Here is a 566,088-nt window from a genome sequence, read left to right as displayed (position 1 = left end):
ATTGTCTTCTAACAGAAGGATGTTTTAAGTTTGTAAAGAATTATTGACACCTTCTTTTAACAGAATTTAGTTAAAAGAAACATATTATTTAACATATTAATAGAAAGACAAATACCAAATAATATCCTAAAAGCTATCACAAGTATTATATGAAAATAATCAAATACAAATAAGATTAAATCACGAGCTATCATATACAAGAGAGATAAACCAAGGGGTCCGACAGGGATGTCCCCTCTCAGCAACTCTTTTTAATATTTACTTAAATGAAATAATAAAATGGAATAAAAATTCCCATCAAGGATTTAAACTTTCTCCTACAGTTAAGTTAAACACTCTCCTCTTTGGCGACGACCAAAGAATACTTACAAATTCTGAAGATAACTTACAGAAAGCTATTTTAGATTTAAATGAGATAGCCAAAGATTATGGTATGATAATATCAACAGAAAATTCAAAAACGATGGCCTTTAAAGGACAAGATCCAGTAAGAACTACAAATTGCAAAATATTTAAAAATAACAGGAGTAATTAACTCTATATTAAACCAAACCTAGTTCAAAAACACACCAAACTAAAAGTATACAATACATTAGCCCTACCAGTCTTAATGTATGGAAGCGAAATCTGGACAATAAAACAAAAAGACAAAGATTAATAACAGCAGAAATGAAGCTTATGAGAAAAACTGCAAAGTATATATCCTATTTGATCACAAAAGAAACAAAGAAATTATGAAAGAATTAAACCAAGAACCAGTAATTGAAAAAATTAAAAAATATAAACATAGATGGATGAAACACGTTCAAAGAATGAAAACAGAAAGATTACCAAAACAAGCCTTGAAATACAAGCCATTAGGAAAAAGAAAACCAGGACGTCCTCTTAAACGATTCAACGATGACTTCTAAGGCCGGAACAGGCCATTCTAGGCCTAAATCCTTGATACGTATGATGATGATGATGATGATGATGAAAGAATTATTTGTAGGAAAGAGGCAGTCGATCTTCACCCCTACGTATACAGCAACATACACTGAAGCGGATTGCAAAAAGACTAAAAGGATCTGTTTCTACATCTCTTTTTTATTTCTTCATTTTCCAGTTGTTAACCCTAATGTCTACGACTGGACAAGGCTGTCTTGTTACGTGCATTGTCCCTACCTCCGAACATGCGGTTTCATGGGATGAACTAGGTTCGGATTCACACAGTATGGGAGCCAATTATTCTGCAAATTTCATAGCAGCATTCGCTTCTAATATTTATCAAATTAAAAAATAATGATAATAAAATAATAGCATTTAAAAATTCCTAACGAGGATCTAGCATTAAACACGGTATTTAAAAAAAATAGAAAATATATATAAAGGCGCTTTGTTAAAAAATCAATAACATAATTTTGTATTTAGTTAATAAAACTAATAATGTTTATTTTTTGGTGTTTATGTATGGAATGAATAATGTAGCCTTTACTGTATCAGGTATGTACCCCGTTTCTAAGACTTCATTTATTAGTAACGGGGTACATACCTGATACATAGTACATACGGGGTACATAGTGTATTTTGATGTCATTTTATCTGATTCCGTCTATGCCTGGTTTTTTGATAGGGAAATTTGATGAATTGGAAGTGAAGGTTCTTCCTTTGTTACTATTGGGCATCGGATTGACTGGAATGTCCTTGGTCCTAAGGGAGAATATTTCTTTATATGAGGAAAGAGTGTTTTCAACAGTTTTTGGGAAGAGTTCAGGAAGTGCCGATTAAAGTTGTCTGCCAACTGTTTGAGAGATTTGGGCTAGCAAACAAATCTGTGTTTTATCGTTTCTGAGGCGCTGGCTCTGTGTGTATTGCTTAGCATTTCATTGATCAGGTGCCAGATTTCCTTTACGTCTCTTTGACTTGTTGTTAATTTATTTTTACAATAATGTTTCTTTCTGCGGTTCTAATCTATGTTGTTAGGTTAGTTACTTATATACAAATTTTCGTTTGTATTGTGAATCGTATTGTTATGCGCCTCTTAAGTTGTCTTCATATGGCATCTTTTCTTTATATCTATTAATATATTGTCTGTTATCCATGGAATCCATTTGGGAGTATTTCGTATTTTTGTTATTGATTTCTTATATATTTTATTAAATGTAAGTTTATGATTAGCATAGAGTAGCGAACAAATTAATCCGAACACTCACATTTTAAAGAAAATATTAAATTTGCAAAAACGTAAGTACAAAAATTAAACTCCAACTTTACCTAATAATTGGTGCCGCTCTGTTCTGATGGAAGATCCCCAGTGTTTTTATGTACTGGGCCACTCTTCATCATACCGTCAACAGGCACAAGTGATTCTGGACCTTCATGTGTAAAACAACCCCACAACATCTTTATAGCTGGGTGTTTAAGAGCTTCTTGAGGATGGGCGGGAGAAATCTTCTCAGTTGCTGATTCGCGATCATAGGGTACTCGCTCTCCTTCGACAAAGAAATGGTTCTCATCTGAGAAAGACCTTCTGGCACTTCTCAACAGTCCAATATTTGTACACTTTTGACCACCATTGAAGGACTGTCGTGTCAGAAACATTAATCCTATTAGCTGCCAAGTCTGCAGCAGACAATCTTGGATTCATTTTGCTTTTCCTACCTAATAAACGATCTTGGGTAAGTGTACTATTCCTTTGTCGCCTACAGTTTCCTTATTTTCAGAAGAAAGGCTAAGTCTAATCTTAAGATTTCTAATAAATTATTAATTTATTAGAAAAGGTAAGTGTCTCCCTAAACCACTCTAAAATCACATTAACAGCACCCAAACCAACACCATTCTCATTGACAATTCGTCTTTGAGTCACGGATGTGTGCTGAGAAAGAGTACACATTTTAATGGAGATGAACCAATTTTAAAGCTACGCAAAATGAATAAAGTATACGAATGTCAATTTGTTTACACTATTAATAAACACCGCAGAGACAGTTAAAACAAGAGAACCAAAATTATTGTGAACAGAAACCAAAACCAAAAACCAAATTCGGCTTGTTCGGATTAACATCTTCACTACTGTGTATAGTATCTGATTGCGTCATTTACAGCAGGCTTCTGATTTGGTATGCAGATGTGTTGCAGTAACATAATTGTTACTGCAACACATCTGCAACACATCTGCAACACATCATAAAATGCCTGCTGGTTTTGCACGTTATGACAGCTGCTGTGTTCTCTTGTATACGACTGTATAGATGAGATTAACATATATACTGCTAGATCTCCTAGCAGTATATATGTCCATGACAGAATTCTTTCTGTCATGGAGTCACGCATCTTACGTAAACATTTCCAATCGTCAACTTAATGAAATTCATTGATTTGTTGGTAAATATACTGTAATTAATTGAGACTAAAGCAGACAAACTATGAATACGTCTGTCAGCGTCCTTCTGCCCGTTCTGTAGTTACGCCCGATGATTTTTAGTTGCTAGTTCAGAACTATAAACTTATTGGCCTTTGAGCGGATATATTCTACACTCAAGTCAAGTCCCTGAGAATAAAAAAGCATTCTTTTTTCACACAAAATTAAGTTTAAGCGGTCTTAGACGGAGACATTTGTCCGTCAACTCCAGTCATCTTTCTAATAAACAGCCCAAAACCAGGACATCTTTTAGATTACACACACAGAAGATATTGCAACATCTATGGCACATTAACACTCTGCCTGAATAGGAGTTAATAAAGAATAACACACCCAAAAATATATTATGGCCTATTAAATCCAATGTTAAACATCATTTGTCACATTAGAATTAAATGCGTTTAGGTGAATTTTTCCTAATTTTGAAATTCAGTTTACAGATAACTGCTGTGTACAGTTCCAAATGGTGAAGTTTCTTAAATTGATATATTTTTAACGTTTTGAAAAGATACTGAATGATAAACCGACTGTGACCAGGATATACAGTTTCATTTGACGAGCACTAAGTACTACGTCAGTGTAATTATGAACTTTAAAAACGGTAATGATTGTATATCACGTGAACCATAACTTTGTAAGTTATTTATTTCAATTTCAACTGCAGTATTAATTAAAACAACAGCAATACAGATACATAACGAATGAGTCGTGTTATACACAGGTAATGTGCATCATAAAAGGTGTAATCCTCAAGTGATATGTGTCAAGCATGCATCAAGCGAGAATTCCAGTATTTCTACTTCCAGGAGAACTTTGGATTTCTTTCTACACTACTGTATGTGGTTTATTCAGGAAATCCATCACTTATGGGCCACTCTGTATTTCAATTGTTAAGCATGGTTGTTGTCGAACTTGTGAAGAGGAACATTCTGGTACTCTAATCTCCACTCGGTTGCTCATTGGAATCCAAGAAGATAAAGATGATCATCATACAGCAATACGTGGTCCAACAGTTGACAAATGTAAACACGTTCACAACAGTAATAATTAAACACTTCATCTTGGCTTTATGAAGTAACTTGCGTCTGGCACTGTCCATCACATTTTCTGTATAGTGAGAAGAACCACCTGCTTTTCCTGAAAATAAATATTTCGACTAATATGGAATTGAAAAAGTATATATATATATATATATATATATATATTATTTCTTTATTCTTCATATTTATTATTTCTTTACAAAATTAAATGTTTAATTTCATTTGATTTATAAAACTGATTTTTAAATTAAATTTTTATTTTTGTAAAAATTTAAATAAATAAATCAGCTTCATATTTTCATTCTACAGAGTTTGCTGCATATAAAAAGTAAAAATATTTTCTGTAGTGTAGTCATCGACATCGATGTAAGTTTTTCGGAACACATTTAGTAAGAATAATTCGGAAATTCATTGGAGTTCTTTCCATTTTTATTTGAGAATAACGAACATCCGAAGGCCTGTGTAGCTCAGTGGAAGTGGCGCTTACGTCCTCTGCGCTTGGCCGCTTGAAGTTAGACCTAGGTTCTAGTCTAGTCGCTGACTGGAGGAACTTTTTCTAAGCCTATCTTCGACCGGTTCTAGAGTTAGTCGATCTCTGGCACAGGCAAGCGGGTTTTTCCTCCCGGAAACTCGGGTTTTTCGTCCCGTAAACTCAAGAAAATCGACCGTAGTACCCACATTATTTCAGAGAGTGACATATCTTGTTAGGGTTAGGTACCAAGAGATGGCAGCACTTGTTTGCCAGCCTCTTCATCGGTGGCTGCTATAATTAGTGATAGACATGGACCAGCTCTCTCTGATTGGCTACCGGTGGAGATTGAACTGCCCACTCAGTCTCCAAAAGCTAGATAGGGTATAAAGACCTCGCCTACTCCCTATTAGGGAATAAAAGGCGTTAGTTGATTTTTTTTTTATAACGAACATCCTGAGCTTCTTGGCATGAAATTATTGGCACGATATTAAAAGCAAATAACATATTGTATTTTGATCACAAGTCGTGTTTACATTCATGTAATAATAGAACGTTTAAATGGTATTATTCTTATAATGACAAAAATGGATTAAGAACTGTGAATAATATCATCCAAGATCTACATTTTTTGAATAAAAAATCTGCTGGCATGTCGAAACCCACAGCTCAGTTGGAATATAATAACATGCCATTATTTTGTGAATATTCGAAGTATACATTCAACAACTTAACTCTAACATCGGGTAAAACATAGACTATATAACAAACATTTACGGTTTTTCGAGGCAGTTGGGAGCAGCAATGGTATACTCGAAGAGTTTACTTAAAACGTGGTTAAAATTCGCGCGATAGCATTAGCAGCGTCTAATATATTTCTATTTATACATAACACGATTAATAATGATGACACCTCAAATTAATTTGAAATAGAATGAATTACTTGGTGAAAACAGATAGATAACTAATTTCCATGAGTCACAAACATGCAGCTTCTTAAGCGGGCTTAGAAAGTTTGTTGGTAGCTGTTGACATCTTTATACCATCGTGCACCATTTGGACACGGCGAGGGTATATTCAGAGTTCAGAAATATATTTTATATGCAGGGTGTTTCAAAATGAATGTTATTAATGCGACTCCCACCCACAAAACATTGTAATCCAGAGCACAATACTACCGTGCGTCCGTCAATGATTTCTTTTTCATTTTTATCAAAAAATCAAAAATCAGCTAATGCCTATTTGTTCCCGTATAGGGAACAAATAGGCATTAGCTGATTTTTGATTTTTTGATAAAACAAATAGGGTAAAGGCGGGGCCATTTACCCTATCTAACTTTTGGAGACTGAGTGGGTAATTCAATCTGCAGTGGTAGCCAATCAGAGAGATTGCTGGCTCAAGACTATCACTGACTCATTGGTAAGCAGTGAAGAAGGCGGCAAGCTAGTGCCGCCATCTCGTGGTCCCTAACCCTAACACAATATTTTTAATGACTGAAAATGGTGTGGGTTCGACGATCGATTTTCTTGAGTTTACGGGACGAAAAACCCGAGTTTCCAGGAGAAAAAAACCCGGTAGTCCATGTCAGAGATCGACTAACTCGGGAACCTGCCGAAAAAAGGGTTAAAAAAATTTCCTCTAGTCGGCGACGAGATTTGAACCACCAAATCCTTTCTTCGTGCGGTCAAGCGCTGTAGAGTGCAAACGCCACTTTTACTGAGCTACACACATATATTTTATTAACAACCAAGCATCTTGTACAATCTGAATAGGAATAAATATATATATACATCTATTTACAATTATATACATTTTGTACATAGTATGCTCTAGCATACTATGCATAGTATGCACAGAAAAAATGCCAATTAAAATAGTGGCATTTTTTCTTTGACATTTCTTTATAGTTTCTTTTTCATATTGTGTCTATTATCTGTGTTCATACAATATTTTTTACATGATAATCTGCTCAGTGACTTGCGTTTCCTAAGTCCTTATATTTCATCTGAGTTTCTCTAATGAGCTACACATCTACATTTACACATACACATCTACTGAGCTACTCATCTACTGAACTACACAGGCTCTTTTATTTATTGTTATATTTATTTATTTTTACATAATCCGAAACCCACTGTAAAGAAGAAACAGAATTTTTTCTTCAGCAATTTCAGGTCAAATGCTGACTGCAATTTTGCTAAATGTCTGGTCCTCTCAGCAAGAAAGACATCCGTATACCTTTGGCAACCTTATATGCTACGCCAGGGATATCACATATTCACTAACAAGGACAATTGATGTATCAGAAGTCAGCATCTATATTAAATTTGAAGAAGCGAAACCGGGCAGCAAAAGTGTCAAAAACAAAACATTATCGATCTACCGATACATTGTTTATGTCCTTGGATTTTGGAGATCGATTATTTCTAATTGTGAGTTCAAGTTATCAACATGAACTCACTACTAGTAAAGTGAACTGGTATTGACATCTATAGAGACCTGTTTTGGGAAAACGCCAAGGTTTTTCAAGCGTGCTGTGGACATAAACGTCATAGGAATCATTCATGCACAGATGTTTTTGCAAATAGATACAAATTGATGCTTTTGAGTGATCAGTGGATTAATCCACGATGGCTGTTTTCAGCTGATGTCATCATAAAACTTGTTATGCATTTTAGGTTATCAAAAATAGCCTAATACGATCTATCTGTTTAAAAAGCGACATCAGTGAAATGAAGGAAGAAGATTCATGGGCGTTTTATTTCCAATCGGATGTTTTGTCTGATGTCAAACTCAATATATGTTTACTAGTTATTTATTAGAAATCATTTCTCAAGTTATCCGTGACATCATCTTGTAATTTATTTATTCGTCTATTTATAAGGCACCTAAACGGGTTGTTCTTTTATTTCACAGTGTTAGTCGGAAATTTGGTATAGTAATTCTTAACGGAAAAGGACTCTGTCATTTGTTATATTTATTTATTTATAATAACCCAACTCCTGTTTAATATTGTGATGGAGGTGGTGACGGAGGAGGTGAGAGAAGACGCGCCTTGGACTATGTTGTATGCAGATGACATCGTGTTGTGTGCAGAATCAAGAGAAGACGTGGCAGCCAAACTGGACAGTTGGAGGAAAGTACTGGAAGAGAGAAGTATAAGACTGAGCAGAAGTAAGACAGAGTATATGTGTTGCAAAGTGGATGGCAGCCAGGAGACAGATCTGAAGCTGGAAGTAAAGTCATCGAGAAGGTCAATGACCTTAGATACTTAGGTTCAACAATGGTGAGGCTGAGAAAAAAGTGAGATGCAGGATGGAGGAACTGGAGCGAGATGGCTGGAGCGCTATGCGATAAGAGGTTGCCGATCAATCTAAAAGGCAAAATCTACAGGACAGTAGTGAGACCAGCTATGACGTATGCAATGGAAACTGTGGCCCTGAGGAAAAATAACATCAGCAGGATGGAGGTAGCGGAGATGAGAATGCTTAGGTGGATGTGCGGTGTGACCAGAAAGGATCGTCTGAGAAATGACTATGTAAGGGGAACGGAGAAAGTTACGAACTTAGGAGCAAAGATACAGGAGGCAAGGTTGAGATGGTTTGGTCATGTGGTGAGGAGGGAGGAAGAGTATGTGGTAAGAAAAGTCATGCAGATGTCATAAATTCCTTCAATAAACTTTACATAAACATTCATAGTTCTGAAGTACTTAAATTACACTTTTGATTCCTTAGTTGTTTCCCGTTCACAAGTCAGAGTTTATTTAGGAACAGTGCACTGTAAATATAAAAGATCAGGTGGCACTCTATTGACATATAAATTAAGCACATTTATTTACATTAATATCAAAATACATTAATTAAACGATAGGGAGGTTACTCTCTCTACCTATCCGTTTGGCCTTGAGTATAAAGAAACAAACTTTCCCTTTTCAATACTAAATGACTATACCATATAATTACTCAATTACTTCTCTGCTTGTTGAATCAAATTACTGACACTAATTTACTCACAAGAGGTTAGCTAGCTATGCCAAGTTATCTTACAAATTATATTCCAATTAATAACAAATCAGAGGACTCCCTTATAGACACTTCTTATTACTATTTCTTATCAGTCCATCTATAATGTATCTCCTAGGTTACATACAACAAAAGATGGAACAAACGTACAGAGGCTCGGTGTCGCACACTCATCCAAAGGTCTTGCGCTCAAGTCCCTGCGCTTTTCCTTTCATCGGGCCTTAGGCTTCCGTCTGCAGAGTCTTGCTTAAGGGGGCGTTTCGATGGGATATTGGCGGGTTTTGGACTGCAATTTTCTGGTACTCGAAAAGCTCAGGCAACAGATTTCAGCATACGGGCTTGAAGATCGCTCTGTGGCCTTTGGCTTCGGTTGACCTCCTGCAGCAAAAAGACATCCGACCGACACTGCCTCGGGTATTTACATCGGCTGTACTATCCTCATTCTCATTCTTTTCCTCTGGCGTGGGTTCGCTGTAACGGCTGGTCCTCTGGATCCTACTTCCGACTTTTCTGCCTCTAACTGAAGACTCCGATAATTGCTCAGTCCCTTTTTATTTCACGTTCTCTGGGAACTTGCACGAAGGGTTGTAACCCCCCAAAGAATTCAGCAAGACTCCTTGATCTTCTGTTAAGGACTACCTGTTCTTTCTTCTCCTCCGTGCACTCCTTTAAGCCTATCTTGTCGGCAGCGGAAACTTGTCTAAACGTTGCCGATCTCTTTGACACTGACTTTGAAGGTGTTTATATGCAGAGCTCGCAAACAACTTTCTCATACACTTAAATCGTAAACAACTTTCTTGTGCCCTTATACATAGCTATTATACAAAGTTCCGGTGGCAAAGCATTGCCTTTGTTTTTGACATTCTAGAAATTTTTGTTAGAGCAGTAAGTACATTCAATTCCCATAAGGTTATTTACATTAATATTTAGCATAAAATATATAGAGACATACAAGGTTATTTTTGTAACAATCTCATGAAACTTGACCTCAGTAAAAATCGATGTAAGGCGCTTTGGTACTTCCAAGCAACATCGAGTTTTAGAACTGTTTCGCTCTTAGTTTCATTTGTTCCATATTGAATTTCAAATACCATGATTTCCAGGAATTTATACTTAAGAATATCAAATATCTTCGATCTCAAACTTAATAAATAATTCCTTTTATTCCCTTATAGGGAGTAGGCGAGGCTTTTTAACCCTATCTAGCTTTTGGAGACGAAGTGGGCACGTCAATCTCCACCCAATCAGAGATAGCCGACCCGTGATTACTATCAGTAATTATAAGCTACCACCGATGAAGAGACCACCAATCGAGTGCTGCCATCTCTCGGTAAATAACCCTAACAGGATAGGTTACTGTCTGAATTAATGTGGGTTCTACGATCGATTTTCTTGAGTTTACCGGATGAAAAACCAGAGTTTCCGCGAGAAAAAACCCGTTTGTCTGTGCCAAAGGTCGACTAACTCGAGATCGGTCGAAGAAAGGCTTAGAAAAAAGTTCCTTCAGTCGGCGACTAGACTTGAACTCAAGTCTAATTTCGGGCGGCCTCGCGCAGAAGAATGCAAGCCCACTTCCACTGAGCTACACAGGCCATTATTATCTCAAACTTAAGAAATGATAACTGCCACAGGTTTAAAAATCTAAAACATATCTTTGTGTAGTGATTTTATTAAGAACCGTGTATTCAGGCATTAATAATTTTAATGGCGTAACGTGAGATGATGCCAAAAAAAAATCTATCCCCAAATTTTAATGATATTACAATTGTTATAATAATTATGAAGAGGTGTAAAGAAAACAAAACAGGCAATTGTTGAAATTGCACAAATTAAGAATATGTTTTCATGGAATCGTTGCCAACACCTAATGGTTTGACTTTGGCTATTTGGGATCAAGGAAACTTTGCAACTGAGAGTATGGTGTCAGTGTGATGTGTTTGGGCTGTTTTTTTTTTGGGGGGGGGAGTGAAAAACCCGAGTTGTTTATGAAAGTAAAACTGTTACAACATTCGTTTCAGATCCTTGGAATAAGCAGGTCAAATTACGTTTGGATCAGGACTTTATTCAGATTATATGTAATCTAACCAACGTTTTGACCTAGATTACGTGTCTTAGTCAGCACGATGCGTCTCTGTTATCCTGCTTACAAACACATTATTTTACTAAGATGGTAAAGATTATAGAAAATGTAGTTCTCTAAAGGTATAACCATTGGATGATGTGGTCTATAATAACGTGATGATGAAGTTCGCTTAGTGATGAACTCTCCACACGCAACTCTACAAATATCAAATAACACTAGCTCACCCACTCATTTGGGGGATGATAGTGTCTTCGTAGTCCAGTCGATATCGATAATATACTTTAGACAGATGGAAGGAAGTAGGTTGTTTCCTGTCTAGTACTGTCCTCTTATAAGTGTTTTTCATCTGAAGATAAGTTCATCAGTCTCATAGGATGGTTAGAAGCTTTATTTCTCACGAAAATCGTATTTTTCATCCTAAAATCAGGCAAACCGGCCAAAATGCATGCAGTTAATATACATAATGCACTGTTCTCAATTTGGGCTTAATTCAAGATAATCTAGCTCTAAAGATGTAGTGTTCAACGTCGTTAATCTTTACAACACGGATGCGGCCTCTCGGCTCCATCGGCATCTGCACTTAAGAAATCCAATGATCATCTGCGCATAAGGGTTGCGTGTATTTAGGATGTAGTGCTGGGTAGAGTTATCTGGGGATTCGAAGGCAAAGCATTAGTTACGGAACTTGAAAAATTCTTCTGTGCACCATGTTCGAATTCGGTTGATGCAACTTCAAATGACACTTTGACTCGTCCCTTTAGTGTGGTCAACAATTACAATAAGCACAGACACAAAAACAAACATTTACAGTGATAATATTACCTAGAATAAGATTTTATTCCTAAAATAATTACTACCCGAAATGCTTGTCAAAATTCACTTTTAAAGTTATCATACTTACTACGGATAGAAGCGGTCTAAACGTTTCTCATGGTCGCCATCGTTCGCTGTGTGTGTGTGTGTGTGTGTCGTATGCAGTAGAGGGATAAGCATATCCGTTTTACTTTTCCAATTGCCGCGTTAGTCACAATGACGTTTTGTGAACGTGATTCGGGAACAAGGTTCGCATAATATGGTGAAAAGTAGAGAAGTCAAATTGTCATAATCAGTAGAAATTTCCAGAAGGAAAAAAAAAAAAAAAAAAAACGAACCTTCTATAAGCGTAATTACAAAAGATTGCTTTCAAGTGCACTTTTGTATTATGATGATGATATTCACCCTGTTTTACAACGAATGAAATAAAGACCCATTGGAAAACCATTTTTTTCCCTACATTAAGAGGTCCTGTTTATTCCATAGAGAAAAAAATTTTAGCATGATTTCTAAGTCGAAAGAATTGTTGTTTAAATCAGGTCCATAAAGAACTGGAGAGATGCATTTCAGCTGTAGAGTTTCATTTTAATGGGCAAATATGTATTTTCCAATTAATTTTAAGCTTGGTCATATTATACCGCGGTAGATTTATTGTGTGTTTGATAGTTTCTCCATAATTTAGCCTTTCTGATTGAATATCACGACCGTTTCAATTTATTTCTTTACAAATCTAAATTAAGCTCTTCTCCATTTTGGCCTGTTGCCATTATTTTGGCTTTACTAAACTTTATCTGTATCGCATACTCTTTACTGTTTTATGTACAGTATTTGTTTATGTTTTATCTTCTTATTTTCTTCTTATTCCTTCCCTCTTCTTTTACCTTGCGGTGTCGAGTATTTTTTCTACATTTTGCCGCTGCCGTATCCAGTATAAAGTGGTTAACCTTGTGCCTTCTGGTGTGTCCTTCGTATTTTCCTTCGTATTCGACAATTAAGAAATTGGCTGTCGAGTTTAATCGTTACCGTACCAGCCTTGAAGATGATCCACATGGAGGAGGACGTCCAAAAAGTGTAACAACACCAGAAATCATTGATCAAATGCACGATATGTTATTGCATGCACGGCAAGTCAAAATGGATGAAATTACTGTGACTATGGGCATTTCAAAGGAACATGTAGGATATATTTTGCATGAAGAATTGCAAATGAAAAAGCTTTCGAGAAGATGAGCTGCACTTCCTCACAGCAGATGAAAAACGCACTCGCATGAAAATCTCTGAACAGTGCTTGGAGCGTTTTAACAAGAATAAAACAGATTTTGTGCGTCGATTTATTACTATGGATGAAACTTGGATTCGCCGTTACACACTAGAATCCAAACAGCAATCAAAACAGTGGGCAGAAGCCAGTTGTTCAGCGCCAAATAAGACGAAGTTCGGTTCCATCAGCAGGGAAGGTCATGGCATCGCTGTTTTGCGATGCTAAACGCATTTTGTTTATTAATTATCTTGAAAAGGGTAAACCAATAAGCAAAAAATATTAGTCCGATCTTCCAACCAGACTGGACGAAAAAATGTTTGAGTAAAGACCCTGTTTGCAGAAGAAAACCAATCCTCTTTCATCAGGACAATGCACCTGCCCACAGAGGTGTTTTGGCAATGGGAAAATCAAGGGATCTGCACCATGAATTGTTGGAACATCCACCCTATTCAACAGATTTGGCTCTCTCTGTCTTCTATCTCTTCCCCAAAATAAAAAAAAACTATTCCTCGCTGGTGAGCTTTTTTCATCGAATCAAGAGGTGATTGCAGTTGTAGAGGGGTATGTTGTAGATCTTACTGAGAACCACTACAGGGACGGGATAATGGACCATCGCTGGAATAAATATATTAGTCTTAAGGGAGAATATGTTGAAAAATAAAAATGATTTTGAAATTATAAGTTCGTTTTTTCATTTTAGGCCGATAACTTTTCAGACCACCCTCGTACTCAGTGTCAATATTGTCTAAAAAATAAAATAGAAAATAAATATTTGCTATATAAAAATATAATAGAAAATAAATAAATAATAAATATACATAAACGTTCATTAAATTTTTAGAGGCAAATTATCTTCTTGATATGCAATTCTTGAGTCCCCAGTTGCGCGCGTAGTGCGCCTATTAGGTAATCCGCCACTGACTAAGGAAGACATTTGAATGGAAAGAAATACAGGACAGCCTGAAGGAGAAACTCATCACACGCACAGAAACAGAAGAAACTGGTGTATTCGATCAGCGGACCCTCATAAAATCTATAATTGTGAGGCAGTTGGATACGTGGAATAAAGAAAACATTCCTGTATCTGATCGGCTATAGATTTTTTCTGAAATTAGCGAAAAACGCCTAGACTTTGAGATTTTTGTAATATTGTAGGGTTTATTCCTTCTCTTCCAGGATGTGCAAAACCTGTTGAGAGAATATTTTCTTTTATGAACAGTATGTGGTCAACGGAGAATTCTAGATTAAGTGCTGAGACAATGAGGGCTATGTTAGCTGTAAGACAAAATTGAGTCATGGAGCGTGAGAAGTTTTATGATAAGGTGTTGAAAGACCAAAAATTGCTGCGTAAGGTCCCTTCATCGAAGAAATATTCATGGTTTGATCGTGGTGAAAAACAGCCCCAATCTACGTCTATCTAAATGTTTGCTATTGGTTCTGTGACTGAGGAATAATGGTAAGCTCAATATTTTTAGGTAATAAAACTGTTTTTTTATCGTCTTACGTTTACATGAATACAGTATATTACATAACCCCCGTTCGTTTTTGCCATCTCAATGTTCCTTTTATGTCTCAAGGAAATATGGTCAGCCTACTACTAAATAATTACTTTGCTATAATTATATACTAAAATACTATCATATTTTAATAAAATATAATAATGATATTGTAATGAATGCAAGAAACGTGAATACTGTACTCTCATTTTATAACTTCTGTTACCGAATACGGCATTTATGTCCCGGTTTCTGCTATTTCTCATTTTGTTATTTTTAATAAATGTATTCTAAAATTCTATTTTAGCAGGTGGCGCTGTGCAACTTGTTGTTTTAAAAATAATACGAAGTTGGTATAAATTGTAATGGTGTTTGTTTCGAGCGTAGCGGTACGTAAGCGTCGTAAAGAGTGTTCTAATGATGTCATTTTGGTTTCTGTAATTGGTATTAGTGGAACGAATTACAGTGAAATCTAAGAGGTAAGTAGTTTGGATATTAATTACAGAATATATGTATTTTTAAAGTCCGCATAATTCAATAGAACTTCCACTTAAGGACGTGAAACCCATGGCTTCAAGTGCACGACTTCGCTAATTTATAAGATTATTATTATTATTATATTACAGACACTTTATGCACAATGCTGAAATGACAATTTTAAGTTTATGGCTTCTGTAATTTATAATATTATTAACACAAACTCAAATTCTGCTGTTATCATTCAGGGGAAAATAGCATATAGCTAGATACATGTGGGTGCGTGGTGATACATATATTGTGATTCAAAAATGTAAAGTTAGGAATTTAGGATATCATGCGCGATATGTTATAGCAGTAAAACCTGAAACAAGTATTTGTTATATTGCTTTTTGATGATGTCTCTAATGCTTCTACTATCACTGTAAATTATTGCGGGCTTGTCTTTGGATAAGACGTATTGAGTTCTAATTGCCGGAGATATGTAAGTGAACAAACTATATCAAGTTGATCTGCTTGGTTGTTTGAATAACACAAGGGATGCTGCCTGTAACAGCGTTCTTGTATGATATGGACTGTCTATAATATATACTATGAATGAACAATCGATGTTTCCTTCTATTTTACTTCTGTCAGAGTATGTGATTTTAATCAGCTTTCAGAGATGTCCGTTCCCATCACATATGTGTTCTTTGCTGGATATATATTTGAATATATATTGATGTTTCCGTTGTATCTTTAGGAAGCGACTTCATGTATAAGACAAAATTCTTGATTTTCAGGAGAAAGATTGGTATTAGACCAATCTTTCTACTGATTTTTAATAAGGCAATAGCGCAAGCTACCCTGGGAGATATTGTCCTGTACCCTTTAATTATCCGTAACATGTTGAAATGTGTTTTACGTTTTCGTGATTTTGGTGCAACTTTCCAAGCGATATCAATGATAATATAGTTCTGGTATATATTGCACTCACCGCGCGTTGGCCTAATCCCAGTTTTTATTCAGTGAAACCAAAAATTAGAATTACATTAATGGCGGAGGCAAGTGAAGTCGCCAAGATTGTAACCGAAGAGTTTGATTAACAACTAAAGCCAGTTACTTTAGCTGATTGCTAACTGTGCGTATCTGATACGACGTTTATCTAAATGTATATTACTTAGCACTTGAATATCCTGGATCTAGCTGCGACTTACAACCGTAAAAAACTAATTTATCCTGTGTAAAACTTTTTTTGATACTACTTCCAACTGATACCATGCAGATATTATATGGATAAGGTAAAATGTACATAATGATAATTTTATGTTTGTTTTCCCAAATTCAGAAAGTGAATGATGTATAGATATACTAGTATTAATTGGGATATGAATCCAATAATTTGAAATTGATGGATTTTCTCACGTTAATTACGACACCTTTCGTTACTGTTGGGATTCCAAGCGTCCAGGTGGAATAATTCAGTTTTAAGAACAAAATACTGTTCAACTACTATGATCATTTATGCCACAGTAAGAAATATACTTGGATTGCTATATATCGTGTACACAATGGCACAATTGATTTATTTTATCTGTGTTTAATAATTCGGTAAAGACATTAAAACATAAGAATATTATTCTAATCGGTGATAAGAATTTGTAGTTAAATAAGAATAATAGCAAAAGTGAAGAATATAAAACTATATTATCTTCGCATGGGTTTCTTGCATACACACAAGGTAAAACGAGATAAGCATGCAATTCACTAAATTGTATTGATCAGATATTTATAAGAAATGAAGTGTCCTATGAGCTATCCCTAAGCAATCTATTTAATGTAACAGACCAACTCTCTATGTCTACCGGACAGTAGTGATAGGAACAATTCTGGTAGTATTGACGTAATCGAAACTAGCATAAATACGAATACATTTGAGAAATATATAAGAATTTACAAAACTATCAGGCGATGACCTGTTAAATATAAATCAATTATATGAGGAACTTATCAAAATAATTAAATGCAAATGGCAAAGCGTAATATATTAAAAGAAGTGTTCAAAAATGATAATCGCATACGCTGGATTATAGATGAATTAAAGATGATTAGAACAAAAAAGTAATATCACAAAATAAGCATAGGAAGAATCCCTGCGGTTTAGTTTTTGAACATACCTATAAAAATTTAGGTAATCGCTTAAAGCAAAAAATAAAATACGCAAAAGAAAAAAAAAAGTAAGGAATGAAGGGTTGATAATCACCATCACTGCAAATACTAAACAAAACTGAAGTGAATTCCCACAGGGCAATGATGAACTCCGCTGTTCTTTTCGAAACAAAGGATCGACTTTCCAACTGTGGTAATTCTGATTTTGCCCGTACAGACAGGGCAAAGTATGTAAGTCACCTCTCACGAATAACTAATTTATTGTAACTATATGCAATAAATGAGGATGAAGTAATGAATGTGTTAATCGGATTAAAAGATTGGGGGATATGTTCATATAAATGTACAAAGTTAGAGTTAATGTTTCTTTATACTTATTAATAAATCTTTGGAACATTGAAATTTATAGAAAGCTTAAAGATTGCTTCAGTTCTTACGAGATAACAGAAATAAAATAAGAAATTACGGACCAATATCAATATTATCGAGTCTCAGAGGATATTGAAATCCCAATAAAAAAATAATAAAAAAAAACGATGACTAGCTAACTAAGTACATATACTTTTTTGAGTCTAATTAGTAATCCAATCAGATTTGGATTCGATCTGTTGCTGTTGGGGTTCCACAAAACAGTTTAGTAGTATAAATAAAGGAATGCACACATCCGTCTTGATATAACTAAGGCTTGATATATGTATTTTCTCGATATATTTAAGGCATCCGGCTGTGTGCATCATTTCTTGTTCCTTCTGAAAATGTCTAGATAGATACGATATTATAATAATATAATGATTGATTCAAATCGTATTTTTGAATAAGAGTAAACAATATACCAGCTTCACATATCAGCTATATTATTTTGTTACACTTCAAGAGTGTACCAAAATGACAAAATACGGATTCCTACAAAGTTCAATGCTAGTATCTACCCTATTTACAATATACAAGGTGATGCATATTAAAATATTCCTGTTTATGGCCTTCTGAAGTGACATCCAGTGACCCCATTGCTGCGAAACCTTGCATGAATACCTTGTGCAGAAGCGATATCGGAGAAAAAAAAATTCCAAAATTCACCCACTAGGCATTGTACTCGTTAATACCAGATATTATACATGGAAATTGTATATGATGCAATTCGGCACGTACCAGGAGGATTTGAAAAGATGGACAAGGGATTTTTCCCTTCTTTCGGGTTAATGCTGTCCTCAGTGATGGCATTAACTTTGCCCTAAAGTGAAGCTGTAATACCTAACAATTGCAATGCTGTTGCTGCAATCCGCGAATTTCGTTGCCTTTCGTTGTTGACGAGGTCCACTATCTCCACTTGCTCTGCGATGAGTATACTGACAATATGAATACACCGAAATACTCACAATTGCCGGGTATGGACTGCGCAAAACCCTCCTGCAATGTAATAAATTCTTTTGAATTCATCCCAAGTTACTGTCTGGTGCGGGTTTATCGCTTCGTTTATCATTAGTAGTGTAGTCACTTCTGACCAGATCAAGATGAAGATAAGATAAGCAATCGTGACGTGATTGGTTGTTTATTTGATAACGTCATGGATTTGGAATGTTTGGAATTTCCCTGAGAGCATATGTATCAATGGGTTCAGTACTTGTGTTTTGGTTCGCGTATGGAATTATGGGTGATGGTAGAGATAAGGATTCGTGTTGTGATTGGTGGGGCACTTCTGACCAGATCAAGATCAAGATAAGATAACGAATCGTGACGTGGTTGTTTTCAGATGTAGATAAGTGACGTAATTTGTTAGTTGTAAATAAGTGACGTTATTGTTTTGAATGGAATAGGAAGATATTAGTGGATAAGGATTCATGGCATGATTGGTGGGATACTACGAACAAAATAGGGGTAGGGTGAATGTGGGGGAAGCGACGTCAGTGACGTGGATGTGTATTGTTATGAGCTATAGATAAGTAAATGGTTTGCGTGTGGCATTATGGGTGATGGTTAGTGATAAGATAAATTTTGGAATGTTTGGAATTTCGCTGGTATCCCCTTCTGTCAGGGACATTACGTGGGGTGTTGGGTTCGCATATAGCATTGTGGGTGATATTTAGAGATAAGCGATCTCTAAATATCACCCACATAATGATATTTAGAGATTGCTTAATATTAATCAATTATTGATATTAAGCAATCATAATATTAATGGAACATATGTCTCTCTGTGATATCACATGGTGTTTTGGTTTGCCAATGAATTGTAGGCAAACCAAATATTGTCACCATGTAAAAGGTAATGATGCCCAGTCTCAAATAATCTCCAGATAAGAATTAGCGGTCAAGGTGTGTTCAGTGGGAATGAAAGGGTCCAGTGATGTCCATGAGAACAGTGCTCATGCCAGGATACCACAACCATGAGAATGTTTCCGTCTAACCATGCAGTCGACTGGCTTGGCAATCATAATGTTGTGTTGTGGCTATCAAGCACTGTATATAACTATTTAATAGTAATATTTATTTATATATATTTATTAATATATATTATACTTTTATTGAGTCAAGGATATGTCTCAATGGTGAATGGTGTTTTAGTACTTCATAAGAAATTCAGATAAATATGAAAATAAGTAAATGTTTAAGCATCCATTTCAAATTATAGTAATAATCCCGGAAAAATTCGTAATTGTTATTCTAAAGTTACCTCCGAATGGTCAATATTCTATACATAGAGACAAAACAATACTTGCGACTAAACGATAAACAGACTAGCAATGCCCTCTATATTAAATAAATAAATATAGTTAAAAAAATCCAGCTATTGCATATTGATGAAGCCAGGTGTTATAAAATACTTTTTCGTGATTTCAATTCTGTTGGTATTTTATTTTTAGAAAGAATGAGGGGAAAAGTATTATTTTTAATGTAGTTTTTTTTTTCTTTTCGTTATTATAGTTTTCTGAAATCGATTGATATTGCCGTCACTATTAACTGGAAAGATCTGGATTGAAATCCCATAGAAAAAACGAAATATTTTTTCTATGGGATTTCAATCCAGATAGATTATTCATTTATGTAAATGACTTTAAGTAAAATCATTTACATAAAGCATGTACATTTTTCCTTGAATAAACAACAACAACAACAAAAGTGATTGATTTATGGATGAGTAAAGTTGTTGGTTTCTAAAATATATTTACTTGCATTATACTTTTTTTTTTTTTTGAAATTTGCTATTTGCTTCGAAAGTCCCTAAAACAAGCAAAGAGAATTTGCGAGAATTTTCTAGGAAAAAAAAAACTAACGTAGAAATATTTTAAATAAAATATTATTATTATTATTATTATTATTATTATTATTATTATTATTATTACGGGCAACTCCAAAGAGTCCTTAGACGCATCGAGGACATCCCTAAACATCATATCAATCACAACTATTAACATTCACCAGTATCCATCATACTTCTCCTTGAATGCATTTACAGTCGTGGCACCCACAACAGACTCAGGCAGCTTATTCCACTCATTCACCACTCTCCAAGTAAAAAACCTAGTTCTAATACCCTTGCTAACTACATCCTTGCCGAGTTTCCATGGATGGTCCCTAGTCCTCCCACCACCAGTCCTGTTCTGAAAAATATCCCCTGAATTAATCTTATAGGAACCCTTCAGTAATTTGAATGTCTCAATCATATCACCCCTTTTCCGCCTATCAACTAATTTCTGCAACCCACAAATCTTCAACCTGTTCTCATAAGGTTCATTCCATAGACCTGCTGTCATCTTGGTCACTCGCCTCTGGATCCTCTCCACCTCATCCCCATCAAGAAGAAACCCTGGCGCTCAGATATTGGTGGGTAATTAAGTAGAGAGAGAGAGATTGCGAGCGAAGAGGCCGTTGAGACCGACTTTACAACAAGCACATCTGAAGACGTGCGTTAAATGCGATAGCATACAATATGTAGACTTATTAAGAGTGCAGTGTGCTAATACTTAAGTACTTTGTTCCAGCAATATTCATTAAACCAAATGGCTATGGACTAGTGGCTAAATTCCCTGCACTTTTTTATTCATATTAAAAAATATTCTTAGAAATGGTGTTTTTCGAAATGATCCTGATTTCCAATATACGTAGTTATGCTCACAACCTGGTACCAGACTACATGGGAAGCACTGCTATAGGCAGAATATAAAATTACAATAGTGAAAAGAGTGTTTGTCTCACTATGAGTTAATAGTTTATACAGTAATCCCTCGATTAATGCGCCCCCCGATTAGTGCGTTTTCAATCTGTGCGTAATTTTTTTTTTCGATACCCAGATTCGATTAGTGCGCCTCTAAAATTCGATTAGTGCGCCTATATACATCTTAAAAATAAATGTTACAGATTTAAAAAATTTTCGATCTACACATTTTTATGGCTTACTATTTTAAAAAATCACTCACCAGAATGAAATAATTTAGTTACCGATTTAAAACATTTTACAAAGTTATTTTTAATGGCATGCTACACTACTTCCATGGGCACTATATATAGTATGTTCCAAATTTTTACCGCCAAAATTTTTGTCGTCTGCTATAGTACGCCCACAGATTCGAGACCCTCCGACACTTCTGCGCATGTCACAAAAAGGAGAATCCATTCCGATAATAGGGTAATCAATCCGTCTTCTGGGATGAGTTGTTTATTATTACACGTCAGAAAATTAACTTTTCTTTTATGATCATTGCAGTTTTTAAAGTGTAACTATTTAGCTTGTATAACGGTGGGGAACTTCTATCTATAAAGCACGTGATTTCCCGATTTGGCGACCAATTCGTAAGTCCTTCATTTCTTTCTTTCTCCCCTTCAATGATAGCGCCCAAGAGTTAATTAAATCTCATTCTGAAGAATTGAGTGATTCCCACCTGCTAAATTTAGATGCACAGCGGGAAGATCCCGAAGAATATGAAGAAAATTTAACCACTGATAGTCAGCCAAAAGAGATTTCACAGAAACAAATTGAAAATATTTTTCTTAGAATCGAAGTTTTTAAGCAGCAATGCTTAGAGGCTGACCCTGATGAACAGAGAAGCAGTAAAATTTGCAGAAGCGTAGAAGAGGCAATAGGGCCATACCGTGGGTTGTATGAAAAAAAGAAACAAAATACCCGCCAAACTACGTTAGCTCAATTCTTTGTTAAGTAGAATAATAAAATTTATATTCTCAGTATGCTTTATTGTCTTTCAGCTTCATGGTTTTCCTTTAACTAGGTCCTGAGACATACCTTAACTCTTTTGTAAAAAATTAAGGTTCATAAAAGAAATTTGAGGAACGAATTATACTTTTCCCCATAGGTTATTATATTCGATTGGTGAGTTTGAGATTAATACGCCTGTTTTAAAGAACACATTAGGTGCACTAATCGAGGGATTGCTGTATATAGCGAACTAAGTTATTCTTTGATGTATTATAAAATATGACTTTAAAATAAAATTTAAAAGTCATATTTCAAAAAAATATGACTTTTAAATTTGACTTTTTAAAATATGACTTCTTATGCAATTTTCTAAACCATTGACTAAATAAGAAGTTTAATCTAAATACACCACTTATTTATTAACATTAACTAGATTTATCCAGCCTAAAGTGTTACTCTTCTGCCATGATCAGAGTTTTAAAAAGTTTAGTGAGTGGTTGGATGATTACGATATAATATTTGGAGGGTAATGGATGGCAATGCTGTAGCCAATGAAGTTCCAACTGAGGCTCAGCTATTACTGTTACCCTCCTGCCATGATCAGCTTTATATAGCTCGATAACACCTTCTCCTTAGACTGTCCTCTACAGATAACGGGGAATACGAGAAGCATTCTTGCTTCGCCCCTTTAAGACAGTCTCCTTTTAAGGATTATAAGTTTAGCGAGTGCAGCAGAGTTTGAGGAGGTGAGTTTTTTTTTTTTTTGATTGTTGAATTCGAATGATTGCGAGTGTTGAGACTGGCAGGATGGTAGTTGTTGCGAGGAATGTTTTTGATTTCAGTGGTGATTAGTGAGTTTTAGATTATACGAATCTTCTTTGATAGCGGAGTAGAAGGTAACACTTTGACTTCTGATGCAATTTTCCGGCCCTTTCCCGTTCTCTTCGCCATTATAAATATTTCTCAGGTAAGCACATTTGAATACTTTTAAACATGGACAATTTAAGTCCCGACGATTTTGTCCAATCTCTGGATAAGAAGCTGGCGCTCGACCTCCTCAAAAAACTGTTGAAGAAATCTGAGGTAGAGTGGCCAGGGTTTCTAAACCTATATTCACGACAATGGACTCCACAGAGAACTCAACACCAGGGGAAGAAGGGAAGATGAACATGCTAATCTCTGCTCCCACACCAAAAGACAATACAGAAACCCATTCCCGAAAAAAGCGTAAAACAGCGGAGACTCGGGTGAACGAGGGGATGGAAGAAGATGTCCCCCAACACTGACCTCTCCACATTCAACAATGAAAAGGTCCCGTCAATTGTACTACAGGAAAAAGAACGATGGACGGCCCTCAGGCCTATTATGCAAAACCAACAAATTGCCTATTCATGGGCAAAAAACGTAGATGACGGAGTTAAAATCCAACCCGCCACAGTAGGCGACTAGAGACACCTCACAAAAACCATGGATGAGTTATATATTAAATATCATACTTACTCACTGAAGTCAGAGAAAAACCTAAACGTTGTACTCAGGGGGAGTAACAGAAAACATCTGCACAGATGAAATAACTGAAGACCTTCGCCTTCACGATCTCCCACCTGTCAAGGTCAGCAGAATGTTACGGGCTGACAAGAGTCCAATGCCCCTAGTACTCGTAGAGATACCTAACATGCACACAAGAACATGTACAACATAACAACGATCTGTGGTCTAAAAATCACAACTGAACCACTAAGGAAAAGAGCCTCGTCGGGCCAGTGCCACAGATGTCAGAAATATGGACACGCACAGAAACTCTGCAGAGCAGGCTACAAATGCCTCAAATGTGGACAAAACCACCCCACAGCAACCTGCTCAAAACCCAGAACCTCACCAGCCAAATACTCGAACTGCGGGGGCCCTCCACCCGGCAAACTACAGAGGCTGCAGTCACTACCCTGTGAACAAAACAGACAACGAAAGGAAACAGATCTCTCAACCCTGCCCACAGGCACCAGAGTTGACGACTCCCCAGTTGCCTGACACCCAACAAAAGACAACAAAACACCAGCTCTAAAACACTAGATATCTAAAACACTAGATATTAAAATTAAATTGTTTCTCCCAGTTGATGATTCGTCCCATTATCACTTCTACGTCCCGCCTGGAGCTATACTTCAAGCTCAAATATACCTTAAACTGTAAAGACTGCAAAACAAATGCTTACGCATGATCTTAAATGCACCATGGTACATTAGAAATGTTCAACTTCATCGAGACACAAATGTCCCTTATATCTACTCTTTCCTGCAATCTCTCGCAGTAAAGTACTTCTCAAAATCGTCCTCACATCCAAATGAATTAGTCCAACAAGCAGCAAATTATGATGAATCGGAATTATGCAAATATAGACGACCTAAGGCCATCCTAGTTCCCTTTCAAGATTTATAACTTGCTCAACTCGGGCTGAGCAGGTAGCTCATACATTTTCCCCTACACAGTAACCTATCAAATAGCAGGGATTAAAAGCATTATGATTCACTCTTATAGACAGTAACATTCTGCGTATCAGATTTGCATGTGACATGAAATTCCTTAAGGACATCTTCAATGTTTAATCTACAGTTAATGTTTAGTCGTTTCTGAGTCTTCGAATTCATATGTATGGCAATTTTGTGCCGTAGTAGGTACGAAATCCCACTCGAGTTCATTCATGACATCAAACCTATTAAAATATGCCCCTGAAACTGCGGCTTTAAAAAAAAAATAGACTATTAATGGGTCTGTACAGTATCAAAGTCCTATACAAGACTAATACAAGTGTATGTAATACACAGAAGTAGTGTATTTTGGACGAATTAAGCAACAAACAACTTATTATTAGTTGGAATACATTTCTGTCTGTAAATTGTATTCTACGACTAGTATGCATATTTCGGGCAACAGAAATTTCAGAAAGAAAAAAATGTTATTCTTCTTCGCTTACTGCCAAGAGAATCGAACAGAGAAGTTTTCATTCCTAAATAATGTATTTAAGAAAGCCTTTGAAAGATCTATCTATTAGGTGTATGGAGTACTCTATTCTTAAATAAAAATAAAATAAATCAGCTAACGCCTTTATAGCCTATCTAGCGTTTGGAGACTGAGTTCAGTCTCTACTAGTTGCCAATCAGAAATAGCTGGTCCATGTCTATCACTAATTATAGCAGCCACCCATGAAGAGGCGGGCAAACATGTGCTGCCATCTCTTGGTACCTAACCCTAACAAGATATGTTACCGTCTGAAATAATGTGTGTATAGTTCGCCCACCGATTTGAGGTCCCTCGACACTTCTGCGCATGTCAGAAAAAGGAGAATCCATGCCGATAATAGGGTAATCAGTCTGTCTTCTGGGATGTAATAATAAACAAGCTGAGTTTGTTTATCATTACAGGTCGGAAAATTTAGCTTTTCTTTTACGAACATTGCTGTTTTTAAAGTGTAACTATTTTGCTTGTATAACAGTTGGAAAAATGTACGTAGAGTGTTAATACGTGCAAATACTGCGTTCAACATAAAACAATGTCACTTCGCTCCATGATAAGTTTCCTTTTATTCTGGGACTTTTTAAAACAAAATCCGATTTTGAAGTATTTTCTTCAAAGTTTCTCTTTTCCAAGGAAAATTAATTTTTTCTTTAAGCACAGGAATCAATTTCGGAACAGTTGGCACGCTTTTCTCGACCACGTAAAATTCGTGAACAGCTCTTCTAACGTCTACATCAAAATCATTCAAAGCTACGGTTTCGATAGTTTTCTTTCTCTGGCGCTTTTTTTTAGGAGATTTAAATTTTGGCTTACCTTCATCTTTTGATTCCCTACGAATTCTTTTAACAGTCGACCCCGATACGCCCGCAATTGCACTTGCACGTTTTATGACTTGAGAAAGGGGAACAAGAAGACGGCCTTCTGACGATTCTTTTTCGCAGAATGTCAGCACATTATTCAATATTCTTTTGCAAGAGCTACTGAAACTTTTAATAACAGAACTTGCTGACTGTACTGGATCCATCATACAAATTAATAATAAAAAAATAATGCAAAAAGAGAACAACAAAAATCAAGCTAGTACGACAAGAAAGCACGTGATTTCGCATGTTGGCGACCAATTCGTACATCCTTCATTTCTTTCTCCCCTTCAGCATGAATCGACTATTCTTGGCACCAAGCCAAGAAGGGATCTAGAAATGGTGGGCGAACTATACTACGGTCGATTTCCTTGCGTTTCCGGGAGGAAAACCCCGCTTTCCTGTGCCAGAGATCGACTAACTCGAGAATCGGTCAAAGAAAGGCTTAGAAAAAGTTCATCCAGTCGGCGACTAGACTGGAACCAAAGCGACCAAGCGTCACTTCCACTGGGCAACACAGGCCTCTTACTCTATTCCTTCTTGTTTTAATGTGTTGCATTCTTTTTTTATATTAATTTCAATTAGGAAAGGAAGCCAAACACATCGTTTCATACTAATCAAGTATTTGGTGATTTGATGTACTCTCAAACCGGTCTACCTTTCGCTTAAATTACTGAAATATATTCCCTTCATCAAGTATTCTTAACTGGCTGCCATCTCCGCCTGAAAAGTGAATCTGCGTAGCAGAGAAGAGCAGTGTTTGGGTAATGGATACAAGTTATTGGTGCGATCAACTTGAAATCGTTTGCTTGTCTTTAAATTCTTGGTCATCTAGCTGGGAATAGTCAGTGCGTCCTTTGGTCACACTCCTTATGCCTGGTCACCTAAGTAGTCTAGCGCCATTGCTGAAAATAACTTTTGATACAGATTATCGGAAAGAGAGAGAGAGAAAGACAGAGTGTGTGTGATCTTCTCTTCGAATATTACTGACACTCGTCTCTTATAGCACGAATCATTGCATCGCCAAAGCTGAAGCACACACGCAATCCTTCAATCGCGATGATTTTCTTCGAAATCGGTTTCATTTATTTCAACTTTTGAGACTCGTGTTCGGCGATTTTCCAGAACTGAATGTCTGTTAAAGCATCATTTAATGGCGATCAATACATCATCATTTGAATAACGTCACGTGACACGCTTATCTAGAAATGCGACCTCGTTTTACGCAGTTTAATTTATAAGAAAATAATAAAATCATCCCATTCTATATTTCATATTAAAGGTTTTGCAAACGTAAAGTCACCAATGATGCGATGCAATTTCATTACACACACATTTCCTGATAATATCCTGAAACCCTGAGTTTCTTAGTTGTGTTATATTTAATTTGGAATAAATGAATACAAAGAATGCACGAATTAATAAATGGTTTATCTGAATTTTTCAAATATATTTGTAATTTTAGTAGCTTTTGCACTTTCGCTTGTTGCCAATGTTAAAATGTTGCAAAACCTTAATATTCATAAGAAATATTCAATATTTCTTCTCCTTAAAATGTTTGTTAGTTTGTGTTCATAACATTCATCTCCATCAACGTGGTTGTATCGAATTTTGGTTGTATATATTTTTAAGTGTTCTTGTCCACACATTTAATGTAAGAATGCTAGACATCAAAAAGCTTTACCCTTGCTAACGAGAGTTTTAATGTTTTAGTTTCATTCTAAGTAACCCCTTCATGTTTTCCCGCAGTTATAGCAGTAATCAGTTTTCCAACCAAACTAGCTATTTGTTGCAACAAATAACCAGGTCCATTAACGAGACTTCAAACCAGTCACGTTTCCCAATATAGTGTGTTTCTTTTTGACAGTTTTCTTTCAGTTTTAACTTCTTGCGTTTGATCACCCTTCACCACCGAATTAAGGGTCTATAGTTATTCTCGTTAACGGGTGAATTTTTCATTTACCCTCGTGACTTGAATGTGTTCCAATACTTAATCTCAGTGAATAACACGCAATGTATGGCTTACTAAAAGAACTTCTTGGGCCACTGATTCAATTACCATCTATTGATGACGAAGTCATGAAGCGTACACGATAAAACAGTATGAGGTACGGTTCATAAGATTTATGTTCATATCATAAAAATGCAATTTTAAGTTCGATAAAGGGCTTATTGTTAGTGCTCTTCTGGCTGTAGACACGAGTTTGAAATCAACAGAGCAGACGATTTTCCTAAGAGGTGAGATATCTCGGGTGTTTAATCAGTGGAACAATAACCAATTTGACTTATCTAAGAGGCGTAATAACTGTGCTTCTAAGATAGTCAGGAAGGAGATCGTACGTCGTCTGAGAAGGCTTGTAAGGACACACAGAACTTCCCGAGTGCAGCAATTGATGAAAGAATTTAACGAAGGCTGCTCCCTACCCATATATCACCGCAAATGGACATGGCCATATTAAGAACTGCCGACAAGTTTCTCCCATAGCGCAATCCATAATCCACATTACATACGGAAGAATTCACAATGTTGTTTCTAATAAATAATGTACAAATACAGAGTTTCTGTATTGGCAAAATACACTAGCTTCCATACATTAAGGACAAAATTGAGAAATTTGATTGTGGGACATCTGAATGTCAAGTATATTACGTAGAAAGCGACGCTGTCTCGTCTTGGTATACAAATTAGTGGTGCTGACAGCAGTACATGCAAATGAGCCATGGCATAAAAGCGACCGTTTTGGAGTAGTTTTCCATTTTGTATCTGCAATGAGAACAAGTCATTTTGTGATAGCAAAATGTTTGGACATGGCTGCAAGACATTCAACCAATAAATTCAGACGGTGAGCTTGTGTAAGGCAAGGCGTCGGCTAAGTCATGAGGAGGTAGACATATGGTTGCATGTGAGTCAGAGTAGTTCGAAGACTGTGGAAGGAATTCCATTAGTCACAAACAGCAGCGTGAGGTAGAGTGAAGGACGTCCATAGAGGAGGAGTAGTTTCGAATACTCTCATCATAGGCATGAATGTTTGTGAATATCTTTAGCTAAATACTTAAAATGCTTTAGTAAATATCTTTAGGAAGTACTATTTTAAGTTACTGATACTTTAAAATAATTTAATGATAAACTATTGGTTCCTTCGTTCCAGGCATAGTATAATAGCACCTTATTAGTACAATATTGCTTGATTAGTAAGCAATAGAAAAGCAGCAAGTAAAAGTACTCTTATACTAATATATGGTGAACAGGTGAAGCTATTTCTGATAGGTTTTGGATATTTCAATATTGTTTACAGAAGATGCGAGCTTATCATACACACAGGTTTAGTGAAGTACTGGAATAGGACATTTGTACACAACAAATGACAGACGTCACCATTCAGGAGGAAATAGAAATCTTTATTTGCACTTCCCTCATCAACATTTTCACCTTAAGACATTGCCATTTATTTTTGTTTATAATGGTTGTTTAACATTCTTTATCCTGTCGATAATTTTCAATTAGTAAACATGACTTGTTGGATACCTTCCGAAGTTAGGAACATCGTTACTGTAATGCGGTTAATGTAAACTCTCGAAGTATAATGCTTTGCCGTAAGCAAGCAACGACAGTGTGTGCGCTGTTTATATTACTCAATCAATCTTTTGACTTTTCTCTATGAATTCTGATGGAAGAACTGGTTTATATGTACGGAAGAGCGAAATTCCTAGTATCTACCGAATTCCCATTGCGTAAAAAGGCTGTGCCAAGCATACATCGTCAGTCTCATAGAGAAAAATAAAGCACACAAAACGATATTTGTTTGCTTTAATTGTTGCTAATTAAATTCTTCTTTCTTCTTCTGCAGCTTCTCCCACTTAAGTGGGGTGACAGTTGATGATGAGTCCTCCACACCTTCCTGTCTTGGGCTGTCATCACATCCAAGTTCTTCATCCTCAAGTCATCTTCTACCAGCTCCCTCCATCTCTTCTTTGGCTCCCCACGCTTCCGCCTTCCTTGCACATCCATCTGCATGACCCTTCTTTCCACATATTCGTCCTCCCTCCTCATTACATGACCAACCATCTAAACCTTGCCTCCTGTATTTTCGCTCCTAAGTTCGTAACTTTCACTGTTCCCCTGACATAGTCATTTCTCAGACAATCCTTTCTGGTCACACTGCACATCCACCTAAGCATTCTCATCTCTGCTACTTCCATCCTGCTGATGTTATTTTTTCTCAGGGCCACAGTTTCCATAGCATACGTCATAGCTGGTCTCACTACTGTCCTGTAGATTTTGCCTTTTAGATTGATCCTCACCCTCTTATCGCGTAGCACTCCAGCCATTTCTCTCCAGTTTCTCAATCCCGCTTGTATCCTGCATCCCACTTCCTTCTCAGCTCCTCCATCTTCCTCCACTGATGACATTTCCTTCCAGCTCCAGGTCTGTCTCCTGGCCGCTGCCCACTGTGCAACACATATACTCTGTCTTACTTCTGCTCAGTCTCATACCCCTCTCTTCCAGTACATTTCTCCATCTTTCCAGTTTAGTTCGCGCATCTTCCCTTGAATCTGCACACAGCAAGATGTCATCTGCATACAATGGCGCATCTATTGCGAATAATGCAAATTAATTTTCGTTATTTGCAATAGTTACGAATTGTTATTAGTAACTATGTAAGTTAGTCGGGAGTGAGGGATTTAGATTATGATAGCTATTATCGTAACCGACAATTACTCAATCATAAGGGACATCAGCTGTTGATACGATAAGATATTGACTAATTACCTTCCCTTAATTTGGCATCTAAATCCGACTTCATTGACTCGACACACTTTAACTTAATTAGCCAAATTGGCGTTGTCGTAATGAACGTTCTTTGAAACTTTAATACACAACTATATGTTAGTATTAGAAAATTAATTATGTAAAAAAAATGATAATGTTTATCTGCTGCTGAAAGGCGATGGATTCGTATTCAAAGTTATTTCGAACTATGATGTGAAACTTTTATTGTGTGTGTGTTCGTGGTTTTTTGTTTTTTAACTTGTTTGTTTTTTAACTCATAGTTGGGAGTATTCACTGTGTGCTGGTGAGGGAATAGGAATGTTTAATTATGAAGGTTCTCCGACGCAAAGTCGACGCGTTTATTTATCTCCAACTTAGTTGCGGTCCTTCTGTTAATGTTTGCTTTAAAACTGGGATACTGCGTAGAAAAGAAAAATAATAATTGAATACTTTAATAGAATAAATTTATTTTGTATTTCTTTTTGATATATTTAATTTAAAGGATGTAGTAGTAGTTTTACTTTTTTGTAGATGTCCTAATCCTGTTGTGTCGCAGTCTTATTAGCTTAGTTAATACTCTCCTGCATTTAAAAGATTGAAATTTAATCAAGAAAAATTAGCCTTTTGGTTAGAGAATAGTTCTTAGATAAGAAAGTAAACCATTTATTTATTCTGCTTGAAACAGTAAATTTAAGTTGTACAGACAACTATCTTTTGAACAGACCATACAAATATCTTTATTTAATACGCTACTCTTAATTGCACTTAATTAATTAATACATTGTTAATAAAATGTGTTTAAATAGAGGTGAAATATTGACTAGATGTAACAATCTTAATAAAAATGTGCTTTATAATACTATTATGATAAAGACTGGCATGTTTAAAATACTTTTTTTCAAACATTTTCGACGAAACTGTGTTGATAAATATACTTCAAAACTAAATTGATTAGTTTTGAAGTATACCTCTGTTTATTTTAGCGCATATGACATGTTATCTACGTCTTGTTAATTACTCTGTAAGGAACGTATTTTCCTAAACGTATATTTACAGGAGAAAATGTCCTGATTCTGTTATTGTGAAAGATGGTACAATCATCTGAAGTTTATGACATCAAGCTGAATGATAACAAATAAATATTTTGATTATGTAGAAGACTTTATTTTAAATAATGAATTCAAATGAAAGAACTGTATCTGCTTATATGTATACTATACTAATATAATATGGCTATACTAACTATGGCTATACTATACTAATATAATATGGCTATACTAACTATGGCTATACTATACTAACATAATATACTAATATGGCTTCCCTGGTGATATGTGCAGCAATGCAGGGAAGCTACATCTCCGTTGTTTGTTGCCCATAATTGAAAATAAAAATGTCATGAATATTTAGATATTTTATCGGTGAAATTAATGGTTCCAGCACGTACTTGTGAAAGCCCTAGAATGTTTTCCAGAGTTTTTACAAACTCACACTCTAAATGGAAATTAAATATTACAGCAATCGGCAACTTATATTCACACAATGTTACTTCTGTCAGTTTATGTAAATTTATTTCGTGCATTATTTCTAACATATCACATCACCTTTTGTACCATAGTTTTCTACATAGATATCTTCCCGCTGTACTCATGGTCAATAAACTTAAAATCTTTCGTTGAGGGAAGGAATGAGCAAAATAATTGAAATATAACTGCACATGGTTTTCTTTAGTGATTTTATAATTAAAAAAAAGATAATCTGCTTAGTAGAAAATCAGTAATGTTAATTCATTGTCCATACATAAGGAAATAATGCGAAAGATGAACAATTAAGCAAGTATTAAATACAAATTACTTAATTTAGTAAACTGAATAAAGTCAAACCAACAAGAAATATCTGTCAATTGGGTGGAATAACAGCGAGGAATTTTCTGTAAATAAAAATAAGAATCTCTTTGGAAAAGGAATACATTTTCAGCGAAATATTACGTTTTCTTGCTTAAGGTTTTAATGGTATCTAAATAAAGAAAATGAATTACATTAAAAGAACTCTCAGGTACAATCATTAGAGATAGGAAGCTTATTCCTTGAGGTGGATGTGACGTAATCCTTCCGCGTTTCAATAACAATAAGTCACACTGTCAAGAATAACACAAACTAGCAGCATACCTCAGTGTCTAATCTGCGTCGCAAATATCTAAACTATATTTTTTGCACGGTGTCGTGGATAAAAAAAAATTCAGAACTCAACAATGATTCATTGGAATCGGAGGAAGAAGGGAATATTTTAGCAAGCTACGGTTTCGTGTAAAAGATATATAATTGTAAATAAATGAGATAGAAATATTTCACACATAACCTCCGTCTAATAGTGAGATGATTTTTTCTACTTCGATAATTTGCGATAAGACTATCTGGTTAGCATATTGAAAAGGAAGAATTATTTATAAACAGAAAAAAGATTCCAAGTAGCTGTAGGTTAGCCTGTATGTCCTGTGTGTGTGTGAGTATATGTGTGTATGTGTGTGTGTGTGTGAGAGAGAGAGAGAGAGAGAGAGAGAAGCAGCTTCTACAGCTTTCTTGTCTATATATACATTCGTAGACGGTTTTATTATTTGTTATAGTGGATTATTGTCACGAAATGCCTGAGCATTCACTGCTCTGCTCATCTTCACACCTCTCATTAATAACAAGAGCTTTAGCGTTTGGAAGGATCACATCAAGATGGCAGCAGACACCTACAGGCATTGGAACCATGGTTGTTGTTGATGATGATGATGATATCAACAACAGCTTAACGGTGCAGAGGAACGGTTTATCAAGAAGATTATCTGATTTTAATTATTGAATATCATTTTACTAATGCTGATAAATCTGGGCAATTCATATCTTAATAAGCACTTTGTGTGTGTGTGTGTGTGTGTGTGTGTGTGTGTGTGTGTGTGTGTGTGTGTGTGTGTGTGTGTGTGTGTGTGTGTGTGTGTGTGTGTGTGTGTGTGTGTGTGTGTGTGTGCGTGCGTGCGTGCGTGCGTGCGTGCGTGCGTGCGTGCGTGAGTGGCTGGCATGCGATGCGTCGTTTGAATGTGAAACGTGAAAAAAATTAGAGTATATAAATGGTGCATCAATAGAACATTTAACTTGAAAATATGAAACAAATAAAGAACAAGGAGAGAGAGAATCGAATAGCAGAAGAAAGAAAAGTAAAATAAGAGAAGAAAGAACCAAATAATCGGTGATATTAGTCACGCACTTTCGTTGTAACCCGTGAGCTTACTTCACTGTATCTTAGGATAATTCATGCGGCTGTTCGAATTGGCTTGCGCAGTCTGTGAACCACTCACATGCAACAATCTGGTCTCCCTCTCCTGACTTTTAGCAGCGTTTACTGTGACAATGATCCTACGCCTGAATTCACCGACTAAGTGATGTCTTGCAGCTCATGTCCAAGAATTTTGTCATCACGACGTGCCTTGTGCTCTATACGCAAAACGAAAAATCACTCCAAAACGCCAACGTTTATGTCTGGCATATTTGCATATATATCACTACGCTACTCATTTGTATACAATGAACAGAATCACCGACAGGTTTTACATAATGTACTCAACTTTCGATGTTTTTGCCAACCCCAACCAGAGTTATCATGATTTTTCTTTTTGTTCCTTATTTTATGGAAACCAGTGTATTTTGCCAATGCATAAACTCTATACTTCTACACTATTTTCAAGAAACATCATTCTAATTTTTTTCTGTATATAATGTTGGCAGAAACATGGAGGTAGGTTCTTAAGGGGGTAAATCTTTCATTAATTATTTAACACATAACTACCATCAGCTATAAATTGTCTAATGAAATAATCTGTGTAATTCTTGCAGTCATACCCAAATTCTTAGGTATGACTGCAAGACATTATTTAACCTTTAAATTCTGGTAGTCAGCCATCGTAAGACTAGAGGGAGGCCAACGTCAGGCAGAGGTAGCCATACGGTTAGATGCGAGTAGTTTCTTGGTTCACAGACTGTGGAACCAATTCTAAATCACAAACATCATCGCAGAAATACAGCGAAGGTTACCACGGACTACACCTGCAGTAGGTGACCAACTTCTTCAATTTGCTCGCTCAAACAGCAGTGTGCTACTCGAATCATCCACGATATGGCGATATTTGTCACCACTGTGCGCAAAGGGCTCACGAAGGTCGTGTATACTAGGCGATCTGTCGCTATCCTCATGTCACAGGAGAGAACATTTGAAATTGTTCAGGCTCCACGTCAACTTGAAAGGCACTACTATCCACCAGAAGTGGATAGTAGTGCCTCATACTACTATCCACTTCTGGTGGATAGTAGTATGAGGCACCTCATTGGATGAGCTCACCAACACGGACGTGCTTCCTACCTAAGCCATGATTGTCGCAACTTGTGGTGACGAGGTCCTGGAATCTTGCGATGGAAGCGCATTTATTCTACATAATGGAATGCTCGTCCTCATAGAGCGAATCTTTGGGACCAATATCTTCAAGCAAAGACTATCGTGTGTATGGACATGCCAGCCAGGTCTCTTGATCTTAATTCTATTAAACATGTCTGTAATGCTCTAGGTAGACCTTTGGCTGCATCATATTCCCCTCTCCCAAACAATAGACACTTAAGGGAGCTTTGCTGGGGCAATCGTTCATATTACCTACTGATCTCGTGGAAAAATAGTATAAAACATCGTTCTGATCTTTGTATGGCTGTGAGGGGTGAACGCATGTCTTACTGCGACACTTTGACAATCTCATTTTGATCCATTTGTTACTGAATTAAACCATTTATTTGGAATTTTTGTGGAAGTTTCTTTTACATTTAATATAATGGTTTTCTCCAAAATGCATGAGAACTTGTTATACATTTTTTGAGTTATCTTAATTTTTGGTATTTTCCTGAATTTAAGGAAACCAGTGTATATACATTAGAGAGCTTTACTGAAGTTCTCTATTGTATATACACAAAGTTATTTCAGAAGAGAGAGATGTGTAGGATTCCATCCTGCATGCGCTGGAGATCAAACATTTCCATGTTTGATCTCCAGCGCATTTCTGGCCCAACTAAAAATGAATGAAATACAAACAAATAAAGACATTAAATCAAAAAATAGAAAAAATTCTCAAGGAAACGTTTTGAAGTTGGGAACCCCCATAAAAAACAGATAGAAGAATAACTACCATCGCCATTCAAACAGCGTAGCAAAAAAATCCACAATTGTTTTTGGCTAGATGGGTGAAGAAAAAGTTTTTTTTATATTCCCCGTTAGAAGAAAATGTATGGATGGGGTATTATTGAGCTATAGGTTCTGATCATGGCGGGAGGAGGGTGGTAGCAATAGCCGAGCCTCAGTTTTAGCTTCATTAGCTGCAGCATTGCCATCTCCATTACCCTCCCTAGATGCCCATTTCGGAGACTTGGAGAGTTGCAAAACGAATATTTCTTCTTACTAAAAAAACGAATTCCGTGTTTAGCTTTTAATATCTCGTTTCATAAACAATCGATGACGACTGATTTAGTAACAGGGAACGAACTACAGCAGGAGTTTGATTTCCAGCCTTCACCGCTTGTTGGAAGACGTGAGTAGTTTCCTGTAAGTAGATTAGATGTGGAAGTGTAGCGGAAGCAAATGTTTGACAAAATGGATTCGTGCAATAACCGATGACCTTCGCGTTACAACAAAGGTACGTGTGCTTTTCTGTGTAAATCAATAAGCCTCGTGTTAATCGCTCCTTCAATTAAGTACACACCAGGGCGATATCACTAGAGTAACTTCACGAATACGAAGCACCTGAACATGGGTTAGAAGTAAAATTCATGGCAAGCTCGATACGACGAAAATATCTGTTAAGGGAACTGCAGGAGGAAATTGATGATGAAACCTGAAGGAATAGATGACTTAGCGATACCAAAGAGATATGCTTCATTGCAAATTGCGTCATTTTTCGTATGGTACTGATGATGCCAACAACTGAGTTCACAAACGAAAAGGTTGTGAAATGTTAGAACAGGTTTCTGATTTTTTTAATCATTTTAAATCTCTAAAAGTAATATTCTTGGGATATAATCATCACAGTCTATCTCTGCATATCTGCGTAAATTTGGCTTTGACTCACGGCCAAATTTTCGCTCAAAAGAGTGCTTATAGACATTGATAAATAAAATTTATGAAACAAAATTGGCTTCAGTACGTACCAAATCAAAAGCAATAATTACCATCGTTTTATCACCATACACATTCAGGTAACAAATAGAGGATTTGAATTAAACAAAAAGCATTACAATCAGTTTCGATGCAACAAACTAAAAATACATCAAACTTTTTCCAATCGTTGAGCGGTACTTTTTGCCAAAATGTGGTGTTCAAATTATAGACTTTATTTCCCTATCAGGTGAAATATCCGACCTACGGTGTCCTATGTTGAAGGAAGTAAGTGACAAATTTGTCGTACAAAGAAAAAAGATTGCTTTGTGTGCAGATAACACGAACACCAATTTTGGTGGTTGCAAAAGACTTGGCAAAAATAACGTGTGGCAAAAATTTGAAACTGAATTGAAGAGGCAAATTATCGATATTGGTCGTTGGGCCCACAATATACACAGTTGTCTCCGGTGTGCTGTAGACTGTTTTCCAATTGATATTGAATGTTTTGCAGTGAAAGTACACCAACTTTAATATACTGTGGTCTCACAGTATATTCAAGTACACCAATACTTCAATATACTGTGAAACCACAGATGCGAGACCCCTCGATATCTTCTGCGCATGACAGAAGGAGGCGAATCCATTCCGATAATACAGTAATCAATAAGTTTCGTGGAATGAGTGTTTATTATTATACGTTGGAAAATTAGCTTTTCTTGTATGAAAATTCTAGTTTTCAAAGTGGTAACTAATTTGCTTGTACAGCAGTTGACAATGTTTACGTCTACAGCACGTGATGTTGCGTGTTGATGGCGAATTCGTACAGCACCTTAATTCTTTCTGCTCTTCAACATGAATTGACTCTTCTTGGCACATTGCCAGCCGAGGTTCTCGTATCTGTGGTCGTACAGTATACACAGTAAGAGTTGAAGAACTGAAAAACTTTTGTGACTTTGCAGGAAGCAATTACACTAAATTGTTAGAGCATTGAAATACAACATTTATGTCATTTGGTCCATCAACCGAGAGAATTTTAAGCATGCTTGATGGTATTCGTTCTTATTTTCTTGCTCAAAAAGAATGCCCTGTTATGTTGCGAAAATTGTTTCAAGATGTGAAATTGTGGTTGTCATATGGAAGAGATCAAGGGATTGTATGTTCCAAACATACAATAGCTTGATTGTAAAGATATTTCAGTTACAGAAATAGCCATGAACATTGAACTTGTTGTAAACAATTTAGAGCCCAGAAAACGTGAAATGTTTCTAACTACTGATGTCATTTAATATGACCAGTTAGTATTACAATGTCACCTTTTAGTGCTTTTAAATCTGCAAATTGATCGATAATATTATCATAATTTAACATATTAACTACATAATTTTCTAAAAACATAGATAAATCATTTAAACGAGTCTGCCCTAAACTATTTCTTAAACTTTTCGTTTTTAAGACGGAAAAAGAACGTTCTCCACTAGCATTTCTTATTGGTAAAGTAAAAAAAAAAAAATTAACATTGTCTCTACGTTAGGAAATGTACTTTGCAAACCATCGATTAGTGTTGTATACATTTGAAGAGGACACGATATCCTTCTTCTTTAATAAATTTTATACACCCTCTGTCCAAAAATAAACCGATCTTTTCGAAAATATAAGAAATTAATGGCACTTCCTGATATATCTTCCAGTTGTCGAAAGCGGCAACCTTCATTAGTGTTGTGTCAACTGTTTATGACATTTGTTTCATTAGAAGCCGAGTTATAATGCCAAGAGTGGCAGTGTGGTTTGACGAACGGTCGGAAAATGAGTTTCAAACAGAGAGCTGCGATTGACTTTTGTGTTAAAATTGGTAAACGTTTTACCCAAACGCATAAAATCACCATATGCTTCAAAAAGCATATGGTGATGAATGCTTATCCCGTACTCAATCTTACGAGTGGTGTAAGCGATTTCAAAGTGGTCGCGAGACAATTGAGGACGATGAAAAGCCGGACCGTCCAAAAACTGGACTGAGCGAAGTTAACATAGAAAAAAGTGCGTGATTTCATCAAAGAAAACCCGAAATCGTACGTGAGATTGATTGAAGATGAATTAGGGATTCCAAAATCAACTGTGCATAGCTTTTTGACCGAGAGTTTGGGCCTTCGTAAATTGAATTCGCGATTTGTTTCACAAAAGTTGACCGACGACCAAAAAATGTATCGAATTGAACAATGAAAGAACCTCATTAAAACCCCTCGTAAGGACCTCCTTGAAACGGTCGTTACTGGTGATGAAACGTGGTGTTTGAGTATGAGCCCGGAACAAAACGCCAGAGTGCTAAGTAGACACCACCAGAAGAGGGGTATCCGAAAAAAAAGTCGCTTGGAGAAGTCAAAAGTAAAGATAATGCTGATTGTTTCTATGATTCCAAGGAAATTATCCACAAAGGATTCATTCCGACTGGCTAAACGGTCAATGGTGAGTTTTATCTCGAAGTTTTGAAGCGATTGATAGCGAGAATTCGTTGCTTAAGGTATGAATATCGTGACGACAGACCTTTCGTCAAAACACACTGTCACTCTTGGCACTATAACTCGGCTTCTAATGAAACAAATGTCATAAACAGTTGACCAACACTAATGAAAGTTGCCGCTTTCGACAACAAAAAAATACCACACCTGTGGTATTTTTTTGTTGTCGAAATTTTATTTTATTGTCGAAAGCGGCAACCTTTCATTAGTTTCATCGATTTTCGAAAAGTTTGGTTTCATTTGGGACTGAGCGTGTAAAATAAGAAACGTCATCTTCAAAATACGAAGGTGGTCTGAAACGTTCTCGGTCTCGTACATAAATGGCAACTCTATCGACAATATTTTTTATTTCTACGTTGGTACATTTGTCGTAAGCATCCATTTGAAATTGCAAGTCATTCTATCGAGTAGTTTGTATTATACAGCTGACTGAAACAAACGTGCTGTGAGTATCCCTTGAAATGGATAAAATTGAGTATCGTGCGGTTATAAAATTCTTTATAAAAGAAGGTTTAACGCCAAACGAAATTCATTCGAAGTTAATAAGAGTTTACGATCACGCTTCTCCTTTGTTTTCGACAATTAAGAAATGAGCTGCCGAGTTTAAACGTGGCCGTACCAGCCTTGAAGATGATCCACGTGAAGGAGGACGTCCAAAAAGTGTAACAACAATAGAAATCATTGATCAAGTGCACGATATGTTACTGAATGATCTGAGAGTCAAAATACATGAAATTGCTATGACTATAGGCATTTCAATAGAACGTGTTAGATATATTTAGCATGAAGAATTGCAAATGAAAAAGCTTTACAGAAGATGGGTGGTGCACTTGCTCACAGCAGATGAAAAACGCACTCGCATGTAAATCTCTGAACAGTGCATGGCGCGTTTTAACAAGAATAAAACTGATTTTGTGTGTCGCTTAATTACTAGGGAGAGACATGGATTCACCATTACACAACAGAATCCAAACAGCAGTCAAAAGAGCAAACAGAAGTTGGTTGTTCAGCGCCAAATAAGACGAAGTCGGTTCCATCAGCAGGGAAGGTAAATAACTAATAAATATAAATAAATGTTCATTAAATTTTTAGAGGCATATTATCTATTTGATATGTAATTTTTGAGCCCCAGGTGCGGGCGTACTGCGCCTATTGGGTAATCCGCCACTGACTAACGAAGACACTGAATGGAAAGAAATACAGGACAGCCTGAACGTAGAACTCATCACACGCACAGAAACAGAAGAAACTCCTGTATTCGATTAAGGTAGTTGGATACATGGAATAAAGAAAACATTCCTGTATCTGATCGGGTACAGATTTTTTCTGAAATGAGATAAAAACGCCTAGACTTTCAGATTTTTTTTTAATCTTGTGGAGTTTATTCTTTGAACCGTATGAACTATTATGAACCGTATGTGGTCAAAGGAGAAATCTAGATTAAGTGATGAGACAATGAGGGTTATGTTAGCTGTAAGACAAAATTGTGTCATGGAGCGTGAGAAGTTTTATGATAAGGTGTTGAAAGACCAAAAATTGCTGCGTAAGGTCACTTCATCGAAGAAATATTCAAGGTTTCATCGTGGTGAAAAAGAGTCCCAATCTACGTCTACCTAAATTTTTGTATGAGTTCTGTCACTGAAGAATATTGGTAAGCTCAATATGTTTATGTAATAAAACTTTTTTTAACGTCTTATTTTTTCATGAATATAACGTAAGCCCCGGACCGTTTTTGCCATCTCAATGTCCCGTTTATGTCTCAAGGAAATATGGTCAGCCTACTACTAAATAATTATTTTGTTATAATTATATACTAAAATACTACCATATTTTAATAAAATAATAATATTGTAATGAATTCAAGAAACGTGAAAACTGTACTCTCATTTTATAACTTCAGTTAAGCAATACAGTATATATACCTGGTATCTGCTGTTTCTCATTTTGTTATTTTTAATAAATGTATTCTTAAATTCTATTTTAGCAGGTGGCGCTGTACAACATATTGTTTTAAAAAGAATACGAAGTTGGTATAGCTGGCAAAGGCTTTGTGTTTGTTTTGAGTTTAGCGGTACGCCAGTTGTAAAGGGTGTCTTAGAGATGTAATTTTGGTTTCTATAATTGTAATAATCTACATTAATTACAGAATATATGTACTTTTAAAGTCCGCATAATTCTTAGAACTTCCACCTAAGGACATGAAACGCATGGATTTAAGTGCACGAATGCGCTAATATTTATAAGATTGTTATTATTATAATATTACAGACACTTTAAGCACAAAGCTGAAATGACAATTTTAAGTTTATGGTTTCTGTAATTTATAATATTATTAACACAAACTCAATTCTGCGGTTATCATTCAGGGGAAAATAGCATATAGCTAGATACATGTAGGTGCGCTGTGCTACATATATTGTAATTCAAAAATGTCAAGTTAGAAATGTAGGATATCATGCGCGATATGTTATAGTAGTAAAACCTGAAACAAGTATTTGTTGTATTCTTTTTAATGGTGTCTCTAATGCTTCTACTATCACTGTAAATTATTCCGGGCTTGTCTTTTGATGAGACGTGTTGAGTTCTAATTGCCGGAGATATGTAAGATATATAACAAACTCGCCTGATTTATAATAAGGCAATAGCGCAAGCTACCTCGGAAGATATTGTCCTGTATCCTTACTTATCCGTGACATGTTGAAATTTGTTTTACGTTTTCTTGATTTTGGTGCAACTTTCCAAGTGTGTGCAACGTGCAATATCAATGATAATATAGCTCTAGTATATATTGCACACAAGGCTCGTTGACCTAATCTCAGTTTTTATTCAGTGACACCACAATATTAGAAGTAAATGGAAGGGGGAGGCAAGAGAAGTCACCCAAATTGTAACCGAACAGTTGGATGTACAATTAAAGCCAGTGACTTTCTATATAACGAGTACTTGATCAAACTCATCAAGAAAGGAAAAGAGAACAAAAGGAAATGGGTGCAGTTAAGTATTTGTGGCAAGATAATGTAAATGTGTCATACGGAAGGATGACACACAAACGTATAACGGATTAAAACCCCAGGCTAACTCTCCTCTGTAAAAACGTGTTTTGATACTACTTCCAACTCACGCCATGCAAATGTTATATGGATAAGTTAAAATTTATATAATGATAATTTTATGTTGCTTTTCTCAAATTCAGAAAGTGAATGATATATAGATATACTAGTATTAATTGGGATATGAATCCAATCATTTGAAATTGATGGATTTTCTCACGTTAATTACGACACCTTTCGTTACTGTTGGGATTCCAAGCGTCCAGGTGGAATAATTCAGTTTTAAGAACAAAATACTGTTCAACTACTATGATCATTTATGCCACAGTAAGAAATATACTTGGATTACTATATATCGTGTACACAATGGCACAATTGATTTATTTCATCTGAGTTTAATAATTCGGTAAAGACATTAAAACATAAGAATATTATACTAATCGGTGATACGAATTTGTAGTTAAATAAGAATAATAGCAAAAGTGAAGAATGTAAAGCTATATTATCTTCGCATGGGTTTCTTGCATACACACAAGGTAATACGAGATGAACATGCAATTCACTAAATTGTATTGATCAGATATTTATAAGAAATGAGGTATCCCTCTGCAACCTATCTAATATAACAGACCACCTCTATCTCTACCGACAGTAGTGATAGGATTCTTTTAAATATTTTTAAATAATATTTTGCAGTCATGTGCTTTACATTTTTATTTATATAAATAAATATAAGGCTTAATATTTATAGCCTATCATGCTGTATTATAATTCTATATTCATTACTGATGGGAAGAGTGAAGAAAATTACTCTTACAGAACTACCTAATCAAAAAGCAGACGCCTTTGCTAAATCCTCTGAAGAAATACATCCTTTATATAGATTTATAATTATTATATTTATATTTATAGTTATAGATTTTATAGATATTAATAATTGCAGTAGAAATAAGTGAGAACGTTCATATAATTAATAGATTGAAGATTGTTTAATTAGTACATTCCGAACATTATATGCTACAACTTGGTTTAAAATACAGAGTATTCCAAAGAATATTTTTGGTATAAGTAAATTTTGTCTGTGCAACAACTTCACAATTTTTATCACAATTCGTTTTTAATTTTTTGTAGGAAAAGAAATAAATTAAAAATTAGCTGATACAGGCAAAGAAGAAAAGCTGATGATGATGCCCATCAATCAACATTAAATGCAAAAAATATTATTTCTTAACTAGTTATTATTAAAAACGTAATACTGAAAATCCAGCCAGTATAGAAACAAGGAATAACCGAAAGTACTACTCAAATTAGTTTACAAAACTAAATAAAAAAAATAACTATTGCAAAGAAGACGGAAAAATTAGTTGATATTTAGAAAAATTACAGGGAGCAAACGTTTATTGATGGTATGCTCAACAAAAAAGTCATTTAAAGTGTGCAACGTTGAATGAGGTTTTAGAAACCGGATGACTTAAATGAATTTATATCGCGCGCACACACAAAGAACACATTTCCCTTTTCTCTTTTACGATAAGATATTTCGAAATCAAAGAAGCTGAAAACACCTGTGATATTTTATTCTTAGAGAAAAGGATGTCTTGTAATATCTGTGGAAAAACGTATTCCATGTCAAGTAAATTGAAAAGTCATTTGTTAGTTCACACTGCAGAAAAGCCATTCTCCTGTGAAACTTGTGGGAAGGCATTTTCAAAGAAAAGTAACTTGAAATGCCATTTGATGGTTCACACTGGAGAAAAACCATTCTCCTGTGACATTTGTGAGAAAGCATTTTCACAGTCAACCAACTTGAAAACCCATTTGTTAGTTCACACGCAAGATAAACCATTCTCCTGTAAAACTTGTGGAAAGGCATTTTCACTGAAAAGTAACTTGAAAACCCATTCTCTAGTTCACACTAAAGAAAAATCATTCTCTTTTGAGTGATGTGGAAAGGCATTTTTAAGGCAAATAACTTGAAGAGTAATTTAATAGTTAACAGCCAAGAAAAACCATTCTCTTGTCAGAGTTATGGAAAGGCAAGCCTACTAGACGAAAGGACATTTTAAATTCATAATCAGTAAAAATTAACCTGTTGAAGTTTGCCAAGGTGTTTTCGAAACTTTGTAATCCTTAAGCCATTGATTAATTCACGTTTGGAGAAATCATGTGAAATTTGTGTCAAATCATTTTCGACATTATGCTACTCGGAAATCCATTTCCTGGTTCATACTCATTAAAATCCATTTTCTGGTGCAGAGTGCTTTGACGAGCATTCAGATTTTGTAGCTGCTTATCGGTCCACAGAAGCAGTATGGAAAGACAATTTTTATCGGAAATGATTTTTAACGAAAAGTATTTCATCGTTAAATATTTCCGATATCAGGTTAATAATAAAGCATTTAAGAGTTCAAAATCCAGAGAGTGACCGTGTGAACTTTAATGCCAAGTTTTTCCCATATATGTAAGTTGATAAAACAATTCTTTACACTTCAAATGGGACAATTTTCTCTTCTTTAACTTGCTGCATTCCTTTCACGGCTGAATAACTTGAAAAGAATTTTCTTAGTTCTTGATTTGTTCTTGATAAATGGGCAAGATAAGAACGATTTCTGCAAAATATAAGGTATAAGGTGTAAAATATTACAGAAATCATACTCATTAGTAATATATTTTGTAGAATTATAGCAAGAAAGTTGATTCAGGTGATTCAGGTTGAATCGGGAGATTACCAAATATTTTATATAGTAGAATATTAGGTAATCATCTGATCTGTCGAACAATAAAGAATTACAGTTCCGTATTTGTTGCTGTGATAGTTAAATCTCAATTTGCGTTGATGACTGAACCATTGCTTAAACACTTATTCAGTGATTTGTAATTTATCATTCTCTTTTTGAAACTTCAATTGGAAGTCCGTTATAAATGTATTTCTTTTCTGTTTTTCCTGTTTTAGCTTGTTTAGTAGTATTTTAATGTTAATTATCACGTAACACTATTTTTAAAGAAACTTCTGCTCTACATTGTGATTATTATTTAGGTTTATCCATTTATAGAGTTGGAGAAAGCAGTTGTTCTTGTAAACGTATTTTTGTAAAGCTGATCTGATCATTACATGCGATTAATAAACAAAACCATATTTTAAAATATGACCCATCTTTGTTATTCTGTGAAATAATTTCCAAAACACTCAGTTAAGAGATGAGGTACGGAATTACCTGATCTGCTAATCTTAAAAACCACTTGGTTCACTGTAAGAAAATTTTCTCTTATGCAACATATAGCAAAGCCTTTTCGACATGAAGTAAATTGAAAAGACATTTATCACGTTACTCATAGGTACCATTCTCTTGCGTAACTTGTTCGAATTGATTTTCACAATGAAGTAACTTGATAAGTCATTTTACGTTTATACTCAAGAAAAAAATTATGTTGAAAGCTGTGGTAATCTGTTTTTACAAGCATAGTATGAAAATATTTAATCACGCAAAGTATGCATCTCCAATTTTTTGAAATCTTTGAGATTACTCCATTTGAAACATTTTTGAAACTTGTGCCAGATAACTTTCTCGAACCATTGACTGGTTACCACTCAGGAAAACCAATTTATCTCTCAAATCTGCTGTGTTCCGTTATTAGTTTACACGAGCAGTCAGGAAAAGCTATTTTTTGGAAACTTGGGGAAACATTTTTAGTTTGGTTTAAAAAGCGTTTGTTATTTCACACTGGAAACCATTTTTGGTGAAACCATTTTCGAGGTAGCACAGTTCTTTCGATTTGAAAAGAATCGATTCAGTTCACTGTATTACAAAATACCAATCCCTTCGCTAAATATATGAAAACACGAATTAAGGTCTTTTTATAGTAGCAAATGTGTTAACGTAATTTAAAATAATTTTATTTAGGAAATAGTTTCCTAAATAAAAGCTTCATATTTTGAAAATATTAATATAATAATAAAATGTTTGATCAACATCTGATTTCTCAAACAATGATTAAATTCAGTTCTTCATTCGTTGCTTGATTGTTAATCTTCCATAGCAGTTTATGATTTTATTAATTGAAGAACAATTCATGTTGTGGTTGCAGTTTCATTCTCTTTATATTAACTACAATTGAGTGGTTGTTATAATCATGTATTTCGTTTCCTATTTTTTCTGTTTGTGTTGATTAATAGTATTGAATGTTAATTATTATTTAATATACTACTCAGATATCTTCTGTACTTTGTGATTATTATTTAGTGTTTATATATCCTTAGAGTTTGCGAAGACAGCTTACGTTTGTAAACGCATTTCTGTTTTGATTTATCTTATTATATTGTGATGAATAAAGAATCTTGTTTTAAAATGTGTTGTGTGTTGTTATTCACTGCAATAATTTACAAACTACACTACAAAAATTATGAGTAGATTGCTAATTTCCTTACCGTCGATAAGTTTAACTGGGCTATTTATTTACATGCAACTTCATATTTTATATAAACTGATATATTCTTCTGAAGGGATATGTATTTGAATTAGAGTATATCCGAGTGAATGTAACTATGACAACTGATAATCTCTTCATGTATCTGGTAGTAATCACATCTGACATCCTGCGAGAACTTGCAGCATTACAACTGCTGTTTCTCTCGTCTTCTACATTAACTTCCAACCAAAGAAACAAATCAACATTGCTGATTAGCAGACATTCTGATTCCAGTCAAAGAAAAAAAGCAAAATAAATTCTCTCGTTCTTTTATTTCACTCGTATGGCTGAATGACCTCCGTAATATACACCGCTCACACATCGACCTGTTGCAGCTGGATATTTCTCTGTTTTAGCCCATTATCCAAATATATTAAAGATAATCAGCGGGCAGTTTGATATTTAGCAAAAAAAAAAGAAAATTGTTTCAGTATTGGGTACCCAAACATAAACGGATGCTACAACATGAGGACGTACCATGCGACTGTGCTGTCGTTAGGTTTAATGAGGCCTTCTGATTTTGGTAGAAACCCATGGACGATACAGTGTGGACCTCATCCTAAGTTGCATACATTATCTACATCAGGAGTGTCCAAAGCAGTGCCCGCAGGCCAGATGCGGTGCGCGGTGCGATTTTGTGCGGCCCGCCTGTAGGTTTTGATTTTCAAGAGCGAAACAATAAAATAATCCGAATCTAATGCGTATTAGATATTTTAAGTCAATCACTAATCGATGATCTCGATTTTGTTCCAACGCGCATGCTCCGGGTGTTCACGAGGAACGTGAGCGCACGGAGCATGCGCGTTGGAACAAACGTTTCTACACTTCTACTATTTTGCCAATGCGAACAGCGGAAGATAAATGAATAGTAGAAGTGTAGAAATGGTTTTATGAGCCAATACGTTCTAGATTTTCATTCGGAACATATGACAAATATCATTGATGGATATGGCATTCAAAACCAAAACTGATTATTATTCGAGAAAAGCAAAGATTCCACAAAAGCAGAATCCAATAAATGAACAGATAAAATAAGATGACAACATCGACATACTTTCACTTACTTCAGGCGTATTCAAAGCAATCTTGTCCTTTGCTGCGACTGTCTTTCGTCAGAGAGGAAGCCAAAACATCGTGTGGAAAAAACATTCAAAATATAAGAAAAATCTGTTGACCTCATTTTAGCTGACAGTGGCACGGCTTTGTTCATAACAACACAAATGGAATTCTTTTTTATTTGAGAGGGATAAAAATGAAAACTTCGAAAAGAGAGTGTGTGAGATAATCTTTAAAAAAAAGTGAATCGGTGTAGGCTGAAATGAGTTGAAGTATTTTTGCAGAAGAAACGAATGAGTTGGAAACTAGTAAACAAGACCTTGGATACCGAGTGTGAAAAGTGGGAAGAACGAAGAATAAAAAAAATAATTTTCGTAAAGATGACTAAATATTCTGAAAGCTATTCACAAAGCTTCCAATTGGGGAAAGTATACTGTAAGGATATGAGCGATAATAAACTGCATATAAAAATTCATAGAAAGATATTGATAGCGCAAGGAGTTTCTTTCTGTGACCAGAAGGAGAAATAATAACTATGAACAAATGAGCTTTAGCGAGTTAATCAGCGAATTCTTAAATTTCATCCGATGCGAGGCACCACAGAAATACTTTTTGCACAGAAACACTCCTGTAATAAACACAATCATTAAAAACAGAAGATTTACGTGAGAATTTTATTGCCTTAAATTTTTCCATAAAGTGTGAAGTAGTCCATGAGTATGAAATTCAAAATAAATAAACCAAGTACAAAACGAAGACTCATCAATGAGATCGTGTGAGCTACATGTAAATGACAAGAAAATCGCGATATTTAGTACTCTGAAGTTCTAACGACATTTTAAAAAAATTTCAACTAGTTCGAAACAGCTGTCAGGTCAGCGAAACCAGAGTTTTTCTACGGACACAGCCGAGCAAATGGAAATCGTAGCGAATCTTTTAAAAGTAACAAATTGGTTGCAGTCAAATAAACTCAGTCTGCACGTCTCAAAAACTAAATATGTAAATTTTAATTTGTAATATGTAAATACAACAAGTGAAATACTTCACAATTACTTCTGAATGATTGGAATTGCAGGACAAATTCAAATTGCAACTGCGAGAAAATAGAAAATGTCAATGTAATAACTTACTTGGGATTAAAATTTGATAATTTAGTTTGGAAACCACACATCACCGATGTGGGGAGGAATCTCTCGCACTACTCTGAAACCCCTAGTTTCGATTTGGAATAAAGTTAGTCAAATATTAACTAGAAACTAATACAAGGATACTGTAATGTGTAATTAATACACTATACTAAACATAGGGAGTTGAAGTTTAGGAGACGCATTGCAAAAGTGGCTAAATCAGCACATCAAATCACTTGGTTACTGAAGAATACTTTGACAAGCAGAGACAAGCAAGTTATTGTTCCTCTGTATCGAGCCTTGATAAGACCTCATCTTGACTACTGCGCCCAGATCTGGGTGCCAGTGTTTCTTCTTGTTACGGAGGAGGTGGAGAGAATCCAGAAGCGAGTGACCAAGATGATAGAAGTTCTATGGAATGAACCTTATGAGAACTGATTGAAGGTTTGTGGGTTGCAGAAATTAGTTGATAGGCGGAAAAGGGGTGATGTGATTGAGTCATTTAAATTACTGAAGGGTTTGTATAAGATTAATTCAGAGGATATTTTTCAGAACAGGACTGATGGTGGGAGGACTAGAGGCCATCCATGAAACTGTAAATGACTTAGTAAAAGATTAGTAAAAGAGTGTGGTTAGCAAGGGTGTTAGAACTAGGTTTTTTACTTGGAGAGTAGTGAATGAGTGGAATAAGCTGTCAGAGTTTGTTGTGGTGCCATGACTGTGAAGTTCAAGGCAAAGTATGATAGATATTGTGTGGATGTTAATAGTTGTTCTTGGCATGATGTTCAGGGCCTCCCTCGATGAGTCTAAGGACTCCTTGGAGTTGCCTGTAATAATAATAATAATTTTTTATTTTTTATTTATTTTTTTATTTTTTTATTATTTCTCAGATAAATTACATACATTATATGAACACAATTATGCATAACAAATACTTTCTCGTACATAAAGTTTTTTTAAATAATAATAATAACAATAACTGTTTACAACGTATATTATTATAATATTCATAATGATGATTATTACAGATGTTTTTTTAATAATTAATTAATATTTTTTAAACATTTTGTTATTGCTCAGTGGATGTGGCGTTTGCACACCACCGCGCTAGGCCGCACGAAGGAAGTCTTGGTTTCGAGTCTAGTCGGCGACTAGAGGAAATTTTTCTAAGCCTTTTTTCGACCGGTTCCCGAGTTAGTCGATCTCTGGCACGGGCAAGCAGGTTTTTCCTCCCGGAAACTCGGGTTTTTCGTCCTGTAAACTCAAGAAAATCGACCGTAGAACCCACATTATTTCAGACATTAATTATATTGTGTTAGGGTTAGAGACCACGAGATGGCGGCACATTTGAGACGTCTCTCTTCACTGCGTACCGCTTAATTTGTGATAGCCTTGGGCCATCTGTCTCTGATTGGGTACCAGTGGAGATTGAACTGCCCACTCAGTCTCCAAAAGTTAGATAGGGCTAAATGGCCTCACCTACTCCCGTATATACGGGAATAAAAAGGTGTTAGCTGATTTTTTTTTTTTTTGATTTATTTATTTTAAATTTCAGAAAGAATAATTATACATACAAATTTCTGCATTTGCTTATAAGGATTATTGTAGATGAGTGAAGCAAGTTAATCCCACCTACTTCGAAGCTTGGGTTAGCTTTTATGAAGAGAGTGGGATTTAGCCTTCACTGTTTGTGTTGTTGCTACTGTTTATGTATGGGATGTAGGCATTGGATGCTAGTGATTTGTGATGTGTATATTAGTGTTAATGGTTTCTTAACTTTGTTCGTATATTTTCCAGAGTTCGTTTTTTAATGTTCTGTAGTTATCTACGTGTTTTAACTTTCTTGGTAGGTTGTTGAGTTGCGTGGGTATCTGATGTGATCTCACAAAAGAACCGTATGAGTTATTGAAGGGTGTGGGGCTGTAGAGAGTTGTTGTAGGTCGTGTTATACGATATGTGTCTCTGTTGTTTCGATAGATGATGTTGAAGTAATTCCTTGTTAATATCATGTAGTGTTTCAGGTTTTTAATGCTCAGAATTCTGTGTATCGCCATGTGCTTGTCGGATATGTTGCGTGTAAGGTGTCCAGATCACTGTTGACACGATTTTCCTGTGTAGTGTTTCTAATTTTGTTAGGTGGCTGTTTGATGTATTTGTATAGACTGTTATTCCGTATCTGAGTAGGGATTCGCAGATACCGTGATATAGGAGTGTTTTTATGTTGGGTGGAATAATGTCTTTAACTTGGAAGAGTTTTGCTGCGATGATCCGGAGTTTGGTGTGTAGGTATTCTATATGTTTTGTCCATTTTAGGTGGGAATCTATATACAGACAGAGGTATTTTGCGTGTGTTACAGGTTTGATTTCGGAACATTGGCAGGTATATTTGTTGTTAATGCAGCGGTATGTGTGACAATGTATCGATAGTGATGCGGGACGTATGATTCTTGGGTTGTGTATTATCAACATCTGTGTTTTGGTGCCGTTGATTACAATTGCGTTTTGGTGGACGTATGTTGTGATTTTGTTTAGGTCTTGTTGTGCTTTGCAGAGAGCTGTGTTAATGTCTGTGTGGATTGCTAGCAGTGCAGTGTCATCTGGGTATTGAAATATTTGACTTCTTATGGATATGTTATGAACATCGTTATTAATGTATATGTTGAATAGAGTGGGTGATAATATGGCACCTTGAGGTACACCGTGTTTTACTTGTATACTCAGACTGTGACATGTACCTATTTTTGTTACTTTTGTTCTGTTTGAGAGCTAGTTCCTGAACCATGTATGCAGTGTTCCTCTTATACCTATTGAATATAGTTTCGTGAGTAGTATGTCGTGTTCAAGTGTGTCAAATGCTTTGGTTAGGTCCAGAAGTACAAGGACGGCGTACTTGTTTTTGTCGAGAGCTTTGTTTATTGTGTCGGCGATGTCTTCTATTAAAGTAATGGTGCTTTTTGTTTTCTGAAAGCCGTATTGGTTTTGTGAGATGATGTTGTACTTCTGTAAATAGTTCTGTAGTCTGGTGTGTGTTATTTTTACTAGGATTTTTGAGATGACTGGTAGTGTAGCTATTGTTCTGTAGTTCTGAGTATCGTTTCTTTTGCCGTGTTTGTATGTTGGCGTAATTACTGCAGGTTTTAGTTGGTGTGGAATAATGCCTGTGTGGAATATTATGTTCACGAGTTTCAAGAGTATTGGATTTATTTGTTCAAAGTGTGTTATAAGGTCTGTGAGTCTTATTTTGTCTATTCCTGGAGTGGTCTTTGGTTTTAGTTTTAGGAGTGCTTCTTTCAGTTCCTGTTTTGTTATCGGTGGAAAATACATCGTTTGTTGTTGACTCTGTGTTGGTAGTTTTTTGTTGATCGTTGGTAGTTTGTCTTTTTTGAGTTGTGTGATGTTGTTTGTGAACGCATGGTTGAATGAGTCTACTAGTTCCTCTTGGTTTGTATCCTGTCCAAAGCTTTTTGCAATAAAATCTTGTGCTGAAGTTTTCTTTTTTCGGGTTACTAATTCGTTGAGTGTAGCCCATGTTTGCTTAATGTTGTCGTTATATTCCATGAATTTTTGGAAGTAGTAGTAGCGTCTTTTTGCCCTACGAATTTTTGTTGTTAGTTTATTTGTTGTGTTTTTGTATAAGGTTTGTAAATGTGTGTTACTGGGTGACTTTTTAAGTTTTTTCCATAGATTTTCTTTTTCCGTAATAGTATTTAGTATGTCGTCATTTATCCATGGATTGTTGTCATCTCATTTGTGTAGGTTTTGTTGCTTTTTTGTATATTTCTGTGAACTTTAGTTGAAAATTCTCGTATAATGTTACAGGATCGTTTATTTTAAGTAGGCAATTCCAGTCTGTATTTTTTACTTGGTTATCGACAATGCTCTTTATTATGATCGAGTTTTGTCGAATTTTGTGGTGATGGGAGGGGGGATAGGAAACGTAATAAAACAAAGTTGAGACAAAGTAGTGATCGGCAATTTTTACTTTAATTACTGATGATGTATATGTATGGATGGGAGCCCGTATGTTGATATGATCACTGCATGATTGTGTTAGTGAGTTATTGAGTATTTCTTCTCTTGTTGGGGAGTTAATGGTAGGGTTTATGTTGTACTGACTTAGTATATCAAGATATGTGTTAGTGGTTGAAGAAGCGTGGTCAAGAGTATTTATGTTAATGTCTCCTGTTAGGATGAACCTGTGTGTTGTTCGCGGTTCGATGCCGCTTAGCCATATTTCTAACTCGTGAAGAAAACTGAGTGGATTATTATCTGGGGGTCTGTATATTGTGTTTATTGTGTATTTGATATTATTGTGGCTATTTGTGAGTTCCAAAATTAGTGTTTCCGCATGTTCGAAGTGAGTTTGTTTTTCTGTCACATTGTATTTTTCTTTGATAAATGCCACAATTCCACCTCCTCTTTTATTTGGTCTGCATAAATTGTAGGTTTGATAATTATTTATGTTGTATGCGTAAATTTCTGTATCGTTTATTGCAACTTCGGTCAGTATTAGCGCATCTATGTTTATCATGGTATAATTGAGCTGTGTTATCAATGTAAGCCAGTGTTTTTTTATACTTCTTAAGTTTGTGTGTATGATAGTGAAGTTGGTGTTGGTGGAAATGTTGTCTGACCATTTCTTCAAAGAGTCAAAGACCTTGAAATTTATGTTATCTGACTGGATATGTTCGTGTTCGCCTATGTTTGAGATCTCCATTATATAGTTTTTAAATGAGTTCTAATCTTATTCCTAAGGATGTAGAGAGTTAGTGTTTTATATTGGTAGGCTGTGTAAGGCGGATTCACTTGTAATTATGTATACCCGAGTGTTTTCATTCTTTCTCAAAAATATCTGGGAATTCTTTGTCCACAGGAACTTGTAGTTTTTCTCTGTTTTTGTCTTCCTTGCCAGGTATAGAAGATTTTTGAAGTATGGAGTCCAGTGTTCCGTTATATAGATCGGTGTTGGGAGTTTGTTATCAGCTAGGATTCGTTGTTGTCGGCCTTGTTTTCTTGCTTGCTGTAAGAATGGAGTCTCTCATATTTCTGTTGGTAAAACGAGCGATGATTGGTGGCAGTCTCCCTTTATTTTTTTGTGGGCCTCGGTTGATATAAGTGATATCTGTGGTTGCGATTTGAATTCCAATTTTGCTGCCGATCAGTTGCATTATGTTGCTTAAGTCTTCTGTATTTTCTTTCGTTATTCCCTCAATTTGAAGCGTTTGTTCCATTTGACACTTCAGTGTGTTTACTTCTTTCCGCAATTCTTGATTTTCGTGTTGGAGTGTTTCTTGCGTTTCTACCGCTACCGTTAATTTCGTCTTTATTTCTCGCACGGTTCCTAACATTTCTTCAGAGGTCTCGTTATTGAACTGTATTTAATGTTCATACTCCTCGAATTTTTTGTTAATTTGTTCCGTGTGTGCATTTAATAAGTCTTTCACCATGAGTTTAAATGAATCAGAGTTATCTATAATTTTAGGATCCGGAAGCGGCTTACCTTGATGTGCGTCGTTACTTTTCTTTGGTGTCTGGTCTTTGTTCTTCGTTTTCTCACGGCACTGTTGACATCGCCATTCGGTCCGTTTCACAGCTCCTTTTGCTTTCCACGTGCTTTCTGAGATCCCTGAACAGTGGAAGTGTTGTTTTTGTTACCTTCGGAACACTGTGGCCCTTCATCGCTTAATGGCTTATTGCATTTGTTGCAGCTCATTTTGCTTGAACTTCGCTGTCTCGGTGATCTTTAGCCTTTCTTCCCGTTAGCGACTATACTGCGACTTTTAAAATGGCGACGTCCTTTGTTCTTCGTTGGCTGGTGACTGCAGTACACTCTATGAACTTCCAACACTGAAAATTTGAATCTTACTTATCCGATTTTGGTAATTTGAACGTCCCTGTCTTCAGCGTGACTAGTAGAATTAAATAATAGCACTTTCAAGTTAGAAACATGAGTTAATTAACACTTTAAACCTATAAAACCAGGAGCAGCGATACAGCGTACGTGCATGCATCTGTCTGCAGGCAGATACAACAACAACAACAACAACAACAACAACAATAATAATAATAATAATAATAATAATAATAATAATAATAATAATAATATCCGTTAGATATTTATACGTCTATAGCATGCTGCTACTCATAAAAAACGACAACGAATGCGTAAATATCAAACAGGATGCTTTCCTTAATGGACATAAGGGCATGATAAAAATAGTTCCGAAAGCAAATAAAGTAAATAAGCAGTTTTAGCATCAAAAATATTCAACCCACTAACAATAAGAAGTGAAACTAACCAAACAAACAAACAAACACAAATCTCTAATGAAAGAAAATTTATTTTCCTACAGAAATGATGGACTGTTCAAAATAATTATACAAATGATCGGATTTAGCATATTTGTATCGAAAATATTCAGTTTCTTGTGTAAAATGTAAAAAAAAATTAAATGCTATTAAACTACTTTGTTTTATTTTGTTCCAAAATTTAATTCATGTTCTGCGACTTTCTCTGTACATATTACCATGTCTTTGTGATTTTATTATAATAATACGTAATATCTATATTACGTGAATGTGTGTGTTTGTGTGTGTTATGATCCACCGAGTCGTTTCCGACTCCTGGAGACTCCACGAAAATACACTTTCCATTCCGATCTGTCCCTGACCATGTCTTTCAGAACCTCCACGCGCACTCCAGTTGCTTCTTTAACTCCATCCACCCATCTAATTCTTGGTCTTCCTCTTCTCATGCTTCCATCAAATTTATCAAGCATCATCATCTTCTCCGTACTGTCATTTGCACGCATAATATGTCCGAAGTATGGTAATTTTTGCTTGATGATCATAACATCAAGGGAGCAATCTGGCTTTATTCTGTCTATCACTGATTTAATGTTTTGCTTTGCAGTCCATGGTATTCTTAATAAGCGTCTCCAAACCCATAATTCAAATGCATCTATCTTCCTTCTTTCACTCTTTCTCAGGGTCCAACTTTCACATCCATACAGCACCACAGGGAATACCATTGCTTTCACGATTCTGATTTTGTTGTGAAGTTAATATCCAATTTAAAAAACGCGGTTTTTAAATTTTTTTCCAAAAAGTTATCAGTATCAGTTGGAGGTGACATCACTAAAAGATATCCACAAAAGATGAGCTCACTCATCTCCACTAGGCTGAGCAGACATCTTCTGGAGGAGAGGGGAGAGACTAGGGTGATGGGGTTAGGTGGGGGAGCATTGCAGGGAAGACATCTGTCACCCTCTGTGATATCACAGAAAGAGAGACATATGTTCCCCAGAAATTTCCAAACACATGAGATCATTGTCGTCATGTTTTGTTTGGCTATGGAATTGTGGGTGATGTTCTTGAGATAAGATATCTTGGAATTTTCCCGGGATGACACACATCTGTAATTGTCATCATGTTTAATCCAACAGCATGTAGAAACATGTCTGTGAATCATCTGCGCAAAAGTTTCATTTTGGAAGGAATGGTCAGGGTTAAGGGTCAGGTAAACAGTACTATAAGGAAAAATAAACAAAAAATAAAAGTCAAGTGTCTTTGCAGTTACAACAATTCGTTCATCCTGTGAAGTTGTCGTATTGTGTTGTGGTGATTAGGATCCAGGAAAGTAAAGTAAAATAATGGATGAGCCACAAAAGTCATTGAAATTTTCTTTCTTCAGGAAAATAGCACAAGACAAAACTCTTCACCCAGCTCTAAAAGGATGGAAACCGATTATTATTTTAGAAGACACGTACATTGTGATGTATTTATATCCAGGACCACTTGGGAAAAATTATGCAGGAAGTGGGCTGATATCCTCGGCTACTTGCAAAGAAGAGTTGACTATGAAATGGACCTTGGTGAGTGTTATATTCTGAAATGCCAAGATGGGGAACTAATACTTGATGATACAGGAGCTGATGGAAGTAAAGTTTTTTCTATTAGTTGTGAAGAAGCTGAGAGATTTTCACCAAAAATGTACGACATTGATAATCATTTACTATTTTTGGAAACTGAATTACCATCTGTTTGTATAATGGGGAAAATCATCGCTAATCATTTAAATTCATCAATGGTAAAATTAGACTTTCAAGATTTTATCCAATTCGATAAAGATTCTTTATTTTGGGACATTTACGAACATTTTACAAAAACTGTTTGTGTATATTTGCTGGCAAAAGAATACACAGAATGTTTAGGGAGGCATGGTGTCATTTCCAGACTGACACAATATCAAATGTATGGAAGTGTGGTTACCATGGTATCTGTTTTAAAAATTCTTTTGCGTGACCAGCTATTTTGATGTAATGTAATCAAGAAACAGTGAGTAACAAAAATTTTATTCACTGAACTCTTTGGAAAATGTTAAGAGTCTAAACTAAATATTGTGAAATATTTTTAGGTAATTACATGTTTCGAATTTTTCTCAGTTTATATACTTGTAAATAGTATTTCAGCAAAATAAAATGTGCATTTGTAAACTTAAATGAACAAAGATGAGTGCTTTTGTTCTTGTGTTTTTCCACAGTGAATTTTTTACTCAGTTATTCTGATTAGAACTTGATACTTAAATCTGCAACTTTATATCTGAATGCAATTCTGTTTAATTATTTTTTTAAAAAATCACAACTGTGAAATTAATGCCAGGACAGGAGGGAAAAAAGTGTTGAAAACTAATATCCATGTATGGATTATTTTAGAAATTGTCTAATGCTACCTATTGACATTATTTGAGTTATCTGAAAACAATTCGTTCACATAATCGAATATCAGAACTGTTAGAATTTATTTGTTTTACAGAGAGAGAGAGAGAGAGCACCTAATTAACCCAAAACGTGACTTTAACTCTTAAAGTTTGGTATAAAAAAATGTTTGTACTCTCCAGATAACACATATACAAATTTTACCTTTTCCCACACAAAGTAAGATAAAAACACACCAACAGTATAACCAGCAGCATGTGAAAACATTGTTGAGTCATCTGTGCAAAAGGTTCATTTTTGAAGGAACAGTCAGGATAGGGCATAGTAAGCATAAACAGTACTATAAGAAAATACCATAGAGTCGAGTGAGTTTGGACTTAAGGTAATCGTTCATCTACTGCAGCTGCTGTTTTGTGTTGTGGTGTTTTGTATTTGGTAATGTAAAAATAATGGGTGAGCCACAAATTCTTTGAAAGTTTCTTTGTGAAAAGTTCTAATTGTTTAGAATTTTGTAAACAAAAGTTACCATAAAGTATATGATCAGAGCTAATAATCTGTGAAATAATAATAATAAATAACTATTTATTTGTGGTGCCATATGAAGTAATCTAAGAAGAAGAAGAATGAAGGAAAACGATAATGAAAAATCGACAGTGGGTTAAAAATACGAATTTTCAGTTATCATTGCTATAATTGATATACAATTTCTTTTGAATAAGAGTTCAAATTTATTTCCTAAAGAAATTATTTCTGATGGAATTAGTGTAAGATATGCATTGACAAAATCACCTTGTAGTTGGAAAGAATTACCTGAAAGAGTTAAAAAACAGAATACTTGGTTAATAAAATATAACCATCAGCTGAAGTGGGAAATTGGTTCACTATCTTTGGACAAACTAAGAAATTGGATGTAAGGATCAACATGCAAATATCATATTTTACTTGCCAAAGGAAGAGAAAAATCAAAAACATTAACGAGGTTAATAGGAAGGCCTGTTCTTGGTTTAAATGAAATTGGATGCACAAAACCTGAAAACATAACGTGTACTTTTAAATGTTTTTGGAAACATAACGAAAGATTCTGTGCTTTTAATAATTCTCAGAAGTATACATATTGGTTTCAAAGAAATAAATATACAACCCTTAATTTTACTTCAGTAATAAAATCCCAATGAACACCAAATGAAAAATAAACTTTGATGAGAGTCACATTGTCAAAACCATATGATGGCAATTCCACAACCATGGAAGAACCTTTGATGTATTTTTCAATGTTAGATTCAGTAAATACAATTTGTAAATAATATTTTATTCAAATAAAATGTGTAAATTTAAATGAACAATTGGGTGTCGTTGATGTGTTATACAACTTTAAGAAGGAGGATAACATTTTTTTTCCTTGTGAAATTTCATGCCACAAAGTAACCAGAGAATTTTTTTTTGATTCATTTAATTAAAAGTCTTATTTGTTCATGCAAGCCCTCAAATATTTCAAGAAACTAAAATCTTGGAAGCAAAAGGAATAATCGGGTATTAAATTAATAGCCAGAATTTTATTGGAGAAGATTTCATCTGAAAAGTTACAATACTGTAAGAATTTGACTATTTTACAGAGCCATTTGTTAATAATAATATTACAGTCAAATAAAAGGTAACAGAAATTAAAAAAGTATATATTACAGAACTAATATTCATTTGAAATAATAAGAAATAACTATTTATTTGTTGTGCTGGCAAAAGAAATTTCTAAAAGAATACGCAAGGGCGAGTTCAAAACCTTATTGTTGCAAATATCCGTTACTTAAAATTACTAATGCTAAAGAAAAATAAAATAAAATAAAAATTTCAGTTACAGAAATTGGTTAAGAGCACAAGGAATCGCAGGTAAAATTAATAGTCAATATTGGTTTTAAAATTAAATGTAAGCATTAATTTACTACACCAATAAATTCCGACGGTAACGAAGAATGAATAATTTTAGGAAATGTGTCATCCAAAAACATGTGAATACTAATCCCTTAGTCATATGTAAGTATTTGAGGAAATGCTACCTTTTGAACAATACCACAATTTACGGATGTGACTCATGTCATCTTCATGAAAGACCCCTTTGAAGAAAACCGCTCGCTGGGGGAAATATTGCTCATGACGAAACCACAGCATCTATACGGTCTGTAATCTAAAGGAATAAGTACTTAACTAGTTCAGGTTACAGTATTTACAGAAATTTCGTTCTTTGTGGTTTTTGTGTTTGTGTTGTGGTGTGGATATAAAATTCAACTATTTTGGAATATTCGTATTTAGAAGAGCCATTCTGGAAAACTGTAAGTAATTTTAAATTATCATTAGAATTTCTATAATACATACAAAACGTTTTGTAATCCATTTAACTGTCCGTTTATTTTAATCTAGTTATTTAAAATGCCGTAGAGACACCGCCATATAATTAAATTATTCAGAAAAAAGCTTGAAACACAGCCGCTACTAGACTCTACTCTAAGAATTCCCACCCTTTAACAGGAAAGAAATACCCCAAAATATATTGGAAATTAGTACTACCATCTATAGAAGAAGAAAAAAAAAACTGTATGTTTGAGTGACATTAGCATATAATAAAATTATTCAGATAACCATAAACAGTGCCGCCATCACGACTTTACTCTTAGAATTCCCACCCTTTAACAGGAAAGAAATGCCCCATAATGTATTGGAAATTAGTACACCCCATCTATAGACAACCAAACAAAAAATGACGGATGTGTGTCACCCTGGGAAAATTCCAAGATATCTTATCTCAAAAGCATCGCCCACAATTCCATAACCAAACCAAAACACCATGTCACAGAGAGACATATTTTTCCCAGAAATTTCCAAACACATAACGTCACGATTCTTATCTCTAAATATTACCAAACACACCACGTGATGTCCCCGATAGACGAGGGCCCAGCGAAATTCCAAACATTCCAAACTCAATAACAACAAACATTCACGTCACGATTCCTTATCTTATCTTGATCTTCATCTTGTCACTAGTTACCAGTATACTACTAGGCCACATTACATCTGTTAATTGCATTTGTCTTTTAAGTTTGCTTGTTTTGCCAGATGAAAAATCCGAGTTTTCGGGAAGGAAAAATCTCCCACCTTGTTGTGAGATTGGTTAATTCATTATCAGTTAACCGATCTCACAACAAGGTGGGAGATCGGTTAACGGAGCTGCTGTTGTAAAAAAGGACTTGCAAAATGTGCCAATAGGAGTACATAGCGAAATAAATTTTCAGTTAAGATTCTTAGTAATTTCTTATATTCATTAAGTAACACTGTATTTTACTTATACCAAAAGATTTCGGCTTTCTGATTTTTTTTTCTCATTTCCACAAGAGAAAAACTTAAAAAGATTCTAAATTGCAAACAGAGAGGCTTATGATGCTCGTGATACTAACTTACTTTTGCTAAGGTCAGTGTTCGATATTTAAAATGTAACTTACATCTTTAAAAAGTCGGTGTATAGCCGTTGGACTTTCTTTCCGATACTAGGAACGTCTGTTATCTTTAACAGGCAGTCAACAAATTCTTAATTGAGTCAGTCCTATTTGCCACAGTTATATAATCAAATACAGAACAATATACCACCGTATATTGTTCTGTACGGTGGTTAATACAAAAATAAAGTATCCAAAAGATTGTTTTAACATAGGAAATTGAAGTTTCCTAAATTAAAGCAGATAGCTACGTTATAGCAGCTTATCTTCGTCAAGAACCGAAGTTCCCTCCTCCCTTCTTCAGAATCGAATCTCTTTTCATTATAGTTAGTCCATATTATCGTTGAAGTAAACAAAGAGCCTAAGCTATTATTTAGTTAATTAAATCTCAAAGGTTTAGTTTCGAAAAATTAAAAGTTTTTGGCTGCTCTATCTCTGTATAAAAAACCAGTACTGTATATATATCTTCATGTAGTTTCCTCATTGAGAGGGTGCAGCACCATGTCCTTCCAGTTCTCTCTGTTGGTGGCTTTCCTTTTTATTTCTGCATAGCCATGTGATATTGTCTATGATCTTATATCTTCAAATCATACCCTTCGTTTTTTGCCTCTTGATCCTTTTCCCATAATTTTTCCTTCTAAAACTGTTAATATCCTCTGTCCTGTTGAACCTCTCAGTACATGTCCTGCCAATCTCATCTTTGTCTGGATCGTTTCTTGTAATAAAGATCTCTGTGTTCTCATTCTCTGTATTTGTCACATGTTCTGTCCATGGGAGTTTCACAGCTCTTCTATAGCACCACATTTCAAAGGTCATTATCTGTTGCCTTACTCTCTTCTTGAATATCCAGGTCTCACTTTCGTACTTGAAATTTGGCCACACTAATGTTCTTATCATTCTTTTCTTTGTCTCGATACTCAGAGACTTCTGAGCAGATATTTATTTTTCCAGAATACTGCTTTAGCTCTGGCTGTTCTTATTTTTATTTCTTTATCTTGCTTTCCATCTGCACAAAAGTAGGCGCCTAAATATTTGTATTCTGTTGTATGTTCAATTTTCATATTGTTTATGAATATTTCTGGCTCGGATCTGCTTTCTTTTGAGATTCTCATAAATGTGGTCTTTTTTGCATTTATATGTAATCCAAATTCTTTACCTTCTTCAATTAGTAACTGCAGTAATTTGATTAAAATGTTTCGGTTTTCTGCTGTTAGAATGGTATCATCAGCATATCTAAGATTGTTGTATTTTATACCACTAATACTAATTCCTATTTTTTGTTTTTCAATCTTTTTCATCACTGTCTCACTACAGATATTAAATAGATTTGGTGAAAGGATACAACCTTGTCTATCTCCTCTTTTTATTTTCACTTAAGAAGTCTTAGAGTTAAACAGTTGCATTTTCTTTTTGATGTAAATGGTTAAGAGCCTGTGTAGCTCAGTGGATGTGGCGTTTGCACACCGCCGCCCTTGGCCGCACGAAGGAAGACTTGGTTTCGAGTCTACTCGGCAACTAGAGGAAATTTTTCTAAGCCTTTTTTCGACCGGTTCCCGAGTTAGTCGATCTTTGGCACGGGCAAGTAGGTTTTTCGTCCTGTAATCTCAAGAAAATCGACCGTAGAACCCACATTATTTCAGACATTAAATATATTGTGTTAGGGTTAGGGACCACGAGATGGCGGCACGTTTGAGCCGTCTCTCTTCACTGCGTACCGCTTAATTAGTGATAGCCTTGGGCCATCTGTCTCTGATTGGGTACCAGTGGAGATTGAACTGCCCACTAAGTCTCCAAAAGTTAGATAGTGGTAAATGGCCTCGCCTACTCCAGTATACGGGAATAAAAAAGGCGTTAGCTGATTTTATTTATTTATTTTTGTAAATAGTTTTTATAATATAAAGTACATGATCTTCTATGTCTAATTTATCTAATATAATGAACATTTTATTATGTTTTACCCGGTCAAAAGCCTTCTGAAAGGCTATCTATACGGATCTCATAGTCAATTGCTATTAATTATATAGAATCAACGCCAGGCTAGAAAATCGATTTATGATCAATTTCTTTAAAGGAAAAAAAAAATCTGTCTATTACAGCAATAACGCTGGATATCACTGAACAAGATATACGACGGCATAGATCAAGTTCGCTACATAAGGATGCCATTCCAGAGTTAGCACGAAGTGTTTCCAAAACTGTTTCTAAATTCTCTGGCGCATCAGAATCGAAAGAAATCTGTGAGTACTGAAAGTAATTTCTAAGAAAATAGTATCAATGTAGAAAAGGCTAAATCGGATTTATTTTAGTCCGTGTGCAGACGCATCCAGGTCCAAAAGACAACTAAATATCATAAGAAGATACTGAACATAAATATAAGAAAATACTAAATATATAATATGATAATACGATAAAAAATATGACAAGATATGCTATCTTTTGTCTCACTTTTGTTCATTAATGTACAAAAATGGATTAGTAGTGGAGTTATAGTTCAAGTCTTATAAGGATGTATTCTATTACCAAAATACTGTTCATGGACCAAATTAGATATCTTCTATCTCTGAAATAACTCAACTTTTTACTGTTTATGTAAACAATATTTCAGATTAGTTAAATCCTACAAAATAATTTTACTCTCAGATAGCAATGGCACCTCTTCACCGAACCAAAGTGGTCTATCGCTGATTTGGTGAACTCGACTTGAAATCATCCGTTTTTCCTTGCCATCTCAATACCTAATCCAAAAAAAATTAGATGAATTAGACTTGTTTAGAGGCATTGCATCTGTTTCACCTATCACTAAAGAACCTAGAGGAATTATCGCAGGAGTAGCAGATCAGTTGTCTTCTTAGGTTGCTTAGGGAAGGTTTATGATTTTGTGACTAAATATTGTAATCACCTATATTACAAGATTACAAGACAGCTCACAAATATGTTGATTCAAGTTTTGTCCACTTTTTACAAATATATTACAATCAGATAGTCGAAAATTAAATATCATTCATTCATCATTCATTTTTTTTTATCAAATTTTACACTTCGAAAAGGAGCTTTTCCTGGACCTAATATGCTTCTCCGGTTATTGATAATCAATAAACAAAACACTGTTCTAAGTTTGTTTTCTAACCCTTTCATTCATCAATCCCAGTTTGTCTCTATCTGGAATGGGAGTGGGGGATCCGGAAAGTCAAGGACATCCTAGGATTCGCGCTATTTTAGGCAATAATCCACATTGTTGGGTTTAATGGACAACAGATTGTTGCCATTACTTGCCGTACTATTTCCTTTATTTATCGTATGATGTTGGAATACAGCTAGAAACATAATACAACAATGTAACAGATGTATGAGAACTAAAGCCACATAAAAAAAAGTCTTACAAAGCATTTTTTTAACTTTTCAAGCTATTTCATAGCTTCTATCATAACATTATGTATAGTTGCATACTAAAAGTTGCATAATAAAACTGAAATTTTAAGCTATAAAATGGCTTGAAAATTTCCATAAATTTCCATTTATGTAAATGTTCTGAAAGTAACACAATCTTGACACAATCTTCCCATAAGTTTAACAGTAACACTCATAAGAGGTATGGCTCGATACTGGTTCCTAAGGATTGGTCATTGCCAGCTTTTAGAATGGTTATTATTTTCGTTCTTCTAAAGAGAGATAGGGGAGGAGGAAGATTTCCTAAAATCAATATGTTATTAATTAGGTTTGTTCACCAATTGATAATTTTCTTCACACAATTCTTAAGTAATTCTGGAAAAATTCCACATAATAATATCCACCCATTTTAAGTATATTAATAATGTTCATTGGTAAACGGTCTGGAAAGGGTAAGGGTTGGCTTTAAAGACGTCTTCAATTTGAACAGTTGTGTGTTGATGTCTTTTACAGACTGGTGATCATGAGGGTGTTTAGAAGTCGCAACTATGTTTAGCCTTCCCTTCGACATCAACAGATTGCTACCTCTTGGATTCTGCTGCACGAGGATCCTGCCTATACACTAAGGACCATACTTGTCTACTAGAATGTCTAAAACTGATATTTTCAGCTGTCTTGAGCCATTTTTTCCTCCTTGCATTATCCAAGGAGTGCAGGAGATCCTTAGCTAATGTCTGGTGCTTTTTTTTTTATAAATTCGTGATAGTGTTTGTTGCTATCACTATTCCAACCGGAATATATTCTTTCCTGTAACCTCTAAGGATAGGTATCTTTGCAATTCCTTTAATCACTCCTATAAATTGGCCGTATTGGTTAGGTTTTATCCACCTATTTGGCATTACTTGTTCAGCACAGTTCGTCTAATTTGGCTTATTATTCCATCTAGGATTTGGGACAGACATCGTTAGTGCTATATGGATTCCTAGGCCCAAGAACTTTTCTATATATATGCTGAGAATTTGATGATTCTTGGTTACAAAGCAAAGATCTGTAATGTATCCTCTAGCCATCTAGCTAAAAAAACTGTAGAGGTATCTTCAGCATCGTATATTAAGCTAAGCTATTTCATCCATTCCACCACCTTTTGAACGAAATTATCATTTCCATTAAAACCCCATAAATTGTAATGGCCATTGAAATTTCCCAGTATCACACATGGATATTGTAGATATTTAGAGGGGAATTAGGCTAAGTGGCATATGGGGGTTTAATGAAACCCCCAAATGCCATAAAAGATGTTCATTTAATGAACATCTTTTATTTATCAACGCGAGTTAGGGATTTATTAAAATATTGTGATTCTTCTGCAGTATTATACCCATCACGTTTTTCTTTTCTTTCTTTATTTGAGACTGTCTAATGTCCTCGAGAGCATTCACAGATACACATGCATCTTGAACTCACCTTAATTGTTCTTCAAAATTTTCTTGAAAAAGCAGAAAGATATGCACAGATAATAAGATAGTAAATAAATTAAATACCTTCGATTAAATAAAATTAATTTAATTAATTTAATTTAATTAATTAAATTAAATGAATTAAATTAATTTAAATAAAATAAAATAAAATAAAATAAATTAAATTCTCCATATCAAGTCATATTGATATGGAGAATTTAATTAATCTAATTTCAGGGTGCCTAAAATCATCGATTGTCCAACGTATTTCAATACCCCACGGAACTCCAGTGTTACGGGATTATCTCGCCTCGACGCACAATGACTTATTATCCCTTTACGCCTGTGCTCTCTTCTTTGCACTCGCCTGATGTACCTCCCTCTCCTCTCCTCAGTTAACTCCACTACCCCCACCCACTTTACATATTGTAATAATAAGTTTCAAATCCCAGGCATTGCACAGAGTTCCACCCAACCCGATCCTCTGCAGCTGTGCAGCTGAAGAGGACTGTTCCCAGAAATAGTTTTCAATCATTTCTAATGATGGCTTGAGAAGGTGGAGCGTTTACTTAAACTCATCGCATTTAATAAACTGATTTATTATTAATATTTATGGAGGCTTAGGGCTAATCACCTTATCCTCGATATGGTAGCGATTAAACGTACAAAGATCATCGAGAGCGCAAGGTAAAAGGAGAGGGATGCAATAATAATAATATAGATGCCTTTTTATACTCTTCATCATATCATATGATTTTATAACGTCACAAATAACTTATTTCGTTATAAAAATATGATTGTTGCAGAACATGTCATTGTTGGATATGCTATTTAATGTTCTTCAACAATACATGAGTCATGTATTGTTAAAATCACGTCATATGTAACGTCTCCGTAGCACTATTGGAAGAACGACGGTACGTTGCGCCCGTCAATTGGAAAAGGCCAAAGTTCGAGTCTCGTCATGACGGAGGAATCTTTATGTGGTCTTTTTCAATCGAAGGTGAGTTAACTGATCTCATATGGATTTAGCAGGGTTTTTTCTCCCGGGAACTCGGGTTTTTCATCCCGCGTACAAACAAATTGACCCTTCAGAACACACGCAATTTACAGACAAAAAATACTAGCTGTGGTGGTGGTGGTGGGCCATGGGTGGCGCTGATGTAGATGATTGGAAGTAGAGGTTTGATGTAGTGGTGGAAACGTAGAGTTGTACAATAGGTGTCACGAATAATAATAATAATAATAATAATATCATGTCAGAAACTTGATTGATACAACGGACATACTCGAATATATGACACAATTAAATAAATGTCAATGACTAGGTGCAGAGAGATACCAAATACAAAAAATACTATTTATTATTTGTAGCGAGACTAGTTTCGTTTTTAGAAAACTTACAAGAGGCAGCTGTGAATTCACTTGTAAACGTAATTCTGACCAATTGAAGCCATTCTAGATGCCCATCCCCTATTGGGCACGTGAACGCAGGCAAAATCTTGCGAACGCTAAAGCTCGGTAGCTGAAGAATGACAATTAGAGAGGTTAAAGCCAAGGTTAGTATTAAGAAGGATCGGTTTAAAGACAATTTCTGTTAATTCTACAATTTTTGTCTCCAGTTCATTGTACCATCTAAAAATGCTTTCTGATTTGACCCAGATCGCTGGATGAAAGACAAAATATTCCTTGTTATGGTGAGCAGAATTCAGAACGTGATTACGTAGTGAGCTGGCTCTAGTTCTGCCATAGGTGATGCCACTCAATGAATTCCTCCATCTGACCAAAATAAGATACACTTCTTTTACACGAAAGACGATAAAGTCTTGGAGACTTCAGGCTGTCATGTTTCGTGTTAGGTGGACCATGTGAGGAACGGAATTTGGAAAGGGGCTTAAAACCAAGTGCGGATTTTAAATTTCCTGAGAATGTTAGCTAACTTTATCGAAATGGAGCTTTTATACCGTAGCGATATGAAGCATTTGATATCAGTACTATCTTCAGTATATGGTGAGCTATAATAATAAGCTAAGGCCTTTTATTACCTCATAGAGGGTAGGCAACAACCGAAAATATGTAAGTAACAGCCGGATTTCAAAACCTTAGGAAGATATCAGTATATCGTGATCATGAGCTATTATGTGTGAAACTTTTTGTGATAATATCATCGACTTATACCTTCATTGCAAACTACAATGTATCAGGTCTCCCACATTCTAATCCCTTTTTTTTTTACAAATTTATGAGAAGTGGTAATCGCTGAAAAAAGTAAAAAATAAAATTGGTCAGTAAGCCAGAAACTCTGCAAACTATGTCTATTATTCTTGTTACACAAGTAGCTGGTATCCATTTAGATTGCTTCAAAAGTAAGATTCAGATATTCACTTTCTTGGGAGAGTGTAGCGAGAAAAATAAAAATATCCGTGTGAATTTTTTTATGGCAAGACGAAAACATCTATTGTTTGCACTGACAGACAGGATTAATGAAAATATATTAATCGTCATTCTTTAATACAAAATGGCAGTCACCAGAGTTGAGAGAAGACTCTTTGTATTCCCGACGGAAATACTAGTGCCTTTTTGTGTCTTGTCTAACTTTTCGAGAATAAAGGGAAGTGAGTCTCCTTGGAGGTGTCACGAAATAATAATAATAATAATATTTGGTCGAATTTCATAAACTTCAATTGCTTTCCACATTTCAGCTTTTTGATGATTTTTTTTTTCTACTTCAAGTATGGATATGTATTCTTGACTAGATTCCTGTTGGGAATTTTCACCACCATGTTGATACTGCTTGTTTCATTTAGAAGTCTTTTAAAGTAATTATTCCAAATATCTGAAATATTTTTGTCTTCAGTTTTCATGTTCACCTTCATCATCTCTGATTCCTTTTCCAGCAATAATTTCCCCCCCCAATTTATGAGCTTTTTAATGATTTTCCAGAATGTTTACCACCTTCATTATTTATTTTTTATGTTCTTACCAGTCTTCCCATGACTTTTGTTTAGCTACTTTTGCACACAGCTTAGCCCTTGCATTTTTTTCTGTATTCTCTAAGAGCGAAAGTTCCTGACAAGCAAGCTGACTCGCTTGCCAGGAACTTTCGATATGCTTTCTTTTTTTCCTTAACTGCCTCTTAAACTTCCTGAGTCCATAGAATTTTGATTTTCCTCTTCTTACAAACAACCTCACCAGATGCCTCTCTGGCTGAATCACTCATTGTTTTCTTCAGGGCTTGTCGCTGAATCTCCAAGGTTTGGTTATTGCTTTCAAACTCTTTCATTTTTCTTCAATGTTGTATATGTATTTGAGTATTACAATTCACCTCAGAAGGGTACTCAACTTTGATTTGTTTTAAAACTTTCTTGAAATTTTGGCATGAAATTCTGTCATGTTGTACCATCACCTGCTCAAAACTAATATTGATCACTTCCAATTTCAAATCCTCTGTACACTTCAGGATCCTGAACAATGGGAAGAAATCAGTGTCGACAATGACATAGTCAATGAGACTTTACGTATTTATTGCATCTTATTTTTGTGTGAATTTATGCACATTTTTATGTTGTAACATGGTGTATCCATGTCTTGAGCAGAAATCTAGCAGGCATTTATCATTATTATTACCTTTGTGCTTTTCTCCAAATTTTCCAAAAACATTTCCCTGTATGTCTGGTAATAATTTTTGGCTCTGCTGTTAGATTTTCAACAAGGACCACTTTTTCTTTTTTCATTATGCCAGCTACCATGTCTAATGACTCAAAAAATTCTTCCATTTCCTCCTTGGGACCATAAGCACAAATAAGTCTTATTATCCAGTTTCCCGTTCTAATATTTACCTACATCATTCTACTTGATATGGTCTGCAATTAAAGAAAATTATCTTCATAACTGGTATTGAATACTATAGCTACTTCCTCTTTTCCCTGATTACTATGACCTAAATATAACATTTTATCGCTTAGAAAGATCTCACTTGTTTTTGTCTTCAGTTACGCCTATTATGTGAATCTGGTAATTATCCATTTCTTCTGCTAGTTCCATTTCCTTTCCATTGATGCTTCTCATGTTGATTGTACCAATCGTGAACTCTGCTCTTGTTGAGTTGGAATGTGATCCGGGATTTGTTCCGGTAGCTCACTGCACTGTTTGCCCTGATTCCCTGGCAAACAACTTGTTCAACCGGTCAACTTCCCAGCGAGCATGAAATTCTGTCATGTTGTACCATCATTTTACATTGTGGTTTAAGCCAATAAAAATCCAATTTGGTCGGATAATTCCAAATTGTCAACCCATTCTCGTTCATTCAGTATCCAGGTAGATACCTAACTGGGCGCACCACATGAAGGTGAGGATTGATATTAGGTATGAAGCCCCAGTCGGTTCTCCTCATTCCCTGAAAGGTTACATGGAGGTCTTTTCCCAGTTATACAGCTTTGACCCTTAAGCATTCCTTGGTTATATATGGTGGAATAAAATTCGAATAATAACAGTAATACAATACGAACATACAGCCTGTGTAGCTCCATGGAAGTGGTGTTTGCACTCCTCAACGCTAAACCGCTCGATATAGCCTTGAGATCACGTCTAGTCGCCAACTAGAGGATCTTTTTCTGAGCCTTTTTTCGATCGGATCCCGAGTTAGTCGATCTCTCGCACAGGCAAGTGGGTTTTTATTTGGTTTTTCGTCCTTAAGCTCTCAAGAAAATCGAATTTGTATCCTCACAATTCAGACATCAAAGTTAGACATTAAGTTAGGGTTAAGAAACAGGAGATGGCGCACTTGTTGAGTGGCCTCTTAACTGCGGGCTGCTTAAATTAGTGATAGCGATAGCCTTGGACCAGTTATCTCTCATTGTGTACCAGTGGTGACTGAATTGCCCACTCAGTCTCCAGAAGTTAGATAGCGGTAAAACGGCCTTGTCTAATAAAATGAGTTAACTGATTTTTTTTTTTTTTTTTTTTTTTGACAATACGAAATCGTTAGAGGTGGAGCTGTAAACAGCAGGAGCAGGAATACTCGTCTGCTATGTACATTGTAGTTATTTAACTTGGGGTTATGGTCAGGTAACTGTAGTGTTCATTATTGACATACCTTGTGTTTGTGCATTATTATATATGAGAGAAGACACATTACACCAAGTATTTATATATAAACACCTACATATAAAAAAAAAAAAAACAGGATGATTTATAAATAGTTTTAAGTGCTCGACTCCGTTTGAAAATGAATTAGAAACATGGTTGTAAGCATCACTTCAGTCATGAACAAGTTCAGCAGTTTAAGATGTATATTGAACTCGCGGAGTTCATACCGACTATGCTGCCCTTATAGTGCAAGTCAAATGTGCACTAATAACCAGTAAGTGGTTTATAATTTTTTTTAAAGTTTAATTTTTTACCCAATGGTTATAGGTATTCCTGTTTTCGTCAATAAACAAGGAGAAAGTTATGACCGACATGATCTGCATATTTTCACAGTGATTTTCATACCAGAGAATGACGATCATTCATAACATTCGTAATGTACTGCGTATAATTGCCCCTTGCACCTACCTCTAAGGAAGGAAAGAACACCAATTACATGATGAAATAGTACTATTCAAGGTAGCTGAAACCAATAAAAACAAAATAATAAAGTCTAATAACATAATAAAAGACGAGTAATGAAAGGCGTTACAAATTATATATTTTTAAGTGGTGTAATATTAAGCAACCTGTAAATAAAGTCATAAATAATTTGTGATCATCGTGTCTACTATCAATCTTATGTTGAGGTTTTTATGTGTGTGTGTGCTCAAAGTAAAAGCTGGATGCAGTAATCTACATTCCTGAAACAGGTACCTCAAATCCATCCAGACTCAAGGTCTTTATATAAGTTTTTAATCTGAAAGTGACTCATGAAGAGGTGATGGGATATTTTCACCCGAAAACTTCATCTAAAAAAGAAAAACTAGCCAAAAGAATGCACAGAATAACAGACATCATCAGAACTGTCGTTAGGGTATGTGCCGCACCTAAGCAAGCACTATTTTTCCACTTCTAAATTCAAGAAAATATTCTAAAAAAATTATATTTTTTTCTGGTTGAAATGCAGTTTTGCTGTCTTCCAAACCTGCCACTCCTGGACATTGCCTTATTGTGTTATGATGTCCCTTGATGTTATATACTGGTCTCACAGCCTTAGATATGTCAGTAGTAATTCAATGCATCCAGTACTGTTTTCATCTTGTTCCAGATTAACTCTCATGTACCAAAAGGAATCTATGCTATTAATTGTTAATTGCACTTAATAGCATATTTTAAAAATTGTGCTTATCAGAAATGAAATTTAGATGAGTATAATTGAAAACAGTTATCATAAAATTTGTTTCTCATCTTCTTCATCCTATAGTCCACAAAGGATGGTAGAGTAGATATTAGAAAATGTTCCTTACGAAAATCTTCCACACAGTCTTTGATTGACATTGCTTTCAGCTATGTAAGTGAAGCATCCATCCAACTTTTTATCTTGTCTTTCCAGTTTATTCTAGGTCTGCCTCTTTTTCGAGTTCCTGAAATAAATCGTCCTAGAACTTGCATTGATAGACCATTTGATCTGCTGATATTACCAAGCCATAAAAGTTGTTTCCTTTGAATCTTAGTTATGATGTTATCTCCTGGATGGCAAAAAAACATTCTTTGTCTTGCTTCAAAACTTGTGATCAGTATATGGTATCTTTAGGAGTCATCTGTAGCATCTCTTTTCATCTTCTTTTAGGAGGGTCCAAGTTTCACTTTCGTATAGAAGTACTGAATTAACTAGTATATCAAGTTTCTTATGTATAGCTGGCCTGGTTTCCGAGTGGTTAACATATCCGCTCTCCAGCCAACAGGCTGCGGGTTCAGATTCTGCCATGCATATAGATGTTTGTGATTGTCTGCGAAAATACTAGTGGTGGTGGTGGTGGGCAGTAGATGGCATTGGTGCAGTTGCAGTTCGTTGTAGTTGGTGAAGACAGAGTTGTAGAGTAGGTGCCCTCCCTCAATGAGTCATTGGACTTCCTGGAGGTGTCATGTAATAATAATAATAATAATGCTATTGTAGACGAAACCTTTAATGTGTAGTCATACCAGACATTCACTTCTTCAAACACAGCAGCTAAGTTTATAAAACTAGCATCACTTAAAAAAAAATAAGCCCTTAATAAGATGACAACACAAGATTTGATTCATCACTGTAAACCAAAGATACTTAATATTCCCACCAGCACTGACAAAGACAGTCGAAAGATCTAATAGGAAATATGAGCCCTGTGATTGAAAAATCATGGATTCATATCCCATCTAGGATATCTGAAACTTTTATTAGGCCCTATCAACTGACCGTAAACTACTCTTGTTTAGATGTGGCAGGGATTTTAAGCAAGTGGTTGTGTGGAGCACTGTTCTGCAATGAGGCTTTGGAGGTGTCACGTAATACTAATAACAATAAAACTAACTACTAACCAAAAATTCCCACCAAATTCCCAGTATCTAAAGTTCCAAGAAATAAGGATGACTTGTTATAATTAAATGTAATATGTTCTAACAGTATATTGCAAATAACACATTCTGAAAGTAAGAAAAATGTTAAAACTCTCTCAGCATCTTAACTGAATCTCTTCTCATTGAGAATTTTAATGTCTTTCACTCAGCATATGCTGAGAGGGATTTTATTCTCATCTTCGTATGTTGGAAATGGATAGTTTGATTTATAACTAATTGGTCACAATCAATCTGATTATGCCTTTTCATTCTTCAAAGGGAATAACCATCCCTTTTAGCTCTTTTTTTTGTAATTAGTAACTATTGAACACTATCTGCAGTATGCCAAATGATGAGCAGATAGCAGCTGCCATCTTGCGTTTTTATACTAAATGGTATGTAATTGTGTGTTATTATTGTTAGTATGTGGCATCTTTGAGGATTCATCCCACACTACTTTATCCTCCTTCTACACACGCAGTATCACCTATTGCCTACTAATAGCATTTTTTTTTTTTTTTTTGTCTCAATTACATGTTCTCTGGCCAAATTGCCAGTATGCAGGATGAAAAAGTCCAGTATCCAGGAGGAAAATTCTACTATCTCTATATGACATCAGCTAACTCACCTTCAGTTTAAAAAGCCATATAAAGATTCCTCTCATCGTGATGAGAGTCAAACTCAGGTCAAAAGGTGCAACATTCTGTTATTCATCCAAATGTGGTACTCTGAGCTGTGAGAGTAATGCATTTTCTCTGTGGGGAGAAAGCATTACAACTCATGCCAAAGATAGGCTAACTGAAGAATGAGAAAAATCCCTGGAGATCTAAAATATTGTTAAAATAAAACTTAAAAAAATGATCCCATAGTCATTGATAAAACCAAATCTATGCATTTTCTTCCACTGATCTAACACTATGGATCTTTTCACAAAACTACATAGATGCTATACAAATTAGTTAAAAATTACATCAGCTGGTGTGCATAAGGAGCAGTCATTGTTCACACCAAGCTGAAATCTTATCCACGCAAAGGAGTTTCGGTACTGTACAATTAATGACATAGATCTCCACATAGCAGTCATCAATCAGTTGATTATACTTTATAAATTTTTATGTGGGTGCATATTCTACATGGGATATTTCTTTTACTATTTGTACTAATCTTGAATATTGATTTACTAAACCAATGTGTCTTAAACAGCATTCCATAGAACCCTAGGATTCCAGGGAATGCAGTTGTAACTTGTATTAGATGTAGTTTCTGAAAAAAAAACAATAATAATAAACACCCTTCAATGATTAGCAAAAATACTAATTTGTATTAAATTGACTTATTTAATAGAGCAGTTATGCTACATTCTTCTTTATTATTATTATCTAAGACTTCTAGCGAGTCAAGAACGCATTGAGGGAGGCAATACATTTCCCAAACCAGCTATCATGTTCTTCTCTTAAACTCATTCACATTAGATGCATTCATCATCTCAAGAGACAAACTATTTCACTCACTCACTGTTCTGTGAGTGAAAAATCTAGCTTTTATCTCTTTGTGCTTTTAAAAGTACATTGAATGCTCATACTGTTTAATATCTGTTCTGTAGCATGATGTCTTGTGTGTTCTGTTCATTATTCCCAAGAACAAACTTATTGCTAATAGGCAATATCAAATATCTTAGAAAGGCTTATATGTTGACTGTACATGATTATTAAATTACTTAAGGAATTCACAACGTAAACTGGAATATAAATTAAAATAAACTTTAATATATACTTCCTATATTTCGGCAACATCACGTTGCCATCTTCATGGGAACTTAAGATTAAGACATGTGCATGCAGGCACTCAAACAGTAAATGAGGTCGAAGAAAGGAGACTGCTGTTTTTCCTAAAGTCCTGATGGTGCTCCCTAGCAGGCTATATTAGTTATTCTTGGCCACTAATGTTCTCAAGATGTATGTCTCCCAAATTTGGGGCAGTCTCATGCATCCAAATTTGTTGAGGTTTGGCACGTTTTTTAAGGCTGAAGCTGATTCTATGAATAGTCTTTCAAATTTAAACTTGCTGCAGTGTATTACTGTGGCTTTCTTGCAACGTATTCTGTGGTGAGTATCCAGAGCATGGTCTGCAAGCCCAGAGTAGCTGTACTGGTGAAACCAGATGTAGTCCTTGTGTTCTGAAATTCTGATATTCGCTGTCCTGCCTGTTTTGCCAAAATAGGACAGCTTACAGCTGCAAGGGACCTGGCAAACACCGGGTAGGTCTAGGGGAAGTGGTTGGTCTTTTGTGGGGCAGATAAGGGATGCCAATTTTCTATATGGTTTGTAACAAGAGGTCAGGTCATATTTTTTTAGGATTTTGGTTATTTTTTTCAGAGGTGCCCTGGATGTAGGGAATAGTGATTGATTTAGAGTAATGTTTATTGTGAAGGGGGGGGGTGATTTACTGGTTTTAGTATTTTTGAGGGGTTGTAGCCATTGGCTGAGAATGTGTTAAGGATGTGATTTAGTTCAGTGGTTAGATCATTGTCATTTGAACAGATTAGTTTAGCCCTGTTATGTAGTGTCTTAATAACACCATATTGTTGTGCAGGGAATGGTGGGATTGTTGGTGAATGTACCTGCCTGTATGGGTGGGTTTTCTATAAACTGAGAAAACCAAAGTTCCATCAGGCTGGCAGGTGATTAGTGTGTCTAGGAAAGGGAGGCTATTGTTATCCTCCTTTTCCAAGATGAACTTGATTCATCTTGGAAAAAGATGAATCAAGTTCATCTTTAACCAACACCCCAGAATCAAGATGAACTTGATTCTGGGGTGTTGGTTGTTTGAGTGTGTTAAGAAGGAGAGGAATGTATCTGAGCCATGTGGCCAATAGCGAACACATCATCAAAATAGCAAAGCCATATAGTAGGTTTTTGTGGGACAGAGTTTAAGCCTTTCTCTTCAAAAGTCTCCATAAAGAAGTTGGCCAGGGTTGAGGGAGAGTGGTGAACCCATGGCTGTCCCCTCTATCTGTTTGTAGAATTTTTCCTACCAAATGAAATAGCCCGAGTTCACTGTGAACTGAAATAGGGCTCAGATATTGGGAGGGAATTTGGCTTGGATGAACTCTAAGGTTTCCTTGAGTGAGACATTTGTGAATAGGGAGGAGATGCCAAAACTGACCATTATGTCAGTATGTTGTAATGTAAGGTTTTCTATACTGGCTTTGAAGTGGGCTGAGTTTTTTGTGTGATGGTGTGTTGCCAGTATGGATGAACTCTAAGGTTTCCTTGAGTGAGACATTTGTGAATAGGGAGGAGATGCCAAAACTGACCATTATGTCAGTATGTTGTAATGTAAGGTTTTCTATACTGGCTTTGAAGTGGGCTGAGTTTTTTGTGTGATGGTGTGTTGCCAGTATAATGTGTGAGCTCTTTGGCTAATTTGTATGTGGGGGAATCAATGCCATCCACTATGGGACATAATGGCACATTTTGTTTATGTATTTTTGGAAGTCCATATATACGGGGGGGGGGTCTAGAGTTATAAGGTTTCAGTTTGTTGGTGACTTCCACAGGCCAAGAAGTGACCTTCTTAAGCAGCCTATGGAGTTTTCTGATTTGTGAGTTGGTAGGATTATATTCAATAGGGAGGTAGGTAGTCCGATCTAATAATAAAGCATTAAGCTTACCTGTGTAATCAGCTTGTTTGAGAACCACAGTGGCATTCCCCTTATCTGCTTTGGTGATTACTATTTCTTTGTTTTTCTTCATTTCCTGTAGAGCTTTGTATTCACTATTGAATATGCTGATTTTTGGTGGTCTTGCTTTGGTGAAAACACAGGCTACATCCAATCTTATATTGTTGGTGATGTGGTTTGGAGGGTGACAGACACCGCATTTCAATTGGTATCATATTTGGATCATTATTTCTTCGGCCAGTATTTTTCTCAGAGCAATGGCGAAATTGTGGCCACATATAAGAACACTGTGTGCCTCGGGCTTCAAATCCATGGAAGAAAGATGACTACAGTGTTGAGTGGTAGTTTTGATTCAGAGGTAGAGTTCTTATTCAGGTTATCAAATTTCTTGATATGTCGACTCCTTATTTTCCTGTACGTCTGCAGATAAATTCTTTATCTGCAGACGTACAGGAGTCGGCATATAGAATCATCCAAAGGTCTTGATTTAGTGTGTTATAAAGCTCCTCCTCTAGCGCTCGAATAGCTTTGTTTGCGTCAGCTAGGAGAACACACATAGCGGTAATTTGTTCTCGTAACAGGGCGAAGCTAGCGTGGTTATAAATTCAGAGAAGCTTTGTGAAGAGAAACGGTGCTTAAATTTTACACAATTTGGGATTACCTGATTATCCTGGCAGTGTTTTAGGAAGGTCGAACCACAGAACACATTGAAAGAAAGCCACAATAATACACTGCAGCAAGTTTGATTTGAAAGACTATTCATAGAATCAGCCTCAGCCCTAAAAAAAAAAACGTGCCAAACCTCAACAAATTTGGATGCATGAGACTGCCCCAAATTTGGGAGACATACATCTTGAGAACATTCCAACGGCCAAAAATAACTAATATAGCTCGCTAGGGGCACCATCAGGACTTGAGGAAAAACAGTAGTCTCCTTTCTTCGACCTCATTTACTGTTTGAGTGCCTGTGTGCACGTGTCTTAATCTTAAGTTCCCATGAAGATGGCAACGTGACTTTTCTGAAATATAGGAAGTATATATTAAAGTTTATTTTAATTTATATTCCAGTTTATGTTGTGAATTACTTAAGTAATTTAATAATCAATATCAAATATCATTCATTTTTTGAACTGGAAAAATTTTTTTGCTTGCTTCGCAAAATCACAGGCAAGCAAATTTGACCAACTGTTTTTAATGCAGTCCAGAAAAAATATGGTAATGCAGATATTGTGGACTGTACCATTCAGGTGGAGATATTGTGGTGCCAGTTGTGATGACAGAGAATGATTTGAAAATAAAGGCAAATGAATTGTGGAGGTGCTAAAGATATTTCAAAATCTTCATGCATATATATTAGCTATGGGATATCAGCCTGTGCATTATGAGATGCAAGAGAATTAACACTACTCCTGACCAGGTTGTTTAATTTAAGTCAACTCAGTTCAATAAATAGTTTCATTGCATAAAGGGGTCTCCAAGCAGAGATATTAAATTAGACTGATCAGTATCTCAGAAGTGGTGGTCAAGGTATTAAAGATATCCAATAAGGACCAATTGTTCCTTTTTCTTTACATCAGCCTTCTGTAATGACTCAGAAAATTCCTACATTTCTTCCTTGAGTAGATACTTCTTTGGGATTACTGACGAGATGTAGATGGCACAACTACATCTCATCAGTTTCCTTATTTTGATGTGTGCCCACATCTTCCTGCTTGCTATTCAAGATTATACTTGCATTTAGTGGATTACTATAGCTACTCTTCTCTTTCATTGATCATTATTGCCTAATTATAACAGCTTATATTTGTTGTTTACAAGAATTCCACCTGTTTCTTTTTTCTTTGTTTCATTGACAGCAATTATGTTGATGTAGTAATTCTGTAATTCCTTTGCCAGTTCTGCTTTTTTTTTTTTTAAATATTTCTTACGTCAATTTGGTGCCCTTGAATTCTGTCAATGTTTAGTTTGAGCTTGTTCCAGTAGCTGACTTCTCACTGTTTTCACCCTGATTTAGGAAGTAAAGGGCAAACAGTGAAGGTTTTTTTTTAACCAGAAGCACCCCAATGTGACATTTCATGTTGTTGCATCATTGTCTTTTGGTTTTAGCTAGTATAGAGTACATCTTATTTGCTAAATCCAAAATTGACAGTCCTTTCTTGTTCATTCAGTATCCAGGTATATGTACCTATTAACAGGTTTATAACAAGATAAAGGTTGGATGTTAGGTCAGAAGTCCTGGTTGGTTCTCCATATTCCATAAAAAGCTATGTGAAGCTCTTCTCCCGGTTATCTAGTTTTGACCCTGAAGTGACTACTCCTTATATATTATAGAAGCAACTCCTTTCATGTGTATGTTATAGTGTAATGATATATAAGGAAAAAATTCATATACACAGCTAGAATTGTCTTTTAAATTTTAATATATTATTTCATATTACTGTATTTCTAATATATATATATATATATATATATATTGTTCTAACAGTGGTTAATTTAATTTTATTATTACAGAAATGATACACAGCCAGTTGATCTGGCATACGATTGCTATGAAGCAAATCAAAGTGATGGTTCTTCATCTATTATTATTTTGCATGGCTTACTCGGGTCAAGAATGAACTGGCGAACTTTAGCAAAAGTCATGGCAACAAAAACAGCTCAGAAAGTAATTATATTCATTTTAAATCTGATAGTTGTTCATTTTGTTTCTTCTGTATTATTGTTTCCTCTGTTATTTTTCTGCTGTGTTAATATGAATATTATAAATATAATCAGAGCCTCTATAGCTGTCAATAATATCAATGTCTTTAGTTGGAAAGACCAGGATTCAGTTTATAGAATATGATCTCTAAATTGAGTGGCTTGTGAGTATATATAATATGATTACTGTCATTTCTTGGTTTACTTTATCACTTAATAGCTAAATAAGATATCGCTTAATAGCTAAAGTAACATAAGTATTTGCATCATACTGAGCAATTTGTGATGAAAATTGAAAGCCTTAAGTGACCGAAAATTATATTTTCAGTCTTTGCCATTAATAATTTTCAGTCCTTCAAACCTTCAACCTGCCCTCATAGAGAGCATTCCATAGACCTGTTGCCAGCTTAGTTACCATCTCTGAATCTTCTCTAGCACCTCCTGGTCCTCCAAGAAACCCAGATGATCAAATCTGTGCATAGTAGTAATCAAGATGTGGCTAAATCATAGCATTATACTTATTAGTGTGTTTTTCACAGTAACAAGTTATTGTTAAAAATGACTGTTATTATGTTTTTCACCATCCAAATAATCCTTTGAGCCATTTTACCAACTATTGCAACTTCTCCTTCCACCATTATCTCTCCCTAGCATCATCACTTTCGTGCAATCCAGTACCATCAATATGGTACGCCATATGCAACCTTTTCAACCCAAAGTGCATAACTTTACATTTTGCAACAATTTATTTAAATCATCCTGCAGGATATCTACATCACCTTTATCTACTATTGCTGTCCCTAGTTTTGCATCATCACAAATAACTGATCCCCAATTAAATCTTTCTCTATATCATTGATACACAAATTAAAAAGTAGAGAGACCCTAGTGCAGAACCCTGAGATACTCCACTGGTCATCCTCATTCTCTTGGATTCCAGCTCACCATATACTACTCTCTGGCAGGTCTCTGGTCTGTCAACCACTCAAAAAATTGTGTGCCTGCCAGGGCATATGAACATAAGTTTGAACATATATGAACATAAATTTGCTTATACACATGGTTTTCCTGATATTCTCTGTAAGGTTGTAAGTGCAGACTAAAGCATCATCCCCTCCCAAAAAAAAATAAATTATATAGCAATAAAATCGTGAAATATTCATAATGTTTACAAACCTTTGTGTAAAAGTCACATTACAGCATGCACACACACTGTCTATTTAAAACTATTTGGTCAGTCTTTTACTCTTTCCCACAAGAGGGAAAAAATCATTTTCAGCTGGAGAGCCTGCATAGCTCGTTTGTACTCCTCAGTGCTAGACCACCCGAAGAATTACCTAGGTTCAATTCTGGTCACCGATAAATGAACCTTTTCTAAACCTTTTGTCAATAGTTCTCCAAGTAATTGACCTGTGGCACAGGCAAGTAGGTTTCTTCTCCTGGAAACTTTGGAAAATCTGTAGGTTCTACAGTCAAGAAAATCGACTGTTGAATCCATACTATTTCAGACATTAAAAATGTGTTGGGGACCAGGAAATGGCAGCAGTTGCTAGTCATCTCTTCACTGGATGCAGCTTAAAATTAGTGATTGGCTACCAGTAGAGATTAAATTGCCCACTCCCTATCCAAAAAGTTAGATAGGGCTAAAATCGGCCTTGCCTACTCCCTGTTAGAGAAGAAATACCATTATCTGATTTTTTTCCATTACATTAGATCTTATGATAGTTCAGCACTTTATATTTCCTTACTAGTTTCCTGTCAACAGCTTTCTCCCACATTTATCTGGTATTTGTCAGGTTTCTGATTGGATAAGCTCTTCTAAAACTCCTAACTACATAACCTTCCCTTACTTTTTTTCCCCTCTAGGATTTGTTCCCAATTTTCGCTTCAAACACGTTTTGCTAATCTGTTTTGTTAATAACCCCTTTCCAGGAGGGAAACCCTGCTAACTGGACTATGAGACTGGCTAGTTCACTTTTGAAAAGTCCTTGTAAAGATTCTTCTCATGTTCATCATGGGAAGAATCTTTACGTCTTCCTTTATTGATGATGGAAATATTTGAACTCTTTGGTGGATTCAATTCCATATCTTTTCATTTAAAATATATTGATTGTTGTTGATGCAGATGTGCTAGTTTAATAGCATTAATAATAAATATACAGTCAACTTTTACTATATCAAACATCAGTATAACAAACTTGCTCTAACGAATTACTGGAAAGTCCTTTTTTTTTTTTTTATTATACTGGAACGTCCCAATCAAATAAGTACAGTGCCGTGCTAAAAGAAATTCACTATAGCAAAATATCCTAAAACAAACTATTCCCATGAGTTTTCTACAGTAAAGGGCAACTTAATGCCAAGCCTAGTTATTTCTATAGTCAGAAGTAAATTCTCAAAGCAGTTGAATTTACTTTATTAATGATACATATATTTGCATTTGTTTTTTGATATTTGTTTTAGGTGTGGCCATTAGATGCAAGAAATCATGGTGATAGTCCCCATACAGATGCTTTTAGTTATGCTGCAATGGTTAATGATGTTGATTCCTTTATAAGCAAAAGACAGTTGCAGGAGGTTACTGTGATAGGTCATAGTATGGGTGGTGGAACTGCTATGTTGTTAGCTCTAAAAAAGGTATAATGTTACATTTCTTTAAATTATTTTAATGTAAATAATCGCTATTTTTTGAAAATTTTGAAACTGAATATGGTGAAACGTTATCTATTTGATAAGCCTGAATGACAGGAGTGAAATTTTCCAGCAGGAAAAAATTGCTCAAAATTGAATTTAGGAATGAAAATTCCAGTCCCAGAGATTGGGACCAATAACTCGGGAATTTTTTTTTTTTATATAATTTTTTTTTAATTTTTCAGGCCACTAGTAAGTGGAGCAGTGGCCTCACACCATGTGAAGAAATTCATATCCTACTTAATGACAATCAGAAACATCCATGCCCACAGCAGGATTCAAACCCACAACCCATTGGTTGAAGATCAGGTATAATAACTACTCATCTAGTGAGGCTATCAGATGTCTGCAAGGACTTTCCAGTTAAATTGCTATCTGGTATAAAGATAACAAGCAAAAATTGAGGTCATGTCAGGAAGCAACTTATAAGACTGAAATTTTCATTTAAAAAATATTTGCAGATTGACAAGCCATTCTCTCTGTAATAGATTTTGGACAACTTTGACAGCTTTTGCATTAGTCTGCAATGTATGTTTGAAACTCATCTACCAACAGAATAGGTGATATTGTCAGTATACTTAGTGATAAATTGAGATTCATTAATATGGTTCATCAATCCATTAACTGCAAGCTTCCACAATAGTAGCAACAAAACTACCTTTAAAGCAGTGACAGAAACACACTTACTAAATTTGGCTCTGATGGTTCAATGTCTAGGCATGGAATCAGTGGTGAGCTATAAGGGGCTTGTGCGAGCCCTTTGTTGCATTTTTCTCAAATTTGCGAGCCTCTTGTTCTTCTTTTTAATAATCTTGTAGAACTAGAAAATACCACCGTGAATGTATACATGCTACTGTAATTGCTACTTTAAATTCATATGGATTTTTTGATAACTATTTAAAATAATCATCTCATTGCATTTTGTTCTGATGAAGCTAGTGTAATGTTAGGAAACATCAGATGTTGCAATCAACTTCTACAAAGATTTCCCAACATTGTGATTTGGCATTGCGTAGCTCATCGTTTACAATTAGTATTAGACGATTCGATAAAAAAACATTAAAGAAATAAATCATTTTGAAATATTTATGGATAAATTATATGCTTTTTATCATCAAGCACAAAAAATCAACGAGAATTAAATACGATTGCAAAAGACCTTGGTATCAAAATTTTAAAGATTGGCTGTGTGTTTGGACCATGATGGGCAGCTTGCAGTTTACGTGCAAGAGCCGTTCGGAGAAATTACCGCGCTTTATGCAAGCGTTTTGCATCGAACGATAAATATAAGGGCTTTTTAAACCGACTTCTCAATTTGGAATTTTTAAAAGATCTAGCATTAATGATTGATATCCTACAGGAATTATCATATCTGTCAGAAGCTCTAGAAAGTCGCATTATAAGTATTAAACGGGCTAAGTTAGCCTTTTTTTCTTTCTTTTTTTTTGCTCGACGATACGAGCCCTTTGTTAAAATTTCCATAGCCTACCACTGCATGGAATCCTTCAACTTTATTAGTGTTTGATTCATTCCTTGCCTTATTCAGCTTCATTTATATGATGTGTTATCAAATGGCTCTTCACTATCTCAAAATGCTCCAATATACTGTTTCTTGTCTAGTACTCTCTCTAGGTTATTTATATTGATTTGTTGCTTGGAATATATGTTTATATTGATTAAGAGAGTATGCTATATTTTTAGTTGCACTCTTTAGATGCCTTTCTTAAGGAGAACATAAGGCTGAGACAAGCCAAATTAATTTTGCCAGTTAAAAATTTATGCCATGGTTTTGGGAATATAACAGCCAACATTTCCTAATATGTCTTCACAAGGGATATATAATACACATTATTAGCCATTTGTTTTACTGATGATACCACCTTATATTTGTTCTGCATACATCTTAATGTTGATTTTTAACTTCCTTTTTAGGAACAAGCTGGATAAAAGCTTGCCTCCATGTTGTTGGACAGATGCTAGAGGACCTTGTAAAATGACAGGATGCATGTTGATGGCTGATTTTAACTCCCCCTTTAGGAATACGCCAGATAAAAGTGGGGATTTTTTTATCTAAATCCAGCTCCTATCTTTTTTTTGACAGTGCGAACTCAATAGATCAGGCTGACTGTTTTCATCAACCATGGCATGCAATGAATCACCAGAGAGGAAGCTAACAGGTCACTCACAAGGGGTAGGTAGGAGGGAGTCTATTGGAAAGAAGATGTCTTAGAAATATCAAGAACAACCACATGAGATTTTCCAGAACTTCCAAGGTCTGTGCCCAAAGGTGAATAAGATCAACAGGGAGGTCTTCTATAGAACAAGAATAGCGGAATCCATATTGGCAATCTCTAATTAATCAGTGGGTTCCTAGAAAAATCTGGTTGTTGATCTTATTAAAGCTTGCCTCCATGTGTTGGATAGATGATTAATACTTTGTAAAGATGATACAGGATGGTGTTAGTTCTGGGACACAAACTCTTAGTTCAATTGGAGGGATATCATCTAGGCTAGAGGGTTTAGTAGCATCAAGGCTATCGAGTGTTTTTCAGATGTCCTTCTGAAGAAAGATCAAAGGAGGCATACTGAAGCTGGTTTGTGGAATGGGAAGGAGATTTTTGAATTGGAAGAGAAGACTAATGCCAAAAATTGTCTTTAGGAGATGTTGCCACTGTGTCCCATTGGGATGAGCTGGGGGTGGGGAATCCAATAGGGTAGAGAGGGACCAAAAGGCCCAACTGACATTTGAGCAGGAAGCAAGCTTAGTGCATTTGGTCTGCTTTAGATTTGTTGATGTTTTTTTTTCTTTTATGTAGTTGTTATGGACTATGGTGTAAACTGAGCACAAGACTGAAGTTTTTAACTTGAGCCATTGAATATACGTTGCATTTTTAGCTTGGTACATTTGTTGGAAAACTATGGCTTGGATAAAGATTGGGGATTTTATGTGGAATGGGAAATAATGGCACTCATTCCACAATTATTACATCAGAGCATGTGCTTGGATTAGGATAGCGAAAGTGATAATCAAATCATGGAAAACAGACATTGAAGTCTCAAAGGTCATCCCAATTGACACTATTGTGGAGCTCAAAGAATACAAAGCTAAGATTGGTTCAAAAGATAAGCTGTAGAAAATGGAACATGGACAAGGTTACAATCATAGTTACCATGAGCAGAACTAACATCAACAGCATATCTGGAGAAAGATCTGATTAAGAAAAGGTCCAGAGTGTTGGGAGAATAATAAGGATTCTCTGTTATTCTGATAGGTTGGTGAACAATTTGTGTTAGATCATTACACATCAAACAATTCCACTTCTCTCCCAGCTTGGTCTGTCAAGTTAGAGAAGGGAAGCCATTTTGAATTATGAACATTGAAATCTTATTATTATTATTCCTGATACCTCCAAGGAGTCCGAAGACTCATCGTGGGAGGACATCTACAATTCTCTCTACACCTAACCTCTACTACGAATCATCTCCATCAACGCCATCTACCGCCCACTTCCAACACCACCACAACTAGTAATTTTTGTCTGTAAATTGCGTGTGTTCTGATGGGCCGATTTGTATGTATGCGGGATGAAAAACCCGAGTTTCCGGGAGAAAAAACCCTGCTACCTCCATATGAGATCAGCTAACTCACCTTCGATTGAAATCGACCAGATAAAGATTCCTCCCGTCGCGACGAAAATCGAACTTAGGCCTATTCCAATCGAAGGGCGCAATGTACCGTCGTTCTTCCAATTGCGCTACGGAGGCGCCTTTAAGATGTGCCTTTAGAGGCGCCTTTAGATAATCTTTAAGAAAGATTATCTAACTGTTTGTGTAATTAGACTGTATATGGTCAACTTTCAGGTGTGTGTGTGTGTGTGTGTGTGTCTGGTAGTCAATAAATACACATTTTTAATTTCTGTTTTTATGTTTTACCTAGCCAAAGCTTGTACAGAAGTTAATTGTGATAGATATGTCACCACGTAGCCCAGAAGAACAAAGTTACTTAGGGATTTCAGTATATTTCAGAGCAATGATGAATGCTTTGGATGAAGTGCCAAGTGGAATTTCATTATCAGATGCCCGAAAACTGGCTGATAAACTTATGTCAGAGAATGTTCCTGTGAGTTAGTTTATTGTAAGAGAAATAATCTGTTTTCTAAAGTAATTAAGTATAATATTATAACATGAATGTTTTTATTACAACTTTCACATAAAGTGAAACCTGAACATGGAATACTAGAACTCTTCTGGAGAGGCTATAAAATCTCTGTACTAACTTGTATGTATAGCATACTAATTTGTATATATAGTATTCAATGCCAAAAGGAGGGGACTGAAAAGTTCCGATAAACACCTATAACAAAAATTATATTAACCATGCTACCGGCCAGGACGTACATATACATCCAAGTTACTATGGATGCAAAGTGCATATTAAAATTGTAATACCTTCATATTACATTGAAATATATGATGGATACAAAGCGTATGAGGATGTGTATTTGATCCATAATGGCCAGTAAGGTGGTTAAAGTAACTGATATAACAAAAAGAACATACTAGTAGCAGAGTTATGAAGGTAACTTATGTTCTTATATTCTTATATCTTCATATGTTCTTTCTTATAGTTATATCAGTTGCTTTAATATCATTTTTGTTCTAGAACTTTCCAGCCCCTCTCTATATATAGTGTTGACGTTGATAGGCATGCATAATTTTTTTAGGAAAGAAAACATAGGAGGTATTCATATGCACCTTTGTCTTGTCTTTTTGCCTCAAAAAAAAAAAAAAAAGTATCAATTTCACTTCCCCTTCCATTTTTTTAAAAAATGTAAATAATTAGTATGATCCAAATTATTCACACCTACCATAAATATACATCAGCTTAATTGATAATAACTAGGTTTTTTAACTCATATGCAATTATTTATTTATACTAGATGTAATTACTCAGCATGTTTTGCTGTCCATATGACTAACTTCATCATTAGGAGGTTACTTAATATAAATAAAATAAATCAAGGATCATTCCTTGATTTCTGTTTAACCTCCCAACTGGCTAGGACGTCTATAGACGTCCAGCTAAATCTGGATACGATTGAGATCTCCTGTTGAAAGAACATGGATAAGAAGTGCAATTTGGCCTTCATGTCATTTAGAGGATGTGATAATCTCACATTCATGATGTTATATATTTTATATATATATATATATATATTATACTTAATTAGTTGTTACTCGATTATATCCTTTCTTATTCAAAACCTTATTCAATTAAAATCCTACCAGCTGCTCTATTGTTATGTCGTTGCTTCTCTATATTTTACTCTATCGCTATTTTACTTCTTCAGATATCAGGCCTAATATACTTATATCTAGGATTGTTTCCTCTTCGGATACTGGCAAATTTATGTTATGCTGTGCCAGCCAGTATCCTATAGTAGAAAAGGATTTCTACTCAGGGAGACAATACTAGATTCTGAGCCATTCTTACACAATGCTTTACTTTAATGCTGCTGTATAGATTCAGACTGCAGTCGTGACCAAAATCTATAATTACATTTGGATACTGGCAAATTTATATTATGCTGCGCCAGCCAGTATCCTATAGTAGAAAAGGATTTCTACTCAGGGAGACAATACTAGATTCTGAGCCGTTCTTACACAATACTTTACTTTAATGCTGCTGTATAGATTCAGACTGCAGTCGTGACCAAAATCTATAATTACATTTACTTTCTAAATCCTTCCCGCCAAAATAGGTTCTATTTTTATAAGTGGTAGTTTGGAATCGTAATCAGGCATGACTCAGGTTCAGATAAATATGACAAGTTTATTGGAATATCTAAACAGAATACAAAATTCATACACTCGATTATGACTCAATACTAAATGAAACTCGAGTTAAGAGGTTAACATATTCTAAATTAATTAAAGGTCATAAAGCATGCAAAACACAATAACTTCATATTGGGATAGATAGCAAATGATATGAAGTTAAACTAAAATTCCCTTCTGTAATGCTATTCATAAGATAATATAAACAAACATTCTAATGTTACTCAGTTACTAAAATCCACAATTCTGATATCATTAAGTTAATCCTATCACATACAATTACTAAAGATCTCTTCCAAACAATTCTTCTTACTCTCTCAAAGGAGTTTAACTTTCTAATTGGATCAGAGTTTTTTAGAATACTGTTCTTAATTTCACATTTGCATACAATCGTCTCTCTTCTAATGAATTTTATACACAAAATAGAGTAATTTTACCTTACCTAACTTATGCACACGATCCATATCTTTGGGTTCATCCCTTGCTTTCCCGATGCTGTTATGCTCTTGGATTCACGGAATACGCGTCAACGTATGTTCCATGTAAGCTACTGCTGCCAGCATTACGCTGGACACGTGTACTTGTATACTTTCTAAGAATTATTACTTAGTAACTATCTGGTGACTCACAGTTAATCTATACAGCTTAAGTGAGACTTAAAATTAATATTAACAAAATTCTTCCTTTAAGACATTCTCTCATTTAATTCTAGTAGTGATGAAAAGATTAAAGTACATGGAATATAAGATAAAAATTGCAAATTTATACATAAAGTGAAGAAGTTTTACTTTTGATTTCAGCTGATGTGCAGGTATTTCTCTTTATTAGTAAGTTTAGTATGTTAGATTCTGAATGAATGATTTCTTTGCAAGATTCCTTCATTGAGGATCTAACAAATGCCCCCTCTTTTTATAAAAAAAAGTTTTTCTAATTTTTTTTATAAAAACTTTTTGCTTCTCCCTCAATTCTCTGGGGATGAACCTTCCATTTTTTCTGGGCCTTAGTACGTATCTCGGCTCATGTGACTGTAAAATGTCTAATTTGTAATTGCCCATTTAATTTATTACATGCCTAGTTTTTTCTACCTGGTACAGTGTTCTGACATTCCATGATCCAATCTTTAAAATTTTTTGTGGCTTCATAAGTGACTCTTTCAACAACAAGGGTTCTGAAAGACTTTCCCCTTGGTGTGTCATATATCGTTATCCACATCAGACCAGGCTAGATAACCATCTTTGAGGTCTTGCAAGTCACGTGTGTTGCCAGGAGCATTTGTTCATCCAAATTTCCAGTTTCCGTAATCAGATAATTTTTACAGGGAGGGGTGATTAGCCCTTCGCCCAACCCCCAAAGGGGACCCAGCTATACCCCTGGGGACCGCCATTTATTGCCTCTTACGATATGCAGGAGTGCAGTTAGGGTATTCTACTACCTGCCCCAACACGGGGGGGGGCTTTTTGAATACTTAAATATAAGTATTAAATATTGAAATGTTATTTAAAAAAAAAAAAAACAGCTGACGAACTTTCCAGATGGTCATTTTTATTTTTGTTCAAAATCATATTTCAAAAAATACTTCCCAGATTTCTTGAAGGATGCACTTGGACGACTTTGCTTTATAGAGAATAACACGAAATTCTTTAATCATATCACTGAATTTTTTTTTCTTTATATCGTAATCTACTGTTTGCACTTTCACCTTCTTGGTTTCCCTGTATAATTGGTCAAAATGAAATTAATAGTTATGATTTAAATTGATGTGTATATATTTTCTTCTAGTTCAGGTACTATGCTACTATTTTAAAGTAAGCAATACTTTTGCTTATATTTTTTGCTCATGAAATATCAGTTTTTATCAATCAGGAAAACGTGCTACAATTGAAATGTATACTATTTCACCAATAAATAAATAAATAATAAAATAAAATTAATAAATAAAATATATAAATAATAACGTGAACATTTTCACCTTGCCAACACACAGTATCGATGTGATATGGGTTCCAAATTTCTTGTGAGGGAGATTTATGTGTGTGTATATATATATATATATATATATATATATATATATATATATTACAAAGTTTTGTAATAAAAATTCCCGCTACAATGAAGTTCGGCAGAATCAACAATATTATTGCTTTATTTCTTTTGTCAAAATGGTAAAATGTAGTAATAGATTTGAATATTCTCGTGGAAAGGCTTAGACGTTGGTTATGCATTTTTTACTAAATAATTTAAGGAAATTACAACGTCAACTAGGATATACATTAAAATAAATTTTAATATACTTCAATATTTCGGCATCGTCATGTTGCCATTCTCAAGAAACTTAAGAACAAGACACATGCACGCAGGCACAACAAACAGTAAGTGAGGAAGAAAGCAGGAAGCTATTATTTCTCCCAAAGTCCTGATGGTGCCCCCTAGCGGGTAATTGGGCTGAAGGTCTTCTGATGTAGGTTTCCCAAGTTTGAGGCAGTCTCATGCAGCCAAATTTGTTGAGGTTTGGATTGTTTCTTGGGGCTGAAGCTGTTTCCATGAAAAGCCTTTCATATTTGTATTTACTACGGTGTATTATCGTGGCTTTCTTCCACCATATTCTATGGCAGGTATCCAGCTCATGGTCAGCAAGACCAGAGTGACTGTATTAGTGAAACCGGATGTAGTCCTTGTGTTTTGAAATTCTGATATTTGCTGTCCTGCCTGTTTGGCCAAAGTAGGACAGCTTATAGCTGCAAGGGACCTGGTATACACCAGATAGGTCTGGGGGGGGGGGGATGTTGGTCTTTAGTAGAATGGATAAGGGATGTCAATTTTTTATATGGTCTGTAACAAGAAGTTAAGTCATGTTTTTTTAGGATTTTTGTAATTTTTTCCGAGGTGCCTCAGATATAGGGTATGGTGATGGATTAAGAGTAATCCTTGTTGTGAGGGGGGGGGGGAAGGAGTTGTGGTTTACTGGTTTCAATATTTTGTGGATTTTTTGAAACGGTGCTTGAAGCATGGTTTCTCTTTGCAAAAGGCTCTTTGTATTTATAACCGTGCCAGCCAAGCTTGCTCAGGGAACAAATCGCCACAACTCGCCGTTTCCTGAATGATGCTAACTTAGCTATCCAGGCACTCGAAGATGACCTTTCAAGCACCTTAAGCCATGAAATTTGGTCTATTTTATGCGACATCTCGTGCACTGCAGTGGAGAAAGTATGAGATCGACACATCAAAAAATTTGAAAATTTAAAAAAGAACTCAATCTCGAAACCCACAACTTCCTAGTGAAACGGTAGTCAACCTTTCGTCGTTTAGTGCGAAACCTGAAGCACTCGACGCCCTCGCAAGTGGCCACAACTTTGTCATTGCGCCCAGAAGAATACCTGCTGAAGATATTATGATATGAATTGAATGTGGGATACACCTTCCAAACCACATCGGCAATGATATTAGACTGGATGTGGCTTGTGTTCTGACCAAAGCTAAACCACCAAAAGCCAACATGCCCAGTAAGGAAATTAAATCTCTACTAGAATTAAAGAAAAACAAGAAAATAATAATCACCAAAGGGATAAAGGGAATGCTACAGTATTGCTTAACCAAAAGGATTACACAGGTAAGCTGAAAGCTCTATTGTTAGATCAGTCTACTTACCTCCCTATCGAGTACAATCCCACCAACTTGCAAATTAGAAAACTCCACAGGCTCCTTAAGAAGGTCACTTCTTGGCCTGTGGAAATCACTAACAAATTAAAACCATTTAACTCCACATCCCCCCGTATTTATGGACTCCCAAAAATACATAAGGAAAATGTGCCATTACATCCCATAGTGGATGGCATTGATTCCCCCACATACAAACTAGCTAAACATTTGGCCAAAGCTCTCTCACACTATACTGGCAACACACCTTCACACATAAACTCAGCCCACTTCAAAGCCAACATAGAAAACCTTACACTCAAACACACTGACATAATGGTCAGTTTTGATGTCTCCTCCTTATTCACAAATGTCCCACTCAAAGAATCCTTAGTACTAATCCAAGCTAAATTTCCTCCCAATATCACAGCCCTATTTTAGTTCACAATGAACTCAGGCTATTTTGTTTGGCAAGGAAAATTCTACAAACAAATAGAGAGGACAGCCATGGGTTCTCCATTCTCCTCACCCTTGGCCAACTTTTATATGGAGACTTTTGAAGAGCCTTAAACTCTGCCCCACAAATACCAACCATTTGGCTTCGCTATGTTGATGATGTGTTTGCTATTTGGCCACATGGCTCCGATGCACTCCTCTCCTTCCTAACACACTTAAACAACCAACACCCCAGAATTAAATTCACCCTGGAAGAAGAAAAAACACAACTGCCTTCCTTTCTTAGACACACTAGTCACCCACCAGCCTGATGAAACCTTGGTTTTCTCAGTCTATAGAAAACCCACCCATACAGGCAAATACATTCGCCAACAATCCCACCACCCCTCCTCGCGACAATATGGAGTCATTAAGTCACTACACAAAAGGGCTAAACTTATCTGTTCAAATGACAATGCCCTAACTACAGAACTTAACCACATTCTCAACACTTTCTCAGCCAGTGGCTATCCCCCCAAAAAATCCAAAAAGTATTGAAACAGTAAACCATAACCCCCCGTCACAATAAGGATTTCTCTAAATCCATCACCATACCCTATATCCGAGGCACCTCAAAAAAAATTACAAAAATCCTAAAAGAAAAATGACTTAACTTCTTGTTACAGACCATATAAAAAAGAGCATCCCTTATCTACTCTACTAAAGACCTACCTGGTGTATACCAGGTCCCTTGCAGCTGTAAGCTGTCCTACTTTGGCCAAACAGGCAGGACAGCAAATATCAGAATTTCAGAACACAAGGACTACATCCGGTTTCGCCAGTACAGCCACTCTGGTCTTGCTGACCATGTGCTGGATACCTGCCATAGAATACGGTGGAAGAAAGCCACGATAATACACCATAGTAAATACAAATATGAAAGACTTTTCATGGAATCAGCTTCAGCCCTAAGAAACACTCCAAACCTCAACAAATTTGGTTGCATGAGACTGCCTCAAATTTGGGAAACCTACATCAGAAGACTTTCAGCCCATTCGCCCAAGAATACTAACATTGCCTGCTAGGGAGCACCATCAGGACTTTAGGAGAAATAATAGCTTCCTGCTTTCTTCCTCACTTACTGTTTGTTGTGCCTGCGTGCACACGTCTTGTTCTTAAGTTTCTTGAAAATGGCAACGTGACGTTGCCGAAATATTGAAGTATATTAAAATTTATTTTAATGTATATCCTAGTTGACATTGTAATTTCCTTAAATTATTTACTAAAACAAGATTTGAATATTGTTTGGAAAGCTTTTAAACCTGTAGAAATTTAGAGTAGTTATGTAAATTGAGTTCCAGGAGAGGATGGGGGGGGGGGGAAGAATTACAAAAGTTTCAAAATTAGCATAAATTTTGAATGATTCCCTATGTGATATCTTTCATATTATATTTTCAATATGTCTATGGTGGTTACACACTGGATATTATCATAGTGTGCATCCTACAAAAGATGGGATGAGTTATATGTGTGATGGATTCAGTGATTGTTGACTGTCGATCAAAAATGCATGCAAAATGTACATTTCAACACAGTGTTTGGCGATGTTTAATTTCAATTCACAAGATTTTTTGCATCGATTCATGACTGTAGACGAAACTTGGATCCACCACTACACAACTGAGTCCAAGCAGCAGTCAAAACAGTGGACAATGTCCAGTGAAAGAGCACCGAAGAAAGCAAAGACAGTTTTGTCAGCTGGGAAGGTGATGGGCACTGTTTTTTGGGATTCCCAAGGAATAATCATGATAGACTATTTGGAAAAGGGTAAGACAATAACAGGAGTCTATTATGCGTCCATTTAAAAGAAGAACGGAAATAAAAAATGGCCAAGATCGGTGTACAAAAAAGTGCTCTTTTATCAAGACAATGCACTGTCCCACACATTGGCTGTCGCAATGTCAAAATTGCACTAACTGAGGTTCAAATTGGTTTCACACCCACCGTATTCTCTGGATTTGGTCCCATGTGACTTCTTCTTGTTCCCAAACTTAAAAATTTCGCTTGGTGGGAAAAAATTTTAATCAAACAAGGATGTCATCAAGGCTGTCAAGGACTGTTTTGCACAATTTGACAAATCCTACTTTTTAGATGAGATGAAAAAATTGGAAACTAGCTGGACCAAATGTGTAGACCTCAATGGAGACTATGTTGAGAAATAAAGGTGATCTTTTCCAAAAAAATGTGTTTAACTTATGTTTTTACCAAACTTTTCAAATAACCCTTGTAAATCTTGATATCTGAGAAGAGTAATGAAGGTGTTGTTATTGATTTGTAATATTGACTGTGGGGACTGAATAAAGGAATGTGATATGCAGAATTTGATAATTGGGGGGAAGCAGGTGATAAAAACATTAGTTGGCAAGCAGAGTTTACTTGATTAATGCACAGGAAAGTATATATATATAATGGAAGAAGGAGGTAGGGAAAATGAAGCACAAGTCCATTTTTGTAAGTTGTGTAAGGAAATGATGAGCAAGAGAGTAAAAAGTGGATTTTTCACTTAGAGAGAGAGAGAGACTAGTAGGTGAATGGCAACAAGTGGAATTCATTGCAAGAAAGAGAGAGAGAGAGAAAGAAAGAAAGTAAGTGGAATGCAGAGATTGTGAACAAGTTTAATATACAGCACACAGAACTCAGATAATTAATGGTGATCTGTGATAAACAAAAAATTGCTAACACCTTTAAATGAGGCTAGGATGAGTTGATAAAAATAACACTAAGTGACAAATCAGATTTTTTTTTTTCCCCCAGTAGAAATTGATTTTAATGAGGCACCATTAACATTGAGTTCATGAACATACAGAAAAATTGAATGCTAGGTTTGATTGAATGTTTTTAAAATATGCATATGCTTAAACATAAAATAGATTGTTTACAAACGATTTCAGTTGTGTTTTTTGCTTAGCATTTATGGCAGCAGTGACAAGCAGATTGTAAGATTGTGTTTATCATAAAGGATAAAAATTCATTTTTCACATATATACATACATACTCTGCCTGGAAAAAAGTCAACGTTACCCCCATGGGTAAGATGCATTATGCTATGTAATGAGGTACGTGTTTGTAGCCAGTATAAATTGGAGGAGTGTGATGCTCCCAATTCAGTATAACCATGTCCGGGTGAAATGGCTGTGAGATGGGAACTGATGGAGTTTGAAAGAGGCATTGTAATAGGATGCCATGTTGCAGGTCTATATGTTTGGCAAATTGTTGACAAATTGGACCATCCCAGAACAACAGTTAGTAATACCATACTGAGATGGAAGCATAGGGAGTCAGCTGTAAGTGCTACCCACAATGGACGACCCACCACACTCACTGAACATGAACGTAGGGTTCTATGAAGGATAATATGTAAAACTGCCATTCGTTGATCAACATGTTGAATGCAGAGTTCCAGGCATCAGCTGGAACATGAATCAGCACAAAAAACATTCAGAACCGAGGCTCACAACATGGGTTTCCATGGTAGGACCACACTATGCAAGCCCAATATTACTCAAACCATCTTCAGTGATGCAAAGAGTGTGCACAGTGGGATGTGGGAGCTGGAAAGCTGTGTTATAGAGTGGCAAATCTCACTACATTCCCTTCTGGGCAGATAGACAAGTGGTGAATGTCACTTACCAGAGTGCCTAACCTCAAACTATGAAATTCAGACGTGGCAGTGTGATAATATGGTCTTGTTTTTCCTGCTTTGGCCTTGGACCTCTGTTAGTGGTGCTACAACCATTGAACTCTAAGAAGTATCTGAACATTCTTGACAATGCAATGCTCACTACTTTGTGGCATTTATCAATCAAATGCTGAAATCAAAGAGCTAACTTCTTTAAGAAGAGATAGTAACATATTTATTTCTAAGGCCGATAAAAGAAAAGCTATTGTAATCATGAATAAGACTGACTGAGACAAAAGTGTCCAGTCTTTTAGAAGACATCTCTACCTACAAAGAGATCACACATAATCCTGCAAATTCGCAACTTAAACAATTAAATAAATTACTTGATGAGGTCATCAGTTGGGACCCAAATTTTGTGGATAAATTACGCACCTACTTGGAAGAACTCCCCGTTTATATGGTCTCCCGAAAATCTATAAAGAAGGCTATCCAGTATGACGAATCGTGAATTGCATTGATTCTCCTACTTATCGAATTGCAAAATTCTTTAAGTTCTTTAAGTGCTCTCACTGGACATTCCAGATCCTACATAAAAAAATTCAACAGATTTCCTTGAAAAAATCAAGGATTTAAAAAACCAAAGAGTCTGAATTGTGTCAGTTTCGACATTGTATCTCTGTTTACCAATATTCCATTAGCTGACACAGTCAAATTATTATATGAAGATTACCCTCCAGATATCGCAAAGATTTTCGAATTTGTTATCCATTCAGGTTATTTTAGTTGGAAAAACAATTACAAACAAGTTGAGGTACTACCATGGGTAGCCCTTTGTCTCCACCTTTGGCTAACTATTTTTTGAAAGTTCGAAAAGACTATGTTTTCATCCATTCACCCTCAACCATCTCTTTGGTATTGTTATGTTGATGATGTTTTTGCCATTTGGTCACATACTGAAGATGAGCTTTCCACAACAGATAAATAGCCTTCACCCTCGTATCCGATTCACCACGGAAAAGGAAAATTCTGGAAAATACTTTACCATTTTTGGACATCCTGCTTACTCGAACTTCGTCTGATACCTTATCTACAAGTGTCTTTCGAAAGCCCACATTTACTGGCAGATATATTCATAAAGAGTCTGCTCACCACGCATCTCAAAAATTTGGCATTCTTAAATCTCTAATTAATAGAGCACATAAAGTTTGCTCTTCTCCAGAAATCTTACAACAAGAACTTTCCATCATTAAAAAGTTAATCATCATCACGAACCATGGACTCACTGCCCGTTGATGTCTGATGCCTGTTTCACTATCTTCTTCCACCTTTCTTTGTCCAGTGCACAGTGTCGCAGTTTTTGTACACCCATTCCGCACCAGTCTTTTATATCGTCTATCCATTCTCTGTATGGTCTACCTTGTCTGTTTAAACCATCCAAAATACCAAACATAAATCTCTTTATCTTCTGGTCCTCACTCATTCTACAGATATGTCCAAATAATTGCAGCTTCCTTTTTATAATCTTCTGCATTAGATTCTGTTTTGGTTATATCTTCTGATAGAGCTCTTCATTGGTGATTTTCTGTACCCATCCTATTCTTAGAATCTTCCTGTAACACGTTTTTCAAATGCCAAAATTCTTTTTCTTGATTCCTTATTTATTACCCACGTTTCAGATCCGTACAGTACACCGCTGAAGATGCATATTTCCAATACTCTTAGTTTTGTTTGCAGACTGATCACTTTACTTTTCCAGATGTTATCCATGGCCTTCAGATTTTTTCTTCCCTTTGCAATCCTGATCTTTATTTCTTTTTTACAGTCCAAGTCATACATCGGTTTACTTCCAAAATATGTGAATTGTTCTACATTTTCCAGTTCCATCCACTTGTATCTTTTGTTTCATGTTCTTCTCACCAAATACCATTGTCTTTGTTTTTTCAAAGTTCATAACAAGTCCAAATCTCTTTCCTTCCTCATTTAACAGTTTCCGTGTTTTTTGTAGTTCTCTTTCGTCTCTGAAAGTTTATTGTTCACTAGGTTAGACTATGATAAATTTAGTTTAATCCTTTATCCCAGTGAGAGCAAACAAAGTTTGCACCTGAAAATATCATCAGGACTGAATATAGTGTTGTACTATCTTACCTGGGTAAGTAGTGCAACTCGTAGCAAAGGTGGAGCAAGCTACCAACACTCCTATCCCAGTATCTCCCATAATGCAAAACACATCTCCTTGTCGATATGTATACTGTTATGCATTAAGGGATTGGCCACTACCCAGACTAGTTTCGACCTTTATTGAGGTCTCTTCAGTGGGAGCCAGGCCCAGAGTTGGAGATACCAGGCAGAAGCAGTAGCAAGGTCATCTTTACCTATAGGAGTTGCCAAACAGGTACAAACTTTGTTTGCTCTCACTGGGATAAAGGATTAAACTAAATTTATCATAGTCTAACCTAGTGAAAAATAAACTTTCAACGTCTTTCTCTAAATCCAGAGTAATTTAATAAAAAAAGGTGGCAAACCTTTTTTTATTAACTGGAAACAACAGTCAACTGTAGTTTTAACTCCTAGCCACCAGATATGTCTGAAATCCTTATGGTCCGTTGCAAAATGCCAAAATAATAATATGAATAGATTATCACAGCTAAGGAATTCTATTATGACCAAGCCAGGGTTTTCAAAACCAGAACCTGCTGATAATGAAATTCCATTACTATTAAATCAAAAGGTTCTTCAGTCACCTAAAAATAACAAGACTTAAAAGAAAAAGAGACTCTCCTCACCAGTCTTCAGTGGGGTGATATAGCAGAGTGTAAAGTTATGCGTTTTGGGTGAAAAGATTACCAGCTGTGTACTACATTGATGGAACTGTACTCTAGGAAGTTGATGAAGCCAGGGATTTGGGGCTGTTAGTAGATTAGTGGATAAGGAGTTAAAGTTTAGAGGGCATAGTGCAGAAGTGGCTAAAGTAGCTCCTTGGATTACTTGGTTACTGAAGGATACCCTGATGAGCAGAGACAAGCAGGTTATTATACATCCTTGGTAAGACCCCCCATCTTGACTACTGAATGCATATCTGATCACCTTGGTTTCTTGAAGATGAGAAGGTAGAGGGGATCCAGAGGTGAGTGACCAAGAGGGTATCAGTTCTGCGGAATGAACCTTATGGGGATAGGTTGAAGATTTATGGCTTACAGAAATTGGTTGACAGGTGGAAAAGGGATGGTATGATCGAGAAATGCAAATTACTGAAGGGATTTTACAAGATTAATAGAGAGGTAAATTTTCAGAACAGGTCTGGTGGTGAGAGAACCAGTAGCCATCCTTTGAAATTGAGTAAGAATATAGTTAGCGGGGGGGTCAGGACTAGCCTTTTTTCTTGGAGAATGGTGAATGAGTGGAATAGGTTGAGAGAGTCTGTTGTGGGTGCCCTGACTGTGAATGAGTTCAAAGCAAAGTATGATAGATATTGCATGAATGTTGGATGGTGCTTGGCATGATGTTTAGGACCTCTCTTGATGAGTCTAAAGACTCCTTGGAGTATCCCATAATAATAATAATATCAACCTAGTCACATTCATGGCTTCTAAAATAGTTTTGTTGGTTGGCTGAGTGGTTAGCATATCCACTCTCCAGCCAAGAGGCTGCTGGTTTAAATCCTACCAAGGACATGGATGTTTGTGATTGTCCTACTGACCAGTTACCATATGTACTGCTATGACCTGTGTCCTGCACAATATGACCTTTCAGATATTTGCTCCATAAAAATCAAATTAAAAAAAAAAAAACAGTTTTGTTTTGTTTCCTTAAAAAATATATGGACCTTAGTTCTTTTCCTCTCACTTTAGATGATGCATAATTTAACCGCCAAGACCAGATCTCTCTCTCTCCTTGGACTGACTTATCATAGCTATTCCAGGCATAATCACATCACTTCTGTAGCATTTCTATTTTTCTATTTTTTTTCTATCCAGTTACTTATTCTGTACAAATCCTAAATCTGTCCAACCATAGAATACTGCTCTCATGTTTAGGGTGGTGCACTTAAAACCTCTCTAAAAATACTTGATGCTCTTCAAAAGAGAATAGTTTAGTTTATTGATGGCCCTCTCTCTCTCTCTCATACACTTTCCAGCCACTGTCTTATAAGTAGTCCGTTTCCATATTGTGTCTTTTATGCAGATATTTCCAGGGGTGCCATTCAACAGAATTAGCAACAGACTCACCAAAGTTGCTACTCCCATTAAACTTTAATTCTATCTTCTTCAGTTTATGGAACAGTCTCCCCCATAAAACATTCCCCAAGGATGACAATCTTCAGCTCTTCAAGAAGAATATCAACAGACCAATTTGCTCTTGATTCCAGTGCACACAGATTTATTTGCTATAAACCTTGCAGCATGAAAGAAAAAAACAACAGTTCCCGTGAATTTCAGCTGATGTTATTCGCATTTTTTTCCCAGCATGTATGCTATTGTCAGCAGTTGGTCAAATCAATAATTCTGTAGTTATCTTCTGTCATGATGAGACATACTTGTGTTCTAGAAAAAATGATTATCAAAACATGAAGTAGTTAAGTTTATTTTATCTTAAAGTTATTACACAAATCTAGAAGTAGTCTCCATATTTTTTTCTGTAATATACCCCTAGTACCAGTTTTCTATACTTGATATGTCCTGATGGAATCTTATTGCATGCTCATCTCTGACTGCACGAAGTTCATTTGAAAGAAGTCTGAATAGTAGTACAAAAATATTTTTAAGGACATGTTACATTTTATAGTCTGGTAAACTTTCAGTGGTTTTAATTTTTCTTTGCTGAAGAAATTTTCACAGAGGGTTTTGCAAATTTCGCATACTGTTTTCTCAGTATTATTAAAATGTGTTCCTCAAATAAATAAATCCTTGATCTTCTTTGTTTGTCACTTGAGCAATAAAAAGTTTTGTGGGAGCTTACAAAGAGTTGATTCATTACAGTTTTTAAAAGCAGCAGTTTTTAGTATAACCCCTCTATACCTAGAAAAAGTCCTGTAACAAGGAATAGCTTGTCTTGTTGTTTTGACAAATTTTACTCTCTTACTAAATTGTTGCACCTTAGGCTGAATAATGAAATGTCCATTGGAGTTTACTGTATGCTTTCCTATTTAAAGTTTTGGCAGTTTTAGTAGTGGAAATTTTTCACTATGAGATAGACATCTTATAATGAGATCTTATCTGACATTAAATTAGAAAAATGTATTTGCTGCATGCATGCATCCTTTTCTTGATTCATTCATTCATTCACACTACCTATACTCATAACCTCTAATGGCAATCCATTCCAGTAATGTACCACTCCATGAGAAAAAAAAATTAGCTCTCATCCCATTCTTGATGGCATTCATTCTCAATTTCCACCGATGCCCTCTTATCATTTTTCCACAATCCATAAAATGAAAAATTCCATCTTCTAGTATCCTATATGAACCTTTAAGAAGTTTGTAAACTCAAACATATTCTTTTTTCTCCTGTTTACTAGTGTCTGCAGTCCATAAATTCTCACTCGGTCTTAATAATCTGTATTCCACAATCCAGATATCATTGTTAATGTTCTCCTTTGCATGCTATCACTGTATATTTGGTATAACAAGTTGACTCTTGTACCAAATTGAGGGCCTACTGGAATAGTGTATGTATAGTGGATAGTTTACTATAGGGAATTTTTCTTTATAATGTTATTTATTGTGCTTCAATCAGAACTGATCTTCTACAGGCACAGTTTCAATAGTTGTCATAGTGAGCATCTATGTTATAACGGTGTTTCCTATAGTAAGTGAACTGTAATATCACCTAAGAGTGGAAGGGTGACTGTTGCTCATTGCTCTAATAAATCCTGAAAATAATTTGCATTGTTTTATTTTGAAAATGAAAAATTTTGTGAACTAAGGTGGTGTAGCATGAATGGGCTTAATTGAATTTCTTCAAATGATGGAGGTTTCTTTGAAGCTTCTGGACTTCAAGTTCTGCAGGAATGGATCACAATTCAGGTGTAGATTTTATTACCTGTGTTTATAGTCACATCATTAGTTCATGTTTAGGTAGCTTGTTTATTAGTTATAGATATCATTTTCTTCTCTGCTGTAATTGGAAATAATTTGTATGGCAATAAAATGTATTGAATGCATCAAATATATGGCAGTTGTGTATATTGAAATATATATATATATTTTTTTTTTCCCCATAATAACAGGATGTTCGAGTTCGTCAGTTTTTATTAACCAATCTGAAAGAAAAAGGAGGAGGATTTTCATGGAGTGCAAACGTTTCTGTACTAGAAAAGAAGTATGCAGCTTGTCTAAATAAGTTCCCTAGTACATCCGAAAGGTTTGATGGTGATACTCTATTCATCTGTGCAGAAAACTCTGCATATGTTAGGTAATTATCTAGACATATATCTTATGATGCAATGAAATCATATACAGGCAGATCCTAATCCATGGGAGGGTATAGGAGGAAAAAAATTAAGTTTTAAAAATTTTACATAAAGCGCCTTACTTGTATGCCACTAAACAATTGCTGTCTGCAAGGCAGACAGAATGTGATGCACATGTGTCTTCCTAAGTCTTGCTTTGTTTACTATTGAACATGGATGTGCTATATTCATACACTTTGCTTATATAGTGTGCTGTGAAGAGTACAGTCATGAGTGGAAAAAGTGAAAATTCATGTGTAAATGTACCAAAATTGATCTAGAGAATGGAAATTTTAAAGAAATATGAAGGTGGACAAAAATCATGTCATAGGGCATGATCTTGGTTTCACACTATCAACAGTAAGTGCAGTTGAGAAGGATACTACCCATATAAAGGAAAATGTGATAAGGTCAACAATAATAACAAAAAAAAATTGGTTCTGGTCTCAAAAACATGTTGAAAGTGATAATCATGTTCTCTGAGATTTCAGCAGAAATGGCATAATTGGAGAAAATGGATCTATTTCTCTTTGCTTTTAAAAACCATCACAAATTTGGCCAGTTATTAAGAGATTTATGAAAAGGCAATAGAAGAGATTGTTCATTTATCTCTTAATAATTTCCTAAGGAAGATTGACATACCAAAATTTTTTTTCTTGTTTATACTGTATTATGTTATTGTGCATTAATAATTACATATTGAGTTCTAATTTGTGTACATCCTGTGAATGAAACTAACAGAAACAATCTTTAAAATATGTTAATATATATACACATACTGTAAAGATGTAAGCAATATGGTGTAATTCAGAGGTAGGATGAGATAATCCAATTTATGTAACTTTCGTGTTACTTAAAGCTTGTGGAACATTAATAGTTAGAGTTTAACAAGTGGTAAAGGAGTGTTTGAGGAAAGTAATGGCAGACTGCATACCTACAGTCAGGAGAGTAAATTATGGGAGTTAAATAGATGAATATCATTATTAAGCTGGAGCTGCAAAAATAGAAAAAAAATTGTGAAGGGAGGAATTCAAGGAGAAAGGTGACCAACAGGCACAGGCCAGAAGCGTAACCAGTAGTTGCGTCGAGTGTCCATTTAGGTTCCGTCTGCTGTCGTGTGGCTTATGCAACCCAGCTACAAAATTCAGATCAGTTTGACGGTATGGTTGCATTTTTATTGATGTATGAAAGTTTTAAGAGTATAGCGCATCAGTGCTCATCTTATTTGGTGCAATTAATTGTAGGATAACTTTGAATATTTTAATTTATCAATGAATGTGATTTTAAATATGGAAAGTAAAGTCAAACAAGCAATAGCTATGCTTCACACACGCTGTTAATGTAAGAAGCACAAAGGGTTTATGCTTTGTGGTGAGATTAGATTCCCATTAGCAAATATTAGAGTGTGACATGGATCATTTGAATTTTGATACAATTTATAAACACAGCAATATAATGCACACAGAAATCGGAAAAAGTAATCACTTGGTGAAATGAACCAAAGAAAGGCTGAAATAACTCATTTTACTTATTATACACAAGTTCCAACCTTATTCGATTATAATCATAGTGAGAGTATTAGAGTGCAAAAACAGAGGGTGAAAGAATTAATAATTGTGGCGGGTACGAATAAATTGAAAAGTGATAAATTTTTTATGAGAGAGGACTTGAAAGCATTGTTAAAGGTAGCGAAAGAAAAGAGTGACAGAGTTAGAATGGTTAGTCTGTTGCCGCGGTATGACAGAGGAGTTTAGGAGGAGGGCCATAATCGCAAATGACATTATGCGTAGGTTATGCAGACGGTGTGGTATGGAATTCGTGGACGTGTGGAATGAGTTTGAAGGGCGAAAGGACTTATACAAGATGGATGGCCTGCATTTGAATGGACTTGGTGTGCGGAGACTGGAAAGAGTGTTACTGAATGAAGTGAAAATGGATGTGCAAAACCAGGGAAACTAGAACTACCAAGGAGGGGGGAGGGAATTGATATGCAGACATCAGTGAGACAGATGAGTGTAAGAATGTATATAATGTACCCGAGCCAGCACTAAGGACAAAAAATGGGAATGAGTCATTTAGAATAACGCATCAATATAGGGATGGGACTAAGGGATCACTGCATTTCATGTATACTAATGTCAGGAGTATTAGGAACAAGAAGGAAGAATTTTTGGCCTTGATTGGCTCTTCCTGGCCACAGGTTATTGGCATTAGTGAAACATGGCTGACGGAAGAAGATATAGTTAGTGGGATAGAATGTGTAGGTTATAGTGTGTTTAGGAAGGACAGAGAGAATAAAATGGGTGGAGGGGTATTATTGATGATAGCTGATGAACTGCAGCCAAGGAGAATTGAAGTTGTATCGCAGGATAGTGAAAGGAGCTCATTTGAGGCTATTTGGTGTGAGATTGAGACTGTCAGAATAAAATATACAGTTGGGTGCTGCTATAGACCAGGTGATGGAATAGATGGTGGAGATAGTATGCATAGGGAAATTGATGAAATGAGTGGAAGGAGGGTAATTATTATGGGGAATTTTCAACTATGGTAACATTGATTTGGAAGGAGGAGAGGACACATGTGAGGAAGGAAAAGGATTTTATTCAATTATTAACGGATAACTATCTGAGACAGCATGTAATTGAAAATACTAGGGGTGTGAGAGTACTTGACCTGGTAATAGCATCTGAGAATTTGACTGTAATGAATATGACCATGTTGCCACCTATTGGTGAGAGTTATCATAAGGTCTTGACCTGGGAAGTGGCTAAAGGTGTGGAATTTTTGATTAAGACAGGGTATATGTGGAATTACCGTGCTGGCAAGTATGACAAGCTTAGGAGATTGCTTGGATCAGTGCCATGGCATGTACAACTGCAAGGGCTGGATGTCGATAGAACATGGGAAGTGGTCAAGGAGCATTTACAGGAGGTAATGGCTGATTGTATACCTAGGGTCCGAATAGTAAAACAAGTAGGGGTTAAATGGATGAATAACACCATTAAGCTTGAGCTGCAAAAAAAGAAACAACTGTGGAGGGAATTTGAAGAAAGGGGTGACCTGCAGGCACACGAACGGTATAAAGTGCAGGCCAGAAAGGTAACGAGTGTGGTAAAAAAAAAGCAAAAGCGGATTATAAAAGGAAACTAGCTTTGCAAGCAAAAGAGAATCCCAAACAGTTCTTTCAATATGCTGCAAGCAAGGAAAAAACTGTACACGGCAAAATGATTTTAAGGAATGACGATGGTAAGGAGGTCACTGAATCAGTCGATATAGTGGAGTTACTGAGCGTGCACTTTGCAAAAGCATATCATCCAGGTGGTGACATTGAAAAAATGAAGGAACCATTAGTTTATACGGGAATAGTGATGAATGAAGTGGAGGTGACTAGTCTATTACAGAACCTTAATGTGAACACATCTGTGGGATTGGATGCTATACCGTCACGGGTCTTGCGTGAAGCGGCTAAAGAATTATCAGTGCCCTTGACCATGTTGTTTAATCTGAGTCTCAGGTCTGGTTTAGTCCCGAAGGTGTGGAAAGAGGGGAAAATAGTTTCACTGCATAAAGGAGGAGTCAAGACTACGGTTGCAAATTACCGACCGATCAGCATATCAGGAGTCGTTGTCAAGGTCTTAGAGAAAGTAGTCAAGGGAAAAATACAGGAATGGATTGATGAAAACGAGATACTGTACAGGGGACAGCGTGGCTTTGTGAAGGGTAGATCATGCTTCAGTAATTTGCTCAAGTTTTATAACAAGGTGACGGCTGAACTGGATAAGGGAAATGGGTTTACAGTGATACTGTTGGACCTGGCAAAGGCGTTTGACAGGATACCACATGGAATACTAATCCGTAAACTACAACATATGGGAATGGATATAGGATTGGTGAGATGGATAGCTGGTTGGTTGATGGAGAGATATCAAAGAGTAGTTTATTCAGGAGTAGAGTCCAAAAGACGGCCTGTGACTAGTGGTGTGCCGCAGGGTTCTGTTCTTGGACCACTGCTGTTTAATCTGTTCATTAACGATATAGGGAAGGATCTAAGTGGAACAATTCATTTGTTCGCTGATGATGCAAAGTTGGGCAGGGCAATAGTGAATGCAGAAGATGTCAAAGTCTTGCAGGATGACTTAGATAGATTGGAGTTCTGGGCCAAGGAGAATGGATGTCAATTTAATGTGACAAAATGTAAGGTTATGCATTTTGGGGTGAAAAGATTAGCAGCAGTATACCACATTGGTGGAACTGTACTCCAAGAGATTGATGAGGCCAGGGACTTGGGAGTGTTGGTGGATAGGGAGATGAAGTTTAGGGGGCACATTGCAAAAGTAGCTAAATCAGCTCATCGACTCACTTGGTTGTTGAAAAATACCTTGACGAGCAGAAACAAGCAAGTTATTGTACCTCTGTACCGAGCCTTGATAAGACCTCATCTCGACTACTGTGCCCAGATTTGGTCACCTCGGTTCCTTCTTGATGGGGAGGAGGTGGAGAGGATCCAGAGGCGAGTGACTAAGATGATAACAGGTCTGTGGAATGAACCATATGAGAACAGGTTGAAGATTTATGGGTTGCAGAAACTAGTTCATAGGCAGAGGAGGGGAGATATGATTGAGACATTCAAATTGCTAAAGGGATTCTATAGGATTAATTCAGAGGATATTTTTGAGATCAGGACTGGTGGTGGGAGAACTGGGGGACACCTATGGAAGCTGGGCAAGAGTGTGGTTAGCAGGGGTGTTAGAGCTGGGTTCTTTACTTTTAGAGTGGTAAATGAGTGGAATAAGCTGCCAGAGTCTGTTGTGGGTGCTATCACGGTGAACGAGTTCAAGACAAGGTATGATAGATACTGGGAGAATGTAATCGCATAGTTGTGTGGACATGATGTTTAGGACCTCCCTCGATGAGTCTAAGGACTCCTGGAGTCACTCAAAATAATAATAATAATAATCATACAATCTGCAAAATTCAGTACATCGTAACAGTTTCCCATATGGGCAAAAAGTAATGAAGTATTTATCATCATCAAATTCCTGACATTTACACTCAAGGGGTGTACAGGATATCATAGTCCTACATGAAAAATTTACATCATTACTAACTTCCTACCTACAATTTTCTACCAAATCAATCTGTTAGCTGTCAAAGCTATAACATTGATCTTATATTTCTATCTTCTAAGGCACTTTTTACCGTATCAAATTGATACGTTAAAAAGTGCCTGCCAGAGAAAACTTGTTTTGCTAATCTTTCCTCTCCCATTCTGTTTAAGTGACCATACCTCCTGGATGCTAACAATGTCAAGTTCTTTCCTAATATCCTTGTTTTTAATATGATATTGCCATTGATGCCATCTGTTCAAGCCCCTAATCTTTCTCAGGACTCTCATATCTGCAGTCTCTAGTCTTTGGTCTCAAGTGTTTTACTTCTGACCCAGCTCTCAGATCTATAAGTTAAAATTGGTTTGAACACTGTCTTGTATACAGCTAATTTAGTGTTTTGACTAATTTCTCTCTTATTCCATATAAATTTATTCAGTTGACTTCCTACCATACCAGCTTTGTTGATTCTGTTGTCTATTTCCATATTTAATTTACTATCTTCACTGAAAATCGTGCCTAAGTAGCTGAAATGGTTTACTTGTTCTATATATTCTCCATTCATAGTGCAGCTGATATTTTCAACAATTCTGCCTATTTTCATTATCTTTTTCTTGTTATTGCTGACCTTCATATTATATCTATCACAACAGTTATTCAATTTAGTCAGGGAATCTTGTAACGGATTTATTTAGAAATATAACATCATCCGCATAATACAAGGAGCTGACATTAACATCTCCAATTCTGATATCATGTTTAATACCACTTTCCTTCATAATGTAATCCATATAGATAATGAATAACAGAGGTGATAATGTACATCCTTTCTGACACCAGCTTTAACATTAAACCATTTCTCTGTATTTCCTTCAATTCTGACTGCTGACTTACAACTCAAATAAAGACTAAGTATTGCTTGATATAATGCCCCATTGACACTATATAACTGTAGTGTTTTGAATAGCTTCTCTCTTGGCACCTTGCCATATGCTTTTTCCAGATCTACAAAACTTAAATACAGATCTTTGTTATATTCCCATAACTTCTCAACTATTTGTCGTAAAGTGAATATATGATCCTGACAGCCTCTATTTGGCCCGATTCCAGCTTGTTCCTCTCCAAGCTTCTCTTCCACAATCCGTCTCAAACAATAATGTGCATAGAGGGTGACAGTGGTGCTCTTCATGGTGATTCCTGTTGTTAATACTGATGGGTAGATAGGGTTGTGTGCCAAAATCTGTTGAAAAGCAAACTGTCGGTTCTGTTGCAGTTAACGGGAAGCGGCACAAGTTAACTTGTCCCACTTCCAGGAACAGTCTCTCTGATTTGAACCAGGATTTGTAAAGTAATCTGACTTTCTTCCATCTTATGAAGTGGTCTCTCTCTATGATGACATTTTGAGATAGTCTGCTTTTTTGGTTATCCATTCCAGATGTATTTTTTGTGTTCTTTTGACATGAATTCTGATTAATTGATGACCTTCCCTCGTATAGATTCATTCCAGTCACTCTCTCATAGATGTTTTATTTCTGTTGTGTGTGTGTGTTTCTTTTGTTGGTGTTTACATAATTGTTCAGCTGAAATGGCTGTTCTTTTCTTCCAGAATTATACGAACATATAGAAACTGCTGATTAGCATCCATCTACTGATAATCCCCTCCCTCCCTCTTCCTTGCAAATTCACTCCAATCATTTGCTTAAATTGTTCTATTTCTGCCTTATTTCTCTCCTGTAGGTATATAAAATGATAGTTCTACTGAGCTTTCTATAATCATTTCCCTGCTTTCTTCGATTACTGTCAGAGTACATGCAACTGCTGGTTAACGTTCAATTACTATCCAGCTTCACACCTGCCAAACTGACTTCCTCCTCTTTTGTTCCATCTACCTCTTTTCTTTTGAACAGCCTCCCTCATTCTGTCTTTATCAAAGATAGAATGGATATTCAACTTTTTTTGGAAAGCTGTTCAACATATTCCCTCTTTCTCCCTAACTTCGTGCACACACATGGCAGTGATTTGCCTAGGTTTGATATATACAGGGTATTCCAAAAATTTATACATCTTATCAACCCATAACTCTATAATGTGTTTTCTTTTTCAGGTAAAAATTGGCCTTAGAAATGATTGATTATTGACTAATTTAAGTTTGAACAATGGAAATTTTGTACTCAATTAGTATTGGAAATGTGAAAACATATTTGATAAATGAAGTCCAGAGACAATGGAGAAATAAATGTCAAATGGAACTTCCACTATGAATTACAATTTTGCATATCCACAATAATTTTGAAACTTGAAACTTAAACATTAAAGATACCAAGAAATTATATACTTGGTTTAATCCTTTTCCAAGTGTAAGCAAACAAAGTTTGCACCTGAAATATTACCAGGAGTGGGGCAACTCATATATAGAAGCTAATGATTTCACATCGCTTGCCTTAGTATCCCATAATGCAAATCCCTACAGATATGTATAATGCTATGCATTATGGGAAGGGTCACAGGCCGGTTTCGACCTTTATTGAGGTTTCACCAGTGGAGCCAGACCCAGAAGTGATAACAAGATTGAAGTAATGCAGAAGTCATTTTCATATACAAGTTGCCAAAAGATGTCACACCTTATTATTAAAATACTCTGGATTAGAGATAGTTGTAGGAAGTTTTCCACTTGGGTATACTATAAATTAAAGATACCAAAAAATTATATACTTGTTTTAATCCTTTTCCAAGTGTAAGCAAACAAAGTTTGTGCCTGAAATATAATCAGGACTAGGACAACTCACAAGACAGGCAGGTTTTAGGCTAGGTAGAGGAACTAGAGACCAAATAGCAAACATTAGATGAATTATGGAAAGAATAAGAAAATTTCAGAAGAAAGTAGTCATCTGTTTTATTGATTATGGGAAAGCTTTTGATTGTGTAGATCACAGCAGCGTGTGGATTGTAATGAGATCATGGGAATATACCTGAGCATCTAATTATCTTGATAAGAGAGCTGTATGACAACCAAGAAGCTTCAGTAAAAACAGGCTTTGGAGAAACAGACAATGTTCGAGTGGAAAAATGGGTGCAGCAAAGTTGCATACAGTCTCCCTATCTTTCTAATATTCATAATGAATCTATTATGAGAATGGCTGACTTAGACAAATATCCAGCTGGAAATAAGATTAATGACAGGAAAATAAATAATTTAAGATATGTAAATGATACAACCCTCATAGCAGAAACTAAGGACAATCTGCAGCAGCTGATTCTATTAAGACTGAAAGTAACAAAGCCAGACTTAATTTAAACATCAGCAAAATAAAAGTGATAGCTTCTGGCAATTTAATTGAATTTATAATAGAGGGAGATAAAATAGAAATCATTGAAAGTTTTACTGGATCCCAGTAAAGGTTATTTACTGGGATCCAGAATCAAAAATGATGATAAATGTGAAGATGAAATTAAAAGAAGGATAGTCATGAGAAAAAAAGCTATATTAAACCTGACAAAAATTATGAAAGATAGAGGTTTGTGTAAGGCCACAAAACTTAGAATTGTCAAAGCAATGGTATTTCCAGTAGTGATGTATGGATGCATAAGCTGGAATTATTATGGAAAAATTATTAAGGAGAAAGACAAAAAGTGAATTGATTCATTTAAATTATGGATGTGGAGGAGACTATTAAGAATTACATGGACTTCAAGATTAACCAATAAGAAGGTTTCACCTCCAAGGACAAGAACAGAATTGTCCTTGGAGGTGATGTTTGCTAAACAGAAATTGATGTACTTTGGATACACATTATGAGAACTGATTAATCATTAAAAAAGGCAGTATATTGGGGAAGATTGAAGGAATGAGAAGAAGAAGAAGAGGAAGACCACAAAAGAGTTTGATGGACAACCCAAAAGAACTTAAAATTGCTGAAAGAAAGGACAAGAGGCCGAGTGGGATGGAGAGCCTTTGTTCACAAGATCAGCATCATAAACAACTGGATGGCACATAACAACAACAGCAATGTATCACATGCTATGCATTTTATCATTTTCATTCTATTCATACAAGTTGCTTAGGGTTTTGTGCATATAGTGCTAGCTCTGAATGCCAAGTTATGAAAGTTACAAATCTTGCTAGTTTAATGAAATGCTTGTGTTTTTTTCAAACTATACCTTTAATAATTCTGTTAAAGCTAATATTAATTTGTAATATATTTCAGTATTTTTTATTATGCATATTCAAAAACTTAATGTTTAAAATATACATGACTTTTAATATTATACTTGTGCAGAAAGCAAGACCATCCTATTATACACAGATACTTTCCTAATGCAGAAATAATCTATATCAAAGGAGCAGGCCACTGGGTGCATGCTGACAAGCCTGCAGAATTTTTAGAAACTGTAACAAACTTCATAGTATGAAATTTGTTTAATTAGAGTGTGCATCTTTCATGATGTAATAATTGTAAAATGTTACTATCCCGCAGAATATAAAAAAATAAAATGTGTGTATATATATATAGAAACATCAATAAAATCATCTTTAAGGAAAAATCCAGTGTTCTTGAATTTTTTGGTAAGTGATATCACAAATGTATTGTATTGCCATTACCTTTCTCAACAACAACAAAAAATAAAGTTTTCCTTCACTTTGAATAATTTTCAAATAACTTTCCATCTACACTATTTTATTTATCAGTTTCTAATCATTTCTGTGTGTATGAAATCAGATGTTGCTATAAGCATGTTCTAATCTCATCTTAGTAGATAGTAACTGAGTTATTAATATAGTACCTTATTACAGTGAGAGGTAACCTTGCACTGAATGTTTTGTGCCGAATGTGGCATTCTAGTGCTGAAGTGAATCCTGGATTCACAGAATGTCATAAAACACAGGAAACACAAATATCGAGTGTTCTCTCGATATTTGCAAGGGATATTCCAAGACTTGCCACAAATAATGAAAATCTACAAATAATTGATGTCTACTCCCTGATTATTCCCTTCTCAGAAAAACATTTTTTTTTAAAAGTAAATGTAAACTCAGTTCAGTGGCTTATTTCTTCAACAGTATTTTTTTAAAGAATGTTTTCCTCCTATGAAGTAAGAGACTGCAAAGCAAGGGATCACTGTACTTGCTGCTTATATCTCACTATAAGTAGAAATTAGCAGAAATTAATAAAAGAATTTAGCTTTGATTATTGTAGGTATCACTCATGCTTCTTCAGAAGAATTATACTAATTGGATATTTTATCGATCATCAGAGATAGCGTTACCTATCCATCTCTGGCTTTAAAAAGCAAGTAGAGAGATTTCAAGGAAGTGTGAATGTGTACATGCACACATCCACATGATTTTAACATATGGGTTACAAACAATGAAATTAGAGTGAAATAGTAGTCTGTAAAGGAGCATATTGGAACACAGTGCATTGAATCCTTTTGCTGATGGCATGTATCAACAGAGTTCCTCACTATTTTTTAATTAATTAATTTATTTTTTTCTAATTAACAAAATTCTCTCAGCTACAGGTACAATAGGTACTGGAACACTTGAAGAATGGGAGAAAAGTCACCTAATCCAGTGGATCTCAGTTCCATTCATTCCATGCCAGTGACATTGCCAGCATATAGCAACAGCAGAATGAATCGTGTGATAATGGGAATGCTTTCTTGGCACATGTTAAGTTCCTGTGATACTTCCTAAATGCCAGTAATGTGCATCCTTTCATGCTTATAGCTTATCCATGTAGTAATATTTACTCCTAGCAGGATAATACACTTCATTACAAGGAACAGATCATTCAGAATGGTTTCAGAAGGATGAGACTGACTTTGCTATATTTTATTTGCCTGCTTAGTGATCTCAACTCATTGGATCATCTGTGGGATAAAGTGGAAAGAACTGTTTGTGTTAAAGATTTTCTGCAGTCCAGTCTGAATAAACTTTGGGGTGCATTCAAGTCATTGTGAGCCAGCATCCTGTGGAACACTTTAGTCCTCTCATAGAACTCATGACATGATCAGTTGGGACCAACCCTTTCATAGCACTTCCCTGGTGCAATTGGAAGAATGATAATACACTGTGCCATTTGATTGGAAAAGGCTGGAGTTCGATTCTTGTTGTCATGATGAGAGGAATCTTTATATGGGCTTTTTCAGTTGTTAGGTGAGTTGCTGAGCTCTGAAGACCACATTCCCCAAATCTGCCTGCATATACAATATTCTGAAGGCTTGAGACAGTCTTAGTTATCACCTCTGCACTCTCTCTCTCAAATGTTTCCAGATTGCCAATATACCAAGTAACAATATCTGAAATAGTAACAATATCATCCAGAGACTTAATTAGTGCCTTATACAATGGAACCATCATTTCCTTATTCATATAAATACATGTCATCATTCTTTGAATTATAGCAGCAGTTTCTGTGTAACCCTTACAACTTTTGTTATGTCCCCTGATCTCATATGGAGGTAGTAGGGTTTTTTCTTCCAGAAACTTAGGTTTTTCTTCCTACATACAGGCAAATCAGCCATCAGAACACATGCAATTTACAGATAAAAAATACTGTGTTTGGTGGTGATGGGCAGTAGATGGTGTTGATGGTAGTTGTGTGTAGTGGGAGAATTGAATAGTAGAGGAAGCAGTGAGGTGTGTATGTGTAGTATTGAGTGTCCTCCTGCAATGAGAGTCCTTGGAGATAACACGTAATAATAATAATAATAATAATACTTAAAACTACCAGACTGGTTGGCAAAGTGAATAGCATCTCCAATCTCTTGGCCAACCAGTCAGGCCAAAGAGGCTATGGGTTCATATCTTACTATGATATGGATGTTGATTAAAGTTGTTAAGTGATAGATGATTTTCATTACCTGGTGTGAGACCACATCCTACTTCTGGGAGGTCTGAAGTGGCTTGAAAATATTCTATATGCAGAAGAACCAGATTATATACTACCAAGAGCTCAATGAGTAAATCAGAACTTAACTAAAGTTCTTTACTCATTGATAATAGAGCACTAGGTAAAGAGTTGCAGAGTTTTTATTTCTATGGAAAAAAACTGAAAAAAGAAAAAAAAGTCATTAGCAACAATAATGCTTCCTACATTGTTCCAGTGTAGGAAGTTAAGTTAAAGAACAGACACATGTTGCTTTTGTGCATCCTTGTACTCAGATAATCTTTCTACTGCAACAACATTTTATGATAAAAAGGAAGTACTAGAACTTGACTGATCAGTAAAGAGTCATAATCTCAGTGGGGCACATTTGCGATGACCTGGAAATCAGTGCTGGAGGTGTCCTGACATAAACTGATGTGCCTAGACGAGCAAAAGTGTGACATAAAAATAGGATCCATAATCTTTTGCTGTGTGCTGCAAAGGTTCTCTGAAATAACATTCGCAGTATTCATTTGAACATAGTGCATAAAGCTGTGGCAAACCCAAACTTATTTTTGACCACAGCAACTATTTTATCTTGCCTCAAAGACATTCAATATTGGGACACCAGCCACCCACTCTGACATTGCATTTCACTTATTCACTACTTGCCATTCAAAAATTCTCCTTTCACTTACTGACATGACCTTTGTTACAGTTTCTAAGGATAACCTCATGTACTTACATTACTCATTATCCTGTGCAATAATTTTCCTATAACTCCTTGATAGGCTCCTCTTACTCCTATCTGCTGAGCACTGAAGACCACATTCCTTCAATATGCCTGCATATACAATATTCTGAAGTCCTGAGACAGTCTTAGTTATCACCTCTACACTCTCTCTCAAATGTTTCCAGATTGCCAATATACCAAGTAACAATATCTGTGCACAAACATCCAGAGACCTAATTAGTGCCTTATACAATGGAACCATCATCTCCTTATTCATATAAATACATGTCATCATTCTTTGCATTATAGCAGCAGTTTGCTGTGTAACCCTTACAACTTTTGTGATGTTCCCTGAACTTCATTTTTCTGTTCACTCATCTACCCTGTTATCTCTCTACCTCCTGAAGCATTGCTCCTCTAATATGATAAATCTCATTCCATCTTCTCTCTCCAGAGTACACGACTTTACACTTAGTAACAATGAAGTGACATCTCCATTCTTCAGTCCAAAGTGCCAATCTATTCACATCATCTTGCAGCAACACCACCTCTGCACTTTTTGACTTTGCTCTTCTTAATTTAGCATCATCATCAGCAAAATATTGAATATCTCTTCTCAAACCTTGAACTATTAAACAATAAGTATATAAACAATATTAATAGTTATTAAACAAACTAAATAGTTTTCCCAGAACAGAACCCTGTGGCACCCCACTCATCTTCCTTTTTTGGGGGACCTTGCTCACACCATACATTATTAAAAAATGCAACCAAGTTACTAACAAATACATGCCACTTTCTTAAAAGATTTCCATTCTTATCAAACCAGGTTTGTATTCTGTTTCTAACCAGCCTCTCTAACATCTTCATGATTACAGGTGATAGACATACTGGTCTGTATTTAGGATGCTTTGACTTGGATTGTCTATTTTCTTCTTCTTCACCAATAAAACAAATGGGTGTATGATTGGAGAGAAAATGTTATCTTTAGTGTCTGTGGTTGTAAATAAGAATAGGATTGTGAATACAAAGCATAGGGTTAATTATGGACCTACGAGGTGTATATCGTTTATGTATACTAATTCCAGGATTATGAGGAACAAGGATGAGGAATTTTTAACATTGGTTAGTTCCTATTGGCTGAAAGTTATTGGCATTAGTGAGACGTTGACTAAGGGTGATATAATTATTGATCAGATTGTTTGCAGTCCAATAGAAATCAGTAAAATGGAAAACGGTGCTTTTGAAGCTGTTTGTTGTGAGATGCAAGCTAATGCAACAAAGTATTTGGTTAGCTGCTGCTATAGGCAATGCAAAGGATGTTGTGGGTGATATGTATCAGTAAATAAGTACAAGGCGGGTAATTATTATGGACAACTTTAATTATGGGGATATATAGATATCAAGGAGGAAAGGTCATATGGGCAGAAGGAAATGGAATTTAAGAATTTTTGCAGCTTCGAGATAATTATCTAAGGCAGCATGTAATAGAAAGCACAAAGGTATAGAGAGTGTTGGACCTTGTGATTACGTCCAAGGATTTGTGTATAATTAAGATGGATATATTACTGCCAGTCGGTGAGAGCAATCATTCAGTTTTGACCTGAGAGTTGGCTAAGCACGTGGAATTTTCAGTAAAGAAGGGTTTCATGTGGAATTATAAGGCTGGAAATGAGAAACTTGGAAAAATACTTGGAGCGGTATCATGAGAGGATATGCTCCAAGGAAAGAATGTTAATAGTGCATGGGAAGTAGTAAAAGGGTGCTTATAGGAACAAGTAACTAACTTGTAATTTGTTAAGAGCATTAATAAACTGGGAATTAAATGGATGAGTTACAGCATTAAGCAGGAGTTAAAATCAAGCCCATAAGCAGTAAAAGCACAGGCCAGAAAGGTGACCGGTATGATAAGGAAGGCAAAACCAGAGTATGAGAGGTTGATTAGCCAAATTGGCTAAGAGTAATCCGAAAGAGTTCTTTCAGTATGTGGCAAGCAAAAGAAGGAATGAACAACAGTATAATGATTTTGGAGAATGCAGATGGTACAGAAGTGACTGAAGCAGACAAACTAGTTGATTATTGAATAATAATTTTGCAAGTGTCAGAGATTAATGTGGAAGTAAGGATAGAGGGAGTAAAGGTACATAGAATCTTACACAATCTGAATGTCAATATGGCTATGGGATTGGATGGGACATCAGCTCATGTATTGCGAGAATGTGCTAGGTAATTCATATCTAACAAAAAAAAAAAAAAAAAAAAAATCTGGTGATGCTAAAAAATTTATGCAGTTGCTTCACAAAGACAGCCCTTTCTATGGCATGTTCCATGACTTATGGGCTACCCTGTACGTTGTGTTGGGTAATTTTCTTATGTTTATTAATTAGCTCAAATAAATCAGATAAAGATAAAGACTGCTTGTAATATGTGCTGACTTTAACTGTATATCTTATTCTTATCATGCAAGGTTCATCATAGAAAGTGAAGTATAAATTAAACGATATTGATAGCAACAGAAAGAAAAATTAAGTATAGGGTGCTTTGACTACATTGTTTAATCTGAGCCTCAGCTCGTGCAGAAGAGTCCCAAGGGAATGAAAAGAAGTCAAAATAGTTTCATTGCATAAAGGTGGTTCCAAGACAGAAGTAGCTAATTATATACCAATCAGTATATCTGGAGTAGTGGTCAAAGTATTGGGGAAGTTGATTAAAGACGAAATTCAGGACTGGGTGGATAGGAATAGAATATTGTATGGGAGCAGCATGGTTTTGTAAAGGGTAGGTCATGCTTCAGTAACTTACTTTCTATAATAAGGTGACAGCTGAATTGGATAAAGGTAATGGCTATGTTGTTATACTGTTGCACTTTGCAAAGGTATTTCATAGGATACCACATGGAATCCTAATACATAAGTTACATCAAATAGGTATAGATTAGAAGTTGGTGTTGTGGATAAGAGTCATTGATGGAGAGTTATTACACAGTAGTTTATGGGGTGCACAGTCCTTAGAAGACCTGTGATTAATGGCATGCCACAAGGTTCTCCACTTGGACCAGTACTATTTAATTTGTTCATTAATGATATAGGAAATGAAGGGAAATATGCAGATGATGCGAAATTAGATAAAGCAATAGTCAGCAAAGATGATGTTGATATCTTACAGGATGATTTAAATAGACTGGAAGTATGGGCAAAGGAAAACGGATGCCAGTTTAGTATGTGGCAAAGTATAAGGTTACGCATTTTGGAGCATAAAGATTACCAGCTGTGTACCATATTGATGGGACTGTACTCCAAGAACTTGAAGCCAGGGATATAAGGGGTTGGTGGATAGGGAGTTGAAATTCAGAGGACATATTGCAGAAGTGGCTAAACCAGCTGATGGGATTACCTTGTTAGTAAGGAACACCCTGACATGCAGAGGTAAGCAAGTTATTAATATTCCACTTTATAAGGCTTGGATAAGGCCTCACCCAGATTACTGCACACATGTTTGGTTGCTTGGGTTTCTTGGAGATGTGAATGAGGTGGAATGGATTCAGAGACAGGTAACTAATACTTAAGTCAGGACTGTATGATACTTTATGTGAGGAGAGATTGAAGATTTATGAGTAACAAGCTGGTTGATTGGCATATAAGGAGAGTTATTATAGAGACATATAGATTGCTTGATGGCAGGCCGAGCCTCCTGGGTGTGCCACTGATCGAACCTGCAGAACTTCTTTGATACAAGGGTGGTAGATTAACTTCATCATTGGTGCAGTGTAACCACTTTGTTTATTAGACGATTGTGGTAGCCAAAAACCAGGTTTGTTTTGAAATCCATATTGGTTTACTTATTTATTAGCACATTCTTCAGCATGCAGTAATAAGAGCGATGGTTTTATAATTATATCGGACAACGTACATAAACCTGGTATTTTTCTATTTTCAACAATATGTTAAATAAAAAAACCTATTCGGCAAATCTGCCTTTAGATTGTAAATTGAACCGAATTTAGCAGTAATGTCGTTGGAGACCCTGGGTAAGATGAAGAAAAATCTTACAAACATTGTTCTTGTAGGGAGTGTTACTAGACAAAAAGGGATATTACCAAAATACACAATTTGCAAAAGAGTGGAATGAAATTCTCCAAGTGTATGCCTTCCATCCATCCTTTCATAATTTCAACGAACATGAGTCGATGCTGTATGGCAATATCGCACGCATTCTTATAAAAATAAAGAGCAACTAGAGAATGATAAATGTGATTCATTTTCAGTATAATCTCTCCAATACTCAATACAACGTTTATATATATATATATATATATATATATTATGTATGTATTATGTATGTATATATATATATATATATTATGTATGTATAGTTCATACAAATTTTTCAATATAAGTCCACTATTATAGAACTGTTGTGTCCCATTTTACGATTTTTATTCTACTTTATAATTTCTGCTTATCTATGTTCAACTATTACCTACGCACGAGATATCACCAAAATTTTTTACTAATACTTAAGTTATTTCTCCCCTTAGTACCCCTAATGTTTGTATTTATACTGCACCGGGATATTTAGTTTAAGATATTATATGCAAAAACAAGGAGAAAGAACTCAAATATGTCTGAAAGTGTAACTATGTTGCAGTCGTGACACTTTATCTCGTTTCTTAACATTAATTTCCCACGTGATTTAGGCTCGCAATTTTTCAAGTGGTGCATTGGACAGCAATTTCAGACAACTCTTTTATCATTGAACAAAGGTTTATTAAATTCCTTAACATGGTACAAGTCAATTATAGAGATTACTCAATTTAATGCTAAACTAAATACTTACAAACTAACATTGGCTTAATACAAGTAATTAGGCTATGATCCTATATTGAGTATTACAATCATGCTGCCTTAACAATTCAACACATAAATTCACTTGACATGGACAAATAAGATTAATTCACACTATTTAACTATTCAAATTTAAGTAGATTAACTAAACCTTTTCTGCACTAACACACGACTATGACATTTTAACTTTCCAATACATTACAATAGACATGCAAAATTCTCAGGACACTTAATTTTTCACATAACATTAACACTAGCCAGCTTACTTTTAATATATTCTATCAGATTCTAAAGTCCTAGTATAAATTTTCCTTGGTCACTTCAACAGTTCCGTATTAGAATAATGACACTTATCACAGACAAATTTTAGTTAACATTAGACATATTTTACAGTACCTTTCTTTCTTGGGTTTTTCATATGGGCCTTTACCTTCTTCTGATTGAACTATCTTGATATAACCTCACCGATGATCTGCTACTCCTACGTTCTTTTTGGAATTGAACTAGGCTTACGCTGGCTTAACTTTTTGTAACTCAGGACACTTTTTGGATCATCTAATCGTCTGTGCTACTTGCCACGTGGACATCGATCTCTTTACCTCTTTCTGTTTTTCATGGTTGTCACTGAAGTTGGAACACAAAAAATATGCTTTCTTTTCCTCAACTTTATGGCATTCTTTGCTTCTCACATAGGAAATACGGAATCGAAATCCCGCTCACTTTCGTTTTCGTGTTGTGGCGTGGAGATATAACCCCTATTTCGCCACTCAGGAAAGCACCGTGAAATCCCTACGAAAGAGCTCGCGAAGGACTCCCTTGGAACAGGATCAAAACCAAAACCAAAAAAGCCTCGTGGGGGGGGGTTCCCAACCCTTTTATACCTGTTCTCCTAAGGCACTTTCTAACTTCTTTTCTCTGCCCCTACTTGTTTTTACTTCACTGACCAATTAGGGTGGCATTTTTCTGCCAAACGTCATTTGATCGGCGGGCCCCGTAATGATGTCTCAATCCGGGAATTGACCCTGAGCGATAGTCTGTTGTTTTCCTTTGCTAGCCTCTAATTTAATCCCCTTTCCAAAAATTTTCTATGAACTTACTTAATAACTTAATCTCTAGCCTCTCGCATACCATCTCTTATGACTAATCCTTTCCTGTCTTATTTATTTAACTTTTCTCATTTAAGTCATATCACAATATTAATATATTCTTTCCTTTGTTAGTTAGTTTAACAAATACCTTTATTTTTTTTATATTTTATTGGATGCAAGAATCTTTCTTTTTCCTTTAATTAATTCACTAATATCTTTTATGCAGGGTTTTTAATTTATTTTATTTATTCTTCATGTTACACCATGATAGCTGAGAATTCTATATTCTTAAGATATCAGGGTGTAACAGAACTAATGAAAAAGAAAAGAACTGAAGAAATCTGAAGGAAATTTTCTAGAATACAAAATTATCTGTAAGTTACTAAGGAAAATAATTCCAGAAGACTACAAAGCTTTCAGGATACAAAAACTAAAAGAAGCAATGCAGTCCAAAACCAGCCTGAAAAAAATAGAGAAAGACTTAAATTTTAAACAGTCAATTCCATCTGCTTTACAGGATCAAAATGGAGAAAAACATACTAATAGAAAAAGGATAGAAGAAATTGTGCAGAATTTTTATAATGATCTTTATGCAACTAAGTGCCAAGTCTCAGAACTTATCATTCCAAAACCAAGCAATATACTAGATGTGCTTCCAGAAGAAATAGAACATGCCCTTAAGAAAACGAGTAAAGGTAAAGTCAGGACTTGATCATGTTAAAGCTGAAAAAATCCAACAAGGTGGACCAATCATTTTCAAAGCCAGATTCACGTGGCTTTGAAAATGATTTATTTACTTCAAAGAAAGAAAGATTCCAGAGGAATGGAAGACCTCAAAAAAAGGGAACAAGAAAGACATAAAAAACTATCGTCCAATCTGTCTACTCTCTCACATATATAAAATCATGAACAGAGTAATACTAAACAGAATCCAAAGCACACTCGAAGATAATTAGCGCCTCTGTAGCGCAATTGGAAGAACGACGGTACATTGCGCCCTTCGATTGGAATAGGCCTAAGTTCGATTCTCGTCGCGACGGGAGGGATCTTTATCTGGTCGATTTCAATCGATGGTGAGTTAGCTGATCTCATACAGAGGTAGCAGGGTTTTTTCTCCCGGAAGCTCGGGTTTTTCATCCCGCATACATACAAATCGGCCCTTCAGAACACACGCAATTTACAGACAAAAATTACTAGTTGTGATGGTGTTGGAGGTGGGCGGTAGATGGCGTTGATTCGTAGTAGAGGTAAGATGTAGAGACAGTTGAAGATGTCCTCCCGCGATGAGTCTTCGGACTCCTTGGAGGTATCAGGAATAATAATAATAATAATAATAATAATAATAACTCCAGTAGAGAGCAGGCAGGATTCAGAAAAGGCTTCTCCATAATAGATCATATCCAGGTCATTTCACAACTAACAGAAAAATGCAGATAATACCAAATCCCTCTATGTTTCCTCTTTATTGATTTTATAAAAGCATTTGATACCATTGAACACAATGCAGTCATCAGTGCCTTACTGAAAATAAATGTGGACTATACTTACATCCACATGATAAAAGAAATTAACAAAAATCAGGCCACACAAATTACCCTATTTGATCAACCTATAAATATAAATATAAAGAGAGGGGTCTGCCAAGGCGATGTGATCTCCCCAAATCTCTTTACCAGCACTTTAGAATACATTCTGAAAAAAAAAAAAAAAAAAAAAATAGACCTAAACGGAGGAATAAGCATAGATGGTGAAAAACTACAATCCTTATGTTTGCCAATGATCTAGTACTGATATCCCACAACCCAAAAGACCCAGAAGAAAAGAGTGAAAAAAAAATACCCAAACAGCAATAAGATAGAAATGAATCTAGAAAAAACAAAATGGATCAAAAATATCTACACAAGTGATAATTACCTATGTATTAATAACATCCCTTTAGAGCAGGTTGACTTCTACAATTACTTAGGACAAACAATAAAAATGAATAAGGATTTATGTGAAGAATTAGCAAAAAGAAAGCTGCATAACTATCATTCAACAGACTAAAAGAAACACTGATACAGATCTTGACATCTTTGCTAAGGCAAAACTATTTAATAGTGACATTCTTCCATCACTCATATATGGATCAGAAACATGGAACACGACAAGAAAAGAAGAAGAGACTCTCAGAATAACTCAGTGTGCAATAGAACGTAGCATTTGTAACATCAGCAAAATGGAACATTTTAGAAACACAGAACTAAGAAAGAGATCATGCATAAAAGATGTGGTCACTGCAGTATATGAAAGCAATGATGAGATGGGCAGGTCACATATATGGATCAGAAACATGGAACACGACAAGAAAAGAAGAAGAGACTCTCAGAATAACTCAGTGTGCAATAGAACGTAGCATTTGTAACATCAGCAAAATGGAACATTTTAGAAACACAGAACTAAGAAAGAGATCATGCATAAAAGATGTGGTCACTGCAGTATATGAAAGCAATGATGAGATGGGCAGGTCACATAGCCAGACTCAGGGATAACAAATGAACATATAGAATACTCAACTGGCAACCAAGAATAAAGAGAAAAGCAGGAAGACCACCTACAAGATGGGAAGATCCACTAGTGAAATCTGTGGGTATAACATGGAAGAGAGAGGCTCGGGATCTTTGTGACCTGCTCTCATGGAGAAATCCTGAGTGAAACACAGGTCCATTAAGGTAATTATAATGGTGGATTTATATTCAAAAATCCACTATTTTCGAATGTGGAATTTTTCTCGAGAAACTATTTCACGTTTAGCATGCAATATTCAGCAGCTCTGTCGTTTTCAACAAGCTGTTTGTTCGATGCTGTTGCCATCTTATGCGTTCGAAGATGAGATAGTACTGCGTATTAAACCGTTTGGCCCATCTAAACAAATTGCCTTTGAATTATTCCATGTATGTCTAAGAAAACAGTCAGCATTGATTTGACTCAAGATGCCTGCAGTCGAGCCTGTAGATGTCTTAGAGAAGGCGGCAATCGCCGTTATATGCGTTGCCATTTGTTTTCGGGTTTATTGGAAGTAACACGGTTCAGCACTAGTCATGATTCCCTCTAAAATGATATGCTCTTGGTCAGCCATTTTGAAATTTTTGACAACATGGTCTCAAACAAACGACGGCTATGCTAAAGCTAATAAAGTTATTGCAATACATATGTGCCCAGTGGAAAGAGCACACTGTTAAAATGATATACTTCTTTGTCAAATTCTTTTTGACACTATGCTCGTAAAAAGAGTGGGTTTTTCTTGAGGCTTCAACACTTTGAAGAACAGTCATTCCAGAAACACAATCCATCCATCTTGTTCATGGTCAACTACCTTCTTTTTGAAAAAAATCTCTTTTTTTTAATTTCCAAAGTAATTATTATTATTATTGTTGTTGTTGTTGACAGACCTCTAGAGAGCCAGAGACTCATCAAAGAAGGCCACATACTACACACACCAACTGTCATACTTATTCTTGAATTCATTCACACTACTTGCACTCACAGCATCCAATGGCAATCCATTCCAATCATGCACCACCCTCGGAGAGAAAAATTTTTTCCTCGCCCCATTCTTGGCAGCCTTCATTCTCAGCTTTCAAGGATGCTCTCTCGTTCTTTCCCCATCCTCCATAAATTGAAATTTCAATTTAAGGAGTCATAAAGGTTTTGCCCATCTTTTCTAGGACTCATCCATTTATCTTCCTTTCAGTGTATGAGATTTTCAAGTCTCCTATTAAGCAGTTGTTCTCTTTCGGTCAGACTCCTTTATGATTTAATAAAGGCAAAGGATCTGATCGCTGATGCTCTTACCTTTTCTGGAACCACTCTGTTCCTCAGTCATCTCAGCCTCGACTTTGGCTTCAATCCTATTTAGAATAATCTTCAGTGGTATCCTGCCTATGTGGGATATGAAACTAATAGTTCTATAATACTTGCAGTCCTTCGTATCTTTCTATTCTCTTGTTTATATGAATACTGACTCTCCAGTTTCTAAACCTTGTCCCTGTTTCCATATCCTTATAATTAATCTGTAAAACACTCAACTTCATTTCCTGTTGCCTTAATTAACTCTGACTGGATTGGATATATAACCAATGCAAAGGTGGTTCCAATTCAAAATGTACCTGGGAAATGGGTCTTCTCCACATGTTCATTCTCTCTGTTGTGTAATTCTCAAAGTGCTCTTTTTCCTTCTGTGTTTTTGATCTCCTGTTCTTCTGTTAGCACCGCTTCATTCCATTCTTAATAGCATTTAATTTGTGGTTAAACTTGTGTTCACGAACTGTCCCAAACATCCTTTTCTAATTGTGCCTCATCATCGAATTCTATCTCTTTGTATTTCTGAGGTGAATGTCTTAGCAGACAACATGCTTCTGCATATTCCGTAATCTTCCGATTTCAAATTATCGTAGACAATTCACATGAAAAGTCAAGCAACAAAAAATAGGTTACATATACAGAAAAAAAGCACTAGTCAGACTACAAAAATACATTATGTTGAACTACATAAACGATGTTGAAATAACACTGTATTTCAGCCACCCGAATTTTAACACCACATTAGTATGGCTGCATCTTTATTTGGTTGTAATACACTTTACCGTTTCAGAATAAAAAGGATTAGGTATTTTGGACTCTTTTATTTTCAATATGACTGAACCTGGAACAAGTGGCAGGCCACTTGAGTGCTGTTAAGTGTTTTGATCTAGCCTGTAACACATGGTCCAGTTTTTTCTTTTTCTTTCTTTCTTCTACTTCTCTTCCAAAGAATGTTCAACTGGGGTGAGAAGGGGAAAATCAAAGGGAATTCTATAAAATTGCTACAATGAAGAAAACATTTCATTCTTCAGAAGTATTTCATGTCCATCATTCATTGTTACAGGTACCACAACCAAAACGCCTGGAGTCCATACTAGACGAAACAATTCCAGACTAACACAGGCACATGTGTTAGTCTGGAATCCATTTGGAAAAGATTGGGTGTAGCTGTTCATATCATATTATAGATTTCTAATGCTCTGCATACCATTCCATGTATTTGATTGTCGCAGTTAAAATTTGGATTTTATATGAGGTACCCTTTCTTAAAACCCAAGACTGAATAACTCTTTAGGTGGCATCGTACAGCTATCCTGAATTTTTGTAATCTCTTTGACCAGTAGTTTCTACAACGGACGGTAACAAATATATATTCCACTTCTCTTTCTATTTGCATTTTATAGCAATTATAACCCACAGGTACCAGCAACAATATACATATCAGTAGGTTTTAATCTAAAACGGAGGTGTTTCTCTACTCTTTTAGTATAATATATGTGTGGCCTTAGTTCTAACTAAAAATATGAAATTTCGATAATTAGTCAGAAAAAACTCAACATTCACTTCTGTAGTCATCGCTAATCTCAATACTCTCAATCCCACACTTCAGCTTTATTCTGCGAATGTTTTCTTAGATATCCCATGTTCAACAAGAAGTATTCTACTTAGAATCCCTCTCGCTAATCTTCGCCTGCAAACAATTTCAATCCAGTTTTGTCCTGTTTTAACTACCACTCTTCTAATGCAGCAACTGTTCTGAACTTTTTTTTATTATTTTCTTTTCTTAAGCCGCTATATTTCAGTTTAGATCTTTCTAATAGTAAAGCCGTTCTCAGTTTGGTCGGAAAAAACAAACAAACAAACATAAGGCTTCTTTAGCAAAATGGTAAGAATAGCAGTCTATTAGAAAAGTTCTAGCCCTGATTCCCTTCAGGAATCATGGAATCTTTATGTTTATCTCGACTTCAAATAAAGATAAATTAGTTGGTCTCATACGAAGGTAATAATGGGATTTTTCTTCCATAAACTCCGTTTTATTCCTTGCAGAACAACTGTCAACCAGAAAACACAAGCAATTAAAAGACAAAAATACTGTTCACATTATGCAGTGTGTATGGAGAATATGGCATGTTATAATGTTATGTAGAGTAATCTCCCATGATGAGTACTGAGAAACCATGGGTACAGTAGCGCACTCAGGATTTAATCTTGGAGGGGGACGAGCACTCAAGATTATGCATACGACCTATGACTGAGCATCTGCAGTGATTGCCAATACATGATACCTGTGATATCCTCTGGCCAGGCTCGAGCAAACGAAGTAGCGTTCGGTCCGCAAGAGAACTACTTCGTTCGCCTTGCTTTCACAGCGGCCGTGATTCCCGAGAACTATAGGGTATTCCCACCTTATGTGGCTGCTAATTCATAAGTAGTATAGAAATAGAAGACACGACACAACATAAATAAAAAAAAAGAATTTTAATTAGGAAAAGATTTTTGGAAATTTTTCTAGTGTTTTTCCTTTTTCTATTTTTTTGGGGGGAGAACCCCTTTCCCCCCCTTCCTGGGTGCGCCACTATGGGTATAATGGGGTGGCTTTAGGGTTAAATCTAGATAACTGGGAGGAGACCTAGTCTTTTAAGAAATGTAGCAAACAGACCAGGAATTATGACCTAATGCCCAATCCTCACTTCTTGCTGTATTCCATTAGCAGGTATCTACCTGGATGCTAAATGACGATGAGTATCAATTTGAGACAACGAGAATATATTGGCTTAAACCGAAACAAAACCATGGCACAGAATAATGAAATTTCACTGGGACATCTCCAAGTTAAACAAAGCCTTAGTTTTTTTCCCCAGGGAATTAGGGTGAACAGTAAAATAAAATCACTTCTGGAAGGAACGAAAACTTATAATCAAAATTCAAGATAGGCACAACCACCATAAGAAGCATCAGTAGCAAAGAAGTGGAACTGGTAGAAAAATTAGAGAAGTACCACAACGATATACAGTATTCAGAGTTAATGTAACAAAGAAGACAAACGCGATTCTTTTAAATAGTATGAAGATTATGTATGTTATTTTAAGACAATAATGATCAGAGAAAGGAAAGAATGCTATACTACAATCCCTGTTCTGAAAAGAAATTCCTGTTGGATTTCTCTCCGGGACATAAACTAGTGTCAATAATAGCATCATGTTTCGATAAAGTGATCATTTAATTTTGAGTGAAATAAAAATAAATTTCATATGGTGGGAAGGAATTGGATTTTATGTGGTTATTAAGGGATAACTATCTGCGACAGCATATAATGGAAAATACTAGGGATCAGAGAGTGCTTGACCTAGTAATTGCATCTGAGAATTTGGCTGTAACGAATATGACCAAGTTGCCACCAATTGGTGAGAGTGATCATAGGGTCTTGACTTGGGAGGTGGCTAAAGGTGTGGAATTTACAATTAAGACAGGTTACATGTGGAATTATCGGGATGGTAATTATGACAAGCTTAGGAGATTGATTGGTTCAGTGCTGTGGCATGTACAACTGCAAGGGCTAGAAGTTAATGGTGCATGGGAGGCGGTTAACAAGTGTTTGCATGAAGCAATGGCTGACTGTATACCTAGAGTCTGAATAATAAATCAAGTAGGGGTTAAAGGGATGAATAACACCATTAAGCTTGAGCTGCAAAAAAAGAAACAACTATGGAGGGAATTTAAGGAGAAAGGTGACCGGCAGGCACATGAACGGTATAAAGCGCAGGCCAGAAGAGTAACGAGTGTGGTAAGAAAAGCAAAAAAGATTACGAAAGAACATTGGCCATGCAGGTAAAGAGAATTCTAAACAGTTTTTTCGATATGTTGCAAGTAAAAGAAAAAATGTATATGGCAGAATGATTTTAAAGAATGCCAATGGGAGGGAGGTAACCAAATCAGTTGATATATTTGAATTACTGAGCGAGCACTTTGCAAGAATACATCTTCCAGGTGGTGACATTGCAGAAATGAATGAACCAATAGATTATACGGGAATTGTGGTGAATGAAGTGGAGGTGAGTAGTTTATTGCAAAACCTCAACGTCAATACATCTGTGGGATTGGATGGTATACCAGCTCGTGTCATACGTGAAGCAACTAAAGAATTGTCAGTACCCTTGACCATTTTGTTTAATTTGGGTCGCGGGTCTGGGTTAATCCCGAGGGGGTGGAAAGAGGGGAAAATAGTTCCACTGCATAAAGGAGGTTCCAAGATTGCTGTTGTAAATTACCGATCGATTAGCATATCAGGAATCGTTGTCAAGAGGAGAATACAGGATTGGATAGATGAAAATGGGACACTGCATGGGGAACAACGTGGTTTTGTGAAGGGTAGATCATGCCTCAGTAACTTGTGCACGTTTTGACATTGACAGCTGAACTGGATAAGGGTAATGGGTTTACAGTGATTCTACTGGACCTTGCCAAGGCCTTTGGCAGGATACCACATGGAACTGTAATCAGTAAACTGGAGCAATTCGGATGGATATAGGGTTGGTGAGATGGATAGGAGAGATGGAGAGAGTGGTTTATTCAGGAGTGGAGTCCAAAAGACGGCTTGTGACTAGTGCTGTGCCACAGGGTTCTGTTCTTGGACCACTACTTTTCAATTTGTTCATTAACGATATAGGAAATGGTCTGAGAGAAAGTGTTCACTTGTTGCAAAGTTGGTGATGCAAAGTTGGGTAGAGCAAGTGTTCACTTGATGCAAAGTTGGGTAGAGCAATTGTGAGTGCACAAGATGTAAAAATTTTGCAGGATGATTTGGATAGTTTGGAGGATGGGCTAGGGAAAATGGATGTCAATTTAATGTGCCAAAGTGTAAGGTTATGCATTTTGGAGTGAAAAGATTAGCAGCAGTATATCACATTGGTGGAACCGTACTCCAGGAGATTGATGAGGCCAGGGATTTGGGAGTGTTGGTGGATAGGAAGTTGAAGTTTAGGGGACACATTGCAAAAGTAGCTAAATCAGCTCATCAAATCACTTGGTTGCTTAAAAATACTTTAACAAACAGAGACAAACAAGTTATTGTTCCTCTATATCGAGCCTTGATAAGACCCCATCTAGACTACTGTGCCCAGATATGGGTGCCAGGGTTTCTTCTTGATGGGGAAGAGGTGGAGAGGATCCAGAGACGAGTGACCAAGACGATAGCAAGTCTGTGGAATGAACCTTATGAGAACAGGTTGAAGATTTGTGGGTTGCAAAAATTGGTTGATAGGTGGAAAAGAGGTGATATGATTGAGACATTGAAATTGCTGAAGGGTTTCTATAAGATTAATCCAGAAGATATTTTTGAGAATAGGACTGGTGGTGGGAGGACTAGGGGCCATACATGGAAGCTGGGCAAGAATGTGGTTAGCAGGGGTGTTAGAGCTAGGTTTTTTTTACTTGGAGAGTGGTGAATGAGTGGAATAAGCTGCCAGAGTCTGTTGTGGGTGCTATGACCGTGAATGATTTCAAGTCGAGGTATGATAGATACTGTGTGAATGTCAAATATTTGTTCTTGACATGATATTAGGGCCTCCCTCAATGAGTCTGTCGACTCCTTGGAGTTGCCCGAAATAATAATAATAATATTATTATTATTAAAAAAAATGTACAAAACACTAAAAATTTTTCTTCTTCTTTCTTCCACCGTCTATGTGGATGATGATGAGGCCGAATGAACTCTTTCTATTTCTGTCTGTTCCTGGGAAGTCCAAACAATTCTGTCCAGTTTGGCGTCGCTTGTTATGATTTGATTTTCAGGTCCTCTTTTATTTTGTCTATCCATCTAATTCTGGGCCGCCCTTTGGATCTTTTACCTTCCATCGTTGTAAAAATAAAGAAGTTCAAAGATGCACTGTAGACTTTAATATACTAGAAAAAATGAACGAATCTGAAAGCAAGAATCGGACCTGTGGGATTTATGAAGAAAACAATGATTTAAGTAGAAAAATATGCGCAGTCGTCTGTAACGGTCGAAGAATTGGAATTCCATGGCTGACTCATGAAGTTGAGGCAATCAATGAAAGACAGAAAGTGCGTTGAAGGTTTCTACCAAGTAAGTCAGCATGTGCTCTGAGGAAACATAGAGAAAAATGTAAGAAAGTGATGAAATGTAAAAGTAGTTTAACTAAACCCATGGGGACTTTAGTGAGAATATTGAAGAGAAATATCAGAAAGTTGGCAAAGGGTTCAAGAGAAAAGCTGTTCAAAACGCCTATTAGCTCTAACCTCTGTTCTGTAGAATGTAAAGGAGTTTGGTTTCACATGACAGAACAAATCAGCTTCCATCTAACTGCATAAGTGCATTCGAGGCTAAATGCCGCAAGCAACAATGAATAATAAAAATAAAATAATAATAAAAAGTTAATTAAAAAATATATCCACCTTGCATTACGTCTATCGATGCAAGCTTTCACTTGTTGTTATAATTATTCTAATTAACATACGACTGTTCTTTTGTAATTCCCTGAGAGAGAGAACGGGGAATATCAAACTGGAAAAAAAAAGAAAAAAAATTAATTTGCCAGTGTGATGTGTATTATACAACTAATTCTGTATTTATTCTTCTCCAACTAATTAATGCAGTGCGCATTAATTAAATTTGCACTTTTGAAATGTTTCCTTTGAATTATTTATTTCCATTCATAATCATTTTTATTTTCTCATTATATAAGGTTGAATGAGCAGCAGATAGTCTTCAATTAGAACTTTTACAATATAAATAAAGTTTAATTCGAATTTTAATTGTAAAAATAGTAATTTTTACAATTAAAACTAATAAAATTTATAAAAAAAATTCATTATTATTATTGGTTTTATAAAATGTAATACATTTTGCTTATTAGTGGAGTTATGACATATTTGTGAGATCTAGATCTGAGATCAAAATGGACAACTTCCAACAACAACCACCAATTACAGCAAACCGCCGACACCATTTATTTCAAAATTATATGTATGTAGCGTATACTTTGTTTTGGGATAACCAGACCTGTGTGTTTATTTTTATTCTATGAGAAGGGTTAATGTTTCTAGGGTAAACTGTAGTTGACTGAAAATTGACAATTTCTGCTCTGATTTCTTACGGGAACCCGCACACGATAAGTGGGATTACTAATCGCTTAAACGATTGCTCAGCAGATCAAAACAACAGTCATAGTTCAGAAACTTCCCTTGTTTATAAACTACGTTAACTGGGCCGTGCTTCACGCTGATGCAATCTCGACCCAGGAAATTCTTATACGGAAGAAGAAATGTTGGCAAATCTGACTCACGAACGCCTCTAACTTCCGTTCGGCACATTTCAAGAGGAAAGCAATTGCCGTGTCATATACTGACTAACAATATTAACTTTACCATCAGCACAGGTAGTGTATAAGAATGGCGAAAGAATATGATCATCTGTTTAAACTGCTTATTATTGGAGACAGTGGTAAGTAACTTAAATAACTATGGCAACTGTTAATAAATTACTATACTTTGCTGTCAGATGTAAAAAAAGGAGTACTGTTTAGTATTCAGGTCTCATCGTTCGTAATCCTAGTAATATGGGAGAACTTAGGAGTGAATGAAATCACACTGAAAGACAAATTCATAGTATATAAATAGAATATATTAATAACTTAGAAATGCATATATTCACCGGAGATTACGAACTGCTCATTCTCATCAGATACCAGAAATGTTCTGTTTGTCATAACTGAACAATTCGAGTAGTGCTCTAATTTTGAGACTTTATTTTTCAAATGCTATTATTTTGTTGTGAAATAATAAGATTTATAACATATTTATACTTTTATTTCTGTAAGTTTACAATGCGAATGTGACGCTCTCTAGACTTTTCCTTAAACCGTTATAAGCTAGGCAGTGATGGAGAGTTTCATTTATAAAATATGACTTGTGATATTGAAGAGAGAGTTTTTATTACTGTTATTATTACGTGGCACCTCCAAGGACTCATTGCGGGAGGACACTCCACAACTCTCCACCATATAATTCATCAACTATACAGAATCGTTACTACCATCATCATTTTTTTTTTTGCCTTTGTAAATTTCCATCTGGTGTTTGATGACAACCAACAGGTTCAAAAGCTGTCAGGCAAAACTTTTTGAGTTTCAAATTCAATTGTATCAACAGCTGTTCCAATTTAGTTTTATCCTCCTTATTCTTTCATCATGAAAACTGTTCCAGCTCAAGTTCTTTTTTTATAAATCTTTTCTTATCTGGTCACTCTACCTTTTCTGGCCCCCCCCCCCCCCCCCAACACATTCTTGGTATTCTTTCTGAATTCATTCTCATGTGTTCAAATCACTTAAAGCGAGAGTTTACAAAACATTTCTTCAGTCCCAAAGCATTCCTATGTCCATATTTCTTTCTATTTTTCCTTGTTTTTGCCAACATTGTCTTCAAAACTTTCATTTCCATTGCTGATATTTTACTTACCTTAGCAATGGACAAAAAAAAAGTAACTTCTCTTAATCAAAAGCTTTTGCTTCAGCAGGATCTCACTGTCCAAAACTAAACTAGTTACACTGTTAAGACTTTGACATTGAAATCCTTCACGATATTTCCTAATGTAGACTTCCATCACTAGAAAGTACATTTTCCATATTTGAAGTTTTCACTATTCCTCAAGACTTGCCCATTGTGTAGCACTACTGTTGACTTGTTAATTTTCTCTTATGACCATGCTCTCACTCTTGCTATTAATATGTAATCCATAGTTTTGTGTCATAGTGTTCCATTTATCCACTTTCTTCTATTGTTCTTCTGAATATGTTCTACAATCACTACATCTGCAAACCCAGTAGTTTCTTTTTTCTGTCATTAACCATATCTAAGATTCTATTGGAGATAACACTTTCTTGTTGCAATTCATTATTAAGTGTAAATCATTTTTATTTACAAAATTTAGTCTTCACACCATTCTTATAGTTAGCATACATATTTTTGATCATAACTTTTTTTTTTTCTATGCCTATCTTTTCCAAACTTTCTTAGACTTTTTCTTGTTATACTCCATCAAAGGCTTTTCTGAGAGATGTCATAAATAGGCTTTTTCCAAATTCCTGATGTGTCTATCCCTTACAGTAAAAATCAAAGGAAGAATCAGAGCCTCTTTCTGCTTTCTCTGTGAATTACTTCATTATAACGGTTTGAATAGGAAACATCTCTGTTGACATTATTAGTAAGTAAGTGATCCTATTGACATAGAAATTGGGACAGCATAACAATGGATTCTATATTTCAACAAAATCCTTTCATATTTCAGAATAGCTTGTGTATGGGCAAAATGGATCAAATAAATATCTAATGTATTTTGTGAAATTTCTAAAAATGCTGTTTTTATTAGATTATTTAGATTTATTATATTATTATATTTTTATATTATATTATATTTATATTATTATATTTTTATATTATATTATATTTATATTATTATATTTATTATATTATATTATATTAAATTAGATTTATTACATTCTAATGTGATAAATACATCTTCTAATGTTGCACATTAAATGATATTTTAACTAGAAGTTTGAGATTCTTGTCAGTAATGAATAAAAAAATTCATCTCTTTAGAAAATAAGTAGTAATTTTTTTTACGATTTTATCATAGGTGTTGGGAAAAGTAGCTTGCTGCTTCGATTTGCTGACAACACTTTTTCTGGTATGTGTTTTTTTTTTTTTTTTTTTTTAAATTTTAAATTAAATAAAAATGAAGTTGTATTCGGGTAGGTCACAGTATTCTGTTTCTAATGTATGTATTTTCTAAGATACTGTTTACACAAAAGAATGCTAATATTTTACAGATATTTTTCAAATGAAATTCATCCATTCAGAGTTTTGTGGACATACACAATCCCCCATCCCATTTGGACCAGTAAATCAAAATGGCAACATTTCAACAAAATAATATCAACACATTTTATGATTAGTAAAATTTGAGATCAGAGATTCATGTACAGTGAGAATTTAGGTGAATCTGTGTGCTAATACATCTAATGTATTAGCCATATTGATTATATCACTGCTGACAATATTGAAAAACATAAGTCTGCATGATTTCCAAGAACTTCAGATATCCATATATACTCTGAATAAGTTGTTGCATAAATAGGTTGCTGGGTCTATTTCCTGGCATCTCAGAATCCTGACCTTTATAAACCTTCCTGACCTGTAACATTCAGTTTTTGTTACATAAAGACTGAAGTGCACACATGAAAAGTGACATCACTACAATAATTGAAATACAAAATTTGAGATCTTGTAGGTACAATTACTCTATAAATGTTGGAGTGCACATGACAAGAGCTGAATTACAGGTGAGATGTAATCTGAGTGACATACACAGAACCTACATTGATTTTCGGTCAACTTCTCAGGTTCTTCTCCCCTTACTCTGTAATGTGAAAATTCCCTTTATTTTTTTTATAAAAGAACCGTGTGCACCCAGGGTTTTTTTTTTTTTTTTGTTTAAATAAGAAGGTGGGCTTTGCATTCCCTTTTACTACCTCTCCTACCCAATTTTAACTGCCTCAATTTTTTTTTTTTTGCCTCAACTTCCCCTTTTAACTGCTTCTTCTTTACAATTTTTTTTATTGCCTCTCCTATTCAATTTTTAACTGCCTCTCCTATTTAATTCTAACTGCCTCTCCTTTTCAAAAAAAAAATTTTTTTTTTTTGCTATGTAGGTTGCCTTGTTCTTCTCGAGTCATACAGTAGTTTTCTTTCAAAGGGGGGGGGGTTCCCGAGGATTGAGGAAACACTTATTGTGGGTTAATGTACAAAAACTCATTATCATTCATACCTGACTCACTACTTGTGATAGACATGCCTGCTATCTAAGTTAACAAACTCTAACATATAACCTTTGCTTAAAAAAATTTTTTTCTGAATAGAATTAGAAACCAACTTGCAGTGATTTACATATATTTTGCTTATTTAATTATGCAAATTACATCCTGCCGACTGCGCCATTTATGTTGTGTCGTACTCTCTGCTCACATAACTATCCTTTAGTCTCTGGGCCAGATCCCCGTTAAACTCTCATACAGGTATCACGTGGTACTTCTGGGGAACAATGGAATTGCCTCGAGATAAAGGCAACACCAGAGTATCAGAGTGTCTGAGATCTACCTCTCGTAAAATGCCAAGAAAATTTATATTTCGCTGCACCACTTAGCGCTATTAGATTAAACAATATTATCAATCAAGAGGTGATCTCAAGACAGTACTTAAGTGATACCTTGCAACTTTGCAGACGTGGCCAAACTCTACCTTTCTCTAGTTCCCCCCACATAGGTTCATATTACTTTTATAAGAGGTGCATCGGATTCCAAAATTCACAGATAGTCTTAGATACAAAAGCAAGGTTTATTAGATATCATAAATATGTACATACAATACAATAAGCTTATTTCCCATCTTAAGGAAATTCCTGACAGTCAGGATAGAGTTAAAACAATACAATAATATAAGTATACTTAAAACTGATTATGCTGTAATTCTCTAAAGTAAGATTCTTATTTATGCTCTTAAATACCTTAATCATGCATGATTAAGGTATTTAAGAGTATAACTCTCTAATTTTTAGTAGTTCAATCAAACCACGCAAGATAGCATTTATATCTTTTATAATCCTTCATTAAATAGCAATTCCTCACTCTAGACATATTCATAACCTCCTTTAACATATTATGTAACTCTATCACAATAGGAGACAGTAAGGTTTAAGGTAACCCTCTCTAAATCATAGCAGCACAGTCCTAGATAATATCATTAGTGTTCATTCTCCTGTTTTTTACAATTGGCACAAATCTCTCATTCACAATCAGCAAAATACAAATAAAGTCCTTATCTGCCCTTTAGTTCTGTATCGCGTCAATAGTCTACCGGAATCTGCCTTTTCATAAATGAAATGTCCATGTGCTCCAATCTGGATTTCTATGGACTGCTCCTTCCACGAAGATACGAACGCCAAGTTCCGCTGCTGCCTTTATCAAAACCCTCTGGAATGGAGGCACTGCCACCCTTCATCTGCTCATGGCACCATGAGACGAACACTTTAGGAGATCCAGGAACAAAAAGCCTTTTCTCAGGGGTGCTAGACCCTTATATTTTCACTTTCTTGGCGATTCTCGCATTCCGTGATGTCCAGCCAACACACTCATGTGGTCTTACGTCATGGCATCCAGCCTTCTCCGCTATATCGCACGTGCGCTGACATTATGCTATTTCTTGGGGCGAGCTGCTCCCTCGCATTACTGCTCCGTGACCTTTGGACATCACTTCCCCCTCCCCCATCTTGAATTTGTGCTAACATTCTATATCTTTTAATACATATTACTTTATAAAACTCTGCTAAAGGTTTACACTTTCATTATTGATTTTAACTCATTTGTGAGTGGTACTAAATGCACATTTATTTGTTTTCTCATAGTAAAAATTGCTTGATATATTTATATAGCATTAATTTAATACTCAGAGGCAATCACATGTATTTATATTCCTTTTTTGTTTGGAAACGCATGTTAGATTGTGATAAGATAGGAGTTCCAAAAATCCCATTCTATCACAATCCAACATAGGTCTCCCCTTCCAATTAAAATTTTTCCAAAATTTTTCTTCCTCTCAAGTTCCTCCTTACTGTTCTAAGGGGGGGGGTCTCCTTTAATGGCACCTTATTTCCTGCTCCCTATACCTTGTTCATGTTGTGGGTTTCTTTGACTCTGGAAGTATTGTGTGCCCCTGTGGTTATCTGCATTCCTACTTAGTTTACTAATATTATGATCTGTCTCCTTGGACTCCCTCTCATTCCCTTCGATTTTTGTTCCATCCCCCTTCAACCTTTCAGAGGTGTTCAGTTTGTCATAAAATTGTCTTGTGAATTGGAGGCATCTAGTCCTGCCAAGTTCCTTGTCAGGATGGGGACTAGGTTCTCTTATTTTCCTCCTTTTCCTTTTGCTAACTCTAATGTGACTTATTCCTGGGATATCAGGCTTGCTCTTGTCTAATTCTAAGCTCGCAGTGCCAATTGAAATTCCCTGTGATGTTTGTACTACTAAGGACACTTGATTCACATGAGGGCTTGTGTGAGGGCTTTGTCTCTGCTGACAAAGTGTGCTCTTTCATGCTTGAGCAGTCACCTGCTAGCTCACCTGTAGATTTGCCAACCTGGGTTTTAAGGCTCCCTTTAAAAGATCGGATTCTTGGTGAGTTTCTTCCGCTCTTATGCAACTTTGATTCAATTCCCCTGTTTATGTTTTGCCTTCTTCCAAGGAGATACACTTCCTTCCTCGCATAATCACACTTAAGGTTGCATCTCATCAAGAAATCATTGCCCAGAATCAGTTTTATGTGTGGGAGAGAAGATCCTGACAAGACCAGAAACTCATGCCAAACACACATTCTGAACTCAGGCAGATATACTTCAAGATTTACTGATTTAGATGCGTGAGATGCTGAGGCTGTACATCCAAATATCTCACGGATCGTTTGAGGTAAGTGATCTTGTCCTTAATATAAGGTTCTAACCTTTTAAAATAGTCCTCAGAAATGATGGAGGTTTGCACTCCAATGTCAGATATACTTCAAGTAGGGCATTGCAATGCTCTCCAAGCACACTAGTCTTCACCATCATTTCACAGGACTGCTCTCTGACTCCTTGTCCCTTCTTCCACGTCCTATTAGCGTACGTATGAGATCTAAGTTCTTCATGACCTCTATTAAAGTGTCCCCTGCCTCTGACACAATTGTGAGCTATGTGCCCAATTCTGTTGCATCTATAACACCTTGGAGGCTCTCTTCCATCGCCTTGATCATTGGCCCTGTGATCTGATGGTAGTACTAACTTTTTTTGGGAGGTAATAGCTTTGATTTTCTCCATGACAGCATCCATTCGGTCAAGAAGGGGCTTTTGTAGCTTCTCGACCTCTTCTCGAATTAGACTTATAGTTTCGTCCATCATAGAAACTTTAGGTTCTGGGGCCTTCACTGATATTGTCTCTAATCTCTTCATTACTTCGTCCAGTCACTTCATGACAGGTTTCTGGAGAAGTTCCACTTCCTGTTTGACCATAGCCCTGATCTTACAAGTCTCAGGCAGGATTTCAGCCAACTTATTCACTGTCACACTATCATTGCCCTCATTTCTTTTCTTAGCTTGGATTTGTCCTTTTTATCCTGGTTCATTGTTGGGCAGCATTCTTGCTCAACCAGATTTACAAGACCGGCAGCAGAAGTGGGATGTATGTCTCCAAGTATCTGCTCCCATTCCTTAACTGCATTGTAGCATTCATCCAAATTAGTCACTCTTTTGTTGAAGGCAGTTTCTTTCAATTCTGGTCTTACTCCTTGCCTGAATTGCTGGAAAATGGCCCAGTCCAAATGAGGTTTTTCTTCATTGTGGACACTCAAGGTACTGGCCACTGTTAGTAATCTGTTCTGAAAATCAGACACACTCTCCCTGTCCTTCTGAGTGCACCTCTGGAGTTTCCATAAATTAGGCCCCAAACTTCCTAGTTTGGAGAACTGGGAAATTAGGACCGTTTTAAACTTTGAATACTCCAGGGTCTCTTTTAGAATGGGAGAGGCGTATAGGAAGGTTTTTGCCTTCCCTATCAGCTTATTACTGAGCAATACCAATAACTGAAAGTCAGTCCATCTGCCAGCTTTTCTTAGTTCTTCTATGTATGAAAAAAATGAAATGACATCATCAGAATCTTTGCCTGAGAACTTGGGGAACACTTGTTGAGGATTAATACATCGAAAAAACTCGTTGTCTTCCATTATTGAACTGCTAGAAGGGTTTGACATGTTTACCTCTAAGTTAACACTAATTTTAAATTAACCTTTGCCTTTGTTAAGAATTTCTGATTGGAATCCGAAATCAGCTTACTGTGATTTATATAAAGTACTTATTCCAGTTATATAAACCACATCCTGTCGACTGCGCCATTTATGTTGTGCCTCCTTTCTTATAAATTCTTATATTTCTATATCAAGCCGTTAAAAGTGATGTCTCTTCTATGTGGGTCACATGGTATCTCTATCACACAAAGAAATAGCCTCAGGGTAGAGCCAAAATTCAATGTGACTAGAGTCCTCAAATGTTACCTCTCTTAAAATCCCAAGAAATTTGTATTTTTAGACTGCGCCACTTGGAATTATTAGATTAAAGATAATAACTCAATCAAGAAGTAAGTTAGAAGATATACTCATGTGACCTAGGGTTGCAATCGTAGCCTTAACCTTACTCAATTAAATTCCCGCTCAGATCCGTAATAAGTTTCACAAGCGGTGCATCGAATTCTATACACAGACTCATATTTAGTTAATTTCAAGCAAGGTTTATTAGCTTCTAAAATTACAGTTGACATACATGAACAGTCATCACTCTAAATAGACACATTCTAATCTAAATCAATTAAATAGCTAAACTTCATCAGGTATGATCTCTGAACATAATTTTCCTCAAGTTATTCACACACAAGTTAATAATTCTTTAACATCTAGATCACTACTAAATTCCATTAATTAATTTCGATACTAACAACTGGTAATTTTAAGCATTCTTCAACATACAAATATTCAGATTCACTTAATTACTATTCACTCATGACTTCCCATAAAACAAAATTTTCTTCAGATAATTCACACACAAGTTAATAGTTCTTTAACATGTAAATTGCTACTAAATTCCATTAATTAATTTCCACAGTAACAACTGGTGACTTTAAGCATTCTTCAACATACAAATATTCAGATTCACTTAGTTACTATTCACTCATGGCCTCCTATAAAACACACGTGCTATAGTCCTGACCTATAATTGTATCTAAATCCTTCACTAACCAAGGACCCATATCATCACACACTCAGATTACATTCATATAAATAACAAACTTTACTTATTTCCACTCGATGGTATCTCTAATTTTCTGCTCTGTTTCAGTCTATTCTGTTTCATTAGGACAATTCTTTGTTTCCCTCAATCTACCCCGGAATAACTTCTTCATAGTAATTACTAGCCTAGATATTGGGCGCATGCTTCTGCTGACTTTTTAACGGCATGGTCTGCCATTACTTTCCGGGAATCTAGGACAGGGTTACCCGCAGTAACATTGTCCTAGTCTAGAGGTATCGTTCGGCCATCCCTGAACCAGCACCAGGCTAAACCTTCACTACTTGAGGAAATCCGAGAACCCCACACGAAGAAAAAAAACCAAGAGAGTGCGTCGGGGGGTTCCTAACCCTTTTATATGCTCATCCTATTGGAAAAAAAACAAAACTTCGCTGTTCATCTGGCACCTCGATTTCTTGTCACATGACCTCACGACATCCATTCTCTTCTGTTTGTTTACCCCACGTGCCAAGCATGCGACTGCTTGGGGCAACAGACTGCTCCCCCCCCCCCGAACTTTGAGCTCATTTTTAGTTTTCTTTTACAAATTATTCTTACATTGAATTTAATATCAACACAAAACCATAACTCTCTTAATTTACACTTTATCTCTGGCAACTTTGCTTTATACATTTTTTTATTATAAAATCCTCCTTGAGCTGATTAATTATCTTTCTTCTTAAATTAATGTATTCAGTATTTTCTAAATTTCACAACGATACCTACTTAGAAACAAGCATGTTTACTTAATTATTTTACAGGGTTTTTACTTCTTTGCTCGTTATACCATGATAAGTGGAAATTTAACATTCTTAACCTATCAGGGTATAACAGTTGTGAAAGTTCTCAGAATTTTAATTTTTTTCTCTGTTTGATATTTTGTGGTTGGTTGAGGTAAGTTGAAAATGGGAGAGGGAGAATATGGAATATGTAGTGATGAATTATTTGCTAAGCCATACATGTAGAGCAAATTCATCCAACTTCTCAACAAATATTGGTCTTGATGGTTTCCAATTTATTCCTCTTCACACAAGGTGCGCCTAACAGAATTATGCCAGCAAGATCCTATGCTAGCTGAGTTTAAAGCCAGATAAATTAAATAAACTAGTGATGTGAAACATATAGCCTCTCCTAGCCATGCCATTCCCACCCTCCCATAATATGGCTTGTTTCTATAAGCAGAACAGTGGATATTGCTGTTAAAGTGTATATTCCCCTAGTTGGAGAGAATGTTAACCAGACCCCTGGTATGAGGCTAGATGATAACACCTGTTACTATCATCGCCTTGCTTACTGGGATCTAAAGTAGCTGTTTGCTGTGTTGGTCTGTGGTGCATGGTCTTCAGTTTCTGTTACTCGCTACTTCCGTGCAGTATGGATCACACCATTCAAATGTATCCAGACTCATTGTATAGACCAGCGTTTACCAAACTTTTCCGACGACGGAACACTTCACAAATCCTGAAATTTCTACGGAACACACTGGTTATTTTGTAATGTATTCGTAAAAATTAATTGTTAATTTAGCTGATTTTTATTATTAATTAATAATTAATTAAACATCGATTAAATATAAACATCATTAAATTAATTTGGTCTGATTTTCATTGACATATCCCATTCTGATCAGCAAAAATTTATAATATTGTTATAAGTATTTACGAGTGAATGCAGATTTTTTCTGCTGTGTGCTGGTAGTTTTCCCCTCCTTTTGTACATCCTGGAGATCGCTTTGTAGGTTGGTGGTAGATGACTCACTATCTGTTGCACCACAAACACCTTCAATAATCATCATCATCAAATTCCTGCCATGTACCCTCAAGGGGGTGTACAGGATATGACAGTACTACATGAAAAAATTACATCATTACTAACTTCCTATCTACAATTTTCCTCCAAATCAGTCTGTTACTTGTCAAGACTCCAACATTATCAGATCTTATATTTCTATCGTCTAAGGCACTTTGTACAGTATCAATCCACCTATATCTTGGTCTTCCTCTGGGTCGTTTTCCTGCCAACCTGGCAGAGAACACTTGTTTTGCTAATCTTTCCTCTCCCATTCTATTTAAGTGACCATACCACCTGAGATTAGCTCTGCTAATGCATTCCTGGATGCTGACAATGTCAAGTTCTTTCCTAACATCCTCATTTTTAATATGATATTGCCATTGATGCCATCTGTTCACGCCTCTAATCTTTCTCAGGACTCTCATATCTGCGGTCTCTAGTCTTTGGTCAAGTGTTTTACTTCTGACCCAGCTCTCAGATCCATAAGTTAAAACTGGTTTGAACACTGTCTTGTATACAGCCAAAATAAAAAATGATGGTATAACATGGCACCTTCAATAAGAGATTTCTTAATACCAAAATTAAACAAAGTCCCTTGTCTCTTATTCATATTCAAATTTAAATCTGCAGGCTCATGGCACTACAGTTTCAAAACTTTCACCCTACAATACTACAATGCAAAGAAAGTATTCATTATTACTAGATTTGAGAACTGGATACAGACTACCTTGATCTTCAATTTTAGTGGAAAAATTTTCTTTATACTTCCTTGCTGATTGGTCACTAACATGTTATTTCTTTCAGTTTTGAGAACAGAGGATATACAGGCAATTTTTATGAGCGGTCATAAACAGCGGTATTCCCTTTCTCAAATGTTGAAAGGTTTCGATGTGTAAAAATTAACAATAATTCATGAATACTTCCACGTTTAAAAATACATGGCTTAGTCACTAACATTTGCTACACAGATGTTATTAGTCGTTCTGGGTCTGAGCTTTTCAACATATTCACGAATATTATTCTCCTCAGAATATTTCCACTATAAAATATTTATTCATGAAATATGCTTAGAAAACTAAAATGACAAATTCCAGGAGAACTTCTTGCGGAACACTTATTCACCTTCCGCAGAACACAGTTTGGGAAACCCTGGTAGACCATGGATCCCCCCCTCCTTCCCATCAAAGGTACATCATTAAGCATTTCTTTAGGCCAGCTGCTAGATATGCAAGGTACTGACTCTAATAGTAACATATCAGAATGTTAAGTCGCCAATTAGAAAATAATGAAGTGGCCAGATCATGTTTGGAAGAGTCTGAGTTTAGTGGCACATGGAGAACACTATTGAGGCCTGCTGTGGCCAGAGACCGGATACTTGCTGTATTGAGAAGTTTGTGGATTTTTCACCCAGCACTGCATGCTCCTATTCTTCTCTACTTCATTCATGAAAAACATCACAAAAATAACTAATCACTGGAACTATCAAAAAATTAACAAAAAGCATACCAAAAGAAGAAAAAAAAAAACTCCCACCCATAAAAATTCTTGTCTGTTCCTGATACAATTTACTGGTTTATTTCAGGAAAGCATGGCACAGACAGTATAATTATGTAATTGCTCATTTCACTTCCAATTATCATTGGAAGTGAAACGAATGAATTCAGTAACAGTTAAATTAAAAAAGAACCTGTATCCAAGCAAAAACCTATCGTTATTATGAAAAAAACGTCTCTCACATCAGGTTTAGCACGCGCACACACAGGTCTGGGTCACTTTAAAACAGTTGCTCTGATCTGTGTGTTTTCTCTAAACTTGATATAACGAGTAGCATTGAATACCATCATCATCAAATACCACACTCATCGTACAAATTGTTCCTTCTCATTCATTCCTGCTATCTCTGTCCAATGGAACATGCAAAGAGCCTATATTCTATAGGTCCTTCCTCTGTACTAGCTACTATTGGATTTCCACATTATGTGGATGGGAGTAGTCCGCACGGTTAGCCTAGTGGCTATGCGCTTCGCAACCATATGCCCGGGGAAGGAGTGTCCTAGGTTCGATTCCCGTCGGTGACGTGAGGAGCTGAAGGATCTTCCTCAGCCATAGCCAAGTTAGCCAGTCTTGGGCGTGGACAGCAGGGTTTTTTCCTCAGTTTATTCTGGGGTTTTTCATCCCGCAAAGCAGGCAAACTGGCCTTGAGAACTTAACACTACACTATAGGATATACTGGGGCATAGGGCTGACCACCTTATCCTGTAAACGGATTGAGGTCCGATGATCGATGGACCCTCGACACCGCAAGGTAAAAGAGGGTATAAAGAAGATGAGATGAGTGGATGGGAGTGCTATGCAAAAGAAGTAATGTATGCATATATATTTTAATACTTATATGTGGGGACATGTTAAAAACTTAAGAAAAAATAAGTTCTGAATTGTAAAAATTGAATATCAGGTAAAGTTAAGGTTAAAAAAAACATGACAATAAGTGATTTTGAAGGTTTTTATTTTAAATATAATTTTTAGTGACAATCTCTTCTCACAGCATTGTTCTTGTAGAAAATTATGCCTTGAATAAACATTAATTGTTAAAGACTGTAAAAGAGAAAAAATCTTGTCTCTCAGAATTTGATTATTTATCTGTTTATGAAACTAGTATAATGAATGTCTGTGATTCTGCATTACTCATGCTACTTGCAACTTTTTTGAAACAATGTAGATAAAATATGATTTAGCAAAATTTGGACTTCTTGGATCATTATATGAGCTTTCACTAATTGTTGAAGAGTATCAGTACTATTCTAAAAGAAATTTGTGTAGTAAATCTTTCACTGTAATAAACTCTGTTGTTGGTTCCATTATAACAAACTGCAAGTTGGTATTTTTTTATATTACATAATACTGTTTTAATATAATTCTAACTTTGAGAACCATTACTGTTTTGTCATTCTTATCTTATGCGTATTTGCCAAAAAAATTGATTTTTTATTTCACAGGTAATTATATTACCACTATTGGTGTTGATTTCAAAATTAGAACAGTAGATATAGATGGAGAAAGGGTCAAATTACAGATATGGGATACTGCAGGACAAGAAAGATTCAGGACAATTACTTCAACGTAAGTAGAATAAAGATATTTCTAGAAAAATCTTAGATTTATTATTTAACAGGCTCAGGTCTTAAAAATAGTTCTTGCTGTTTATTAGATCAGGTTCTTGAAAAGTTATTTTTTTCATATTTGAAGAGTCTACAACATGTGGACATTGAATAGTGACATTAAGATTTATGAACAACACCTCATTCAAAACTCATCTGCTATACATTCTCATACACTTGCATGCATGATGTGTTCATTTTTCACCATTAAGATAGCCTGATGTATGATTTTGTTGTACCATAATTAGAGCGTGCACAAAATTTGCTAACGTTAGTTTACAAAATTTACCGAGCAACAATCAGAAGATGCTTCTGTGTCATCAGCCTGACACAAGTCTGAAAATGGAATTCTATAGTTCCTTCAGATTGCATGATATGATGAAGTTTGAAAAAAAAAAAAAAAAATTATCAATTGATTCACTCAACAGTAGTTGACTTGCTGCTTCTATTGCTGCAAATGCTGGATTACTTGCTGCCAGAGATCATATCTAACATCACCTGTAGATTAGCATTAAACTAAATATCAACTTTAGATCATAACTTCTTTTCTAGTAGGTCATTCCTTTTCTTTTCATGTAAAATATATGACAATGTGGGGATATGTTACTATATATATTATTTGGTTGTTACTACAATACTGTTAGTTTCTATACTGATAACGTTGTCATTATTTTGACAGTAACCTTTGGCACAAAGGGCATAGCTAGTAAAGTATATTAATTATTCTTTCCATCAACAAGATTATTCCCAATACACAAAAATACTATAATTCTATTGTCTTTTTAACACCTTCTCAGCTGGTTTAAGGCATTATACTTTTTTTTTGCAGGTTCTTTGCAAATAATTTTGTCTGATATCCTGCCTATGATTAGTAGACTTAAGATGGTTTAGCTTTAATTTCCATTCAGAGAGATACTGATGAGAATGTTCACAGTGTTATTAATAATTTTGGACAGTTAAAAAGTGGAAAGTTATTTCTTCTAACTAAATTTCTAAATTTAACTTTATAGATTTTGGTTGAAATTGGTATCCTAACACTATTCATGTTTTCTTTTTTTTTTTTCCTGTAATTCAAGCTGCCCTCATGCTGTTTTTTTTTTTTTTTGTTGTTGTTTTATATAAATAAAAAGCAGAAGGCATTGTGCTTATTCAGGTATTTTTCATAGATTCCGAGATGAGTTAATTGAATGTTTTTTCAATCAGATGAAATCAAATTTGAAATATTATTCTGATTAAAAGCATTGCTCATATTCCCAAAGGGATGATTGTTTTGAATAGAATTACCAGTTTTAATATTGCTTGGTATGTAAATATTAAATATTTTTACAATTCCTTTTTATCAGTCCATTAATAATACCATATACTTGACACATGGTTACTGATCTATGTATAATGAAGTAGTATATGAGCATTGTTACATCCAGTCTTCATGTTATCTGACTGAACATAAGAAATAGAAATCATGTGAACATTTGTTAGTTGCAGTTTTAAATCTGAACAATAAACCCTTACCTAAATCTGAAAAGTCAGGTAGATAATTGTTTCATTGTCCATTGTTTGCAGTTTTACTGATTATCCAAACATCAAGCTGCTATCTAACTTGCCCCTTTGGAAAACACAAAAAATCGGTAATTTTATCTGTTATTTACTTTTTGCCAGCCTGATTGGCCTAGTGGTTAGCGTATCTGCTCTCCAACCAAAAGGCTGCGAGTTCGAATTCTGCCATGGGCATGGATATTTGTGATTGTCTGTGAGAATACTAGTGGTGGTGGGCAGCAGATGGTGTTAGGGTAGATGAGGTGGTTAGCTCTAGTTGGTGGTTTGAATTGTGGAGACGCAGAGCTGTAGAGTAAGTGCCCTCCCTCGATGAGTCTTTGGACTCCTTGGAGGTGTCACGTAATAATAATAAATTACTTGTATTTTGCATGTTATCCACATGTTGAACAACACCAACATCCAGTTATTCTAAACAGCTGTTTTTTCCTCTGGAACCAGTGGGGTCAGATGTCATATAACCCACTCTATAGGTGTAAACTGAACGATGGAAAAATAACTGACGGAGCAACATTAGAAAATAATGATGAGCTCAGAGGTGTTATTTTAGTATGTTGAACCTTCCTGCTAAAAACAGAAAGGTTGGATCCATCTTTGCTGTTAACCCTGACTAGTGCAAAAGCATTTTTATAATTCAAATGTTTTTCATTAAAATGACTAACAGACATATTTGTTGTTAACTTTCATGATAATTTTTAACTGATTTAACAGGATTAGCCAATATATTTGCTGCTGTAGATTTTCACAGTAGATGTTTAGAATTAAGCAAAAATTTTGTGTACTTCATTCAAGAAAAGAACTGTAATTTGAATTCTCAGAACGTTTAGTTGTTATACTTAATTCATTCTTCTCTGTATTCTTTAGATATTATAGAGGGACACATGGCGTAATAGTGGTGTATGATATAACTAATGGAGAGTCTTTTGCAAATGTGAAAAGATGGCTTCATGAAATAGATCAAAACTGTGAAGTTGTCAACAGAATTTTGGGTAAGTGAATTTTAATATATATAGGATGGGGTTAGTAGAAAGGTACGTAACTTCAGGATATTGAAGCAGAGATCTTTTTTTAGATAAAAAGCTTCACATGAACATGGATCCAATACTGAACACTTAAAGAACTGTGGCTCTTAAAAATTAGTTTATTAGACACATGTACAGTAGCGAACAAATTAATATAAACAAGCCGAATTCTCGTCAAGTTTTTGGTTTTGGCTTGGATTTTGCTTCAGTTTACAATACCTTTGGGTTTGGTTTACTATTTTCGGTTTTAGTCCAATGTTTTGGTTGAGTTCTGCTGTTTTAACTATCTCTGTGATCTTTAATCATGTAAACAAGTTGACATTCGTAGTGTTTTATTTGTTTTGTGTAGTTATAAAATGGATGCATCTCCAAGAAAGCATTCAAAAATATGTGCTCTTTCTCAGAACACATTTATGACTCAAAGACAAATTGCCAGTAAGTGTGGTGTTGTTTGGGTACTGTTAATGCAATTTTAAAAGAGGTTTAAGAAGAAAGGTACCTTTTTCTCTTGACAGAAAAGGAAATTGTGAGCAAAGAAAAAGGAAAACTACACTTACTGAAGGTCGTTTACTAGTTAAGAAAAGAAAAATGAATCCAAGATTATCTGCTGTAGACTTAATAGAAACTTGGCAGCTAATGGGATTAATGTTTCTGACATGACAGTCCATCAAAGATTGTTGAATTGAGAAGAAAGTCTTCTCAGCAAACATAGGGTACTCGCTCTCCTTGGACAAATAAATGGCTCTCATCTGAGAATATGATATTCTTCCACTTCTCAACAGTCCAATATTTGCACACTTTTATCCACTGTTCTTTTTTTGGTCTGTGGATGGAGGATATGCAGAAAAAGAAGCTCCAGTGGGAAAAAGTATAAAGATTGGACTGTTGAGAAATTGAAGATCATATTATCAGATGAGAACCATTTTTTTGTACAAGGAGAGCGAGCACCCTATGTTTGTTGAGAAGACTTCACCTGCCCACCCATTTTCAACAAGCTCCTAAAAACCCAGCTAAAAAGATGTTCTGGGGTTGTTTTACACATGACGGTCTAGGATCACTTGTGCCTGTTGATGGTATGATGAAAAGTTACCCATACATAAAAATATTGGAGAAAACAGTGGATCTGAGATCGAACACAATCAAACAGATGTTGTGGCATTACGGGAGGACTAGAAATTATATGAATGGACAACAGCATAGAACTGTCAGTTCCGTACTGTTGTAAATCTCTGAACCTTAAGGATTTGAGGTTCAGAGATCACATTGCACAAGTTGTGAATTCATATCAGATTATGACAGCGATGTGGAGGACCCTAACTTGCAGAAATAAAGAGGTTTTCTAGTTCCACTGAGAAGGCCTTGATCAGGCCTCATGTGGATTATTGTGTACATATTTGATCAGTGGGTTTTCGTGGTGATGAGGATATATTGGAAAGCATCCAGAGAAAGCTGACTAAGATGGTTGTAAACTGCACTTTAAGTTGATACCTGGTTAATGTGGAAGAAATTTTTCATAGAAGGGGTAGAACAAGGGGATATACCTGGAATCTGTATAAGGCAAGTTCTTTGTACGAAGAGTGTTTGGTGAGCGGAATGCACTGTCTAACATTGTGGCACATGTAGATAACTTGAATGAATTTAAAGCATGATTTGAGAAGAGTTATGTGTAGCAGCGTGTGTCTTAATGCATCTTTTGCATCCATTGAGGTCTAGTGTTAATAACAGTAATAAAATGAACTGGTCATTATAGCTATCAATAATCACAAGATGAAGCGAAAACAAAGAATGTTAACCCTAATTACAGAGCTGAGTTAAATGCAGGAATGCCACTTCACAGGTTGTTACAAAATAAAGCAAGATTCCAATTCAAATCAAAAATGAAATAAAAATTAAATTTAAATAAGGAAATGAATGAATTATTATATTGAATGGCACAGCATTATTTTATTAAAAAAAAAACAGGGGGATGCACTGTTGCTTGCATTTGTGAGGAGGAGAATCTCTCAAGTCTTGGCAATAGAGGCTGTCATTCTGATTTAAATTTGAGCAGTGAAGAAGTGCTTCAGCAATCTCTTTAAATAATCTCTAAAACCTAAACCTTTACCAATGTAAAAGACAATTAATGGACCAGACTATATTGTGGTCAATATCCGCTTCATGCTGAACAGAGCCAGATTTTTCAGGTTTATTGTTGTTGATATAAGATTGGTTTTCTTGTAATTATAGTAGCAAGGCTTGTACGTTGGACATACATAACTGGTAAATTAGCTTATGGAATTAACAACACATATGAATGATATTAATTAAAGGCAACTTTAATGAATAACTTCTATATTTCGGCAACGTCACATTGCCATCTTCAGGAACATAAAAATATGGTATGTGCACGCAGGCACTAACAAAAGCAAATGAGGAAGAAGGCAAGAAACTAATATTGTTCCTAAAGTCAGTTAGTGCCATCTGGCACTAACTGACTAAATGGCACTAAATGGCACTACTGCCAGATGGCACTAAAGTCAATTAGTGCCATCTGGCAGGCTAATTTTGTTGTCTTGGCTGTTGGGCTGAAGTTCTCATAATGTAAGTCTCCCAAATTTGGGGTAGTTTCATGCACCCAAATTTGTTGAGGTTTGGAACGTTTTTTAGAGCTGATTCCTTGAATAATCTTTCATACTTAAACTTGTTGCGGTGTATTATTTTAGTTTCATCATCATCAAATTCCTGCCATGTACCCTCAAGGGGTGTACAGGATATGACAGTACTACATGAAAAAATTACATCATTACTAACTTTCTATCTACAATTTTCCTCCAAATCAGTCTGTTACTTGTCAAGACTCCAACATTATCAGATCTTATATTTCTATCGTCTAAGGCACTTTGTACCGTATCAATCCACCTATATCTTGGTCTTCCTCTGGGTCGTTTTCCTGCCAACCTGGCAGAGAACACTTGTTTTGCTAATCTTTCCTCTCCCATTCTATTTAAGTGACCATACCATCTGAGATTAGCTCTGCTAACACATTCCTGGATGCTGACAATGTCAAGTTCTTTCCTAATATCCTCATTTTTAATATGATATTGCCATTGATGCCATCTGTTCACGCCTCTAATCTTTCTCAGGACTCTCATATCTGCGGTCTCTAGTCTTTGGTCAAGTGTTTTACTTCTGACCCGGCTCTCAGATCCATAAGTTAAAATTGGTTTGAACACAGTCTTGTATACAGCTAATTTAGTGTTCGGACTAATTTCTTTCTTATTCCATATGAATTTATTCAATTGACTTCCCACGATACCAGCTTTGCTGATTCTGTTGTCTATTTCTATATTTAGTTTACCATCTTCAGTAAAAATTGTGCCTAAGTAGCTGAAATGTTTTACTTGTTCCACAGGTTCTCCATTCACAACACAGTTGACATTTTCAATGATTCTGCCTATTTTCATTGTCTTTGTCTTTTTATTGCTGACCTTCATACCATATCTATTACAACAGCTATTCAATTTAGTCAGAGAATCTTGCAGACTTGTAGCGGATTTATTTAGAAGTATAACATCATCCGCATAAAGCAAAGAGCTGACATTAACATCTCCAATTTTGATATCAGGTTTAATACCACATTCCTTCATAATGTGATCCATATAGATAATGAATAACAGAGGGGATAATGTACATCCTTGTCTCACACCAGATTTAACATTAAACCATCTTCCTGTACTTCCTTCAATTCTAACTGCTGACTCACAACTCAAATAAAGACTAAGTATTGCTTGATATAATGCCCCATTGACACCATATAACTGCAGCGTATTGAATAGCTTCTCTCTTGGCACCTTGTCATATGCCTTTTCCAAATCGACAAAACTTAAATACAGATGTTTGTTATATTCCCATGCTTTCTCGACTATTTGTCGTAAAGTGAAGATCTGATCCTGACAGCCTCTATTTGGCCTGAATCCAGCTTGTTCTTCACCAAGCTTTTCTTCCACAATTCTTCTCAACCGTTTCTCAAGTATACTTGCATAGATCTTGCCAGGAACACTCAGTAGGGAAATACCTCTGTAATTCTCACATTCAGTTTTATTTCCCTTTTTATATATGGATACTATGAGAGCTCTACTCCAATCATCGGGAATTCGTCCCTCTGTCCAGGCTTTCTGAACTATGCAGTGCAGCCACTGTAAGACTCTTATACCACCATACTTCAGCATTTCTGGTCGAATATCATCTACTTCTGCTGCCTTTCCACATTTCAAGCCTTTGATGGCTTTTTCTACTTCAAGTATGGATATATATTCCTGACTGCATGCCTGTTGAGTGTTTTTTACCATTGTACTGTCATCACTGCTTGTTTCATTTAGCAGTTTTTCAAAGTAATTACTCCATACTTCAAGGATATCTTTTTCTCCTGTTTTCATTTCACCTTTATCATCTCTAATTCCTTTTACAGCACTCTTTCCTCCATTCCTAAGCTTCTTCAACAACCTCCAGAATATTTTGCCACCTTCTTGATATTTATTTTCTATATTCTTGCCAAAGTCCTCCCATGACTTTTGTTTAGCTAGTTTTACACAGTGTTTAGCTTTCTTACATTTGTCTCTGTATTCTGTAAGAGTAAAAGCTGACTTATTTGCCAGGAACTTTTGATATGCTTTCTTCTTTTCCTTCACTGCCTCTTTAACTTCCTGTGTTCACCAGGGAGTTCTGATTTTTTTATCCTTGCACACAACCTCACCACATGCCTCTCTGGCAGAATCAATCAATGTTTCCTTCAGAGTTTGCCACTGAATCTCCAAGGTTTGATTCCTGTTCTCAAACTATTTCATTTTCTTTTCAATAATATTTCTGTATTTTAGTCTACAGTTCACATCTGAGAGCTGCTCAACTTTTATTCACTTTAAAACTTTCTTACATGTTATTCTTTTCAATATGAAATTCAATTTTATCCTGCTCAAGACTAAATAGTGATCACTTCCAATTTCAAATCCTCTGTACACTCTGGTGTCCTGCACCAGGGAGAAAACATCACTATCAACAATAACATAGTCAATGAGACTTTTCTTATTCCTAGCCTCTTCTCTCCATGTGAATTTGTGCACATTTTAATGTTGGAACATGGTGTTAGTAATAACCAGTCCATGTCCTGAGCAGAAATCCAACAGATATTTGCCATTATTATTAGCTTTGCTCTTTTCTCCAAATTTTCCCAAAATATTTTTGTATGTCTCACAATCATTTCCTACTCTACTATTTAGATCCCCAACAAGACCAACTTTTCCTTTTTCATTGTGTCAGTTGCTTTTTCTAAAGCCTCAAAAAATTCCTCCACTTCTACCTTAGTAGAACCTTCTGTGGGACCATAGGCACAAATAAGTCTCATTGTCCAGTTCCCCATTCTCATATTTGCCCACATTACTCTACTTGAGACTGACTGCCATTCAAGAAGATTAGCCTCGTATTTTGTGTTGAATACTATGGCTACTCCTTCTTTTCCTTGATTGTTATTGCCTGAATATAACATTTTGTATTTATTGCTCAGAAAGATCTCACTAGTTTTGGTCTTTTTTGTTTCAGTCACCCCTATTATGTCGATCTGGTACTTATCTAATTCCTCAGCTAGCTCCATTTCTTTGCCATTCAGGCTTCTTACGTTGATAGTACCGATCTTTAACTCTGGTGATGTTGAGTTGGGGTTTATTTTCAGATTTGTTCCAGTAGCTGACTTTTCGCTGTTCGCCCTGGTTCCCTGGCGAAAACAACGGGGGCCTTGTTTAACCGGGCGACGCCCCAGCCGGCATGAAATTTTGTCATGTTGTACCATCATTTTTTATTTTGGTTTAACCAATAAGAATACAATTTGGTCGGCTAAATCCCAAATTGCCAGCCCATCCTCGTTCGTTCAGTATCAAAGTAGATACCCAACATGGTGCACCACAAGAGGGTGAGGATTGGACATTAGGTGAGAAGCCCTGGTCGGTTCTCCGCATTCCTTTAAAGGCTATGTGGAGGTCTCCTCTCAGTTATACAGCTTTGATCCTTAAGCACACCTTATTTTAGTTTTCTTCCAACAAATTCTATGGTGGGTATCTAAAGCATGGTCTGCCAGTCCAGAGTGGCTGTACTGGTGAAATTGGGATATAGTCTTTGTGTTCTGAAATCCTGATATTTGCTGTCCTGCCTGTTTGACCAAAGTAGGACAATTTGCAGCTGCAAGGGACCTGGTATACACCATGTAGGTCTAAGGGAAGTGGTTGGTCTTTGGTAGAGTGGATAAGGGATGCCAACTTTTTATATGGTCTGTAACAAGAAGAACGGTCATATTTTTTGAGGATATTGGTTATTTTCTCAGAGGTGCCCTGGATGTAGGGGATGGTGATAGATTTGGTAATCTTTATTGTGGAGGGAGAGGAGAGGGGTTGTGGTTTACTGGTTTTAGTATTTTTTGGATTTTTTGGGAGTTATAGCCATTAGCTAAGAAAGTGTTGTGGATGTGGTTTAGTTCAGTGGTTAGGGCCTTGTCATCTGAGCAGATTAATTTTGCCCTGTTATATCGTGTTTTTATAACCCCATATTGTTGTGAGGGGGGGGGGATTGCTGGTGAATGTATCTGCTAGTATGGGTGGGTTTTCTGTAAACAGAGAAAACCAAAGATCCATCAAGCTGGCGAGTGATTAAAGTGTCTAGGAAGGGGAGGGTGTTGGTTGTTTAAGTGTGTTAGGAAGGAGTGGAGTGTATCTGAGCCATGTGACCAAATAGCAAACACATCAATGAAGTAATGAGACGTCATAAAGAATCGTCCAAAGATCATGGCAGAGTGTATTATCTGAAAGCTCTTCCGGAAGAGCTTTCTGATACTTCCGGAAGAATCTCATGCGCTTTGGCAAGAAAAGAATTTGAAAATATGCGTAGTCGGCACTTGAAAAAATACGAAAACCTGATAAAGAATTCTACTTCCTTACCACAGCCACCACTCAACATTGTAGTCAACCTCTCGTCTGTAGTTTTAAAGCCTAAAGCACTCACCGTGGCCACAATTTCGCCCTAGCTCCTAAAAGAATACCTGCCGAGGAAATCATGATCCAAATAGAACGTGGGATTCGCAACCTTATTAACCATATTGCCAACAACGTCATACTGGATGTAGCTGGTGTTCTCACCAAAGCAGAACCTCCAAAAACCAACTTATCCAAAGACGAATATGCAGCCCTACTAGAAATGAAGAAAAACAAAAAAATAGTAATCACCAAATCGGATAAGGGAAATGCCACTGTGGTGCTCAATCAAAAGGAGTACAAAGGTAAGCTTAATGCTTTAGTACTAGACCGTACTACTTACCTCCCTATTGAATATAATCCTACCAGCTCTCAGATTAGAACTCTGCACAGACTCCTTAAGAAAGTCACTTCTTGGCCTGTGGAAGTCACTAACAAACTAAAACCTTATAACTCTAGACCCCCCCCCCCCCCCAAAAAAAAAAAAAAAAAAAAAATGTGCCATTATGTCCTATAGTGGATGGCATTGATTCCCCCACATATAAATTAGCCAAACATTTAGCCAAAACACTCACACTCTATACTGGCAACACACCATCACACATAAAAAAACTCAGCCCACTTTAAAGCCAGTATAGAAAACCTCTCACTCCGACACACTGACATAATGGTCAGTTTTAATGTCTCCTCCCTATTCACTAATGTCCCACTCAAAGAAACCCTAGAGCTCATCCAAGCCAAGTTTCCTCCCAATATCTCAGCCCTATTTCAGTTCACAATGAACTCAGGCTATTTCGTTTGGCAAGGAAAATTCTACAAACAGATAGAGGAGACATCCATGGGTTCACCACTTTCCCCACCCTTGGCCAATTTCTTTATGGAGACCTTTGAAGAGAAAGCCTTAAACTCCACCTGACAAAAACCCACTATTTGGCTTCGATACGTGGATGATGCGTTCGCTATTTGGCCACGTGGCTCAGATACACTCCACTCCTTCCTAACACACTTAAACAACCAACACCCCAGAGTCAGTTCACCTTAGAAAAAGAGGAAAACAACACCCCCCCCCCTACCTAGACACTTTGATCACTCGCCAGCTTGATGGATCTTTGGTTTTCTCTGTTTACAGAAAACCCACCCATACTGGCAGATACATTCACCAGCAATCTCACTCCCCCCCCCTCACAACAATATGGGGTTATAAAAACACTATATAACAGGGCAAAATTAATCTGCTCAGATGAAAAGGCCCTAACCACTGAACTAAACCACATCCACAACACTTTCTTAGCCAATGGCTATAACCCCCAAAAAATACTAAAACCAGTCAACCACAACCCCCCTCCTCCACAATAAAGATTACACCAAATCTATCACCATCCCCTACATCCCGGGCACCGCTGAGAAAATAACCAATATCCTCAAAAAATATGACCTTCTTCTTGTTACAGACCATATAAAAAGTTGGCATCCCTTATCCGCTCTACCAAAGACCAACCATTTCCCCTAGACCTACATGGTGTATACCAGGTCCCTTGCAGCTGCAAATTGTCCTACTTTGGTCAGAACACAAAGACTATATCCCAATTTCACCAGTACAGCCACTCTGGGCTGGCAGACCATGCCTTAGATACCCACCATAGAATTCGTTGGAAGAAAACTAAAATAATACACTGCAGCAAGTTTAAGTACGAAAGATTATTCAAGGAATCATCAGCAGCTCTAAAAAACATTCCAAACCTCAACAAATTTGGGTGCATGAAACTACCCCAAATTTGGGGGACTTACATTATGAGAACTTCAGCCAAGCACCAAAATTAGCCTGCCATATGGCACCATTAGAACTTTAGGAACAATATTAGTTTCTTGCCTTCTTCCTTATTTGCTTTTGTTAGTGCCTGCATGCACATACCGTTTTTTTATGTTCCTGAAGATGGCAACATGACGTTGCCGAAATATAGAAGTTATTCATTAAAGTTGCCTTTAATTAATATCCTTCATATGCGTTGTTAATTCAGTAAGCTAATTTACCAGTTATGGTTTTCTTGTAGTCATTTTTCAAAAGTTTGTCTAAAGTACGAGTGGAGGCATTCACACTGAACCTATTAAACATCAGGGAGGGAGAGAGGGGGCTGTTATCTTTTATCGATAGTAACAAAAGGAGATTTTTGTTGATAAGGAAAAATGTAGGAACTATATTGTATAATTTCAAGATCTTAGCAGTTGTCTTAAAGATGCCTGTGATGTTTGGGATAGGAACTTGCTGTACCGGTTCAGGGTTCTTGGGTGTAAGCTTATAAGTTTCCAGGATGCATTTAAACTTCCTTGAGGTAAAGCCATTTTGTAGTATTATACATTGAATGATGCTCAGTTCGTCTTTCTTTTAAGGTTTTCAATGGTCAGCATTCATAGTTGAAGAATTTATGGAGACAAAAATTAATTGCTTTACTCATTATTAAGAAAATAACACTTGATGGTTTGCCTCTCTCTCTCTCTCTCTGTATCAAGGTCATCATCAGGAAAACATACATATGTACAGGACACAAGCTACATGATGCTACAGAGAAGTAAGATAAATCTAAATGCTTTGTTAATCATTTACCTTTGGCTGATCTCTGGTGAAAAAAAAATAATAATAAATAAAATATATATATATAAAAATATAAATTAATTAAAAAATTAAAATTTTTAATACATATCAGTATAATAATATACAGATAATACAAAAAAAATCTCTAAATAAGTAAAAAACTTTATTTTTATTCAGTATAATATGGATGAAAATAGGAATATATATTATACAAGGGTGTGCTGAAAACTTGTGATGATCACCATGAAGGAATTGAGATAGAACCATGTAACTTCCACTTATTCTACATATTCCCCACAAAGTGTTTTGCACTTGTTATCACACTGCTGCATCATTTGCAGTCCTCTGAGAAAAAAGTTTTTTTCTTTGTTGTACAAACCAGTCCTCAGCTACAGATATGACTTCATCAACTGTGGTAAATTTTGCTCCTTTCAAGTGTCTCTTTAAATTTGGGAATAGGAAATAGTCAGATGGGACCAGGTCTGGTGAATAAGGTGAGTGAGACAGACATTGAAAGCCCAAGTTGTGTATTGTCTGTTGGGTTTCATTAGCAGTGTGAGTAGGTGCATTGTCCTGCAAAAGCAACATGCCTCTGCTCAGTTTTCCATGGCATTTTTTCCTTCAGTACGTCATTCAGAGCTGTTGAATAAACTGCTGCTGTAATAGTTTCACCCTTTTGAGGTACTTGGTAAGGATTTCACCATTCCAAATCCCAAAAGACAATGGCAAGAACCTTTTGTGTCTCCATTCCATTGACTGTTGTTTGGTCTCTGGGTCATAGCGTTGAAGCCATGTTTCATCAATAGTCACAATACAAGCCAAAAAATTTGCACCTGATTTCTCAAAATAACCCAAGAATCCCTTGAGATGACAGCAGACATTCTCTCTTTTGGTCATTTAAACATTTGGGGACCTACTTCGCTGAGAGCTTCTGCATATCAAGATATTGGTAGATAATGACCCCAACTTGTTCCCTGGATATCCCCCAGGGTCTTTGCAATGTTTTTTGCTGGTATTTGTCTACTATCGATGATCATGGCATGCACTGTATTGATGTTTTCAGGTGCACCGTGGCAGGTCTTTCTGACCTTGGAGCATCTGTTATCTCAGAATGCCCAGTTTTAAACTTGGTTACCCATCTGGCAACTGTTGGATATGCTAGGGCACAGTCTTCTAAAGTCTCACACAAAGTTTGGTGAATCTCAGTTGCAGACTTGCATCATGAAAAACTTGTTGACAGCCCACACATCTGTGTTTTTGAATTTCTTCAAAACATGTCTTCTTATATATTCTAAAAGAAAAAGAACATATTACAATTTGATGAAACACGGGATTAAACCCTTTAATCCCATGTTTCATCAAATTGTAATTTGATGAAACACGGTTTAATCCCCTTCCCCCATATAAACTATTATGTGATCCTTCCCCTGGAACATAGTTTTTATCATTTTTACTTTCTTCCTAGTTGGTAATAAAAATGATGATCCTGATAAAAAAATTGTGTGCACAGAAGATGCCCAACGATTTGCTGATCAGATGGGGATTCTGCTATTTGAAACAAGTGCAAAAGAAAACATTAATGTTGAGGAGGTAAGACTCTTTCAGAAGTATTGATTAATATCACTTTGTATTTATCAATGTTATTCATTCAATTTCATTTTTTTTCTTTATTGTATTTTGTTATAAAGAAACAGTACTGTACAGATTAGTAGTACTTGCAGGACCATAAATTTACTAAAATAAATTGTTCATAAAATTATCTTTTGTTATTAAGTTTCAGTGGGGATGAAATCAGTTTATATACATGTAATGCTCGAGTATTTGGCCATACTTAACTGATAAAACTTAAATTCATATACATCAGATCATTTTTGATTTGATGAAAATCACAGAATAGCTGGTCCAAGACCAATCAGTGATTTTGATTGGTATCTGGAGAGGAGAGTATGGCAGATAACTGTCACCATATCATATCATGGTCCCTAACTCTAGCCAATAAGCACATCAGTGCTGTGTGTGTGTGTATATGATGCGGGTGAGGATTGAGAAAGAAGTTTATTGAAAACTTTTCTTCAAAACTTTTTATTGAGAAATTGTAGTTTGGGAATACTTCATGAAGAAGGCTGTTTCATTAAACAGAAGTAGATGAAATCAAAGAGGAGAAGCGTTTCAGTGTGTTTGCAGTTGTACTGACAAGGAATGCTGGACAGCTGATGTTCTTGTTTTAACAGGCCCAACAGAAAGCGAAGGAATGATGTTTGTAGGAGCAGTGACCGTTGAAGCACCCCTAAAACAGACATAGTGCTGAAACATTGCATCTGTGAGAAAGAGGTTGAAGTGAGTCAACTCTTCAACTTCTGGGATCATCTGTGAGCCTTATTACTCTCCTCTGGATAGCACTGATAATATTTAGAGAATTTTGGTTAACCACCATCCAAAATGTGTGAGCGGTATTCTAAGGATGGGCAGATTTGTATAGTTAGTAGCTGAGTGGGTGAAAAATAGCGTCTTCAGTGGAAGAGAATGCTTAGTTTTTTAGATATGAGGAAGCCACTGGTGTGATGTGTTTATGCCAGGAGAGGCTGAGAGTAAATGTTAGTCAAAGGAGAAAGGTGTGATCCTCTGGTGATTTGCAGATTTGCATATTACTGAGGGTAAGGGCAGGCAAGCTAAGATCCCTTCTGTGAGAAAAAAAAGGCAAGACCAGATTGTCCTCATCCTATTGAAGGATGATATGGAGATTAGTGTTTAAAGCACTGCTTGAGATGGCTGAATGCTACTTAGTTTGTTAAATAGGCAGGATGATTGGAGATCGTCATCAGCAGAGCTGTGAATAGGATTAGTGGTGATTAAGAATACATGATTTATGTATAGGGGAAAGAGGGTGGGTGATAGAACAGAGTTCTGAAGCATTTCTGCATTCATGAACAGAGGGAGCCATCCACTGCGGCATGCAGTAAATGACCAGAAAGAAAACTGGCTACTGAATTACAGAGGGTAGCAGATAGATCAAAGCCCTGTGGTCAAAAGCCACTGAACTCACCTACTTTTGCCACACTTTTTAGCATACATTTTGGGACTAGAATCCCCCTCCCCCCCAATAAAGAAGAAAATACTAAATGTCCCCTTCAGATTCTCCTCCCCTCTTCTCTAATACACAAGACCACAGCAAACTATTCTACACTTTCAAGGTACATCATAAAAATATATTCAGAGTGCTTAAACGAATATACACCACATTTAATCCATATATCAAACTAGCAACCCTCATCCATTCACAGGACAAATTCTCTCCTTTATTACATTCAAGAGCATGTGTGGTGACCTGTATTTATGACTTAGCTTACACTGGATAAAAAGGAAAATCTGTTGACATCTACCTCAGAGAACATAAGAAATACATTTGGATTCATCATTATGGCAATTTGACTAGCAGACCATGTTTCACCCCTGTCATTAGATGGGAAAAAAACCTAAGCACTATACAGAAGTCATCACAAGTCAGAGAGGCTGTTTTTGGAATCAGCAGCAGCTTTACATTAAGTATGGCTGTATCAATTTACCAACATTTTGGGAGACAGTCATTTTAAGATCTAATTAATACTCATAACTTCTCTTTATCTAAAAACAGATAGTACCAATTAAAACTTCAGTTCTTTGAAGTCTATTACAGTTTTAAACTGTTCCTTCTATTAATTGTTGTTGCTGGAATACTATGCCAAAATGTTTGTGCTCTGAAGCTGCCAGGTATAAAACCAGCAAAATATCAGCAGCTGAGTAAATAAATGTATTTATTTTCTTATTATTGTATTGTGTTGTGCATTAAAACTGTTATAAAAATTCAGCATAATTCAGCTTCAACTCCTTTCTATATACTGTACATGATACTCTCAAGGGCATGCCATACATAGCATAGAGATTTAGATGCTCCTCTATTTGAGGGCAACAGTAAATTTGTTCTATAAGCCAGCAGCTTGATAGCATATAAGACTGAACCTAATGGCAACACACTAGGAGGAGTCCTGATCAGCTGGTGCATACTTCTGTTTCCACTTGTTCTACAAGACCATACCTGGAAGGAGATTGAATACTGTGATATGTGGAAGAAATGATGAGGTTATTTTATGCCAAGGCAGTTGGATGCAATGTGTGAGTGATATATCCAAAAAGGTGTTTCCTCTCGATATGCATTGGTATATTTGTACTCTTATTCAACTTGGCCAATAGTAACAAACACACACAAAAAAAATTGTGTCACTTGTGTTTAAAAAAAATAAAAAATAAGCAAAGCTGGTATGGTATGATTTCCTAAAAGTCATCTGAATAAATTTATGTGGAATAAGAGAGAAATTAGTCAAAGTACTAAATTAGCTATATACACCAGTGTTTCAAACGAATTTTAACTTATGGATCTGAGAGCTGTGTTAGAAATAAAACTCTTGATCAAAGGTTGGAGACCACAGATATGAGAGTCCTGAGAAAGATTAAAGGCATAAACAGATGGCAGCAATATCATTAAAAACGAGGATATTAGGAAAGAATTTGACATTGTTAGCATTCAGGAATGTGTTAAACTAATCTCAGGTGGTATGGCTACTTAAACAGAATGGGAGAGGAAAGATTAACTAAACAAGTGTTTTTTGTCAGGATGGCAGGAAAGAGACCAAGTTGTAGGTGGATTGATACAGTAAAAACTGCCCTAGAAAACAGAAATATAAGATCTGATAATATTGGAATGTTGACAAATAGCAGGCTAATTTGTCTAGATAGAGGACATAATAATAGAGGAAAATTGTTGATAGGAAGTTAGTAATGATGTAACTTTTCATGTAGTGCTATCATAAGATCTTGTACATCCCCCCCCTCCCTGAGGGTATATGTCAGGAATTTGATGATGATGAATCAAAAGAAAGAAAAAATGTACATCCACTTTACCAGCATTCATGGCATAAATGGTGTGTATTACCACTTTGATTCAGACCTTATTTCCTGTTTTTCACAGAACCATAAATAGTAAGTATGATAATTAACCCTTGTGGGGAAAGGAAGAATCACCATCCACTTTTTTTTTTAATATATCTTTATATCTTTCCTGAATTCTGAAAATCGCCCTTAACCTCCCAAACGGCCAGGACATCTATAGACGTCCAGCTAAATCTGGATATGATTCAGCCCACCTCTTTAAAGAACCAGGATAAAAAGTGCAATTTGACCGTCCTGTCCATTAGAAGGTGTGATAAACCCTCGCACTGAAGAGAATGGTTAATCGGATTATGTCATGTGCGTAGCTACCTCTCAGTTGCCTATAACAAAAAACGCATATCCTTGTTCTGTGCTGGGTAACTGGATTTTAGTTATATAGGATAGACTAAAAATAGAGAAATTATTTATATTTTTGTTTTCTCTTTTTATTGTACAATACAATTTTAATTTCTGGACAAAATAAAGATCTTGCATAATTTCTTCACTTAAATATTGCCTTACCTTGGAGAACCAATTTAATTTTTAATTTTTTGAGCTAATTTTTTTCTAATCACTTTCTAGACAAAACATTTTGCTTTGTTCTCAAAGAAATTAATTCACGATAATTATTTGAAATATTCTTTTAAAAAAAGAAAAGAAAACCGGCTGCCGACGTTCCAGATTATATTATTTTTATTTTTGTACAAAACCATCAAAATCGAATAATACTTCACAGATTTCCTTTAGGACACACTGGAGCAACTTTGCTTTATAGAGAATAACATGAAATTCTTTAATCATATCACTAAATTTGTTCTTTATATTATATAGTAATCTACTGTTCTTTGTACTTTTGCTTTCTTGGTTTCCCTGTATAATCGGTCTTTATAGAATGAAATAAACAGTTATTATTTAAATTGATATGTATATATTTTCTGCTAGTTTATATATTTTTTGCCAATTTTAATATAAGTGATACTTTTGCGTATATTCTCTAATACAAAATATGTATATGTGCATGCATCAAATGTGAAATTTCATATTTTCACAATAGAAATGAACTTTATTTTGACTTTGATAGCATCACTCCCCCTCCCATTGCAACATTACCAGACACCTGAAAACTTTTATGAAACATAGGTACAGTTTTTATTTCTTTCGTGATTTTTCCATAATAACTGTTCCCATAACGTTTATTTTTTTCAATACAGAAACTAAGTTTTGATTATTATAAATTTGCAAATTATAAATAAGAAAATATACATATTATTTCCCTATTATTATAAATCAGGAAGTTATGTGACGTTGGCTAATAGGGGAAATTAATATTTAAAAACACTGTCATCCTACAAATGCAATATCAAAATATGCTTCGAATGTCTGCTAATCAATCAGAAAGATGGAAAAACAGAACAAGGAATTTCTGCCTGTAAAATATTCAGTTATTGCGCAAGGTACTTTAGTGTGCTGCCTTCTGGGCATGTTCTTTTGATCTAGTTCCCAGTGTGTGTGTGTGTGGGGAGGGGAGGGGAGTTAGTAATCTCCATTAGTCTACAACTTGTTACTGGGCAAGAAAGGAATATTAGAAAGTATACCCAATATACAATTCATTTGTGAGATGGCAAGCAGCAGCAGCAATAGCAGTAATTTTTTTCAAGATAATTATCAAATAATTTAGAATTTTTCGATAATAAAAGTGAAGCTGATCACTATAAATAAAGAAATCATTTTTGGCATAAATACTTCATCAGCCTATAAAAGAAATGTCAGTTTTACTGTGTTAGGATATCTGAACAACAGAAAACGAAACAAGACATTCTTGCTTGAGGCAATTTAGTGCGACTTCTTGGAAATTTTCTGTCTTGTGTTTCTCAAAAGAGTAATCTATGACTTAGCTTTTCCTCTAGGTAAGAGGATTATTGTCCAGCATTTCTAAGACGTATTTCAGAAATAGAAGTAGTAATATTTAGATTTTTTTAAAAAAAAAGAAACAGGAATAACACAATTGAAATTTCTTTGTGTGGTATACAGTTTTACATGTTGAAAATACAGCATAGTATTTCTAAATCTTAGAATAATTTCAGCAGACTGCTGATTTCAGATTCAAAGAAAGAGTACAGAATTAGAAGCTTCGATATACAACAATATTATTGCTTTATTTCTTTTGCCAAAACGGTAAACTGAAATAAGAGATTTTGAATACCGTCTGAAAGCTTTCAAAGCTGTAGAAATTTAAAGTAGTTATGCAACTCAGTTTCAGGACAGGAGGGGGGGGTTGCAGTAAAAAATCCTAAAAATGAGCATACATTTTTAATCATTCTACACAGGATATCCTTCCTATTATATTTTCAACATATCTACAGTGGTTAAGCACTGGATATTATAGTAATGTGCATCCTACAAAAAAAAAAAAAACCCTCCTTTGCAATTTTCAGCAAAAGTCTCTGATAAAATACCATTAGGTATAAATTTTTGATACTACGATACAATATCGGAAACCGAGTAATGCAGTTTATAATCATTTGTTGTTCATAAAAAAAAAAAAAAAAAAACAATCTTTCCTGAAATTGAAATGTGACAATCCATATAAAGTTATTTTGCAAAGAAAGAAAGCAAAATATCATATTTATTTCACTAAATGTTATTTAAAAATATAAATATTTGACAAAATATTTTAAATGTAAACAGACATTTGAAAATTCGCGAAAAAGAATCTATATTGTCAGTAAAGTGGAGCAAATTAACTATTACTAAAGTATATTCATTGCAAAAGCTGATCTATGGTCATTTCAGGATTGATTATTTATTTTGGCAGATGTGAAACTTCTATTTTTGGAAAGAGACACATTAAATAAATTGTTTAGCAAAAAAAAAAAAAAACGATCAAATACCAAGTACAGTGAAGAAAATTCGAAGTAACAGAGTACATGTAAAGACAAGTGACACAAAAGTCGCTCGACCACAGTTAATCCGCTAATGGCTCTCAAATCACCGTTAAGGATCAACAGTGGAGGAGGGTAAATACTTGATAAAAGATAGAATGCCAATGAAGTTTTGATCCATGAAAAAGTCTGGGGTAGTCTTGCTATTTCATCCACCTTGGTCGGTAAGAGGGTTAATGCTTTGATTTCTTATGCCAAAAGTTTGGGCGTAGATGAATTTGGGCAGAATTGCCCAAATGATGAATTTATCTTTTTTTGGTGATGACAGTGTCCACACAACTCCACCTAGCTTCTTTTTTTACCATTTTCTGTAACCAAGCTAATACAAATTGCTTATTAACAGAATAGTAGCAACCTCTCCATTCACACAATATTCTTGATCCTTTTCTTTAACAGTTCCAAGTATGACATAGGTCATGTCTCCTCTCAGTAACTCTGATCACCCATAACCTTGTACAAGTTTCCTCTCTTTAAATAGTGCTCATCCCTTCTTTCCTTAGTTGGGATCATATGGATTTGGCACGATTTTTCCTCCCAGACACTTGAGTTTTTCACCCTGCAAAATAAACCCGCCATAAGAACACGTGCACCTCATATCCTGAGTTACTTTGGCTGTAAATCTAAAACAACAAGCCTTCTATCCCTTGCAAAAAACTGGGTGCAACCTCTGTACTGTTTGACCTTTGCTATCCTTGCACCAGTAAACCACAAACCAACACATCAGTCAGTAGTCTCTGTTCATGTGTGTCCAGTGCTCTCTCTTTCTCTTCTTCCCTCCTTTATTCAGATGGCACTATTGTAACAACACCTAAAGACAAGACTGACCTATTGGCATCATTCTATTCCTTCATCTACACCAGAAATGTTCAGCATATGGCAGAAAGATAATAATAAAATCTTAAATACCAAAAAAAAGTCTTCTAGTCTTCTAATAGTGTCTTCCTCCTCCAAATTTTATTCAGAAGATATAATGAAGAACTAACAACCATCCTGCATCATATCCATACTTTTTGATACTCAGCTGGCATCTGCTTCATAGTATGAAAGCAGCCCATGCAAAAAAAAAAAAAAAATGTGGGTGGTGAGGAGATATGTTGTCCTTACTTGAGTTCTATAAAATAATGGAGAGGATCACTAACCATCAGCTTCTTTATCAGGAATTTAATGAAATTTGTTATTTAGGATGTCTATTAAAATTTGTAAATTTTAATAGACATCCTAAATAAATTAGTAAAGATCACAATTTCAGTCACGAACTATCACAGTGAGTTTTGACCATATCTGAACACAAGTCAAGAAGTGGTCTTATAAAGTGGAAGAATAACTTCTTTATTTCCCTTACACATTTTCCTCTATCTTGTATATAGATTAGTAGGAGGTGTGTGTGTGTGCATTCATACACGTTTCAGATCTCATTTCCAATTGGAAGTGCCTAAAAGTTGATGGATATTTGTGAATTATATAACTAGGTCTTATTAAAATCAAATTTGAAGCTATCAAGGCTTTTGTGGCATGGTTGATCAACCCTCAAATATAGTTTTCAGAATTTGAAAATAGTTATAAAAACAAAAACAGTTCATTTTTGGATTAGGTTGAATTTGCAGTGAGAACTGACTTTTAATCCTGGAAGAATAATTTTGTGAATGGTCTTGTTTCAGGATGGTGACTATGACTACAGCAGAAGAGATGATTGATTACTGAGTGGTCACTTTGTTAAAGTATGTCATAAAGATGAAAATGATATGGTACCAGGTGGCGATAGAATATAAGAAAAAATGGAAACAGATGAACTGGAGCTGCTGTTAATAAGGTAGGTGGATTGGATGAGCTATCATCATGTGTTTTAAGAAAATATGTGAAGAGTTGATAACCTTTAAGCTGATTGTTTAATGACAATCTTGACACTGGAAAACCCCAAGGAATGGAGTGAAGATAAGATTGTATGATTGTTCAAAATAGATAAATTACAGACCAGATTTTATTTCGAAAGCGACATTTAATAGTTTGCCATGCAGCAAGTTGGAGATTAATTAATTGCTTACTTATATAGTTATTGTCAAGTTAGGATTTAAGCTTGGGTTTTTTTACCATTGGTTTTGGTTTGCTGTAGATAATTTTCCAATGTTTATTTATTTTTTTTTTTTGAAAGATGGTTGGGATGGTATTGCAAGGAATGAGTTGGGAGTACTGAACTACCAGTGCTGCCTTTTCTTTCCATTTGCAGGATAAGATGTAGCCCAGTAAACTAGAACGGTACAACAAAACCAGAAATACATCACAAGAGGAACTCGAATGCAAAGTTAAGATTTCATGTGATCCTGTGGGAACTTATTTGGATTACAAAGTCCTCTTCCCTGTACTATTTGGTAGGAAATTGGTGATTTTACCACTGTATTGCTGTTGTAAATGCCACTCAAATCAAACAAAATTCTCATTTACAAATATCAAAGTGAGTTCATAATTTTATTTACTTTTTTTTTGTGAATATTATATAGCAAAGTTGTTCTCCATTTAATTTGTATTCTGTACTTGTCATGCATAAAAGAGAAAAGTAACTGTACTTAATTGAAAAGAAGGGAAGAGAAGACAGTCTCTTAGTCTTTCATTTCTAAAAGTTTGGAGGTATACTACTTTTGAGGCTTTATTTATATAATAAATAATATAAATAAAGCTGGCCTTTTTTTTAAAGTTGAATGCATAACTAACATCATAAACTGTAACCAAAATCTGAATTAATTGGATTAAACATAATCAAAGATGAAGTAGTAATAATAATCAGTTTGGGTCAGTACTTGGTCAATACTTTAGGATTTTTTAAATAGGAATATTATATATCTTTGGAGGTGCAGAAGGGAGGTTGTTTAGAACAGTTTTGTTTTATATAATTTTTACTCTCACTAACCCCATTGCTATTATTTAAAAATAAATTCAGTATACGATAGCAATACAAAACAAATTATTCCTTTGGTCCCTTCAAGTTAGTATAATAAGAGTCTACTGCACTTACATTTTATAATGTAGGCGTAAACTTTTTTTTTTTTTTATATAAAAGAATTATATTATGATATTTCTGGATGTTGCAGAAGTGTTCAACAGAATGCTTGCTTTTCATACAAATTTCTCCTGATTGGCTCATCTGTCCTATATATATATATATATATATATAGGCCACTGGAGTAGATAATTTATTATATACTTAGTTTCTTTAGGATTGAAAATATTTTCTTCATGGCTGTGAATACCACTTTCAACTTATGCTGTTTGAGAATCATGACTATTTTCCTAACATTTTTTAAAAATTTCTTAATGTATGGCATCATGATGTTGAGCTTCCTCCACGTTTACCAGGCTTTCCTTAGTCTGAAGAATTATATTTCAAATAAAGTTATGTGATCGGTGTACGTACCCCTTTACATTTTGTTTACTAGAAATTTACATTGGTATAACTAAAAGGACTTAACTTTGAGTGGTTGTACTAGTCAGGAATTCTATGTTTTCTGGGAAAAGTAAAGGAGTGGGAGACGAGGTAAGGGGATGTTTAGGGCAAGATGCTCTAGAATGTTTTTTTTTCAAATCCTTCATCAGATTTGACCAAAAGAAAACATTGTTATTTAATAGTTTGCACCAATCAGAAAACATTTCATTGGTTCTAACCATCTCAGGATTATTGAGGATATCTCTTATAAAAGAGCCATCGACATCATAACGAATAGCATATTCCTAGGTAATACCTATTCTGTAAATCTCCTTTGGCAAGTTACAGAGCATGTCAAGTAATAAATCAATGCAAAATTTTAGACATTAATCAACTACAAGTGTTTGAATAAAAATAACAAAAAAAGCTTAAAAGTGAACTTCTATAATATATGCACTAAAATAAAACAGTAAATTTTAATTACATGGTGAATTCTCATTATTCTAACTTTTATGCTAACGAAAGCATAAATGTTAGAATAATTTTATGAAATTATTCTAACATTTATGAATAAATGTTAGAATAATTCCTGAATCAAACCTGGAATATTTTATGCTAATACTTCTAGGTAAGAAAATAAAAATATACATATCATAGTGATTTTATAGCATTAAGCATGAAAGTCAAGAAGCATCATTTTGCTTCTGCTATATGCAGATGATCACCTGCTAAAGCAAGACTTCAGTACAGCATCAGCACTTTTACTACTAGTAGAAATTCATGTTTGCACTTTTCTTTCTATGCTTGCATTTACTACTGGCAACCTTGCAAGAGAATATTTCTTGATATGCTCTACAGCTAAGAAAAATTTGAAATCAAGTTTCCACAGGATACTGTTGGGGATCCCCTTGTTAGTAAAAAATGTTTGGTAGTCCAGTTGTTTTTGCTAAAAATTATATGTAATAATAGTAAAACATTGGTAATGTTTAAATTTCATTTTTCACAGAAAAATGTGATAGACATTAAATACTTTTAAACTTTTTTTTGACTCTTAAAAATTTTATATCAGTCTCATGTTTTTTTTTGCTTTTTTTTTTTTTAAATTGAGTTGTATTAACATGCTGATGCTGTGTTGAGTATAGTCAAAGCAAAGTTATTACAAGTAGATTGATATTTTGCCACAATCTTGCCATAAATACTGTTACAACTTCTGCAACCCCCCCCCCCCCCCCCCAGACTGAAGCCTGGTTCTATTCGTGGTGCTGTGTGCAGCCAGCATTTGTGTGTTTATTAGTCGAGTTGTATGGGTGAACATGGAGTGGGGAGATTATGAGAACCATGCAGCTGTAATAGCACTTCGCAAGGTTAGAATGCAGCCACCTGTTTTTATCAACATGCTAAAGACACTTGGGATCAGTAGGATGTTTGTGTATCGGACTATTAACTGTTATAACAACACAGAAGACGTATCTGACTGCTAAAGAACAGGTCAACCACGCTGCATTAGGACGGCAACCATGTGAGGACTGTGAAGCCAAGGTGTTGTTCAGGATATGGCTCCTTGAACACCTTGTTTCATGGGAGGCAGTGGACATTCCAAGAGGACTTAGCCCCTGCACACAAGGCAAGGACCACACAACAGTGGATGGAATTGAATGTGTCTGACCACATATCACTATCTGATTGGCTGTCTGGAATTCCTGATCTGAATCCATTGGACTTCAAATTGTGGTTGGAGCTTAAGAGAGTAGCCTGCAAGAAACAACACCCCAGCATCACCAGCCTGAAGGTGGATTTGTAATGAGTAGTGGCATGTTTCTGTTAGATGTTGTGCATGCTGCCATCGATATGTGGCCTCAGACTTCAATTGTGCATGAAGGCAAAAAAGGGGGACACTTTGAACATTGTTAGCTGCTATATACATGTTATACATGTGATTTGTTTGTGCTGTTCAAGTTGTAACAGTATTTATGGCTAAACTAGATATGATTGGTTCCCAGCTTTAACTTACTTTTAAAAGTTAAAGTTTTATCATAATTCCATTATGTGTTTTATGATTACATATTTTAAGTGAAAACTGAATATGTTCATACTAGTATGAAGCGTTGGCCTAAATAGGAATACAGTTTTATTAAACGTGATCAAATATACACATAAGAACAAAACACAAAAAAACAGCTACTAAAGAAAGGAATAAAAATGAATGCACATTTATAATTACCACATGCAATTTTGCAAAAACTTGTAACTTATATGCACACCGTTCATCATCAAAATAATTTTTTTCACAGATGTTCAATTCCATTACACGAATGGTACTAAAGAGTAAGATGGATCAGAAGGAAAAACAGCAGCAATCACACGATAACACTATAAGGCTTCAAAAAGGTTCTCATCGGGGAAGAAGAAAATGTTGTTAATATAGGCTTTTTTTTCTAGGAAACAGGTATGTGAGAAATAATGCTTGTCTTTTTTTTTTTTATTAGCTATGAGAGTTTTATAGTTTCTACAGAATAAGAAATCGTTAAGTTTATTATCAGGAAATGTATAAAAATTACAGAATAAATACTTTATTTTTCATTTCATTCCATACTATACCAACACTCCCCTTCTGCAGAAGTTACTAGTCTATCATTTCTCTCTCTTTAATGTACACTTGTCACTCAGTATAGCAAATTCATATGGGAACAAAGCTATACAGTCAACTCTAATTGTAGCAAACATCTTAATGTAAACTTCATGTACCATAACAAATTTACCTTCCACTTTAATGAAAACTATTTCCTTGGTCTGTGAGTGGAAAGTTTGCTTTACAAATTTACTTTGAAATTGAATTATTCGTAGTGACCTTTGAGCTATGGTCTAGACCAGGGGTTCCCAACTTTTTTGTTTCCTAGAGCACATTCTAAAATACCGGTAGGGCGATGAGCACCATCTATTTTTTTCAAGCGAATTTTTTGAATTCTCTTGTTAAATGAATGCAACTTCGAATGTGCATCTACTTTACATTGTATGCATTTAATAATCGTCATATAGCATGCCATGAATTGTTGGGTGATGTGCACATGATTATTTCAAACTATACGGCACAAGGTTGAACAGCGGCGGGCACACACAAAATGATCGACGGGCGTCATGGTGCCCACGGCCATAGGGTTGGGAATGCCTGATCTAGGCTGTTTGATTGCTTGATCACATTATACAGTTTAAATACACAAACAGCAAGGCCATTTGACTTGAGGACTTCAATGTTCACAACTCAGAATGGCTTCCCTTTTCTATTTCCATAGATCAGGTTGGAAGAGATTCAGAGAGATTTGCTATCAGCAAATTTTCTATTTGATATTTCGTTGGGCAATCTGCCCATCGAAATATCTGGTAATTCTCTCCACTCTCTCAAATACTCTTGTTCTCTTAATAAATATACTGTAAATGCCATCAGCTTTTGCCTATGGTAATTTAACCTTAATGTTGCCCAAGTTTCCTTTCTAGACCTACATGATTTCTCTTCCTTTTCTCTAAAACTGATGACTGTTTTAACTCTTCAGATTCAGACACCTGCTCCAAACAAATAAATTGAAATAAAAAAAAAATTATTCTTATTCTAGTAATATTCTTACTGGAATGAATCTTTCATCTCCCATTACAGACCACATCCAAACCTTGACTTTCTAGCAAGCTTTTTGCACCAAGCAAGTGTTAAAAAAAAAAAAAAAAAAAATGCAGCATATCACAAGTGGCTTGAAACCAAAACTCCACCACTCCACTCAGCCTACAAGGCAGCATGCAGCAACCACAGAAAGACTTTGGCCAATCCCAAATAGATTCTGAAAGGACTAAGTGCAACAAAGTTGCCTCCTGCAGTTATCTTTTAGTCTCATCCAAGTTTCCATTTCTCTTACATCTAGATGCTACCTTCCCGCATTGATATCAAGGTGAAGTGTATTATCCCCACTTTAGCAAGAATTCATCACTATATTCCTCTTCTAAACTTTTAGTCAGAAAGACATCAGAAGAATCCTTAATCGCTTGGATAACAGCAGGTCTTCTGCTCCTGACAGTATTCTCCAGTTATGCTTCAAATGTGCTCTTGATCTAATGGTCATCCTGTATTTTCTTTGCAATCTTTCATATTCATGATATCTACTCTACAGTATGGAAACAATCATCCCAGAGAAAAGAGAAAAAAGCCAGCTATCTATCATCTTATCGCATTCACTATTGAAAATTATGGATGTTATAAACAATCAACTCCTTAATCTGTGACCACCAATGTTTCATCACTCTCATTCCACAGCATATTTCCTTGCCAACATTACCCATCTGTTGTGGATAAGTTTGGTTGGTTCTAGCACAAAAGCTTACTTATCAAGTTATCATCATATGATCTACAATCCACTCAATGACTAGAGGAAATTGCCATTTCTTCTAGTCATTCACTACATGTCATGGTGAATATTTCAATGTTCTGTACTTTTGTCCACTTTTTCTCCTATCCTCCTCCTCTGGTCCTCATTTTCCTTTACAGACTTTGCAGTGCTCACATATCCAAAGCTACAAGTTCTTTCACAATCAGCATCTTTTAGGATGTAAACAATGCTTTTAACTTCAATGCCACCCATCCTAATTTCATGCAAGAAAGATTACACTTCCTCTCATTACCTTTATTAATACCCAGATCTCCATGTGGATGCATCTCTCCTTTGGCTGACTTGCATCCATAATCTCCTATCCACCAAACTAAGTGTCCTTTCCAATCCAAAATCTGTTCCTCCTCAGAATATTGTTCTCGTACATGGAATTGTGCACCCAAAATTTCTAAAAAATGTCCAGACAAGAGCTCTCTGGTTAATCAACAATTCTTCTCTCATAGATATTTCCCATTCAGTCTCATGCCTCTTCTGGTGATATTTTCATGTTTGCCGTTTTACTGAACTCACTCAAACCATTCCTCCACTTTCCCTTAGGTCTATAAGCACATGAAAAGTAGCTGGTTAACATCCATTGACTCTGAATACTGAATTAGCTTCTCATCTTCCTCTTTCATTCCCTATATCTCTTTGCTTTGGAACAGTCTTCCCTGCACACCTTTTCCTATGAAGTATAATCTCCATTTGTTCAAAAAACATAAAAGTTCCTTCTTTCTTCTTGATCACTTGCAATAATGTGTTGTCTTTATAAGTTTTGCAATCTATCATGTATGGGATATACCTAACATAACACAGTTGTAAACCAATTTTAACATAGGGATGGGAGAATTGAGTTAGGAAAAAAATCAATTCGTTGTTGAAAGACTGGAAACTACAGATATTAGAATCCTGAAGTAAATCAGGGGAACAAATAGGTGGCACAAAAAAAAAAAAAAAGAAAAAAGAAAGATTGATGCAGTCTTCAGAAGATACAAAAGTCAGTCAATTCAAATCAGAGATGTGAACAAATTGCTAAAAGGAAACTAATGCAATAGTTATGACTCATGTACTTCTTCAGAAAAAGAGATTTCTAAGTTAACTGCCATTATTCAAATTAAACTTGAACAAGATGTCAGATGCATGGCTGGTTGTTGCAATGTGCCATATAACTTCTCTCATAATTAATTCATTAATATATTGCAGGTCTTTTATATATGCTGCCCATAGCTGATTTAAGATGAGACTTTGTTTTTTATTACATTGGCTAGGGCATAGTGTCATTTTACTTGCTTCTGTAAATCTGTACACATAATTGCTGAATTCTCTTGTATGGCATATTTTGTGACTTTTCAATTTTCTTGACATTTTTCTTTGGTGGTGTGAAATGCTAGTCCTGATTTATTGAACATTTTTTTTTTCGTCTCTGATATGTTTTTTTTTAAAGGGATTTTCTGGATAGACCAATCTATCCAACATAACAAGTACTGGAAGTACAGGTTTCTCTTGGCCATTTTAGAGGTGGGTGAGGTTGTTTCACTGTTCTTAGCATCATGGATATTTTTTGTAGTGGTCTTAATGCAACATTTAATTTTATTGTTTTTTACTAATAAAATGTTTGTTAAATAACATTTAACAAACATCTTATCTGTAAATTTTAACAGTGCAAGTTACAGGTTTTCTTTAGATCACTACAAAAAATATCCATGATGCAAAGATATGAAACAACTATACACACCTCTTAAATGGCCAGGCATGTACAAAATCTTCTGTACTTGCAGCATTTGTTATGTTGGACAGATGGGTCGATCCAGGGAAACCCTTTAAAAAACATCAAATAAATCAAAAACTCACAAATATGCTATACAGAGAATTCAAGAATTACATGCAAGATTTAAAGAAGTGAGTTAAACAATACAATGTCCTACTTAATGTAATAAAAACCAAGGTCTCATCTCAAATCGTGGGCAGCAAAGACCTGCATATTTTAATGAATTAGTCTATGAGAGAAGTTACACAACACATTGCAACAATCAGCCATGCTTTGACATCTTGTTACGATATTCAACATCCTGTTCAAGTGTAATTTTAATTGTGACGGTTGTTAATTTAGAAATCTCCGTGAATGTCTTTTACTGGTTGTTTTTTAATCTGAACAAATACACAAAAACGTACAAAACTAGTCATTTAAATAAATTTTTTGTTAAAAGAATGTTGCACGTTACTCACCAGACACAAAAACACGTCTCATACCAATTTTCATGTATCAGTGGAAAACATTTTAAAGCTTAAATTAGACTGTGTTTATAAAACATTCTCCATGTATGTTCAAAGAATCATGAAGCAGTATCAGTTACTACTCTAGCTGTTATTATTAGAATTTTTTTTTCTTCTGGAATTTGATAATATATCCTTTTGGTACTGCATATATTTTGACTCAGCTGTTACATAAAGTAGAAATAGTAATGAAATGTTGTTAGACAATCATATCTACTATTTTAGGTGTGTACACACACACACACATCCTATTATCAGTCCCATACATGATAGTTCCTATGACACAATAGTGCCATGTCTGGATAAGTGGTTAGATGGAAGAGATGAATTTGTATTTTTTTTTTTGGAAACCTGAATGTTGTAATCATTGGCAAAGATGGTTCCTTCCAAAGAGCAGAGGATGAATATGAAGTTGAACTGTATGTGGGTGTTGATGAGCAGCTGTTTATGTTCTTATATAAGTACAGAAAAGTGGAGGAATGGTAGTGGCCAGTTCAGAGGAGCAGAGCACCTATTGAAAAGTGACTGGATGGGGTCACCAGTTTTCTGTATGCAACCTCAAACATTTTGAGGAAAGTTAGGTGGAACTGTATTAAAGAATGGAAAAGAATACAACATTTTTTGGGAGGCTGAAGAAATGCAGATCTGAGAGAGGATTATCATCAAAAATGAGAGAGAGCGCAATGGTCTTTCTTTCTAAAGATAAAAATACAGTCCTATCTCTTTATGCAAAGAGATAGGACTGTATTTTGATGGCATTAAAATTCATCCAGTTATCCTAACACGGTTTGATAATGGAAAGAAGACTGGTGTATAAAACATTGGTTAAAAATCATGAAGCATGAGGTTTTGAAAATGAAAAAGCAAAGTGGATGTCATGGAAAGATCATTATTGTATAGGAAGAAGAGTGTAGGTGACAGCACATTGAGCCTTAGGATATACCAGCACTGATTGAAAATTTTGATAAAAGGAAACCATCCCCTAGAAGTTGCCAGAGATAGCCGGGTATGCCAGACTTGGTCAGATGCTTTGGCAATATCAATAACAACCACTTGAGTTTCTCTGAACTTTTCCATGGCCTGTGTCTAAAGACGTGTGAAGTTGGCAAGAGTTTCCGAATCCATATTGATGATTGTTAAGTAACTGATAGGCTGTTGACCTTTTCCATTATTTTTGAGAGTATTGAGGCGACAGCTTGATAGTTGATTATTATCTCCCTTTTGAATACACGATGGACAAAAAGATACTTCCAGTTTAATTTTTGGGGAGGCACTGTTACTCTTATATAAAGAATTCTTTAAATTTTTAATTTTAATTCATATAAATTTTTTGGTAAAATTTGGAGAAAACAGCAAAGAATAATAATAGTAAATTTGTGTTTAGGACACAAGACTATATAGGGGGGAAATAGGAAGAGATCACCATTCAGATTTGAGCAGAATATTCAGTTTCATCATACTGAAAAAAATACGTGTAAGAAAGAGTGTTAAAGAAAATCAAAGTACAGTAACTTTCAGGGATAAACTATTGTTCATGAAAAAATGAAAGGATTTGAAAGTATTGAGCCAGAGAAACAGACAAGGATAGAAAAATTATCACTCCATGATGGACTCAAAAAGTTAGTCATGTTAGAAAGGGTACTGAAAGTTCACAGCAGTAGATCAGTATGAGCCCTGAGAGAATACAGAGAAAATGTAGGAAAGCAGTGCAAAGTATAAAAGTAGCTAAACAAGCAGAAGACTAGTAACAATATGGAAGGTGGCAAAATATTCTAGAAGATAATGGGGGAAAAAAACAACAACAACAACTTAGAAATGGAGGAAAGAGTACTGATGAAGATAACAATGGTATAGATGCCTGGAGTAATTGCTAAATGAAACAAGAAATGACAGAACAATGGTTGACCAGAAATTCTCAACTATGGAGGTATATAAGTTTTAGTGGCTGCACAGCATAACTGTGAAGGTCAGAAGGTTCCATTCCTGATGATTGAAGTAAAGCTCTCGTAGAAACCATCTATAAATAAGGGAAATAAAACAATGCGAAAATTAAAGAAATTTCCTTATGTAGCACTCTAGATAAGATATACATGCAAAGAGGCTAAGAAAAATTGTGGAAGAGAAATTCAAAGAACAACAAATTGGGTTCAGGCCAAATAGGAGTTTATCAGGATTAGATTTTAAGTTTTATAGAAAATGTAGTTAAGGCTGGCACCTCATCAGGTGTTGAGAAAAGCTTTTGAACAAGTTATGTGATCTAAATGAGATATTATCTTGAGCAATACATAGTCTGTATTAGAGTTTTAATCAGTAATGAGAATTGAAAGAAGTATAGGAAGATGGCCTGATGTAAAATCAGGTATGAAACAAGGGTGCACACATCTTCTCTATTATTCATAATCTGCATGGATCACAGTATGAAAGCCCAAATACCAAAATGAGATGTTATGTTCTTCAATAAATTCTGATAAAGAAGTATGTAGGATTGTTTATCCAATTTGAGTACCTGATTCAAGGAATTTTGTATGAAATCAGGAACACTGAAAACATCAGCTACATTCAAACAAATAAAACATTCTAGCTATTTAAGCATAATTTTTAGTGAAGATGGAAATAGACAATAAAAATAGGTAAAGCTCATATGGCAGGGAGTCAACTGAATAAATTTATATACAGGAATGTTTAAATCAGTTTTAAGATATGGAATGTCTTAGCATAGCATTTCCTCTAGCTTAAGAATAGATTTTAATATACAGTGGCATAAAATGGATATTTTTAATAATTTTATTTTAGATTTATTGTAACCCTTGAAGCGTGATTTGACAAATCAAGCCAACTTTTAAACTTATTTGCCAGAAGCCAGAGTTATCATATGCTGATAGTTGTCGACTTCCATCAGTGAGAATTTTTTTCTGGGAAAAAGGGAGGACATTACTCAGAATGCTACAAAATATCCTATTATACTATGCTACGAAAGTGATGTGAAGAGAATGCAGAAATACAGATCAATTAGATATGAAAAGTGTATATAAGGATACTAGAGAGAGATGTATTTTTTTTTTTTTTTTTGTACAAATTTTAGAAATGTTTACACAGCTGTTGAATATGTTTAAGTTTGTGAAACAAATTAGTGATTTAGTCTTCTTTGTTATTTATACTTAGGCTTTTTTTTTTTTCCTTTTTAAATATATATATATATGCACAGCTATATTTGCCTTATCACATATTAATAGTTGCAATATGGGAAAAAAAAAATATATATTTCACATTAACAGTCATAAAAATTTTGTTTGTATAGCATACAAAATGAAACGAATCTTTGAAGGCTTGCAATTGTGTTCACTTTATTATGAAAATCACATAAACGTTGTTTGCGAAGGTGTCTGTGGTTTAGCAGTCCATAAGAAAGATTCAGGTAATTGGACCACATGTTTATTAAGATAAATAACAATAAAAAATCTTGAATGAACTCTTTTGAGAAATTACTTAAAATAGTTCATTCTATGCTGTTGTGGCCGCCTAACTGTTCATTAAATTAAATATCCGAATTTAGTACAATGCTGGGTGCTGTCACGTTCTGTTGTCTGAGGTCTCACTTGGGTATATTTTTTATCAATGCTGACCAAACTTGATAGGACTAGCGATTTTGAGAGAAAGGATTACAGCCACTAGATCAGAACTAGGACAAATAAGCCAAGATACATTTATTCTACACAATAAGTTAGCCATATTGCTTCCATCTGACCTGTGGAACAACATTGACAATATCACATACAACAAAGCTGCAGCAATTTCTGATCAAAAGAAGCGTAATTTAATTAAAAAATTTAATGTACTACTTCACAGAAAAGAAAACATCTAGATTACTCCAAAGTAGTAATTAACCTTTCTTCAAGAGTTCTATCAAGAACCGAAAAAAATCTACTTCTCAAAGGTTTCAACCTCACTTTAACGCCACACTACTTACCAAAAATTTACATCATAGCTCAAATAGAGAAAGGAATACGAAATTTGCCTCGTGATACATCAGATCTCATCGATATACAGAGCACAGCATTGCTATTACAAAGCAAATTACCACCCAGGAACCTACCTTACATGGAATACTAAAATCAGACAAAAATATCGTTATAATTAAGGAGGATAAAGGAAATGCAACGGTAGTTTTGAATTCAGAGGATTATAACAAAAAAATTAAAACTCTTCTTGAAGATTCTAATACCTATATACCTTTATAACAGAGATCGGATGGAAGAGACTCTCTGACCTTGAATTTGGCAAAACACCTCACCAACATGATTTTACCACACATAGGAAGTTTGGATGTAATCAACCTGTTTACAAATGTTCCTAGAAATGAAACAGTGAATCTCCTTGAAGACCTTTATAAACATTGCATAAAAAATACTTTTTTCATGTATCTAAATAAATTTTGGGAACAAAAAGGACTGGCAATGGGCTCTCTTCCCCCCCCTTCCCTGGCTTTAGCTACCCATATATGGAACATTTTGAAATTAATGCTTTAAACAATTATCATAAAAACCTGAAAATTTGGCTATGCTATGTAGACAATATTTTCATATGAAAATGCTGTCTACGTCCAGGTAACAACAGAGGAACTAACTGCTTTCAAAGATTACCTGAATAATATACAGAACAACATAAAAAAACTTCCCTTTCTTGATATCCTAATAGAAGTTAATGAAAAAGATAAATTATCCTTCTCCATCTATAGAAAACCCACCAACACAGGAAGATTTCTTAATGCGGCCTCACACCACCACCCCTCGCAAAAAATAGGTTTAATCAAAACCTTGAGGGACAGAGCTTATATTTCCAGCACAGAAAAACAAAAAAATGAAGAATTTCAATATTTAACACAGATCCTAAAAAAAAAAATGGTTATGAACCTAAGACCATCAAAAAACTCCTCAACACACCTCCTACAAGCATCTCACAAAAGCAATTACGACGCTTCCATACATCAAGAATGTTACAGACAAAATGGCCAAATTATTAAACAAACACAACATCAAAGTGGCTTTTCTACCTCTGGAAAAAATTTCAAGATTTCTACATCCCCCAAAACCTCCTACATCATCCTTTTAAAAAAACCAGGTGTATATAAAATTTATTGTTCCTGTGGCATCTGCTATGTAGGCCAGATGGGAAGATCAGGGGAAATTCGCTTGAAAGAACACCAAAAAGACGTGCAAGAAAGAAAAGAACACAAATAAGGTATACCATACAACTTCCACCGGCCATAATGTACTCTGGCAAAAAACAAACATGACTTACATTGAAAAAACTTGTTACATAAGGAAATTTAAAGAAGCTGCAAACATGCTTAGAATTCCAATGCAATGCAACAAAAACCAGGGCCTAATTCTACACCAAGTTTTGTCAGCATTGATAAAAAATATACCCAAGTCAGACCTTTGACAACAGAAGGTGACAGCATCCAGCATTGTTCAAAGTTAGCATTGCACTGAATCTGCATTCGGATATTTAATTTAATGAACAGTTAGACGGCCACAACTGCCGTCTAACTGTTCATTAAATACAATGAACTATTTTGAGTAATTCTCATTTGTTGCGTTTAAACTTTTAGTTACCTTTGACCCCTGAAGATGTAAGTCAAATGACTTACGAAACTTGTCGGGTTTGTTTTTTATTGTTATTTATTTTAATAAACATGTGGTCCAATTACCACGTTATCTGGGAATAAACTCTTTCGGAGCAGTTCAACTTCACTGAATGTCTATCTTCACTCTATTAATGTACAATTATTACTATAGTATATAGTAACTTTCACTATAGAAAACATCATTATAATATTACTTTATATAACATGCCACTAAAAACATAGCCAAAATCTGATGTACAAACTATTTCTTTGAATATACCCAAAAACCAACATTTTGCTGCCTTCTGCTTATAAAATGTTGTTCTAAGTTATTCAAAACTAGGTTTCCATTAATTAAGATTATACCAAACTTGCAGGGACTAGAGGAATAGTTTACTACAATGAATTTCCCTTTAGAATAACATTGTGCCTCTGGGACATTGATTCAGATTTTTCCTTTGTTGTAATGGTGTTTGCTATAGTGAGATGCTGCCATATCAGAATATTTTTGTGCTCTTTTTTCCACGTATGCATATAAAGAATGAAAGAGTGGAAAAATAATTTCATACCATTTTAACAAAATTTTGTCTTTTTATAATAAGGTGAAGGTTCTTTTTTACTAATTTATCATGTTTGATGTTTTTGAAATTTTGAAATGTGTTAACAAGGAATTATAATAGTGCTACTGATTCTATCTTGAGAGAATTTATGCAGTAAAAATGCAAAAAATTTATAAAGATGGAGTGAAAAAAAAAACCACTTTGTACATGGTGTCCAGTTCAAAATAGTTGCAAGTTATATTTGGGATTACATTAAACTTTGATTATATGCTTCATCAGATGTCATTTCTACACTGAGTTGGCTTTTTTTTTTTTTTTTTAAATTATGATGTGAATATATAGTTTCTGAATTAAACTCTTTTACTAATTCTTTGTACACATCATGTTGGGAGAATGTTTTATATATGCTGGATTTATAACATAGGAAGATTTTGTTTATAAAACTGATTTATAAATAAAAAGTTAAATTCAAAAATGAAAATCATGAAATGTAAATTCTACTGTAAATGACAATTACATTGATATGACTGATGAAACTTTTGTAAATAAAATTTAATTCTCAAGGAAAAAATGGTCTTTATTTCTTAAAAATTTAATACTACTTTCAAATCCTTCTTCCAGTTTTGTCACAGCAGATTATAAAAATTTTAAATTTCAACATAAAATATCACTTGAGCTAATTACAGCTATAAGACCCTTGGTGACATTACTTAAAATTGCTAACCAAAAAAGTATGCATACTTTTGGGTCACTCCAATTTAAAATTCATGAAGAAATCGATCAGCTATTGACCTGTTTTTATTTTCTTCCTTGAGGAAGAAAATGCATTTCAGCAGTTGAGACTATGACAAGATGTGACTAGTAATATTAGCTAAAAGTTTTGCTATCATTCTTGCATACAATTTCTGTTACAAACTTAACAGTAGCAATGGATCTCCACCTAAGATCCATAATAGATCTTGGGTAGAGCTCTTATGGATCTTTCACCTCTGTATGACTAACTCACCTTTTACTGAAAAGTCCTGATAAAAGTTCTTTGCTTCAGAGATGGGATTCTAACTCAGGTCTTAACAACCAAGGAGCTCTGTTGAAACCACCTTTCTATCCAATTAAGAAAGCCTCTGTTGAAACCACCTGAGCTACAGAGGCTTTCTTAATTGGATAGAATGATTGTTATTGGTGTAATAATTCAAAATTCTGAAAAAATCACAATTTAAGCCATAACAGTAAAAAAGTTTTGGAAATCCATTTTGTAGATGCAAAAAAATTTTTTTTTAGTATAGCTAACATTCGATTTCTTCATGATTTACACAATTTGAATTTTGACAATTGCTCTAATAGTTCTGCTGGAAATTTTACATCTGTATTTTATGTTCTCTTCTAATTTCATGTTTATAACTTACATTTTTTAAAGATCACGAAAAGCAAAGTGAAGTATCAGCCAAATGTGACTGCTGTTCAGTATTGCTTAGTAATCTTGTATGGCATAGTTATAACCATGCTTTTTAGAGGTTTATTACAAGTTTTTTCCATAATCATATTCACAATTTCTGGTATTACAGACTAGAGCTTTTCCCACCAAATTGTGCCTGCCTGGAAGAAAAATATTCAAAAAGTATATAAATACATCCACATACTTCCACAAAATAATCCCTAAAAACACGTCACCACAGTTTATCCTCTTCAAATACACACTGGCAGAAACAAAAAATCAGAACTGTATCTAACTGGTTTCGCACCTGAGGAAAGAACAGAAAATTGACCCCCCCCCATCCCCAATATAGTTTCATAGCAGTTATTTTGCAGAAAATGGAAAATAGATTGCAATGGTTAGCTGTAATACGTACATTGAGATAGGCATATACTCTATTTTTCTTTATCATTTTATTAATTTTTAACATAACAAAATGATAAAACTTTAGTTTCAGAAAAATTACATTCTGATGAACTTGTCTTTTTTTTGTACCCAAGGTTAGCAGTACCTTACTTGCCTTGTCATTATGTCATCACCATTCTCCTTAATACGAATCTAACCATAACTGACATATATTTGGCTACAAATATTGCTACAAACTCCCATTACAATGATAAAATATTAATCTGCACCTGGTATTCCCTGCCCAAAAACCATAGAAGCATTTATCACTATCTGAGGTAGATGGTAAATTCTAAATTGGATGTAAACTTTCAATCATCAAAATCATACTAGAACATAAAAATGTAGTGTAACTGTACTAAGGATCCTTTTTATCAAGTGATATGTCTTTGTGTACATAATGCATAATTGGACAGATTTGTCTACTTAGGTTAAAGTTGGAGGACCTGAAACATCCAACTGGAAGGTCAAAAATAATTTATTCATTAAAACTATTATGAGAAATCTATTTTAATGGACCAGACTACAATCTGTCACCCCACAAAAATGAGTTTTGTGGGAGAGGGATGGTCATGCACAGAAGTAGATAAAAATATTTTAGACTATTTTCTGAGTCTCATCAATCATCTGAACTTAACAGATATGGCTGTATCAAGCTCTCAAAATTTGGAAGAAGAATTTTATCATCAACTCAGCAACCCATGCTACCTTAATATATACTCAACAGAGAACATAACGACTACTCATACATGGTACCAGCGTACTATAGATCGATCACCCAAACTCGTGTATGGACTCGACAATGATTGCCTTTAATTTGCACTCTGGCAATGCTATTTTTAAAATGTGGTTATTACAATCTAATTAAACTGCTATTATTAATTAGAAATCATTCATGCAGTTTTGCTAGGACAAAGGAAATATTCAATAGTTCACCTATTCAAGCAATTATTTTACAAATTTAGACTCAAGTTTTGCTACGTGGTTTTTTTTTTATTATTATTAATTTAAAATTAAAAAAAATCAGATAAACTTCAAACAAAAAAACTATTTTGTTTGTATGTGTCTATACAGAAATTTTGTGAAGTAGTGTTTTTCATTTTTATTATGTACAATCACTAATTTTCCAGACGTTGGCTTTTATACACAACTGCATTGCATATTTTATATTACTTTTAAATACAACTTTTCAAGGCTTGAGCATAAACAATATAAAATGCAAGTACAGATCAACCAGCAGAGCACTTTGCAAAGAAAAGGCCACAATTTTTTTTTTTTCCCCCCAGATAACTGAGGTCAAGGCTTCATTTATAAAATCTCCACTTTTCTGTGCAAATGCCATCTACAAAATTACCAAAAATAAACTAACAGTTATTTAAATATACTATATCTAAATTGTCAAACTGAAAATTTACAAATTTAGCTGTTCTTTATATGCATTAAAATATATAAATAACTAAGAAATTTAACACTGTTTCTAATCTACTTAAAATTTAATAGATATGATGAACATTATAAAAATTTTCAATCTGTTTCATTAGCAAAAACTGATAATAATGACCATCAATGAATTTAGTAAGGTGCACTTTTACATACGTGATTTTTTTTAAGGCTTGAACATTTTAGTTTTACAAACACACAAAATTTCTCTATGTGTTAACATATGGATCATGTTATTTATAATTGCAGCAGCGTGCATTTCACTCTGTTAATAAGAATGAAAAGAATGTGACTTGCTAATTACAAATTATATCATCCTGGGAATTTTTAATAGCATTGCAATTTATGCCAACTGATATCTTTTAGGTGTACAATAATCAGAAAAAGAATCTCTCTTTATATAATTTTTCACCTAATAGAATGAAGAAATATTTTTCACACTGTATTACAGAGCAGAAATTATAGCTATAGCTGGTATCATTTGGGCACTGATCTTCAAAAACAAAACAAAAAAAAGTCCCTTAAAATTATCATCAAATTACCTGTAACATATGATAATGTTAATTCTTGTATAAACTAGTGGGAGGTATTTAAAATTTTTTTTTCTTCATTTGTGAGGGGAAAAAAAGCTGCCTTTGAACTGTCACACTCCAATGCAACTTTCCTAAAAGTTATAAATCTGGAATTGTATTTACCATTACAGCAGTGAATTGTCAACTGGTTAACTAAATGTAAAGATTTCATAAAATTATGTTTTTGAAGTTATATTTCTTTATATGTTTAACTATCATCATATTATGTCTTTTTTTTATTTTTTTTATCTTAACAGACAGATAAAATCCTCCTCCTATTAAAAATTAATATATTTTAATCATACTGAAATAGAATTATGCATAACTACTGTAAGAATAAGAAGTTAAATAAGTAAATTATATGAAAAGTACAAATATTTCATAGCATCATTAGTATGGAAGAGTGACAAAGTAAATATTCAAAAGTAACTGGATACAAATGAGTGCAGACTTCCATAGTGTTATGTTTCCTAATAGGATTAGGACCTAGATGATAGCAAATGTTTTGCATGCATTATATCCAGTTTATTTTCTGATTCTTCTCCACTGATGATACTATACATAATCGACTCCTACTACAGTGAGAGCCGATTGTGTTTGTGCTTTTAATATATATTAAACTATTTTCACTTCACACTGTAGTAATGTATAATTCTATTCTTACTGTGTAATTCCATTTTAGTATGAACTATCTGCGAGTACCATGGCATATTCATGTTTTAATCATTTTTCTCAATGCAAGTGGAAAATGATACTGAATTAGTTAAGAGCTAAAGATATCTACAAGATAAAAAAGAAAATATGCATAATACTAAAATAAAATACTACAAATAGATGTAGCAGTGGATGCATTTATACAGAGTCTTTGATGTCTCCATGTAATATTGCACACATTTGTCACTTCTTTTGTTATCTGTACAATATTTCATCAAAGCAGCAACAACAACAACAAACAACAATGTATTTACAAGAATGTACATTTTATACACATCAGTTTCCAAGAAACTTAAGGAGTGATTCCCACTTTTAGAATTTAATTTGCTGAATGTACTTAATTATTAAACACTTCTATTAAATGCAAGCCAAGATAACGTTTACTAAAACCTTTTACGTACAACATTTGCGATTTCAAAGTGTGCGGACACACATATGCACCTTTAATTTAACTTATTTCATAAGTTTTTTTCTACATATCATTAAGGTATATTTAATAAAACAAATGCTAATACAGTAAACTCTCACTGTAAATAAACTTACTCACTACCCAAATGCCCCAGCCTTAACTCCAATAGCAGCAAACCATCTATAACTATTTCTTTGTTTCCTGTGAGCTTGCTATAGTAAGAGTTGACTGTAATTATCGCACATTTGGGCAAATGAAAATTTTGCATTTCAGCTTCAACTTGGACCAGGTGAATCTTAGTTAATTTTTGTTAATAAAAGTTAGTTTTCTATTCAACAGAATATTTTTTAATTATATACTTTTTATCATGTCACTTTATTCAAATGTAAAAGCCTAATCTCTCCCTATGCTAATTTTGTTAGTTCTGTGCTTCTAAATATTTGTAAGTAGGAAACAACGGAAACATTCTAATAAATTATAGTTAGTTAATACACCTATGTTAAATTATATCAGTACAGGTTAACAATGCAACATTTAGAAAAAAAAAAAAACTAATGTATCATAAATGTAATAATTATTATTACATGGGAATGATAAAAAAATGGAATATATACAAGAAACTGCAGTCTTTGTGCATTTTGTTTTACTAAGGTACTAACAACATGCACATTTATATACATATCAATGTGCAGAATGTCCTATAGTCAAGCATATCGTCTTCAAAAGTTTACACATAATAGTGAACATGCATAATTGTGTGTACTGATGTGCAACTGTGTATATATATGCATAATTTATATACATATACAACTGGACTTGAGGCACAATAGAATTTCATTTCTGAGTTGCAGGAAACATCAAAATGGTGCCTCCATCTGCTCTTCCCATTCGTTATCAAATAAAATAGATGGGTCATCTGCTGTAAGAAAATCTTCCACCATTTCATCAGTTACTTGCCATCCTGTGCTGCCTGTTGCTCCTAAAATATATGTATAGCAATAATTAATAATTCTGTTCTCTTCTCCTTCTAGAGAAGTTAAGGCTTAATATCATTAAGGGTTTTTTTTTTTTTTTTTTTTTTTTTTTTTTTTTTTTTTTTTTTTACATCTTAACTATACAGTAAACTGCATAACATTTGACCCACCTCATGACAAAGACCAACCAAATGGTGCCAAATATTACAAGAGTCTGGGAAAATAACTTGAAAAAGTACTCGTGTATACTGGTTTCAAAATATTTGCAATAAAATATATCAATAAAACTTTTGGTTTGGGCCAGAAAAAACAAAACAAAAAATAAAATAAAAATTATGTTTTCTATGACCCAATAAAATGAACATATGAATAACAAATAACATGCTGAGATGTATATATATACTGCTCACAGTTCATTTCATAGTTTAATGGTAACAGACTGAATCATATAATGCTCTTGAGGGGAAAGAGAAAAGAACATTTTGATTTTGTGATACTGCAGATATCAAGATTAGGAGGGGGAGAATCTAAAATATGCAACAAAAAAGTCCTCTCTCCTCATCCAATATATCATATTTTTCACTCTCACACACACACACACATATATATATATATATATTTTATTCATCATCATCATCATACGTATCAAAGATTTAGGCCTAGCATGGCCTGCTCCGGTCTTAGAAGTCATCGTTTAAGAGGTCATCCTGGTTTTCTTTTTCCTAATGGCTTGTACTCTAAGGCTTGTTTTGGTAATCTTTCTGTTTTCATTCTTTGAACTTATTTATTATTATTTTTTTTTTTTATGTTTATTGTAACATAAAATTCTGGTCTTGACAGCTACTATCTAACCTAAATCCAACTTATTCAATTTTTCTAATCCTTTTTTTTTTTAAAAAAAATAAATATGCATAGATCTTTTCTTGAACATATTAGGACATTCCTGTATTATCCTTACTTCACACACACACACACATTATTTTTTTATTTATTATTATTATTTTTTTCGTGTTAAGTCATTCTTTTCTTGAACATACTGGGACATTCCTGTATTATCCTTACCTTCAGTTTTATTTCCTTTATCATTATTATTTTTTTTTCTTCTTCCTATTTTCCTTCTCTTTACTTTGCAGTGTTGAAGGTTTTCTATTCATTTAACCACAACCATACACAAGGATAAGGTGGTTAGCCCTATGACCCCCAGTGTATCCTATGTCTGTAGAAGCGTTGAGTTCTCAAGGCCAGTGGTTGCCTGCTTGCGGGAGGAAAAAACCTCAGATAAACTGGGGAGAAAAACTGGCCAAGTTAGCCGGTTTTTCTCCCCAGCTAACTTGGCTATGTCTGAGAAAGATCCTAAGCTCCTCACGTCAGTGATAGGAATCAAACCCAGGACACCCCTTCCCCAGGCATATGGTTGCGAAGTGGCCATATGATGAATATATCGTCTACATAGTGCAGCCATATTTTGTATAAATAATACTTTTTTTTTCATGTATCAAGACAAAATTTGGGAACAAAAAGAAGGATTGGCTATAAGCTCTTCACACTCTCTCTGGCTTTAGCTAACCTATTTATGTAAAACTTTGAAAATAATGCTTTAAACAATTATCATAAAAAACCAAAAATATGGCTATGCTATGTAGGCAATATCATCATATGGCCAGGAACAACAGATGAACTCATTGCTTTAAAAGATTACCTAAATAATTTGCATAATAATATATAATTTACTTTAGAACAAGAAGAACTTAGGAAACTGCCTTTTCTAGACATTCTATTAAAAGTCAATGAAAAGGATAATAAACTTTTTTTCTCAATATATAGAAAACCCACCAACACAGGAAGATTTCTTAATGTGGCCTCGCACCACCACCCTTCGCAAAAAATAGGTCTAATAAAGACCCTAAGGAACGTAGTGTATAACATTTCCAGCACAGAGAAACCCCAACTCAACATCACCAGAGTTAAAGATCGGTACTATCAACGTAAGAAGCCTGAATGGCAAAGAAATGGAGCTAGCTGAGGAATTAGATAAGTACCAGATCGACATAATAGGGGTGACTGAAACAAAAAAGACCAAAACTGGTGAGATCTTTCTGAGCAATAAATACAAAATGTTATATTCAGGCAATGACAATCAAGGAAAAGAAGGAGTAGCCATAGTATTCAACACAAAATACGAGGCTAATCTTCTTGAATGGCAGTCAATCTCAAGTAGAGTAATGTGGGCAAATATGAGATTGAGGAACTGGACAATGAGACTTATTTGTGCCTATGGTCCCACAGAAGGCTCTACTAAGGTAGAAGTGGAGGAATTTTTTGAGGCTTTAGAAAAAGCAACTGACACAATGAAAAAGGAAAAGTTGGTCCTTGTTGGGGATCTAAATAGCAGAGTAGGAAATGATTGTGAGACATACAAAAATATTTTGGGAAAATTTGGAGAAAAGAGCAAAGCTAATAATAATGGCAAATATCTGTTGGATTTCTGCTCAGGACATGGACTGGTTATTACTAATACCATGTTCCAACATAAAAATGTGCACAAATTCACATGGAGAGAAGAGGCTAGGAATAAGAAAAGTCTCATTGACTATGTTATCGTTGATAGTGATGTTTTCTCCCTGGTGCAGGACACCAGAGTATACAGAGGATTTGAAATTGGATGTGATCACTATTTAGTCTTGAGCAGTATAAAATTGAATTTCATATTGAAATGAATGACATGTAAGAAAGTTTTAAAGCGAATAAAAGTTGAGCAGCTCTCAGATGTGAACTGTAGACCAAAATACACAAAGATTATTGAAGAAAAAATGAAAGAGTTTGAGAACAGAAATCAAACCTTGGAGATTCAGTGGCAAACTCTGAAGAAAACATTGACTGATTCTGCCAGCGAGGGATGTGGTGAGGTTGTGTGCAAGGATAAAAAAATCAGAACTCCCTGGTGGACACAGGAAGTTAAAGAGGCAGTGAAGGAAAAGAAGAAAGCATATCAAAAGTTCCTGGTAAATAAGTCAGCTTTTACTCTTACAGAATACAGAGACAAATGTAAGAAAGCTAATCAGTGTGTAAAACTAGCTAAACAAAAGTCATGGGAGGACTTTGGCAAGAATATAGAAAATAAATATCAAGAAGGTGGCAAAATATTCTGGAAGTTGTTGAAGAAGCTTAGGAATGGAGGAAAGAGTGCTGTAAAAGGAGTTAGAGATGATAAAGGTGACATGAAAACAGGAGAAAAAGATATCCTTGAAGTATGGAGTAATTACTTTGAAAAACTGCTAAATGAAACAAGCAGTGATGACAGCACAGTGATAAAAAACACTGACCAGGCATGCAGTCAGGAATACATATCCATACTTGAAGTAGAAAAAGCCATCAAAGGCTTGAAATGTGGAAAGGCAGCAGGAGTAGATGATATTCGACCAGAAATGCTGAAGTATGGTGGTATAAAAGTCTTACAGTGGGTGCACTGCATAGTTCAGAAAGCCTGGACAGAGGGACGAATTCCCGATGATTGGAGTAGAGCTCTCATAGTACCCATATATAAAAAGGGAAATAAAACTGAATGTGAGAATTACAGAGGTATTTCCCTACTGAGGGTTCCTGGCAAGATCTATGCAAGTATACTTGAGAAACGGCTGAGAAGAATTGTGGAAGAAAAGCTTGGTGAAGAACAAGCTGGATTCAGGCCAAATACAGGCTGTCAGGATCAGATCTTCACTTTACAACAAATAGTCGAGAAAGCATGGGAATACAACAAAGATCTGTATTTAAGTTTTGTCGATTTGGAAAAGGCATATGACAAGGTGCCAAGAGAGAAGCTATTCAATACGCTGCAGTTATATGGTGTCAATGGGGCATTGTATCAAGCAATACTTAGTCTTTATTTGAGTTGTAAGTCAGCAGTTAGAATTGAAGGAAGTACAGGAAGATGGTTTAATGTTAAATCTGGTGTGAGACAAGGATGTACATTATCCCCTCTGTTATTCATTATCTATATGGATCACATTATGAAGGAATGTGGTATTAAACCTGATATCAAAATTGGAGATGTTAATGTCAGCTCTTTGCTTTATGCGGATGATGTTATACTTCTAAATAAATCCGCTACAAGTCTGCAAGATTCTCTGACTAAATTGAATAGCTGTTGTAATAGATATGGTATAAAGGTCAGCAATAAAAAGACAAAGACAATGAAAATAGACAGAATCATTGAAAATGTCAACTGTATTGTGAATGGAGAACCTGTGGAACAAGTGAAACATTTCAGCTACTTAGGCACGATTTTTAGTGAAGATGGTAAATTAAATATAGAAATAGACAACAGAATCAGCAAAGCTGGTACGGTAGGAAGTCAATTGAATAAATTCATATGGAATAAGAGAGAAATTAGTCAGAACACTAAATTAGCTGTATACAAGACAGTGTTCAAACCAGTTTTAACTTATGGATCTGAGAGCTGGGTCAGAAGTAAATTACTTGACCAAAGACTAGAGACCGCAGATATGAGAGTCCTGAGAAAGATTATAGGCGTGTACAGATGGCATCAATGGCAATATCATATTAAAAATGAGGATAATAGGAAAGATCTTGACATTGTCAGCATCCAGGAATGCGTTAGCAGAGCTAATCTCAGGTGGTATGGTCACTTAAATAGAATGGGAGAGGAAAGATTAGCAAAACAAGTGTTCTCTGCCAGGCTGGCAGGAAAACGACCCAGAGGAAGACCAAGATATAGGTGGATTGATACGGTACAAAGTGCCTTAGACGATAGAAATATAAGATCTGATAATGTTGGAGTCTTGACAAGTAACAGACTGATTTGGAGGAAAATTGTAGATAGGAAGTTAGTAACGATGTAATTTTTTCATGTAGTACTGTCATATCCTGTACACCCCTTGAGGGTACATTTCAGGAATTTGATCATGATGATGAAAAACAGAGAAATGAAGAATTAGAATATTTAACACAGATCTTTTAAAAGAATGGTTATGAAACCAAGCCTATCAAAAAAATCCTCCACACACCTCCTACAAGCATCTCTCAGAAACAAGATTTCAAAAATGCTATCACGCTTCCATATATCAAAAATGTTACAGACAAAATGTCTAAATTACTTAACAAATATAACATCAAAGTAGCCTTTCTGCCTCTGGAAAAAATTTTGAGATTTCTACATCCTCCAAAACCTCCTCATCATCCTTTAAATAAACCAGGTGTTTACAAAATTTATTGTTCTTGCTGCATCTGCTATGTAGGACAGACAGGAAGATCTGGGGAAATTCGTATGAATGAACACGAAAAGGATGTGCAAAACAGAAGAGAACACAAATCAGGTCTAGCTTTCCATACCACTTCCACCAGCCACAATGTACTCTGGCAGAAAACAAAAATGTCGTACACAGAAAAAAACCGTTACATAAGGAAATTTAAAGAAGCTGCAAACATGCTTAAAATACCAACACAATGCAATAAAAATCAAGGATTAATTCTCCACCAAGTTTGGTCAGCTTTAATAAAAAATATACCTCAGTCAGACCTCGGACATTATGAACGTGAACAACAGCACGTGGCATCATCCAGCATTGATTAAATTCAGCACTGCTTTGAATCTGCATTCTGATTTTTAATTTTATGAATAGTCAGACGGCTATAACTGTATAGCATTAACTATTACTACTAATTTCTCTTTTCTTTGTGTTTTAAACTTTAAGTTACCTTTTACCCCTGAAGATGCAAGTCAAACGACTTACAAAACTTGACGGGTCTTTTATTAATTCATTGTGTTTTATATAGCTTATTAAAAAAATGTGGTCCAATTACTGGAATACACTATGTGAAAGGGAGTAAGTCATTTAGGCTGAAGTTTATGAAGTGCATGTAATATCACAGTGATTTTATTTTTTTTAAAGGCAGTTTGACATGTTTTTTGTGTGTATATACACATTATATACGAACAGAACAAGGCACAGACAAGAAGGGTGACCTGTACAGCAGGGGGTCTTCAATGCATGTACCACAAAGCTCTTTGCTGTGGCAAGCTGGCCATTTTGAAAAAATTACTACTTAACATTAAAACGCGATTAAATAAAAAATAATTTCAATGAAGCCTGCGGGCCACTAAGCTATACTGCGGTATTTAGAATTATAAGATGCTTTCCAGATTCACAAGGAACACAGTGCATTTGATACTTTACATAAAATCCTATAAAAATAAATATTAAATAGACATGCTTCTTCAGCCATCTACCAGTGCCAAGCGGTATTAAGTGCTAGTACTAATGTCACAGGGAGATGGCTGAAGCAGAAGTTCATTCGAATGCGCTACCTAGTGCCTTCCAGATATATCTCGAAGGTTCTTGATACTTCGTTATTTTCATATAAATGCAAGAGGATCTCACTCACAGTCAGTCAGTCAGTCGTGAACAGTGTTATATTCATGTATAAGTGCATGCAGGTTTGTCGTGTCAGCCATAGCCTATTGTAGTTTTATATTGCCAGATTTTTTCATTAGTGTGAGACATTCAGTGGATAATAACCGTTACATGGACATTTTGGATCATTTTTTGGTTCACTTTCCATGGCTTCTATGAGTAAAAAGCGGAAATGAAGTGATTCTTGTCGGGTTTTTAATGAAAAGTGGACTAATTTGTACTTTTTTTGTGCCGATCAATGATAAGCCAGTGTCAAAGTGAACCATCTCCAAATTGATTTTAAAGGCAGAGGGGAAGAGAGCGAAGCGTGCGTCAAAGTTATGTAATAGCTGAAAAAAATTGCTAAAAAATCAAAAAGCCTTCTTGGATGGAGAGTTTGTAAAAGAGTGTCTCATCGCTGCTGGGGATATTCTGTGATCAAATGATAAGGAAGTGTTTAAAAAAACTGAGTTTGTCTGGGGCAACTGTAGCACGACAGTTATGAATTTACATCATATTCACTTGCTTTAGATGAGAGCACAGATGTGAAGGATACAGCACAACTGGCTATCTTTGTCTGTGGAACTAATCAACAATTCAATGTGACAGAAGAATTGCTAGTGCTCGTTATACCTATGAAGGGAACGACGAAAGGCACTGATATTCTTGAAGCCACCAAGAAAATGCTCCAGCGTTTCAACCTCAGCTTAACCAACCTCGAAGGTGTGGTAACCGATGGTGCCCCTGCTATGGTGGAAAAGAACGAAGGGTTTGTTGTGCTGCTATGGAAAGAACCGGAACTAGAAGGAAAAGATTTCATCTGTTGAATTTACCAGGAAAATTTGTGCACGAATACTATTAGCTTTGAGAATGTCATGGAAGTTATTGTGACTGTCGTCAACATTATTAGGGCAAGAGGATTAAATTGTCATCAATTCCAAGAGTTCTTGACCCAAGAGTGTAAAGCGGATCACGCCAATGTGGTTTATTATAGTGATGCATTGGTTGAGCAGAGGGAAGGTTCTTAAACGAGTCTTTGACTTAAGGAGCAAAATAGAGCAGTTCAAGTTCATGCAAACCAAGGGGAATCTGATTGCAGAATTTAACTATCCAAAGTGAATGACAGATTCTGCCTTTGTGACCGACATCTCGTTGCATATGACCTAAATATGCAGCTATAATCCAAAGATCAACTGGTGCACACTCTGTCGGATCACATCAAAGCTTTTGTGGCCAAGTTCAAACTTTGGGAAGCACAACTCGCAAAAAAAGACTCAACTCATTTTCAGCTTCTCCCTGAGTCCAACTGTTTGTCTCTTGATGAATACACTACAAAATTAGCCATGTTGCGAAGTGAGTTCGAAGAGAGATTTAGTGATTTCATGAGTAACAGTCTTCTTTAGATTTATTTTCAATGCCATTCAGTGTCAATGCTGCCGAAATGCCAGGCTCAGTACAAATGGAGCTGATTGAACTCCAAAACAATTCTTTCTTTGAGAGAAAAATTATTCAATGTGCCCTTGCTTACATTTTACAAAGACTACATTTCTGAGGATGCATTCCCTAATCTATGCCGGCATGCTTTGAAGATGTGTGCTTTGTTAGGAAGCACATACTTATGTGAGCAGTTCTTCTACAGAATGAAGCATGTGAAGTCCAAGACAAGAATTCAGATTACGGACCAACATCTCGAGAATACTCTGCCCATAGCAACCAACATTGATGCCAACATCGACAAGATGGTCAAGGAAAAATATTGCCAAGTTGCCCATTGACATTGTAAAAAATGAATGTTTTCTTCATTAAATTATCTTTTTTCAAGTATTGATTGTATTTACTTATCATGAACCCGACTCCTACCTCCGCTCTTAAAGCTGAGTTTGTTTATTTTTATAAGATTTTATGTAAAGTATCAAATGCACAGTGTTCCTTGTGAATCTGGAATGCATCTTACAATTCTAAATACTGCGGTATAGCTTAGTGGCCAGCAGGCTTCATTCAAATTTTTAATGTGGCCTGCACTGTCTGAAAATTTGAAGACTCCTGCTGTACAGTAAGGAAGGCCAAAAGAAATTCTTAAGAGCTCTTTCACTATGTGACCATGTAAAAGGGGCAATGACCATGGAAAGATGACTTTAAAATATGCTGAGGGTGGAGACGTACCAGAAGTAAACTAAACAGTTGAATTATTGAGTGAGCATTTTACATGGGAGTATCATCTAAGTGGTGGCATTGCAATGAGAGATGTGACACTGTCTGATGGGAGAACAGAGGTTGAAAAAATGAAGGTGCTTAAAATATTGCAAAGTGGTTTATGGAGAAGTTGAGTGCAGGAGAAAGCAGGTGACCAGTGGTGTACCACATGCTCAGTACTCAGTCCTCTGTTGTTTAATTTGTATATCAATGATATAGGAAATGATTTGACAGAAAATATTCAGTTGTTTGCTGATGATGATGCTAAACTGAAAAGGGCAATGGTAAATGAAGATGCAGAGATCCTGCAGGAAGACTTAAACCGACTAATGGTATGGGCTGCCAGTTTAATCAGGCCAAGTGTAAGGTGATGTATTGATGGAACTGCAGGAAACTGATGAAACTAGGGAGAGTTCAACTCCAAGTTTAGAGGGTAAATCGCCAAGGTAGCCAAAACAACACATCAGACATGGTTATTGAAGAGCAAATTAACAAGCAGGGATAGAGAGGTTATTGTTCTTTCATATAAGGCAGTAATAAAGCCATATTTGGACTACTGCATGCAGGTCTGGACACTCAGATTCTGTGGGAATGAAGAAGTGGTGGAGAAGATCCAGGGGTGAGAGACAAAGATTGCGGCAGGACTATGGAATGCTCCCTATGAGAATAGACTGATGATGGTCTGTGGATTTCAAAACCAGCTGATAGGTGTAAAAGAATAGGCATGATAGAAGTATTTAAATTATTAAAAGGGTTTTACAGGATTGACAGTGAAGACTTTTTTTTTTCCAGTATATGGCAGGAAGGGATAGAACAAGGGGTCATCCATGGAAATTGTGTAAGAGTGTGGTTAGCAAGGGTGTTAGGACTATTTAGACATATTATTACTAATAACATTATTGATGTAAAAATAGTACTTAAGAAATCAGAAAAGAACATTAATTTGAGTCAACATGATAAAGACATTGCATTAACTAGTTAAGGAAGTTTGGTTTTCCAAATGGAGGGACATGGAACTGGAATGCTTGACAAGGAAACATGTTTGTTTATATGTAGAACTTGAAATGAAAAAAACAATAATGTTAACTAAAAAAATCAAGGATTTAAATGTCAACAGAAAGCTAAACAATTTTCTTTTTTGATTCTCAGACAGCCTTTCTGATGACAAAAAAAAAGGCTGTCATTTATGTGGATATTTCTATAATTCACTGACTAGATTTTATCATTCTTGGCTACCTTTCTTTAAAATTATCGGGGGTGCACAGCAGCTAGGTTCTCGTTCCTGTTAGGGGAAGCTAAAGCTACTATCAAACCAAACGCAAGTGATTGAACTAAAATGCTCCAAAATTCCTGCCCTAAAGGATCCTACCTGGGGCCAGGCCTAAAAATAATATAATTTAATATTGAAGGTTTCTCCAGTGTCAAGCAAGATCTCATTCAAATATTTGCAGAGATAATGACTGCGATGTGCTCTGCCTGCAAGAAACTCACAGAGGAGCAGGTGCTACAAGACCGTACATCCATGGCAAGAAACTCATCAAAGAAATACCCCATGATAAATATGGGGTAGTGCAATATTTACAAAAGAAAACTTGATCCCATCGTCCATTGATTCAACAACAGAAACAATGAGATTATTACAATCACATTTAAAAATATCTCAATCACCTCAGCCTATAAACCACCAGAAGAAGCTTTTCCCTTCCCTGACATTCTCCTCAATAATAATGCATACATGACTAATGTTGTATTAGGTGACTTTAACAGCCATAGTGTTAACTGGGGTTACACAAAGTCCAACAAAGATGGAGAACTTGTTGAAAAATGGGCTGAAAGTCTTTCTCTAAACCTGATACAGTATCCAAAACTCCCTGCATCTTTCAACAGTGGCAGATGGAAGTGAGGCTATAACCCTGACTTCATATTTGTTAGCTCAAAAATATCCAACATTTGTGTTAAAAAGGTTTTAAATCCCATTCTACATACTCAACATAGACCTATAATGCTTCAATTCAACCTAGCTATTATGCCTAACACAGTCCCTTACAGATGACGATTTAATTTTCAAAATGCTAATTGGAAGAGTTCATGGAAGATCTCGACCGCTCCATAGAACAAGTCCTTCCAAACCCTCAAGAGTATCCTGAATTCATAGAAATACTGAGGAAAATCTCCACCAAACACATTTCCCGAGGATGCCACACAAACTACATTCCAGGCATTTCAAGTGACCCAGTATGCTGATTACTTACAACACCAACCCCTTCTCAGAAGAGACTATCCAAGCAGGAGAAAAATTATGCTCCAAGATGGCAGAGGAAAGGAGTTCCTCATGAAAAAAAAAGAAATAGAAGCCCTTGATATGACCCATAGTAGCAGAAAAGCATGGAACTTTATCAACAGAATTAGGAAGGATTTTACTAAGCCATATGAGCATCCGCAGGTAATAGCTAATCAAATTGCTCACCAGCTACTGCTAAATGGAAAATTAAAATTCCCCCAAAAAATAAGCTACTTAGAACCCCAAATGAGGAACAAAATGTGATTAACTCAGATTTCACCATCACTGAACTCAACGCTGCCATAAACCTATTAAAACCTAGAAAATCTGCAGGCCTTGATGATGTCTGTAATGAACAGATTAAACATTTTGGAACTAGGACTAAAGAGTGGTTATTAAACCTATACAACACTTGCCTAGAACCCTGAGGATACCAACTATCTGGAGACATGCCAAAGTGGTGGCCTTTCTGAAACCAGGGAAAATTCCAAAAAAGAAGGAAAAAATTACAGACCTACTCAGCAACCTCTATGGACGATTAATTTTGAATAGGCTACAACCCCTAATCAAACTCCATCTTATTGCTGAGCAGGCTGGCTTTAGACCAGGCAAATCCTGCACATCACAAATTCTCAACCTCACTCAATATATAGAAAATGGTTATGAGCAAAAACTAGCCATAGGAGCAGTCTTTGTAGACCTAACTGCAGTATATGATACCATAAACCATCTCACACTCAGAAATAAAATATACAGAATAACTAGAGACTATCGCCTTGTCCTCCTGATCCAATCACTCTTAGAAAACAGATGCTTTTACGTGGACCTGGGGGGTAGGAAGAGCCACTGGCACCTCCAAAAAAATGGCCTCCCTCAGGGAAGTGTGTTATCACCATTACTTTTCAACATTTATATCAATGATCTCCAATCTTTCGAGGAACTAGAAATTTTATCTATGCTGATGACCTTGCCATAGCTACTCAATCAAAAAATTTTAAGTCCATTGAAACTATTCTATCATTTGCCTTAAATGGTCTAACCACATATTACAGCAGCAATCAACTAAAACCAAACCCCTTGAAAACCCAGCTTGGCCTTTTCCACCTTAACAATAAGGAAGCTACAGATTTCTTGGGAAGGCTCTAATATAAAACATTCCTGGAACCCAATCTACCTTGGTGTGACTCTTGATCGCACCCTCTCACATAAAACACACATAGAAAAAACAAAGGCAAAAGTGAATGCAAGAAACAGTATACTAAGAAAGCTTATCTCCTCCAAATGGGGTGCAGACCCTAGCACACTGAGATCTTCTGCCTTGACCCCTTGCTATTCTTTTGCTGAATATGCCTGCCCAGTATGGTCCAGATCCTGCCATGCTGAAAAACTTGATCCAGCATTGAATGAAAACTGCCGCTTAATTACAGGATGCCTGAAACCAACACCACTAAAAGATCTGTACACTTTGGCTGGTATTGCACCCCCTTCAATTCAAAGGTCTGCATTCTCAGCAGACAAATGAATGATGAATGCCACCCACTATTCGGCCAGACCTTAGTGCCCCAAAGACTAAGATCCTGACATAGCTTCCTGGCAACTGTTGAACCACCTAAAAACCTCCCAGAGACAAGACTTCAACAATGGCTTGCACTATATCCTGAAATAATACTGGTATTACAACAGCCGAACATCTTCCACGTGGTGCCCACTTGGACTGGAATACTTGGAAAAGCCTCAACAGACTTCGAACGACAGGATGCTGCAAACAAAACCTCATCAAATGGGGCTACCTCACTGGTCCAGATAACTGTGAGTGTGGGACAACCCAGTCCATGGAACACCTTGTACAAGAGGACCATATATCTTGCACAGAAAGAGCAGTTGATTGTGCAAGATACTGGAGGAAAATCTGACCATATTTATTGTATATAAGATATGTATAGTTTCCTTTTTTTTCATATTTAATTATTATTCCCTGTATAATTCACCTACCAAATTTAAGCTGTTCTCATTTGTAATGTATCCTAATTTGTTGTAAATAATGTTGTACCACTTACTTACTACTGTACCACTTATGGTTGGATACAAAATAAATAATCAATAATCTTGCACAGAAAGAGCAGTTGATTGTGCAAGATACTGGAGGAAAATCTGACCATATTTATTGTATATAAGATATGTATAGTTTCCTTTTTTTTCATATTTAATTATTATTCCCTGTATAATTCACCTACCAAATTTAAGCTGTTCTCATTTGTAATGTAAATAATGTTGTACCACTTACTTACTACTGTACCACTTATGGTTGGATACAAAATAAATAATCAATAATCTTGCCCCCTCCCAGCACCTCTTTAGGAGCTAGCAGATGAGTTAAGTGAAATTTTCATAGCAGACTAGCACCAGTTTTTATTTACTGTAATTTAATTCTGTAGAGTGCAAAAGAAATTAGAAATGATTTTTTAATTTCTCTCTCCCCCCAGACTTGGGTAGTGGTTAGAATTCTCCATTTGACTGAAAAGTAAGTAAGTAATGAATAATGAACGGTTGAGGAAAACAATGGCTTTTTCTTTATTAGAAAGAGACAGCAAAACTAAATATAGCAAGTAAAACTAACAGTTCTGTTTATAGTTTGTTGTGATTAATTCTCTCTCTTCCCCTGCTTCAAGAATCTTCTGTTTGCTTGTGAGATAGCTATTATGGCAAAAAGGTTATTATTTACTATATTTTTTTAACTCAAGAAAGCAATTGAAAGTATCAGTGATTATATAATTTAACAATAACATGAATAACAAACATTAGCCCCAGAATGCTTCCCTTGAATTCTTTTTGTGACCAAAAAATTGATTTCCAACACAATCTGATAAATGGTGGATTACTGTGCATGTGTGCATTACAGTAAGGAAGATTCCCTTTAACTCTGCCATTAACAACAACAACAAAAAAAAATATATATCATAAAATTACAGAAATATAAAAATGCATATGCTTAATTTATCTAATATCTTCATTTAAAATTGCAGATACACTACACACAGTGACTTCAGCATTTTTTTCTCCTATAAACAGGAAAACCAGACCTGTCTCCCCCCCCCCATACACACACACACCTACTAACATAATATACAGCGTCTATTACTGCTAGTCCAGCTAGAGAGTGAACTGGAATCATGTATCCTAAAAATATGCAAATCCCAACAAGGATTGAGAAATTAAGATCAAAAACAATTGTGATATTTAAGATGGACTCTGAAAATGCATCCTGTGACTTCAATAATAATATACATTAACAAATCAATAAAATATCTTTGTAAATAACTGAAGTTGTGAGGGATGTCTGGAAAGTTCTGATAAATACTTAGAACAAAAATGATATTAAAGCAAACCACAAGAAAGAACATACTAGTAGCAGAGTTATGAAGGTAACTTATGTCTTATATCCTCGTATGTTCTTTCTTGTGGTTATATCAGTTACTTTAATATCATTTTTGTTTAGGTATTTATCAGAACTTTCCAGACCCACCCCTTTCGTGTAAGTAGCATATACCACAATATATAAAAGTACATAATCTCACCTTGGTGCTCAGCAGGACTTTCTTCTTCTTCGTCCTCATCAGCTTCTTCATCATCATCAATCTCAGAATAGTTATTCACTAAAAAATATAAAAATGCCATAAAGTCAATAGATTCACCTTTCCAAGAAGAAATCTCTATATAACACAAAGTGGACAATTAAAAAAAGCAAATACACATGAACCAAATAAGAAAACCACTAAGGCATTTCCAATTAATATTGGGTTGATATAAAAATATAAAGACATTGAAAGCATCAACTGCATTATGAATGGAGAACCTATAAAATGTAAAACATTTCAGATATTTAGGCACAATTTTTTGTAAAAATAGCAAATTAAATATGGAAATAGACAACAGAATTAACAAAGCTAATATAGTTGGTATGGTAGAAAGTCAAATGAATAAATTTATAAGGAATAAGAGAAAAATTAGTCAAAATACTAAATTAGCTATCGAAGAAAATGTTCAAATTAATTTTAACATATGTATCTAAGAACTGGATTAGAAACAAAATACCTAATCAAAGACGAGACAAATTTGAGGAAGATTAGGGGAGTGAACAGATGGCACTATTATATTAAAAATTAGGATATTAGGAAAGGACTTGCCATTGTTAGCAAAACAAGTATCTTTTGTCAAGATGGCAGTAAGAAGTCTTTAGAAGACCAAAATATAACATTAATAAATTTAGTTTAATCCTTTATCCAAGTGTAAGCAAACAAAGTTTGCACCTGAAAATATCTTCAGGACTGAGGTAAGGTGGTACATCCCTTGGCAACTCAGAGCAAAGGTGGACCAAGCTCTCATCACTCCTTGTCTCAGTATCTCCATAATGCAAAGCATATCTCCTTGCAGACATGTATACTATGCATTAAGGGAAGGGCTACTACCCAGACCAGTTTTGACCTTTATTGAGTTCTTGTCAGTGAGAGGTTGACCTCCCACTGATCTGCAAGGAGATGTGCTTTGCATTATGGGAGATACTGAGACAAGGAGTGATGAGCGCTTGGTCCACCTTTGCTCCGAGTTGCCAAGGGATGTACCACCTTACCTCAGTCATGAAGATCAGTCAGCTTTGCTTTGTTTGCTTACACTTGGATAAACTAAATTTATTATAGTCTAACCAAGCGCAAAATAAACTTCCAACAAAATATAACATCTGATAACACTGGAGTCTTGACAGATAACAGATTAATTTGGAAGAAAATTTTTGATCAGAGGTTAGTTAATAAGGCATAACTTTTTCATGTAGTACTATCATAATATCCTGTACACCACCCCATGAGAGTACACATCAAGAATTTAGTGATAATGATGAATAATTCTAAACCAACTTCCCAAAAGTACTGTGGGGTGAGCTGAGGATTAGATAATCCAGAGTAGTGCTCTACAGACCAAACAAGAAACTGTTTCATGCCACTTCAGGTCTTCTATCAGGGTAGTGATCTTACACTACAGAGTGAAATTCATCTGCCACCTAGAGACATTCACAAACTTTCACGTCCACAGTGGGATTTGAATCAGAGCCTGCTGAAAAGCAGAAGCACTATATGCTCAGCCAACCAGCTGGCTATACTTTTTCAGACAAGATCATCTTATACATTATTATATGAACTATGTATTCATATGAGCAGAATAGGATGTTTAAAGAGATGTGATTACATTTTTTTTTTCAGAAGTGGAAACAGCTATAGATGAAAAATGTTTATTTCAGGAAAGTTATACTTGACAAAAATTTTAATTCTTCACTCAAGCATGAGCAAAGAAAAGTTTACATGTGAAGTACTTTCACAACTAGGCTATTTTGTATACACAGGCTGTTGACTTAAGATAAAATTGCCTGAGTATCTCATAACATACAGCATACAACTTCTGGAGATATAGCTATATTAATGCAAGCAGCAAAATGGCAGGCATAACACCATATTAAAATACGATGCACTTTAATAATAATATGTAAATAATTGCAACTTTTATACGTGTGTGTGTGTCCATATGCACATACATTATATATCTAAGCCACTTCAGGTCTCCAATAAGCGGAGAGGTGGTCTCACACTGGGCGATGAAATTCATCTCCCACCTAAAGACAATTACAAACATCCATGCCCATGGCGAGATTTGAAAGCGCAACCTGCTTGTTGGAGAGCGGGTATGCTAACCACTAGGCCAAATATACAGGGTGAACAGTATACAGAGACTATTGACTTTAGATCAAAGTATCTTCAGGACTGGGGTAAAGTGGTACAACACCAGGTGACTCCTTGCAAAGGTGGAGCAAGCTACCAACACTCCTATCTCAGTATCTCCCATAATGCAAAACACATCTCCTTGTGGATATGTATAATGTTATGCAGAAGGGAAGGGCCACTACCCAGACTAGTTTCGACCTTTATTGAGGTCTCTTTAGTGGGAGCCAGGCCCAAGTGGAGATACCAAGGCAGAAGCATTAGCAAGGTCATCTTGTACCACTTTACCCCAGTCCTGAAGATACTTTCAGACGCAAACTTTGTTTGCACACAATTGGATAAAGGATTAAACTAAATTTATTATAGTCTGACCATGTGAAAAATAAACTTTCAACATCTTTCTCTAAATGCAGAGTAATTTAATAAAAAGGTGGCACACCGTTTGGCAGCTCCTATAGGAGGAGATGACTTTACTAATGCTTCTGCCTTGGTATCTCCACTTAGGCCTGGCTTCCACTGAAGAGACCTCGATAAAGGTCGAAACTAGTCTGGGTAGTGGCCTTCCCTTAATGCATAACATTATACATATTCGCAAGAAGATGTGTTTTGCATTATGGGAGATACTGAGATAGGAGTGTTGGTAGCTTGCTCCTCCTTTGCAAGGAGTCGCCCAGTGTTGTACCACTTTATCCTAGGAAATGTGTTTTTACATTATGGAAAATACCAAGAATAGCAATCAGAACTTTACCGACCTTTGCAATGAGTTGCCCGTGTTTGTACTACGTTCTAGGACTACTTGCATTAGCTCACGCTAGTATTCGCCGATACTTTTATAGTTTTTATTTTATACTATATTTGGCATGAAACTCTCTGATTCCAATCTTTAAGTTTCTTCTTCGGTTTTAAAACAATGTGGGATCTAATATCACCTTAATTTAAATAATGTTTATATTGCCGAAATGAAGCCTGTTGGCTCTTTATATTTAAATAAATGTCTTAGCTTAACTGGTCACAACATCTTACAAATTCAGTCTATGGGCATTCTGCTATCAGACTTTCACAATATTAAAATAACTTTTAATAGAGTTCAATATCACAAAATCTCTTAGTAACAAATTTTATATTATCACACAGTCAGTAAAGTCTCAATACATTAATGGCGGCAACAACTGCTTCATGAGCATACACTTTCATACTTCATACTCCAGCTGATTTCAGCAAGAAACGTTACAGTTAATGTGGGGAATAAGAGGAGGAATTACACATATATCTCTGCACTGAAGTAATATAAAATTGGACAGTTCTTACTGGATAAATCCTTTGCTCATGGTATTCACTGAGGCACACTTAAAACTTTAGTTAACTATCACACTAGAGCTACACATTTCAAAAGTAATCTTCTTTAAACTAACTTAATCATTAATCTCTTAACACAAATGTAGACACACTTTCACTAGAAAATTCACTCCTTCCTCATTTACTACTTTGCAATAAAATCAGCTTTTCACTAATCTTCCTTAAAAGCTCTGGAATTCGTCATAACTTTAGAATTCCTTATCAATATTCTGAGTTGCCAATTTACATCCCGATCCTTCGTAATCTAATTAGAGCACTTAATTCCTATTATTACAGCCTCTTACTTTACTCCGTGCTGCTAAATAGCTATCTCCTCATCTCTTCTTAATCTAATTACAACACTTAATTCCCATTACTACAGCCTCTTACTTTACTCAGTGTTGCTAATAAGCTATCTCCTAATTTCTCTCTTTTTAATCTGATTACAGTACCTAATTCCTATTACTACAGCCTCTTATTTTACTCCGTGCTGCCATGAGTGCTCCCTGCTTCCCGCCTCTCCGCACTGTCCTGAGTGCTTCCCCACCTTTCTTCGCCGCACTATTGTGAATGCTTCTGGTCTACTCATCCCCTGTATACTCTCGCTTTTCGCTTATATACTTTCACTTTCTTTCCCACCAAAACTTGTTCTCAAAATCTAGCTCATATCAATTCCATCTCCCTTTGAATAACATAGCTCACGCGATCCATGCACACGCTAGCTATTTCTAGCCCGTCTCCATAGTAACAAACAAAATAAAATAAAAACAGAAATATTGCATAACATTATACCTTTACATACTGGTAGTGATAAATAAAAATTCAAAATATTATAATTCACATAAGACATATTAAACTTATATATACAATTCCTCATAATATTAAATTAGGAATAATCATAATAAATAGAATAATATTTCAATACAAGGTCCTATCATTGCTAATACATATTTTAGATTAATTAATAAAATTTAATAAATAAACTCAAGGCAATTACATGAATAATAATTTACAATCATGGGATTAATATCAAATAATTTTTACAAGTATAGCCTTTGGTATGGTGGATTAAGTTGGATTCTGTAAGGAATATTAATAATTTAAATTTCTCCTTATTCAGAAACCAACACCAGCTTTGTTGATTCTGTTGTCTATTTCCATATTTAATTTACCATCTTCACTAAAAATCGTGCCCAAGTAGCTGAAATGTTTTACTTGTTCTATAGGCTCTCCATTCACAATGCAGTTGATATTTTCAATGTTTCTGCCTATTTTCATTGTCTTAGTCTTTTTAATGCTGACCTTCAACCATATCTAATAAAACAGTTATTCACTTTAGTCAGGGAATCTTGCAGACTTGTTGTGAATTTATTTAGAAGTATAACATCATCTGCATAAAGCAAAGATTAACATCTCCAATTTTGATATCAGGTTTAATACCACTTTCCTTCATAACGTGATCCATAGAGATAACGAATAACAGAGAGAATAATGTACATCCTTGTCGGACACCAGTTTTAACATTAAACCACCTTCCATTACTTCCTTCAATTCTAACTGCTGACTTACAACTCAAATAAAGATTAAGTATTGCTTGATATAATGCCTCACTGACAATATAATTGTAGCGTATTGAATAGCTTCTCTCATGGCACCTTGTCATATGCCTTTTCCAAATGTACAAAACTTAAATACAAATCTTTGTTATATTCCCATAATTTCTCCGCTATTTGTCGTAAAGTGAAGATCTGATCCTGACAGCCTCTATCTGACCTGAATCCAGCTTGTTCTTCACCAAGCTTCTTTTCCACAATTCTTCTCAATGTTTCTCAATATATTTGCATATATCTTAACAGGAACACTCAGTAGAGAAATACTTCTGTAATTCTCACATTCAGTTTTATTTCCCTTTTTATATATGGGTACTACGTGAACCCTACTCCAATCATCTGGAATTTGTCTCTCTGTCTAGGTCTTCTGAACTATACAGTGTAGCCACTATACGACTTTTATACCTTCATACTTGAGCATTTCTGATCGAATACCATCTACTCCTGCTGCCTTTTCACATTTCAGGCTTTTGATGAGTTTTGTACTTCAGGTATGGATATGTATTCATTTCTGCATGCCTGGTCAGTGTTTATTTTTTACAACTATGCAGTCATCACTGTTTGTTTCATTTAACAATTTTTTGAAGTAATTACTCCATACTTCAAGGATATCTTTTTTTCCTGTTTTCATGTCACCTTTATCATCTCTAATTCCTTTTACATAACTCTCTCCTCCATTTCTGAGCTTCTTCAACAACCTCCAAAATATCTTGCCACCCTCTTGATATTTATTTTCTATGTTCTTACCAAAGTCTTCCCATGACTTTTGTTTAGCTAGTTTTACACAGTGTTTAGCTTTCTTACATTTGTCTCTGTATTCTCTCAGAGCATAAGCTGACTTATTTGTTAGGAACTTTTGATATGCTTTCTTCGTTTCCTACACTGCCTCTTTAGCTTCCTGTGTCCACTATGGAGTTCTGATTTTTCTATCCTTGCACACAACCTCACCACATGCCTCTCTGGCTGAATCAATCAGTGTTTTCTTCAGGGCTTGCCACTGAATCTCCGAGGTTTGGTTTCTGTTCTCAAACTCTTTCATTTTTTCTTCAATCATGTTTATTTTAGTGTACAGTTCACATCTGAGAGCGGTTCAACTTTTATTCGCTTTAAAACTTTCTTATATGTTCTTCTTTTCAATATTAAATTCAATTTTATCTTGCTCAAGACTAAATGGTGATCACTTCCAATTTCAAATCCTCTGTACACATAATAAATACATTACAAAAAAAAAAGCCAGTACAAACACCAGGAAACTGATATAGTAACCTCCTATATTTACCTAGGACAAAAGATCACAGTAGAGGATGACTTAAAGAAGATATATGTAGAATTCAACTTGGTTGGTTAGCCTCTGGCAAACATCCCAATCTGCCTTAAAAGAAAAATAATCAACAGTGATATACTTCCAGTCGTGACAATATGGAAGTGAAACAAGAACTTTGATTAAAAAAATTGACTAACAAGTTGAGGATTACCCAAAGGAAAATGGAAAAATCATTACTCAATATTACCATTCTACACAGAAAGCACAATGCTTGGGTCAGAGCTCAGACTAGGGTAAGAGACATTATAGCAGACATTAAAAGATCCAAATGGCAATGGGTATATTGCAAGTAGCATAGAAAACTCAAGAGAGGAATGAATGACTCTGGGGGAAGGCCTTCATCCAGCAGAAAATGGCTGGTGATTCCTCCAATTTATACCAGCTGCAAATATGTGACTAGTTACATGGCACTATTCACCTTGCTCATATCAGTGTCTATTGAGTTCTTTCCAAGCAGTTTATATTATATATAGTGTTACCTGATTATAGCAATTTGACTTTCCCAAACTCGTGGAAATATGAATTAAAAGTTAGATGCAAGAAGATGATGTAATAATAAAATTCAATAACATAAAAACTCTTAAGTATGGAAAAATTAATGTTTAATATCTGCAGAATTTTCAGTTAGATTTCCTAGCCATTGTCAATGCATATAGATGAAGAGAAACAAATTAGAACAATACATAATGATATAATCACAAGAAAGATATTTATTTAACCAGATATTTCGGTCTGGAAATAGCAGACCATCTTCAGTGGTATTACAAGAACAGTTTAAAAAATACAAGCTAGAATACTAACAATAGATCGTTATATTTTATAAACTGTTCTTGTAATACCACTGAAGATGGTCTGCTATTTCCAGACCAAAATATCTGGTTAAATAAATATCTTTCTTGTGATTATGTGATTATATCATTCAGTCTTATATCACAAGTATCCTTCAAACAACAAATAGAACAATACTTAAAATATAAAGGTGTGACAATGTATACTATTCACTGCAGGAGGATAGCTCCATCTATAACTATTAGAATTCAAATAATTAAATAAATTTAAATAATTATTAATTCATGGGAGGACTTTGGCAAGAATATAGAAAATAAATACCAAGAAGGTGGCAAAATATTCTGGAGATTGTTGAAGCTTAGGAATGGAGGAAAGAGTGCTGTAAAAGGAGTTAGAGATGATAAAGGTGACATGAAAACAGGAGAAAAATAAATCCTTGGAGTATGGAGTAATTACTTTGAAAAACTGCTAAATGAAACAAGCAGTGATGACAGCACAGTGATAAAAAACACTGACCAGGCATGCAGTCAGGAATACATATCCATACTCGAAGTAGAAAAAGCCATCAAAGGCTTGAAATGTGGAAAGGCAGCAGGAGTAGATGATATTCGACCAGAAATGCTGAAGTATGGTGGTATAAAAGTCTTACAGTGGCTGCACTGCATAGTTCAGTAAGCCTGGACAGAGGGACGAATTCCCGATGATTGGAGTAGAGCTCTCATAGTACCCATATATAAAAAGGGAAATAAAACTGAATGTGAGAGTTACAGAGGTATTTCCCTTCTGAGTGTTCCTGGCAAGATCTATGCAAGTATACTTGAGAAACGGTTGAGAAGAATTGTGGAAGAAAAGCTTGGTGAAGAACAAGCTGGATTCAGGCCAAATAGAGGCTGTCAGGATCAGATCTTCACTTTACGACAAATAGTCGAGAAAGCATGGGAATACAACAGGGATCTGTATTTAAGTTTTGTCGATTTGGAAAAGGCATATGACAAGGTGCCAAGAGAGAAGCTATTCAATAGGCTGCAGTTATATGGTGTCAATGGGGCATTGTATCAAGCAATACTTAGTCTTTATTTGAGTTGTGAGTCAGCAGTTAGAATTGAAGGAAGTACAGGAAGATGGTTTAATGTTAAATCTGGTGTGAGACAAGGATGTACATTATCCCCTCTGTTATTCATTATCTATATGGATCACATTATGAAGGAAAGTGGTATTAAATCTGATATCAGAATTGGAGATGTTAATGTCAGCTCTTGGCTTTATGTGGATGATGTTATACTTCTAAATAAATCCGCTACAAGTCTGCAAGATTCTCTGACTAAATTGAATAGCTGTTGTAATAGATATGGTATGAAGGTCAGCAATAAAAAGACAAAGACAATGAAAATAGGCAGAATCATTGAAAATGTCAACTGTATTGTGAATGGAGAACCTGTGGAACAAGTGAAACATTTCAGCTACTTAGGCACAATTTTTACTGAAGATGGTAAATTAAATATAGAAATAGACAACAGAATCAGCAAAGCTGGTACGGTAGGAAGTCAATTGAATAAATTCATATGGAATAAGAGAGAAATTAGTCAGAACACTAAATTAGCTGTATACAAGACAGTGTTCAAACCAGTTTTAACTTATGGATCTGAGAGCTGGGTCAGAAGTAAATTACTTGACCAAAGACTAGAGACCGCAGATATGAGAGTCCTGAGAAAGATTATAGGCGTGAACAGATGGCATCAATGGCAATATCATATTAAAAATGAGGATAATAGGAAAGATCTTGACATTGTCAGCATCCAGGAATGCGTTAGCGGAGCTAATCTCAGGTGGTATGGTCACTTAAATAGAATGGGAGAGGAAAGATTAGCAAAACAAGTGTTCTCTGCCAGGCTGTCAGAAAAACGACCCAGAGGAAGACCAAGATATAGGTGGATTGATACGATACAAAGTGCCTTAGACGATAGAAATATAAGATCTGATAATGTTGGAGTCTTGACAAGTAACAGACTGATTTGGAGGAAAATTGTAGGTAGGAAGTTAGTAATGATGTAAATTTTTCATGTAGTACTGTCATATCCTGTACACCCCTTGAGGGTACATGGCAGGAATTTGATGATGATGATGAAACACAGGTTTCGTGTGAAAGACCCTTGTCATAGGGTCTTCACACGAGATTTTAAATCAAAATTATGATGTAAAATCACGAAATTTTACATCAAAATATCTTTCTGTATTTTGTTTAATTTTAACTGCTGACTTACACATTAAGCTGCTCAGTATAATGTTTCTTTTAATTGTATGGGTTAAACCATATAATTGTATGGGTTAAACCATATAATTGTATGAGTTAAAACTACATACAATTGTAGTTTTGAAAAGCCTTTCTCTAGGCACCTTGTCATGTGTCTTTTCCAGATTTACAAAACTTAAAGCACAGATCCTTGTTATATTCCCAAGATTTCTCAAATATTTGCTATAAAGTAAAAATCTCACACTGACAACCTATATTTGGCCTAAACCCTGCTAGCTCTTTTCCAAGCTTCCTTTCCACAATTTTTTTTTTTTTGGCCTGTACTCAAGTATGCTTATATAAACCTTAATTGGAACATTTAGTAGTGAAATTTCTCTGTAATTTTCATTCAGCTTTATTCCCTTTTTTTAAAGATGAGAACTATAAGAACTTTACTCCACTCATCTAGAATTTAATCTGACCTTGATTCCCCTGAAATTATGTAACGTAGCCACTTGAAAACTTTTATACATCCATATTTGAGTACTTCTGGTTGAATATCATGTACTTCAGCTACATTTCCACATTTCTGGCATCTGACAGCTTTTCTACCTCAAGCATTAATATGTATTCTCTTGAAACTTTATCTACTGCCATTCTATCTCTGCTTGTTTCATTTAAGTCTTTCAAAGTAATTACTCCATACATAAAGATGACAATCTATAGTTGTCATCTTTATCATCTTCGATTCCTTTTACAGTATGTTTTGCTCTATTTCTCAGCTTTTTCAATAGTTCCATTTGCCACTTTCCTAATATTTATTTTCCATATTCTTACCAACGTCCATAGTATTCTTAATATGGACTTTAGTACTTTTACATACAGCTTAGCTCTCTTACATTTTTTTCTCTATTCTTTTCGGACATCTGTTGACTTAGTAGATAGGAGAGCCTCCATAGCTCAGTTGGTATAGACAAAGTCCTTTGATGAGAAAGACCTGGGTTCGATTCCCATCCATGATGTGAGGAACCTTTATCTGGTCTCTTTCGACTAAAGGTGAATTAGCCAGTCTCATATGGAGGTTAGAGGATTTTTTTCACCCAGAAACTCAGTTTTTTCGTCCCTCAGAACAGGCAAACCAACCTGAACACACACACACATTGGTCTACAGTCATAAAATACATACTTAATCCCTCACTAGGAGGGCTCAACAAGTCCTAAGGGACAATCACGGAATGGGGGAACCCTACACAAACAAATAAATAAATCTAAAGTAGATTTATTTATTTATTTTATAAATTTTCAGCATGCTTTATTCTGTTTCAGGACTGCTTCTGTAATTCTTGTATCCACCATGGTATTTTTATTTTCTATCTTTGCAGATAACTTCACCATATGCCCACTAGCTGAATCGATCAATGTTTTTTGTAGGCTACTGAGATGCCAATGTTTGGTTCCTGAAGTCTCATTGGAAGGCAGTTTCAAGTAGAGTTAAGTAGGCAAACTTCAAAAAGGGAAAATGGACAATGCTACTTATTTGTGTCTATGGTCCCATGGAAGGTTCTAATAAGGAAGGAGTGAAGCAATTTTTCCTGTCATTCGAGCAAGCAGCTGACTTAAAGAAAATAAAAAGTGGTAATCTTTTATTCTCTATATAGTGGTAATCTGCTATATAGATGAAAATCTATATAGCAGAGCAGGAAATGAATCCAGCAGGCATATAGAAATGTTTATAAAAAATTTCATCTATTTTTGTCTTCTTTGTCTCAGTAATGCCAATTACATTTATATCAAGTGCTGCCCAAACCAAAAGTTTGGTTTCTTTTCTGTTAATACTTTTTATGTTGATAGTTCTTCTGACATTGGGTTTGTTAGGAAAAAAATAAATTTTAATGAAACTATTGCTCAATGTTTCAATCACTTCATTAATTTCATCAACAGTTACAAAGAGCAGAAATGAACAAATATAGTAAGCAATAACTCATTAGAAAAACTAAACTACATTGCTAGCTTAATAATAGCGTGAAATAATAAATAAAATGAAATTACAAAAAAAAAAAAAAAATTTCTCCCTTACATTGAACATCAAATAAAGAAGCTGAGCTATGTTAATTGCTTTCTTTATTATATCTCAGCTTCTTTATTTGATGGTTGTTGGTTGAGCAAGTCTTGTGTTCAATAATATAATAACCAGAAGTCATATTTATTCTTTCCTTTAGAGAAATTTGTGCCATAATTATATGAATTATTTACATGAAAAAAAAAAAAAAAAAAAGCAAAGGTAATATTTATTTTATAAGGCCATATATTTCAGTCTTACAGACCATCTTCAGTGGCAAAAACAGTTGATACAAAGTAGAATGCAAACAATGGATTTATTTGAAATAGATTGAATTGCGTGATGTTGTATTACCAGTAACATTATGTCATAACTGAGGAAAAAGTTAATCGTAACTGTAAAAAAAAAAAATATATATATATATATATGAAAAACCTTTAATGATTAATACTGAGAGATAAAAAGATGACAAGATATATTTAAAAAGATACTACTAGTTTTATAAAAAAAGATAAAACTAGTAGTATCTTTTTAAATATATTTTGTCATCTTTTTATCTCTCGGTATTAGTCATTAAAGGTTTTTCATAATATTCCAACCGAGTAAAAATGAATTCTGAAAAAATATATATACAGGGTGTTCGGGATAAATTTGACATATTTATAATTAATTATATTTTTCCGTAAGTTACATGTATTAACACACACTTCTCTTCATTTAAAAGTTTGGACCCTTCTTCATTCATATACAAGATGTCAGAAAGGATGGATAGCTGGAACCCACCTGAATCATGGAAGAGAATAACTTGTATCATGATGATTCGTGCCCGCCATCAAAATAAGGATATTACGACTGCTGCCCAATGCTCCCTGAATACAGTAAAAACAATCAGGCATGAACTAGAGACTTGCAATGGTGACTACGAGGATGTAGCAAGAAGAAAGATCCCTAGCAGACGATCTGATTGCATTCGTACAGCAGAATTCCTCGCAAATCTGCAGGAACAGGTGTTGAAGAACCCTGGCATTGGAATTCGGGCTTTGTTCGTGGAGTTGCTAACTGTAGTCAAGCCCTGGATAACAAGGGTAGCCAATGGTAGGCCGTATGTATGGCAGCAGGATTCGGCCCCTTGCCACACCTCTGGGAAAAGTCAAAAATGGTTGTCTGAAAATTTCTACGACTTCACCAGTCCAAATGTTTGGCCTCCAAACTCCCCAGACCTTAACCCCATGGATTATTTTGTATGGGGCGCAGTTGAAAAAGACACCAATCGCACTTCCAGTAATACAAAAGCCCAGTTAATGGATAAAATTAAAACAGTTTTTGCGGCCCTTCCCAGGGAGACTGTAGCATCAGCTTGTTCGAGGTTCCGAAGCAGAATTGAAGCTGTGATCGATGCTAATGGTGGTTATTTTGAGTAAATCTTGTTGATAGTATTGTAATTAACTCTGCCTGTAATGTTTTTTTGTCAATTCATTAAATTTAATAGATACAAAGAAGATTTTCTTTTTCCTTACGAAACTGTCAAATTTATCCCGAACACCCTGTATATATGATGTGTGTGTGTGTGTGTGTGTGTGTGTGTGTGTGTGTGTGTGTGTGTGTGTGTGTGTGCGCGCGCGTGTTAAATTTATTATAATGTCATATTCTACACATCATCTGATAGATACAGCATCCTGTTAGTTTCTTGAGACCTTATCACTTCTTAAAATACCATTTTTGGTTTTAATAGCAAGTAAAAAAAAAAAAAACCTTAATGATTCATTATTCTAATCAGACTTTCCCTTTTGATAATGATAAATAGTCATTCTGTTTCAAGTTTGGGTGGTGAAGCAAAGCTGCAGCACTCTTCTTAAATAAACATTAAAATCTGTATTGACAGCAATATAGTAGTGTTAAAAGGTTGTTTCTATATATTTTAATGCTTATTACTTTCTTTATACTTAATTGGTTATTCCTTAATTTAATCCTTTCTTATTTTAACCTTATTCAATTTTAGTTCTACCAGCTCCTCTATTGTTATGTCGCTGCTTCTCTATATTATATCTTGTTCTACCTTAAATAGCCCTCCTTCTAATCTGCTGCCGTGCCCTTAAAATATTAATTCGGATTTATCTCCTCTTCGGATATTGGCAAAATTTATATTATGCTGCGCCAGCCAATATCCTATGACAGAGGAGACTCTTGTTCAGGGAAATAATTCTAAATTCAAAAGGGATACATGCAATAATTAATCTCACCCTAGCGCTGTGCAGATTCAGTTAGCAGTCATGAACCAAATCTCACTTAAGCAATTATATCTATATTCCTTCCTGCCAAAAGGTTCTATTTCATAAGTGGTGGTTTGAATTCGTAATCAGGCATAAACTCAGGTATAAGATACAAAACATGTTTATTGGAAAAACATAAAACATTTACAGTTAAGAAAATTCAAATACTCAATGGATCAAAATTTGCTCTAAGTTAAGGTTCATACTAAATCACAATGAATCTGAGTATGCTAAATCCTTCAATTACGTGAAGATAAGATTAAGTACAAGCATAATACTACTCGGATATAATTCCTTTCACAATTTGTTCACAGAACAAGCATTGAATACTATCATTAATACTCTATCAATAACTATCTTAATTCTAAATCTCATTAAATAAGCCTAACCATTCACAATCAAATTACTGCCTATCAACAATCCTTGCTTGTTCCACTTAATTCAACCAAATTCTCACTTAAAAGTTCTCTACTAGTGTCCTTTAGTTACAGTATACACAAATTTCTTATTCTTCTAAGCGAATTTTAACATAGAACGAAAATCTTTACATTACTGGATCCTTTCAGATTTCATGCCGCCATCTCATGTAGATCTGGATTACCTTACTGTATGTTTATTCATCGGCCATCTTTTTGCCTGGCGATGCACTACGCTTTTCCCCTTTTTATCATTTCTGACTGTTGCGTGCAGTCTACCGCTCCACAGGAAACTTTCTCCAATAGGACATTCTGCTAAGGCTCAATTCCGCATAAGCTGTCATATCGCAATCAGCTCTGCTTGGAAATCGTCAAGCATTCTCAAGGAAAGAACCCACCTCCGTCATTACCATAGTCAACCCACCGCTCTCTCACGAATCCTCCAACAAACTCCTCTCAACTCGAATCCAGCCACACCAGATCAAAAGGCCAAAAAGCACTGTAAAATGGCGCGGTTCCTCATTTTAACCATTTTCGAGCACCCTCTATTCGATCTAGTTTTCACCCACGAGCCCCATCGTTCATGCCCCTTGGGTGATCCTACACTCTCCCTAGTCTGTTAGGTTACATTATTCCAGATTGCTGTTCTGACATCATTTTTCCATGTAGGTATAGCCTCCATTGCTATGCTCGACTCGTACAGATTATCCGCGATTATTCCGGATTACTACTTATGATTTTTCTCAGAATTTCGTAATGTACAAAACAGCTTAAAATAGGGAATTACAAATAAGTCAATAATTCCCTTACACAATTCTATTTTGACATATAATTCTCTGCTTCTCATTTCAATTGTAGAGGAATAACTCTCACTATATGGCACACATGGACTACACATTATTACATAACATAAAATAATACTTCATAATTATTAGCTGATGTGCAGATATCTCCTTAATAAGTAGTAATTATCATGTTAAATCCTGAATAAAGAATTTACTTGTAAAGATCTCCACTCAGGATCTAACAGTAGTTATGTTTCAGAACAAAGAATGTTGTAGTCTGTGTGTATTCAATGTTGAGCCAATCCAGATTAATCCGATTTCCTGTAGTAAATGTATGATTTGATGTGCTTGCATTCTCTTTTCTGTTGAGTGTCCAGGTTGTCTGAAGTAGGATAGATGGCAGTCACAAGGAACTTTGTATACACCCGGGAAAGATTGGGATTTCCAGAATTCTCAAGAAATATGATTTAATGATACTTTTATATCTATCAATAAACTCTCAACTTATTTCCTCTCTTCAAAAGATAAATGCTCTCCAATGTCTCTCCTGGGTGTATACCAAGTTCCTTGTGACTGCTATCCTACTTTAGACAAACTGGACACTCAACAGAAAAGAGAACACAAGCATATCAAATCATACATTTACTACAGGAAATCAGATTAATCTGGATTGGTTCAACATGGAATAGACACAGACCACAACATTCTTTGGTCTGAAACACATCTACTATATCACTATCAATACAAATTTGAACATTATTTAAGAAGAATGCTGAAGCTTTGTTTCACACCTGAACTTGAATCAGAATGACTACATATCATTATCAAAAATATGGGAAAGTCTGATTAGAATAATGCATCATTAAGGTTTTTTTTTTTTTTTTTTACTTGCTATTAAAATCAAAAATCGTATTTTATGAAGGAAGTCATAAGGTCTCAAGAAACTAACATGATGCTGTATCGATTGGGTGATCTGCAGAGTATGACATTATAAATTTCACACACACACTTTTTTTTTTACAGTTACAATTAACCTTTTCTTCAGTTATAACAAAACATTGCTAGAAATATAACACCATGTGGCTCATTCTATTTGAAATAAATCCATTGTTTGCATTCCACCTTGTATCAACTGTTTTTGCCACCAAAGATGATCTATAAGTTCCAGACTGACATATATGGCCTTATAATGAAATAAATATTACCTTTGCATTTTCCTGTAAATAATTAATATAGAAGTCTAAAGTGATGGACTAGGCAAAATAAGGGTGGACTAAATTCTTGAAATTTTCATTTCTTGATTCTTGTTAAGGCTGTGTAGGTGAAGCATAAGCCTGCCATGTCTCGAACTGTTTTTCATGCTAGTAAGGGATCAGAAAGCCCCTTTCTGTGGTGGTGGTGTAGAAGCTGCGTTGCCGATTTTTTTTATTTTTTTTTATGTTCCCTTATTATCAATAAAGAACATTAGCAATATACTAGAAACTTTACTTTTCACATGATCTAGATCAGTGGTTCTTAACTGGTGTTTCCCGGAACACTTGCATTCTGCGAACTGGTTACAAGTGTTCCGCTGGTGAAAGATGTTACATGACACAGTTCTGAGTGTAATTGGCTACCCTGATCCTAACTGATGAACAACTGAATATAACTGGCTACCCTGATCATAACAACTATGCACAATGACTTCTAAACCAATAGAATATCATTTATTTTCAAAGAAAATAAACCTGAATATTATATCTATGCACTGTTTTTTTGCACAGAGAATCCCTAGTTTCAAAAACATTACAGGCAATATTAAAACCTGTACTAGACCAAGTTGTAAATATGATAAATTACATCAAGTCAAGACCTTTAAAAGCACACCTTTTTTTAAAAAAAAATTTGCATATCTATGGAAGCCAAGTACGAATTTTTGCTTTTGCACACTGAAATAAGATTGTTATCCAGGAGTAAAGTGATATTCCAAATTTTAGAACCTAAGAATGAATTATTGGCCTTTTTTTCAAAAGGAAGGTACAGATGCTTTTCTAAAATGTCTTCAAAACGATATTTGGTGTGCTAAAATGGCATATTTAGCTGATATTTTTAATTACTTAATTAGTGTTAATACGAGTATCCAAGGGAAAAATGAAAATATTTTGATATCCACTGACAAATTGTCAGCTTTTCAGAAAAAAGTATCTCTTTGTAAAAACCAGATATCAAAAAATAATACAGTATTAGTAGATATGTTTTCTTCGCTTCATAATAAAAATGTCGAGGGAATTATTTCCATTATAACAGAACAATTAACAATATTGGAAGGAAAGATTTCAAGTTACTTTCCTTCCTTAAATACACACAATTATGACTGGATATGAAATTCGTTTGGCATAGTTCATACATCGAGTTGTGAATTTTTGTTACAAGAAGAAGAACAATTAGTTACCTTGTCAATGGATCGTACTCTAAAAATGAAATTCTCTGAAAAATATTGTAATGAATTTTGCATTTTTGTCAAGCCAAATACCCAGCTCTTTCTACAAGGGAACTGAAAATTTTGGTACAATTTTCAACATCATATTTATGTGAGCTCAGTTTCTCAATATTAACCAATATAAAAACTAAAAAGCGTGAAAGATTTACTAATATATACAAAGAGATGAGGGTAGCTGTATCACATATTAGACCTGATATTGCTGAAATCTGCAAAAGTCAAACAAGCTCAAGTTCGCACTAAAATAAGTTCCATTTTTCTAAAGGAAAGTCCATGCATATTTTTATCTGTTTTATGACCCTAATGCTTTTGGTGTTCCCCAAATTTTTCTTATAATCAAAAGTGTTCCGTGACTTCGAAAAGGTTAAGAACTACTGCTCTAGATATATCATAGAATCAACTAGAATGGCATACATATACATCACACCAGAAACTAGTGTGAAAGAAAGATCAAGGAAGCAATGTCAGGCCATATTTCTTTCACTAGCCTAACCTTGACAAGAATGAAATTACTTTTTATTTTAGTTTTTGAGAAGTTATGGAGCAGTCAGTGAAAACTGAGAATTGTAGACAATGAGCTAGGATGCAGTATACTGAAACTAGAAGATTAAGAGGGACAAGAGAAAAAATGAAAACTTCAAGAATTCTGTCCACTGAACCAATCTTCTTTCTCTCTCTCTCCCCCACAAACTTTCTGCCTCCAGGACTATATTCTAGCCTGCTTTCTACAATAATTCTAGTTTAACAGTTGGTTCTTCTCACCAAGATGATATGCAAAAAACTATATTAATGTTCCTAATATATAATAGCAACTTCTAAAAACATATGATTAGTTTATAAAGTTAAGGACCGGTAGAACTGTAAGTTTTTTGCAATTAACCCTCTCCTAACAGGACTAAAGCTTTATATGTAATTATACAAATCATATAATCTATATTTATATGAAATTATACATCTAGAAAAATCATCAAACAGTAGTAGAATGGCGAATCCTTATGTTTATATACCTGGAGGAGGTTGTTCCTTATGAGGAACTTTCATAAAAACTTCCAGACTTGTGATTTATGTTACAATGATTCCATAAATCAAAACTTTATACAAAAAGTTGTAATACAAAATATATTTAGCACATATGCAATATATACATATATTCATAAGTGTTCACTTACAAACAAATTCTAAGCGATCAGGCCTCAAATGATGAGCACAGAGATTTATCTCCATTACTTCTAACTTTGGGGTATTAATTTTTATGTCATCCAAATCAACAAATGTACCTAAAAAAAAGAAAAAGTGAAATTAGGGATTAGCTACTTTTTAAATCAAACAACAAACATCACCAGACAGGCTACTTATTGCTTTTATATAACAAGGATTTTTCACTGAGAAGAAAGACAAATTACTGACAAGAATCTGTATTCATCTTTATTTATTTCATTTTTTTTTTGACAAATCACCATATTATTACAACAGTTTGGATCAGAGATAATTGTAAAGTTGGAAAGGAATATTTCACTGGGAAGGAAAATAAGAAATTAGGAAGTAAAAAATTAAAATAGAACAAGTCATATGTAGATAAAGAGGTAATAATGGAGACAAAGAAAAGAAGTTAAATTTGCCATTTTAATGCTCTATCCATTTGAATTTCCTGTCTTTGTTAGGAGTGGATTTTAATCCACTCTTTAATTAATCCGAAGAAAGGAAGGACATGTCATCCATCTCAATGAGGATCTACACCTTCTTTCTCCAGGAACTTTACCTTCTATTATTGTTTTGAGAAGTCTTCTTTCCATCCTTTCAATTGGTGTCCAAAGTATTTCAGCTTTCTTTTGTCAATATCCTTTAAAGTTCTACCTGATCATTTCTAGCACCCATCCCTTTGTCCACCTTTCAGTATCAGCAGCCTTCTGTAATACCACATCTCAAAAGCAGGTATCCTTTTCTTAGCAGACTTCTTTAGCTTCCAAGTCTCACATCCATAAGTTGCTGTTGGAATAACAGCTGTATCCAGAATCCTCAACTTTGTTCCTGTGGAGATAGCTCCATCTTTCCAGATTTTAGACAAGTCTCTGACTGCTGTTTTAGCCATTTCTAATATTCTTCGAATGTATTCTGAACAGCAGTTCTTCACATTAATAATGGATCCTAAGTACTAAAACTTGCTGATTTCTTCAATTCTTTCTCTCTTAAGGTACACTTGTTTCTCAGGAGATTCCCTCTTTATATTTCCTTTGAGAATCATAATCTTTGTCTTGCTAGGACTGAGTTGAAGTTCTTATTAACTTTGTCAAGGATTCATTCTATTTCTTCCTTGTCGTTACAAAGGAGTACTGTATCATCAGTGTACCTCATATTACTGATCAATCTCCACCTCTCCTAATTCCAGTGTTAAATTTATCTCATCCAATACTATATGAGATAATATAGTATTGGATGAGATGTCCTCAATATTTAAATTCATCTCATCCAATACTATATGCATGATGTCCTCAGCATAGATACTAAACAGATGAGGAGAAAGTAGGCATTCTTGCCCAACTCCCTTCCCAACAAGAAACCAATCAGTTAATCCATCTGTTCTTACTGTGGCTTCTTGCTTACTTCCTTTGAAAATCATAATCTTTGTCTTGCTAGGATTGAATTGAAGTCCTGTGTTCTTATCAACTTTGTCCTAATGGGAAAACCCATTATTTTCATTACCTCCCACAATTTCATATACTGAACACAGAAGAACAAAATAAACAATTTATTTTGTTACTAACAGTTCAGCTAATAAGCAATTACTTTGCTACGATATTAACCAGATGGAGACACTGCGGTTACTGATGTGAGAATTCAGGCAGACAAACTGGAGATGCTCAGCATATTGAAAAATATCAATGTGAATACAGCAGTTGGACTGGATGACATGTTGACCTGTGTGCTATGAGAAAAAGCAGTGTCACAGAACTGTGCCAGAGTCTCAGCTCTAGCACAGTTCCAAGGGAGTGGAATGAGGGTAAGATAGTTCCCACTACATAAAAGGTGGCTCCAAGACAGAAGTAGCAAATTACAGTATTAGAAAAGTTGGTTAAAGGTAAAATTCAGGAATGAGTGGATAGGAATATGATACTCTACAGTGGGCAGTATGACTGTAAAAAGTAGGTCCTGCCTCAGTAATTAATTACATTTTACAATAAAGGGATGGCAGAATTGGATATAATGATGCTGCTTCTGGATATTCCAAGAGCATCTGAAAGAATACCACAAAGAAAACCATTACATATATGGGAGCAAATGGGAATGGATATGAAGCTGGTAATATGGACTTGTGTGGGAGGGGAGGGAGGGAGGAAGCTGATAGGAAGTAATGATGTAATTTTCATGCAGTCTACCATAAGATACTGTACACCTCATGTGGGTGTATGTCAGGAATTTGATGATGTTGATGACAAATTAAAGAGTAGTGATTCTAGTACAGAGCACTAGCGTACTTTACTATTCACCCTCATTTGCCTTGCTTTCTCCTGCCATCCTGGAAAACAACACTTGTTTAGCTAATCTTTCCTCTTCCATTCTATTCAAGTGTCCGTACCACCTGAGATAAGTTCTGCTAATATATTCTTGAATGATAACAATGTCGAGTTCTTTCTTAACATCCTCATTTTTAATATGATACTGTTAGTGATGCAACCTGTTTAATCACCTAATCTTTCTCAGGACTCTCATATTTGTGGTCTCTAGTCTTTGATCAAGAGTTTTATTTCTGACCTAGCTCTTAGATCCATAAGTTAAAATTAGTTTAAACTGTCTTGTATACAGCTAGTTTAGTGTTTGGAATAATCTCTTATTCCATATAAATTTATTCAGTTGACTTTCTACCATACCAGCTTTGCTAATTCTGCTGTCTATTTGTAAATTAAATTGTGCCTAAATAGCTGAAATGTTTACTTATTTTAAGTTCTCCATTCATCATGCAGTTGATGCTTTCAATGTTTCTACCCTTCATTGTCTATGTCTTTATAATGCTGATTTTCATACCAAATTTATTACAGCAGTTATTCAATTTGGTCAGGGAATCCTGCAAACATGTCCTGGATTTATTTAGGAGTATAACATCATCTGCATAAAGTAAAGAGCTGAGATTAACATCTCCAATTTTGATATCAGGTTTAATACTGCTTTCCTTCATAATGTGATCCATATAGATGAATAACAGAGGTGATAATGTACACCTTTGTTGAACACCTGAGTTAACATCAAACCATCTTCCTGTACCTCCTTCAATTCTAACTGCTGATTTACAACTCAAAAGAGACTATACATTGCTTGATATAATGTCCCATTTACACCACATAACTGAAGCATTTTGAAGAGCTTTCCTCTTGGCACCTTGTCATATGCCTTTTTCAGATCTACAAACTTAAATACAGATTCTTGTTATATTCCCATGATTTCTCAACTATTTGTCTTAAAGTGAAAATTTATTCCTGACCACCTCTGTTTGGCCAGAACCCAGTTTGATTTTCTCCAAGCTTCTCCTTCACAATTTTTCTTAGAGGTTTCTCAAGAATGCTTGCATAAATCTTAAAAGGAACAATCAGTACAGAAATTCCTCTGTAATTCTCACATTCCATTTTATTTCCTTTTTTTATAGATAGTACTATGAGTACTCTACTCCAATCATCTGGAATTCGACCCTTTGACCAGGCCTTCTGAATTTTGCTGTGTAGCAACTGTAAAACTTTTATACTTCCATATTTTAAAATTTCTGGTCAAATATCATCTATAAAATAAAATTTCTTTAATTCATATATTAATGATACAGGGAATAATTTAAGGGAGGAGATATTTAGTTATTCAAGAGCAATAAATGATAAAGGTAATGTAGATGTGCTGTAGGATGATTCAGGATGATTTAAATACTGTATTTTTCGGACCATAAGACGCAGCACCTTTTTACATAGAAAAATTGACTGAAAATTGGGGTGCGTCTTATGGTCTGAAGGTAACATTAAAATGCGAATCTTTACACTGTATCAAAGTTCAATTACTGGTGCAATATGTTAATAAAATTAGTAAGTCGGCACTGAAAGTAGGTACCTAAGTTATCTCGCTGCATGTGGGTGAATCACTGATTTAGAACGTCAATAGTCATTAGTGTGTAAACATATGTGCTTTTGTATGGTTCATTTGAATTATTTTTTATAAGTCATTAAAATTTTTATATTAAAATTAGAAAAAATGAGTGTAAAACAAAAAAGACTTTCATATAACATGAGTTATAAATTAAATGTGATAAATTATGCAAAACAATATGGAAACAGAGCAGCAGAAAGACATTTTGGTCCACTGCCAACAGAAAAATTAGTTTGCGAGTGGAGAAAACAAGAGGAACAATAAAAACTGCTATGTAAACACAAGAAAACATTCCGTTCGCACCTAGAAAAATGGCCAGAATAAGAAGTACAAATGAAAAATTGGGTAACAAATCATCGCAACATGGGAATATCTGTTTCTACGAAAATGATAATTTTTGAAGCGAAATGATGGGCAACTACTAATGGAATTTTAGATTTTATCTGATCACTGTCTTGGTGATTTAGATTTATGAAAAGACATGGGTTATGCATGTGTACAAAAACTACTCTAGCCCAAAAAATGCCAGCTGACTATGAAGCTAAAATTATAGAATTCCATAGATTTGTCATATCAGCGAGAAGGAAATTTAACTTTGAGCTTAATCAAACTGCGAACATGGATGAAGTGCCTCAACTTTTGATGTTCCTTCAAATCGGACAGTAGATTCAAAAGGCACCAAATCAATAGTGATCAAAACAACAGGTCACGAAAAAACTCACTACACTGTAGTTTTAGCTTGTTGCGCAGATGGAACAAAACTACCCCACCCCCATGTTAATCTTCAAGAGAAAAACGTTACCGAGAGATGAAATTCCTCATAGCATTATTATCCATATTCAAGATAAAGGCTGGATGGACGAAACAAGAATGAAATTATGGATACAAAAGATATGGGCAAAATGTCCAGGCATTGTTAAAAATTGTGGAATCAATTCAGAGTGCATAAAACAGAATCAACCAAGAAGCTTCTAAAAGAAATGAATACAGAATTAGCTGTATTCTTGTAACTTGTAAGTTACAAGAATCTTATCTGTGACTTGTAAGGCCTGGAGGCTTTATAAGTCAATTACAACCCTTGGATGGATCTATTAATAAACCATTCAAAAATTTTATGCGGGAAGAGTGGAACAAATGGATGGCAAATCCAAATCACGATATTACAGCAACAGGACATATGAAACATCCAACAATTTCAGAAGTATGTACCTGGGTGAAAAATTCATGGGAAGCTGTGAAAGAAGAGACGATTATAGTTCAGATGAAAGTAATACGAACGGTAAATAAAAATTAAGAATTTGTAAATATCTTTATATAATAAAATTTTTTTTTCTAAAAATCGTCTCATAAATTTGGGGTGCATCTTATCGTCCGAAAAATATAGTAAATTGGCAGCATGGACAAAAGACAATGATTTTCAGTTTTATGTTGCAAAATGTAAGGTAATGCACTTAGCATGAAAAGATTACATCAAAGATTCATCAGTGTGATACAAAAATTACTTTGTAACACAATGATGACACTAAATTGCAGGAAATTAATGAGACTGGAGATAATAGTTGACAGAGATTTGAAGTTCAGAGGACATATTGCGAAAGTTAGCAAAATAGCTCAAAGGATTACTTGTTTTTTGAAGAATACACGGATAAGGAAAGATAGGGAGGATATTATCCCTCTTAAGGCTATGATTCAGCCGCATCTCAACTACTGTACACAGATTTGGTCACCTGGATTTCTTGGGGATTAGGAGGAGGTGGTGGAGAGGATTCAGAGTAACCAAGCTGGTGACAGGTCTATGAAATGCTCTGTGATGATAAATAACAGGTACATGGGTTTCAGAATTGAGTGGACATGACAGAAACTTATAAGTTTTTATAGGGAGTCTATAAGATTGACACATAAATGAAATTTTTCAAATGACAAGTAGGGACCAAACAAGGAGTCAACCATGGAAGTTGTGTAGCAGCGTTGTCAGTAAAGGTGTAGTGATGATTTTTTTTTTTTTTTTTTTTAGATAACGGTGAATGAGCAGAGTGGATTGCCAGGGGTAGTTGTAAGTTGTGATATCTTCTCTATAGTTTAATTCATGTTTGACTTGTTCATTTGTTTATTTGTTTTGTGTTCTGACCAGTGAGTCTTATTTATTTTTCTTAAGCATTTCATTTTGAATGCTCTGATTTTCTGTATTTCTTTATGATGGAGTCTCCATGACTCAGCTCCATATGTTGCTATAGGCATGCTAATGGTTTTATGGTTTTAATTTGAGGCTTTTTGAAATGCTGTTATTTTTCCATATTTTGTTTAATTTTCTGTTAAATTTATTTCCACATAAGTTTCTATCTTTAATTTCTATAAAGAAAACACACAGTACTTAATCAGATTTTGGAAGAAATAATCAAATAAGACAAATGCACTGCATGGAAGTTGCTATAGGCCTGAGAAAGTATTTTTAGAATCAGCATCTGCCACAAAACACTTCCCTAACTTCAATAAATATGACTGTTTTCATTTGCCTATGATTTAGGAAACAGTCATTTTGAGTCCACATTTAGCTTTGACTTCTCTGAAGTAACTTTTTTTATTCAGCCCCTAGGATGTAATATCCTAGGGGCTGAATAAAAAAAGTTACTTCAGAGAAGTCAAAGCTAAATGTGGACTCAAAATGACTGTTTCCTAAATCATAGGCAAATGAAAACAGTCATATTTATTGAAGTTAGGGAAGTGTTTTGTGGCGGATGCTGATTCTAAAAATACTTTCTCAGGCCTATAGCAACTTCCATGCAGTGCATTTGTCTTCTTCTAATCCTCTGTGAAGAAGTATCCAGAGCATGGTCTACCAGTACTTGCTATATAGATGATCATGAATGTAGCTTTTATGTTCTTCATGATAGATGTTGCAGGAACAAGGAATCTTATACACTCTAAGATATGTAAGAAAAAGATCTTTCCAAAGAATCAACAAAGGATGCTATCTGTATATATTGAACTTTTCAGATGCACCTAAGATACAAGAGTATGGGAATGGTCTGTTGCAATTTTGTGTGTGTGTGTGTGTCAGAGATAGAGGTGGGGTGGGTGCATGCAGTCTTTTGTCTATTTATAGAGTTGCAGACATTGGTTGAAAAGAGTCTCAAATATAACTGAGTTCTGTGCAGGGGCTGCATCATTAGAATGAAACTGTCCTGGCTCTGTGCATAAGTGTTTTAAGGGTGCTTTTTTTGGGGGGGGTGACAGAAGGGGACGTGACTGCTTATGTAAGTACCTTCTGATGTGTGTGTGGTGGGTGTGGGTTTTCTATAAAGAGAAAAGTTATTATAATGAACCATTTAGAAGTGATGTAACTAGTGTCTAAGAAGGAAAGACAGATGTTTGTTTCTTTTTCTACAGTGAAATGAAATTTTGGATGCAATTGTTTAAAATGCGCTAAAAATGTATCTAATGTGTCTAAGATATGAGACCAAACAGCAAACACATCATCTATAGAAGCACATTTTTAATGGCACTTGTGACATAGTAAAGTTTATTAGACACACATATTCACAATGAATAATTTTTATGATGATGATTATTATTATTATTATTATTGTAAATATTTTGACCAGAAACTAACTGCCCAACATCAGTGCAACAGCATAATTACAAAGTGAAGCTAGAATAAAGAACATTAATCCTATTTACAGAATTGAGCCATGTGCCAGAATGCCACCTTACGAGTGGTTACAAAATAAAATATTACATTTAAAGCCAAAATTAAAATGAATTGAAAGAAAAATAACAAAATTTACTTAATCAACTGAATGACACAGAATTATGTTAAAAGTGTGTGTGTGGGGGACGAGGACGAGGCTCTCCCAAACTTTGGACAGTCGTCAGAGGGGCAGTTGTTCCAATTTAAGTTTGAGCAGTGTAGAAATACTTCAGTACTCTCTCTAATAATTCAAACCTAAGCCTGCACTGATGTAAAAGGCTAATATTGGACCAGAGGATATTATGGTCAGTGCCCATTTCATGCTGAGCGAGGCCAGATTTTTCAGGTTTTTCAGGTTAATATAAGATTAGTGTTCTTGTAATTGTTATTTGTCAAAACATCCTGTTTGTTTTTGTTCAAAGTATGGACTGCTCACACTGTACCTGGTAAATGCTAGGGAGGGAGAGGGAGAAGGGATGGGGGGCTAGTTATCCTTCGTTGATGCTAAGCAACTGGACATTTTGTTGATAGGGAAAGATGTGGGAATAAGATACAAAGATGAAAAGTTACAATCTTGGCAATCATCTAGATGCTTGAAATTTATAGGATAGGGACTTGCTGTACAGGTTCAGAGTTTTCTTGGAATGTAAGTATCCAAGATGCATTTAAACTTCCTTGAAGTGAAGCCATTCTGTAGTATGATTCATTGTATGGTGCTCAGTTCTTGCTGGAGAGCTTGGGAATTGAAGAAGATAACATGTGCTGTATTGAACAAAGATTTGAGGTCGCCTAGTTTTTGAGATGGATGACGTGCTGAATCTTGCAGTATGTAGCAGCTAGCAAGTATTCCAGAAGGGGCATGGGAAAGGAGAACCTCCAGGAAGGTTAATTTTCCACCCTTTTCTTTTTCCATGGTGAAGTTGATGTGTGGGTGATGTGCTGATTTTGGTTATAAAGGTCGGTAGAGATGCTTCTGAGTCTGGTCAGATGGAAAACACATCATCCACAGGTAATCAAAAGGAAGACTGAGGTTGTATTTAAGAGAACAGAGATCCCTCAAGATGCTCTAAGCAGAAATTAGCAGGTGTAGGTGACAAGGGCTTCCCATAGCAGTTCTTTCAATCTATTTGTAGAATTGGTTTCTGCAGATGAAATAGCCTGAGTTTCACTGTCTGGAATGAAAACCAGGCAGTCAAACTCTGGAGAGTGCCAGTCAGAGATACACTGGTAAATAAGGACTGGATATCAAAACTGACCATGATGGCTGTATGCTGAAGAGCTGGAATTTTTATTTTTGTCAGAAATTCTGATGAAATTTCACAGACACTCATGTGTAGTCTGTACAGGAGCTTAAAAGATTAGCTAGAAATTTGGCTAGGCTATAGGCGGGGACATCTCTGCAGCTAATTATGAGTCTTAGTGGGACTCTACAAAAATCTGCAGGTTCATTCTTGTCTAATACTCTACGAAGTTGTTTCTGAGACAAAAATTATGATCAGGAAAAGAAAGGAGATCTATAGTACCCAATATGAAACATAAATGCCTTAAAAAGCATTTTTTCAATATGATATTCACTTTTACCCTGCTTAAAACTAAAATTGGTCACTCCTTTTTCATTTCTTCCATTATACTGTATTCTTAACAAGTGTGAAGATGTCACTATCCACAGTAACATAGTTAACGAAGCTTTCTTTATTTCTTGTTTGTTCTTTCCATGTAAATTTATCTGCATCTTTATTCTAGAACTTGGTATTAGTAATGACTAGCCCATTTCCTGAACAGAAATCTAGCAGATGCTTACCATTATTATTAGCTTTACCCAATTTTCTAAATTTTCTCAATAATATTTTAATTATTCTTATTTTATTATTATTTTTATTTTATTTATTTTTTTGAGTTAATTTCCTACTTTGTTGTTTAGATCTCCAACAAGAACCAGCTTTTCTGTTTTATATGACCACTGCTCAGATGACTTAAAAATCCTGTTGCTTCCTTAGTAGAGCTTTCTTCAGACGAAAAGGCACAAATAAGTCTTATCACTTAATTTTCCATTTTGAAAAAAAAGTTTGCGCCTGAAAATATCTTCATGACTGGGGTAAGGTAGCAAAGGTAGACCAAGCTAACATCACTCCTATCTCAGTATTTCTCATAACATTAACATTATACATATCCGCAAGGAGATGTGTTTTGCATTATGGGAGATACTGAGATAGGAGTGATGTTATCTTGGTCCACCTTTGCTACGAGTTGCCCAGTGTTGTACTACCTTACCCCAGTCCCCCAGTCCTGAAGATATTTTCAGGTGCAAACTTTGTTTGCTCACACTTGGATAAAGGATTAAACTAAATTTATTATAGTCTAACCAAGTGAAAAATAAACTTTCAACATCTTTCTCTAAATCCAGAGTAATTTAATAAAACAATGGCACATCTTTTGGCAACTACTATAGGTAAAGATGACCCCGCTATTGCTTCTGCCTGGTATCTCCACTTCTGGGCCTGGCTCCCACTGATGAGACCTCAATAAAGGTCGAAACCGGTGTGGGTTAGCCTTGGGTTCTGAGAGGCTCTGCTTGGGGATAGGTTTTTGCTTGTCTCTAAGTGGGGCCACTGCTGAGATTATGGCTCTGCTTGGTGGTGGGGTGAGCCTGTCACTGAGTGGAACAATGCTGAGTTAGGTGATCTTTCAGGATCGTCTTATTTTTAGAGCCCGCTTCACCTATACAAAGTCGAAACTAGTCTGGGTAGTGGCCCTTCCCTTAATGCATAACATTATACATATCCGCAAGGAGATGTGTTTTGCATTATGGGAGATACTGGGATAGGAGTGATGTTAGCTTGGTCCACCTTCGCTACGAGTTGCCCAGTATTGTACTACCTTACCCCAGTCCTGAAGATACTTTCAGGCACAAACTTTGTTTGCTCACACTTGGATAAAGGATTAAACTAAATTTATTACAGTCTAACCAAGAAAAATAAACTTTGAACATCTTTCTCTAAATCCAGAGTAATTTAATAAAAAGTTGGCACACCTTTTGGCAACTCCTATAGGTAATCACTATTGCTTCTGCCTCGTATCTCCACCTCTGGGCCTGGCTCCCACTTTATCCAAGCGTGAGCAAACTTTGTTTGCTCACGCTTGGATAAAGAATTAAACTAAATTTATTATTGAATTATCATATTTGAACATACTATAAAAACAAAATTATATAATAAATCATACTTGTCATTTATTTTATTTAGAAATTTCTGTAGTGTCTCCACTCCAATATTACTCTAACCTATTTCAACTTAATGCATTCTAATTAGTTACTTTTAGCCTGCATCATGCAAGCATCAGCAAGCTGAAGTAAATAGATGGATAGATTAAGCAAATTAATTTAGTGCTCATAATTTTGCAGGTTATAGCTAGACAAAAAAAAGGCAACATTAATATGAGAAATATTACATCAGTACACACACAGTGAGTTCTGATACTGGAAACTTGCACACAAATGTTTATTTCATGCACGAGTGGGCTAGCAAAAGGAAGGGAACATTATATTCATTTTTTAAATAACTCTCATGGCTTACATGTGTAATAAAAATTATACAGAATTTTATTCAAAAACTTCAATATATTTCATCCAGCATTACATGGACAGACAGACTGTTAACTACATTCAAAATATGAATCAAAATAATGCATCATAAATCATGCATATATTAGCTCATGTCTCAGTCACAGCTAAAGTATATGATTACACTATTTAGAGTTCAAAGGAACAATTGTAAAAAGTTGCATAGATAAAAAAAAAAATTCAAAATAATTATTAATTAAAAAAACAACTTATGAACAATTAATAGTGATCACTTCCCAAAACTTGGAGATATCAGATATCATTGGTATGCAGTCTTATGCAGTCTAATCAGTTGAGGTTCAGATAATTTTGTAATGTTTCACATGTTTCAAAGAAAAGACTATTAAATTTGAACTTTCTGGAATGAAAAAGTTTTGTCTGGTTCCAAAGAACTCTTTTCCTAGTGTCAATAGCATGAGAAGCAAGACCAGATTTGTTGAATTTCAAAAATGATAGTCTTCGTGTTCTTTAATGCTAACAAAGGCAGTACAGCCAGATTGTCCAAAATAGCAAAGATGACATAAACAGAGTACTTAATAGACATCTGGCAAGGAAAGAGGTGTTTAATGTATCCTTTGTAGACGGTAGGAAGGAAGACAGCTATCAAGCTGGTTTGAAGGAAGCATATACACTGAATTTATGAAGAATCCTTGCTATTTGTTCCAAGGTTACTTTAAGGTAGGTTATCAAAATTCTTTTCACATTAAATTGTAGTCTGGTAGAAGGATGATAATTATCAATAATTTTTTGAATGGGAGTTTGTTGCATTCATTATATATCAAATTGATTTTAATTTTATTCAGTTCATATAATAAAAGGGAATCAGAAGACCAGATCGTATAAGCTCTATGTACAAGATCTTGATAATACCCATTCTCTATGATAAAGTGCAGTCCACTATGTCTCGCTGATTATGTCCACATAACACTGGATGAATATACTGGAGTTTTTGAATAAAATTCTATATAATTTTTGTTACATGTGTAAGTCATGAAAGTTATTTAAATATGTCTAGTGCACATGTTCCATTAAAACTACTTATATCTTCATTGTTATTCTTCATCACATCATATCATGAAGGATCCTTTGCATCATGATGTGATCAAAAGGATCACATCATTATGGAAATAGGCATAAACCTGATATCAAAATTAGATATACTAAACAGCTCTTTACTTTATGCAGATATTGTTATACTCTTAAACGCTTCTCCTCCATGGTCTGAATACTGCTTCCTCTCTCCTGATCCAACTATGTGCTCTGATCTAATAAATGTAATTATGAGTGCAAAAAGACAAAGAATGCAGTAAGTAGTGAGGGAAAAAGCATCAATCGACTTAACTGCCATTATTTCAGAAAAGCTTGAAATCTAATTGTAGAAGTCAGAAAAGAAATCATAAAAAAAGAATATACTTAAAGAGGCCTTGGTGCCAAACCCATTCAAATGACTGGGGAAAATGTCACCTAGACCTCTAGATAGTATAACTTAATTTTCCCATGAAACACACCATCTTGCTTAGTGGAGGCCTGAAGTGGCTGCTACCAAGACTGGTTTCTGGAACAGGTTCTTTGGTTTAGCCTCTCATTCTTACATGTAGTGCAAATGGCATCCTTCATGAGTATGCCTAACATACTGTAATTAACCAAGGGGCATATTTCCACCATTTGAAGATGTAGAGGTTCATCAAACATGATTACCATCATGTTTGATGAACTCAAGGAGCCAACAAATAATCCTACCACCACTTTTTTTGTATGACTGTAAGTACCTTCATCTCAGATACAGCATGCTTTGTTAGTTGACTGTAGCCCACAATGGTTAAGATGTATAGCGTGACAGAATCTGGAAAACTATGCTCATGGTGAGCAAAATTGCCCATTCGAGCATGGCTCGAATGGGCAATTACAATATATTGTACTGTTCTCTTTCCAAAGATCCTCAATTCAGTGTAGATGATGGCAATTAAGTTTATTAATGCCCATTCCTTCGAATGGTATATGTGGCCAAAGTTAACACTAATACATGGAGAGAACAGTGCCGTAATTAGGCAGGTGCAATGGGTGCACAGACACAGAGCCCAGGTTGAAGGGCCTGAAATCGGGTATCAAAAAAATAATCAGTATTATGTTTTCATTTTCAAATTTCGCTGCTGTGGGAGCCAATTCCGTAACAATTTTGGTCAAAGTTAAAAATTGACGAATCTATTTCTATTGTATTTGTTTTTTATTTTTTTTCCAAAAAAAGGGGAGCCAAAAATAAAATTTTGCATAGGGCCCATGAAAAGCTAGTTACAGTATTGATGGAGAGTGCAGAAACAATATCCCAAATAACAACACACTGTACTCTTACATGTATGAGATACCAGGGCTAAAGGCACACAAGATAATACTCTCTCTTTACTGAAGCTCATTTCGAAAATAGTTGCTGTGGTGCCAGCCAGCATGCCAGTTGAACATTAGAGGAGCAGAAAATGGTGTGCTGATCCAAAAATTCACAGTTATTACACCAGGAAGATGGTTGGCTAGGCAAACAAAATATATGACTGATATGTGATACTGAACAGCATAAAGCAGACCACATGAATTCTGACATGTTGCGCACCTATTTCCTAGACAGAGATGGAATCTTTCAGGACAATAATCCATCATATTAGTGGGCCTACACTGTAAAGAACTGGTTCAAGAAACCCACAATGGACACTATCCATCTTGAATGGCTAGTAAATTCACTGGATCTCAGCCCAGCTGAATGCTTGTGGCAAGTTCTGAAACACTCTGGCCATATAAACTGCAATCTTTATTCACAGCTACAAATCAACATTGCTATCATTAGCCATTTGGTGAAATCAATACTGTCCATGCAAAGGTTCCAAACATAAGACTAGGAAGATGACAGAATTCAGTATTACATCCGTGTATATAAGAGATGACAAATACAAATTTTGACAATGGATTCTTTTCGATTCTCACAAAATTTTCTTGTCACTATTCATAGAATTTAGTAAGGAAAATTTTTGAACCTTTTTGTACCATTTTTATCAAAAAGAAAAATAAGTACTTAGAAGTCATTTTACATATAATACCTACCTCCAACTGTAACTATTAGTTTATCTGAAGAAGTTCTTGAAGTTATAGCATCTACACAAGTTTGAAGAGTAATGTTTGTAACTTCTAAACACCCACTGACATCCAAAGATTGAAGGAAGGGACACAATAATACCAATGTGACAAAACCTAGAAGAAAAAAAAAAAAATTATAAACAAATGGAAATAAAGTTTGCTACTTACTCTTACACTTCAACTTTTAAAATCTGTGAGCTTGTTTGTGCAACTTTCTAATCAGTTACTTGCCTTGTCTAATTAAAACTCCTGTTTTGCTTTATTATTATATGGTGGCCTATATTGGTCAGTTGCATATAAATCAGTCTTCTGCTTGTCACCTAGAATATACTTAAGCATTTCTTTTGGTTATATTTTCATAATCCATCATTGTCATAGCATATCCAACTCCTTTAATGAACCTTAAAATATACTTGCCAAGAAATTATATTCTTATGTAATTCTTTTTCTCGAGTGCAAGCAAACAATGTTTGAGTGTGACGTATCTTTATAACTAGACTACTTGCATATAGAGGCTGATGCAACATATAAATTGCCTTAGTATCCCATAATGGAAATCATTAAAGGGGAGGTCACTACCTACACCAGTTTCAAGCTTTAGTGAGATCTCATCAGTGGTAGCCAGACCCAAGAAGATACCAACATTGAATTAATGCTATTTCCAACATACACCTTTTTATTACTTGTATCTGATTAAAATACTGTGAATCAGAGATAGATATAGAAATTTTTTTCCACTTTGTTACTGAGTAAATTATATATGTCTAGAAATTATATTATTTTCAATTCTTTTACCTGAGTGTAAGCAAATAAAGTTGTGCATGTGACATATCTTCATGACTAGGCTACCAGCAAATAGAGGCTGATAACTTCACATCAATTTTCTTAATAAACCAGTGGATCTGGCTTCCACTAATGAAACCTCAATAAAGATCAAACTGCTCTGGGTATAACTCTCCCTTAATGCTTAGAATTGTGCATATCAAAATAAAAAGGTGTGCTTTACATGATGGGATACTTAAGCAAATGACATGAAGTCATCAACCTCTATACGAAAGTAGCCTAGTTGCGAAGACACTTCACTTCACAAGCAAACTTTGTTTTCTTAAGCTTGGGTAAAAGGATTAAACAAGAATATAATTTCTTGACAAGTATAATTTACTTGGTAACCAAGTGAAAAAGCTATCTATCTCTGATCCACAGTATGTTAATAATAACGTGATATACCTTTTACTATTTGTATATGAGAAACATATGACTTCTATTTCATCTATCTAATCTGCCCAGTGTGAGACCATTGCCCTGCTTACTGGAGGGTTGAAAAAGTTCCATGTTTGGTCTTTAGAGCAGGGCTTTAAAACTATGTAAAAAAAAAAAAAAAGAAAGAAATACGAATACAAGAAATATATAAAATTTAATAATAAAAATAGAAGAAAAAAAAAATCCTTAACCCGCTCACAGTACTTATGTACTATAGAATTATAACCTATATATATTTCCCTTAGTATCTTTATGAGTCTGCTCCCATTAAATGAATTCTGAAAAAAGATTGAAACTGGTCTGGGTAAATCCTCCTGTAACATTTAGCATTATATACCCCTGAAAGGAAGTGCTTTGCATTATGGAAGACCAAGGCAATTGATGCAATGTCATCAACATAAAGAGCAAAAATTACATAGTAATACAGTGATGAAGAAATTTCTGAATATAGCCAATTGTCAACAACCTTCTGTATCAGATGACATGCAAACAAATGTCACTGCAAAAGTGCTTGATAAGCTCAAAAGAATTTAATCTATATGACAGTGATAAAACTGAAAGTTATACAACTTTGATGCTTTTTAAAACTTTTGTGCATATTTTTTTCTTTTCAATATAAAAATCATTTTTACTCAAAACTAAATCACTTTGTTTCACATCCTCTGAATACTGTGTCAACATAGTCACAGTGACACTTTTATTTCTTGTGTCTCTCCATGTGAATTTGAGCACATCTTTATGAACATGGTGCTGGTAATGACTAGTTCATGTCCCGAAGAAAAATTCAGTAGGTACTTACTATTAATATTAGCTTTGCTATTTTTGTTCAAATGCTCCCCAAACATTTCTTTAAGTCTGGTATTCATTTTTTGTCTGCTCTTTTGATCCTTCAATAAGGATGTTCTTTTCCTTTTTTCCTTATGACTGGTGCCTTCTCTAATTACTTGAAAATTCCTCCACTTTTTTTAACTTAATATAACCTTCTGTGGGACCACAGGTACAATAAATCTCATTTTAAAATTTCTTGCTATTTTCAAGATTATTATCATACTCAGTATTGAATATTAGTTTCCTTTTTTTGATTATAATTGTCTGAATACATCTTTTAGTTGTTCATTTGAAGATTCTCATCTGTTTTTGTCTTTTTTGTTTCAGTGTCAATATGGTAATTCTCTAATTTTTCTGCCAGTTGCATCATCTCTTTTCTGTTAATACTTTTTGTGTTGATCATGCATATCTTAAATTCTACTGATGCTGAGTGGGAGGTGGGAGTTTTTGTTCCAGACTTTTCAATGCTTGCTCTGGTCCTCCTGAAGACAACAGCAGGGCCTTGTTCAACTGTGTGATGGCATGACATTTCATCATTTTGTACCATCATTATCTCTTGGTTTAAGCCAATATAGAATACAATCTGGTTGTCTAAATCCCAAATTGCCCACCCATCCTCAGTGATTCAATATCCAGGCAGACAATAGATACTTACTAATGGGATGCACCATGAAAAGGCAAGGATTGGACATATGGACAGAAGTCCTGGTTGTTTACATTCCTTAAAAAGACGTGGAATTCTTGTCCCTGTTATCTAAAGATTTTCACTGATCTTCCCATTTGGTATTCAATACTGCAATTATTTCTTCCATTCCATAATCTGTATTTCTTAAATAAATCATCTTATAGGTATTATTTAAAAGACTTCAACCTATCCTGGTCATCATCATGTCAGTAACTTCAATTATGTCAATTTGGTATGTCTGTAATTCCCCTGCTTTCTTTTCTCTTTTCCACTGGAGCTTTGATGCTGATAGATCACTTCTGTTGAAGGTGATGTTATTCCAGTAACTGATGCTTCACAGTTTGCTATGGTAGTTTCATGCCAAAACCAACAAGTGCATTGTTTATCCAAGCTATAACTGATTTTTTTATTACATTTTTTTTTATTACTATTCATGTGTTAAGGCTTTTATCATTAAACTTTTATCATGTTTTCTTTATTATTATACTATAGCACAATGCAAGTTTTGGTTTCAGCCATACAGAATAATTTGGTAAGCTAAGTTCCAATTTTCATCTTCATTTATTAATATACAAGGGAATACCTATATACACCTAAACCTCTTTTTATGTGAATTTTTTTTACGCGAATTCGGAGTTATGCGAATTGGGATATCAAAAATAATTTTTTTTATGCGATTTTTATTCATTTTTACGCAACCAATCTAAAGTCTAAGTTAGGAAAAAATCCGTAATTCAAGAAAATTCGGAGAATTTTGTAGAATTGCATTCTCGTTTCAATTAAGAAAATTCTGAGATTTTTTTTTTTTTGCATTTTCGTTTCAATTAAGAAAATTCTAAATTCTTACGAATTTCATTTATTGGGAATTTCCCGAATTACATAACTGACTGCGCATAAAAAAGCAGTTCTTAGCAGTTTGAATTTGGTGTTTGAGTAAACAACACAGTTACCGCATTTTTTGCATTTGCATTTTTTAAGTGAAATCAAAATAAAAATCATGTTATAAAATTAATAATTTTGCTAAGAAATAATAAATGGTAAGCTATATGTAACTTTCATTTCATTAACCGAAGATTTTAATCCAGCCCTCACATGATGTTGCTGATAACAAAAAAAAAAAAAAAAAAGGAAAGCCATTTCCTTGGATATAAAAATTCGAATTTTAGATCGTCTTCAAACTGAGGAAGGTGCGACGGCTATGGGTAAGCATTTTAGAGTCCATGAATCAACTGTCAGATCTATAAGGAAAAATGAAGAGGCTATTAGAAAAGCAGTATGTTCTGGTACAAAATCGAGTGCGAAATTATCATCATACACAAGAGATGTTGTTCTAGAAAAGGCTGAAAAAGCTTTAGTGATGTGGAGAGGAGATAATGTACAAAAAAGAATGCCAGTTGACGGAAATTACATCAAGCAATCAGCATTGAGATTTTATGAACAGATTAAAAAACTGCAGCCAGATACTTCATCTCAATCGAGGAAAAAATATGAATTTCATGCAAGCAATAGTTGACTGGCTAAGTTTATTAAAAGACATGCTCTTCATAATATAAAAATTAAAGGTGAAATGGCTTCTGCTGATGAAACAGCTGCTAAAGCATTTCCAAATAAACTTGCTAAAATAATTGAAGATGGAGGTTACACTCATGAACAAGTTTGGAATATGGATGAAACTGGCCTTTTCTGGAAAAAAATGCCAAACAGAACTTACGTATCAAAAATGCAAAAAACTGTTGGTGGGTTCAAAGCAGCAAAGGATTGCATAACACTCTTATTTTGTTCGAATGCTTTAGGAGATCGAATGTTAAAACCACTGCTCATAAATCGATCGTTAAGATAGATGACAAGGGTCTCGAATTTAAAGTGCTTTTGATTCTTGATAATGCACCCAGTCATCCTGCCATAGAACACCCAAATGTGCAATTTTTTTTTTCTGCCGCCCAATACCACATCATTGCTACAACCTCTAGATCAGGGTATAATTGCGACTCTTAAAACATATTATGTCAGACGAACATTTCAGTATGTTTTGAACAAGCTAAATGATGATGAAACACTGTCAGTTATGGATGTGTGGAAAAAATTTTCAATTATGGATTGTGTTGATCAGGTTCGATTATTGTTATCTGAATTGAAACCAGAAACATGCTGGAAAGCTATTTGGCCCACATGTGTTAAAGAGAATGCTCCTGTTCCCTTCAATCATACTGCAAAATTCCCCAATATAATAAGTTTGGCATGTGAAATTGGCAGAGAAGGATTCGATGATCTTGCGTCGGCAGATATCGAAGAATTGTTAATTGATAAACTTCTTAGCGAAGACGAAATAGTGGAGATTGTTTCTGAGACTCCTGAAAGCGAAGAAGTTAATGATAATGATCAAAATAATCCTACTTTTACTGCTGATATTATTAAAGAAGGTCTTAAACTGGCCAGTAATTTAGGCAATTATTTTGTCAAACATGATCCAAATGAAGAACGTGCTGGGAAGTTTTCACATGAGCTTAAGTTGTTAATGTCTTCATACAGACAATTATATCGCAACTTATCTAAAGCATCAACATAGCGATTAATAACTGAGTTCATGCCTAAAACTACTGAAACAACCAGTGGTACGTTTGTTCAAGACATGACAAGAATTCCACAAGTTGAGGCGGAAGTCGATGACGATAATATCATATCTAGTAGTTCTAGTGATATTACAGTCTCACGAAAATGAAAGCTTGCACGTTTATTGTCAGAAACTGATAGCGAATAACAATTTTTTTATAGAATCCTTAGCAAACAACTGAAATGAATATGTTTTTTTTTAAAGTTATTAAGCTTCATTATATGTATGTGTATTCTCCATGAATGTAAATAAAAATCTTATGATCCTAACAAATTTAATGTGTGTTTTTTCATTATTTTGCTTATATTTCAGGTTTGGAAACAATCTTCACTTCTTCTATGAAGTCAGTAGTTCTTTTTACGCGAATTCTATTTACGCATAATTTTTAGGAATGCATCTATCGCATAAAATGAGGTTTAGGTGTATTCATAAACCCTGTATCTAAGCTTAAAAACAGGCCCATGACACTTTTCCAAATACCATGTTCTAAAGCAGTGTCCTCAAGACTTCACCAGTCATATCCCATAACATTTGTTCTTCTGAGAATTAAATTTGACTATAAATCTCCAAAATCAAGGAAACCTTCTCTCTGAATTGCTATAATTCTAACTTTATACAGAAAATTAGTGATAAGTTCCAACATACCTACTTCTGCCAGCTTGTGAGAGGAATTCCAATTCAGTGTATTTGTATTTCTGAACATTTGCTCGTGTTCTTAAATATATTCAATTTAACATACACATTCATACCTATTAATAAATTAACCTACTATTACCATTCCTCAAAGATAAGCCACCACCACCACCACTTCCTCTATCTGGAATCTACCAAGAGTGCCTGTTCACACCATATATTCCACTTTGGCAGTAAATAAGAGTATTATTATACAGGCATATCTGTGGAGTCAGAAAACTCATCGCGGGACAGCAATTATTCACACACAATCATACCTCTCCTTAAATTTATTCACTGACAAAGCACTCGCAACTATCCCTGGCAATACATCCCACCAAACTCACCACCCTCCAAGCAAGAATCCTGGTCCTAACACCCTTGCTAACCTGTGCTCTTACACAATTTGAATAGGTGAGCCACTCATTCTTTCCCTTACTTTTGAAAAAAAGTCTTCAATACCAATCCTATAATTTCCCTTTAACAATTTATAAGCTCCTATCTTGTATCTTTTTTTTTTTCCCCTATCAGCTAGTTTTTGAAGCACACAGATAGCCAACCTATTTTCATAGGGAGCATTCCAAAGGCCTCCAACAATCTTTGTCCCTTTTGATCCTCTCAACCACCTCTTCATCTCCACAGAATACAGTGTGCAGATCTGTATGTATTAGTGGAGATGTGACGTTATTAAAGCCTCATATAAGGAAACAACCTCTCTACCCTTGTTAGTGTGTTCTTCAACAATCATATAATGTGATGTTTTTGCTATCTTTGCAATATGCCCAACTTCAGTCAATAATAGTCCTCCAAGCTCCTAGCCTCATCAGTTTCCTGCAGTTTAGTTCCATCAATATACTAGTGTTTCTCAACCTGTGGTCCGCGATGATGGGACAGGTGGTCCGCAGGCAGACTTAAATTAATTAAATAAATATTTTTAATTGTCCGAACAAATTAAAATTAAATAACTAAAAATTATTGAAATCAAATGGAGACATAAAAAAAACAACAACAATAAATAGGTCAAAATGTTCAAAGGCGGAAGCAATAAAACTACATTGTTGTTCACTTCACCCATCTTTTATTACTCATCATTCTGACACTACAATAATTTGTAGCAGCAGAATGATGAATAATAAGAGGGATGAAGTGAACAACAATATAGTTTTATTGCTTCCGCCTTCCCTTGCTGTTTTGTCAGATTTGAAGTGAACATGTGTTATCCACATTTCAACCAATTGCTTGTTGTTCATCGATTTTTATTACTGAAGATTTTCCTCCTTCAACCAAGACACAGTATACCTTCAGAAGTGCTAAAATGATACTTGGACAAAGTGTGTCGTGAGTTAACCCAGTATTTATATATTTATATATTTTTTGGAAACATTTTTCAATAATGGAAAAGTGGCTTAGAAAAATGGGACTTTGAAAAGAAGAGCAAATGAAACAAACAGGTGGTGCTAACCCTAATTGTGATACATGTGCTGTAATGGCGAGTAAATCTGATACTATTAAAGTAGAAGAAACAAGCAATTCAAAGAAAAAATACAGTAGGAAATATAAGAGTTCATATTTGGAATTCAGCTTTATTGGTGTGGAGATGAAAGTGAACAGAAACCTCAATGTGTTGTGTGTTATGAAATGTTGTCGAACGAGTGCATAAAATCTGCGAAACTCTGACACTAAACATTGTGATATGAAAAATAAGCAAACTGGGAAAAAAAAAAAAAAAAAAAAAAAAGTGAATTTCAGCTACAATTAGTGACATTAAATCATGGGAAAGATGTAGTTTCAGCCATGGGTTCGATTAATACCAAGGCACTGGAAGCATCTATCTCTTAAGTTCCTACAGGGAAACCCCATTCTATCGTGGAAAATTTACTACTTCCAGTTATAAAAGATGTGGTAAAAACTATGTTTGTCAACAACTTACTAAAAGATGTTGATTTAACTCATCTTTCAATGACACTGTTGTTCGCAGAATTAATGATATGGCAGGTGATGTAGAATCTCAGTTAATCGAAAGAGTTAAGAAGAGCCATTATGCATTACAAGTAGATGAGACTACTGATGTTACAGATGATGCAAAGTTAATATGCTACGTCAGATATGTGCATGATAACAACATTCATGACGATATTCTGTTTTGTAGAACTTTGTCTTTCCGAACAACTGGAGAAGAAATATTCAATACTTTCAATAATTACATAATACACAAAGGGATCCAATGGGAAAAATGCATGGGCTTCTGTTCAGATGGAGCTCGTGCCCTTACAGGCAGGCATAGTTGGGGGTTATTTCTATGGTCAAGGAGGTGGCTCTAGGGAAAGGTTGGCCTCCAAAGAAATGCCACCAGAATTTAAAACTGTGTTATACAACGCTGTAAAGCTAGTTAATTTTATTAAGGCTTGACTACTAAATAACAGATTATTTTCAGTATTCTGCGATGAAATGGACAGTGAATATATATACAACTTTTGCTTCATTCTGAAATTTGCTGGATTTCCAGGGGCAAAGTAATAACAAGCTTATTCCAATTAAGGCACGAAATTTTATTGCTTGTAAATGAACGTAATTCTAATTTTGCTCCTTGTTGAGGAAGCATGGTTATCAACACTATCCTATCTTTCAGATATTTTTTTTTCAAAAATAAATTAACTAAATATTTCCTTTCAGGGAAATTCGTTAACTATTCTTGATGCCTATGACAAAATAAAGGCACTCGAAGAAAAAAAAAAAAAACTGGTGTTCTGTGTTGTGCATTAGTTATGTAAAAGACAGGTACTTTGAGCCCTTTACAACATTGGAATCCTTTTTAATGGAAAATAATCTTTTTGTTGATTCTGAGTTTCTGGAAAGGGTTTGTGACCACCTCAAAACTTTGAAACAGAATTTTGAAACATATTTTCTGAATAACTTTTATAAGAAATTTCTGTGGGTTCGAGATCTATTTCAGGCTCAATTAACTGTTCTTTTTTCGTTATCGAAAAAAGAACAGTTAATTGAGCTTTCAAGTGACAATGGGCTTAAAATGCAATTCAGTGTCTCGGTTTGGCTCGATTCTGGATCGAGCCAAACCAAGCCTTCGGTGAAAGTGAATTTCCCGAATTATCTGAAGCACTGAAAATCATCATCCAGGTTTTTACAACCTATCTTTGTGATAAAGAATTTTCATTGCTCCTCAAATAAAAACAAAATACAGAAATTGTCTTAGTGTGTGTGTGTGCTGATCTTCGACTGAAGTTGACCAATATTGAGCCAGATATCCAGCAACTCTGCAAAGGTTGAGAATCTGAACCATCTCATTAAAAGTAAGTAGTAACATAATTATATATTTATTTATTTGGACTGCAGTTTCCGATTATTCTCGTTACTGGTTTTGGAATTAATCCATTTAAAAAATCGGACAAAATCAGGGATGAAACAAAAGTTAGGCAAAGTGACGTCACCGTGAGGCTCAGCTCTGCTGGCAAGGAGGATAGTTGCCAGCGTCCGGTTTAGCGAAGTTCCGTTTCTTGTACGGTCGCTTGCGGGAATATGCGGTCAAGCACACCGAATCAGTCTCATGCAGACAACAACCTCTGTATGGTCATAGATTATACAGAAACAAACATCACAACGTAACGAATAAAGCAGCACACAGGACAGATATGAATAAAATCACCACACGATTAATGAATCTGCCAGATTTATGATGATCACTGTTGTACCTCTGGATAAAACAGGACAGATATAATTAAAACCACCATCATAACATGATTGGTACAAACACATGCGTACGGTATATACGCATACGGCAGCTGGCAGGAAAATGCACACGACCACATGGATGGCACTTTGCGACTGACAACGTGGGTTGGACTGTTTATAGATATCGGGAATGACCTCACATAACAGGATGTCTTAAGTTTTTTTGCTGGGCATGGAAAACTCCTCAGGGAAATAAAGCGATTCGTATCGGCCAGAAATGTGTGTGGGGGGGAGGGTGGCATTAATATGAATGGGGGCTTTAGGATTATTTTTTGAAATAAAGGGTATATGCAAGGGATGTCGTGCATGATGGAATCCATGGATGTCAAGTTCATATTCAGTATTATGATGAATCGAGTAAGATAAGAACAACAATTTTTCCTCGTCTCAAAACGCACTTAGTGAATGGAACAGTTTACATGTCGCAAATCGAATCAGCGAGTGCATGAAGATAAAACTTATTGTGGGGCTAGCTTCATTAGTGTAGGCAGATGAATGGGGATAACATATAAAATATAAAAGTTCCTGTGGTTAGATGAATGAGGATTAAAGATAAATGAAGGTGAAGGGGTGCATAGCTGACCTTCCCCATTCATTTACCTATGGTATCAACGCCGCTAAAAATATTGTTGTGGGGTGAGCTTAATGAGTGTGGGCAGATGAATGGGGATAACATATAAAATATAAAAGTTGCAGTTGGCAGATAAATAGGGATGTCAGCAGGATGGCGCAGACATACCCATTCATATGCCCATAGCAAATAGGAAACTGATACCTTTATTTGTTTAATAAAAATTAAAACTTTGTTCAGTGAAGATACACTTTTAATCGTTTACTTCCAACTTAATTATGTTTCCATATGTATTTGTAAATGTTTATGTATATGTAAAATGTTGTAAATGTATATGTAAATGTTGGTAATCCCTACATACATTTAAAAACATGATCATCATCATCATCATTAAATTCCTGCCATGTACCCTCAAGGGGTGTACAGGATATGATAGTACTACATGAAAAAAATTACATCATTACTAACTTCCTATCTACAATTTTCCTCCAAATCGGTCTGTTACTTGTCAAGACTCCAACATTATCAGATCTTATATTTCTATCGTCTAAGGCACTTTGTACCGTATCAATCCACCTATATCTTGGCCTCCCTCTGGGTCATTTTGCTGCCAACCTGGCAGAGAACACTTGCTTTGCTAATCTTTCCTCGCACATTCTGTTTAAGTGACCATACCACCTCAGATTAGCCCTGCTAACGCATTCCTGGATGCTGACAATGTCAAGTTCTTTCCTAATATCCTCGTTTTTAATATGATATTGCCATTGATGCCATCTGTTCATGCCTCTAATCTTTCTCAGGACTCTCATATCTGTGGTCTCTAGTCTTTGGTCAAGTGTTTTACTTCTGACCCAGCTCTCAGATCCATAAGTTAAAACTGGTTTGAACACTGTCTTGTATACAGCTAATTTAGTGTTCCGACTAATTTCTCTCTTATTCCATATGAATTTATTCAATTGACTTCCCACCATACCAGCTTTGCTGATTCTGTTGTCTATTTCTATATTTAATTTACCATCTTCAGTAAAAATCGTGCCTAAGTAGCTGAAATGTTTTACTTGTTCCACAGGTTCTCCATTCACAACACAGTTGACATTTTCAATGATTCTGCTTATTTTTATTGTCTTTGTCTTTTTATTGCTGACCTTCATACCATATCTATTACAACAGCTATTCAATTTAGTCAGAGAATCTTGCAGACTTGTAGCGGATTTATTTAGAAGTGATGCGATTTAGAAGAGTTTGCTTTATGCGGATGATATTATATCATCCGCATAAAGCAAAGAGCTAACATTAACATCTCCAAATTTGATATCATGTTTAATACCAATTTCCTTCATAATGTGATCCATATAGATAATGAATAACTGAGGGGATAATGTACATCCTTGTCTCCCACCGGCTTTAACATTAAACCATCTTCCTGTACTTCCTTCAATTCTAACTGCTGACTTACAACTCAAATAAAGACTAAGTATTGCTTGATATAATGCTCCATTGACACCATATAACTGTAGTGTATTGAATAGTTTCTCTCTTGGCACCTTGTCATATACATTTTCCAAATCTACAAAACTTAAATACAGATTATTATAATTACAGCTATTTTGCCTGCTTCAGTTTAGGAGTGCCCCTGTTTAAATGTCATTGGCTATTTACTCATAGATTCTTAGGGCATTGTAGATGTAAATTATATATAAACATGTATATTATATTACTATATTATATAGGGTGGGGGAAAAGGGGAAAGGGTTGATTTTTTTATATAGGGAAGGGGAAAAAGGGAGTTGACGGGGATAATTCTTGGTCGTCATCTGAATTAGTCGAAACGGACGGCACCCCGTCAACCCCCCTTTTCCCCTTCCCTATATAAAAAATCAACCCTTTCACCTTTTCCCCCCACCCTATATAATATAGTAATATAATATATATGTTTATATATATATTACTGGGAAAAAAAACGGGTTTTTCTAATTTAATTCTCCCAACTTGCCTTCCACCCCCCCCCTTCCACACACTCAGTAGTTTTGGACATCGCAGAAAGAAGAAAAGCCGCAACACTGAGTAAAAGATATGTGTAAATTTCTCTTCCTTATGCTACATATACTTTTTGGTAAATTTACATCTACAATGCCCTAAGAATCCACGAGTAAATAGCCAATGACATTTAAACAGGGGCACTCCTAAACTGAAGCAGGCAAAATAGCCGTAATTATAATAGTTTATTAAGAGGAATAACATGGGAGTTTTACCAGAAATAATATACATTAAATACAGATCTTTGTTATATTCCCATGCTTTCTCGACTATTTGTCGTAAAGTGAAGATCTGATCCTGACAGCCTCTATTTGGCTTGAATCCAGCTTGTTCTTCACCAAGCTTTTCTTCCACAATTCTTCTCAACCGTTTCTCAAGTATACTTGCATAGATCTTCCCAGGAACATTCAGAAGGGAAATACCGCTGTAATTCTCACATTCAGTTTTATTTCCCTTTTTATATATGGGTACAATGAGAGCTCTACTCCAATCATTGGGAATTCATCCCTCTGTCCAGGCTTTCTGAACTATGCAGTGCAGCCACTGTAAGACTCTTATACCACGATACTTAAGCATTTCTGGTCGAATATCATCTACTCCTGCTGCCTTTCCACATTTCAAGCCTTTGACAGCGTTTTCTACTTCAAGTATGGATATGTATTCCTGACTGCATGCCTGGTCAGTGTTTTTTACCACTGTGCTGTCATCACTGCTTGTTTCATTTAGCAGTTTTTCAAAGTAATTAATCCATACTTCAAGGATATCTTTTTCTCCCGTTTTCATGTCACCTTTATCATCTCTAACTCCTTTTACACCACTCCTTCCTCCATTCCTAAGCTTTTTCAACAACCTCCAGAATATTTTGCCACCTTCTTGATATTTATTTTCTATATTCTTGCCAAAGTCCTCCCATGACTTTTGTTTGGCTAGTTTTACACAGTGTTTAGCATTCTTGCATTTGTCTCTATGTTCTCTAAGAGCACAAACTGACTTATTTGACAGGAACTTTTGATATGCTTTCTTCTTTTCCTTCACTACCTCTTTAACTTCCTGTGTCCACCAGGGAGTTCTGATTTTTTTCTCCTTGCAGACAACCTCACCACATGCCTCTCTGGCAAAATCAATCAATGTTTTCTTCAGAGGTTGCCACTGAATCTACAAGATTTGATTCCTGTTCTCAAACTCTTTCATTTTTTCTTCAATAATGTTTGTATATTTTAGTCTACAGTTCAAATCTGAGAGCTGCTCAACTTTTATTCGCTTTAAAACTTTCTTACATGTTATTCTTTTCAATATGAAATTCAATTTTATCTGGCTCAAGACTAAATAGTGATCCCTTCCAATTTCAAATCCTCTGTACACTCTGGTGTCCTGCACCAGGGAGAAAACATCACTATCAACAATAACATAGTCAATAAGACTTTTCTTATTCCTAGCCTCTTCTCTCCATGTGAATTTGTGCACATTTTTATGTTGGAACATGGTGTTAGTAGTTAGTAATAACCAGTCCATGTCCTGAGCAGAAATCCAACAGATATTTGCCATTATTATTAGCTTTGCTCTTTTCTCCAAATTTTCCCAAAATATTTTTGTATGTCTCACAATCATTTCCTACTCTGCTATTCAGATTCCCAACAAGGACCAACTTTTCCTTTTTCATTGTGTCAGTTGCTTTTTCTAAAGCCTCAAAAAATTCCTCCACTTCTACTTTAGTAGAACCTTCTGTGGGACCATAGGCACAAATAAGTCTCATTGTCCAGTTCCCCATTCTCATATTTGCCCACATTACTTTACTTGAGACTGACTGCCATTCAAGAAGATTAGCCTCATATTTTGTGTTGAATACTATGGCTGCTACTCCTTTTCCTTGATTGTCATTGCCTGAACATAACATTTTGTATTTATTGCTCAGAAAGATCTCACCAGTTTTGGTCTTTTTTGTTCAGTCACCCCTATTATGTCGATCTGGTACTTATCTAATTCCTCAGCTAGCTCCATTTCTTTGCCATTCAGGCTTCTTACGTTGATAGTACCGATCTTTAACTCTGTTGATGTTGAGTTGGGGTTTGTTTTCAGATTTGTTCCAGTAGCTGACTTTTCGCTGTTCGCCCTGGTTCCCTGGCGAAAACAACGGGGGCCATGTTTAAACGGGCGACGCCCCGGCCGGCGTGAAATTTTGTCATGTTGTACCATTGTTTTTTATTTTGGTTTATTTAATTTATTTAAAAACATTACATAACTTAATGGTCCATAGAATTTTTCTAGGAATTTTACTGGTCTTTGGGCTTAGAAAGGTTGAGAAACGCTGATATAATACATAGCTTGTGATCTCTTCTTTGCAAAGTGCATCACCTTACACTTGGCCACATTAAACTGGCAGCCATTTATCTTTGCCTATACTGCTGGTCAATTTAAGTCTTCCTGCAGGATCTCTGCATAACCTTCATTTATTATTGCTCTTCCCAGATCTGTATATGAAGGATATAGATAATTTTCTATATCCTTGATATACAAATTAAACAACAGTGGACTAAGTACTGAGCCCTGTAGTGCACTACTAGTCACCTGCCTTCTGCTGGACTCAACTCCCACATTTCCAAACAAACAATGGAACTTGCTATTACAGACAACAACGTGTTAGGATTTAGAACTGCAAGAGGGCAGCAGACAACTGCTGACATTTTGTGGCCTTGGATCTCCCTCTTCTGAAAGCCTTGCTTTATTTACAGCTTGAGCTCACTAAAGAATGGAGCTGGTTGTAGACCTGTCTCTAAAATGCTTGTTAATGCTCACTCCAGTATGAAATTCATATGTAGAACCAGATTGTAGAGCCTTAACATTTTTAGAATACTGAATCAAAGCATAGTTTTTCTATGCTTTGGAAGAAAATACCGTTAACAAGGATGTACTGTGCTCGGAAAGAAGTCAATGGATAGCATAGTGTGAAGAACAAACAAACATCCATGGCACCTACCTTAATGAGATGTAGCAACTCCTTTTGCTACAATGACCACAGCAACCCTATGGAGCATACTTCTAACAATAACAGTGATCAATGGGAATTTTGGACCATTCTTCCTGCAGATATGTAATGAGGTCTAGGAGTGTTGTAGTGTAGATACTTCTTGACCTCACATAATGCTCCAGTTCATAACGCAAATGCTCAAAAGGGTTGAGATGAAGGCTCTGTGAAGGTTAGTCAAGTGTGATATTCATGTCCACAAACCATGCAGTTACAACAGCAGCCTTGTGACATAATGTATTGTCCTGCTGAAAGAGAAAATGGTTAGTTCCATAGAAATGCTACAAAGTAGAAAGCATTGCCTTGTCCAGAATGTTCAAATACCTCTTGGAGTTCAATATTCATGGCACCTGAGGTCTGAGGCCAATCCAGGAAAAACAGGAGCATGCCATCACACTACCACCACTTCTGAATTTCAAAGTTGAGGTTACTAGTAAGATATGTTCACTGGGCATCTGCCACACCCATCTATCTGCTCAGTAGAATGTGTAGTATGATTCGTTGCTCCATAACACAGCTTTCCAAGCTTCCAGGTCCCACTGCACACATGCTTTGCACCACTGACGACGATGCTGCATGTTGGTTCAGGTAATATGGGGCTTGCATATTGCAGTCCTATCATGGAAACCCACAGTAGAACACTAAGAGTGTTGTGAGCCTCGGTTTGAATGTTTTTATGCAGATTTGTGTTCCAGCCAATGCCTAAAGCTCTGCATTATTGACAGACAAATGGGTTTTTACATATTATCCTTAGTAGCACCCCAACAGTCATGTTCGGTGTGGTGGGTCATCCACTACAGTTGACTCCCTGCAGTGGATGATCACTGATTATTGACCTTGGATGGCCCAATTTGTCAACAATTTGCCAAACAGATAGGCTTGCAACATGGCATCCTATTGTAATGCCTCTTTCAAATTCCATCCTTTCTCACAATGATTGCACCCAGACACAGTTGCACTGACTTGGGAGCATCATATTCCTCTAATTTATGCCGGTTACAAATACATGACTCGTTACTTGGCATGATGCACCTTGCCCATGAGGGTGTTCATTGACTTCTTTCCAAGTGGTGTACAACATATGAGGTTCACAAAATTAGAAGAAATGTGTTCAGTACCTTGGTCTCCAACACGGGAACAACCTCTGACTTGAAGCACTTCTAACTGTCCTTGTCTGGCTATAGCTATTAGACCTTCATCTGTTATCTGAAAATTCAAATAATAATTATAAGTGTAACCTATAATAAATGTTTATTAGTAAATCAACAAAACACTAGAGGCTTGTCATTATACATATTAACATCTTGATACAATGGTTTGTTGATGGTAATTGAAAGTAGTACCAAAAATTACAGAACAGCCCAACAAAACAAAACAAACAAAAAAAGCACGTATATTGTATGTATAATAGCTTTTGTTTAACAAAGCCATAAAATGCTGCCAAAATAAAAGAAATCCATAATGAAAGAAATGATAAAAAAAAATGGGGGAAAACCCAATAAAAGTACAAATATAATACATATTTCAGTGAGTACTAAAGCATTCTTACCAATACTAATTTCATCCTGCCAAATTTTAATCTTTTATATTCAATGTTTCAGTTTCAAATGAAGTTAATTAATGTTCTATGAATTAAATTATCAGTTTTGATTGATTACATCATGAGTTTTCAATTAACAGTGCATAAGCATTAGCAATTTAGAAGCATATCTCACAATTATTATATAACAAAGTCAATGTTGACCAAATAAATTAACATTTAAATAAGTTAAGTTTTCACAATTAGTTTTCAATCAACTTTGTTTCAAACTGGTTTATTATTTGTCAAGGTTCTGATTCAACTAACACATATTGATCTTCTAAAGCACTCCTAACTGACTCTTGTCTTCCTCTGGGTAAAAAAAAAATTTCTGCCATTTTTGCTTTAAACATCTTTTTTGCTATATTTCATCTCCTATTCTCTTTAAGTGACCATACCATCAGCTCTACTTAAACAATTCTCAATCGAAACTTACTTTCCCTTCCTTACCTTTTTTTTTTTTAATTTATGCAAAAATACTTTTCTCAAATGTTTTTGAATAAATATTTCCCAGAAAACTTTGAAAATCTGAAATATTCCTAAATCTCATGTTCAGTTTTATTTCCATAAATTAAAGATACCAAGAAATTATATACTTGGTTTATTCCTTTATTCAAGTGTAAGCAAACAAAGTTTGCACCTGAAGTATTTTCAGGACTGGGGCAACTAGTGGTAAAGGTGGTATGACTTCACATCACTTGCCTTAGTATCCCATAATGCAAAGCACACCTCCTTGTGGACATGTATAATGCTATGCATTATAGAAAGGGTCATCTTTATCGAGGTCTCTTCAGTGGGAGCCAGACCCAGAGGTGATACAAGGTCTGGCTCCCACTGAAGAGACCTCAATAAAGGTCAAAACTGATCTGGGTAGTGACCTTTCCCATAATGCATAGCATATGCAAGGAGGTGTGCTTTGCATTATGGGATACTAAGGCAAGTGATGTGAAGTCATACCACCACTGGGAGTCAACTATATATGAACATGTAAGCCTGATAACAAAAAAGCAGAAATCTAAACTAGATAAGGGAGATTTGTATTTGAATAATACACTGTGCCTAAGTTTCACTATGCTGTATTCAAAATGATATCCACTTTTTTATTGCATAAGGTTTTTCACAAACCAGAAAAATGTATACTGCAATTATTTTCTCAAACATCTTCATTTTAACTAATGACCAAACAGCATTTATTTTTTCCAGCTTATTTTATAAAAAGCTAATTTCATTTTATTCCTAATCTTTTTATTTTATTTATTTGTGCGTTTATTTATTTTGGCGAAAATTTGTTCTTTTCTTTTAAATGACGGTTCTTTTTTATATGGCACACACACATCAGTAGTTTCCCATTTTAACATAGCAGTAATTACAAGAAATGGAAATATAATTTCCATTTCTTTTATATACTGAATACCTTTCACCTCTTCGCTAAGTGTACCAACAGTAGGTCACGTAAAAGATCTTAATCTTACAAAGGATCATGCAGAACTGTTAATGTCATGGCTGCAAGGATGGAATTTCCTAACTGAAGGAACTAAGGTCACATATTTGAGACATTGTCAAGGTGAGTACATCAGTCATTTCAGTGAAAATGATACCTTGTTACTAAGACAGAATGAGAGAGAGAAAAGATTAGTGAAACAAGTGTTCTTTGCCAGGTTGGTAGAAAAAAAGATCCAGAGGAAGACCAAAATCAGGTAGCGTGATACAGTATAAAGGCCTTAGAAGACAGAAATATAAGATCTGATAATGTTGGAGTCTTGAAAGATAACATATTAATTTGGAGGAAATTGTTGATAGGAAGTTAGTAATGATGTGACTTTTCATGTAATACTATCATAATATCCTGTACACACCCCATGGGTATATGTCAGGAATTTGATGATGTTTTACTGATGGTAGTAGTCAGCAGGCATTGTTAAAGAGATATGAAAGCTTGCAAAAAAGTGGAAGATTTGATTATGTAAAAGATGCCAAGAAGAAATAAGATAAGAAAAGTAGTTTTGATGGTATCGCCACATGCTTTCATAAAATTTTCTTGAAATGAACAAATTCTGATTTATTAATTTCAAAAAGCATGGAAATGATATTAGGCGTTTAATACATATAACTATACATCTAGACAACAGAATCTATAAAACATGCAAGCTGTGAAGTGCACTATGGAGTGATTGATACCTAGCACAGAGGTTGCCATGGAAGAGTTATTAATATTGATATAATATCCAATCTTTAAAATTAATAAACAATATTAAAAGCAATTACAAATATTTACCTTATTAAGATAACTAATATACAGTGTCTTCAGGTGAAAACAGGAAGCTAAAGATGACAGAGAAGCATCTGTAACTCCTATGTAGCACCCAGATATATCCAAAAATCTGAAATTGACGTGTAAAAAAAAAATTGAAAATCCATATTTTGTAGAAATGGAAACAATTCATCTTAATCTATATTTTCATTCCATTTGATTAGTGTGCATGATTTCTAGATTGCCATCTCATAGCAATCAGCCTAACGAGCACAGATGTGCATATTACATATGTTGTTTAAATCAAAACATATCCTATATTGTGATTTCACTTATTGCTATCACGACTGAATTGTATATGACTCCATTTTTTTCCAGTTTTTTTTTTTCAATTATATTCAAGTTTATATAATAAACTAATAAAAAAAAGAAAAAAACAACAATATTATTTATAATACTAAACAGTTAGGGTTTAGTATTATTATAAATTGTTTGCATAGTAGATAAATAAACTATAAGCAAAGAGGTTCACAACTTTTTTTTTTCTTTTCCAACAGAAGGATGAACAAATAGGTCGCCAACATGCGAAATCATGTGCTTTCTTGTCCGTCGCTGTACTAGTAGTAGCTTGATTTTTGTTGTCGCTTTTTTGCATTATTTTTTTTTATTATTAATTTGTATAATGGATCCAGTAAGTCAACAATTTTTGTTGTTAAACGTTTCAATAGCTCTTGCAAAAGAATATTGAATAATGTGCTGACATTCTGCAAAAAAGATCGTTAAAAAGAAGTCTCCTTGTTCCCCTTTCTCAAGTCATAAAACGTTCAAGCGAAATTGCGGGCGTATCAGGGTCAACTGTTAAAAGAATTCATAGGGAATCGAAAGGTGAAGGTAAGTCAAAATTTAAATCTCCTAAAAAAAGCGCCAGAGAAAGAAAACCATTGAAACCGTAGCTTTGAATGATTTTGATGTAGACGTTACAAGAAGAACTATTCACAAATTTTATGTGGTTGAGAAAAGAGTGCCAACTGTTCCAAAATTGATTCCTGTGCTTAAAGAAAAAATTAATTTTTCTTGGAAAAAGAAACTTTAAGGAAATACTTCATGAAATCGGATTTTATTTTAATGCTATTGAGTATGTTTGGGCAGAAGTGAAATGTTTCATTCAGCATCACAATGTAACTGGGATATTGATATGTCGAAACTTTTTAAGCTTTCAGAACAGGTGATTGAAAGTATTACAGTTCAAAACTGGGGAAAATATTGCTCTCATGTCACCTCATTGGAAGATATGTATTGGGACAGAGACAGAATTATCGAAGAATTATGCGAACCTTTGGTGATCAGTTTAAGTGAAAGTGATGGCGATTCGGACACCGATTCAGATGCCTATGAAGATTAAAAGGATTTGATAATGGTATTTTTTTCCAATCTTTTTTTTGCATGGGTTTGTGAAAAGAGTCACAACAAGTCATAAATAATTAATCAGTTTAGGACATTAAAGTGTCTCAGTTCTCTCAACTGTAAGTTTAGAATATCTAAGTTCATTTGAAAAAAATTTCTGTTTTTCTGTATAATTATTTTTATTTTATAGAAAACTTTCTTAAAAATAAATTTCGTTAAATTTTTGTTTTATGCTATACCTTTTTTTAATTTTGTTAATACTCTATGTACATTTTATACAAGCAAAATATATTTTATACTATATATTGTATAAAATACATTTTATACAAGCCAACTGTTATACAAGCAAAATAGTTACACTTTTTTGCTTGTATAACAATGTTCATAAAAGAAAAGCTAAATTTTCTGACCTGCAATAATAAACAAACTCATCCCAGAAGACGGATTGATTACCCTATTATCAGAATGGATTCTCCTTTTTGGGACATGAGCAGAAGTGTCAAAGGGTCTCTAATCTGTGGGCGAACTATAGTAAAGGTTGTTTTTTTTTTTTTTTTTCACCAGAGGTCAGGCCAATAATTGTAGTAACAGTTGGTCAGTAACTTTAGCAAACCCTGTAGATTGTAGTGCAGCTTGTTTCTCTGTATATATTGTGTATGCTCCAGAAGACGACCTTGATATGACGGTCAAAACGTCGAGTGTTGATTTTGGTTTATATTAAACTAAAGTTTTACTCTATAACATGGTAGTTGTCTCCATAATTTTTCAAAATGTATTGTGGCTATATCTTTTTGAAGCTGACAAAAATGTGAGAAGAAAGTTATCCCTTTTGGAAGTTTTTTCCCAATTGGTTAAACTATAATAAATTTAGTTTAATCCTTTATCCAAGTGTAAGCAAACAAAGTTTGCTTACACTTGGATAAAGATCAGGAACTGAAGATGTGCTTTGCATTATGGAAGGTACTAAGACAGTAGTGATGAGAGCTTGGTCCACCTTTACAACGAGTTGCCTGAGTCCTGAAGATACTTCAGGCGCAAACTTTGTTTGCTTACACTTAGATAAAGGATTAAACTAAATTTATTATAAGTTATGCTTTTTTTGGTTTTTTTCAGAAAGGATATGAAGAAGGGCTCCAACTGCTATTTATCATAACAATGTCAAACCATTTGTGTATTTCAGCTAGTGAAGGTCTTGATAGTTCACATCATGAACAATCTAAAAAATCCATCAAGCTTTATTAATTTCACTGGTCTTTATTAGTTTTTATGACTTTTATTAGCCTTAATTAATCTTTTTCCTGGATGAAGAGCTATAAAACCTTGCATTAAAAATAGATTTATTATGGAAAGACCATACAAAAAAATTTTTTAAACGGTATACATTGTCCAAATTTGAACAGACTAGATGGACTTGCTTGAATGATTATGGAATATACATTAGGTTAACACTCTTCGCCATTATTAATATTTCTAATGTCTTTTTGATTTCTAACACACACACACACACACACACACACACACACACACACACACACACACACACACACACACACACACACACACACAGAAGCTCAGTACAGCAAAAGCCATAGTGAGCAACTACTGCTTAAATTTTCAAATGTGCAAATTTGTAATAGTGGATGAATAAACATCCATGTTTGTTTTAAATATGTAAATTTGTAAGTAGTCACCAAATTATACACAGCCTTTCCATTTGGCTAAGAGAAAGATCATAGGTTACTTTGAATTCAAATACTACAGTTTTTCATCCTAGAAATTGAGGACAGCAAATTTCTTGTAAGAAAAAACCTTATCATGTACACATGAGACACCGGCTAATACTTTCAGTTATAAAGTCCTTACAAAACATTTCTTACATTATTTGAACACTGGTGCTTACTACTACATCTTGAGTATGCTATCGAGACATTTAATATATATTTATTCCTGCAATTTGATTTTAAATGAATAACACAGTTGTTTTGAAGTAGATTATCATTATGAATTTTCATGCTCTAATATAATGAAAAATCTGAAAATTTATAATCTGAAGCTAAAATTAATTTGAACTCTTTGGATGGACTAGTTAGTCCCATATTAACATGCAAGCTTTATTTTTATATTTTGTATTTGTTAAAAATAATCTGTATTGAGTCACATAATCTTATTTACTTCAATTTACGACATCCACGGCTGATTGCATAAATAACATCATCATCTACACTTTGATTATGAGCAAGAGAAAGCTGCTCCTGAAATGATATTAAAAAAAAAAAGCCATAATTAACATAACATAGGTTTTAGCATTAAAATAACAATAGAATTTTTTTTCCAGAATAAATCAAACTAATAAGTAAGAACATGTTGAAATGCCAACTTAATCACAACCTAGTTCTACAGGAAAATTATCCTCATACAGTGAAAACTCCATAACTAAATAAAATACTCTCATAAAATTGAGGGAGGAAATCAAAAATAACTCAAAGAAAATAACTTACCAAATCTGTCAATCTTCCAATATGATGAAGACCACTAGATGTCACTATGTTAAAAATGAAATTAATAATTAATTTACCACTTAAAGCAGAAACTATAAGTACATTAAAGCAGTTAATGTACATTATGGTATAAATATGAATATGGGTAATTGAAGTTCATGTCATTGCAGCCATAGCTGGACTTATGTCTTCTCTAAGAGGGTTGATAATGATAATAATAATTAAAAAAAAATTTGTAATTTCACTTTAAAACAATATGGAAGTAGTGCAATACATTGCTTTCAAAACCTTCTTGCATGCAAATAAATCATTTCTCACTATAATAAATGACTAAAAAGCCAAAGTCCTCTGCAACATCAATTCACTAAAACAAACTTCCTCTGGTTACTATGAGTTTACTATAGTAAGAGTTGACTACATAATTGCTACAAATTAAAATTTTTCTCTATATGCTGGGTTTAAATAATAATGCCTAAAAGATGAAATATGATTTGTTATTACCCTTAAGAATTCTAAGTTCATAATATCAACTTCAGTTTATTTGTTGCATTAAAAAAACAAAGGAAAATGCTTTTAAAAATGCTACTTATTTAGCAAGCAATTAATTCTTCAAGTAATTTTTCAAACTGTCATGCAACGAATAAGAGCCTTCTACCGAACTGTCTCAATTTGTGCCAGCCTGGTTTGCCAAGTGATTAGCATATCCACTCTCCAGTCAAAAGGCTGTGGTTTGAATCCCGCCGTGGGCATGGATGCTTGTAATTGTCTGTGAAAATACTAGTGGTGATAGTGTAGAGTAGATGGCATTGGTGTAGCTGAAGTGGCTCACTGTAGTTGGTGGAGACAGAGAGTTGTAGAATAGGTGTCCTCCCTCGATGAGCCTTTGGAGGTGTCAAGTAAGAATAATAAGCCATGCCGAAGACCAAAGAATACTCTGCAGACTTTAAAAAAGCTGTAATTTGTGCTTTACAAGAAGGATGCACACATGTAAACGTTGCTTGCAATTTTGGCATATTCCAACAACTTATAGATGGATAGTTGTGATGTAAACAAAAAATTGAAAGGCATCCACAAAAAATAACTTAAGAAGAAAAACTTATTAAAAGGGTATGTGAGAAAGATCCTCAAATGCCTGCTACAGCTATTAACAAAGAATTATATGACAATTATGAATGCGTGTTGTGAATATAAAATGATGTCTGAAAGAACAGAAAGGACAATTAAACTTTGCTAAGACTCTTCATAACTGGACAGCTACTGAATGGTAAGATCTTATATAGTGATATTATTTTTATGGTTATTTAGTCTATTTTTTGTTTAGGAGTATCCCTTTTTTATAATGACATTGGCTCTTTATTCAAATTTTAGGGCATTACTTAGTTTTATATGTCAGTGTTATATATTTTATATATATATATATATATATATGTCGTTATAAAGATATGTCGTTTTTTTTAGTTCCTAATATATAGGAAGAAAAAAAAACGACATATCTTTATGGGATGTTGCTGGCTGTCTTCTTTTTCAGTGGCACCCTGGCTACTGAAAAATGAGTGTAGGTTGAGAATGGGGATGAATGAGAAATGAGAATGGGGTTTAAAAAAGTGGGGTTTGAGAGATGTGGGAGAATTATTGGTGAGGCAAGTGAACTTTTTTTTGAAAAATTCAGTAAACATCCACCGGCCCAACATAATTTACAAGAGTTGAAAGCTCCATAACATAAAAATTAGGTCACAACTCCGACCAATAGAATATAACACAGATACACCAAGCCAGAATGACATAGCCTTCAGTTCCCCCACGAACTCCAAAGACAAAGCACTATCGAAACGGCTCACACCCTGATCTTATCCCATAAGATCCTTCTCCTTCCCCAAAAATTTCTATGTTCACCCCCATCTCAAAGTATTCTCTGCCCCCTTTAATAATTTAAAAAATATTAAAAAAAAAAAAAAAAACAGGTTTTTCAAAAAAGTTCACATACTTCTTGCCTCACCAATAATTCTCCCACATCTCTCAAACCCCACTTTTCCGACCCCCCTTCCGTTCAGTCATACTTCTTTCCTTCAACAATGAATATATATCGCCATACGCCGGGATGCCACTGAAAAAAGAAGACAGCCAACAACATCCCATAAAGGTATGTCTGGTTTGTTTTTTTTTCTTCCCATATATATATATATATATTTTTTTTTATATATATATTCTTCATATATCTCCTTATAAAACATAAGTAATGCCCTAAAATTTGAGTATAAAGCCAATGACATTATAAAAAGGGGGTACTCCTAAACAAAAATAGGCTAAATAGCCATAAAAATAATATTTACTTAGAGAAGTAACATGGGAAGTTTTCCAGAAACAATACCTATATAGTGATATATTTTTTCATTTTCCTGATCCAAGTACCTGCAATGTACAAAATGACAGAAATAAGTTAAGTGAAACGAAGGCTTTCTTCATTTTTACTTGAACAAGTATATCCACTCCCCACTTCCCAAAAAGTGGCTCAAAACCAAAATCCCAGCTTTATACTCAAGCCTACACTGCAGCACATGGCAGTTGCATATTTGCCTCCTGCTCAAATGATATTTAAGCCACCTGATCTCATGCGAGGACCAGTGGGTGCAATGACCTATGCTTCTACTGCTTCTACATTCAGATGGTACTATCGTAACATTCTTCAAAAGAAGGCACATCTTTTAGCATCATTCTTTTCCTCAACTCTTGCAAAGATGACCACAGAAAACTTTCACAGAAAACCACTTACTCCATTCTCTCTCTCTCTTTCTGACATTCTTAGCTTAGATACTTAATAAGTCTTCTAGTTCTGGCGAGATCCTCCTCCTGTGCTCAAAACTTGTGCTCCAAAATTAACAGCCATCCTAGATCATCTTTATAAACTTACCTACACAGCCAGCTTACACACTGTATGGTATAAGCTGGCTGTGTATATTCAACCCACTCCAAAAGAGGATGATAAAAGTCACCCAGAGAACTATTTTTCCCTTGTCCTCACTCATTTCTCTCAAAAATCATGGAGAAGATCATCAACGGCCAACTTCTCCGCTACCTGGAGGTCCACCAGCTAATACATGAGCAGCAATATAGCTTCTGCAATTTCTTTTTATCTACAGCAGATCTAGGCCTCACCACACGTTTAGACATGAGCCATGGAAAGGTCTGGAAAACGTATGCAACAATCACTCTTCAACATATCTCTGTGTCAAACTTCATCAAATGTCTGGGAATGTGAAGAGTGATGAATGATGACTCAGTTGCTCTTTTGCAATTGAGTCATCATAAATCCCAAACCTGCCTAACCTTGGAACATCAGCAAAATCCTCCCTTAAAAATGTCTGCTGCTTTTCAGAAGAAAGCAATTTTTTTGGTCATCCCTTTCTCACAGATTCATTACAATCACCTTCTCACAAACATTCTGTTTCTGCATTATAACTCTTCTACAGGTATTTTCAAAGTTCTACTGAACTGCCTTGTTCCTCAGCTTTCCCTTAAGCATACAAGAACATTAGCAACTTCTGTTCCCCATCTTTAATTCCATCTACCTCTGTTCTCTGGAATAGTCTTACTCACACTATTTTCTTCAAAGATTATAATCTCTAGTAGTTCAAGAAACATGTCAAAAGATCTGCATTCTCCTTATTTCTTGACCACACACACACAGTAACAGTGTGTTATAGTGTTGCACCCTCTCTTATGTGGAAAAAAAAAAGAAAGCAATACATTTTAGCAACTGCTTTTTTAAAAAATTATTTGGGGCATTTCTTCAACTGAAAATATTTTTTAATTAAACAAAAATACTGAAAGGAATTCACTGCAAATATTTTACACTGGTCTATAATTTTTTGGAACACACTTTTTATAATACAATTCACTGACATGTTTTGTTTTTGTTCAGACAAAACATTAATAGATGTTAAAAAAAAGCAAGAGATATAATTATCAACTTCTTAAAAAGTCAAGAAATGAAAAAAAAAAATGAAAACATATATGCAAAAAAAAAATGTAGTAACTTGCATAGTGTTTCTGGTGACCAAACTATGGACTGAGTATTTTGATTAATGATCTCTCTATTCCATATAATCAGATGATTTGTATATTTAGATACTGGGTGTTTTGTAACTTACTGTATTTTATAAACATTTGTGTTTGTGTCTTTACAAGCACAACGAGTGGGCCAGTTTATTATGTGCATCCAGTTAATAATGGGTAGTATTTCCTTTAGCCCTCAGAACAGCTTTAAATCTTCAGGGCTGCAAAGGTGTTGAAAGCATTCCATAAGATGCCCAAGACTAGACCAGATCAGTCCCAGTCCTCCAAAATGAACTGGAACAGATCTTTTTCTCATTAAGACTTCCTTCCCTCATTCCCACTTCATGTGCTATACATTTGGAAGCAGCTCCACAGGCTTCTGGAGCTGCTCCTAAAAGATCTGACTTGTGTTACAGTGGATTATCATGCTGGAAGTAGCTGTTATCTGATGAATAAACTATGAGCAGGAAGGGATGTGTCCACTTGACAAGAATGTTCAAGCTATGAAACTCAGATACTATTATCAGGGGGACCTAGTGTGCTAACAAACACCCCTTTTCGAGATTATCTCACCATCACAGTGACTTGCACAATGTTGCTGCCTGACATAATAAGTCAAATGATTCTTATCATTCCTGCCATCAGCATGGAAATCAGCTTCATCACACTTTTACCATTTCTTATGGGTCCAGTTTTGGCATATTCCTGTGTCTACCATACCTACAGCTACCTTTTTTAAGATGACAAGGGTGGAACTCATTGAGGTTATTTGCTGCCATACCCCATCTGTAACAGGGTTTGATACATTGAGTATTCTGATAAGCTTTCAAATTGCAGTTACAGTGATCCCATTTGACTGATTTCACTCCAGCTATATAACTCAACCATTTGACTTAGTGTTTCCTTTTAATCAAACCATTCTCAGTATACTCAGATATGCCATATACAAGTAGTCCATCAGGGATAAGAGTTCCCATGATATCTACACTGTGTATCTAATGTCAACTATAGTTCAAAATCGCTTAGGCCATGATGCTGCTATTATCACAGCAAATTATGTATCTATGTATGTGTGTGTGTGCACACAACACCTACAATCTCTCACTATTTTCCTACCTACTTTATACAGCCTAAAACAGACGTGAAAACTGACAAATCATTAGATTCTGTGAATGGAGGTGCACTTAATAAATTGGCCACCAATATATATACATATATATATATATCAACTGCATTACAGAGTCTGCAGAAAAAAATTAGAGAATGGAGACATCCTATTATAATACAATATTGCTATCATAACAGAAGCTCTAGTTTTTTGGTGGGTGGGAATACACATTTCACTTACATTCTTTAAAAGTGCTTCCAACATGAAGAATTTTAAGGTTTCGAAGACTCTGAAATGAAATTATAAAATGTAATATTACTTTCAGATAAGTGTGTTCATGCATATAAATGTTTAATGAAATTTGCATAGTGCAAAATAAGATTCCACAAAAACTGTATGAAATCAGCAACAATATAAATCAACTTATACATAATGCTCAGTGTAAATATTTGCTTAAGAAAATTTAAGAAAAAAAAAACTTAATAAATGCTATCAAATTATATTTGTTCACTAATGCTAGAAGCATCAGGAATAAAGGAAAAGAATTCTTAACATTAGTACATATAGTAAGGACAAAAAAACATTGGCATTAGAGACCTGAACGACAGAAAAGGTAAAATAACCTTACGAGAACAGAATACAATAGGTACAATATATTTTGGAGGAGGAGGAGAGACAGGCAGAATAGGAAAGACAAGAGAGTATTGCAATAATTGCAGAGGAATTAAACGCCATATTTTATTTTATTATCCAATACTTTATTATAAACACCATAAAGGTCACCTCCCTTCTAGCAACTCAGACCACCATCTTGTACAAGTCTCATCTTTCACAGAACACCCTTCCTCAAGCCATTCTCCTGATATCGCATCCTCTGGAACTACAAAGGTGCCAAATGGGATGAGTGACCTCTTGAACTTCTACACTTCCTCCTCCTTTCCATGGTCTGACTATTGCTTCAGCTTATCCACCTTATAAACAAGTCAGTGCAGAAATTCTCCTCACCAGCATGAAGGTCTTCATCCCTCATTCTACCCAGAATCCTTGCCTGCTTTTTGGACATGACATCAATACAGAATCACCAGTTTCCTTGCCATGGCCTCGACAGTGCCTCCTGCATACCACTACTCAGATTCCCTCTACAGGAATGGCTTGGCAGAGTGCTTGACATTTAAAAGTTGAAAAAAAAAAAAAACAATAGAAAAAAGACATAAAATCCATGAAGCCTTTATTATACTAGAATCTCATAGCATTTGATATCTCCTAATTGTATTTATATAAGAAATTACAATGTAGGCTAAGATAAACTACATTCAATTTCATTAATATTTCCAGTATTTCAGCAAGTCAAACTACCATCATCAGGGAACACAGTAAAATATGTGCATGAAGGCATATATCACATTCCCTTAGATCAAGGGTCTTCAACGCATGGCCCACACAGCTCTTTGCTGTGGCCCACTGGTCATTTTGAAAAAATAACTACTCAACATTAAAACGTGATTAAATAAAAAATAATTTCAATGAAGTCCGTGGGCCACTAAACTATACTGCAGTATTTAGAATTGTAAGATGCTTTCCATATTCACAAGGAATGCTCGTTGTGCATTTGATACTTTACATGAAATCCAATAAAAATAAATATTAAATAGACATGCTTCTTCAGCCATCTACCAGTGCCAAGCGGTACTTAATTACTAGTACTAACGTTGCAGGTAGGTGGCCGAAGCAGTAGTTTGTTCAAGTGCACTGTCTAGTGCCTTCCAGATACATCTCGAAGGTTCTCAATACTTCATTATTTTCATATAAATACAAGAGGATCTCATCCACAGTCAGTCAGTCAGTCATGAACAGTGTGATATTTGTGTATAAGCACACGCAGGTTCATCATGTGAGCCATAGCCTATTGTGGTTTTATATTGCCAGACTTTTTTCATTAGTGTGAGACATATTCAATGGATAATAACCGTTACACGGCCATTTTGAATATTTTTTTGGGTTCACCTTCCATCACTATAGTGTCTATGAGTAAAAAGCGGAAATCAAGTGATTCTTGTCGGGTTTTTTAATGAAAAGTGGACCAATTTGAACTTTTTTGTGCTGATCGACGATAAGCCAGTGTGTTTAATTTGTTGTGAGTCAGTGTCAGTATCAAAAGAATACAATATAAAACAACACTATAAGACAAAGCATGCATCCAGTTTCGATCACCTTCAAGGGCAGCTTCGTGTGGACAAAGCAAACAGTCTCCAAACTGATTTAAAATGACAGCAGAGTATGTTTAAAAGGCAGAGAAAAGAGAGCGAAGCATGTTTCAAAGTAAGTTATGTAATAGCTGAAAAAATTGCAAAAAAATCAAAAGCCTTCTTTGACGGCGCGCTTGTGAAAGAGTGTCTCATCACTGCTGGGGATATTCTGTGCCCAAATAATAAGCAGGTGTTTAAAATACTGAGTTTGTCTGGGGTAACTGTAGTATAACGTGTCTAAGGACTTGCTAATGACATTGAAGGAACTTTAAAAAAAACAATCGTCCAAATTTATGTCATATTCACTTGTTGTAAATGAGAGCACAGATGTAAAGGATACAGCACAAACTGGCTATCTTTGTCTGTGCCATTGATCAACAATTCAATGTGACAAAAGAACTGCTAGCGCTCGTACCAATGAAGGGAACGATGAAAGGCACTGATATTCTTGAAGCTGGCAAAAAAACGCTCCAGCATTTCGACCTCAGCTTAACCAACCTCGAGAGTGTGGTAACTCATGGTGCCCCTGCTATGGTGGGAAAGAATGAATAGTTTGTTGCGCTGCTACGGAAAGAACCAGAAGGAACTAGAAGGAAAAGATTTCATCCATTACCACTGTTTAATCCACCAGGAGAATTTGTGCTCAAAAACTAATGTCATGAAAGTTATTGTCAACTTTCATGACATTATTCATTATTATGGCAAGAGGACTGAATCATCGTCAATTCCAAGAGTTTTTGACTAAAAAGTGCGAAGCAGATCACGGCGATGTGGTTTATTATAGTGATGTATGTAGGTTGAGCAGAGGGAAGATTCTTAAAAGTCCTTGATTAAGGAGCAAAATACACCAGTTCATGCAAACCAAGGGGAATCCGATTGCGAAATTTAACGATCCGAAGTGGATGACAGACTTTGCTTTTGTGACCGACATGTAGTTGCATATGAATGACCTAAATACGCAGCTACAATCCAAAGATCAACTGGTGCACACTCTGTTATGATCACATCAGAGCTTTTGTGGCCAAGCTCAAACTTTGGGAGGCACAACTCGCAAAAAAAGACTTAACTCATTTTCAGCTTCTCGCTGAGTCCAACTGTGCATCTCTTATGAATACGCTACAAAATTAGCAGTGTTGTGAAGTGAGTTCGAAGAGAGATTTAGTGATTTTCGTAACCGTCTTCTTTAGATTTATTTTCAATGTCATTCAGTGTCAATGCTGCCAAAATGTCAGGCTCATACAAATGGAGCTGCTTGAACTCCAAAACAACTCTTCTTTGAGAGAAAAATTATTCAATGTCTCAAGAATACTCTGCACATAGTGACTTCCAACATTGATAAGCTGGTCAAGGAAAAACATTGCCAAGCTGCCCACTGACATTGTAAAAATATGAATGCTTCTTCTTCATTAAATTATCTTTTTTTTCAAGTATTGATTGTATTTACTTATCATGAACCCGACTCCTACCTATGCTCTTAAAGCTGAGTTTGTTTATTTTTATAGGATTTTATGTAAAGTATCAAATGAACAGCATTCCTTGTGAATCTGGAAAACATCATACAATTCTAAATACTGCAGTATAGCTTAGTGGCCTGCAGGTTTCATTGAAATTTTTAATGCGGCCCGCACTGTCTGAAAGGTTGAAGACTCCTGCCTTGGACTATGGTCCGACTAAAACAGATCAGATGACTTCACAGCCAAAATACCTTAAAAATCTTCTGGCAAGTTGAAATTATTAATAAACTAAAACCATACAATTTTAGACCCTCCCTTCTCTCAGAGACTTTCTACAGAGCTCCAGATACAAGCTACCAAAAATCCATGTGCCATTATGCCGAACTGTAGATGTTGCTGATTCACTCACATAAAATTAGCCAAACATGTAGCCAAAGTGCTTTCCCAATATATTGGCAACTCCCCTTCACACATAAAAAACTTGACTCATTTTAAGGCCATAAAATGTACAGAATAAGGTACAGAAAACCTCCCAGTCAAACACACTGATATAATGGTCAGTTTTGATGTCTACTCTCTCTGTTTACCACTTAAAAACACTTTAGACCTTATACAAGAGGATTTCCTATTAGCCCTGTTTTTAAGTTTCCTATGAACTGGGACTATTTCATTTGACAAGGAAAATTCTGCAAACAGAGGGGTCAGCCATGATTTTCCCCCCACCCCCAGCTAACCACTTCATCATAATCTTCAAAGATGAACCTTAAACTCTTCACCACACAGACCCACTATTTAGGTATGCCTTCTTGATGATGTATTTTCTATTTCGCACGGATGTCCTCACCATTTTTTTAATAGATTTAAACAACCAACATTCCAGGATCTAGTTTATCTTAGAATAGAAAAGTAAAAATTCCCCTGCCATCTCATAGACATTTTGATTACATGCCAGCCTGTGGATCTCTAGCATTCTCCGTTTATAGAATACCCACACTCTGATAGTTACATTCATCAACAGTCATCCCCCCCTTTCCCAACAATATGGGTTTATTAAAATAACATATTCTTCTTCTTCTTATCTGTCTGATGACAGGTTGAATCTCCTTTGTACAATCTGTCTCCAAATGGTTCTATTTCTAGTCTTCTTGAACATAATAATGAAGTTGGGGAATTTGCCTCTTTAAGGATCTGAAAGAGCCTGTGTAGCTCAGTGGATGTGGCGGTTGCATACCACAGAGCATGGCAGCACGAAGCAAGACTTGGTTTCGAGTCTAGTCGGCGACTAGAGGAAATTTTTCTAAGCCTTTTTTCGACCGGTTCCCGAGTTAGTCGATCTCTGGCACGGGTAAGCGGGTTTTTCCTCCCGGAAACTCGGGTTTTTCGTCCTGTAAACTCAAGAAAATCGACCATAGAACCCACATTATTTCAGACATTAAATATATTGTGTTAGGGTTAGGGACCATGAGATGGCGGCACATTTGAGCTGTCTCTCTTCGCTTTGTACCACTTAATTAGTGATAGCCTTGGGCCATCTATCTCTGATTGGTTCCAGTGGAGATTGAACTGCCCACTCAGTCTCCAAAAGTTAGATAGGGCTAAATGGCCTCGCCTACTCTCCGTACATGGGAATAAAAAGGCGTTAGTTGAAGTTAGTTGAAGGATCTGAACCAACTTCTCCTTGGTCTTCTGGGTGGGCACTGTTTTCCTGTTCTTCCATTTAGCACAATGTTTGGAGGTCTGTGAGGAGGCATTCTCTGGATGCCAAACCATCAGAGCTGTTGCTGAAGAATAATGTCTGTAAAGTTGTCCTGGTAGTTGAGATCCTGCCCTGCTTTACTTGTTCTGTGGTTTTATGCTCAGTCCAGTGTTTTGTTTATTTTTCTTAGGCACTTCCACTCAAATGCACTTATGAGTAGTTCCTTCTTAGTGAGTCACCATGACTCACTTCCACATGTTTCTGTAGGGATGATCATGGCTTTGAATAGTTTGATTTTTAGATGTTTTGAGAGTTTGTTATTGTTTCATATTTGGTTTAATTTATTCATGTTTGACAATCCAATGTTAATTCTGTGTTTTACTGTTTCATTGCTGTCTAAATTGTGTGTAATGGTGCTTCCTAAGTAGACAAAGGATTTTACTTGTTCTACAGTTTGGTTCTCCAGGGTTACTGAGATGTTTTCAACTTCTCTTCTTATTTTCATTATTTTGCTCTTACTGCTGTTGATCCTCATTCCAAAGTTTTTACATGCTTCATTTAAAAGATGGACTGTTTTTTCTAATTGTAGTAGCTTGGATACTGCCAGTATTACTATATCACCTGTGCATTTGATGTTTCTTCCATTTATATTTATCACTGGTTTGTTGGAGATATCTTTGCATATTTCCTCTAGGTATATGTCGATTAAGTGCAGTGAAAGTGAGCAGCCCAGCATGACTCCTTCTTCTATCTTAAATTCTTCTGTTTTTATATTATTAAATTTCATGAGTGCTTTTGTGTCTTTATAAAAGTTTGAAATGAAGGTCAATGATTTGAAGTCTATTGATTTAGAGTTTGGAATGTTGGTCAGTTTGTCTCTGTCTATGGAATTGAAGGCTTGTTTAAAGTTAATGAAGTTGCAGTACAGTGATAGATTATGTTCCCAGCACATTTCTGCTATAGTATTAAGTGTGAAGACTTGATCAATTGTATATCTTGTGGGTCTTTTATTAATTTCTTCTATTATTATTTTTTCTTCTATTAATTCATGCACACAGTTTTGTATAATTCGAATATACAATTGATCAAGTCTTCACACTTAATACTATAGCAGAAATGTGCTGGTAACAAAAGGGCGATAGGGCAATAATTTTCACATTTTTGTTTATCACCTTTTTTATGGATGGGAATTATGATCCCAGTTTTCCCAATCTCCTTAGGTATTTCTCCTAAGAATAAAATTTGGTTAAAAAGTTTCAATAAATATTTTATGGTTCCCTGGCCTCTATGTTTCCAGAGTTCCAGAGAACAAACTGTAGGAATTTGGTCAATTCCAGGAGTTTTGGATGTTTTCATTTGGTTTTTCACTTTAAGTAGCTCATCTTTTAGGATAGCAGGTGCCCTTTCTTTTTCTTTGCTATTTGATGATCCCCACATTCTTTCTTTGGAATAGTGTTTGGTAGTATTCTTTTCATATTTTTTGTATATCTTAAATTGACTGGTTTCTATATTATTGGAATCTTTCATTTTTAAAGTGATGTTATTATATATTCTTTGGTTAGATCTTTTATTATTTTGTAAACAGTTTGTCATGCTTTTTATTTGCTTCCTCACATTGTTTTACATTTTTTTCTAACCATGATTCCTTTGCCGCTTTGCACATTCTATCGATTTTATTTTTTAGCCTTTTATAGTGTTGTCTACTTTCTTCAGAATTATTCTGATTTAACGTGTTTATAGCCTCTCTTTTTTCTTCTAGGAGTTTTTCTGGGTGATCCAATTGTTATTTGGTTTAATGGCTGTGCCTAGAATCTTGATAGCTGTGTTTTTGACTATTGTTCTTCCCCTGGTTCCATTCAGTTTCTACATTAGCAAAGAGTATGTTTTGCAGTTCTGTTTCTATGGTATCCTCCAGTGCCGTAACGAGGCCGTGGCGAAAGAGCCGCCCACCAAAGGCGCAAAACGTAAAAATAAAAATAAATAAATAAATATAAAAGTCCGCTATTTTATATTGTATTTTTAAATTTTGGCAATACACCGCTTTAGAAACAAATTCTGCAACTCATTTTGATGGAGTTAATAGTAAGTATTTAACATATTGCATTTAGTAAAATTTAACTTGTTACATTAAATTTTTCTAAATTTTTGTCATTTTTGGGTTGGGGGTGCAAGTTAGACACTTGCCACAGGCGCTTCATACCCTCGTTACTGTACTGGTATCCTCATATAATTTATTTATATGTTCTTCGTTTATTTTGCTTATGTCTATTTGGTTACAGTTACTCTTTGGGATGTTATTTTTAAATTTTAATTTAATCTCTGCCGAGAGGGGACATCATGGTCAGAGTCAAATCAGGCTTTTTTAGGCCTTTGACATTTTTGGACCGATGCTTTCATTTATTTCTTATTAAAATATAGTCAATACAATTTTTGGTGACTCCATCTGGTGATGTCCAAGTATATTTATGGGAGGGCCTGTGATAGAATTGGGTGTAGGAAATAAATAGATTATTTTGTTTGCAGAATTCAAGTAATTTTTCTCCTCTGTTATTTCTCTCATCTATTCCGAATTTGCCCATGACACCCTTCATATCTGGCGAGTATTTCCCTATTTTGGAGTTGAAATCGCCCATGATTATTACGATATCTTTTTTATTAGTTTTGTTTATGAGGTCTTGTAGTTTGTGATAAAAGATATCTATTTCTCATCATCATGTGAGTGGTCTGGTGCATAGATCTGGATTATGGATTACTTTTATGTATATCCTCTCTTCCTTAGCTTTCATTCTAACTGAGATCATTCTTGGTCCGTGTGGCTCAATAGCCGTGATGGATTTCATAAGGATATTTTTTACTAGCAAGCCAACTCCTTCTCTATGGACATTATCATCTCTTCCTGAGTAGAACAATCTTCCACTTTCTAAGTTTACAGCTCCTCCTGGTCAATGTGTTTCTGCAAGACCAATTATATCCCATTTGATTTTTTCCAATTTCTTTTCTATTAGTCCCAGCTTTCCTGTCTTATAAAGTGTTCTTATATTGAAAGTTAGGAGGTAAGAACTTTTTGACTGACCACATTGCATATTTCCCAACTGCTTCCTGTGCTTGAAAGGCAGTCACGTCGGCTGTTCCGGATACAGTAGCATTTTCTCTATTTGGATCCTCCGAGTTCATAGAGGCTTATGACAAACTATCTGCAGACAGCCTCTGCTGCAGCCTTTGGTCCATGGCTCCTTATTCCCCTTATTCTTGGTTTTTGTTACATAGCGCTGGTGGTGTGGGGCATTTCTGAGGGCACTTTAAATTTTTGTATAAAACAGTTATGATCAATATATAGCATTTCTGTTTTTTTTTTTGCCAAACTAATTGGTGGCCTATATTTGTTGTTTAGAAGGCTAACCCGATTGTAGCTCCCTTTGTTCTCAACATCCTTTATATGCATCTCTCTCCAGATCATTCCATCTAGAATTCATGGCAAATGCTACAAGAGAGAATGAATTTATTATACTTCTGGTTTCTTTATAGGAGGATGTAAGAACCTAGAAATCTTATGCATTTGGAAAGAACTAATTTAACATTGTAATTATGAAGCAATGCTGCAACTTTTTCATAATATTCTTGATATTATGTGTTTTTGACTATTGTTCTTCCCCTGGTTCCATGCAGTTTCTACATTAGCAAAGAGTATGTTTTGCAGTTCTGTTTCTATGGTATCCTCCAGTGCCTAAATTTTGAAATCTTGTTTATTTGAAAAGAACTGTCAGGAATTCTGTTAATCATCATCATCCATTCATACTCGTTAAGGAAAAGATTATGCCTCAGGTAATGAAATTCTTCATTCCTTTTTTTTTCTGATGTACAGGAAATGTTGTAGACTCTGTCCCATAATGTTTTTATTATGCTATCTTTTGAAATGGATGATGATATGTAAGAATCTTCCAGCTGCAGTTGGTTTTCTATATACTGAAAAGATCAATCTTTTTTCTTCCTCAGATGCTTCAAGAAGGATGTCAAGGAATGGTAATTTTCTGTGTTCTTCCACATTCAAGAGTGAATTTTATGTTTGGGTGCAAACTGTTCAGATAGTTTTTAAGTTGCTTTAAGTCCTCTGTTATTCCTGACCAAATAATGAAAATGTCATTAATACAAATCAACCAAGTTTTTCAGTTTTTTTATTATATTTTTCAGCAACCCTTCTTTTCTAAGTTTTCCAGAAAGAGATTTGCTAGGGCTGGTGTTATTGCTTAGATAACACATTTTTACATTAAAAAAAATGTGTTATCTAAGCAGTGTCTGAATAGACTGTGTCAGGAGGAAAATGTTTCTGAACAACTATTATGTTGTCTCTGGGGGCATTGGTGAACAGACTGACAGTATCCATCTTAACTAGCTAAAGCACAGAAATATCAATATCAATTTCCTGATGTACCGCAAACGGGTGTTCAGTTTAATATGACAGCACTACATGATTAAGTTTACATTAATATTAATTTCCTATCAACAATTTTCCTCCAAATTAATCTATTAATTGTGAGCACTCTAATATTGTCATACCTAACATTTCATGCTTCTAAAGCACTTCTGACCGAATCAATCCACTTGGACCATGGTCTTCCTCTGGGTCTCTTTCTTGCCATCAAATTGTCTTGCTAACCTTTTTTTTTTTTTTTCACCCATTCTATTTAAGCAGCCATACCACCTTAGATTAGCTCTGCTGACACATTCTTGAATGCTAATAATGTCAAATTTCTTTCTAATATCTTAATTTTTAATATGATTCTGCCATTGATGCCATCAGTTCACTCCTCATTTTTCTCAGAACCCTCATATCTGTGGTCTCAAGTGTTTGATCAAGTGCTCTATTTCTAACTCAACTCTGAGATCCATAACTTAAAACTGGTTTAAACACTGTCTTGTATACTGCTACTTTAGTGTTTATAATTTCTATCTTATTCCATACAAATTTATTCAGCTGGCTACCCACTATACCAGCTTTGCTTATTTTGTTGTCTATTTCCAGATTTAACCTGTCATCTTCACAAAAAAACTGTGCTAAATAGCTGTCTTAAAGTGAAATATGATTATTAATTAACTTAAGGAGTTCACAACGTACACTAGAATATAAATTAAATAAACTTTAATATATATTTCCAATATTTCGGCAACATCACGTTGCCGCCTTCATCATACATAAAAGGTGGCAACGTGACGTTGCCGAAATATTGGAAATATATATTAAAGTTTATTTAATTTATATTCTAGTGTACGTTGTGAATTCCTTAAGTTAATTAATAATCAAAGTGAAGTAATGTCTAATATTCTTAAAGAGAAAATCTGATCTTGACAACCTCTATTTAGCCCGAACCAAGCATGTTTTTCTCCAAGCTTCTCTTACACGATCTTTCTCAACCTCTTTTCAAGTATGCTTGATAAATCTTACCTGTAACGCTTAGTACAGAAATTCCTCTGTAATTCTCACATTCAGTTTTATTCGCTTTTTTATATATGGATACTCCGAGAACTCTACTCTAATTATTGGGAATTCGACCTCCCGACCAGGCAAGGCCCTCTGAATTATGCAGCATAGCAACTACAAAACTTTTATACCTCCATACTTAAGTATTTCTGGTCAAATGCCATCTACTCCGGCTGCCTTTCCACATTTCAAGTTTTTGATGGTTTTTCCTACCTCAAGTATTGATATGTGCTCCTCTTGAAAATTTTCATGTCACGATTATCATTTCTGATTTCTTTTACAGTACTCTTTCCTTCATTTCTAAGCTTTTTCAATAGCCTCCAGAACACTTTACCACCTTCCTGATATTCATTTTCTATATTCTTACCAAAGTCTTCCCATGACTTGTGTTTAGCTACTTTACACACGGCATAGTTCTCTTAGATTTTTCTCTGTATTCTTTTAGGGCATCTGCTGACTTATTTTCTAGGAACTTTTGGTATGCTTTCTTCTTTTCCAGGACTGCTTCTTTAACTTCTTGTGTTCACCATTGGTATTCTGATTTTTTTTATCCTTGCAGACAACTTCACCACATACTTCCCTAGCTGAATCAATCAATGTCTTCTTCAAAGTTTGCCACTGAGATTCCAAGGTTTGGTTTTTGATTTCGAAACTGCTTCAAATTTGCTTCAATAGTGTGGTATAGTGAAGTCTACAATTTACTTGTAAAAGCTGCTCAACTTTAATTCATTTTAAAACTTTTTTACATACTGTTCTTTTCTTTGTAATATCCATTTTTATCCTGCTTAGTACTAAGTAATGGTCACTTCCAATTTCAAATCCTCTGTACAGTCTTTTATCCTGAATGAGCATGAAGATATCACTATCAACAATGACACAGTCAATGAGGCTTATCTTATTTCTTGTGTCTTCTCTCCATGTGAACTTGTGCAGATCTTTACGTTGAATGACTAGTCCATGTTCTGAGCAGAAGTCCAGTAAATACTTACCATTATTATTATCTTTATCTGTACACCCCTAGCGGGTACATGGCAGGAATTTGATGATGATGATGATTATTATCTTTGCCCTTTTCTCCAAATTTTCCCAAAACGTTCCTATATGCCTGGTGGGATTCATTTCTTGCACAGAAATATTCACCATCATATTGTACTGTGTTCTGTGATGATGGCAATTTGACTTTGCTGAAATAGTGAAAATATTAAATTTATTGTGGTTAATATTAGTTCATATTATAATTTCCTTAAAATATAATATTATATTATTTTATTCAATAACTCCATTTGCCCACTTCAAGAGTACTGCTATTTCAGGATGCTAACAAAGATGAGTAATAAAATATTATATTTGCATAAGGGGAATCAAATAAAGCCTATATAAAAATGATAAAGCATACATGTGTAATATAATGAAATGTAAAATACCTGGCACAGTAGTTCTAATGCTCGATCTGCCAATTCACAACAACCATTTAGATATAAGGCTGTCAGCTGACGACATCGTGTGGCTACTTTAGTAAACCCAGCTGGACTGAACTTTAAAAAAAAAAAAAAAAAAAAAAAAAATTTAAAAGATTTAACATGAATAAATATATTAATTTTTTGTTTGTATTTTATGTGTTCAGAAATTTAATAACCTTAACAGAATGGTTTACATTATCTGTTTCTTGATCATAATTAAATGGTAGCTAACTGAGCAAGACAAAGATTAATCCCCTTAATGCAAATATGAACAATTTTTTTTTTGGTTAGATACGTATTACAGTACATTACTTTTATTCTTGTTTTCATCCATAATAGTAGATTCAAGAATATGTATGTGCATTTGTGAGGGAAAAAAATTGGTATAACTATACATTATATATATATATATATACTGACTATAACCGAGACTAGAATAACAATTAAATTTATTCAAAACGCAACATTCATCAGATTGTCCGATTTCTTCAGGCATGGGAACATAGAAAGCAAGTAAACACTATAAGAAACATCGTACCACTATACGGACTGTAGCTACAGTTCAAAGCTAATTGATTTTATGATAGTTTTATAGTGATACGATGTTTTTTATAGTGTTTACTTGCTTTCTATGTTCCCGCGCCTGAAGAAGTCGAATAATCCGATGAAACATGTTGCGTTTTGAATAAATTTAATTGTTATTCTAGTCTCGGTTATAGTCAGTATATAAATATGAATATATATATATATATATATATATATAAATAATATGCTATGCCACAAAAAAAATTAAAATCAATCAACAGGCTATAGAAGTAGTTAAGAATTCGATATACTTGGGAGCAAATGTAGATACTGAAGGCAAAACTGAAACTGACAGGGTTATAATGCAAAGAGACTGACAAAGTTAATGCCGTGTTCAGAAAATTAAATAATACGTGTAAATCATCAAAATATTATAAAACCAAAATAAAGATCTTTAATAGCAATGTTAAGGCCATATTATTATATGGATCATGGAAGCTGACCAAAAAATAGGATGATAAATTCTAGTTTTCAAACAAAATATCTGTATAAAATATTAAACATATTTTGGCCTCATGTATAACAAACAATGATTAATATAAGTTGAATGAGCAAATAGTGGAGATGGTGAGTTGTATGTAATTGGAGGATTAGTAGCAGGATAAATGTTGAGATATGTGTGTAGAGTGCCCTCTCACAATGAGTCCTTAGAGGTATTGCATAATAATAATTTTTTAAATTTTATTTTTATTTGTACACTGCTGTATGTACCAATGTAGTCTGTGATCCAGCATGTGTGTGTGTGTATTTCTGAACACTGCAGTGTTTTTCCATAATTATTCATATTAACATGATGTATTTATGTCAGTCCTAGAGTGTTAGGACTGACATAAATGCTAGAGGTAAATGTCAGTCCAAGGAAAGATCTCTGTCTAGTGATATGTGTATTACCGAGGGTAAAAGTAAGTGAGATGAGATCGATCCTTTTTTCAAAGAAAATAGGCTAGACTGTGTTTTGGTAGCTTTCAAAGTTATCAAGTTATTTTTACTTCAGTGAAAGATTGTATGAAGAGTGTTTAAAGCACTACATACAGATGATCTTGAAGCTCAGGATGTCTGAGTACCACTTGGTTTTTAAGAAGTATGATGAAGGCATGTAATCAGCAAATCTGTAAATAAGTTTAGTGGTGACTGAGAGTAGGTAATTTATGTATAACAGAAGAGGGTAGGTGACAGAACACAGCCCTGACTGAGATGGAGCCATCCACAATGATATGCAGTGAGCAACCAGAAAGAAAGCTCACTACACAATTATGGGTCGCAAGTAGGCCAATGGATGGCAATTTACTAAGCAAGCAATCCTTGATGCAAGGCACAACAGGATCAAAGCTCGAGAAATGTCAAGAGCAAAAGCACACATGTTCCACCAAACCTTTCCAAGGCACATGTTCACTGGTGGGTGATATAAACTCAGAGGTTAGCTGTGGATCTAAATCAGCGGAATTCAGACTGGTAGTGGCACTAATTAACTGGTAGGCTTCTAGACAGAGGATTTTCTCCATTATTTCTCAACTTCATTTTTTGAAATAAGATGGACATATGCTGGTTTCCGTGCTTTGGAATAAGTGCCAGTTGAGTATAGAACATGGGAAAGATTATATAAGACAAGTTATTTCTGGAATACATCTAAGTAAAATTAGAGAATTAAGTACCATCAGAAGAATACTAAACTTCTGATGTCTTTGTTGTCAAAAAAAAAACTACAGGAGGGAAGTATATGGTGCACAGTTTCTGGTATGGTATGGTAGGAGGTTATTTAACTTGGTCATCTATAAAGGAATTGGGAGAGAACAGTAATGCCATGAAGGCAGCTTTAGGTGTGCAAATGTTACATTGAGTGGTATTTGTAAGGGACCAGAAGGCACTGCTTCTATTTGGACAGGAGGACAGTTTTATACTACTGATCTTTTATGAAGTCAGACTGGATTTGCTCACTAGTTATTTTACACTTATTTGGATACTTCAGCATAGGCTGAGTATGATGCCCAGGTTTCTTGTTGAAAGCTACCTGCAATAAGAGCTGAGATTTCTTTTTTTCCCCCCCAACTGCTTTGGTAGAACTCTTTCTCAGAGCAGGCGCTTAGGTCAAAAGAGTGGAAGTTCTGCAGGTTGTCCCACTTGGTACCTTTGCAGCAGTGAAGGACACGAGCATGGGAGTGCCTGGAAGGCGAGTTCTGTGCAAGAGATTCTGGTCGAGTTACTGAGAAAAGAGGTGATATATACAGTGTATCTGGATGGAGAGCTGGCTAAAAAAAGTTATGGTCTCTAAAGTAAGCAGACCATACGATTTGTGTTAGGTCACTGCTGACAGCAAAAATTCACTGGTCAGTGGTGTTGCAAAAAAAAATCTTTCATTATTACAGAAATTAAAATCAGCTAGGAACAACTGGATTACAAAAAAGTCAAACTTCATGGTTAGGAAGGTGAAAAGGATAGAGTGGTTTTCAGAATTTGGAAAGTTGTAAATACAATAGATGAGTGGGACAAGGAAACCTTAAGCCACAGGAGGTTAAAAGCAAGGATTCTGGTAAGCACTATGAGAAGTCATAAAGGCACAGCAGTGATATGATTTCTTGAACTTCCTGAAAGCACCATGAGGCTGCTTTCAAGAAGTAGAAATCGCCATTCAGTACCTGCAAGTGGCGATTTCTATCCTTGCAAACATTATATATGCTTCTCTCACTGAATCAATCAATATTTTCTTCAGATTTTGCCATTTGGTCTCTAAAGATTGCATCTTGTTTTCAAACTCTTTTATAAGTTAATAATTTATTAGCAAACAAGCGGTTTATTAAGAATATAACAATGCTAATTATAGAAATTGGCACAGGGTTAAAATGGCCTTGCCTACTCCCTATAAGGGAAATAAAAGGCATCAGCAGATTGTTTTAGCAGACTGAAACTGAAATTGATTGCCCACTAACAAACCTTCAAGACAATTATGTAATTCTTCAGTTCATTAATGCAAAATTCTTCCTCCGTTTTTTTTTTTGAAGAATTTTAATGATTTTAATGTGTGCATGTGCGCATCCCATAAACGAGAGGTCAAGAGACATATGCACATCAGTGCTGTCTAGGGTGCATATGAGGACCGAGATATACCTATAGAATAGATATATAGTGCATCACACTGAATCTGTGAGACACTGGTTGAAGAGAATCTGTAAGAGAGAGATCATCTATGAACTTAATTGCTCACCTCTGAACTGCGTCAAGGATTTTAAGGGAAGTTAGGCACATTGTCCCAAATCCCAAACATGTGAGCAGTATTCTAAACATAGGTGGTTTTGTTTTTAGATCCTAGTAAAATCCTGAATTTCATTCAGGATTTTACTAGGATCTAAAAACTCTATAAAAAGGAAATGCTTGTACACAGGTGTAAGTGAAAACTTTAATGTATTAACATTTTATTAACGAAATTTTGTAAGTGATAAATTGTAAAGCGTCTTAGAAATAATATACCAGAGTCTAAAAGGTCTTAGTGAAAGTTACTTTAGAAGGAGAAAATTTAAGCCAAGTCCACTTTAGTCTAATCAGTTTTTCAACATAACCCCGGGGCATCGCAGTGCGAAGTCCGAGACACGTGTACGGCACCCACGTGATGGGGTGCATTTCAGGGAGAAGCATGGGGGAGTGTGCAAAAAAAAAAAAAGGGTTAGGTATCGTGAGCAACCATTGACGTAGTTGGGAGAGTGAACTAGGGGATATAAGGATTTGCCAGCGAATATAGCGCTCTCTTAGTCCTCTGTTCTTCGTGGTGTCTCTCTCCCTCAAACATGGGTTCCGATGGAAGCAGTTTGTGGCGATGACAAGAAGGAAGGTCAACGATGGCTACAAAGTCAGGTAGCAAATCCGCTTCAAGTGCAGCAACGGCACAGCCATGCAGCCAGTGGAAACCACAGCCTTATGCCGAGTTGTATGTGCCTATCTGTCGAAGCAGTGTCGTTAAAGTTATAGGAATAGCGGTGTTTCGTGATCGTAATCACAGGTAGTAAGAAGTCGGAGGAAATTATAGATAGCAGACCTAGGAACCTAACCGAAAGGAATCAGCAAAGATTGATGTTATGTCCACGTGGTCGGTAAAGTAGAAACTTTTATTGTCTTTTGTACTGAGAGCAGGACCAGGGCGAGTGAAAGTGCTAACTGTGTATGTGATAGGACCTTTTTATAACTGTCTGGACTACAGTGTTTTACCTTGTAGCTAGATGTTGTATTTCCAGAAGTTCATTGTTACTGAGTTATGCCTATAATAGAATTTTGGTGTATTGTAGTCTAATCTGGGAAGTTGAAGGATTGTTCATTTATATAACTGTGATAAGTTAACGAGAATTATATTAATTGATCTGTTGGAAATATATTAAGTGATATTAAGTGACTACTTAGTTATAATTAGACAGATTGTCTGAGAAATTTTGAGATATCCTTTTATGAACAAGTTATTATATGTCTGAAGCAAAATTTTGATCTCTGTGTACAGTACCTTAGTGTAAAATAAATGTTTTTGTTTTCTATACCTAAGAAACTTGCCTGATTTCTCATGCCAATGTACCGCTTGCTAAAATTAGAACCTGTGTAAATTCAAGTGCGCAGTGGGGGGGGGGAATTGGTTACGACTGCTGATTAAGGAATAAACTAATAGGGTATAAATAAATAATAGATTCTAAGGTCGCGTAATTATCTGTGCATTAACTCTCTGATAGGAATATCCTTCCTGTACAGGAATCAAGATGGTGCAGCTGTATTAACAAATAAATTTTTCTTGATTCCGAAAAGGAGCGAACTCCAGATCTACAACAATAGAAGAATTTGGTTCTCACCCGGAACATTCTCTTTGTCTGCAAGAATAGTACACGTGATCCATTAGAAAGAATGGTGTCTGATAGAAATCGGCTCTAATTAAGACTAAGCATTGTATATTAGTGGCTGGAATAGGAACAGCAGAACAATTGGTAGAAAGACTAAAGAACCATAGATAAGATTTAATAAAGCAAAATATAACGAAATAACAACAATATAACAAATGGCAAAGATATAACAGTAACCAGGAAATGTATAAGCAAATTAGCCAAGAATGGGAAAATGGAGGGATGTGGACATAAGAAACAGATGGAGAATATACTTTGAGGGACTTTTGAATGAGGAAAATGTGAGGACTCACAGAGAGGATAGGCAGCCTTCTGAGGGGATGGTGCAGAACATCAGTAGAGTGGAAGTGAAGGAGGCCATGAAGAGGATGAAGAATGGAAAATTGGTGGGCCCCAACAGGATTCCAGTGGAGGATTGGAAGGCTCTGAGGAAGAGGGAATTGACCTGCTGTGGGACCTGTTCATGAAAGTTTGCAAACAGGAAAATATACCCAAGGAATGTAGGAAAAGTACTCTTGTCCCTATCTACAAGGATAAAGGGGATGAACAAGACTAAGAATTACAGAGAAATAAAGTTGATGTCCCACACAATGAAAATCCTAGAAAGGGTTCTTGATGGAAGACTGAGGAAGGAGGTGGGGATTGCAAGGGAGAAATTTGGCTTCATGACTGGTCGATCGGCCACAGATGCTATCTTTGGGGTATGACAGATGATGAAAAGTTTCAATAGAAGCAACGGGAGCTACATCTGGTATTTATTGATCTGGAGAAAGCGTATGATAGAGTGCCAAGGCAAGAAGTCTGGAGGTGTCTGAGAGAGAAGAAGATACCAGAGAAATATGTCAGGTTGGTGCAGGAGATGTACAGAAATGTGAATACAAGTGTTCGAACCTGCCTGGGAGTGACAGGAAGTTTTCCAGTGACAGTTGGCTTGCATCATGGGTCTGAATTAAGTCCGTTCCTGTTTAATATTGTGATGGAAGTGGCGACGGAGGAAGTGAGAGAAGATACACTTTGGACTATGTTATGTGCAGATGACATCGTGCTGTGTGCAGGATCAAGAAAGAAGTGGCAGCCAAACTGGAAAGTTGGAGGAAAGTACTGGAAGAGAGGGGTATGAGACTGAGCAGAAGTAAGACCGAGTATATGTGTTGCAAAGTGGATGGCAGCGAGGAGACAGATCTGGAGCTGGAAGGAAATATCATCAGAAAGGTCAATGACTCTAGATAATTAGGTTCAACAATGAAAGAGGATGGTGAGGTTGAGAAGGAAGTGGGATGCAGGATACAAGCAGGATGGAGGAACTGGAGAGAGATGGTTGGAGTGCTATGTGATAAGAGGGTGCTGATCAATCTAAAAGGCAAAATTTACAGGACAGTAGTGAGACCAGCTATGACATATGCTTTGGAAACTTTGTTGGCCCTGAGGAAAAATAACATCAGCAGGATGGAGGTAGCGGAGATGAGAATGCTTAGGATGTGTGGTGTGACCAGAAAGGATCATCTGAGAAATGACTATGTAAGGGGAACAGTGAAAGTTACGAACTTAGGAGCAAAGATGCAGAAGGCAAGGTTGAGATGGTTTGGTCATGTGATGAGGAGGGAGGAAGAGCATGTGAGAAGAAAGGTCATGCAGATGGATGTGCAGGGGAAGAGGAAGTGCAGATGGCCAAAGAAGAGATGGAGGGAGATGGTGGAGGAGGACTTGAGGATGAAGAACTTGTATGTGGCTACAGCCCAAGACAGGAAGTTGTGGATAAGACTCACCACAAACAGTGACCCTGCTTAAGTGGGAAAAGCTGCTGAAAAAGAAGAAGTCAAGAATGGGAAAAGGGTGATCGTTATGGGTGATTTTAATTACAAAATTGTACAGATCAGGATGATGAGATAGCAAATGTGAAGTAAAGAAAATCTTGAATTTTTGAGGGACTACCTCAGGCAATATGTAACAGAGGGCACAGAAGGATTGAGAATCTTGGATTTAATCATTGCATCAGAGAATTTTATTATAAAAAAAAAAGTGTAAATCTACGTCCAGTTAGTTAGAGTGATCATTAAGTGATTACATGACTGGTTGCCAACCAAGTGAAGAAAGGGTATATGTGGAACTATAAAACTGGTGATTATGAGAAGCTCAGGAGAGAGAGATTGCTGTAGCATAGAATTAGCAGTTAGCTAATGAAATTAACAAACTGCTGTTAGCTAATTATGTAGTACGTACGAGCTACATACTACATACTCATATTGAACTCCATACCATTCTCTTTGATATTTCAGAAGCCTCTGCTCAGAAAGAATTCTTAAAAATAAACATGTCAAAAAAAGACAACACTCTTTTGGATTCTAAACCCATTCCTCTAGTTTGACTTCATCATAAAGTAGTTAATTTGTTGTCAAAAAAGCTTAACAAAGCTGCCATCACTACCTTAAGTTTTGGCCAGAATTATGTGGTTGCTCCAAATCAAACGCTGGCACTAGACGTAACATTCAATATAGAATGTGGTATCTGTAACTTAGCTCAGGAAATAGCTAACACCATTAGGTTTGATGTTGCCAGCATTCTTTCTAGATCTTCACCCCTTAAAAGAAATCTACCATCTTGCTAACACAGGGCCTTCAAGGAAGATGACAAGGGGGGGGGAGACCCTAATGTAACTCTTAATGTCAGTGAATACAATGGAAATATGAACATCATTCTTAGAGATCACTCAAACCTTGAGATTATGATCCCACCAAATCTCAGATCAAAAAATCGAAAATTCTGCTCAAAAAAAGTTTCTATCTGGCCTGAAATCACAAAAAACTCAAACCCATCAGCCCCCCCCCCCCACCTCCAGATATATGGATTACCAAAAATCCACAAACCCAATTCACCTCCCCCAAGACTTATAGAAGATGCTACAGATTCCCCAAGCTATAAATTAGCAAAACAAGAAAAATAACTGAAATCCTCAACCTTCTTTTCAGCAAGATTTCAGTAATACAATCATCATCTCCTATGTCTGAGGCACTTCAGAAAAAAATGGCAAGTATCTTAAAGAACCTTTGCAAGGCTTTCAAGCCCCACTTGAAACTAGCTACTTTTATGTACTCAACTAAAGACCAAATACATTCTCTTTCAGCTCCGGGAGTATACAGAGATTCCCTGGACCTGCAAGTTAGCCTACTATGAGCAGACATGAAGATCAGCCACATCCACATGGAAGAACATAAAAAATACATCTGCAGTCAAGACTATAGTCAATTGTCGCCAGATAACCCTTACATCAAGTTCATCTGCAACCAGTGCATTAAACACTGATACCCATACCATTCTTTAGTGGGGTAAAGATAACTTAGTCACCTTTAATGACACCAAAATGCAGTCCTGCCTTTTCTCTCACAAAAAGGACCTCAGCATACCTTCCCTCATTCTCATTACACATATTACCAGCCAGGATGAACTCTCTCTCCTTATACTGATATTCACTTCCAGCCTCTTTTGGCACAGATACATCACATCAATAGCTTCCTTAGTTTCTTATAAACCTAGATATTCTTTTCTGCTCAAGAAGCTATTTACATCCACCCATCTTTAGAATACTGTTCATACATTTGGGGTAGTACACCCTCCTCAAAAATTCTTGCTGTCCAGAGGAGAGCAATTCAGCTCATATATGACTCTTCCCTCACAGGCTCACCTCTATCTCATAGGCACAGTGTGTCAGCTCTGCGTCTATGAGGCCTGTTAAAACAAGAGCAGCAGCTGTCCAATATCCCATTACAGTAAACTCATCAAATTTGTTTCTCCTCTTCCTCATTTAATCCATCTACCTCTGTCCCCTGGAACAGTCATCTATCTCCATTATGTGGTTACCAATGATTTCAACCTACAGATTTTTAGGAAGAATGTCAATAGGTTTCTTCTTTCTCAATCCTTAGCTGCACCTCACAGATAGGTTCTTGTACCTCTTGTGTGTGTGTGGGTTAAATATAAAAAAAATAAATAAATAAAACATTAGACCATGAAGACTATGACTGGGATATGGCTCATATAATTAATTGCAAAAATACCACCATGCTCCATCATAAATTTAAAAGAGAAAGACTGCTTTAGAATCTGCAGCCTCTCTCAGAAATCAGCCTAATTTAAATAAACATGGCTTCATTAAACTTCCCATGATATGGGAAACACTAATACTTTGAGATCCCCGTTTACATTCTAAGCCACCAACCTGAACAAAAAAAACTATAATCTTAACTAACTTAAGATTATAGTTTTTTGTCCATGTTTTTCACTTAATTATGTGGTGTCTTGTGTGTGTGTGTGAGAGAGAGAGAGAGAGACAAGTCTCATATTGTACTCCCCAACAATACCTCGGTGATGTGACTGAGATAAAATATTGGAAGGTTAAATATTAATTTTAATTCTTTCTCAGTGCTGTTTTACTCCATTAAAAATCTAACAAGTTATTAACAGTAATCCTAAAACTTGAGTGGAAAAAGTAGAAAACAGATCAATAATTAAAAAAATAATAACACTATGAAAAATAGAAGTGCATGCAGACTACTTTTAATAAGTTAGTTTCAATAGTTGCTCCAATGATTTTTGAACAACAAAAGAACACAATCCATCACACTTCCATTTATGATTTTTTTTAAAGTTTTATTTCATTTAGTTTATTAACTTTTATATCATTATCAATATAATAATTTTTACATTTTCATGCCAATTTTACTTGTCTAATCTCACATTCATAATGGCACTCTGCTGTGGAATGAGAATGACATTAGGAATCAAAAAAGAAATTTCTTGACAAACTGTATTTCATCAAAAAAATCAAAAACAGCTAACGCCTTTTTATTCCCGTATATGGGAGTAGGCGAGGCCATTTAGCCCTATCTAACTTTTTGGAGACTGAGTGGGCAGTTCAATCTCCACTGGTACCCAATCAGAGATAGATGGCCCAAGGCTATCACTAATTAAGCGGTACGCAGTGAAGAGAGACGGCTCAAACATGCCGCCATCTTGTGGTCCCTGACCCTAACACAATATATTTAATGTCTGAAATAATGTGGGGTCTACAGTCGATTTTCTTGAGTTTACAGGACAAAAAACCCAAGTTTCCGGGAGGAAAAACCCGCTTGCCCGTGCCAGAGATCGACTAACTCGGGAACCGGTCGAAAAAAGGCTTAGAAAAATTTCCTCTAGTTGCCGACTAGACTCGAAACCAAGTCTTCCTTCATGCGGCCAAGCGCCATGGTATGCAAACGCCACATCCACTGAGCTACGCAGGCTCTAACTGCATTTCATTATTTTTTTTTTTTTTTAAATACAAAAAAAAAAAAAAAAAAAAAAAAAAAAAAAAAAAAAAAAAAAAAAACAGCTTCATAATGTAAACTATCCAAACTCTTTTTTTTTAACTGTCATTTTTGTATTTCAGTTATTCTTAGAATATGGTCCAACTAAATGTAGAATTAAATTTCATTTACATAAAACATGACATGTCAATTAATGCAGATTTGGTGACTGATTTTATTTATATGTTTATTACATACTGAATCAAGTACAAATTATATATAATACATGCACAATTTATACTGTATTTTATTCTTTATTTGCTGTATTTTTATCTTATACATAATTTATACTTTATCTGAAAAGTTCTGACAAAAACCTAGAACAAAAATGACAGTTTGTGCAACAAGGGAAAGGCTTTTTTCTCAGGACTGCAAATGATGCAGCAGCATTATAATAAGTATATAACACTTTGTGGGGAATATGTAGAATAATGTGTAAGTTACATGGTTCTATCTCAATTCCTTCATGGTGATTATCACAACTTTTCAGAACATCCTCATGTTTATATATTTCATCAAACGTTGCTTTCTTGAGCAATTTTTTTTTTTTTTTTTTTTTTTTTTTTTTTTTTTTAACAGCTGAAAGTTGTAGGCTTTAAGTAGGAAGCTGTTCCAAAGAACAAAGATAGTTGGAATGAAAAACAAGAAACGAGTTGGTTCAGTAAGCTTAGAGCTGAAGTAATCAGTAGTCTCTTGTTCTTACAGTTTTGGAAGAAAGTGGAAGAATGATAATGGCCAGTTCAGCAGTGTTGTCCATGAAAATACCCGAAGAGACATAAAGCTGCAACTGAATATCTATGACAGAAAGATGAGTGGATCTGTGAGAGAAGGGTAATCAATCATACTGTCCTCTTCTGAAAAGCATCAAGCAATCTTGAGCTTTGTGTGCACAATCAATGTATGAGCAGTATTCTATGATTGGGTGGATTCAAGATTAATATATTATTAGCAGTTGTATAGAAGTAAAAAAGTAATGCCTTAAGCAGAAAAGTATACTTGGCAGTTTCAGACACTAAAGCTCAAATGTGTTTGTGCAAAGAAAGAGCTGAGGTATAAGTCACACAAAGAAAATTGGATCATTTTCAGAGATCTAAATGTTAGCAAAAGTAAGATAAAGTTATATATGAGATCTCTGCTGCGAGAAACCAAGCAAGACTGTGTTTCGGTAGCATTATAATTCATAAATTATCCTTACCCCACAGAATAGCAACGAGATAAGAATTATGAGATTGGTTATGGAAAACTGGGTCACTTAAGGATCAAAGCCAAAAAACTGAGAGGGGACTTCCACATTGCCTTTCAAGAATGGGGAGAACTGACTAAGGCTTCTGACCTAATGTCCAATCCCCACCTTCATGTGGTGTAACCAGTTAAGATATTGACTAGGTACTGAGCAAATGAGGATAAGCTGGCAATTTGGGACTTAGCTGGCCAAACTGTATGCTTTAAACAACATATGCATATGATGATACAACATGATGAAATTGCATGTTGGCTGAGGCATCACCTGGTTAAACAAGGCCCCCCCCACACACAGCAGGGAAGCATGGCAAATAGTAAAACGTCAATTAATGGAACAAGCTCCAACTCCACATCCAGAAGAAGAAGAATAAACCGAACATCAGAAGAAATGAAGATAGGAACCATCAATATAAGTAGTAGTAATAGAAAGGAAATCGAACTTGCAGAAGAGCTGGAAAAATACCATGTGAACATAATTGAAATTGAGACACAGACAAAACAGGTGAGATCTTAATAAGTATAGGATGTTATATTCAGGCAATAATAATCAAAGAAAGGAAGGAGTAGCATTCAATACCAAACACGAAGAAAAACTTCTTGATTGGAATGCAGTTTCAAGTAGAGTGATGTCGACACACTTCAAAATGGGGAAATGGACAATGAAATTATTTGTGCCAATGGTCCCACAAAAAATTCTTCTAAGGAAGAAGTGGAGGAATATTTTGAGTCATTAGAGCAGGCAGCTGACATTAAGAAAATGGAAAAAGAGGTCCTTGTTGGCGATTTCAATGACGAAGTAGGAAATGAATCCCACCAGGCAAATAGAAATGTTTTGGGAAAATTTAGAGAAAATGGTAAAGCTAAAAATAATGTAAGTATCCACTGATTTCTGCTCAGGATATGAACTAGTCATTACTAAGACAAATGTTCTCTATCATAAAGATGTGCACAAGTAAATGTAGAGAGAAGACACAAGAAATAAAAAAAAGCTTCATTGACATAGTCAATGAGGCTTTTGTTGATAGTGATATCGTCATGCTGGTAAAGGATACAAGGGTGGACAGAGGATTTGAAAGTGGAAGTGATCATCACTTGATTTTAAGTAGAATAAAAATGAATATCACATTGAAGAGAAGAGCACGTCAGAAAGTTTTTAAAATAATTAAAGTTGGGCAGCTTTTACAAGTATACTGTAGACTTGACTATACAAATATTATTGAAGAAAATCTGACATAGTTTGAAAACAAGAACATACCTTGGAGACTTAGTGGCAAACTTTGAAGAAGACATTGATTGTTTCAGCTAGGGAAGTATGTGGTGAAGTTGTCTGTAAGAATTAAAAAAATAAGAACTCCATGGTGGACACAAGAAGTTAAAGAAACAGTCCTGGAAAAGAAAAAAAACACCAAAAGTTCCTAGCAAATAACTGGCAGATGCCAAAAAGAGTACAGAAAAAAATATAAGAGAGTTATGCTATCTGTAAAAGTAGATAAACAAAGTCATGAGAAAACTGGTAAGAATATAGAAAATAAATATCAGAAAGGCAACAAAATATTCTGGAGGCTATTAAAACGCTTAGAAATGGAAGAAAGAGTACTATAAAAGGAATCAAAGATGATAAAGGTGACATGAAAACTGAAGATAAGGATATCCTAGATGTCTGGAGTAATTACTCTGAAACACTCTTAAACAAAACAAACAATGACAGAACCATACTAGAAAATTTTCAGAAGGAATGCAGAGAGGAGTAAGTATCAATACTTAAGGTAGGGAAAAAAACCATCAAAAAGTTAAAATGTGGAAAGGCAAGTAGATTAGATGATATTCAACCAGAAGTGCTTAAGTATGGAGATATAAAAGTTTTGCAGTGGCTACACTAATTCACAGGACCTGGTCAAAGGGTCAAATTACAGATAATTGGAGTAGAGGTCTAATGGCTCCCATCTATAAAAAGGGAATGAAGATGAATGCAAGAATTACAGAGGAATTTCTCTACAAGTGTTCCAGGTAAGATTTATGCAAGCATACTTGAAAAGAGGTTGAGAAATATTGTAGAAAAGAAACCTGAAAAAGAATATGCTGGGTTCAGGCCAAATAGAATTATGAAGATCAGATTTTCACTTTACAATAAACAGATCTATGAAATATATCAGAGAGTAGTTTATTCAGGAGTAAAGTCCAAAAGAAGGCCTGTGCCTAGCAGCATGCCGCAAGGTTCTGTTCTAGGACTGCTGCTGTTTAATTTGTACATTACCGATATAGAAAAGGATCTGAGAGGAATTGTTCAGTTATTTACCAATGATGCAAAGTTGGGTAGAGCAATAGTCAATACAGATGATGTCAAAATTTTACAGGATGATTTGGCTAGATTGGCAGACTGGGCAAAGGAGAAGAGATGTCAGTTTAATGTGACAAAGTGCAAGGTTATTCATTTTGTGGCAAAAAGATTACCAGATGTATACCACATTAGTGGAACTGTAATCCAAGAAATTGATGAAGCCAGAGACTTGGGAGTGTTAGTGGATAGGGAGTTAAAGTTTAGGGGACACATAGCAAAAGTAGCTAAAGCAGCTCATCAGATTACTTCGTTGAATACTGTAAAATACTTTGATGAGCAGAGACAAGTATGTAATTGTTCCTCTTTATCAAGCTTTAATAAGACTCCATCTTGGCTACTGCACACAGATCTGCTGGGTGCTAGGATTTCTAGGAGGAGGAGGTCTATGGAATGAACCTTACGAAAACAGGTTGAAGATTTGTTGTGCATTACAGAAACTGGTTGATAACCTGAAAAGGGGAGTGATATGATTGAGACATACAAATTACTGAGGAGTTTTTACAAGATTAATTGAGGAAATTTTTCAGAAAAGGTCTGGTGGTGATGGAAACTAGGGATCGATCCCTGGAGGCTGAGTAGAAGCATAGTTAGCAAGGGTGTTAGAACTAGGTGTTTTGTGTGGAGAGTAGTGAATGAGTGAAATAGGTTGCCAGAGTCTGTTGTGGATGCCATGACTATGAATAAGTTCAAAGCAGAGTATGATAGATACTGCATAAATGCTGAATAGTTCTTGAAATTGTGCTTATGACCTCTCTCGATGAGTTTGAGGACTCCTTGGAGTAGCCCATCATCATCATCATAATAATAAATCATTTTCAGCTTAATTTATTAAGCTGAAAACTTGTGTTCCAGAGCACAAACGTTTCAGCATATAATGAGGAAGGGGACATTATCAGAAGCAGATGACTTGTTGTTAGTACGCAAGTTATTCAAGTTTTGCGATTTCTTGCTGATGAAAGGCTAAAGATGGTATGTGATGAATAGTTCTAGATAAAGTGGAAGTATTTTGCCTTGGTCATCAATATGCGAGTTGTAGGAGAGTGACATCAGTAAGTTGTGAGGGCAACTGAAACACAGATGGACAAGGACTGTGCCCAATGACCTTGGTGAGGTAGATACAACTGTAATTTGGATAGGAGGCAAGTTTGCAGCATTTGGCTCTTTCAAAATTGGATTTAGATTTGTTGATGTTTATTTTATATTTATTTATTATTATTATTTTTTATCAGTTATTCCAAAACTTAGCGCAATGCTATTTTGCATTACTTGTGACAATTTTGCTTATGAGCAATATTCTTGTGACATCCTGATATTTTAATAATCCATAACTCGCTTCAAAATTTCATGTTTGAGCAAAAGTAAATGCAATTAAATATGTAGCATTATGATGAATAAACTTTAATGATCTATAAAAAGTATAGTAGATAATACATTATTTAAAAACAACACAACACTCACCTTAATGCAGCCATTTAATGATACTTTATTTAAACAGGTTCCAGCCATATGAAAACACTACATTAAAAATTTGAATTTATAAAGAAATGAAGTTTACATTAAAAATAGGAATGTAACAGAATCCATAAATTTTTTTCATCAGATACTTAATCTAGACTTTTAAATGCTACGTAGAAATATTCTGTAATAATAAATTATAGCATATTATTTAAGAATGTGGAAAGGCCTCAGGAAAACATATTACCAAATGTTTAAATAAATGTGTGTGTGTGTGTGTGTGTGTTGAAAGTTTTTTTAACTTGGTTCTATTATACATTAAAGATACCAAGAAATTATATACCTGATTTACTAAATAATGATTTTTAGGAAACAGTTTTCCTTATTTAAATGTTCATAATTTTCTTTAAGTTAGTAAGGGAAGAAATATTACTTCTTCCAATTTAAATCAAACTTATCTAGATGTGCATATCATTTAAATTAATTTAGTATATATTTAGCAAATTAAAAAGTGGATCAGTTCTTCTGGGGTATCAATGCTATACCAGAAGAACTATTTGCAAAATGCTTTGATTTTAATTCATTTTGAATATACTTCTAATATAATCACTTTATATTGGAATTTTAGAATTTAACATCAGCATTTTTATATTAATTTGTTCTATATGCTTTTTTTTTTAATTTTACACTTTGTTATTTTCTTTAAGTATCGGTGAAGTTTTTTATTTTTTACCAATTTAGCATTTGATTCATGTTTTACATGCCTAAAACAAGAATCCAAGTTAATTTTGAAATACATTGTATTTTGTTGTCAAACAATTACAATCACTTCAAATTATTTCAACTGAAGTAAGTGCAGTTCACAGATCTTAAAAGGCATATTCTTTTAAGTCTTTGTTCAACGGTGAATATTTCTAGTAGGGAAATACTGCAGGTACTCAGTTTCCATTGCTGCTGTTATGTTACTATGTGGCATGCAGGTAACTGATCAATTACAGCTCCACACTATACCTGTTACTTACCTTAGGGTTCCTTGCTCATGGAAAATAGTTTTTTTTTTTTTCCACAATTCTTTTTAAATACACATTTATAGAAGAAATTTTGTTTTTAATGTTTATATATTCAAGGATCTGAATGGATGAGTAGTTGTGTGAAGCATTCTTCTGGTATACATATCAAAATTTTGCAACTAAAATATTTAATTTTCATTAGGAAAGGAAAGAAAGTTGGATATCACCAAAAAACAAATAAGAATTTTTTACCTTATGGATCCTATGCTGATTAACATCACACTTCACCATGCAGGCATTCAAAACCAAAAATCCCACAGAATAGGTCAGTCAATTCTTATTCCAGGAGTGTCTTATGTATGTAGATGTGTGTGTTCACAGGGCCGGTTTTCCTGTTCTGAGGGATGAAAAACCCAAGTTTCTGAGTGAAAAACCCTCTACCTCTGTATGAGACTAGTTAACTCACCTTTAGTCAAAAGATACCAGATAAGGTTTCTCACATCATGGACAGGAATCAAACCCAGGTCTTTCTAACCAAAGGGCTTTATCTATACCGACTGAGCTACCGAGGCTCTACCTTATGGATAAAAATTAATTTTCAAACAGAAAATGGACTGTTACCTACACAACCTTCATCACTTTTACTTAAACATCTAATTAAAGAAATACTGTATATTGTACTATTTTTTTATACTTAACAGTTTTAAGAAAACAGTATCAACTTATGCCAGCTGTCAATTACTGGGTCTCTATTATATAACTCCTTATACTGTATATATCATAGCAAAATAAAGGAGAGGGGGTCAAAAGGGATTCCTTTCTTTAGAGACACATCAATATGTTGTATCATTCAACAATCAGACCAAAAATGGAATATAACTGTTTCTTATGTTAAGATCCTAAACAATTTTCACTTAACTAGATCAAAATGATGAGTGGAAAGAATAAATGAGAGAAAATAAAGTAAAATGCCACAGATGCTGCTACAAATTGCATTGTTCAATGGATTTTTGAATAATTATTCCTTTACATACTTCACCAAAAGAATAAGTGACGTATGAACATGACAACTCGTATTTAAAAAAACAAGTAATAGTGAAGGTGACTGCAATTTAGAAGTAGCTACTTTGGCTGACATTACTGTTTTCTTTACTGAAAATGTAAATTCCAAGCTGGAATTTAAGCAACTTCATAACAGCATAAATAACAATGCGTCTAATTATTAAAAATAATGACAGCAACCAAGTAGCTGCTTTTAAACTGTAGTAGCCCATCCTTGCTTCTCTACTTTTTCAATACTTGGTAACTAACTTACTATTCTAAGTGTATTTTTTTTTTATGAAATCTACAGATACAAAATACTTAGGCTTATAATAAACAGAGTCAGAGCAGCAGCATTAAAAAGCCCATACCAAATCACATTGTTTTTTTTACCTCCCTGCTTTTAGCTTTTTTATTGCTATTTCTTAAGGTACTAATACAAATGAAACAAACTAAATGATTTGGTGCAGCCATTTTCCATTTGCTGGTTTAATTTTCTGTTAATTATATTGTTTATCTTTTTGAAATCTCCAGAATCCACCTGAATACTCCTATTTTGCAGCTTAAAAGTAACCTAAGATTCCTTGCTACTGTGAAGCCTCTAAGACTTGCTTTCCTCCAAATTTAGGAGAAACAGGATATATACAGTAGAAGCCCTCTTAACCGGCAACAGCAGGCCTTTGCCAATTCCAGATAAGAGATTTTGCTGGATAATTGAATGCATATTTCAAGAACTTACACGTTCATGTTTTGTGATGCCATCTATAGAAATTGCAGTATGCAAAGTTCATTGGTCATGTTTTCCGATCTCCCGGCCATAATTAAATAAATAACTTCAGAAATCGTGAGTATTTTTTAAAATTTAAAACACATACACATAATTTTTTATTTCACAAAATCAAATTTAAACGGCATTTAAAAATTACAGTATGTATTATCACATGAAAGTTGTGAATTTCTTAGTGTGATGGCATAACATAACTTTGAATGTCTGCCTGCTTACAAGATTGTCGCCGGAGCTTTAAAAATTCACTGTGTATACAATGAAATGTCATAATATCATGTGCTGACATAAATGAACATTGCTCGGCAAATCTTATGAAAGTCTGCTATCCTCCATCCACTGCCTTCCACGTAACTTTTTGAGCTGTGTGCCGTCGTCTTCATTTTCATCCTCCTCATCATCATCATGCAAGTCCATTGCATATTTTTCTTATCTCATAGGCTTAAATTTCGACCTTTGAAAGTGCCATTGTTTTGGTATTGCCAGTTAATTGGGTGCCGGTTACGAGAGATTTTACTGTAATTGGCATTTGCCCCAACTAAAGTTGTTATGCTTCTACCAACAATATTCAACTGCTATAACTTCTTTTGTGATAATAGGTCACATCACAAGAAGGCAGGGTTAACGACTGACATCAAGAGAGGCAACATACAAATAGAGAGACTGCTCAAAAAAGTACATCAATATAAATCATTCAAAAAAAAAAAAGAGCCTAAGTTACCCATCAAAGAGAGATTTAGATTCGTCCATGACTTCTGAAGCCAGAACAGAACCATTACAATACTACATCCTTGGAATTCATGATGACGATCTTTTTGGAATTTGTTTCTTTTCACATTATAAAACTGTCATCTGTACATGTTATTTGCAAGCATTTATATATACATGCAGTGCTTGCATAACTGCTTTTCCGGTTTCTCCAGATTCATTTTAATACTGTGTGATCACAGATGCAAGACCCTTTGGCACTTCTGCGCATGTCAGGAGAAGGCAGATCCATTCCAATAATAGGGTAATCACTGCATTTTGTGGGATGAGTATTTATTATTATACATCGGAAAATTAGCTTTTCTTTTATGAAAATTCTAGTTTTTAAAGTGGTAACTATTTTGCCTGTCCAACAATTGCAAAATTTATGTATAAAGCATGTGATTTCAAATGTTGATAACGAATTTGTACATCTCCTTATTCCTTTCTCCCCTTCAACATGAACCGACTCTTCTTGGCACATTGCCAGCTGAGAGTTTCGGATCTATGGTCCATCAGTACTTGGTTATTTCATAAGTCAGTTTATAAAGTTCTTTCTTTTAAGTTTATAAAGTGTTTAGTAATGCTTATACAGCTGATTCTCACTATAGTGAACTTACAAAGGTACTTTGTTATAGTGAATTTCCTTCAATATTCCTATGATTGGATTTTCTGAGGGTTGTTACCAGATGTACAAGGTGTGTTTCAATTTAAAGTACCCCTATTCAGAGAAAACCAGTAGATGAAATATCCTCAAACGTGGTGGGTATCCTAATAACTTACAAAGGTACTTTGTTATAGTGAATTTCCTTCAATATTCCTATGATTGGATTTTCTGAGGGTTGTTACCAGATGTACAAGGTGTGTTTCAATTTAAAGTACCCCTATTCAGAGAAAACCAGTAGATGAAATATCCTCAAACGTGGTGGGTATCCTAATAACTTACAAAGGTACTTTGTTATAGTGAATTTCCTTCAATATTCCTATGATTGGATTTTCTGAGGGTTGTTACCAGATGTACAAGGTGTGTTTCAATTTAAAGTACCCCTATTCAGAGAAAACCAGTAGATGAAATATCCTCAAACGTGGTGGGTATCCTAACCGAATCATAAGGAAGAGATTTTGACAATAAAAAAAAATTAGTTCAAAAAAATGACTGAGAAGAGAAATATGGTGTAGTGAGCAAGAAGAGACTGAATTTTGCATATCACATAAGCCACTATAAACAAAGAAGTGACTGACTCTATCATTCAACTTACATGATGGATCTCACTCTGCCTTGCATGTTAAGTATTTCTACAGGAATAGGAAAAATGCTCAGCAGCATAAGTACAGACAACTAAAGACTTTGCAAAAAGGCCCAATGATACCAAGTGCAGTGCAATGCATGGTTTGTTAATTTGAAGAGACAGGCAGTCCAACAGGAGGAAGGCATAAATCTGAAATTCTGCAAATGATGGAAGATGTTGCAACATCTTTACTCATTCTCTTTTGAGCAGTCAAATGAGAATACTGTACATTCATGCAGTGCATGTGCTATAGGATTAAACCAAATTGGATAAAGGATTAAACCAAGTATATAATTTCTTGGTATCTTTAATTTATAGTATAACCAAGTGGAAAAACTTCTAACCACTGTGGCTTTCACTAGACCCTAATCACTGTGACTTTTGGCTTTGGAGTTACCTCAAAAGCATGGCAAAATTCTTCACCTGTCAGATTTGAAAGATAAAGTCGCACATCATATGTGAAACCTTTCAACAAATCAGTTGCATTCTGCTGTAGACAATGCTGTTTGGTGGTATCAGTGACTTATCTTGCACAAAGGCCAACACAATGAATGTGATCTCCATTGATCATCTGGATCTCTTTGACAGCTCAATGTGATATGATTTTTCTATCACATTATTTTATAAAATAAGTGAAATAAACATCATTGAATAACTTTGTCTGTCACTGACTCTGAATCATTTCACGATCACAAACCATCTGGTTCACATTAATGTCATTTTCTTGTGCTCACAGCACCATAATTCTCCTATAAGTCATTTTTTAACTTTTTTTTTATTTTATTGTCAAAATCTCTTTCCCAATATCTGATTAACCACCAAGCTTGAGGGTATTTCATCTAGTGGTTCAGATTGCTCTGAATAGGAGTACTTTAATTTGAAATACCTTATATATATATATATATATATATAAGGTATACGCCGTGACGAGGTAGAGCGCCGCATAGTCGAGTCTAAGGAAATTGTTATGGACCCTCATGACATAAATAATAACCTTAGCTATAATCTACTGGACTCTTTCACCTCTGCTATCCGATATTGGCACACACATCAAATCAGATGCATGCGGCTACTTAACAACAGAACTTCAACACGGACTGTAGCTACAATTCAAAGCTAATTGAATTTTATAATAGTCGTTTTATAGTGATATGATGTTTCTTATAGTGTTTACTTGCTTTCTATGTTCCCACGCCTGAAGAAGTCGGACAATCCGATGAAACATGTTGCGTTTTGAATAAATTTAATTGTTATTCTAGTCTCGGTTATAGTCAGTATATATAAATATGAACATATCCAAGTACCGAGTTAATACTACAAATTGCTATATATATATATATATATATATGCACACACACACTACAGCAAACCTGCTATAACAAATCACTGAAATATTCTGACCAAAGTCTCATAAGTGAAAGGCTATGCTAAAACAAAATATTCCTATAGCAAAATCATGATCACTACAAGTTTGCTGCAGTGAGTAGTGACTGTAATTCAAACCAAATTTAGCACTTTTTTTAAAAAAAATAACAATATAGTTTCTTATTTCAATGTAATCCATATTAACAGAACAAAATAAAAGTTGCCAGATAGTAAGGAAAGTGTTCACTATTTATATTATTTATCACTGAGGCACCATTTTAGACCTTCATTTCTAAAATAAATTTTAAAAAATTTAAACCCAAAATAAGGTTTAGGACAGAATTCCTGGTTTAGTTTTTATTACATATGTAGACTGTATCAACATTTTTTTCATTTTTATTCGAATCACAACTTCACAAGTTGTGAAGAGAACACTTATCATTTACCCCATAAAATTAGCATATACTATGCATATTTTACAAGTGGGTATATAAAGACAACAATCTAGTTTGATGCTTTCCATTTCCTTTATCCTTAAGAACTCCAAAATTATTAAAAACAGGTGAAGTATTGTTAAACAAAACAAAATTCAAAAACACTGATAACAAAACTCTATAAATGAATAAAATATCCTACCTGTCCTGTCACTCTGGAGTTTCCAGTCAAGTCAATATGGTCTAGCTTTTTGCATAAATGTAACAACCACCAAATGCTTTAAGGAAAAAGCAAAACATAAGAATATAGATAAAAATTATGTTTCATTTTTAAAAATAATACACTGCTGGGATATCATATCGAATATAATACTGTTGGAAAAGGAAGGGAAAAAAAAAAAACTGGGACATAAAGAAACCAGACAATAATTTGCAAATAAACGTACAGAACAAATTCATTAAAAATTGAAAGTATAATGCATTTATAAAAATTACAATTTAGCAATAGTTTTACTTTTTTTTTTTCTGTACTTACAAATCGGAACTCATCAGATATTAATGATGCAACATATCACGAAAGTCATAACATTCATTATGAGAAATGCATCCTAAATGCCACAACACCCTATAATACCCTATAATACTTTGAATTCACTGATGGTCCTTGAACTTGCAACACCTTCCAGCAAAACATTCCAGTCACCACCTTTCATGAAACTAAATGACATGTGATATTACAGGATTATTAAAAAAGCAGTAATTTACCTTTTGTTTATGTTCTGTCAATTTCCACTGTCACTTAATTAAAGTGATTAATAATACCTTTGAAGTATCATGGGTTTATTTTACAAATCACAGATCTCATGATTTTCATCACTCCAATGTTATGCATGTTTGCCATTCTTTCAAGCTGCAAATTTCAGCTAGATGTATATTGTCAACACGTTCCCAGCATTTCTCTTCTCAAATTAGAAAAAGTGGTAATAACTAATGCTAATTCTTTTATGACAATAATACAGTCTATAAATAAAAAGAGAAAAGCAGGAGCTACTGATCCAGTTTCTAATATAATCCAAGAGTGCATCTTACAAAGGCTCTGTAGAAGAGTAAAAACTTTAAGAGAAAGGTGATTTGATTTATAAAAAGCATTCCAAAGATGAAGGGTTCAAATTGGAATAAAAGTCTTAATACCGAAAGGTGCATAATTATTGAACAAAATAACCGGCAGTTTATTCATTTCAATCTCACATGAAAGGTGCAGAATGTATAGCTAACTAGGGGTGCTTAAGGGTCAAAGCTATATAACTGAGAGGAGACCTCCACATAGCCTTTTAAAGGAATGCAGAGAACCGACCAGGGCTTCTGACCTAATGTCCAATCCTCACCTTCTCATGGTGCACCCTGTTGGGTATCTACCTGGATACTGAACGAACGAGGATGGGCTGGCAATTTGGGATTTAGCCGACCAAATTGTATTCCTATTGGTTAAACCAAAATACAAAATGATGGTACAACATGACAAAATGCCGGCTGGGGCGTCGCATGTTTAAACAAGGTTCCCGTTATTTTTGACAGGGAACCAGGGCGAACAGAGAAAAGTCAGCTACTGGAACAAATCCGAAAGCACATCCCAACTCAACATCACCAGAGTTAAAGATCGGTACTATCAACATAAGAAGCCTGAATGGCAAAGAAATGGAGCTAGCAAAGGAATTAGATAAGTACCAGATCGACATAATAGGGGTGACTGAAACAAAAAAGACAAAAACTGGTGAGACCTTTCTGAGCAATAAATACAAAATGTTATATTTGGGAAATGACAATCAAGGAAAAGAAGGAGTAGCCATAGTATTCAACACAAAATATGAGCCTCATCTTCTTGAATGGCAGGCAGTGTCAAGTAGAGTGATTTGGACAAATATCAGAATGGGGAATTGGACAATGAGACTTATTTATGCCTATGGTCCCATAGAAGGTTCTACTAAAATAGAAGTGGAGGAATTTTTTGAGGCTCTAGAGAAAGCTACTGACACAATGAAAAAGGAAAAGTTGGTCCTTGTTGGGGATCTAAATAGCAGAGTAGGAAGTGATTGTCAGACATACAAAAATCTGTTGGGAAAATTTGAAGAAAAGAGCAAAGCTAATATTAATGGCAAATAGCGGTTGGATTTCTGCTCAGGACATGGACTGGTTATTACTAACACCATGTTCCAAAATAAAAATGTGCACAAATTCACATGGAGAGAAGAGGTAAGGAATAAGAAAAGTCTCATTGATTATGTTATTGTTGATAGTGATGTTTTCCTTGGTGCAGGACACCAGATTGTACAGAGGATTTGAAATTGGAAGTGATCACTATTTAGTCTTGAGTAGGATAAAATTGAATTTCATATTGAAAAGAATGGGGTGCTTAAGGGTCAAAGCTGTATAACTGAGAGGAGACCTCCACATAGCCATTAAAGGAATGCGGAGAACCGACCAGGGCTTCTGACCTAATGTCCAATCCTCACCTTCTCGTGGTGCACCCTGTTGGGTATCTACTTGGATACTGAACGGACGAGGATGGGCTGGCAATTTGGGATTTAGCAGACCAAATTGTATTCTTATTGGTTAAACCAAAATTTAGAATGATGGTACAACATGACAAAATTTCATGCCGGCTGGGGCGTCGCCCGGTTAAACAAGGCCCCCGTTGTTTTCACCAGGGAACCAGGGCGAACAGCAAAAAGTCAGCTACTGGAACAAATCTGAAAATAAACCCCAACTCAACATCACCAGAGTTAAAGATCGGTACTATCAACGTAAGAAGCCTGAATGGCAAAGAAATGGAGCTAGCTGAGGAATTAGATAAGTACCAGATCGACATAATAGGGGTGACTGAAACAAAAAAGACCATAACTGGTGAGATCTTTCTGAGCAATAAATACAAAATGTTATATTCAGGCAATGACAATCAAGGAAAAGAAGGAGTAGCCATAGTATTCAACACAAAATACGAGGCTAATCTTCTTGAATGGCAGTCAATCACAAGTAGAGTAATGTGGGCAAATATGAGACTGGGGAACTGGACAATGAGACTTATTTGTGCCTATGGTCCCACAGAAGGTTCTACTAAAGTAGAAGTGGAGGAATTTTTTGAGGCTTTAAAAAAAGCAACTGACACAATGAAAAATGAAAAGTTGGTCCTTGTTGGGGATCTAAATAGCAGAGTAGGAAATGATTGTGAGACATACAAAAATATTTTGGGAAAATTTGGAGAAATGAGCAAAGCTAATAATAATGGCAAATATCTGTTGGATTTCTGCTCAGGACATGGACTGGTTATTACTAACACCATGTTCCAACATAAAAATGTGCACAAATTCACATGGAGAGAAAAGGCTAGGAATAAGAAAAGTCTCATTGACTATGTTATTGTTAATAGCGATGTTTTCTCCCTGGTGCAGGACACCAGAGTGTACAGAGGATTTGAAATTGGAAGTGATCACTATTTAGTCTTAAGCAGGATAAAATTGAATTTCATATTGAAAAGAATAACATGTAAGAAAGTTTTAAAGCGAATAAAAGTTGAGCAGCTCTCAGATGTGAGCTGTAGACTAAAATACACAAAGATTATTGAAGATAAAATGAAAGAGTTTGAGAACAGGAATCACACTTTGGAGATTCAGTGGCAAACTCTGAAGAAAACATTGATTCATTCTGCCAGAGAGGCATGTGGTGAGGTTGTCTGTAAGTATAAAAAAATCAGAACTCCCTGGTGGACACAGGAAGTTAAAGAGGCAGTGAAGGAAAAGAAGAAAGCATACCAAAAGTTCCTGTCAAATAAGTCAGCTTGTGCTCTTAGAGAATATAGAGACAAATGCAAGAATGCTAAACACTGTGTAAAACTAGCTAAACAAAAGTCTTGGGAGGACTTTGGCAAAAATATAGAAAATAAATATTAAGAAGGTGGCAAAATATTCTGGAGATTGTTGAAGAAGCTTAGGAATGGAGGAAAGAGTGCTGTAAAAGGAGATAGAGATGATAAAGGTGACATGAAAATGGGAGAAAAAGATTTCCTTGAAGTATGGAGTAATTACTTTGAAAAACTGCTAAATGAAACAAGCAGTGATGACAGCACAGTGGTAAAAAACATTGACCAGGCATGCAGTCAGGAATACATATCCATACTAGAAGTAGAAAAGGCATCAAAGGCTTGAAATGTGGAAAGGCAGCAGGAGTAGATAATATTCGACCAGAAATGCTGAAGTATGGTGGTATAAGAGTCTTACAGTGGCTGCACTGCATAGTTCAGAAAGCCTGGACAGAGGGACGAATTCCCGATGATTGGAGTAGAGCTCTCATAGTACCCATATATAAAAAGGGAAATAAAACTGAATGTGAGAATTACAGAGGTATTTCCCTACTGAGTGTTCCTGGCAAGATCAATGCAAGTATACTTGAGAAACGGTTGAGAAGAATTGTGGAAGAAAAGCTTGGTGAAGAACAAGCTGGATTCAGGGGAAATAGAGGCTGTCAGGATCAGATTTTCACTTTACGACAAATAGTCGAGAAAGCATGGAAATATAACAAAGATCTGTATTTAAGTTTTGTCGATCTGGAAAAGGCATATGACAAGGTGCCAAGAGAGAAGCTATTCAATACGCTGCAGTTATATGGTGTCAATGGGGCATTATATCAAGCAATACTTAGTCTTTATTTCAGTTGTAAGTCAGCAGTTAGAATTGAAGGAAGTACAGGAAGATGGTTTAATGTTAAATCTTGTGTGAGACAAGGATGTACATTATCCCCTCTGTTATTCATTATCTATATGGATCACATTATGAAGGAAAGTGGTATTAAACATAATATCAAAATTGGAGATGTTAATGTCAGCTCTTTGCTTTATGCAGATGATGTTATACTCCTAAATAACTCCGCTACAAGTCTGCAAGATTCTCTGACTAAATTGAATAGCTGTAGTAATAGATATGGTATGAAGGTCAGCATTAAAAAGACAAAGTCAATGAAAATAGGCAGAATCATTGAAAATGTCAGCTGTGGTGTGAATGGAGAACCTGTGGAACAAGTAAAACATTTCAGCTATTTAGGCACGATTTTTAGTGAAGATGGTAAATTAAATATAGAAATAGACAACAGAATCAGCAAAGCTGGTATGGTGGGAAGTCAATTGAATAAATTCATATGGAATAAGAGAGAAATGAGTCGGAACACTAAATTAGTTGTATACAAGACAGTGTTCAAACCAGTTTTAACTTATGGATCTGAGAGCTGGGTCAGAAGTAAAGCACTTGACCAAAGACTAGAGACCACAGATATGAGAGTCCTGAGAAAGATTAGAGGTGTGAACAGATGGCATCAATGGCAGTATCATATTAAAAACGAGGATATTAGGAAAGAACTTGGCATTTTCAGCATCCAGGAATGCGTTAGCAGAGCTAATCTCAGGTGGTATGGTCACTTAAACAGAATGGGCGAGGAAAGATTAGCAAAACAAGTGTTCTCTGCCAGGTTGGCAGCAAAACGACCCAGATATACGTGGATTGATACGGTACAAAGTGCTTTAGACGACAGAAATATAAGATCTGATAATGTTGGAGTCTTGACAAGCAACAGGCTGATTTGGAGGAAAATTGTAGATAGGAAGTTGTAATGATGTAATTTTTTTCATGTAGTACTATCATATCCTGTACACCCCTTGAGGATAAATGGCAGGAATATGATGATGATGATGATTGAAATGAATGACATGTAAGAAAATTTTAAAGCAAATAAAAGTTAAGCAGCTCTCAGATGTGAACTATAGACTAAAATACACAAAGATTATTGCAGGAAAAATGAAAGAGTTTGAGAACAGGAACCAAACCTTGGAGATTCAGTGGCAAACTCTGAAGAAAACATTGATTGGTTCTGCCAGAGAGGCATGTGGTGAAGTTGTCTGTAAGGATAGAAAATTAAAACTCCCTGGTGGACACAGGAAGTTAAAGACGCAGTGAAGGAAAAGAAGAAAGCATATCAAAAGTTCCTGGCAAATAAGTCAGCTTGTGCTCTTAGAATGCAGAGACAAATGTAAGAAAGCTAAGCAGTGTGTAAAACTAGCTAAACAAAAGTCATGGGAGGACTTTGGCAAGAACATATAAAATAAATATCAAGAAGGTGACAAAATATTCTGGAGATTGTTCAAGAAGCTTAGGAATGGAGGAAAGAGTGCTGTAAAAGGAGTTAGAGATGATAAAGGTGAAATGAAAACAGGAGAAAAAGATATCCTTGAAGTATGGAGTAATTACTTTGAAAATTTGCTAAATGAAACAAGCAGTGATGACAGCACAGTGATAAAAAACACTGACTAGGCATGCAGTCAGGAATACATATCCATACTTGAAGTAGACAAAGCCATCAAAGGCTTGAAATGTGGAAAGGCAGCAGGGGTAGATGATATTCGACCAGAAATGCTGAAGTATGGTGGTATAAAAGTCTTACAGTGGCTACACTGCATAGTTCAGAAAGCTTGGACAGAGAGACTAATTCCTGATGATTGGAGTAGAGCTCTAATTGTATCCATATATAAAAAGGGAAATAAAACTGAATGTGAGAATTATAGAGGAATTTCCCTACTGAGTGTTCCTGGCAAGATCTATGCAAGTATACTTGAAAAAAGGTTGAGAAGAATTGTGAAAAAAAGCTTGGTGAAGAACAAGCTGGATTCAGGTCAAATAGAGGCTGCCGGAATCAGATCTTCACTTTACGACAAATAGTGGAGAAATCATGGGAATATAACAAAGATCTGTATTTAAGTTTTGTTGATTTGGAAAGGGCATATGACAAGGTGCCAAGAGAGAAGCTATTCAATACACTACAATTATATGGTATCAATGGGGCATTATATCAAGCAATACTTAGTCTGTATCTGAGTTGTAAGTCAGCAGTTAGAATTGAAGGAAGTACAGGAAGATGGTTCAATGTTAAATCTGGTGTGAGACAAGGATGTACATTATCACCTCAGTTATTTTTTATCTATATGGATCACATTATGAAGGAAAGTGGTATTAAACATAAAATCAAAATTGGAGATGTTAATGTCAGCTCTTTGCTTTATGCGGATGATGTTATACTTCTCAATAAATCCGCTACAAATCTGAAAGATTCCCGGACTAAATTGAATAACTGTTGTAATAGATATGGTATGAAGGTCACAATAAAAAGACAAAAGACAATGAAAATAGGCAGAATCATTGAAAATGTCAGCTGTGTTGTGAATGCAGAACCTGTGGAAGAAATAAAACATTTCAGCTACTTAGGCAAGATTTTTTAGTGAAGATGGTAAATTAAATATGGAAATAGACAACAGAATCAACAAAGCTGGTATGGTAGGAAGTCAACTGAATAAATTCATGTGGAATAAGAAAGAAAAATTAGTCGGAACACTAAATTAGTTGTATACAAGACAGTGCTCAAACCAGTTTTAACTTGTGGATCTGACAGCTGGGTCAGAAGTAAAACACTTGAAGAAAGACTAGAGACCACAAATATGAGAGTCCTGAGAAAGATTAGAGTCGTGAACAGATGGCATCAATGGCAATATCATATTAAAAACGAGAATATTATGAAGAACTTGACATTGTCGGCATCCAGGAATGCGTTAGCAGAGCTAATCTCAGGTGGTATGGTCACTTTAAACAAAATGGGTGAGGAAAGATTAACAAAACAAGTGTTCTCTGCCAAGTTGGCAGGAAAACGGCCCATAGGAAGACCAAGATATAGGTGGATTGATACTGTACAAAGTGCCTTAGACGATAGAAATATAAGATCTGGTAATGTTGGTGTCTTGACAAGTAACAGACTGATTTGGAGGAAAATTGTAGATAGTAAGTTATAATGATGTAAATTTTTCATGTAGTACTATCATATCCTGTATACTCCTTGAGGGTACATGGCAGGAATTGGATGATGATGTGTTTTTTTTTTTTTTTTCTTAATATATCTGAAGGTTGGAGAAGAATCAGTCTCGTAAAAGGATTTTAATGAATGAAACCTACTGCATGATTGTACAATGGATACAAATTCTAGTTTAAGTACCAATGATAAAAGCTAATGAGATTTCATGCTATGAAATTAAATTGGCAGTTATTTAAAAGATTAAAAAGAATTTTCTGGCATCAGACTAGTTAATCAAACTTTAACAAGCTACAAGTTAGTTTAATATAATGATCAGTGAGATAGCTTGGAATACACTGTCTAGTATAGCTGATTTGGACCTTATATCTATATACAATTGACTTCATTTATTTATGGCACAGCATATTAGCAATATGAAAAAGTGAAAGATGATAGCATCCGATTGTTCATGGATCTACCAAGGATAACAGTGAGCAGGAGGTATATGAGGAATTGAGTAAACTTGATGTCAACAAGGCCATGGAACTTGATGGTATATCGCTGCGTATCTTGAGTAAATGTTCCAGGGAGTTTACAACAGCTTTAATATACATTTTTAACAAAAGTCTTAGATTATTCCACTTCATAAAGGAGATGATAGCACTAAGGCTTTGAATTATAGGCCAATCTGCTTTTCTGGGGTTGTGATCAAGGTGTTGGAGAAGCCAGTGAGGACAAGGATTTAGAACTGATTAGAAAGCAGCAGAATTCTCTTTAATGGACAGCATGGGTTTGCTAAAGGAAGATCACATTTTAACAATCTGCTTATTTATTATAACAAGGTGACAAATACACTAGACAAAGGGGATGTATATACAGTTGTATACTTAGATTTTGCAAAGGCTTTTGATAGATTATCACATGAGAAACTAGTAGTTAAATTGGAATAGATGGGAGTTAGAGAGTAGATTAGTGCATTGAATTGAAGATTGGCTGTCTGATGGGTATCAAAAGGTTGTATATGGGGGGGGGGGGAGAGTGACATCCCAGAAGAGGAAAGTCACTAGCGGTGTGCCCCAAGGGTCTGTTTTAGGGTCATTGTTGTTTAATTTGTATGCAAATGGCATTGGAAAAGGCTTAAACTGATATACAGTCATTTGTAGATGATGCAAAGTTGGGGAGAATTATGAAAAGTAGAGCAGATGTAGCTTTGCAAGAGAATCTAAATAGACTGTCTGAATTGGCGAATGTGTGGGGTTATTAGTTTAATGTTGCAAAGTGTAAAGTTTTAAAATTTGGGAAGCAAAATGGAATGCAGCGTATGGGATTGGTGGGGATATTTTGGAGGAGGTGGAAAAGATGAAGGATTTGGGGGTTGTGGTGGATAGGGACTTGAAATTTTGTGAACATTTTTGTTAAAAGGATGGCATAGCAGATTAGGAATGATGCAGAGAACACTGACATGTAGAAGTAAGGATGTTTTGATTCAACTGTTCAAAGTCTTGTACATATATAGGTCATATATAGATTACTGTGCACAGATTTGATTGCCAGGTTTTCTAAAGGATGAGATGTTGGAGAAGGCCCAGAGATGATTGACTAAGTTGGTTTCTTGTCTTTGGAATGTGAAAGATGAGGAATGCAAATTACAGAGCTTAGTTGGAGAGGGTCCAGAGACGATTCTTCCAGAGAAGGAAGAAGGAAGACATGATCAAGCTATAGGTTGGTAAGGGGTAATTACCAGATTAGCATAATTTTATCAAAATAAAAATGAGTAATAATTATAATAATAAAGCAATGTTTTCACATTTTTTAAATAAGTAAATACTTATGTAACATCTCTTTTGAATTAAAAGGTAACAAAGTTAACAATTGCCCCCCCCCCCCCCAATAAGGGTTTAAAAAATTTTTAGAATGTCACAGATTTAATAATGTTGAGACTACCGTGCAAAAATCTGAAGGCAATTCTGGAAATTGTGTAAAGGGAGTTTGATAAATTTATCTGACAGCAGAAGAAATTATGGACAAGGTACTATGTGTTGCAGAAGAAGATGGTAAAATTGTACTAGACAAACCACATATTCTGTGTATCTCTCATTCATTCATTAATTCATTGTGCATTAACCTCTCTACTGGCATTGGTGGATGAAATAGTGATACCAAATTGCATTTCTTATCCATTTTATTCAATAGGTGTTACAGAATCATATCCAGATTTTTCTGGACGTCTATAGACATCATGGCCGGTTGAAGTGTCAATAGCATCAATATGGATTTTTTTTTTAAGAGAACTTTTATATAACTTGTGTAAACTGTCCTGTGCAAAAAAAGATTCTTTAATGCATAAGTGAGTTTGTGCAGTTAGCCGAGTGGCTATGCACTTCACAACCATATGCCTGGGAATGGAGTGTCCTGGGTTCAATTCCCGTCGCCAACGAGAGGAGCTTAAGGATCTTTTTCAGACATAGCCAAGTTAGCCAGTCTTGGACATGGACAGCAGGGTTTTTCTCCCCAGTTCATCTGGGATTTTTTCCGCCCATAAACAGGCAAACTGGCCCCTTGAATGCACAGATTACAGTCATGAATACTTAGAGGTTTTTAAAGCCACTGGATAAGATAATAATATATAAGTGAAATAGTAGGGACCCAAGTAAAGAATTGTGGTACCTTACTTGCCACCATCTTTCTTGTACATATCGATACAAAATAAATAACGGAAAAAACTCAAGTAGAAAGATTATTTAATAGTATAATTTTCGTCTGTGTGTCACAGGTATCTTCAGTACATTAAGCTCAAAATTAAACACTAACTGACAATTCCAAAAAGCGCCACCTAAGTAGCTGGTGTAAGATAACTAAAAAGGTCAATAACTTTCCTAAAAAATTAATACAATAAAAAGTTAGGTAAGATTAGCTGATTTGTAAAGTACTATCTCCCATAAAGGGGATAGACGTAAGCCATCGGATCTGTTTAAGTTAGGAGAATGAAGTAGAGTTTCACATGTTTCTTTATAAAGGCATTCCATGAGAAACTGACGTTTGTGAAGGACTCTTGTCTTTCTCCAATGAACTCTGTGTCTAGTGAAGATGGCATGTTCAGAAAGTCCAGACTTTTCAGGTTTAAAGTATTCAATATAAGATTGGTGTTCTTCTAGCCGAATAGAGGCAGATCTTCCCGTTTGTCTGAAATAAGATAATCCACAAGAGCATTGAATCTGGTAGACACCTGGAGAAGTCTTTAGGAGAAGTGAGAAAGGTGGAGATTTTTCTAAACGGTCGAAAGGCAACAAAAATATTCAGTGGTTTTAAAACTTTTGCTATACATTCACTGATGCCTTGTACATAAGGGATAGTAATGTGTGTTATTTCCTCTGTGTTTGAAGAGGAAGACATTAAAACTACTCCAAGTTCTTTTAATGAAGCAATTCTTATAACCATTAGATAGAAAGGAAGAAGTTATATATTGTAGTTCTTTCTGTAAAAGATTGTCTGAAGAACAAAAGGAGTGGGCCCGTTGAACCAGGGTTTTAATAGTTCCTGCCTTTTGATTGGGCTGGTGATGAGATTCCGCATGGATATAATGGCCTGTATGAGTCTTCTTTCTATAAACTGAGAAATGTAGGTTGCCATTTGGTTGGCAAAGAATTAGAGGATCTAAAAAGGCTAACTGCTTATTTGATTCTACTTCTAGGGTAAACTTGATCCTAGGATGAAATGCATTTAACTTAGTGAGAAATTGTTGAAGTTCATCAGCAGAGCCATTCCATACAGCAAAAATGTTATCGACATATCTGAACCAATGAGTAGGTCTGGGAGAAATATTGTCAAAGATACGTTGTTCAAAATCCATAAAGAAATTGGAGATAGCAAGAGAAAGAGGATTACCCATTGCTGTTCCTTCAATTTGTTGATACAACTTATTTTTAAAGGAAAAATAACCAGAATTTATTACAAAATCAAATACGTTTACAATGTCTGAAGGAAATTCCTGTTGTAGTAATTCAATACTTTCCGAAAGAGGCACATTTGTAAATAAAGAAACAACATCTAAACTGATCATGATGTCAGAAACGTCCAAATGAAGATCTGAAATTTTATTTTTGAAATCCACAGTATTTTTTATATAAGTATCAGTTCTTCTAGTTGAAGAGGAGAGTAAATTTGATAAAAATTTTGAGATTTTGTAAGTGGGGCAACCTATACAATCTACAACTGGTCTTAACGGAATGCCTGGTTTATGAACTTTTGGCAAAATCTCCACCTTTCTCACTTCTCCTAAAGACAAGCTTCCACATCTTAATCATCCAGGTATCTACCAGATTCCGTGCTCTTGTGGATTATCTTATTTCGGACAAACGGGAAGATCTGCCTCTATTCAGCTAGAAGAACACCAATCTTATATTGAATACTTTAAACCTGAAAAGTCAGTGGCAACTCTGAAGAAAACATTGATTGATTCTGCCAGAGAGGCATGTGGTGAGGTTGTGTGCAAGGATAAAAAAAAATCAGAACTCCCTGGTGGACACAGGAAGTTAAAGAGGCAGTGAAGGAAAAGAAGAAAGCATATCAAAAGTTCCTGGCAAATAAGTCAGCTTTTACTCTTACAGAATACAGAGACAAATGTAAGAAAGCTAAACAGTGTGTAAAACTAGTTAAACAAAAGTCATGGGAGGACTTTGGCAAGAATATAGAAAATAAATATCAAGAAGGTGGCAAAATATTCTGGAGGTTGTTCAAGAAGCTTAGGAATGGAGGAAAGAGTGCTGTAAAAGGAGTTAGAGATGATAAAGGTGACATGAAAACAATATCCTTGTCAAAAAGATATCCTTGAAGTATGGAGTAATTACTTTGAAAAACTGCTAAATGAAATAAGCAGTGATGACAGCACAGTGATAAAAAACACTGACCAGGCATGCAGTCAGAAATACACATCCATACCTGAAGTAGAAAAAGCCATCAATGGCTTGAAATGTAGAAAGGCAGCAGGAGTAGATGATATTCGACCAGAAATGCTGAAGTATGGTGGTATAAAAGTCTTACAGTGGCTGCACTGCATAGTTCAGAAAGCCTGGACAGAGGGACGAATTCCCGATGATTGGAGTAGAGCTCTCATAGTACCCATATATAAAAAGGGAAATAAAACTGAATGTGAGAATTACAGAGGTATTTCCCTACTGAGTGTTCCTGGCAAGATCTACGCAAGTATACTTGAGAAACGGTTGAGAAGAATTGTGGAAGAAAAGCTTGGTGAAGAACAAGCTGGATTCAGGCCAAATAGAGGCTGTCAGGATCAGATCTTCACTTTACGACAAATAGTCGAGAAAGCATGGGAATATAAGAAAGATCTGTATTTAAGTTTTGTCGATTTGGAAAAGGCATATGACAAGGTGCCAAGAGAGAAGCTATTCAATAAGCTGCAGTTATATGGTGTCATTGGGGCATTGTATCAAGCAATACTTAGTCTTTATTTCAGTTGTAAGTCAGCAGTTAGAATTGAAGGAAGTACAGGAAGATGGTTTAATGTTAAATCTTGTGTGAGACAAGGATGTACATTATCCCCTCTGTTATTCATTATCTATATGGATCACATTATGAAGGAAAGTGGTATTAAACCTGATTTCAAAATTGGAGATGTTAATGTCAGCTCTTTGCTTTATGCGGATGATGTTATACTTCTAAATAAATAAATCCACTACAAGTCTGCAAGATTCTCTGTCTAAATTGAATAGCTGTTGTAATAGATATGGTATGAAGGTCAGCAATAAAAAGACAAAGACAATGAAAATAGGCAGAATCATTGAAAATGTCAACTGTGTTGTGAATGGAGAACCTGTGGAATAAGTAAAACATTTCAGCTACTTAGGCACGATTTTTACTGAAGATGGTAAATTAAATTTAGAAATAGACAACAGAATCAGAAAAGCTGGTATGGTGGGAAGTCAGTTGAATAAATTCATATGGAATAAGAGAGAAATTAGTCGGAACACTAAATTAGCTGTATACAAGACAGTGTTCAAACCAATTTTAACTTATGGATCTGAGAGCTGGGTCGGAAGTAAAACACTTGACCAAAGACTAGAGACCACAGATATGAGAGTCCTGAGAAAGATTAGAGGTGTGAACAGATGGCATCAATGGCAATATCATATTAAAAATGAGGATATTAGGAAAGAACTTGACATTGTCGGCATCCAGGAATGCATTAGCAGAGCTAATCTCAGGTGGTATGGTCACTTAAATAGAATGGGAGAGGAAAGATTAGCAAAACAAGTGTTCTCTGTTTTGCTACTCTGAAAACGACCCAGAGGAAGGCCAAGATATAGGTGGATTGATACTGTACAAAGTGCCTTAGACGACAGAAATATAAGATCTGGTAATGTTGGTGTCTTGACAAGTAACAGACTGATTTGGAGGAAAATTGTAGATAGGAAGTTAGTAATGACGTAATTTTTTCATGTAGTACTGTTATATCCTGTACACCCCTTGAGGGTACACGGCAGGAATTTGACGATGATGATGAAGTCTGGGACTTTCTGAACATGCCATCTTCACTAGACACAGAGTTCATTGGAGAAAGACAAGAGTTCTTCACAAAAGTCAGTTTCTCATGGAACGCCTTTATAAAGAAACATGTGAAACTCTACTTCATTCTCCTAACTTAAACAGATCCGACGGTTTATGTCTATCCCCTTTATGGGAGATAGTACTTTACAAATCAGGTAATCTTTCCTAACTTTTTATTGTATTAATTTTTTTTTTTTTTTTTTTTTTTTTTTTTTTTTTTTTTTTTTAGTAAAATTATTGACCTTTTTAGTTGTCTTACACCAGCTACTTAGGTGGCACTTTTTGGAATTGTCAGTTAGTGTTTAATTTTGAGCTTAATGTACTTAAGATGTCTGTGACACACAGGCGAAAATTATACTATTAAATAATCTTTCTACGTGAGTTTTTTCCGTTATTAATTTTGCATCGATATGTCTACACACGGTATACCTCTTTTAAAACTTATCTTTCTTGTATACTATTCTTCCATACAGTACCAACTTTTTTTTTTTTTTAATATCTGATTCACATGTGAAAAGTCACAAGACAACCTATAGCAGATTAATGCTGTGTGTAAAGGATAACTAGTATTTGTCAACCAGCCATGCTCCAATTGAAAGGGTCTCTTAGAATTTATCTGCCCAGTATGATAGTCCTAATAAGAAAGTTTTATTATCGAATCCTCCTTTTGTTAATTAAAGAAATTTGCAACCCAATTCTCATAGAGACTGTCCTTTAAATACACATTCCATAGAGGAATGTATTTTCCATAGTAGGGGATTTATGAGAATTTATAGTGAAGTCAGCTGCTCTCAGTAGACAATGAGCATGTTATACTGCTATGACCTGCATAAATAAAATGGGCGTATGCTGAATTAGTCCTAATGAAATTTGTCAAAACCTTCAATCAGGCTACACGAAATACAAAACAACTTATAAAGTGATGTTCCTGTTTTAGTATTTTCGTGTGATATTTCTTTCCCATTACACAGGATTTTAGTAGCACGAAGACTGATAAAATTTCATTAGCAACATATTACATGCAATAATTCAATATACACAAAAAATTTATTCCTGACTAGTCTAAATAATTCTGAAAAAACTTGGTGGTATATAAATACTGTAGTATATAAACCTTATACTTTTAATTTTGAGTGATTTGGAAAAACTATAGAACCTTACCCTTTTTCTCCAACTTCCAAGCAGTTTTTCAAAATTACAGACTGCAAAAAATAAAAATATTTTGAAGTACATCTTTTATGTAATATTATATATGTTATTGAACAATATCATTTAAATGAAAACTTGAGACTAAGCCAAGAAAAACAATATTCTGCACTGGCTATAATCCTTATATATTAAATATGATGGTTACAGCTAATGCCATCCTAGCTGAGGATGTGCTTGTTTGTATAAGTTTTATTTTTTATTTATGGTTGTTGTTATTGTGATGACATGGAGAAAGGCAACGTTATAGTCACCAAAACAATTTTAACAGAAATGGAAGAGGGGCTATAAAACATGAATAGTTTAAAAGAATCAACATACATACATATCAGGTTCACAAAGTGTAACTGAGAGAGGTCAGCTCTTAAAAAGTAATTTGAAATAAACTTGAAAGTTGGTATAATGATATTTTCCAATATAATGACAAATCTTCACTTGGTTTGTTGTTCTTTCAGCAGAAATATTATTATTATTTCGTAACACCTCCAGAGAGTCCAAAGACCCGTTGAGGGAGGGCACCTACTCTACAGCTCTGTCTGCACCAGTCAGTTCAACCATACCAACAACATCCACTACCCACCACCACTTCCACAGACAATCACAAACACCTATGCCCATGGTGGAATTCGAACCCCAGCCTTTTGGGCTGGAGAGCAGATATGCTAACCACTCAGCCCACCAGGCTGGATATAAACTCATCTTAATTTGTTGGAATTTTCTGGTATACATAGCTTGTCATAAATCCCAGCAAGTATTTAAATGAAACAAAAGAGAGAATAAGTTTATATATATATATATATATATATATATATATCATAAGAGTGAGTCACTGAATATTTCTGAAAGAAGAAATAACTTACCGTATTACCTATTACTAAACATAAAAAATGAGAATTAAAATACTGCAATCAAAAATAAATAAAAAGAATAAAGGAAACCAAATATCTGGACTCAGAACATTGCTCCAATGCCCAGACTTGAACAGATCTGATGGTCTACATTTATCTCCTTTATAGAAGTTATGAAAGATTAGCAGATCGAAAAGTACACCTTGAAAGAGAAGGCTCAGAACAGAAGAGAGTGGAAGGAAAGTTTTTGCTACTAAGAGAAGAACCTGCTCATTTGCAGAAGACTTAAGAAGAAGAATCAAAAATAAATAGTATAACTAAATAAACTTATTAAAAATATAAGTGTGTGTGCTGAGATAAATAAAAAAAAAATAAAGGAAATCAAATATCTGGACTCAGGACATTGCTGAATGTAGACATACAATGGTCTATATTTATCTCCTTTATAGAAGTTAGGAAAGATTAGCAGATTGAAAAGTACTAATTTTTAAGTATATATATATATATATTTATACTTTTTGTTTTGTTTTAAAGTTATAAAAGCAACAAAAATGGTCATCACATTGACCATTTTTGTTACCTTACTTTATGTACAATGGTGGCATTATTTAGAATTTTCCGTTATTTGTATAATTGCTGTTCCACTTCTGTACTGAAGATGTCTGTGAAAGAAAGGCAAAAATTTTACAATTAAATATCAAGATTTTCCTGCATTAATTTCTGCCTTATATTATTATTAGTATGCCTATTCAGGTATTCCAATTTTAAAACAAATCTCTGTTCATCGTGATAAATTGTGTTCCTCAATTCTCACAGCCTTTAAATTTCAGGTGTTGTCCATTATCACCCACATGGTCCTTATATTCATTTTGTGGAAATACACTAAAAGAGGTAGAGAGATCTTCCACATCTTTCAATATGCTCCCACCAACTGAATATTATAATATTCCATCACTTCCTTCTGAATTGGCATACTAATAATAATACAAGGCAGAAATTAATGCAGGAAAATCTTGATATTTAATTGTAAAATTTTTGCCTTTCTTTCACAGACATCATCTTCAGTACAGAAGTGGAACAGCAATTAAACTGTTTGCACTCATGTTCTGTTTAAATCCTACTAGACAGCCATAACATTAATTTCACTTTTCAATAACTCTCCCAACTTTGCATCATTTGCAAACTCTGTCTACATTTAAACTTTTTCCAACATCATTAACACACGACAATAGTCAATCCAATATTTTGTGTCAATTTGTGTCAATCCAACATTCTGTGGTTAACAGAATATTGGATTGCCCATTAATGTGTGTTAATGTGTCATAAACCTCAGCAAGTATTTAAATGAAACACAAGAGAGAATAAGTTTATATACATAATAAGAGTGAGTCAGAATATTTCTGAAAGAAGAAATAACTTACAGTTTTGCTTATTACTAAACATAAAAAATGAAAATTAAAATACTGTAATAAAAAAATAAATGATATCATTAAATAAACTTATTAAAATACATTAATTTTTAATAAATGTATTTATTAAATATATTTATTTAAAGACTGTTCAGGATGCTGCTCCCCTCCATTAATAACTTTCTGATCCTATCAAATAGTCCCATCACATATCCAATCTAATATACAACCACATCTGCCTCAATTTACATGACTGGCAATCTGTCAAAAGCCTTTGTAACATCTGGATATAGCAGACTTCTCTACATGGTGCTGATTCTACAAGAATCAGCACCATGTAGAGAATTATGCTTTTATCGATCGATCCTCAACCCTTCTAATATCTTTACTACCACTCCAAATAGATAAATGGGCCTAAAATTTTAAGTATTAGCCAATATCCACTCCTTTTTAAAGTGGATCAATTTCAACCACTTTCTGCTTATGTGAGATTTTTCATAGTTTTGTTAAAGTCGCATGTCAATGGTCCATTAACTTCTTAGAATATTCTCTTAGAATTTTCAGCTATGTATCATCAAATCCTGTCACTTTATTAACATAATTTAATTCTTCAATGCCCCCTTTACCATTTGGTAAACCCCTCCTTTACCATTTCATCCTTGCTGAAACTTTGTATGATTTTACTGACACCAGCATGAAATAGGCTTATGATGTGTTCACAAATGCTTTACTATATCCACTGCAGTGTCAAGGATGACTTGATGACTACCATTTCCATTTAACTAATATCATGCTTTATTTCTTCCACTTTCCTATCAAAAGTAGCACTTAGCCAGTCCACCTAAGAAATAGGCTGGCTGGCAAAGTACTACCTGCTATATTTTTGCTTTGCTTAGCAACCATGGTTGAAGAACACACTGACAAGCTGGATAAGGAAGTGATTGTCCCACTTTATAAGGCATTAATAAGACCACATTTGGACTATTCTGCACAGATCTGGTTACCTGGATTTCTTTGTGATGAAGAAATGGTGGAGAGGATTCAGAGGCGAGTTACAAAGATTGTTGCAGGTCTGTGGGCTCCAAAAACTAGCTGATAAATGTAGGAGAGGAGATATGATAGAGGCATATAAATTATTAAAGGGGTTTTATAGGATTAATATGATGACTTTTGTAAGACCAGCGCAGGAAGGGGAAGAATGAGGGGGGCCATCCTTGGAGATTATGTAAGAGTGTGGTTAACAAGGGTGTTGGGACTACATTTTTTGCTTGGAGGGTTGTGAATGGGTGGAATGCATTGCCAGAGGTGGTTGTGAATGCTTCGTATGTGAATGAATTCAAGGAGAAGTATGACAGGTATTGTGTGAATAATGATTAGTGCGTCACTGTAGGGTCTCCTGAAATGAGTCTTTTGACTCCATGGAGACACCGTTATAATAATAATAATAATGTAATCTTACAAGACTGCTTTTTTATATTTCTCATGTAACTATTTATTGATGCCTGCATCACATCACCTCTATATTGCCTTCTTCCAGAGTGCCTGCTTAAACTTACTACTTTCATTTTACAGACATCTTAAATTAACCTTCTACCCATTGGAATACAGACATTTTAGTACCATTAAATATTCCTTGGCTACAGACCAAGTAGCACTGATCATATTTCCATTCATTTCCTCATCGCATGAAAATGCTAAATTTCCTGAGCTAGCTGTAATCATTTGCCTTGCAGTTTCACATATGTCCTTTCTCATGGATATTTTTACAATGGAGGAAGAATCAACATCTTGGATTTGATTATAGTCTCAGGGGCATGTTATATGAAATTCATTTTTCTTGAAGATCAGTAACTTTTTCTTGTTTGCAAAACAATAACATAACCTAACCTAAACATTTCCTTGACATTACTATCCACATATAACAATCATCATCATCAAATTCCTGACATGTGTCCTCAGGGTGTGCACAAAATATTATGGTAGTTTTGCAATTTTTTTCCAAATTAATATGTTATCCATCAGGGATACTGTTAGATCTTATCTTTCATTTTTAAGGCACATTTTAGTACTTTAAAATCTTGGCCTTCCACCAGATAATTTTCTTGCAATCCTGGCACAAAAAAAAAAAAAAAAAAAAAAAAAAATTGTTTCGCTAACCTTTCCTTTCCCATTCTGTTTCAGTGACTATATATCCTCATTTTTAATATGATTCTGCCATTGATGCCATCTCTCAACCAGATCCTTAAGCTAAAATTGGTTTGCAAACTGTCTTATATAAACTAGATTAGAGTTTTGACTAAATTCTCTCTTATTCCATATAAATTTAAACTAAAGATGCCAAGAAATTATATTTTTGTTCAATCCTTTATCCAAGTGTAAGAAAATAAACTTTGCATGTTAAACAAAAATGAGGACAAGAGCAATGATTAAACAAGAATATAATTTCTTGGCATCTTTAATTGTGAAAGCAAGCGAAAAAACTTCCACATAAATTTATTCAGTTGACTTCCTACCATACCAGCTTTGCTAATTTTGTTGTCTATTTCATATTTAATTTGCCACATTCACTAAAAATTTTGCCTAATAGCTGAAATGTTTCACTTCTACAGGTTCTCCATTCAGGAGACAGTTGATGTTTTCAATGTTCCAGCCATTTTCTCAGCATTTGTCTTTGATTGCCAACTTTCACACCAAATTTATTAGATCAGTTATTTAATTTAGCTAGGGAATCCTTGTGCTGGACCAAGAATGGAGATTCACCTCACCAATTCTGGTCTACTGCCACTTTCTTTCATAATGTGATCAATATAGATGATGAATAACAATGGAGATAATGTGCACCACTGTTTCACACCTGATTTAACAACAAACTATCTTCCTGTACCTCCTTCAATTTTAATTCACATGACAGTTCACATGACAAAACATATCAGACATTTTACAGCAAATCTTAAATATTCTATAGTCATTAAGATAATCATATAGGATACTTATGCTTCAAAATAAGCATTTAAAAATATTTCAAGTTTCATTGCATTAAGCCACAGTTAAGATATTTTTAAAGTACGTTGCCTCTCACTATAGCAAACTCATAGGAACTACTCTAATAGTTTGTTATTGCAGATAGTTTGTTGCAGTGAATTTCTTTTATTGTAGCATTGCATAAAGTTTCATTAGAACTTGTCAGTAGTTTGTTGTAGTGAGTGAGTTTGTTACAGCAGTGTTTGCTATAGTGAGAGTTGAGTATACTATATATATATTTTTGTCAAATCTTAATAACTTACTCAAAAATGGCAACAAAAAGTAGTGCAATATGACATTTTACAAGAGCAAATTGCATAGTTCGAAAAATAGCAATAATTACAAATGTAATAAGTTTCAAGCATTTATATGATAACTACTCAAATCTGCAGCAAAAGCCTCTATCCCCAGAGGCTACAGAAAACAATATATCCCATGTTGGAGTAGAGAAAGTGAGGAACTCCTAGCCAAATATGAGGAAACTGAAGATCCAACTATTGCTAAGGAGCTCATATCAACCCTGGATAAAAACAGAAAGGAAAGATGGATCTCAACCATCAATGAACTCGATTTCATCACATCTAGTCTCACTTCTAAGAAAATTAGGTGGAGCAGAGCCAACAACACACAAAACAACAGAGATAACTCCTGATCAAATGGCTAATCATTTATCGAAAACCTCCAAGATTCATCCCAGATCTACCTGGAAAATTGCTGTACAAGCTTCCTCCAGACAAATCCTGAAGATGGAACCCGAGCTTCCTGAACTTGTACACCCAGTATCTCGGGAAGAGGTACAAATAACCTTAAAACTTACCAAGAGTGGCAACGCTGCAGGAGTGGATGGTATGCTCCCTGAGTTCCTAAAACATCTTGGTCAACATGGGCAAACATGGCTGGCTGCCTTTTTCCCAGAAATCATCATGACTGGTAAACTACCAAAGCTGTGGCGGGAAGCCAAAATAATTGCCGTGCCCAAACCAGGGAAAGTTCCAAATGATATGAAAAACTTGTGACCTATCTCCTTGCTTTGCGCCACCTTTAAGCTCTTTGAAAGAATTCTCCTTAAAAGAATTTCACCACTCATCGAAAGAACACTGCCAACTGAACAAGCTGGCTTCAGGCAAGGAAGAAGTTGCTGTGACCAGGTTCTGGCCCTGACAACTCAAACTGAAGCAGGCTTCCAGAAGAAACTTAAATCTGGAGCCACTTTCATTGACCTAACATCTGCTTATGACACTGTCTGGATCAGGGGCCTCCTCCTAAAACTAGGAAATATTATAAATAGAGTGTAAAAAAACTTTCCAACTTTTTGATTCTATTTTCTCCAACAGAAAGATCCAGGTCCATATTGACTGAAAAAAGAGCAGGCCCAGACTCCTTCACAACGGTCTTCCTCAGGGCTCTGTGTTATCCCCTATGCTTTTTAACATCTACGTGCATGATCTACCTCATACCAGATCAAGCAAGTATATGTATGCTGATGACCTAGCAATCTTACATCAATCCACCACCTTTACCAACCTAGAATCAACCTTGAATACAGACCCGAACACCCTGGAAGAGTACTTTAAGCAGTGGTACTTGAAGCCAAATCCAACGAAAACAGTGTCCTCAGTATTCCACCTGTACAATGCAGAGGCAAATCGACAATTCAACCTTTCTTTCTGTGGAAAAATGGCAGAATACGCACCTCACCCAAAATACCTTGGGGTGAGGCGTGTATTCTACCAGGACAGAAGTCTAACATATAAAAGGCACATCATCAACCTCTCCAATAAAATCAAAACCAGAAATAATATCATTTCAAAGCTTGCTGGAACAACCTGGGGTTGTGGTGCAGAAGTCCTAAGGTCGTCTACACTAGCCCTCACATTCTCTGCAGCAGAATATTGTACCCCTGTCTGGGAAAGAAGTACACACACACTAACATTATAGACACCCAGCTAAACTCTACCTTTAGCACAATTAGTGGGACAGTGAGAAGCACTCCTCTCTCCTGGCTGCCTGTTCTATCTAACATTGTTCCATCACACATACAGAGAAGACAAGCCTCGATTAAGGAATTTAATAAAGCAGTGAGCAACCCACTCCTGCCCCTACATCAGACTCTCATAAACCCACCTAGTCTATGCCTCAAATCTAGAAAGCCTCTCTGGTCCATGGACAAACTCTATTCAATATGTGCTGCCATCAATATCTGACATATGAATGAAGAGAATACTGGTACAACAATCTACCAACAAACGGCTTCCTGGTAGAAGATCCCTGTGCTCCGTAGCCTGGTTTTGATCTTCCTAGGAAGATTTGGTCATTAATAAACAGGATCAGAACTAGTCAGGGCAGATGTGGCTACCTTCTACATAAATGGGGGCTGTCAGATCGCCCTTATTGTGATTGTTCTCCTGTGGCTCAGACGATTACTCATACTGTGTACGACTGCCCAAGGCACCAATTTCACAGTGGTGGCCTACAGGATATCCACAAAGTGACGGATGAGGCCTTGAAATGGCTTTCCAGCCTGGACCTGTAGTTGGTGTGGCGGTGGTTATGGAGGAAACAGAAGATCATGGTCCCGTCTCACCACGAAGATGTTATTCTTGTAGTCCCTCTCATAGTCCTCGTCATGGTATCAACAGAACTCCTCCTCATCTTAGAAGATGATGATGTAATGTGAAATGGGCCCCCTCTATTGAATCAAGTTTTCTCACACAAGACACAACTACTCTCTAATTAAACCTAGGATACAGCTACATTTATGTAGAAAGTTTTTTTTTACCTTGGGTATAATATACATATAAAATAGCTTGGTATCTTTAATGTATATAAATATAAACTTCGTTTTAATCCATTTCCCAAGTAAGCAAACAGACAAGCAAGTCAAGTTTTGTGCTTTGACAAGTTTGCAAACTTGACTTACTTGTCTGTTTGCTTACTTGGGAAATGGATTAAAACCAAGTTTATATTTATATACATATAAAATAGCTTGGTATCTTTAACAGCTACATTTATGTTGTGAAGTGTTCTGAGAACATGCAGCCTTGTCATACTTGTTACAGAAGGACGATAATTGTCCCTGGCTTGATTATGACAAGTTACTTTTGCTTTACTTAAAAAAAAAATTTAAGACAAACAGCATTTTCAAGAAAAACATCTAAAAAACTAACTTCATTAAAACTTCCATTGTTTCAAATCCCACTGTGGGCATGGAGATGACAGATTAACGTTATCACTTAATGAGACTGCCATCCTGCTTAATGGAGAACTGAAGGACTTGAAAGTTTCACGTTGGTCTCAAAAGCAAGATTTCCAGATTACCTGTTGGCCTATAGTACATCAGTATCAGTACTGTTGGTAGACTAAGTGCTTTTCATACTTGAAATTCATATTAAAAAAATAAACAAAATAAAAACCTTAGGTGCTTAGATGTGTGTTAATCTTGATTTATATCTTTACTATATTAAATATTTTGATCCAAGTGTTAGATTTTGCTTTATAACTTATCTTTCAATGTTCTGTTTATGAATCTAATACTACAAACACTTCTTTTTTTGATTCATACTAGTTAGATAATATTTATACTGCGCAGTTCTATGTGTTCTCTGTCTCTCTCTCTTTCTCCGAGTGCAACTATCTCATTTAATCCCCCAACTGGTCATGAAGTCTATAGATGTCCAGCTAAATCTGGATATGATTCTGTAACACCTGTTGAGTAACATGGATAAGAAGTGTTTGGTCTCACTATTTTATCCACCTTGGCCAGTAGGGAGGTTAATAGTTTGACCTCAATAGTAATGACCTTATATTTTATATTAAAATTTTTAGTTTCCTTTTACAGCTTAGCCACCAAAGGTTTGACAATTTCTTTTTCCTAACTACAATAATAAATGGACCATTTTTGAAAAAGATCACTATCCCCATTTTTGTAATATGACAGTTTAAAGTCATTTTTTGTCACGAAGACTATTGCTAGAATGGAAATGTTGAATCAATAAAATAAACATCAGAAAACTTAAACAGTTAAATTAATTTTTATGTGGTTCCCACCCATGAAAGGTTTATTTGCGAGCCTATTTTAAAAATTAGAATAGCCAGAGCAACAACTATTTTAAAAGCCATGGACAAAATATAGAAGAGCTGAGCTATAAAGATGCAAACTAAACTGCGCATTGTAGAAACCTGTATCTTCAGCAGCATGTTCTATGGATGCGAGGCCTGGGTACTCCTGAGATAATCTGAAAGGAGGATATTGGCATTTGAGAGGAAGTGCTATAGAAAGATCTTGAGAATAAGCTGGATATAGAAAGTGAACAATGAGGAAATCTACAGACGAATACAACCAAAAAAAAAACCTGATCCAGAAAATAATCAAAAGGAAACTATGTCTATTTGGCCATATATGTAGAATGAATGATGAGAGAAAATTAAAAACGTTGCTGTTTGGAATGACTGAAGGAAAGAACAAAAAGAGGAAGACCAAACAGAGAATGGGGCAATGACATCGTCAAATGGTGCAGAAACTATATATACAAACTGAGTCATCTCGCACAAAATAGAATGCAATGGAACATATTGAGATGGCAGCAGACACCTACGGGCACTGGACCCATGGTTGTTGTTGATGATGATTTTACCAGCTCTAAAGATCAAACATGGAACTTTTTCAAGCCACTTCAGTCCTATAATAAGCAGGAGAGTAGTCTCACACTGGGGAGTAAAACCCATCTTCCATCTAAAGACCTTCATGAACATCCATGCCCACAGTGGAATTCAATCTTGCAGCCTGTTGGCCAGAGAGTGACCATGCTAACCACTCAGCCAACTAGGCTGGCAATTAATTACATTAAATAAGGAAATTTTACTTACTTGTAATTTTGGACATTTTATGGCTAACTGTTGTAATGACACATTTGTAACTTTCACTCCAGATAAATTAACATGTTCTAGATTTGGACAAAACTGGGCTGAAATTAAAATCAAGCTGTTTTAATGCATATTTTACAGAAATAATAAAAATGTCAACAATGGTCTTTGTTAATGATGCATTTATATAAAACTTACTAGCAGTTACTTAAAATTCTTAGAAATTATATGGAGGCTGTTCAATAAGTTATAAGACTATATTTATACAGAAAACAGATTACCTTTAATCGTCATCATTTACATGGTCTTTTTCAAAGTAACTACCGTGAGACGCGATGCATTTGTCCCAATGTTGCGTCCACTTCTTAAACACATGTGAAAGTCTGTTTTTTAAGAGTTCTTTCAAAACTACCTCTGCAGCTTTTACACATGCTTTGTTGCTTTCGAAATGGCAGCCTCTTAGTGGTTTATTGAGCTGAGGAAACAGCCAGAAATGGCACGGTGCGAGATCAGGACTGTATGGAGGGTGTGGTAGGATATCTATGTTGTTCTTCTGCAAAACGTCCACTACACCACCAGCAATATGTGGCCTTGCATTATTGTGGTGCAATAAGAAGCCATTCTTCTGCAATGGACGCTTCCTTTTGACATGCTGTACCATTGTCCGTAAAACATCCGCATAGTATGAGCCGTTTACAGTATTCCCGGGTTCTACAGCATGTTGGTAAACAATGCCTTCGTAGTCAAAAAACATTATGGTCGTAACTTTACCAGCCGATTTTACAGTTTTTGCTTTCTTGGGGGTAGGTGAAGATGGATGCTTCCATTCACTGCTTTGTTGTTTCATTGTAGGGTCATAGTGATACAACCAAGCTTCATCTGCTGTAATGATGCATTTTAAGAAGTTGTCACCTTCTTGTTCCAGTCTTTCTTTCCATTCTGTGCACACATCCACTCGATGCTGTCAAGAGTTTGGGAATCCATCGGGCGCAAACACGTTTCAGTCCCAAATGTTCAGCCATGACTGAGTGAACACTTCCCACAGAAATATTCAGGATAACATGCAGCTGGCGTACTGTAATTCTGCAATCCTCCTTGATGATAATCGCTGCTGTGTTGATCATTGTCTCTGTGATGGATGTTGAAGGTCTTCCCTCACGTTCAAGATCTTCCACATTTTGCTTTCCTTCCTTAAAAGTTTTATGCCAGCGAAAAACACTTGCCCTCGACATTGCTTCATCATGGAAAGCTTCGCGTATCATGTTAAAAGTGTCCGATGCCGATTTTTGCAAACGCACACAAAATTTAATCACATAACGCTGTTCCAAGGACGCTTCCATTTTGACGACTGGTCGTGGCTCGTAGGCATGCCGAAACAAGCTTGTGTTTAGTCACGTGACACTCTGGCACATCAGCCCGTATATGCCATCTATCAACCTCTTTTGTTAATACAGATAGCAACATTTCTTTATTCCACAGAAATTAATATTGTGTTGAGTGGTTTCGAGACAGTAAAATTAGTCTTATTACTTATTGAACAGCCCTCATATATTTGTTATTCTTTAACCAACAAAAAAAAAAAGATAGTTTGAGGAAAAATATATATGAGAGAGAGAAATAAAATTAAATCTGCTACTATAAAAACAGTGATAAGAGAACGAAAGAAATTTACATATCAGAGAGAGAAAGATTTCCAACTTATCCGAGTCCAGATGTTGGCATTATGAGACTATTTTGGCAACAGAACCTAATTTATAAAATGTTTATCCAACCTTGAATTATTCTGTACCAAACTACATGTATTTTGGGATACAGAAAAGAAATATACTGAACAATTACTGAAAATATTAAAAACTATTCAAAATTAATTCTTGGTAGGTGTTTTTTTAAGGCTGAACAACAGCCTGGTGATTTCCATCTCTGAATGACAGCAAAATATTGTCAAATTGTGTGTTTTTGCACATGTGTGACAACCAAGGCTTCCCAAATTGAAAAATATGAATCAATCATATTGCAAATGTGATTCCTTTATTTGCAATCACATATTGCAAATGGGATTGCTGTATTTGAATCAAACTCTTGTGTCAGCTTGAATACCTCTGGCTAATGTTCTGTCCAGAACATATGCTTTACTAAAATGATCATTTAACAACTTAAATACAGTTGACTGTAACAAACTAATGAAAAGTTATGATCAAATTCTCATAGGTATGATGTTATTCTAAAGGAAATACAATGCAGTTAACTAACCACTATAACTATTGGTGATCCCCGCAAGTTTGCTGTAGTGAAAGTCAACTGTAATCCTTTAAGAACAGTGTAGAAATGCAGAAATTATGTAATTTATTACTGTAGTAGTTCTTTTTTGACATATTAACATAATTCACTGTGAACTGATAGTACTCATGTTATGGCTCAATTTCATTTTATGTAGTGACAAGTATGTACAATGGCTAAAAGTTACTGAAGCTCTTGCTTAGATATAGGCATGCTGTGAGAGAGAGAGAGAGAGAGAGAGAAAAGCATGCATAAATGTCAAAACTTTGCTCTTACATATTTTTCACTAATTTAAGAAGAAATATAACTGATAATTATTACTGTAAGGAAAAGAATGTGAGCCCATATTTCAAATGGAGTAATTACATGCTCTACTCAGGTGCAAATGGGATAATGTTTCTTCATTAAACAAAACCCTATAAATGGGTTTTCAGCAAAAAAGTTGTGGACAGTTTTGTTGCTTTGGAGAGTTCTGTGGATGGGGAGGATGAACACTTATATTCAGAATGTCTTCCACACAAGAGACTATTTCTCGAATAATTATTTTATTAAGTTTTAATCTCTACTAGTTTTGTGTGCATTATAGGATACTCCTTCAGGAGAGTAAAATAAACAATGTTGAGTGCATGCATGATTCACTATTATGATGGCCTAGCAGCGTATGCATAGGGAATCCAAGAACTGCATGCATCAAGTTTCTGATGAAATATGACCAACCTTGATATACGATTACATTGTTTCTTGTTGCACACCTGATAAGATTTTTTAACATCTCTGATGATCTCCAACTCTTCATGTGAAATTTGCTATGTCAGACAAACAGGCCATCAGGCCATAAGTCAGAACACATCAAGCAGGTGGAGCAAAGAAGAAAGCATAAATCAGGACTAGCAGCATGTAGAGAGACTTATATCAAATGATATTGCAGCGTACAGAAATTTCCCACACTGCTTACATGTTCTTCATCAAAGTATTCAAAGAGTCTTCAGAAATGTTAAAAACTCTAATGAATGCAACAAGAAACAAGGTATGATCTACATCAGATTTGGTCATCATTCATCAAAAACTGGACTATTGTGCAAGCAGAATTTTGGACAATCTATACATCACACTGTTAGCCATCATAATACAACTTGAACCACATGTGTGGTTCATTCAGTCTATTTCCATTAACATGCATTTTTCTTAACTCATCTGGTGTAACATCAGTGTAGTCTTTTTTTTTTTATTTTGCTCTCCTGACAAACTGTGCTATAATGCACACAAAACTGACAGAGATTAAAAATTTAATAATTATTCAACAAAAGGACTCCATGCGGAATATATACTAGACATAAATAATCAGCAGTGAACAGTGTGTGTGCAAGAAAGCATACTTCAGATTTCTTAAGTTTTTTTATGAGAGCTAATGAAAGAGACTTTTTTAAATTTATTTTATCTGAGAATTCTTAGGGTTTAATATTAAAATGACAGTGCAGTTAACCTCAGTGTTGAAATTTAAAGTCAGCTAATAAAATTAAAAAAAAATAATTGAAGTATATGGTAAATATGGCATAATATTTAATCAAATTGATCACATGCATATAGATAAAAGACTGCATCATGTATTATGGAGCTTGCTGTGATTCAGATCATTTAGAGGTTTGTTAGGAACATGCATGTTAGACATAACTTTTAAATAATGGCACACACACACATAATTTATTACTCCTATTATTTCATTCAATATGTCATGAACTGTTTTCAGGTAGAAAGCAAAAGAACTGGAAAATAGATGCCAAAAATATGAATATATTTTGTTAATATATTTTGTCATGTTCTTCAATATACTAATACTAGAAGGGCTATGCCCCCCTAGTATTAATATATTTGAAGACTCAACTCTCAGGGTAGCCCGAGTGTCGAGTCTTCAAAAGGGAGGAGCTCTTCCCCCCCCCCCCCCAAGTTCTGGACAGGTAGGCCGGTTCTCCTAGAATTATTCTGATGACTCGAAAGGGGGTCCCCTGGCATGTGGGGTAGCCCCTGAGTGTCGAGTCTTCAAAATTCGCCAGGAGTCCAGGGAGTTGGCCCCCCCCGACGCTCAATCCCCCTGAGTTCTGGACTGGTAGGCCGATTCTCCTTGAATTCTGATTACTCGAATTTTGAAAACTCGAAAGGGGGTCCTCCCCCTGGCGCATAATGCGCCCAACCCCCCGAGTTCCGGACTGGTAGGCAGGTTCTCCTTGAATTCTGATGACTCGAATTTTAAAAACTTGAAAGGGGTTTCTGCCCCCTTCTGAATTTTCGGTCCCCCCCCCGAGTTCCGGACTGGTAGGCCGGTTCTCTTTGAATTCTGATAACTCAAAAGGGAGGGTTCTGCCCCTTCCCCCCAGCACCCAACCCCTGAGTTCCGGACTGGCAGGCCTGTTTTCCTTGAATTCTGATGACTTGACACTCAGGGTATTCATGAATTTCAAAACATTTCAAATAACGTGACAAAAAATGTTACAAAAAAGCCTTATCATTTTATATTATAGGGTAGATATATTGAAGAACATGACAAGCAGAGATAAAGACATCACCATATCTGTTTATAAAGCCTTGATGTGGTACCACTTGGACTATTGTCCACAGATATGGTCAATGGGATTTCTTGAAAATGTGGAAAGGATCAGTGTGTGTGTGTGTGTGTGTGTGTGGGATGCTCCTTATGATGACAGTCTGCAGATTTATAGTTGCAGAACTGCATGATATATAGAAATGGGGGATATGACAGAGACATATGTTACTTAAAGGTTGTTATAGGACTGATCTGGAAGAAATTTTTCAGTACATGACTAATGTTGGGAGGAACTAGGGATCATCCATGGAAATTAAGAAAGAGTTTAGTTAATAGGGGCTTGGAGAGTGACCTAGTGAATGAGTGGAATAGATTGCCATAGTCAGATGTGAGGTGCTGTGTCAGTGAAATGATTTCAAATCAAAGTATGACAGGTTATGTAAATGATGGTAAGTATTGAATTTCCAGAATGCTAGTGGACCTCTTGTGATGGGTCAACAGACTCCATGAAGGTGTCCGTTAGAGTTGTGGAGTAGGTGTCCTCCCTCGAAAAAGTCATGTTTTTGAACTCCTTGAGGTGTCACAAAATAATAATAAACCTACAACAGTCTTTCTTCTGGCTGATAGTCTAGCATTATTGCCAGCCTGGTTGGCTGAGTGGTTAGTGTATCCGCTCTCCAGCCAAAAGGCTGCGGGGTTCGAATCCTGCCATGGACATGGATGTTTGCGATTGTCTGTGAAAATACTAGTGGTGGTAGGTAGTAGATGGCATTGGTGTAGTTGCAGTTTGCTGTAGTTGGTGGATTGATTGGTGGAGACAGAGAGTAGTAGAGCAAGCGCCCTCCCTCAATGAGTCTATCGACTCCTTGGAGATGTCATGTAATAATAATAATTATTATTATGGACCCCAAAAACATTATCACAAGATTACACAAGAATCTTTCTGGTTGCATTTGAAATATTAAAATATAATCAGGAAAAGAAAAAAAAAACTTGATATGCATTGGAAAACTTTTTTTTTTTTATTGCAAACCTGCATTTAGTGCTTGATACATTTTTACAGCCTGGCCAAGCTTAGATATTATGCACACATTTTAAGTTTGTCATATATTATCTAGTGGTGGGCAGTAGATACTTTCATAATATGAACATGTTCTTAAATGAAACCTTATCTGCATTGTATTTATCAAAAAGGTTCCACAACAGCTGAAGACAAAATCCTTCACTTCTAAATTTGATGACTGACTAACTGACTAAAGTTAAATGCATATAAAGTAGAAAGGTAAAATATATTTTTTAGCTATTTACAACAAATTTCAATGAAAACTACTATTAGTAATGCTGACATAGAGGACTCTCTGGCACAATATGATACCATATCTGTAAAAAAATTATCAAATTTTCTGTACATCTTTCAAATATGAATGTAGCTTATATTTAGAATAATTATTGCAACATTCCCAAGCAGTCACCTACCTATAATTTCCACTGCTTGATAGTCTAAGGCATGTGAGGCAGTAGACAGATCCAGTCTTTTTAAGTGGGTATTGCTTTTTTTCAAAATGGACATCAAAATATTATTTGTTAAAGCTAAAAAAAAAAAAAAAGGAAAAAAAGTTAACGCAGGATTATAAATTATCACAACATATAACCAACAAAATCACTAACTGGTCATCATCATGTATCGGTATCAATAATCAGTGTACTGCACACCAGTATCAATAACAAATTACTATCTGGCCACAATACTCAGCAAGTCCAAAGAAAAGTCATGAAATATACATCTGTAAAATTGGATAAGGTGAAAATCAACTTTTCTATCTTCTTGGTGTTGTATAAAAACTTAATCCAAACAAATACTCAGTTTTATCAATTTTTAAAATTTAAAGTTTTAAAAATTTATTAGGCACATGTATTCACAAGGATATTAATGATTTTATTACTGTACATATATCTTAACCAGAAACTAACTGGTCATCATCATCAGTGCATCAGCATAACCACAAGGTGGAGCTAGAACAAAGAATGTTAATCCTATTTAAAAGCTCAGCCATGTGCCAGAGTACATGGCTCAGCTTTTAAATTTTTAATTTTATTGTAACCACCTAGTGGGTGGTTACAATAAAATAAGATTACAATTAGGGCTCAATTTTAAAATTAAGTGACTTGAAATAAAAAATAACATAGCATTATATTAATTTATAAAATTAAATTAATTAAAATACAGAGGAGGAATGCCATATTGATGGCCATTTATGAGGACGAGACTCTCCCAAATCTTGCCAATAGAGAAGTAGTCAATCCAAATGATGTTTAAGGGGTGCAAAAGTTCAACATTCTCTTTAACCACTCAAATCTAAATCTGCACAATGTAAAAGGCAAGTATTGGATCACAGGATATCCGAGTCCCTGTCCACACCATTCTGAGCAAGGCCATATTTTTAAGGTTTATTGTTGTTGATATAAGACTGGTGTTCTTATAGTCATTTTTCAACAGAATGTCCTGTTTGTCAAAAGTACATGCAGAGGCACTCACACCGAACCTGGTAAATACTACAGGGGGGGGGGGGGTATCTATAGTGGATGGTAACAAATCGGAGATTTTGTTCATAGGGAAAAATATAGGAACTAAATTGCATCTTTTCAGGATCTTAGCAATTGTCTTGAGACACCTGCAATGTATAGATAGAGACTCACCATACAGGTTCAGAGTTCTTGGGAATTTGCTTGTAAGAGTCCAAGAGGCATTTAAACCACATTCCTGAAGCTATTCTGTAGTATCATGAATTAGATAGTGCTCAATTCTTGTTGGAGGGTTTGGGAATTAGAGCAGATAACATATGCTTTGTCAAGCAAAGATTTGAAGATGGCTATTTTTGAGATGGATGATGCTGAATCTTGTTATATGTAGCAGCCTGTGAAGGTAGATTTATAATGAACAGAAGTAGTAAGTGTTCCAGAAGGGGTACAGGAAAGGAAGGCTAAATGTCCATCACCCTTCATAGTTTCTACAAATATTCAGCTTTGAAATAATGTTGGATCTAGTATCCACTTTGCCTATGTAATTTTACATTGCTGAAAAAAAATTAAGCCTTATGGCTCTTCCTTTAGTAATTAAAAGACTTTTCTTATTTCTGATGTGAATTGGTGATATGTTTTATTAATAGTATACTTTTTCTCCAAATTTTCCCAAAATGTTTCTATATGTGTGTGTGTAATATTCATTTCCTACACTTTTTTTTTTTTTTTACATTTCCTACACTGCAGTTCAGATCTTCAACAAAAACTGGTTATTCCTTTTACTTTATGCCAGCTGCCTTTCTAATGATGCCTAAAAATTTCTCTGCTTCTTTAGAGCCTTCTGTGAGATTGTAGGCATAAATAACTTTCACTGTCCAATTTCACATTTTGAAATTTGTCCACATCTTTGTGTTTAATGTTAAAACTACACTTTTTTTAGCCTTAACTCGGCAACACCAATTATACTAACATGATGCTTTACTAACACTTATGCCAGTTCCACTTCTTTTCCCATTACTTCTAGTGACAATGGCACCTACCTTCAGTTCCGCTGGCATTCAGTTTTTTACTTTGTTCCAGTAGATGACTTTTCAATGTTTGTACTGATTTCCTCATGAAAACATCAGCCTACACCCAAGCCAGCATGATATTTCATCATGTATCATCATTTTGTTTTGAACAAACAAAGAATAAAATTTGGTTAGCTAAGTATATTGTCAGCCCATCCTTGTTCATGTACCTAATACTGAACTACACCATGAGAAGGTGAAGACTAGACACTGAACAACCAGGAGTCTAGGTCAGTTTTCTGTATTCCTTAAAGGCTAAGAGGCTCAAAACTAAATGACTGGGAGGTCCCAGTCATTTAGTTTTGACTGAAGCAACTCTCATAATATACATATACAATAATCTACCATTTAATTATCAGAAAGGCAATTTCTGATAATTGAAGTACAATAACATGATGCTCTCTATTTGGATAGTTGTTTTGAAGGTTGACTATAGATTATCGTGTGTGTGTGTGTGTGTGTGAGAGAGAAAAATTTTGAGAAAACAACAAATCAAGAATGGTAATGCCTCGAGTAGATTTCTGTTCAGGATGTAGACTGGCCATTACTAACAGAATGTTCAACAAAGATAAATTGATATAGTGAAAGGGAGAAAAAACACCACAAAGAAATTAAAAGTCTTATTATGATGTTAGTTATTGTGATATATTCAGCCTGGATGAGTATACAGGAGATATGAAATAGAAGTGATCACCAATTATTTTCAAGCAGGATAAAACTGAATAACACACTGAAAGGAAAAATGTATGCAGAAGTTTTAAAAGGAATCTAAGCAAAAAAGTGGTCAGACTAAACTGACTGAAGATTCAAACATACCAAAAATATAACAAACAAACCTTAGAGATCCAATGGCACAATCTGAAGTAAAAGGTGCTTGATCCAGCAAGAAAAACATGTGAAGTTGTCTTTATGGACAGACATATCACAGACCTTCATGGTGTCTTGGAAAATAAGATGAGAGATCAAAATTTCTTAGCAATTAAGTCAGTATGTGCTCTTAGAGAATAAAGAGAAAAATGTAATTTTTACCAAAATTCTTAGTTTTTGGGTTTTTTTTATTTTTTTTTTTATCTTACTATGCCTGAGAATTTTTGTCTGACAAAAAAAAATTGAAGAGCAGCCTCCAGAACATTTTGCTGTCTTCCTATCCGCCTTCCTTCTTATGTTCTTACCGAAGTCTTTCTATGACTTCGTTTAGCTACTTTCAGACATCTTTAACATTTTTCTCTCTATTCTTTTAGGGACATTATTATTATTATTATTATTGTTCCGGGAAAATCCAAGGAGTCGACAGACTCATCGAGGGAGTCCCTAACATCATGTCTGGAACAACTATTCAACATTCACACAGTATCTATCATATCTTGCCTTGAACTCATTCACGGTCGTAGCACCCACAACAGACCCTGGAAGCTTATTCCACTCATTCACCACTCTCCAAGTAAAAAACCTAGCTCTAACACCCTTGTCAACCACGCTCTTGCCCAGCTTCCATGCATGGCCCCTAGTCCTCCCACCACCAGTCATATTTTCAAAAATATCTTCTGGATCAATCTTATAAAAACCCTTCAGTGATTTGAATGTCTCAATCATATCACCCCTCCTTCACCTATCGTCTAATTTCTGCAACCCACAAATCCTCAATCTATTCTCATAAGGTTCATTCCACAGACCTGCTATCATCTTGGTCACTCGTCTCTGGACCCTCTCCACTTCCTCCCCATCACGAAGAAACCCTGGTGCCCATAACTGGGCACAGAAGTCCAGATGGGGTCTTATCAAGGCTCGATACAGAGGAACAACAACTTGCTTCTCTCTGCATGTTAAAGTATTTTTCATAAGCCAAGTGATTTGGTAAGCTGTTTTAGTTACTTTTGCAATGTGCCCCCTAAAATTCAACTCCCTATCCACCAGCACTCCCAAATCCCTGGCCTCATCAATCTCCTGGAGTACGGTTCCACCTATGCGATATACTGCTGCTATTCTTTTCACCCCAAAGTGCATAACCTTACACTTTGCCACATTAAACTGACATCCATTTTTCCTAGCCCAGTCCTCCAAACTATCCAAATCATCCTGTAAAATTTTGACATCCTGTGCACTCACAATTGCTCTACCCAACTTTGCATCATCAGCAAACAAGTGAACACTTCCTCTCAAATCCTTTCCATTGATGAACAAATTGAAAAGCAGTGGTCCAAGAACAGAGCCCTGCGGCACTCCACTAGTCACAAGACGTCTTTTTGACTCCACTCCTGAATAAACCACTCTCTGGTATCTCTCCTTCAACCACCCTCCTATCCATCTTACCAACCCTATATCTATCCCCATCTGCACCAGTTTACTGATTAGGGTTCCATGTGGTAGCCTGTCAAAGGCCTTGGCAAGGTCAAGTAGTATCACTGTAAACCCATTACCCCTATCCAGTTCAGCTGTCACTGTGTTATAAAACGTGAGCAAGTTACTGAGGCATGATCTACCCTTCACAAAACCATGTTGTCCCCCATACAATATCCCATTTTCATCTATCCAATCCTGTATTCTTTTCTTGACTAATTTCTCTAAGACCTTGACAATGATTCCTGATATGCTAATCGGTCGGTAATTTACAACAGCGGTCTTGGAACCACCTTTATGCAGTGGAACTATTTTCCCCTCCTTCCACCCACTCGGGACTAACCAAGACCCGAGACTCAAATTAAACAAAATGGTCAAGGGTACTGACAATTCATTAGCTGCTTCTCGTACTACACGAGCTGGTATACCATCCAACCCCACAGATGTATTGACATTGAGGTTATGCAATAGACTACTCACCTCCGCTTCATTCACCACAATTCCTGTATAATCTACTGGTTTATTCGTTTCTGCAATGTCACCACCTGGATGATATATTCTTGCAAAGTGCTCACTCAGTAACTCAACTATATGAACTGATTCAGTTACCTCCCTACCATCGGCATTCTTTAAAATCATTCTGCCATGTACATTTTTCCTTTTACTTGCTACATATCTAAAAAACTGTTTAGGATTCTCTTTAGCCCGCATGGCCAATGTTCTTTCGTAATCCTTTTTTGCTTTTCTTACCACACTCGTCACCCTTCTGGCCTGCGCTTTATACCGTTCATGTGCCTGCCGGTCACCTTTCTCCTTAAATTCCCTCCATAGTTGTTTCTTTTTTTGCAGCTCAAGCTTAATGGTGTTATTCATCCATTTAACCCCTACTTGATTTATTATTTGGACTCTAGGTATACAGTCAGCCATTGCTTCATGCAAGCACTTCTTAACCACCTCCCATGCACTATCAACTTCTAGTCCTTGCAGTTGTACATGCCATGGCACTGAGCCAATCAAACTCCTAAGCTTGTCATACTTTCCAGCCCGATAATTCCACATGTACCCTGTCTTAATTGAAAATTCTACACCTTTAGCCACCTCCCAAGTCAAGACCCTATGATCACTCTCACCGATTGGTGGCAATGTGGTCATATTTGTTACAGCCAAATCCTCAGATGTAATTACTAGTTCAAGCACTCTCTGACCCCTAGTATTTTCCATTACATGCTGTCGCAGATAGTTATCCCTTAATAACCGCATAAAATCCAATTCCTTCCTCCCGTGTGTCCTCTCCTCACTCCAATCAATGCGACCATAGTTGAAATCTCCCATAATAATCACCCTCCTTCCACTCATTTCTTCTATTTGCTTGTGCATACTGTCACCACTATCTTTTCCATCACCTGGTCTATAGCAGCACCCAATTGTATATTTAGTTCTGCTAGCCACAATCTCATACTAAATGGCCTCAAATGTGCTTTTTTCTCTATCCTGCAATTCAACTTCTATTCTCCTTGGCTGTAGCTCATCAGCTATCATCAACAATACTCCTCCCCCCATTTTATTCTCTCTGTCATTCATGAACACACTATACCCATCACATTCAATCCTACTAGCTATATCATCTACAGTCAGCCATGTTTCACTAATACCAAAAACCTGTGGTCTGGAAGTGCCAACCATGGCCAAAAACTCTTCCTTCTTGTTCCTAATACTCCTAGTATTAGTGTACATGAATTTAAGACCCCCATTAGCCCCAACCCTACCTTGATGCCTTATATTAACTATCCCACTCTGGTTTGTTGTCCTTATTTGCTCTAGCATATTATATTCATTCTTACATTCAACTGCCTCCCTAAGGACTGTATATCTACTCCCCCTCCCCCTTAACGAATCTAGTTTCCCTGAATTTGCACATCCACTACATTCAGCAACACTTTCTCAAGTCTTCTTACACCATCACCATTCAAATGCAAGCCATCCATCTTATATAGATCCTTTCGCCCATCAAACTCACTCCACACGTCCACAAAATCCACACCACTCGTCATACATAACCCACGCATAAAGTCATTCGCAATTATGGCCCTCCTTTTAAACATTTCACTGTCATACCGTGGCAAAAGATTAATCATTCTAACTCTCTCACTCTTTTCTTTTGCTACCTCAAACAATTCATTCAGGTCTTCTATCATTTCCATTTTATCTCCTTTCAAATCATTCGTACCTGACACAACAATCATTTCTTTCACCCTTTCCTTTTGCTCTCTAATAGACTCAGTTACATCCTTTATGGTCGCACCAGGTTGGTACAATTTTGTCAAATCCTCTACTAACACACCTCGTACTAACGAGTCTCCATACAGCACTCTATCCTTCATTTTGTTCATGTTCACATTCATACGCCTATTTTTCCTGTCATACCTTTTATTATTGGTTGGTTCATTCAGTTGACTTTTGTCCATGCACTCTAGCTGCTGTTTTGCCCTTTCTATCGCACCATTCAACAACGCGATCTCATTCAATGCATCTATCTCATCTTTTTTATTCTCTGAGAAACCATTAATACTATCATTCACACTTTCTACATTCACACTCTCATAATTCTCATGTACAACCTTGCCGTTTCTTGTCATATCGCTATTTTCTTCATTCTGAAGGTTGACAAAAATATCACACTCACGATCCGAAATACACTTCAATTCCTCATTCTCCCTACATTTTCTACACACATTCAATCCTTTATTATCATCTATCCACACTCCGACTGCACTCCGTAAAGCGTACATTTCACAGCTAGTACACTGACTCATTTCTTTTATACTACTGTTCTTTGATAACGATGGCGAACCATCATTACTGGCCGCCATTTTCCTTCGTACAGGTGCCATAATTATTGCAATGTGTTTTATCAAATAATAAGTTATACACACCAAAAACACATAAACAGACGCACTAAAATATGCAAGGCAAACAAAACTACGCAATATTAACTAATTTTATCAACGATAACTGAAAATAATACTTATCTTATCAGGAGCTTGCACGAACACTACACACTACGATATAACCTCGAACTCAACCCCGTTTCTCAAGTATACTTTGCCAGCTTATTTGCTAGGTACTTTCAGTATTGTTTCTTCTTTTCTAGGACTACTTCTTGTATCCACCATGGTGTTCTTATTTTTCTATTCTTGCAAAAAAAATCCACCACATGCATCCCTAGCTGAATCAATGTTTTGGGAGTCATGTCCTTCATAGACACTGCAGAAATTTGGTCAATATCAGTTGCATTATGCAACTGATATCTGAAAGCATGTAGGATTATAATGAGAAAATATAGAACACAGCTGCTTCTTACGCTACGCTGTTAAGTTCATCAAAATGTTTGGTACAAATGGAACAAAAATGGAGCATAGGATGTAAAGAGAATAGAAAATTAACTGCCACAGACACAGGTCACATCATTCAATTTCCAGCCATTTATTCCTTGACTGTTTTTCCTATTTCATCTAAAAAAGTGATATCTCATAAAAAATGTCTTAGATATAAATTGAACAAATACTGAGGAAGCAAAGCTTGAGATCAATTTAAAAATGTCTACTTGCCTTTACCTGACATTACTATTTTAATTATAGAGAATGTAAATTCCTCTCTGACAAGTTTTAAGTGGTATCCACCTGAACCTTACACATCACCTTCAGTGTAACTGAATTCAAAAAGGATGAATAATAGCAATGAATTCCATAAGTGAGATATGATCTATGTGCTAGAGAGGTCTACCACCCATCCAATTCTTGTTCATCCTTAGATGGACTAGGGGTGAACATTAAATTGCCTAAAACCCCGAATTAGAGGTTTTGCAATGTAATGGCTTCAGCTTGCCATTTCTCTGCTGCATCCCTAATTCATCTTTAAATGAAAAGCCCTGATAAAGGTTTGTGTAATAGATAGGATTTGAACCTAGATCTTTCCAACCATAGGGCTTTGTCAAAACCAGCAGACTTATGGAGAGTCCTAGTCAGAGTACATACAAAATAAACACACATACAAAAATATATCATTTACAATTAATAAGGATAAAATTTCCAAAAATTTTGGTAATTAAATAAAGTCATTACAGTTCAAGATGGGATGATGATAAATCACTTCAACACTTTAAACAAGAACTCAAATTTGAAAGCATCTATGTAAAAAAGTGGGTCCTTAACCTGGGTTACCATCTTCTAGAACAGAGATTCTCAATCTATGGTATGCGTACCACTGGTGGTACTAAAACAGATTTGCTTACTGGTACATCTAATATCTTGAATTAAATACAGTGGTACACCACTAGAAAAGGTTGAGAACCCCTGCTCTAGAGGATGTAGGACTGATTCGGCAGTCTCTTCTCAATGGAATTACCCTGTTTGTCAAAATATGAGAGGTGAAAATTACAAGAGACATCATAAACCCCTGGAAAGGAGAGAGGAAACTGCTTATCCTTGGTGGAGGGTAACATGGAGAAGAGTTTATTGACAGGACCAGAATTCTTAGGAATAGGTTTGTATCTATTATGCACTGGAACTTTAGGTTGAAGCCATTCTTGCTATATGAATCCCCAAATATTGACTGTTATAGTTTATAAAGTAAGATATGTCAGAGCAAACTACATGTGCTCTGTTTAGAAATATTTTAATATGTCAATTTTCTGAAAAGGATGATGATTTAAATTACTAAAAGGTGTAAATATGTGAACCGACATTACTGAGACATGAGCCATATGAAAATAATTAGAAAATATAAGGGTGAAAAGAAAGAGTGAATAGAAATACTGTACTTTCATTCAAGGCAAATGAATTACTAATAATTTGCAGTTGAGGTATTATACGTGTGTGTCCAATAAGTTGCTGGGATGAAGCAAACTGCATATGATCATGTAATCTCTAGATATGCAAGTTTGCATTTATGATGAGCATAATTAATAATAAAAAAAAAATTAAGAAGAAGAAAAAGATTTGTTTGTGAAATATAACTAAACAATAATAACCAGCAGATGTATAAATTGGTAACTTAGTAGATAGCTATATATAAAGGCTCAACCATCAAACTAAATAATGATAATCATATGATTCATCTAAGTGTGACACAAATACCTGTTGATGGAACATTAAGCAAATAAATTATCTTGTACAATTTGTTGTGCTTGTTATGGATGTTTATTTCTATTTCTTATTCATATTTTGCTTTGTTTTCTAAGAATTTTTTTTTTTATTCACTAATGATTATTGTGATCAAGTGTACACTTTTTTTTATGCATAGTAATATATATGTGTGTGTGTGTGTGTGTGTGTGTGTGTGTGTGTGTGTGTGTACATAAATAATTTCCAATCCATGCAAATATTTTATTTTAAAAACTCACAATTGCTACATTATTTTATAGTTGTAAATGATGCCATGTCTATGCTAACATTTTGTTGGAGATCGCCAGATGCAGTCCTTTTCTTATAAAACACAGGATTCACTTTTATTCACAGAAATAAAGAGATTTTTACTCACTACACCTAGTTTCTTTCAGAAGATTGAAATGAAAATGTTCCTGTATAGTGAAAGACATTCCCCCTCTCCAACAGCCACTATAGTGCAGATGCAAGAAAAACTAGTAGCTTTATTTCCAAATCATCTGTATATTCTTGTATCCTGAAACAGGATGAAGATATTGCTATCAACAATAACACAGTCAATGAGCCCTTTCTTATTTCTTGTGTCTTCTCTTCACATGTATTTGTGCACATCTTTAAATATGTTAGAACATTGTGTTAGTAATGACTAGTCCATATCCTGAGCAGAAATCCAGTAAATATTTATCATTATTATTAGCTTTACACTTTCCGTCAAATTTTCCCAAATTATTCCTATATGCCTGGTGAGGATTCATTTCCTACTCTCTGTTTAGATTACCAACAGGGACCTCTTTCTCCATTTTCTTTATGTCAACTGTCTGTTCTAATGATTCAAAAAATTCCTCCACTTCTTCCTTAGAAGAACCTTCTGTGGGACCATAGGCACAATGAAGTTTCATTGTCCATTTCCCATTTTGAAACTGCCTTCCAATCAAGAATATTATCTTCATGTATGGTGTTGAATGCTATCATTATTCTCCCCTTTCCATTATTGCCCAAATATAATATCCTATACTTATGATTTAGTAAGTAATGCCAATTACATCCACGTGGTACTTTTCCAGTTCTTCTGCAAGTTCAATTTCCTTTCCATTAATATTCCTTATATTGCTGGTTCCTATCTTCAATTGTTTTGATCTTGGGTTTGTTATTGTTCTCCTTCTTCTAAATGTTGAGTTGGAGTTTGTTTTAGTCTATATAAGAAAATTCTGATGCCAATCCCAATATAACCACTCGGCCAACCAGGCCAGCAGTCTGGTTGGCCAAGTGGTTAGCGTATCTGCTCTCCAGCCAAATGGCTGTGGTTTTGAATCCCACTGTGGGCATGGATGTTTGCGATTGTCTGTGAAAATACTAGTGGTGGTGGTAGGCAGTAGATGGCACTGGTGCAGATGACGACGGAGAGATATAGAGTAGGTGCCCTCCCTCGATGAGTCTTAGGACTCCCTGGAGGTGACGTATGATAATAATAATAATAAAGGGATTGGCATCAGAATACTGATGCAAAAAAAACAACTAGTCATCTTTTATTGCTGGTTGCATTAAATAAATAAATCTTCTAACATAAGACTATCAAGACTATCAAGTGTGGACACAGGAAGTTAAAGAGGCAGTGAAGGAAAAGAAGAAAGCATATCAAAAGTTCCTGGCAAATAAGTCAGCTTTTACTGTTACAGAATACAGAGACAAATGTAAGAAAGCTAAACAGTGTGTAAAACTAGCTAAACAAAAGTCATGGGAGGACTTTGGCAAGAATATAGAAAATAAATATCAAGAAGGTGGCAAAATATTCTGGAGGTTGTTGAAGAAGCTTAGGAATGGAGGAAAGAGTGCTGTAAAAGGAATTAGAGATGATAAAGGTGAAATGAAAACAGGAGAAAAATATATCCTTGAAGTATGGAGTAATTACTTTGAAAAACTGCTAAATGAAACAAGCAGTGATGACAGCACAGTGATAAAAAACACTGACCAGGCATGCAGTCAGGAATACATATCCATACTTGAAGTAGAAAAAGCCATCAAAGGCTTGAAATGTGGAAAGGCAGCAGGAGTAGATGATATTCGACCAGAAATGCTGAAGTATGGTGGTATAAGAGTCTTACAGTGGCTGCACTGCATAGTTCAGAAAGCCTGGACAGAGGGACGAATTCCCGATGATTGGAGTAGAGCTCTCATAGTACCCATATATAAAAAGGGAAATAAAACTGAATGTGAGAATTACAGAGGTATTTCCCTACTGAGTGTTCCTAGCAAGATCTATGCAAGTATACTTGAGAAACGGTTGAGAAGAATTGTGGAAGAAAAGCTTGGTGAAGAACAAGCTGGATTCAGGCCAAATAGAGGCTGTCAGGATCAGATCTTCACTTTACGACAAATAGTCGAGAAAGCATGGGAATATAACAAAGATCTGTATTTAAGTTTTGTCGATTTGGAAAAGGCATATGACAAGGTGCCAAGAGAGAAGCTATTCAATACGCTGCAGTTATATGGTGTCAATGGGGCATTATATCAAGCAATACTTAGTCTTTATTTGAGTTGTGAGTCAGCAGTTAGAATTGAAGGAAGTACAGGAAGATGGTTTAATGTTAAATCTGGTGTGAGACAAGGATGTACATTATCCCCTCTGTTATTCATTATCTATATGGATCACATTATGAAGGAATGTGGTATTAAACCTGATATCAAAATTGGAGATGTTAATGTCAGCTCTTTGCTTTATGTGGATGATGTTATACTTCTAAATAAATCCGCTATAAGTCTGCAAGATTCTCTGACTAAATTGAATAGCTGTTGTAATAGATATGGTATGAAGGTCAGCAATAAAAAGACAAAGACAATGAAAATAGGCAGAATCATTGAAAATGTCAACTGTGCTGTGAATGGAGAACCTGTGGAACAAGTAAAACATTTCAGCTACTTAGGCACAATTTTTACTGAAGATGGTAAACTAAATATAGAAATAGACAACAGAATCAGCAAAGCTGGTATCGTGGGAAGTCAATTGAATAAATTCATATGGAATAAGAAAGAAATTAGTAGGAACACTAAATTAGCTGTATACAAGACTGTGTTCAAACCAATTTTAACTTATGGATCTGAGAGCTGGGTCAGAAGTAAAACACTTGACCAAAGACTAGAGACCGCAGATATGAGAGTCCTGAGAAAGATTAGAGGCGTGAACAGATGGCATCAATGGCAATATCATATTAAAAATGAGGATATTAGGAAAGAACTTGACATTGTCAGCATCCAGGAATGCGTTAGCAGAGCTAATCTCAGATGGTATGGTCACTTAAATAGAATGGGAGAGGAAAGATTAGCAAAACAAGTGTTCTCTGCCAGGTTGGCAGGAAAACGACCCAGAGGAAGACCAAGATATAGGTGGATTGATACGGTACAAAGTGCCTTAGACGATAGAAATATAAGATCTGATAATGTTGGAGTCTTGACAAGTAACAGACTGATTTGGAGGAAAATTGTAGATAGGAAGTTAGTAATGATGTAATTTTTTCATGTAGTACTGTCATATCCTGTACACCCCTTGAGGGTACATGGCAGGAATTTGATGATGATGATGATGATGATGACATAAGACTATTACACTTTTTTTTATAATCTTTGTCAAGTAGCTTTATTTTATCCTCCTACATGTTTCGCCAATCTTTTTCTATTGGCTTCCTCAGGGAATACAAACCAGTAAGCTAAAATGAAGGTTACAGACTAGGTTATAACTGATAGTTCTAATTCATACAAAAAATTGGTATTGTGCGTGACAATGTGCGTGTCTCGTTAACGTGATTTCCACAATACCATCAAATTCACATTAGAAATGGAAAAAGATAAAAAACTGCCATTCCTTGACATTTTAATAAAGAAACAATCCAATAATAGTATCAACCTATCTGTATACAGAAAACCTACAAATACTGGACGTTACCTCCATTTCAACTCAGCTCATCACATAGCTCAGAAACTTAGCATTATCCATAGTCTCAAGAAAAGAGCTATACAGTATACGACAGACAAGGATGACCTACTAACAGAATTAACCACAATATCCAGAGAACTTTCTTTAAATGGTTACCCAAAAAGACTCTATAACAAGATTCTCTTTACTGATATACCACATCGACAACGTGCTGACGTCCAACACATCAGTACAATTACGATTCCTTTTGTCAGCAACCTTTCCAAAAAATTAGCTAACCTTTTAAAACCACATAAGATCAGAGTGGCATTCAAACCAATCAACACTATTTGGAAATTTTTAAGATCACCGAAAGATCCTCACCCATTCTACAAGTACTCTGGAGTATATAATATACCTTGCTCATGTGGTATTAGTTACGTAGGTCAGACATCTAGAAGCTTTGAAACGAGAAAGAAAGAACACATAGGATATGTCAGAAATAACAGACAAGACATTTCAGGCCTTTCATGCCACTTTGCCTCTACTAACCATCACAATGAGTGGGATAAGAGCCTTATGCCATACATAGAAGATAACTACCATTCAAGAACCTTTAAAGAAGCAGCTACAGTCGCCCGTAAAACTGAAAACCTAAACAAGAATCAAGGTCTAATTTTACCAGAAATTTGGAAAACTTTTATCAGATCATTAAACATCAAAGAAATGAACTTTCATAACAATTACGTAATGAGCCATAACGAATAAATCACGTTAACGAGACACGCACATTGTCATGCACAATACCCATTTTTTGTATGAATTAAAACTATCAGTTATAACCTAGTCTGTAACCTTCATTTTAGCTTACTAGTTTGTATTCCCTGAGGATGCCAAAAAGATTGGCGAAACATGTAGGAGGATAAAATAAAGCTACTTGACAAAGATTATAAAAAAAGTATAATAGTCTTATGAATAATTGTCAAGGAAAAAATTCAACATAAATCTTCTAACACTTTTCATTCCCCAAAGGAAGTAAGTGGAACTCTTTTAAATACCTAACTTTTGAAAATTGGTAGGTAACCAGTTTCCACTTTTGGTAATTGACAGTAATGAGTTCAGTGTTGCTAACAATTTCAAGATTTCAGAATAGGAGTAAACCAGCCAAGGATAACTATCTCATATTCTTAAACCATAACTGGCATTAGCTGGAAATATGGTCAACAGTTGATTTTTTTCTGAGTTGTAAGATTAAAAGCTGAAAAAGTTTCCAAGAAAAACTCCTACATGTCTGCAGCAAAGATTAACTCAGTAACCGACTGAAAAAAAAGGCCTAAAAAAGTTACTTTAGTAAGCAACCATAATCATGCCTATAACAATCTTTATTCTAACAGCATGGGGCCAAAATGCCACAAAGTTATACAGTTGCTCTTTCTGTAATTATACATTATTTATTAGTTTGTATTTGTTAACCTGTACTGTGATACATAGTTTATTCCAAAAATTATTAGGCACACAACAGACAGATTAACCAATGTTTTCCAGGAACTCTACTAAACTGTAGACATCTAGAAACAGGAGAAGGCTAGTGATATTAAGGCTGCTGAGTATTTTTTCTGATATTCTTCTGGCAAAAGATCACCGGAGGAATAGTGCAGGTGGTTTGTGGAATAGTGGGAGGATATTATCATGGTGATCATCTATACAAGAGTTGAAAGAAAAGACTGATGCTTAAAGGTCATCCTTAAATTCAGGAAATGTTATCATTGTACCATCAGGATGAGAAAGAGGTGAAAACAGAAGGGCAGTTGTTATACCCAATAAACAGTCTTAGCAAAGGACCAGAAGGCTCAACTGCCAATTGAAAAGGAGCATTTAGCCCTTAAAAAATAAAAATAGAAAAAAACCTGAAGTCAACTTCATTTTTTTTAATTTTTAATACAGTTGCTACAGGCTGTAGATAAAGTGCATATAAGCTGAAATCTTGCACCTTATGTATGCTGAATTTTTGTTTTGGACTGCTTTGGCACATATGCTGGAAAATCAAGGCTTGGATAGATCTAGGGCAGGGGTTTTGAGTGGAGTGAGGAATACAAGCATTCCTTCAGGCAGAAATAACTAGTTATTTGATAAGAGAAAGTGCCTAGACCAGAAGAGAAGAAGCAATAATCAGACTATGGAAAAGAGGCACAGAAATCCCAAAGCTCATCTCTGTTGGAACAGTTGAAGTGCAATAACATACACAGCTGATACTGGTTGGAAGATGAATGATCTATAGAAAAAGAAACATTGATGAAGTTATAGTCAGAGCTGCCAAGAGGAAAGCTAACATCAATGGTTTTATTTGAAGGGAATTAAGAAAAAGATTCAGGGTGTTGGGAGAATGATAGGGATTATCTGGTAATCTAGTGAACTGAGTCAGATCATTATTGACAGCAAACAATTCAGCTTCTCTCCTCTTGATCTGTGAAGTTAGGGAAGGGGGAGCCAGTTTGAATTATAGATGTTGAAATCTCCAAAGAAGATTATCTCGCTCTCTGGGATCCGAGAGCTGGGTCAGAAGTAAAACACTTGACCAAAGACTAGAGACCACAGATATGAGAGTCCTGAGAAAGATTATAGGCGTGAACAGATGGCATCAATGGCAGTATCATATTAAAAACGAGGATATTAGGAAAGAACTTGGCATTGTCAGCATCCAGGAATGCGTTAGCAGAGCTAATCTCAGGTGGTATGGTCACTTAAACAGAATGGGCGAGGAAAGATTAGCAAAACAAGTGTTCTCTGCCAGGTTTGCAGCAAAACGACCCAGAGGAAGACCAAGATATAGGTGGATTGATACGGTACAAAGTGCCTTAGACGATAGAAATATAAGATCTGATAATGTTGGAGTGATGACAAGTAACAGGCTGATTTGGAGGAAAATTGTAGATAGGAAATTAATAATGATGTAATTTTTTTTTTTCATGTAGTACTATCATATCCTGTACACCCCTTGAGGGTACATGGCAGGAATTTGATGATGATGATGATGATGATGACGATCAACTTTCAGAGATGAATAATAAAAAGCATCAGTATAGTCATCAAAATTATGAGGGTTTTAAAGAGCAAACAAATGCAGCAAAGTGATGCCAGGAATTCTTGAGTGAAAGCAGACAATAAAAAATGAAATTCTGATAACCTTTGGCATGGGATATCAAAGCCTGACAAAGGCACATGTTCCACACACACACATGAATGTGGACTAGAATCACATGTCCATGACAAAAGCAGAGTATAAAAGGAAATCAACAGTGCAGGCCAAAGATAATCCAAAACAGTTCTTTTGATATGTTACAAGTAAAAGGAAGAATGTTTATGGCAGAATAATTTTAATGAATGGCGATAGTAGGGAGGTAACTGAATCAGGTGAAATAATAGAATTATTAAGTGAACACTTTTCAAGAGTATATCATCCAGTTGGATACACTGCAGTAACGAAAGAGATAAAGACTTATTAGGAATTCAGATCAATGAAATGGAGGTGCATAGCTTATTACAGAACCTTGATATGAATACGGGGTGCTTAAGAGTCAAAGCTGTATAACTGAGAGGAGACCTCCACATAGCCTTTAAAGAAATGCGGAGAACTGACCAGGGCTTCTGACCTAATGTCCAATCCTCACCTTCTTGTGGTGCATCCTATTGGGTATCTACCTGAATACTGAACAAACGAGGATGGGCTGGCAATTTCGGATTTAACCGACCAAATTGTATTCAAATTGGCTTAAATCAATATACAAAATGATGGTACAACATGACAAAATTTCATGCTGGCTGGGGTGTCGCCCTGTTAAACAAGGTCCCTATTGCTTTCGCCACAGAACCAGGGTAAACAGCGAATAGTCAGCTACTGGAAGAAATCTGAAAGCACACCCCAACTCAACATCACTAGAGTTAAAGATCGGTACTATCAACATAAGAAGCCTGAATGGCAAAGAAATAGAGCAAGCTGAAGAATTAGATAAGTACCAGATCGACATAATAGCGGTGACTGAAACAAAAAAGACAAAAACTGGTGAGACCTTTCTGAGCAAAAAATACAAAATGTTATATTCAGGAAATGACAATCAAGGAAAAGAAGGAGTAGCCATAGTATTCAATACAAAATACGATCTAATCTTCTTGAATAGTAGGCAGTCTCAAGTAGAGTGATTTGGGCAAATATCAGAATGGGGAATTGGACAATGAGACTTATTTGTGCCTATGGTCCCACAGAAGGTTCTACTAAGATAGAAGTGGAGGAATTTTTTGAGGCTCTAGAGAAAGCTACTGACACAATGAAAAAGGAAACGCGTTGGTCCTTGTTGGGGATCTAAATAGCAGAGTAGGAAGAATTTTTGCTCTTTTCTCCAAATTTTGGGAAAATTTGGAGAAAAGAGCAAAGCTAATAATAATGGCAAATATCTGTTGGATTTCTGCTCAGGACATGGACTGGTTATTACTAACACCATGTTCCAACATAAAAATGTGCACAAATTCACATGGAGAAAAGAGGCTAGGAATAAGAAAAGTCTCATTGATTATGTTATTGTTGATAGTGATGTTTTCTCCCTGGTGCAGGACACCAGAGTATACAGAGGATTTGAAATTGGAAGTGATCACTATTTAGTCTTGAGCAGGATAAAATTGAATTTCACATTGAAAAGAATGACATGTAAGAAAGTTTTAAAGCAAATAAAAGTTGAGCAGCTCTCAGATGTGAACTGTAGACTAAAATACACAAAGATAATTGAAGAAAAAAATGAAAGAGTTTGAGAACAGGAAACAAACCTTGGAGATTCAGTGGCAAACTCTGAAGGAAACATTCATTGATTCTGCCAGAGAGGCATGTGGTGAGGTTGTTTGCAAGAATAGAAAAATCAGAACTCCATGGTGGACACAGGAAGATAAAGAGGCAGTGAAGGAAAAGAAGAAAGCATATCAAAAGTTCCTGTCAAATAAGTCAACTTGTGAACTTAGAGAATACAGAGACAAATGCAAGAATGCTAAACACTGCATAAAACTAGCTAAACAAAAGTCATGGGAGGACTTTGGCAAGAACATATAAAATAAATATCAAGAAGGTGGCAAAATATTCTGGAGATTGTTGAAGAAGCTTAGGAATGGAGGAAAGAGTGCTGTAAAAGGAGTTAGAGATGATAAAGGTGACATGAAAACGGGAGAAAAAGATATCCTTGAAGTATGGAGTAATTACTTTGAAAAACTGCTAAATGAAACAAGCAGTGATGACAGCACAGTGGTAAAAATCACTGACCAGGCATGCAGTCAGGAATACATATTCATACTTGAAGTAGAAAAAGCCATCAAAGGCTTGAAATGTGGAAAGGCAGCAGGAGTAGATGATATTTAACCAGAAATGCTGAAGTATGGTGGTATAAAAGTCTTACACTGGCTGCACTGCATAGTTCAGAAAGCTTGGACAGAGGGACAAATTCCCAATGATTGAAGTAGAGCTCTCATAGTACCCATATATAAAAAGGGAAAGTAAAACTGAATGTGAGAAATAGAGAGGTATTTCCCTACTGAGTGTTCCTGGCAAGATCTATGCGAGTGTACTTGAGAAACGGTTGAGAAGAATTGTGGAAGAAAAGCTTGGTGAAGAACAAGCTGGATTCAGGCCAAATAGAGGCTGTCGGGATCAGATCTTCACTTTACGACAAATAGTGGAGAAAGCATGGGAATATAAAAAAAATCTGTATTTAAGTTTTGTCGATCTGGAAGAGGCATATGAAAAGGTGCCAAGAGAGAAGCTATTCAATACGCTACAGTTATATGGTGTCAATGAAGCATTATATCAAGCAATACTTAGTCTTTATTTGAGTTGTAAGTCAGCAGTTAGAATTAAAGGAAGCACAGGAAGATGGTTTAATGTAAAATCTGGTGTGAGACAAGGATATACATTATCCCCTCTGTTATTTATTATCTATATGGATCACATTATGAAGGAAAGTGGTATTAAATATGATTATCAGAATTGGAGATGTTAATGTCAGCTCTTTGCTTTATGCGGATGATGTTATACTTCTAAATAAATCCGCTACAAGTTTGCAGATTCCCTGACTAAATTTAATAACTGTTGTAATAGATATGGTATGAAGGTCAGCATTAGAAAGACAAAGACAATGAAAATAGGTAGAATTGTTGAAAATGTCAACTGTGTTGTGAACGGGGAACCTGTGGAACAAGTAAAACATTTCAGCTACTTAGGCACGATTTTTACTGAAGATGGTAAATTAAATATAGAAATAGACAATAGAATCAACAAAGCTGGTATGGTGGGAAGTCAATTGAATAAATTCATATGGAATAAGAGAGAAATTAGTCGGAATACTAAATTAGCTGTATACAAGACAGTGTTCAAACCAATGTTAACTTATGGATCTGAGAGCTGGGTCAGAAGTAAAACACTTGACTAAAGACTAGAGACGGTAAATATGAGAGTCTTGAGAAAGATTATAGGTGTGAACAGATGGCATCAATGGCAATATCATATTAAAAACGAGGATATTAGGAAAGAACCTGACATTGTCAGCATCCAGGAATGCGTTAGCAGAGCTAATCTCAGGTGGTATGGTCACTTAAATAGAATAGGTGAGGAAAGATTAGCAAACCAAGTGTTCTCTGCCAAGTTGGCAGGAAAACGACCCAGAGGAAGACCAAGATATAGGTGGATTGATACGGTACAAAGTGCCTTAGACGATAGAAATATAAGATCTGATAATGTTGGAGTCTCGACAAGTAATAGACTAATTTGGAGGAAAATTGTAGATAGGAAGTTAGTAATGATGTAAATTTTCATTTAGTACTATCATATCCTGTACACCCCTTGAGGATACATGGCAGGAATTTGATGATGATGATATGAATACAGCTATGGGATTAGATGGTATAAGTGAAGTTCAAGTGAAGGTGCTAGGGAATTATCAGTGCCTTTGATCACATTGTTTAATCTAAGTCTCAGCTCTGGGTTAGTCCTAAGGAGATGAAAAGGGAGAAATAGTTTCATTGCATAAAGGTGGGTCGACAACTGATGTAACAAATTACCAACCAATCAGCATATCAATTGTTGTCAAGATACTGGATAAGTTGGTCAAGAGCAAAACACAGGAATGGATAGAAAGGGGATACTGCAATTAGTGATGGGTAATTTGTACCTCAGTAACTTGATAACATTTTATAATACAGTAATAGCTGAGTTGGATCAAGGTAATAGGTTTATGGCAATGCTGCTGGACTTTGCAAAAGCCTTAAACAGGATACTGTACGGAATTCTAATCAATGAACTGCAGCAAATGGGGATGGATATAGGACTGGTTAGGTGGATAAGAGGGTGATTGATGGAGAGCTATCATAGAGTAGTTTACTCAACAGTAGAGTGTAGAAGACAGTCAGTGACTAGTGGCTGCATCAGGGCTCTCTTCTTGGGCTGCTGCTATTTAATTTGTACATTAAAGATTCTGAGAGAAATGAATATGTTCAGTTGTTTGCTAATGATGCAAAATTAGATAGAGCAATAGTTAACACAGATGATGTTAAAATTTTGCAGGATGATTTGGATAGACTGGCAGTCTGGGCAAAGGAGAATGGATGTCAGTTTAATGTGACAAAATGTAAGGTTATTCATTTTGGGGTGAAAAGATCACCAGCTGTATAACATATTGATGGAACTGTACTCCAGGAAATTGACAAAGTCAGAAGTGTTAATGGACAGGAAGTAAAAGTTTAGAGGGCACATAGCAAAAGTGGCTAAAGCAGCTCATCGGATTACTTGATTACTGAAGAATACTTTAATGAGCAGAGACAAGCAGGTTACTATTCCTCTTTATCAAGCCTTAATAAGACCCCCATCTTGACTACTACATGCAGATCTGGTCACCTGGGTTTCTTGGTGATGAGGAAGAGGTAGAGAGAATCAAGGGTAAGTGACCAAAGTGGTAGCAAATCTATGGAATAAACCTTACGAGAACAAGTTGAAGATTTTTACCTTACAGAAACTGGTTGACAGGTAGAAAAGGGGTGATATGATTGAGACATACAAATTACTGAAGAGTTTTTATAAGATTAATTCAGAGCAAATTTTTCAGAACAGGTCTGGTGGTGGGAGAACTAGGGGCCATCCTTGGAAACTGAGCAAGAGTGTAGTTAGCAAGGGTGTTAGAACTAGATTTTTTGCTTGGAGAGAGTGGTGAATGAGTGGAATAGGATGCCAGAGTCTGTTGTGGGTGCCATGACTGTGAATGAGTTCAAAGCAAAGTAGATAGATAGATACTGCGCAAATGTTGGATAGTGCTTGGTACGATGTTTAGGGCCTCTCTTGATGAGTCTAAAGACTCCATGGAGTAGCCGGTAATAATAATAATCTTATTATAAAGCAACGAAAACACCATAACTTTCAGAATTTATGAATATACAGAAAATTTTGGATCTTCTATGAATTAGAATTTGCAGTAGTTCTCACTAAAATAATAGAACTTTATGCAAGCTGTATTATGCAACTGCATTATTTTAGAAAGGACTATAATATACTTGCAATGATTTAAAAACTAATAAGACATACCACTGCATATCTGGGTTAGCAAAAAAACTTGATTAGTCTAAACACTTAACTGCAATTACATATATCAAGTATTAAAAATTTCATACTGAAATATCTTCTTAATATTTTCAAAATTTTTCAATATGAAAATTTAGTGAACAGAATAACTTAACTTTTACTGATAATTTTTAATACCATCAAAACATAAACCATATGCTACAAAATTTTGCAACAAATTCAAAAAAATTTAAACACTCATGGAAAATTGTAAATTTTTACTAAGTATTAAATATTTTGAATAGAATTGAACCTAATATCATTTTTTTCAATATGCAAATTAAGTGAAAACAGAACAGCTTAACAGCTGTTTTTTTTTTTTGAGATTTTACAATATCTTCAAAATAAAAATCATTTAAGGATGTGACCAATTAGCTACTGATAAGTGCATGGGGTAACTACAAGTGCATAAGTGGATTAGATAAAGTTTCCTGCAGAGATAATAGCAATGCACCATGTATTCAAGTCAGATATATGGCTAGGACAAATTTAACTACTCAATCTGGTGTGGGATAGCTATAATCACCAATGTTTTTCTGGATGTGTGCATACATTATAAGAATTTATTTGAATACCACAAATGATATAACAGCGTGTGACAATAGATCTAGTCCAAATTAATTTTTATTATTTAATAAAAATTTGTGTTAAATATGAAAAATGTTAAATAAAAGCTTTGTGTTAAATATGAAAAATTGATATTGAATGAAAGTAAACAAGAAATGGCATTTTATTAAAACAAAGAGAAAATGTTATCATTATATCTGTGTTGTCGAAATAGTCAAACCAGCCTGCTATTTCAAGCAAAACCAAAAGGCCTGTTCCTAAAATTAATTTTCCATTCATGACAATCCCTCTCTACCAAGAATGATTTTATCATGAATTACTATAAATATTGATCATAATTAAAAGTACATAATGCACTTTTAATTATGATCATTTCCAGAGATACCACAGGTTAACTCAGTAAGTCACAATGATCATTTTTAAAATTAAAACAATTATCTTGGCAAATAGAACTCTTAAAAGTGCTATAATAAAGAGCATTGTCCAATTATAGTTTGTAACTTATGGTGAAGTTACTGTGTTCAGTACAAAAGCACCACTATAAATGAGATTCCATGCTTGCTACTGCATAGAAAAGAAATTTCCATTTTTATTGCACATATTGTAATCTGCCGTATTCAAATTTCCACTTTTCTTCTCATTTACAATGAAGATGTTTTATGAGATGTAAAATGAAATATTCATATTGAATTTTAACCGTTTCAAGTTTTTAATATAGTACTTAAATTTATAATAAGAAAAATCTACAATGATTGATTTCTAATCTATCATTCTAGCATTTAACACAGCATTAATAAATGCTAGAAAGAGGCATTACAGTCAACTCTTGTTGCAACAAACAAATACTGTTATAGTGAATTCACCTGTTATAACCAAGTACTAAAAGTTCCAATCAAAATCCCAACAACAATATCACACTAGATGAAATTCACTATAGCAAACCATCCACAATAATAAAATATTCCTTAGATTCCTATGAGTAACAAGAGCAAAACTCGACTGTATGAAGAGATGTGAGATTGTTCAACTGTCACAAATATACTCAGAACTGAAACCGCTTTAAAAAACCAAGTGAAAATATAAATTAATTTTAAAAAAAAGTGGTGCATTAAACCTGGTATTAATACTAAGTGGCTATTCAGTCTTCAGGTAACTGCTATGAAGCTAAATTAGCAGAAGACCATTATAGATTTTAGTCTGGTCATGGCAAGAGGAGCATTTTCTAGCATGTTTCGATCAACAGTTTTTAGATTCATTTTGTTTCTAGAGGAGAAAACAAAATTAATCTAAAAACTGTTGATAGAAATGAACTCAACTACCAGTAACAATTAAACATGGAGAATGAATGCTTACTGATTTCCAAAAGTTAGGACTAAAAGAGCTCCACCCTTTCATTCACTTTGGGAAATGAAAAGGAGTTAAATGATTTATTTATGTTACTCAAAATTGGAGGTATTTACCTGCATAAAACAAAAACCTCAGGTTATGTTATTCTCCTAAACAAATCTACAACAAATTATTTATAACTATTTAAAGAGTCCTAAAGAATATGTAGTGGATTAATAGTTATTACATCACTAGTTACTTAATTTAGTTAAACAAATTCAATAACTTCTCTAACAAATTTGGTAAAAAAAAAAAAAAACTGGCAATTAAAAAAAAAGGTGACAACCATGAAAACGAGAAGAAAAATGGAGAACATCAACTGCATCCTCAATAAAGAAACTAAAGAACAAACAACAAATTTCAGCTTTTCAAACAATTTTTAGTTAAGGTAACAAATCATCGATTTCCTGATAAGTAACCTCAAGGAGTATTCGCATTACTATGATAGCACTACATGATTATGTTTACATTATTATTAATCCCATATCAACAGGTTTTCTCCAAATTAGTCTCTATTACTTGTTAGCACTCCAATATTGCTATGTCTAACATTTTGTCACTTCTGACTGAATCAATCCACTTCGACTGCAGTCTACCTCTTGGGCTCTTTCCTGCCATCTTGGCATCGAATATGCTAATTTTTCCTCTCCTGTTCTATTTAAGTGACCATACCACTTTAGATTAGTCTTGCTGACACATTCTTGAATGCAAACAATGTCAAGTTCCTTCCTAATGTCTTCATTTTTAATATGATTCTGCCATTGATGCCATCTGCTCGGGTCCCTAATTTTTCTAAGAATTCTCATATCTGTGGTCTCTAGTCTTTGATCAAGTGCTTTATTTCTAACACAACTCTCAGATACATAATGTAAAACTGGTTTGAAACTATCTTGCAGGCTATAGTTTGGTATTTTGGCTAATTTCTCTCTTATTCCACATGAATTTATTCAACTGGCTCCCCACCATACCAGCTTTTAGGCCTTCCTACTATAGACCACAAAAAAAATTGAAATAGTCTAAACAGATTACTTTTCTTTGACCACAACATATTTCAATATGCCATTTCTTCCTATTTGCACATCAATTTTCTAAAGAATTCATTTCCAAATTTTTATCTTAGGTTTAAATAAATGTTTCATATAAAATAAATTATTACCATATTCTACTTTGCACTTTAATTCTAAAAAAAAGTGGAAAGTGCCACATATGGCAAACAAACAGAAATAAGATAGTAAAAAAAAAAAATAAAAACTATTAGGTTATCTAAAACTGTATTACTCCTAAAATTTACAATTTCATCTATTTTCCTATGCATAAGGATGAACCTTTCTTAGATTTCTAACTTATCCTATTATACTTTTTAGAGACTAAAAACCACAGGTATGTGAATATTCATATCTGTGGTCTTTGGGTGTGAGAAAAATTAGCAATCAGGAAAAATTTAGTTCTGCGAAAAATCAGGGGAGTGAACAGATGGCATCAATGGTAGAATCATTTTAAAAATGAAGATATTGGAAACCACAGAAAATTAAGATATTACCACTTTAATTCTTTGAATTCCATGAATTCAAAGACTTAAAGTGGTATGATCACGTAAACAGAATGGGAGAAGAAAGGTTAGCAATCATCTCTCTTCCTCTTGAGGATGGCAAGAAAAAGAAGGAAGACCAAGATCTAGATAGACTGATACAGTCAAAATGAACCAAAATGTAGATATTGACATTGTAGAAACCAGACTAATAAAAGATTAATTCAGAATAAAATTGTTGATAGGAAGCTTGTAATAATGTAAACTTAATTGTGCAGTCCTATCATATTATTATTCTTTATGGCATCTCCATGGAGTTTTGAGATTCATTGAGGAAGGCCCAAATCAACCATCATACACACAAATCCTATCATACCTCTCCTTGAATCCATTCCACTCACCACTCTCCATGCAAAAAATTTGGTCTGCACACACACCTATTAACCACACTCTTATATAACTTCCACGGATGACCCCTAGTTTTCTGACTCTTTGTCATATATTGAAAAATTTCACTTGCATCATTTTATAAAACCCCTTTAATATCTTAAAAGTTTCTATCACATCCCATCTTTGCTGCCTATCAACTAAACTTTGTAACCCACAAACTCTCAATATCAGGGAGTATTCCACAGACCTGTCATCATCTTGATCACTGAATCTTTTCGACCACCTCCTGGTCCCCAAGATCATATGGCCTTATAAAGAGGGATAAAACTTCCTTAGCTTTTCTTGTTAGGTGTTTTTCAACATTCAAGTAATTTGTCGCACTATTTTACCAACATTTGCAATATGTCCTCTGAACTTTATGTTTGCCACCACTATCCCCAAGTCTCATCAATTTCATACAAACCAATACCATGAATATGATACACCACGTGAAACCTTTTCAACCTGAAGCACATAACCTTATATTTTGCAACATTAAATTGACAATCATTATCCTTTGCCCACAATGTCAATTATTATTTAAATCATCCAGCAGGATATCTACATCACCTTTATCAACTATTGCTCTTCCCAGTTTTGCACAATCAGCAAACAACTGAATATCCCCTCTTAAATCTTTCCCTGTGTCATTGATATAGAAAATTAAATTTGGTCCTAGTACCAAACCCTGAAGTACTCCACTAGTCATCATCATTCTCCTACTCCATTCCACCATATACTCTCTCTGGTGTCTGTCCGTCAGCCATCCCCTATCCATACTACTAGCCTCATATACATTCCCATCCTCTCCAGTTTTTGTAATAGTTTTCAACGTGGTATTCTATCAAATGCCTTGGCAAAGTCGAGAAGTATCACGGTGTGGCCATTAGCTTTATCCAATTGTACTGTCACTTTATTATAAAATGTGAATAAGTTACTAAGACAGGCTATACCTTTTACAAAGCCATGCTGCCCACTATAGAGTATCACATCACTATCCACGCACTGTTGCATTTTACCTTTCACCAACCTTTCCAAAACTTTAACAGCCATTCCCGATCTTTTAATTGGTCTGTAGTTGGCTATGTATGTCTTGGAACCACTTTTATGCAATGGTATTATCTTACCTTCTTTCCACTTCCTTGGAACCCTGTCAGAGATGAGACTAGATTGAAGAACTTCATCAGAGTCAATGCCAATTCTCTTGCACATTCATGTATTACATGGGATGATATGTCATCCAGTCCCACCGCTGTGTTCAAATTCATATTTTTTAATATGCTGAACATCTTCTGTTCATCTACCTCAATGTTGATATGCATCTCTGTAACATCAGCAACTGTAAAATCACTACCTGGATGAAACCTTTGCAAAATGATCACTCAGTAATTCAACTATTTCTTTTGATTCAGTCACCTTCCTACCATGAGCAGTGTTAAAAGTCATTCTACCATAGTCATTTTTCCTCTTACTTGCTACATAATGAAAAAAACTCTTTTTAGTTTACTTTGGCCTGTTTGGCTAATTCTCTCTCATAGTCTGATTTGGCCTTCCTTGCCATACTAGTCACCTTCTTGCTTGCACTTTGTACTGCTCATGAGTATGCTGATCACTTTTTTCTTTAATTAAATTAAGGGGATATTAGATGCCACATTGTTTTAAAACCGAATAAGAAACTCAAAGATTGGAATCAGAGAGTTTCATGCCGAATATAGTATAAAAAACGATAAAAATATCGGCGAATACTAGCATGAGCTAAATGCAAGTAGTCCTAGAACGTAGTACAAAATGTGTTGCCCGTGTTTGTACTACGTTCTAGGACTACTTGCATTTGGCTCACGCTAGCATTCGCCGATATTTTTATAGTTTTTTATACTATATTCGGCATGAAACTCTCTGATTCCAATCTTTGAGTTTCTTATTCGGTTTTAAAACAATGTGGGATCTAATATCCCCTTAATTTAATTAATGTTTATATCGCCGAAATGAAGCCTGTTGGCTCTTTATATTTAAGTAACTTTTTTCTTTATATTTCCTCCGCATATTTTCTTTTTTTACAGCTCTTGCTCTAGATCGCTACTTATCCACTTAATTCCAACTTGGTTTATCCTCCCAACCTTGGGTATGCAGTCTGATACTGCTACTCTCAAGCAATCTCTCTAACCACTTGCCATGCACTGCTGACATTCTTTCCTTGCAGCTTCTCAAGCCATGGCATTGTTCCAAGAAGACTTATTAGTCTCTCATAACCACCAACCTTGTAGTTGAACATAAACCCCTTTTTGACAGAGAACTCCACATGTCTGCCAACTTCCCAAAACAAGTGCATGGTTACTCTTCCCAATTGGAAGAAGAGTGTCTACCTTGGTTACTGATACATCTTCTGATGCTACTATCAGATCCAATACCCTCAAATCCCTTGTCCCCTCTATAACATGTTGTTTCACATAATGAAACACATGTTATTACAATTTACTCAATTCACATTAGCAATTGTATAAATCCCACTTCCATCTTGACATGCCCCCTTTTCTCCCTCCAATCAATGTCCCCATAGTTAAAGTCTCCCATAATAATTGTTCGACCTACACTCATTGTGCTAATTTGTCAATACATGGCATCTACATCGTCCTGAGCCCCCCCCGGTGGGATTCTGCTATCATCAGCAATACCTCACCCCCTGTCCCTTCTATCCTCCCTGAAAATACAATACCCTTCACATATTTTATCCCTTAAACTATTGCATTTTGTCAATCAGGTCTCACTGATGCCTATAATTTTTGGCCAAGTTGAACTTACCAATGCCAAAAACTCCTCACCCTTAGTCCTCATACGCCTTGCATTTGTGTACATGCATTTCAATGTTCCTTGGTACCCACAGTTACCCTTGTGTAATGTCATTACCAACCCATTTAAATTGGAGACCTGTGAAATCCTGTTCAGCATTGCATAATCATTATTGTATCCATGCTCATTTATCACAGAGGTGGCCAGACACATGCTTGATTTCATCTTCCCTAATATCTCTAGTTTCCCTGGTTTTGCAGGGAAACTAGAGATATTAACTCTAGTTTCCCTGCATATTAACACTCTCACTAAACAAAACTTTCTCTAAACATCTAACTTCAAAACGATTTAAATGTAGTCTGTCAGGCATATATAAGTCCTTTCGTCCATCAAATTCACTCCATACATCAACAAACTGCACACCATTCCTCCTGTACAATCTTCTCGACAATCATGGCCCTTCTTCTCAGTTCCATCCCATCATACTGAGGCAGCTGATACAATCTTTACTTTCTTACTCTTCATTTTCGCTTCCACTAACAACTCTTTCATATCTTCTCCCATTCCATATTATCTTACAGACTACATCCCTTAAATATCCATAAGAGGAAAATTATTATGATTAACATCAATAAAAGTACTTACTATATTTGAATTAATAATTCAGTACATATTTAAAAAATAAAAAAATTGAAGTCTGTAAAATTATAATTAATCGGTAAAGGGAATGAAATTTACTTTGGATTAAAAAGGATGATGAATTTTACACCAAATTAACTGCACACGAAATCTTAATGAAAGGCTCACATCAACCTGACCTGGCTGGGAATGACTACACTGAGCCAGGTTATATGATATGCTTAACCAGGACAATCAATTCACCAGGCACATCTCTTTATTTATAATTCCATATTCAGTTTCCCTGGATATGGATTTGCAATTCTAAGGCTTCACCATGCATACATGTGTGTGTGTGTGTGTGTGTGTGTGTGTGTGCATGCATGCATGTACACATGTGAATGTGTGACAAATCAAACAAAAGAAACTAAAAATAATAATAAAATGAACATGCCAGCTACTTCAAAATAAGACTGTGGTCACATCCAGTTTAGCAATGTAATTTACTACTTACGTTTACCTTTAAATATTGAAAAAAGATGTAAAAAGTGAAGTGATTCATGAGATTGCCACAATTTTCTAGACAAATCTTTCCACCTTCTGCACACTAAAAATATGTAAATCAACTTATTAGTTCATAAAATACCACTAAACCACAATGAAATAATATGCATATTAAAGATTTGAATTAAACTTTACTGAATTTTTATAATGAAATTAATAAATATTATTAATCAAAATAAACTATGGCAGAATTATTCTATACTGGTAATTAATTTTAAATAATAATTATTTTTATACATTTGAAAGTTAGCACTGAACATACATGATTCCTTATTGTTAAAGATTAACAATGCAAGAAGAATAAATGTAACTTTAAATAGGGATGCAACAATGATCAACCAGAGCATTTAAAGAAAAATAGCATAATTGAGATTAAACAAAAAATAGTCAGAAATGGTAGTAATGAAAGCAGAGTGGAGAACTAGAACAAAAGTGATAAGAATGAAAAATAAAATGAAGCATGGAGAGAAACTGAACATTTGAAGAAATAAATGACTGACTTGAATGTGAGAGAGAGAGAGAGAAGTTAGTAGAGTAAAGGAGGTGTCAAGAGATGACTGTGTGGTGCTGTACAGAGATTTAATCATTAGAGGCATGTGAATAACAGGATGGGTAAAACATGATTTTAGGATGGTCCAATGGGACAAATAACTGAACTTTTGCAAGGAAGAAATAAATAAAGATCATAATTAGTAGAAGGTGTAGGAACAAATGACTAGGAAGATGTTAAAAATGATACTGACAAGAATTTGAAGAAATTGTTAAGGTGGATGAAGGTGAAAGTGGTTAGTGTGTTAGTGCCCAGATATGATGATAATGATTTCAGAAGGAGAACAGAGATAATGAAAGCATGATGACTGAGTTCTGTGAGGCACAAGGTGTGAAATCTGTGAAAGTGTTTTGTGTGAGTGAGTGTATATGTGCGAAATGAATCGAAGTTGAAACAGTTTAAAATAGACTGGTACTAATTTTAATGAAATGCAGCCTAACACTCGGAGTAATTGCCATTCAATGAAAGAAATACAGAGAGCGCAAGAGAGATTGCATAGAGGCAGAATAATATTCCCTTATTTTTTTCAATTCTAACTGCTGACTGACAACTTAAATATAGATTACGTATTGCTTTGTATAATGTTCCATTTACTACATATAACTGTAATGTTTTAAAAGGCTTTTCTCTGGGCACCTTGTCGTATGCACAAACTTAATACAGGATCCTTGTCATATTCTCACAATTTCCCAAAAGTGAAAATCTGATCTTGACAACCTCTATTTGGCCTGAACCCAGCTTGCTCTTTCACAGGTTTCTCTTCCACACTCTTTCTCAACCTCTTTTCAAGTATGCTTGCATAAATCTTACCCGGAACACACTTAGTAGATCTTTATCGCCTTTTTTTTATTTTTTATTTTTTTTTTACAGATAGGAACCATTAGAGCTCTACTCCAATCATCTATAATTTGACCTTTTGACCAGGCCCTGTGAATTGGTGTAGCTACTGCAAAACCTTTATACATCCATACTTAAGAATTTCAAGTTGAATATTATCTACTCCAGCTGCCTTCCACATTTCAAGTTTTTGATGGTTTTTATTACCTCAAGTATTAATATGCATACCTCTTTGTATTCCTTTTGAAAATTTTCTAGTATGGTTCGGTCACTGCTTGGTTCGTTTAACAATCTTTCACAGTAAATACTCCAAACATCTAGGATATCCTTATCTTCAGTTTTCATGTCACCATTATAATTTCTGATTCCTTTTACTCTTTCCTCCATTTCTATACTTCTTCAAGTCTCCAAAACATTTTGCCACCTTCCTGATATTTATTTTCTATATTCTTACCAAAGTCTTCCAATGACTTTTGTTTAGCTACTTTTACACACAGCATAATTCTCTTAAATTTTTCTCTGTATTCTTTTAGAGCATCTGCTGATTTATTTTCTAGGAACTTTTGGTATGCTTTCTTCTTTTCCAGGACTGCTTCTTTAACTTCTTGTGTCCACCATTGGTATTCTTCTTATTTTTTTTTTTTATCCTTGCAGACAACTTCACCACATACCTCCCTAACTGAATCCTTCAATGCCTTCTTCAGAGTTTGCCACTGAGACTCCAAGGTTTGGTTCTTATTTTCAATTAGTTCCATTTTTTCTTCAATAATGTTTGTATAGTCAAGTCTACAATTTACCTGTAAAAGCTGTTCGACTTTAATTCTTTTTAAAAACTTTCTTTCCAATGAGATATAAATTTTTATTCTACTTAGTAGAAAGTAATGGTCACTTCCAATTTCAAACCCTCTGCCCACTCTTCACTATCAACAATGACATAGTCAATGAGGCTTTTCTTATTTCTTATGTCTTCTCTCCATGTGAACTTATGCACAGCTTCATGTTGAAACATGGTGTTAGTAATGACTAGTCCGTGTCATGAGCAGAAGTCCAGTAAATACTTACCATTATTATTAGCTTTGCCTTTTTCCTCAAATTTTTCCAAAATGTTCCTATATGCCTGGTGGGATTCATTTCCTACTCTGCTGTTTAGATCTCCAACAAGGACCACTTTTTCCATTTTCTTTATGTCAACTGTCTGTTCTAATGATTCAAAAAATTCCTCTACTTCTTTCTTGGAAGAACCTTCTGTGGGACCATAGGCACAAATAAGTTTCATTGTCCATGTCCCTATTTTGAAGTTTGCCTACTTGAAACTTCTAATCAAGAAGTTTATCTTGTTTATCATGTTTGGTGTTGAATGCTATCGCTACTCCTTCCTTTCCTTGATCATTATTGCCTGAAAATAACATCCTGTACTTATTATTTAGTAAGATCTCACTTGTTTTTGTCTCAGTAATGCTAATTATGTCCAAGTGGCGCTTTTGCTTTTCCAATTCTTCTGTAAGTTCGATTTCTTTTCCATTAATACTCCTTATATTGGTGGTTCCTATCTTCAGTTCTGATGCTGTTTAATATGAGATCAAAATAAATAGAATAGCGTATCTAGTAGGATGTTGCTATCATTAGCATATCATGTTAAAGATGATCACAATATATTTAGATAAATGAGTTAGCCAAGTAAAAAGAGATGAGATCTTAATAAGTATTTAATTATGGGAATATGAATAAGAAAAATGAGATCGTGTCTAGAAACAAAGAGGGTGAATTGCTCAAGTTTCTGAGGGTAACTACTTTATGCATGATGTGAAATTGAGGTAACGTGGGTAACAGACACACCATGTCTGGTGAGAGAGGTCGTGAGGTGCTGACTTCAGAGGTAGCCAATTATGGTAAGGTTCATGTCAAGAAGAGACAGATGTAGAACTAAAATAGACAGTGACTACAGCAATCACCACTGTAACAAATTGATGTGCTATAATGAACAAAGGAAAAGTTCTGGCCTAAGTCCAATAGAATAATGATATTTTAACCTCACTATTATAAACAGTAACAGCTGAAAACTGAGTTTCCTAGCAAAAGATGTCATAATCACAAGAACAGAGGAAATGGCAAGAAATACAACAAAAGAAAATCACAGGATATTAAAAAAAATTGTGGGACATAAAACAAAAGTAAATCATAGGGAACAGAACAAAGGCAAGAAATTATACACTTTTTTTTTGAAAGTCATTTCACTTGGTTATACTATAAATTAAAGATCTCATGAAATTATATTCTTGGTTTCTTCCTTTATCCAAGTGAAAGCTTCATTAGCTCTATATACAAGTAGCCCAATCATAAAGTTACTTCACACACAAACTTTGTTTGTTTGCTTACACTTGGATAAGTGATGAAATCAAAAATATAATTTCTTGTGATCTTTAATTTATAGTATCACCAAGTGGAAAAAACTTTCAACATCTATCTCTAATCCAGAGTATTTTAGTAATATAAGGTGTGACACCTTTCAACTGCTTGTATATGAAAATTGACTTCTGCATTACTTCAGACTTGGTATCATTTCTGGGTCTGGTCCCATTGGAGACCTCAATAAAGGTCAAAACTAGTCTGGATAGTGACCCTTCCCATAATGCATAGTATTATACATGTCCATAAGGATATGTGCTTTGCATTGTGGGATGCTAAGGCGGCTGATGTGAATTCATTAGCCTCTAGATACAAGTAGCCCAGTCGTGAAGTTACTTTCCATGCAAACTTTGTTTGCTTACACTTGGGTAAAGAATGAAACTAAGAATATTAATTTCTTGGGATCTTTAATTTATTGAAATTATATACTGAAGACAGAACACCAAGGTTGGCATGAAATTATACATAATGCACATAAAATTACAAATGGAAACAATAATATGGAACTTTGGAAGTTTATTTTTCACTTGGTTAGACTATAATAAATTTAGTTTAATCCATTATCCAAGTGTAAGCAAACAAAGTTTGTGCCTGAAAATATCTTCAGGACTGGGTAAGGTAGTGCAACACTAGGCAACTTCGAGCAAAGGTGAACCAAGCTCTCATCACTCCTTGTCTCAGTATCTCCCATAATGCAAAACACATCTCCTTGCAGACATGTATACTGTTATGCATTAAGGGAAGGGCCACTACCCAGACTGGTTTCAACCTTTATTAAGGTCTCGTCAGTGGGAGGCAGACCCAAACATGGAGATACTAAGGCAGAAGCAATAAGAGAGGTCATATTTACCTATAGGAGTTGCCAACAGGTGTACCACCTTATTATTGAATTACTCTGGATTTAGAGAAAGATGTTGGAAGTTTATTTTTCACTTGGTTAGACTATAATAAATTTAGTTTAATCCTGTGTGTGATCACGGTTCACTTACCTGAAATCTTGTATATATGTGCAGACTTTAAAAAATTAGTTTTTTTTAACACAAAATCAAAATTGAAGTCAAAAACCCAAACATCTTAAATTTTTACCTTATAAATAAGGAGTCATCTGTGTGGTTAGCCTAGTGGCTGTGCACTTCGCAACCACATGCCTAGGAAAGGAGTGTCCTAGGTTCGATTCCCATCGGTGATGTGAGGAACTGAAGGATCTTCCTCAGCCATACCCAAGTTAGCTGGTCTTGGGCATGGACAGTAGGGTTTTTTCCCCCAGTTTATCCTGGTTTTCGTTCCGCAAAGCAGGCAAATCGGCCTTGAGAACTCAACACTACAGACATAGGATACACCAGGGCATAGGATTGACCACCTTATCCTGTGAATGGTTTGAGATCCGATGATTAATAAACCCTCGACACCGGAAGGTAAAAGGAAGATGAGATGAGATAAGGAGTCTTTCACACACAAAATGAACTGATATCCAAACAAAGTTCATAACTTTTACTTAAACTTCAAATTGAAGAAATAGTGTCTAATGTGCAATGTTTCTTTAATTTACAGTTCTAAGAGAACAGTATCAATTTATGCCAGCTCCATCATTAAGTCTCTGTCCAATCAGGAAGCTAACATTCATTTCAGTGTCTGTCATCCCCATCTCAGGCTGACTAATGTAGATTAAAGTTCATCACTTCTGTTCCATTTTTCTTTGTAACTGGGGGTGATAAAGTTGATTACTGATCGTACTTTTTCACATTGTCATTTCTGTGTGCTTTGTGTATGATTTCACCAATCCTTTTGTGTTCCATTATTATTATTATATATGATTATTATATCATCAATTTCCTCTATTATGTTTTGTACAATTTCTTGTGTTATTTTGTTTATTTCTCAATTTCTTTTCTTCTATTTCTGGAGATTTCCTCTGTTCTGTGCCCTGTGATTTCATTATTTTTTTATAACTTCCCATGATTTCTTTTGCTCTGTTTCAAGAGAATGGAGTGCAGGGATTAGCATCCTTACTCTAAATTCAGTACAGCAAACCTTGTGTTATAATAAACTAGGTCTCTGGCTCCTTGGGGTTTGCTATAGTGATTGTCTGTTGTATATGGCAGGTGATTATGAAAAGTTCCAGTCAACTAACATCAATATTGTGTGGAAATGAGGTTGATATGGAATTGGCATGGACAAAAGCAATCTCTCTCTCTCTCTCCCACTCATTTTCTTTCTTTCTCTTTCAAACATCCTTGTAATCACCTTCCACTTGTCATTCCACAGCCTGTTTCTCTGATCTTTATTCACTCAGTATCTCATAATGCACTGCATTATGGGATACTAAGGCACTTGATGTGAAGTCACTTCATGACTGGGCTACTTGTATATAGAGCCTAATGACTTCACATCAAGTGCCATAGTATCCCATAATGCAATGGACAATACTATGCATTATGGTATAATGCTATGCTGACAATTTCATCTTCCTGTCCATGAAGCTCAACCATCTGCAATCTAGCTATCCAAATAGTGAGGTCATCTTCTTAGGTGACCTTAATGTACACAACTCCAATTGGTTGATCTTTTATAGCAGTGACCAATTTGGATGAGATGAGGAAGTTTTAGTTACTGCAATAACCTGATGCAAATCATACATCTGCTTACCCGAATTCCTGGTAGCCTAATACTCTCAATCTTTTTTTAACCAGTTCTCCGTCCAGATACACTGCTGAGATAACTTCTCTTGGTAACTCAGATCACAATCTCATGAAAGTCTCCTCTCCAACCACTCCCAACCTCATGCTGTTTATTACAAAGGTATTGAGTGGGATGATCTCCAGAATTTCTATTCTTCCTTTCCTTGGTCTGACTATTGCTTCCATTCCTCTGACCAAAACACTTGTTCCAAGAATCACAGAAAATAACCTCACTGGCATAAAGACCCTCATTTCCTCATCCTGCCCAAACTTTCCAAGTCCTCTGGGTTCAAGAGAAAGTGTATCAAAGGAGCTGAAGAAAAAACTCAGCTTGCAGCAAGAATCCCAGCTTCATATAGCCTATGCTAAAGCACATGATAAATGCAAAACAGTGCTCAGCAAATGTAAATCTGACTTTATAAAGGCCAACAGCAGAAAACAGTACCTCCTGTACAAATGGAAGCTGTGCCTTGTAGTCTCTTGCTAAAATCATCAGATACAACACCTACACTTCCACCCCTCTCTCTCTCATTCAGATTACACCACTGTTACAGCAAGATAAAGTGGATCTCCTGGCATTACTTCCCCCCCCCCCCAACTCCTGCATATGATGACCAAGGCAAATCGCCTTCCACCCTATCAAAATCTGGGTACCATATGCCTCATCTAGTTTTTTGGCATAAAGACATCAGAATAATAACAAACAACTTGGACACTAAAAACGTTTTCCAGCCTCAATGGCACATCTCCAACTATACTCAAACAATGTGTCACAGAGCTAATACCTATCCTGAATCCATGATAACCTTGATGTCTATAGACGTCTTGGCTGGTAGCATGGTTAATCCAACTTGATTCCAAAAGAGAGATAAGTCTTCCATCAAACTACCAACCAATCGCCATCAGTCATCTTTTCTCAAGCAATGGAGAAAGTCAACTTCCCCACTACCTAGAGACCCACCAGTTAATCAGCAACTACTGGTATGGATAATGCCAATCAAGATCCATGCCTATATTAGCTACCACTGGACACCTGCCCTGCCATTGAAAGATTTGAAGAAATGTAACATGACTCGACAATTCCAGAACTTTTGATCATGTTGGGCATCAAGGTCTGCTATGTAAATTATCATCCATTGGTCTACCTGCCACCCTCTGTAATTGGGTAGCCAGTTTTCTCTCAGGTGTTATGGTGGATGGATTCTCTCTTGTGCTTTAGATCACGAACTAAATCTAAATAAAACATCCTTTTATAACTGTGCCTCCTCATCTGGAACTCTATCTCTTCACATTTATTAGTATAAAACTTTTCCTTGTCCTGCTTGATGGCTCTTCTGACTTCTCTATGTAATTTCTTATATTCTTCAGTCCCTGTATCTCTTTGTTTTTCCAATCAACTTCTTTTGATTAGTTCCCATGTTGAATATGATATCCATGGGTCTTCTTATTGGGACGAGATCCTTCTTGGCAGTATCCTGTATCTGGACTCCTTCCTGGGGAGTTCCCCTCATGTGCATTTCTGGGGAGTTCCCCTCATTGGTCTCTACAAAATAAAGATTTATTGTTACATAGACCATATATTTACAACCTACTTAAGCTCTTACAAATTGCCTACCGGTTTCACTAGTAACTGACCAGCTTTCTCGAGGCTTGCATAGTACAAAAAAGAGGTAAATGCAAAAAAGGTTTCGAAATACAAAGAACCGTTAGTACCTGTTAGGTAGCTAGGGTGACCTGTTCGCGTGACATAACTACTCAGCATCATGAACACGCGTTACATGCAAATGCGTAATATGATTATTTGCATACTGTAGCTCTGTTGAACTGAGGGAGTTAATTAGATTTTTCCAGGCATTGTTCAGAATGGCCCCTTGATTTCTGTTTAGGTTACTTCCCATACGTAGTACAACTGCCGCTTCTTTAAATACTCGATGCCTGTAATCCTCGTCTACGTAGGGCATGGAGCTGTTATTCCAGTCTATAGTGTGGTTCGAAGTTGAAAAGTGATGTGCCAATCCTGAGGTGATCGTTCTGTTGTGATTAACATCACCTATATGTTCTTTCTGTCTTATTTCCAGGCTTCTTGAAGTCTGTCCGATGTAGGAAAGACCGCACGTGCATGGAATATTATACACACCTGGATATTTATAAAATGGCACTGTCTTTAGGGGATCTTAGGACCTGTCTTATGCTATTTGTTGGTTTATATACAACCCTGATGTTATGTGTCTTTAACAATCTTGCAATTTTTGTTGATAAATAAGACAGAAAGAACATATAGGTGATGTTAATCACAACAGAAAGAACATATAGGTGATGTTAATCACAACAGAACGATCACCTCAGGATTGGCACATCACTTTTCAACTTCGAACCACACTATAGACTGGAATAACAGCTCCATGCCCTACGTAGACGAGGATTACAGGCATCGAGTATTTAAAGAAGCGGCAGTTGTACTACGTACGGGAAGTAACCTAAACAGAAATCAAGGGGCCATTCTGAACGATATCTGGAAAAATCTAATTAACTCCCTCAGTTCAACAGAGCTACAGTACGCAAATAATCATATTACGTGTTTGCATGTAACGCGTGTTCATGATGCTGAGTAGTTATGTCACACGAACGGGTCACCCTAGCTACCTAACAGGTACTAACGGTTCTTGTATTTTGAAACCTTTTTTGCATTTACCTCTTTTTTGTACTATGCAAGCCTTGAGAAAGCTGGTCAGTTACTAGCGAAACCGGTAGGCAATTTGTAAGAGCTTAAGTACGTTGTAAATATATGGTCTATGTAACAATAAATCTTTATTTTGTAATACTTTATGACCAAAACATGTACATGGTCTCTACAAAATCATCCAACCAAGTTGGTGTTTCTTCTATGAATCCACTAGGAATTACTCTAACATCCAGTCTAGTGGAATGTGCCTGACTTGGAAGTTTTCGGAGTCTCAGTCTTACTTTGGCTCTTACTAGCTGATGGTTTGTACTACAATCTGCTCCAGGACAAGTATGCACATCAGCAATGCTTGTCTTCCACCGTTGGAGAGCTAGAATGTAATCAATCTGGTGCCTTGACATATCAATATAGTTCAAAGTAGATATCCAATATAGGTCTGTCGTGGGTATTTCTAGAAGCAGGTATTGGTAATAACTAATCTGTTAGCATAGGTGGAAAAAAAGTTGTTGATAGGAGATTAATAATGATGAAAACTTAATCATGCCATTGTAACTTGAACATTCCTTTGGGGTATATATTAGGAAACTGATGATGATGATTGTTGATGGTGACATGTTTCAAATGGAACCATAAAGCATTAGAAACCAAGCAGGCATTTTTTTTTTTTTGGCTTGAACAAAAAAAAAATAATAATAATGATAATAATAAATAAATAAAATATAATATAAAACCAAACTTTCTTGAGGAAACTAGGAACACAATATGCCCATGCCAGGATAACTAAATGTGAAAGTTGGCTGAATAAGGGGAAAATTGATTCTGACTGGAAATCAGAACATTATCAAAAGTAAGAGGTAGTGAAACCTTATTCTTCCTCCAGACAATAAGACAGGACAATCCCTATCCCACCCACGAAAGGTGTAGTGACTAGTGTCCAAGACACTAGCCATGGAAGATCCAAAAGCTGAGGTAATCTGAAGCAGAAACGTTTAGTTTAACTGAAGAGATATTATCTGAGCAAGAGAATTTATTAGTATCAAAGGTATTGAGTATTTTTCTGATGCTCTTCTGGGGCTATATTGCAAAGGCTGTAAACACTACTCAGAGGATAACTGCAAATCTGAAACAAAAATTCGATATAACGAGGAGGTAATTTTGCTTCTTGAGAAGGCTTTGATATGACCTCAGACTATTATGTGCAGATCTGGTCTCCTGGTTTTCAAAATGATGCAGATAGAGTGAAGAGGGCACAAATGAGAGTATTAACAATAATATTGGAATGTGGAAAGTGAATTGAGAACAGGAATCAAACCTTGGAGATTCAGTGGCAAACTCTGAAGAAAACATTGATTGATTCTGCCAAAGAGGCATGTGGTGAGGTTGTGTGCAAGGATAAAAAAATCAGAACTCCTTGGTGGACACAGGAAGTTAAAGAGGCAGTGAAGGAAAAGAAGAAAGCATATCAAAAGTTCCTGGCAATAAGTCAGCTTTTACTCTTACAGAATACAGAGAAAAATGTAAGAAAGCTAAATAGTGTGTAAAACTAGCTAAACAAAAGTCATGAGAGGACTTTGGCAAGAATATAGAAAATAAATATCAAGAGGGTGGCAAAATATTCTGGAGGTTGTTGAAGAAGCTTAGGAATGGAGGAAAGAGTGCTGTAAAAGGAGTTAGAGATGATAAAGGTGACATGAAAACCGGAGAAAAAGATATCCTTGAAGTATGGAGTAATTACTTTGAAAAACTGCTAAATGAAACAAGCAGTGATGACAGCACAGTGGTAAAAAACACTGACCAGGCATGCAGTCAGGAATACATATCCATACTTGAAGTAGAAAAAGCCATCAAAGGCTTGAAATGTGGAAAGGCAGCAGGAGTAGATGATATTCGACCAGAAATGCTGAAGTATGGTGGTATAAAAGTCTTACAGTGGCTGCACTGCATAGTTCAGAAAGCCTGGACAGAGGGACGAATTCCCGATGATTGGAGTAGAGCTCTCATAGTACCCATATATAAAAAGGGAAATAAAACTGAATTGTGAGAAATACCTCAGTAGGTATTTCCCTACTGAGTGTTTCTGGCAAGATCTATGCGAGTGTACTTGAAAAACGGTTGAGAAGAATTGTGGAAGAAAAGCTTGGTGAAGAACAAGCTGGATTCAGGCCAAATAGAGGCTGTCGAAATCAGATCTTCACTTTACGACAAATAGTGGAGAAAGCATGGGAATATAACAAAGATCTGTATTTAAGTTTTGTCAATTTGGAAAAGGCATATGACAAGGTGCCAAGAGAGAAGCTATTCAATATGCTGCAGTTATATGGTGTCAATGGGGCATTATATCAAGCAATATTTAGTTTTTATTTTAGTTGTAAGTCAGCAGTTAGAATTGAAGGAAGTACAGGAAGATGGTTTAATGTTAAATCTGGTGTGAGACAAGGATGTACATTATCCCCTCTGTTATCCATTATCTATATGGATCACATAATGAAGGAAAGTGGTATTAAACCTGATATCAAAATTGGAGATGTTAATGTCAGCTCTTTGCTTTATGCAGATGATGTTATACTTCTAAATAAATCCGCTACAAGTATGCATGATTCTCTGACTAAATTGAATAGCTGTTGTAATAGATATGGTATGAAGGTCAGCAATAAAAAGACAAAGACAATGAAAATAGGCAGAATCATTGAAAATGTCAACTGTGTTGTGAATGGAGAACCTGTGGAACAAGTAAAACATTTCAGCTACTTAGGCACGATTTTTACTGAAGATGGTAAATTAAATATAGAAATAGACAACAGAATCAGCAAAGCTGGTATGGTGGGAAGTCAATTGAATAAATTGATATGGAATAAGAGAGAAATTAGTCGGAACACTAAATTAGCTGTATACAAGACAGTGTTCAAACCAGTTTTAACTTATGGATCTGAGAGCTGGGTCAGAAGTAAAACACTTGACCAAAGACTAGAGACCGCAGATATGAGAGTCCTGAGAAAGATTAGAGGCGTGAACAGATGGCATCAATGGCAATATCATATTAAAAATGAGGATATTAGACAAGAACCTGACATTGTCAGCATCCAGGAATGCATTAGCAGAGCTAATCTCAGGTGGTATGGTCACTTGAATAGAATGGGTAAGGAAAGATTAGCAAAACAAGTGTTCTCTGCCAGGTTGGCAGGAAAACAACCCAGAGGAAGACCAACATTTAGGTGGATTGATACGGTACAAAGCGCCTTAGATGATAGAAATATAAGATCTGATAATGTTGGAGTCTTGACAAGTAACAGACTGATTTGGAGGAAAATTGTAGATAGGAAGTTAGTAATGATGTAATTTTTTTCATGTAGTACTGTCATATCCTGTACACCCCTTGAGGGTACATGGCAGGAATTTGATGATGATGATGATGGAAAGTGAATTATGAGCACAGATTGAAAATTTGTGGAACCAGATGCTAGCAAACAGGATAAAGAGTGGCGAGATCTACAAACTTTTGAAAAGGTCATACTGCATACTAGTAGACAGAATTTTTCATTTTATGGAGTCTAGGGATGGGAGAAGAGAGAATCCATGGAAGCTGCACTCAAGAAAGGGGGTGAGAACTATATTTTTCTCTCAAAGAGTGGTGTGCAAATAGCTTGCCTCTGGAGGTTACGAGTGCATATAGCGTGAGCGAAATCAAGAGAAAGTATGACATTATGTGAGTGATATTTGGCCTCTCTTGTGAGTTACTGACTCCCTGAAGGTCTGTTGTAATAATAAAATTCCTGATATATACCCTAAAATGACATACAGGATATTATGGTGGTATTACATAAAAAGTTCACATCATTACTAACATGCTATTGTCAACTTTCCTCCAAAACAATCTGTCATGACATCAATAGTGTCAAATCTTATATCTTCATCTTCTAAGGCACTCCTTACTTTATCAATCCACCCAGCTCTTGGTCTTCCTCTGGGTCTTTTTTCTGCCATTTTGGTATCGAATACCTGTTTTGCTAACTTTTTTTTTCCATTCTGTTTAAGTGTCCATACCACCTGAAGTTATCTCGGCTCACACGATCCTGAATGCTAACAATGTCAAGTTCCTTCCTAATATCCTTGTTTTTAATATGATTCTGCTAGTGATGCCATCTATTTGCTTTCCTGATCTTTCTCAGAACTCTCATATCTGTGGTCTACAGCCTTTGATCAAGTATTTCCAACCCAACTCTCAGATCCATAAGTTAAAACTGGTTTAAACAATGGCCCTCAAATGAGTACAAGGACTCATTGCAGGAGAGTATTCTACACCACACAATCTACTGTCGAGGTAAATATCAGAAAATAATAAAAGCAATCAGCCTAAAAAATTTGTTTTGATCTCTAAGCTATCAGAGTAGATTTTAAAATAAAGTGAGAAAATTAGAATGGCTACTCAATCTCAATGCCTGCAAACAAATAAGAAATTTTGGAGAGCAAGAGTTTTTGAAGGATCTGAAAGCTTTACCATATTCAATATCCATTGAGATTGGAGGGACCTGAGCAACAAAAACATCAATTTATGATCTTCTAAATTTTCTTAATTAAACAACAGAACTGCTAAAACTTAAATACCAAAAATATCCAAACATACAGGCCAGAAAAGTGCTGCTTAGCATATAGTAACAGGAGCAGTTTTTTTCATGTCTAGAAAATAAAAAGAAAATAATTCCAGAGTTTATTAGTAGTTATTTGAGAATAAAAGTGTTGTTTAGCTGTTTACTCTTGTTTAGCACAAGAGCGAGCATAGTAATCAGAGCGAATGATTTCAGTTTTTTGAAGTTGTTGTTAGAAGTAGTAATTTTTAACTAAAACACCAATGAGAGTACAAGTGAGCATAGTCAGGATAGTGATATGGATGAAATTTCTTCTATCTCCATTATTCACAGTCAAAAAGCTAATAACAAAACAGTCGCAACATAATATAAATCAGAGAAATTCAAGTTATTAATGACCTTAATATATTTCAGTGTACAAGCTTTGTATTTATGTTATGTGTTTTAACCAATTTCCAGTAGACCCTGAAGAACCATTAGATATTTGGATAGTGAAACCTGTAATTGTATTTTTTTTATTATTTTATTACTACAACAATAAATCCAGTGAAATTTAAAAAAAAAATAAGAAGAGAAGGATAACAAAAGTGCAGAATACATGAATATTACACAAAGAGCTAAACATGAGTGTTCTGGTCCTCAATCCAAAATTTAATAAACAAAGGAAGTAATGTGCTCAATATAATTATTAAAGGAAAAGTTAGTCCTCATTGGAGATCTAAACAGCAGAGTAGGAAGTGAATACCAGTAGAAATGTTTTGAGAAAAATAAAATTTGGAGAAAAGAGCAACTAATAATGAAAGTATCTGATGGACTTCTGCTCAGCAAATAGACTAGTCCTTACTAACACCATGTTCCAATATAAAGATGTGCACAAATTCAAAAAATAAAGGACAAGAAATAAGAAAATTCTCATGTACTGCTATTGTTGAGAGTGATATCTTCACACTGGTTAAGCACATAAAAGTACTCAGAGGATTTAAAATAGAAAGTGATCACCATTTAGTTTTTAGCAGGTGAGATGAAAATGGATTTTATACTGAAAATAAAAATATATGGGGTGCTTAAGGGTCAAAGCTGTATAACTGAGAGGAGACCTCCACATAGCCTTTAAAGGAATGCGGAGAACCGACCAGGGCATCTGACCTAATGTCCAATCCTCACCTTCTCGTGGTGCACCCTGTTGGGTATCTACTTTGATACTGAACGAACGAGGATGGGCTGGCAATTTGGGATTTAGCCGACCAAATTGCATTCTTATTGGTTAAACCAAAATAAAAAATGATGGTACAACATGACAAAATTTCATGCCGGCTGGGGCGTCGCCCGGTTAAACAAGGCCCCGTTGTTTTCACCAGGGAACCAGGGCGAACAACGAAAAGTCAGCTACTGGAACAAATCTGAAAACAAACCCCAACTCAACATCACCAGAGTTAAAGATCGGTACTATCAACATAAGAAGCCTGAATGGCAAAGAAATGGAGCTAGCTGAGGAATTAGATAAGTACCAGATCGACATAATAGGGGTGACTGAAACAAAAAAAACCAAAACTGGTGAGATCTTTCTGAGCAATAAATACAAAATGTTATATTTGGGCAATGACAATCAAGGAAAAGAAGGAGTAGCCATAGTATTCAACACAAAATATGAGCCTCATCTTCTTGAATGGCAGGCAGTGTCAAGTAGAGTAATGTGGGCAAATATGAGAATGGGGAACTGGACAATGAGACTTATTTGTGCCTATGGTCCCACAGAAGGTTCTACTAAGGTAGAAGTGGAGGAATTTTTTGAGGCTTTAGAAAAAGCAACTGACACAATGAAAAAGGAAAAGTTGGTCCTTGTTGGGGATCTAAATAGTAGAGTAGGAAATGATTGTGAGACATACAAAAATATATTGGGAAAATTTGGAGAAAAGAGCAAAGCTAATAATAATGGCAAATATCTGTTGGATTTCTGCTCAGGACATGGACTGGTTATTACTAACACCATGTTCCAACATAAAAATGTGCACAAATTCACATGGAGAGAAAAGGCTAGGAATAAGAAAAGTCTCATTGACTATGTTATTGTTGATAGTGATGTTTTCTCCCTGGTGCAGGACACCAGAGTGTACAGAGGATTTGAAATTGGAAGTGATCACTATTTAGTCTTGAGCAGGATAAAATTGAATTTCATATTGAAAAGAATAACATGTAAGAAAGTTTTAAAGCGAATAAAAGTTCAGCAGCTCTCAGATGTGAACTGTAGACTAAAATACAGAAATATTATTGAAAAGAAAATGAAAGAGTTTGAGAACAGGAATCAAACCTTGGAGATTCAGTGGCAAACTCTGAAGGAAACGTTGATTGATTCTGCCAGAGAGGCATGTGGTGAGGTTGTGTGCAAGGATAAAAAAATCAGAACTCCCTGGTGGACACAGGAAGTTAAAGCGGCAGTGAAGGAAAAGAAGAAAGCATATCAAAAGTTCCTGGCAAATAAGTCAGCTTTTACTCTTACAGAATACAGAGACAAATGTAAGAAAGCTAAACAGTGTGTAAAACTAGCTAAACAAAAGTCATGGGAGGACTTTGGCAAGAATATAGAAAATAAATATCAAGAAGGTGGCAAAATATTCTGGAGGTTGTTGAAGAAGCTTAGGAATGGAGGAAAGAGTGCTGTAAAAGGAATTAGAGATGATAAAGGTGAAATGAAAACAGGAGAAAAAGATATCCTTGAAGTATGGAGTAATTACTTTGAAAAACTGCTAAATGAAACAAGCAGTGATGAGAGCACAGTGATAAAAAACACTGACCAGGCATGCAGTCAGGAATACATATCCATACTTGTAGTAGAAAAAGCCATCAAAGGCTTGAAATGTGGAAAGGCAGCAGGAGTAGATGATATTCGACCAGAAATGCTGAAGTATGGTGGTATAAGAGTCTTACAGTGGCTGCACTGCATAGTTCATAAAGCCTGGACAGAGGGACGAATTCCCGATGATTGGAGTAGAGCTCTCATAGTACCCATATCTAAAAAGGGAAATAAAACTGAATGAGAGAATTACAGAGGTATTTCCCTACTGAGTGTTCCTGGCAAGATTATGCAAGTATACTTGAGAAACGGTTGAGAAGAATTGTGGAAGAAAAGCTTGGTGAAGAACAAGCTGGATTCAGGCCAAATAGAGGCTGTCAGGATCAGATCTTCACTTTACGACAAATAGTCGAGAAAGCATGGGAATATAACAAAGATCTGTATTTAAGTTTTGTCGATTTGGAAAAGGCATATGACAAGGTGCCAAGAGAGAAGCTATTCAATACGCTATTCAATACAGTTATATGGTGTCAATGGGATATTATATATCAAGCAATACTTAGTCTTTATTTGAGTTGTGAGTCAGCAGTTAGAATTGAAGGAAGTACAGGAAGATGGTTTAATGTTAAATCTGGTGTGAGACAAGGATGTACATTATCCCCTCTGTTATTCATTATCTATATGGATCACATTATGAAGGAATGTGGTATTAAACCTGATATCAGAATTGGAGATGTTAATATCAGCTCTTTGCTTTATGCGGATGATGTTATACTTCTAAATAAATCCGCTACAAGTCTCCAAGATTCTCTGACTAAATTGAATAGCTGTTGTAATAGATATGGTATGAAGGTCAGCAATAAAAAGACAAAGACAATGAAAATAGGCAGAATCATTGAAAATGTCAACTGTGTTGTGAATGGAGAACCTGTGGAACAAGTAAAACATTTCAGCTACTTAGGCACAATTTTTACTGAAGATGGTAAATTAAATATAGAAATATACAACAGAATCAGCAAAGCTGGTATGGTGGGAAGTCAATTGAATAAATTGATATGGAATAAGAGAGAAATTAGTCGGAACACTAAATTAGCTGTACACAAGACAGTGTTCAAACCAGTTTTAACTTATGGATCTGAGAGCTGGGTCAGAAGAAAAACACTTGACCAAAGACTAGAGACCGCAGATATGAGAGTCCTGAGAAAGATTAGAGGCGTGAACAGATGGCATCAATGGCAATATCATATTAAAAATGAGGATATTAGGAAAGAACTTGACATTGTCAGCATCCAGGAATGCGTTAGCAGAGCTAATCTCAAATGGTATGGTCACTTAAATAGAATGGGAGAGGAAAGATTAGCAAAACAAGTGTTCTCTGCCAGGTTGGCAGGAAAACGACCCAGAGGAAGACCAAGATATAGGTGGATTGATACGGTACAAAGTGCCTTAGACGATAGAAATATAAGATCTGAGAATGTTGGAGTCTTGACAAGTAACAAACTGATTTGGAGGAAAATTGTAGATAGGAAGTTAGTAATGATGTAATTTTTTCATGTAGTACTGTCATATCCTGTACACCCCTTGAGGGTACATATCAGGAATTTGATGATGATGATGATGAATAAAAATATATACAAAAGTCTTAAAAAGAATCAAAGTTGAGCAAGGAAAGTCTACAATTCCTTTCAGAAAGGAATTGTAGACTCAAATCAAATATTATTTTTAAAAAAATTAAAGAGTTTTGAAATAGCAGACTCTAAAGTAAAACATTTGATTCAGCCAGGAGACGTGTGTTGAAGTCTGCAAGTGCTGAAAAGAACTCCACGATGAAGTGAAAGCTAAAGAGACAGTCCTGGAAAAGAAAACATATATAGTAATAAGTCAGCATGTGTGCTAAAAGAATACAAAAAAAATAAATAAATAAATAAGAAAGTAAAGCAACATGTAAAAGAGTTGAACAAAAATCCTGGGAAGATACTGGTAAGAATATGGAAGAAAAATATAACAAAAATGGCAAAATATTCAGAAAGTTAGAAAAAAGGTTAAAAATGGAGGAAAGAGTATTGTAAAAGAAGGAATCAAAGATGATAAAGGTGACATAAAATCTGATGAGATTCTAGATATTTGGATTAATTTCACTGAAAGATTTCTAAAAGAAACAAGTGACAGAATATTCAAGAAAAATGCAGTCATGAGTGCATATCAATATTTGAAATAGAAAAAAACCAATGGACACCTCAAATGTGGAAAGGCAGTTGAAATAGATGATGCTAGACCAGAAATGCTTACATATGGAAATATAAGTTTTACATCAGATGCACTGCATATAAGTTTTATACTAAAATATAAGTTTTACAGCAGATGCAGAAGGGATGGGATTAGACATCTGAATTCCAGAGGATTAGAGTACAGCTCTCATAGTACCCATCTATAAAAAGAAATAAAACTGAATGCAAGAATTATATAGAAATTCCTTAAAGAGTGTACTTGAGAAGAGAATAAGAAAAATCGTGGAAATTTAACCTAGAAAAGAACAAGTTCAAAATTCGTGGGAAATATAACAAGGATCCATATTTAAAGTTTGTATATCTAAAAATGCACTTGACAAGATGCCAAAAGGAAAACTGTTCCAGACAATACAAGTATATGGTGTGTAAATAGGACATTATACTGAACAATACACAGTCTATATTTGAGCTATAAGTTGAAATTAAAACTAAAGAGATATAGGAAAATGGTTTAATGTAAAATCAGGTTGAGACTAGGGTGCACACTATATTCACTGTTATCCATCATCCATATTGATTACATTCCAAAAGAAAGTGGCATTAAATCTGATATAAAAGTTGGAAATGTTAATCTCAGCTCTTACATTATGCAGACAATGTTATACCCCTAAATAAATCCAGCGCCAATCTGCTAAATTCCTTAACTAAAGTGAATAATTGCTGTAACAAATTTAGATGAAAAGCAGCAATAAAAAGGCAGAAACACTGAAAACATAAGCTGCATCCTGAATGGAGATGCCTACAGAACAAGTAAAACATTTAAACTATTCAGACACAATTTTTTGTGAAGATGGCAAATTAAATATGAAAACAGGCAAAAGAATAAGCAAAACTTGTGTGGTAGGAAGCAAATGAATAAATTTACATAGAATACAAGAGAAATTAGTCAGAACACTAAACTAACATTATTCCAACCAATTTTAATTCATGGCTAAGCAAAATACTCAGCCAAAAATTGGAGACCACAGATAGGAGAGTTCTAAGAAAAATTAAGGGAGTGAAGAGATGGATTAATAGCAGAATCATACTCGAAATGAAGACATTAGGAAGGAACTTGAGATTTTTAATCATTCAGGAATATGCAAACAGGGCTAATCTGAAATGGTATGATCACTTATAAGGAATGGAGAGAGGAAAGATTAGTAAAGAAGGTATTTGATGCCAGGATGGCAGAAAAAAGACCTACCGAAAGACCAGATCTAGGTGGGCTGATGGTGCTGTTGGAAGTGCATTAGAAGACCAAAATATAACCATATTTTAAAATCCTGACAAATATCAGATTAATTTGGAGGAAAACTGTGGACAAAAAGTTAGTAACATGAAACTTTTAATATTATACTATCATAGTATCCTGTACACTCCTCGGGAGTACATATCAGGAATTCCCTTAAGGAACTAACAGATATTTGGGTAGTTAAATTTGTTAGTTGTATTTTTTTAAATTATTTTATTACTACAATGATAAACCCAGTGAAATTTAAAAAAAAAATAAATAAAAATAAATAAGAAGAAAAGGATGACAGAAGCGCAGAGAAAAATATAAACATTATGCAAATAGCTAACTATTAGTGTTCTGATTTGCAATCCAAAACTTAAACAAAGGGAGTAAAGTACTAGATCTAATTATTGCTATTCTTACCTCTTTCAATGCATATTCTATCAATAATATTTAAATAAGAAAAAATCAGGAGCAAAATATCATCACTCAGTTCAGAGATATTTTGTAGTCCGCTATGCTTGACAGCTACTCTTTGAAATGAAAGACCAGAACGTTCTTCAGTTTCATCTCTGTTCTAAAATTAACGAAAATAATGTTATGAAAGCCTTTCAGTCAATAAAATTACAGACTGTATTACAAAATTTAAAAACTGCTTTCCAATTCAAAAATGGGAAAGTTGTTTAAGTCCCACTTAAAAAATCAGAATTACAAAAAGTAGACTCTAGATTCTAATTCAATTGAACTAGTTGCATATGCAAACACAGGAATGAAAATACGAATGTTGTGGAAATTATACTAAAGGGGAGAGATACTGATACGTCATCATGAACTTTAAGATACTCATATTCTAAAACACTTTATTTACGCAGCATCTTTTTTTGTTAAAAAAAAATTTTGTTTTCAGAGCCTACAAAATCATTTGGTACACAAGCCCTCTGTTTGGAAACACACCTGGGTTCGAATCTCATCTATGACATGAGGAACTTTTATCAGATGTTTTCAATCAAATGGTGAATTAGTTTCATAAGGGAGGTGAAGGTTTTTTCCTCCCAGAAACTCTGTTTTTTTTTGTTGTTGTTGTTGCTTAAAACAGGCAAATGGTCCCATGAACACACAGATCTACATCCATAAATACTTCTCCTTAAGGAATGCAGCAGAGGAATGGCAAGCTAGCTGTCTTAATTGCCTAAACCACTAAATAGGGTGACTCAACCCATCTCAGACAGAACTGGATGGAAAGATAGGAAATATACAGTGATTCCAGAATTAGGGATATGTTGTATGAAAAAGCAATGAAAATGCATTTTCCAGAAGTGAAGATTTGAAACATGATTAAGGCATTTAAAAACAATCAGAATAAGTGGATAATAACATTCTGGTGGCCAGAATGAATGAATGAAAGGAAATGCATGTGGTATGACCGAAGATATATGAAACACTGAGTCTGTTGCCACAGTATGACAGGTGCGAGTGCAAGTGGAGATGCTGTAATTACAAATGATTCAGTGAGAAGACTATGCAGGAAAAATATGTGAAGTATGCTGATGTATCAGGTGATTTTGCTAGTTAAAAGAATTCATACTTGCAGCATGGACTGCACTTAAATGGATTTGTTTTAGGTTCTTAGTTTACAACACATTTGGTTTCCCAACACATCTAGTTTCCTGATGCATGAACAAATTAGGTCAAACTTGTGAAGTGTAATAACACAGTGTACATGTGTGAGAAAGAGATAGCGTGTTAGAGAATACCCCAGGAATGGTGGGACTAGTTTTGTCAAGAGAGAAAAGTGAAATATGTGTATCGATGTTTGAAGATTTTGGTGAGAGAATCAACTCTGGCTTCCTATTTGAACTGGTCATGTTTTAAAGTGATTCACCCAAACAGTCATCAGCCCAGTAGTCAGATATCATCCATATATATTAATGCCAGAAGCATCAGGCATAAAAGCAAGGAGTTTGTGCTGGTAAATGTAGTGGAACTAAAAATTATTGCTATTAGTAAGACCTAGCCAGAAGAGGATATCCTTACAGGAATGGAATGTGATGGGATCAGTGGAGAGTACATTCTGGGAAGACAGACGAGATTAAAAAAGGGTGAGGGAGTTTTTCTAATGATTATGTAAGACTTAAATCCAACCAGAATAGAAATCTTGTCTGTCCTCTCATGTCGTGAGATAGAAATTAACATGACAAAATGCACAACTGAGTGGTGCTACAGCTATAGACCAGGAATATTTGAACAGTTTCTGTGAACTGCATAGATAGATAAATGTTATGGATACAAGGACTTTCATTATGAGCGATTCCAATTATGCAAGAATAGTTAATAGCAATAGGGACATGATACTATTTATTAGAAACACATATTCACATGAATAAAATAATTTTATTCCTGCAAATATTTCGACCAGAAACTAACTGGTCATCAGCATAATTATAAGGTGAAGATAGAACAAAGAATGTTAATCCTTTTTACAGAGCTGAGCCATGTGTCAGATACCATTTAATGGGTGGTTACAATAAAATAAGCTACTAAGGTCCAAAGTTAAAATTATGTGATTTGAAATAAAATTTACTTAGATAATGAAATGATACAGCATTATATTAAATTAAAGATTAATAATATTAATTAAACGAAGGAGGGGGAAACTACTGCTTGCCGTTGTCTCCCCAATTTAATTATTATTTTTTTAAATAATAATTTAAAATATATTCACAAGGATAGAGTAATTTAATTACTCTATCCTTGTAAACACACGTATCTAGTAAACATTCAACTATGGATATCAACTAGAGAGAAGAGAAGGCATGCAAGATGAGGGGGAAAAGAATTTACAGAATTAAGGGATAACTTCCTTAACCCCATGACAGAAGGGACCTGGTAAAAGAACAGTCTATCTAGAATCTGAGAATCTGACTATAAATGAGGTGACTTATATGCTCCCAACTGATGAGAGAGTGATCATGCAATTATGACTTGGGAGGTGACAATGAATTTAAAAGTTTTGATTAAGAAGGAGCATACATAGAACTGTAAGGCAGGTGATTTATAATAACCTGAGAAACCAGCCTGAAGCAGTTTCTCAAGCCATGGCATGAGAAACTGCATTGTAGAGAAATCAATAGTGCATAGGAAGTAGTCAAAGAGTGTCTGAGGCTAAATCTGACTACAAATATCTAGAAGAACAAAGCGAGAGCTGCTCATAAAAATAATTTTGTGGATCCAATATCATTATTATTATGGGCAGCTCCAAGGAGTCCTTAGACTCATCAACGGAGGACCGACATCATGTCAAGAACAACTATTCAACATTCACACAGTATCTATCATACTTCACCTTGAACTCATTTACAGTCATGGCACCAACAACAGACTCTGGCAGCTTATTCCACTCATTTACCACTCTCCAAATAAAAAACCTAGCACTAACACCCTTGCTAACCACACTCTTACCAAGCTTCCATGGATGGCCCCTTGTCCTCCCACTACCAGTCCTATTCTCAAAAATATCTTCTGAATTAATCTTATAGAAACCCTTCAGTAATTTGAATGTCTCAATCATATCATTCCTTTTTCACCTATCAACCAATTTCTGCAGCCCACAAATCTTCAACCTGTTCTCGTAAGGTTCATTCCATAGTCCTGCTATTATCTTGGTCACTCGTCTCTGGATCCTCTCCACCTCCTTCCCATCGAGAAGAAACCCTGGAGCCCATATCTGGGCACAGTAGTCTAGATGGGGTCTTATCAAGGCTCGATACAGAGGAAAAATAACCTGTTTGTCTCTGCTTGTTAAAGTATTTTTCAGCAACCAAGTGATTTCATGAGCTGATTTAGGCACTTTTGCAATGTGCTCTAAACTTCGACTCCCTATCCACCAACATTCCCAAATTCCTAGCCTCATCAATCTCCTGGAGTACGGTCCACCAATGTGATATACTGCTGCTAATCTTTTCACCCCAAAATGCATAACCTACACTTTGCCACATTAAATTGACATCCATTTTCCTTAGCCCAGTCCTCCAAACTATCCAAATCATCTTGCAAAATTTTGACATCCTGTGCACTCACTATTTCCCTACCCAACTTTGCATCATCAGCAAACAAGTGAACACTTCCTCTCAGATCCTTTCCTATATCGTTAATGAACAAATCGAAAAGTAGTGGTCCAAGAACAGAACCCCGCAGCACACCACTAGTCACAGGCTGTCATTTGGACTCTACTCCTGAATAAACCACTCTCTGATATCTCTCCATCAATCACCCTCCTATCCATCTCACCAACCCTATATCCATCCTCATATGCTGCAGTTTACTGATTAGAATTCCATGTGGTATCCTATCAAAGGCCTTAGCAACGTCCAGTAGAATCACTGTAAACCCATTACCCTTATCCAGTTCAGCGGGCACTGTGTTATAAAACATGAGAAAGTTACTGAGGCATGATCTACCCTTCACAAAACCATGTTGTCCCCCATACAGTATCCCATTTTCATCTATCCAATCCTGTATTTTTTTCTTGACTATTTTCTCCAAGACTTTGACAACAATTTCTGATATGCTGATCGGCTGGTAATTTTCAACAGCAGTCTTGGAACCTCCTTTATGTAGTGGAACTATTTTCCCCTCTTTCCACCCCCTTGGGACTAACCCAGACCCAAGACTCAAATCTATCATGGTGGCCAGAAGAGTGATGGCCATGGCAAAGAAAGCAAAATCAGTAGATGAACAAACAGGCCAAGGGAAATATAAGAGAATTTCATCACAGTGGAGGAAGTGAAAGGAACAATGACTACAGATGAATAACCTTGGTGAATACACTCTCTGGATGCTGAGATGGTGAACTGATCAGAAACAGATTTCATTTTAAAAATTTATGGAATTTACAACCGTGTTAAAAAAACTTTTTTATTATCTCGATGTTTCGATCTTCACATCAAGAGCATCATCTGGAGCATACATCAATATACAAGACAAGCTGAGTCACATTATTAACTGTAAGGTAAAGAAACAATGATTTGATCACATGTTATTCTACTGGCATGACCTCTAGTGAAAAAAAAAAAAAATTACATCAAGGTAAATTCTATTTACGATAACAGGAATAAACATTCTTTCAGATGGTTTTCTTTGAGAAACAATTATGTCCTATTTACAATTCTTATTTTTGCTTTTAAGATACTGGATTTTGTACAATCCTGTTTATAGTTGTTCTTAGTGAGGAACGTTCCGTGGGTCAAATATATACCTTCAATATGTTTGGGATTTTTAGACCATCATTATTGTTCAGATTGGAATGGTTGATAATAATCTCACATGCTTCCTTAAATTTCCGTTCATACCATGGTGGCTAAGGATCCTTAGCTAAATAAACAAATGCATACAATTCACAATTGAAATAGAAAAACACAACATATTTCCATTTCTGGATACACTTGTCACACGTCTTCCCTCTGGCAATCTTTCCTTCACTGTTTACCGGAAACCGACACATATGGAACAATATATACACATAAACTGCTACCACCACCCAAAACAAAAACTAGGTGTCATCAACACGCTAAAAAACAGGGCACAGACGACCTGTTCCAACGAACAGGCACTAAAAGACAAATTTAAAATTATCTTTAATACTTTCCAAAAAAACAGATACAACTATTAACAAAATTCTCTACAAACCTCAATAAAAAACAAAGACAAACCAGACTACAATAAAACTATAACCATTCCCTACATTAAAGGAACATCAGACAAAATAAACAGAGTACTACAAAAATACAACCTGAAAGCCACCTTTAAACCTCCTGCAAAATTAAAAAGCTTACTCAACTTATCCAAAGACCCACTCCCTCCACTAGCCCACCGTGGAGTATACCGGATTTATTGTACTTGCAACATACCATATATAGGAGAAACAGGACGCACAATTCCTATCAGACAAAAAGAACATAAATGGCACATTAAATATAATAATTATGGAGAAGCTGGCTTTTCTGATCATGCCCTGAATTCCTTACACAGAATAACTGGAAAAGCACTAGCTGTCTACATTGCACTAAAACATGGTATGAACGGAAATTTAAGGAAGCATGTGAGATTATTATCAACCACCCCAATCTGAACAATAATGATGGTCTAAAAATCCCAAACATATGGAAGGTATATATTCGACCCATGGAACGTTCCTCACTAAGAACAAGTATAAATAGGACTGTAGAAAATCCAGTATCTTAAAAGCAAAAATAAGAATTGTAAATAGGACATCATTGTTTCTCAAAGAAAACCCATCTGAAAGAATGTTTATTCCTGTCATCATAAATAGAATTTAGCTTGATGTAATTTTATTTATTTATTTATTTTATTTATTTTTTTTTTTACACTAGGTCATGCCAGCAGAATAACATGTGATCAAATCATTGTTTCTTTAGCTTACAGTTAATAATGTAACTTAGCTTGTCTTGTATATTGTATGCTCCAGATGATGCTCTTGATGTGAAGGTCGAAACGTCGAGATAATAAAAAAGTTTTTTTAACACGGTTGTAAATTCCATAAATTTTTAAAATGAATGCTGATCACCATGTAACTCTAAAAGAAAGGAGCAGAAATAGATGTTACAGGTAATAAACTGAAAATAAAACTTCTGGATCTGAAATGCTCAATTCATGTTCCCTCTTAAAGAATCACAAAAACACTTGCAATTTTAGTTGCTGGTTTTCTCAAAAAAGTCATAACATAAACAAGTCATCTTAATTTTCTTATTTCCTTTAATGTTCAGAACTGTATTTTTTCTTTCTGTATAAAAAACTAAGAAAAAACAAGCAGTTAAAAATTCAACTTATGTATATTTCCCCCCCTTTCCCCATAGCATAACAATCGATAACCTTTAAACATTTTTCTTTCTATACAAAAGAATTCATAAATATCTGCTACTGAGGTCCAAATATCTCCCCAACCCTCATTTTTCTCACAGCAGTATTATAGTGTTCCTTTCACTCCATGCATGCTCCACTATGCATCATATTTGTAGATTTTGTTTCCATCATAAAGCGATGAAAATGAGCCACCATTGCATATTACAGTTACACTGCTTTAGTTGAAAACAGTAAATCTTGCATACTCAAAGTGTATGAGAAAACAAACAAGTTTCATATCATGAATACATTTAAATGAAACTACTATTGTCATTTCCAATAAATAAATTTGATAATCAAATCAGTGCATTCATTTGGTCAATATATTAACTGTATATGTATATTATTATTTGTCTTTCTATTAAATTATTGTTCACGGATAATTTATATTAAATTATCCTACATTATGAACAATAAGCAAAAGAAAACACAAACAGAGCTGTGATGAGCTGTGTTGTGGTGCATATTTTAAACTTACATTAAAGGATAGCATATTTCTGTATATTTATGTCTCACATACAGTGAAAATTAAAAAACGTATTACTTTGTTTGTCATCATAGTATTTAGTTTTTTAAAACACTGTAAATACACCGATAACTTGGACAAAGAAAACTTTTTTGTGGCTAGTAGATTTAAGTTGCATTTCTGGAGTCCTGCTTTCACCAAACTATTTTTGAGTTTAACATGTTAATATAAATTTGGAAAATGTTAATCTTAGCTACTTACAGACCAACTAACTACAGCAGATACAGTACATTCTTCCAAAATCTTTACCCCTTAAATAGGTGCACAAATGTATATTGTCCTAAGCTTATTTTCACAGCTTAGGTATATTCAATTTTCATGTATTCAAAGGGCAAGTTTAGCCTCTTGCATGATAAAATAAAGAAAAAAGGAACTAGAAAAAAGAACCCCTCTTATCACCTATATCTAAAACCTTAGTCATAGATATAGGGGATAAGGGGGATAAAACTACTTAGTCTTGTCTAAAAAAAGTAATGAGATTCCTCCCATCACAGATAAATTTGATCCTCTCTTTTCCCAGGCAAGTGATACTGATACATAGAAAGGCCACTGACATAGATATCAAATATAACACAAAGTGATAGCCATGTTAAACATTTTTGTTTGTTTCTTAAACACTATGAACATTTCAAGTTTTTATTTCCTCAATTTCACAACTGAATTCTATCATGCAAATAACAAAATACCTGGTTTAACAATATAGAACGAGCTTCTTTTTTCCACTTTGCTTTTCGTTTTTCTTCAGCTGGCAAAACCCGTAAAACTCTAAAGTGAAAAACAAAATAAATAAATAACACACATATACACACACGTGTAAGTTTGCATGATTATTCCATGCAATAAGAGAAGTATCAAAATAAATATAAAAAAAAAATTAAATAATACAACAGAATAACCAATTTCAAAAGTTATTTAATAAATTATAAGAAAGTTAACTTTTTTGTTAACTATTTCAACAGGAAGAAAAAAAAAAAAAAGCTGTGGTGGTACATCGTACAGAATGTGACATCATTCTTCTAACTTCTTATTATATTTCTGTACTATGTGAATTAAAGATAGTCTATGTTTCTGTTTTATTCTTATCTTCCTCATGTGGCAAATCTCATGCTTGTCCAGTAATTATGTTTTTAACTAGTTTTTAGCTATTCTCACTTGACACTGCCCAATGCCATTGAATAACATCACTGATCCTCTTGATCCCTCAATTCTACAAGGCTTGTGCCATTCCTACCTTACTTTTCATTAACTTAATTTTTTCTTTATTCTCTTGAGAACGTTTTTTGTTCCTAGTCCATTAGATCTTTATTGCTCTTCTGCAACACATCTCTTGAAGATTTTAAATTTAACACTTCCATACTGAAAGTTCAAGTTTTGTATCCAAAGCCTAAGAATGATCATATCATTCTTAGGCTTTGGATTTACATCATTTTCAAATTTTTTATTCCAGACAGCAGTCTTGTCAACTGTTTTATCTTTGTTGTCATTATTTATTGGGTTTCTTTCTCTTTTGTTAATACAAAAACTCAAAAGTTTTCCTAGTAGCATACTAATTCTTAAAGATAAAACAACAATAATGATAATAATGCAAAATACATCTGAAACCACAAAAAGAAAAATATTATAAGAAATTCTATAACCCTAATCACTCTCTCTCTCTCTCTCTCTCTCTCTCTCTCTCTCTCACACACACACACACACACACACACACACACACTTATTAAAATTTTAAAAATGACATGTGAGCCTCATAGCTACTGATACAGGGATAAACTGTAATAAAAGATTCCAGGAATTCAATCAGTACTGGCAATTTTCTTTAAGTTTCTTTTATGAACAACAGTGCTACAATGCCTGCCTTCTTATTATCAAATTAAATTATTATCTTATTATTATGAACGAACATGAGGCTTCCTGAAGGAGCAGTCCAAGTATCTAAAAATTTTATAGGCACCTGTACATTTTTGAAAAGGACTGCTATCTTTAGAGGAAATTAAGAGGCCTCCATACTTTCAGACTTGCTTATGAACAACCCTAATATTTAAATCTTTAAGTAATGAAGTGATACAAGTATAAATGCCACAAAAGCACAGAAGGCAGAGTCTCTGCATCAGACAATACATTACCTTATAACCTGCATTTTGTAGGATAGCCATTAAGAAAGATTTGTAGCTCTTGCTTCTTTTCATCATCATTTCTTAAAAAGAAAACATTTTTGCATCTTCCAGAAGGTTATAACTTTCTAAGTGAAGGAAACAGATATAATGAGTACATTGGATGTCAAACGAGAAATCCATATACTGTGATATTTCTTGATTTTGTAAATGCGTAGACAGATTTACTGCATGACAAGTTACTTTGCCTTAAATTGGACTTTAATGTTGTTATTAACCACAGCATTCAGATTCCCTATCAGAGGAATTAGAGGTTCAGCGTGAACTATTGTTGCGTCGTATATCTCTGATATTGATATATCGAGGCAATATATTTAACTTTATCCTTTCCTACTTCAGCTGCTATATCAAATTCTATCGCATGTACCTCTTTGTTAAGTCGGTTGCACCATTGTTAAGTGATCTTCATTAATAATAATCTTAACGTTGTGTCTCGCTTCTCTTATACCTTTTCTTACATAATTTAACCTTTTAAAGGCCACCAGAAATTACCTGTTCGCCTGGACCTTAAGGTTAGAGATAAACTCAGCCTTTAGGGTAATCATAGAATATCAGGCGCCACTAATAATGTTAATTGAATTCTTAGAAGCCTTGGGTTCTCTGGCTTATTTTATTTGCAGTCGTGCCCTACTATTTTCAATTGGAGTATCCCCGCACGCACACACACGATCACAGGTTCGATGTTTTATGAAGGGTCAGGATCAGTCATCATGATCAGAAACACATGTAAGTAAGGAATCAAAATATTTATTAAACTCATTATATAATGCCATACAAGTTAAAGTAGTTATCAAATCTAATTTTAGCTTCTACCATTCTTTCACTCTCTCACTCTTAAAACCATTATGCATTGACTTCAAAATGTTAGCAAATTCAATAACTCAACATATAATACATTCTTAATTACAGCTCAATTGAACATTTAGGCATTTTAGCACATAAATAATCTCTCTCAGATTAATTATGACAGAATCTCTATCTAACTGAAAGTTCTTAAAGTTCATTTTTAAAGCATAGTCATTTACATAAATCTTAGTTCTTCACTCTTTCTTCCATTACAAATTTTAAGATGCATTCTCTTAACACTGTTAGTCAATTCTCGAAAGAGGCTAGAACAAGTGAGAGTACTTATCTATTCTTTATCGGTTTTCTTCCGTCCTTCCTTCTTTGTTACGACTCTGGTTGTCTCGATCTTATCGCCACGTGGGTTACACGTGCTCGCGTGAGCTGGGCGCTATCTCTCTGCTAAGGTTTTATGTCGATGACCTTCTCATTGACGGCTACGGTTGATCTTGCCGAAATCTGCTGCGGTGTCATGCCAGAACTTTTCGTACGTCAACCCTCAAAAATGAGAGCTGAACTGCAATGAACTCTTGGAGCACACAAAGAGAAATGCAGGAACAAGAAAAATCGGGGTGATTTACTTCCGTGTCGCGGGTTTTATACGCTCCCCTAGAGTGCCACCTTTCTGAGTTTGAATTTCTCTTATCGTCGTCTCACCCATTGGTCTCAAGCTGGGTGACTTCACCGATCAACATACGGGACTTCTTGTTTCCGGGAACGTATGCGTAATGATGTCTTCTCAGATGTGATGCCCGTGGGTGCTTACACTGCTCTTATAGTATTAGGGCGATTGTTGCTCTATGTTGCTGAATAATACGCATTCTTTCATTTATAATATTTCACTAATGATTTCTCTCATATCTGCCCCTTTTTGCTGACTTACATTCATGCTAGACATATAGATACATTAATTTAAATTCACATAATTCACAGTTTATCATACAAGATGTTGTTACAAAAAAAACATAGTTACACTGCGCTAAAAGATAAGTATGCATATATATTTTTTTTGTTAAGTGTTAGATTCTGGAATGGTGACGTCATGTAAAATTTGAAGTTGCCTATTTCAGATCTAACACTATAAAGAACAGTCCCAGACCATAATAAATAAACAGCCAAATAGACTGCAACTGGCCATCTGATAGACACCCCTTCATAGTAGTGAATATGGTTATATACATCATCACAACCTCATGGGTCTTACAGGTATAAAAGGACACATAGAGTCTTGCTATCTTGACAGACAAACAAATGGGCTATATGGAAGAGCTTAGCTACAACTCAGTTCAGGAAATTTCTGCAGCTGCCCTGATCAACTCAAGTGATATTAATTTTTATGGTTATTTTGCTTATTTTTTTTTTTAGGAGTACCCCTTTTTATGATGTCATTGGCTTTTTACTCAATTTTAAGGGCATTATTGGTATTTTAAAGACATAGATACATGAAGATAATAAGGAAGGAATAATTTTGGACATACAAAGGTATGTCCAAAATTATTCCAAAAAGTATGTCCAAAAGTTGTAAGTGATGTGATTTATTGTGAAAAGGACTGCTGAGTGCTGAAGTGCACAGGGGGGGGGGGGGGGGGGAGCCTGTACTCAGTTGAAACACTTACTACCAAGTGCTGCTGCTAAAATGCCTCTGTAAACAAATGCCAGTACCACAATATTCATCAGAAGCTAAAAAAACATGAGTTTTCATGGCCGTGAAGCTGTGTGCATGTGCGCACACCCACTCACACACAAACACCTAATATCAGCAAGGGCAACTCCAAGAATTGGGCAGAGTGGAGTGACGTAAATCTCACTGCCATTGGACTCTAGAAGAGTAGAAGTACATTCTCTGAAGTAATGAATCATGCATCATCATCTGACAGTTCAACGTCTAGGTTTGGAGGATGCAAGAAGAACACTACCAGCCGAAATGTGTTTTGCTTACTGTGGAGTTTGGTGGAGAACGCATTATGGTCAGGGACTGTTCTTCATAGTTCACGCTGAACCTCTAATTCCACTGACAGGGAATCTGAATGCTGTGGTCAATAACAACATTCTAAATAATTCTGTGTTTCCAACTTTGTGAAAACAGTTCAGTGAAGGCCCTTTCCTGTATCAACAGAAAACACTGTCCTCATCCACAAAGCAAGGAATTGTTTGATGAGATGGATGCTGAAGAACTTGACTTGCCTATGCAGCGTTCTCAACCCCATTGAACACTGATGATGAAATGGAACATTAACTGCAAGACAGGTTGAAACACCCAACAGTGACCAACCTCACTAATGCTCTTCTGGAAGAACAGAAAGGAATTAAAAAAGCAAAATACCAAAATCTAGTGGAAGCCTTCTGAAAATTGAGAGTGAGAAATGAGATGAGCAGGTGTCTAGATATATTTGATAAGATAGTGCATTAGTATCACATGGGCATTTCCATAGAGTCCAAAGACTTCCATCACAGATGGAAGGTCCACACTAACCACAATGCCTATCATACTTTTCTTTAAGCATGTTCACAACATAGCATTCTGATCAGCTATAACAACTCATTCCACTCATTCACTACTATTAACACAAAAAATATTGTCCTCAAGCCCTTGATAATAACACCTTTACAAAACATCTGCTGGTGATGACTAGTTCTCTTTTGTTCAGTCATGTAATGAAAATTTTCTTTGGCATTTACTCTATAAAACTCTTTTTAGTAACTCATTTGTTTCTATCATATACTCCTCTTTTATGTCTATCATCTTCTCCAAAGACGAGTCACCATCATGATCCCATGCTCCTGAATCCTATCCTCTCCTCTTCACCACTTCCACATCACTAAGAAACCCAGGCAACCAAATCTGTGTACAACAGTTCAGATGTGGTTGTATTCAAGTATTATAAAGAAGGATAACTTCCTTATCCCTGCCTGTCAGTATGTTTCTTAACATTCAAGTGATCTTTTGATCAATTTCTTGCATTACAATCCTATCAATATAATACACATATTGCAATCTAGCCCAAAATGCATAACCTTATTAAATTGGCAAAACATTAACCTTTTCCCATGTCACTTTATGTAAATCATCCTGCAGGACCTCTATATCATTTTTATTAATAACTGGTGGACCATATAACATCACAAAGGACTGCTGAGTGCTGAAGTGCTTTTCCAATATCTTAACTACCACTCTTGAGATACTGATAGTCTATAATCTGCTATATCAGTTTATATGGAGCCACCTCTATGCAATGAGATTGTCTTGTCCTCTTTCTACCTTTGGGACTCTGCTGATTAAATAGCCTGGTCAGGAACACTGTTATTTCTTTGCTTCTTTCATACATGAGCTGATATTTCATTCATGGCTATATTATTATCATTATTAAATGGGCATCTCCGTCAGCACGGTGAGCAGAGTGGTTACACGCTCCACAACCATATGCCTGGGAAAGGAATGTCCTGCATTTGATTCTTGTCACTGATGTGAGGAGCAAAGGATATTTCTCAGACATACCAAGTTAGCCGGTCTTGGGCATGGACTGCAGGGTTTTTTCTTCCCAGTTTATCTGGAGTTTTTCCTCCCGCAAAGCAGGCAAAGAACACAACGCTTCACAGACAATTACATATGGTTGAACATGGGGGTAACAACCCCACCTCTTAGTGAGTTATGGAAACCAAAAATGGGAGGTCAAGCCCCTAAATGGGGCTGTAGTGCCAAAGAAGAAGAAATGGGCATCTCCATGGAGTGTGAAGACTCATCATGGGAGGCTTGCATTCATTATTTATCATGCTTATTTACTGACAAGGCAACTCGTGACCACCTCTATCAACTAATTCCATTCATTTCATCCCTACACTCTTGGCCACACTCTTTACACAACTTCAAGGAGTGACTCCTTGTTCTCTCCATTCCAGTCATGTATTAATATATTTCTTTAAAATCTGCTCTATAAAACCCATTCTGTAAAACTTGACACCAGGAAACAGCAGCCTTTACTGTGTTCAGAGTAATAGTCCATTAGATCATCTCACAAGATCGCTACATCATCTTTTATTAACTATCATTCTCTCCAATTTGGCCTCACTGGCAAACAAATGGATATCCCCTCCTCACTATCTCAAATCATATACATTATCATTAAACAGAGGCAGCCCAAGCCTGCTTGCCTTTCTCTTTGATATTCGCAACTGAGATTTCTTAATATCCTAAACACCTCTAGTTCATCATCTACCTCTATTCTCATATCGATCTCTGTCATATCGGTCACTACAACATCTCCACCTGAATGATACACACTTGAAAAGTGATCACTCCATAATTCAATGGTTTCTTCTGCTTCTCTCACTTTACTTATTACAATTCATTAAAGTTCACTATAATTCCTTTGCATAAAGGAGGATCTAAGTGTGTGATAGCAAATTATAGACCAATCAGTATCTCAGGAGTGGTAGTAAAAGTACTGGAAAAATTGGTTTCAGAAAGAGAATTCAAAAATGGATGGATAAGAATATGTCACTCTATGAGAGGCAGCATGAAGGGTCAGTCGTGCCTTAGTAATCTATTAACCATTTATAATAGAGTGACAGCCAAGCTGGATAAAGAGAATGGCTACACAAAAATACTGCTGGATTTTGCAAAGGCGTTTACCAGGATACCATATGGAACTCTGCTATGCAAACTACAACAAATAGGAATGGATATGAACCTAGTGATATAGATAAAAGAGACATTGGACAGATATCAAAAAAGTAGTATATGGAAGAGCTGAATCCAGGAGAAAACAGGTGACTAGTGGCATGTTGCAGAACTCTGTGCTTGAACCACTGTTGTTTAATTTGTACATAAATGATATAGGAAATAATCTGTAGGGAGATATTCAGTTGGTTGCTGATGATGCAAAAGTGGGTAAAGTAATAACCAATCAAAGTGATGTAGAGAGCTTGCAGAATGATTTGAATAGGCCGATAGTATGGGCAAAACATAATGGATATCAATTTAATGTTGAAAAGTGCAATGCATTTTGGGATAGAAAGATTACAAGCTGTGTACTGCATTAAGGGAACTGTACTCCAGGAAATTGATGAAGCCAGGGATTTAGGAGTAGTAAATATAGCAGTCTCCACTAGCTACAATGAGTAACTGGTGGACTCATTGTCCGAAAATGGACAATGAGTCCACCTACAGTGCACAATGATAAAAGGATATTAGTAGGAACATAACTGCAGATCTCTACGTGATGATGATGATAGATTGGAAGAACTGATGAAGGAATTGGAACATATAAAATGGGACATTGTGGGCCTTTCAGAGATAAGAAGGAAAGAAGAAACTCTCAGGAGATTAAAAGATGGACATCTACTCTACCACTGTGAATGTGACAGAAACTCAACTGGTGGTGTAGGATTCCTAATAAATAAAACAATCAAGGACAATGTTCTGTTTGTAAATAAAATAACATCAAGAATAGCTGAACTAAGTCTCTTCATAAATAAAAGATACCAACTGAAAATTATACAAGTATATGCCCCAACTATGGACCATCCAGATGAAGAGATAAGAAGATTTCTATGAAACATTAGAATCCACATTCAATAATTCTAAAGAATTCTACATAATTATAACCGTTGATTTTAATGCCAAAATTGGAAGCAGAGATGACCATCTGAACTCCATCGGTAAATTTGGATTTGGATAGAGGAATGAAAGAGGAGAAAGACTTATTGAATATGCAGAAGAAAATAACCTCTTTATTATGAACAGCTTTTTCAAGAAGAAAATCAACCGAAAATGGACTTTGAGAAGCCCAAATGGGCAAACTTACAATGAAATAGACTTCATCCTCTCCAACAGAAGATATATAATAAATAATACAGAAGTGCTTAATAGATTTAACACAGGAAGTGACCACAGACTAGTAAGGGCAAAAGTATGGATCAACAAAAAAATGGGAACAGAATAAGCTCATAAGAAAAAAGTCCAATTTAGTGAATCTACAAAACCTCTACCACAATAAAAGCTGTTATAGAGAATCACTCAAAAATGAACTAAAAAAGTTAAACACAGCTACTACCATCGATGATGCTAATGAAATATTAACAAAAATCTATCTTGAATTGTGCACTATAAATAGGAGGTGTAAAAAGGCACCAAGGAGAGGAAAATCTAAAACAGGAAACCTTAGATCTGATGAAGAAAAGAAGAGATATGAAAAGAGATTTGAATGACACCAATAAAATAGAATACACGGAAATTTGTAAAACTATATGTAAAAGGATGAAACATGAACTTAGATCGTATAATACTAGGAAAATTAAAGAAACAATAGTAATATGAAGGTCCTAAGACGAACATTATCAGTTGGAACAAAGGAAATAGCTGCTGTAAGAGGAAAAAATGGTGAATTGATAAAAAATAGAGATGCAATAATCAAAAGAATTCAGGAATTTTATACTGAACTCTAAGAAGACAAAGACCGGGTCATCCAAGAATCCTCTATGGATAACTCAAGTGAGGAAGAACATGATGCCACTGAGATCTTACAAGGTGAAGAGGAAATGAAGAATGGAAAGGCCCCAGGAGAAGATGGAATTATGATAGACTTCTTAAAACTGGGAGGAAGCCCTGTTATCAAACAGTTGAGTAAACTCTTCAATAAATGCCTAAAAAACAGAGAAAAATTCCAAAAAATTGGAACAATTCACTTCTAATATTAATTTTTAAAAAGAACAATAAGGAAGAAATTAAAAACTACAGACCTATAAGCCTACTCCCCACCATATATAAAGTTTTCACAAAAATTATAAATAATGGAATAAAATCTAAAGTAAAGGGAATGCAATCCTGTGAGCAAGCTGGATTTAGGAAGAATTACAATACTTTGGACCATATTCACAGATTAAGACAGCTCATTGAAAAATCAATTGAATAGAATCAAATGCTTATTCATAGTCTATATAGACCAGGCATAAGGGTTTATTATATAAACCCTTATGCCTGGTCAACAACTAAATTATATAAAAACAGCGAAAAGTTCCCAATACAAAAAGGCATCTAGCAAGGCGACATCATATCTCCTAAATTATTTACAGCTGCACTAGAGGAACTCACTATGTTTATTCCTTTTGTTTCCCACTGCACTATGTTTATTCCTTTTGTTTCCCAATCAAGACTTCTTTAGAAGTCTTGATTGGGAAACAAAAGGAATAAACATAAATGGAGAAAGGCTGCATCATCTGAAATTTGCAGATGATATTGTCCTAATAGCAGATAATCTTGAAGATCTGGAAGAAAGGCTAAATCAGCTAAATGAAGCCTCCACAGAAATTGGATTAAAAATAAATAGAGAAAAAACAAAAATAATGATGAATAAATACATAACCCATAGAACTATCCAAGTTGAAAACCTATTTGGGGCAATTGTTATCCTTTGAGGAGTGCCAGAAAAGAAAAGAGATTGAACGAAGAATTCACCTTGGATGGATGGCTTATGGGAAAATGAGAGACATATTCAGAAGTGACATCCCTATGAGTCTAAAAAGGAAAGCTTTCGACCAGTGCATACTTCCTGTCCTAACATATGGAGGAGAAACATGGACTTTAACAGAAGCCCTAAACAAAAAAACTGAGAACAACACAACATCACATGGAAAGAAGTATGCTAAGAATAACATTAAGAGATAGAAAGACAAATACCTGGATAAGATCTCAAAACAGGTGACATGGATATTGTAAAATACATTAAACAGGCTAAGTGGAGATGGGCTGGCCATATTGCCAGATGCAGTGACGGGAGATGGACTAGAAAAACAACAGAGTGGAGACCAATGGATGGAGCAAGACAAAGAGGAAGACCGAGAAGAAGGTAAAGAGATGAACTGGAACAAATTGTAGGAGTGAGATGGATGGGAGAGGCAGAAAACCGAGTGATCTGGAAAATCATGGGGAGACCTTCGTCCAGCAGTGGACAGAACCAGAAGGTTGAAGAAGTAGTAGTAAATAGAGAGTTAAAGTTTAGAGGACATATTGCTAAAGTAGCCAGGGTAGCTCACAGGATTACTTATTTATTGAAGAACACACCAAGAATCCTTTCTTTCATAAGTATAGGGTGATCAGAATTCATTATAAAATTTATTGAAACCACTACCATATTAAACTGCAGTTTTACTTTAATACAGTAGTGGTTTTCATAATTTTTTTAATGGATGAAACCAAGAATATAATTCCTTGGCATATTTAATTTATAGTATAACCAAGTGAAAAAACTTTCAAGGTCCAACAACAATTTTGTTTTTTTGAAAGATACTTAAAACCTACCTCCCATCCAATTCCAAGTCAGATGCAGAAGCATTCTTGGCTTTTTCCGCCTCTTCTGGTTTAGAAAATACCACAAATCCATACCTAAAACAACAAAAAATTCTGAAATATCTATAACTTTAGAGATGATAAAAAAAAAAAGTCTAAACAACAGTTCTAAACTTAAGAGATCTAACAATAAAGTAGATTGTCCTAATAAATATCTGCAAATGAAAAGTATGTTTTAATTGTAAAATACAGTATTATTTTCTGTCATTTTTTTTCTGCCCTGAACAACTGCTACAGACTGAGTTGTCATTTTTACTTTTTTGGAATGGCAGGCATTTCAAGACCTGCAATGTTTTTTTTCTTTTTTACCAAAACGGGGGAAAAAAAATTACTTGGCTATTAATATTGCTTTTTTGCTTGACTTCTGCTCTTCAACAAAAGTTTTAAAACCATCTTTCTTTAACAGTTAAATGACATCTTTCTGTATAAATAAAACCCACCTTACTTTCTCAATATCTTAACGATGCAATGTCAACATTCAGATTACTAACTAACATTCTTAGTTATCACTAACATTCTTACCCTAAGGAAAGTATTTCATGTGCATCCAGAAACAAGAGATATGAAAACTGCATATCGTATGAGATCGTATGATGATTTCAGAACCTTTTCTAAAAAATGTTTCATTAAAAATTTTGTATTGATTCTGTATTACAGTCATCTACACTGATGTCAACAATGGATGCATCAATCACACACACACGTTAATAAATCTTGAATAGTGAGACAAAGAATATAGAAAGGGATTTGAAGAAGTTGTTGGAGGAAGTGAAGGATAATAGTGTCACTGGGAAAGTGGTTAATTTGTTGCCCAGATATGACAGTAGTGAACTGAGAAGGAGAGCAATGATACTGGAAAACAAGATGGCTGAAGCGTGTTCAGGCAGAGTATATTCAATTTGTGAATGTATGAAATGAATTCGAAGGAAGTTAGAATGGTTCAAAGCTGATGGAATACATTTGAACGAGTTTGGTGTTGGTCATTTGGAGCAATTATTGTTTACTAAGAGTACATAGTGTTCATATGAAATTAGCACCACTAAGAGTCAGGGAGAGGTTGAGAAGCAAGTTGTGGAAAGATGGGAAAAGAATGGATACAAAGGTGAGGAAGTGATTATTGCAGAGTAAACGATTGGGACGATAAGAATATAAATGAAAATCAGAATCAAGATCAGGAAAATGGGGATGGTCAGGATGAAGAAAGAAGTGCACTATAGCAGAGAGAGTAAAAAGTGATCATGTTGATGGGATGTCCTCAAAGAGTGGAGAATTGTTATGCTTGTATACTAATGCATGGAATATCAGAAATAAAAGGGCCGAATTTGTAGCATTCATTGAATCAGAATGCCCAAAGATAACTAACATAAGTGAAATTTGGTTGACTGAGTATGATATATGATATACTGTCAGAACTTGAAATAGTGGGATATAGAATTTTCCAAAACGATAGGAAGATAAAGAAAGGAGGAGGAGTATTGTTAATGGCAGCAGAGGAATTGTATCCTTCAAGAGTCGAAGTTTAAAAATAGTGGTACATGTGATTTTGAAGCTGTTCATGTGAAGTTGAGATCAGTAGAATAGTATATCTAATAGGATGCTGTCATAGGCCAGGAAATGTGGAGAGTATTGATTATGAAATGTTTAGACAAATTAGGTGGGCAAGTAAAAGGAAGATGATCCTAATGGAAGATTTTAATTACAGGAATGTGGGTTGAAGCATCCCTATATAGTATAGGAATAACATAGTAACAAGGAGAGTGAATAGTGACAAGTAATAAAGGAATAATATATATTAACAAGGAGAGGAAATTTGTTGAGTTTCTGCAGGATAACTATCTAAAGTAGCATGTGATGGAAGCAACATGAGTTTATCGGTATTAGATTTGGTGATATCCTCACAGGATGTGGTTGTGAATTTTATTTATTTATTCATTCTTATGATAAAAGGAATACAGAAGAGCTACAGGTCAATATCCAGTCTGGAAAAGACTGGACATTGCTGAAGTGATCATGTGGTATTGGTTTGGAAGGTAGTCAAACAGGAAAAAGTTATCACGAAGCTCTGTAGTCAACTAGCATCAATAGATTGGGTTGATGAATTGTGTAGAAAAGATGTTGACAGTGCATGGGAAAAAATGATAAGGTGGTATCTAACACAAGCAATGCATAACTGCATACCAAGAGTTAAACGAATAAACAGAGTTATCTCTAACATCTCTTAATGTTAGAGATGTCTGAGAATCTGCTAGTTCTCAGACATCTCTAACATTAAGATTATCTACAACTAGTATCTTAAACATTGATCTCCATACACTTTTTATGAGGCAAAAATAACTTGGTCACCTTCAATGCCACCTTTTCTCTTGCAAAAGGGATCTCAGCTCACCTTCCCTTATCCTCAGTAACACATACACATGATATGTCTAGCCTCTCCTGGAACAAATGCATCATAAAAGAAAAGCAATTGAGCTCATAGATGGCTCTTCTCTCACACACTCAATTCAACATTTATCTCACAAATGCAATGTTTTAACTCTGTCTCTTCTACAGGTACTTTCATGGTCACTGCTCCAGTGAATTCTTAAATATCATTCTTCACTTCCTGTTGGGCCTGTTAAAACAAAAGCAGCAGTTGCCCAACATTCCTATTCGGTACAACTGCAAACACATTGAATTGCCTTTTCCTCATTTATTTCATCGACCTCTATCCTTTAAAACAATCTTCCTCCTAATGTGTTTTTCAACATCTTAAACCTCCAGCTCTTTAAGAAAATGTTCCATAGACTTCTTCTTTCTTAATCCTTATCTGCATCTCATACATGGCACTGATGTCCTAAAGATATTGTACTTCTATGTAAGTGGGATAAATATAAAAATAACGATAATAACAGTGGAATTCTAAAAGTTACATATTATTCTTTTAGCAAAGTATTCCTGACTGCATTTCTCTGCAGTTGGGATATGGAAGTCTGATATATGTTAATAAATAATAAATTTTATGCTGAGAGATACATACCCTCTTGACCACCTCCTGATATGGTCCTGAATAACAACACAATCAATTACTTTCCCAAATTTTTTGAAGAACTCAAGCAATTCTTTTCTTGATACCTTTGGAGTAAAAGAACATTATCAACATAACTGAAAAGAAAGTTAATGGAGTCAACACAAGTCAATATTTAAGTAATAAATAGAATGCTTGCTTTATTAAAATACAACTGCACCACAGTCACCTATGATGCCAACTACACCAGTTTGCAAGTTATTTTGGAAGTCTATATTTTCCTCAAATTTGATCTTTTTATATGTTTATAAAAATTTGTCAAGTCAATCTAATTTGTGTTTCAACTAACCACTTGAAAGGGTGCAAAGAGACCAAATCTCTCAAAATTATATATTGCATTACTCACTTTTGGTTGAATAGAATTTAATAAAACATACAATTTAGGATACACAAGATGTCCGTGTGCTTCAATTTTCATTTGAACTGGTGCTTTTTATTGCTAATTCTTTGTGTGTAACAGCTGCATTTCTCACAATGAGTCTTTTGACTCCATGGAGGTCTGGCATTTATAATAATTCAAACTGATATTAATAATTCTCAATCTAGAGATAATAATTCAAACTGATATTAATAATTCTCAATCTAGAGATAATACCAAGGTTGAAGTAATGCAGAAGCCATATTCCTATATATAAGTTATCAAAAGGAGTCATACCTTATTATTAAAATACTCTAGGTTAGAGATAGTTATTGGAAGTTTTTCTACTTGGTTATCCTATAAATTAAAGATGCCAATAAATTATATTCTTGGTTTAATCCTTTATCCAAGTGTAAGCAAACAAAGTTTGCACCTGAAGTATTTTCAGGATTGGGCAATTTGCCCAGTCCTGAAAATCACTTGCCTTAGTAAAGGTCGAAACTGGTCTGGGTAGAGACCCTTCCCATAATGCATAGCATTATACATGTCTGTAAGGTTGATATCACCCAGAGGTGATAAGGTAAGTGATGTGAAGTCATTAGCTTCAATATACGAGTTGCCCAGCCCTGAAAATGCTTCAAGAGCAAACTTTGTTTACACTCGGATAAAGGATTAAACCAAGAATATAATTTCTGCACATCTTTAATTTATAGCATAACCAAGTGGAAAATTTCCAATACAATAAAGATAGCTGCACAAAAATCTGAATCACAGAACATAAATGCAGGTGCCTGACAAGGATGTAGTCTATTGCCACTCCTTTTTAATATCTATATTAACAATATTATAAAGGGATGGAGGGAAACAACCAATTTTGGCTATAAATTAAAAATACCAAGAAATTATATACTTGGTTTAATCCTTTATCCAAGTGTAAGTAAACACGTTTGAACCTGAACTATTTTCAGGTCTGGAGCAACTCGTATATAAAAGCTTATGACTTCACATCACTTGCCTTTGTATCCCATAATGCAAAGCACATATCCATGCAGGTATTTATAATGCTATGCGTTATGGGAAGGGTCACTACCTAGACCGGTTTCGACCTTTATTGAGGTCTTGTTAGTCGGAGGCAGACCCAGAGATGATACCAAGATTGAAGTAATGCAGAAGTCATATTTTCATATACAGTATCAACCTTGGTATCACCTCTGCATCTGGCTCCCACTGACGAGACCTCAATAAAGGTCGAAACCAGTCTAGGTAGTGACCCTTGCCATAATGCATAGCGTTATACACCCGTATGGATATGTGCTTTGTATTATGGGATACTAAGGCAAGTGATCAGACAAGTAACCACTATCACTGACAAAAATAAAAAAAAACCTGATCCAGATTCAGACTCTGCAACTATCTAATGACTGGAACATGGAATATTAGGACTCTACTAAAAACAGGTCAACTCAAACTACTACAGCATGAACTAAAAAGATATAAATGGACTGTTATGGGACTTTTTGAAATTCGATGGCCCAAAAAAGGTGAGCTAACAACAGATGAAGGTCATTTGCTTCTTTACTCTGGATGTGATTGCAGTGGAAAAGATGTTGGGTTTTTGATACACAAAACATCAAGAAATTCTGTCATGGAATTCAGTCATATCAATAGCATATGACTGAATTCACTGGGAATTCAGTCATATGCTCTTGTCAAATAATCACCGGGAATTCATGGTGTTACAATGGAACTGATACGCAAAGGAGGTGATATCATCATAGACACCTTGCTAAATTTATTTCAGGATGTATGGAACACAGAGGGAAACCACTCAATATCACCATCACACAGGTCTATGCCCCAACCACAGGCCACGAGGACTCCAAAGTGGAGGAGTTTTATGGTCAACTTAATGCAACAATCACCGGAGTGAATAGAAAAGACCTTTTGATTGTGCAGGGCAATTGGAATGCCAAAATTGGAACAGACATTGGTAAAGATTTTCTCCCATTTGTTGGACCATATGGCTATGGGGAGACAAACCAAAGAGGTTTGGAATTGATCAATTTTGCCTCACAAAATGAACTTACCATTACTAACACTCCATTTCCCCATAAACCTTCCAGAAGATGGACATGAACTTCCTCTGATGATAAAACACACAACCAAATTGACTTTATCCTTGTAAGCACAAAATTTAAAAACTCCATAAACCTCACAAGAACCAGATCATTTCTTGGAGCCGACATTGGCAGTGACCACAATATGGTCATCACAATTATGAATATGAAAATGAGGGAAATATTACCTACAAAATCAACCCGTAAAAGATATAGAAAAATTAAAAGACCCCAATAAATACATTATATAAACATAAATTAAAACAAATTTTTGACACAAGCTTCAAAAAATATAATAATAATAATAAAAAAAAAAAAAAAAAATCAGCTAAAGGCTTTTTATTCCCGTATATGGGAGTAGGCGAGGCCATTTAGCCATATCTAACTTTTGGAGACTGAGTGGGCAGTTCAATCTCCACTGGTACCCAATCAGAGACAGATGGCCCAAAGCTATCACTAATTAAGCGGTACGCAGTGAAGAGAGATGGCTCAAATGTGCCGCCATCTCGTGGTTCCTAACCCTAACACAATATATTTAATGTCTGAAATAATGTGGGTTCTACGGTCGATTTTGAGTTTACAGGACGAAAAACCCGAGTTTCCGGGAGGAAAAACCTGCTTTCCCGTGCCAGAGATCGACTAACTCGGGAACCGGTCGAAAAAAGGCTTAGAAAAATTTCCTCTAGTTGCCGACTAGACTCGAAACGAAGTCTTCCTTCGGGCGGCCAAGCGCGGTGATGTGTAAACGCCACATCCACTGAGCTACACAGGCTCCTATAATAAAAATATAATAATAATAAAAATATAATATCGAATCTAAAACTAAATACTTCTCACAAAAGATAACAAACAGCTGAAGAAATTCTTGGAAAAGGAAAGTCAATAAACCATGGATAACCAAAAATATTTTGGACCTATACGATGAAAGAAGAAATCTGAAATCTAATATTAATAGTGGTGACAATAGAGAACAGTACAAAAATATTACCAAAATCATTAAAAAAAGAAGTCAAACATGCTAGATACCTTTATAACTGATACTAGATGAATGCAAAAACATAGAAGAGGATTTAAATAAAAATAATCCTAAAAGTGTTTTTCAAATTATCAATAAATTAACCAAACCTTTTACTGCAATTAATTGGAGCATAGAAGATGAAGATGGAACTCTTATCACGGATAACCAGAAAATAGTTCATAGATGGAAATGTTATGCAACCAAGCTTTTTCAAAAGGACCCCCAACTGACTGACAATATTTTGGACGGAAATTTGCCAGGAGGTTCGGAGGAAGGAGATTACCTGATATTAAAAGAAGTCATTGCAGAAGTCAGTAACTCAAAAATAGGAAAATCACCGGAAATTCATGGTGTTACAATGGAACTGATACGCAAAGAAGGTGATATCATCATAGACACCTTGCTAAATTTATTTCAGGATGTATGGAACACAGAGACTTAGCCTTCCGATTGGCAGACTTCTGTCCTTGTACCTATTCCTAAAAAGGGAAACAGCAATAAATGTAGCAACTATAGAACAATAAGCGTTATCAGCCATCTAAGCAAAATCCTGTTAAAAATATTATTGTCAAGAATCGAAAAGGAAATATAAAGCAGAATATCAGATGAACAAGCAGGTTTCCGGAAGTCCACAAGTACAATCGACCATATTTTTACAATACACATAGTAGGTAAAAAATATACAGAACATAACAAATAATTTGTCACAACTTTTTAAACCTTCAAAAAGCTTTTGACTCAGTATGGCATGAGGCATTTTGGAAAATTTTAGAATATTATGGTATAGACAATAAAATCATTAGGATTATTAAATCTCTTTATTCCTCATCTGACACGAGAATTGAAATTAAAAATTGCAGCAGTGAACCATTTCAGGCAGAACGGGGGATAAGACAGGGATGCTTGTTTTCTGGAATATGTCATCTGGAATAGATGAAGTTCTTCATGAATATGACACTGGAATAATAGTTGGTGGTGGACTAAGAATAAACAACTTACGTTTTGCAGATGATATCAATCTTCTGGCAGAAAGTGAAGAATTACAAGAGATAACCAGCCACGTTTTTGGAACATTAAAAAAATATGGATTATACATAAACCTGCAAAAAACAAAAACAATGATAACCCTCAAAATCAGACATTGAACCTTTAAAGATAAAAATTGACAATAAACAAATCAAGAATGTACACAAGTTCACTTTTCTAGGAAGCACACAGAGTCAAGATGATCACTCAAAAATCGACATTAAATACCGAATTGCTAAGGCAACTGTGGTCCTACAAAAGTTAAAACCATTAAACCATTATGGAGAGATAACAGAAAAGCAATCACAACCAGACTAACTGACACTTTGGTGAATTCTATCCTCTTGTATGGTTGTGAGGCCTGGACTTCATTGAGGGAAAATGAGAGGAGACTCCTGTCTTTTGAAATGAAAACTTAGAAGACTCTTGAGAATTCCCTATACTGCTCACAAAACCAATGAAAATGTCCGAAAACTGATTAATTCAATGGATGGGTTCGGACATGTGGAGAGGGCTAATGGCATTTCAAAGCAAACACTAGAAGGAATCCTTCCGGGATTCCTTCAAGGGGCCGACCTTGATTAAAATGGACAAATTCCTCCCTTTCTCAACTGACATCAAGAACAAGAGACCGAGATGATTGGAGGAGGATAACAATGAACATCATCTACCAGCCATGAATGACCCAACAGTCCATTTAGGACTATGGGAGAGAAGAAGAAGCAAGTGATGTGAAGTCAAGCTTATATACGAGTTGCCCCAGTCCTGAAAATAGTTCAGACGCAAACTTGTTTGCTTACACTTGGATAAAGGATTAAAACAAGTATATTCTTGGTATCTTTAATTTATAGTATAACAAAGTGAAAAACTTCCGACAACCAATTTTGGCATTCACATAAATGATTACACCAACATTCATACAATTTTATTCGGAGACGATCAGGTTTTAATTGAAGACAAGGAATATTCACTACAGTGAGCAGCCTTTTCATTAAATGAAATAGTAAAAACATACAATATGGAAATCTCCACTTCCAAAACCAAAGTCATGGCATTTAACGGTAAAGACTCAATTAGAAGCAAAATTTGCATCAATAATGATATTATAGAGCAGGTTAATACATTCAAATATCTAGGCTACCACTTATCTTATGAAAGAGAGAAAGACATGGAACATAAAATAACTAATTATATACGAATAACAAAAACTATCAAATATTAATCCAAATTTAATAAGCAAGAAAACTAGAATAAGAATCCATAACTCAACAGCAATACCTATCCTACCATATGGTTCAGAAGCCTGTACCATAACTCAAGCAGATAGAAAAAGACTGATAAGCTCTGATATGAGATTCATGAGCAAAAGAGCGGGATATAATAGACTAGACTTCAAAGAAATAGCGATATCTTAAAGTTACTTGAGGCGATATGTGTTTTAGACTACACATCCATCTTTATAGAGACAGGGTATCAATTAAGACAGGGTACATGTGGAATTATCGGGCTGGAAAGTATGACAAGCTTAGGAGTTTGATTAATTCAGTGCCATGCCATGTACAACTGCAAGGACTAGAAGTTGAGAGTGCATGGGAGGCAGTTAAGAAGTGTTTGCATGAAGCAATGGCTGACTGTATACCTAGAGTCTGAATAATAAATCAAGTAGGGGTTAAATGGATGAATAACACCATTAAGCTTGAGCTGCAAAAAAAGAAACGACTATGGAGGGAATTTAAGGAGAAATGTGACGGGCAAGCACATGAACGGTATAAAGCGCAGGCCAGAAGGGTAACGAGTGTGGTAAGAAAAGCGAAAAAGGATTACGAAAGAACAGCCATGCAGGCTAAAGAGAATCCTAAACAGTTTTTTAGATATGTAGCAAGTAAAAGGAAAAATGTACATGGCAGAATGATTTTAAAGAATGCCGATGGTAGGGAGGTAACTGAATCAGTTCATATAGTTGAGTTACTGAGTGAGCACTTTGCAAGTATATATCATCCAGGTGGTGACATTGCAGAAACGAATAAACGAGTAGATTATACGGGAATTGTAGGTGAATGAAGTGGAGGTGAGTGGTCTATTGCATAACCTCAATGTCAATACATCCGTGGGATTGGATGGTATACCAGCTCGTGTCGTACGAGAAGCAGCTAAAGAATTGTCAGTACACTTGACCATTTTGTTTAATTTGAGTCTCGGGTCTGGGTTAGTCCCGAGGGGGTGGAAAGAGGAGAAAATAGTTCCACTGCATAAAGGTGGTTCCAAGACTGCTGTTGTAAATTACCGACCGATTAGCATATCAGGAATCATTGTCAAGGTCTTAGAGAAATTAGTCAAGGGAAGAATACAGGATTGGATAGATGAAAATGGGATACTGTATGGGGGACAACATGGTTTTGTGAAGGGTAGATCATGCCTCAGTAACTTGCTCACGTTTTATAACACAGTGACTGCTGAACTGGATAGGGGTAATGGGTTTATAGTGATACTACTGGATCTTGCCAAGGCCTTTGACAGGTTACTAAATGGAACCCTAATCAGTAAACTGGAGCAGATGGGGATAGATATAGGGTTGGTGAGATGGATAGGAGGGTGGTTGAAGGAGGGATACCAGAGAGTGGTTTATTTAGGAGTGGGGTCTAAAAGATGGCTTGTGACTAGTGGTGTGCCGCAGGGCTCTGTTCTTGGACCACTGCTTTTCAATTTGTTCATCAATGATATAGGAAAGGATTTGAGAGGAAGTGTTCACTTGTTTGCTGATGATGCAAAGTTGGGTAGAGCAATTGTGACTGCAGAGGTGGCAAAATTTTACAGGATGATTTGGATAGTTTGGAGGACTGGGCTAGGAAAAATGGATGTCAATTTAATGTGGCAAAGTGTAAGGTTATGCACTTTGGGGTGAAAAGAATAGCAGTAGTATATCACATTGGCGGAACCGTACTCCAGGAGATTGATAAGGCCAGGGATTTGGGAGCGTTGGTGGATAGGGAATTGAAGTTTAGGGGGCACATTGCAAAAGTGACTAAATCAGCTCATCAAATCACTTGACTTCTGAAAAATACTTTAACATGCAGAGACAAACAAGTTGTTGTTCCTCTGTATCGAGCCTTGATAAGACCCCCATCTGGACTACTGTGCCCATAACTGGGCACAGTAGTCCAGATGGGGTAGTTCAGATGAGGTTTCTTCATGATGGGGAGGAAGTGGAGAGGATCCAGAGACGAGTGACCACGATGATAGAAGGTCTGTGGAATGAAATATATGAGAATAGGTTGAAGATTTGTGGGTTGCAGAAATTGATTGATAGGTGGAAAAGGGGTGATATGATTGAGACATTCAAATTACTGAAGGGTTTCTATAAGATTGATCCAGAAGATATTTTTGAAAATATGACTGGTGGTGGGAGGACTAGGGGCCATGCATGGAAGCTGGGCAAGAGCGTGGTCGACAAGGGAGTTAGAGCTAGGTTTTTTACTTGGAGAGTGGTGAATGAGTGGAATAAGCTTCCAGAGTCTGTTGTGGGTGCTACGATCGTGAATAAGTTCAAGGCAAGGTATGAAAGATACTGTGTCAATGTCGAATAGTTGTTTTTGACATGATGTTAGAGTCTCCCTCAATGAGTCTGTCGACTTCTTGGAGTTGCCCGGAACAATAATAATAATAATAATAGAGCGAGACGGAGACAACATACAAAAAGAATGCGTGAAGGAAGACTCCCTGAGAGATACAGAGGATATTGACCTCAAGGGAGAAAAAATAGAGAAACTAGGCCTATTACTAGAAAGGAAGAACTGAGAGACAGATTCCGGTATTGAGACCAAATGTTTATTAAATACGAACAGGATACGTGAAAACCCGACAAGTTTTGCAAGTCGTATGACTTACATCATCAGGGGTATTGGTGTATAAAAAGAATTAAACACAACTAACAAAAATTAAATTCATAGTCCGTTAGATGTTTCCAACCGTAAAAATTGAAAAAATTGAAACATTTTCTGTATAAACGGAAAAGGTTTAAACTTTTTCTCCTTCATTTTTTTCTATGAGAATATCCAGGAAAGGTAATTTTTTATGTTCTTCTATTTCCAAAGTGAATTTTATATTTGGGTGTATTCATTTGTCCAGCAACAACAGATGAATTAATTGTTTTTAAAGAATATCTTAACAGAATACATCCAAATATAAAATTCGCTTTGGAAATAGAAGAACATAAAAAATTACCTTTCCTGGATATTGTTACACCTGATATCTTAGGAATATAGTATTCTCAGCTATCATGGTGTAACATGAAGAATAAATATCATAAATTAAAATCCCTGCATAAAAAAAAAATGAATTATTTAATGGAAAATTTCTTGCATCCAGTAATATGTATAAAACGTAAGGGTTGTTGTTAAAGTAGCTGATAAAGGAAGGAACATATTAATATTGTAATATGACTTAAAATAAGGAATTCTAACTAAATAAGTAGCTAACAAAGGAAAGTATAGATTAATATTGTAATACGATTAAAAATGAGAGAGTTACGTAAATAAATAGAAATGGGTGAGTCAAAAAATACGTTATGTGAGAGATTAAGTTATTAAGTAGAATTCATAGAAAAAGTTTGAAAGGGGATTAAGTCAGGCTAGCACAAGAAAAGCAAAGCTATTGCTTAGGGCCGATCCCCGGATTGAAACATTGAGAACGAGCTTGCCGATCAAATGACATTTGGCGAGAAAATGTCACCCTAATTGGTCGATGATTAAAAAACAAGTAGAAGGAGGAGAAAGGAAGAAAAGGTGCCGTTAGGAGAGCAGCGATAAAAGGGCTGGTAACCCCCACGGGGAGAAGCTTTTTTGGATAGTTGCTTTTGGCCTTGGAATTTGGTTTTGGTTCCGGTGGAGTTCACGGGGTTTTCCTGAGTGGCGACAGGGGTGATATCTCCTCGTCACAACACAGAAACGAAAGTGAGCGGGATTTCAATTCCTGTTTTCCCGAGTAGGAAGCAAAGAAAAAATTGCCATAGAGTCCTAGAAGAGGAGGGATCTTCTTCGTTTCGACGCTAGTGATAACTACGCAAAGCAGAAAGCTGTAAAGAGATCGATGTCCTTGTTGCTAATAGTAGAGCAAACGTGTGTGTTAAAATATTCCAGAGTTACGAGAAGTTATACCAGGGGTTCGTTTGGAAAAGAATAAAGGCCCATACGAAAAGCTCAAGAAAGGTACTGTAAATCATAACCTATGTTAGCTAGAAATTTGTCTGTGAAAAGTATCGTGATTCCAATACAGAACTGTTGAAGTTATATTAGGACTTTACTACATATGATAGAATGTGTTATGTGTAGATTGACTAGTGTTAAAGATTTGTGAATGATTAAGAGTCCTAAGGTATTTTTGCATGTCTATTATATTGCACAAGATATTTAAATGACATAATTGTGTGTTAGTGCAAATAACGGTATAACGGAATAGTGCGAATTAAGTAATTACGTATCCTAAGAATTGAATACCTAATGTAATGTATAAAATAATTGAAATGTCACAAGTATGTGTTAGCAGTGAATAATTTGTTAATCTACTTCAGTATGAATAATCAGATAGTGTGAATTGATCTAATTTGTTCACATCAGGTGAATTTATGAATTAATGTGTATGGTGGCATAATCACAAATAGCCATATTGCTTGTAATAATTTAATGTTAGTCTATAAGTATTTTAGTTTAGTACTTGAATTGTACCATGTTTAGAAACTTAATAAACCTTTTGTTCAATGATAAAAGAGTTGTCTGATGTTGCTAATCCAATGCACCGCTTAAAATCATCGTACCTAATCACGCGGGAAATTTAATGTTGAGGAAAGAGATTAAGAGTCACGACTGCAATAATATTTAAATACTAAGAGATATATTCGAGATTGACTTTCTCCCTATTTATGACAACATAAATGGTGCAGTTGATAACATAACCACTTGAAAATATTTACTTAGTCACGTGGAAAATTTAAGTTGAGAATCGAGTTAAGTGTCACGACTGCAATAGTTACACTTTCAGATATATTTGAGTTCTTTCTCCTTGTTTATGTATGAAATATCCTAAACTAAATATCCCAAAAGGCGCAGTATAAATACAAATATTAGGGGTACTACGGGGAGCAATAACTTAGATATTGGTATAAGTTTTGGTAAAATCTCGGGCACAGAAGTTAGAAGAACACAGATAAAAGGAATTTGTAAGATTAGAGTAGAAATCGTAAATTGGGACACAACAATATCCTCACAGAAAAAAATGAAGAAAAAGTTTAACCTTTTCCATTTACAGAAAATTGACAACTACAGGAAGATTTCTTAAATGAAGCCTCACACCATCACCCCTCACAAAAAATAGGTATAATAAATACCTTGAGAGACAGAGCATATAAGATATCCAGCACAGAAAAAAGCGAAATGAAGAATTACATTACTTAACACAGAGCCTCACACTTAATGGATTTGAGCCCAAAACAAACAAGAAAATCCTGAGCACAGCTCCCACAACCAACGTAGAAAAACAAGATTTCAAGAACACAATCTCACTATCGTACATCAAAAATGTCAACCAAGCTTTCCACACAACTTCCACTGGCCATAATGTACTTTGGGAAAAAATGATCATGTCATATATTGATAAAAACTGTTTCACAAGGAAATTCAAGGAAGTGGCAAAAATGCTTAGAATTCCTACACAGTATAACAAAAACCAAGGTTTGATATTACACCAAGTGTGGTCAGCATTCATAAAAAATCCCTCAGAAGCAAACAAAAAATAAAATTATGTTCAAGAAATACATAAGTCAAAGACTGCTCAAAGTTTAATAAAATGCATTTAATTTATAACATATTAGAAAAGTGCCTCGGTAGAGCAATTGAAAGAACAATAGTACGTTGCGCCCTTCGATTGGAAAAGACTAAGTTCGATTCTCATCGTGACGGGAGGAATCTTTATATGTGAATTTTTTGAGTCCCATAGGGCTCAGTACTGGAATCTATACTGTTTAACCCAGCACTTCCCAAACTGTGGGTCGCGGCCCCCTTGGGGGCCGTAGGTTTTGTTGAGGGGGCCGTGAAATAATGAAAACAAATTTAAAATGTTTTAAGACTAAGTAGATTTTTTTTATTTTAAAAGAAACGTATTTAACTTTTATTATTTCTTTTTTGTTATTTTTTATATTTTAATGGAAAAATTTACACATTGGTGTTGGTTCACAAACTTTGCTTCCTGTGTATTTCGGCGCTTAACGAATATTAGTAAATATTGCTTATTCATATGTTTTATTTCAAAGCAGTGGTTAATTGTATTTACTTTGAATGCAGTCCAGGGAAATTCCAAATCTTTCTGTCCCTTTCATAACGCGTTCGTAATCAGGGACTGTCGATACTGACTTTATATACATATCAAAACTCGTTTTATATTATCACTGTCATCCGAGCTAGTTTTCTGTTACCAATAAAAGTTTCGCATATTTCACACATGAAAAAAGCTTAAACAAGTTCACGTGGGGAGATAGTAACTCGCTTGCAGTGGTAAACAACACCCCCTCCCTAACAGCCACTATACTGCAGAGGCAATAAAAACAAGTACTTTTATTATGCCAGTGAATAAGGTATGAGGAGTCTGTGTAATATATTTCTCAACAAATAGTGCAATTAGAGACTGGGATAAAAACACACTAATTAATGAATCACATGTCCCCCTCATACAGAAACTACGCTGTATAGACTGAAACAAAACCATATGTTGCATGTGCAAACACAGTATCTAACTAAAAACCATTGTTATTAATTAGATGTGTGTGAGTTCGATTTCCCAAGGCAGCAATAAAATTCAACCAAACATGTTAAAATTCGTAAAAGTGTTAAAACTAAGTAATATATATATATATATAATGAATGTTATGGCAGTTTCACATATGGAATTCGGTTGAAGAGAGTTAGCATTTCAACTCAATTGTCAGCTATGCTTTTATCTTTCGGTTGTTTCTTTTGTTAATACCGCACCAATCATATGCATGTTTTAATAACCTGCCTTTGCTGTCTGTTTCGCGTTAAGCTTAATTACCTTAAAGGGAGAAGAGTCACAAAAGAGAAAAATGTTCCTGGTCCGGGGATTCCCTTATTCAGGTAACATTCACTAATTTCATGTTATCAGTCTGTGGTGTGCCAGTATCGGTAAGTGGTGATATTATGATCTATTCTACGTTAAAAAAAATTTAACCCTGAGATGGATAAGTGGCTGATAAAAAAAATTTTTTAAAATTCCCACGAACAATCAGAAGAAGCAGAAACAGACTCAAAAAAAAGGACAGTATTTCATATTTTACCAGAACAGCCCGCATCGTCTTCAGAACCAAACGGTAAGAGGCAAAAAATGTAATATATGCATTTGATTTTTGCAATATTCGCTGTGTATGTTTCGTATTGAATATAAATATAATAAATATTATAATAATATATCTCTATTACGATTTTTTTTCGAGGGGGGGCCGTGAAATATTTTAATTTTTGCAAAGGGGGCCCTGACATCCAGAAGTTTGGGAAGCACTGGTTTAACCTTTATATAATGTCAGTGGATTGCAAGGCAGATATTCAGTTATTTGCAGATAATGCGAAGCTGGGAAGGATTATTAGTAATAGTGCAGATACGGCAGCCCTGCAAGAGGATTTGAATAAGCTAGATAGATGGGCAAATGAATGGGGGTGTCAGTTTAATGCAGCAAAATGCAAGGTCTTGAGGTTTGGGAAACATCGATGGGACACTACATACTCTATGGGAGGAGTTATACTGGAGGAAGTAGGGGAGACGAGAGATCTGGGGTTGATGATTGATAGAAACCTGAAATTTAGGGGACATATGGCAAAGGTGGCAAAGGTAACACAGAGGATTGCTGCAATAATGAGAAGGACACTGACCTGCAGAGATAAAACAGTTATCATTCCGTTGTATAAGACCCAGATCAGACCACACTTGGACTATTGTTCTCAGATTTGGTCCCCAGTATTTGAAGGGGATAAATTAACTGTAGAAAGGGTACAAAGGCGGTTTCAAAGATGGTTTCAGGACTGTACAATGATAGTTATGAGGATCGGCTGAGGGAATGTGGACTGCAGTTTGGTGGATAGAAGAAGGAGAGGTGATATGATTGAGACTTTTAAACTGTTGAGAGGTGGTTACAGGGTTGACACTGGGGACGCTCTTTCACTTGGTTGAACAGCAGGAAGGAGTGATGACAAGAGGCCATCCCTGGAAGTTACGAAAGGAAACTGTGAGCAAGAGGGTGAGGAGTGGTTTCTTTGCATGGAGGGTGGTTGAACCATGGAATGCATTGCCTGATGGAGTGGTGAGAGCGAGAACGGTCAATGAGTTCAAGGAGTGGTATGATAAACTTTGTGTTTCTTAGGAAGGACCTCCCACGATGAGTCTTTTGACTCCACAAAAGCCTGAATAATAATAATATGTATAACCCACCCAGCCTCACAAATGCTGTTTTAACATCTGGAGTGGCATACCAAAATCCTCCCTCAGAACTTAACTTTACCCAAAAGACAGCTATTTTCTTAATAGATGATCCCCCCCCCCTCTCTCTTACTGATTCCTTCCAATCACTTTCCCATAGATGCTCTGTCTCTGCATGATGTCTCTACAGGCATTTCCATGGATGCTGCCATTCTCCAATTTTCTCTATTCACGAATAAACACATATACCAGCAGCTATTTGTATTTGTATACAAACAGAAGCAGCTGCTAATCAACATTCATATGATGTCAACTTCAAACTCACTGAACTTACTTCTATCCTCTTTCATTCCATTCCACATACCTGTCTTTCTGAATGGTCTTCTCCATACTGTTTTCCACAATTAATGTAACTCCAACTCTTCAAGAAATGTATTAATAGATTCCTTTCCTCACTATTCCCTTGCCCACACGACACTATTGTTATAAGTCTTGAGACCTCTAGTGCATGGAGCTGATATTAAAAAACTAAGAGTTTTACAATCACCACTCAGAGTTCTTTGAATAATGTAACCCTGTCAGAGTTGTGGTAGTTTTCACAGAAACAAGAGAAGCATTGACAATCAAAAATTTAACTCTGATCAACATAATATCATACTTATAATACAGTACAATATAAATTTGATTAGGCAATAGTTTCATTGCTAAACTAGTCCTCAGTTCAAGGCTACACGAGGAAAGTTTTTTTCCCTTTTCATTGTGTAATGGAGGGCACACAAGGGTTATATCATCAGAAGATGGTATAAAGACTCCATTCATAATGTGATTACGAACGGAGTATCTAATCTTCCCCTGGTTGGTGAGAGTGACCACACCCTGGTAATAAGAGAACTTCAATAAAGAAGAGATATATGTGGAACTACAAGGCTAGTGATTATGGAAAGCTTGGTAGAAAACCGGGAGAAAACTATAGTAAGGAAAGAGGAATTGAGTGGGAAGGAGTCAGATGATGCGTGGGCATTGATCAAGAGCTATTTAACAAAACAGGGATCTGTTTTGAAACAACATTGTTTAATTTGTACATTAATGACATGGGACTGGCTTAAATGGAGATGTACAGCTGTTTGTCGATGATGCAATTACTAAGTATGAGAAGTAGAGTAAACATTGTGGCTTTCAGAAGGATCTGAAGAGACTATGTGAGTGAAGCTATCAGTTCAATTTTGCAAAGTGCAAGGTCTTGAAATCTGGTAAGCAAGATTGGGATGTAGAATATACAATTAATGGAGAAATTTTAAAGAAGGTGAAGACAATGAGAGATCTGGGAGCAATAGTAGGCAGATACTTGAAGTTTAGGGATCCCATTGCGAAAATTGTAAGACCATCCCAACAGATTATGACAATAATGAGGAGGCCATTAACATCAGGGATTGAAATAAATATCTGAAGAAGGAACCCTTTTTGATACTCAGACAATCATTGCGGAGTGAAATTATATGTTTTTATCCTACTGAAACAATTGATGCTTAGGTTCTAGGATATCTATCCTTAAGAATTTAATCCAGAGGAGCGATTTTTTTTTCTCCAGTAAATCAATCTGGTTTGGAGCAAAATTTCACTCTCAAAAAATAATGCTCCATCTGAAATGCACATACGTGTGTACACACACAGCTTATATCTTCTCTATAAATTAAACTTTTCTTTCATTTCCATTTTACATTTCAACAAATTTAAATTATCAATATTATTTTTCCTTGTTAATGATAAATAAAGAAATGCTATTTTGCATCATCTTTTTTTTCCCACTATCATAATTCTTAAATTAATCTTGAATAGTCAAATATATATAAATATAAATACAGTCAGTGGGGCTGGTGACAATAGAAACAGGTGTGGACAGGGGCCAAAAACAACTTAATTTTTTTATATTTATATAGTGGTTCTATTATTGATTTATAGTTATTATTTCTATTAAAATAATGTTTAGTCAGACTCCACTGATGCATTGAGCTATTAATTTTTTTAAAATTGGAAAAAAGAGAAACGTTTTTCCAATAAACTATCGATTTTGTTCATAGTTAAAATATACTGTTTATGGACGTAATAAATATTTAAACTTTAAAATAAATTATAACAAAAAACGACAACAATAATTAAGCACACTAAAAACAATACAACAGAACAACGACGAGAATAAATAATGACAATGAAAGAATTGCACGCGATTTACGTACAAATGCAGTGACTGGGCCAGACTAAATGAGCCCCAAGATAAGTGTTGTGCCTGGTAAACAAACAGGATCACTAGTGCACGTGCTTCGCAATCAAAGAATCATGCACTATGTACGTATGTGAAAACACAGTGACTGGGCCAGACTAAACTGGCCCCAAAATAAGCGTTGCACCCAGTAGACAAACACAATCGCTAGTGCACTTGCCTCATACATGCCCTGTGTTCTACACGTATAAAATAGGGCCAACCGTGGCTGGCCCTAGAGACCGTACTAAGTCTCATTATGCAATATTGCCACAAAATACTACAGTGTTTTTTTTATTAATCAATAAAACATGCTGGAAATAGATCAAAAAATAATAATTACAAGAAACATATTTTTTAAAACTACAATTATTGGGCTACTTATAGAAATATAGTGGGACCCAGCCCCTATAGATGAGCCACCCCTGAATACAGTCATACCTTGGATGATGTTATCTCTGGTAATGAAGCCTCGATATAACAAAGTCCGCAATTTCAAGCCCCATTCTATGTAAAAAAATATTAAAATTTGAAAGTCAATGCTCGGCAATCATCCAATTGGTGAACGACGGCAATGTCACGTACTCCCAAGCTGTAGGTGTGTCTGTTTTAACAGTTTCACTTTGTAGGGTGTGTTTCCGTGTGGTGCATCGCAATAAATGACGTTAAAGGGTAACATAAAAACGAATTTACCTGTAATATGGAAAGCTAACAGAAATGTGTGGATTACCAAGGAGTTATTTACGATTAGTTTGTTAACCATTTTTGTCCAGAAGTGAAACGGTATTGCCAAATATTGTTTCACTTCTGGATCTTTTTCTTCAAAATAATTTTGAAGAAAAAGCTTTTTTTTTTTGGTTGGACAACGCTCCAGGACATTCTACTGATCTTAATAGTACGTTAGACACATGCATTCCGTCAAAGTTGTCTTTCTTCCGGCAAACACAACTTCCCTGATTCAACCAATGGATCAGGGGGTATTAGTAACATTTAAAGCTTATTATCTGCATGGTACATTAAGCAGTTCAACTGAACTAGAAGATAAAGAGCAAATGTCAATTAAAACTTTTTGGAAAAACGACACCATTAAAGATGCAATTGAAAGCATTAATAGCTCTTGGAGAGAAGTCACTTAGAAATGCTTAAATGGAGTTTGGAGCAAATTATGGCCAGAAGTTGTACTAGAAGAAGAAAATAACATTCAAGAGATTTAAAATGAAGTCATCCAGATGGCTCAATAGAGGTTTCGAAAATGTCGACAAAGAGGATATAAGAAATTTATTAAATGAAGAAGATGATGGTTTTTCAGTGGAAGATTTAGAAAAACTTGTTAGCAACGAAGCCATAGAAAATGAAGATGAAATTAAAGAGGTTCCTACCAAAAAAGCGTTAGCAACCAAAGATTTAAGTAGGTGCTTGAATGTCATTGAAAACATTTTAAATTTTTTCAGTGAAAATGATCCTGATTTAGGAAGTGGTGTTATTGTTAAGCGACCAGTGTTAAATGCAATAAATCCATATAGGCAATTGTTAATGTAAATGAAAGAGAAAAAAAGCATAAACAATCAACTTTAGATTTGTATTTTAAGATGTAGTGATTTTATCTTTGTTAGGTATGTAATATTGACTTTTTATTTAATAAAGCTTTTCTTTTTTCAAAAAAAGTTTTCAATTTTCTTTACGTACAAACATATCCCTATTATGGCCATAGTATTTTTACCTCTCAGAACAAAGTTTTGCTTAACAAAGTAATTTCATGGAATGCATCCTCTTCGTTAATCGAGGTATGACTGTAAATAAATGATTATATATATGTGTGTTTTCAGATGGTGCATTATTTTCTAAGAGTGAAATTTTTTGCTCTAACCTCAAAATATACTTTCAGAGGAACAAATAAATTGTTCCAATCCAGATGATAGCAATTAAAAAAAAAAAATTTCCTTTTGAATTGTTTCAAGAGGAACATTTTATTTTGATTCTAAACCATTTCAACCCCTGAGTAACATACAAAAGCAAAGAGGTTCTGCATCTCAATCAGAGGTTGACTACTGTGCACGGATTTGGTCACCTGGTTTTTTCAGGGAGATGAGAATGTATTGGAGTGAGTCCAGAGAAGTTCTACTAAATTAGCATTAGGTCTCTGGAATGTTAGATATGAGGAGAAACTGAGGGATGCAACTTACAGAGCCTTGTGAATAAAAGAAGAAGAGAGGAGTAACGTTATATTGAGACATTACATTGGTGAGGAGTTGTTACCAGATTAATGTGGAGGAGATTTTTCACAGAGTACAGAGAGAGACAAGGGTAGAACTAAGAACTCCTGGAAGTTATATGAGGGTATGAGCATGTAAGTGAGAAGCAGGTTCTTTGCATGGAGAGTGATTGGTGAGTGGAATGTATTGCCTGGAAGTGTGGGGAATGATATTATTGCCATATCAGAACTGAGTTAGTGTCTGTAAAACATATCTACCCTTTCGTTTTCCAAATTCCCAGATGATTCTATTATTGGTGCAATCAAAATGAACAATCACATATTTTGCTAATGTGGAGGAGAATTTTCATAGAGTACAGAGAGGCAAGGGTGGAGAACACCTGGAAGCTATACGAGGGTATGAGCATATGAGTGAGAAGCAAGTTCTTTGCATGGAGAGTGATTGGTGAGCGCAATGCATTGCCTGGAAGTGTGGTGAATGTGGAAACTGTAAATGGGTTTAATGCACAGTTCGATGATCTTTTTGCATGAGAGAGAGAGTATAGACCTCTGTGATGAGTCCATTGACTCCATGGAGGTCATATATTAATAGTAACTGTTTTTATTAGCAAAATTATCTAAAATATTTTTATTCTTTATTGCTATAAATGGACTGGTTTAAACCAAATTATGTCTCTACAGTACATGCAAAATAAACAGCTCCAATTCAACTGCTGTGGTAATGATGCCATTATACAAAAATGCAATTAATCAACACTTACTTCAGCAAATGCATAGGGGCTACAACAGTTTGCTATAGTAGATAATTTGCTATGGTGAATTTTCTTTAGAATACCACTACTCCTATGAGACCTTATTCGAAACTTGGTAAGTCTGTTTAGTGAGCAAGTTTGTTATTATAATGATACCTGCTATACCAAGTCAATTGTACAAAATGTCTTTTAACCACGTCGCCGTCAATAAGGATAAAATACATCACTCCTCTACACTTCGTATCCATCATATATCCATCACATATTTCAATGTAATATCAATGGTATTACAATTTTAATATGTACTTTGCATCCATGGTAACCTGGATGTATATATACGTCTTGGGTGGTTAATGCCTTTCTATGATCATATATTTCTTCTTGTTTCTTCTTTTAACCCTCCAACCGGCCAGGACGTATATACGTCCAGCTAAATCTGGATATGATTCAGTACACCTGTTGAAAGAACATGGATACGAAGTACAATTTGGCCGTCATATCCATTAGAAGGTGTGATAATCCCTCACACTGAAGAGAATATTTAATCAGATTATCTCACGCTCATAGCTGCATCTCAGTTGTCTATAACAAGAAATGCAGTTCCTCCTTCTATGCTGGGTAGCTGAATCTTAGTTACATTGGATAGACGAAAAATATAGAAATTATTTTTATTTCTCTTTTTATTGTACAATACAAATTTCATGCCTGTACAAAATAAAGATCCTTGCACAGTTTCTTCACATAAATATTTCCTTACCGTTCAGAACCAATTTAATTTTTAATTTTTTTTTTTTTGCTAATTTTTTCTAATCGCTTACTCCACAAAACATTTTCTTTGTTCTCGAAGAAATTAATTCATGATAATTATTTGAAATATTATTTAAAAAAACCAGCTACCGGCATTCGAGAATTATGTTATATTTTTGTTCAAAATCATTGAAGAATACTTCACAGATTTCCTGAAGGAAGTTCTTGAGCGACTTTGCTTTATAGAGAATATCATGAAATTCTTTAATCATAACACTAAATTTTTTTCTTTATATTGTAATCTACTGTTCTTTGCATTTTCACCGTCTTGGTTTCCCTGTATAATTGGCGATTACAAAATGAAATTTAAATTTAAATTGATATGTATATATTTTCTGCTATTTCAGATATTATTCCAATTTTATTGTAAGTGATACTTTTGCTTATATATATATATATATATATTATATTCATTTTTTATATAAACTGACTTAAAATCTGAGAATTATAACAAATTGAGATTTATTTGATATGCAACATGTTTCATCGGGATCAACTTCATCAGGCGTTAAGAACATAGAAAGCTATTAAAAGACACTGAAAAAAAAAACACTGAGACACTCTAAAGCTATAAAATTATAAAGCTATAAATTCGACTAAATTACAGTTATGAACTTGAGCTATAGTCCGTGTTAAATTTCTATTGTTGTACACCTGTGCGTGTGTGGATCCACAAGATCGCCAGTGTCTGATAGCAGAGCTGAAAGAGTCAGGCAAATTATAGCTGAGATTATTGTTCATATGAAAAGGGTCCAAGGTAATTTCTTTTGACTCGACAATGCGGCGTTCTACCTCATCATGGCAAATGTGCAGGTTTGAAGTTGTTGTCCAATTTACTTTATGTTGGCGGCTTTCGTTATTTGTGTTTATTGAAAACAGGACATGGCCTTGGTTCTCTTGTAAGCAATGTCTCTCTGGTGTTCCTCAAGATGTAGAAGGATAGATTTCTCTGTTTGGCCATAGTAAGGTTTTCTGCACTCACATGTGACTTTGTATACACCTGAGAATTGTAGGTTGTGAGTTTGTTTATAATTGCTGAAACCTGATCTTATTTTTGGAAGAGTCGAGAAGCACGTTTGTATGTTAATTCTCTTTAAGAGTCTACTCAGTTTTTTGGATAGTGTGCTGATATATGGCAAGGAGATATAACCTATGGAGTCGTCCTGTGTCTCTACGTTGCTGGTGGAATAATTGTTTGTTAATACTTTTTAAAGAGTAGCCATTGCTTTTAAAGGTCCATTTAAGATGTTGTAGTTCTTTTTTTAGTTCTTCTTCATCTGACAGTACAGATCTTGCATGATTCGCTAGAGTTGATATACTGCCCAACTTTTCTGCACTGGATGGTGATGTGAGGGTGCATGCAGATATCTGTCCGTGTGTGTCGGCTTTCTAAATATAGAGACTTTTATGGACTCAGGCATCTTGGTGAGTTTAACAGCTAGGAAACAGAGGGAATTATTTTCTTCAATCTCCATGGTCAATTTGATATCTTGATGGAGGTTGTTTAAGTGGTTGAGAAAACAAAAATTGTGAAGATTCTCAATACCATATTCCCATATGAGGAATATATTGTCCACATATCTAAGCCAAAATCTTGGTTTTAAACTAGAAGAGGAGATTGCCTTTTGTTCAAAATCCTCGAAAAAAATATTATCATAACTATAATATATATATATATATATATATATTATATATATATATATATATATATATATATATATAATATATATATATATATTATATCCAGCTTTATCCAGTCATGTTCTTTTTTCAAATAATCCTAATGATGACCAACAAAGCCACTCTGTATGCTGGAATAGATCAGAAAATATTTTTCGCTGTGAAGATGAGTTTGAAAGAAAAATCGTAGAATCACGGGAAATCCTACTGAACCCGGTCCACTTAAATAATAATTTAAGTTATAACATCCCAGATAGCCATGCTGCAGTTATTCAATATTGGCGTTCACGTGAACTTGCACGCACAATTGCAACAAACAATGGCACGCCAGTTGGAACAACTTGAAAAATACAACGTTTTTATGTATCGATTATGTGAGGCAATTTGTACCTGTAATTTCCAGTTTGTTTATTTAAATAATTCAATGTTTATTAGTATTCCTTTCCTTTATAAATACCTGAAGAAGGATGCTATATGCCGAAACTAGTAGTATTTATCATTAAAATCTTTATATGTTATCTCGGTCTTGGAGTCATTAAATCTATTTTTTGAAATGTATAACAACCGAGTAAAAACTAATCGCCACATATATATATATATATATATATAACTATTATCATAACTATAATATAACTCTTATATTATCAAATAATATATATATATATATATATATATATATATATAACTATTATCATAACTATAATATAACTCTTATATTATCAAATAATATATATATATATATGTAGAAAGTATTTTACCTTGGGTATGATAAATGTTAAAAATACCAAGCAATTTTAAACCTGGTTTTACTCCATTTCCCAAGTAAGCAAACTCAAGTTTGCACCTGCAAGTGATGCAAGTCTAGCTGATCCTACAGGTAGTGCAAGACCGAGGCAACTCGTGGTAAACGTGGCATAAGCTCTGATCACTAATCTTAATATTTACCCTTAATACCAAAACACATCTCCAAGAAGGGGATGTATGATGTTTTGTATTAAAGGCAAGGGGCCACTACCCAGACCAGTTTCGACCTTTATTGAGGTCTCATCAGTGGGAGCCAGGCTGGAAATACCGAGAGTTTAGTAATACAGAGCTTATAAGTATTTTACCAGAACAAGTTACCATAAGGTGTTTTAACCTTATTAAATAAAAATCTCAGGAGGAGATATAAATGTAGAAAGTATTTTACCTTGGGTATGATAAATGTTAAAAATACCAAGCAATTTTAAACCTGGTTTTACTCCATTTCCCAAGTAAGCAAACAGACAAACAAGTCAAGTTTGCCCCTAGGATCAGCTAGACTTGCAGTGATGCAAGTCTAGCTGATCCTGCAGGTAATGCAAGACCAAGGCAACTCGTGGTAAAAGTGGTATAAGCTCTGATCACTAATCTTAATATTTACCTTTAATGCCAAAACACATCTCCAAGAAGGGGATGTATGATGTTTTGTATTAAAGGTGTTTTGATGTTTTGTATTAAACAAACTTGACTTGTTTGTCTGTTTGCTTACTTGGGAAATGGAGTAAAACCAGGTTTAAAATTGCTTGGTATTTTTAACATTTATCATACCCAAGGTAAAATACTTTCTACATTTATATCTCCTCCTGAGATTTTTATTTAATAAGGTTAAAACACCTTATGGTAACTTGTTCTGGTAAAATACTTATAAGTTCTATATTATTAAAATCTTGGTATTTCCAGCCTGGCTCCCACTGATGAGACCTCAACAACTAGGACCTAAAGGAGAGCTCCAGTTCCAGATCGAAGAGAAAGAGCGTTTTGGTGTTGCACTACCCAAAGGATCAGCTAGACAGCCTGTGCCTCCCAGTCCAAAAGAAGATCCAGTTCCAGCGGCCCGAACAGAGAGCTCCATGCTCAGGTTCTACTGTGGTACCACAGCCTTCATAAGACCTCTTTTATCTTTATTTGTTGTTTTATCTATCCCTTCCGGTATCTTTCTGCTTGCTGCGAGGAACGCCCAGCATTCCTCGATTTTGCCCTCCTTCACATCCCCTTTCTACAGCCAGTAGTTAGGAATTCCTTTAACAATGCCGCTTTTTTTGCCCAGAACTAGGACGCTCGGTATCAAGGTCAAGCAGCCCGTAAACGAGCAGGCGTTAGTGAAAGCTCTGATAGAGACAGTAGGGGCGGTAAACATATACGGTTTCACACCGTACTCGAAGGAGAGATTTCAAATCGTGGTCAAAAACGACGAAACAAGAAGAAAATTATTAGAGGGTTTCACTTGTTTGGGACAAACAATCAAGCCTTTTTAGTAGGGAGTCTACACAGAACATTAAAAATAACCAGATTTCCCCTAGAATACCTGGAGAACGAAGCCGACATTAAGAAATTCTTTAGTCAATAGGGTGAAATTCATGATATCAAAGCGATTGAACACGCAGAATACAAAGGCTGGAAAACAGGAGAAGTAGAAATCCAGATGGATATGAAAACAGATGTTCCCAACTTCATTAAGTTGGGCCAAACAAGGGTCAACTACCCGGGTGTCAAAAGATTGTGCTTTCGATGCAACTCTACTGAACACCTCTGGGCAGACTGCCTGAGAATACAATGTAGAAACTGCAAATCAATGAAGCACAAATTAGAAAGCTGCACAGAACCTTGTCTTAAATGTGGGGACTTGACCCACAAAGTTGACATATGCTTGCACAAGACGCATTCAGAAGTAATTGGAGGGACCATAACACTAGTCAGGACTACACCCACGGGAAAACCTGAGGCATTACCAAGGAGCGATTTTCCGGAGCTCCGCCATCAGGCCGAAAAAGGGGCAACAGCGGAAAACATAACCTCCACAAAAACCCCAATGGGTAAGATACCCAAGGCAACCCACCACACAAAGGACAAAACCACCAACATCGAGATTGCAAACATCGAAATGCGCAGGAAAGAGGAAGAAGTTGTCACAACCAGCGCTCCAACAAAGAGCACAAGAGAAATAGAAACAGAGGAAAAGAATAAGGCTAAACAAAGCAGCCTACTGTCATCGGAGGACGAATCAGATAACACCCAAATTACAGGCCAACGTGGAGCAACAAGCACAAAGCCCCTCGACGTAGACGCAACAAGGCCGGGAAACCCTCACCCAGTAACAAACGAACCTACAGAACCAAGCACATAACCACGGAATGGACATCGCCAGCAACACAGATATGGAATATGAAGGCAACCTCATTATTGATACGGACGCAACAGCTCTGATGGAGAACCAGATGTGGTTCACATAGACCCACGAACAGATGAAAACCCCCCTTCTTCTAAACACCAACATGGAATTTAAAATTGCCACTCTAAACACTAACGGTTTACACTTTTGTGCATTAACATTAGCTTGTTAATGCACAAAATTAATATCTTCCTGATCCAAGAAACCCATTTCTATAAGCATTGGGACGTGAAGAACTTCTCGAGAAGCTACCTGGTCACCAGCTACTGGTGCTTCGGGGACGCGCACTCGCGAGGGGTGAGGATACTAAATCGTCCCCCAATCGCAGGGGGTTCTTCAACGTCCAGAAAGATGCCACAGGGTGTCTAGTAGTGGTGGACTGGAAGGACGGTGGTCGTACCATCCGACTTATTGCAGTTTATGCCCCGAACAACCCAAACCAATCACTGGAGATTGGAATTGTGTGGAAGACACACGTTTAGACAAAGTGGGCGGGGATGCAAATACTGGAACTGGCGGCATTGCCACCTTAAAACGATGTTGTGTAAACTTTGACCTCATCGATGTCTGGAGGCAGAATAACCCCTCCAAAGTAGAGACAACGTGGTGCTGCAGCCAGATATCGACGAGACTAGACAGGGTGTACGTGTCTCAAAACTTGGATCAACATGTTCAGAGGATACGTCACAGACCACGAAATGGTCATATTCAAAATCACACTCCCAGAGGTTATGGAAACAGCCAGAGGTCCTTGGAGGCTCCCTCCTACCTTTCCCAGTCTTTTTAGTGACCAGCTACAGAACCTTTGTGACAGATGGACAAACAACAACTGGGACTGGGAAAACTGGCTGTGCTTCAAGTGACAGGCTAAGGAACTGTTTCAAAACTGTGGACGTGAAAGGGCCTACCAACAACGTAAACGGCTGAGGGATCTCTACAGGGAACTCAGCTGGAACCGGATAAACGAACGGAGCGGAATTCCCTGCGGAGATCTTATCAGACAAGTAGAAATAGAGTGGCAGAGTAGAGTCGAGGACCTTGACTTTCGAACGAGACTCTATCTCAGAAATTTGGAAACGCCTTCCGACGCATTCTACAATCAACAACGGGTGGCGGCAAATGAAGAGAGAACGATTTACCAGATCGAAGAGAAGGGCCAGATTCTAAACTCAACCCATGAAATACTCCGTCATTTTCATCAGCAATATCGCGGCATCTTCTCTGACCAGCAGGGCACAGATGACTTCAGCGAGTGAGACGTCAAATGTTTTCCCGATCATCTTAGTGCCCTGCATGACAGGCCGATAACTGCAGCGGAAATAACGGCAACGTGCAAAACAATGAAGACAAAAAAGACCGCAGGGCTAGACGGACTGGGGATAGAATTCTATAGATCTATCTGGGATTTTGCACTGCCAGCATTAGTAAACATCTTCAACGAATTCCTCACTTCGGGAAACATCCCCGAGGAATTCGTTAAGAGCTATACAATCTTTATCCCCAAGAAAGACCGAGATCGGACTTTGTCAAATAACTGGCGTCCAATCTCCTTAACCAATTTAGACTACAAGCTTTTCGCAAAAATTATCTGCACGTGCATTAAGGGCGGAATAGAAAATATAATAACAAGCTCATAGGTCTACGGAATCCCAGGTAGATCTATGGAATTTAATCTCTTCTTGTTAAGAGACCTAATCAGACTGGCCAAGGAAAAAAAATACCCCCTGGCACTTCTCTCCGCCAACCTGGAAAAAGCATTTGACAGCGTCAACCACATGTACTTGCAGGACATCCTCAAAAAAATAGGTGTGGGCCCGAGACTTCGGCGTACAATTAAAAATATGTATGTGGAAGCCTTGACACAACTGTCTATTAATGGGTTTCTGATGGAACCAATCCGCATAAAGAGAGGGGTTAGGCAAGGCTGCCCGCTGAGTCCCCTCCTCTTTTCTCTAGCATTAGAACCCCTCATCAACAGAATTGAGAACACCCCCCGCAATTAACGGTATTCCACTGCCCCAAGTCTCCAAACAATGCAAAATAATAGTGGCATATGCAGACGATGTAGTAGCCACACTCAGAGATTCTGAGTCCATCTGCATCTATCTTGACATACTGCAAAACTTCAGCATAGTCAGTGGTCTCCGAGTTAATGCACAAAAAACTAAAATCAAAAGTTTTGGAAATTTCCATAACACTGGACTTCCCTACGGTTTAACACTGCATACGCAGCCCCTAACAATACTAGGCATTCCATTTTCTGAGACCCTAGCATTACCAACTCAAAAATTACAGGAAACAAGCATGGAAAGGATAAAGCTGTTCAAACCAACCTTTTTCTCCTTTTATGGCAGAGCCACAGTAATAAGAACAATCATTACCCCAATGCTGATGCACACAGTCAACATCACAGGCATCACACTGCTACAAGAAAATCAATTATCAAAAAAACTCATAGACTTCTTCTGGAATGAGAAAAAACCCGAGGTAAAAAAAGAATACCTACAACTAAAACATGAAGAAGGGGGTACGCTCTGCCCGATCTCAAAAGCTTGCTCCATGCAAACACATTCAAAACCGTACGGAAGGCCTTAAACTCAAACCACACTTCAGGTCTCCTCATTAGATATTTTATAGGATTTTTCCTCCCCCTCTTTGGGATCACGGACTATGCTGGACCACGTGCAAGGGTTGTGCCCAAGTGGTACCGCACACTAGTGAAATCGCTCACAACACTCAGAGACAAAGGAACAGAAATCCTCACACACAAACCCAAAGCAGTATACTCGGATTTCTTCCAACTCTCCAGGCATGATACACCAAATCTCAGGACCAACAACGAAATTCATTTTAGAAACATTAAAAATAGCTGGGGACAGCCTTTTCATTGGGATCTCGCCTGGCGAATAGCCTACGGGCAGCTCCCGGTAGGAAACAGGTTAAATCCAGGTATGTACCCAGTCCATGCGACCCCTTCTGTGATGTCTGCCGAGGCGTGGAAACGGTGGAGCATTTTTTTTATTTTTGCCCACCAGCCCAATGCATCTGGCAAAGACTGAGCACAGCATTGGGAATCCCGATGCTGTCACTAGAAGAGGTCGTACGTCTACAATTCCTCCACCGGTCAACAAGACCCAAAAGTTCGCTATCTTCTTAATTATCACATCTGGAAGGAACGGAAAAAATCCCAGGTACAGGACGCAAATTTAATGTATGCAAGAATAAGGAAAGGTTTTTTTTTCTATCTACCTAAATTTCTTGTGCAAGAGAGACATTTATTAGGAGACTTTAAATTTGTGAACAAATACTGCAAACCATCGAAAATATGCTTTCTCATACAGGGACGCATCAAGCCCTGTATATATCTTTAGAATCTAGAAAACCCCATCTAATTCTCCCTAGGAAAAGTAATAACAATTCTGTCCTTCCTTGCCACAAAGCTTTCGCTGGCACGGATTCTCTTACTCCAAATAAGGGGGGGTAGATCTTAGAACCCGGGCTGCGAAGGCTTATAGCGAGGCAGTGCCGCTCCCTGTGAGCGGCATCTCCCGGGCAAGATTCTACCCCATTTTAAGTCCCAATGGTACCAGGTCTGCAAGTTCTTGAAAACGTTCTTATTCATTTCAACTTACCGAACCTTAAGTCCTTAAAAAAAAAAAAAAAAAAAAAAAAAAAAAAAATATAGTCTGGACCTTAAGTTCGAATTTTATGGTAAATTTATATATCCAGTTTGGACCATAAGTCCTTAGATTTTCAATAATAGCAGTAAATTTTAATTACCCAGAATACAAATAAGGATATTATACTTAGTAACAAAAATTACAAACAAACATTTAAACTGTAAAATACTGTTCCAAAACAGGGTCAACGGATATCCTCCATAGACACCTGATTAAATCATTAAATTGGATAAATTTATATGCGAACTTTAGACAAAATTTTATGGTTAACCTTTTTTTGAACAGATAAATTGAGATTGTGTTACAGACCAATTAGCCTAAAATGGCTAAACAGGTTGACCGAGGCCTCTTTTACCTCCTACTATCCTATTCTATCTTGCATTATCCTCCTCTCTTACTGTCTGCTGATCCTCAGCATGCTTTATTCTCCAAAGGCCAATGATGAGAGACATGAACTCCCATTCTACCTCAATAAAGGTCGAAACCGGTCTGGGTAGTGGCCCCTTGCCTTTAATACAAAACATCATACATCCCCTTCTTGGAGATGTGTTTTGGCATTAAGGGTAAATATTAAGATTAGTGATCAGAGCTTATGCCACCTTACCACGAGTTGCCTTGGTCTTGCACTACCTGTAGGATCAGCTAGACTTGCATCACTTGCGGGCACAAACTTGACTTGTTTGTCTGTTTGCTTACTTGGGAAATGGAGTAAAACCAGGTTTAAAATTGTTTGGTATTTCTAACATTGTGCTATATATATATATATAGTACAAAGTTTTGTAATAAAAATTTCTGCTTCAATGACAGAATCAACAATATTGTTGTCATATTTCTTTTTGTGGGAGAAAAACGGTAAAATGCCACTCTTATAATTGTATCAGATGTTATAATGGCAAAAATAGTAAGAGAAAAATCGTTTGTACTTTCTTTTCAAAACACAAAGAAAGAACATTGTAAATTAACCCAATGAAAAAGAAAATACTACATATTTTTCTTGTGTTATCTGGGTTTTTTTTCTTGTAGTACAAAGAAGAAATCACTGCATATATCATGGTAGAAAGCAAGAAGACAAAAATCTGTAAATTGATTACATTATAACAAATAGAGAAATGTCAGAAAAAAATTATTCACGTAACAGTTCTAATATCAGCAGACATAACGACATTTTCTTCTAGATTAGATACGTAGTATTGTTGAAGTAGCTAAACCTTTGCTACTATTTACATTAAAGTGAATGGACATGTTCCCCAAGTGGTTTACATTTGTAACAGTTGTCTTGCAAACGATTTATAAAATAAATTCTCTGCAATATCTGCAGATTGAATAGGTCTATAACTCCCCTTCCCTGAAAAAAATAAGATTATGTAAAGCATGTGCTCCTTTTCCTTTTCAAATAATTCAAATCCTCTTTTCAAGATAATTGTATCAAATAATTTGTAATTTTTCGATAATAAAAATGAAACTGATCGTTATAAATTAAGAACTTATTTTAGCATAAATACTATATCAGCCTGTAAAAGAAATGTCTGTTCTTTCTATGTTAGGATATCTACAATTGAAAATGAAACACGACATTCTCGATGTATCTCGCACTACAGCCTGAGGCACTTTAGTGTCCCTTCTGGTTAAGTGTTCTCTCTTTTCTTTCTCAATAGCACTGAGAGTAATCTAAGCCTTTACCCTTTCCTCAGCTAAGAGGATTACTATCAAGTATTTCTAAGAGGTAGATTACTTCAGAAATAGCAATCAGCAGAAGTAGAAGTAAAAATATTTAGATTATTTTAAGAAAAAGAAACAAAAATAATACTACCGAACTTTCTTTTGTGTGGTATGCATATAAACAGTTTTACATGGTGAAAACATAGAATAGAGTTTCTAAAGTTTAAAATAATTTCAAACAATTTCAAATAATCAGTAGAACAGCTGATTTTAGACTGAAAGTGTACAGAATTAGAAGCTTCGTGAAACAACAATATTATTGCCTTATTTCTTTCGTCAAAATGGTAAAATGAAGGAATAGATTTTGAATATTATCTTGAAACGTTTTCAAACCTGTAGAAATTTAGAGTAGTTATGCAACTGAGTTCCAGGAGAAGATAAGGAGGGGGTGGGGGTTTAAGCATTAGAAAATCTTCAAAACGAGGATACATTTTGAATCATTCCTTATATGATATCCTTCATATTATATTTTCAAGCTATCTGTGGTGGTTATGCACTGGATATTATTGTAATGTGCATCCTAAAAAAAAAAAAAAAAAGGGGAAGTATCCCTACGAAAACAACATTGGATATAAATTTTTGATACTAAAAAAACTCACAATCGGAAACTGAGTAATGCAATTTAACATCATTTGTTGTTCATAAAAACAAAACAACAAAAAAATAGTTTCTAAAACTGAAATGTGATGATCCATATAATGGTATTTTGCTAGGAAAGAAGGCAAAAGGTCATATTTATTTCAATAAATATTATTTAAAAATATAAATATGTGGCATAATATTTTCAATGCAAACATTTGAAAATTCTCGAAAAAAATTGTTTCTATATTGTGAGTAAAATGAAAGAACAACCAGTGCAACTGTTCCATTGCACTGATTTGAAGAATAAAATACACCAAATTTACTATTACTAAATAGATTCATTGCAAAGGCTGATCGATGGTCATTTCAGGATTGATTATTTTTGCAATGTGAAATTCGTTTCAGTTCTTGGGAAGAGAGACAATAATTCATTTGAGGCAAAAAAAGGTCAACCATCTTAGGAAATTCCAAGTAAAACAATATGCCTAAAGACAGGTGACACAAAGGTCACTCACTAACAGTTAATCCACTAATAGCTCTAAAATAGCCGTTGATTAATGGTGAAAGAGGTAATGGCATGATAAAATGTAGAAACCTCATGAAGTTTTGATCCATGCAGAATGTTATGGTGGTCTGGATATTTCATCCACCTCAGCCGGTAGGCAGGTTAAAGACCACAAATGCATTTTCAGAAAAAAGTTCTCTATCCTTTCGCATCACTAAATGCTTTTGCAGCAGCTGCACTTCATTATTTTTCAGAACTGAGTTAGTGTCTGGAAAACATATCTACCTTTTCATTTTTCAAATTCCCAGATGATTCTATTATTGATGCAATCAAAATGAACCATCACATATTTTGCTAATGCAATGTTGTTAAATAGTTCAGATCAAATAACCATAAAAATTCGTAATATAAAAGTTTTTTTTTTTTTTTGATAGCTTTCCCAAGAAGACTTGTTTTTAAGATATGGCAATAATATAAGACTCTCTTGTGACAAACTATAACCAGCACCGGATTTAATAGGTTGTGATAGTAAAAGTGCCTTAGACGATAGAAATATAAGATCTGATAATGTTGGAGTCTTGACAAGTAACAGACTGATTTGGAGGCAAATTGTAGATAGGAAATTAATAATGATGTAATTTTTTTCATGTAGTACTATCATATCCTGTACACCCCTTGAGGGTACATGGCAGGAATATGATGATGATAGTATAGAAAGTTAGACCGACTAGTTTTGCCACATTTGCTTCTTCTAGGTTAGGAAGAACAATTTCATCTTCTAATATTCTGCAAGCCATATCTATTCACTAGATCCTGGTCTTCCTCCAACAAAGACGTTTTGCTAATCTTCTTCTTTCATTCTAGTTACGTGACTCCCATTTAGGAGATTGACATCCATAATGTGACTCATGGTTAACTACGGGCGTAATGACATGTGGTGAGGATCTGATCTCTTCCACATATTGTCGTAAGTATTCATGCCTGTAAATCTGTGCGTGTTCACAGGGTCGAGTTGTCTGTTCTGAGGGACGAAAAACCAGAGTTTCAGGATGAAAAATTTCTCTATCTCTGTATGAGACCAGCTAACTCACCTTTAGTCAAAAGACAACAGATAATGGTTCCTCATGTCATGGATGGGAATCGAACTCAGGTCTTTCTGACCAAAGGGCTTCATCTATACTGACTGAGCTACAGGCTCAAAAGAACTGCTACCTCCTTTTATTCATATTGATACATGTTCTCAATATACCCATAATCTTCTAAGACTTTATCTGACAGAATATGTATACTTGACAAATTAATTCTTGATTTCATCTATATTTTGCACACATGTAAACAAGGTTTTCAAAAAAGAGGCTTAGTAAAGTGACTATACTACCATAGATCAGTAGAACGTGCAGTGTTGGTGTAGTGAAGAGTTAATTAAATTTATTTGGAATAAGAGATAAATGATCAAAAACATCACAGTAACAGTATATAAGACTACTTTCAAACCAGTTTTGATTTGTGGATTCAAACGAGAATTGTTCATTGTTCTATCACTGTTCTTCTTAATCCAGAAGAAACTACTAGAATATATGCAGCAAAACTACTCAGTTTAACCATCTATATTATCAAGAACCTATTAAACCCAGTGTTAGTTATTATTAGTCATATTCATTTTTGGTCAAAAAATCTACATACTTATCATAATACTGTCTTATATTATTGACTCAGTTTAAAGCAGAGTTAATCTTTATAAGGAATAAGATAGATTTTTTATTCTCTTGATTGACATCAACCAACTCGGCAGTGACAGAGAGAAGATGAATTGAGAGGAGAAGTTTTTTTACTCTCATAATTATAACAGAATAATATAAGCACATAAACACAAGAAAGATATTTAATTAACCAAATATTTCAGTCTGGAAATAGCAGACCATCTTCAGTGGCACTACAAGAACAGTTTAAAAAAAAAAATACAAGATGGAATACTAACAATAGATCATTTAAAAGTAGAACAAGCTGCATGATGTTATATCACTAAGTATTAAAGGGAATATTTTTAAGCAGAGACATGATTGAAATAAAGATATTAATTAATAATATTAAATAACATAAAATTAATATCAATTAATGAGTTAGACTTTCCCAGATTTTTGATATAGTCATTCCGATTCAGGTTAGGACGATGGAGTAAGGATTCTATGCTTTCTTTGAATAAACGTTCAAATTTATAACGAGATCTATGTAAGAGGTGAGTTTTTGACCAAAGGATGTTGTGGTTAGTTTCAATCCTGTGTTGAGCCAATCCAGATTTTTCAGGTTTGTTGTGATGAATGGAGGATTGATGTTCTTGGATTCTTTTTTCAAGAGAACGTCCAGTTTGTCCAAAATAGGAGAGATCACAGTTGCAGGAAATTTGATAAACTCCAGGAAGAGACATAGTTGAGCGTTTGTCTTTAGGAGAAGGAAAATGGGAAGATAATTTGTTAATAGGTGAATACGTAGCTGTTAACTCATATTTCTTCAGAATTCTTGCGATAGGTTCTGAAATCCCGGAGATGTATGGAATTGGAACTCGACGTATTGAATCTTTGTTGTTTTGTGGTGGATTATAAGAATCGAGAAGATGTTGAGTACTCTTTTCGGAAAAGCCATTGAGTTTCATGTGTTGTTGGATAGTAGAAAGTTCTTTCTGTAGAAAATTAGAAGTAGAACAATTAGTTTTGGCTCTTCTGATTAGACATTTTATGATTCCTGTTTTTTGACAAGGATGATGGGCTGATTCTTTAAGAATATACGACCTGTGGATGTTGGTTTCCTGTAAACTGTAGTTGTAAGAGTATTTGAAGGTGACCGGATGAGGAGAACGTCTAAAAAAGATAACTGGTTGTTTTCTTCCATTTCCATAGTAAACTTTATACAATGATGTAAGGAATTGATACTGTTTAAAAAAGAGGGTAAGGGTGTTGTGCAGCCATACAGTAAAGATGTCATCTATATATCTTACCCAAAAGGATGGTTGAGGGAAAATAGATGAGAAGAAGACTTTTTCTACATGTTCTAAATAAATGTTGGCTAAAGCAGGACAAACTGGATGTTCTCTTGAAAAGAGAATCCAAGAATATCAATCCTGCATTCATCACAACAAACCTGAAAAATCTGGATTGGCTCAGCACAGGATTAAAACTAACCACAACATCCTTTGGTCAAAAACTTGCCTCTTACATAGATCCCGTTATAAATTTGAACGTTTATTCAAAGAAAGCGTAGAGGCCTTACTCCATCGTCATAACCTGAATCGGAATGACTATATCTATATCAAAAATCTGGGAAAGTCTAATCAGGATAACTCATTAATTTATATTAATTTTATGTTATTTAATATTATTAATTAATATCTTTATTTCAATCATGTCTCTGCTTAAAAATATTCCCTTTAATACTTGTGATATAACATCGCGCGGCTTGTTCTATTTTTAAATGATCTATTGTTAGTATTCCACCTTGTATTTTTTTTTTAAAAACTGTTCTTGTAGTGTACTGAAGATGGTCTGCTATTTCCGGACCGAAATATTTGGTTAATTAAATATCTTTCTTGTGCTTACATGCTTATATTATTCAGTCTTTATATCACAAATATCCTTGAAACATCATAATTATAACAGTTCTGAAAAAACTTTTAATCCCATTCCATCTTCCTTTTCATGTTAGGATCAATGGCCTGTCACAGCAACTGCTTCTTAGAAAACTAATGCTGCTAATGATAGGGCAGTTAATCCTATCTATATACATAGAATTCATCCTATTGTATGCACTGGATATAAATTTCTTGCATTCAGGCAAACTGGACTTCTACACAGTTTGCCTGTTTTGCAAGATGAAAAAACCCAAGGTTCTGGGAGGTGGAACCCTGCCGAGATCAATAATTCAACTTGAGTTGAAAATCACTGATAAGAGTTCTTTGTGTCCATAATATTTTAATATATTTTTAATGAATCCAATGAATAAAAATATTAGTAAATTTAGATTTCACGTTCTTTAAAATGTTAACTTATTTATCATTAACATTAGTTTCCTGAATGGTTCAAGAAATGATAGTATATAACAGATCTAATCAAATTTATGATCAAACCTATGAATACTCTCACAAACAATAACAGTGACACTGCAACAAAAATAAATCTCCTTCATAAACTAATCCCATCAAAAAAGTCATTCACAACCAGCCACAACAAACAAACCATACCAGAATCTCTTCACTAAAAACTCACTTTCACATACACTTTACCAACATCTGTGGCATTAACACAAACATTAATGACATCCACCATCACTTGCAGTGTTCCAAACCAGACATCTCATTTCTGACAGAAACCCAGATTGCAGCTACATCTACTACCGTCCACTTCCAGTGCCCAAACTACGCACTTCATGATTCTTTTCACCACAAGGGTGGCACCTGTACCTTTGTAAAATCTGACATCGCCTGCCAGAGAATGGCTAATTTAGAATCCCCTACTTTTGACCTTCTCTGCCTCAAGGTTTCCTTTCCCCATTGAGTAACTTTTGTTTCATTTACTGGTCTCCAAACATTAATAGCCACTCAGATCTTTTACATTCCTTTCCATGAAACTTGACCACCTGAAATTCAGCTATGGAAATAGTGAGGTCATCTTCCTGGATGATCTCACTATTCACAATTCCAACTGGCTCCCCCACTTCAACACCACTAACAAGTAGTGACCAAACAAAAACTGTACATCTATTCACTCATCAACCATCTCCACTCTCCAAATACTCTGGATCTCTTTTTCACCGGTTCTCCTTCCAGATATACCACAGAGATCACTCTCCTCTCGGTAACTCTAACCATAATCTCATACAAGTCTCCTCTCTCACACAAAACATCAATTCCAACCATCCCCATGCTCACATCCTCTGCCACTACAATGGAGCCAATTGGAATAACCTCCAAAATTTCTACCTCCCCTTTATTTGGAACCCTGCTGGTATTATTTTGCCTTCTTTCCACTTCTTAGGAACTTTACCCACTGCAACATTTTTATTAAATAGTCAAGTCAAGGACATCACTAACTGTTGTGCAGGTTCCTTAAAAATACATGGTGATATGTCATCATTCCCACAACCTTTTTAGCATCTAACCCAAAAACTCCTGCTGAACCTCAGTCTACTACAGTACACTGAATTAGAGGGCATATTGGAAGTGTTGCAAAGACTGCATATTGTAGTGTCGCTATGATAAGTACACTAACATGCAGGGATAAGGGTGTGATTGTGCCACTGTATAAAGCACTGGTCAGACCTTGGACTACTGTGCTCAGATTTGGTCACCTGGTTTTCATTGTGATATGGAAACATTGGAGAGGGTCCAGAGATGAGTGACTAGAACAATATCAGGACTCTGGAATGTTGGCTATGGAGAGGTTGAAGGACTGTGGATTGCAGAATTTGGTGGATAGGAGAAAAAGAGGTAATATGATAGAGATGCTTACATTCATGAGGGGATTTTATCAGCTTAATGCAGAGAAGATTATAAAAAGAGTAGAAGGTGAGAGAGGAAGAACCAGAAGCCATCCCTGGAAGTTATGTAAGAGTGGTGAAGAAGGGTGTGAAGAGTAGATTTTTTAGATGGAGAACTGTGAGCGAACGGAATGAATGCATTACCGGAATATGTTGTTAATGCAGACATGTTAAGGATTTTAAGATTCAGTGCGATAAAAATATTGTCAGTTGACTGAAACTCCCACAATGAGTCTACCCGACTCCATGGAGGGTGTAATAATAATAATAATTTATTGTCAATTTATTTATGTGCTTGTGTACTAGCAATGTAAATTTTAATTTTAAATTTTAAATTTTAAATTTTAATTTTAAATTTTAAATATCAAAAATTATAATACAAAATGTTAAAACATTGAAATTAGTACTATTTATTTCAAACTTTTAAAATTTGAAATATAAATAAATGAATTTGAAATATTGGAAGACTAAAATATAAGTTAATAAAATAAATCCTTCAATGCCTTTCATTCCTCAGAGGTGGAACTCCTTTTAGCATTAACTAACCTTTTTGAAGATCAGAGGGCAGCTAGTCTGCACAGCTGAGCTAAAGATTAATCAGTGAATTAGAGAGAGAGACAACTGTCACCATTTCATGGTCCTAAACTCTAATATATATTCATTATACCTGATATGGTGTGAGTTCTTTGACTGATTTTTTGGGCTGTGGGATTAAAAATCTTCCCTGCCAAATAACTGAACACAACAAAATTTTTAACAAAAACTGTTAAAATAAATTTGTACAGTATTTCTCATTACCTCACTACCCCTTCTCAATACACTAGAGTCGAGATCCAGGTACTATTAATGTATATTCTGTAGGGTATCATTTGTAATGCACTTTCCATAGTCAAATTTCCCCAGTGTTAATAATATTCATGTCAAAGTTTTTTAAAAGAAACTTTATGATACTATGATTGTAAACTTATTTATATGAAAACTAAATATTTACAAATCAACTTTTCCCTATCTAAAACTAGTATTATCTTGCCAATCAGGAGCCACACTCAAAGACAAACTAATATTATAGATCATAAAGTCACGTGTTGTACTCCTACCGGTAATCTTCTAATCAGCATCTGTGAGCTGAAAGGAAACAGAACACTCAAGTACCTTGAATAAATTTTGGCAAACTACCTTCAGTTGACTTTCAGCTTAAGGATACTTATTACAGACCACTGCTGCAAGGTGTACAACAGCCACATATGGCATTATACATGTAACTGTTTTTTATATATATATATATATATATATATAATTACATGTATAATGTATGCAGCTGTTGTACACCTTGCAATTACTTATCCTAAAACACCTTAAACTAATTCACACTCCTAGATCAAAGCCACTCCACCAATGCATTCTGTTCACCCAAGTAAGAAATCTACTTCGCAACTTCTAGGATTATATTTCATTCTCCCCTTCTCATCCTACCATTATGTATAATACCTTCTACATTAATCCTATAAAATTCTACTTGCTAACTTACCATTTCTTTTCTGTCCATCGACAAAACTCTGCAAGTCACATATGAAACTTTTCCCATAAAACTTTTTTCAAACTTTTCCATGATGAATCTTTGGACTCTATGAAAGCCTGGAAGTAATACTATAACCAGCATTAAATTTTGATACTGCCTTAGTCACTCATCTCTGATCTAAGAGGTCTATCATCACAAATGCAATAAAATTCTAGTACCCATCACAATGAAAGTGTGACCAAATATATACACTCAGTAGTCTCCATCTCTCTACTTGTGTCTTCCTTACTGTAGCAACAATGCACTGTGTAGTCTTTCGCAAAACTTGCAAAGGAGGCCGACAACCTCTATTTAGCATGTGAACCTAGCTTGTTCTTGTTTTTCTGAAATTCAACATTCACCACTAAATGCCAAATTTCACCCACCTGCTAGAATACAAGTCTGTCAATAAAATACCACATATCGGCATCCATAATTATTTTATCTCTCATACACAGTGGGTACATACAAAAATAGGACTTCAGTCATCACCATAAAGGAGTACTGCTATCATTCTTTTAAAACTGGTTTTGAAAGAATGATGGCAGTACTCCTTACACATAAAATCATCAAATTCCTGATATGTATTATCCCCAGTGGGCAAAAAGAACACTATGATAATAAAACATGAAAAGTTTACATCATTAAGAACTTCATATCAACAATTTTCTTCCAAATTAATCTGTTATGTGTCAGGATCCAATATAGTTGGATCTTACTTATATTCCAGTCTTTTTAAGATAGTTCTATCTAAATCCACCTTACTGTTTCAATCATCTGATCTTAGTTTTCCTCTTGTCTTTTTTTAACCTGCCATCATGACAAAAACATTTGTAATTTTACCTCTCCTATTCTCTTTAAGTGACCATACCACCTGAGATTAGCTCTCCTCCCACATTCCTGAATGCTAACAATATCAAGTTCTTTCCTAATATTCTTGTTTTTAATATGATTCTGAAATTGATACCATCTGTTTAGTATCCTAATTTTTCTCAGAACTTTCAGATCTGTAGTTCTCAAGTCTCTGATCAAGTCTTTTATTTATCACTGAGCTCTCAGTTCCATAGGTTAAAATTGGTTTGAACAATGTCTAGTATACAGCTAGTGTTTTGAGTAATTTCTCTCTTATTCCATACAGATTTGTTTATTTGACTTCCTACCAGACCAGCTTTGCTAATTCTGTCATTAATTTTGATAATTAGTTTTCCATCTTTACTAAAAATTTTGCTTAAATAGCTAAAACATTTTACTTGTTCTATAACAGGGGTGTTCAACCCGTCGATCGCGGAGCGATTTTTGGTCGATCTCTTGTGTATTCCTCCTTGCTTACAAATTTAATTAAAACTGAAAACATAATATTTTATTTATCATTATTTCATATTATTTTTAATTCACTTTAAGTGTATTGCTATTGTTTATTTATTTTTCGTTAAAATTGTCAAATCGGTAATTTTCTTATAAATCTGGGTAAATGAATTAATTTGGATCAGTGGAAGACAAACAGCAAGCCGAGTGAATACAATTATAAGCAAAGTTAAAAACTCGATTGTAGCTTAAATATTAAATATTCCAAAGCACATTACATCGATTTTTTACTTAGGTTAAGTCCCATGTGAATATTGTAAAAAAATAAACTTTGTTTGTCTCGGTATAGTTTGTATTAACTGTTTTTGTAAATAACTCTTTTGAAGCTAACTGTATATATGTTAGAGTGTTAAAAACAAAGGCAATGTTTTTGTTGCCGAAGCTGTACATGGAGGCATTAGAAAGATTGTTATTGAAACTTGTATGTATGAGAAAGGCTTGCAGGCTCTAAGTGTAAAGAGTTCAAACAACTTTTTGATGGCTGACAAACAAAAGGCATGCCGAACTTGAAACTTAAGATGAAAGACTCATAGCGATTCTTTGGGGGGGGGGGGGTTTGCCAAACTTCATGCGAGGTCTCAGAGGAGGCCTAATAAAAAGGGACTGAAGCAAGCAGAAGGGGTCCCAGTTCCAGAATCGCTGTCAAAGAGGAGGCCGCCGGGTCCAGAGTCGCCGTCAGAGAGACTGCCCGGATCCATGTTGCTTGAGAGAAGAGTTTCCTGCTTCCAGAAAGGAGCTTCTCGGTTCGAGACATCGCTAGAGAGAGACTACTTCTAGGCCGCAGACAAGGTTTCAAATTTGTCGAAAGGAAGAGTTCCAATTGCCGGAGAAAAGTTTCCATGCCATGTTAATGTCAGACATTCACCAGTATGTTGCATTTTCATTACAATTTGATGAATCAAACGACTTCACAATATTGCTCAGTTAATGATATTTATTCGCATGGTATTTCAAGATTATTCAAATAAAGAAGAACTTGAAAATTATACCATTATTGGGAAGGACTAGGGGAAAAGACGTTTTTTTGGCATTTGATGAATTTGTGAAACAACACAAACTTCAGCTTTTTAAACGTGTCTATTACTACTGATGGCGCTCCTGTAATGATAGGTAATAAATCAGGCTTCATTTCATTATGTAAAAACAATGACAAATATCCAGATTTTTTAAACCACTGTATTATCCATCAACAAGTACTGTGTAGTAAAAGATTAAACACAAAAGATGTTTTGGATATTACATTTAAAATTGTAAATTCTGTTCGAGGAAAAGCCCTGCAACGGTGGTTATTTAAATTACAGGCAGATGATGATGATAGGGAACTTCTGTTGTACAATAATGTTCGCTGGCTCAGCAGAAATCGATTTTTAGAAAGATGTCTTGTATTAATTAACAATATAAAAAATTTTCTTGACAAAAAAGGAGATATTTATCCACAATTGAGTGATAAAAGATGGTTGTTACACTTATCATTTTTAGTAGATTTCTGTACGAAATTAAGCAATTTAAATTTAGAGTTACAAGGTAGAGATAAAAATTTAATTGACATGTCAAGTTCAATAAAAGCTTTCCAATAATACTTACTTTTATTAAAGAAAAATATAAATTACCACGAATTTAGACATCTCCCATATTTATTAAAATTTTTTGAACAAAATCAAGAAATGTTTTGCTATGATTTAAAAGAATTTATTTGTGAAATAGAATTAGTTGAGGAAGAAATAAATTCAAGATTTAAAGATTTTAATAAAACTGAAATGATTGTATCTTTTATCAATAATCCATTTCAAGAAAACTTGAACATCACAGAAATTTCAAATAAAATTAGTGTGCTGTTTGATATAAACCAAACTGAAGTAGAACTTGAGATAACAAACATTCAGAATAGTTTACATTTAAAATCAATAAACAATGAAGTCATTTGAATGTATGCACATGAAAAATTCCCAATAATAACTGATATCGCGCGAAAAATTCTGTCGTGTTTCGGATCGATATATTTGTCAGAATCCGCTTTTTGAAATATGACTGTCATAAAAAATCAATGAAGAAATCAAATTACAAATGATAATTTGGATGATTGTCTGCAATTGGCCACTTCTTCATATCAATTTGACTATGAAAATATTGCGAAGTCCAAACAATGCCAAATTTCACATTAACTTTTTTCTTTTCTTTTCTTTTTTTTTTTTTTTTTAAATCAACCAGCATTTCCTGTAACTTGTGAGTTTGTAATCAATCTGTTGTTTTTTATAACTTTGGTTTTCCAAAGTAGAGAAATAAATATTTTATTCCAATATATTTTTTTTTTTTTTGTTGTATTAAAATAATTAAAAGTGATAAATAACTTTTTAAATACACAAATAAAGTTTTTAGTTGTGTATTCTTTTTAGTTGTTTATTTGTGCGTAATCAGATATCAGGTTGGGGGAATGTGATCTACATGAGAGTAGATCACTGAATAACTTTTTATAGAAAAGTAGCTCGCGTAGTAAAAAAGGTTCACATCTGTTCTATAGGCTCTGAATTCAAGATGCAGTCAATGTTTTCAGTGCTCCTGAATATTTTCATTGTCATTGTCTAGTTATTGTTGATTTTCATATCAAATTTCATTACAGCAGTTATAAAATTTAGTTATGGTAGGGAATCCTGAAGTCTTTGATTAGATTTATTTAGGAATATAATATCATCTGCATAAAGAACTAAGATTAACATCTCCAATTCCGATATCAGATTTAATGCAGCTTTCCTTCACGGTGTAATCCATATAGATGACGAATAACAACTGGAGATAATGTGCACCTTTGTATCACACTTGATTTAACATCAAATCATCTTCCTGTATCTCCTTCATTCTTACTGCTGAATGATTTTTACAAAGTCATATATAGACCATATACTGTTTAAAATAATGTTCCATTTACACCATATAATTGTAGAGTTTTAAACGCTTTTTTTCTTGACACTTAATCACTTGACTTTTCGTTATCTACAAAACTTAAATATAGATCATTTAATATAATATTCATCAGCTCAACTATTTGTCTTAAGGTGAAAATCTGATCCTGGCAACCTCTATTTGGTATGAACCCAGCTTGTTCTTCTCCAAGCATCCCTTCCACAATTTTTCTTGCCTTTTCTAAGTATACCTGCATAAATCATACCAGGATCACTCAATAGGGAAATTCTTCCATAATTCACATTCAGTTTATCAAATGTTAGCTGCCTTTTCTGGTACCTCATTTTATAACAGCTTGTATTTGTTGCTTAGAAGAATCAAACCAGTTTCTGTCTTCTTTGTTTTGGTCATGCCTATTATGTCGATCTGATACTTATCCAATTCTTCTGCTAGTTCCATTTGGTTTCTATTGGTGCTTTTTATATTCATGGTGCCAATCCTTAACTCTACCAATGATAAGTTGAAGTAAAAAAAAATCTAATACGTCTAGATAGAATCAAGGCACCTAAACATAACAGGATGTAAGTAATTAATCCCGATTAATCATAATAAATTAGTTATTGAAGTTTCTTTTTTTAGATGGCTTTTCCCATCCTAGATGGGATTCAAACCCACGTCTTTTCAACCAAACAGTAGAATCGATATTGGCTGAGCTCATCCTAGTAGATCACTGACCTTAAGAGCCTGTAAGTAGTGGCCTTACAGTGCTTATTGCAGATTTATTGTAGATTGTGATTTGGAGCATTATTGTAGATGAGGTCAGTGAGAGAAGATTATGTATATGAGGAAGCATGTAGATGAAATAACACAGTTCTGAGAAACACCTGCACTAGATTAATCCAATCAGAAAGGGAGGAAAGAGGAAAATAAAAAAAAAAAGATATTAGTTGAGAAATCCTTGATGCCAAACCTTACCAAATTGCTTAGAAATATCAAGTGCAACAGCACAAGTTTTACTAAACTTTTCCATGGCATGTGTCCAAAGGTGGTTGATGTAGGTAAGATCTGCTGTGGTCATAAAACCTTTGCCAGCAAAGGATGGTTGATTGGTAGAGCCTCTGCTACTGATGGCTCGAAAAAGTTAGCAAGTTTAAGCGTGGTTAGTAGTTGGAAGGGGTTCAATTGTTCGATGCTGTTGGCACACTCTTCCTCGATGAGTCTTGGACTGCCTGAAGATGCCAAATAATAATAATAATAATATTGATTGGCAAAATCCATATTTATGGTCAATGATTTGTTGGCAGTTCTTCAAGTATTGGAGGTAATCAGCAGTCAACCTGAAGTGAAAGATTTAAGAGATGGGTTGAGTTTGAATAATTTGGTGTAGGACAAGAGAATGAACAGAAATAAGGAAGAGAAAGAAACTAAGATGCATGATGGTTTTGGAAGAATAGCAGTATAGTGAATGTAAGAATAAGAAAATGATATAACAGGGCAGTGAATGATGTTGGTGTGAATAAGCAAAAACAGCAGGCAAATGAGGGTGGTTAGAATAGGACACGAGGCAAGTTATATAGATTAGTATGACATAGGATGATGTAGGTGGGATGGTCACAGAGTGGATCAATGACATCTAGGAAAGTACAGAATTATAGTGATGGGGAAAGTAAGGTTGGTAACATGTTACAAGTCATGCTTATGTCATTGGCATCTTGTTCTACTGCAAATGGGCTGTTAATGTTTGTATGCCACTATAAAGAGTATCAGAAACAAGGTGATGAATCTAGTGGCATTCACTGAATGAGTTTGCCCAAAGTATACTGTGACAATATGATATGATTTTTGTGAGACAATTCAGTTAAACTTCTAATATGTATCAGACTGTCTTTTCTTAAAATAAATATAGGTATCCCTTGATTAACGTGATTAATTAATCCCTCGATGTTACTGCATATATCAAAATTGTGTTAATCAAATATAATAGTCAATGGTAAAAATTACAATTCATCCATAATCAATTACTGTATTAATAACTTGTTTTTTATGGTACTCTTTTAGGAAAGATAAAATGAATGAAGTAAATGTTTAATAAATGCTTGTACCTACATTAGTCACTGCAACTGTTTATCAAAAAAAGTTATCAAGTCATTTGAACGGATTTAGTTTTTTCCTATCAGCATAAATTCTATGATAATAAGCAAAATGACTCTCTAGATCTCAGCAAACAAGAATTCTTTGATTAGCATCTGAATCCATATTCATTACTTGCTGCTTTAGGAATTCTAAACTGTGAAATATTCCATCCAGTTCTTTGATTGTTATCTCCTTTGGAACCTCATCTTCACATTCCATTTCTTCGTTGTCTTCATATGTGCATTATTGTTCAATTTCAAGACAATTGTTGTCACTGAAATCTTTCGAATTTGAATCCAATAATTCTTTAACATCCTCTGCATCAACACCAAGGTCTTCACCAATTGCAATGATTTCTTCAACCACGTTGCTCACAGAATTTTGAAAACTACCTAAGTCATTTGCACATTCTGCAAAAAGTTTTTCCAAACAGCTCTGATGCAGCTAGAAGACACTTGCTCGCATGAATCATGAATGTATTCAATTGAGTGTTTAATGTTAAAATTTTTTCCAAATTCTTGAAGCTTAATCGCATTTTCTTTCATTGTTGGTTCTACTGACTTTGAGAACGTATTTTTAAGTAAATAAGCTTTGAAAGTTGCAATGATGCCCATGTCTATGAGTTGTAGCAATGATGTCACATTTGGTGGAATTTTGGTAAATTTAAAGGTGCAAAAACTTGGGGTGCTGATGCCAACACACTGCGTACTACCACACTGTCTTTGGTCTATTCTACAGCAGAGTATTGTGCTCATTTGTGGCTGAACAGTGCACACACTTCTTTAGTCGATGTCCAGCTAAATCAAACTATAAGAATAATCTCTGGAGCTTTAAGACCTACTCCTGGCTACTGGCTTAGTAATATAGCCCCTCCCTCGCTCCACAGAACTCAAGCCTTAAGCAAATTATTGACAAAAAATAATCGGAAACAGTTCCTTGCCTATTCACCAAGACATTTCCTTCCATACTTCACAAAGACCGAAATCCAGGCACCCTGCCTGGAGGAGTGCAATACAAACAAATGGCCAGAACTTCGACCTATGCGAGTCATGGGGAGAGTATTGGTTTCAACGTACCTCCAATCTTCAAATTCCCATTTCAAATCTGACATCTTGTCTGGAGGGCTTCAATCTCCCTAGACATGTCTGGACCGCTTTAAATCGGATCAGAACAGGACATGGGAGATGTAAGCATCTCTTGCATAAATGGAGCTGGTCCGATACTCCAAACTGTGAATGCGTAGATAGGGTCATCAATCACATTGTGCTTGAGTGCCCTATCTACTCATTCTCAGGGTCTAAAGAGGACTTTTTTAAACTGACCCTAGAATCCCTGGAGTGGAGCCAGGATTTAAGGATTAAGCTCTGACTCCTGATTCTTAATTTTTATGTTTAATCATTTCAACCTAGTGTACCCCTTTTAATATGAATTTTACAATTGTTTTTATGCTGTTTTATGTAATTTGTATGTATGATTCTGAGACCTGTACAACATACGCTAAATAAAAATAAATAATTAAAACTCTTGCCAAGTATATAAAGGGATTGTTGCAATTAATTTCGCTGCATTAAGCAAAACCACATTAAGCAAGGGATACCTATAAATGTTATTAAATGTGTTGCTGTTATTTTATTTTACAATCCTTAGGACTGATGTAAAATACATACAATTAAGAGGAATTTAGCAATCACTTCCTTTTATTTCTTATGACAAACTGTTGATTTACATTCAGATTTATATTTACATTGATTACATGAGAAAAAGTCGTGTAAATATTAAAAATTTAACTGAATATCAATATGTGAAAAATATGTGAAACTGCTTAACTAATGATAATATACAAACAAAGTTAAAGAGATACAAAATTTTGGGGGAAGATAGTAAGATGGAAAAAGTGAAGAACTATTTCTACCTAACATGAAGGAAATAAGCAAAATATGGAATGAAATGACTTGGAGACTATTTTGTGTGAAGGTAACATAAATAAGACAGGACATCTATTATGATGTTGTTTGGCCTTTCTGGGATCTTCAGGGATCCCAGAAAGGCCAAAGTAAAGTAGGTACCTAAATATTTGTATTATGTTGTATGTTCAGTTTTTATATTGTTTATGAATATTTCTGGCTCAGATCTATTTTCTTTTCAGATTCTCATAAATTTGGTCTTTTTGCATTTAAATGTAGACCAAAATCTTTACCTTCAATTAGTAGTTGAAGTAATTTGATTAATTTGTTTGCTTTCTGCAATTAGAATGGTACCATCAGCATATCTAAGATTGTTGTATTTTATACCATTGATACTGATTCCTGTATTTTGTTTTTCAATCATTTTCATCACTGTCTCACTGTAAATATTAAATAGATTTGGTGAAAGGATGCAGTCCTGTCTAACTCCGCTTTTTATTTTCATTTCAGAAGTTTCAAAGTTAAAGAGCTGCATTTTCTGTTTGAAGTAAATCATTTTTATAAGATTATGTACATGATTTTCTAAGTCTAATTTTTTAGAATATTAAACAGCTTATTGTGTTTTACTTGATCGAAGGCTTTCGGAAAATCTATGAAACATACACGCATATATATTTCTGTTCCTTTCAAATGATCTTTCTAGTAATATTTTTAGTTCAAGGATAGCATTAATGGTTCCCATTCCTCTTCTGAAGCCTTTCTGTTGTTCACTTAGTTCACCAGTTAAGGCTCTTTCATTTTCTTTGTTAACAGTGGCAAAAATGATTTTAGATGCATGAGCGATTAGGCTCACAGTTCTATAATCTTCACAATTTTGGGCATTATTTTTCTTTGGAATTGGTATGCAGAACGATGTTGTAAAAGATTCAGGTAATTCTATTGTTTTATAGACATGCTGAATGGGGTCCATTAAAGTAGGTATTATTGTAACTAGTCAAAGCTTTTAGCGGTTCTGCAGGGATGTTATTGCACCCAGGGGAATTATTATTAGGAAGATACTTGATTATGTGTTGTATCTCATTTCTTGTAGGTAGAGGTGGCATCTGTTGCTGCACATAATCTAAGGTGTCGTAAATCGTTGATCATGTTCTCATCATCATACAGAGTTGATAAATATTCCACCAATCTCTCATTTATCTTTTCATTATCAATGATTATGTTTCCATTTTTGCCCTGATGTTGTTAGATTTTATTCGTTTAGCTTTTCCATTAAGTTTTTTCACTTTCAGGAATGCTTCTCTGGTTTTGTTCTTTTTTTTTGTAACACTTCTATCTCGGCACATTACTTATTTATCCATTCTTCTTTCAATCTCCTGCATAACTGTTTGATTCTCTTATCCACTGTTTTATATCTTAATCTTTCTTCTTCATTTGCTCTTCTTTCATTGATAAGGTCAATTATTACTTCTAGCATTATCCATAGTTTTTTCTTTCTTTCTTCATGTTTACTGATGTGGATCTTAAGAAGTTATGATAGCTGTTTGTAGTTTGTTCCATTGAGAAGTTCACTTTCATTTGTAACTGTGTAGCCAGTAGTTCTGAAACATTTTCTTTAAATTTTGATTTTATTGTTGCATTTTGTAGCATCTGTAAATCCCATTTATGGGTTTGTTCCCTTTTAATTTTTATTGCTTTCAGACAAATATTTATCATCATTAGGACTAGTCTAAGATCAGATCCACAGTCAGCACTTGGCATGACCCGAGTTCCATATTCCATTGAAGTAATGCTTACTGATCTGAATATAGTCTAACCGATTTTTATATAATCCCTCAGGACTTTCTCAGGTGTATCTTTCTGTTGGTTTTTGTTCAAAGCAAGTGTTAGTTATGATGAGATAATGCTTGTTATAGAAGTCAGCTAATTTACTTCTACTAATTTACTCATTCCAAATTCCAAGTCCAAATGATCTCATGTGTAGATGTTCTCTCTGATCCAACTTTTGCATTTCAGTAGCCCATAACACAAATAACTCAATTTTTCTTGCCTCCAGCTATCAAACAGTATTAAACTTTATGGACACTGGTTGAGAAGAAAAGCAGAATTAGCATGCAACACAAAAGTTTCTAATAAAAATTATAAATAATGAAAAAATATTTCCTAAACTTAAGTTTTAAGTCCACTTATCTCAGCATCACTTTTATGCAGACAATGCCATTACTCCTAAACAAATCCAGTACAAGTGCTCAGATTGCTTAATCAAATGGAACAAGCAACAAATCTGGTATGCACATTACACACATTTTCAAATTAAATTTGGAAATAGATGACAGAATAAACAACGCTGGTGTGATGGTGAGCCAGCTGAATAAATGTATATGGAATTAGAGCAAAATAATTTAAAACAGTAAACTACAAAACAGTGTTCAAACTAATTTTAACAAGTGGATCTGAGAGATGGGTTAGAAAAAAAAACCTCATCAAAGACTACAGAATACAAGTTTCAGAAAAATTAGGAAAGTGAACAGATAGCATCAATGAATGAATCATATTAAAAATGGAATTATAAAAAAAAGTAACTTCACATTATTAGCATTCAAGACTGTGTGGGAAGGGCTAACTTTAAGGTATCATGGTCACTTAAAGAGAATGAAAGAGGAAAGGTTTAGTAAAACAGGTCTGATACTAGGAAAAGAGGAAAAAGAACCAGGGGAAGACCCGTCAATGTGGACTGACAGAATTAATAGAACTTTAGAAGAATAAAACGCTAGATCTGACAAACAGTACAGAAGACAAACTAATTTGGAGGAAATGTGTTGATAAGAAGGAAGCTAATAATAATGAAAACTTAATTATTTAGTGCTATCATAGTATCCTATATATCCCATGAGCACACATATCAAGAATGTGACCTTACGATAAATAAAAACTTCACTGCAGCTAGTTCTATTCTAGTTCTCAAAGTTAATAATTATACAAATATTACACACTTACTTACCCGATAACTAATATTTCCAACAAAAACCCTCCTCTGCAAGTAAGATAATTGAAACTTTTCTTCGTTGATTTTGTGCTGGTCTTTAATCTCCATATTCCTAAATGTACTGGAAGAAGCACACTGAAAAGGATTATCTCCATCCAAATCCTCGTCGTCTTCATCATCATCTGGAGATGCTAACTGCCATGCTGAATTTAAATTATTGAAACCCAAATCGGGTTCCGACACCCTTGACTCAAATAAACGACATTTTCTTGGGGATGGTGTTCTGCATAATCTTTCTCTTAAAGCTTGTTCTGAAAATCTGCCGTTTTCGCGTATGGGAGTTGATACGGGGGTTGCTGGTAAGCTTGAACGAAATACAGCACCTGGAGGATTCGTTCCTGACAAACAGACTGCATTGAAGCCCATAAAAGCTTCTGTATGAAGTTTATATAAATAACTGAATCGAAATCCAAGCATTTTTTTTTTTACTTTGAAATGTTACACTAGATAAGAATCATCGTTGCACATTAATAACACCACTATATTTGAAGATGCAAATAAAAGTATGAACACTTCACAAATGCTTTAAAAAATGAAATCAATTTATGCTGAGTGAATATACGAAAACTGGATATATGGTATAGTACAGTTAATGTCTAAAGAACATGACCCGTCCTGAGCAAATAACAAAAACATGACTTCGACGACTTATTTTGAAGAGGAATCCAGAAAACTCACACCGCTTCTAATTATATGTATTCAACACCTATATTGCACACGGATCAAAAGAGATTGCCATCCACCTGGTATTTATTCTGCCACATCAGCCAATGCTTTTAAAACTGCCACCTGAAAAATTATTGATAAAAAAGAGGGTTGGGGGGGGGGGATAAAATGAAACTTATTCTAGATCATCAGATGTCGTGTAGTTCACACATGGAGAAATTAATAAACAAATACTGCAGATCAGAGTAGCAAACACTGCGCAAAGGAGTGAAAATTAAAGTGATTCTTCAAGAATAAACTATATTATTTTGACGAGTCATTGTGGTTTCTTTCACTGCATCTATAATTCACACGAAGCTGCTTATTTTAGAATTATTCAAATGTACAACTCAGAAAACCTTAACAAGCAGGAGAAGCCATACCCTTACTCCATTACGAACATAAACAGTTACGCGATCACGTGAGAATTCATCAGCTAAAGATAACCTCGAAGCCGCCACACGATAAGCTGAAAAACCAACGGTGAATATTAAAGTCCAGCGAAGTGTACCGAAATATGTAATGAAATTAAGAGTAATAAAATAAAATTAAGTAGAAAATATGTAAAGTGTAAAAGAAGAAAAAAGAAAGAAATAGGCACAAGAACCATCGATTAATAGTTTTACATTTTATTACACTATCAGAGGATGCCATCGTGAATGAGACTTCATTGTACATCAAGTTGGCGTGAAGTATTATTATTATTATTATTATTATTATTATTATTATTATTATTATTATTATTATTATTATTATTATCATTTAATTAAGGGGATAAAAACTCCCTGTCATTTTTAAGCCGAATAAGAAAATCGAAGATTGAAATCTAAGAGTTTCATGCCGAAGAACGTTCGGCAAGTCCAAGCGTTTTAGCCTTTTCGCTTTTTATTGTAGTGATATTATTATTATTATTTGACACCTCCAGGAAGTCCAAAGACCAAGGGAGAGTGTGGCAACAGCATCGAACGAATACGCCTTCCAACTACTAACCGCGCTCAAGCTTACTTAACTGAGCCAATAGTAGAAATAATAATAATAATATTATTATTATTATTATTTAATAATAATGAATTATTTCAAACGACTAACGAGCATAGAACAAAGTACCTCGCTATCTTTGCAGTTGTCCAAGGGAAGAAAGGCGAGCCATGAAGTGCAACAAGTGTCAGAAGGAATTACCGTTCGACGGATGTTATATAACCCGCAGGAAATGCCATAGGAATCTTCACTTTACGTGTTCCGGAGTTTCAGAAACAACCTGGCAACGCAAATCCAATGCCAAACGAGAGGAATGGAAATGCTCAAACTGCAGACAGAACAAAGTAACGCCGCCACCCAAGACGCAACCGATTACGCCGGAGGCAGAATCGGACGATGAACTGAACAGACAAAAAAATACCGGTGAGTCTTATAATTTCAGTTCCGTAAATTTATTACTAGAAAAAGGTTTAGAAAATATAAAAGCCAGCTTGGTAGACTTTGTCCAAGAACTATTTGATAAACAGAATAAACAAATAACGAAAACAAATTAGCGAATATGAAGAGTTTATTCAATTTAATAATTCAGAAGTCGAAGAAGTCTTACAAACGGTAAAAGACATTAAAACCAGCATTAACGCACTAACCGACAGGCAATACAAATTGATAAAAGACACATCGGAACTCCGTCAAGAATTTAATTCCCTGAAACTATAATACGAAGTTTTAAACCAACAACAACATAAAGAAGACCTTGTCATAAACGGTCTTCCAGAAACTGAATCCACAGAAAATCTCAGAGACGTAGTTTTAAAGTTAGGCCATGCAATTGACATCCCCTACAGGATAATGACATTCAGACCATAAATCGGATTCCCAGGAAGAACAAAAAACAAGGCTTGCCATGACCCGCAAAAGTTATAATCGGTCTGACAAGCAAGGCTACAAGCGACAATCTAATAAAAGCCAGCAGACTGAAAAAAAAAACAGTTGTCAAGGATTTAAATGCATCGCAAGACAATACACCACTCTTTCTTTCTGAGTATTTAACACCTTTCAATCAGAATCTTTTGAACCAAGCAAGAAAAGAAAAAACAGAAAAAAGTATCAATTTTTGTGGATCAAAGACCGCAAAATATTCTTGAGAAAGTCACAGACTTCAAAGTCTATACAAATTAAAAGCTCGGAAGATATACATAGGTTGCCAGAATGAAACAGAAGACTCCAGCTTAGTTCAAAAAGAAGATCTCAACACAACAAAAATGAATGTGAACCATCAGATAGATGTCATTACACAAGAATATATCAGTAATTGTATTCTCGAATCACTTGATTCATTGAAACAACACACAGTAGAAGGGAGTGGTCTCTTAATCTTGCATATTAACATCAGAAACATCCGAAAACATTGGTTTATCTGAGGAATTACACTGATATTTTTGATTCTAAGAGAAGTATCCATAACAAATGATGAAGCGGCTGCTTTTTAAATTCCAGGCTTCCAACAACATAGATCATGCCGCCAAACAAAAAGAGGAGGTGGAATGTTAATATTTATCAAAAAAAACTTAATAGCAAAAGAAGCGGCGTATCAGTTTGAGTATGCTGAAACCCTCTGCCTCCAAATCATTAATACCACGAATACACAACATCCCATAATACTAAATGCTATTTACAGGCCACCAAACTTAAACATGATAAAATTCTTGCACGAACTCAATTGCTGGCTTGATGAAATTGATGATAATTAGCGACGTGAACATAAATATTGCAAACGAAAACCAGAACAACACTGTACAATACCTAAACACGCTATCCATTTATAATCTAATACCAACAATAACATCATGTACTAGAGAAGAAATATTCGGAAATACTATCACTGCCTCCTGTCTAGATCATATAAACGTCCGAGCACCAGCAAACAGTTACACTGCATCAGTCATAAATTGCAAAGTAGCAGACCATTACTTCACCGCTCTAAACCTGCACACCAAGACAATATCTATGCAATGTCCCACAGAAGAAAAGTGACTGAAAAAATAATAGACGAAGAAATAGTCAACCACGAAATAAGAAAAACAGACGGGGAACACCTGGCATCAGATTCAGCAGATATCTTATACAACAACTTTAAATTCACACTGGAAGAAATATATAAGAAAGCCGCAAAGAAAGTCAGAATTCATTCAAAAACAACACAAAATCCTTGGATAACACAAAACTTAATCCTAGAAATACACAGAAAGGACGCTTTATGGAGAGAATTAAAGCGATATTTAAATAACACAGCTTTAACACTGAATATAAGATAATAAGGAATCGCCTTTCAAGACAAATCAGAAATGCAAAAAGAAGCTACTACAGAGACAAACTAACCTCCACACAAAACAACATGAAACAAACCTGGCATCTGATCAATGAGATGCTAGATTTTGTTCCCAACACCACCGCCTCCGAAACCATAAAACACAGCTTCATGAAAGACGCAAAACTTATCCAACAACTAGCAAATGACTTTAACCAATACTTTGCAGACTCCATCCAAGAACTTCACAGAAATATTCCCCCAATCACAAAACGTGATCTCCACTTGGACCATAATCAAAACAGACATTATGGTTCCCAATCATAAAAGAAGCAGAACTTCTCTCTGCAATACATCAAATCAAACCAAACAAAGGCCCAGCAGGAATTGATGGTATCAGACATAAAGATATAAAGCAACATGCAACTAGTTTAAGTCCTATCCTACTAAAAGTAATAAATAAAATATTCAAAACAGGACAGATACGAAGTATGCTAAAGACCGCCATAATCACACCCATACACGAACATGGAAAAAAAATTAATTAACAATTACAGATCCATAGAAACATTACCAATTATCAATCAAATTATGGAGCGGATCATACTGAAGAAACTCACAGCATACACTGAGATCCTTCATATTATCACCAAAACACAATATGGTTTTCAGAAAAATAAGAGAACAACATCTCTCTCTTGGAAGACTTTACAGACGTAATTAATACCGCTTTAGACAAAAACAAAATTACCATGGTAGTCTTTATAGAGCTAACCAAAGCATTCGATACACTTACACATCAAACCTTGTTAGAAAAGCTGAGGCATGTTGGAATAGACGAGCCTCTGCACAGGTGGTTTACAAACTACCTTCAAAAAAAGAAAGAAAGCATATCACATGTATCGGGTGAAACGGAAGCAGAGCGCTACCAGAAACCTGTGGAGTGCTAGAGGGAGCAGTACTCTCCCCAACCCTATTCAACATTCACACCCACGATATTAATCAGCTAACAATCAAAGGCAAGATATTCCAATACGCACACGATACAGCTATAATATCCATTCATAATAACGCAAGCATAGCCCAAAGAAATATGCAACATGACATAAATCTGATCACAGACTGGCTCACCAAAAACTCCATACACCTATACTCAGAAAAAACAAAATTAATGATAATCAGAAATCCACTGACGACCAGTTGATAACAAATATATAACCATCCAACATCCACTTTCCAACATAAAAAACAGACAGAACAGCAAAATCACTACATTCACTCAGGTTGAAACAATACGATACCTTGGAATTTAGTTCGATGAGGATATGAACTGGAATAGCCACATAATCTATCTACACAACAAACTCCGAACAATAATTGGCAAACTCTACAGGTTAAAAGACATAGTTCCCATACGCCTAAAAACACTAATATACAAAGCACTATGCCAAAATATACTAAGATACGCTATAACAACGTATGCTTTCTGTGCACCCTACAAACTAAATAGATTAATGTCGCTACAGTACAAAATTGTAAAACTGATCGTTTGGGACCAAAGAGACAATAACGACTTTATATACACTGCAGTGTCAGAACACAAAATAGTGACAGCAAAACATTTATGTCACCATGCAGTTTTGCCAAAACATTATTTCGATGCGAACTACAGGACAGTCAGAAATATATACCGTATAACAAGACCTCAGACAACTAATTATATCACATATAAATGCAATAATCACTATGGAAAGGCCACGAAACTTCTACATCCCAGACATGATAAACAAATTACCTTTTTTAATACAGAAACCTTACAAACTACAATAGCCTGAAAAGAGCTCTAAGGACATTCTACGAACAAGAAACATGCACCCAAAATACCATATAAATGTAATGAAACACAATAAATTCGTTCAGGCTTCCAGTTCAGCGACGCATCAATACATTCCAAGTTATTTTGTGTGTGTGTGTGTGTGTGTGTGTGTGTGTGTGTGTGTGTGTGTGTGTGTGTGTGTGTGTGTGTGTGTGTGTGTGTGTGTGTGTGTGTGTGTGTGTGTGTGTGTGTGTGTGTGTGTGTGTGTGTGTGTGTGTGTGTGTGTGTGTGTGTGTGTGTGTGTGTGTGTGTGTGTGTGTGTGTGTGTGTGTGTGTGTGTGTGTGTGTGTGTGTGTGTGTGTGTGTGTGTGTGTGTGTGTGTGTGTGTGTGTGTGTGTGTGTGTGTGTGTGTGTGTGTGTGTGCGTGCGTGCGTGCGTGCGTTCGTGCGCCGGAATTTCTCAATCATAGATTTCATAGCTTCTCAACACAGCAAACAAACCAATAAATAATAACCAACTGGTGTCATCCTCAGAGAAGCTCATAAATAAGCTTCGAGGATGAAAGCTGAGAAAATACATCTCATCTCATCCAAGATAATAAATAAAATAAATAAATAAGGGTATCATATATAATCAAATGCATGTAATGTACGTATCACATGCAAACAAATGTATGAATATTTTATCATGTGTAATGATATGTATGTAATGTATGTATCATATGTTATAAATTATTATAATTATTATTGCGAAAAAAATTATCATTATTATTATCAGAATACATGAATGTATCAAATGTATGTAATGTTGTATCATACGTAAACAAATGTAAGTAATGTTGTTTCATATGTAAACAAACTATGTAATGTATGTATCATATGTAGTAAATTATTATTATTGTTATTTAAAAAACAAAACCAATTTGACAGGTGATACAGAACAATTGAGATTCTGCTCGAGAATCTAAGAATAGTCTGTCAGGTGGGGTCGTAAAATATGGACTGTTCCAAGTAATGCTGTTTTTTTGAAGACCGTAGGGGTCACTTCGTTGATGTTTAATTGCTGTAAATAGATGAATAACTTCTTTGAAATTGTGCCAAGTGCATCGATAACTTTAGTGTGTTGAAGCCACAGCCGGCCAACTTCTATTGCCAGAACTCTGTATTTAGTATTTTTTTTCCATTTCTTTGTTGTTATCAGTGGATACTGTAATATCAATAATCCAAACCTGTCGATGTTCGATAATTGTGATGTGAGGTCTATTGTGCTCCAAATTCCGATCAGTTTGTATTCTAAAGTCCAGGAGAATTTTCGCTGTTTCGTTTTCCAATACAGTCTCTATTTATGCTGCCACCAGTTATCAGAAGTAGGAAAAGCATATTTTTTGCAACAAGCCAATGAATTATTTTGGCCACTTGATCATGGCGGTATTTATAATCAGTTTGAGCTAGCATGCAATTGGCACTGATTAGATGTTCTACAGTCTCATGCGATTTCTGATCGCATAATCTACATTTCCTGTTATTATTGATGTTCAAAATTTTTGCTTTCATTCCTTTGGTTTGTAATGACTGTTCTTGAGTTGCTAGAAGAAATCCTGCTGTTTCTTTTTTAATATGTCCATATTGTAGCCATTGCTACGTCTTGTTCACTTCAATTTTGTCCTCGGTACCTCTAAGAAATTGGCCATGCAAAGGTTTATTTTTCCAGCGCACATAACGGTTATTTTGCTGTTCCTTTTTGTAATCGCATTTATTTCCTGTTGCTTTCTGAAGAAACTCTTGCGTAACTGGTTGAAGCATTTGCTCAGAACTATTGTCGATGTAACGTTTTAAGCTAATTTCTTCTTCTTCTTCCACAGTCTACGTCACTTGCAGCAGACTCCGTCCACCAATTCTCCTTGGCAGGTACAACCGATCAACATCACTTCGTGGATATAATGCATGATATATAGTCATTGGCTGTGTCTAGTTTTTCCAGGTCTTCTTTTGCCCAGTCTATTGTGCCAACTCTGTATCAGATCACTGGTATAGCCCAAGAATTCATCGCTCTAATTGTGTTTAATCGGTTTAGTTTTGATTTCAGAATATTCCTAACTCTTTTGGTGTATTCTACTCCTGCCTAGTTTAACGTTCAAGTGGAGAATGTCAGTGGATTTTAATATTCCTAGGTATTTATAGTGTTCGTCTGCTGAAATTGCTTTTATATATTTCTCTTCATCAAAATGAAAATTGCTAGCGTCATTAATTTTCCCTCGTTTAATAGCTGAAATTGCGCAATTATCTAAACCAAATTCCATTTTGTTGTTCTGACTGAAAATACGAAATGTGTTCAATAAAGAGCCTATTTGCTGGGCCGATTTTCCATAATTTCAAGTTATCCATATACAACAGATGGTTAATTTTAATATTACATTTAAGAATTTCATATTCAAGTTTTGTTTTCTTCAGAATCATAGATAAAGGTATCAAATAAATATTGAAGAGCAATGATGACAAGGATTCACCATGGAAAATTCCACGTTTAATGCTGATATCTCCGAATCCTTCATTATTCACTATTAAAGTTATTTTCCGTGATTTCATAGCAGCAGCCAGAAACAAATATATGTGTTTGCTAATTCCAAATATTTTTAGTGATTTCAGGATCCAGGTGTGTGGGAGGGAATCGATTTTTTCTTCTGTTTAAGTTTCTGAGAATAATTTTAATAATAAGGATCTGGTCTTTTGTTCTTCTAGATTTTTGAAAATTGTCTTTTTGTTCAATCGAATAAATCTGATTATCTGATAAGTAGTGGTATATGGAATTTGCTATGATTGCACTGAACAGCTTAAGCATAGTTGGTAGGTATGTTATTCGACGATAGTTACTTGGGTCTTCACCATTATCCTTATCTTTCATGAAGAGAAGTGTGCGCCCAGATATCATCCAGTCTTCCACTGAGCCTGACTGCAACAAATAATTAAATTGTTCTGTCACTGAATCATGTAGACTGGTTAGATGCTTTAACCAAAATCCATGTAGTTCGTCTTCTGAGCTGACCATATGTTTAGTGAAAATGACATTTTGCATTTGTTTTTGTTTCATTTCTGATTCTAATTCCTTAATCCATGAGGCATCTTTATTGTGTTCAATAGGATTATCCCAAGCTTGTCTTCGAAAATTTGAGTGTTTCTTCTTTTTCTGGTGAATGAATGCTTACATGTGTATTTCTCTGGAGAGAGCGAAAGAACTGACTTTGGTTCTATTGAAATTGCATATTTTGCATATGTTGGTTTATTCTTGCTTCGTATCTTTTAATTTTCTCTACAGTCGCTATAATCTTTATTTTGGCTCTTCAGTAACTTCAGCAATTGTTTTGAAGGCCAAATTATATTTGCTAATCAGTTTGTTTTTGATATTATTTTTCAGCGGTCCTTCTTTAAAATTCTTTAAGTTGCTCAAATCAGCTCGAACTTCGTTGACCTTTGGTTCCAAACGAATTTTCCATGGTGCAGATTGTTTCATTCTCGGCTTTTGCTCTTGCGATTTGTAACCAAGATTCACTGTAATGATATAGGCTGTGCTGTATAGGAGCTGATTTGTTTCCTTTATGCTGTTGTGGTTGTGATGGTTTTAATCACAGCATTTGCGTCTGAGGGCAGCTGTTTTAGCTTAGATTTATGCAAAGCTTTTAATGGTGGCAGTCTTATACGGTCATTTATGGAAGACATATGTTCCAATATCCCTGCCTTCATTGTACACTGCACTTCTGTCAAAACATTCTGAGGTACGTCGCAGCTTGACGTTTACTGAGTTGAATTCCAAAGTTTGATATAGCTGCCTCCTGGTGACTTGCTGTTAGTGGAGTTGTTGGTTTATTACGTACCTCTTGCAGCTCAAGTTCAGTAAATATTTTGTTATGGAAAATGAAATTCTTTTGATCCATAAGCGTTTGTTCTGTTATTGCAGATTCTGGTAATTTTTGTTTCCAAATTAAATGCATACGCTTTCTAAAACCTTGTATTTCTGGTGTTGATCTGTAAAAACACTTAATAACTTCTCTGTTTTCTTCTACAGTCCATTTTTTAAGTTTAGTTTCTTCCAGTCGCATCTTAGCTTTTTGCCCTGGTTGCCCAGCATGGTGAGCTGGGTCCTGTAGCCCTCTTGACGCCCGATGTCCAGGATCCCCAACATCTGACGCAGTTCTTGATGACCCTGGCGTCGTCTGACCCGGTATGGATCTCTTCTTAGTTTTCACCATTAAGATGGGGGATGGAACACGGTTAATCTGGCTCCTCAGTTGAGACCTGTCTGACAAGGGTGGCCCTGCTGGCAGCTATGCTACCGCCAGAATAGTTCTCAACATCAATGAAGTACGCAAGCCCCACCGCCACGATGAGGTCGTGTTCCTTCGTGGGCGGGTGGGATTATTATTATTATTATTATTACTTATGGGATCCTTTATTCCTAACTGTTAAAGGCAGGCAGATAGCTACAATCTTCTTCCAGTTATACTCCGATAGTGAGCTCAATGAATCAATAAATTAAAGCTTTTTAGTTTTCAGTAGTGAAAGAGAGTTCTGCAGTCAACTGTAGTCATTTTAGTTATTACATTAAGTTTTATGGAGTTATTTTCTTCCACTAATTCATTAATAATAATAGCATTTGATCTCTTCAGCAAACCGTTCTTTCATTCTGCAGTTTCATTATTCTTACATGTTCATTCAGTGTTGTAAAAATTGGAACGAAGGAACATGACGCTTAAAAGAATAATTTTTCATCTTTATATTTTAAAACGCACGCAGAAATACTCGAAAACAAGAACAAAAAAAGTGGTCAAAGGCAGTCATAGAACTTATTTAGTTGTATGCTTTATATAAGCGCTTGTTTATAAAAACGTCCCTTTAAGAGCATTTCCTTTCGGAATTAGCAACACTTCATGATGTGTGAAGAATGAGCTTCAACAGAATGTCAGAAATCCTGCATTTTCTGAAATGGAAGGAAGTTCAAAAGTATTTATCATTTCCTCACAAAAAAATTGATTTTTTAAAATAATATACGTTGCTTGGAAAGAAGTCAACCGACACCATAATGTGAAGAACAAACAGCCTACAAAAGGCGCCCACTTAATAAGATATTGGACCTCCTTTCCCTACGATGACTGCAGCACTCCTAGTGGGCATACTTTCCACAAGTATACTATAGCGATCGATGAGAATTTTTGACCTTTCTTCCTGTATGCATGTAATGAGGTCCTAGTCTGTTGTGGGGAGATCTCCCCTGGATCTCACTCGACGTTCTATAGTTCATCCCACACATGACCAGTAGGGCTGAGATCAGGGGTCTGTGGCGGCCAGTCAAGTATAGTGACATTCATGTCCACAAACCACGCAGTTACAACAGCAGGAACCTTACGACCCGATGCACTGTCTTGCTAAAAGAGACAATGGTCAGTTTCATACAAACCCCACAAAGCAGGAAGCATTACATTGTCCAGAATGTTCAGTGTTCGTGGCACCACAGAGATTCGAGGCCAAACCAGGAAATACATGACACCGTACCATCACATCACCACCTCCAAATTTCATAGTTGGGGTTATGCGCCCTGGTAAGAGGCATTCAGTGGACATCCGCCATACCCACAACCATCCATCTACTCGGTACAGGGTGTAGCATGATTCGTCGCTCCATAACGCAGATTTCCAGGTTTCCACATCCCCTGTACACGCTGTTTGTGCCACTTAAGATGATGCTGCATGTTGATTCGGGTCATGTGTGGTTTGCATATTGTGGTCCTACCATGGAAACTCATATGGTGAGCGTCAGTTCTGAATGTTTTTGTGCAGATTCATGTTCCAGTCGATGTTCAGAACTCCCCATTCAACGCGTCAGCCGACGAATGGCAATTTTAATATTATCCTGCGTAGCACCCTACGGTCACGTTCGGTGAGTGGTAGATCGTCTACTGCGAGTAGCACTTGCAGTTGACTCCCTGCTCTTCCATCTCCGTATGCTAACACTGACTGTGGATGGCCCAATTTGTCAAAAAACTGCCAAATAAATATGCCTACATCATGGTATACTCTAACAACGCTTCTTTCAAAGTAGTCAGTTCCCTTTGAGCTGCCATGTAACCTGGACACAGTTGCCCTGACTTGGCAGCATCATATTCCTCCAATTTATACCGACTAACACGTGATTTGTTACATATCACGATGCACCGAACCCATGGAGGTGTCCGCTGATTTCTTTCCAATAGTGCACATAAAACGTGGGATTGTTAAAATCATGATGGTAATGTCAATAGTACTCTGACATGTTCACTGCTCCTACTGGCTTGGCTTCCTGAGAACTGCACAAGTCGGAACAAAATCTGTCCAGATCACTTTCTAATTATTGAACCTTTCAAGTATGTTTATGGTTGTTGTTTGTCTTATAAGCAATTCGAAATGAATGTGGTCTGAACAACATCAACAACATCATATGTGTTGTGAGCATTGCAAGATGGCAAGTGTGATTATGACTTACACGGCGCATTTTCTAGACTGGATTATTGTTTCTGATCAGAACATTTTTAACTTTTAACTACATGTAACCGTTAAAAAAGAGAAAATATTTTTATCCCAGTTTTCGGTCAGTGTCTGAGTTAGCTGATATCACTCAGAGGGAAATGATATTTTTCTTGTTAATGTGAGTGCTACAGTCTATTTTTACTGTGCAACAGAGCAAAACCAACCGTTAGAAACACACGATTTCAGACAATAACAGTTTTGTTTTATTTTTAGGTTCAGGATCATGAGATGACGCGGCCCCTGTTTACTCCATCTTTCCCTAAAATGACCGAATTTCCATGAACTCAACTCTACATGATAACTAAAGACGAGACCAGCTGACAGGAGATTTTCGAAAGGTAGTCAGGTTTAAGTGAGGTCCACCTGCTTTTAATATTCTCTTTTTGGGGTACAAAAAGACAATCAAATCTCATTTTGACATGACCATCGTACACGTTCCCGTAATATCCTCTCAATTGTGCACCACCCATTATCCTACGCAATATTCTTCTGTTTCGATCTGGTAGGCTCCTCTCGACAGCATATACGTCTCAATCAGTGGTTGACGCGAGGCAAATTATATATATTCGAGTAAATAAGGGATTTGAACCATGAAAGTACATTGATACCTTCTTTAAGCGGAAAAATAGCTCGGAAGACAGTGATAATAGAAAACTAGTTTGCAATGACAATTTGTATCTGAAGAGAAAGAAGTCTGTAACGAATCTACAGAAACACAGAATTCTCATCAGTTGCAATGCGATAATATTAATACGCTGAACGAAAGGAAAGATTTCCTGGCTTGCTGGACATTCGACCAGTGGATCGCATTCAAAGGTAAATACAATTGGTTATTTTGTAGGAACATATTTCTGTTTTGTGGCTTTTCTCCCTGTACGGTAATTATGCCTACATTATTAATCAACAACTGTTTACAGTTTTGAATGTGTATATAAAGTCAATATTAACAGTCGCCTTGTTACGAACGCGCGATGAAATGGAAGGCGAGGTTTGGAGCTTCCCGGATAGCATTCAAAGGTAAATACAATTGGTGATTTTGTATAAGGGCCGGAATCTATTCGTTTAGAATTTAACCACTGGTCTCAATCGTTATCAAGTGATATTGTCTTGAAAAACTGAACCAATCTATTTCACCTTAGACTAATTTCTCATAATTCCTAAGTAATTTGACTGACTCACGAAAAACCTAATTAACCCTCCAGAGCTCGCAGTTGATCTGACAGATACAAGCAAAATGTTTAATATAAATATTCTTACACAATTCAGTGTATAGCATTAAATGCCTCCAAACCAAATTCTCTCTATCTAATTAAGATAAAAAAAATACTCTTGTAATAATTATAGAAAGAAAACTGCACTCCACAAACGTAATCAGTAAACAGAGATATTCTAGCGATCATGCGCACTAGTGACCCCAACGTTTTGTATTGAGCTACTCCAAGCGTACTAATTGTATGTTCGCGACGCCACTATTTTCATACTATCCTTAATTTCCCCTAGGCCTTTGAGGGGAGGGGGGGATTAAGTCTTTCACACGAAGCGCATATTAAACTCTCAATAAAAATAAAGCTACATTTTAACCGTGAATATACGTTTATATTATGAAAACGACGCCAGCAAATAGCATATACAAATAGAAAGTGGAAATTTTTTGGATTAGTGTTTAAGTAACTAAGGATGTTATACAGGAGTGATCTGCAATCCATGTAACTAAAGTGTTGCTTATTGCTGCAGTAAACAGTAGTACTTCAATAAACTGCAATAATTATTTACTGGAATTAATTTATCGGCACTGAAGCTATTTTTCAGTGTATTTATTGATGACAAAGTGAAAATTTATTTGAACAATAATGAAAATAATCATAATAAAATAATTATTATAATATTAAAAATCAGTATATTATGGATCCGTCTATATTTTATAGTCACATATAAAAGATAAAAAAAAATATTTTGACAATAATAAAAGGCAAACATACGGGTAACTCAGATGACACGCTCCCTGGTAAATTTTTAGATTTATTTTTAACGTTGGTTATAAAATATGGATGTATCCTTAATATCCTCTCTTCTAGTATTAAGCTATGAAAAATTGAAGCATTGCTCTCTATATTTTAGTAACTATTAAAAAGCATTATGGATATTTTCCTTTTTTTTAATGAAAAAGAAGTTTATCTAAATTATGTTTTGCACTTGATTTATTTCAGAGAAATTAATGAAGGTTCACACAAAATTATCGAAGAATCAATACAGAAAAATAATAAGTGGCTCAAATGAATGCTTAAAACCACTACTTTCAGGGGTGTAGTCGGGCCAGGGCGCGCTGTTATCTCATATGTCTTCAGAATTCTTGACATAGGTTCTGAAATCCCGGAGATGTATTGAATTGGAACTCGACGTATTGAATCTTTGTTGTTTTGTGGTGGATTATAAGAATCGAGATGTTGAGTACTCTTTTCGGAAAAGCCATTGAGTTTCATGTGTTGTTGGATAGTAGAAAGTTCTTTCTGTAGATAATCAAAAGTAGAACAATTAGTTTTGGCTCTTCTGATGAGACATTTTATAATTCCTGTTTTTGACGAGGATGATGGGAATCGTTAAGAATATAACGACTCGTGAACGTTGGTTTCCTGTAAACTGTAGTTGTAAGAGTATTTGAAGGTGACCGGATGAGGAGAACGTCTAAAAAAATAACTGGTTGTTTTCTTCCATTTCCATAGTAAACTTTATACGATGATGTAAGGAATTGATACTGTTTAAAAAAGTAAAGATGTCATCTATATATCTTACCCAAAAGGATGGTTGAGGGAAAATAGATGAGAAGAGGACTTTTTCTAGATGTTCTAAATAAAAGTTGGCTAAAGCAGGAGAGAGAGGACTTCCCATGGCCGTTCCTTCTACTTGGCTGTAAAATTTTTTTTGACATAAGAAATATCCAGAGTGTATTACGAAATCGAATAGTTTTATAATGTTTTCTGGAAAGGTGTCAGCAAGTAATTTTAAAGTCTCCTTGAGAGGTACATTTGTATATAAAGATTCTATTTCAAAGCGCACCATAAGATCTGTCTGGTGCAAGGAGATATTTTTCAATTTTTCTAAGAAATCTGAGGAGTTTTTTAGAAAGGAACTAGAGTTGCCTATGTGAGATTTCAATAATTTAGCTAGATATTTGGATATACGGTAAGTAGGAGAATCAATACAATGTACTATTGGACGAAGAGGAAAGTCAATCTTATGGATTTTAGGAAGACCATAAAATCTAAGAGGTCTTGCAAAATGAGTTTTATGTCTTTCAATTGTGTCTCTATCTAAACTGATGTCTTCATCTAGGAGAGAATTTATTATGAGAATGAGGTGATTGTTTTTTTTCTCAAGGACTGTAAAGATTTCGTTTCAGAAAGAGATATGTTGGAAGGAGAAAGTTTGGCCTTAAGTAGAGAAGAAGCGAATTGTTCAACTTCTAATTTTCTACAGAAAGAACTTTCTACTATCCAACAACACATGAATCTCAATGGCTTTTCCGAAAAGAGTACTCAACATCTTCTAGATTCTTATAATCCACCATTTTCGCAGCCAACGAAAGAAAAAGAATCGCAATTGTGAAAAACCCCTTTAAAGCCTCTGGATTACGATGGTTGGTGCGTTATTTTGCAATTATTATGTTATTCTACACCTAATTACACCACTGGGGATTTGGAACATTTCCTGTTGTCTGTGGGATACACTTATTGATTGTGGAAGATCGACTGCCTAGAGGTAGCAAAAAACTTTATTTGGCGATATTTTTGGAAAAGATGCCACCCTTGACATCCTTTTAGCAATGAAGGAGTTATTTAGGAATAAGGATTACTTATTTTATTTCAGCAATTTCCAAGTATTTTGATGAGACCAACTCACCATGCTCTGTTTAAATAAAGTATAATTTGTTAATTTTTCTTATACATTTCGTTAATTCAAACAGCATCGTTGAAACACAAGGCACTTGTCAAAAGTCTAACGCACTTACCAATGGGGTTTTCGAAACTATTAAACTGTACCGTAAAAAATATTACCTAAAACCATAGCAAGAGGCCAAAAACAGGTATATTCTTGACTACTTTCTTAAAGGAATCTCAGGCGGTTAGTCACTGTCGATAATATCCTATGAATTCAAAAGCCTCATTTCACATTTGGAACATAAAGAACCTTAACCTGGATTTTCATCAGAAGGTGAATCAGCTCAGGAGAATCATCTACTCCATGAAACTCGGGTTTTGTGATCTGGAAAAACCAGTACATAATTTGCTACTTGCAACATTTGTTTCTGTTACAATAACACGTATTTGTTACAACAAATAACAGCTGGTTTGAAAGTAGTGTTAAATTGGTTGCCATCTCCAGCCCCATAACACCTGCGTGAAGAGAAAAAAAATATAATACCATCATTGCGGTAATTCAGTAAGAGCTTTCGCAGCTTAGCCGGTATAGATGAAGCCCTTTGGTTGGTAACACCAGGGCTCGATTCCCATCTAGGACGTGAAGAACTTTTTATCTGGTTATCTGTCTCTTTTGACTAAAGAGGAGTTAGCGGGAAATTTTCCGATCTGCAGTTGTGGGACCATATGTGGCGTGCGCATGAGACTGAATGTGTCTAGGTTCCAGGAGGTGCTTGTTAGCATTTTATTGGAGCGATGGTGGAGATTTCTTGGAATGCAGCTGATTGTTATTTTCCAGCAGAACAATACGCCATGCCATGCTGCTCGTACAACAAAAAAAGTGGTTCAGAGGTTAGAATTCACCTGTTGCATTGGTCGGCCAGTGTCCCACGAATCCGATCGAAGTGATGTGGGATGTTGTATGAGCTCAGCATACGCCCTTGCATGCCACCCACCGATAACCTCCATCAACTGTTGCAGCGTTTAATGGCCGAATGGCAACGTATCCCACCAGAACGTTGTCAGCAACATGTAGCTGGCCTTCCACGATGTGTTGCAGTGGTTAATGCTGCAAAGGGTGGCCGAAAATCTTATTAATTGCATACTTCATGAAAGGCATGCCGGATATTTTGACAAGACAGTGTACCTGCTTCAATTTATCATGAAAACACCTTCTCTATATTTCCGTAAAATACTGAGGTATGGTGTTTTACTACTCCTTTCATGTACTAGTAACGGGTAGCGCAGAGGGCCACGTTCATCGTGCATTCAACGTCATCTCAGGTTTTCATTTATGAAGTAAGAATGACGTCATAATGTGCAGGCTATGCAAAAAAACACTTCAAAAATGTATATGTATGCGTTTGTATGTTGGTCGTATGCGAAATGCGCTATAAAAATGGCGATCCAGTTTGTCTTTTTAAATTACATCATTAATTATGACGTAGGCATTACGACACAATGAGTGTCTTTGTGAACAATATTTAAAAAACTATATATATGTAGGCCCGTCCTAATACCGGCCGTCGTGATTTAATTTTCTTGTAGCATATAATTTTAACTATTACCTGGTGAATATGGAAAAATACTTGAAGTATTAACCAGCTAATTAATTATTATTTCCGCTAAGGAATTATCACGTACTGGGATAACAAATTTTCCAGAGGAGGAATGAAATTCATCTTTTTGCAGTGAAAGACAAATTTTTCAACACCTCCTCGTAAAGTAGCTTTCTGCACTCAAAGGTTCACTTCCGTCGAATGGAGTTACCGGTGTTTGATCTTGTTCGGCAAAGAATTCATAGGAAACCCTGGAAAAATTTGCTTCAAAGAAACAAAGCATCAGGCACACTGCGCGTGGGATATTTCGAGCTACTTATAGGTCAATCGAGAGGTGCGGTCGGTGGAAGTTGATGATGATAGTTTATCGAAAGCGGGTCAGATGGTATAGTTACGTGCATCATTCGGACCCGTTGGATCATCGAGTTATTTACTGGTGAGTTATCAATGGAATATGTGTGTAGAGTATTCGTAGATACGAGAGAAGTGGCTGGTTGGCGAGGAGAGGGGGGATATGATACTGGCTGCATCTCAAAGAGGAGATATAGTGGGAAAGCTTTGTGTCTTAGCACAAAGACACATCGTGCGTTGTGTCTTTGTGCTTGGCACAGTACGGCTTTTTGTTGTCTTCGCGCCAATTAAGGAATCATCCACTCGAGGAAGTGCATCCTTAGCCATGTTTGGAGAATGCGAAAGCTTTGAAGGAAATTTGTTAGGGAGGGGATGGGACGCCATTAATTTATCTTTGGTTATTTTAGTAAAGGTGGATTTGTAAATTTATGTGTACATTGAAAGTGGCGATACTTTTATCAACAAGTATGTTGTTCCTATGGATATTCTACGGAAAGTTTTACTATCCGTTGGGAATTTTCAATTTAGCGAAGTGAAATTTTCTCATTAACAAGGCAAAAGTATTTAATATTATTCAAATTAATAAATGCAGCATTCAATTAGCCTTTTTATGTTTAAAGTCTACTGTTATATGTATTGTTTATCAAAAAACAAATTTATGGTGAGAATGAATAGTGTAAATGGTGATTCACTCTTCGGAATGCCACTTGCATATGGCATTCCGAATAGTGAGAATTCCATGAAACCTTGAACAGAATCACGAAGTTGGCTCCATAAACTTTTGTTATCACCAAGAAAGTGGGTGGTATTGCGATCCCTGCCAGGATATGTTAGAACGACTCAATACCATTGGACGTTTGACAGGTTTGATTTTCAACAGAGTACTATGATTAAAAAAAAAAGGCAGAAAAATGAAATGGTAGCCAAGTTTGTTTTTTTTATAATAAGAACATCAAATGCCAGAATAACACACACACACACACACACACACACACACACACACACACACACACACACACACATCCCACCATTAATATTGTTCTGGTTGTTTATTATTGTCCGGCTTCATCAGCGATGACATCGCGTTTTTGTCATACTATTTCTCTACTAATTTATCGAAGATTGAAATTAGCTCATTACTGCAATGATAAGAATCCGGTGGAGAATATTCTTTACGAAAGAATATTCTCGTAGAATTTGCGCCCAATTAAAACGATTTTTACTAGCCTTTCTCCTCCTTTACTGCTTCCTAAATGCACATTTTAGCGATCAAAATGCTGGGTTCACTTTGGAAACAAACCGAGAGAATAGTTTAGAATTTGTAAAACTAAAACAAAAGAAATGATGGAATAGTTCGGACCATAAGTAATCAGAACTGCAAATGGTATTCTTTCGCTCATTTATGCAACAAGAGGCGTTTTTATATGGAAAGTGAAATACTATAAAGCAATAGCACGTTAGTGTTATCGATGGGCTAAGCTTTTATAGCTTTATTTTATAAAGCTATAAAAGCAACTTTAGGGCTCTCGTAATCGAGGCGATGAATTTCATCTCCCACGTAAAGGTATTCACAAAACATCCATACTGTCTTTAAGCAACAGGCCGCTGGTTCAAACCCTACTAGGGGCTCAAGAATCGTTGCTAGTGTAGGCTAAAGATCAGATAATTTGGGAGTGGTTTCTCGCATTAGAAAATGAAATTCGCCGCCACCTAAAGACATCTGCCAACATCCTTGCCACAGCAAGTCGGTTAGGGAGAGAGTCGAGACTCTATTCCCTCGACCAATAAGTAAAATTTATTGGATCCACTAGCTGTCTTTCACTATCAATCACGCATAAATCGAACGAACTTTAGTTTTTACGTTTTCTCCGAAATCGTGCCAGAGAAGTTAGTTTCAAACTAATGACGGACTAATTTGAGTTGTGTTGGGGAAGCATTAATTGTGTGGAAATAACGGTTGGATGCTTGAAACGTCCATCGAGAACAGAGTAAGATCATCAATGGCATTTACTTCAGATTGTTGTTCATATTCTGACATGGACTCTGCATAAACTTTGATTTCGCGCATCGGGTTGTGTACTAAGTTATTGGGAATAACTCATGAGAAGGAATAAATTCGTCACTAAACTTTAATAATCTACATGTGAATAACTAATTAATTATTTATTAAATAATTAGTTATTCGCATGTTTACAACTGCATTATTACATTTTCCCGTCATACAGGAAGGAGTAAATATTGAAGTAACCTTTCTGTGTTATTCTTATGCCAAAGCGGCTATGAGGTATTTTACCAGTTCTGGGAACTATCACACTGTGAAAGATGCTTCGGCTACACATTTGTGAAGGTTTCTAAAAGCCTGGCTAAATTAAAGTGACTAAAACTAAATAGTTGGGCCTTACATCTTTCTCAAGAAAGTAATCAAGTTGTAAGAACTGTAATGGGCGAGTGATCTTTCAGGGCTTTATTGTTTCTCTCGAAATTTTGCATCTCGACGTGTGTAAGGCGTTTTCATTGATAAAAAGTAATTGTCGCAATTTTCATCAAAAAGACGTCTGAAGGAACAACACACAAGCAATCTTCATTATTAATACTAGAAGAACGTGTTGTAAATACATAATATAAAGGCAAAAAAGTATTATTAAACATTTTAATTGAAATCCAATGTAGGAATTGAATCACATATGCAGCACTTAGTGCTGAATTTTGTAAAAATTACAAGTTGGAATGTCACTAAAGATGATTATTGTAAAAAAAAAAAATTATTATTATGTATATTGTATATTCAAAAATTCTGTATAATCTTTACTGTAAATGTTAGAAGAACATGTGTTGTAAATACATAACATAGAGGCAAAAAAGTATTTTTAAAATTTTTAATTGAAATCCAATGTAGAAAAGTAGCACGTTGTGCTGAATTCTGTAAAATTATAAGTTGCAATGTCACTCAAGATGTTTATTGTATGTGTAAATATTTTAGCAGATCAATAAAAAATTTGGCACCTGCAAAAAAAAAAAAATTATATATTTTATATTATATATAGAAAGCGATTATTATATAGAGAGGGCGCTTTAGCAGCAAGCGGTCGCAAGTACGCTATTTCAACCAACCTACTTCCAGTTATACAAAATCTGTTAAATAAAATCTTCGAAACGGGACACATACCTGAAACACTAAAGACTGCATTAATCACACCCATACACAAACAGGGAAAAAGAAACATTATAAGTAACTACAGACCCATCGCCACGCTGTCTGTAATCAACCAAATCATGGAGCGCATCGTGCATCAGAAACTCTCTACATACGTTGAAAAATTTCAAATCATACCCAAAACACAATATGGATTTCAAAAAAATAAAGGAACAGCAACCCTCGTGGAAGATTTCACAGACCTAATAAACGCTGCATTGGATAAAAACCGAATAACATTAGTGGTATTCATTGACCTAACAAAAGCATTTGACACACTAACACACAAAACCTTGTTAACGAAACTAACCCGTATCGGAATTGGAGATCGTCTACTCCAGTGGTTTAAAGCATACACGAAAAACAGAAAGCACATCACACGTATAGGATCAGCATACAGCAAAGAGGTACGTGTAACCTGTGGAGTACCGCAAGGAGCTGTCCTATCTCCCATTCTATTTAACATACACACACACACACGACATAAGCCAACTCCCCCTAAAAAGTAAAATCTTCCAGTACTCAGACGACACGGCCATAGTATCCATTCACAACAATGCAAATATCGCTTACACAAATATGCAACATGACATCAACCAAATCACTAACTGGTTAACCGAAAATGGCATATATATAAACCCAGGAAAAACAAAGCAAATGGTATTCAAAAACCCCCAAACCCTGCCCATAGAAACTAAATATTTCACTATCCAACATTCATCCTCCTATACACAAAGCGCAGAACCTAAAATCACAACCATCACACAGGTGAAAACAACACGCTATCTCGGACTTCACTTCGATGCTGATCAAAGTTGGAATAGCCATACAAACTACCTACATACCAAGCTTAGGATAATAGCAAGCAAACTATACAGATTAAAAGACATTGCCCCAACCCACATAAAAATACTAATCTATAAAGCATTATGTGAAAACATTTTAAGATATGCAATCACATCATACGCATTCTGCGCAGACTACAGACTTAACAGGTTACAAGGGTTGCAAGATAAAATGGTAAAACTGATATTCTGGAACAACCCACTCTTATGCAGGAAGCATGGACAAACACACAAAATATTAAAGGTGAAACACTTATGCCACTACACAGTCATGTTAAAACATTACTACAGCCCAACCTATAGAGTAACCAGAACAACATATCAAATAACAAGACCACAGTCAACAAACTACATAACATAAGTACAACAATCAGCACGGCAAAGCCACCCTAAACTTCTACGTAACTGACATGATAAACAAACTGCCTTCGTCAACAGAAACCTAGGAACATACAGAGAGCTGAATCAGGCGCTATATAAATATTATAGCGAGAATGAAAATTAGAGCAATTCCTGTTTATCTCCCCTACACCGACAGACAGTTTTGTTAAGAAGAGGCTTCCTATTTTCATCTTGCCTGATCTACCCACGAGAAGTCGAGATGCCGTAAGTCCGGAGGGGAACTGAGTCCGCCCACCTGAGGCAGTTTTCCAGTACAAAGCCAAGGATAATCTGGGAGTCAATCTAAGGAGAAATCTTGCAGTGTGAATCCAAGCCTTGCCGCTCCATTCGAGTACGTGCATGCCCACCGTCATATGCAGTTTCCTCGCCAGTCAAATTTCAGATGTCGGAAGAACCGATCCAGTATCCCGCTAGCTGAAGCGACTCCTCGTCGGTGCCCTGAGATTCTTGTAAAGGAAGGGAAAAAAAGTAACAACCCAGAACGGAGAAGAGACCCCTGAAGCACCGGAAGAAAATAACAAACAAGAAGGGAAGACGTATGCGAGACACTCAGAGACTCACTTGAGCCTGTAATGTTCATTTTGTTCATGTGTGTGATTTTGATAATTTCCCCTAAAGAACTGCTGAACCGATAAAAAAGATAGCAATTTTTCTTATGTGCACGAGTCACCCATAGATCTGTGCTAAACCGTAAACAAGCCAAACGTGAGCGTAGTAAATTTCCTTAAGATGAAATTGGGTTAATTTGAAATTCTTTTAATAACTGTGCATGCTGATCGAATGTCTTGTTGAAATTTTAACTTAGAAGGGATGAAAGTATGTCAGTATAATTGCCAATCATATAACTAAGTCTTTAAAGTTAAGAGTGAGAGCTTAGGAGTTATATGATGTGTGTGTGTGGTGCATGCTAGAAGATTAATTACTGTTGCTATGCGCGCCTAAATAGTTCCTTGTTATGTGTGAAGTGGAATGTACTAAATTGAGTTTAACTGAGAATATATATATATGAAAGTCCCTTGAATATCGTGCTGGAATACTTAAGAATAAGGATTTCTTTTGTGAATGAAGATTTAATTACTTGCACTGTCAGTGCAAGTAATTAAATATAATCAGATGTTGATTATACAATGTTTCTGGCTCAGTTTAACCTTTTGCAATGCACTGATCCTAAATAAAATCGGACCTGTAAGGTGGGAAACTGGAAGGTGGGAACCCAGAAGTTATTAATGATTTAAGAAACTTGAAATAGGAAATTTTTCGTCATGAATGCAAACTCTGGCTAAGTTATGATATGAGCAAATTCTTTGTTCAGCGAGGGTATTAATTCTTTCTTGTGTCATAAGGGGAACTTCTGAAGTGCCGTCAAAATAATTCAAATAAATATCTAGAGATCCCAGAGACAGAGATGAATACTTAAAGTAGAACAAAGATAGAATTAGAGATTAATAAAAGAATAGTGATAAAAGTGATTATACAAAGAATTACAAAGTATCACAACCATATTACAGCCATTCAGAAAACCGACCACCATAAAATATTACAATACGGAATTCCAAGGACACAAAATCAACACAAAAGGCTTGGGAAGTTATAACACTCCTTTTTCTGAATAAGCCAAGGATCCCGCATGCTGATGATCATGCTGTTTATGGTTTTTCACGAATTAACAATTTTCTTGTGCAGAATATCTCGAAGCTAATTACTGTTTTTTTTTTATTTCTCACTTTCTACTAGTAAACCATTAAGGTTTCCATATTACTGAATTCCTATATTATTTGTCTATGTAATGCATGCCAGGGTGATCTGAAAGGTTCTCGGCCTCGAGCATAAATAGCAAGACGATCGGCAAGAGTTTATTTGTCTAAGTTAGCACATCTCTCATAAGCATCCATGTGAAATTGCCAGTTCATTCTATCAAGTAGTTTGTTTTCTATAGCTGTCTGAAGCAAAAGTATTGTCTGTATCCCTTGAAATGAATAAAATTGAGTATCGTGCGATTATAAAATTCCTTGTAAAAGAAGGTTTAACAAAAAAAAAAAATCAACTAACGCCTTTTTATTCCCGTATACGGGAAGTAGGCGAGGCCATTTAGCCCTATCTAACTTTTGGAGACTGAGTGGGCAGTTCAATCTCCACTGGTACCAATCAGAGATAGATGGCCCAAGGCTATCGCTAATTAAGCGGTACACAGTGAAGAGAGGCGGCTCAAATGTGCCGCCATCTCGTGGTCCCTAACCCTAACAATATATTTAATGTCTGAAATAATGTGGGTTCTACGGTGGATTTTCTTGAGCTTACGGTACGAAAAACCCGAGTTTCCGGGAGAAAAAACCCGCTTGCCCGTGCCAGAGATCGACTAACTCGGGAATCGGTCGAAAAAAGGCTTAGAAAAATTTCCTCTAGTCGCCGACTAGACTCGAAACCAAGTCTTCCATCGTGCGGCCAAGCGCCGTGGTATGCAAACGCCACATCCACTGAAGAAGGTTTAACGCCAAAAGAAATTCATTCGAAGTTCATAAAAGTTTATGATCACTTCGTTTTCGACAATTACGAAATGGGCTCCGAATTTAAAGGTAGCCGTTCCAGACTTGAGGATGATTCACGTGAAGGACGTCCAAAAAGGTTAACAACACCAGAAATCATTGATCAAGTGCACTGGTAATATGGTATTGGATCACCGGCGAGTCAAAGTATGTAAACTTGCTGAGACTACAGGCATTTCAAAAGAACGTGTAGGATATATTTTGGATGAAGATTTCCAAATGAAAAAGCTTTGCGCAAGATGGGTGCCGCGCTTGCTCACAGCAGATCAAAAACGCACTCGCATGAAATTCTCTGAACAGTGCTTGGAGCGTTTCAACAAGAATAAAACTGATTTTGTGCGTCGATTTATTACTATGGATGAGACTTGGATTCACCATTACACATTAGAATCACAGGAGCAGTCACAACACTAGACAGAAGCTGGTTGTTTAGATCCAAAGAAAACAAAGTCGGTTCCATCCGCAGGAAAGGTAATGGCATCGGTGTTTGGGATGCTAAAGGCATTTTGTGTATTAATTATCTTGAGAGGAGTAAAACTTTAACCGGGAAATATTATTCTAATCTTTTAACCAGACTAGACGAAAACATTCGTGAGAAAAGACCTGGTTTTCAGAAGGAAAAAATCATCTTTCATCAGGACAATGCACCTGCCCACAAAGGTATTTTGGCAATGGGAAAATTAAAGGATCTGTACCATGAATTGTTGGAACATCCACTGTATTCCACAGAGATTTGGCTCCCTCTGACTTCTATCTCTTCCTAAAACTAAAACTCTTCCTCGCTGGTCAGTGTTTTTCATCGAATCAACAGGTGATTGCAGCTGTAGAGGGGTATTTTGCAGATCTTACTGAGAACCACTACAGGGACGGGATAATGGCGCTGCCGCATCGCTAGAATAAATGTATTAGTTTTGAGGGAGATTATGTTGAAAGATAAAAATAATTTTGAAATTATAAATTCCCTTTTTCATTGTTACGCCTAGATCCTTTCAGACCAACCTCGTATTTTGGATTGTTAGGGACCTGCCAAAATCATGGCGTTTTTTCCCTCCTCATTTCTATCTCAACATCCAAATTTCTCTATTTCCTCATCCGAAAGAAATAGGGGATAAGGAAGCTATCGCTGACTTATTGAACTTCCTTTACAGACTCTAAAGAGGAATAAGAGTTGACACGAATTTGCTTCAGTTTTCGTTAAAAAAAACGTTGCTTTATGGCGATAGAGACACGTTTATTTGCGAAATGGCGGATCTGTGTCAAACTTCTGAAAGTCGACATATGTAAATTAAATAAATTCGCATTCGAAGGGATTGGGAGAGGACGATTAGCTTTAAGTATCTTTTTTGGAGATTGGTAGGCAGTCGGTTTCTAACATTAGCCATCACCATACCCAGCCCAAGGTCATTGGTGATATTCATAAGCATCTCAGGAGGAGACAGAAAAACATTTTCTGTTTTTCTGTCTACGAGGTTCCTACGAGGATATCTTATTATTCTCTAAAACATTGTGAGTTCTTCTGTAGATTTTCTGGAGTTGCAATGATAAAAACAAGAGCTTTTGGAGAAAAAAAACAGACTTGCCTGTTTAAACACCCATTAACATACTGATGAGAAACAGCAAATTTAATCAAGTGTCATAAAGCCACAGTTATCTTGTCACTGAACAGCTGAAAGTAAAGCTTTGCATTACTTATCCGAATTTCAAAAGCTGACAAAAACTTCTGATTTCATTCGCGCGTTCGTTATAAGAAGAAAATGGCATTTTTCTTTCATTTCTGAGGAACATAAACAACCCTTGTGCCCTTGTCTTCTTTCCTTGTTCCACACCAGAATTTTTTAAAAAAAAAAGTCTCAGCTAACGGCCTTTTTATTCCCGTATAGGGAGTAGGCAGGGCGTTTTAGCCCAGTCTAACTTTTGGAGAGTGAGTGGGCAGTTCAATCTCCACTTGCAGCCATTCAGAGATTGCTGGCCCAAGGCTGTCAATAATTAATCGGTACCCAACGAAGAAGACGGCCAAGAAGTGCCATCATCTCTTGGTTCCTAACCCGAACACAATACGGGCAGCCCTCTGTTTATGCCTCACTTCCGTTCCTGAACAAACGGTCGTAAACCGAATCGGCGTAAAACGAACTCAATTCTAATGGGAGGTACAAAGTTACGTCCCGCGCAGTCAAAAAAGATGCACGTGAAGTATGTGTAACAGTATTATATTTAAAGCTTTGATAATACATATTTATCTATTTGTTAAAATAAAATTATTAATAACGAAAACAAAACAAAATTACATAAAAAAAATATGAAACTTCGAAAAGATATTTCATATTTCGATGTCGAAGTTCCTGGTTTCGGACCACCTGCATTTTTTTTTTTGAGAAAGGTATCCAGTGTTAATTGCCTGGATTTCTTTTCTTTCTTTTAGGAGTTCAGTGTAAGGTCGAATAGATGCGTTTACATCCTTTTTTACGTTCGCATTCCGTTCCCAATCGTGGTCAATTTCGCAGAGTTCATCAGTCAATGTCTTTATGCTTGCAAGGATATGCTGTAAATCGGCCGTTTTCATATCTCTCAGAGGACCTTCTTCGTTTTCTTTCTCCTCCTTTGGATGGTGACTTAATTGTTCGGCTAATTCTTTTAAGTCTTCATTGGAAAGAGGTTTATCATGGCTCTCTAAGACTTCTGGCACATCTGCAGTTGTAATATCGTCCAATCCCACCTCTCGCGCAAGCTTGGTAACATCGTCAAGAACATTCTCCTCTTACTCTAATTCCTCGAAGTCGTGCATAAATGCTGGAAGAGGTTTTCGCTATGCTCATTTTGAACACTTTCTGACAATTCGTTCCAAGCTGCCTCGATGTTGTTAATGCCCTTCAAAATATCGAAGGACCGCCAATAGTCTTTAATAGTTTTTTCTGAAGTGTCCAAGACTGTTACCATTTCCACAAATGTTATACGGATGCAATAGGCTTTGAAGATTGGTATAATCCCCTGATCCATCGGTTGCAAAAGTGATGTTTTGTTTAGGGGCATGTAAACAACCTTAACATCGAATGGTGTTCTTACTTCAGCAAGGTTTTGAGGATGTCCAGGAGCATTATCCAAAGAGGCAATGCCTTGGCTGGCAAATCATTTTCTTTTCAGAAGCGAAGCACGGTAGGACAAATATAATTTGTGTACCAATCTATAAAAACGTCTTCTGTAACTGAAGCTTTCTTCTTCCATTTCCAATAGACTGGCAGCATGGCTTTTAGATCCTTGAAGCGCGAGGTGTCTGTGAATGGTACACCAACACTGGTTTAAGCTTCAAAGTTCTGGAGACATTTGCACCCAACAAAAGCGTAAGTTTATCTTTTGCAGTTTGAAACTGGGAAACAATTTTTTCCAGTAGAGCCCAGTCTCATCAACATTAAAAATGAGATCACGAGGATAACTTCCTTGTTATAAACCGTCTTGAAATTCTTTAGGAAAAGCAGCCGCTGCCGCAACATCAGCACTTGCCGCTTCATCACATAATTTGCCACTGTGGCACTTACTTCGAGACTTCAATCTCATGAACCAACTTTTGTTTCCTAAAAATGTTTCTTCGTCTCCATCTGTCTTTTAAAGATCCTCAAAAATTGTTTTTGCTTTCTCAGTTATAATTGCCTACGTCAGAAGAATGTTTTTCTGATTCAAATCATCCACCCATGATGATAATAATTTTTCCATATTTTTCATTAAGTTTATCCTTGCTATAACTTACATGGTTTTCATTTAGTGCTGCCGTAGATTTTTGCGCAGGCTGTTTTATTCTATCTGCATTTTTCATAATTGTAGTAACAGTCGATGGAGGTCATTTCATACTTCTACAAACATTAACACGTGTCTGCGCATCTCCATTCTTCGAATCACCTCCATCTTCTTTTCAAGTGTGCTTGATTTCCGCGCCTTCTCAACACCAAGTTCTGCTAACTTTTCTGCACTCCTTTGATCAGACATGGTATGTAATTACGTGCTTTACCAATTTAAATAACTAGAACAATTAGATAGATTCAACAGTAAAACTAGGTTTGACACATATACGTCGTTGTAGCTCGGTAAACACTCGAACATTAGCGTGCCTGCTAACGTCGTTTCTGTCAGACCACACTTCAGTAAGAAAGCACGCGCAGACATTCGGCGTTATTGTGAATCGGCGTAAATTGAACCGTCATAAACCGAGGGCTGCCTGTATTCTTTCCTAGTTTCATGCTCCATTTATTCCCGAAAAAATCGATTAGTGGGTTATAAAATTGATTTTAATTTTTTTTAAATTGATTTATAAGATGTGCATGAGCATTGCGGTAATGATTGTTTTTAACACTATAGCTCTGCCGTAAAATAACAAAGAACTGGACTTAAAAGGTTTTTGATTTTTTTACTACAGACGTCCTGTAGTTTTGGAACAGGCAGAACCGTTCTCGCTACAAACGAAGACTGTTATAAATTACATAAATATAAAGAGCCAATAGGCTTCATTTCGGCGATGTAAACATTAAGGAGATATTAAATCTCACATTGTTTCAAAACCGAATAAGAAACGCAAAGATCGGAATCAAAGAGTTTCATGCTGAATATAGTAAACTATAAAAGTATCGTCGACTACTAGGGTAAGCTAAAGCACGTAGTCCAAAGTACGTAATACAAACTAGGGCAACTATTATGAACATTATTTAAATTAAGGGGATATTAAATCCCACATTGTTACCCATATTTTAAATAATGTTTACATCGCCGAAAAATGAAGCCTATAACCATCATAAACTTTATGTATAGGTGACGCGGGCTCTAAAAATAAGACGAGCCAGAAAGATCGCCCAACTCAACGTTGTTCTACTCAGTGGCAGGCTCACCCCACCACCAAGCGGAGCCATAATCTCAACTGTGGCCCCACTTAGAGACAGGCAAACCTACCTCCAAGGGGAGCTTCTCAAAGCCAGATCCGCTCCGCACCAGTTTCCACCCTCATTGGGGTCTCATCAGTGAGTAGGTAGACCTAGGTCCTTCTTTTCTTCATTCTAAGGTATAGATTCTGTGACTATGCAGAGTTCCCTTCTCGTGATCACCCTATTTCTGGGCTTTCCTCTTCAACAGTTTTATAACATCTTCCGATTAATTTTAAACACTCTAAGAATGCATATTTCTGCTTCCAGTTAAACCATACTGTAGAATGGGAGTTCATGTCTTTCATCATCGGCCTTTAGAGTATAAAGATTTCTGAGGGTCAGCAGGTAGTAATAGGGGAAGTTAAAGAAAGGTAGAGTAGGACAGTAGGAGGTAAAAAGAGGCCTCAGTCAACCGGTTTAGCTGTGTATCCCAAAGGTTGTGGCTAAAAGGCCTGTAAAACATCATCTCCTTACACCTGTTCTAAAAAAAAACTTAAAATTTACACTTTACTTTACCCGAAAAACATAACTTTAGATTAGATTAATCCAGGTATCTGGAGACATCATCTCGTAGCCCCTAAAAAAGAAAAATGTCTTTAAAATTTGGAACTTAGATTACTATTAAACTATGCCTTACTACGGAAAAAAGACTGTGATAACAGGATCCGTATTCAGATGGAATTTATCAACCAGAGAACCGAGAATTGGGGGAAGAACCCGGCCCGAGTGATGCAGCCCACAAGGAGCTGCACCGCCTCGCTGTAACACTTTGCAGCTCAGGTCTACCTCCTCCTTAGTGGACTAGAGAACCAATAAGTTGTATAATAGAACTAAGTATTTAGTTGATCCTGAAAGGAGGACAAGTTTTTAGTTTGCCCTTAACTCTTTTTTTGTTGTATGTTTCTGTAAGATTTGAGAAGCTACTGTTTTTTCCTGGCCATTTATTATTTGCTGAAGAGCTTTATACAGCCTCCTTTCCGTTTCTTAGTTTAGTTCCGGGATTCCTTTTAGCTGTGCTGGGTTTAGTTCAGTTAATTTTTCAATATAGAGGTCTCCCCATTCGAAAATTATGGTCTCAGGACCTGTGTGGAGGAGCATGGGTGCCCCTCGTTTGTCTATTGCCCTTTGGTGGATCACCTCGGAGTCTTCTGGGATTAAGCGCATTAGAACCGTTTGGACATCCACGGCGGGGATGAATCCTTCCTCCGATTCCTCGGCTGGGGTAATATTGCCTTTTCTTGATTCTTCGGTCTCTTCTTGGTTTTCTATTCTGATGTCCCTTTCTTTCTCTTCCTCAGAGTCTGATACTTCTGGAAATCTGTTATCTGGTTTAGTTCTTTTTCTTTCTTCTTCTTCTGGCGTGATGGGTCGTTGGGTTGTACTGATTTCCATTTCTTCTGTACTTTGATTGTTGTTCTCTTCCGTTTCGATGTTATGGGATTTCTTTGCGTTACGTTTCTTTTTTTCTTTGTTTTCCCTTCTGTGTTGTTTCTAGTGGTTAGCTGATTTTCTTTTGAAACTGTCACGCTAGCTGGGGATTGGAGGACTGGAAATTCTTCTGGCTCTGTTGTTTGAGGCTCTTCTGCTGTTTTGCCTGTAGCTGGGAAGTCCTGTTTTGTGAGTTCGGGACTGTTTACTGGAGTGGTTGCTGGGGGCTGGAGATACGGCGCCTCCTATTCTTTCTGCCTGTGTTCTGTTAGAAGAAACGTCTACTTTGTGGGTTGTGTTTCCACATTTCAGTCAAGGTGCTTCACACTGAGCTAGGGCATGTCTTGCTGGCATGCAGTTCCTGCATTGTTCTTGGGGCAGTCTGCGCCTTGGTGCTCGAGTGATCCACACCGAAAACATTGCTTCCTAACCCCAGGGTACTTAACTACTACCCTGGCAGAGCCTAAGACGATCATGTTGGGACCTTAGTTTTCATTTCCATTGAAATGCTCACTTCCCCTGATTTCCACTCTGGGACGTTCACGTCTTGGCCAATATTTACGTTGCGAACGATTCCGCATTTTGAGAAGATTGTTTTTATTACTTCTTCCCCTTTGTTCAGATATTCTAGCGGAAATCTGTCGATCTTAACCGTTTTTAAGATACTTCCTACCAGGAAGGGAAGGTATTTTCTCCCTTCACATTCTATTCCCTCAAGGAGTTTTTCCCCTTGTCTCTATATTATTCGTTACTACTTGGAAGCCCCCCTCCCATAAGGGGTGAGCCCATGTATGCTTTCTGCTTTTACGATGTCCAGTAGAGCTCGAACTCTTGGCAAGAATTTAGACATCATTTATAAGGTAAAAAGGGAATACCTTACCAAAGAAAATAAAGTGAAGTCCACAAAAGGGCAGACCTTAAGATAGGCCTGCAACGACGGGCACAAGGCAGAAATGAGGACAAAAAAAAACGAAGTCAGCTACGTTATGTAATACTTATCATTAGGATTATTCTTAATTGTTAATATGCTAGTATTCTTAATATGAATAACAAACTGTATACTTTTATCGATAATAAAAAATAATTTTTTATGTTTATTATTATTTTTTTTTATATTTTTCCATAATTGTGATATTTTATCAACAATATCAACAATATATTTTCGAAATAATAAATATGTTTCATAAACTTAAAAAGTTAAATGGCTAGGTACAGTTAATGACAAAATGAAAGATTTTGTGCTGTCCTATAACAGATCTTATATTAATAAATAAAAGGTTTATTTGAAACTTTTTATTTAGATTAAAATTTTAAAATAAATATATATTTTAAAAATAATTCTTCTTATATATATAAGTTTCACTACTATTTTATAGAAAATGAATAATTTTACATGTAATTTTGGGAAATCTTCTTTATCTGTTGCATCTTAACGAAGTCAGTTACTTTATGTACTTGATAATTATGATTATTCTTACGCCTATCGTCTCCAAATTCTCTCAATGTAATTAAGATAAAAAAATACTCTTGTAATAATTATAGAAAGAAAACTGCACTCCATAGACGTAATCTGTAAATACAGATATTTCTAGCGATCATGCGCAGTAGAGTGACCCCAACTCTACTGAGCAGCTCCAAACGTACGATTGTGTGTCCCCTAATTCCATAATATCCTCAATCTTCCCCTATGCCTTTGAAGCGGGGGGGGGGGGTATAAGTCTCTCAAGCAAAGTGCGTATTAAACTCGCAATAAAAATAAAGTTATATTTGACAGCGAGTATACGTTTGTTTTATGAAAATAGATCCAGCAAATAGCATTACAAGCGGAAGGTGGAATTTATTTAGATTAGTGTTTAGGCAACCATAAAATATAAAGCTATATTTTAACCGTGAATATACACGTTCATTTTATGAAAATAGAGCCAGCAAATAGCATATATAAGCAGAAAGTGGAAATTTATTAGGATTAGTATTTAGGAAACTAAGGACGTTCTCTAGCGGTAGAATTCAACCCACGTGACTAGAGTGTGGTTTATAGCTGCAGTAAACAATAGTACGTAATAAACTCTAATAATTAATTCCTGGAATTAATTTATCGGCGCAGAAGATATTTTTCAGTGTATTTAGTGATGACTATGTAAACATTTACTGGAACGAAGGTGAAATTAATCATAATAAAATAGATAATTATTATAATATTAACAAAAAAGGATATTATGGATCCATCCACATTTTATAGTCAAATATAAAAATAAACGAATATACGATAACTGAGATGACGAAAATTATTTTCCACAAGCTCCCTGGTAAATTTCGAGACTTATTTTTATAGTTGGCTATAAAATATGGACGGATCCGTAATATATTCCCTCTTAATACCAAATTTGATTAAAATTGAGGCATGTGGGTTCTATATTTCAGTGACTTAGATGCACTCTTCTATTATAAATCATGGACATTTCATTTTCAGCACACTAGATTCTTCCTCCACGTTCAAGCCAGCTGCAAAATGTCACGTGACTCGCTAAATGCTTGAATTCCTTTAGATCCGGGGTTCTTAAACTTTTCCAGTGGCGTACCACTGGATTTCATTCAAGATATTAGATGTACCAGTAAGGAAGATTAGAATGTGCTCCGAGATAGTTCAAGAACCTTCGAGAAAGAAGCTCGATCGCCAGTAATCCTGTTGAGGTAGTGATCATTTTCTCAGCGCTCTTCTAAGTTAATACAGCAGTGATAAAAGTTATTGAGATAAAATATTGATGATTCGTCCACAGCTCCTTTTCTACATTAAAATAGTGATTGTTTGATGTTCCTCCTGTGGCATCAACTCGATCAGCAGAGCAGGTAAGACTTTTATTTCGTTTCCGAAAAATTTTCAGACCCTCTCCTGTTTCCCGCCCTTGCACTTTGTGGTTGGAAGGGACATGGCAGGTCCTGTTCCTGCTTCAAGTCTAGATTTAATTATGGATTCACCATATGAGGATCTCCCTTTCAAGGAACTTGTAGCTATTTTTCGGCACATCGGTAACATTTTACACACGAAATGCCAGGAAAGGTTTACGTCCATCAGATTATGGAGGTCGAGACGGAAGACCCTCAAACCTCCGAAATTTCTCCCAACCTTACACATGACAGAGTCAATTCCCCCGCTTCAACAACCGACGTAGATTCTAATGATTACCAGGAAGTCAGCAGAAAGAAGAGAAAGAAAGAGTCTCTTGCTGCAGAACCTGAATTTGCACCTCAAATGAACACATCAGCACTATCTGGTGCAAGAACAGAGACAGATATATTGACATAGCCCATAGAGAGGATTCCACCAGTAATCTTGAGATCTAAAGAAAAATGGTCGTCACTTGGAGAGACGATGAAGAACAATAACATCAAGTTCTCATCAGCTAAAAACACCGACGATGAAGTCCGCATACAGCCCGAAGGAGCAACGGACTACCGCTCACCAGACTTATGGATGATCAGAAAGTCCCATATCACACATACCAACTGAAAAGTGAAAAAAACCTTAAGGTCGTTATCAGAGGTTTGATAGAAACCATAACATCTGAAGAGATAGCTACTGACCTGAGATCACAAGGCTTGGAGCCGATCAAGATTTCTCGCATGTACCGAGCAGACAAGCGCCCCATGCCTCTGGTCTTAGTGGAGATCAATAAAGATCAGAGGGAAATTTACGACCTCAGAATAGTCTGCAATTTAATCATCAAGACCGAACCACTCAGAAGAAAGGCATCTTCTGTTCAATGCCATCGATGCCAAAAATATGGGCATGCGCAAATGTTATGTAGAGCAGATTACAAGTGTGTAAAGTGCGGTGGCAACCATCCCTCGCACACTTGCGTCAAGCCAAACACCACACCTGGTAAATGTGCGTGCGAACTGCGGCGGCCCATATCCTGCCAATTACATGGGTTGTTCTCTTCATCCATCCAACCTCCAAAAGTCTAGAGAGGAGTTAGTCCAGCCCATTCAGAAAAATATCATGAGATTTGCGCTAGAAATTAAAGCGCGGGTAGTTACACCAGATAAGTCTTATGCTTGCTTCTATGGTTTCCTCGCGTAACACCGAGGTACTCCCTGCATCTAGCAGTTAAAACTCCTCAGCAATTCTCGCTGTCTCACTAGGGGACATCCTTTAGCAAAACAAATCCCAACCAGGACGACACCAACAAATTCCTTAAGAATACGGAAGTCATCTTCTCATGATTAATGACTAATCCGGCTACAACATCAAACTCTATCCAGATAGCATTGTGGAATGCAAATGGTCTCAACAACAAAATTTTGGAATTACAGGAACTGGCAGATCACCTACAAACTGATATTCTCCTCATTAACGATACTCACTTACGTAGCTACGATAATCCCAAACTGAAAAACTACTTGTTACTTAGAAATGACAGACTCAATGCCAGAGGGGGAGGCACTGCCATCTTTGTCAGAAGGAAGACCTGATGTTTTGGATATTGCTATATTTAACAACATTTCTCATCAGTTCCAACTTCAAGTGGTTGACGAGCTCAACTCAGATCACAATCCAGTACTTTTAAGTTTAGGAAGGGATCCTGAGCTCATTCCCAGCGAATCACACACACTAACTTCGCAAAATTCAAGGCTAAAATCAACACTATCATAGACTCAGTACCTATTATCTCCTCCCGTGAAGAAATTGATCCGGCAGTCAGTAATCTTGAATGTAAAATCCATTCTGGCTTATCCGCAGCTTGTTCTATTTCCACCTCAGCTCAAGTAAATTTACTTCCTGAAGAAATCCTTGCTCTAATCAGAAACAAAAAAAAATCTCCGCAAGGCCGTCGAGAACTAAATAGAGCGTCCAACCTAGTCCGTTATGCATTAAAAGGTCACCGGAACCAGCAGTGGGAAAGAAAACTCTGTTCTCTCAAAACTGAAGATAATTCTTTGTGGAAATTGACCAAAGCTGTCCGTACGGATCGCTCTAACATCCAGCCCATTCACGGAGAAAGAGGCCTTGTTTACAGAGACGATGAAAAAGCCGAAGCTCTCGCTGACGCTCTTCAACTTCAGTGTCGTCCTAAATTATGCGCATGCGGATTTGGTCTTCATAGATGAAATACACCGTCGAGTCCGTACTGCGCTCCGGCAGTCTTGTAGCCGTGAAAATATGTGTCCCACCTCTCCTAAAGAGGTCTACTCAATCATTAGGAAGCTTAACAAAAAATCCCCTGGTCAAGATGAAATTACCAACAAAACAATTAAAGCCCTCCCACACAAAGCTGTCATGCATTTAATGGCCATCATTAATGCAATGCTGAGATTAAATTATTTCCCCTCACGATGGAAACAAGCTGATATATTCCTTATTCTCAAGCCTGGTAAGGCACCTCAAATGCCACAGAGCTATAGACCTATCAGTCTTTCACCATCTCAACCGACTTAATGAGGATGTGAATAAAATCAACATAATTCCAAAAGAACAATTTGGTTTTCGTACCGGACACAGCACTACACAGGCTGACTGAATTCATCACTACAGGCTTTAACTGGAAACAACACACACAGGAGCTATCTTTTTAGATGTTGCAAAAGCTTTCGATACTGTATGGCACAAAGGAATCATCTATAAATTAATTTCAGCCAACATACCTTACTAAAATTATTGACTCCTTTCTAAAGGACCATAAAATCCAGGTCAAGTTGCGCGGACTTCGATCCTCACTGAAAAAAAATCACCGCTGGTGTCCCTCAAGACTCGCTGCTCTCACGGCTGCTTTTTAACATCTTTGTTTCTGACGTTCCTTGCACATCACTAACCACTATAGCTAGTTATGCGGATGATATGGCAATTCTTAGCAGATCTCCCAGGACGAATATAGCTACGCAGCCCTTATGAACTGCAGCAACAAATTTAGAGGACTGCTTCAGAAAATAGAGAATATCTGTAAATGCCGATAAAAGCACTGCCATTCTTTTCACAAGAAGACAAGCATCTCGCTTCGGAGAAGTTAAACTTTTTAACACAGCCATCCCATGGAGATCTAGCACCAAATATCTAGGCATTCAACTTGATAACCATTTAAACTTTAACTCCCACATAGTTTATGCATGCAAAAAAGCAAACTCTGCAATTGTACAACTCTATTCTCTCCTCCTCAATCGAAGAAGTCAAGTCAGCACTGAAAACAAACTACGAATCTATAATTGCTCTCTTACACCGCGATGCCGATATTACAGATATTCCCACGTTATTTCATAATATTGCCAATGCTTATTTTGCCAAAGCCGCTGTTCATCCCAAACAACTCATTCAAGGGTCATCTAACTATGACGAACACGATAGGTGGAAACAAAAGCCCCCGAAAGCTGCTCTGCTCGTTCAGGCGCCCCCGACAGCCCTAACTAGGGTGAGCCAGGTGCTCGCTAACCTCTAATATAAGTCTATTTCATAGCGATAAAGGGATCAGAATCCATGGGATGGAAGTCCATCAAGCCACATAAGTTAACAGCACCAGTAAGGCAGTGGCTCACGTACCACCAGTGGTACGCGTTCCATAGGTTGAGAATCCCCGCTTTAGATGACTGGCGCGCGACACGTGGCTTGGCAAAAGTACAATGCTGAGAATAGCAAATTTACCACGGGAAACGAGTTACTATCGCCCTAAAACGTGTTTAAACTTTTTTTTTCCTGTACTAGGTATACGGGAAGCTTTTCAATTTCTTTTTTCGTAAAGTAAAATCAGGGGTGCGAGTTAAATTCGAGTAAATACAGTAAGTTATTAAAGCTATGTGAAATGTATCATCAATATTCAGGATTCTGAAGTGTTATCTGCATGTTTACTCTTCTCTTTCATTTGCATGTGTGTAGGTCGGCTTATAATTTTTGATTTGTACACTTAAACTTGGTTGGTATACGCAGAGAGTGAGTACGATGAGATTTTCCGAGTCAAAATTATAATTTTTGTCAGTCTGTGTGTCTCTGTCCACATTTTTACACCCCATAATCCAATTTACATTAAAGTTAAAAGTTTTATGAAGTAAGCAATCATTTAGCTGCTTTCTTATATATATTTGTTTATTTATTTGCTTCCTTCTCTTTACAGATTGAGCAGAATTTCACAACCCCCAGCAAAGAAACAGTGTGCCAAGAGAGGATTAACCTGGTAACACTACCTGAGCGCATCAGTGGGGTTGAAATATGTGAAGCAGTTAGGAACGAATTATCTCTTCGACAAACTGATATTTTTAAAGTGGTATTCGTCACAACAGATGGCGCACCCAGCATGATTGGTAAGAAAGCAGGATTTCTAAACCTGTTTGAAAAACATGTTGGTTATTCCCCGATAGGTTTTCATTGCATCCTACAGGAGGGCAATTTATGCGCAAACGCTGGCCTAATGGAACTTCAAGAAGTGATACAAACAGTAACCAAAGTTGTTAATTACATTTCTGCACGTGCTTTGAATAAAAGACAATTTCAGAATCAATTGAATGAGGTGGATTCGGTGTACAAAGGACTAATAATGTACACCAACGTTCGTTGGCTTAGTCGAGGTGTTGATCTGAAACGATTTGTTGAATGCCCGGATGAGATGAATCTCTTCTTAACTAATCAGCAAATGTTTTAAAAAGAAATGAGTGACATCGTGTGGGTTTCTAAACTGATGTTTTTTGCAGATTTTTACGAACATTTAAGTGACTTGAAACTTAAACTACAGGACAGGAAAACATCTTCAAATAAACTTGCAGACGTTTTCGTGCATGATGAAAAGCCAAACGGCGATTTGTTTCTGGCGAAGTTGATAAATTAAGGGGATAAAAATCCCTTATTGTTTTTTAGCCAGTATGCGAAACTCTAAGATCGAAAACTAAGATCTAAGCGTTTCATGCCGACGAACTATCGGCGAATCCAAGAGTAAGTGACCACGTCGTAGTACCACACCAAGGCAACTCGATGCAAAGTTGGAGCAAGCTCCCTCACAAGTCTTGATATTTTCTCCTAATGTAAAAACACACAGCTCCTAGGAGATGTAATACTTTACATTATGAGGAGAGGTCACTACCCAGACCGGTTTCAACCTTTTTTGAGGTCTCATCAGTGAGCAGGCAGACCCGGATGATATCAAAGTTTAAGTGAAAAGAATTTGAAAAACAATAAGGGATTTTTATCCCCTTAATTTTAATGTCGATGATTTTGAAATGCAACTGATTGATATAATATAATTTAATATATTACGTATATATTTAATATATAAAAAATTACAGATAAATAACACTTTATCTGTAATTTTTATGTATTACTCGTAAAATATTAAGAGGTACTAAAATTATAAATTTTATTTTATTTTCTTTTATTGTGCTTTAGTCAAGTAAAACGATTATGAGACCGTCTACCGTAATATATTGGAAAAACTTGAAAAAACTTATATCTGACTGATCTTTATTAAAAATAAATAAATAAATAAAATAAATGAGAATTATTGTTTACTCTTTTGCTCATGTTAAAATTGCGTCTTTAAATCGTGCCGCTTTATCTGGCAGCTAGAATTACACTTGAATTCAAATAAAAAATATTCACGCTATCAACAGGATAGAAGGACTATTAAGTAAAAATTCCATCACTAATTTTTATATTCATTCAATCTTTACAATAATCACTCTTACAATATTCTTTGACTTTACTATTTTAGTGTGATTATTTGAAAGGTCTTTCTAATACAGTACTTAAAAGACACCAAATAATAAGATGTTCCCCAAAATTTAGGTTGGCACGTGAGAAAATTTTGCATCAATAATTTCGCGATTTTGGCACGCACACGTAAAAAAGTTCCCCACCCCTGGTCTAGAGTCCAGATTTAAGCAAATCTATCATTCAGCTGAGCGTTTAGGGAGCTGCGGCGAAAACTCCCGCCAGTCTGACTAGTGGTGACGGTGACTAAGCCTCAGATTGTCAGAAATGAACGTCTTTTTGACTTTTTTTGTAGATTTTTGGTGGGTATTGAGAAGGGCGTCCCACTGAAGTGTTCTTCTTTTGAATCTTTTCGACTAATGTTTCTGTATATTTCAGGTTTTGTCTTACAGTTTTCGTATCTCTGTCTTCGTGAGTGTCCAAGTTTCTGAAGCCCAGTGGGGATTATAATTGCATTATAGCATTTTATTTTTAGAGGTTTGGAGATTTTATTATTTTTCTAGATTTTACCTAACTTATTAAACCATGCAGTCGATATTCTACGTTTCATAGTGGTCAAGGCATCTAAGTGTTCTGTTATTCCTGTTCGTAAATAGTGGAATTGTTTTACCTATTCAATTGTTGATCCATTCAAGGAGAAGTTTACTTTTTCTTCGTTTTTTTCTAATTATCAAGGTTTTTGTTTTTTCACTATTTATGGTCATGCTGGATTCTTTAGCCGTATTGTTTAGTTTCGTTATTAGGTTCACCCTTTTTTCTTTTGTGTCTGCTATCAGTGCAATGTCATCCACATGTTTTATGTTAGTAAGGTGATAACCAATAAAATTGACCCCTTTTCTGCTTCCAAGGCTTGGTTAACCATATCCTCTAGGTAGATGTTGAAAAGGTGTAGAGAGATGGGACATCCTTGGGCACCTCCTTTACTGACGTTTATTTTATCTGTTCTTATACTATTTAAGTTAATTATTGCTTCTTTGAGACTAATATTTTCCTAAGAAGTTCAGGGTATCTTCATCGAGTTGTTTCTGTTTTAGTATTCTTAATAAAGTTACCCCGGGGCAGAGCTGACTACTACCGGGTGCGTCCCCAGGTGGCGGATCGGGGAACAGCCTTCAGATATGGAGGTTAGCTGCGATATAAGCAGAGCAATCTGGCGAATAAGCAGCCGTGGACCAACAGCGACTGAGCTATCAGGGCGTGGGGGAGCAGAAGTGGCAACTCTGTCTCACTTAAAACCCCACAAAGCCCAATGACAACTCGGTGACATGGCGAGTAGTGCCGCCATTAAATAAGTACCTGCTGGGGTCACCGCCCCTGACATTGGGAAGCAGCATTGTCAGTACTGACACAAGGTTGAAGCCAAATGATGACGGAAAAGCTTGTGATTAGAGATTTGCAGATGGCAATATGATTATATTGTGTACGTCTGTAATACTGCGGAGCAGAAAGCAAACGGAGAAACTACTGCTCTACCTTATCTCCAGAACAACCACCATGGCGAGCAAACCCTTACAATTGGCCCCAAGTTCCCGGCGTCCCTTAAATGGGACAGGGGTGCGAAGAATCTCCGGGCTCAAAATGGTGTCCACTTTTAAAATTGCAACTTGGAATGTCAGAACTCTGTATGAACCTGGAAAATTAAGAAATGCCACTAGAGAAATGAAGAGGCTGGGCATCCGGATTTTGGGAATTTGCGAGACAAGATGGCCAGGATCTGGAAAGTGTCAACAAGATAATATGAGAATGTATTACTCTGGGAATGACGAGAACAAACATCGATATGGTGTAGCTGTAATAGTAGATGAAGAAATCAATAAATCAGTAATAAATTGGATTCCATTTTCTGAAAGAATAATGCTGTTACAACTTAAGGGAAACCCCGTTAACATAAATATCATCCAAGCTTATGCACCCACAGCTGACAAAAGTGAAGAAGATGTTGAAGAGTTTTATGAACACCTAAAAGAGATTAAAAACCTAACAAAGAAACATGATATAACCATAGTGATGGGTGACTTCAATGCAAAAGTGGGAAGAGGGGGTGATGGAGAAATTGTTGGCGAACATGGCTTAGGCACCAGAAATGACAGAGGAGATCGCCTAGTCCAGTTCTGTCAGGAAGAAGATCTAACAATAGCAAATACCTGGTTTAAACTTCCACCAAGAAGACTGTACACTTGGAAATCGCCTCAAGATAACCAACATAATATTGTCAGAAATCAAATTGATTATATACTGATAAATAAAAGATTCCACAGTAGTATAAAGAGTGCAAAGACTTATCCTGGAGCAGATATCTCATCAGACCACAATCCCATAGTTGCAGAAGTACGTCTTAGATTAAAATCAGCTAAAAAATCACAAAAGAAGAAAAAGAAAATTGATGTAGAAAAACTGAAAGACCCGAACATAAATAAAAGTGCCAAGACACAGCTTAACCTGCGATTACAACAGATTAACATAGAAGAAAATAAAAGTGTGGAATCTCTTTGGAATAGCTTAAAGAATGCCATTGTAACAACAAGTATTGAAGAAGTAGGTTATGTGAATAATATAAAACAACAGGAATGGATGACAGATGAGATTCTTTCTCTTAATGATACAAGAAGAATGTATAAAAACAAAGACCTAGCCAGGTATACAGAAACACATAACATCATCAAGAAAAAAATAAAAGAAGCCAAGGAAAATTGGATGAAAAATTTATGTACTGAAATTGAACTGCTTCAGAAACAACATGATAATTTCAATCTGTATAAGAAAATCAACGAAATTTCCGGAAAACTGAGGAAAAAGCAAATAGTGTCTCTAAGAGACGAAAATGGAAAAATAGTTCTAGAAGAAGAGAATAAAGCACAGATTTGGATAAAATATGTAACAGAACTTTTCAATGATACTAGACAGAAGCCTATAAGTATAAAAGATAACATTCAAGGACCAGCAATCATGAAATGCGAAATAGAGAATGCTATACAAACAAGTAAAACAGGAAATGCCAGTGGACCAGATGGTGTGCAAACAGAATTTTAAAAATTCTGTTTGCATCAACTTCTTGAAAAACTATTTAATAAAATATATGAAAGTGATGAATTTCCATCAGATTGGCTCAAATCTACATTTATCACTATCCCAAAGAAACCCAAAGCGAATTCCTGTGGTGACTTCAGACTTATTAGTCTAATGAGCCAAAGATTAAAAATATTTTTGAAAGTAATTCAGAATCGCATTTATAGAAAAAGTGAAGAAACTCTAAGTGAAACACAATTCGGCTTTCGGAATGGTTTTGGTACTAGAGAGGCCCTTTTATGTACCCAAATATTGATACAAAAATGCATAGAAAAACAGAAATTTGTCTTTATGTGTTTCATAGATTTTGAAAAAGCATTCGACAAAGTCAGACACACCAACTTAATAGAAATCCTTCAACAAATAAGGCTAGACGAACAAGACATAAGACTAATAACAAATCTGTATTGGAATCAGTCAGCTACCGTTCAATTAGACAACATTACCACCAGTGATATTAACATCAAAAGAGGAGTGAGACAAGGATGTGTGCTCTCACCACTCCTGTTCAACATATATGGAGAGGTAATCTTTAAAAAAGCATTGGAAGAATGTCCAGAGGGAATCACAATAAATGGAAAGATTGTTAACAACCTACGATATGCAGATGACACCGTGCTAATTGCAGATAACATTATGGATCTCCAAAAACTCGTTAACAGAGTATACATAGAAAGCCAAAGAATGGGAATAAATATAAACATCAACAAGACAAAATACATGATCATCAGCAAACATCCAGCCTCATCAATGAAACTGACACTCAATGGGAAAAATATTGATCAAGTGTCAAGATATAAATATCTTGGTTGCTGGCTTAATGAACGGTGGGATCCAGAAATAGATATAAAGACAAGGATTGAAGTTGCACGGCAGTCCTTCATGAAAATGAGAACACTATTCTGCAATAAAAACCTAAACATGGAAGTCAGATGCCGAATGCTGAAATGCTACGTGTGGTCTATTCTGCTCTATGGAGTTGAAACATGGACATTGAAGGCGACAACCATCAAGAAAATCGAAGCCTTTGAGATGTGGCTATACAGAAGAATGCTAAAGATATCATGGACAGAAAAAATTACCAATGAAGATGTCTTAAAATCCATTGGCAAAGCTAAACATCTTATACAAATAATCAAGAAACGAAAAACATCATGTCTTGGACACATCATGAGAAACAGCAAATACCAACTTCTACAAACTATTTTGGTAGGAAGAATTGATGACAAAGGAATTAGAGGAAGAAAAAGAATATCATGGTTTGACAACATCAAGACGTGGACAGGAAAGAGCAGTGCGCAACTGCTCAGATTAGCACAAGAGCGCAATTTGTTCGCCAAGATGGTCGCTGACCTTCGATAGAAGATAGCACAATAAGAAGATTTAAGTTACTCTGTTTACTGAGTCGAATGCCTCTTTGCAATCTATAAAAAGTAATAGACGTTTTTGTTCTGTTCCCAATATAATTCGGCTCGTCTTTGTATTACGAAGATCTGATCCAATGTGGAGCGATTCTTTCTGAAGCCTGCCTGCTCTTCACTAAGGATGATCTCAGTAGTGCCCCTCATTCTGTTCTCCAATACTCTTGTAAATAGTTTGTGAGCATGGCTGAGTAATGTGATTGGTCTGCAGTTTTTGTAATTTTTCTTATTACCTTTCTTGTAAATTGGAATGATCATTCCTTGCTCCAATCTTCTGGTATTTCTCCTGTTTTAATGATTTTGTTGAAAAGTGTGGTGAGGAATTTTAAAGTGGTTTGCTTTCCTTCTTTCCAGAGTTCGGATGGGATTAAAGCATACTTATAACAGTTAAATAATGCGATGACCGACTACTTTCTCTACTCCGTAACGACTGCTTCGCAGCTCGATCTAATGAAGTCCGTCTGTACAAGGTGATCGTAAATTTACACAACCAAAAGATTGAATTCGTACCAAATGTTTGTCATTCATTACGCCACTAGATGTCACCATCATGTTATTACAAACTTTCGGAGAGGCTAAGTTCACCGTGACGTTTGCAGGGTGGTCTCAGTGTTGCTTCGTTTATTGTGAAAGTGAAATGTCTTTTTCTCAGCCGCAACGAGTTTTTACTTGGGAGAATTAATGATCAAATGGATGAGGTGAAGAGTGCGATTCAGTAGCTCCAACAACAAAAAACCTCAGGAATCTTGCCATGCAATCGTCATTGTCATACGGTAGTGATCAGATACCTGCGAGATTTGTACACCCTCATCCATTCTAGTGCACTCAGTCCATTAGCTGAAGGACCCACAAAAAGGCTAACGAATAGACTTTTGCACATGGTTACGCTCATTCGTTGAAGAACGTGGTATCGAGATGCTTGATGCAGTTTTCTTCAAAGGCCTGGTTTCAGTGGATATTTGAATAGTGAAAACAATAGGATTTGGTCATCTGAAAATCCACATGCTTTTCATGAAAAGTTTTGCATTCTCAAAGAAATTGGAATTTGGTGCGCAACATCACACCGTCGTAGAGTGGAACCAATTTTCTTTGAAGACGATTGTGAATAGTTTCGTCTACCAAGATATCATCACACAGTTCGTGGCACTCCTTGATGTCAGCGAACTCCATTGTTGGTTCCAGCAAAACAGCGACACGTGCTACATGTCGAATCGTAGCGTACATTTTTTGCAAGAATTTTTCTGTGACCGTCCCATTTCGATAGGACTGTAACCTCCACGATCAACAATTGTTTTCCTTCTGGAAGGATCTCGAAGGTGTTGTTTATCGGAAAAATACTCTCTCTCACTCTCACACACACACACACTGGATGAACTAAAAACGAACATTGGAACAGCGACTTTTTACCAGGTTGGATGCCACCTTGTGGCATCGAACCTGGTAAAAAGAGGGGGTGGCCACTTTCAACATGTAATGACGTTCCTATTCTTTTGTTATAAAGGTCCGATTGAACCTGTATTTGAAGCCCTTTCATTTTTCGTATACTTGTAATTATCCTCGAAACAGACGTTTTTTTTTTCTGGGTTGCGCGACTTTACAATCCCCCTCTACAAAAATGCAAAGGATATCCCTTAATCTGAAAGTAAATCAACATCTTAAGAGAGCAAAACACACTTCGTAAAGAGAGTGCTCACTTTTTACGAACAGGACTGTCCATAATTTGCAACCCACAGTATTAGAGATTGTGTCCAAGTTTCCCAAATATCATCCAGATCAGGATTGCTGAAGTAGCATCATTATTGAAAACAGGATTAAAAAAAAGGTCCCTGTATTAGAAATGCTCATTTAATAGATATTAGTAATCATAAATTCTCGAGGTGAAGTGTCATTTAACTATAAGAAATGTATGTTGAGTGCTCAGGAATGTCCATTGGACACAGATATGAAACGCATTGGCACCTCTACACTACTGCTTGTGTATACTGCTTGGAAAGAAGTTAACGAACACTATTGTGTAAGGAACAGACAGTCATGGCGCCCACCATAGCTAAAAAGTGTCGCCATCTGGTGGTGCGTAATCATGATACTATGTTTACTGTCAGAAAATAGTTGGATTCAACGGTCGATTTTCTTGAGTTTACGGGATGAAAAACACGAGTTTCGGGGGGAGAAGAAACCTTCTTACCGGTCCCAGAGATCGACTAACTCAGGAATCGGTTGAAGAAAGACTTAGTAAAAGTTCCTCCTGTCGGTGACTTCAAAAGAACTTACGACGCTCTTTCTTCAGACAATATAGTGCTGGGGCTGCTATAAATTGCAATTCAATTCTGAATGCTTCTGTCAACAGGTTCGAGGAGTGGTTCATCATCGAGTGGATGGTTTGGGTCTACAACGATGAGTCTTCGGACTCGATTGAGGTGCTGTTGCAATAATAACAATAATCTACAAATAATTACGCTTCCTTTAAAGAATTCTCACGTGACATTTTGTTTCACTAACAGATCATACTCGAATAGACACTGCCCTACCAAAAGTATCCGAACACCACTTGTCTGCAGGAAACACATGATGGATGAACTCAGTAACATGTTGGGCCACCCTTTTCAGAATTAACCGCTGTAACATCGTGTAAGGCTATTACAAGTTGCTGCCGCTGTTCTGGTGGGATAGATTATCATTCGGTCTTCGAACGCTCCAACAATTCAGGGTGGTTTGCGATAAGCGTATAATGCGCTCCAGAATATCGCACAACACTTCATTCGGGTTTATGCGTTGCAATCCTGAAGGGTGTAAATCAATAACGTTTCCAGCGACACCCAAAGATGTATCAAACTCTACTTGTAGACAATTTCCATACACGTTTACAAATTCCAACTTTGTGCGCTCATTTCAATCCCAAAACTTCCCCTTCCCCATAGTGGTTCAAGAGTTCCTTTCCTCAACAGATAATGCGATATTTCACAGGCATGAAATTCGTTTAAATCTCTTTGTTTCTCTGCAATTCACTAGTCGCATATCCGCACGAAACTACAGTCCAAGTATCCTCCTATTGATACTTCTGTCTTCAATTTTTCTGACGATGGGGTTGTTCTTTTTCTTGTAGATGTCTGTTTCTGTTTTGTAGATGACTTGTCACTGTTCGCCTCGGTTTCCTCACCAAAAGAATGCCGGCTTTTTTTTTAACCCGGAGATGTCTCAGGCCAGTACGAAATTTCAACATTTGTACCATTTTATGTATTTCTGGTTTACGCCAATAGAGTTTACAGTTTGTTCGACTAAGTTCCAAATTGTCAGCCCATCCTCGTTCGTTCAGTACCCAAAGGGATACTTATTAACACGATGCACCACGTGAAGGTGGGTATTGGAAATTAGGTCATAAGCACCCACCAGTTGTCTGTGACACTTCCACTTAAGGAGATGTGGAGGTTGTCCCAGTTGTCTGGCTTTGATCTAATGCCTTGAGTTACCCCTCGCACTTTACTTTCAGGGGTATGATATATATAACATCGTTTATTACACTTTCAAAATCCAAATGCAGCGAGGTTTCTCCCTTTAAGTTTTCCAAAGGAAAACTTAAAGGGAGAAACATTAGCTAAACGAGCTGCAATTTAGGGCCTGACATTACAAGGGATCTCCTCCTTAATATAGATAACTTGAAATTTAGAAAGTAGAGGAAGTGTCTTGAAATTTATAGCTGTTAGCCATCGCCGTCTTAAATCTAGCGCTTGTCAAAGCATAAAATCTTCCAGTGGGTAAAAGTCTACAATTTTTAAGGATGGCCTCTTTATAAGGTTGACCTCTTTTTAAGGTGACCTCTTTATACAGTTTGTTTTTCAGCTAAATGAAGTAATCGTAGAGAAATAGAATTAATGCCTTTAAAAATCGATCTCCACAAGGTAGCATTGGCTCTTTCCATTTGGTTCTGTATTTTTCTATTCATTATTTTTTTTTTTTTTTATTCCAGTGAGTGCGTGCTCATTTCTCTTTTACCTCGTCTCATAAATTTCCTTTCTGCTGCAGTGATTCTGTTCTCATCTGTTTCTCTTAATGTGCATGCTTCCTGCTATATATTAAAGTTCGTTTTGACAAATTATTAAACATTCTTGGACTGTTCTTCGGTGATTATTGACGACCTGAATGTTTTATTACTTAGAGAATTCGTGAGCCTGTGTACCTGAGTGGAAGTGGTTTGCATTACTCAGTGCTAAACCGCGTGAAGATAGTCTTGGATTTCAAGTTCAGTCGTTGACTAGAAGACTTTTGCTAAGCCTTTCTTCCACCGGTTTCCGAGTTAGTCGATGTCTGACAAATGCAAGCGGGTTTTGTCTCCCTCAAACTGATTTTTTTTTTAATTTTCGCAATCAAAAAACAAATATATCGTAAAAGAGTACGCAGATTCTAAGTCGAAATTTTTGTTCATTATGTTAGATACACAAAACAAAACACGTTCAACAGTTTTTTTTCCAGTGATTGAGTGATGTGTTATTGAGCTATTGAAGCTCTGATCATGGCAGTAGAGTAACAGCAATAGACGAGCCTCAGTTAGAACTTCATCGGCTACACAGCATTGCCATCCATTTCCATTACCCTCCAAAGATATTAATCCGTTAAATTAAACATCTATTCAGACTCTGCTCTACAGCAACTGTATTTAAACAAACTCGATTATAATAAAAGGTACATTAAAATCATTAAAAGGTTTGGTTTTAAAATTTGTTATTGAAATCAAAATATTGAAAAAGTGTATAATTTTTAAAAGACTTCTTCTTTAATATATGAAATGCATTATTATTTTATACAAAATATGTAATTAATCGCAGACATTTTTCTGAAATATTCTTTATCTCAATGAATCATTTTCCCTTTGCATCTTCCGGCAAGGTATCACAGCAGAGTACGGCAGATAAAGATGCGGTCATTGGTAAAGAAAGTGCACGGATGTAATTCTTGAAGAAACGAGCGCCTGACTCGAAGAATACACGTGAATCCCATGTGGCAACAGATCTTGAACAACAAAGTTTTCCACTACGAAGGAAGGACGGAAGGAACCCCGCAAACCTGTGCAGTGTAGATAAGTACTTTCCATATTCTTTGTCCATTAAACATTAGGATGATTGTGAAAGAAAGAAAATTTGTGTTTCTGATTCAAAATTGAACTTGGAAGATTAAGCTGATTATAGAACATTTCAAATCTCATTAAACCGACTGTCCGAGAATGGTGAATTTGTTTTAACCCATACGAAAAGGAAACAAGATGTGTTTTGTGCCTAACGAGCACCTGATCAACTGTTGATAGTATTTTAGCCATTTGAAGGAAACATTCTATGTAATGAGAAATTGTATATTTAAGGAACGAGAGAGTGAACGAATGATTAGATGATTTTAACTTAGTATTGCTTACATTACGTTTATGTCTTGTATTACTTACGAGTTCATTAAATATGTTTTATAGTTTCATATGTGGGTGATCTGATCATGTACACTGACTCTTACCACTCATAAAAATGGCGAACCTGTTTATCTGTATATGCACGCGGGGATACCCAGAGTAAGTTAAGAAGGAAGGGCTACGACTGCAAGATTAGAACACCCACGGCCTCTGATTCAGTTGTAACCACATTGGTGGCATCTAATTTCTGTGACCCTCCCTACGTTAAGATATTCTCTGGACCTAAGCTCAGGCTGGTGCAGTATATAAATTTGTTTGAGAGAAAAGGGGATGCCTCACACAAATTAGGTAGTCTAAGGGCCGCTAACGAACAGAACACGTGGTATAAGAAGATAACAAATTAAAACACAGAATATAACATTAGGCATCTAAGGGAGTTATCCAGGAATGGTCTTCAGTCGATGTCACCAAAGTGTTGTTTATGGCTGCATTAAACAAAGTAGGTAACAAACTGTAATAATTACTTTCTGGAATTATTTTGTCGGCACTGAAGATATTTTTCAGTGTATTTCTTGATAATGTAAACTTTTATTTGAACAATAATAAAAATAATGATAATAAAATAAATAATTATTATAATATTAAAAATGAGGATATTATGGATCCACCTATGGACGAATAAAAGGTGAACGTACAAGTAACTCAGATGGAAAAGGTTATGTTCCACAAGCTGTCTGGCAAATTTCGAGACTTATTTTATAGTTGGCTAAAAAATATGAATGGATCCATAATATCCTCTCTTCTAATATCAAACTATGCCAAACTGAAGCAATTACTAAAATCTATATTTTCGTAACTATCAAAAATCATTATGAACATTTTGAGGAAAAACAAGAACATGTAAATTATGTCTTGCACGTGATTTATTTGAAAGAACTTAATAAACGTTGACACAAAACTATCAAAGAATCAATACAGAAAAAATGTGGTACAAATGAATGCTCAAAAGCGCTACTTTTGTCGTAAGTAGTAGGGGTGGCTCTCGGAACCAAATAGGGATTGGGTAAATGGTGGGGAAAGTGACAGCAGAAACGTGACGTCACTGCCATCTGTTCCCGCCGGGAAATTCCAAGCATTGCATACTCATGACGTCACTGTTCGGACACTGTGAACCAAAGAGTGGTAGGGTAAATGTTGGGGGTGTGACGCAGAAACCGTGCCGTCATTGGTCGGACAGCAGGAAGCAGTTCAAGATAAGATAAGCATTCGTGGTGTGATTGGTGGGACACTTTAAACCAAATAGGAGTAGGGTAATTGACGTCATTGCTCTTGATGTGTGTGTTGTTATCAGCTGTAGTGATGTCATTTGTAAATAAGTGACTTCCTTTGTTAGGTGTAAATAAGTGACGTCATTGAGTTGAAGTGAAAAAGGAAGTTATAGTAGTGGGGAGGTACAACATCCTGTGTTTCGTGGGTGGCAGATTTGTGTGAGTGTTTGTTTTTGTTTATTTTCAGTGGAGGCTTTGTTAGGTGGAATTGAGGGTGATGGTCAGAGATAAGGATTCGTGACGTCATGAGTAGGGAATCCTTGGAATTTCCCTGGGGGACACATGTGTCAGTGACATCAAGCTGTGTCTTTTGGTTGGCGAATGGTATTCTGGGACAGAATACCATACCCATATATAAAGATTAGAATTCTGGGAGGATATAGGGTCAAATATTGGGGTCATTAGTTCGAGAGTGGATCTATGGCAAAATATTTGTCAATGGATGAGACATTTTCTAAAATAATTAACTACTGGGTATCACTGGTATTCCCCCCCCCCCCATCACACACACACACTTTTTTTTTCTTTCATGTTCACATTTTCTAATTTACTGCTTCTACGTCATGTTTAAGATCTTGGGTTATTAGGGTGAACCTAACAACCAAACTAACAATACGGATAAAGAATACAGCATGACCATAAATGCAGACTAAACAAAAATCTTGATAATTAGAAAAAAACGAAGAAAAAGTAAACTTCTTCTTGCATGGATCAACAGTTGAACAGGTAAAGCAATTCCACTATTTAGGAACAAGAAGAACAGAACACTTAGATGCCATGACCACAATTAAACGTAGAATATCGCCTGCATAGCTTAATAAGTTAGGTAAAATCTGGAAAAATAATAAAATCTCCAAACCTTTAAAAATAAAAGTATATACTGCAATTATAATACCCACTGTGCTTCAGAAACTTGGACACTCACGAAGAGAGAGATGCGAAAACAGGAGGGTTCGGAGATGAAATGTCTGAGAAAAATAAATAAAACAAAATGGACAGAAAAGAAAACAAACGAATCGGTAAAACAAAACCTGAAATATACAGAAACATTAATCGAAAAGATGAAAATTAGTAAAATGATTTACTTCAGTGGGACGGACATGTCGAGAGAATGGCGTACACACACACACACACACACACACACACACACAACAATAGGTGTAGAATCGGACGTGTGCCTGGAATCGCTCGTCTTTTTACCTCGATTTTGTGCTGTATCAAACAAGAAAACTGAATGTATCTAATACCAAATGATAGCTTGCAAAGTGCTCTTTCCGGCAGTGCGTAATTTACTCCATAGTTTCATAATTATAAGTGCGTGTGAATCAGTGGCGTAGCTAGAACTTTTCCCGCCCAAGGCGATCCCTAAGTTTGACGCTGATCTCAATAAACACGAAAAATCTACAAAAAAGTCAAAAACACGTTTAGCATTTGTGACAGTCTGAGGCATAGTCACTGTCACCACTAGTCAGACGCTCAGCTGAATGATAGATTTGCTTAAATCTAATCTCTAGACCAGGGATGGGGAACTTTTTTAAGTGAGCGTGCAAAAATCGCGAAATCTTTGATGCAAAATTTTCTCAAGTACCAACCTAAATTTTGGGGAACATCTTATTATTTGGTGTCTTTTAAGTAGTGTATTAGAAAGACCTTTCAAATAATTACACTAAAATAGTAAAGTCAAAGAATATTGTAAGAGTGATTATTGTAAAGATTGAATGAATATAAAAATTAGTGATGGAATTTTTACTTAATAGTCCTTCTATCCTGTTGATAGCGTGAATATTTTTTATTTGAATTTAAGTGTAATTCTAGCTGCCAGATAAAGCCGCACGATTTAAAGACGCAATTTTAACATGAGCAAAAGAGTAAACAATAATTCTCATTTATTTTATTTATTTATTTTTTTTTAAATAAAGATCATTCAGATATAAGTTTTTTCAAGTTTTTCCAATATATTGCAGTGGACAGTCTCATAATCGTTTTACTTGACTAAAGCACAATAAAAGAAAATAAAATTAAAGATATAATTTTATTACTTCTTAATCCTTTACGAGTAACACATAAACATTACAGGTAAATGGTTATTTATCCGTAATTTTTTATATATTAAATATATACGTAATATATTAAAAGGAATCAATCTTTACCATTTTTAGCACAAAACATCAAATTAAAACTCCAGGAAGAAAAATAGTGGACATTTTATTCATTTAGCATCAATGAGACTTCTTCTCTTGCTGCATCACTAAAGACAGATAATTTATATAGGGTTTATATTTTGTAACCTTTTGAGATTCATCTGTACGATTACTCCTGCTACGACACTTAACAAAGTTCTTCACTGAGAATAATGATTCACAAGAATATGTAGATGCAAAAATGGATAATAATGCTGTTGCAGGGGTTCTTAAACATACAAATGTTTCGGGAATAGCATTCCAAGTTCTTAGTACCTCTTTTTCCGCACTTCTCTCGGTTACTTCCGTCTCTGATCGCTCCTTTTTAATATTTTCCAAGTCAACTCTGAGATCATCAAATTTCTGCCTCAAATTGAGCTACTTTGAAAATCAATCAACTGCATTTCGAAATCATCCATAATTAACCACGAAAACGTCTGCAAGTTTATTTGGAGATGTTTTCCTGTCGTGTAGTTTAAGTTTCAAGTCACTTAAATGTTCGTAAAAATCTGCAAAAAACATCAGTTTACAAACCCACACGATGTCACACCTTTCTTTATAAAACCTTCGTTGATTAGTTAAGAAGAGATTCATCTCATCCAGGCATTCAACAAATCGTTTCAGATCAACACCTCGACTAAGCCAACGAACGTTGGTGTACATTATTAGTCCTTTGTACACCGAATCCACCTCATTCAATTGATTCTGAAATTGTCTTTTATTCAAAGCACGTGCAAAAATGTGATTAAGAACTTTGGTTACTGTTTGCATCACTTCTTGAAGTTCCTTTAGGCCAGCGTTTGCGCCTAAATTGTCCTCATGTAGGATGCAATGAAAACCTATCAGGGGATAACCAACATATTTTGCAAACAGATTTACAAATCTTGCTTCCTTACCAATCATTCTGGGCGTACCAATGACTGATATCACTTTAGAAATATCAGTTTGTCGAAGAGATAATTCGTTCATAACTTCTTTACATAATTCAACCCCACTGATGCGCTCAGGTAGTGTTACAAGGTTAATCCTCTCTTCGCATACTTCGTCATCCCTACGAAATCGAGCAAAGATTTGCAGCCTAGCTGATGACGCAATGTCTCTGCTCTCATCAACACAAATAGAACAGAACTTACATGAAGCCAAATCTAAATTGTTCTGCTGTATTCGTTTCCAACTTAAGTATCCTATCCTTAATTGTTTTTCTACTCAGACAATTCTTTAATGCCCTGAATAATTTTTACCTTTTCTGAAAGATTGTCAAAAAGGAAAGGAGCACATTCCACCCATGCTTCCCTAATATACTCCCCATCACTGAGTGGTTTCCACTTTGGGCAATAACTTTTGAAACCTCCAAACTAGCAGCAACTAAGTTGGAACTAGGCTTACCTAAAATAAATTTCTTCAAAGTATCGGACTGGTTTTCCTTCATATATATATATATATAAGAAAGCAGCTAAATGATTGCTTACTTCATACAGCTTTTACCTTTAATGTAAATCGGAATATGAGGTGTAAAAATGTGGACAGAGACACCCAGACTGACAAAAATTATAATTTGGACTCGGAAAATCTCTTCGTACTCACTCTCTGCGTATACCAACCAAGTGTAAGCAAACCAAAAATTAGTGCAATTATAAGCCAACCTACACACATGCAAATGAAAGAGAAGTGTAAACATGCAGTCTAATCACGTGCAGATAACGCTGCAGAATCCTGAATATCAATAATAATACATTTCACATAGCTTTAATAACTTATCGTATTCACTCGAATTTATCTCGCCCTCGCGTATAACTGGCACCAATGGTTTTACTTGACGAAAAAAGAAATTGAAAAGTTTCGCGTATACCTCGCACAGGAAAAAATAAAGTTTAAACACGTTTCAGTGCGATAGTAACTCGCTTCCCGTGGTAAACCACATGCTAAAGCACCGGAAATTCACTGGCTTCTCTAACAGGTTGTGGGCTGAGCGGTTCAATTGGTGCCCCCGCCCGCTCTGCGAACGTGCGCAGAGGGCAAGATGTGATTTTGTGTTCTATATTGTTGCACTTACAGCAGGGGTGCGGGCACTGGCTGGAGATGTGCCCGACTCCGACGCAATTGAAGCACTTGGCTCGGGGGCAGTCATTTCCGATGTTCGGTCGAGCCACACCGCAGACACTGTCTCTGTACCCCGGGGTAGTTTTCTATGACACGCGACGTGCTGATGGCGACAAGGTTGGCCACTGGTTGTCGCATGTCCATAGTGAAAGCTACCTCGCCGGAGTACCAAGCGGGGTCCTCCTTAGAGACGCTCTTCTTGATGTTAGAAATTTTCCCCCATTTGCTGAAGATCTGAATCGGTACGTCGTCCCCGGCTTCAAGATATTCCATGGGGAAGCGGTCGATTCTCAGTTGTGACCCCACCATGGTGGGGGCACCTGCTTCCCCTGGACTGGGAAACCCTGTAGAAGCGTGTCTCTCGAAACAGTTGTTTTAACGACAACAAGGAATCTTCCTCCTCCATAGGGGTGAAGGAGAAAATGTTGTCTGCTCCTATAAGCTCTTTTAATACTTTTGTAAGGATTCTGGGTTCCTCCAACCCTGGTATCTCCATTCCTAGCGTCCTTGTCCTGGGGAGGACGGGGAGCATTTTACTCATTTTTGGTCTCTGTGTCTATAAAAAAAAGAAGAAAAAAAAGAAATTAAGAGTCTTGCGACTCTGAAAGGTAATCTGAAAGTTTAAGTGAAAACAACTTACATACCTTCCCTATAGGAATGCCAGAAAGGTGTGCCTATATATTATATTATAACTAAGATGAAAAGCCAAAGGCTATTTTGTTCTGGCGAAGTTAATTAAATTAAGGGGATAAAAATCCCTTATTATTTTACAGCCAATATGCGACTTTACAGCGTTTGGCTTTTCATCTTAGTTATAATATAATATAATATAATACAGTGGCACACCTTTCTGGCATTCGTATAGGGAAGGTATGTAAGTTGTTTTCACTTAAACTTTGATATCATCCAGGTCTACCTACTCACTGATGAGACCTCAATAAAGGTCGAAACCGGTGAGATGCTAATATGAGTTCGCTTTCTTAAGGTTTTTGCCTTAAGGGAGCAATTTGAGTCTCCGGGGAAAGTGTTTCCCGGCACGGCCCGGTGAGGGGCTTTGTCGGTGAATGCTTTTCTTCGGAATTCGAGCAGTTCTGCTCGGTGGTGGTGGTGGTGGTGGAGGGTGGATGGCCATCACCGAGTGGAGCCAACGCTGAGATGGACGGTCTTTCGCCCACAATTGAGTGGCCTAGGGATCGTCCGAATTTTTAGAGACGGCTTTACTTATTCATATAGTTGAAACCGGTGGGTGCTCTGTGAGGCTCTGCTTGGGGATAGGTTTTTGCCTGTCTCTGAGTGGGGCCACCGTTGAGATTATGGCTCTGCTTGGTGGTGGGGTGAGCCTGCCATTGGGTACAGCAAATACTGAGAAGTTCTTCTCGGTGATGGGGTGATCCTGTCATTGAGTGGAAAACCCCGAGTTGGGTGATCTTTCGGGATCGTCTTATTTTTAGAGCCCGTTTCACTTTTACATCCAAAAAAGGTTGAAGCCGGTCTAGGTAGTGACATCTCCTCATAATGTAAAGCAGTATCACATCTCCTAGGAGCTGTGTTTTACATTATGAGAAAGTATCAAGGATAGTGAGAGACTTGCTCCACCTTTGCTTCGAGTTGCCTTAGTGGGGTACTACCAGGTGGTCACTTACGCTTGGATTCGCCGATAGTGCGTCGGCATGAAACTCTTAGGTCGTAGTTTTCGATCTTAGAGTTTCGCATACTGGATGAAAATAATAAGGGATTTTTATCCCCTTAATTTAACTTCTAACGTAGGTTGATCTTTGGCTTTCTCGTTACTTTTTTATTTTTATTTTTAACTAACTAAAATAAATTATATCTAATCATCCACCCTGATCACAATATATCTGTCCACTGATATACAGTCAGCAAACACTGAAGAAGAGACATCAACAAATCCACGGAACTGTTTGGGGCGTGCAACTCTTGGCTATAGCGTCCTTCCATACCCTTTACCAATACAGTAATTATTTGCCATTAAAATCTTTGATCTCAACAATAATTTATGGCCCATAATCAGAAGACATCTGCCTACATTACAACATTGGTTTAAGAAAGATATTTTATCTCCTCTAATTAAGGAGAAATGTTAATATCTATTCTGAGTTTCTCTTTCATGGATAATGAATTTATAGGTACATTCAGAGATTCCTTGGGTTGCACCTCCTTATAGATGACACCTTAAATAGGATCATGCTAATAAAAAGGCAAGCTACTTAGATCTGATTTCAGTTTGCATTTTATTCTATTCCCCGTTATTCACAGCATTCATTCTCAAGATTGAATTCCAAAGTTGAAGGAAATGAAATTGAAATCGATATTTAAAAAAAAAAAAAATCAAACTCCATTTTCTCCTCTAAAATAAAGTAAACTATTCATAAAATTCTAATTTATCTTATTGTGATGTCAAATGAATTCTATTCAGCACATGTTACAGTTGCATGTGATGTGATGTCACCTGAAGAATTGTCTTCTGCTGCTCCACTTGAACAAATATAAGAAAATTCATTTTGGTCAAGTGATGGGATGTTCATAATAGTTAAAAGAGTATCATTACCATTATTTGTTGCAGACGTAATCTGTCAAGGAGTCTTGAAACCATTGGTACCATCTGGACCAATGGTTTCAAGGGTTGTCTAATCAAAATAACACCTGGTGTACCATCTTCAACTGACAATGCACGGAGTCGGCTTATTAGCCATTCTGGACGTTGAGAAGGTTGGCTCTCACCAATCTTAACAACACTATAAGCAAAATATTTTCCAGTACGCTGAATAATAATAATAATAATAATAATAATAATAATAATAATAATAATAATAATAATAATAATAATAAACATTTATTTAAACAAATAAATAAATAAATATAAATATATATATATATGTGTGTGTGTGTGTGTGTAGAAAGTATTTTACCATGAGTATAATAATAAATGTTAAAGATACCAAGAAACCAGGTTTAAAATAGCTTGGTATCTTAAACATATATATATATATATATAGATAGATAGATAGATAGATAGATTTTTTTTTTTATTATGAACATAATCTTATTTACAGGATTAACCGGTTTTTAGTTCTCTGCATTCAGGCAGAGAGGTTACATGCTCATACTCTTGTTGAGGTATGTTACATCGAAGTCACTTATAAGGCAAATTACATTTTTTTTATTTATTATTATTTTTTTTTAGATTAAAGCCATTAAGAGTTATTCTAACATGATGCTGTATAAGAACATAAATGTGGAAGAACATAGGAGTTTCTATTGCACAATATTGTCTATTTACATGAGAGTGCCAGCTGATTAATTTTCGCACTGTTAAGCACAACATTCCTTCTTTTTTCCCCCTTTCTTTGGGGGGGGGTGTCACTTCTATGCTGGAAAGTGAATTATAATGCAGTCGCCCTGCTCAGCCAAGAGTTGATTCCGTGGACTCCAGTCTTGGTGGAAAAGATCTAAGGTGTTGTTTTGCCTGTGGTGGTGATACTCGTGTAGGATCCGGCTTCTCACCTTTTGTTGGAAGGCTGCAGTGAGTTGGTCAGTTGCCTCTCTCTGTGAAGTTGCTCTGCTGTCTGGTCTTGTATGTCTGAGGTAGAAGTTGTATATTACCGCTTTCGCGGTGATGAAAAGGTAGTTGCAGAATGAATGGTTATTTGACTCCACATGGACGAGATTGAAATATTCCTCTCCTGTATGAAGACTACCACAGGTGAGAGCTGCCGTTTCCCGAGACAAACTGACTAATTGGGTGTTGACTGGGCGTTCCAAGTAGATATGCCGGCCTGTTCCTAATTGGTAGCAGAACAGGCAGTTATCTGAGACGTTTGAGTTAAATTTTCGTAATATAGTAGGAGTGGGTAATATATTGTGCCACATTCTCCACTGAATATCTGCGTCAGGTTTGATGGATCTTGTGCGACATGGTAGATATTTTGGTTCTGATCCAATGTGGAGCGATCATTCTTCACTAAGAACGATCTCAGTTGTGCTCCTCATTCTGTTCTCCAATACTCTTGTAAATATTTTGTGAGCATGGCTGAGTAATGTGATTGGTCTGTAGGTTTTACAATTTTTCTCATCACCTTTCTTGTGAATTGGAATCATCATTCCTTGCTCCGATCTTCTGGTATTTCTTCTGTTTTAATGATTTTGTTGAAAAGTGTGTGAAGGAATTTTAAAGTGGTTTGCTTTCCTTCATTCCAGAGTTCTGATGGGATTAAAGCATAATTAGAACAGTTAAATAATGCGATGACCGACTACTCTCTCTACTCGTAACGACTCCTTCGCAACTCGATCTAATGAAGTCCGACTATAAAGGGTGATCGTAAATTTACACAACCAAAAGATTGAATTCGTACCAAATGTTTCCAAATCGTTCTAGTCATTCTTTACGCCACTAGATGTCACCACCATATTATTACAAACTATCGGAGAGGCGAAGTTCACTGTGACGTGTGTAGGTTGGTCCCAGTGTAGCTTTGTTCATTGTGGAAGTGAAATGTCTTTTTCCCAGCCGCAACAAGTGTTCATTTTGGAAAGTTGATGATAAAATGGATGAGGTAAAGAGAGCGATGCAGCAGCCCCCAACAAACAACCCTCAGGAAACTTGCGCTGCACTCATCAATGTCATACGGTAGTGCTTAGAAAGCTGCGAGTTGGTCACACCTTCATCCATTTCGAGTTCACTCAGTCCATGAACCGAAGCACCCAGATAAAGAAGGCTAACGAATAATCATCAGATGGTGGCGCTCATTCGTTGAAGAACGTGGTATAGAGGTGCTTGACGCAGTTTTCTTCAAACGCCTGGTGTCAGTGGATATGTGAATAATGAAAACAATAGGATCTGGTCATATGAAAATCCACATGCTTTTCATGAAAAAGTTTTGCATTCTCAAAGAAATTGGAATTTGGTGTGCGATATCAGGCCGTCGTATACTGAAACCGATTTTCTTTGAAGACGATTGTGAATAGTTTCGTTTACCAAGACATCATCACACATTCCGTGGCATTCCTTGATATCAGCGAACGCCATGGTTGGTTCCAGCAAAACAGCGCCATATGCTACACGTCGAATAGTACCGTACATTTTTTGCAAGAATTTTTCGGAGTCCGTCCCATCTCGATAGAACTGTAACCTCCACGATCAACAATTGTTTTCATTCGGGGTGGGTCTTGAAGGTGTTGTTTATCGGAATAATACTCTCTCTCTCTCTCTCTCACTGGATGAACTAAAAATGAACATTGCAACAGCGACTTTTTACCAGGTTTAAAACCTGGTAAAAAGAGGGGGGGCACTTTCAACATGTAATGAGGTTCCTATTCTTTTGTTATAAAGGTCCGATTGCAACTGTATTTGAAGCCCTTTCATTTTTCATGTACTTGTAATTATCCTCGAAACAGACGTGTTTTTTCTAGGTTGCGCGACTTTACAACCCCCTCTATAAAATGCGACGAATATCCCTTAATCTCAAACTAAATTAACATCTTAAGAGAGCAAAACACACATCGTAAAGAGAGTAGTTGCCAAATGAAAATTACTAAAAACAGCTAAATCTTAAAAAAAAGAGCTAGAAAGAGCCAAAAAGGAGTTAAAAATAAAAATTAAAAAAATCAGCTAACGCCTTTTTATTCCCGTATACGGGGATTAGGCGAGGCCATTTAGCCCTATCTAACTTTTTTGGAACCTGAGTGGGCAGTTCAATCTCCACTGGTACCAATCAGAGATAGATGGCCCAAGGCTATCACTAATTAAGCGGTACTCAGTGAAGAGAGGCAGCTCAAATGTGCCGCCATCTCGTGGTCCCTAACCCTAACACAATATATTTAATGTCTGAAATAATGTGGGTTCTACGGTCGATTTTCTTGAGTTTACAGGACGAAAAACCCGAGTTTCCGGGAGGAAAAACCTGCTTTCCCGTGCCAGAGATCGACTAACTCGGGAACCGGTCGAAAAAAGGCTTAGAAAAATTTCCTCTAGTCGCCGACTAGACTCGAAACCAAGTCTTCCTTCGTGCGGCCAAGTGCCGTGGTATGCAAACACCACATCCACTGAGCTACACAGGCTCAAAACGTGACTGACTGATGTCATCATGCATTTGAAACGTGTACGATGCTCGCACCAAACGTACAATACAATTCCTTATCAAATGCGAACATGTGGAAAACTTTCAAAACAATTTCTTTAACAGTAAGTTATAAAAACAACTAAAAAGAGTTGAAACTAGTTCTGAAGGAGCTAGATTTGGAGCTAGGTGCTAGATTAAAATTTTTGGAGCTAGGGAAGAAAACAAAGAGCTAGATCTAGCTCAAAAAGAGCTAGAATTGGCAACACTAAAAGAGAGTGCTCAATTTTTACGAAGATGACTGTCCATAATTTGTAGCCCGCAGAATTATGGACAGAATTAGACATTGTGTCCGAGTTTCTCAAATATCATACAGATCAGCACTAAAGTAGCATCATTATTGAAAACAGGATTAAAAAAAAAAGTCCCCGTATGAGAAATGCTCATATATGTTAGACATCATAAATTCTCGAGATAAAGTATCATTTAACTCTATAAGAAATGCATGTTGAGTACTGAGGAATGTCCCATATATACAGATAGGAAACGCATTGGCACCTCTACACTACTGTCTATGTACACTACTTGGAAAGAAGTTAACGGACACCAATGTATAAGGAACAGACAGCCATGGCGCCCACCACGGCTGAAAAGTGTCGCCATCTTGTGGTCCGCAATCCTGACACTATGTTTACTGTCTGAAAATAGTTGGATTTAACGGTCGATTTTATTGAGTATATGGGACGAAAAACCCGCTTGCCTGTGCCAGAGATCGACTAACTCAGAAATCGGTTGAAGAAAGGCTTAGTAAAAGTTTCTCCTGTCGGCGACTACAAAAGAACTTACGACGCTCTTTCTTCGGACAATCTAGTGCTGTGTCTGCTATGAATAGCAAATTCAATTCTGAATGTTTCTGTCAACAGGTTCTAGGAGTGGTACATCAAATATCTTGTGGATGGTTTGGGTCTATCACGATGAGTCTTCGGACACCATTGAGGTGTTGGTGCAATAATAACAATAATCTACAAACAATTATGCTTCCTATAAAGAATTCTCACATGACATATTTTCATGACAACAGACTTGAATAGACACTACTCTGCCAAAAGTATCCGAACACCACTTGTCTGCAGGAAACACATGATGGATGCACTCAGTAACATGTTGGCCACCCTTTTCAGAATTAACCGCTGTAACATCGTGTAAGGCTATTACAAGTGCTGCCACTGTTCCGCTGGGATACGTTGTCATTCGGACTTCAAACGCTCCAACAATTCAGGGTGGTTTGCGATAGGCGTATAAGGCGCTCCAGAATATCGCACACCAATTCATTCGGGTTTATGCATTGTAATCCTGAAGGGTGTAAATCAGTAACGTTTCCAGCGACACCCAAAGATGTATCAAACTCTACTTATAGACGGTTTCCATACACGTTTACAAATTTCAACTTTGTGCGCTCATTTCAATCACAAAACTTCCCCTTCCCCATAGTGGTTCAAGAGTTCCTTTCCTCAACAGATAATGTGATATTTTCACAGTCATGAAATTCGTTTAAATCTCTTTGTTTCTCTCCCGTTCACTATTAGCATATCCGCACGAAACTACAGTCCATCGTACAGAACACACAAATTGTCCTGGCCTTATATTTCGAAATATAACCATGTTGACTCTGTATGGAGAACTAAAAACCCATAATGGCTATATTTCACCTGTAATATCGAAATATAACTGTGTTCTTTTCTTGAATACTCCTTATGTTGATAGTTCTGTCTTCAATTTTTCTGATAATGGTTTTGTTCTTTTTCTTTTAGATGTCTGTTTTTGTTTTCTAGCTGACTTTTCACTGTTCACCTCAATTCCCTGAAAAAAACACTGGTGGCTTTGTTTAACCGGGAGGACGTCTCAGACCAGCACGAAATCTCAACATTTGTACCATTTTATGTAATACTAGTTTAAGCCAATAGAGCATACAGTTTGTTCTGCTAAGTTTATGGTTATAAGGTGCTTGGGCAACGGGAAAAAAACGCGTGTGTGTGTGTGTTTGAGGGGACAGCAATTATAGCCTATAATTAATTATTCAGAAAAGGTCTAAAAGCTGCCACCATCTCTTGACTCTAAACTAAAAATTCCCATACTCAATAACAGGAATGAAATACCACAGACTTATATTGGAAAATTCGTGCTTCCACCTATATACAAATATTTCCCGACACTTCCACAATCGAAGCAAAGACCCCAACACGTGACCAAATATCCCCAGAATTACATACTCTAACTAACACTCGAACCAAACACAAAATGTGAAGCCAATAACGGATGGATGTCTTCTTGGGAAATTGCAAGGATTACATAATCTATCTTATCTCTAACCATCGTCCACAATCCTATATGCGAACAAAAACACACTATGTGATGTCTCTGACACATATGTTCATCTCTAAACATCACCCACAACTCTATACGCGAACAGAAACAAACGACGTGACGTCAATGACACATGTTCCGCAAGGAAAATTCCCAACATTCCACACCAATGACGTCACACATAGAATCACACACAACGATGTCAATGATCTTATCATCCAATGACATCACGTTTCCTTATCTGATCTTGATCTTCTTCAGAGTGGCTACGCTACTACTCCGGTCAGCTGGATGAACGCACACCAAAATATTCCAAATACTCGCACCGGACTTTAATTCCATGCTCAATCAGATTGCCATTCGTGTTAAACATTTGCCACTATTAAGAGTTATTAATAATTATTATTAATCTTAATAACTATTAAGAGTTATTAATGTCTTGATTCATTTTCGAAGTCTCATATCGGCAGACTCACACATATATGACCTGTATTGCCAAGGATGCTTATGAAGGATTGTATTCAAATCTGTTCTTAACAGATTTGAGTAGAATCCTTTCGTTCCTTCAATTTTTACCCAACTAATAAACTTCTTCCATTCTAGGCTCTAGCCAGTATGAATTTCTGTCGTAAAATGACATTTTTTAGATTCTTACCAATGTACATTTATCTTATTTAGGCCAGTTAAATAAAATTAGCTGAGAAAAAATATTATAAGAAGAATATACTAGTTCTGTGGCTCTTTCATGTGATGAACAATTCAACTACAATAGATCTTCCTCAAGGAAGATCAATCGGGATTTGCTGAAATACGTTTTCCACTAAACATCGAATGTTTTGGAAAAAGATGTCCTATACAAAAGCCATTTTCGTGTTGAACAATTGTACAAGGAAAACATCCTAGTCCCAATCGCATAGAAAAGGACAGAGGCTATCACTCATATGAAAACATTTTTCTTCTCCATAATATTGTAGCTTGATCAAGTCTTTGGATCAAGACTGATCTCATTGATGAGTTTTAGTTTTGTTACTTTGCTTACTTAATTTGAATTTCATACTCATGAATCCCTTCATACTTTGTCCAAAAATTTATGGCAATGAAATTCTCACGCAAGTCTTTGGTTTTTAATGATTGTGTTGATTACAGGTGTTTTTCTGTGCAAAAAAGTATTTCTTTGTGTGTCACATCGGATGAAATTTAAGTATCCGATGATTAACTCGCTAAAGCTCATTTGTTCGTAGCTATTGTTTCTCCTTGTGGTCGCAGAAAGAAACTCCTTGCGCTATCAATATCGTCATATGAATTTTTATATGGAGTTTATTCTCGCTGAGAATAAACTCCATTGGAAGCTTTGTGAATAGCTTTCAGAACATTTAATCACGTTTAAGAAATTTACTGTATTATTTCTTAACAGTTCTTCCCACTTTTCACACTCGGTGTCCGAGATCTTCTTTCTTAGTTTCCAACCCATTCATTTCTACTGCAAAAACACTTCCGCTCATTTCAGCGACACCTAAGGTTGATTCAATTTGATTATTTTTTAATATTAGCATATCTACCATATATTTAAGATCGTCATACATACTGTCTTTTCATAATTTATCCCTCCCCAATAAAAAAAATTCCAATTCCATTTACATTGTTATATAGAAAATCCTTAGCACTTTCAGATGAAATGTGGTCGATGGTTTTCTTACATTTTACTGCTTTTTCCATACAAATGTTTGTATTTCTTTCTGTCGAAAGATAGTCGAGTAATGGATAAGGTTGTTTTGAGCTACATCCGAAGCAAGTGAAAATATATCACTTTTATTATCTTATATTTTATTCTGTGTTTTGTGGAATTTTTGTTTGTTTTGGGAAGAAACAATGTTTCGGTTTAAAAAAATGACATCTCCATCATTAATGTATTTGCTCTTTTCTCCATGTTTTCACAAAACATTTCTGCACTTCTGGTATTCATTTCCCTACCGCTATTTGTATCTGCCATAGGAATCGAATTTCCACATGACTCGTCTTTTTCTACTCTACCTTAGTCGAAAGTCGGAGTCCTTAGGCAAGAATGAGACCAATTAATTTTTTTTCCACATTGGTTGTATTAGTGTTCATTGACTCATAATTTGCTTGCTGTTCAAGAAATCTATCGTGGCGTTTGGTTACATTTTACTTCTCGATATGACTATTGCCAAAATATAATATTAGAGTTGTTTTATTAATGAGTAACAAGGCTGAATTTTGTTTGCTTGTTGGTTTTGTTCCTTAAGAAGAATTACGTAGACGATGTATGTACATTGAGATGAGGTCGACACTGTTCGTCCTGGTTTCCTGCCCAAAATAGAGGGCCTTATTAAACCTAGCGAGGCCACAGCACAGCAGTCGACATGGAATTTCCTCATTTTGTACCATCATTTTATGTTTGTGTACCCAATACTGTAAGATTTTTTTTTTTTTTTCTGCTAAATAACCAATTGCCCACCGATCATCTGTAGTCCAGTGTCTAGTTACATACGTAATTCTGTAATGACAATTTGAAAATCACCGGATCAGAAGCTTCGGATATTTCACATGCAGTACGTAGAGGCCATTGCAGGTTCTTCCCGGTTAACTAGTTTTGAAATTTAAGCGACTCCAACAATTTTTACTGATTGCTAAATCTCTGTGAAAATGTGGATAATGGGCAGATAAGCGGACATAACCGTTGGTTGCATGACCGGAGTATATTATGGCGGTCCTTCATCCATACAATGCGAGTGAAATAAAACAAATCGAGACTTTATTTCATATTTTTTTCTTTTACTGGAATCAGAATGCCTGCCAGTTAGCAATGTTGATTGCCTTAATTGGTTGAAGGTTAATCTAGAAGAGGAGCGAAGTAGCAATTGTAATGCTGCACGGGTTAAGCAGGATATGAAATTGATTACTGCGTAGTACATGAACAAATTTTCGTTTACTCACAGTTACATTAAATCGGATATGTCAAATATCTACCCCTTCAGCAGAATCATAATTTTGAATAAAATATGAAGTTCCCTGTAAATAGCCCCTCATTTAAAAGTTCAGGAAATTACCTGTAAAGCAAGGACGTTAAATGACGGAATAGGATACTTCCAGAAATGGAAGGAAAACGCAGAAGAAAACAATAAAAATCATAAGCTGCGAATTTCAAATCATTACTGACAGTTACATTAATGGACAGAAATTTCTACAGAGCATATTTCGGGAAAAAATATTTATATTAATGACTTTTCCCACGGGAAAAGCAAACAGAAAGCAACAATTAACGAAAGACGGAAACTTTATCAGACAATTGATTTTTATTCATACGTATTGAACGCTGGACTAGTTGGCCGAGTGGTTAACACATCCGCTCTCCAGCCAAAAGGATGCGGGTTCGAATCCCGCCATGGGCATGGATGTTTGTGATTGTCGGTGGTAGATGGCGTTGATGTAGATGGTGAAGGTAGTTGCGTTTGGTGGAGACGAAGAGTTGTAGAGTAGGTGCCCTCGGTGAGTCTTTGGACTCCGTGGAGGTGTTATGTAATAATAATATTAATGATTTCCGGAATTTGGCTACTTGAGTGAATAAACCATTAATTCATTTCATGGAATTGCTAGAATTTAAACAATTTCTGTTGTGATCTAAAAACGGGATACGGCATTCTTCTCATAGACATTTTCCCTCGCTTCAAGATCTTTACCACACTTCGTATGTTGTTGATATAAAAATTATTCCACAAAATACTGAAAATGTCTACAGTAATTTACTTATCTTCTAATGCTGCGGTTGTCAACAGTGTCACAGTCTACTTAAACGCAGATACAATCTGTACATTGTTAAAATGGTCGGAAAAAATAAATACAAAAAAAAAACGTATAACATTTTGGTAAAGAATATAGTATTTGTTATACAGAAATATTTTTTGTCAAACTATTGGTAATTTTTTAGGTGTAATTTGTACATTATTTCTCTGAATAACAAAAACCAACACACTCTAAAAGAAAATTCTTTATTAATCCCAATGTAATATAATATAAACCAAAACACAGAAAACAGAAAATACATGTAAAAAGCAAACTGTCTTTGCAAACTATAAGCATATAGAAACAATAAATGATAATCACAAGGTACAGGAGATTTCTGAGAAAGATAGTGAATTATAATTAACATTAAAATACCATCAATAAAGGCGAGCAGAACAAAATAGGAAAAGAAATACACACATATAAGTAGAATCCACTTGTAGTTATACAAAGAGAACAAAAATGAAAACTATAACGTGAATTGTTAATCAATTAATAAAATCATAAAACGCTAGGCAAGATTAACAAACACAGCAAATGAAGATCTGATACATTGTTTGAAAAGGTAGATGATTAAAAAATATTTTATGATTAGATTAATATTTTACTTAGATGTTTACCAAATATTTTATGATTATATTAATATTTTGAAAATATGAAACTCTTATTTAGTAAACTCTTTCCGATAATTTTTTAATTTATAACAGAATCAAAAGCATCTCTTGAATAATTCACAGTAATATCTGGAAAGAATTCATTCATACTTAAAATACGTTAAAACATTCAACAGCATGAAAAGGCTTTAATTCGTATTTTTGTGTTTTTAGCCAAGGCTTTGGTATTTTGCGATACAGTGAAGTGAGTTGCTTCTCTTCAAATATAAAGAACTGTGCTGATTTTCTGTAGAAAAATACGATTCCGGGTGTAAATTTATTTACTTAGTAATCTGATTTAAGTTTCTGAACGCATTATTCAAAAACGTGTGGCGCATTAATAGTAAAATTTCTTTCTTCAATTTCTACACAAAATGGATATTAACAAAACGAGTTTATTAATTATCTTAGAAATCGCATTAATGAAGGGATTTCATTTTATGGGAAACTTCTCATTGCAAATTAAACGATTTTTCCGGAATGGGAACTAAGAAATGTGTTTTCAAAGTTACTTCGCGGTGGGCATCTTGCGAGAAGTCAATTAACCAAGATAAAATAATCTGCCTAAAGAATAAATTATCATGTCTCTTCTACTTTCGAAAAATGTCTGCAATAAATTTTAAACAATTTCTTTATTTTAAACTATTAAATGCCTTTCCAAGTAACATGAACTTGAGAATGTTTTCACCAAAAAAAATGGTTTCTAGTTGAGTAATAAAGAGTTTTTAAACTAAATTGAAAACAATTTCCCCGGTTTTGAAAAATAGCTTCTCGTGATGACTTGAGTGAAGTAATAACTAGACACCGCAGATATGAGAGTCCAGAATAAGATTAGGGACGTGAACTGATGGCAGTTATGGTAATATCATATTAAAATTGAGGATAATAGGAAAGAACGTGAAATCCAGGAAGGTGTAAGCAAAACTAATCTCAGGTGGTATGGTCACTTAAACAGAATGGGAGAGGAAAGATTAGCAAAACATGTGTTCTCTGCAAGGTTGAGAGGAAAAAGACCCAGAGAAAGACCAAGATAAAGGCGGATTGATAAAATAAAAAGTACCATAGAAGAGAGAAATATAAAATCTGATAACGTTGGGATCATGATAGGCAATAACAGATTGATTTGGAGGAAAACGTGTAATAAGAATGTAGTGTTGATGTAAGTTTTTGATGTAGTACCTCCTCATGTACATGATGATGGGGAGGCCACTTCACTTCCCAAATGATGATGATGATGATGATGAAAACTAACAGTGAAGTATGATGTCATAGGAATGGAAGGAAAGCTGTGCACATATCCCAGCGATATCGTAATTATATTCTACTTTCAGTTACGTGGGAAAAGTAAATCAAGAAAGAAGGATATTCATTCACTGTGTAAAGGGTTTGAACAGCGTGCCTGAGCGGGCACACAAAGAAAGAAATGTTTCGTTGTCGTTTTCTGTGACTGATCATCGTAGTAATAATACAAGAATACAAACAAGCTAATATCGTACTACATTTGAGACAAAATGTGTAAATTCTCAAGTGATTTCAATAAAAATTAATTAAAATATAATGAATTAAATAAAGAAATTCAAAACTCAAATTGAATTTTGCGTCACATGCAAAAATAACTCGATGGGTCATACAATGACAAGAGGTATGAGAGTGACTTCTGACTGTGTGGGAGTTTGTTGTGCAGACTGTAACTTTATTTTACTTCATAACAGTCGAATAGGTGAAATGATGCAATTAGATTGGTTTCAATTTTGAACGTGAATCACGTGTGTATTATAATATAAGAGACCTTCGGTGAGTTCGAAAAACAGCATTTTATCTGAATGATTTACATAATTAAATATTAAATCAAGTCAAACAAAAACACATTGTTAAGTGCATTAAGTGCAATCTGACCATTTGAGTCTCTTGTTACATTCTTTTACATTCCAGATCTTACGTAATTCATTTTCGTTATTCTTCTGTTTGACAGTTCATGTATTTTCTTTGACTGCTGATAGTTATTGAAAGCGAGGTGAACAAATATGAGCTCAGTAGTCAATATTCAGCTGAATGTAGCCAAATTATCATTATACTAGTAATTCTCCAAGGAGTCCAGGTGAAACACACTCTCCGATATACACCCTACACCTGCATCTCCATGGAATCCAAAGATACTGCAGGACCACTTCACACTACAATGCTCTCACAGAATGCAGAGAAACACGTAGGAAAGAGAACAAGGAAAGTTTGCAAAGCAATAAAATTTGCAAAATCAAATGTTTTGCACATAAAAATTGTAACTGATATTTTTGATATCAGGGAAATATATTTATGTAAAAATAATTGCAAACATTTCATTATTTGTAACATTGTAAAAGGTATTACTTAAATACAATTCACAAATTTCGAAATTCTTCAAATCTTTTATGTGGTAAATTCAGTATTATCAACTTTTTAAAGTGTATATATCGGACAGCACAGGTGGTTAATATATTAATTAGTTTATTTAATGAGATGTTTTAATTCGTATAAAATATATTAAGGAAATTGCTAAAATAATAACGGCAGACATCCATTGAAAAATGACACATGACTCTATTGATTAAATCAAAATATAATTCGGATATTCATACAAGAATTAGCTTCACATGAAGCAATACAGAAAATTAATTATTAATTCAAATGATAACGGTTCATAGACTATTAAGGACAATTTCACAGATTATAAAAGGTCTCTAATACCTCAAATGTTTTAATATATTTCAAATAATTTATTGACAGGTTTCTTAACAGGAAGATCGTTCTTGAGCATGAGCTATGAAATGCTGGGTCTGCAATAAGTTGATAGATTTTCGTAGACTTTACAACTAGAAATATGATCTTGATTATGAATCTTTAAATATAAAGGAAGTAGTTATATAAAAAGTTCTTCGAAGTGTCATTCTGTTGAAGAACTGCAGGTTGTGAGACAGGAAATCTTTGTTTTCCTCAGAAAGTAAAGATGTGAATCCTGATACATTTTCTTAAATATTTTTGAAGAATACGTTGGATTATTTTCATACATTGCACGTGAATAGAATCCTGAGAGCACTTTTCCAGTCAAAATGAACTCTCACGAAATGGGTGGAATTAATTCACTGAAGAATTGTTTCCTGGGATTTAACAAGATATCAAATGGTTTTTTAAATGTGTTACTTTTAAGAAGTGAAAAGCTTAAACCTTTACAATGGGAATCCTTCAGTGCTTCTTAAGATTGCAGGTTTTCACTGTTTTTTTTTCACAGACTTCACGTGTACAGATTAGAACAAGCATGAAATTTCAAGTGCTTAATGAGACTACCTCAGGTGAGAATTTGTTTTCACATCACAACTGAAGGGTTGCTGTCGAGTATAAACTTTAAGTGCTGTTTCCTATTTCAGCTTAGTGAAAACTTCTTTTCACATATTAACAAGTGAATGGTGGCTCACGACTATGAACCTTTAAGTGCATTTTGAGACTACAACTAAGTGAAAATTTCTTTTCACATATTTAACAAGTGAATGATCCCTCATTAGTATGAACCTTGAAATGCAGTTTCAGATTGCAGCATTTTGAAAATTTCTCTTCACATACTTCACAAGTGAATGGTTGCTCACGAGAATGAACCTTTAAGTGCTCACTGAGACTACCTCTAACTGAAAATTTCTTTTCACATACTTCACAAGTGAATGGTTGCTCACGAGTATGACCCTTTAAATGCTCATTGAGGCTCCCTCTAATTGAAAATTTCTTTTCACATACTTCACAAGTGAACGGCTGCACACCGGTATGAACCTTTAAGTGCTGTTTGAGATTCCATCTCTTTGAAAATTTCTTTTCACATACTTCACAAGTGAATGGTTGCTCACGAGTATGAACCTTTAAGTGCTGTTTGAGATTCGAGCTTGTTGAAAATTTCTTTTCACATACTTCACAAGTGAATGGTTGCTCACGAGTATGAACCATTATGTGCTATTTGAGATTCGAGCGTGTTGAAAATTTCTTTTCACATACTTCACAAGTGAATGGTTTCTTACCAGAATGAACCTTCAAGTGCCGTTTGAGACTACTTCTAATTGAAAATTTCTTTTCACATACTTCACAAGTGAAGGGTTGCTCACGTGTATGAACCTTTAAGTGCTGTTTGAGTTTCCCGCTTTGTGAAAATTTCTTTTCACATACTTCCCAAATGAATGGTTTCTCACCAGTATGAACCTTTAAGTGCTCACTGAGACTACCTCTAATTGAAAATTTCTTTTCACATACTTCACAAGTGAATGGTTTCTCACCAGTATGAACAGTCAAGCGCTGTTTGACACTACCTCTAATTGAAAATTTGTTTTCACATACTTCGCAAGTGAATGATTGCTCTCCAGTATGAACCTTTAAGTGCTGTTTGAGATTCGAGCTTGTTGAAAATTTCTTTTCACATACTTCACAAGTTAATGGTTGCTCACGAGTATGAACCCTCAAGTGCTCTTTGAGATTACCTCTAAAGGAAAATTTCTTTTCACATACTTCGCAAGTGAATGGTTGCTCACTAGTATGAACAGTCAAGTGCTGTTTGAGACGACCTCTAATTGAAAATTTCTTTTCACATACTTCACAAGTGAATGGTTGCTCGTGAGTATGAACCTTTAAGTGCTGTTTGAGATTCCAGGTTTGTGAAAATTTCTTTTCACATACTTCACAAGTGAATGGTTTCTTACCAGTATGAACCTTCAAGTGCCGTTTGAGACTACTTCTAATTGAAAATTTCTTTTCACATACTTCACAAGTGAAGGGTTGCTCATGAGTATGAACCTTTAAGTGCTGTTTGAAATTAAATTTTTGTGAAAATTTCTTTTCACATACTTCACAAGTGAATGGTGGCTCACGAGTATGACCCTTTAAATGCTCATTGAGAGTACCTCTAATTGAAAATTTCTTTTCACATACTTCACAAGTGAACGGCTGCACACTAGTATGAACGTTTAAGTGCTGTTTGAGATTCCATCTCTTTGAAAATTTCTTTTCACATACTTCACAAGTGAATGGTTGCTCACGTGAATGAACCTTTAATTGCGCTTTGAGACTACCTCTAAGTAAAAATTTCTTTTCACATATTTTACAAGTGAAGGGTTGCTCACCAGTATGAACTTTAAAGTCCTGTTTCAGATTCCAGTTTTGTGAAACTTTCTTATCACATACTTCACACTTGAAGGGTTTCTCACGAGTATTAACCTTTAATTGTTGTTTGAAATTAATTTGTGCAGATTTCTTTTCATACACGTTAATAGTGAAGGGTTTTTCATGAGTATGAACTTTTAAGTTCTGTTTGAGATTACAGTTTTGTGTAAATTTCTTTTCACACTCTTCACGACAGTAGGTTTTCTCTTCAGAGTGAACCCTGGCATGATTTTTCAGATGACACTTTTGTGAAAATTTCTGGAAACATATTTCGCAACTGAACAGTTTCTCTTCAGTGTGCATCCTCAAATGAGTTTTTAGATTTCTGTTTAGTAAAAATTTTTTTCCACGTATTTCACAAGAGTAAGATATCTTTGGGTATGAATTCGCTTAAGCATGGTAAGGAATGCTTATATGAAAATATTGTCTCACAGTTTTCACACACGAAGTGAAATTTAGTGAATGAGAAATTTTAAAGAACTCATATGATTAATTATGAAAATTGTTTATGAATGTAGTCTCCCTCTCTATATATTTTCACCACACATTCTTGTGTGGCGAAAATTTTACTCAATAAATTCTATCCTTAAAACTGGTCATATTCTGCGACAGTTATTCTTAACCACATAATACTCTGAGACAGTCTTCCGCGTAACTCTCCGTGAAGATGTCTATTTTGTGCAAAATGGATTCTAACTTCTTTTCGGTAGTTGGCTGCAATAAAGAATAAACGATAGAAAATATAATGAAGAGCAATTGGTTTCATTCATGCAAAATCATAAATAAAACTAATTACGAATTTAGTTCATAATAAAAACGAGCTTTCTGACTTATTACACAGTTCTCTCGTATGAGCGTCTTTTAATTTTTCACTTAACACGACACTAGTTCAGTGCTGATCAAGTTAAGGAAGGGGGCAGTCTTAAGAAGTATTACTTCACGACAATTTGGAAAAATTGGAATTATATACAAAGGGAAACGGATACAGAAGAAGAAGTTATTGAAAACAGAGTGGATATTTTTAGAAAGTGAGTGATAGTAGATAGCGCGGAAAGGAGGGGCAATTTTTTTAGAAACAAATTTCAATACGTAACTGGAATCTTACATATCTTAGGAAAATTACCATTATGGGAGCATAGGGTAAAACACTTTACAGAGAGGAATATCATCGCTGGCATTTCGAAAGATGTTATCTGAGATTACAGCCGAAGCAACTAAAGCTATGTGAGATAGTCTGTTGTATCACTCACACGTGTGTTTCTAGCAGTTTCCTCTTCGTGAGATGAAAAACTCGAAATTTCGAAGAAAAAAAAAAAACTGGAACGCATTTCCAACCGCCTGACTTACTTTCAGTTCAAAAAGGCCATTATAAACCTTCCTTCGCATTGTAGACGAAATTCCAAAGGAAGGGCAACGTAGATTTCGACTAAACTAATTTCATAAGACAAAATAATCTTCTTATGATGCGTCCGATAAATTAAGAGAAGCACGTGATTAATGATATTTTTTTCTGATTTATATATGTCAAATATTATTGCATTTACCTACGTAATATTTTTATTTACAGCGCAAATAATTACATAACATTTTCAATTGCATTCTTGCATGCGGTTTTTCTCACTCTGCAACGAAGTGCGGCATAAACTCTCCCATTTACTTACGAGGTTAAAATATTTGCCTGGTTTATTTTTATTCAATCTAATTAAATGGGTAATTAACGCAACGCATAGTATGAAATCACCATAATACAATCAGAGAAATATATTCATAAGCTATAAATGCAACCAATATAATTAATGAAAGTTCATTATGGATAAGTAATAATAACACAATAATAATAATATGTTAACTATATTATATTACTATCGATCTACGAAAAACGTCTAGGTGAATTTAATTATTTACCTGTTTTTATGGCAATATTGCAATGCTTTTCATTTGTTCTTATCACGTGTTACTGCCATCGCTGTTGCTCTTATGTTATCTTATCAGAGGACTGATTTGAAAAGCGATAATAAACCAAAATTGTGAAATAGTTTCACAATTTCGTTTTGGTTTAGTATCCACATCAATAGAAGTATATGTTTAACGGCATTTCTAATTCGAATTGAATACAGAAACAAATACACATACACTCACACACACCCACACACGCCGACCCCACACACCAATTCCCAGAGGAAGTAGCTTTACTTAACTTGACAATACTAAACGATGCTATTTTATCCTGTATTTCTGAAACATGCGAACAAAAAGAAATTATCAGAACATCTGAATGAAGAGAGATGTTCTGCTCATCGCTTATTAACTTTAATCATCCTCAACCAAACCCTAAAAGGAATACATGATTCAAACCAATTCAGTTGCTTCAAGTACATCAGGAGGAAAAGAATCCTAGGTGCATTCGGGAAAGTACTGAAAAGAAAATTTGCAAGCCTAAATCCAGAGCAGCTTCACTATCGCCAGCGAACAACAGCTTAACTGACACAATGAAGCTTTTTGCAGATGATAATGCAGATGACCTTCTGGTCATCTGCATTATCATCTGCAAAAAGCTTCATTGTGTCAGTTAAGCTGTTGTTCGCTGGCGATAGTGAAGCTGCTCTGGATTTAGGCTTGCAAATTTTCTTTTCAGTACTTTCCCGAATGCACCTAGGATTCTTTTCCTCCTGATGTACTTGAAGCAACTGAATTGGTTTGAATCATGTATTCCTTTTAGGGTTTGGTTGAGGATGATTAAAGTTAATAAGCGATGAGCAGAACATCTCTCTTCATTCAGATGTTCTGATAATTTCTTTTTGTTCGCATGTTTCAGAAATACAGGATAAAATAGCATCGTTTAGTATTGTCAAGTTAAGTAAAGCTACTTCCTCTGGGAATTGGTGTGTGGGGTCGGCGTGTGTGGGTGTGTGTGAGTGTATGTGTATTTGTTTCTGTATTCAATTCGAATTAGAAATGCCGTTAAACATATACTTCTATTCTGGTCATCTGCACCAGCAGATATAGACTTCCATTTTTCTGAACTTTCATCGTGTATGAAAAATCCCTGGAAAAAACACCCAGAACTAAAAAACTAAAGATCGATGCAAAAAACTAATATCTTGGTGGAATGACGAATTAAAGTGTTAGAAAAGCGTTAATGGATTCAAACGACTCTATAAAACAGTCTACAACACTCAAGATTTAACGTGGAGATACGACAGAATTATCAGAAAGCTAAACGCAGCAATCAGTCCAAAATTAGAAACGCGAAAACAGAATCATGGGAAAAAATTGTAATGTGGGGACCTCGTAAAATCTTTGGAATTGTATATGTGAATTAGCTAAAAGTAAAAGCAAAGGAACAATCATATTATCACATATAATTCCGCTTATCTAGCCACATACTCTTAAGAACGTTTCTTGAATAACTTAACTTATAAGAATAGTTTACATCGAAAACCACAAAAAGAACGATTTTCTTTATAATGGGAATCATCTAAAGTTACATCCGTAATCAAACCAGAAAAAGAATTATCCGAGGAAATAATTAAATATAGACCAATTAATCTCACAAATGTCGCTGATAAAGTAATTGAAAAATTTCTGATAATTCCGAATTATGCACTTTTTATATCGAACAGACTTATTAAGCAGGAATCACTATTCATTCAGATCTCAAACGATAAGCAGTGCATACGCCATTATAAAGGTTCAGGAGTTCTTTTAAAAAAATCTACAGCAAAAACAAATTACGTACGGTGGATCTCATTCGATGTGTAAGACTTCGAAGCTGCACAGTGACCAGACATAATTACTTGATTAAGAGATCTCGAATGTCCAAAAATCCTACTCTACCTTACAAAAAATTAACAGAACATTGAAAACCACAACTGGAACGAAAGAAGTCAAACGAGGCTACCTGAAAGGTTCTTGCTGTGGATCAGGTTTCTGGAGTAGCCAACGCGACTCGTGATTAAGACTTTTTATCACTACTGAAACGAAAGTCAGAGTTTTGTCTGATGAAGTAATAATAATGATTTAGGAACGCCAGTGGCATATAACTAGACGTAACGGCTAACGAAGTGCTTTCTAAAATTGCAAAATGGGCGCGTGAGAGTTACGTTCAAAAGCATCACGTCTAAAGTACTTCATATCTTTCGAAAACAATTGAAACAACCTATAACAGTCTTCATAAACGGGGAAGTTCTAAAGGTAGCCAGTGAGGTAAAATACTGAGAAGTAACAACAGACACAAATTTAACTTCAACAAACACATCTTATTTGACGCAAAAAAAAAAATAAAAAAATAAAAATAAAAATTGAAAATTGTAAACTGCATAGCTAAGTCGGCAAAGATAAACTGGGATCTAGCTCAACAATCGCTAAAATCGTTATATACCAGAGCTGCACTATCATTAGTATCGTATGCAGAATCGCTTGGAAAGATAAAATGAAATTATAAGAAAAAGTAATAAACGTTAAACAGAGTTCAACACCTTATATTCATACGAATAATTAAAGGATAGAAGATTATCGTCCTACGCAGGTTCCTTTATTGCTGGTCCATCACTGGTCAGACTTCAAGTGCAAGAGTTCTGCCTAATATAAAATAGTTAATTTTAATAGGAAGTCACTTCCAAAAGAAATGACGGAAATGCCAACATGGATTCAAACCACTACCGACTTCAACTTCTTTTTAACAAGTGGCTTCACCCAGTAATTGAACTTTATCTTAAAGAGAAGGAAAGCGTTGAAACAAGTATGCACACTGACGGGAAGAAAACACGAGAAAATGTTGACTGTTCCCTCATAGGATGTTACAGACATTTCATTATAAAGAACTGTTTTAGGCTACATTCCATTTGTTCAAACAACCAAGCAGAACAACTTGCTCGAGTATACTCACTCGCATACTCCGGGAATGAAAAATGAACACCTCTCATCAAAAGATAACAAAATGTAAAATGGCAGTGGAGCTAATATGGAGAGGGAGAGAGATTGAGAGAGAGAGAGAGGAAATTAAGTTCTTCTGGGTGAAACAGGACAAGAACACTTAGACATTAGCTAAGTAGATTACAGGCCGAAGTGGAGAATCCAGAGTAATTTAATAAAAAGGTGGCACACCGTTTGGCAGCTCCTATAGGAGGAGATGACCTTGCTAATGCTTCTGCCTGGTATCTCTTGGGCCTGGCTCCCACTGAAGAGAACTCAATAAAGGTCAAAACTAGTCTGGGTTGCGGCCCTTCCCTTAATGCATAACATTAGACATATCCGCAAGGAAATGTGTTTTGCATTATGGGAGATACTGAGATAGGAGTGTTGGTGGCTTGCTTCACCTTTGCAAGGAGTGACCTGGTGTTGTACCACCTTACCCCAGTCCTGAAGATACTTTCAGGTGCAAACTTTGCTCACACTTGGATAAAGGATTAAACTAAATTTATTATACTCTAACCAAGTGAAAAATAAACTTTCAACATCTTTCTCTAAATCCAGAGTAAATTATTAAAAAAGGGTGGCACACCATTGGGCAACTCCTATAGTTGGAGATGACCTGCTAATGCTTCTGCCTGGTATCTCCACTTGGGCCTGGCTCCCACTGAAGAGACATCAATAAAGGTCGAAACTAGTGTGGGTTGTGGCCCTTCCCTTAATGCATAACATTAGACATATCCGCAAGGAAATGTGTTTTGCATTATGGGAGATACTGAAATAGGAGTGTTGGTGGCTTGCTCCACCTTTGCAAGGAGTGTCCTGGTGTTGTACCACCTTACCCCAGTCCTGAATATACTTTCAGGTGCAAACTTTGTTTGCTCACACTTGGATAAAGGATTAAACTAAATTTATTATAATTTGCTGTAACTACGAATATTTCAAATAGCAAATAAAATTTACACGCGAAAAATAAACATCTCAATGGTAACTATTTTATTCAATCATCTTATGTCGTTTAATTCTAACAATAAAACTCATCAATTTGGTAGCCACATTTATGTCCAGGATAATATCAATAGGAAGCAGTACGTGATCCTAAAATTAGCTGCTTGTCTGTCTTTATTCAAGGGTTAAATCAGAAAAAAAAAAGCTACTGTATGTGAAGAATTTCTCTTTTTATGCGAGGTTTTCTTTTTACCGAATATCATAAAACATGCTTCCACATCATGAAAAAATCTTACGAACATAATAAACAATCAGGAAAGTTTTAAATGCCTCAAAACGGTCACAAATGTACTTGTTTTACAAAACCAGTATTTTTTTCCTTTCTCCACCCTAAACCACCAATGTTATGTAGCAGTAGATGTTGACAAGAACTGACCCTTTTCTTCTGATTTATTTGAATATGATTATTTTCAGGAGAAGGCCGTCTACACATCGAAAATTTATTTACTGTTATATGAAAAACCAAAAATAGTTTGCGTTTCCTCGTGAGAGCTATGAATGAAGCAAATTCGACACACGATCACTTCAAGATAACTTGAACAAATTAGAGAAATAAGGAAAATGTTTACACATTTAGTGCAGTCTATTGAGGATTTTTCAATTCGAAATGACGAAATTGAAGGATGTATCAACTAGATCCTTTGTTACAACTTTGATGATGTGTATCATGGGGGGGGGGGGGGGGTTACTATTGTGAAGATGCGAAGCGGCTACCTAAATATGTGGCCTGAGAAAGTGATGATGAAATTAAAGGTGAATGGCGTATAATGGGGATTACATGATAATTGCTACACAAGACAAAATCACTATTTCGCCATGAGTTTATGATTATAATAATTTCTAATGCAATTCCCTCACCAATTGACCATAGAAAATACGATCACAATAAATTCCTCTTAAACTGTAAGATTTTTATCTATCTGATAGAAATCCTTTCTCATCTAAGCGAAAGACTGAATAATTCTAGAAATGTTGCTCCCTCTGTCCCCCCCCCCAAAAAAATGATAATTCTGTCGTCGGTGAGTAGAATGAAACCTAGAAAGTTTATTCGGATTGTGATCTGATACAAGGTGATCAAAATAAAGTAGCCTGTTGTGCAGCGCCATCTAGTGATCCAAATGTTGCGAAACTTTGCAGAAATCCATTGTGCGTCATGCAGAAGGGATATCGCGAAAAACAAAATCTATTTTCGTCATTGGATATACTGTAAATACTGAATGCAGGCAGATTGCCTATCACGCAACTCAGCAAGTGCCAACAAAAGGGTTTAAAGAGATGGAAATGGCAGTTTTCCCTATATTCTGGTTACTAATGGCACTAACCTTGCAGAACCACGAACATTTCGTCGACTGAAGAAATATCTACGATGTCGACTGTCTCCATGTGCTCTGAGACGAATGATTAAGTCCTTTCTAAGAAATGAAATCGTTGGAAGTTAGACCTGGCAAGGCCGTAAAAGAATCAGTTCAAAAGAAGTGAATGAAGATGCTACTGCAATTGTGGAGCAGATGATGATTAACAGTATTGGTTCTTGCAGTGCACGTGCTGTGTCAAGACACGCAATGTGCCTCACAGAAATGTCAGGAAAATCCAGTGAAGATTCTGCATTTCTCGCAATTCAAACCCATTCAACCTTGACAAGGGAGTTGTGCCCGCAGGACTTGAAACAAAAGTGGATTGACATTTGCTTTCAAGCTCCTTGCTTAGTCTGCGTTGGCCATGAAAGATTTTGTGGGGAGATGAGCTCGCTTTCACTTGATCGCAGCTATGAATACACAGAATTTCCGAGAATGGGCCACCCGCATATCGAAGTTAATGTCATACATCCTAGGTAGTTAAATGAATTCACCTGCTCTAAAATCTTGCTATTTATTGCTTTTAGATTATTGGATCTTATCCTTCAAACGTCATCGTTTTTTATTTTTCTGTTGATATTATCATTCCATAATATTTGGCTATTTCATTTAAATTTAGAATATCTTTAGAAGTTATCTATAGAATTTGTATTTATTCTTTGGTCATCAGAAAAATGGAGAGTATTTAAGGTCGCAGTAAGGAATCCCTTAATGCGAATTTTATTCCGTTTTATTATTATTTCATTTTGGCAAAATTTATATGTCACAAAGTACGTAGAGAATTAAATGAGGAAATGAAACGCATGTGATAATTTATCTTGCAAAATATTCTTTAGGTTGCGTAAACAACTTTTGCTTTTAATACAAGATAACATGAGCTGAGGATTCCAGTATAAACTAATTTAGTGCTGATACGAAACGAAACACATAAGATAAACTTTCCCACGAAGTCTAATCGCACAAGCATAACAAATCATGGCTTAACTTAATAATAATAAGCACGTTTCTCCTTTTAAAATCTACACTTGGCACACAGTAACACGAAATTCAAACTGTTTCAAATAATTTCATTTTTTATCATTTAAGTTTCTTATTTCTCACTGACATGAGAATAATTTTAATCACGAGATATCATTTACATTATTAATTATACATGTGCTTGCTAAACTTGATTACTCACTTATCGTAAACATTAGTAAAGCGAGAAAAGTTTCATTAGGAAATTAATGAGGCAAAAAATCTTATCCATACCTCTTCTCACTAACACACTGTTTCTCTTCTTCGAAAGGCAGATTTATTTTCTTCCCCTTCAACGACAGAGTAAAACAACATCAACAACAGTTAAATAAATTCCACTTCATACAAAATACTTAAAACAGCACATCGTGAAAATCTCAAGTAATATATTGTATAGAGGGCGCTTCCCAAATATAAATGCACTTTATAAAGTACAATTCTTTTATAGCAGCGCCACCCATATTGCAGAATGTTAAAGAGAAAATAACAGTATTTAAAGAAATAATAATACATTTAACAAATTCTACATGTAAACGTTATCACTTGTCACTTAACGCTTACATTTCTTGTAATTAAAAGTATTCAGCTTTATTTTAATAAATCTAAACAAGAGAAAAACGTAAAAGTCAATATATATATATATATATATATATATATATATATATATATATATATATATTTTATTTATTTATTTATGTAATCCATAATTCTGCCGAATAATCTAGGAATAGTCTGTCAGGTATTGTGCTTGACCTTATAGACATTCCTACATTTTCCTCTTCAAAAAATCGTACAGGGGCAGATATTCAAATTATGATAGATGGCAGCAGAAGAATAAGTTAACCGATACAGGTAGTTTAGTTTTGTCAATACGATGTTTCTATGACTGCAAATGTCCTCTCTTGCATTTCACTAAGAGCTAAAAAAAGGTGCTCCAGTATGTTTCAAGTAACACCACTTGTGAGTAGTTACGCTTACAGGTTTACAAGTAATGAAAGTGCTCAGTTTAACAAGAAGCATATTCATTTTCTGCCTTATACGCAACGCAACATCTGTTTTAGTAGAAAAATGATCTTTCATTATTCTCTTACTTGATAATGCCATTGTGGTTGTAGAAGCTAATTCTACAACCTAAGGAAGTGGCATTAAGCTTTACATTCGTAATCCCAAGCATTCTAAACTTTTAATTTTGAATTATCTAAACAAAGAGATTCCAATCTTGCCTTATATGGAGAGAAGTTCAAAGATTTCTTCTCTTTGAATCGTAACTTTCCAAGAGATTAGCGAACTGTCCAAAAAACACACTTAAAATTAACAATCATGAGGCAATGTCTGATGGCCTTAGTTTCCTCGTATATAAATCCAATCAAACAACCCCTCCTCTCTTTCTGAATAGTTCCAATCCACCTCACCAGATGATCATCTGCAGTCATTAGCACATTTTAGTCAGTATTCACGTATGTCTTGCACTACCAACGCTTTGCTATAATTAAAAAAAGCCATTACGTTGGTCTACTTTCCTCGCATCTTCTTCATAAAAATCAGATTTGTCCTTAAAGCTACGCCGTGCCATTTTTGTCAAGTGTGGCTATTCTAATTAATTTTTCAATTATTTTATAACATTTTCGTCATTTATTAAGCCTCCGTAACTCATTCTTTATAGACAAAACAGTCTGATTGGAAATAACTGGGTTTCGGTCTCATCCTTGACGTGAGGAACCCATATCTGGTCTCTTTCGACGAAAGTCAGTCAGACGGTCTCGTACGGAAGTAAGGAGTTTCTTTCACCCTGAAAATCGGGGTTTTATTCCGCCAGAACAGCCAAACAGGCCGCGGAACACACAGGGATTATAGTCAGGAATACCTAAAACGGTTTCTCCAGTCAAAGGATGTTTCGTCAGCTATGCCGGTCAAGAGACCGGATAAAAATAGGGGGATTGAGTTGATGCCGTAACTTTCCGTAAAAGGCACTCACGGCCGTTGAATCATCATAGGAAATAAATAAAATTTTACTGTTACTCTGCTTTAGAGAAAGTAGCATAAAATTAATTAGAAATCGCACCAGGATGTTCTTAACAGGAATTCATATAAAACTGACTCGCTTTAATGCTTTACTTCATGTAATGACACAGCATTTAAACTTGAAAAACTCTTGTAAACTTCCAATCAACAGGAAGTTCTCAATCTTAGTAATCCTCTGTTAAAATGTGCATTCATTAATACTGATATTCATCTGTTTATAGAATGTCCCATTCATTCTCAATACGGGTTTTACGGTGATCAGGGAAGAAGGTGGATGTCGCTGTCACACTCACGGTACCACTGCTAAACAAATCTTACTCGATGGACAGTAGCGATGTCGTCCATGAAACAACCGACACCTGCTGGATAAAAATTCAACATTGCATGATGGACATGATCGGAAACAAGGAGGACCCACAACCCTACAGCAATATCAGAGGACCCGTCTAGTACCAAAAGAAAATTCCCTACTCCCCGACATCACTTCCAGAATCTTGGGTGGTCATGTTCACAAGTTAAGTTGGGTTTATTTCTTCATGAGGGTCCCGCTAATACCCTGACTACCGTCGATCAGTACAAGGTGTACTGAGGGTAGACAGTTACACCTTGTTCTAATCCCGCAATTAACTAATTAAATTAACTAATCCCGCACCTTGATCTCCTTCAGCGACTTCCCCCCTAATAATGCTTAGTACATTGCATTATTCCAGATTTCTAATAATCTCTGCAATATTTGTTTCATTTCGGTTATATTATAAACAAAACTTACAAATAAAAGTGGTTTTTCACATACATTTGCTTTATAAGTGGGTGATCTGAAAAGTTTTCACCCTCGACCTTACATGGAAACACTATCGGCAAGATTTTTTTTTGTTGTTGGTACATAAGCATCCATGTGAAATTGCATGTCAATTTGACATGGATGCTTATATATATATAAACTATTTGATAAGCATCCATGTCAAATTGATAACCAAAATTTTAACTATATAGAGATATAAAATCTGAATACTATAACCTAGCTAGGATTAAAAATAGACAGCAACTTTAAGCTGGAAACTACATATTACAAAAGTGTGCAACGAAGTAAGATTTACGCTATTTTGAGTCTTCTTAAAGAGATTCTTATCTCTAACAATGTTAAGAACATGATATTTCGCCTGGATCGAAACTGTTATACAGTACGATATATAAACCACACTAAATTGATAACGGAAAACTCAAGTATAAAGATTATTTAATAGAATAATTTTCGCCAGTGTGTCACAGGCATCTTCAGGAAATATTAAGCTCAAATTAAACAATAACTGACAATTCCAAAACGCGCCACCTAAGTAGTTGGTGTAGGATAAATAAAAAGTTCAATAAATTTCCTAACAAAACAAAATCTATACAATAAAAAGTTAGGAGAGATTAGCTGATTTGTAAAGTACTCGCTCCCATAAAGGGGATAGACGTAAGCCGTCGGATCTGTTTAAGTTAGGAGAATGAAATAGAGTTTCACATGTTTCTTTATAAAGGCGTTCCACGAGAAACTGACTTTTGTGAAGAGCTCTTGTCTTTCTCCAATGAACTCTGTGTCTAGTGAAGATGGCATGTTCTGCAAGTCCAGACTTTTCATGTTTAATGTATTCAATATAAGATTGGTGTTCTTCTAGCCGAATAGAGGCAGATCTACCTGTTTGTCCGAAATACGATAATCCACATGAGCACGGAATCTGGTAGATACCTCGATAATTAAGATGTGGAAGCATGTCCTTAGGAGAAGTGAGAAAGGTGGAGATTTTTCTAAACGGTCGAAAGGCAACAAAAATATTCAGTAGTTTTAAAACAGGGACGGACTACACCTGAATGCGTTTTTATCAGGAGTCTTGAGATACTAATAACTAAGAAGTCAGATACACTAAATCACAAAGGGAGGAATGGTGAGAATATGAGTGTAAGAATGGCAGTGTTATACTACTGTTAATGGCGGGAATGGACTTTGTCAAAGAAATGTTGACAGCATCACTAATTACCGGTTAGGTTAGGACCAATGAAATGTGTGCAAAGATGTCTACATGTGTAAGGCATCAGAAAAAGAATAGAGATCTGCAAGTTGTCCAACTGTGTCAGGCACACTGCAGACAAGACAGTACAAAGAATATTCAGGTAGGTCATTATGTCTGTACACAAATGCTAGGAGTATCAGAAACAAATGATGGAGGGCGTTGCCTTTTTTCAATATGTTGCAACCTCAGATTATAGGTATTAGTGACACTTGGCAATCAGAATGAGATCCACTAACTGGTATCGAGTGTCAAGATTATCTTATTTTTAGGAAGGATAGAGAGCATAGGAGAGGAGGGAGGAGGTGGCTAATGATATCGGATGACTTGAATCCAGTTAGAGTTCAGATCTATGATTGTGGTGCTGCTACTAACAATATTTCATGTGGCAGTGAGTTTGAATCTAACAAGATCAATTACATAGTAGGGTGTTGTTACAGACCTGGTGGATCAGTTGCTAGTGATGAAGAAATGCATCTACAAACAGACAAGATGAGCGCGAAAAGAGTAATCATAATGGGAGACTTTCATTATCCAAATACTGATTGCATAGTAGTAGAATCTCATGAAAAGAATGAAAATGCATTTATTGAGCTGTTACGGGACAACTTCCTCAAGCAACGTACGACAGAAAGAACTCGAGGACAGTGGCGTAGCTAGAGCTTTTGCCGCCCTTCTCAATACACACCAAAAATACTACAAAAAAATTCAAAAAGACGTTTAGCATTTCTGACAATGTGAGGCTTAGTCACCGTCGCCACTGGTCAGACTGGCGGGCGTTTTAGCCGCAGATCCCTAAACGCTCAGCAGTATGATAGATTTACTTAAATCTGGACTCTCGACCAGGGGTGGGGAACAACATTTTTAAGTGTGAGCGCCAAAATTGCCAAATGTTTGACGCAAAATTTTCTCACTGCTAATCGAAATTTTTGGGAACATCTTATTATTTGGTGTCTTTTAAGTATTGGGAAGACCTTTTCAAATAATCAAAAATCACACTAGAATGGTAAAATCAAAGAATATTGTAAGAGTGATTATTGTAAGTCATGTAAGATTGAATGAGTGTATAAACTAGTGAACGGAATTTTTACTTAAAGGTCCTTCTACTCTGTTGATAGCGCGAATACTTTTTATTTGCATTTAAGTGTAATTCTAGCTGCCATGAAAAGACGCACAATTTAATGCCGCAATTTTTAAAGATCAGCAAAAGAGAAAACAGTAATTCTGATTTTTTTGTTTTTATAAAGATCAGTCAGACAATTTTTTCACAGTTTTTCCAATATACTGCCTTGTATAATCTCAAAATCGTTTTACTTGACTAAAGCACAATACAAGAAAATAAAATTAAAGATATACTTTTATTACTTCTTAATCCCTTGCGAGTGACACATAAAAAATTACAGATAAAATAAGTTGTTATTTTATCTACAAAATATCTTAAACAGAAATTATCTTTACCATTTTCAGCAGAAAACATCAAATCAAAACTAGAGGAAGAAACATAGTGGACATTTTATTTATTTAGCATCAATGAGACTTCTGCTGCATCACCAATGACATAATTTATATCAGGTTTATATTTTGTAACCTTCAACAAATCGTTTCAGATCAACACCTAGACTAAGCCAACGAACGTTGATGTACATTATTAGTCCTTTGTACACCGAATCCACCTCATTCAATAGAATGAGGTGGCCTAAAGGAACTTCACTTCTTGAAGTTCCTTTAGGCCAGCGTTTGCACATAAATTGTCCTCATGTAGGATGCAATAAAAACCCATCAGTGGAAGACCAACATATTTTGCCTACAGATATACAAATCTTGCTTCCTTACCAATCATGCTGGGCGCACCATTGACTGATACCACTTTAGAAATATCAGTTTGTCGAAGAGATAATTCGTTCATAACTGCTTTACATATTTCAACCATGCTGATACGCTCAGGTAGTGTTACAAGGTGAATCCTTTCTTCGCATACTTTGTCATCGCTACAAAATCAAGTCAAGATTGCTATCCTAGCTGATGATGTAATGTCTGTGCACTCATCAACACAAATAGAACAGAACTTACATGAAGTCAAATCTTAATTGTTCTGCTGTATTCCTTTCCAACTTAAGTATTCTATCCTTAATTGTTTTTCTACTCACAGACAATTCTTTAATGCCCTGAATAATTTTTACCTTTTCTGAAAGATTGTCAAAAAGGAATGGAGCACTTTCTAGCCATGCTTCCCTAATATACTCCCATCACTGAGTGGTTTTCCACGTTGGGCAATAACTTTTGAAACCTCAAAATTAGCAGCAACTAAGTTGGAACCAGGAGTACCTGAAATTAATTTCATCAACGTAATGGACTTTGTTTTTTGTCTTGCTCAGTTCACGAGAAATTAATTCTTTGTTCTTGCTCAATTTTATTACTTAATTTCTTATGAACAATTTAATAAATGTCTCTTTACAGAAGAAGTCTTACAAACAACTGATTCGGGACATATTTCAACTTAATCATGCCAAATTTTTCAGTCCAGTATTCTTTAAAGTGTCTAATATCCTTTTCATTTGATAGTTGAAGAGAATTAGCATTTCAATTCAAAATTTGTATGCTTGCTTTTATGTTTGATTTACACGATCTTTTGTTAATACCGCACCAATTAAATGCACGTCTTCTTAGCTGCTCTATCTTTACTGGCCTAGTACCATAGTGTTGTCTGTTCATTAGTCATTCGTGAAGGATTTTTCGTTAAGTATCTGTCTTGTAAATTATTGCAAATTTTTACTTGAAATAATGGGAAAGAAGATGGCGCTATTTGGGTAGGATGCACTCAAGGAAACTGCTCTCCAGGCAAGAAATAGAATAGCAATCGTGGTACGAGATATATGCGAGGATTTTATGAAAAAAAAACTGAAAACTTTAGTTTCTGAAAATCCCTACATACATCTCGCACCACGATTTTCAGCTTTAATTTTGGGTAAAAAAGTGCGAGATATATTCGAGTATATACGGTAGGATTATGGCAATGTAAAGGAAATTTGCTTTTATATCTAATAAGTTAAACATATAAATTGACAATAAATACTTTCAATCCATATCTTAATGACTTACGATTTAATAAACTCCAAATCCACATAGATACACACTTTAAAAAACGGATACGTTCTTTATGAAACACGAAAAGATATATCAAATGATGGTAAAGGAGTCACCCCACGTCTGGATGCCTGACGAATAATGCAACACCTGAACTGGACAAAACTTGTGCATCAGTATATCGCGGAGAAATTGATGGCTTGGAAATAGGATGTTTGTTTCTTGTTTTCTTATTACTTATTATTACTAAAAAGTTGGTAGGGTTTGCTTTTTTATTGTATTTTTATTTGGTATCGCTGTAATTAATAAAATTGCATTATATTAAGTTAAAATATGCAAGTCACAGAAGATGTTTGACGTTTATTTATTTATTTTTTTAAGGTGAGCCCTGGATTGCGTACCGGTAAAAAAAGTCGTCGGCGTAAACAAAGTCTGATTATGAAAATAAACTGGCTCTGCATGGTAAAGAGAACCAAGAAGAATTCTATCGATATCTTGCAAGTAAAAGAAAGAATGAATATGAAAGAATAACTCTTCTAAATCCAGATGACGTGAGGGTTACAGATGCAGAAGAGGTTGTCCAGTTAATGAGTGTCCATTATGTTAAAAGCTGTCAAGCTCGTGTACGCAACATTGAGCTCACTTTTACCTCTTCACGTGCTGAAGAAACGCAGATATATGAGGACGAAGTACCAGAGCGGTTGCACAAATTGGATAAGAATTCGGCAATAGGGACTAATGAGACAGCAGCACGTGTGCTAAAAGAGTGTCCAGCTGAACTCTCCATTGCTTTGACCAGGATGTTTAATATGAGTCTCAGAACAGGGAAGATTCCGCAGGAATGGAAGGAATGTATGGTAATTCCATTGCACAAGGGTGGTGCAAAGACCGATGTATCCAATTAGTATCTCAGGAGTGGTGGAAAAGATTTTGGAAAAATTGGTCAGGGCTCAATGGGTTGATAGTGAATCCTACTTTGCAATGAGCAACATGGATGTACTAAGGGAAGGTCATGTTTTAGCAACTTGCTCACATTTTATAACAATGTTATCGTTGAACTAGACAAATGGAATGGTACACCATAACACTTGTGGGTTTTGCTAAGCCTTTTAACATTAGACAGCATGGCAGACTTGCATAAATAGGAGAAAATGGATTTGGATTATAGAATATCTGGATAAGAGGATGGCTGACGGATAGATATCAAAAAGTGGTATACGGGGGATATGATTCTGCAAGTTTTAAGGTAACAAGTGGTGTACCACAAGGATCAGGCTTGGTCCACTGTAATTCAATCTGTACATTAATGATATTGGGAAGGATTTGACAAGAGACATACAGCTATTTGTAATGATACAAAGATAGCTGGGTAATCAGGAATGCGACTGATGTGCAGTACTTTCTGAATGATTTGAATAGGTTGGAATTGTGGGCTTTCCAACTTGATTTTCACAACAAAATTGATGTGAGTTCAATGTCAATAAATGAAAAGTCATTCGCTTCGGCGCGACTAGATATCCAATGTGGTATTATATTTGTGGGATTAGGCTACACGAAACTGGTTAGGTTTATGGATTTTGGAGTGTTAGTAAATAGGAAGTTGATGTTCAGGATTTGTGCGGCACAGATTTAAAACAACTGGTATGATAATTGCAATGCTGAAACGATCGTTCACATGTAAAGATAAAAGCCATTTTTGAATTATTCTGCGCGGGTCTGGTCTCCTGGTTTCCCTTGTGATTCTGATATATTGGAGAGAGTGCAAAGTAAAGTGTTGAAAATGATATCAGAATTGTGGAATACCGATTATGAAGACAGATTGAGAATTTGTAGACTGCAGACACTAGCAAACAGGAGAAAGAGGGGTGATATGATTGAGACTTGCAAACTTCTGAAAGGGTCATACAGGATTTTTTCACTTTATGGAAGGTGGGGATAGAACGAGAGGGCATCCTTGGAAGTTGAGAAAGAATAGCGCTAAGACGGGAGTGAGGGCTACATTTTTCTCTCAGAGGGTGGTGCGTGATTGGAATGGATTGCTATTGGATGTTGTGAGTGCAAGCAGTGGGAATGAATTCAAGAACACGTATGATAGCTGGTGTGTGTGTGGCCTCCCTCGATGAGTCTCTGACTACCTGGAAGTCTCTCGTAATAATAATAATAATAATAATAATAATAATTTTAGTCACAACAAATCCACTTTCTTGCTCGCTGCTCTCCTTCCTTCGCTTGAAGCGGCAACCACTTCGTTTGGTAGACCACCTGTATGCTAACGAAGCATGTGTCGCGCGCTCCAGATTTAAAGAAGTATTAAAAATTTTATATATAAAAAATTAAATTTTTTTAAATTAAATTTAAAAGAATTTAAAGAAAAAAATTAAAGAAAAATTTAAAGAAATATCTTCGAAGCTTCGCAGAAGGCAGACGCTATGCTATTCTGAGTGTTATACTTTTGCAAAGACGAATGCCACGCGCCAGTCACCTAAAGGAAATCAAGCATTTAGCGAGTCACGTGACATTTATTCAAAATGTCACGTGACTCGCTAAATTTCTCTCGCATGGTGGTGCGGTGGGAAATTTCTCTCAGTGGATGATTTTTAATAGTTACTGAAATATAAAGCCAAAATACAACAATTTTGCACAAGTTTGGTATTAAAAGAGATGATATTAAGGATCCATCCATATTTTATAGCCAACTATTAAAATTATTCTGAAATTTACCAGGGAGCTTTTAAAATATAACTTTGTCATCTCACTTACCGTATGTTCGTTTATTTTTATATTTGACTATAAAATGAATGGGGATGGATCCATAATATCCTTCTTTGCTAATATTATAATAATTATCTATTTTAATATCGTTATTTTCTTATTGTTCCAGTAAATTTTTGCATTGTCATCAGTAAATACACTGAAAAATAATTCCAGGAAGTAATTATTACAGTTTATTACATACTATTGTTTGCGGCAGCCATCTACATGGATTGAAGATCATCGTTGGATACCATCCTTAGTTGCCTAAACACTAATCCAAATAAATTTCCACTTTCTACCCATATATACTATTTGCTGGCTTTATTTTCATAAAATAAACAAATATTCACGGTTAAAATATAGCTTTATATTTTATTACGAGTTTATCATGCACTTCGCGTGAAAGACTTAATCCCCCCATTCAAAGGAATAGGAGGAAATTAAGGATAGTATGGAAGTAGGGGTTGGAAACATACAGTCGGTACGTTTGCAGTAACTCAGCACAAAACATTTGGTCACTACTGCGCATGATCTCTAGAAATACCTGTCTTTACAGACTACGTTTATGGAGTGCAGTTTCTTTCTATAATTATTGCAACGGTATTGTTTATCTTAATTACATTGAGAGAATTTGGTTTGGAGTGATTAATTAATGCTATCCAGATCCGTTTATAGGCGTCAAAATATTCATAATTATCAAGTTTTGTCATACAACGTCGCTGACTTCGTTAATATGTGAACATGAAATGATTAATTATGATAGAGATTTCAGAAAATTATATGTGTAAAATTATTTATTATGTATGAAATAATAATGCAACTGATATACTAAATAAAATTTATTTCTAAAAAATTATTTTTTTTTCTAAATTTTAATTTCAATAACCAATTTAAAACTAAACCTTTTATTTATTCATATAAGTTCTATTATATTCAAGTTTGTTTATATTCAGTTGTTATGGGGAAAAATGGCGGCTCGCGTGTTAGTGTTTTGTGTCGTGTGTTATTGATGGTGAATTGTGTATTTGACTGATAAGTTTTCAGAGATTTATGCTTATATTCATTAGTAATATCAGTTATTTGCTTGCCGCAATAAACAGGCATTTTACATTTTATTTCCCATACAAGGTAAGTCAACTGACTTCGCAAAGGCGATACGCTAGGCCTACTGCCATTAGTGTCGTTGTTGTATTTTAACATCTTGTTGCTAGTTGACGCGCCTATGCTTGATATTGCTGGTAGTCCTTTGCGGCTGCGGGATATTTTACAAAAACTTCTGCTGGCAGGTCTTTAGACCTGCGGGATATTTTATTAACGCACATACGCAACTAAATCGATATGAGCGTGCCTGACCTGGACGTATTTGCTGATCTGCTCGAAAGAGAGCCAGCTCTTGAACTCATTGATAAACTACAAAAGAAGTTCAAGTTGACATGGCCTACTAGCATGATTGACCCTGACACTATTATTGAGTCACTCGATAAAAAGCTAGCACTCAGTTTTATTAAAAAGCTCCTCAAAAAGTTTGAACGGGATTGGCCCGGCTACTTAAATTTGTATTCCTCACCTGAAGTTGAAGTTGAGGAAAATGAAGACTCCCCACAAGTGGAGGAAAAACTCAATCTAGTTGTCTCTACCTCTAATCCTTCTGATCAAGAAGAAACTCACGCACGTAAGAAGAGAAAAATTCTTGCTGCTGAATCAACAAATGTTGTTGGTATGGAAGAGGATGTTCCCATTTCAGATCCCTCTGTTTCCCACAATGAAAAGGTGCCACCGATTATCCTAAGGGAAAAGCAGAGATGGACAACACTCAGAACCATCATGGCAAATTCACAAATTCATTACACGTCTGCTAAAAATGCAGACGAGGGAATACGAATTCAGCCCACCACGGTGGCTGACTATAGAAACCTTACAAAGGAACTGGATACTAGAGGAACCCAATATCACACATTTTCACTTGCCTCTGAAAAAAATCTGAAAGTAGTCTTACGAGGAGTCTCTGAGGATATTGACACAGATGAAATAGTTACTGACCTTAACCTACAGGAACTACCCCCCATAAAGGTCACTAGAATGTTTAGATCAAATAAGACACCTATGCCTTTAGTCTTAGTAGAAATTCATAACATCTACAAAGACATTTATAATTTAAAATCAATCTGTGGACTCAAAATCACCACAGAACCATTGAGAAAGAAATCATCTTCTGGGCAGTGCCACCGGTGCCAAAAATTTGGCCATGCCCAGAAGCTATGCAAAGCTCAGTTCAGATGCGTAAAATGTGGCGAGAATCACCCCACAAACACCTGCGCCAAGCCAAAAACCACCCCGGCTAAGTGCGCTAATTGTGGGGGTCCCCACCCTGCTAATTATAGAGGGTGTATGCATCATCCCAAAAACAGATGGAATGATCCCAGTCATCAATCTACCTCGTCATCTAATGCGAGAGTTCCTGAAGCTCAGGCTACTCAGTTCTCCAAGAGTGAGAACATGACAACTGGTGCTCGCCCATCATTAACTGAGCCCCTTAAGAAAACGAATCTTCAACATCAAGTAAGAACATATGCTGATGTGGCCCGCTCCAAACAGATAGTACAAACCCAGAACCGGAATACTCCACACTCAAATCTATCAGCTGTTATCACCTCTTCTCTTGCAAACATGCTCCAGGATTTCAGCAACTCAAATCCATCCTTAAGTGTCACAAAAAGATTCCTACAGCAAACCCAATCCATATTATCTGCACTCTCTGATGCATAGGAAAAAAATCGTCCCAAACTCTCTTAGGATTATCGGTTGGAATGCCAACGGTATAAAAAACAAACTATTAGAAATCCAGGAATTTAATAATAGATACAACCCAGATATACTGCTAATTAATGAAACTCACCTGAGGCCTGCTGACACCCTGAAAATCAGAGGGTATCAGATTTACAGAAACGACAGGCTTGGGTATAGAGGTGGAGGTACAGCCACTCTTATCAAAAGCTATATCAATCATCACTCAATAACCAACCCTACTACCACCAACCTCGAAATCACAGGAATCAATGTTCTCACAAACTCAATTGGGAACCTCAAAATTTTTTCTGCTTACAACCCTCCATTAAAGACATTATTGACCTCAGATCTGGATGCCATCCTTGGAGTAAAAGGACCGATCATCATCGCTGGAGACCTCAATGCAAAGCATCCTGCTTGGAACAGTAAATCCACTAACAAAAATGGTCGTATCCTTTCTAGCTACACAGGATTAAACCATGCTGTTGTGGCTGGACCTACCGAACCAACTCATCTCAGTACATCTGGCACTGCTGACATCTTGGATATAGCCATCCTGCAAGACATTAAACTACAGTACAGCCTTACATCACTAAACGAGCTGTCGTCGGATCACAACCCAATTCTACTGAAATTGGGAGAACAAGAATGCCTGTCTCCTCCTCATTCAGGCATATCGTGGGAGAGATTGTCTAAAGCACTTCGGGATCAAATAGGACCCGTCCCACACATATGCACACCAGAAGATGTGGATTCTGCAGTGACTAGCCTCACCCAACAGATTAAGTCCGCTATAATGGTTGCAACCTTCCAGAAACCTGTTCCCAAGCCTGATCGTTTGCCTGAGGACATTATGGACCTGATCAGAGAGAAGAACAGAGCTAGGAAGAGATTTCGTAACACTCGCGCTCCTCAGGATAAGACAGTGCTTAATAGATTGAATGGAGCAGTAAGAGATGCACTTAAAACGCATAGAAACGAAGTTTGGGATAAAAAGTTAGCCTCTATCTCACCTATTGATCACTCTATCTGGGGCCTACTGAGAAACATCAAAAACAAAAACAGATCCCTCCCCCCTATAATCTCAAACCAGGGCCTAATCCACACAGATACAGATAAGGCAGAAGCCATACTTAAAAATCTTGAGGATCAGTGCAAACCATCTTATAACAACATTGATTTCAATCATCTCTATAAAATCCACAGACAGGTTAGACATGCACTAAACCTCCCGGATACCAGTGCTGATCATATTGCACCCGCATCACCTGTTGAATTATATGATATTATTAAAAAACTTAAGAACAATAAAGCTCCTGGACCAGACAGCATCTCAAACAGGGTGATCAAGCTGCTGCCTCGAAAAGCTATAGTGCATCTGACCAGTATAATAAATGCAATCTTAAGACTTCACTATTTTCCTTCCACCTGGAAACTGGCTGATGTGATTCCTATACATAAGCCAGGCAAAGACCCACACTTACCGCAGAATTATCGTCCAATCAGTCTCATCTCCAACCTGGGTAAGATTGCAGAGAAGGTCATCCTCTCACGACTCCAAACCTCAATAAATGACCTAAACATCCTCCCTAAAGAACAGTTTGGTTTTCGGCAACACCATAGTACTACCCAGCAAATCCATAGAATTGTGGAATATATCATCACCAGCTACAACTGGCGCCAGTACACAGGAGCTGTTTTCCTAGACCTATCTAAAGCATTTGATAAAATCTGGCATTTTGGACTCCTGCACAAACTTATCTCAGCCGGCATCTCACTAAAAATGGTTCATCTAATCCGTTCATATCTTCAGAATAGATCAATGCAAGTTAAAATTAACGGTTCTATATCGTCCCAGCGCCATATCTTTGCTGGAGTGCCACAGGGATCTCTACTGGCTCCATTGCTGTTTTCTGTATACATGTCAGACATCCCTCACAATCCGATGACTTCCATTTTAGCGCTGTATGCGGACGATACGGCAATACTAACCAGATCCCTCAGACCCCACTTCGTTACTAGAAAGCTTCAAGAAAACATTCTAAAGCTGGAGGGTTGGTTCTCTAGGTGGAGATTGGAAGTCAACCCCCTGAAAAGCTCAGCGGTTCTTTTCTCAAAAAGGCCAATGTCTCCTGCAGGAGATGTGTTACTATTCAATACTAAAATTCCCTGGCAGACAGAAACAAATTACCTGGGTGTAATTCTCGACAAAAAGCTATCTTTCAACCAACATATCAAGTCTGCATGTGCAAAAGCATCTAAAGCCATAGCTCAGATTTACCCGCTAATTAATAGAAATAGCAAGCTCAGCAACAGAATCAAATTGCAACTTTACCAGATGACGATTCGTCCCATAATCACCTATGCCTCTCCAGCCTGGAGCCACACCTCTAACGCTAACATTATCAAGATTCAGCGTGTGCAGAACAAGTGCTTGAGAATGATTCTGAACGCCCCGTGGTATGTTAGAAACAGCCAGCTCCATAGAGACACAAATATTCCATATATTCTCTCTTATCTACAATCCTTAGCTTCCAAGTTTTTTCTAAAGACGTCCACACACCCCAATGATTTGATTCAACAAGCTGCAGCATATGAGCCAACGGACATATTCAAATATAGAAGACCAAAAACTATATTAGCCTCCTATAACGATGCATAATCTCCATGCCCATTCAGGGCGAGCAAACTGCTCGTAAATTTTACCCTCACTGTAACCACGACAGATAGCGGGGAATATGAAAAGCATCTTGCTTCACCCTTAAAGACATAAATGTCAATTGTCAATTGTCAATTCAGTTGTTATCGCCTTGATCCGATTCAACTTTCTCCCATGCTAAAGGAATGTAGCAGATGTAGTCCAGTGCATAGTCCCAGTGCATAAACCAGGTAAAGATCAACACTTGCCTGAAAGCTATCGACCCATCCGCCTAATCTCAAACTTAGGCAAAATTGCTGAAAAAATCATTCTCTCTAAACTCCACGCCTCAGTAAATGAGTTAAATATCATTCCTAAGGAACAATTGGGATTCAGACAACATCACAGTATTACTCAACAAATTTATAGGACAATTGAGTATATCACCACCGGATACAATTGGCACCTGCACACCGGAGCAGTCTTCCTTGACATAGCGAAAGCTTTTGACAAAATATGGCACTTGGGATTACTACACAAACTCATTTCAGCAGGTATACCATCAAGTATCGTCCACCTAATTAAATCTTACCTCCAGGACAGACACAAGTCAAAATAAATGGTACAGTTTCAAGTCAGCGACGGATCTCTACGGGAGTTCCTCAAGGTTCCCTATTGGCTCCGATCTTATTCTCAATATATATGGCAGACATCCCGCACAACCCAATGTCATCCATCTTAGCACTTTATGCGGACGACACAGCAGTTCTTGCCAGATCTCTACGACCTCATCTTGTCACTAAAAAGTTGCAAGAAAACCTGGTACAACTAGAACATTGGTTCTCCAAATGGAGATTACAAGTTAATCCCCAGAAGAGTGTAGCAATACTTTTCACCAGAAGAATGGCAACTCCCATGGGGGACCTTTATCTTTTCAACACCAAAATCCCCTGGCAAACAGAAACAAAATATCTTGGAGTAATTCTGGACAAAAGATTAACGTTCAACCCACACACCAAAGCCTTATGTACGAAAGCATCTAAAACTATTGCATAACTTTACCCTCTAATAAATAGAAAAAGTAGACTGAATACCAGAATCAAAGTGCTCCTCTACCTGTTGACGATCCCCCCAATGTTGACATATGCCTCTCCAGCCTGGAGCCACACATCCAACTCCAACATCCTCAGACTGCAGAGAGTGCAAAATAGGTGTTTACGCATGATATTGGACGCTCCGTGGTTTGTAAGGAACGTGCAACTGCATAGAGATACAAACATCCCTTACATCTACTCCTTCCTATTAACTACAGCAGAAAAATTTTTCTCAAAGATCTCTACACACCCCAACGATCTAGTTAAACAAGCAGCAAACTATGAAGAGACTGACCTCTTCAAATACAAGAGGCCAAAAGCCATTCTAAATACTTGCAACAATGACTAATCTCCGTGCCCTCCAGGGCGAGCTCTCAGCTCATAAATCTTTCCTTCAATTCATCCTCCCTATTAGACAACGGGGAATAAAAGCATCTTGCTTCACCCTTCTGGCCAATGATGTTATGTTATGTTCACTTGTTATCATCTCCCTTCAGACAGAGTTGATATGATATGATATGATTGCCTGTGTTTTCTCGGCATTTTGGCTAAGATCAAAGTACAATTGCGACGTCATAGACTACAGTCAAATTGTAGTATCTGTTAATTGACGCTTGATATCGATACGGGTCACGTGATGATACCTAAGTGTCGGGTAGCAGATATTGAAATCCCGGGGGTGGGATTAGGGCTAGCCCCCCCTCTCCTTAAGGATAATGTCGACGCTATAAACGGCGAGGGATTTGACCGTCAGGTTTATCCTCAAGAAAGCGGTTAATCCTGAAGAATTAGCTGATGCTATAATTAAAGTCATAGACCTATCCCACATAAAAAATATAAATTGCTGGGACTAACGAAAGACATTTTAATTAAAGAGGGCATCGTACTTAACGGTGAAAGTTTCCACCCCACTTCTCTTAAAGACAACGGGCTAAAATACGTGTACCTTAAGAAACGGCCGGCAGAGGTAACTGATGAAACTCTTAAAGCCACGTTCCGAAAATACGGAACAGTTGAAAATATGTGCAGAACACACCTCGAAAAATACCCCAGCATAGAGTTAGGAGACGAGATATATATTAAAATTAAAATGGAAAAAACAATTCCCAATTTCATAAGCATCCAGGGATTTAGCGTCATGGCCACCTATAGCGGCATGATGAGACTGTGCAGTCGTTGCCGACTCGGCGGCCACATGGCCAGAGACTGTCCCCAGAACAGATGTGGGAACTGTGGCCACATAGGGCATTCCCAACTTAAGTGCCCAGACCCCTGCAACCTATGTGGGGAACACGGACATAGCAGATACCAATGTACAAAAGACAACATACAAGTCTCATCCGAGGACTTCCCTCCCCTCCCCAGTAAAGTTCCTCCGACCCAAAGCCACCCCCTTTCCCACCAACAAACTCTCACCCAGTACAACGTCATCCACAGATACTGCAGAAAATAGGACCCTTCCTAAAATAGCCTCATTCCCAACTACATTCCCAAACATAAGGAAGATAACAAAAAATCAATTAAAAATAATCCCAGAACTAAGCGAAAAAGGCATAGCAGAAATCTCCAAAGCACTAACCGTGCTTTCCAACCTAGACGAGAAAGAACTAATGAATAAACTTATGGCGGCACACCCACAGTAGACGAATGTGGCCATTTCCGGTCACGACCAAACTTATATGCCTAAACTTAAAGGTAATTCGAGCCAATGACGTAAACTACCGAGGCAACCTCTAGGAAATTTTTGTTAGGAACAATAGTTGGTACACTGCAACCTAGAGGGAAGGTTTCTACTCCCCTCTAAATGCAGGTTAAGTAAAATCCTTAAGTTTAATGTTTACCCCTCAAAGTCGGGCTTTTCAGCCCGCGACAGAAATGATGACGGGTAACACCGTGTACACTCTTAAAGTGATCGGTACTCGACTGATCTGTTAGTTGACGCTTGATATCGATACGGATCCCGAAGGGTCACGTGATACCTAAGCGTCGGGTAGCAGATATTGAAACCCCGGACCGGGGCAAGACCAAACACTTGGTGGTGGGACTAGTTAGGCCCCCCCTTGCTTTTTTTTTTGAATCATGCCCTCCATTTTGCCGTTTGTGCGGACCCTTGCTTTTGAGGTCGACGCCACGATACCGGCAAGGGCGGTAGCTACAGCCATCGCAAACCATGTTGGCGCGGAAAACATCTTTGGTTTCACACCTTACGGTGGAGGAAGATACCAAGTAGTGGTAAAGAATATGGAAACCAGGGAAAAACTACTCCTAGGCTTTGACTGCGAAAAAACCAAAGTATCTCCCTTCATAGTTGGGAGCATCTTGAAAACTTTGAAAATACAGAGATTCCCGCTAGAGTACGTGGAAAAGGACGACATCATCCGCAGCATCTTCTCCAAGTGGGGAACAGTAAGAGAGATCCAAATACACAATGATGCCGACAATCCCGGATGGAAGTCGGGAGAGGTGGCCATCTCTCTCGAGATGAAATCCGAAGTTCCAAATTTCGTTTTCATTGGATCTGCCCGGGTTATGATCAACTATCCCGGGGTGAAGAAACAGTGCTTCAGATGCGGTGCGTTCGATCACCTGGGAGCAAACTGCCCCAAATCTAAATGCAGAAATTGTCTTACAACAGGCCCCACCCTTGAACAGTGCCAATCAGCATGTCTCAAATGCGGCACAAAAGAGCACAAAATCAACGCCTGCCCATCGACAACCTACGCGGAAAAGATGGGAGGCACCATCACGCCAACTGCACAGCTACCATCAGGAAAAAATATACAACAAGAACGGTTTCCAACTCTACAGGAAACTGCCACTTCTATGACAACAGAAGTTGAAACTACCTCCCTACATCCAGAAGATAAAGGAAATGAAATAGAGGAGATGGAGGCTAACTCCAACTCCACCAAAAGACCTCTGAGCCCACAGGAAGAAACGATAAATAAGACAGCCAAAATCTCAAAACCACCCAGCAAACCTCAACAGCAGAAACAGAAGTTGCCGCTGCTAATTTAGAGACGCCACAATCTCAGACAACAACAGATACTCCTACCGCAATTATAGAAGAAACCACATCAGAAGAGGAATCCTCACCAGAAGAGGAATCAGGCAACGTGCAGGAAACAGAACCTACCGTAGAGTCGGTCACGAACGGTTCTGTGGTCTTGAAACATTGTTAGCAACCCCAGTACATAAAGGACAAACTGTTCAAAATAATGACTACATGTGGGGAACCATCGTTTATATTCTTCAAGAACAGCACGGGATTTAAATGGGGGGAACTCTACTTTGAAGACAAAACTAAGATTGAACTAGATCTAGTACAACACCAAATAAGACTGAACGATGGGCAGGGTATCTCGTTCTGCGAACTAATAAAGTCACTCTCACGCACTGAGATAGACTCAACACCCACAAATCCTAATGGAATATGCCAGAAAACTTTCAAAGAAGAAATGAGGAAAAAAAAAAAAAAAGGGTCTATATATATCTAGTTCACATAGGAAGGGGAAGACCTGAGAACCCGAGCGGCGAAGGCTTACATCGAGGCGGTGCAGCTCCTTGTGGGCTGCATCACTCGGGCCAGGCTCCCTCCCCTCTCCTTTTCAGTCCCTAATCTGTCCAGTCTCGAGTTTGTATGTGTGTTTGTAAATGTATGTATGTGTATGCAAGAGACCTCTATTCATTTGTTTTTCCACTCACTCTTCTCGGACAGCCACCTGAAGAGGTGACTGGCCGGAGAGAACTGAGAAAAGAACGGATGGAGTGAGGAAATGTCGGAGATCTGCTTGGTTTCTTACTATTGAGTAAGGCCATGTAGATCGACTGAGGCCTCTTTACGTAACTACCACTATCAACTCTACCTTTCCACTCCTCTCTTACTATCAAGCTGGCTCTCAGCACAACTTTTTACTCTAAAAAGGCCAATGATGAGGAGATATGAACTCCCATTCTATCTGTTCTTATCATCGCTTATCGGCCTTTTGGCTAAGTTTAATAAGCGGCGTTAAAAGTAAGCTCTTAGACTAAGGGCAAATTGTAGTATCTGTCTTTAGACGCTTGATATCAGTGTGGGTGTCATTGAGATCCGTGATATCAAGCATCGACCGCAGATTACAGCAAACCCCGGACCGGGGCAAAAGTAAACACTTGGGGGTAGGGATAGGGCTAGCCCCCCCCTCTCCAGAAGAATGGCTTCGGAAAGAAAAGCGCGGGACTTAACCGTACGGTTCTCATTCCAAAAGACAGTTGATCCTGAAGAATTAGCAGATGCTTTAGTTAGTGTGATTGGCCTTAACCATATTAAAAACATCAACTGTTGGGAGTTCACACGTGGGCTCTATGAAGTAACGGTCAAATTTCATCCCACCAAGGAGCGACTGATTACGGAGGGCATTGAACTAGGCGGCATACGCTACCACCCAACGCCATTAGATCCTTATGGGCTCAAACGTGTATTTGAAAAAATTGCCTGCAGAAATCGCAGACGATGTTATTAAAGCCTCATTCCAAAAATACGGATCTATACAAGAAGTATGTAGACCTATATTTAAGAAATACCCTAGTATAGAGCAAGGTGACAAAATCCACCTAAAAATTAAAATGGAGAAAAATATCCCCAACTTTGTGGTTATACAGGGTTATACCGTCATGGTTAGCTACGCCGGTATGATAAAGTTATGCAGTCGTTGTCGGCTTGGTGGCCACACTGCCAGAGACTGCCCGAAAAACAAGTGCGGGAATTGTGGAACTATCGGCCACTCCCAACCAAAGTGCACAGCACCTTGCAGTCTGTGCCAGAAAGACCATAAAAGGTACGAGTGCACGATGGGCATTGCCTCCACGTCACCGGAAGTCTTCCCTCTCCTACCAAGTAAAGATCCCGATACCACTGAGACTGCAGAGCCAAGTAAAGAGCCGACTCCAACTCCATCAGAAGTTATCCCTCCTTCCATTGCCAGCGACTTACCTGCCTCTACAACATCCACAGATAAAGGGCAGTCAGCCTCAGAAAGTCGTCCTGCCTTAAACTGGGGCACGGACAACGAGGATTCCTCAGGAGAGGAATTTAAAGGAAGCACACCTCCCCCACCATCTTGGAGCAGCATTGTCGCCCAAAGTTTGAAGAAACGACCAGGTAGCATCAAACAAAATGAAGGGAAGAAGCCGAAACCGGACGAGGAGACGTCCTCTGAAGAGGAAGACGCCCAAGAGCCCACGGTCTTCCCCCTCCCTGTTAACAACCCGGAAGAAATTCAACAAGTAGTCGATACAATAGGACCCCCGTACATCTTCACCAAGGACTTTGCGACCTTCGGAGTTGGATGGGGGGAAACAGTCTTCCCGAATATAAGGAAAGTGACACGAAACCAATTAAAGATAATACCGGGACTTAGTACAAAAGGAATAACAGAAATAAATAAAACTATAAACGTGCTGAGCAACCTGGACGAGAGGGAGCTGGTGAGCAAGCTCCTGGCGGCAAACGCCCAGTAGTTAAAAAAAGGAAGAAACACCCTGCGGAGAGAGTCTTGGCGAATGGTTTACCAGGCCTATTCAGGCCGCGCCAAGACATAAAATTAAATTTAAAGTTAAACTAAAAATTAATATTTATAATTCAAAGTTAAGTAATTATGCCTAGGAAGTATAACACTGAGGCTGTATAAAACTAACTGTTCTTTTTACGCTAAAACTAGCTGGTACACTGTTACCTGGAAGGGAGGTTTTCCTCCATTCAAAAACAGCGTTAGGAAAATTTTTCAGGAACTAAACAGAATATAGACTCTGTTAAAGATTTACCCCCCTTAAGTCGGGCTCTTTAGCCCGCGAACAGAAATGATGACGGGTATCACCGTGTTCACATTAAAGTGATCGGTACTTGACTGATCTGTTCACGGCCTTTAGGCTAAGATCAAAGTCTGTAAACAGAGCGCTCCAGCTAAAGAGCCAATCAGAGTAGCCGTTGAGCGACGCTGATTGGCTCCTTAGCTGGAGCGCTCTGTCTTTACATAAATTGCACAGAACCCTGCAATTTATGTAAAGGCAATGACCATAAACGATATCAATGCCAAAAAGGCAATGTATCAACATCACCTGAAGACGCCCCCCCCTCCCAAGTAAAGATCCTTCTACTACAGAGATCGCAGTAACAGAGCCAAGTAAAGATCCGACGCCTTTAGTCGAAGCTGTTGACGCAATAGCCAAAGCAACAACGTCATCGGAAGTTCCTCCCCCTCCTACCTCCAGCAACGCTCCTGCCATCACAACCACAGATAAAGTGTAGACCACTGCTACCCTTGTAGGACCCAGTAAGGGTACAGCCCACCGAGCACCGGCCGACTCTGAGCCGCAAACCAAAAAGAGACATTCGAACATGAAATGGTACTCGGAAGACGAAGACTCCTCAGGTGAGGAATTTAGGGAAAACAACACCAACCCACCTTCATGGAGCAGCATCGTCGCACAAAGCACTAAGAAACGTCTTGGGAGCCGAAAAGATCCTGAACAGAAGAAAATGCCAAGAGAAGAAATCTCCAAAGTATCAAAAGGGAAACGCCCAGGCAGTATTAAAGAAAATGAAGGGGAAAAAACAAAACAAGACGAGGAGACGAACTCAGAGGAAGAAACCCAAGAACCCATGGCTTTTGCCCTAAGAGTCAACCGTTTTGACGAGATTAAAAACGTGGCAGACATCAGAGGGCCACCCTATATTTTTGCCAGCGACTTTGAGACCCTTGGCGTCAGATGGGGGGAAACAATCTTCCCAAACATAAAAAAGATCACCAAAAACCAACTGAAAGTAATTCCCGAACTTCGTGAGGCAGGTGCAGCAGCGATCTTAAAAGCAGTAAATGTATTAACTACTGTGCGCGGACTTAGTCTTCAGGCTCAGTGGGGATGAAGATACTGTGGAAAAACTGGAAACCAGAGGGACAGTTCAAGCACGATATCAGGAATACGAGAATAGACTGAGATTATGTGAACTGCAGAACACTGGAGAAAGAGGGATGGTAGGATGGAGGTCTATAAACGTTTAAGAAGACATTATAGGATAAGGGTTGCTAATTTTTTTTACGATGCTTTATTCGTCGAAACGGCGTTCGGTAACGAATCTTTCGACTAACCCTTTTCGATGACTTTTCTTGTTACTATGTTAGGTCTGAACTGTAATTTATGGAGTTCTCAGTGCAAAAGCATGCTTCTATAAATAAACCTATAAATAAACCTATAAATAAACCTATAACAACCTCTCAACAACTTGCAGGTCTCTATCTTATCTCCCCTCTTCCAAACTCTGTAAATTGCATCTTCTCAACCTTTCCACATATTCGGCATTCCAGAGATAAAAACTACCTTAGTCAGTCACCTCTGGACCTTTTCCAACATCTCTTCATCCTTCTGAAAACCACGTAACAAAATCTGTGCACAGAAGTCCATGTGTGGCCTAATCAAAGCCTGCCGACACTGCGTTAGATCGCAGTGCATTTGTTTCGTAATCTAAAGCGTTACTCGAACAATTCCAATGATTAACTATTCAATCTATGTCAAAACATACGCTGTAACCTTTAACATGTTGTACTGCATTTATATAATGTTGTAAGCATTGTTATAATTTATAAACACAAACAAAATTAAATTTTTTCCTTGAGGGTGCTGCAGTGTCGCAGTGCTTATGTACCAGCCGCCACTGATCCCTATCCAAATCTTCGCCAATATCATTAATATACAGGTTAAACAGCAAGTGCCGTAAAACAGACCCATGAGGAATGCCACAAGTGACTTTCCTCTTCTGGGATATTGCTCCCCCACAGACAACTTGCTCACACCAGTCTCCGATCCAATGCACTAATCTAATTACCAACACAAAGTCAACGATAAACAATGTATTTCCTACCTATAACAAAACAGAAACTGAAGGAAGCAGTCTGAAAAATAAAGCCAAAGCCCACTCCAGGAATAGACAAAATAAGACCGTTTAGCACACTTTGAACAAATAAATCCCATACTTCTGAGACTCGTGAACATAATATTCGACACAGGCATTATTCCACAACAACTAAAAACTGCAGTAATTACGCCAATATACAAACACGGCAAAAGAAACGATACTCAGAACTACAGACCAATAGCTACACTACCAGTCATCTCAAAAATTCTAGAAAAAATAACACACACCAGACTACAGAACTATTTACAGAAGTACAACATCATCCCACAAAACCAATATGGCTTTCAAAAAACCAAAAGCACCATCACTTTATTAGAAAACATCGCCGACGTAATAAACATAGCTCTCGATAAAAACAAGTAGGCCGTCCTTATTCTGCTTGACTTAAACAAAGCATTTGACACACTTGAACATGACATACTACTCACCAAACTATACTCAGTAGGTATAAGAGGAACACTGCATACTGTACATGGTTCAAGAACTCTCTCAAACAGAACAAAAGTAACAAAAATAGGTACATATCACAGTCGGAGTATACAATTAAAACACAGTGCACCCCAAGGTGCCATATTATCATCCACTGTATTCAACATGTACATTAACGATGTTCATAACATATCCATAAGAAGTCAAATATTTCAATACGCAGATGACACTGCACTACTAGCAATCCACACAGACATTAACACAGCTCTCTGCAAAGCACAACAAGACCTAAACGAAATCACAACATACTTCCACCAAAACGCAATTCTAATCAACGGCACCAAAACACAGATGTTGATAATACACAACCCAAGAATCATGCGCCCCGCACCACCATCGATACACTGTCACACATACCGCTGCATTAACAACAAAATTACCTGCCAATATCCCGAAATCAAACCTGTAACACATGCAAATACCTCGGTCTCTATATAGATTCCCACCTTAAATGGTAGGAATCTATATAGAAACCGACCTATATCACGTTATCTGTGAATCCCTACTCAGATACGGAATAACAGTCTATGCAAGTACATCAAACAGCCACCTAACAAAATTAGAAACACTACACAGGAAAATCGTGTCAACAGTGATCTGGACACCTTACACGCAACAACCAATATCCGACAAGCACATGGCGATACACAGAATTATGAGCATTAAAAATCTGAAACACTACATGACAAGGAATTACTTCAACATCACCTATCGAAACAACAGACACATATCGTATAACACGACCTACAACAACTCTCTACATCCCCACACCCTTCAACAACTCATACGGTTCTTCTGTGAGATCACATCAGATACCCACGCAACTCATCAACCTACCAAGAAAGTTAAAACACGTAGATAACTACAGAACATTAAAAAAAGAACTCTGGAAAATATACGAACAAAGTTAAGAAACCATTAACACTAATATACACATCACAAATCACTAGCATCCAATGCCTACATCCCATACATAAACAGTAGCAACAACACAAATAGTGAAGGCTAAATCCATCTCTCTTCATAAAAGCTAACCCAAGCTTCGAAGTAGGTGGGATTAACTTGCCTCACTCATCTACAAGTAATCCTTATAAGCAAATGCAGAAATTTGTATGTATAATCACTCTTTCTGAAACTTTAAAAAAAAATAAATAAATAAAATTATTATTAGTCACCTCAAAAAAAAAAAAAAAAAAATTTCCTACAATAAAGAACCAAAAGGCTAAAACGCTTGGACTTGTCGAGCGTTCTTATTCGGCATGATACTCTTAGATTTCGATCTTCGAGTTTCTTATTCGGCATAGAAATGACGAGGGATTTTTTCTCCCTCGTATATAATAATAATAATAATAATAAATCAAAATGTAAACATAATCTCACATAAATTTCTGTCTGTGTCTTTCTCGTGGTGCGGGTAAACTGACTGATGTCAGAAAAGACAGACATTGTATTCTTCTCAAAGTATAAAACACGAAATCACTTCACTTATCGCACCACCACAAGAAAAGTGGCGCCACTCACAGATTTCCAATTTTTTAAGTTAAGTGCCGATTGCTTGCTAAACTTAACTTTAATCGGACCAATCTCGTATGTGTAGTTTGAAATGTGGCCACATGATGGCGCTTGTGTCACTGTGGTCAACGCAACCATTGCTTCATGATATATTTCTTCTTTCTCTCAAATATGGAGATTTTTACTTAATTTGCATATAAAGAGTATGAAAGAGAAATACTACACTCTCTTTTAATTCTTTGATGAATGGTAATCTAGAAACAATAAAAACTGATATCTTTTTCAAATACACCAAGTCATTATTCGCATAAAAATTAAATTAAACTACGGAATAAAATATACACACTATAAGGGACAATACCTAATACCCTTGGAGGGTAATGGATAGCAATGCTGTAGCTAATGAAGCTCTAACTGAGGCTCGGCTATTGTTGTTACCCTCCGGCCATGATCAGAGCTTTAATAATAGCTCATAAACCTTATCCCTACACTGTCCGCTACAGATAACGGGGAATATGAAAAGCATTCTTGCTTCGCCCCTTAAGCCAGTCCTTATGAGGACTATGAGGACACACTATAATGGGGGGAGTAGAAAGGAGTTGAATCAGAGACCCTTGGAGGGTAATGGATGGCAATGCTGTAGCCAATGAAGTTCTAAATGAGGCTCGGCTAGTGCTGTTACTCTCCTGCCATGATCAGAGCTTTAAAGCTCAATAACACCTTATCCCTACACTGTCCTCTACAGATAACGGGGAAGATGAAAAGCATTCTTGCTTCGCCCCTTTAAGCCAGTCCTTATAAGGACTATAAGGACACACTATAATTTCCCCGTGTGGTTGCTGGGATAAGAATAGCATTACAATGTAGCTAATGCATGTCGTACGAGGCGACTAAAATTGGTACCCTTGGAGGGTGATGGATGGCAATGCTGTAGCCAATGAAGTTCTAACTGAGGCTCGGCTATTGCTGTTACCCTCCTGCCATGATCAGAGCTTTATATTATATTATATTATATTATATTATATTATATTATATTATATTATATTATATTATATTATATTATATTATATATTATATATTATATATTATATATTATATTGGTACCCTTGGAGGGTGATGGATGGCAATGCTGTAGCCAATGAAGTTCTAACTGAGGCTCGGCTATTGCTGTTACCCTCCTGCCATGATCAGAGCTTTATATTATATATTATATATTATATTGGTACCCTTGGACGGTGATGGATGGCAATGCTGTAGCCAATGAAGTTCTAACTGAGGCTCGGCTATTGCTGTTACCCTCCTGCCATGATCAGAGCTTTATATTATATTATATTATATATTATATATTATATTGGTACCCTTGGAGGGTGATGGATGGCAATGCTGTAGCCAATGAAGTTCTAACTGAGGCTCGGCTATTGCTGTTACCCTCCTGCCATGATCAGAGCTTTATATTATATATTATATATTATATTGGTACCCTTGGACGGTGATGGATGGCAATGCTGTAGCCAATGAAGTTCTAACTGAGGCTCGGCTATTGCTGTTACCCTCCTGCCATGATCAGAGCTTTATATTATATTATATTATATATTATATATTATATTGGTACCCTTGGAGGGTGATGGATGGCAATGCTGTAGCCAATGAAGTTCTAACTGAGGCTCGGCTATTGCTGTTACCCTCCTGCCATGATCAGAGCTTTATATTATATATTATATATTATATTGATACCCTTGGACGGTGATGGATGGCAATGCTGTAGCCAATGAAGTTCTAACTGAGGCTCGGCTATTGCTGTTACCCTCCTGCCATGATCAGAGCTTTATATATATATATATATATATATATATATATACAGGGTGTTCGGGATAAATTTGACAGTTTCGTAAGGAAAAAGAAAATCTTCTTTGTATCTATTAAATTTAATGAATTGACAAAAAAACATTACAGGCAGAGTTAATTACAATACTATCAACAAGATTTACTCAAAATAACCACCATTAGCATCGATCACAGCTTCAATTCTGCTTCGGAACCTTGAACAAGCTGATGCTACAGTCTCCCTGGGAAGGGCCGCAAAAACTGTTTTAATTTTATCCATTAACTGGGCTTTTGTATTACTGGAAGTGCGATTGGTGTCTTTTTCAACTGCGCCCCATACAAAATAATCCATGGGGTTAAGGTCTGGGGAGTTTGGAGGTCAAACATTTGGACTGGTGAAGTCGTAGAAATTTTCAGACAACCATTTTTGACTTTTCCCAGAGGTGTGGCAAGGGGCCGAATCCTGCTGCCATACATACGGCCTACCATTGGCTACCCTTGTTATCCAGGGCTTGACTACAGTTAGCAACTCCACGAACAAAGCTCGAATTCCAATGCCAGGGTTCTTCAACACCTGTTCCTGCAGATTTGCGAGGAATTCTGCTGTACGAACGCAATCAGATCGTCTGCTAGGGATCTTTCTTCTTGCTACATCCTCGTAGTCACCATTGCAAGTCTCTAGTTCATGCCTGATTGTTTTTACTGTATTCAGGGAGCATTGGGCAGCAGTCGTAATATCCTTATTTTGATGGCGGGCACGAATCATCATGATACAAGTTATTCTCTTCCATGATTCAGGTGGGTTCCAGCTATCCATCCTTCCTGACATCTTGTATATGAATGAAGAAGGGTCCAAACTTTTAAATGAAGAGAAGTGTGTGTTAATACATGTAACTTACGGAAAAATATAATTAATTATAAATATGTCACATTTATCCCGAACACCCTGTATATATAGCTCAATAACACCTTTTCCTTACACTGTCCTCTACAGACAACGGGGAATATGAAAAGCAATATTGCTTCGCCCCTTTAAGCCAGTCCTTATAAGGACACACTATAGTAGAGATAGAGGTAGAATCAATCGACCGTAAGATGCTGTTGCTGTTACCCCCTTGGGCGATGAGTTTATGAGTTCGCTCTCTTAAGGTTTTTGCCTTAAGGGAGCACTTTGAGTCTCCGGGGAAAGTGTTCTCCGGCACGGCCCGCTGAGGGGCTTTGTCGGTGAATTATTTTTCTCGGAATTTGAGCGGTTCCGCTCAGTGGTCGGGGAGCCCGTCACTGAGTGGAACCAACGCTGAGATTAGGACGGTCTTACGCCCACTATGGAGTGGCCTAGAGATCGTCCGTATTTTTGAGATTTCACCTTTACTTACATAGTCGGTGATTGATTCACTCAATCCAAAATACCCTTGGAGGGTAATGAATGGCAATGCTTGTAGCCAATGAAGTTCTAACTGAAGTTCGGCTATTGCTGTTACCCTCCTGCCATTAACAGAGCTTTAATAGCTCAATAACACCTTATCCCTACACTCTCTTTACAGATAACGGGGAAGATGAAAAGCATTCTTGCTTTGCCCCTTTAAACCAGTCCTTTTAAGACACTACATTTTCAATTTTGTTTTGTCGTTGTCATGTGAAACACTCTACATAAAAATGGAAAAAAAAAATTATATTGAGATTAATATCAAAATTAGACAAGGTTCCTAAAAAGACGAGAATTGCTTTTGACATCAGGATTGAATATACAAGAAAATTGAAAAAGAAAACACGCCAATTTACTCCATTGCATATAATGCATATATGAAATGTAGCTTCCAAGTACAGATAAACATTTACATTTTTAATTTTGTAGCAATATTCATATTTACATTTATAGTTTTACATCTGAATGTGCATCTTTCGATCTTCATCCGTATTTATATTTCTATATATTCATATATTTACACTGTGTAATTCACACAATAGCAGTAATTAATGTGTTAGATTACAAGCACTGGAAGTTCATCTTATTGGCAAATTTAATTAATTCTGAGGAATACTTTTCGACAAGTGTCTGTTTTGACACTGTCCACTTGTCTCCGAAGGGGATGACATGTTGGATAGTACGCCCACCCTTTGTAGAGCTTCGCTTGCATTTCTGCCGAGAATAGTCGATTCATGCTGAAGGGGAGAAAGAAATGAAGGATGTACGAATTGGTCGCCGACGTGCGAAATCACGTGCTTTCTTGTCTGTCGCTGTACTAGTTTAAAAACTACAATGTTCCTAAACGAAAAGCTAAATTTTCCGCTTGTAATAATAAACAATTCATCCCAGAAGGCGGATTGATTACTCTATTATCGGAATGGATTCTCCTTTTTGTGACATGCGCAGAAGTGTCGAAGGGTTTCGAATCTGTGGGCGTACTATATTAGGGGCATTCGGAGGGAGTCCACTAGTAGCTGACAGTCGTAGAGTATGTGGTCAACAGTCTGTTGAAGGTGTGGACTGCAAATGCACGATGGTGATTCCAGGATATGGAATCCATGTAAGTAATGTCTTAGTTTTCCATGTCTCGTTAGCAGCGTGGTTAAACCTGGAGAAATGGAGTGTCTTTTCAGCGAAGTTTGCTTCTGGTGCTAGGCAAGAAATCTTTTGTTGTTGATCCGTTTTTTGATGTTT

The 566,088-nt window shown here is 35.8% G+C and overlaps 3 protein-coding genes across 6 annotated transcripts; 2 read left to right on the top strand and 1 right to left on the bottom strand.

Moving 5' to 3' along the window:
* Window positions 1-71,434: 71,434 nt before the first annotated feature.
* Window positions 71,435-112,673, top strand: LOC150095747 (sn-1-specific diacylglycerol lipase ABHD11-like). Of its 2 annotated transcripts, XM_090409898.1 has the most exons (6): window positions 71,436-71,793; window positions 80,131-80,284; window positions 82,783-82,956; window positions 86,948-87,130; window positions 102,827-103,011; window positions 112,431-112,673. In XM_090409898.1, exons 1-6 carry the CDS (start codon window positions 71,672-71,674, stop codon window positions 112,561-112,563), a joined length of 951 nt encoding a protein of 316 aa, XP_090266024.1. In that variant the 5' UTR covers window positions 71,436-71,671; the 3' UTR covers window positions 112,564-112,673. The 2 variants fall into 2 exon arrangements, with proteins under 2 accessions (XP_090266025.1, XP_090266024.1); XM_090409899.1 differs by lacking the exon at window positions 86,948-87,130 and having other exon boundaries at window positions 71,435-71,793.
* Window positions 112,674-132,795: 20,122 nt separating this feature from the next.
* Window positions 132,796-214,082, top strand: LOC150095746 (ras-related protein Rab-35-like). Of its 3 annotated transcripts, none has more exons than XM_090410564.1 (7): window positions 132,796-132,992; window positions 135,186-135,236; window positions 146,258-146,381; window positions 148,838-148,962; window positions 160,040-160,164; window positions 172,185-172,339; window positions 214,067-214,082. In XM_090410564.1, exons 1-6 carry the CDS (start codon window positions 132,941-132,943, stop codon window positions 172,311-172,313), a joined length of 606 nt encoding a protein of 201 aa, XP_090266690.1. In that variant the 5' UTR covers window positions 132,796-132,940; the 3' UTR covers window positions 172,314-172,339; window positions 214,067-214,082. The 3 variants fall into 3 exon arrangements, with proteins under 3 accessions (XP_090266690.1, XP_090266689.1, XP_090266691.1); XM_090410563.1 differs by lacking the exon at window positions 214,067-214,082 and adding an exon at window positions 179,370-183,293; XM_090410565.1 differs by lacking the exons at window positions 172,185-172,339; window positions 214,067-214,082 and adding an exon at window positions 168,137-168,274.
* LOC150095745 (putative RNA-binding protein EEED8.10) lies at window positions 185,716-454,280 on the bottom strand. The gene is made up of 21 exons (XM_090410562.1): window positions 453,160-454,280; window positions 403,356-403,450; window positions 400,292-400,375; window positions 389,668-389,746; window positions 381,961-382,114; window positions 361,456-361,548; window positions 331,469-331,582; window positions 325,180-325,277; window positions 314,991-315,031; window positions 299,593-299,668; window positions 292,724-292,780; window positions 276,861-276,971; window positions 264,805-264,853; window positions 259,404-259,447; window positions 259,078-259,157; window positions 255,526-255,631; window positions 252,790-252,877; window positions 236,206-236,352; window positions 221,863-221,970; window positions 203,207-203,284; window positions 185,716-188,752 (listed from the first exon to the last, which is right to left on the bottom strand). The coding sequence occupies exons 1-21, from the start codon at window positions 453,619-453,621 to the stop codon at window positions 188,631-188,633; spliced, it is 2,286 nt and encodes a 761-aa protein (XP_090266688.1). The 5' UTR covers window positions 453,622-454,280; the 3' UTR covers window positions 185,716-188,630.
* Window positions 454,281-566,088: the final 111,808 nt, after the last annotated feature.

Source organism: Typopeltis vanoorti, chromosome 20, assembly GCF_054136105.1.
Source record: "Typopeltis vanoorti isolate ZY-2024b chromosome 20, IOZ_Tvanoo_1.0, whole genome shotgun sequence".
Taxonomy (NCBI): Eukaryota; Metazoa; Arthropoda; class Arachnida; order Uropygi; family Thelyphonidae; genus Typopeltis; species Typopeltis vanoorti.
This window is presented reverse-complemented; position numbering and strand designations above follow the sequence as displayed.

Excerpts from the sequence above, each read along its gene's own strand:
- LOC150095747 (XM_090409898.1), top strand. The coding sequence starts at position 71,672 with ATGGTTGTAAGCATCACTTCAGTCATGAACAAGTTCAGCAGTTTAAGA. Across the intron at positions 80,285-82,782 it reads CAACAAAAACAGCTCAGAAA|GTGTGGCCATTAGATGCAAG; the intron begins GTAATTATATTC and ends TATTTGTTTTAG. Across the intron at positions 103,012-112,430 it reads GAAAACTCTGCATATGTTAG|AAAGCAAGACCATCCTATTA; the intron begins GTAATTATCTAG and ends ATACTTGTGCAG.
- LOC150095746 (XM_090410564.1), top strand. The coding sequence starts at position 132,941 with ATGGCGAAAGAATATGATCATCTGTTTAAACTGCTTATTATTGGAGAC. Across the intron at positions 146,382-148,837 it reads TTCAGGACAATTACTTCAAC|ATATTATAGAGGGACACATG; the intron begins GTAAGTAGAATA and ends TGTATTCTTTAG. Across the intron at positions 148,963-160,039 it reads AGTTGTCAACAGAATTTTGG|TTGGTAATAAAAATGATGAT; the intron begins GTAAGTGAATTT and ends CTTTCTTCCTAG.
- LOC150095745 (XM_090410562.1), bottom strand. The coding sequence starts at position 453,621 with ATGCTTGGATTTCGATTCAGTTATTTATATAAACTTCATACAGAAGCT. Across the intron at positions 292,781-299,592 it reads ACTCCAGAGTGACAGGACAG|TGTTTTCATATGGCTGGAAC; the intron begins GTAGGATATTTT and ends TTTTTAATGTAG. Across the intron at positions 259,158-259,403 it reads TTGGAAGATTGACAGATTTG|GAGCAGCTTTCTCTTGCTCA; the intron begins GTAAGTTATTTT and ends ATATCATTTCAG.